Source organism: Synchiropus splendidus, chromosome 19 (assembly GCF_027744825.2).
Source record: "Synchiropus splendidus isolate RoL2022-P1 chromosome 19, RoL_Sspl_1.0, whole genome shotgun sequence".
Classification (NCBI taxonomy): domain Eukaryota; kingdom Metazoa; phylum Chordata; class Actinopteri; order Syngnathiformes; family Callionymidae; genus Synchiropus; species Synchiropus splendidus.
Window position 1 is genome coordinate 11,349,764 of NC_071352.1, and position 492,667 is coordinate 11,842,430.

Here is a 492,667-nt window from a genome sequence, read left to right on the forward strand (position 1 = left end):
TGATAATTAAAGTGTTTATACACAGAGGTGCAACGTACAGGTGTGTTGCCATGACAAAAGGTGTGTGTCGCAGTCATCACGCTTACATTTCCTCACATGTTTGCTTGACTGCTAATAGATTCGCAATAGACCCATATGACTGTGAGAGCGATGAGTTTTGGCGTTTCTAACCCGGTGTTTTAACCCTCACAATACGCACATACAGCCCGCAAAATATTCACACACCATTCCTCTGCTGACTTTGCCCTTTCTCTTTCAAAGTCGTTCCAGGACAATATCTTCATGTAAACATGCTGGGTTGCATGTTTGCTGTACATTTCCATTTCCCCAGATGGAGCGTCCTCATCCTGGCATTGACTAAAGGATAAACACCGGGGCTTCTGTTTGCCGTGGATCTTCTGAGGAAACGATGGACAGGAGATCAATAGACTCCCCACCTTCATCCCATTGGCTTTTGGTCGTCTTACCCCTCGACACACTCTGAAGTCACCCTTTCCCCTTCGTACCGCCGCTCTACCGCAGCAGCCTCTCGCTTCGGCGATCACCACCCCTCGCTGCCTCCCCCCTTCCCCTACCTCTGTTCTGTGCTGCTTTATAAGAAATATAATCCCATCGATCGGAAACCCGATGGGAAGCAACGCTGTGTAAACAGCCGAGTGTTCAATAAGAGCAGAGCAGGGATGGAGGCTGATGGAGGTATTTTAGGGGCAGCTGGTACAGCCTTGTTGTGCTGGGGCTGGAAGCATCTGAGTGTCCTGGCATCATTTATCAGTTTTATTGCTTTCTTGTCTTGTTGCAGACTGTGGTCGCGCCTCACCTGGACCCCCTGCTTCCACTGGAACACGCTCCCTTCCCGCCGCAGCTTCGATCACGCTGCCCATGCAATTAAAAGTGCACGGCTCCGGGTGAACTGATGAAAGGTGTGACATTTTGCTTTTGACTGATGATGAATCCAGAGTGACGGGCCGGACAGACGCATCCAGGCATAGATATGGATTTATTTTTCTCCCCTTGTCTTCCTCCACCTTTCTCCCCGCTGTTCCACTCCCTCTCTCTTTGGGGTCACAAGGCTGGGAGGGGAGTTTACCCCACACCCTGATTCATCCTAAATCATTACGTGACAATTTAAAAGGGCAACAACGCAATGGATGACTTTCTTCCCCGCCGTTTCCATGGTTATCCTCCCGCTCTTAACCCTTTCTCTGTTGCGCCGCTGATAAAGAGAGTCTATCTATCTGTACTTACTGGGCATCTGTGTCAAGCTCATTTGTCAGAGGGAGAATGAGACGCTGTCTTCAGCCAGATGGAGGGCTTTTTTTTTTTTTTTCAAACTGGTGATGTGTGAAAGAAACGAAACCTGATGCTTATTTTTCATCCTGGCTCTTAAATCTGTACCGAGTGTGAACAAGTGATGGCTGCTGTGTTCCTGGAACTGAAGTCACCTGCTTCATGTGTGAATAAAAGGCACGGCCAGGTGGCATCCACGTGTTCCCTCACGTTGAAAATGTCATTTGTTTGCGGTCCATTTCATCAAAACTAGTCCGTGTAAGGTGTAATTTAAAGAATCAAAATTGTTTCCTGATGTGCCATAAATTCCTTGTGTCAATGTCATTGTAAATATGTCTATTTTTCCCCCAAAAAAATCACTGACATGTACAGGTTCGAATGTGAATTAACACTTGAAAGACACTTGGAAGTGTTGTTTTGAAACTTTGCACTTCAGTTGCCTAAACTGTTTGAGAGTTACAGCTGGTTTTTGTTGTGTCCACTGAAACGTCCCTACTTTTGTAGTTGAGCGCAACGGTGCAGAAGCCTCATCCACTTCTCCTCTTAATGTGGATTATGAAAACTCGTGCAGAAAAGAGAACAATGATGTCATCACTCCTCGACACATGTACCTGCTGCTTATTTCGGTAGCCGGATGGGGGTTTGTCTAGTCAATCCTTACACAATAATAATCCTTCCATAACACAAAACAGCATTTTTTTCAGAATAAGAAAGACTTTATGCCCGTTTCCATCCAGTATAGCACTGGGCTACACTCACACAGGGCCGCACATTGTCCTGTCGGATCATTTTCCATGGCGTTTTCAAAAAAATACTCGCCGTTTCTGCTGTCCACACGTTGCTGTTTATGCGGTCACCTGCGTCCTGACACCACAACCAATGAGGAATTTCAGTTCCATAAGGTCATGTTTGGCTGTGGTTTGATTAAATAAACCTCCGATCGTAAACCTTTGTGACTGGCTTCTCTGCGTATAGTGACATGTGTTTCCGGGTTTTTTTTCTTCCCAGGTCTTATTCAAAGTGGACGTGGAGCCAATTTCGATGAGTGCAACATGTATTATCATATGCTATAAAGCCTCTTCGAGTTCGACGTTAAAGCGACTGATGTAAGTGGAACGTTTTGCATATCCGGTGTAAAATACATCAAACTTATCATATCTTCAACTCCTTTTTCAACGTCTCTCTGCACCTTGTGAAAACTAAAGAATAGATTCAAATCTTTCTTCTTATTACACTCCATTTCATTGCAAGCCATTTAGCCGACAATTCTATTCACAGCGACTCACAAAAGTGCATTCAAATACCGCAGAGGTTGAAACCAACAAGAAGCAAAGTCGTTCTTAACCTCGAACAATAGCGACTGAAGTATCTTTCTTTTCTTTTTGTGTGCGGTGTGAGGTTTCACTGGAGCTTTGTCTGTTGTCTCTGTGCAAAGCAAAGCGAAAGATGATAAGTCTAGTACTTTTCTTCCATTTTTTACATCTTCTCTCTGCATGACTTTCACTAGCACAATTCCTTTTATACAATTTTCATTTTTTTCTTCCCCAGTTTTCAAATATTTCTGGAATCATTTTGATTCTTTTACAGTTTTTTCACAGTTCTACTCATTGACATTCCCCTAAATTACACCTTTAACACATTTTATTCATTTAACACTGACTAAAAACGAACAAATTTGAACCAGTACCAGATCAAATTTAAGTTGAATCTGAATGCTTGAATGTCAGAGTAGAGAGAAGATGTAAAAAAAATAAAATAATATTGAACTAATATTGAAGTTTCCTGTCTGTTGTGTCCTTCATCTCATTTGTAGTCTCCTGCATCATGGATGTGTTAGTGATGACATCACTGTGTATTGTGGCACACCTGGAATTGGTGACGGAAAAGTGCTGCCTGTGACGTTTTACATTATTATTATCTGTAGTTACTTCATCTAAATTCATCTCTCAGTCCCAATCACAATGTGAAGACACAATAGAATGTTTTTTAACCTGTTTTTCTCATTATTAATTTTTATTTTTTCCTGGATGTACAGTTAAAAAGTATTAGTATATTTATCTTTTTTTTCTCGCTGTATCCCAACAAATTATAATCAACTATTCCTTTGGAATCGCAAAGTTACTGTTACAGAGAAAACATTATTTTTTGTGAGAAAAGCCAGGAATTTCTAGATGTTTCGCTAGAATTTGACAGCATTGCCTTTAGACTTGGGTCCAGTCTTTTGGGTATGGTTCCTCACTGTTACGTGACCATGTTTTCTTGTTTGTTTAAGGCGAAATTGCATCATGTTTTCACAAAGCGCATGAGAACACAGAAGAATTTTGACAGCACAAAACCTGCTGAAGACGGAGTAGATCAAGTTCCGTCTGAGTCTCAGGAAGGTGAGACAGCGAAGGAGAGTGAGCTCTGGTGAAGAAGCCACGTGTCTTTTAACGTTCACGTGACCTCATTTCGAAGGCGAACAAACCTCCCTGTTTGGCAGAACGTTTGACCATGACATATTACACAAAGTTCTGACAGCAAAAAGGAAGTGACCGAGACAACCTTTTTAAAGAATACCTTCCCATGACTGTATGCCCACATATTTACGACACATTGTGTTCATAGAGCGATTCGAGAGCAGTAGTCCAGAGCGTTGTCATGTGGACACAGGCTTTGACCCGTGTGAGTCAAGTTCAGCGTGTCAGTATCGATGCCACCTTTGGACAGTCCAGTTTGTTTTGCAGGTCATTAGCAGCTGTGTGCCTGTGACCTTACAGTTCTGATGTTGTCTGGATCAATACCGCGAGTCGGTCCATGCATGCATGATGCTGAAGATCAATGCTGCTGGATGACACTTTGTTCTCCCTGCACCCTTTTCTTTTCGTGTCCAATTAATCATATTAGCATTGTTGACTGGAAGAGGTTAACAGCTCGGGCTGTTTTTGCATCATGTTAATACGATCCACCCGACTAGACGGAAAAGCGAGGGATGGACGTCCTATACTTCCGATGATTCGTGCCTGTCCAGTGTCCTAGTCGCAGCACCATCATATTGGTTTCCATGAAAAGCTGTTTCTCCCGGGAGATTTCGCTGAAATAGATTGAAATTCTCCAGTTCTCTGTGGACCGCCATATTTGTTTAGTGGCGAAATCTTGCTCCGTGGATTAGCACTGTTATTGACGGGAACAAAACAAAGCAAAGTTGGTGGGAATAAAACCAAAAGAAAGTTGACGGATACTGGGACGCCCTGTTTCAAATTTCTAGCTGAAAGCCTGCTGTCAAGAACTTGCACTTGGGTGCATTTCCAAGTGTATCATTTCATTCATTCAGTTTTAACATTCAAACAAATCAGACATCTGATGTAAAACAGAATTATTCTTTTTCTCACGGACCATACATAGTAATTCGCAAGGAGCTACACAGATAGCTACATACTATTGATGGGTAGATGAGGTTTCATGACACAGCATTGAAGTGTTGGTGAGGTTTCATGAAACAGCGTCCTGATTTTCCACCAGATGGCGCTGTCTGCTGTACGATGTTTTGACTTGAACAACTATTTCAGTGAAACCTCACATCATTCCTAAACCAAGTGCGCCATCTAGTACGACACTGCAATACCGTATCATGATACCCAGCACTACGACATACTATTGAAAGAGAGCAAAACATATCACAGTGTGAAGAGATATGACTGTGTTGTTCTGCATTTGCAGTACGTTGAAAAAAGAAGTGGCCATCAAAGTTGTGGTGGACTACCACTATAGATAAAGACTCAAATTCAAATGTGTTGGAGAAATTCTTACATATATGGTGGCTTTTAAAACAAATGCAGAGGAGCAGTCCCAAGTGCTTCCACTTCAGTCCATGGGAAACAAAATATGAAGCTGTTTTGAAAACAAATAATGGACTTATCCTGCCCCCTATCACTTTCTTTGAATGTTAAGGACACACCCAGTGAAGAGCTGCTTACAGCAGGAATACAGCGGGAGGGGAAACCAGCTACTATTGAAATAAGTATTAAATGTCGATGTAAATAGTAAAATGTGATGCCCTATTGAGAATCCGAGGGAAGAAGAAGTGGTGTACTGCAATGTCAGATGGTGAGTGTGAAAAGGGGCCTTTTAAGTTTGTCTCTTTCTCCTAAGAAATAACACGACTTCATGAGGGATTTTTAAGAATAAGAATTTCAGCTGACAACAGCAAGAGTAAATAATGTTTTTTTTTTTCAACAAGTACAACTGAAAACTCAGGCGAGTGTGAGTACACACGCCATGGAGTCGCCTCAACAGTCGCAAACATGAGAGAGCAGTTGCAGTCGATACATTCCCTGGTGCTGAATAGCCATCAATTCACATGTGGCGGTGAAGGCAAACTAGTGGAGTCCCACTCTTAAAGGTTTCAGCCATCGGCATCTTTCTCCACTCCAGCAGTATCGGGCTCCTCTTTTTTTGGCCAGTAAATATTGAATACACCTGAACGGATAACCAAGAACGTAACGCATCCACAATTTCGGAGTCAGTTTGGAAGTCTGTCTGAATGTTACTCGGGGCGTTTACATTAATATAAAACTTGATAATCGCTGTGAAGCCAGTGTACTCAGGCACAGTGGCTCTGTGAAGGATCACGTTTGCCAAGAGCTGCAATATTTGGGTGCAGATTTGCTCCTAGAGGGATTGTCTGGCCTTGTTCTGACCACTGCAGGTCCTGGGATTCCTTCCAGCAGTGATCAATTCACCGTCGAGTATATAAATCTTCTCCCCGGGTGATGTTGAGTGTAATGAGCCTTCCAGTCAATTAAAATATGTTTTGTCAGACGGACATTTTGTCTCTGCGCCCATCGCTTCTCAAGTGCAATGACTCCGACATAGAAACTTGCTTGTTATTGGGACAGGAGAAAGAAAAAGAAAAAAGGTCTGTATTATAAATAGCATAGTTTTGTAAGCATTGTAAACAAGGACAATAGATCTCCTTGACAGTGTAATCACCTCCTCAGTCATGAAGAAGTGATGGCACTCGCCTGGCAGGCCCCAGAGTCAGTTTCACAGGGAAGCAGATGGCTGCGACCGAAAATTCATCGTCATGCAATATCAACACCAGGCAACCACGTTCACTCCATGGTGTGAGGCCTCATCAAATGTACGCAGAATTCTTCACCTTATATTGTCTTTCTATTTCCTATATTATGGTTTGTCAGGTGAATCTGCTACATAACATTGTTTTCCTAACTGAGTGCAGACAAGGAAGTGGTACGGAGGTGTTGAGGTGAGAGATGTCCTGATCCAGATCTTTGGAGAGATTTAGTCCCACCAATACCGATTAGTACATGCCCAATACTTTTTTTTACATATGCTTTAGCTTAAGTTCAAATAACAATATTTAAACAAGAATAACTGTCATACATTTGTATATATATGTATGTATATATATATATATATATATATATATATATATATATATATATATATATATATATATATTTGTATATATATATTTGTACAGTAGTGCCTTGGTTCTCGACCACAATCCGTTCCAGACGGCCGTTCGAGAAGCAATTTGTTCGAAATCTGAATCGATTTTTCCCATTACAATGAATGGAAAACTAATGCGTTCCAAGCCTTAAAATAGTCTTTTGTAGGAGTGAATGTAGAGTGTCTGCTGCAGGTGCGCTGTTCCTCTATGTGTGTGGCCGCTGCATGTGGGAGGGGTTGCCGAGTGAGTGAGGTCTCTCCAGAAGTGAAGAGGTGCCCGGTGCGTGTCCAGCTCTGAATGTGCGCTTCTGTGCAGTTTGGCTGTGACAAAGTCATAAACCAAGTCACGCTCTGTCCCAGACTCGCCTCATCCCTGTCCCAGCTCCAGCCCACAACAGGACATCAAACCCTGGAGTGAGAGCGAGCACCTCCCCTGTGACACTCTACCACGGTCCAGTGCGAAGACAGGAAAGGTTTTACACCTCAACATGAAGAAAAAACAGTCAGTAAATGTAGCGAACGGGACACGTCTGCATACAGAGGCTGCGTTATACACAATAACAAAGCGTGTCGTGGGCCAGCTGCGCACATTATGTTTTTTCCAGCTTTTTTCGGGGGCGTTCGAGTTCTGGATTTTCGTTTGAAATCAGAAGCAAAACAATCTCGAATTTTTTGTTCAAACTCCGGGACGGTCGAAAAGCGAGGTAGCACTGTATATATATACGATGCAATCGATAATGTTGGCCTGGGCCATATGGCGGAAAAATAGCCATGGAAAAACATCTAAAGCTAAACAGCTAAACCGAAGTGTGAAGACAAACAAAGTCCAGTTATGCTCAAACCCCCTGCTTCCATTCCATTTTCCATGTGCGGGATTAACCAGGCGAGCGCACAATGAGCAAGTGAAGTGTACTACCTTTTGAGATAAGTTGTATAGTCCCGAACCTCTGACTAAATACAATACTATCAGATCTGCCAAAAACAGCAGGATAGGCAGCTGATACCAATCCTGAGCATCAGCTTGGGACATTCCTACAGCATGGTTAACTTTGAGTTGAATCCACTGTTTATTTCCGATGTATCCATTCTTAGCTCTGCACATGATACGATATGGTATGATAGTTTCTCAATACGGTTTGTTCATCCATTCTCGTTGCCTCATAAATAACAGATTTGATCAATCCAAAGTTACTTCAGTTCATGCAGGATTTTACAAGTAAGTGGGTTGAGATGCCAGATCCTTGGGAACAGAGACATAAAACATGTGATATTCAGCCAAAATTGCGTATTTTGAGAAGCCCTTCCGATGTCAGGATGACACTTTTTAGGCCATGAAATGTGCCTTGTCATTGTCTGCACAGTACACGAGTGGTGTTGCGTCAACACTGGTGCACGCTGTTGAATCCCATTTTAACAAACGAAAACCCATCACCAACTAAAACAGTGACTGTCGGAGATACAGTTGAAAAGTTTTTTTGTTTGTTGCAGGCAAGCTCAGGGACACACTTCCCCCTCTGCCTATCAGTATGTGGAATCTTTTCATACTTACCCTGGTTCTGACTTCTTGTCCTTTTGCATATTTGCCACCCACAATGATTCAGATCATCAAACTGAATTAAATGATAGCTTGCAAGATGGCATAAGTACACACAAGCAAACACAAAATTCAGTTTTCAATGGTTTTCCTTATAAAGGGAAGGGAAAAGCAGTCTTCAGGATTGATAATGTGTTTTTGGTGAGCCTTCATTTTGTTTTTTTGCTCAGCAGTGGTTTTTGTATTGACCTCTTGGACACGCCACTGCTGCAGTTGAGAAGGTCCATTTCTTTTCTATGCTTCCACCGTTTAATGAATTTAGAACTTCCCCACTGTGGCACGAATAAAGGCCATATCATCTAACCCAGTATATGAACAGTGGCTCTCATGTTTCGATGCAGTCCGAGAAACAATTTATGAACAGTCAGTGATTTCACATGTGGATTACCACCTTGTTTTTGAAAGAATAAAAGTAACCCTGAGCCCCATCGCCTGAGGTGACACAGTATACGGGAGCATCTTTTTAGTCCCTTTGGTTTTCTCTGTTTGTCTTCACTTCACTCCCTTTGTGGAGTTTGAGTCATTTTACTGCAAGACTTTGATGCTGGGGGATTGACTCAATTGTTTTGTTCAATCCAGGTTTCCCTCAGCCTGGTGTGTACTTGCGACTTGTGACTCTGGCAACAGTCATCGATTGATCAGAATGCATCTCCTGCAACTCTGAGGATGTTTCAACACCAGTGCAGCCCTTAAACTGTGCCTGAAACAGCACACAAGGCTGCCTCCCTGGACTTGTAAAGCAGAGACCACTCTTGTGGATGCTATGATTTTTCTCTGGCAGTACTATCAGGATCTAGCCTCATAAGTGCACTAAACTTGTCAAGATTGAGACAAAACAACAACAAAAACAAAAGTATTCATCACCACTGAGTTACAATGGAAAATGTATTAGATTTAATGCAGGTCATTTATACTTTAAGACCATTATGACGCCCAAAACCACCAAGTCTGAGAGAACCTGAGACCAAGATCACAGACCGTTGACACCACGACAAGACTGAGATTGCAAAACCAAGACTGGCCTCAAGACACAATGCCAACAGTAGAGATTGGCCACTCCCACTGCATGAATGGTGCCTTCAAACAGTGCTGTGAACTGGGAAATTCCAAGTTACATCCCCTTGGCGACGTCCCACGATGTAAGATTTCCAGGCCAAGTGGGAGAATCCTCACCACCCCAAGTGGGCAATCCAAGATGGCTCCCCCGCAAACAGGAAGTAGTTTAGAATCAGAATGAAATCTACCTAAAGAAACAAACATTTTGTGTTTTCTCCTCTGGTAGATTTTCTAGTTGCTAACTTTATGAATATTTATGAAAAAGTTGCTTGTAGAGTAACTTTCATGGACTTTCTTGGCTTATAACTTTGATGACAGGAATGCTGTGAACTTGGTTGTGCCATCATTCCCATCTCTCACTTCCAACTTAAGGTAACTGAAACGCAGCAATAGCTTCATTGACGTTTATTTTCACATGCGAATCAATAATATTGCAGAAATAGAGCGGTCGAGTGATATACCCCACGTCCCAAATTTCTCACTCAGGAAGTGCATAAAACACGGCAACTCGAAAACACACTTACTTATAACAAACGGCGAGAGAAAAAGTGTACAAATACATGAGTGTAAATTATGTTTTTGAAAACAAAGTCAAAGGCCCGGCGCAGGTAAAGCAACAGGTAAAAAAAATCTGCCATTCGGTGTTTGGAGTGGAACCTGACCTTGTGAGCTCAGCGAGCGTGAACACATGCTCAGTCGGCTCCAGAAAAGTGAGAAGGTTACAGAATCAAAACCAGAGCAAGGAAGACGGGCAGATGAAATTAAACCTGCCGGTCTGTTAGCTTTTGCCGCAAAGTCGAGCAGTGTGACGTCCCTTAACGCCCCCCGGGGGTCCATAAGGAATAAAGAGTGAGTAAACCTCACATATCAAAGTTCCTTTTTCTCTCCTGTTATTGCTCTCGCGTCGCTCCCTGACAGCCAGGTGATTCATTTCCCTCCTGCCTGAACGATGGGAAATGAATAGAACGCCGGGATATTGTCAGCTGCTAAATGGAAAGGCACTTGCTCTGGAGACACAACACGGGCGCGGGTAAGAAGTTTAGTTTAAAATGCCACTGAGTCCCGCAGCACATAACACAGGCAGTCTCACGCGACCACAGAAGAGAAGGCAGGGCAGTAATTGGGCGTGTAACATTTCAGAGAGCTTCATCTCAGAGCTGTCAATCGCCGGGACTGTGGACACCTTACATCTGCAGCCATGTTTAAGAGTCTCATTTGACTCGGAAAGATTCTTGAGAGCGAACTGGCAGGCGATTAAATCCGCTGCTTTGTCTGAGAGACAAATAATGCTTCGACTCTCAGGGCACATGTGGGCTGCTCATCTCCTTAGATCTTCTCAACCAACACCTACTGAGATTTATGTTGCAGCGCTGAACTGTAAAGTCCTCCGCTGTGTGAACACAGTGTTTAACTTCAGAACCTTTACTTTTTAAACAAGTGGTAATTACCGCCGCCCAGGAGGTTATGCTTTCGACGGCGTTGGTCTTGTCTGTGTTGAAAATAGCTTGAAAAGTTACGGAAGGATTTGAATGGAATTTTCAGGGTTTATATGGAAAGGGACAAGGATCAAATGATTCACTTTTGGGTGGGATTTGGATCCAGGATTTTGTTAAACATTGGGAGATCGGAGCGTTTTCGGCATGAGTGCCATATTGGCATTTTGATACTAGCTGCTTGACGGAGGTTTGCACTGTCACAGTGCTTTTCTAGTTTAATGGTTGTCTCAACATCACTGGACCCCATTAGTGAAGCTGTATTTTCCTTTGAAAAAATCCAGTGAAGGCTAAGAGGCCATCTATGGGGAACGTCTCCACTGAAAAAACAGAGCAAACTGCACAAGTTAAATAATAACTTTTATCATTATAAAAGTGAATTTGTTACCAACAACATTGTTGACTTTGGAGAAACATTAGTTGAAGCTCAGCTGAAACTTCTCCGATAGTAGGCCTTGAAAAATATTTCCAAAATGGAGGCAAAATAAAAAGTGCCATGACTGTAAGGCCACTTTTTGGTTTACAATACAAACAGAAACATTAGATGAGCACTGTAGCCGGCCATTGTTTTTAAAAGGAAGCCATCTTTCGTGAGGTTTGAGATGATTCTTCGTGCACTTCCTGAAACCAGACCTAGTTGAGCGTCCTGTGATGAGTTCATTTTGTACCGGCGCTACTTACTTTCTACCTGATAGCTGAATAACTATGAAAATACTCAGGAAGATGCGGACCAGGTTCCCTCTCACCAGCCATATCATCTGTGACATCTCTGACGTGTGTCTGTGGGTTTCCCATGATCTATTATTGTTGCTGCTGGGTGGGCATGTTACTAAAATACGTGACTTTAATGTGTGACAAAAGTATGTTAACTACGCCTGAACCTCAAAGCTGCTGTACATGCAACTTCACCATGACATAGTGTTTGGAGCATTTTACTATACACCAAAATATATATAAGTACTCCAGTTTTTAACAACCCATCAACAATCCTCAACAAACCTGTTGAGAATTTAAGAGCCAAACATTTTCCAGTGTTTATTTTATAAGGCAAGTTGCCTGACATTTTACAGTGATCACTTTGTTCGGTCTCATATTGGTCAAGGTTAAAATAGCGGGCTTGTCCCAACAGTGCGTGGAGTAAACTACCTGCAGGACTGTTTTCAGCTCGCCCAAAATTGCGTGCAAAAACCATGGAACAGAGAAGCGCAAAAGGTAAAGGTCAGTCAGAGCAGGAAACAGGATTAACATATCAGATCCAAACAGAGCGTGTAGGTAGATGACACAAGCATCTTGTTGGAGTAATTCCGGGTGACTTAAATGTCTTCATGCATTTTCATTAGCCTGATCAGTCGGTGGGAAAACAGAGTCCAGACCACGGGAACACAGACTTGCACGCACTGGCCGCGCTGCTCTGCAGAATCTCAGCTGTTCAACATGTTTCTTGACCTTCTTGCTTTGTCTGCATCTTGACTTGGGTTTCAGTGGTGCTCAGCTTGCCATATGTGAGAGGCGTGTTTAAGACAAAGTGGCTCTTTTCCCCTCAGATTTTACTGTCTACTTAAAGTATGAGAAGTGAATTTATGAAAATGAGAAGAAAAATTCATTATTCAGCTTCTCCGGTCTGGACAACATATCTTTCTTTTTCCCAAGAACAGATGAAGACCGTCTTTCATCCCACTCACCATTAGATTTTTTAATGATGGGTGGACGCTGCACTGCTATTGTATTAGCTTGCTGTGTGGTCAGTCTTTTTTGGATTATCTCTGATAGAAATAATAATTCATATTGTTTGGATGGAGAAAATGTACCATTTCATCCTTCATATATTCATCTACAGATATAAGATGTTTTTTTTAACATGTATATAGTTCTGAAAACGTTAAAATGGCCAGTAACAGTTGCTAAAATTATGCTTACAGTGATATGAAAAGTGTAATGTCAGAGGTAAAATAATTTAATACCATCACAAGTGTCAAATCATCTTCTGTCCTGTTCCGACGAAGAAGACAGGTCATGGATATTGGGTGAGTTTGAGCCCATATCAGTTTGGATGGAGCATAAAAAATGAGACATTTGAGATTTTGATCTGTTGTGAAGAATCTCTCATGGAAGCATCTCATCACTTCAACCTTGAATGTCACATTACTACTTCTACTACTACAATCTACATTATTAAGTATGAATACATTTGTTGGACAAAAAAAATCATAAATAAAGATTTTTTTCACATTTTCACAACATTCAAATGAATCAAATGATGTTTATTTGGCAGGAAGTGAATTGGTGGTGGTTAAGATACATTGAAAGGTCAATAAAAACACATTATTATTAAAACAAAAAAAAAACAGATACAACTTTGTATCCTCATTTTAAATGGCTTCTGATGTCATATCAGTCTATACAAGATGGAAATGCAATAAATTTTATCCACTGGAAATCTTTGTGGTGTTGCCTTCAAGTGCACACTTAAATTGATCCTATTTCTGAAGGACATTGTGACTGAGCCACTTCACAGAGCTACTTGTCATATTTATCGTGCGGATTAAGGTGCAGGGCTGAACGTAGCCGAGGGTCGGCTAGTTTAAAAGAGAAGTAAAAAAGGCCAGTCGTATGAAAGTCAAAATGAGGCCTCTGCTGGTTCCCCTTTGTTCACTCATGAAACGTTTAGAGTCTTGAACTTGACTGAAAATGTGATCTATAAACAGGAAAACATTGGATTAAAAGAAAAAAAAACCTTTTTAACATTATATTTCTTTGTCATGATACTAAAAGAATGACAAACTCTCCGCAAGCACGTGTGTCAAAATCACAAACTGACTTTCAAGTCCATATTAAAAATGTGACGAACTGATATGAAAATGACAGGGAAACTAATAAGCATTCTAAATGTGGACAAGTAACACAATTGTGATCCACATATAACACTGAAGCCTGCTGAACCTTTCCACCTAAATTTGGGTGATGGAAGGGACCTGGCAGTGACGTAACAGGAGCGCCAGCCAACTTGTTATGGTTCCAGTTGGATTGCAAGCAGAGGAGTTGGACGGCAGGAAGAGTCTTATGTCCCTTATGAACTGCCCATTATAGCGAGACGGCTGATGACGACTGCAGACTCCCAGTCAAAGTGAGTCACAGCAAGGAGTATCAGCAGTTTTTAAACATTTTTGTGTTGAGAGAGTAAAGCATGGATGTTTGCACAAAGATGTAATAGTGTTCCCTCTATTCCAGTCTGGACGAGACCAGAGGAGAAAGTTATATATCGCTGCGAACAATGACCAATTTCAGCACCATGTGTTGGGAACCAACAGTTAGGAAGGAAAATAAAATGTTTTTTTCACACCACCATATTTTTATCTACATACTTGAAGTATTTCTCGGGTTAGCATAACTAATAATTTGGAACTAAAAGTCACAAAGAAGGAAGAAAAGGTTATCAACTGAAGAAGAGACACACATAGTTGACAAAGTAGCTCACTACAATTTTTTTTTTTTTCAAAATTCTATTGTTCCGAGGAGAGCGAACACCCTGGCACACAGCCCAGAAGTTTATAGTAATCTAGGGTGAGTTGTGTTTAGCTGATGCAAAGTTTATTTCATAATTTTATAGGACAGTGCTCTGTCACAGAAAGGTGTAGAAGAAAGTATTTGGAATATCCTTGATGAAACTTTTGAGTTTATAATGGCTTGATTCATACATGGAAGGTGTTATCCTAGCTATCGGCATAAAAGTTTATTAAAATAAATTGATTATTGTTGACGTAAAATTCTAATAAAATGTCCTAATAAAACTAGAATTTTTTTTCTGTCTGTTTTTAAACTAAAAACAAGAGTAAATGTGAAGTTAAAACACTGAAACAACAGTGAATGTGAAGATAAATGACGGATGATATCTTCCTTTTAAAACATATTATATATTGTATCTTTTTTATTTTTTATTTTTTTACACAGGAGGATTCACCTTTTTTTTTTTTTTTTTTTTTTTTTTTTTTTGAAGTGATAGCGTTAAGTGTCAAGTGTTAGTCTGGGCACCTGGCGGTGCGTACAGCCGAACAGATGAACCAGGTATTTCCTGTGCTGGCGGTCTTGTACCAGCTGCTCTGCATCTTCCACAGTAGCTCCATGATGTCGGAGGTCACCCGCTTGCCTCACGGTCGCAACCTTCGAGTCAAACAGGAGGATGGCTCTTGTCGGAGGATTTAAATAAATCGTTTTTTAAAATGGGCTTTTCAAACGCATGTTTTTAAACACAGGAAAAGTCCCGTGAAAGCACCCTGGCCACACACATTTTACCACACTAAATGCTGTGAATTTGCGCTGTTCAGTGACATTTGCGAAGGATGAAGAAAGAAACTGCATGTGCAGAGGTCTTACAGTATATTACAAAACAAAATGAGATTTCTAATGAGGAGGTATATGCATCATTAAATCAGATTTGTGTTGGTGTTTCCTCCTCTGTTTTGTATTCTCATCTAATCTGGTTCTCAAACTAGGTTAAATGTTGAGGAATTCCCTTTGCTCCTTCTCACAGAGACTTTAGGCTGGGACAGATGGATGTGTTTCATAAGTGGAGCTAAATATATATTGTGTGTGGTCAAAATCCTGCGGGAAATATGACTCTTCCCTTTGTGATTTACAGGGTCCCTCACATCTGGACTCTTGAAGCCGAGTGCTGAGACACCACCCGCCTCTCACCTTGATATCCCTCCACACGCAGCATTTCATTTCTATATAAATAACACATTTGCGTGAGTCCTGAATCGCATCCTCCACTGAGAGGGAGAGTTTGCATTGTTTAGCGACACTCTGGATTACATGGGAGTCTCGTCTGTGCTTGAGCCAAAGCTGCTGAGTCGGGCTAAAACTAAAAAGACTTTTCTGGCGGGTTCCTGAATTAAACATTACGCGAACGCCACCCTCAATCTGCGCCCCTTCAAACATTCCAAGAGTGTGTAATTAGACACAGAGAGCTCCTCTCGCTCACTTGCAGACTGAAGACACCACCAGGCTGGAGTCGGGATTACGCTTGTGAACGGGGCAGAGGAAGACTCTGGGATGCTCTGCTTTTGCTGCTGCACCTGTCACTCACTCCACTTAACACACGCTGCCAGAGAAAAAGGCAGAACTCCGTCTGCGTCAGGGAGCGCTGGCCCGCCACAAGCATGTTAAAAACCCACACAACAATTGCAGTTTACTACTTCAGTGCGGAGTCCTCTCCACATTAAGCGTCTCTTCACTCACCGCCCACGTGTTCCACCTGTTCTACTCCTGTTAATACAATTACCAGCCAGCAGCAGCAGCAAATTCGTTGCATTGAAGCATGAAAATTCCAAGGTCCGGACAGAAATGAGAAGTACTGCTCGGATTGTTTCAGTTTGAATCTCGGATTTATCCTTTATCTACATAGTAAGTTCACTGTTGCTGCTGTTGCTCAACACTTGGAGGGAAATACTGAATACAGATTCAGAGGCAGGTTAGTTGAGAAGCTGCAGAGATGGTGAACTTTTTTGAGTTTTCAAATGGGAATCTTGACATAGTTTAGCTGTACAATACTTACTCACCAGCCAAAGTGAAACGACTGGAGAGGAGTCATCAAGTGGTAGGAGCCTGCCCCAAAAAATAATAAAATAAAATCATAATAAATGAATGAATGACTTTTCTAAGGAAGTCCAGACTTGGTTAAGAAGGTAGTGCATAACTTGACTTGGCCACCCACTGACACGGTAATCCAGACAGTTGGACGTTCTCGAAAAAAGCTCCGCTCTGCTGCAAACTTGTTCAACTTAAGTGTCTGAACTAGACTTTGTAAAGACACTTGTTTGAAGGAGACTGGGTTAAATCTCAAGTCAAACCATCTGTGTGTATGTTTTTTGTGGGGGAAGGAACAAAAAAGACACTTCTTTTGAAGGAATTCTCCATTCATTTTTTTTATTATTTGTGGACATAAAAAAGTCTGACATTTTTTACTTCAGAAATCATGACAGAGAACGGAGCTACATAACTGAACCTTTCATGACACTATGGTGATAAAGCAATTGTCGACATCTATTCCACATCACATACATCATCATAGAGTATCAGGTTATGCATGGTTGCTTTTTAATAACCAAACACAATGACTGTTTCATTCCATTTGTAATAGCAAAAAAAGGCATTGCATTTGAATGTTGCAAATAAACTATTCCGTCTTAACATGACATGACACGCTGTGTTTTGGAAAGGAAAAGAAAAAAAAATGAATTGCAGACAGTTATCTATGTTCTATAAGAGTAAGTATTGATACTTTACTAGTACAGTACCTCTCAGTACAGAAAATAGTCTGTAATATTTGGGTTTCCATACGAATAAAATCTTAAATGTGGGTGTCAGTTAAATATACACACACTCACACAGACTCAGAGGATGTAGTGGGCTGTGGCGGGAAAAAAAAAAAAAAGTTATTCTGTTTAAACTGAGATGCATGAAACTGCAACCCTCCGAAGATTTGAGAGCCAGATCAACGCGTCTGGTGCCACAGAGTCAGAGAGTCAAGTAGCCTCCTGCTGACGGGCCATATGGGCCAGGAGCAGTTTCTCGGGTGTATAAACGTGTCAGCGAGCTCCATGCCAGTCTCTCTGCTGATTTCTCATTATCGAGGAATAAATAGAACAAGACAACAAAAGTGGCCCTGTTGTGTCATACGCAATCTGACTTGGGTGTGAGACAGATGGCGCTGACTAAATGGCAAGATTTGAATAGTTTGGGAAGTGGGCAGCTCACAGAGCACAACAAAATTGGGCTGGAAAAATAAATAAAGGACACTTGTGACCCAGTATCCGACAATTAATATTCCTGTTTATTACAGAATATTCAACGTGTTGCGTGCCGGTGGGATCGACCGTTTTTTTGTCAACTTGAAATACAATTACAGGCAGAGGTCAGAATTATATTTTTGGGATTGAGGTTTTAGATTTGAGGAAAGGGAAGTATTAATGACATATATCAGGTCAGAAAGATGAATGAGTTGTGTAGCAACATTTCAACAATGAGTATGAGCTTCTTTCGTGAGTCAAAGATTTCAGTAACAGGAACAGTGGTCAAGAAATTGTTAGGGAATCAGCTTGGATTCTGAGGGACAGACGACATTTAGCCTATGTGTAATAAAGGACAGCAACAACTGTGAAAAAAAATAAAAATAAAAAAATAAAAATAAAAAATAAAGCACAATAAATCACAATGGTGGCTAAAGTTTTTATATCACCTTATTTAAACTAAAGCTATTTTAATGTCTTGAAAATATTTGTATAAGAATTTCAATTTTACAAGAATTTCAAGTCCATTCAGAGTAGTGGAAACTCTGGCCATTGTGTAGTGAAAAACATCCCTGAACCAAAGCAAACAGATGCTTTTGTTTGCTTTGGTTCAGGGATTCCTCCATGTTTGTTGTTGTTGTTATCATCCTAACAGCCACGTGTCTTGTGCATCAGTGTGATCATCAGACCAGGAACTCATGCACTCATCCGCACACATCACGAGTCTCGGACTGCTGCACTCCTGTTCCCAAGTACAATTTTCCTGCAGCTCCCAGCTGCACAACTCAGTGTTTTGGTAGTTTGAGACGTTGTTTTTGAATGATGTTGTCCGGCCAGAGGGCGATCAGACCCTTTACTGCCCGGCATTTATCATGTTTGTGTGGAGTCGCGCTGTACAAGTAGTTTCCGGCATCTAGCGCCGAGTCGCCTGAGGCAAGAAGCTCACCACCCGCTGAGAGTATCCAGAGACAAAGTGCACCTCTCCAGCTGGGATCAAGTCCGCGGACAAAACCCGACTCGCTTGTGTTCACATCTTGGATTTCTGAGCCAAAAGAGCTTTGTCTCCAGACAGAACTAGTGTGTAAGCACTGGTTCCATGTTGTTAAATTAAATGCTTAACTATTTTAACGCTTCAGCGTCAGACATCCCACCGATAACATCGCTCTCTCATGCCGCGTCCACCAAACAAAGATGCCGACCACGATGGCAAAGCCGTGGCACGCTAAGGCACGAGAATCGTTGAGTTCCGATCAAATTCAGAACACCCTTTTCTTAGAAGCTAATATGATGGCACTGCGATGAGGGCAATGTATAGGCACTACTGACCTGAAATTCAGGTCATGGTTTTCAGTTCAGACACCCCTCTAGTTAAAGGCCAGGAACGGATGGAATTCCCTCAATCAATCGGTCATTCTACAACCTATTGAGTCTGACAGCCGCGCGAAATGCTCGCTCCTGGACCACACTTCTTTGTGCGACTGTGTGTTTCCTGCAGTGGCGTGGGTGGATGTGGACGAGTCACCACAGACACCAGTTCTCCGGCAAGGTTCCGGCTGCGAGACACTAGAGCAAAACAATAAATCAGTCAGTGAAAGGCGACCTGTAAATAAAGCACAGCAGATTCCGATTCCATTAAATGGCCGCGTGTTTCCGAGCCCTAAGCTTTATTGCGCCGTTGTTTTGGGAGCATGAGCCCAGGAGGCTTTTCAACATTATTAGCAGCTCGGAGTTCGTAATCCCACAGCAGATTCTTAGCTAGACTGGAGCCATATATATATAGACTGAGATCTGATCTGAGAATGTGGCTGATGGACAGGGAGGTTTAGGAGAAGACAACAAGGTTTCTCATCACAACATCAAGCTCATTCAATGACAGACAGCAGATGGCGGCCCGTCTCAAGGTCCCTGGTGCTCACTAAGTCATGAGGCCAGACGCCATGCCAGTGTCCTCTTCTGCCATTCCTTTAGAGCAGCACGAAGACTCCTTCTGTGGCTTCCCGAATGTCTCGGCCTGATTTTCCAAGACTTGCTAATGATTGCTTCCAAAAGTAGCATAGAACATTTTTCATCACTTATGTCCAACCAAAAACCATCGAGGCTTTAGGAGAAAATAAATCACAAAAGCACTATGACAGCGCAGACCTCTAGCAAGGAACTGATATCCAATGACCCCAGAATGACACATAGAAGTTTATAAAAATCTGCCAGTAACAGGAAGCAGACGTACCATAGAGTCATATCGATAAAACAAGGATACAGAACTCACTGGCATGACTCGATTTCGCTCTGTATGAGTTATAGAAAGGGTGTCTCAACCACTACACTACCAGTGGAGTTCACTCGGCTGCATTTCAGTCTCTTTCCTAACACCCTTGACAATGTGGAATAAACAGCAACACTTTGTGTCACCACATGATAGTGGAGTTATTTTATTTGGTAGTGTTTTAGCAGTAGCAGTGAGAACCTAGAGGAGTGAAGCACGATACCTTTAGACTTATTGCCCAAATATTGCCAGGCTTACCAGGACCCATCCCAGCAACATCGGGTGGTTATTATTGATCTATTACCTCCGTATGTTTTCTGGCTGTTGTGTGCCACACAAACTCATAGCCCAGTTTACCACACATTCTAAACATCGTGTACAGAGGCTGCAGCAGTAACCCAGACACGGCAACACTGGCCCAAATAGACATCACACACAGTGATAAATAAATCATCCGCTTAATCTACTTCCAAAATAAAGAACGGGGACTTGGTCGAGGCAGGGAAAACTTTCACTCCCCATCTTGACCCGCACCCACTTGCGTCTATGAGCGGATGATCACGCCTGAAAATAAAGAGTGTCAAGTTCAAGGGGTGCGTGGTGACTTGATCCAGCGCCGACTCATCAATATTAATGCAGAGGCTACAGATGCTGCGAGCAAATGACTCCCAATCCCTGTTCAGCGTGTCACTTGAAGACATTTAATAATAACAAAAAAAAAGTGTGCCAGCCTGTGAATAAATGTGCCGTGTGATGTAGTTGCTCCTCATATTCAGGAAATGACTCCCATTCACAGACGTGGAAGTCAATCAATGCATCACCCACAGAGACCCGAGAGGTTTGATTTAAATTAAAATTTGGCCAAGTATGCAGCAACACTCACAGGAGGTGATGGACCGAAATAACCTGCTCTCCCAACAGCAGCGCGCAGGTTTAAATAAGAGCATCATTTAAGAATGAATGAGCTGCGAACAGACAGTCAAATTACCTTCAAAACTAACAGGATTTATCAAGAAAAACACCTCTGGTTTGTTTTTATTTCATCTCTTATTACTCACTGTTTGGTAATGAAACAATAACAACGATTTTGCAACTAGTTTACCATCGATCATCTTTAATTCTGCCACTAAAAATATTCAATTAGAAAGAAAGTGCATTGGATCAGACAGCAGGAGGTATTCTAGTTGAAAAGTTGAAAGTTGAAAACACTTTCGGCTGTGTTCCATTTCTCACCCTAACACTGGTATTTGACCCTAACACTGGATTTTGCACGTACAACAGTAAGTGTAGTGTGTCCCAATGCTCCTAACACCGAGGGCACTCGCTGTTCACCAATTGAAATGATCCCTTCAAACCAAGGGAGCTTACTGGTATCACACTTTAGTGACCCTCATGGTCGACCGTGTCTGACAACATGAACAATACAACATGAATGGACAACAGTATGTTTTTATTTCTTCTTAACAAACAACAGTGGGCGAGAATCCAGGCTCATGTTAACATTGTCATACCTCTAACCGATCTACAAAGCGGCAAAGCCGGCTACAGCTCCGCCCATTTCTTCTCCGTTGGTTCACCAAACCAAGTGAGATGATCAGCGCCGAAGCAAGAGGTTGTAAAAACCGTTGGCGCTGGCATTTACAAAACGTATCCAACATGCAATATGCAGGAAACAAAGCACAGCACGGCAGCCAATGACACGTTGTCTTTACATGGTAAAACACTAGATGACTAATGAAGCAGGTAAAATGACTTAAATCTAAAAAAAACACATTGTAACCTGTTGTTTTGTTGAGTGCAGATATTGCAGAGGGGATGGAGGATCTTTTGTACATGTTCTTCTGCTCTGAAGCGTCTGCCAGATGGCAGCAGCATGTAGGAGTTGTAATGATAAAACCAAACGCCTGTACCACATATATCCATGTAGTTATCTCTTGATTCACTCAGGTACTAAACAGGAGGAAATCCCTGCCTGGTGCTGAACTTCTGAGCGAATACTGACTGAATACAGGATGGTTGAATAACTACACGTCTGGGAGGTTTGTTATGTTTACATAGTTTACAGCAGTAACAGAAATAAAGGGGACACCTACTGGCTAAGCTTGAACAAGACACAATAACGCTGAAAACTTTTTTTTCCCCCAAACTAACAGATATATCTACGAGCCACTTCTTTTTTATTTATTTATTTTTTTAAATGACGTTCACTCTAAATAAGTCTATAAAAACAATAATGACACAATCCATTCTAAACCCACAAAAAACAGCATCTATTATGAGAAAAACATTTTTTTTTGTTCCCCAAGTTGATCCAGTGAATTTGCTGGGCTATATAAGGTAAAAAGAGTTTTAACTGAATTAGATTCCGCTATCGATACTGATGTAACAATTTGGTTCCTCTGTGATTCTCTTATTGGTTCTCAATGAGAAAAAAGGACGCCAAACAGGTCAGTTAGTATCAATAGATTTGGGTATCAGATTATAGAAAAAGAGTCAAAGCTCTTGATCGGTTTACTGTGTTGCACAAGTGACAGTGAAAACTTCAGTCACTGTCATTTACAGCTCAAAAAGCTCTGTGGATTTAGCGTCAGTGAAAAAGGAATGAGTCCAGCGCAGTCTGATCTGGAACAGAAATGAACCCTGTGAAGCCTTTGCAAAGAGCTCCAGGTGTTTTAAACAGAGGTCTTTATTGGTCTGGGTGAACAATTTAAAACAGCGTACAAAACATTTAATATATATGGCTATCATGCTTCAAAGGTCATGTTTGAATTATAATATAAACGTGACATGTAAAATGATGCGTTTAGTGTTTCTAGTTCAGTTATTATATGGTTATTAATATCAGTCCACACATGCTTCTTAAGGACACCGACTTGGAAGAGTTCTCTACATCACTGTGACAACAAGCACGGTAACAGTGCAAGTCTGACGTGTGTGACATGATTCAAAACAAATACATGTCTTCTGACAACAACAACAGTTACAAGACCATGCTAACTTTCAAGCTAGCTGTTAGCTTAGGAGCGTCCAGGCCTAGAATACTTTTTTATTGTGACATCATGATGTCAAAGGGGTTTTGTCTAAAGCCACTTTGTTTTTGCAAACTTGTCAACACTTTATGATGCGTCTACGCTCCAGCTCCTCCTGCGGTGACGCAGCACCGTGAACGCGCAACGACAAGTCGCCGGACTTCTCAGTCGGGAACCGATAAGAGGAGCCAAAATTAACATTAATGATTCCAGAGAATCTGATGATTTTGAACATGTTCTAAATGTCACTTTCCAGTCCGTTCTTGATATTTATAATCTCTGCCTTGAACACACTAATCCTTGTATGTCATGACAGCGACTTTCTTAGGAGGTGGTCTAGTTTTCAACTCTTGAACTTGACCTCAACTTTTTGTATTAGCAGCTCTTTTAGCCATCGTAAAATGACTTCAGCCACTGGCCTTTGATGCGTCTTACTTCAAACCTTTATTGACACTCATGGATTGTCAAAGTTGGCTTCGAAGTTGGCGAAAAACTAAATGCACCAAAATGTGAGGAGAGAAAGAATAATTCTAAGTTCAGGCATAGAATGTTAAGGATTTGTCTGGAAACTCAAAACTACAATAAAATCATGCAAAATAGAAGCGATAAAATCAAAACAGTTATATAAAGTCAGTAAATAAATACATAAATCATGATACATTTTGCCATATTGCCCGTCCCTTTCTGGACACTTTTGAAACAAATACATTTTCTATTTTCTATTTGCTATTTGTTTCTAAAAACAGCCTGGCTAAATAACAACAGTGTCAGTAGCTACTGTTTTTCACAAATGAATAGAGATTTTCTACAGGACTTTAAGCGCAAGCGCGCTTTGGTCGAGGTTCCTTTGGTGGTAATACTGTTTTAATACTGTTCTAACAATAATAAGTGCTGAATTAATATGACCGACACGCAGAGTAGGGTTTGTAAAGTAGTTGTAAATATGTATCTAAATGCCGACATTGAGAACAGCTTCATCAGGAACAATAGCTAACTAGAGAAGTCAGCTCACTGCAGGGGTCGTGTTCAACATCAATCGGAGAAATAAAGCAACGTCATTTCATCCAGCACTGATTCCCACCGCTCATCCTCCGCTGTGGGTTTGTGTGTGTCATTAAAAGCCCCATTGCCAACACCACTCAGCATCTGTTCGCCCCTCACTTCTCTCTGGCGTCTCCTCCACTGATCCGCGCTCCTCGACTCTGACTCGTGCCCTCATCCCATCCCTCACCCGCTCTCAGAGGCGGCCCCCTCTGCTGGCCGCTGTGACATTTGCTATTTAAATGAGCTAAGGGCGACAAACCTTATTGAAACTCTGACCTTTTCCCCTCCGCGCGCGCTCTCTGGCGTCATCAATGCATTCACAGCCAATTCCAATGTCAGTGACTTTCAGGAAATTTAAATTCAAGATAGCCCTCGACTGCATATATTCATCAGCCTTGTGGTTCCAGCCGCCTATTTAGACGCAGCCCTAGAATCACCCAAGACTAACTCATCTCCTTATTAACCTGCTCGGAGAGCGAGCCCAACTGTGGGACTCAATAATGCAGGTATGTACAGCTTCAACTGTGAAAGGTTAATGAATGCCACATGACATGCCGTGGGACTATTATGTATTCAGTTTATTCAGTGGACGGCCTGCTGGAGATTTACTGTCCAGTTCCCCCTCATGAAGCCGCACGCACGTCCTCTTGAGACATATTAAAATCCCATTTAGTGTCTGTGTCAAGGACAAGTGTGGAGCTTCTCCTTTTTTTTTTTTAAACAGTGCGCTACAGATGCTCTCCGCTACGACAGGCAGCCCAATTACGTGAAGTGTTTCTGCTTAGTAGTTTATGATTTTCATGGGTTTCACAAGAAATACATGCATCAAAGGCACCGCTCCAAAGCAAAAACAAAATAATTTTACAGTACGCGGAGCTAATTAGATTTATATATTCATATTTAGATAAAGTGCCTCAAGAAATGAAAAAAGTGCTTTCATTATGTTATAGTAAACTCTGCCAACATTCACAAAGAACTGGACAAACCAGACATAACTCAAGTGTATCCAGGGATTGTAGCTTGTAGCTTCTTCTGCCGCTTATCCGGGGTCAGGTCGCGGAGGCAGCATTCGGAGCAAGGAAGCCCAAACTTCCAGATCCGCACAAACCTCCTCCAGTTCTTCCCGGGGGATCCTGAGGGGTTCCCAGGCCAGACCAGAGACATAATCTCTCCAGCGAGTCCTGGGTCTTCCCCGGGGTCTCCTCCCGGTAGAACACCTCCCCAGGGAGGCGTCCAGGGAGCATCCGGATCAGATGCCCGAGCCACCTCAACTGGTTCCTCTGGATGTGGAGGAGCAGCAGCTCCACCCCGAGCTCCTCCCGGATGACCGAACTCCTCACCCTATCTCTAAGGGTGCGCTCAGCCACCCTGCGGAGGAAACTCATCTCAGCCGCTTGTATCCGCCATCTCATCCTTTCGGTCATGACCCAAAGCTCATGACCATAGATGAGGGTGGGAACGTAGATCGATCGGTAAATCAAGAGCTTCGTCTTGTGACTCAGCTCCCTCTTCACCACGATGGTCCGATACAGCGACCGCATCACTGCTGCCGCTGCACCAACCCGTCTATCAATCTCACGCTCCCCTTTTCCCTCACTCAAGAACAAGACCCCGAGATACTTAAAGTCCACCACTTGGGGCAAGAACTTTCCACCGAACCGGAGAGAGCAAACCACCTTATTCCGGTCGAGAACCATGGCCTCACACTTGGAGGTGCTGATCCTCATCCCGGCCGTTTCACACTCGGCTGCAAACCGCCCCAGTGCATGCTGAAGGTCCCGGTCCGATGAGGCCAGCAGAACAACATCGTCCGCAAATAGCAGAGATGAAATTCTGTGGCTCCCGAACCGGATCCCCTCCGACCCCTGCCTGCGCTTAGAAATTCTGTCCATAAAAGTAATGAGCAGAACCAGTGACAAAGGGCAGCCCTGGCCCTGGTATCCAGGGCTCATTATTTATATTAAAAGATGCAGCTCACAGGATAAAGAATCCAAACTAGACTTCACCAAGGGTGTGGTGAGACTAGGGCCATTTCTTCCGTTACCTTACTCTCGTGTCATTCTGCGCCACCGTGTCAGACCAACGTAAGCCTTGCAGAATCCAGGCTTTCAGCTAAAGCGCAGCATATTGACTGGAATGCTGGAATATCACCACAACCCAGGCTTGGTTTCAACATTGAGGTCATATTCAGGGCTTCGAAATCAGTTTTACATCCAGGCTGAGGTTAGGGAACACGCCGAATGCTAGGTTAGAATGTACCTATAATCCGGCTGAAACAGGAAATGGTAAAACAACACACGATTGGTCAATAAAGCCTGACAGAAACCGCCCCCATGAGCGTTCTTGTATTAGAAACAAAAAACCCAGGTTGCAGCTGGACCCGTCTGGACGAATGTGCTTTCTCCAGTCGCCTCCTAATGTCTCTTTACTAGACCCGCCGCATCACCAAAACGGACCCTTCGTGTTCCTTGCTCCATTATCAACACGTCCTGAAGATTTTACTGAAGTCCGATCTCATGGCCGAAGTGATAAAACACACCAACTGGAGGGATTTTACATCCATTAGTTTGATATGCTGTTGGTTAAAATGTTCATTGTTAGAATTTTTATATTCATTTATTCATTTTATTCATGAATCATCATCAAGCTAAACCCAACTTTCGTCTTTTTACTGACTGAACTTGGTCACTGTAAGTCAGTAAACATCCAGCAAAAGATACCCACAGTCAAGTCACCGGCCATGTGAGAGGTAAGGGATCAATATAAGGCAAGGAAGTCATATAACAGCGACACAGCAGTATCTTTTCATGCCTTAAACTGTGTACCAATCACAGCTGACATAACTGAGTTAAACAGGAAGTACACGTTTTGTAAAAGTGGTATATGCCAAATGAAAGTCATTCACCTTCAGTGCCTCTTCTTCGGGCGAATTTTCTAGTTGCAAAAGAACCATGCATTTATCCTGCTTGTAGTCGTACATTAGCTTCCCTGAAAAACCCAAAGTATTGACTCATTTTGAGGAAAAGCTGACCTTCAGAATGAATGTGAAAACTTCAGTCCGACAATGGGCGGAAACTACGCTAGCACTATGCACGGAACTGTTCAATTTAGCATTAGCTTCTGCTGCAACGTGGAATTAAACAGAAATTAAAATCTTCTTTATATTTTCAGATTCAACAAGAGTGACATTCTTCCAGACATGACAGCTTCGACTTGTTCTTGTGATGGATGAAAAAAACATAAACTAAAAGACCCCTTTAAGTTGACGTCATCGATAAAATATGCATGCACGGAAGTGGCTTGTAGATCCGTCTGGTTTCCAACCGTGCCCAAAAGTTCGACTGAAACCTGCAAGGGATGTTGTGAAGGTCTGTCTTCCATCCATCACTGTAGGTTTTTGCAGGTATAATTTGAGATATATTGTTGGTAGCCCTCTGTGTTGTTGGTAACCCAATGATGTAGAGGTAGCCCTCTACATCATTGTGTACAAAGTCAATGGCTCTATATGAACAATGTTAAACAATGTTTAACACTCGACGCAAGGGATCATCGTAATCCTTGGTTGAAAACTACGGCGATAGGAGAGATGCATCAGCAAAGACCATTGAGAACAGCATGATCTGGTCACAGCAACTTGTCCGGTGGATTCCCTTGTTCATGGTGCAAATGCAGGGCAACACACTGATTCCATTCAGGTCAACACATCAGAGAGTATTTTCTAGTTACACGGTGTGTGACACACCCTACAGGTGTATTATAGTGAAGGTGTTTATCACCGGAGGATGGTTGAAGGAGTCAAAACTCGTAGCATGTCAAAGCAGGCGGCAGCCGACAATCACCTTGTCAGAGCTGTGATCTCCCATCCATGGCCTCCAGCAGCGGCAGCTGCGGGGAGCTGGTGACACATATGGCCAATTATATGTGGAAGTGGGGAGGATGATGTGAAGTGAGAGCTTGGTCACACGTGGCCAAAGGCTGCAGGGTGGGAGGCTGAAGAAGGGCATCAACACCTCCCCTCATCCCCCATGTAAAGACTAGCTACCTGTTTTTAAACTGATCAATACTCACCCTAAACGTCCCTTTATTGCTCCACAGCTGGAGTAGTTGGCGAAGAGGAGGAAAAATTTACTTCATAAATCATGTGGTAAAAAATGTCAGAGGGGTAATTGTGGTTTTCTAGGGGCCTCTGGAGCAGGGCCTGCCTCAGCGTCCCTGGCGACCTTCATTCCTTCTCATTACAAACTCATAGAGCCATCATCAAACCCCAAACTGCTCACACACGCACCCAAATGAACGAGCATTCAAAACACTTCAGGTGCTCTGCTTCCTTCGCAAAACGTGACTGGATCGCGGCCATGTTTTCCCTCATTGATCTGTTGGGTCTTTTACCTTCTTCCCTGAGTAAATAAAAGGCAGTGCTTAGCGCAATGATCGGCCAATTACGGAAGTGCGCTCTCCATTTCTCATCCCTCCGTCTTCAATGAATTTCAATGGGCCGATATTTTCCCATCACCAGTTACAGTTCATGCTTTTTTTTTTTTTTTTTTGGTTGTTGTTGTTGTCACATCTTTTGGTGATTAAATGGATCGATTCCTTTGCTCTGTGGGTGATTAATCCCATCGGGTTAGAGAGATTACAGGCGGGGGGGGGGGGGGGTGGGGGGGGCACAAAAAAAGGCTTCTTAATGGATTCACAAGGGGAGAGTTCCATTCATGGGGGCAAATGAGATTGGATTAGAAGAGCAGGACTTCAGAGAGCAGAGGAAAACTCAGGAGTCCAGTCCAAACAGGGACGAATAAGGGGGGAAAAAACAAAAGATGGAGTGGAAGGCGAATTGCAAGCGAGAGCGCGAGTGACCTTTCCTCTTATTTCTGTCTGAAACTTAAGGCGCTCGGGCCCAGTGGGGGTTCATACACTGTTTATCTTCTGTGATGCCCCTGCAGAGAAGTCTCACGTTTGATTGATCACAGTCATTAATAGTCAGTGGGATGGATGAGCAGCGTGCAGGATCGTGGTAGGAAACCGCGGTGGTCGCTATTTAGGTGGGCCACATGGTCCAGCTGTTTTGGCAGGAGAGAGCTCGACGCCGACGACGAAAGTGCTCGTATCTCCGCACCGCAGCTGGACACAGACACCAGAGGAAAACCTCGGATGGAACTCGCTCACCCTGCCGATCCGTGTCACACTCCAGAGGCTCGGCGTATCCTCTTATGATCCAAGGAGGAAGCCACCCCATGATGCACTCGAGAGGCGGGTGGTGGACAGAGTGAAGCAGAGAGTGAGTCGTCGAGTTTTAAAGTGACCCCTTCCGGGATCAGAGGACTCAATCACAGCAGGAGGCCGTCGTGTTACCCGAGAGAATGACTCCAGCTGAAGCAGACGTCTCCAGGTCACAGACCCAGCCAAGCAGCATTTGTGCGAGGGAATCAACCACTGACCTCAGGAGGCTTTTCTGTCTGAATCAAAGTGGAAAAAAAAAACTTCTGACTGGTTCCATAAAGTCTACATAAGGCAACTCAGTGATCGGTTTTGGAACATGGCAACAATGGTGGCCTCAGGAGGCCTACGAAGGTCGCTGCTCATATGGCAGAAGCATGTCATGAACAGGGTCGGGTCGCGGAGGCTGCATTCGGAGCAGGGAAGCCCAAACTTCCCGGTTCCCACAAACCTCCTCCAGCTCTTCCCAGGGGATCCCGAGGCGTTCCCAGGCCAGACCAGAGACATCATCTCTCCAGCGAGTCCTGGGTCTTCCCCGGGGTCTCCTCCCGGTAGGACATGCCCGGAACATCTCCCCAGGGAGGCGTCCAGGGGGCATCCGGATCAGATGCCCGAGCCACCTCAACTGGTTCCTCTGGATGTGGAGGAGCAGTGGCTCCACCCCAAGCTCCTCCCAGATGACCGAACTCCTCACCCTATCTCCCAACTGCAATCTAAGGACACATTTAAAAATGAGTGCATCTGTTCTATAGTCTAAAGCATCTAAACGTCTGTGTTCCTAGTTGAAGCAAGTCATATTAGATTTTAATATTAGGTTGTCCCTATTATTGATGAAATAACTGTAACAAACTGCTTTTGAATAGACAAGATGTCCTTCCTCAGTGGGGAAATGACGATAAAGACACAACCCTAAGACATGAAAGATACACAACAAACAATCCAAGACGTCCACAAAGCATAGCTATAAAACAACACAAGGCCAATAAATATTAAACAAATACCCATAATATATATATATATATATATATATATATATATATATAACAATACAATATACAAATATAACAATATATAACAATAGCAAATGCATTTTAAAAGGTACAGACCTCTTCTAGTTTTATAAAATAGTACAATTCTAATGGCAGCTTGGCTTCATGGTCTTGAAACCACGTTCTGCTCAAGTAAATTCAAGAAAAGGTTGTAGGTTACTGTCTGATGTACCTATTGCTGTGTAGTTCCCTCGGCAAGGTGATGCACCATCAAGTGTTGTCATGATGGAAAGGAACAGGGTCATGAGGCACAAAAAAGCTCAATAAAGAATGTGGGAAGCAAAGCCTTACCCCAGCAGATGAGGAACTGTGACACAAATTGCCAGTAAGGTTCCCGCTGCTCCTGAGAGAAAGGTGTCGGAACGCTCAGCGCGTAGCAGCTCCTCGCGTATGTATCCTTTTTGACCCTGGCGATGACCCTGTCCCCGCTTTGTCTTAAATACGGCAGGGTTTCTCCAGGAAATGTCACATTTGAATTGTGGAATTGTGGACACTGTGGTGGAGGCAGTAGTGGTGTTCACAGCATCATCATCATCGTGGTTGCTAGAGAGATGAGGAACACTTAACATGCAGTGAAGCTTTATTTGGGAAAATGGCAAAGCTAGGTTTTGCTCCACTGACACGGTGTGTATGTCCCGCCAGAGCGAGTGTGGTGAGTGTCAGAGAACACCAAGTCAATAGAGGTAAGTGCTGTCATGTAGTGGTGTTGTGCCACTTTGTTTGTCCAACTCCCACGAATGGAGCGTCACGGTCAAGACCTTCCAGACACACAGCCGGCAAACAAACTCTGAGCTATTGACGCTAAGCTGAGGAGGGTGCATGGCTTGTCCTGAGAATGCAACATTGGATGGCTTTTGGTTGGGATTGAAAAAAGTTGAAATCACTGTGCAATGCTGTGTAGCTTTATTTCCAGCATAATCTTCACACCCATTCTAACCGTATTATTCTTCACTTTGTCATTGACTTATTTACAATTTAATGCTCACATTTTCACATATGAAATATGCATTTTTCATCGTTGTGTTTCGAGCAGTGGTTGTCAACTGGTCTGACTTTGGCCCCCAGCATCACACTCGAAAAGATAAAGCCGTCTAAATCTATAAATCAAAGTGAAGAAATGGAGAATTGTTATTTCAAAATAAAGGAATAGAAACAAATGCAATTGAGTTTAGTTATTTTAATACTTGGGGGGGGAAATGGGGAGGTGAAATATCAAATTAATAACAATGAAAAAGAATATATATATATATATATATATATATATATATATATATTGATATATATATTGATATATATATAATGTATGTCTGTGATATGTTTTATTATAAATTGTATTATGTTTTGTGGTTTTGTTAGCACTCACTATCTGAATGTTTCAGTGTCATTTCTTAAACTTTTTGGCACAACGTGACTTCCATTCTTCTCATTCGCTCCTCAATTCACTTTTGCGTGTCTGTGTATACTTGAACAATTTTGTGATGCAGCCAGGAGATTTTTTTTTTTTTTCTCGGAATCCAGTCCAAGGTTAGTTTGGTGTCACACACGTCTGACGTCAGACGTTTGCAGTTACCGGAGTTAATTACGGAGCAACACCGGGGGATTTGTGCCGACGGTGAGAGCTGTGTGCGCTGAAGTTGTGATGCCTACCCTCTCAAAAAAGTGAGTGAAACAATCATATACTGTACCGTAGCAGTATATATATATATATATATATATATATATATATATATATATATATATATATATATATATATATATATATATATATATATATATATATATATGTATGTATGCGTGTGTGTGTGAGGCAGACCCAATGGATAGCCTGGATTTTTTGCAGTGCTGAATGTCTCCAGGTAGAGAGGCAAGAGTTTTCCCTCAGTGCAGAAGCCATTAGTCAGAATGGAAGTGATTTATGGGTTGTCTCCTTGCAGAATTTAAATTAACTGCCATGCTGTTTGGAGGGAGGAGGAACCCAACTGGCTTTTTGGGTTGCTACCTTTGCACTTCACCTCTCACAGAGTCCTTCCACTCCCCTTTATGTACCCCCCCCCACCACATCTGAGGAATGGAACTGGACTTCTGCTGCGAGTAATAAGTGGATTTCCAATGAAAAGGTTAGGATTTAGCGGCAAAGGAAGTGGAGACCTACCAGAAAAACAAGGTCAGGTAAGGTAGGTCGAGGGCTGTGTAGATGGTGTCTAATGTGCTCCTGCACACACAGCCATATCAATTGGAAGCATTAAAGGTGAGACAGATGCAACATCAAGACCACAGAAACATTTAACACCACACTGTTGCATTAACTGCCGTGTGTCACCAGCATCGGAGTGTGGGAAAAAGAAAAAACTCTTCCATCATCTAAACCTGAAAGCAAACAGAATATAGTCTAATGTTTTAAATCTGCTCACTTTTTATTTTTATTTTTTCAAACGAATTTCAGAAAAATAAAATGTAAAAATAAGGATCACACTAGCAAAATATACAGATTGAGTTTCACTAGAAATAATAAAATAAATCGTGTTCGCAGATTAATAATTAAATAATGAAAAAAAATGTTAATTTCTGTTTTATTATTTCATTTACAACTCTAACCTTAACCCTGAAATGTATATGGAAAACATGACAACTGCAGTAATACTACTAGTACGACTACTGCTACGTCGCACCAGTGTTCACCTGTTGGAGCAGTTTTTAAAATTAATATGGCGATACTTTCAGTCACACTTTGCCTATCGTCTTTAGACTTTATGCTGCCGCTGTTTTGTCATATTTATTTTATTCAGAATTTTATTCATGACATACAGTTTTTCCAATTTTCATAACAGTTTGCGTCAAGGGTATTTTTTTCTTGAGCAAGTTTGATGAACCTGACTTGCACCTGGCTCTGCTGCTGGTTGGACTTTCAGATGAGAAATATCTTTGCGCTGATCACATGGTTTCATGTCATTTCACAAGATTTTGGTCTGTTTCTATGGTTATTGAACACAGTCATTTTGAAATCAGAAGTGAGTACTCACAGTTCTATTCCTTGAAAGATCGCCGGACCCATTTGTTCTGGAAAACATGGGCCCCAAAGTCAAAATGGTTAAGAACCCCTACTATATAGCATCGAACGCAGTATGTGTGTGTGTGTTAATAATGTGATATTAAAAATGAATATATTAGTTGGGCCACCTTATGAATATTGATATGTATTTATTTATTACATACATTTACTTCTACTTTTCTGCTTCAAACTGCAGTAGTATTGGCTAAACACAAGAGACGATATCTCTCCGTTACAAAAGGTTTTAAGAGGCCTTCTCTAACTATATGTTCATTATGCGGTGTACTTATTTTGAAATGATAAATAATAAATGTTCACCCAAATGGGGAAATGTAGAATAGCTCATCACAGAACTCTCATTACTTCAGGATGCTCCCAGATCCATATTAATGATTTTCATATTAATGATGTTTGCTACTGTACCGCGCCGTCCCCACTGGCCGCATGATATATAGCGCAGCCTCGCCCGCGGGGCGACGCCGCTTTGCCGGGAAATTCCCCTGAATGTCGAGGAAGATTCATGGAAGGAGCTTTGTATAAAAAGGTGTGAAAGGGTCTCACTGGTGAGACGGATGAGCCGCGAGGTCAGAGGTCGAGGGAGGCAGAGAGGATGACACGACACTGTTGAGCAACGTCGGGAAAGCAATACATGACATTTGCGGAAACCGACTTGTTGCAGAAGAATTGACGCTTCGGCGCTTTTATTGCTTCGGCACCAAACTCCTCCACGTTCCTCCCGCAGGCTCAATTGACTCACAGTGAAATATGTTTCATTACGCATCCTTCTCCCATACAGCGCCGCGACCTTTAGTGAAGTTTGGTTGCGGCTCAGCTAAAAGACGAGTGCAATTATTACCTTATCACATTTTAATATTAATAACGCTCGCCGGCCATCGATTCATCACGGCGCTCTCCGTCGTACTTAAGGTCAAAATAAAGCATGCTAAAGAACGTGCTGCTCCTGAGACTCTGTCTGGGGTTTTGTCTCAGGCTTAATTCTTTCTGCACGATTTCCAGCCAAATGAGTCAATACCAGTGAGCGTGGGTGCTTCTGCATGCCGCACGGCTTCCTCCCTGTTGTGAACCTTCTTCATACAAGACTACATTATTTTTCATTCTTATTATCAACTTGTGAAGGTTATGCAACAGACCCATTCAACAGGACATTGCATCACCAGTCTATTTAAATCTAGTTAGAATTATATACGTGTGTGTAGGCACAGATTCCACTGGATCTTTGACACAAAAATAGTCAGTGAAACGGTGAAAGATGGACTCAGGAATTGACTTCATTTGAGTTGGCTAATACCATCGGCTGCCCATGGGTTCAAGTGTGAACCCAAGAGCAGGAAGCAGTGAGAGAGGCGGACAGAAAATGGTTACAAAAACGGCAGAGCCAACACAAATGGGACACGCACCAAGTTCAAAACAAAGAACCAAGGAAGCCTCCAACACAGCGATGAAAGTCCAGGGAGTTGTCCAGAAAGTCCGGTAAAGCACATAAAAGCACCAAGAACTATGAAGCAAAAATTACAATAGACAAAAACAGGGCAAACCAGCAAGTAAAAAGATCACGACGAAATAAAAATCCAAACAAGGAGAGTCAAAAGTATCCCACGATGTAGCAAAAACTCACAATAGGCCCCTGCATCAACCAGCTGCTCCTTAAAACAGGGTCCTCAGACTGACCCACAAAGGGGCTGCGGTGAAGTGTCAGCTGAAACAAGCAGCATCAGGCTGACAGTCAACTGAATACAGTGTTTAGACACCTGACTGGTGAAAAGGCGACTGGCTGACCTGCACCCACTGCAGCCCTTTTGGGACCGGTTTGAGACCCCTGCCTTAAAAGGTCGAAGGTCAATCGACAGGATGAGTTGCAGCTGCCGATCACGTCCGACACTGTCAAGGCAGACAAAACACAACCAAGAGCAGGAAGTAGCTGATACCAATGGGCACGATTCAGTAGCTTTAAAAGCCCGTGTCACCGTGAAATAATGACCCAGACACTTGACAAGTGCAGCAAAGTGTCCTAGATTCCTATTGTTTCCCGGAAGGGAATTAAGTTTATATTAATTCTGGACACAAACAGCAAGTTCATCTTTAATATTTATGTAGAAAATAAAGTGGCACCAGATCGAAACCTGAAGAAATGTTGGCCTTTCATATTTACATATTAAAAAAAAAAATAAAACAAAAAAGGAATTTCTGTTTTACAAAGGTCAAGAAATAACAAAAATATCAAAATAAAGTGCAACATGAGCAGAGGTTGAACCTGTGACTGCTCTCACTTTAATGATCAAATGACACGCTGATATTTAACTACAGTGACCTGACAGTGACTTGGATAGATTTGCTGTGTGTCATTGTCGTTGCATTTTACTTCACCTTTACAAATCCAATGAATCGCAAGCGATTCATTAGAACCCCTCCGTTCTTGCAAACCCTGGACGGCAAAGATGGCTCCGCTGTGTCCACTCCGCCATCTGTGCGCTGTTTTGTGTTGTTTAACGTCTGCATCATTGTCAAAGTGCATTACGGAGTGCAGTGCTTTGTTTTCTAATATCAATACAATCGATTGGCTGGATTTTAATGTGGTGTCAGATCAATATACGCGGATCAAAAGATCATACCTCAGTGTACTAAAAAAAAAAAAAAAAAAAAGTACACATCTATTTTCCAATAAATGTTGAGACTCATTTCATAACGCTATTTTAAATCAAGTTGAAAAATTGACTTCATATGAGATACAGACAAGAGAGTTTGACCACATAAATTTCCTCTTTAAAAGCAAAAACTGAAGCCTAACATTTGCAACTATAGAAAAATAAACAAGAGAACCCAGAAAAGCATGTTGAAGAGTTGTTTTTGGTTCTCGGAGTGCGTATTTGATGCCAAAGCCAACAACACATGTGACTCGTGTGGCGCTCCAAGTATTCCTGCGTGGCAGCGCCCGTGACCCTGTCACGCTGGGAACAGCGAGAGCTGGACTCCAGCTCACATATTGACAGCTTGGTGTTGTCAACGGTTGGATGGAGATAACCACCAGAGTAATTCCCTCCGGCATGGAGAGAAGACAAAGACAAGACTTCCGCCTGTCGACTGGTTCACAAACTAAAACCAAGTAGGATCTATATAAATAATATCAATTTCAGGTTGATGGAAAGCCTAACTGTTGCTCTCTCTCATATCATCAGAATGATATTCAAGTAGCTCTTGACATGAGTCAGAGCCCTTTTGAGCTTTATTCTAAATGGATTTTTGCTTAGCAAGCCAGCATATGCACACGCACACAAACCTCTTGACCTTCCAGACACGGATCATTGAGGCAGAGAAGCATGTATGGTTAAGCATATCCTCCATAATCGTCCTCTGTAACTTCATGTTTTTGCATAATCCCCAGCATCTTATTAAATCAAAGGTAGGATTTGCCGTTGTAGCGCAGAGAAACTCTCCCAAAACATCAGGGGAATGGTGGAAGGGATAAGAAGAGACAGAGAGCAAGCCTCTTCTGTTGGAGTGAAATAAGCTGCAGGTGAGCTGGAAGGGGAGCGATAGGAAGTGTTTTAGCAAGGATATGACTTTTGGGTTCAAGCTGCGAGTGCCACTGCAGTCCCGCTCAGGGAGGAAAGGTCATCTCATCACTTGGAAGCCTGGAGGGAGAGTCGCCGGGACAAGCTGAAGGCTTAACCAGCTCACTGCGGCAGGCTCCGGACCCATCTGGCCGCCAAACATTTATGAAGACACCTGGACTTTTGGTTGTCCATGTGACATGACATTTTCTCTCTCTGAGGATCAAAATCCATTTGAAAAGAAGTTTCTTTTTTTTTTTAACCAGTTGTGGCACAAACTTTGGAATTCACTCTACAAAAACAAAATACAATAAATACAAGTAGTACAGAAATGATAAAACCAAAATATACAGTGTTCCATTTTCTCTTGAAGCTAAGCTCCCTAAATACTGAGTGTGCAATGGCTTGAGGGGAACGTGAACTGAAAACTAGGAGTAATCGGACGCCCTAATTTTTCAATAACACACCCTAAATTTCAGATCTTTAGCACCTGTATGGTGCTCTGACTCATGGTTTCAATGGCAGGAGTCTTTTGCTTGATCGAAATTCATAGATCCTCATGTGTTCATGGAGATTTGAGATCGCGCAAATGTTGCAGTTATGCGTACAGTATATCTCTGTGTTGTTATTGGTGGGATGTCTGACATGGTATGCGCTCTAGAGGGCGCACACCTTTAGTGTACACCCTGTCTCAAAATCCAAAGCTTTCAGTCTAACTGGCAGGAGTTCTCCCGGAGGATGGGGTGAGTTGTGTTCGTATACTTGGATGCAAGATGCATGTATTCCCAGTGAGTGTTGGTCTCCGTCAGGGTTGTGCTTTGTCCCCAATCCTGTTCTTGGTCTACATGGACAGGATTTCAAGGCACTGCTCTAGTGAGGAGGGTTTGCGCTTAGGTGGCCTGAAGATCCAGTCTCTACTCTTTGCAGATGATTTGGTTCTGATGGCTTCATCATCGCGTGACCTACAGCTCACGCTGGATCGGTTGGATCAGAGTGTGAAGCGGCGAGGATGAGGATCAGCACCTCTAAGTCCGAGACCATGGTTCTCAACCGGAAACGGATAATTTTGCCCTCTCCAGGTTGGGACTGAGATCTTGCCTCAAGTGGAGAAGTTTAAGTATCGTGGGGTGTTGTTCTCATGTGAGGGGATTAGGGATTTGGAGACTGGTCGGCGAATTGGGGCAGCAGGAGCGGTACTGCAATCCCTTTGCCGCATTGTTGTCCATAAGAGAGAGCTGAACCAGAAGGCAAAGCGCTCTATATACCAATCAATCTTCGTCCAGACCCTCACCTACGGTCATGACAGAGAGAGCAAGGTCCCAGATACAAGCGTCTGGAAATGGGTTTTCTCCGAAGGGTGGCAGGCGTCTCCCTTAGTGATAGGGTGAGAAGTTCTGTCACTCGGGAGAGGCTCGGAGTAGAGCAGCTGCTTCTCCACATTGAGAGGAGTCAGCTGAGGTGGTTGGGGCATCTCATCTGGACGCCTCCCTTTGGAGGTGTTCCAGACACGTCCAGCTGGGAGGAGACCGAGGGGTCGACCCAGGACCAGGTGGAGAGATTATATCTCTACTCTGGCCTGGGAGCGTCTCGGGATCCCCCAGTCGGAGCTGGTGGATGTCGCTCGGGAGAAGGGCATTTGGCGTGACCTCCTGAAGCTGCTGCCCCCGCGACCCGGCAACGAATAAGCGGGCGACGATGGATGGATGGATGGATGGCAGGAGTTCTGAGGTCGACCCAGGATGCACTGGGTCTCAAGATACCTTTCAAGTGAGGTTTGCTGGGAGACGCAAGTCGAAATATGACATTGTGCTTTCATTCACTACCATGTGAGTTTGAAAAATATTGTTAGTTTTTTTCCCCCTTATTTAAAAAAATAAATATACACTGAAAAAAACATAAAAACAAACTGCTTTTTTTTATCAGAGCTACATGTTTTAGTTCTGTTCATGATAAACACCACTTGTCCTATATTTATCTATTTATTTAATTTGAGAATAAAACAAAACAAATCAACAAATAAAAATATTTTAAGCGCATAATGTCATAGCACATTTTCCTATTTTTTAAATTTATTTCCGATTTATTTTTTATTTTAGCTTTCTTCTGTCTGTCAGCTCGACGGCCCCTCACAACCGTATCTAACACCAGCTTTCAAGGCATTTAGCTGCCCACCCTGGCCTTGACTCATTGAACCTCAAAGAAGCAGAAAACAGATAAATACATTATCTACTGTCAGACACCAGACGCTTGAGTCACAGGATCAAACTTTATTTTATTCAATCTCAACGAGACCCGGCAACAAGCTACATTGCGGATTTAAAATATACGCCTTCGCAAAAAATAATGTGAACAAAATTATATGAAAAACTGATTCTGGATTATGAGGTTTCATGAAACCGCTGTATTCTTCGGCTTTGACCCTAACATTTTTAAGCCAAGAGCGCTACCTACTGAGCTCCAAAAATTAGGACACTGTTTCATAAAGTTTCATAAAAAGTCATCCCACATGGATGGTGTTCTATGCCCTAAAAAGTGTTGCTGTTTTGGTAATAACAGCTATGTAAAGTGGTTGGCACTTTTTTTTAAAGTGGAATTTTACCCATTTTTGTGTAAAGGTTTTTAGTTCAAGTCTCATATAGTAGCAGTATATTAGTAGCAGGATTACACACAGCAGTTTGAAAAAGAAAGAAAAATATCAAACTATATATTAATGATAATAAATAAGTGAAATGATCCAACCATGTGGCATTTTTTTATGATTTCCTGACAAATTTTTGCAAAAATCTATTCCTAATTTAACCAAAAGATGACTCAAGAACAAAAAAATAAAAGAATAAAATCATCTTATTTGATGCAAAGACTCTATTTATTGCAAGAGTATTTCACAAAAATAAATAATCCTCATGTTAAAATGAACTTATTTATTTCCAGCAGACCTTCTAGCAGACAGCAGGATGTGGATCGAGTTCAACAACTATTTCCCTGGAGCTTCGCTGCTCAGCTGAGTAAAAAAAAAAAAACGCACCGTGCAAACAAAGACGGAGGATCAAGCCTTGCTCATGGGTGACAAAACTCATCTCTCGATTCGTCTTCTGCGTCTGCTAACTTATGTGTCTCATAAATATTACATATTAGAGCAGATATCATGCGACCTGAATCGGATGATTGAGCTAAAAAGCGCACGATTCCACTACAATGGTGACACGCGTTGTCACTCCGAACGTGCCAGAGACGCTCTGGCCTCTCTGCGGTTCTGGATGGCGAGCTCACTTATTAGGGCCTGTGAGTACTCCGCGGTGACATGCTTAAGTAAACAGGACAGACGTCCGGCGATGATGGACCCGTGGCTGCTCTAGCGAGGAGGACCACACGGCCCCAGGGGATTCTCTGGGTCGTGTTGCGTGTGTGTGTGTGTGTGCATTTCTCAGAGTCATGCCCTTCACTGTTTCTGCATTCACCTAGACATTCTGCAACACATACAGTCCGCGTCAGCAAGAAATCGCTGAGGCAGTCAAGCTTTAAGCAAATACATATTAATTTCCGCAGCATTTATCCTCCCCAGACTCGGCCCTTTCCTCTGATCTGTCACGAACAACGGCATGGATTTCGCACATTTGCGCTCTTTCTCCCTTTAAAGGCTCTCACTCACCAGCGTCAATTTTGGCTTCCTCTGCCTATCCGTTTTTGTTGTTCCAACCCGCCCCACCGCCACTCCTCCAGAACCAGCGTGGTACGTGCCAAGCAGTCACAGCAGTGGCTTGATCCCGGCACTTATGAAAGAAGCGCTTTGATAAGCCTCGGCCGGCAGCAACACAAGGGAAGCAATCAGAGACACAAACTGGAGACGAGGCATCGACTGTGTTTTCTTGTGCGTCTGTGATGTTTTGTTTCTTTGACCTGTTAAACTTTCCTCTTCAGAAAATAAATAAATAAATAAAGCCATGAAAGACGCTTCTTACTCTCGTGTGTTTTCGCCGTCTCCCTCGTGCACTTACCAAACTCCTGCTTGTTCCCCTTCACCTTTCCTTTGTGTTCGGGGAGAACAACAAAGTGATTCGACGTTTTGGCTGAGGATGGAAGTGGTTGATGTCGGATGGAAGCTGTTCTCCTTTCATGTCGCCTCCTCACTCGAGCAATCCGCACTTCATAACCAGAGGCATTAATCACCTGTTAACACGCCTCACCCGAGATTACCTCACACTCGCTGTTTTTCTGGAAATTCTGTTTCCATCGTCTTCATCTTTTGCTTGTTTTCTTCCGTCAGTTCGCATCAGTGTGACAGTCTAAACACCTCAGCCCACCCTTCCGTCGGTAGCAGCAGAAACAAGCAAGAAAAGGCAAATATGTGAGATCCCTGTGGCACATTTCTGCCCGTAACCATAGAAACTACACCAATGTAAATATTGCAGATTCCTGGAGTTTTTATTTAGCCGGTCAGGCTGCATTACTTCTCACGCTGGCATAATATTGAGGTGTGTGTCACCATCAGATCACCACGTTCACATGACGCCTGGGGTCAGGTGCAGTTGTTTCCCCATGAAAACACCAGGCCACATACACTACGTTATTCCTAAATTCTGAACACTTCTGACAGTTTCATCGTACTATGTCGCATTCAAATCCATTTGCTATTGATATAAAAGTCTAACATTTCACTGGACTAGCCAACATAAGCGATAACCTATAAGAGTTTGCAAGATGACACAGCATTATTGTCAAGGAATCCATCTTTACCGTCACAAAACCTGGAAAAACTGGACCTGAATGCTTCTACAGTAGTGGTGAAGGGTAGATGAGGTTTCATGAAACAGTGTCCCGATTTTCAAAGGCCACCAGATGGCACTGTCTGCTGTAATATGTTTGGTCTTGAACAACTAATTCAATGAAACCTCACATCACTTCTAAACCAACAGTGAAATCTAGTGGCCTCTGAAAATTAGGACACTGTTTCATCAACCTGGCAATACTGTTTCATGATACACTACACCAGCGTGCAGTGACTGGAGACAGGGAAAGCCCTCGGAAAAGCAAGAGTAAGAGTTATTGGGCTTATTACAACGGATACAAATAAAATAAAAGACCAAGGAGAAAGAAGAGCATCACATTACCAGGTGGAAAAACATGAACAGAGGAGATGGACACAGATGGACCAGAGGACAGCAGAAGCCTCAGTAGAAACAAAAACACGCTGGCAGAAGTAAACAAAAGCAAAAAGAGGATGAGGTGGTGCTGGAAAAACACACACAAAGAACAGAAAATACACATAGTGGAGCACTTAACATGTACAGCTGGAATCAGAGAAAAAGGGGAGGAATAAAACATGCCATGTAGGTATAAAAACACACCGTAGAAATCAACACAGGAACCAAGCGCACTGATTCACAGCTGCTTCCAACTGGGTGTCAGTCAAACTAAACAAGGGAAGGAGAGACACAGGAACTGCAGTGACAAAATAACAGTACAAACAAACAGACATTTACATCAGACACATTTACTCAAACTCAGGAGTTCTACACGTCATACTACAGAAATACAGTGTGTATTGCTGTCATTGCTAGCATGGACGATGCGGACAAATTCTTCTACTTAGGAACCACGAATTAGATAAAGGGTGGCTCACTATTTTGTATTCAAGAGTCGGCGCATCAAGCCATTTATTTCCTGGCCAGAGCTTGGGTTGGTATTTAAGGGGGCTTTCACACTGGCCTGTCGGGCCTGAGTCCGACTCACCTCCAGCCATGCAGCCACTCACCTCCTGGCTGCAGACTATGTCCCATTTTTCTGTACTTGGGTGAAGGTGGAATGAACAAAGTAGGTGGTTTGCGATCCACAAAGAACTTTGCCGTCATGCCACAGTGAGAAATATCACAGTGTACATGGCTCAAATTGATAATTTCTGTTGCCCATGTTTTGACCGACACCCCGATTCTTCCTGATGGCATTTTTGGAGTCACAAAAAAGTGTGAGTTGTGGTTCATCGCAATTCAATTAGGTCCCGTAAGCTGTTTAAATGACTTGACATGCGCTCGGGACTTGAGTTTGACACCAGCTTTCTTGGCCATGTAGTGGGTCGGCTGGCTGTTAGCGTGTGTGTTGAATGATCATTAAGGTCTAAACACAGTTGCTGCCTTAGAGAACCACGAGAGCCAAAGGTGGTGTTGGAAATGGCTTTGGTCAAAACTGTACTGCTTCCTAGAAAATCTAAAGTAGTGGTCGGAATTTGGATCCTGGTAGCATGAAGATAATTACCGTCGTAATTACCGTTGACGTCCCGCTGTTGCGGTGCGTACAACACTTGAGACTTATCAAGCTGGCTCTGCTGTGACTCCCAACATGACTCCCCGATGGGTTTCTATTTCAAAGCAGGGAGGGTTGATCCTCCTGGCGGTTCTTTTCCAAAGTCAAATCGACTTCACTTCATCATGATTTCAGTGGTCGTAATCTACGTTGCCAAACAGCTCATCTCTTGTCAAGTTAACTGTTTCATAAGGGATTTCCAGACATTCGCTTCCCTGGCAGATTCCTGCAACTTAAACTGAGGACTCCTGAGACGTCTTCCGTGTCCGCAGTACCTCAAATAATAATAAACTGCTGGTGCTACTGTCATCATGAAGAGGATCACTTGAATAACTGGGAGGTTTTGTGGGGAAAGATTTGGAGGCGTCGGTCGTAATTCAGTACACAACTGTGACATAAAAAAAAACTTGTGTGATTTCCTTTTCTGCTCGTCCCTAATGAAATGATTCCGATTCCCCGTCTTCTCTCACACATCAAGCGAAACAGAGCGCCTCCGTTTCTGAGCGGCTCAGCTGTCACATCGGTCAACTGCTTCTCCGTGTTGAACCTCCGTCTCCTCACCTTGAGTTATATTACTTGTCTTCCCCTCATCTCTCTTTCATTGCAATCACTCACTGTTTGTCTTGTTCACAGGGAACATTGTGGCTCCCAGATACAGAGATTTGAGAGGGCGCAGCGATCTGACTGGCAGGTGCTCCGAATAAACAGCAACACCCACCAAAGCAATCCACCCAAAACCAATTTATGGCGTGTGCGCCTCTCTGATAAGTAAACGCCTGAGTTTAAAAATTTTAAATAATAATAATGTATGAATTGCCGGAGCACCTGGTGTGCCGTCTATTTGGGAACATCTGAGCAATAAATCCGGTGATGCCGTAAGTATGCAACTAAACTTAAATCACGATGTGGAGACGAATGGAGCAACGTAGCTGGTCATATTTCAGGATCACGGTGGCACCCTGCGCACTGATCCATCACGAGGTGCCACAAGAGCCCAGGCCACAGTCACCTCTCTCGTGGAATGGATGATCACCACACTAATGTCTGCAGTTTTGGCTCCAGATGACTGACTCACGTCAGCTTTGTTCACTGAAACACGTTCTTGATATTTTGTCAAAACAGCTCAACTTATTTTACTTGTTAGCGCCGTTCACCTGTATACTAAACAAACATATAAATAAACAACTGAATGAATAAATCAGTAAGTCTTAAAAAATGACTTGCTTTTACAGCACTAAGCCTGAGGTGCTTTCCTTACTTCTGATCTCTGTTGGGTCAAAATGTAAACATGTATAGTTCCTCCTTGACTACCATCACTGACTCAAGTCAGTCCAATAAGAGGGGCTGCAACATGCGAACCTCAAATTCAGGACCTTGGACAGCACTTGCAATACTGTTCCTTGTGCTTCAGTCATTCTTAAGCAATGTTGGTATTTTGCAGCATATGTTTAAACTGTGCTGCTGAACACAAAACCTGTAGTTTACACAACAAATATAAGCTGGTTAATTCGGTTTTGCCAATCATTTCCTTCACATTACGACAGCATTAAGTCTCTGGTACGGCAGTCCTATAATATTGACACACTGTTTGTGCCAACACACTGCATCCAGTCACCCAATCTCTTCCCCAGATTTGAATAGTCACCCCTCTTTTTGCATCAATTCTGTACACTTTTAAATTCAAAGCTGAATATGCAATGAGTCATGACTTTGTGGGTCATAAAATCAACATTTATGATGTAGTTATGGGTCAAAGTAAGCTTTAAATAGATGTAGCATCTCAAGATCAGTTGACAAAGTGGGCAGGATTTGACTCTAAAAACAAAATAAAAAAGACAGCAAGTCAGTTTCACAAACATTAAATCCCTTCACACTTTTCGTTCTTCAAAAAAGAAACTTGAAGATATCCACATTTGTCATCTGCAAACTTTGCCTGCTTACTTCACCATCCATCACTCTGAGAGATGGAAATGTCAAACATTGACATCATGCTGCATATGGATTTTCGTCTTTTTTTTTTTTTTTTTTGGGCCATGCAGGACTTAATTTGATAAAAACCCTGAAATCGATAGCTAAAAAAGGCAGCGATAAGAAATGGTGTCAGCTCATTCACGGGGTTATTGACACGAGGAAAAACAAGCCAGGAGGGAGAATAAAATCAGAGAAGAAGCACATCAATGTGGAGCGTCCCACTGGAGTATAGCTGTCGTTGCGCGCCGGCACTGCAGGACGGATGGTCCCAAAAAAGTTAGGAGGTGTCGATTCACTTTTAACATACAGTTGGAGTCAAATCCTGGCACAGACTTTTGTCATTAGCGCCTTTTTTCTTCAAGAAAGTGCGAGCCTATATTGGCAAATGTGCAGACTTGAGTGTGTCAGTGCACAAATATGCATGACTCTCTAGAACCCACCTCCAGGAAAAGACGGAGGAGAGAAAAAAAAAAAATAAGAAGAATGTCTTTCCACGGCTCCAGCTTTATTTTTAGAGGCTGGATGCTGATGAGCGAGACAAGACGAAAAGGCAGTGGGAAAACAGCATTAAAAGTGAGGCGCTGGCAGGGATGGGGGGGGGGGGGGGGGGGGGGGGGGGTGCATGCAACGTGGAGGGGGGGTTTGAGAGGGGGAGGGTCAAGGGGGTCTTCCAAGAGAAATGTTGAGTCCGTCCTCGGAGTGAGTCGCAGCGAGAGAGGCGAGGATGTGACCACACCAACCTCTCACTCGACAGGGGAGCGGGAGGCAGGGAGGGAGGGGAGGAGGGTTTCTACTTCTACTGCTGTATAAAAAGCCAAGCCTGAGAAACCAGCAACACAAACTCAACACATGCACAGCTCTTGCACTCACCCACTCCCTCCCTCTCTCTCTCTCTCTCTCTCTCTGTCTCTCACTCTCTCCTCTGGGCTCGGCATCTTTCTTCTCACAAGTCAGATTGTGTTTGTAAGTAGTGCCGGATGTCTCCTCCTCTCTGTTTGGACTCTTTGACTGGGTGTGAGTGACTGCTCGTCTACTCCAGAGCGGAGCCGCGCGGAGTATCAAGTGTATGTGGGTCTCACCCTCACGCACTCGCCGCTCCTCCTGCAACTCTTCTCAGGATCTCTGGATCCCTTTCCTCGGTGACAGGCTCCCCACACCAACCAGTCACCATTTCCGCCCCCGGGAGACCCACGCTGGCAGCGCAGCCCCTTCCCCGACTCAGCATCGGGAGGAAGACCCTGGTGGCGGCTGCCGTGGGGGTTATGCTGGTCCTGGTCTTAGTGGTCCTCATCCCAGTGCTCGTCAGCTCCGTGGGTACAGACGCCAGCCACTATGAGATGCTGGGCACCTGTCGTATGGTGTGTGACCCCTACCTGAACAAAGGGACCCCGGCCAGCAGCACCACCTCCACTGGTCTACTGGCTGAAGCAGAGGCGCTCAGCGACCACAGCAACGTTCTTCCTCCTTCCACTCTACTTCAAGGCCCGCAGGGGAAACCTGGGAGGCCCGGGAAACCAGGACCACCTGGACCACCTGGAGAGCCGGGGCCACCTGGACCAATGGGGCCTCCTGGTGACAGAGGGGATCAGGGAAGGACTGGGGTTTTGGGACTTGGTGGCAGCGGAGCTATCAGCACGGCCACCTACAGCACAGTGCCGCGGGTGGCCTTCTATGCGGGGCTTAAAAACCCCCACGAAGGCTACGAGATCCTCAAGTTTGACGACGTGGTCACAAACCTGGGAAACAACTACGACGGCATCTCGGGCAAGTTCATCTGCAGCATACCGGGCACTTATTTCTTCATCTACCACGTGCTGATGCGAGGAGGCGACGGCACCAGCATGTGGGCAGACCTTTGTAAAAACGGTCAGGTAGGCGCTCCAAACTTTTCCAAGAGTTTGACAACAACTTTAACGTCGGGTCGCAACCTTCCGCGGAAGTCGAATTGAAAAGTGGCATTGTCAAGTTGGGGGAGCGCATCTGGTGCCGCCGCGGAGCCCGGAGCTCTCAGCTGCGGCTCAGCGCGCGCCTCCAGAGAAGCGAGCTCTGCGCTCACTCGGAGCTGCCCAGAACCCGGACACAATTCGGGACCAACTGCCTCGCGCTTCTGTGGAAACAAAGCGCCATACCTTGACGATCATCGCGACGAGTTTTCACGTTCATTTCCTATAGACTCGCGCGTAAAAGCGCAGAAACGGCGGCAAATCCAGGGTCACTGCTATTGTTAGGTTTATTATCCGCCCGTTTTAATGATAAAATCACATTAAAAATGATGAGCACCTGCGCAGTAGGAGTGAAATAAGTGGGTGTAACTTGACAAATTCACATCGCACTTTATGGATCGGCTCCGCCGCGGTTCTTCCGTCCGTCTGCGCTGTCGTTGTAAACGCATTTGAACTTCGGTGAGATCTATTTCGGGCGTGTTTGATGCATCATTTTAATGCGGCTGTAATGTTATTGTGATCCCTGGAGGGTCCTCTCAGGTCGGTAATGTTGGCCGCGCAGTTTGCTGCTTCCGATCATCTGTCAGATCGCGTATCTGATAAAAAAAAGTGCCTCCAAAAAACGTGTTCCCCAGTTGACTGAGAAAAGAAAGCCGCCTCCCATTTTGTCTGACTTTCATCCAGGTTTAAATACGCAAAGGAATTACTGGAAAAAAAATCATTTATGGCGCATTCAGGGATCGATGTGAGTTATTTAAGGTGAACCCACACAAAAGGAAAGTTCTGGGATCGTCACAAAAACGCACTAAAATACATAACGTTCATATTTCCCCGCTTTCTTTTTATGTATTACAGTGCGCTAAATAGAGCGTCCTGACATCTGAAATCCAAGATCACTACCAGTGATGGGTCATACAGATGTTTTATTCAAAGTTTAATGGAAGTCTCTGCTTCTTTCCTTTCAGAAATACAGAGCCCTTCAATAACATGATATCAATAATACACTAGATTTAAGTCAATTTGACTGGATGGACTTGGGTTGAACGGAGGAAAAATAAAACCTCTGAAGTGAATTTTGAAAAAGAAATACATAATGATGGTAAAATGACCATAAAGCCCCATGTTTTGTGGTGTGCGCCTGTATGGTGCTCGACACATGATGATCAAATGACTTTACATTGTCCTGTTCAAAAAGTTGTTGACAACTATACAGTTTTTGTTGAGTTCAGGCTCAACAGGAACGTCACAACCCGGTCCACCGACACATATGTGAACCAAGGTTTTCGCTCAAATCACACACCTCATACATAAGAAACCTCAATACCCTCGTGTGTTTCAACACAATATTCACAAACTGAAACAAAAGCGCTGATGTGTCACACGTGGCCACCAGGGAAAACAGCTGCTTCATGTTCTGGTCTGACATGAGATTGATTCACCTCTTAGCCCTGGGTAGCTTTACTCTACCCCTCAATGAAAGTGTGGAGGTTATGGTCTGTTAAAAGGTTCCTCTATGGCTCAACATTTCATATTTAGATGAATAATTTCAGGTACACAGTGAGTCCATCATACCCCGGCGACACAGCAACAGCGTCAGTCTATTTAGTCAGCATGTTATCTTGAGTGTTAACAAGGGGCACACAAAAACTATCTGTTAAACTAAACTGTATTTCGACATTTTTCTATTTCTACAACTATATTTTCCTAACTACAACATTTTGTGTGCACTGTGCATTTGCACTTTGAAAAGGGAGTGTGTGGGGAAACACCAATGTCTTAGGCTTTAATAAATGGGTAATTGCAACATAAAAATGCAAAAAAAATATTGCATATTGAGCAATATTACATGCAAAATATTTTTTACATGCAGAGCTCTGATAAAACCAACTGTGTCTTCAGAATATATATACAACACACTATGGTAATTTAAAAAAATATATAATTAAATATAAATATAAATAAATATGAAAATGAAATAATTTCCAAAAAGAAAAACAGCATTATTGCATCATGATACAACCATTAAAATATTCATCATCATCATTAGAAATAATAATGCTACCTTTGCTTAGGTACATTTTGAGGTCAGACATTCTGACTCAAGGCAAACACATTCTTAAACAAGACATGGACAAAAACACGTTGTGCTATCTCTGGTGGTGAGTAACCCATCTGAGAAAGGTAGAGTCCAGAGGAGGCGGTGCAGAATTGCTAAGTCGAGCTGCCTCAGCTCACATCATCAGTTCAATATCACAGATGAATTTCCCCGAGTCGATGATCTAAATTAGCCAGGCAGATGAATATGCAGCGTTACTACGTAAGAGCAGGAGTGAAACACAGAGCATGACTCGGTGGAGAGACCCTGAGGGAGGCAGGCACAGGTCAATGCATTCGCCCTCATCTAGTTCAGCCAAAAAAAGACGACAGCGACTGCTGTCTGTGTATGATGTCTCACTCTCCAGTAATGTTTATGGGTGGGCGTAAAAGCATTGATATATAATAGGCTAAGATGAACATATGTTTCAATAAAACGCCTTCTGTTCCCGCTTCATTTGGCTCCCCAGAGGAGGGAGCGGGGGGGCGGGGCGGGGTACTTAAGTTAGACGCACCCGCCGCTCATCTCCAGAGACCCGCATCACCTTAATAAAGCGGTAAGTGTTTCTCTCGGCGTGACACTCTCTGTCCTCTACCAGCTTACACACAAGCGTGTGACCAGCCATGTAAAAGGCCCCTGAGCTTTGGTTCTGAATGGTTATAAATGTTGGAGCAACTTTACGCTCCATCATTGATGGAGTACCCCGAGTCCGGCTGACGCCCCCACAGCCACACCGGTGCTTTTCTCAGCTCATTAAGGCTGCATAAAGCTGCGGTGTGAGTTGGGACGAGGGAGGCCGGGGAGCTGCAGACAATACCCCTATTTTATCATCTGTGCCAAGTGTTTCCAGGCCCTGCAGTGCTGCTTCGCCTCAGCATGTGCTTCTACCGGGGCTCCTCCAACATTTGGGCCCGCTGGTTTTACACTTTCACTTTGACGGAATAATCCCAGGACAGTTCCCAGGTGACCCTCCCACAGGGGCTGGGGCTTCAGGCAGGTGCTCAACATCTCTCAACATGATAGACCAATTGACTACCAATGGATCATGGGACGGGCGACAGAAGAGAATGTTTGTTGTTGTTCCATCTGCTTGATGGATCATAAGAACCTAGACTTCCGACAAAATTCAATGTTTAATCTCAAACTCTTGTCTTTCAATATTGACTTTTTGAAGTGAAACATCTATATATATATATATATATATATATATATATATACACATATATATGTTTATATCTATATGTTTCACTTCAAAAAGTCAGTATTGAAAGACAAGATATATATATATATATATATATATATATATATATATATATATATATATATATATATATATATATATATATATATAAAACATTACAGCAGGTTTTGCAAGGGTTTTTTTCTGGGCCACTTACAAGCAGTGTGGCGTTTGACCATAATCCAAGCTGACGTTCTCTCAGTTCTTCACAGTGTTTTCTTGCATGTAGAGAGGAATTTCAAATGCAGATGCACTGTATAATTATTTAGGGATAATGCCGTGTGCGATTTGACTCTGACGTCCACCCAAAATAGAGCAGAGCAGCGTGGCCATTAGTCAGTGGCAACACAGCGCTGAGTATATGAATATTAAAAGAAGAACAAAGTCAATATTTTGTAAACATTTCTGTCCATATTTGACAGAGAGATTGTGGCTCCTTATTTACAGCCGAAGCGTTCAGGAGGCATTTGAATTAAAAGTGTGAGTGCTCTGAATTCTGTAGAACAGAATAGAGACATGCCAGAGAAGTAGGCTGCTGGCTGTCTGCACTCCAGTTTCTTCTGTCAGAGGGTGGAATGGACTCCATAGGTTCGAAGCCTAGAGAGGAAAATGGTGTCGGCCGGTAGCCAAGGCTCCTGGGGCCACGTGCCAAACCAATTTCTTGGTGCGAGCTTTATACTTCACTTGAACAGTGCAAAAAACAAAATGATGGTCAACAACATACTTTAATCGTCCAAGAAAACGCTGCTTTTTTCGGGAACGGTATTAAACAAGCGGCGACAAAACAGAGGTGTTGACTATCTTCTGTTGCAATGGCAAGACGCGTGTAGGTGTGAAAGCATGTCAATTGTATTTTATATATCGCTATGTGTGTGCTTATGATTATACCATCTAGATTTTAGCCATATAATTAATTTACGATACGATACACTACAATACTATACACTGTCATGCGATGCGATGCAGTTCAGTACAGTACAATACAGTGCAGCGCAGTACAGTACGGTATGGTATGATAGGCAGCGACACAATACAATGCAATACGATACAATACGCGGTGACACGGCACGATACAATTGCCTTTGTTTATCCCACAGTGGAAAAAGTCACAAAAAAGCAATGCAAAAAAAATATGTACATACATACAAAATAAAATAAAGTACTGAGAAAAATAAAAATAAATAAAAAAAAAGCATTAAAACTGCAATATGCGAAATATAAAATAGAATATATAAATAGACATATAAGTGTCAGGTTCTCAGTTCAGATGTGATTCATCTTTTTATTGGTGGTGATGTATTAAGTAATATATTTTGATGCATTGTTTTTCTAATTTTTAGTGATTTTTTTCTGGATGTTATTACACAGCTTATTTGTTAAAAAAGAGAATTTTTTTTAAAAACAATGGACTGAAATTGTAGTGGGTTTGAAATGCACATTAACTAAAATAAATATAAAAAAATAATACAAATAAAAACATTAAATAAATAAATTTTAAAAAATCTATTAAGTAATATATTTTTTGCTGCATTGTTTTTCTAATGAACGGGATTTTTTCTGGATGTTATTACATAGATTGTATATTAAAAAAGAGAATATTTCAAAAACAATGGACTAAATTTTACTTGGTTTGAAATGCACCTTAATTAAAAATAAATATTTAAAGATAATACAAATAAAAACATTAAATAAATAAATAAATAAATCTATTAAGTAATATATTTTTGCTGCATTGTTTTTCTAATGAACGGGATTTTTTCTGGATGTTATTACATAGATTGTTTATTAAAAAACACAATATTTTAAAAACAATGGACTGAAATTGTACTTGGTTTGAAATGCACATTAACTAAAATAAATATTTAAAAATAATACAAATAAAAACATTGAATAAGAGTTGTTCTTATGTTAATGCGCTAACATTCCGTTGTCCTCTTGCTGTCCTGAGCTTGAATGTATCTGCTCTGTTTGCCCTCATGCTCCTCTGCCTTCCGCACTGACTCTACCTTCCCAAATTACTCCCAAAAGCCGCTTTATTCAGGAATATTCTTCAACTTAAAAAAAAAAAAACCCAACAAAAAAACGCCGTCAGCTCTGACAACAACTGGAAGCCGAAAGAAAAAGGTCCCCGTTGTTTCTACTGTGTCTACAGGTCTGTTTAATTGTCTCTAAAAAGCTTGATCCGGATCCAGGATGTGACTCCACATCGCTCCTTTTTTTTTTTTTTTTTTATATCGTTATGAATCCACCAAAAGCTTCTCAGAGTTAATTAAAAGCAGTGACTTGAGCGTCAGTCTCTCCAGAGGACCATGGTGAATAATCACTGTCTCCGCCTTTAATAAGCTTCAACGTCCTCCGTGCACGTGGCTCTTCCCCAGCCATTACTGCACGCGCTCACACATGCTGACGTGCACATATACACGCATGCTTACCCTCGCACCCCACCTCGCCAAACCCGCTGCCTCAACCTGCCCCAACTGAGCGCTGTCCTTCATCTCTCCTCTGTCCCGGGTCGACAGCAGCTCACCTTTCTTGGTGAGCGGAAACTTTCCTTGTAGACGGCAAAACTCAGGAAGCCGAGGCCGATTTTAAACCGTCGATCCTCTTCTGCACCCGCTCACGTTACGCTGTGACGTTCCCCCTTAATCCACATGAAGTGGACCTCTGAGGAGCTTCCTGGTGTACCTGACTCGTCTTTCAGAAGTGAAGGATGGAGGGTCGGTCCTCCACTTAACATATGCACGCAGCCATCTGGACGACACTCCGCTGCTGTGTTTATTAAAGTCTCCAGTGAAAAAGTGTCAAAGAGGAAGTAGCACGGTTCAGTGAAGAGGACGTGAAGAAGTCACAGCCGCGGTGTCTTGCTCATTATGTCAGATCCGGGGTGAAATAAAGAAAGGAAACTAAGAAAGTATTTCATTCATGACATTGAATTAAAATAGAAATTTCAGCCACCAGTACTGGATCTGGAAATATAAGTCTACAACATTCGATTACTATATTCAGAATACAGTTAAAAATGTAGTGTTGGGGCTTCATGAGGCTTCATGAAACTGTTTCCAACTTTTCAGAGCTCAGTAGGTGGCGCTCTGGTTTAAAAATGACGTGAGGTTTCATTGAAATGGTTGTTCATGACATGTACTGAAGACGATGGCATCTATTTGTCTCTGAAAATATCTGACACTGTTTCATGAAACCTCATCGACCCATCAACACCATTGCAATGCAATGCGAAACCTACAGGGGAGAGTGCGGAAGTGTAATACGTCAGCAAATAAAAAGGGATTTCTGTTTCCTAGTTAAAGAATTATGGAGTAGAAGATAGTGATGGTTTGATGAGGCTTCATGAAACAGTCACTTTCACTTTCATAGTCCACTAGATGGCACTCTCTGACTACGTAGCTTGGGCATTGAATAACTATGTTTATGAAACTGGGACTCATTTTAAATGAATAGCGCCACCTACTCTTAGCAAATGAAGCTTCAGTAACACATCACTTTCGCTATACATCTTTTGCATGGCTGTATTTGTGTCTTATTTGTTTACTTTTGTGTGTGAATGGGGTTTTCCTTGTAGCCGTCTCTGCTTGACACTGACCATGAAAAAGGGGTCGAGGTTCCACTGGATTGTTGCCAACTGTCGCTGGATTCGAAGGAGACTAACAATAAATGGGGTTTGATGAGTGATACAAGCAGCTGCATTTTTATTTGACGGTTTATCTGACGGTGTGTTTATCGCTGGAAGAGGCGTCAAGAGGGCAGGAGTCCTGTCACACACATGCCTGTTCAGGAAAGGAGGCTTGGAAATACACGAGTCAGACATGACACGAGCTTGGTGGGTTGTTGACAACATGAACATTGAAAAGTCAACCAAGGATGACCTTGGGGAACCAAAGATGACCTTGAATCTGGCTGCAGAAGGTTTTGGAACAGGTAAATTTTTCAGTGGCCCAGGCTCAGGACAGGTCTTGGAGGGTTCAGATCTAATAGACTGGCAACCACAGACACATAACAGTTATAACAGCAAAAGCTAGAATGTCATGCAACATGGAATGCGGAAGGCTCATTTCCACTTCGCTCTGGAATGCGGAAGTCCACCTTAAAATCACTATTTGACGCTCTGGGATTGAGACTGTGTTGCGAGATCCAGTGTTGAAGCAGGACTCAGCTTTCCACATGTTGATCTAAAGGCATTTCAAATGAACCAAATGTTTCCCTTCTGGCTCCATTTCTTGATGTTCACAAAGGACGGTCGGGTTATGAGGATGAGTGGGGGTAATAAGCTCTCACCGTTTCCTTTCTTGTGATGCCAAAGTTGTTGCCACTGTGAGTCAAGCTCAGGATCACGAGGCATGACGTAAACCAAGCGACATATAACATCAACTCATCCACACTCCCATGGTGTCATATATTGACGTTGAGAAAGTTTTGCGTCCGATAGTGACGATAAAACAGCTTTCAGCGTCGTATGTTGACGCCTTGACAGCACAACACATGAGAAAAAGACGTTGGTTGGGGTAATGGTAATCCATGGGATGGCGCTCCATTTTTTCGACAGACATCCAGTATACTTCATTGAAGAGAGCGATGCGCCATGCAGCCCCGCATAAAGCACGATTTGCACCGACCTGCCTGAAATGCTATGGAAGGAAAATGTTCTTTTAGTCCAATGTGAAGGCTGCCTTTTTTGTCAGTGTAGTACGCAAAAGTCCAGTATATGACGCCATGGGAGTGAGGATGGGTTGATTGAGATCGAAAACCTTAAGGGCCGCCACCTTGTGGCTTAAACCTGTCCTGTCTCCGCACTGGACCGTGGTAGAGTGTCACAGGGGAGGTGCTGGAGCGCTCACTCCAGGGTTTGATGTCCTGTTGTGGGCTGGAGCTGGGACAGGGATGAGGCGAGTCTGGGACAGAGCGTGACTTGGTTTATGACTTTGTCACAGCCAAACTGCACAGAAGCGCACATTCAGAGCTGGACACGCACCGGGCACCTCTTCACTTCTGGAGAGACGTCACTCACTCGGCAACCCCTCCCACATGCAGCGGCCACACACATAGAGGAACAGCACACATGCAGCAGACACTCTACATTCACTCCTACAAAAGACTATTTTAAGGCTTGGAACGCACTATTTCTTTTCCCATTCATTGTAATGGGACCCAGAAAATGACCCAGTTTCATACATTCAGCCTCCCGTCTGTTAGCGCCCCCTTCCTGGACAACACCCCAGTCTGTAAAAAACCATGTGTCTGCTAGAGGCTAAACGCTATTCACAACTGCTTAGACTGCAGTGAATGCAGATGCTGCACAGTGTGGCTCTTTTGTTTATCAACTGCTCTGCAGACATTGTTTTCTAGCACCTTAATACTTCCTCAGACAGAGGAGTATTAGCTTTGCCCGCCAAGAAATGAGTAACTAATAAAGTTACCTTTGTGTTGATGATGCTTTACGCTTTAAATCAGATCAATATAAAAGAGTGACATCACTTGAGACACTTTTCTGCAACAGACATCAATATTCAAAAGCGGTTTGTTTTTTAAGCGATGAGGAAAATATGTTTTGAAAAGCAAAGGTGAAGGCAGCATTGACCCCGTCCGTCAGCATCAGCGTATGTTAATATTCTGCTAATGTTATTGCGTGCTGCTCGCAGCACTGAGAGCTCTCTGTGTGTGTGTCTCTGCCCTCCCAGCCGACACACACAGAGCCACTCTGTGTGTGTCGGCTTTAAAGAGCCTCCTCAGACCTCTCTGCCTCCAGTGTCAGTCACGGGCGCCTCTGCTCATCTGCATCCACATCTCCTCCTTATTTTCTGACAAACGCATTTCTGGTTCTGGAGGCCCGTCCTCTATAATCCGCCGGTGGAGGCGGACCTTTGGCCTTGGTCGGCGCTGTAATTGGACATTGGATTTGACACTCCGCCGACTGGAACATTAGAACCGGCCTAATTAGGTGCGAAGGCTATGAAATGAAGATTGGCCCGTGTTGTTAGGAAATACCACACAGACTGGAAATGTCAGGATGACATCGAGCTGTCATCTGCGAGCGCAGGACGGGAAGCGGGGGGGTAAAAAATCTATCTATCTATTGGTGAAGTTTCCAAACTGGCTGCCCACGGCTCATCTGTAGTAAGTCTCAAATCTGTCTCAACTGATATCTACCAGCTCTTGGCGGCGTTCACGCTCCGGCACTGGCAGCGACTGATATCTCACATGTACCATGAGACCAAAAACACACAGTTATTAATAGTTTATGGATGGTCTCCTGCGGACGGCTGAGTCAAGTATGCTATAGTGTTGACTCACACAGCTTCTTCATTATAATGAGAGCCATACGGGAGGGAGACAAGTGCCCCCGGTCCTCTTATGCAAACATCTCTCGCTGTCGCTCCCCACGCCCCTGACATTTCACCGTCCCCCGATTTCACTCCTCGGTGATACCCACAATTATCCACTTGCTCTACAGTGGGAAGCAGCAAGTCAATGGCTTCCAGTGACTCGCTGTCTGAGATGTGACTGTCAGTTTAACCATGAGAAACACACGCAAGACGTTCACGCAACACTTTGAAAGAAATCGCTCAGGTTCATAAAAGAGGAAAAGTTGCCGTGCGCCGCTGCAGGGTTAATAGGAAGCACTCTGTTGAGTCTTTTTTTTCTCTCTTCCGAGGACGCTGAGAGCACCGGTTGAGGCTTTTGCTGTTGGGGCAGGAGGCAGACGGCGGCGTATCTAAGTCATTAAGTGAGCGTGATGAGACAGCCCCGCAGAAGAAAGCCGTGGCTGGATTGCAGGTCAAAGTTGAAGCCTCTTTCCTCCGACTTCTTCTGTAAGTGAGGATCAGGAGTCGCTTTCGAAGTGTTTTATGTTTGGAACCAAGTTCTAAAGACTGGAGATTCTTTGCAAGAGCAAAATATGAAGTCTTTTGCCGCGTCTGAAATCACTCAAAGAATGTGGAAACGCTTTTGTGAGAAAAACATGCAAGATACAATGAGAGAATGTTGGATGAAAGTGACAGGGAGGGGAAACATTTGACTCCATTTGGCCTCAACATGCAACGTCGGAGGCTGACTCCTGCATCAACACTGGACTCAAAACAGTCCACTTAATGTTGGTCCTTGCCAATAGATGGTGGTTTGATGAAAAAAAGAAAGCTTCACGAAGAAAAAAGTGCTTCTTGTGCTTTAAAGGGAACTCAGTTGTGGGCGAACCACTGTTGAAAATGGAGACAGACAATGCCAGGTACAGTTACAGTTACACTAGTGATGGATAGTAGAGGTTCCATGAAACAGTATTGAAGAGAAGATGAGGTTTCATGATGCAGTATTAAATAGTAGATGAAGAGAAGATGAGGTTTCATGAAGCAGTATTAAATAGTAGATGAGGTTCCATGAAACAGTATTGAAGAGAAGATGAGGTTTCATGAAGCAGTATTAAATAGTAGATGAGGTTCCATGAAACAGTATTGAAGAGAAGATGACGTTTCATGAAGCAGTATTAAATAGTAGATGAGGTTTCATGAAACAGTATTGAAGAGAAGATGAGGTTTCATGAAGCAGTATTAAATAGTATATGAGGTTCCATGAAACAGTATTGAAGAGAAGATGAGGTTTCATGAAACAGTGTCACCAGATGGCACTGTCTGATGTATAAACTTTGGACTTGAACAACTAATCCGAATGAAAAAACAAGATGAGGGTATCAGCACATACGGAATAGAGATGGAAACAGGGGGTTTGTTATGCAGTATTTTCAGTTGTCATGGTTGTCGCAGATATTTATCACTTCCAGGCACTTAAGGTTGAGCCTTCGCACTCCATGTTTTCCTTCTTTATATACTTATTAACACCCTGATGTGTTGTGAATCTGGGTTGCGATAGGAATAAAAGTGGACAGAACTGAGTTTAGTGCCGTCCATAGCTACACATTATCTATGCTTTATATGTACTCAGCACTACTTTGAATAAAACTTTTGTCACTGAACATTAGTTCTGACCCTGCATCACCGAGTGTGGCATCCCTGCTTTATGGAATTTAGACCGGAATACTGCAATAGAACAGAACGGATATTATCTTAGCAACACGTTTTTCCACAAGGAACACATTTTGAAGTGTATTTTAAGCTATAATACTGAGCAAACATGAAGCAAAGTAAATAAATAAGTTATGTAATGAGCAGACACCATGATGGTCAGAAATGTAAAAACTGTTCTCAACAACTTGTGTCCTTGGGGATTTTTCTTTTCATTCAACACATGTTCTTTTCGAAAAAGTGAATGCAGATGTTGGTATTTATAGGCTACAAAGTAAGCCTGAGTTTGACACGATGGCCAAGACTGAACGCAAGTACAACACGATTCTTTGGGCGCTAACACTTACTTTAACTGAAACACAAGGAAGAGTGCTGAAGAAGCCCTTGGCCGAATGCAGATTTCTCACCTCCGAGAGCAGAGCAGGGGTGTTGAACTGGTGCAAATAACAGTTTTCTGCTTTGCTCCTCCGCTTCCACAGTCGAAGTGATCAGTATTTACGATGACTACAGATATAAACCTGCAGCATTTTACTGTAAGAAGAGCAGAGACAAGCTGAAATAATGCATGCTGTTTCCGAGCAGGTATGAAGAGGACAGCTGGTGAAATTAATTCAGGAGGCCCTTTTCGTCGCTGACAGATGGCAAATCTCTTGTTACCATTTCATTCCTCTTATCATGTTTTTACTTGGATAAATAAACCTGTAACACATGGGAGGCTGGATGAAATCTGACACTGGCGTTCTCTCATAGTTCCTGCCATTATCCGAGTTAAATTGCAGAGAGTGTCTGCGAGAGGGTGAATGTGTGTGTGTGTGTGTGTGCGGAGGAATGTTGGACCAGGATCAAGAGCGGTGGCAAGCGATCTAAGCTGCTATTAAGCATGCAGTTCACGGCTGGGATGTTCAAACACAATTAGATGGCAGTACACTTTGATTTAAGGAGGACCAATAGACTGTTGATCCCAAAATGGAGGCTCAGCATCAAGTCAACAAATCCCCGTCAGCCGCCGCCACAAGACGTGTCATTGTCACTCCGACCAACACTCTTGTGAGATTATTGTCCCGCCGAGGCGTCGCTTTCAGCATCTCCAGCACTTGGACAAAGTTTAAGCAGAACTTTTACGAATGACGGGGAGTCGGGAGTGTTCTGGAGGATGGCACGAATGAATCAAAATATCCTGGATCAATGACTTGAAATATCAACGCATCGCAATACAGTCAATATTTGAGTAGTTACTGAATGCCTTCAATATGATACAGTTTATGGTACAACTATAATATTCACAACATTCTTAGTGAGCTAGATGTCTTATATATAAAATATAACACACAATAGAGTTTGATTTGTGTCCATTGAGCGGTTGGTAAGCGGTCGTAAGTCAGATTGGACGTAAGTGGAATGCCATTCAAAATAGCCGACGCGAGGGTTATAGGTACTACTGTAGTGGTAGATCACTGTGTGAGAGTGAGATGCTGGGATACTGTGCTGCCGTAACTGTCGTATGCGTTGCCAGACATGGAATACAAATGTTTTTAAAAAGCATCTGCTGGCATCCGCTAGCCGTGGTCGCGTAAGTTGAGCAGGTTGTAAGTCGGATGTTACTTGTATGGCAAATAAGTATGTTCCCTGAGGTCACATGTGCACCCGCTCCGCACTCCGCACCCCCCCTCCCCCCAACAATGGCAACAATGGCCCCCGAAAGTGCCCGAGTCTCTCAGATGCTTGGGCCTTGCAGCTCTCTGGAGCGGTCCATCACAGGCCCTAAGAGACACTCACAACTAAGGAAGGGTTCGCCACACCTTCCGAATATATATTTTCTGTCAAGTACATTTCACACGTCAAAATCGAAGGCTTTAATATTGCATAAGTGGAATTTTTCAAAGGAAAGCCTTGTTTTCCGTTAATATTCATGATCTGTCGTCCACAGTGTGAGACAGAGAATGTTATTGTTTTCTATTAAGCAACCTGTCCGTTTCGGAGCATGTGAACAAAACCATAGACACAACATTGTTTCCCTGGTAATTTGAGTGCGTATAAATATGATTTGAGAAAGAGCCGGCGAGTCGAAACACCCAACACTAGCAGAGTTATGGAGTAACCAACATATGTTTTTGGACTGTGGGAGGAAATTAGAGCTGGGGGACTCTGGCAATGTCACGCAACTCACATGATAATAGATTCAGATTCTGGTCTGGTTGCAAAAGCAAAAAAAAAAAAAAAAAAAAAAGTGACTGTGACTGAAAACGTGTCGAAGCATTAGTGTCAGTGCGTGAGAGTGATGCAGTGAAGACCATATGGTTAAACACTGAGAGGCATCTCATGTCAAGACGCACCATAAATGATTTTTTTTTTTTTAAGAATTTCTACTCACACAAACACAGTCATTATGGATTAGCCTTGTGCTCGCAGCTCAAACAACGCACTCTTCGCTCTCATTATCTATTACGCTCGAGCTCAGTGCACAATATTACACAATAGGAGCCTCCTTGTTGACGACATGATGGATGCAAACACGCACGAGCAGCCACGAGGAAGTCAACGCCGCCTGACACCTCATTTAACATCGCCGGCGCCGGCGCTCGCGGCCTCACGTTTTGTGTGTCTTGTCAACGTGCCTTTACATTTTCGGAGCCAAGGTCATGTGTTGCCAGTCGGCCTTGGGTTTTACATTTGATCGTGAATTTAAGATGCCAATAAATAATCTCCGATCACTGCTGTCACTTTCTCTGTTGTGTACTCAAGGGATCAACACATTTAACATGAAAAATATGATACCTTAGTTTGAGTGAAGAAACGATTTCTAAAGTATTTATTTTACATGGTTTTTAAGTAGAAATAAAATGTAACAATTATGGGTGGGATTCAATAAAAAAAAAATCTAGTTAATTTGAGAGTTGGTGATGAATTAATCTCAATTCATCGCAGTTTAATGGTAGAAGAATATTTGCCACAAGAAGCCACATTTTTCAATTTGAATGAATTATATATTAGTATATTACTGAATCTAATGATGGAGCCATACATACATTTAAACAACAAACTATTGTTTATTTTGCATCAGTTTGACAATGGCACAATAAATCACGATGGTGGCTACATTCAAGTTTTTATATCACCTTATTTAAACTAAAGCTCTTTTAATGGCTTGAAAATATTTGTTTAAGAATTTCAATTCGATAAGAATTTCAAGTCCATTCAGAGTAGTGGAAACCCTGGAACATTGTGTAGTGAAAAACATCCCTGAACAAAAGCAAACAGATGCTTTTGTTTGCTTTTGTTCAGGATTCCTCCATGTTTGTTGTTGTTGTTATCATCCTAACTGCCACGTGTCTTGTGCATCAGTGTGATCTGTGGACCAGGAACTCATGCACTGACAAAGGTTCCCTGTTGTCTGGAGAGCAAACTGTTTAATTAAATTATTTGTATATATTTATATTATTTTTTTGTTGTAATTTATCAATCGCAAAATACGAAATAATACAAGGTGAAAATATATGTTACTATTTTCCCTCTAATGCTACTGCTTCAAACGGAAACAGGTCATGAATTCAGAATATTGATACTTAACATCGGATACTTAACAAGAATGAAAGAGAAAGAAAAGGCATTTCACTTTAAAACAGACACAAAAACTACCCCTGAAATTTCACTACTCTAACAGTAGCTTCCTCATCCATCTCCTGAGAAGCATCACCCCAGCTATCAAAATAAAACATTAGAAAAAAACGAACCCGGGTTGGAAAGTGATGGAAGTTTACTTCCACGACTCCGTTCATTACGTCTGCACTGACGCTAATGTGGTATTTGCATTGGCGGCGTCTGAAATTTATCTTCTTAAAGAGCAAATGAGGGGAGCAATTTAAGAAAGATTACACATCTGTGACATTGCCAGAGGTTGCCAGGTTCTGTGTGAACACCCGCACAGTCAATATTGTGATAAAGTTTCATTAAAAACCCGAATGACAAATCCTCCTGAGCTCATCATCACCCCCCCCCATCGTTCCCCCCTCTCTCTCCCCCCCCCCGCGTCAGCACCACCCACCTGCAGCGGTAACCTTTCTAATAAGACGGTGTTGACTTTGCAAGCTCGGGGCGCATCATATCATATTAATATGCAGTGGACGACGGCATCATGGAGTCAGTACAGGAGACTTTGTTTGCACGTCGATATGAGTTGTGCGCGATTTAATCAAGAGGACAAACAACGCTGAACGGAATAAGAAAACATTGTCGGGGCGACGCCGGCTTCCTCTCCTTGAAATATCACCCGCCACGTTAGCCTTTGGCCACAGACGTCGATTCAAGCGGTGAACTCAGAGAAAAGTGCCGCCAGAACACGTGCAGGTTAAATGCTGAGACTAATCTGTCGGTGCTTGGCGTATGACGCACTTGCTAATTCACCATTTCTAAAGTGGGAACTGTTGAAACAGGTCTTAAGAACAGAATGAGATACACAGCAAGGAAGCTGTTTTTACTGGAGCTTTCAAGACTTTTCCTCTAAAACAGCGGTTGAAACTCAACCAGCAAGAGGCCAACAGGTTAAATGCAGACCACCCAAAAATGTATTACCATAATTCCTGGACTACAAGCCACTACTTTTTTTCTAGCGGTCTGAACCCTGCAGCTTATACGTCGCAGGTATTATATGGATTTTTACAGGTGTCACAACACAGGTGTTTTATTGACCTTCAAAGCATTCAAAATGTGCTGTTTTTCGCCCGCACGTCTGCAGCCCCACCAACAGAGCCAGTCTCCTGGAGGACTGAGGACGAGAAGCAGCAGCTGAGACCGGCTGTGGTGTCAGGACAAGGCGAAAACAGCGCATTTGGAGCGTTTTAATGTACATAGAAGATACAAGGATTTGATGATTCAAGTTCAGAACATTGCCCAGTTTGTTTCATGAGTCAGTCTCGATGCTGGACCCCGTTTTCAAAACTAGTTTAGAAGTGATCCTATTGCATTTTTAAGACGCATTTTTACGCCGCAGACAGCACCACTGCACTTCTTTCTTAAATTCAGTGGGTGTGGCTAATATTCTGGTGCTCTCTGTAGTCTGGCATTTATGGGAATTTAATGGTCTTTCAGAAAAAAAATGGGGCCTTCTGATTGGTTGACCTGAGAATCTCTCAACCACCAGAATAGTTGTTAATGTAGCGTCCATTGTACCTTTGAGTGAGCAGCATTTCAGCACACATTGTTCTTAAATCTTGTGCGAAGAGGTGCCCGGTGCGTGTCCAGCTCTGAATGTGCGCTTCTGTGCAGTTTGGCTGTGACAAAGTCATAAACCAAGTCACGCTCTGTCCCAGACTCGCCTCATCCCTGTCCCAGCTCCAGCCCACAACAGGACATCAAACCCTGGAGTGAGCGCTCCAGCACCTCCCCTGTGACACTCTACCACGGTCCAGTGTGGAGACAGGAAAGGTTTTACACCTCAGTATGAAGAAAAAACAGTCAGTAAATGTAGCTAACGGGACACGTCTGCATACAGAGGCTGCGTTATACACAATAACAAAGCGCGTCGTGGGTCAGCTGATCGGTCCACGCACGTTATGTTTTTTCCATCTGAGGTGTTCGAGTTCTGGATTTTCGTTCAAAATCAGAAACCAATAAATCTCTAAATTTTTGTTTGAACTCCGATTTGTTTCGAAAAACCAGACTCAAGGAAGAACTGTGCACTGTGTCTGAACTGGAACTTGATCCTCGCAGCTCCTCGTTTTGTTAGCACTGTCCGCTCACTAGGACAACGCAGATCAATCCAACAGAGTGGCCGCACACATTTATCAGAATTACAAAACACCCAGGCATGTCTCACCCACCGTCCCTCACCATGTGACTTTCCTCACACTGTATGAGCTGTTTGGGTAGCTGTTTGTCCTCCAACCCAGCGTTGTGCTTTCCAGCTGAGATCAGTAAGGTTCAAAACAAAAAGTGAAACAGATGGAAGGGAATCAGACGGAAGACAGGGATGAAAGAAAAAACGTTCTGTGGAGGTTGCTGAAATGGGTCCTTGCCAACGGTTGTAAGCTTGTAAGCATCGGGACTATTTCAGGGAAGGGGAGTGGCTTTGGTGACTTCCATATACATCAACACTCTCGCAACGTTTGTTTCCTCAAAAGCCTCCTTCAGTCATAAAAGCTTCAGAAAACACTACAGAAAAGGCCTTGTTTCTTACCTAACCTGGTCTCTAAACCTCACTGATCTAGTCACGACTAAACTTGAACCATCTTGTGAGCACACGTCCATCTCAGACATTTCCCCGTCATAAAAGATGAAGACAGGCTTGTTTTGCTCCTCATATGGTCACACTATCTATAATAAATGAAGCACTCATGTTTGCTTATGAATTCGCTTTTCAATTACTCAGCAGAGTTTTTGTTCTAAATTGAACTGCTGGAGAAAAAGTGTCAACCTTGGTGCACTTCCCTCCATCACTCTCTCCGAGTTGAACGCGATGAAAAGGAGAGTTCATGTCTCTCTGAAAACAAAAGTCGAATAAAGTACGTAAATAATGAGCTGGAGGACGGGAGAGCTGCCGGAACACGACCCTCGTCCCTGGAAATATTCAGATTAGCAGCAGGTAATTGGAACTCAATCATCGCAGAGAGCATCCGGAGAAATACACGATATTTCATTTCTGCAAATGGAGACTGTTTAAAAGAACTGTGTAGGAGAGGTCCAGGCCATAATAATAGACTGTGATCACACTTGCGTCACCAAGTAACAGCTACGTGTGTGAAGATTTAGACATCAAATCTATAGAGCAGCGCATTGTTTAACAGAGATAAGAGATGAGGCTTCAGCCATGTTCCGTCCTGAGTCTGGATCTTCAGTCTTCCACTGAAGTTTCTACACTTGCTATGCAGGAAGACGTTGGGTAGGGATGAGCCATGGCATCTTCCACGCGTAGATGTCTGCTTTGTCTTTGACACTTAATGTGGCTGAAAGAAAATGAAAGTTTATCATTTAAATTACTAGTTTTTCTCTTCTGAGGTATCGATTTTCATCCCTTTCAGTGTGCATAATATTAAAAAAATATATATTTTATATTTTATATATTTTTTATTTTTTTTTATATAAAATTATTTGGGGCAAATTTATACCATTCTAACTGACTCTTAATATAAATAATTGCATTGTTTATTGTGGAGCAATAATGTACGTTAGATAATAATAATATTATTATGTAAAAATAATAATAATGGACTCTGAATTATGCAGAACAATTCTCAGCTCATGAGTTTTGCACGTACTAACACCACAAAATCGGCACGATTATTGTGCCATGATCACAATATGCCCACGGCAATGGCACAGAGGCAACGGCGACTACAAACACTCTATTTCATAAATCACAGCAGCTTTTGATTTGTGTGAAAATCCATATCCACATAGAGTATTGGGATTTATAAGGAAATATTAAAAACTGTCTGCTGGCAGAAGGTCATCCCTTTAAGTCATCTGAAAAAAAAGTTCTGTTTCTCATTTCTCCTTCCTCCAACAACATAAAATAAAAAAGATCACATGGGAGCCGTGTGGTGGAGTTTTTTTAGAGTCTTTCTGTGAGTTTCTCGTCCCAGAGTTCAACATGAGGTCTTCTGTGAGCGACCGCTGATTGAAGCCATAAATCTGCTTGACAGAACGACTGGAAGTTTGACTGAGCTCCGGCTGCTGCAGGATGTTTCATATCAGAGAGGAGGCTGTGTTGGTGTTTCTGGCCAATTTTCCGAGCTTTGAAACTTTTTTTTTTTGCAATGTTTTACTCTTATATCGCTGCAAGGGCCATTTTGGGGAGTTACATAAGTTTTCCAGAGCATCTAGGATGGTCCCGCAAACCTCCCTCATCTTACCTCCACGATGGATGCTGTGGTCCAGAGCTTGTTTAAAGTGCTGATCTCATTCACATCACTCTTATCACATCATCACCAAAGGTTGACAGCAGAACGTCAAAACTAAAAAAAAAAAACACGACACAAACTGATAAAAACCAACTCAAGAAAAATCCCACTGACTTTTGACAAGAACCGTTTCGAAAGGAACGTCACCAATTTGCAAGCAAATCCAAAGAACACCACAAGCAGTCAACATGTCGTGAACAACTGTGGAGCGCCACATGAGCAGCAACATTTGCACATCAGGAGTAGAGCCCAACCCTTTAAAACTTAGTGACCTGCTGCGGTGGATCTGGGTTTATCTTCACATATGAACATATTTAGTGGTGACTGCGATCGAACCAAAAGACGTTTCAGATGACAAACAGATGCTTTGTAGTGTAAGATAAAGAAGTTGGGAAAGGAGACTTTTGTGTAAAATGTTAAGCATGGATGTTTCAATGGACTGAAAGAATGGTTTCCTTCCAACCCATTCTCACTCCCATGGTAATATAATATAATATATAATATATTGATGATGTGAACGTGGATGTGTTGTCCGATAACAATAATAAAAGTCTTACCTGAGAGAAAAATAGTGTCCATTTCCACGTTGTTTAGAAGGATTGTGTATCTATCGTGGCGCTGTAACCCAACACACAAGCTTAAACACATCATTCCACTTCTGACAAAGTGAAAAATCCAGATGGAGTTCAATACTACTTACTGAATTGATGCTCCCATGGTTCCATGCGTTCTTCATGTTGGTATTGCTGTTCACTAAGATATCCACCAGGGGGAGCAGCACGGAGTCCAAAGTTTATGACATGGCGAATGAGCAAGAACGGGCCTTTAGCAGGTCTACAAAGGCTTCAAAGGCATCATGAAATCCTTAACTCTTATGTTGTTCAAGCATGAAGCAAAGCTCTATACCTGCCTACAACAAAAACTCAAGAGGCAGCTCTATCATGAGTCGCAAATGACCAAACTCCTCTCAGACCTTTAGATGCAAAGATCATTTTGGGCACTAAACAATGTGTCAAACTGAGTCAAACAATTTCACCACAATACAATATAGTTAAATGATACTGCACACCTGAGCAGAGGTAGCGTCCGGCGTCTCTATCTTCCCAATGAAAAGTAGTCGGTTGCATCTGTGTTCATCTCTGCAACTGCCTGCTCCACACCTCCGGAAAATAATGGAAATTTTATGCACCACGCTTGATGAGACAGTGGCTGGTGTCAGCTTAAACAGCTGCTTTGTGTTGGAGGTAAAAATGCAGTGTATAAATGCAATTACATTTATTTTAATGGAAGAAATGGCTGGGTTTAGCATTAAAGAGCGTTTTTATTGGACTTTATTAGGGACAAATTCCCTCTTTACAAATACTATATTTGCTTCTTGGACATCCCACAAATAATGTTTATGGATCAATGTAAGTGTTTACAGGGTAATCCTGTAAACTGCATTGTTGAAAATTCATGTTTTCATTTTGAAAACAAATCCACTGCATATTCACTTAAAATGAGCCTGACACTCATGAAAAGAACAGCGAGTGCTAACCAACTTTCTCGTCCTCACTGTCCAGGTCCGAGCCAGCGCCATCGCCCAAGACGCTGACCAGAACTATGACTATGCCTCCAACAGCGTCATCCTCCACCTGGACGCTGGGGACGAGGTCTACATTAAACTTGACGGAGGCAAAGCCCACGGAGGCAACAACAACAAGTACAGCACCTTCTCTGGCTTCATCCTCTACGCAGACTGAGAGCACACACTCAGTGACAGTGACAGGAAGAGAGACGGACGATGGCAGCGGGACAGAAGGAGTGTGTGTGTTTGTGTGTGTTAACAGCCGAGATGCTCTCTAGTTTTCCTAATTCTCTCCATCATCACGGACACCTCTGCTTCGTATCCATCAGCCAAGACATCCCGGTTCTGTAGCCGAGCCCGGATGCAAAGCTCTTGAGGACACGGGCTGAGCGGGGGGTTGTGGGTGGAGTGGGACGCCAGGTAGGTGGCGGGCTGTTTTTTCAGCGTTCCTCACCACGATGCCGGCGCGATAGAAGCTTCCCGCCTTCAGTGTCTCTCCTCCTCAGCCATGCTCCATCACGCAGACATATCGACAAGAAAAACCCCTGTGGATGATCTCACCTCTTCTCTCCACAACAGTGCCGTCAGTGCAGGACTCGACTGACTCGTGGTGTTGTGTGCAACTTTTCCTTAGATTGTGCTTTTATTTGTATACATGCATAATATTCTATACAAATTAAATAAAAAAAAGAGAGAATCTATTTGTCCCAAGTGAAAAAAAAAACCTGTCTTATTTGTGATGCCATTGGTCGTGGAACAGCTGGAACATAGTGTCCCGAAGTCACAGCAGTTTCTTTCATCGCCAGTTACAGCAGCGTATTGTTCATGTGACAAGCAGCAGTACGCTCACACCGTAGCGTTCTGAGGGAGTCCACTTTTCTCTTCACTCTCACTTGTGTCCTGCTGTTGTTTAGATTAAAAGTAGAGTCTCCTCGATGTTCTAGTTTCATGTAGAGGTGAGGTGAAGCAAGGTTAAAAAAAAAAAAACAAAAAAAAAACATTGTCGTCTGTGTCGTCTCGGTTCTCCAGGTCATCATCTGAAGTTTAAAGGTTCGAAGGCGGACAAGTGGACTCGAAGAGGTCGCACCTTTAATCCAGGAGGCTGATTCAGCTGTTGCAGACTAGTAAGGGCTGCGCAGAACTCACATATAAAGAAAACACTGACATAGCCAATGATGCCGTTGGACCCGCAGCTGCCCGACTAATACCATGTTCTTACCAAATATTTTTCATGGTGGTCGACTAGTATCCCTTCTTGTGTCCCAGATTTGGGAGTTGCAGTGACGTATGTGGTGATGCAATGATCTCGCACTGTTTCACTCCAAGTCATCAACAGAAAATACTCCTTAGTTTTTTTTATGGAAAACACAAACACAAAACACAACTTTTGTTTTGGGTTCCAACTGGCTCATGGTTGAAAGTTTCAGCATGTATTCACAGATTAATATTTGCTCAACGTTCTGTGTGCATCAAGCAACACATTCTCACTGTCACTGTGTCGAATGGCGACTATTTTATAAGCGGACGTTGGGTCCAATGTTGACGCTGTTGTCTACCTTCCGCTTTGCTTTTGACACAATGGAGTGAAATGTGTCCCGTACGACTTTCCAAAATCAGGGGTTGAACTTAGCGCCACCCGGTGGCCTATCTTCCACCTCGCAAAACTCTTTAGCTTACTATTCACCGGCACTTTTCCTTTTTGCCATGGTTGAGCTTTGTTGCCATTGGTTTTGCTCGCACTATTGGTACCTTTTTCCAGCCCCTTTGCACGGAAACCTTCTTGGAAACACGGCATAAAGGACAAAGGTGAAATCAAATGATGACATTAACAAGAACCAAACCTTGTCCATGTGACACCAGCTGAGTAACAACTTCTCATATTGATTCGGCAACAGCAAACAAGCCTGCGACAAAAAGTAACGGTGATGAGATACAGGAGCCCATGGATTTATTCCTGCTCGGCTGATGTAAGATTTGAATTACCCTGCAGAGGTTGTTGGTCTCCTTCTGCTGCATCATTAAAGGATTAGCTGCTGGGCAATGTGCTCTGGAAAAAAAAAGGCTGTATAGGACAAACAGCAGAAAAAAAAAGGGAGTTTGAGTTGAGCGCGACATTCACCTGAGCAGGAGTGTTGACAAAAGCGGATTCAGTCTCATGAGCCTCTCACAACAGACACCAGCGGCGATGAAACTGCTGCCGTCAGAGCCCCGCTGGTATCATTTTAAAGTATTTCCTTGACTCCAGACTGAGATTTGAGATGTCAGACAGATAAGTTTCAGTCAGATTATTGAAAAACAATCTCACCACTGGGAGGGAAGAGAGGTAGATATAAGAAAATACATGTTGCTAAATGGCTTTTCCGGACTCTAGCTACAACTATATGAAGTGCGGTGAAAAATCCTAACTCAAGGCCACTGCGCATGAAAACACGGGTCCTGCTGCTGCTTATTTTTTCATCTTTAAATTCACTAATATATATATATATATTTTTTAATTTATGGAAGTCAATGTTTCCCGGTAGAAGACTGTAACTTCAGGTCTTCAGTTTGGCTTTAGCTAACTCCCTATGTTCTAAGTGCGTTGCAGTTGTACAGGTGCACAGCTGAAAAAAGAACCTGCTGGACTAAAGCTGAAACATCTTCAAGTCCAACTCAAGTATTTCAACAGTGTTACCTCGTCCCTCGCTGCTCACCAAAACCTTAAGGCCCAGACTTTAGGGATAAAAACCCAGCGAGACCAGATACAAAGGTGATGTTGGCACAGACTGGTACGTGGCGATCAGACACTAAAGTGTCTGAGCTTCACTGTCATTCCTTCATTAGCCTCATTCTCACTGACACGCAGGCATTATGGTAATATTTACTCAACACGGCCTGACAGCTTGCTCGAGACGGATTGGGTGAGTGGCACGGTACTGTTCTGATGACTGCACGCGGGTGTGTGACAGTATGTGTGACGGTTTGTGTGTGAGAAAACAAAGCATTGTCAACATTACAGCATGTGGCGACATTGTTCTATTCCAAGTCCCTCTGTGCTCCAGCCAATTGCCGAAAAATATTTTATTCAGCAGCCGAAGAGATTGTAGTGTGAAGAGCCTCTATAGCTACGACATGAAGAAGCGTGTAAATGAAATCTATAACGTTTGTCGACCTTATCTTTTGAAATTGTTGAATACATTTAAATAATAAATGGGATTTTTTGGAAGAAACTGTCTTTGGAGAATTATTCCTGCCGGAAAATAACACATGCAACAAATAAGCTTAGTTGGAGTCTGAAGTCGGGTTGAAGGACTCGCACAGTCGGGTCACTTGTAGTAGTTGCTCTCAAGGATTTCAAGGATTTTAAAGCTAAAAAAGTTGCTTTTAATAAAGAACAGTTAAAGCTAAAGTATGGTTTTCTAAGACTTCACCTCAAACCACAACCATAGATTCTCTGATGCGAATACCCAGTGGACGGAAGTCAGTAAATACAATGAATATGAACCCAATGACAGTACTGCATCCATCTATATGTGTCAAGATCCTCATATTAAATTCAATACTGAACTGAAACCTGTACAATGCATGTTGACATTGTGGCCATTGTTCAGTATATATTTGTCCTTCCACCAAGACTTTGTCAATAATGAAAGCAGGGAATACACAAAGTTTTTGAAAATCTTTGGAGATTTTTAATCTGGAAAAGATCTCAAAATAGACATGAAGATTCAGTCCCATCACTGACCAAGAACTCTCATATGACAAAGAAGAAACATCGCCGCCAATTGGAAGTCATGCAGCATGGAAGTGGATGGAATGATGGTGAAGTCGGATGTTTTTTAATGGAAAATCCTCAAATAAAAGTGAAATGAAAACAAATGCTGGTCACGGAATGTAAGTCAAGGTCACAGATCGGACTACTAGGGGAAAATGGTGGCAGATGGGAGTGAGATTTACTGGGATTAAAAGTGAACATTTTTGTTGTCATCCAGTCAAAGAATATCAAAACCCTCAGTAGGCTCACTTCTGGATTGGCTGCAGTCCGTTCAGTGTCATACTCATGAACATTTTTGATTGTAAAATATGAACACATTTAACGTTTACACTTGTCCAACTCGACTGATTATTGGGACAAATAAACTCCACCACTGACCTCGGGATTATTTTAGAAGATAATCTCATACGAGATTAAAAAATAATCTTGACAAAAACAGCAAATTATTGTCATGTGTTGCTTCATCTTTTACTGTGTATTTCTTTGAATCACCAACCACACACCAATCTGACAACCTGACAAACCAACTGACCACACAGAAGATGATGCTAAATTACATTGCAATATCCAAAAATGTAACTTATAATGCGGATTCTGTCAGTCACCTATCTGCTCTCTACTTTCCTGTTTCTGCTCTCTACTCCGCCATCACAGATTCCTCAGAGCAAAGCCAGCGAGTAAATATTTCAACTATTACTGAGTCAGCTGGGGCCCAAAATACTTTTAAATTCAATAACTTTACTAAGCGCAGATGCATACACTGCTCGAAAGAGGGACAAAGCGGAGTCTTTGTGCCGCATCTCGACATTTATTTAATAAGTATCTAAACACAAAACCAGAGTGGAAGACACAGGCGCAGCTCCAGCTACAAAGAGTCTCACTCCCATGACGTAATATACTGACGTAGGGAAAGACTTCTGCGTCCTATACTGACGTAGACGGACACAAAAGGTTTTCAACTGAAGCATGTACTGCCTTCCGCAGCATATCCAGATGCCGTGGGCAACGCATCATGTAAAAGAAAGATGGAGGTAGGGATTAGGAAGGTCAAGGGGTGCCAGTCCTTTCGCTCTACCTGTACCAACTTGCTATTTTAACCATTCTGACAGTGCTCAGTGGGAAGTGAAATGCTTTTTACTCCATTGAAACATCAACATGCAACGCAGAATGCCGCCTTTGGTATAGGAGGCAAACCTTCACTTTCCCAATGTCAGTCTATAGCACCATGGGAGGGAGGAAGGGCTGTCCACAACAGCTGGGACACCAGTGAGCTACAACACCCAGCAACTACACATCTGGCTCTCGTGACTCTGAGTCGCATCCCCGATATATTTCAGGGATAACTTCATGATGAAGCACTCTACAAGATGTGAGTTCAACATGCACATAATCAGAAATCTCTGTGGGAAAAACATTCATATTTTAAGACTAAAAATGAAAATTACTCATAGTAAATCAATAAATATATCTTAAAAATGTTTTGGAAAAATGAAGTAAATAGAGGGTACAGCAACACAAAATTAGCTGAATATAATAATAATAGTAATAATAATAATAATAATAATAATAATAATAATAATAATAATAATAATAATAATAATAGCTTAATAAAAATAAAAGCTTTTTTCGAAGCGTGGTCTTAGTATTCATGAAATTCATTTAGATCATAACATTACAAACATGAATCGAAAACACATTTTTTGGCCATATTTTTGTTTCTCTACTGTCACAGAAATACACCAGGAATACACACTACAACACCCAGCAACTGCACATCTCATAGCTGAGTAAAAATGTTTGGGAAAATGAAGTAAATATAGGGTACAGCAACACAAAATGAGCTGAATATAACAACAACAACAACAATAATAATAATAATAATTTTCAAAGGAAAAGCTTTTTTCGAAGCGTGTTCTTAGTACTCATGAAATTCATTTAGATCATAACATTACACAGATGAATACAAAACATATTTTTTGGGCATATTTTTGTTTCTCTGCTGTCACAGAAATACACCAGGAACGGAATTCAATTTTTCTTTGTTTTCTCTCGCGATCAGCACATTTTAAATCCTACTCTGCAACTGCACGGGGACCCCAAAAGTAAACAGAAAAAAAACAAAAAAAACAATGTAGTGCTTCTGCAGCATTAAAAATGCTCAAGTCCCAGGTTGCTCTTTACTGCTCAAAATGTCAAACCTAGAAAGTACACATTCAGGCTGATGGGTATCGAGGGAACGATCTCGTCTTTGTTTATTTTCCCTCCGTCCCGTCTTTAAGAGCGCTTCTCTTGATCTGTAAAGGTGCGCTGAGAGACAGACACTCTCCAACTTTAGCAACATCCACGGGCGAAGCAGAATGTAGTTTTTGAATGCAGATGAGCCCTCGGGGAAATAGAGACTATTCCTCATTCAACCATCTCGGTCTCCTCGCAGATTCTCATCAGGAATGCCGCGATATACCCGGTGAGGAAGCGAGGGAGGAGGGCTGAAGACGACGAGAGGAAAGATTGAGGAAGATCGAAGAGAAGCGGGATAAAGTTTGACAAAGACAGATGGCGGGACAAGACAAAAGGGCGGAGCAGGCGGAGAGGTAATGGAGAAGGGAGAGATGGTAAAGAATATAAGGAGGAACGGCAGGAGCTGAAACCGATTTAGGATGAAGAGGAAGACGGGGTGGATTGTTTTCAGGCTAGAGTGATTCCCTGTCAGGCCAGTGTGAGGTGTCAAGAGAGATTAGCTGGCGTGAAGCCGGAGGAGCCGGCCTGAGATAGCTTGGATTGGACAAGTGTCAAGGATGGACATTCTTCAGACCTGGCAGGAATAGGATGTGACACCGGCTGCTGTGTTGGCCCACACTACTTTGCACTAGAGGAGAAATGGGTGGCACTGACCCGCCGCTCTATCATTTTATCGGTTTCCCTCTAGCATGTAACAACATGATCACACACTTAGATGTGCACCACACACGTCTGCTAATAGCTCAGCACATCTCTGTCCAAGACCGGTTTAACGGTGCTCCACAAGTGTGAAGCTAATTTAAGGTAGGAATCACATGGGAAATCCTTTGGTTTCAACATGACCTCTGTCCTGACATTGTGAGCCCTGCTTATCAACAGCTGGTGTTCCAGGGCGGTCAGAATAATCCACAGCGGAACACGCTCAAGAGCCAAATGCGAGTCTGAGTCAAACTATAAAACAGTAGTTTGTGCTTTTTTTGTCATTGTAAGAGAGCAACTGAAATATAACTGTTTTATTTTTCTTCAATTGTTGGTCTGTTTAGGAGTATTTCTTGTCCCTTAAAATATACCAGAGTCGAAAATAGATTTTGAAATGCATGAGCCACATTGAGGACCCTCAAATGGAATGTGTTTTAAATGAAAAAAATGCACAGAAAATGCTGTTTTATTTAATTTAAACCACATTCCATTTAAAGATTCTCATTGTGTCTCATATGTTTCAGAATCTACTTTCAATCCTGCTGTATTTTAAGGGACAAGAAACACTCCTAAAAAAGCCAACGGAAAAGACGAACAATTGAGAAAATAATGCACAAGACAAAAATGTCAGAGACAATGTCAGTTTTATAGTTTGAATCTAGGATGGCCACATAAATACTTTTTAGTCACTTCGGGGCTCAAAAGATGACTTAGCTATTTGATGCAATAGCAGTGGGAGTCTGTTGGCTGGACTCAAAAGAGATCTGGGAGAGCATGATGGACCCATGACATGGACTCTTTGGACTGACTCTGTCTGGGCCAGAACCAACAGGCACCACAGCAGCATTTTAATGTACAAGTATATTTGAAGTGGTCGCAAATAAATACTTTTGTCTATTTCTTACGATGGCCCTGAAGGGCGAAAGACAACACAAAAGAAAAGTACAGCCACAAACCAAAAAGCACAACTGCATAAACGGAATCACAAAAACAAAATTGCAATTGTTGTTGTGCAATTTGTCCAAGAAACAACAGGCTTTATAGTAGGTTCCCACCTTCCTACGGTTTGCATCAAAGTTATTGCGATTCCGTTTTCGTAATTGAGTTTCTGTTTTGGAGATTGCGATTTTGTTTTTGTAATTGTGATTCTGTTTTTGTAAATGTGCTTTTTGGTTTGTAGTCGTACTTTTCGGGGCCACCGTAATTTCTCTTCTTATAGTACATATTTACTATACATCTGCCAGCACAGAATTCCACATTTTCATACTCGAACAAATGTTTGCCACAAACAGTTTTAGTTTCTAGGTTGGCACTTTCTGCTCCAGCATTAACAAGTGCACCAGAGGCAAAAATGTCCTTGTCAGGAGCCGATCAGAACTATGGACTGCGTACGGTAAAATAGCTACCCAACATTTTATTTATAAAAAGCCAATTTTGGGCACATCTCGGGTTAGTTTCAACATTTATTTTCCTGACTCACCATTGCCTCAAAACTTTGGTATCCAGAATCGCAGCAGATATTTATCATGTCTGCTGTCTAGAACACAGCCTGTGACAGTTGAACTTGATATTGACAGGCACTGAGGGTCAGCATAGTTTTTGGTGCACTTTAAAGAAGTATTGAGTTTTGCTTAGATCATGCCAGAGGAAATTAACCTCTTCCGGGCCACGCAAAATGACTTGGTGGGCCAGATTTGGTCAGCCAGCCGCAGGTTTGGCACACATGGACCCCATCCACGTTGCTATCCCAAATATCAGCACGACATGAATAATGCCCTCAGCCAAGTGACAGACTTCCAACAGTTTAATCCAGGTTAGATCTGGATCCATTAGTAGGAAACACTCATGATGCGATGATAAAATGAGGTGTTGGTAAACAAGGTTTTTAAATGGGATAACATCATGTGTTCACAGAGTCAGCAGATGGAGCTTTGTTGAAGAAGTACAAGATCTTTTCACTATCAGCCAGCGCTTTTTTTCTCATATTCACTTTTCACCTTGCACTCTCCACCTCCACTTGGCCTTTCTTTAACCTGCTCTGACAAACACAAGCAGGAGGAAAGCGGACAGCTGTTTGCGCGTCGACTCCTCTTCTCTGTTATGAATGCACAGCTGCAGACACACAAACCTCCGCATGATAGCCCAGTCACGCTGTCAAGACAGCTCTGTTTGCCGCGACCAGCGCACATAATTCCTGGTGTCACTGCCAGTGTCGATGCCAAGACCGAATGCTTCCTTGGTTTTGCCCAGGATGGTCTGAAGATGCCAGGCCAGGTGGACTCGGCTTCACAGAACACTCTTTTCTAGCATTGCATTCAGAGAATCATCACTTACATATGGCACATTTAAGCCAGTCTTTTTGTGGATTCTTCAAATGTTTGCATTTTATTTTGGAGCAAATGTTTCGCTTTCATTCCAAATATTTGAAAGCCATATTCTTGGATTTGGATTCTTGGATTGACCTTAACTTCATTTCTATTAATGGCATCTTTTTCACCCCAAATTTAAGGGAATTTTCTGAGGTACCATCTGGCTTCATGTCCTAATAATGATCTTTCCCTCGGACTCCGGCAAATGGATCTGTCTCGGATGACCCCAACTGTCCAAACACGCTTGAAGCCCGGATCGTGGATCGGAACGGATCGCGGAGCAGATCCAGCCCACAGCCAGACCAGATACATTTTGCGATCAGGTTGTCCATAACTGAAAATGAAATTTGAAGGAAAATCCCATGGTCACCACTGAGACACTCAAACAGGACTTGTCAATGGCAGGTGCTCAGACGCACACTCCTAGACAAAGGCTTCCGGGTCAGAACTGCCAGTCTGACTCCAACCGCAAGACCTCCTGAGTGCTAAAACCCACATGCACTGAATGGTTTTGGGACACTCAATAGATCACGTCTGGAGAAGGACGATCCCCTTGGTTGGGGTCAATTATGCTCCGTTGTCGTGTTGCTTCTTCATGGACATGACATCACCAGCGTGAGCAAGTTACCATGAATTCCGTTTTCTATATTTTGGGTCATAATGAAATGAAGTCTGTGACAAAGCTGAACCTTGGGAAACATTGTCCCTTCCACCAGGACCATGACCCCAAGCATACCTCCATTTCCACCATCGCCCAGCTGCAGACCAAAGGCTGGAACATTCAAGAGACTGATTTAATATCCTTTCCCAGATCAAGCTCAACGTTGAGTTATAGCTGCTCGAGCCTGACATCATGTTTGGCATTTTTACCACCACTCAGATGAGATACGATGCAGCAAATGTTTCCCCCTCCATCGAGGAGGAAAAAAACCCTGCATGATGTTCCCGTCCCTGGAGAACTCACTGTAATAGGAGATAAAAAGCCCAAAAACTAACATTCAACGTGGCTTTTTTCCCCTTCAGCAGGCTGAGTGCATGACTGACCTTTTAAAGTGGCGTCTCCCTCATGGTTTGCACACACCCAACCGGAGAGCACACGACTAATCGAGCTAAAAAGCTGACACACTTTTAGGAAAAGATCAAAACGCTGCTTGGCTTTGAGGCAGCACTTGCTACATTAATGAAGCTCAGTTATGCAAGCCAGACAAACAAATATCTTTGTGGGCAAACAGCAGCTGGGTCCACTGGAGTCTGAAGACGAATGGGAAGAAAAATAAATAACTGTCTGGGACCAAAATCGGAGAGACCAGATCAGATAAGGACAGTAAAACAATGAACACAAGCAGGAAAACATATTGAATTCACGGGGTTGTGGAGCGCATTGAGAATGCAGCAACTGTTTTCTTCAGTGGAATGACCTCCTTGGTTCTGATCGTAGGAGGCAGCGTTCCGCAGCGCGTAACTCTAATTGCAGTAAATCTGTTGGTGTGTGCACGCCTGTGTGCGCACTGGTGTTTGCGTGAGCGGACATCAGATAAAGTTCTGGAGCCTAAAGAAGGAAGCAGCGGCGGGATGGAGGAGCTTTGAATTGCAGAGGGGAGATGTCAAAGAGAAGTTATTACCCTCCACATTACTCCCACTCCTGCTAAGTCGCTATAACAGGAAGGCTGCGGCATCAGGACGATATTTATCTGACTGTCTCACGTTCACTTTTCCATCCTCATCCTATGGAAGGATTAACAAGCCCTGCCCCTTTTTTTGACAATAAATCTGCCTCACACAGGAGGCGAAAACCTCCTTTTGTTGGATGAACAAAAGAGAGGCACTGAGGTTAAAGTAGTTCGATTTTTCATGAGATTTAGTTTTTATTTCGTTGTGACTTATTGTCTTTCAAATTAAATGACTTTTCATTAGTTTTCAGAGAGTCCTTGGTATTTTTTTCATGATATTTGTTTTGAGAAAATGCTTAGTTTTAATGTAGTTTATTAGTTGCTGCTTCCGACAAGCCAAAATAAATAGATTTAAAAATTTATATCTATAAAGATGAATAGATAAATAACCTCAACATGCCTTTGTTTAAAGTTAATAAAGTTAGTTAGTAAAGTTTTTGCGATTGTAGCTTTCCTTATTTCATTCATGTTTGTTAACTATAGTAATGTCGTGTTATTATTATTTTTTTTTTTTCTTCTATCATGCCGCCAAAAATAAGAGGTAGAGATGGTCCATGGAATGGACTGAAGCATCGGTTGGAATGAAGCAATGGAAGTATTCTGTAAGGGTAAATAACAGGGACCCTGCTGGGAGGAAGTTGAAAATAAAATGCCGGAGAAATCTCATTTACAGCCACAGGAAGAGAGCCCCTGTGCACGCAACCTCTTCAGGTAACGCCAACTATACACTTCCAAGTTTACAGTAATTCTTCTTCTTTCTTTTCCCAACTTCAGAACAGGCATCTTGGCAGAACTATGAGTGGAAACTCACAAACAGATTTAGCCTGGTTTGCTCTCTCCTGCTGCTCCTTGCAGTCAGGTGGATGTGCGGCAGGCGCGTCATGCCGCCTTTTGTCACCTGTGCTGTTCTTGCTCCAGGCAGGGAGACGAGGAGAGCCATGGGAGGTCTGGAGGAGGCCGGGACGGGGGAGAAACAGGCATCTGTGATTAACACATTCAGACATGTGTCAGTGTGCAGCATTCGCTGGGAGGCGCGCTGGGAGACGCTCACACACAACCTGCTCAACAAGTTCGCCTTGATATCGACGCAGATGAAAGGAAGCGCTGGAGACACAAAGAAGGAGAACAATTGTTCAACAAGTTTGAGAAGTGTGTTATGCGAGTATGTAGATATGAAGTCACCGGAAATCATCTCTTGGACAAGATCCTTAAAGACTTGGACTCACAAGATTTTAGGGGACGTGCATTTGTTTACTGTTTTAACAGTAACAATGCAGTTTGGATTGTGTTATAACATCTTAATGCATCATTCGCTCATGTGACATGAGGAACGGAAACAACGTGAAGAAGCCAGTAACTTGTTGGACAGCGCACGACCACCGGAGCTGGAACAGGTGACATGGAACAGGTGACATGACATCTGAACTGTGTTCAATATTATGTTAGAATTCTTTGCCAAAAAAAAAAAAAAAAAAAATCTATCAATAAAATAAAAAATAAATATCTAAAATCCTATGATACACTTTCTATACGAATATATACATCTATATTTTTTCCTATTTTTAAAGCTACTTTATTTACACTGAATTACTTAATAATTTTCTGAAAAATTCCAAGAAATAACTATTTTAATCTGAGGAATAATTCATATTTGTATGCCATTTTTTTTTATTTTCTTGTCATGTCGGTAAAGTAATAATGTGTTCCTTTTTTGTAGTTTCATTGTGTCCAAAAAAATGTATATTGTTCTAACTAACCAATTATTTTGAACTGAAAAAATACTATAAAAATAATAACTGACTTCAGTGCACATTTTAATATCCTGTTTATTTACTGTGAAATAAGAACAGCCCAGAAATATTTTCAAACAATTTTCAAAGAAGGACATAACTTCTTCATATATCTGAGCTTTAACAAACATATTGCTTAAAAGGAATCCGACGTTCACCATGTCGGCCCTTTTTTTTGGCCCTGCTGCCTAAACAGATCAGATTCCCTTCCACCAGACTATTTTTTTAACATACGTAATATCTGCTTGTTAGATAACAGTGAAGCTTGAACACTGCAGTTTTCGTGGGTCATAAAATTGGCATTTTTTTGGGGGGGGGGCCTTAAATCTGTGCTGTATTTCATTGTGCTCCACCTGCTCTTGAGGGCCACAGATAGTGACTCGCCAGGTCAGATTTGAATTTAACACCTGTCGTGGGAAAACAGAAGCTCCAAATGATGGAAAAGGTTCCAGACACAACCATAGTGTTCAGGACAAGCCATGAAAAGAACAGCTTGGGTGAGAGGCGGGGGACACCCTGAACAGGTCACCAGCCTGTTGTATGGTGCAAACGGACAAAACATCCACTTATGCCTAGTGAGTTTTGGAGGAAACAGGAGTGCCCACAGAAAACAGGGAACAAAGATACAGATAAAAATGAACGATTCCAACCCTTATTTTGAGGTGAACCTGTGTCCTTTCTCCCAGTCGGCCTGAGGAATTCCTCTCAGATTTCCTCCCACAGTCCAAAAAGCTTGAATGATGACACAAGTAAGGGTTTCTAAGTGGTCAGTGCCCTCTGACACGACCCTTTCCAGGGTGTCCCTTGTCTTCCACCCGCTGCAACACGGCTCGATTAAGAGCGATCACGTTCTAGAAGTCAGCATTTAGCACAAGTATGCGCTGCAGTCGTGCGAGCTGATGCAGCTAAGAGGAGCGGTGGCGACAAATAACACTCAAAGAAAAGACCTTAGAACACAACATAAGGGCCTCAGCCTTCAGTGCTGATCCAGACTTTAATCACTAAGAGGACACTTTTCCTCGGGGGAGCAACACAAGCAAATAAACTTACTCACATGCAATTGAGTGGATGGTTCCGCAGAGAAGTCACTCAGCCATCTGCTAAAATGGGCCAGGAGCCCAAAACCTCACTGTTCTAGTCAATATCCTAATAGTGGCCTTGAGAAATAAGCACTGAGCGAACACAGTCACTTCCTCGCTGAAGAGTTGAAGACAGTAGTCATAGTCAGTGTTAAATTTCAACTGATATACAGGAGCAATAGCTAAACTAATGTGGCAAGAGAGTCAGCACAAACACAAGGAGCCGGACCAAAGTCCAACTCCACCCTTCATGTCAGAGGGTTAGATAGCAGAGAGGGTGCGAGCTGATAAACGCAACCAACTGAAAATGTCAGAGTGCTACCCGTCGCCATGGCAGCCGCCAAAGTTTGGCAAATATGGGAAAGCAACTGCCAAAGGGCAGATTATTTGCTATAGCTAATTGAGTCTGTGGAGTGGTGTGACGGTCCACAAATAGAGCTATAAACAGAAGTTGCTGAGTCTACATGGCGGGATGACAAAAAGGTCAGGCAAAGCAAGTATCACAATAAACATCCTCACTAGACCTTCATTAAAATAAATATTTTGTTGTGTGCCACGAGTAGGAAAAAGAAAATAGGAGGCCAGAAGTGTTGTTTTGGTCATTACAAGTATGACTGTGGAGAAATAAATATAACTAGGGAGTGCAGCCCTCCGCCAAGCAGCTCAGAGTGCGATTGTCACCCAATATTAGAGACCTAAAGTTACTTTTTTAGTATATGACTTTCAACCGACTTCATCAAATGGACATCGAAGGGACAGCAGCTGGCAGTAGCCACCTGGAAAATCGGTCAAATTTGCGTTAAGTCTAAGACAGTGATTCTTATCCATAGGGCTGAGACCCATGGTTGGGCCCCGAGAAGGACCTATTGGACCGCTAAAGGTTTTTTTGTTTTACACCTCCGAGCCGTGAGACGCTCCGTTTGATACATGAGCCACATATGGTGGCAGTAGTGTGTCACCGAATTGACTTGACAGCTGCAAATCTGTGTTAACAACTATGGAGAAGTTTTTGAAAAGAAACAATGATAAAGGAAGTGATGCTGCCCCCAAAGGTAAAAACTGTTCAGGAAATCACCCGTTGAAGCAGTTTTGAAATGGCGATACTTTTATTTACACTTCACTTGTATCTTCTTTGGACTATATCATCTTTGGAATATATTATTTTTATTTTATGATATTTAGACATGGTTTTATAATATTTATTTTATTCAGAATTTTATTTTATTTTTTTCCAATTTTCCCACCAGTTTGCATCAGGGGTATTTTTTCCTTTTTTTCTTTAGTAAATTTGATGAACATGACTTGCACCTGGTTCTGCTGCTGAATGGACTTTTCGATGACAAATATCTATGCAATGAACACGTGGATGGGTATGTTGGATATTGACCGCCGCACTGGTTCTCAATGTTTATTCCAATCTTGCAGGAAGAAGAGTCTGCAATGACATCAAAACATAAACTCTCACGTCTCATTTGAGTCACATGAGTAGAACGAGTCTGACGCCAGTCAAATGAAAGGAGTCATGAGACTGTCACTACATGACACACCTCCTGCTTATTCATTTATTTATTTATTGCAGTATCTTTGTACGACTTGAGGAATTAAGACTTGAGATTTACCAAAGTTCAGAGCAAAACACAATCTTTCTTGAAAGACCTTTTTATGCACTTGATATAAACCCTGGTAAAGATGAATGCAATAAAAGCAGACGACTAAACAGGAAAAGCTCACAGTGCTCAACACACAGCTCACAACCTTCACTCTCCCTGACTCACCCTGAATATTCTGAAGAGTCATGTGACTCACTCCAAGTCATGTTCCTTGAACGAAGGACCTTTATTCAGAGGCAACTTGTACTGTACAGGTATTGACAATTTCATTTGTTGCAAACAAATAAACTCTCTCTTCAGTTTCTCATTAGCCTCACGCTTTTGTGTGTTGACCAAAAAAAGGTGAGGTACTCAGAAACTACTCAACATACTCAACACCAACCCTCAACTCATGGATTTTGTACACGTTTCAATGAGCAGGAGTTTGAATTCAAGTCTTGGATGAAGGGCTTTCACATAATAGATAAGGGTAACTTATTAAAAAGAAAAGCATCCAACAACCAATGAGGTTCAAGGGTGAAAGAGAGACATGAAGAGGATAGTAACATAGGTTGAAGACACATACAGGAACAGTTCAGATGCTTTGCACCCAGAAGCTTTGTAATTTCGAATCCAGAAACCTTAGTCGGACGGCAGAAACAAAAACCTTCAATGCTGAAATCCATTTCTGAACAAAGAGTGAATAAAAAAAGACAGAAAGAAAGCATATTTAAAAGCCCATTTTGCTGTTATTTGCCGCACGTCTTCGTTCAACAGACATTTTTAACCTCTCACGTCTGCTGTTTACACATAATCAGACGTGAGTCACCTCAGTCCAAATGGAATTAATAAATCGGATCAGCCGTATTTGTTTATCCTTTTCTGCCGTCGTCGTCAAACACTCCTCTGACTAATGCGGGTCAGCGCTAGCGTAAAAGACTGCATAAATCCGCTGGTTACTTACACCCTCACACGCTGCCAGGAGACTGCTGCGACGTAGATTTGTGTGTTTTCGTAAACACGCCGACAACACACAGGTGTGTGAGGAACAATCACCTGATCTACAAAAGGCCAACTGTTGACTTTGACAAAGGGCAAATCCCTCTCCGCCACCCTGCTGTCTCCCTGAGAAACAGGACTCACACACAGATATCTCTGTAATGGTCTGTGTTTGCACGCTCCAAAAATCTGGGACTTGAACCGACACAAACATTAACACACAGGTAATAGGAGCTTTAGCTGACCACATCATGGACCGCTGCAACCCTCCAAAGATGACTGACACATTACATGGTGTGCTATGGGGAAAAAAACCCAAGGTTTTTTTTTTTAACCAACACATCCACAAACCATAACATAAGAAGCACTGAAGTGAAAAGCCTTAACTGACACAATAGAAAATATGAACTCCCCAACTACAGACATGAATGTTTGCATTACGATTCACAAAACCCTTCAGGTTCAGCTGCCTCATTCGTCTTCAGGAAATTACACAGCTTTGGTAACCCACGCAATATCAACACTGCGGAAGGAAAAACACTTTTCGAGGCAGAAACCTCCTGAGAACGAGACTCAGGGCTGGAAGCTCACCGATTATTATATCGGTAGATCATTTGAATGAGCTCTGCAGACGCAATACACTCACTCTTGCCATCAAGACAACCAGCTTGTCCTCACTAGACATATGAGAACGCAACACATTCTCACTCCCAAGACGCCATATTGTGACTATTTTCATGTAGACTTTTGCCTCCAACATTGACGCCTAAGTCAGCCTTGGAAGGGAGGTTTCAGTACCTCTCAAGGAGGCAAAAGTCCACTTGAAACTATTGGGAGCAAGTAGGTGTTAGAGACAGAGACTTTGTTTTGAGAGACGAGGGCAAGGACGCCAGTAGTGAGGTGGTGGGGGCAGGTTTTACTGTAGATAAGGCTACTATAAAAGAAGCTGTGACACAAGCTTAATACATGTTTAAAGCAAAATATCACCAGTTTGTACTTCTATAAATATGATTCGAGCTCGTGGATCCCTCTTCAGTGAGACTTACTTTTTATCCACTTCAGGCCACCAAAGATCAAGCTGCTTGTTTGAGCTGATCAGGCTGAAATAAACATCATGGTGGTGGGTTTCCTTCACAGCTTTTTACCTTTTTCTTCCCCCTATCTCTTGCTGAGCTGTGAATCCCGTATGGTGAGTATCGGAATTTTCTATACTACTGAAAACAACCGGGGACAAAACGACCCTTGGCGAAAACTGTGGGCAAGTGCCCACCCTAAACTGACGCCTATGGACACGGGCTTCTTGAGTCTAGACCAAGCACAAGTAAATGGCCATATCGATACTTTAGTTGGTGTTGACGTTTTAGCAGGGAACTTTGGGCTCTTCAGCTATTTCTTAGTGACACTTCAATCTGCAAGATAGTGAGGCTATGAAAGACTTCAGAACACCCCGGTGCATTTAGTCCGTTCCACCTCTGAATGATTTGAAGAGTCAGTCACTGATGACTAAAGATGGAGAGTTGAGGAAGAACACATGGCATGCTCGGAAAAAAAGGCGATACTTTCATTCAAAATACCATAATTGTGGGTCTAAGACAGTCATAGCCAAAGTTTTTGTGGCCCTTGAGCAGATTTCAAGGGGGCCCCAGTCCATTATAAAAGAATAAAAAAAAGTTATTTTTGGCTATGCATTAAACATAAATACATGATCGCTACGTCCTGAATTTTATGATGTTATTTACAGAAAACTGCATTTGATTTCTGTGTTTAAAGTTGGCCTCCACATATCCACATACTCTTTGAAAAAAGTGGGAAACCAGAGGTCTAAGACATAATGAAGTCCACTGTAGTCAATCAAACCATAGCATCTCTTTTTCCACTTAATCTATTCATTTTCTTGTCAACCAGCTTCAGATGACCAAGGACCTAAACATAATGTTCATTGTCATTGTCTATATTGTCTGTTTCATTTCACCATAGAGCATCAAAGTTGGTGCTACTTGTTCAGGGATAATAGGTTTTGGAAGAACAATGAGGTCCGCATCAGTCTTGCATTGACCATTCCGAGTGCAGCTGTGTCAGTCCAGGAGACGGACCTGACCCAACCTGCAATCAATTGTCTGGAGCGTGTCTCCGCAACATACAGGGGTATTTGTTTCTCGGGCAAGTCCTTGAATCAAAATGGCCAGTACAAGTAAAGGATGGATATTCACCGTGAGATATGGCCGTTGTCAACCTGTGGCTGGCTGGCTCAGAAGTAGCACCAAAATCTCACCTTCAACTCTGATTTGTTTCAAATACATAAAAATAAATAAATAAAATTTGCATTAAAGAGTTGAAATAATGCTCAGTAATAATCATGAACGGATTTTATCATAATAATGCTTGAGAAATGTCGCTGTAAATCCATAAGAAATTCAGCATTGCAGTTGAAGAAATCCATAAACGCGACAAGATAAAAATACGTGGAGGCAGAGGAGTCTCCGGGGGATGGATATCCAGTGTACCTGAAGCTCTCACCGTATCCAGTTTTAACCACCATCTCTGTCCAGGCCACTGGATTGTACACGATAAAATCTCCTCTCTCTCTCTCTCGGGCCTGTTCCTCCCTGCAGAGGCATTGGAGAGCACTGAGACCAAAAGCGAGCCTCGGAGAGCAAATTATGTACATTCAAATGAACCGTTTCCTTGAGTCTCCTCGGCTCAGTGCTAAGAAAGAGCTCAGATGGAACGAAGCAGAAAGGAGGTGGAGTGTGTGCGCGGGGAAAACACACGGTGCGGCCCTGACTTGGAATGTAAAACTTGAGTGGACCCCAGGCCCTTGCTTTAGCCTTAATAGCTTTCCTGTCCACCTCCTCCTGCCACATAAGAGCGACCACTCCACTCCAGGGGAACATGCGCCCGGTTATATATTTATTTTTTCCACTCTCCTAAAATGTATCCCCCTCAAAAACATCCCAAAGGTGGCGTCGAATGTCTCCCTTCAAATGCCTTCCGTCACTTTTGTGGAAGAGCAGCCAGGTTCTTCGGACGAGAGGTCGCAGCTCGCTGACACACACTTGTGGCTTTGCTTCGGCTGAGACATCATGAGTTGTTGGTCAGACTGTTACATTATTTACCTCTTCCCCTTCATCTTTCACACGGGGTCCCCGGGTGCCATTCATCATCCTGGAGAACGTGTGCGGCAGTTAATGCCTGATGAATAAGTAAACCAGTAGCAGCTCTGTGCCGCACACTGTCTGTCCGTTTCCACAGGAACAAAAAAGCCTGTGAGTGGACTCGCCGCCCAAGTTCTGACCTTGTGGGGATTCACTTTGACGCCTGAGGGTGGCAGAATTCTATGAAAGGATTTAACTTTCAGTTGAAACCTGTGGCTCGCGAGCCAGATGTGGCTCTATTGAAGGATATGTGTAGCATGTGAGGTACCATGACACTCAACAACCTGGTCAGTAACAGTGAGTTGCCAGTCAACAATTCGCAGTGGTTGACCACTATAACATGGATTTCTATGGGCAAAGGAGCTTCATGCTGCCAAGATTGAGCCTTGTCAGACAGACAGACAGACAGACAGACAGATGATAGTTGTACGGATTAACCACTGCAATTGGTTGACTGGACTGCAAAGCATCAAGGGTAATTTTCGGGTCACTGTAACAGGGTTTACAATTCGTCACTAGAGAGGTGTGCACTAAATATAGCTTTACATATAGTCTGAGCCAGTGATTCTTAACCATGGTTGGGTCGAGAGCGCCCCCTAGAGGGCCACTAAAGGTTTTTTGTTTTACACCTTTGGGCCGTGAGAGCAACAAGACGCTCAGTTTTAATACATTAGCCACGTATGGTGGCAGTAGTGTGTCACTGTGAATTGACTTGACAGCTGCAAATTTGTGACAGTTAACAACAGAGTTCATGAAAAGAAAAAAGGATGAAGAAATCGATGCCGTCCAGCAAACAGTAAAAACTGTTCATAACTGTTCTATGGAGTTGAAATAAAGTACATTTTTTTATGCTATGATATATAGACATGGATTGATTGTATTTATTTTATTCAGAATTTTATTAAGTTTTTCCAATTTTCTCATAAGTTTGTATGAAATGTATATTTTAAAAAAAGTAAAAGTAAATTTGGTGACTATGATTTGCACCTGGTTCAAATGAACATTCATTCAACACTCCACTCAATATTTGTTTTAACTTTGTTGTTATTTAATGAAACTGAGAATTTATTGCTAAAAAACAATTCTAAAATTGGTGTTCATTTTCCTTGTAGTTGTATTCAGCACTAAAAAATACACAGTGTTAATGGCATGTTTCCAAACCCTAATTTCTCAATAGAAGGACCTCACAATATTCCGTGAGCTGAGCAGAATATATTTTCTGTTCTGCCCATAATAATGGGGAGCAGAGTTATTCGGTACAGCCAAGGGGTGGATGGTATCTGGCTTCAGGCCTCTTGCACCGTCGCCATGTTTTATTAAAGATGATGGCCTCCAACTGGTTTGGGATTAGAGCGAAGCCTGTGGCTCTCATGGAGACAAAAGACGACTGTGCTCGGAAAAAAAAAAAAGTTTTCGGCCACCCCATGCATTGAACTGCGTGCCAGTGGAATCTTCATATTTATTTATTTGTCTTTTTTTTGGCCGACTTTTTTGCTGACTTTGATATAATCAAAGTGGAGAACTGACATATTGACGCATGAAAAAGGTTTTCCAGAGACGTGGAATTGACTTGGGTGGTCAGCTTTCGCGTGGAAAAGCACCAGGGCTGAGGGCTTCAGTGCCTTCCCAGCTGCGCGGCGGCGACTTCACACCATCATCGAGCAGAACGAGTGCAAATTCAGCCAATTAAAAACCAAAATAAAACATTAGCGGCCGCGCCGTTTCCCTTTAATGCCGGCCGGCCTTCTCCTCCGGCTCATTCAGGAGATGTTTAAAAGTGTGTGAAAATCCCCGAGCGCTCGGGAGTGTGTTTGAAGTAATTGATATCGTGGAAGTATTCCCATGTGGACTGTAAAGCTCCCGACAACTTTTAGGCACTAATACCAACAAGGCTGTAAGCCGCAGGCATACCCGGGATGAAACATTCCCCGTGTCTGCCAGGAGACAAATCTATTCGCCGCTTTCAGTAAAATACTGTCTATGCGGCAATATCTTATTTGTAGGCAGAGACCAGAGTCTCACAGGGACCAATTGAGCTGGCTGTTCCCATCCCTTTGCTTTGTGTGCTAATTACAAGGGTCAGAAAGACTGATGGTGGTACAGAGAGGGCCAAAAGACCATACGGTAACAGTGTCAGACGCTCGCTGCTTTCCTTATCCAACACTTTTTTGGGGGGGATTCTGTCTTTAAAAGTCTTTACTCAGGATAACAAGAGCATCTCGACTGAGCAGGAAGGTATCAAATATTCATCTGCAGATATCAAGTGTTTGTCTGTAGAAAGGTCTGGAGTACACAGAAAGTATTGCAGTCAATGAGGAAGTACACACCAACATGTGTGAGTGGCAGCTACTTTGAGTGTCTCATGTATGACTTAGCTTAACTCCTATACCGAGCAAAATGTGTGCAATTCTCAAAGGTATTTATTTACACTTCTTCTGGCATCTAAACTCACTGCAACAAGAAGTGGAAATGGTTCCGTAAAGGACCAATACAGTGGACCTTAGACGCCCAGAAACTGTCGGAAGTGACATTCCAGCATCGAGTTGACAGAACAAATGCACAGCTTTTTATTGTCCCCCAGTCTAAGGATTTGCTGCCTACCTGGGAGTCACACGTGGTCGAGCCTCAGATTTAGGCTAAATAACGGCACATTGCGATCACAGAGATAAATGAAAAACAGGAACAGTTCCAAAAGGACTCTGTCTGTCCTGTAAATAATAATCTTACTGCACAAAACGTGAAACAGTAGCAGAGCAATATCGCAGGTTGCATTATAAATTTGAATTACGGACTATAGAGCGCACCGCAATATTAGCTGCACGCACTACATTTAAGAAGGAACATAGACTATGAGCCGTGGGTGCAGTGGTGCTGTCTGCACCGTAGAAAGGTCAGTGGTGCACCCATCTTAAAAATGCATTTAAGGATCACTTCTAAACTAGTTTTGAGAATGGGGTGCAGCATGGTGACTGACTCATGAAACACACCTGGCAATATTCTGAACTTGAATCATGAACTCCTCACATCTTTTATTTACGTTAAAGCGCTCAAAATGTGCTGTTTTCGCCATAGCCGATGTCTGCTCCTCCAGGAGATCGGCTCTGTTGCTGGAGCGACAGAAACACAGGCGAAAACAGCGCATTTCAAGCGCAGCACGATGCTCTTTAGCCTGTAAAAAAACAATATTAGTCAGGTTGTTGTATAAACAGCAGGGTTCAGGCCGCAAGAAACAAGTACCGGCTTATAGTCCGGAAATCCGGAAATTCTATCTGGAGTTGTTGCTGACAGAATCATCCTCTCTAGTAATCATAAACTAAATAAATAAATAATGGTGATGCAAACGTAGGGATCCTTACTTTTCACAGTGACTAGCCTTGAAAAGAAACATTTCAATCTATATGGAAATGTCTGCATGAGTGAATAAGTGGATTTATAAAGAAGAACAAACTTCCTCTGACAATGAGTGGAGTAATAAAAGTTGTCACTTTTGCGTTTGAAAGTGCCTCCACTTTTCTAATGCTCGAGAGCATGTGGGTAAGACTTGGAAGGTAGGACCCTCCTTTTAAACCTGCTGACATATTTATTTATTTTGGAACATATATAAACTACTTTTTCAAATAAGCATTAGCAGCATATTATATATATATATATATATATATATATATATATATATATATATATATATATATATATATATCCCCAATGTGAAGTATCACTCAACTTGTACAAAGCAAAGTCAAAGAAACACAAATGAGCGCAGTCCTTTTCACCATATCAGACCTCGTGGAGCCTAGGAAGGGTCAAACCTTTCACGTAACCTTGCGCGTCAATAGCGCGACGACTAAGACCCCTGCCTTCTGACATCCATAGTGGCCCCTGCCCTCGCTGTCCAAATGAATTCCCCTTATTCCGAGCCATCTCGACAAGCCAACGGTGTGTCAGCCAACGCCACTGCACCCTCTCTTCCACCAATTATACCATGAATATTGTGCGGCTCAGATACGTCGATTGGCTCCACCAGATTTACCCTCCACACACACACATACACTCCATTATGCATTTCCACTCATCCATGCCGCTGAAATGTGACTCAGGATTCATCATCCCAAAGTGCGCATATTAAACCATTAATGCAACGCACGCCCCTGCCTGCCCCACGAACAACCCAATTAGTCTTCAAATGAGACGTCGGCGGGTCCCTCGCATTGACTCCTTCCACAGAAATCTGGGCGCGAGGGCTGCTGCTGCTGCTGGGGAAGGCGTCTCCGCTGAGACAGAAACGGAGCTGTCCTATGTACTGAACTAGGCAGCGTACAAGCGGTCACGCACGAGAGACAGAGTGCCTTGATGTATATGGATTGTGATGGAATATCACTGGAAATGTACACACATGCAGAACCATCTAACTATATATAAAAAACCATACACATGCAACTGTAATGCATGGCAATGTGGGGGATTCCGTGAAAGCCACACTCTCACGGGATTAATAGCAGCTCAAACCAAGCTCAAACCTTTCAAAATAATGATCATTTAAAAACATTATATTTTTGTTTTGTATATTATATATAATATATATTGTACACGCAGCCGTGGTCGACCTCTAAAAGTGAATAAATAGTTTACCTTATTGTTTATGAGTGCAACTCAAAATAAAATTGAAGGGTAAAGACTTAACTTTTCATCTTTATTTTTGGGTTTTATTTCTTGAGCCTTAAAATAAATTGATATAAAAAGTGCCTCTAAATGATATTTCAGTTTTATCTATGGTTCTTTTAGGATTTATATTGTGACGGTGTGCTGTTCAGAGTGGAACCCAACAGCAAAATGCCAAGGGACAATAACACAGCTGGAACAGTTCGCTAATACAATAATTCACAATAGTCCAACAAACACAGTCACCAAAAATCAGCAGTCCAAATGTCTCAAAAAGTCTTCCACAAAACTGAGGACAAAATAGATTTTTTTTCCTCATCATATATCAGGATCTTTCATCCATGACCTCTCTCTTCTGGATTGACGGTCCCTAAACATGGTGTGCATAGCAGCCTCTTTCTTTCTGATCTATATAATCTGTACCTTCTATTTTACATCTCACCTCATTATCTATGTTCAGCATTTTCCAATTTACTATAATACTTTTGTATTTAGACTGTGTTTTTAAATAGTTTGAACAATGTAACTTTTATTTTCTTGCTTAATATTTAACATATTTACTTTTTACCATCATGAAGCTTTTCCAGGGTTATTTATTATTTATTTTTTACCATGTATTTTTTGCATATGTTAGCATATTATTATTATTATTATTATTATTATTATTGTTATTTATCCCTGATGGTGTCTGCTGTTCCATTTCTGGATACAAATAATACTAATAATAATATAATAACAGAAAAGTAGTTGTTGGCACGAGACAAAAAGCCAAACAAACTGCTTAAATAATAGTCAAAACAGATGGCATTGTGCTGGCCGGATGCAGTTGTTCAGATGCTGGTGCAGATGTGTTTAAATACTATTTTAAATTGACATTTGTTAAAGCCACAATTCATTAGGCGACATAATTAGTCCATATGTCGGAGCGAAGCCTTCACAATGCTGTCGATGAATCTTATTTCTCTGTGATTCTCAGCTGAGGCTCGCAGTGATGTCTGGTTAAACCTGTGCACACCTGCGTACCTGATCATGACCTGGCCTCTCACTGCTCCGGACGTGTCTTATTTCAGTTCAACCCCTGATCTTGAATGACCTGCGCCTCGGACCTCACCCAAACAAAAGCAAGGCACGGTCGGCCGTGGAATCTCAAATGAGCCCTGAAAAGTCTGACCGCCAGGTCAGAGGCGCTCAGTAGACGTACAGGTCATTTGACCAACTCCATATTTAGACTCAGGTGGGAGTCACAGGCTGTGATATGACTTCCTTTTTCCTTCCAGTCAAGATGATCCGCTGCAATATCAGTGGTGTAAAGTGGGGCTCAAACCAACTTCAATACACTGTTGGTCCAATAAAACAAGTCATTCCTACCCGAGTCAACTCACACAGCCCATCCATTGTTGAGGGAGCTTAAGACGCAACAATAACTGGCACTGAAGCAAGACCTCAAAATGAAATGCAAGACTGAGAGAAGATGAATTCACTGAAATGAAGTCGCCCCATAACTCATGCACCAGACTCACCGGCCTGAAGTGCTGCTTATAGCTGGGCCACTGAGTTTTTCAATAGTCATTAAACAAACAGGGAGACAATAGAACGTTGAGTCTGGAGGCCTAACGTGAGGCAGGGATGATGAGGTGGGAGCTGACAAGCATGATGAAGAAGAGCTGCTGGGAAGATGGAGATGGCCAATGTGCTGGGCAGATTAGGAGCCAGCGATGCCCCCGAAACAGCCAGTAGGAAGATCGATACAGTTGTAGGGCAACTGTGACCTGAGCAAGATCAATTGCTTGTATGGAAATATGTCTGTCAGGGGCAGGCAATGACAATTCCTCTTTACTTTAAGCATAAAGGTCTGGAGGACAGAGGAACAAGAGTTTTGAAAATAGTGTTTGTTATCATGTTATTCTTTCAATTCATATTATATAAATCCACTAAAATAATATTTTTTGATTTTATTTATTTCAAAATAATGCAACCAGTAATTACTTTTTTGAGAGGGTTAGTTCCCTAATAATAGCAAGCTACAGCGCCCTCTATTGGATCACATACACACATATAAAGGGCCATACAAAGGAAAAATGCTTTAACCTTTAAATGAATAAGTGAATAAATGTCCTCCCAAAAGTAAATGAGTATGATGCTTGGGTGATATCGCACCACGCCTCAGCTTTTGTTTAGCAGTAGTTTGGCCTTGAATGTGGGCTCACAGAACAGGGACCAACGTCACAGCAGTCTGGTTGTCGTGCTGGTCCCGAGGAGGGATCTGGACTGGCGACTAACCCAGCCACTTTTCAGGGATCAGGGACTGACTAATTCTGGTCTGTGGATGAATTTTTAAAAATCATTCAGTGAAGAAAAGTCACCAGACGGTCAAGTTCCAGAGTTATTGCGCATCTCACCCTTAACTGGCTGATCATTGCGGTGTTAGTGATGGTTGAGGCGGAGTGTGGGATGGATTCGGGGAGAGGAGAGGAAGGAGCAGGGAGCGAAGCGGCGCAATGATTCATCACTACAACACATACCTTTCCCTGGCAACGTGCCTGCGCGAGCCCCCTGCCAACAGCTTGGCAGAACGCCCAAGAGTGACAAGGTGACACCGACGCTCCAAACAAACCGCGAGCAGCACCAGGGCTCCTCAAACGCCCGCTGACAGAGGGGTGGATGGCTAAACCTGAGCCACAATCCGACATAAATCATTCGCCGGTTGACAAGCTGCTGCCAAATGGTGATTGCTTCTCGGTTATCTTCAAAACACCTCATTTCATTGTCTTACAAACATATGGGGAGATATGCGTCGGACTATTCCTGGATATGTATAAATAGGAGCAGAGCCGCCGGAAAAATAAATAAATATATCACTCCTGTTTTTCCAAACAAGCAGCACAAACAGAAAGATTTTCATGAAGAATTATTCCTTTAATGACAAAATGTGTAATTCCTGCGTGAGCTCTTCAAATATTTATCAATGGAGATTATAGAAAAATATTTGCGTTTATTGTTCAGCAAGCAAAAGTGCCGCTAAGAAGAACGCTGGCCTAGTTTTTTGGTGCACTGGGAACTGGCCACTCCTCACAAATGTGGATGAGCTGGTTAGGAGCCACAGCTTGTTTACAAAAAGGCTTGGCAGAAGATGTCAGTGACCACTGCCATAAATACAAATAAAGCATGAGGTAAAAGACATACTGCACAGCAAATATATTGTCTGGTCATTGCCACCGTTTAAATACTACAATTTGATCATGTCAGTGGTTGGAAGTACACCTTGCTCTGCTGTTGGTTGTTAAGTAGTACTTCAATTTCAGCAAGCAATTCTGCTAATGCTGTTATCGCTTCACTAATTCTACTGCTAATACCGCAAGTCCTGTTCCAAAACTACATTTATCACCACTGCTGCTACTACTATTTCAAATATTACAACAAATGCAACATCTACTACTCTTATTGCAGGTCCTGGTAGCAGTACTGTAACTGTTTTGTTTGTAGCAATGCAAATACTAATATCACAGATGTATTTGCTCCCAATTTCACAGCTAAAAATACACACAGTATTTTATTCAGAATGTATATTCAACTCCTCTCACTGACATCATTGTGTTTAGCTGTGAAATACACACCAGGCGTCTCAAGTTGTAAGCGGTACTAATATCCTCAATTACCATGACTCTCTAATGACGGGCTTTAATGTGTCATTGAACCGGGGGTAATGATGACAAGTGCATGAATTGTGTGACAGTCAACCTCGTGGCAACCTTTGCTTTTCCATCTGACCTTTTTTGTCTGGTACAATTTGAGCAGGAAAACAGCTAGATCACATTTTGACACAACTGAAAATCAACCCCTTCAATTTTAGATATGCAAAATCATTGCTGAGAGTTGCAAAAATTGATAAGTACATTGTATCATGAGCACAACCAAAATTATTTCAGTGTTTTTTTAAATGTTTTATTGTTTCTTACATTTGCATAGTGTTAGAATTCAACTGAAAAGCAGGTTCAGAAAAGTGCCACTGTCCATGGTTCTGAAATCGTACCTCGACTCCCCTGAACATCTTTGCCTTTTTATTCATTGAATCTTTATATTTATTACCCAATAAGTACATGGAGCACTCAGTGTCATGGTCAGGGGCACCACGGACAGGTCGCAAGACACACAAGACGACTATAATAGCGCCCCCTCTGATGTTGTTGGGTGCTAAATGAACCACTGTCACTGAAAACAATGTTCCTATGACGCTGGTCTGAAAGCATGTGCCTAAACAGAAATGCATGTAGCTAAAACAGCGACTGCTTAAGAACTGAAAAAGCTTACAGCTACTTGCTGGAACACAAACCAGCAACCCCGTGTTCAGTAGCGCAGCGCTCTAACCACTGAGCCTCAACTGTCTGGAACACCTGTGGGCACGCTTTTTCTTCAGCCCGTGATAATTCAACTTCTGAACAGGGCGCCCAAGTCTCACACGTTCAGTGTCTGACACACACATTTCAACCATTTCACACGCTCACACGCAAGACGGGGTGTTTCTCACACTTAAAAACACCATCCACCGAGTGACAGCGGTGCATGTCATATGTGTATATGCAGCGGAAGGTACAGCAAGTAGATGCTCTTTGAGAACATTTTCCATGATTTTTTTCTAATAAAGTTTCATGTATTTGGTCAAATTCATGAGAAATGTGCAGCGGCTGCGGGGACTACATGCTGGTCAGATGAGGCAACAGAGTAGCACTGAAACGAAACATATTCCGCAATACGCATTGATTTCAGTCAGCAAAGCTGGTACCACAAGCACCAACAATAACAGAATACAGTGGCCAAAGTAGGACAAAAAGCAAACATATATGAGATGGATTCCTGAGCTTTATTGATCCGTTCTTTTAAAGTTGCTCCGAGTTGCACACTGTTATAGAGGTCACCACAAGCACTATCCACCCGCTGGTGACCCTGCCAATCTCACACTGCCAACTGAGATGAAGAGTTGAGAGACCCGACTTCGCCAAGACCAACCGGGGAGAGGCGTCGTGTGAAGCATCATCACTCAACTCTTTCACATGGTCTGGTGTATAAAAAAAAAAGATATTTATTTTTGGCTTTAATTCCTGTGTTATCTAGAAGCACATCATTCTGTTTCTGTTTCAAAATAATATAAAATATGTTGGCACTATTTGGGGAGAGACAAGAGGCCACAAGGTTGACCTCCTCGCCTCGCATCTTTCACAAAAATGATTCTTATTAATATCAGCTTCAGATTTTATTTGGATTTTTGGGAAGCTTTTTTCAACGGCTGGGACTCGCACCAAGTACATAAATCACAGGCTCATGACCCCAAAAGCCTTCCACCAACTAAGGACGTCGTGCCTGTGCCAGTGTGCATGTGCTCCTGTGTTAAACACAGCTAAGTGCTTCAGTCCCACTCAGGGAACCAGAGCACCGAAGGGTCAAAGCCACGTGCGGCTATCAGATTCCTCACTTCAGCCTCACAAATGGACGCCAGCTGTAATGCAGAACAAATTGATTTCTACATATCGAAGAGAAACACCGTTATCTGTAGGGAGCTGGGATTTTTTTTTTTTTCCCTTCCGGCTGATGTTGATTAAAAAGTGGGAGAAAAGCGGGGATCAATTTGCATCTGACAAGCGGGAGGTAAGCAGAAAGGGATAATGAAGGATCTAATTGAACTCCTGTTCACGGAGAGGAAACAGATAAGGGTTATGGGAAACAAGCGGCTTAGTCGGACGTGGAGGAGATCATATTCATAATTAATACAGTGGATGTGAGGAGTTCTGCACTCAGGAGGAAGGGTCTGCGTCGTGGTGCTACAGGTGCGCCGCACAGACGCGGTTCATAATGTTGACGCCATTCAACATGGGCCAGCAGGTGTCAGCAGAGAGGAACAGAGAATTTGCAAACTCTTTTGTATTTTCCAAGAAAGTGACGACAGAGACACCGAATTAAAGCCTCACCACTAAAGTGTACTTCTTCTTTCATGCTTAACTTGGCAAGTGTGTAGCCTAAACTCACTCTCTTCACTGGTCCAAACTGTGCAGATGAGTTGGCTGTCCATCAGTGTGTGAATGTGTTAACTCTTCTTCTTCTTCCCCAGTAACATATTCCCTCCATAAACCTCAGTGGTTGTTTTCCTCGCCATGTCTCCGTCCAACATGTCCCCTGTCTCTCCTCGTCACAGGTCCATGAGTCTGGCCTCTGGAACTCTGTCCCCAAACCTTTCTACATGAGCTACTCATTTCTAATCCAGTCCTTCCTAGTGACTCCAACCGAAACCCTGAGCATCTTCATCTCTGCTTCTTGTCATTTTGTCAGTGCTACTGTCTCTAAACCACACGTCATGGCAGGTCTCTCTCCTATTTCTACAGAGCTTCTCTTTCACTTGAGCCGCCACTCTTCTGTCACAGCTGCCAGTCGCCTCCACCCTGGCTGCATTTTCCTCTTAGCCGCATTTATGGCAACAACACAGGATATTTGCGGCTTCTATCAATTGGGTAAGAGCTGCGAAATAAAAACACTAATGTTACTAACAGACTGGCCTTTTGTAGGCTGAAACTGAAACTGAAAGAAATGCCAGACCTCTGTGGCGACTCCATGCTTCTGAACTCATATTCACCTCCTATTGTGGCATGCATAATGCAGTCGGTATGAGGGGATATATATTACATGGTGTGACTGCATTTCCAACTACTAGTGGCATAAAGAGGCTAAAATTATGAGCCACTGCTTTGCTGCAGGGGAAAGTCTCACCAGTCATCACCCACCCCATGACTGGTCAATCGCTGTATCCTTCATAGACTTCATTGACACCAGCCAAATCAAAAACCATTTTGGCATCTTCTCCGGTATAATCCATATGTCAACCCTCAGCTAAAATATTTCAGATTTAAATTTACTACTGTTAGTGAGGAGTGGAATGTGTGTTTATAAAAAAAAAAAAAAAAGACAGACAGACAGATAGTGTGATATTAATCTGCACAGAGAGTGGGAGGTGTCATTACAGTTTGCTAACAGGGATGACTCACACATCCGGGCACCTCGAAGGCTGTTAGCTAGCACCAATACCTCGCTCCACCAGAGAACTGTCGATGACTTTGTTCGTCATTAGACATTCACACACGCCGCCGTCTCGGCGTGCGCTCCTTTCCTTCCCGCTGAGCTCTCCTCTGTCTCCAGCCTATACTCACACCTCTACACTCAAACCCACACTCGCTGACACAGTGTGTGACCACATGACATGTCATCTGCCGATATACCTCTGTTGTTGCGGGCAGCAGGTGCTGATTACTAAGGATGTCACCCATTGTGAACCGTGGTATCACACAAAGGTTGGTGAGGGAGATGAGGATCGCAGTGTGTGTGCACTCCAGCAGGGTGGCAGAGGAAAGTAGTGCATTTGGAATGGTTTTTGTGCTCAGAAAACTCCGACTTTGTTTCCCTATGGAACCACATTAGACCATAATGCACGACACAGTTGCCACCAACCTTTAGTTGTAAGCGTTCAATCGGAAGCTTGCCACCTCAGCACCGCAGGTTCCAATCATCTGGTACATCAGTATGACCCTCTTCCACCTCACAGTATTCAATTTAGGCAGCGCTGGTAGTGGCTTGTGCTGCAGCCTCACAGAAAGAAGGTCTGATTCCAGCTTGAGGCAATTCTTGGGGCAAACGTATCTCCTTCCTGTGCTCACATGAGTTTCCCCTGGGCACCCCGGGTTTCTCCCTCGCACCATGAAACAACATTAATTCATATATTGTCTAGGTGTGAGTGCGCACGTACATACTTGATAAAGCAAGCTGACAATGATATTCCACTCTCAGGCAGTGATTCCCAGCTGGTGGCTACAGGCTTTTCCTATGTGGTTAAACTGGGCGACATGGGAAATTATTTTCTTTAACCACTGTAATTCATTTGGGGATGACAGTAGGTCAGTAGCCAGAAGCACAGTGTGCCTCTTGTCCAGGTTAGCTGGGATTAGTGGAAAAAAATTAAATTTTTTGGCCGGCAAAGCCACAATATTTTCCCATTAAATTGCAGGAGAACGTCAAGTATTTACAAAGCCACACCTAGAAGACCACGTGGACTGGGAGTCTAATATTCGCAACATAAAAAAACAACATTTAATAGAATCCTGATAAAGAATGAGTATTTTTTTGACTTTTTTCATTCATGACAAATTAAGTTTTTCAACTACTTTTGGTCAGTCATTTGTGGCGGTATCAGATTCTATTAAAATATATGAAAAAAGATTACATTTCAGGGCACTTACCATTAAAAAGAGACAACAAAAACATATAAAAACCACAGTCATTTCACATTTATATCAAGTACACTCGGATCAAAAGTAGAATCCAAATAATCATCACTCAACAAATTTCCAACAGGACTGTGAGGAGAAATGACTGCAGAACAAAATGTGACAGACGGGGGTTATTGCCTCGCAGGAAGAGAAATAAACATGTTTCCAAAATAAAATAAAAAGTTCGGGGAAGAAACGACTTCATAATGGATAGGTTTATTAGATCCATGTTGCACTCAGGAATGTCAATATAACACCGTCTACCTTCTAAATCGAGAATAGATGAGGATGAAAACACACCTGAAGAACTTCTGAAACAACACCAAAGTCAGAAGTGGAGAAGCCTTCCTGCGTCAAGGTCCTGTTGGCTCCTTGAAACTCACTACATCGTGTGCCAAAGTCGAGGCATGAGAGCCAAAATGTGGCCAGACAAGTCATGTTATGTGGCCCACAGGACAGATGGCTCAGTGTTTAAGCTAAGCTGAAGGAACATCCAGAACCAATAAGGACGAAACCGGATCATGGACCATGTTTTTGTGCTCTGACACCTCAAAACAAAAAGGTGACAGTTGGTTGGGAGTTCAAGAACCCGTGGGGTTGCATTATCAAGTGGCTTTAACAGCTCCTGAGCTTTGACTCCCGGTGTAAGGTGAGTGCCTGAATTGGCAGCGATGAGAATTGGCTACAGCAAATCTGAGCCTGCTCAGTGGAGCCTCATGAAATGCTGTAGACAAGTTCTTATTGAATCATTGTAGGAACTGATGTTGAAATCTGGTCTCTATCCAGGGCATTTAAGGAAGAATAAATCTGACTCGCGTTCAAGCCGATATCGGAGGTCTGATTTACGAGCTACTCAGGTGTTTGAGAGAACAATGTTTTGGCGAGTCCCAGCAGCGCCAGAGCAGTGGACTGTGGCAGGAGCTCTGATAAAGAGATCCATGATAACGTCTGGTCTCACTTCAAGAAAAGTGGGCAGCTCTACGTGCTCCAGAGAGCAGCACCTGCAGGTTCGAGAGGCTTGTTCACGTCGTCTGAGAGCCGGAGAGCCCATCGAGCGCCATTAGAGAAGGGTACTCGAGCAAAAATGGAAAACATAGATTCAAATTTGTGTCTCTTCATCACGCTTTTCCTTCACCGAAAGTGCCAGCTTGTTCCTCGGTCAATGCTAAAGTCGACGATGGAACGCCTAATAGACACTGGCGTGAGAATATTGCTTTTTGTTTTGCATTTATTGTGTGAGGAGATAACGTCTGACACCATTCATCAAATTCAAGCCGTGTTGTGATACAGGCCTTGCCAACTGGAGCCTTGTCAGGAAAGCCTGTGCCAGGTGTCGGCAGCAGAGCTGACGCCGCTGTGTTTGACCGCGTCAAAGTGATGTCCAGATGAACAAGTGTACAATAGTATTAGAATAGAGGAATTAATTCCATTTGAATGAAGATTCACTCGTCTGTTGCTGCCGACACATTCTGTCAGCCAGTCAGCGATGAGTCAGAGCTTTTAGCTTTGCCAGTTTTCAGCCTACATTTTAAGTGTGGCGACAACATGTGAATCTGTCGCATGATGTTCCACCTATTAGACTTCAGAGTCGGAAGAAGACGCCTCGCTTCCATGCTGCCGAACAGAGAAACAGGCAGCACAAACAGAACATCAAAGCTCTAGTCAGGAGTCTGTCAGTCCATCTGTCTGTCAGCAATGTCCTGCCAATGACTTCATATCTCTCCACAGGATCATAAAGTCTGAAAAATGAATCAAACTATACTGATAAAATCAGCATAGGGCAATAATATTGGGTACAAAGAAATCATATTAAGGGTTTAGATGAGTGGCTTGCAGAGGTCAGCCCTCTCTGAGTGCTTCTTCATGTCATAAAGCTTCCAAGGCCACAGGCTTGCAGGTTTCACTGCACCTCCACAGAACCACCACTTGAGAAAGTGGGTCAGAGTCTCCTTTGCCTCTCAGCCCTGACCACCACTCCGGCTGAAAGTACTTCAACTTCACTCCCTCAAACCGATGAACAGCAAGCTTTGCCTTGCATTTCTTTCTTTTACACAGAACAGCCACATGCGTGAAGAACAGCAAAAATCAATCTCACACTTCGTAAGATTTATTTTTTTTAACCGTTTCAGGCACCATTCCACTCATTCACAGGGTCCAAAATGAGTCTCAATATAATTGAATTTTTTTCTAAGGATGACTGCTAAACCTCCAATAGCCACTTCACATTCCAAGACATGAGACAGATAATGGCCGTTCAGAACTGGTGTGTCTCACACGTTTCGCTAATGCAATGGGTGGTACAGGTGAAATATAGGGAGATTATCCAGATTTTGCACATGTCCAACATTGTTTTTAATGACAGGAAAATGTTTTTTCTTTGTCTGAGGTAGGAATATACTATTCAGAAAGAAAAACAAAATATGATGATGACAATTATTGTTATTATTATTATTAGTAGTAGTTTTTAAACATTTATTATATTTTATTATTAATTTATTTATTTCAAAGTGGATATAACCGGTTTCATACTTGCACAAAGCTGGTGGGAGTAACACGGTTAACCCCCCAAAAACATGGGAAACAAACATTAAAACATTTTTATGAGACTAAAGGAAAAATAAATCAAGAAAATGAAACAGGAAAAATGAATCGATAAATAAACAGTTGCTGAACAGCACATGTATGTTTACTAGACCCACTGGGGAATACAGCAAAAATGACTAAAAAATTACAAATTATTAAAACAATTGCAGATATAAAAGTCAGTTTAAATTACAATATCTATATACCGCAATCAATGGGAAAGTAGATTCAGTATTAAAAATATATTCCACTGTTTCACATCTGCATGTCTGCGCTTTTATTTAATATTTATTCATCAACACTCTTGAAATACCCTTTTTCACATTTTAAAAATATTTTCTTTCATCTTAAAAACAGACAATCAAGTCTCTGACAGTCACAGTGAAAAGAACGTGTTTAATGTTTTAAAAAGAAGCAGTCATAAAACCGGTTTTAAGTCCTTTGATCACATGCAACCTGAGGACGAAGCAAACTATGGAATTATTGCATAATTAAACATGAGGGGGCTAAATCTCTTTAAAAGCTGAACTTTTGCAGCTCAAATCCCCAGAGTCAAGTCCACACACTCCCGACTGCGCTGTGCTATACAAGAGTGTCGATATTGAGGTTTACGATTGTTATTCATGGGAGGAGAGTTGATGTGGTCGGGCTGCGGAGAGAGACAACACCAGACAGAAATAGAGAGGATTTTAATCACTGTGCTTGTTGGTTCAGTTGGCTATGAGCACTCGACAAACACCGCCAAATGGCAGTTTGTTTCGCTGGCGGTGGCTGTGAGCAGCAAGGCGGGTGAAGAAACACAGAGAGGGGGAGTCTGGGAAATAAGGCTTTCATTAAAGTGGCCGGGCAGGAGAACTCAGCTGTGGGTCGCCACTTCCATTAAATGAAGACGCCCCTCCAGCCGAGTCCGACTCGCGGCAACATCACTGGACAGAGCGCGGGACTTCACTGGTGCCACAGGCATATGTAAAAGTCAGACACTCTTAATCTCTACGGTCGATGCTCGGCAAATAAAAATCCTTGAATGACAAGTTTGATGTCGCGGAGGTGATAAATAGGCTTTGAAAGCCTCTCCACATCCAGCACTGATATCGGCTCCATTACACATGCTCTGCTCTCCATCTTCATTTGAAACACTCACTTGACGCTGATAATGATCCACTCTACAGTCAGCCAGCAGACTCCCCGCTCCACTCCCTTCAATACATCCGACCAACACGCGGCTGCTTGGCTTTGCACCCATTCTTAATTGGGAAATGTCAAGCTTGCCGTGTGACAGGAGTCTTGACATATAACACAGATTACTGTCTCACTAGGAGGATCCCCGTCGCCACTCCAGTGTGTGGTCTCACACCAACGTTTCCACAAAGGGCGCATGTGCAAAAAAAAATAGACAAAAAGTACTTACATTTACATGGAAAATAAACTGCGTGAGAACTAAGTACTGCGAGAAATAATCTGTTATTATCATAATCTGCTTTGTTAAAGGTCGTACGAAACATGGTTCCTTAAAGGTCCACCTTAAGAGGAGGAATGTTGCTTGACTGACGGTGACATTGAAAGTCAAATTTCCTGAAAATCCTACAACAAGGGCCTTATAATCCTGTCCAGATTTGTGTTTGGAAATAGCCCCTCTTGTTAGTGTCTTTTAATATGGATCATTTTACACTAGTGTCCGTCACGTGTTCCATTCATGGCAGTGGCATGACATCAATGACTTTTTTGCAGCGACCCCCTTTTGGAAAATTGTTTTCAGCCCCCCCCCCACGCAGTTGTTTGGATTCACACTGTCAGCAGCCAGTATTTTGAGACACAGAGCATGCTGTGGTCTCTCCTCATTTCCCATTGTTGTTCACCACATTTCTGCGTCTTTGCTTGTCCTCTGAAAATGAATTTCTGTACTGTTATGTTTCGTTTCTTTGTTTGCTTTTTTGTTTATTTCATGTGTTCCGGTGTGTTGATTCCTTTTTTGTCCTATTGTTTCTAGCTTAATGGCAGCGCAGCTGGATTTCATCGGATCAGTCTGCAAGAACTTCTACACCTGGGTTCCAGTCTGTGTTGCCAGATGGTCACTTCATGTTCGGACGGTAAATCGCTCCCTCTCGACCCTCCGATCTCTTGTAACTCCTATTTATATTCCTGTTTTCCACGTGCATTGTTTAGTTATTCTTCTCGCTTGTCTTATTTTAGATTTATCAATCGCGTGTGAGTGTTATTTATTCACCTCGCCTTTTTTCTCCGCGTCATAGTTTATCCTCTTGTGTGTGTGTGTAGAACAACCACAGAGCGCTTGGTGTTATTTGGCCTCGTGAGTTTAGTTTCCGAGTGCGTTTCGGTTGTCCCATTATTTCAGGTTTGAACTTAATTCACCTGCTTTTTCTGTTTTCAGTTTTTTCGAGTATCGATTCTGCAATAGGGTCAGACAGGCATAGGACACTGAGTGATAGTGACACCCCCTTGTGGTGGTGATGAAAGTGGGTGTAACTCCAACAACTGAACATAACACCACCATTCTCTTCAAGGCAACGTCAGAAAAACTGAGCCACCAGAACTAAACCTCAGTGAAAGTCACCTTGAATTGTCAACTATTTTAGCATTTATAAATGATTTCAAATAGCTTTCATTATTTTTAATTCAGAATGACATGGTCTCTTTTCTCACGTATGGTGCTACGAATGAAATATGCATCTGATTATACAGGTATATGCAGAGATAATAATTACACATTACCAGTGAATAAACTGTTTCATTTGCTTTCATTTTACTTGAAGTTGAAAGCAGCCACGACTACTAACAGGATGTGAGCAAACAAAGAGAAAACGAAACAGGGAGAAAAAATGTTGAACAAAGAAAGGGAAGATGTTTCTCTGTAAAGACAGACGGCAAAATGTGCGGGAGGAGTCATTCCGTTAACGTTTCAGTTTCACTTTACAGTTGGGAATGTTGAAAGTTTTGCTTTGAATGTGACCTTGTTGAGCGTAAACAGCATTTTGTTAAACGTGGTCAAGGAGTGAATAAATGGATATTTCGGGATATTGATGCGTTGCCTGTCGATAGAGTGGAAACGCTCCTGACGTGTCCTCAGGCCACAGCTGAACTGGCTTAACTATTCATTGTCTGAAGTTTTTATCGACTTGACACTTTGAAGGGAGCAGAGCTGATAGAGGATGGGCGAGGCTGGGGACCGGACAGTTGACAGACGTTGGTACATCCCTCTCTGGGGAGGCTGGCTACATTTGTCCACATCAACTTGGGCAACTTGTCGCTTTTCACTCTTGAAGTCTGGACTAATGACGGAACTTTTGATTGAAAGAGGGAGGGAAGAACTGCGGCCAACGGAGGAGAAATAGAGCTGGAAACATGGTTCTTTTTAGAAGGATACTGAGGGCGTATTGGGGTGAGGAAGCATTTTTATTTCATATTTTATTTTATTTTTGAAGACTTGACAGACAGTATGGCTAAATGTTGCTTATGTATTTAACACAACTCAATTCATACATTCATAGTCCAGTTAAACAGAAAGTGATTTTCCAAATTCAGTAAAGAACTGATCCACGCGGGACAGTATTTAAAATATCAAAATCGATTTCTGATTCCATAACCTGATGGATTACATCACCACTTTTTCAAATACTTTGCCATTATTTCCTGATGAGTGTTAGCGGAGGCCAGCGCTCTTAGCGAGGAACAAAACAGGCTCCAAGAGGGGAAGGGGAACAGAGAGAATTCAACAGAAGTCTCAATACAAAAAGCACCATGGCCTCCACATCCTGAATGAGCCGTCTGACATGCTCGCAACCTCATGATGCAATCCATCTTAAACAAGCTCTTCGCCGAAGTGGCTCTTTATTCCCAAATCAACAAATTAATTTTTATATTCGCAACCATATTTAATTCTCAAACACTAGACTTCCTTTCTAATCGCGAGGAAGACAAATGGCAAGGCCTGGGAGAGCAGTGAGGGATCGTCTCTAAGAGCCAATCTGAAAACAGCATTTGGTAACATTTCTTCAGGAGAGCTGCTCAACCTTTTCAGACTGCTCAGACAACATCCATGAACATCGAATTCCTTTTAGGGAGCTAAAAAGAGCTCTGCGCTGGGACCTCTGGTGGAGAAGAACCACGAGAGAAGTGGTGAAAAATATATTTCGGTGTGACTAAGGTGCTGACGTGTCTGTCATTCAGCACAATAAATCACAAACAGATTCCATATTTCCATCCAGAGCCACACATCCTTTTAATGGTTTAAAGGTATATTTGCCTCTCACCCAATGACCACTGGGAGAGGTTCAGCACTCCCTGCAACAGGACCCTGAACAGGACTAAGCAGCGGTTACCGGACGGTGACTGTACATGGACTGTGTGTTCTGAACCCTTTATCTAAAATAGTTTTTTTTTTTTTTTTCATTTAATTCGTCTTTCAGACCAGATCGCAAATTTTGGCCTGTTCTACCACCATAAGGTTTTGTCTGCCCACGACACCATCAGAAGTAAAAGCAGTACTTGTTGGAGTTTGTTTCTTTGAACTGCAGAATTATCCATCAACTTATTTCCAAACTTCTTCAATGACTTATCGCTGGTAAATTAGAATATTCAATTTAAATTTTTTTTTTCTAGCAGTCTACAGAATAACCAAGAATTTTGATCTGCAACACCAAAAGAATAATATATTATTTTCTGGTTATTTAAATTCTAGATTTAACTTTTTTATTTTTTTAAATGACGACATGTTAAACTCATGGCCTGGGGACCAAATGTGGCCAGCGAAGTCGCTCTAGGAGCCGCAAAACTAAATCAAAAATACACTGACCGTAGGAAAGCTATGTGTGAAAAGTAAGCTTGTAAATAGCGATTTTTAATGTTATCAGATTTTGGCCTGAGCTTGGCACCTCTAAACTTTGAATGTTATAATGTGGGCAATAGGATCTATGGTGTGACGAAAGTCTGGGCTTCAGTGCAAAGGCATCTTTGGTTCTAAACATTACATCACAACAAACTGCATCCAAGTTGACTTGTTCAAGTCCACTAGTTACCATGGACAAACGCAAACCTCGAACAGGTGGAGTGACCCAAGTAGTCCGATCCATATTTTTAAAAGACAAAAAAAACCAGGACAAACTACTTCAGCATTTTGACCTAATAAACTGCAGATTCTCAGCAGAACATGTTTCCTGGATTATATTCTAAAACAAGTTTTAGCTTCAGAAGGAATAAACACAGACGAGTGCCAAGTCCACGAATCACTTCAAAACACCTCTCAAACCCTTTTCCTGAGAGCGACTCCCATCCGAAGTGTGAAAGGCTAATGAGTTTAGTGAGAGTGTGAAACAGGCATCTTCCTCGAACAGAAAAGGCCAGGACCGCACCTCCATCTGCACCATCTGCCTGCAGATCCAAAGCAGCACCTGATGTTGTTATTCATAGAATAACACCAATTAAAGAGTCGCTCCACGGAACAGCCCGCAGGTTCCTCTCCTGCCTTATCTTCTGGCAGATTGTTACAATTATTACCAGCAGCAGGTTAGTAAGTTGCTTGAATTAATATGTGGAAAGAGTCTGAGGCGGATGAGGAGGGATTTACAAGAGCACACAATCCTCCTCAGCCAATAACCCCTCCACGCTCTGACAGCCAGCCAAGATGAAACATTTTTTTATACGCTGGTAAATATCAAATATGTGCAATGTGCGCACTGATTTGACTCTTAGAGCTGCACTCTTAGAGTTTTATGCAACTTTGGCAGCAGAATCAAGAAGCAGAAACGCTCACCACAAAGGCATGCGTTTCCTTGTAAACGTACGGGAATGATAACTAAAGGTGGAAGAGGCTGTGTCTGTATGTGACGTATATAAAAATACAGCTGCCCAGTAGCATCAGAGATCTTTAATTTAGAACTGTAGAAAGTTTAGAGAACAACGTGAAATGCAAGTATGTGATGAAATGAAATGTAAATAATGATATATGATAATAATGAATGTCATTTATTGGCCAGACTTGTTTTCTTGCATTTTAGTTTCTATTCTGAATCAGACTGAGAAGTTACTCTCCTAAAAGGCATCTGCTCTCTGCTGCAATTTTAAACAATTTTGACTAATAAAGCTCACAAAATTGAGCATTTACAGCAATGAAAATAGCAATGGGCAACACAATCACATTTTTTTAAAGGTAACGCTATTTCTTTTTATTATTTATTATGTACGGCGTTTTATAATCTTAAGTTTCATTTATATCACAACACACGGCAAAAATAAATAAATAAATAAATAACAAAAATTATATATATATATATATATATATATATATTTTTTTTTTTTGTGAAGGAAAAGGAAGGAAATTATATTTATTTATTCATAGATTACATTTATCAGGATAAGATCATGAAGAATATGTACAAAAATAAATGCATAACTACATGTATTATTATTAATAATAATAAATAATAATAACAATAGTGATCATCATAACATTATTATATTGTTGTTATGATTATCACTACTAAATTATTGTTGTTATTATATTATTATCGTTATTATTGTTATTGTATTAATAATAACAAACAATAATAATAAGTGGGACATACTTTGTGTTGAATAATTATATGATGTGTGACAGTAAAAAAAAAAAAAAACTCGCCATTATGAAGAGAAGCAGTTCATATAAGTATATTGTATTGTATTTCTAATCTAAACATGGTCAGTTACATGATCTACCTTTACGTTTTGGTCCCCTCTGTAGCTGAGCTGAGTCTTTTTTTAAGTGGGTTTCTGAATGTCTTGTGAGTGTTTTTTTCGCAAGTCATGCTCCTGATATCTTCTACCTAAATGAAATGACTAATTTTCTTCCACCTTGCACCTGCTAATTTATTTTTGCCTCTAAAGCGATCAGATTATTTCCTCCACCGGCGGGAAGACATCAAACAGCACGGACGAATTTCATCACTGTCTCCTGTGAGTGCCTGACAGCAGCCAATAAGCCCAGGAAAGTCGACTCTGCCGACTCCAAACCAACATTGTTGTGTATATATAGCTAACGTGTGGGTGGTCCAATGAATAACAATCGCAGACTGGACCCAGGAGGATCGCACAAGCAGCATCAACAGAGGGAAACATGCCACTGTAAAGGCCGCCGACTCCTCTACCCGGGCGCGTCCGAACACGTCTGCACATAGTGAGCTAAAATAAAAAAAACTAAAAGAAGAAAAAAGGCGATAACTAACTAAGAACTTTATGGAATAAGAGACGAGATCCTTGTGGAGAGTGGCATCGCTCTAACTATTAATTGGATTGGACTGACATTTGCAGAGCGGGGTGTCGTGTCTGTGTCAGAGCCGAAGCCACAGCTTGCTCTCGCACTCATGCATCACGCTCCACCGACTGAGGAGGCAGCGTCGCCCTCCTTCCAAAATAAAATCACAGACTCTCACACACGGGCAAACATGTCTCATATCACATGGGCACCTTGTGGAGACGTCATCGCCTTCTGAAAACGTTCCAAATCTATAAGAGGCATGAGCGTGTCGACGATGAGCCAGTCTACGACTCTATGAATCAATGGAAATTGATTGACTTATTCATATTTAAGTGCCGTTCACTCCTCTGTAATAACAGTTAATGTTGCGGAAATGGGAGGAAAGTGATGAACCGACACCACCTTTGTTATTCCGCTGCGCAAAAGCAGCTATTAGCTCTATACATCAAGGTTGAGAAAAAATACTAAATAGTTCTATATGAGGGGGAAAGGAAGGTATGAAGACCACATGTGCGTGTGTGGCTGAGCAGAGCTGGGCTTATGTTGTCACCGGCTCACATCCGTCTCACATTGACCATTTTAAGATCCGCTGTCAGGTGCAGACAGACCCGGCTGCTCCTTCGATCAATGGTCTGAAGCGTGGGCCTGCAAAAGAGTGTGAAATTTGGCTTTAAAGCGGGATCTGAGCAGCAAAACCGTGTGGGGGAGTAAAGCGGGTGGTCGAGCTTGTGATCATGTGACTATACGTTGAGCTTTTATGAGCAAGATATTGATTTATAAATTTGAACCATTTGGTTCTTAACCCTTTAACTGGCTTCTCAACCAAATGGTAGAGGACAGATTACTGTAATTTCTGGACTATAAGACCCTACATTTTTCTAGCAGTCTGAACCCTGGTGCTTATATAATGGCATGGCCAATATATGGGTTTTTACAGGCTAAAATGTTTATTATATTAATATATAATATATTGGATCCCATTGGACTGGACTCCGCAGAGACAGTTATGGAGCATCCTGGACAACATTAGCCACCCCCTCCTTCAGCACCTGGTCCAACACCCAAGCACACAAACCAATAGATGACAATAAAACTGTACAATTCATCCCTGTAAAGTTACAGTCACAGAGTGTTTTGGCACGCTCTGTTCTTTCACCTCATTCGATTTTTAACCTACTTTATTTTTGCACTAAACTGGTTTCTGCTTTATTTTTGCACATTGTATATAACCAGTTCTCACACTCTTCTACACTGTCTTTTAAAAGAGTATTTTGTATTTTATATTTTACATTTTTATATTATATGTTGTTGTTATTCACAGAGTAGGTTCCAAACATAATTTCCCTCCAGATTAATAAAGTTTTTCTGATTCTGATTTTCAAAACTAGTTTCGAAGTGACCACATGCATTTGTGCACCCGCCCCTTATAGACTGGTGAGGCCTTCTGAAATTTTATGGGTGCAGCAAATATTCCTGTGAGCCATATAGTCCGGAATTTAGGGTAATCGCAAGTGGAAAGAAAGTGTTTCATGATTATTAAGAAATTATGACTTTCAACGGGCTTCACAGTCGTCTTAAACATTTGTGACTGGAGGTACACTTAATGGAAATACATGATAACCGGACTTGAGATAAAAAGTGGCACGAAAACAGGTTGTTTTTGACCAGACTGAAAAAAAACAAAACCCACAACCGCTGACTTAATAAAATATGAGAATGTGGCCACTTCTATATTTCATCAATTTCCATAACAGGACATGCCGCGGCGTGGATCTGCAGCGCTGGGGTGTTTGCAGCTGCCTGACTGGCTTACACAAAGTCTACATGCCAGCTGTAACAAACATCACTTCATGCCAGGATCTAATAAAGCCCAGCTTACAGGCTCACTGTGTTTCCTCTAGCATGCAGTGTAGCGGGCTGTGTATAAAACCTCCTGTACCAGCGCGGACCGCCCCGCCTCCACAACACATCTCTCATCACCTCAACTTCTGGGAACAGAAAACCTCCCTGCGGGATCACGTACATCCACTACAGCTGATTGTCGAACAACAAAACAGTTCCGAATTAATGCATCTCCCCCAGCACCAGAGAAAATGTCATGTAGAATGAGTCCAACCCAGAGACGGCCCTCCGAACTCTCCCATGAATATATAGAGACTTGTTGTGTGGCCAGGACGCTGCCTTGTGGAGTCCCTGCAGTGAGGAAAGAATCTGACAGACTTTAGTTTAATATCAAAAAACATTATGACCATTTGACCAATTGCAATGCAGTAGGTGTAATAGGAGAGGATAGGCTTCCAAATCGGAATCCGTCAAAGAAGCACATTGGCCGTGAGTCTAGTTAAAGATTTAGACCCTGTCCCATGAAACTGGTCGTATCCACACAAGTTTCAACCGTCACAGAAGCCATAACCAAGAACTTATGGAATTCAAGCCGATTACTCCCTGTGGTGTCGATGAAGCGCGAAGCAGGTGACCACAGCGCTGATAAAAAAAAAAAAAACACACTTCTTGTTTCTTACTAGAGCTTTACAGCGCCTCCACATTCCTGGCATATGTACTACATCATTTTGAATCGTGTCCAGTGAATCCATGAAGGCAGAAACGGCTTTGTTTTTAACAGAGCACTTTTTTGGAATGGCAAATGTTCGGGCAGTAAAATGTGTGGCTCCGTGTGCACGTAGCCTTATTTAGCTTAAGCGCCCCATCATTATTTTTGAAAGCCTCTGAAAGGGGATCCTTTCATGTTTCGCTAATGTATATATATTTGAATTTTGACATTTGTGTCACAGTTACGCGTGTTATCTGAATCACTGAGAGAAGTTGAAGTATTTATTTACAAGAGGCAATTATCGTTAAATATTTGAGTGTATTTACAGTAGTAACAACCCACAGACAGATCTGGAAATCACTTTCCATTGACAAGCATACATGATGAACCCTTTGTTACTGACCTCCTGATATCACGGTTACAAGTATGACGTTATATATTAAATAAGTAAATGTATGAGTTTATATGTGGCACATCTAAATATAGCAGGAAGCTCAGAGGCTTGTTTTAGAAATGTGGATTGGAGAGGACGGTCAGGGAAAAGCCAGAGCAAGATTTAAGGCGAGAGTGGGGAAAGGAATAAACGTTTATCCTTTCGTAAACATGAAGTTTCACTCAGCTCGATGGCGCTCGAGTCAGTCGGCTGCACTGATGGAAATAAACCAATGTGACATCACCACTACATGTCTAGCTCCTCTCTCCTCCACTTCGCTCCCTCTTTCCTCCTGCTGGTCGCCCGCAGGGCACCTTGCTCGTGAGAATGTAGACATCACCATTGTTCTCACATATTTCTTCGTTTGCTTTCACCACTTGGTCCTGTCTCCCCACTGATTAACAATACACCACCTTTAATGAGACCCATCAGTCCGCCACTTTCCCGCCTTCCTCTGACACCCACTTCATTTACACAGGAACTGAGAATCACAGACACCAAGTCATTTGAAGTAAAAAAGATGGATGTGCCTTGGTGAGACACACGGTCAAGAGCGCCGAACAAGACAGTTAATGAGGAAGAGGATCTTTGGGCTTCTCAGCTTTTTTTAGGAAACAACATTGTTCACCAGAGAGGACATCGAAGGTTTGGTATGGCATTAGCGCACCGGTAAAATTGTTGTTTTCATGATGCAACAGTATATTTCAAAGTAAAGTGACTTCTGACATTGATCAAGACTGGAGCAACAGAAAATACACCCAAGAAGCAAGAATAAAATGTACCAGTCAACGGAGCCGATCTCCTGGAGGAGCGAAGATGGGAAGCAGCAGCTGAGACTGGCTGTGGTGTTGGAAAAAATGCGCACAAACAGCGCATTTTTAGCACCTTAATGTCAATAAAAGATGTGAGGAGTTCATGATTCAAGTTCAGAACATTGCCCAGTTTGTTCTGTGAGTCAGTCTCCATGCTGGACCCTGTTTTCAAAACTAGTTCAGAAGTGATCCTCATGCATTTTTAAGCCGGGTGCACCACTGACCTTCCTACGGGGCAGACATCACCACTGCACCTGCGGCTTATAGAGCAAGTTTTGAACTCCAGAAAGAAAATTCCTTAAAATTGATGCAGGTTGATGATATATAGGAAATTGTATGACATTTAAATGTGATCATGCTCTGTTTTGGGTTGTTTTGGACAACTGATGTCTTTGGAAGCTAACCACATATAGCTTGAAGCTAACAGTGGTCTTACATAATAAGGACATCGATATCATATTCTGTATGAACTACTTTTTCCAGATAAATTTAAAGATTGCTCGATGAATAGTCCTATAGAATATGTTCTGTAGAAAACTCTAAAGTTCGTCTCACAATTTTCTGTTTGAACTATTGCCCCATTGTGTTTGTTTATGGAGAGAGGAGTGATGGAGATGTTGAAGTCGAAATTGTAGGTGAGCTTTACTTGCTGAAAATCAACAAATTTTATTTTGATGGGCATGTTTGATCATTTATTTGGTGACAGGGCTGAAGAGTTACGCGGGTTATCCAAAAGGTAGGTGGAAACTATCACCTAACTCAGTGCAACAGTTTCCAACCAGTATTTTCACCTCAGCAATAACTACAACTGAAGTCAGCTGAGAGACTATAAGGTGAATGTCGATTTTGGTATGTCATTCACATTCCCTTATCAGATCAAGTTGCTAAAACAAAGGCCTCATTATTAGCACATGAGCCAGGTGGACCATGAAGACTAACAATGTCCCTCTCCTCTGGAGACAGGAAGACTGGAGGCTTCCAGGCACAGAGCTGCCTCCCAAAAAATGACATGCCACGATCACTCAGTGTCACTCTTTGTGCGACTATTTTTAACACAGGAAGGCAAAGAATGACAAACATCAAACAGGTCTCCACCCGCAGCCATCGGCAATTCAAGTGGGGTTTGTTAAAAAAAAAAAAAAGACAGGGAAAGGGGACACGGACGGTAAGCCATGGAAAAACAATTTTGGTGTTCAACCTTTGTATGGTGCCGTGAAAAAACCTTTCTGAGAAATAGTGAGGTCAGTCCATTGCCAGAGATTCAAGGTAAAGCAGCAGCCTATGAGCAAAGAAAAGGGTGAGATCAGGAAATGACCCAAAACTGGAAGGAGAGAAGTGTCTCAACAAAAAACTACACAGCTCTTCCTACCCTCTGGGTAATTCTTTCAGTAAGATGTGTTCAAATCCAGATTAAAATTTACTGATATGTATGTGGCTAAACTTGTCATCATGAGTAATATTTGCTTCTATGGTGAAGTGGAAAGCTTGACTGCAGGTCGGTGTGGAGAGGTTTTGGGGAATAGAGCGCCCAGTCCCAACACAAGACCCTTTGACATGCACCACGGCTGAAGGGCTGTCCCCAATGATCACATCCCTCCCGCTGAAAACAATGGCAGAGGCCAAGCAACTGAATAACAAAGGGCAACTTCCTAAAAATAATGATCAAGCTTGGAGAGATTCCCCTGGAAGTACAGTAGCCACAAGTGATCATCATCAAGAAGGAACTAGTAAAGCATGTGAGCAGAAAACAAAGGGAAGCAAAACATTGTGTTGCCCATTTGGACAGAAGATCTTTTGAGCTGCCAGATTCAGGGATTTGCTCCAGGGAGGAGGAGACAGTAGTGGCTTTGGTTTTCAAGATTTCTTTTCTACAAAACCTATGCGTGTAGCACAAACAAATATATTGCCATTTATTGTCATTGACGTCCACAAATAAACTGATAAAAGTTTAACATCAGGTGGAAAAAATATCAGTCTGAATTCACCATGATTCAGTCAGTCAAATGTCTCAAGTGGACTTCAGCATCCTCGGATGGCGCCGTCTGCCTTGCATGTTGAGGCCATAGGCTTTCAATTAAAGCATACGTTTGGCATTCCACAGCATTTCCTGACGTCGTGGTACTTTGCGAATTAAAACCGGATACCATCCCAAACCCAAACCCCGGCAGTACGACCTGTGTGAGACATAGTTGCTCTCAAAAGGAGTGACTTAGTCTCTCTGGTGAGTGTGAGGAGTGTCATAAAGAATGTGCCGGCGGTCGACCTCCAATATGAAACCCCATAATCCACGCTGTCAGAAGCACTCCAAGAACGCTTTGCGAGTCACGTTAGCTGGTTAGGACATACTGTTTACGCTGCTTTTCACAATAAAGCTCTCCTAATGTCTACACAGAGTGTTTTATTATCAAATATTCACCATCTGATTTCATGTCTGAACGATCCTGTCCACCCAAACTTGAAGCGGTGCCGGTGCAGGGAGCGTGAAAAACAGAAACATCACTGATTTGAAGCCCAGCCCACTCTTGACACCACAATGTAAATTGGGGGCAGCCGTGACATTAAACTGGATGCAAATTGGACGTAAAAGTCCACTTCACGATTGTCAATACGTGACACCTTCAGAGGGAGAATGTGTTATTCATTGTCATATTGAAGATGGGTGTGACGAAGGTCCCATCCACAAAAGGGGGTGTCGCACGTATACACACAAATTCTGTGCCCTGTTCAGTCAGACAAACCACAATGCCAGATGTTTAATCGGGGAAACATAGGACAGATGGTAGAGTGGTTGGCCTGTGACGTCAAGGTTGCCAGTTTGATCCTAGCTCCTGACGTGTTTCTGTCCCAGAGCAAGACACTTAACCCTGGTTTGCTCCCAGAGGTTCAGATGATTCCCAATTCGTAGTCAAGAGTGACATCATAAATGGGCCTCACCAATGCTACAGATGTAGTTTTCCTTTTTCATGTACGATGTACAATGTCGGACTGGCAAGTGCACCTCGAAGTTTTCAGCGGTTCCAGGCGGACATAGAATTTTCCAAAGACAAATCCTTGTGGACATAGAGGAAAAGAGAGGACACCAAAATACACTTATTTTAGACTCCCCCAATGAGCATAAATCACGTCAAAATTCAGCAATAACAATTACCTCGCACCACAACATGTTTTTTCACCGGTATCACGGCATGAAGATGATGAGTCGGCATGAGTTCATTATGCCTCCCGATGTTTAATGTGGGCAATTATTTTGACTGTGAGAATAGAGATGTTCAAATTAGCCCGGGGCCATAATTGTTTCTCAATATCATGTTTTAAAAATAATAAAATTCAGCGCTAACTGAGGGTGAACAGTGGAAGGGAGTATGCTCAAAAGCGCCCTGAGGTATTCTGTCAACATTGAAATACCTGCTCACCTTTGGACCAAACCTGAGGTCGAGTCCCTGAACGGATCACTTTTGAACACCTGATGTCTTGTGCTGGTGGACACTTGTCTATGATACACACATCTTTTCCTGAAACGCCATCGATCGCCTTATTGAAACAAGCCTCATTTGCAGTCTCCTTCTTGACAGTTTTTCCTCTCCTGTCTTTCTCTTTTCCAAACTGTGACAGGCGCTGCGGATTTGGGCTGTCGGCTGTTCTCCCCTAATCCTCCACCAGACTCGCCTCCTTTACAAATACACAAAGATTTAGGAGGGAAAAGGCTGATGCTCATCAGATGCCCACGGATATATTCCACTCAGGATACATGTTGTACCAAAAAGTATTGCGTGTAGGTGTGAGAGTGATATTCTTGACTTGTTGAAATGAGAGACATTTAACAGCATGCCTGCGAAGAATTACGCCAGTGGGGGGTTCCGCTCGAGGAATGTCAGATTTTTCCTATAAAATTTCTCCCTAAATCACTTTCCAACGTGTTGGCGCAGTAAATTAATTTTAAATGATAGCAGCCTTCCAACAGGAGCGTGTTTGTCAAACATACAAAGCACATAAAAATGTTGTTTATCATCGTATATTGAAGGTGTCATATCATAGCAGACTTCGTCAGTTGTAGATAAACAATCGGAAAGGCTTGTAAAACATGACACGCTGAATTCAACATATGCCAGATAAATATACGTAAAGTAAGCCTCGCTCCAGATGCACTTCCAGGCTTTGTTATTGAATATTTATTAATTATTAATATTAATAATTTATAATACTTATTTAGGAAGATGATTCAGTTATACACGAATATGCCTTCTATGGACTTAAGTCAGGAGTCTCAAACTGAACCATGAAAAGACCACAGTGGGTGCAAGGTTTTGTTCCAAAAGCTGCACTAAACAGACAATGAACTGATTCCTGTCTTCAGACACCTCATTGGTGGATTTTGTGGATCAGTATGAAAGCCCTGTTTCGAACAACGACAGTGGGAAAATACATTCTCACATTCAAGGCGATGATTTTCAAGTGGACTTTGGAGTCCAATACTGACACAGGAGTGTTTCAGTGGAGTAAAATATTGACATTCGAAAATGACGGAATAAGGTTCACTTAGACGTTAATTGGTATATATAGCACCTTACGTAGCTCTGCGAAGGCAAGTAGGGTGTGAAATGGCACTAGAAAATACTGCTATTTTACTATTTGCCGACAATGTGTTTCAGGAAATGCCTGGCTGTTGACTGACTGTAGTTGAAATATTTACTTGAATGTAGTTGAATAACTTACAAGTAACGACCAACCGGTCGTAAGTCGGATTGGACATAAGTGGAATGCCATTCAAAATAGCGCATGCGAGGGTTATAGGTGCTACTGTAGTGGTGGATTGCTGTGTGAGAGTGAGATGCTGGGATACTGTGCTGCCGTAACTGTCGCACGTGTTGCTGGGCTGCTACGTGCTGCGGTGCCGGACGTTGAATAAAAAAAATAAAATAAGCATCTGCTGGCTGTGGTCGTAAGTATGGGTGGACATAAGTCGAGCTGGTCGTATCTATCTGCCATTTTAGACACGGCCACGACATTCTTAAAGAGATATCTAAATGCCTACGCTGCATCTCATTGAGGTAACGGCACAGTTGACGTGGACAAACCTCCAAAACACCCCCTTAAAGTGAATATTTAAATATGAAGCAGATGCTAAAAGAAAATATTCTTGGTCCTCCAACATCCGAGGGTCTCGTACCGCCAACATGAATTGATGACACTGTGTTAATACTTGTTGACCATCCATGGATGTTACTATGGAAGTAGCAGGGCTTACACGCAAACAGCTGCTCTAGTGAGCTCCTTAGCTCAACTCAGCTGAGTCCAGCCACTGCCGTTACCACGCAGTTCAACTCACAAAAATCGGTATCATAATCTGCACCTGGTGAGAAAAGTGAAGGGGAAAGGACAACTGAAGGGAAATGTCCTAAGAACGTCGATCACAAGCATCGCACCCGGTAAACAACAAGCTCTACACCGACGCTTAGGCAACAATCCGCCCTCATAACTCAACCACCAATTACAGAACATTTTGGTCTGCGCTGGACAAAGACCTGTTTTTGTAGCCTGCTGGATGTGTTGACTCACTGCGTACAAGGACATAATTAAAACAGATGGCGGGAGGAATCTAAGGTGCAGTCACAGATCAAGAGAAGCACAGAGGTGTGAGCGTTACAGATGTAGTGAGACATAACTGTCGACTTGATTCCACCACTGCCAGCTGCAGCTCTTCTTGGCATCAAAGTCGCTGCCAGGCTGACAGACATTATAGAGAGTGTGACTTGAGAGTAAAGGGATACGAGAACAAAGTACTGTGAAGAAAGACAGAAAAAAGTAAAGTATCTGTTTAGGACAATGGCAATGACTTTACACTCAGAGAGGGTACACAACGTACGGAGAACGGAATCCAAACCTCAGGAGCCGTGCATATGCCTATTGTTGATGCGCATTCATTTACATGGATTGTCTATTTTTACTCCATCACGCACACTTGACCAAGAAGTAAGTAAGAAATGTGTTTTGTTTGGTTCGCAGGTCAATGATAACTCAAAGATGACAGATGGCTTTCTATAGATATGCTAATGTTAGAGCCAAATGTGTAAAAAGTCACTAAATTTGTCAGCAACAGCTTGCGTAACCCTCCGAATCTAAAAAGGTTTCAAAATATTATAGTTCAGTCAAACAAAATATATCTTTTGAGAGGACTGAGTAATCACTAAAAGTATATAGTTTATGTGCTGTACCGTGTTTCTTTGTTTTAAATGCTACGAACCTAGCTTTATTGTCGGTTTTACACAGAGACGGTTAGGGAGGCCAACTCTTGATGGTTTGGACACATCGACAGGAGCGAGTGACACTGCCGGATGATGTTACCAGGAAGACAGATATGTTGAGATGAAGGATCCTGACTCGCTGTGGCGACCCTTGATGCCGATTAAGTGCAATCTAGCAATACATGAAGTAGCTACAGCCAACGTTCTCATTGGCCAATAAATGCTTATACCTATGGTCGCCATTATAAATGCAAGACAGAGTATATTTTTGGTTTGTTCTCATCAAAACTACAATATGTATGACACTGTACACTGGAGGAAACCACTGGAGTTAATCTCAGATTATTGTTTGCATTATATGCATAAAAGTACTGTATGATAATAACAATTAAACAAACACAAAAGAAGCTTAGATACTATTAGAAGCAGGTGGGAAAACTGGATCCATCATTGTTGAATAGAGGAAAGGCAGCTACAAGACACTAAGGTGAGAATGTGGAAGACAGATGCCCAAAACTGGAGAGTCTGGCCTCTATTTTAACAAGACATACACATAGCAAAATATGATGTACAAACAATACCCAGCAATACTTCTGCTGGACAAGAAACGAAAACAGAATTATAACCCTGTAAAAGCCCAGTAGACGTATCGACTGCAACTTATTCTGATGAAATCCTGCAAACACTACTGAGGTTCCCGACTTGAAAGGAATCATATCCCGAAAAACTAAAACAGACACCTGGCAGTGGCTTTCAGGATTGACGCTGTGACAAGTGATTGACAGAATGAAGTCAGGCACGGGACGCAGTGTTTGGGATTGGGAAAATACAGGAAGGCTTTTCTCCCCAGAGCATTCATGAAGTTGGACATCAAAATACTTTTTGTATTAATTAAAAATGTATGGGTGGAATCTCACGAAGGGAAGGGGGAATCACGACACGGACATGAATTCATTTCAATTCTCCATCGGAATTATGTCTACTCCCAATACATGTAGTAACTAGTGTTTGCTCGGACAAAAGATGAGGCAAAGGTGAAGTGTGACTTAGAGTGCCTACTCTTCTCACGGCCAGTCGAGGAGGACTCCATCTTTTAAAGACTGTTAAGAGCCTTAGCACTCATCGCCTAGCGACCCCATGCTGAGAAAAATGGGGAGAACTGTGAGTCATATTGCCGAGCATGATGAATGTTTCAATTATTTTGCATACAGACCAACTGATGATGACATTGTAACTATGTAAATGTCAAAGGTAGAGGACAGACATTGTTGATTCACAGCTGAAATGGAGGGCGGAGAACATGACACAGTTGACCGGCCACTGTGGCCGACTGACATGAAAACTTTATAACTTCACTCACCAACAAAAACAACAGAGCACAAACATGAAAGACGTCGTGGTTATTAATGCAGCGCCACGGCCAGTGTCAAAACATACCTACTGGACAGTTTCCATGGCAATGGAAAACAATCCCAGTGTTTTTTTGTTTTGTTTTTTCATATATCTGTGCTCTCCAAGTATAATATTTTTAGTCCTCTCCAGGCACCAAACGTGTCAACCCAGAATCAAATCTTCCCTTTCTGGAGTTTTATTCCAACATAACAGCACTGAAACCTTGCAATATTAATGAAAAGTCGAGTGTGGAGCAGCATCCGGACCAAAACAATAAGACAACAAGGTGGAGCAGTGGGGCTACTCAGGGATAAATCACAACTAGATCCTACATAACCATAAGAGCAAGTTAAAAGGAGAGGCGACAGAAGAAAGCATGCAATAAATCTCCCTAAAAAAAAAAAAAAAACAAAAAAAAAAACAGTAACAACTCCTTTCCTTCTTGTCCAGCACCTGAATATAAAGCCGCACAAAGAAGGACTCTTGGTATCAATTGAACCTACTCTTTCATAAGTGGACAATGCACACATGCGTGTCTCAATGTGGACGTTATTTAGACAGAAAGAGGACTCGAGGAGGAAGAGTGGAGCAGATAGAAAGCAAGAGTTGACGATAAGAAGTGGCTCACATCAGCTATTCTTAAATGTCACAGAGGTGTCTCTTGAGGTGTGGAGTCGAAAGGCACAACGGGAACGAGGAAGTGCCACATTACATTCACAGGCAGTGCCATATTTCGATATTACTATTTCTCCAGCACATGCAAGGCAGAAAGGATTTCATGAGCGCAGCCATCACGCGCCCCGATTCTTGCAGATTATGTCCCAGTTAAAGAATGCTTGTATTTGAAAAGCCATGCAGAGGGAACATGAATGCTGTCAAGAGACGCATGAGGCGCCTCCATGCATTAGCTATTCCATCTACTACAATACACTCAAGACTGCACTGTTACTGTAAGAACTGGGAAATGCTGTAAGTATTTCATGAGTCTAAAATTTGCTCCACATATTAAGAACACTCAACTGAGTAAGTCGATAACTGCATGCTAATAATTTTAACATTGCGGACCTTTCGATTCCTCCAAAACTCTGGATTGGCTGGTTGATGTTTCTCTGTTCACCATTTCTTCTTGAGTGAGCTAATATCTCTTCCCCGCTCACAGGGCGAGGTTAATGTGAAGGATGTAATGAAAAGCTTTCGTGGAATGAAGTCTTTTACTTGGCCCAGTGGAACACCAACATCGCAGATGACCTCAGCTTTCAGAGGAGCGTAGGAGGCTGCTGCGAGCAATAGCCCAGTGTGGCTAACGCTTGACATGTCAGACAGCATGTCAAACTCCAGAATGTTCATCTCTCTTAACTTCTTCTAGACACCTGACATTTGAGCCATTGGCTTGTCCATCTGTGTCAAACTCAAGGCCCGGGGGCCAAATCCGGCCTGGTGAATTTTTATGCAGCCCACAAGAGCTTTAAATAGGTATCACAAGATTTAAATAGAATATCTGAAGAATTGAAATCTGGCCAAAACCAAGATCACATCTAATACATGTTTGTATCTCGACCAATAAAAATGATGTTGTTCAAGCTTTGCCATTCAAGGGTGCCCCGCAGGGCAAAATTGGATCATACTTAAGTCAAAAAAGATGAGCAATGAAGGGAATCCCAAGTAAAGTGGATGCATTTGTGGGTATCATGGAGAAAAACGTGAGCCTCCCCAGTACTATTAGGTGGAGCTGCAGGGTTGGCAGTCCAGTTTATATCTGGTTAAAACCAACTGAGACACACAGTGTGTCCAGTTTAGTGGTTATGCAATTTGTCCTTTGCTTTCTGCAGCTACAAATACATCACCAGAGAATTGATCACTAGAGCACACAACTTCTGGCTGTTAGCACAAAGAATACATTGCAAAAATAACAGTATTGAAGAGCATAGTTACACACAAGTGAAAACCACTGATGGAGCAGACCTCCTAAACAAGGGGCTTTGAGGAAATTAATAATTTTGTATAGTTGATGAAAACCAACGGTTACAATTTTTGTTACTTGCTTGTGACCTAATGTCAAATATTCAGAGCAAGAAAAACCCATTTTAGGTTAGTGGCAGGACTCATACTTGTTAGCACTTCAGGATCCAGAAGAATCTCCAAGGCATTATGAACATAAAAAATGGCCCCTCAGAGGGCTCCATCTGTCTTCTACAGTCTAAGTAGAAGTGTCTGCTTCCTACCCACATATATTATGAGCTGTCTCAAAAAGAGCATCAGAGAGAACGGCAGCCGATATCCAGAGGATTTTCAACTGGAAGCAGTCAATCAAAGCCGTAGTTTTTTCTCCACCACACAGTTGACAGACGCCGTGTTTCACTTTCCCTAAGGCAGCCATGCAGCAGCAAACACGTCTTTATACTTATTAGAATATGAATTCATGTAAGCGCTTAAGAAGAGGACCATTGTGTTTCTGAATTGTTTATGTATAAACAGCTATTAGAAGCCAGCTAAACAAAGGAGCGAGGCAATAAAGCAAAGACAAACTGAGCTACTGTACATGTCGCTGTCTTCTAAACTCATGGATTCATAACTGTCATGGCGAGGATCAACAACCAGCAAATGTGTAAGTATATGACTTGTAGGTGACATGTGCCACATTTTCAGCACCGTGAGTCACATAGACCCAACCACTCACTTCAGACTTCAGCCCGACTATCAGCTCTAACTAATACACTTGACATGATACACATCCAATGCACGTTCCTCTTCACTGTATTATACACAAAATGAAAACATACTTTTGGCCACTGTGAAATAAAGTATGTGGAGGAAAAGTGATGCCGAGTCTAATGATATTCTTGTTGTTGCTTGGCGTTCCGCGGCGCCTGACATTTCCACGAGATGTTGTCCACACTTTTCTTATGATTCTCACAACTTTTCACAGAAGAAAGCAGGCAATAAGGCAAAGTGTCTCCTTTATTAGAGCCTCTCACACTGGGTCTTAGTGGGAGATTTTGGCTTCACGCCTCCCTGCCACAGTTTCAGTAAATCGGCTTTCTCTGGCCATGACAGTCATTAGCCTTGGCCCTGGCAGTAATCCTCTGGTTTCTGTCTCTAATAGAGGCAAGGAGGGTTAGTAGCATTCACTCCAACACTTCCTCTGCTGCTGGGCCCCGTAGGGAGCTCACTGGTTGCCCGAAAGCAAAAGTCTGATGCACTTCCTGCTCCCAGCACCAATCACCGTAGGCCTTCCTTGAGTTTCCGAGTGAGTTCCAAACAAAACTACCTACGAAACACGGATGGACGTCGTGTTCATCAGCCCCACGTCTAACATCGCTTTAAAGAAATTAGGACTGAAACACCCATGAGAGGGGAAAACACTTTTAGAGCTGCACTTGATGAAATATGACAGGAATAAGGCTAGAAAGGAGATGATGGACGAATCGCACGTAAGGCGCCGCTTGATGAAAAATGACAAGATGCAAACATCCAGTAAATCATTTTTACAGGCTAAGCAGTGAAATGACAAGAGAAGAAAATCACTGATGCAGGAAAGCTCTGATGCTGTCTGCACAATAACATTCAACGTGCCGCATTCATTCTTTACCCCAGACATGTTGACGATACCGTCAAACACGTTCAACATCATTTGAACGTTTAGATTCTAAAGTTCATGACCAGCGGGCATCCTGGAAAATATACATCGCATAACTGTTTTTTTTTTTATTAAACAATCAAGTGGGTGGATTTTTTTGCTAGTAGTGCAGGAGACAGAACACTTTTTGCTGTTCAGATAACCAAAAAAGGGAGTCACAGTGTCTCCTTATTGGGTGATGCAGAACAGGAAGTATTTCGTTTAAATGCATGTTGGTTAAACAAATGTTGCGGCTTACGTCAGAAAGACTCAGTAGACATCTGCAATGTTGTTTTTAAATCAACGTCACAACAATGGCAACAGATGTTGACCTTATTCAAACGTCTTCTGTGAACCACAGAGTCACATGAAACTGTGAATGTGATATTTAAACATGAACGAATGTTGGAGACAAAATCCAGTGATGCAAAGAACAGTAACTGGTGAGTTTCATCATAATGTCAAATTATTATAAAATTGAAATAATCAAATGAACAACCAATTTTATTACATCAGTTGAATAGATTTAGTCATTTTTGGTGTCAGACAGTCCACTATACAATAATGATCCCAAATGCTGGTTTGCAGTGCAGGCACTTCTCCAACTTTTTAACACACAAAGGTTTTCATACGGGCTAACTGCTTAAGCGAAACAGTTTAGAGTGTTTGTCTAATGAAAGAGAGTGCATTCACGTGTAATCCTCTGATCAGCATACCAGCCGGGATTACAAACAGAAAGACTGGGTTTCCTGCCCACCTTTGAAAGGGCAAAAAGATAATCCGTAATTGTGCAGACATTCCATAACAATTCAGAGACAGTCATTACAGGACAGCCTGTTCTTTGAGGCTAATTGAAGGTGTACCCTGCAGGAAAAAAGGAAACACCAGGGAACAGGCCAAACCACTTCACCGGCAGAAAACTGAAGATTTAAACCTTAAACACTAACTTACTTTTCACGAGCTTCATTCACATGACATATACTGTACGTCACAAAGGCAATTCGTAGATTCATCTGTCATGAAATGGAGCCAAGTTTTTTGGGACAAGCCTGACCCGGGACCACCCCACCAGACTGGAAAATGGAAACAGCATCTTAAATGACCACTCATTACACAGTGTGGAGCAAGTGTCTGCAGAGGACCATCTCAGACCATTTCACACCACAGAGCAGCAAAGGATTGGCAGCAAAAGACCACACTTGCTCTGGAGCTAAGAAATGTCAGGCCAGTTTGGAAAAGGACGCTGACGTCAAAGTTTTCACCAGGTCTGCTGTCCAGGTGCGTCCGCTAAATCCCTTTTTTTTCCTTATTTAGATAGAGTGATGGGTAAACCGACTTATCAGGCAACATTGCCTCCACAACAAGTGGTGGCGCTGTGACTTCTTGAGAGTGAAAAATGCTAAAAGCACAGAACACCTGAGCAACAACGCACATAACAAAATAAGAAGCACAGTTCAATCAGAACTAGATAGGAGTGAAGGAATGTTTTCAGACCAGTGGAAGTGATGGTCAGCAGCTGTACACTTGCCTCTAACATGCCCTGGCTTGACAATATATATTGTGTTTTGTGCTGCAATCCATTTGGAAAAATGTCTTCTCTGCTGTGGCATGATGGTATTACTTTATTCTATAGGGATTATATATATATATATATATATATATATATATATATATAAAATTATTAACTACAGTTAATATATAACTGCAGTAATGTTCAGAAGGAAAAGCAACAATTTGGGTGTTAGTTAGCCAGAGATTCAAAGGTCCTGCCCTCCAAAGGATCAGGACGTAACATCATTGAAGTGAGGAGCTCCATTGCTGGAGGAGCAATGAGAAAGACTCTTGCTTCAGACTATAATATGAGCTATATTTGCATTATGTTATCTGTTCAGCGATGACGTGACGCTAAAGTTGGAGGTCTAGACTTTATGTGCAATATATTGTATGCTTTTTGTCTTCCTTGAATCGCTCCACAGTCAGCTGTCATGACCAAAGAATCTGGGTTTAACTCTATGGGGAACAAAAATCCACATGAGGGAAAGAGGCTTCAAAATTGACTATAACTATGATGAACGAATCGTAGCACCCTGAATCATAATGGAGTCATGGCTGTTAAAAAGGCAATAATACGGTCCGTCATGGATGTTTGCCGGCATGTAAAGGTATCTGCAGCTACATTGCTGTGTTTCACTGAGGAGCAGATGACACACATTCAACAGTGAAAGTAAATTAACAAGACAAAACAAGAATCTTTCAACCGAAAATGCGTACATGACAGACAACAGTGAAATCACACGGTGGAGCTGTCACTGTATCACTCACAGCTGTTATGAGGACGGAAGATTAGCATAAATCTGTTTGAAATAAAAACATCTCAGCTTTGATTTAATAAAGCTGCCTCTTTATTTTTTCATGAGGATTCTTGGCTGGCCGACTGAACACACCACTGCGACACAGATTGTGTACTCCCACCCTGGAAAGCATCTATCAATTCATTCATACGGTCGCTTCATTTGTCCTATTGTTTGTTCATTCATTTTGTCGAGTAATTAATCTGTTTATCTGTCAGACTTTCCGAGGCTTCACAAAAGAGATTATAATGAAGTCGGGAAGATACGACTGCGCTCTATCAACGCTTCCAGAGATGGTCAAACTCAACAACAACAATCGATCTGAAGGAAATTTGGAAAGTGTTTTCTTTTTATTGACAATGTGTCGTTTGAGGAGAAACATACGTGAGGAAAAAAAAAAAAAAACATCTGTCTGATCTTCTGAGAGTGTTATTTCTTTGTTTTTCTTTCGACTGCTTGTCTTTTAATGCTTTAAAACTGCTTTGCCACTATCTTTCCTGGTGGTTCAGAACTCCAGGTTTTATCTTGAAAGTGGTTGACAGCTGCACAAAATTGAATGCAGTGATTTGCAGCAACGTGGAAAACTGTTTTTATTTGGTTTTATAAGAGAATAAAAAAAAATGCATGACCAAATGTTGAATGTGGCTATGTTTTGGTTACGCAACAAAGTGGAGATAAACCCACAAAAAAATGTATTCTTGTCCTTTTTGTACAAGTTAGCTTAGCTGCCGTGAGCAGGGAAATAAGAAGGCTCTTGATCAGGGGTCACCAACGTTTTAGCAACCGTAAACCAAGGGCAACGGCAACGGCCCAAGGGCTACTCCCTTGGTCTCTGCGGGCTACCTGGTGTGCCCATGTGCACCATGTTGGCGACCGCTCTTAGTTTGGTTGAACACTGCAATTCTATTCTCACTGTCCTACACTTGTAAATATCCAAAAAGTTCAACGCTGTATGCAGACTTGGAATCACACTTGGCCCTAAAGCATCGCCATGATGACTGTTGGAGCCAACTGCAATAAATACTCGACACCACTTTCAACAAAAAAATTCTCAAATAAAAGAGGAAATGTGTGAGACATGGGTGAGTAAGCCAATATCAATTCTTTGATATCGACCGCTCCTGTCCGGTCACCAGCTGACCGGCAGTGTCGCCGATGAAGTGGAGGATTGTGTTGCCAGATTTCTACAAAGGTGCTTGCAACAATGGAGAGGATTGCCAGAATTTTGCATAGATTTCTGTTTGTTTTTTTGTTTTGTTTATTTTTTATGGCCCACTCCCACATCTGCGCTCAGAGAATAAACTGCGTATTTTTTAATCCATGCAATTTCATTGAGTAGCAATATTTTCAAATCAGGAACCTCTAGTACTGTATTACAGGAAAGAATCTAGATAATTTTAAGTTTATAGAAGAGCATGTTTAGATGACCGCAGTTCAGTAAAAGAGTGTTCTGACAATTCTGCTTTGACATATGCCCATTAGTTGAGCGAAGTTTTGCGTAAAATGTGTTCTCAGCTCTCTGTTTTCATCTGCCGAGCGCGGCACATCTGACATTATTGAACAAACTCCTGGCAAGAACGGAACATCCAGAGCTCCAGGCTCAACACCTGCGAGCGCGGAGACACCTGAGCGAGCCGGAGCTTTGGGGACGTGACCAGGACAAGGACAGTAAGCAGCCACTTCCAGCGACGCAAAAAAGAGCGAGCATATCATAGCGGCCGCACGAGCTCACCTCTCACCCCCAAGGGTTCTGACAACCCAACGCCGACCCACTGCTGACTGACCATGATCAATCACATCTCAGCTCAGACCCACAATAAATCAATCAATTAAATACCCACACAAAGCCACAGCCGTGCAATCGATCAATCCAGCCTCTGCGGAGGGTCCTTATTGAGAACTCTGATCTATAGTTGGCAGGTCCTCATGCTGCAGGAGTCAGTCACATGGCTCGATGTACACAAAAGGGCAAGGAGCAGGGAAGAGTGAGGGGAGACAAAATGCTCCACTCAAGGGTGAGGAGGAGGCTGCTGGCACTCCCAGGACACACCACCGAGGCCTGAATATTCATGCTCAGGAATCCAGTTCCATGGAGGAACTCAGTTATTCATTATGCTTCTGCAAAAAGAAACACATCATCGTCCCCCTGCGATGGAATATTAATAGTCCCCATTAATAAAACATCCCACTTCTCCTCTTAAGTCATGGCTATCGGACACATGGACTTCTCAGATATTTAGGGAATGACCATAAACCCAAGGCTGATAATTGTCTTGATACTGCCTAGCTCAATGGCAAACGGAGAGGTAGTGTTGTCAACTTCCCCAGTTTCCAATGTGAAAATAGAAAAATAGAGTGGGAGGGGGCGGCAGGAGCAGCTCTATAGTGTATACTCAGAGGGGATGAATGTTTAATTTAGAGCAGCCTGAAAGTATCCTGACATTTCGCCATTGTTAGGAGAGATGAATACATGGGACACTGTCTGCCAGAAAAATGGAAATGTGCATCAAGGCTGTTAAAAATTCAACTTCCCTCTTCGCACAGGCATTCAGATCCGGGCTCAGAATACAGTCAGCAAGCGATCGTCTTTGCAACTGTAACACCTCCTTGATTTTGCCAGAAGATGTTGTTCTGTTGTCACAATCTTCATGTAACTCCGTAAAGCACCCATGTTTATGCAATTCCAGTCCCTCCGCCTCAGCTCTCGCTCAAATATTACAGCAGCCTATGTTGTCTGACCAACCACAAAGCTCATTGGGAAAATCCCACCTGAAAATTCCTTGTAATTCTGCGACGTCCGCTGAGCTAATGCGGAGCGACAAGCCGGGCGGTCACTTCTGGTGATGTTGAAACTCAAGTGGAATGAGTAAACGTGTCAGATGAATTGGCCTCCTTCGACACTGCATGCACACTAAAGAAAGAGAGTGGTCAGCCTGTGGCGAGCCAACACTACACCACGGGTGTGGGGGAGAAACAGAAGAGAAGAAGAAGGAAAAGGAGCCGGAGAGAAGGTCAAGTACCTGCCACTTCTGTCAAACACTTCTGCTAACAGCTGAGCTGTGTCCAGCAGGGTGGCGCTCTGCTTTCGGGCACTTTTCATTTCACATGGGGTGATGGGTGATGAGGGCTCTTTTGTCTGCGTTTAGAGAATGTCACAATTCATGCCACAGTCCAGGGAAATTACAGGACACTTCAAAAGCTGGGAAGAGAAATACGCATCTGGAGGAAATCACTCAATAACAAGAGGCTGGGGCACAAGAGTTGAAAATTCAAAATGCACATAACATTGGAACATACTGCAGGCAGTTTACATTGAGGCGACTCTCACAGAACCGCCACAGCAGCCTCAGTACATTCTGTGTGGTGCTAAGTTCCATCATGAGCTTAAATGGTTTTCCTCTGAGCACTCCGTTTTCCTCCCACAGTCCAAAAACATGCAAAGGCTGACAAGTAAAATGTGCCGATCTGCACCATGAGCTCTAAATATTATTTAAAGGTTATATTTAAAATGGATCAAAACTATTCATTTAATTGTCAATGTAACTATATGAAGACTTTTTAGTCATGTTCACCCAGAATACAACCAATTTCACCCAAGTCAGGGAAGTACCAATAAAATTTAGCACCTCATATGTGAATCCAAAACACTCATGTAGGTGAAACACTCATTCTGTCCCAGAATTATCAATAATCTGATAAAGATAAATGTAATGTAAAAGCATAATGAGGGAGATGAGAATGGTTTCTTAGAACGACGCATGAGTGATTTCAAGAAACACATTTATGAAAATAAGTGAGCTCCAGCTTGTAAACAAGTGTTTGCTGTGTTGAACTCTGGATAAGAGTTTTATACCTAAGAGGTTTGGGATAGTAATTCAGTTCAAGCAGCCACTGTTGCTTTAAACTCCAAAGTGTGTGTCTGTACGAGTGGCTGAGACTTTCATTGTGTCTTTTCACAGGCATAACTATCACTCGGCTTGCAGGCCTCACCTCGAGGCAGGAGCAGCAGCTGGACCAACGGTGTGACCAGTTCAGCACAGAATTACCGCCCTGGATTGGAAAAGAAGTTCCAGGCGTCTGACTGGGGTTTGGAGTTGAACCCACCGACAGTCAGAGGAGCAAGCAGACAACATGGCTACAGAGGAATGAACTTGAGGCTGACCACTGGAGCAGCAGAGCAGTGGACTGTGACTGACTGCCAGACGAAAGTCGACGATGTGGTCACTGCGCGACGCTGAGCCAACTGGCCCACGCGAGAAGGATCTTTTGTTCTGGTCCCACGGGAAAGTAGCTGCCATCCCTGAGCACCTCGCTCAGGGCTACTGCAGTCAGGAATTAGAAATGGAGTTGTGCTTCTGCCACATGTCATCACACGAGTTTAGGAAGTTCTCAGAAGTAGATCCAGATAGTTTCACTTTCAACCCTTACTGTCATGCCTCTGCGTCCCTACGGCGGAGCGTCGGAGGGCAGAAGCCACAAGCACCTGGCAAAACCTTCAAATGAGCATGCAGATAAAAAAAATGTTGGGAGGAGAAGAAACCAGGCAGCAGAGAACCTCAAAAGAATAGTGAGGAAATCTCAGGCTTCTTGCCACTTAGCTCACAGGAGGAAAATGATATGCAGCAGAGGCTGATGAGACATTCATGACAAATATTAAAATGGCAAAGTAAATTAAATTAGTTTACCTTTAGGAATTTAACTAGTGAGTAAGAGTTGGAGAAGAGATTGGTCCCCGGTGCTGGTCAGTCAAGATAACTTATCAGTACTTTGTACAAAAAAACTACAACCAAAATACAAACATTAATAAGATTTTTTCTTTAAAAAAAAAAAAAACGTTGGCTTTGCAACAATACTAAAACACAAAACATAAGGGCTTTGCTATTCGCAGGTCACATGTGGAGATCACCTGGTTAACATTTTTCATCCATCAAGGTTGAGACGAATCAATCGCCTGCGTTTTGCTCCTGTAGCAGCGTTGACTTTTCTGCTGAACTCCAACAGCTACTTATCCCCGACAGATCAATACACAATAAGACATCGGGCAAGTTTGCTTATTTCATCGACCATTGTGTTGTTAGTAATAAGACCAAACCAGACAAATGGTCCTCACTAATGCCATCTCCCCCAGAGTGTTCCAAAGTGAGCACAACACATTTAAGTGTCATCAGAAAAGCAATGTTGTTTCTAAAATGTTGAAAAATTGCAGCGTTTTTTTTCCCCCCTTAATGACGATAATTGATTATCAATATGCAGAAGTGTGTGAACAATACACTGCCTGGCCGTGCCTCATCAGCATCGTACCCTGCTGTTTAAAATAGATTACTGAATGCACATGTCATGTGTGATGGATTGTTGAGAGCTAGATCCATATTCTCACAGAGCTTTCTGATGATGAGCAAGTGATGACGGCAAAGTCGAGCAGCACAGTAAAGGGGACAAGTAGAAGTTGTTAAAGTACAAAAATAAAACATAAGAACCAGTCCTACTTTATACATATAGATATATATAAACCATGGCACTCCAGTCATTCTGCGTGTAACAATGCGTTCATTGTTTACAGCCCGCCAAATAGCCGCGCAGTTTACTCACTGTAACATTCCTGCACCCCCATCCTGCGTATATGATCCGGGATGGAAAATATTTTCAAGGGAAACACTTATGCGTCGACGTGCAACACAGAATGCGGACAGTATAGGATGCAAAAGTCCACTTTCCCAACGTCAACATAAGAATCGGAGTGAGGATGAGTTGGGCAGGACAACTTCACAGAGGTCCTGAGACAAAGTGCATTCGGCTCAAAAGTCCGAACATAGCCGGGTTTTGGCCGCAGACTTGATCCCATCTGGAGAGCTCCACCTCGTCCCGGGAAGCTCTCCACCGATGTGAGGTTCAGGCATGTGTCAAACTGATAATGATGACTTCAGAGAGTCGTGATTTGTCGTGGGTGACAAAACCAACTATTTTGCACAGAGCGCCACCAGCTGAGAAGGAAAAAAAAGGAGCGGTGCGAAGCTGCAGAGCATGGGGCGAATCGGAGCTAGGGCCGGCAAGACAAAATCCGCAGTGTGAAAAGCCCCTTCATCCAACCTATTTATCAGATTGACTTTAGCCATATCAGCCCTCTGATGACCCTCCATCTCACAAGTCGATTCTTGATAGCCTATTTTAGTTCTGTGACACCCACAGCTTGGAGTCTTTTTTTATTCAGAAACTGAAGGGACTTCTTTTTAGTGTTGCTTTTATGTCAAGTCTCCTTATCTATTTATTCACTGACAATTAAATACAATGTCGGTAGTTTTAACAGTGCTTTTTTTTACACAAAATTTCTACTTATCTGGTGTTTCCCCACTAGCACCAGTGGCCATCTCACCTCGACAGCGTTCATTGGGATTCTTATTTGTGTCCCAGTTTAATATACAGACACTTTTAAGGGACAAGGCTGAACACTTAATGATGTGATGCTTCATGCACTGTAACTAAGATCCAAGACACTTTCCTCTTAACAATGTGGTCCATTTAACAGCGATTCCATTGTGACAGTGACACTGCTGCTCTGTCCTCAGGCTCCCCAGTCTCTCAGGACGGTGTTTGCAATTGTATTTCAAACACAGGACATAACAAAAGGCTGAGAGAGCGAAACTTTTAAAGAGGAAAATCCTCCCTCTGTTCGCCTCTATCCCTCATTCTATTTTTGCAAAATGCATCGCTTGTCACCACGAGCTCCTTTAATAAACGCTCCACACGGAAAAACTTGGATTTGAGTGGCAGAGTGTGACTGTAAAACCGTTGGGATTCAGGGTGTTATCCAGCAGAAGAGGCAGGCATAACCCGACTTTTAAGTTGCTTTGTCACCCTGCATCCATGTGAAGTGGCGAGAGGGAGGACAGCCAGCGGCCGGATTGAAGAATTAAGTGTATGTGCTGGATTAAAAGAGAACCAGGTTTGTGCAGTCCATTTGCAGTGAGAACTAAATGCGGAGGGGTCTTTACTCAGATGTTGCAACAACAAACTGAGGGTCCTATCCACTGTTGAGGTTCCATCGATTACATTTTCACAACACGCATTCATCGCAATTTGAATACTGAGTTTGTTGTTCTGAAACTCACGTCAATTTTACAGCAATGAGAGTTGTATTTTACAGTTTATATCTCGATTGAAGGGTTGAAAGTACAACACGATGACCGGTATGACATGAATCCACAGAGCTGAGAGAGATTATCATTTTTCTGCGGCAAAAAAAAAAAAAAAAAAAAAAAAACAACTTTCCAAACTTTCTCTGTTTTCCCTCTTCCTTTCGTCTTTTCAGCAGACAGCTGTCTGAGGCAAGATGCTGCTCCCACTGGAGACCTTGCTCCTTTTCGCACACACACTCGCTAGCTCCTAGTTACCATGGAAAAGCTCAGAAATGGGGCGGATAACAGTTCAATAAGAGAGCGGAGACTTGGGAAGGTCTGGTGGGAGGTTGTAGGAGTTTCTAGGGCCTCTGTCTGTCAAACCATCATGCTCGTTTGATGCAGGGAAAGAGTATCAAAAGTGAGTAAGCGTGAAATTTGAAGAATTCCGGGAATGTAAACGACATTTTTTTTGAGTGAGAAATCAGAAAAGGACATGTTGTTCTCATCATAACAGGAGGATGAATTTTTGTATAAGCATAGTCTAATGCCAAAACTACATGGTACAAATGCATCAGGAAATACACTACACCGAGGAAACCAAGCCACTTTAGTGATATATCACTGGTGTCCACTTCTCAAGTCAATTTCCTGCTAGTCAAAGGACAAACTATGTTGTTGCCTTATATCAAGTTCTCCACATTTGACTTCTTAGTGTTGGCAGCAGCCAACTTTGCAGTCCAAGGACCAGATCAGATTTTACCACATAAAATATACATGACACATTTCATGCACAAAGGTTGAGTGAAACAAGGGATGATGCCAACCATGCACCGTAGCAGTCATAGCAATAAATGCACATCTGTTTCAAATCATTACATCGCAAGGTGGTCCTGGAGTTCGGCCTAAATACAATAACCAAACATCATTATTTGCATCACACTTAGGGCAGTACGATATTGAAAAAAACTGACATTGCAATTTATTTTTTCTTTGAGAAATATATATTTGTGATATCAACACAAACTAAGAAGAACTTGAGAGGTAATATTTGGAAAGAATTAGATTGCTTCTCGCAAGTGGATCTTAGGCAAGAAACAAATAGGCAAATTTACTGAACTGGTGACAATAAAAAAAGTTTTTAATCATGAGAAGTAAATCTTTCCAACCTGCATCTGACCCCAAGCGGTCCATCTCTTCATATACCTGACCGGAATGCGCGACTTCAGTTATTGTGATGTTTCTTTCGCGATTTCTCTGTGAAACACACCAAAATCCACCAAATTCAAATCTACCTCAGGCTGCTTTAGAGCTGACAGCTCTTTGGCAGGTGGGGACAAACCTCTGCGTAGAAAAGCAATTTTCGTGATAAAATAAAGTGGAGAAGTCGGAAAAAAAGGAAAAAAAAAAGTCATTTTCACACATGCACCCAATGCGATGACGATGTTTAGCTCTAATCACAATGTAACTTATGGCATTACATGGAAATAAAACTTGTGTTCTGCACTATGAAAACAGTAATTCAAAGCTCTCAAAGCTCTTCCTAAATCATGCTTGAGTGGCTTGAATCCAATGCAAAAACAATGTTTAAAGTTCCATGTTACAAGACAAGTCTCCTCGTAATGACAAAACAACATTAATAAAACACAGCAAGAGGTGCAGCTCAAACCTTGAGGATATACGGTACGGACATTTTGATGGAGCCAGAGAGCTGAGTCTGATATACAGTATCATCAAAATCAGCATATCCTGTCTCCAATGGAAGAATTAACTGTCTGTTATTAAGGTATTAATAACCTCAGAGGTGCAGTGATGATGATTCATTAGATCACTCCGTCAAAGCCCATGAAAATGAGACTGGCTGTCACCAAAAGCTTCATGAATCACAACAACCACTCAAAATGCAATCCCGTAAAGAGCCGCATCTCAAGATGCCCAAAGGAAAAAGACGGCGATGGATTCCTATCTCAAGGAGGGTTGAGTTGAATTATTTTGAGGTGAAGTTGTGCGCGAGTGTTTTATCAACATTGGTAGTGCTGAGATTGAACAATTAAAACCAAAAGACTGACACAAAATAAACTCCCGGCAGTGACAAAAGTCGCCGCGAGCTAGGAGAGCGGAAGAGCTGAAATATGCAAACAAACAGAAATGTGTGAACAGGAGTATACATTGAAGTCTGCACCTCACTGACACATCGGTAGGGACTTGGTGGTGACAGCTTTACCTCACTCGACAGAAAGGCTTGAAGTAGCACTGTCAGCGGAGGTCCCACTGAGGTTCTTGAGTGAAACACCTGTCGAAAATCAAATTTCGTTTCATTTTCCTACCTCACTGAAAGTGCAAGGGAAAGATGTGGCACTATGCTGGATTTGACAAATGCAGTCTAACACATCTTCTCGTACGCATGGGAATTTTTGCTTCAGAATGCTAGGTAAATCAAGAAAAGTCCTCTCTCTAGTACTTTCACACATTCATGTACCGTCAAAAAAAAAACGTGACATCCTCACATCCTTGCTCCTATTGAGCTGTAATGTGGCAAACACATTCATTTCCTCGCCTGTCCACTTGTCGCCAAGAGTAATTCTGATCTGTGGACTCAACTGCCACTGCCTACCTGAGTTCTTTTTCCACTAAAGGACTACTTTAGACTCAGTCAGTCTTCCAAGTTGCATGTTGATACATGAGTGTTTCATCGGAATCAAACATTTCCACTCATTCCATGACCTTCAAAAATGTGTTTGGGGTTAAGATGAGAACGTGTGGGGGTGAACATAGCCTCTCACTGCTTCAGTACAGGTGTTGTTGCTTTATATATATTGTGGTCCCACCTACTACCATGAACTACTACCCATAATTTTCAACCAGTGAACCGGGAAAAGGCACTGATTCAGAACTTGAAAAGTTGGTTAGCGCTCAGGGACCATGACATCATAAGTGGGCGTGTCCCATTTATTTACAAAATGAGCAGAAAGTCAATGAAGTACAGAAAATTGAACAGGCACACCACCAGTTCCACAATGGGAACCAAACATTCTGGTGTAAAGGGCCTCACAGTGCATTCATGTGTCAAAGCAACCCATCCTCACTCCCATGGCGTAAAGGCAGCCTTCCACGTTGTACGTTGACGCATGAGGTTTTCAGTTGAAGCACATGTTCCGACTGTACTGTGGCATATCCTAACGCCGAGGGCCGAGCGTCACATAAAAGAGAGATGGAGGTTGGGGTTAAGTAAACCATGGGATGGTGCTCCTTTCTTTCTACATGTGAGAACAAGTCAATTGCTATGTAAAGGCCCTTGGAGGATACGGGATTCCATGGGATACCATGCCATGTGAGGGAGGATGGGCTGGTCAAGGTCATGGTCACATTAGGTAGTGCACCAAGTGACATCAACTAGTGGTAGAAGATCAGAATGTTTTGACTTCAGTGTCACCCTGGCACGCAAAAGGCCACTTGACAACCGTCGTCTGTGATGCCTTAGCAATGAGAGCGTGGAGACTTGGCAAGCCAGCAGAGAGGCAGGTTGGATGAGACCTCTTCTCTGCCAAAATTTGAATTCAGGTAAAAACTTAAAAGTTCTGAGTCATGTTCTGCTACTTTTCCGTCTAACTTCTGCCAATGATTAAACTGAAAAGAGGTCAAAGAGGATAGTGGGAGGATTAGCTTGGGTGATAAATGACACAAGAGGAATGATACGTTTATAGTCAGGAGAGATTGATTCGTCTTAGACGCTAATGATTCTTCAGCCCAGTCTCTACACTGTCCCCCTTTCTGAGGCAGATGACTGACACCATTCGGACATGTGGCTGCAGCCCGTCTCCACTCTTATTTGTCTTAAAGACAAGATTTTAAGTCATAAGTAACCAAAGCTTCAAGCACAAGCAAAGCAAAAGACATATTGGTAGAAAGCAGTGTGATGTGCAACATGACAGGCTGCGACAGAGAGCCTCCGAGTTTGTCGCAAACACTTAAACTTGAACACCACAAGTTCTCTTTTAGAAACCCCACACTGGCCATGTATCATCAAAATCACTTGAGCTGTAGTCAACCATGAAGAGGGCTTACTTCGACACAAACCTCTAGAAATGCTTTTGCGAAGACATTTCGGCAGAGAAATCCATAGAGTCCTCGAAAAAGCCAACGCTTGAAATACAAGCAAGAAAGACTTGATGAAAAAGAGTGTCACACCGAGCTGTTGAGGGAATTTCTAACAGGGTTACATGTCCGGCAGGCTTTGCGTTCCGTGTGATAGGATGATGGAGAACACAATGGTCTCTGTGGAGGCGCCATGCTCTGAGGGCAGCAGCAGCAACAAAGCCAAATCCCAGCCATGCAAGGGATCACGAGGACATTCCGCCAGCGGCGTTTGTCCGTCAATGTTGGGCTTATACAACAACTTGCCATTTGATCAAGAAAAAAATAAACTCACCAAAATATACAGAAATGAATTCACTTCATAAGTACTACTGGGGTGCCCCTGTTTCATTGACATCGCACCATTTGCTGCTGACACTTGGCCTTACTGGGTGTTAAATGTGTCTAAGATACAGTGTCACTCACAAAATCATAGGCCAAAGATCAAATCTGGCAACAGCACAGAGGTTTTCCAGCCTTTATTAAAGCTACAGCGGGTGGCATTTTTGTAGCTATCGAACCCTTGGCCGATGACCAGTATTCACTACATTCAGGTAGTTTGATATGCATGCCGAAAAGGCCATTAAAATATGTTTTGGGTTTTAAAATACATTGTTTTTTATTGCAGGAAATGCATTGTCTGAGGTCATATTCCACAAGCAGATCGCTGAAACACATTACAAAAATGATTTGTCTTTAACCAGTTACTAAGGCTGAATGCCACACCGACTCTCAGGTAGTATTATAGTCTTTGATTCTGAAGCATGAAACAACCAAATCCTTTTCACATTTAGCACAATATTAACAGGCTGAGGATGGCTTATACTGTACCAAAACAAATATTTTTAGACGTCATTTCAGGTCACAAAAATATGCTGTGCTTCCATAAGTGAGCCGGATACATTGTTGCAGTCCAAACAGATATATGGAATATTCACTTTTTTTCCGGTTCCACTCTACTTCCTTTACTGACACACCACTGTAAATATGAGCCACAGCACAGAAGCAGTTGGACTGAAATATGACTCACAGATTTAGGAAAAACATCTGGCTTCGCTGAACGTTATTTGTGTTAACAAGCAGGAGATAAATTTGAGAATGTCAGGCTCACATTTATGGGTGGTTTAGGAAAGGTTAAGACAGGTTAGATTTATTTGTAAAAGGTTTACAGGTGTGCCTCACAGCACAACTGTAAACAATGGAACTGACTGATGACACCAACACACTCTCCTCTGCAAAGTAACGATGGCAGGTGAACAAGACCAATTTTTGTGTTCATTAAAATTTCTACAATATTTCATGTACCTTGTGAAAATAACTGAAACATTTCTACAATGATCTCTCCCAAGAAAGACTGCAAAAACAGCTACGATCATTGAGCGACTCATAATAATATGAACATTGTCCTCAAAATCCTTGAAAGGCCTTTTGGCATGTATTTCTCCTACAACAACTGCAGTCCAACTAAAATGGATACCTAAAAACTAAATAAGGTCGATCCTCAAGGTCAGCACTGAGACAGCGCTCGCCAAACTTCTGATCATTAAAATGAGTGACGACGATGATGAGGAAACGTGGCCAGTATGTTTCTGGCGTTCTGCCACTCACTGGATGACCCTGCTGTATTAGCAGAATGCTTTCTGACATACCAGTCAATCTATGAGAGCTTCCACCACACGGCACAGTGGCTAGTGTACGGAAAAGCCAGGAGAGTTAAAGAGTAAATCATGACATGAAATATCTTCAAGAAATAAGGCTAAAAGAGAGTACCGTAAGGTCAGTAGTGCACCCGGATCACTTCTGAACTAGTTTTAAAATCGGGCTCCAGCATGGAGACTGACTCATGAAACAAACTCAGTAATATTCTGAAGTTGAATCATGATCTCCTCATATCTTTTATTGACATTAAAGTGCTTAAAATGTGCCGTTTTCACCCGGGTGTCCGAGGTTACGACACCACAGCTGGTCTCAGCTGCTGCTTCTCGTCTCCGGTCCTCCAGGAGCCGCAGGATTCAGACCGAAAGGAAAAAGTAGCGGCTTATAGTCTGGAAACAGGAAAGATGTTTTTAGAATAGGGGGCAGTGTTCTTGAGCTTGCAGCATTTGCGTCGCTTGTTGATTTCACCACTAGTCTCACAAGAACGGCCTGCGCAAAGGTGCGCTGGGGCCCTGTGCCTCACAACTGGGGAGTGGGAGACGGACAAGCGGATAAATCAAGATCCATCCCTGGGCTGGCAGATGCAGAGAGAGAACATGGCACGAGGTCGGCTTCCATTAGCCATGCCTAGTAAGCACGGGTGGTTCTGGCTGAGCCCAAATCAAGATTGGATATCACAGCCATGTCAGAGTCTTCGGTCAGGATCTCTCTGATGGGAAATTAGGCCCCACATGCAGAGGAGCTTTGCCTCATTGTTAATTATCCGGTGGTAAACAAAGATGGCATCATAGAGCCACAGTCGGGCAAATTCCTTCAAATTACATGGATGTTTTTCATAACGTTGGAATTTGCTGCCATAAAATTGAACCAATGTTCTTAAATGCAGTCAATTCATAGTTAAAAATCCGCAAATATTGTCATCAGACTGTCAAGTTGGGCAGCATCAAACCCATTACATTTAATTTTGCTCGTGTGTGAAAGTCAATATTTGTGGTTGCTTCATTGAAATGACTTTTTTATATACTAATATATACTAGTTATTCAAGTAATAATGTTGTCATTCGAAATTGAAACTCCATTTCTCCTAAATTACCTGTTGACCTGAAATGATATTCTTTCCTGTGTCTGATAACATTATAGGCCACTTCTTCACATCATCTGGAAAAGACAGATCTCTCTTTGAAATGAAGCATAAACTAACGTAGGTATTGTTCTCTGTATACAGGTGGACAAATGGCAAACACGCCTCTTGAATCTTAATAAAGAATGACACTATATTCTCAGAGATTTGCCACACCAGTTCCATGCTCAAGGTGGATCTCATGTATTAATTCAATATGTTCCACTTGACTTTGTGAGGGGGCAGATAGAGTCTGGACTCTGTCCTCGCCTCTTTGGCCAAGATGTGAGGGACACCCTGGAAAGGTCATCAGAGGCCGCATAAAGACAAACACAACTTGGGGAGATTGGACTGATGGGCTCCAAGAGTGAACCTGGCGATGCTGGATTTAAAGCTGCACCATCCTTGCAGTGTGGCTGCAGCAGCACATCACATTGTGAGCCTGAGTAAATCCATCATGATAAAAACTAGCAAACGTGCCACTATTTTGTGCTCACTTGTTTGATTTTCAGCTACAAAAGGATAATTACCACCTCGGGAAATACATATTTATAGTCCACTACTTTCACCGGTGAAACAGGATAACTGGAAATTACAATTACGTTATGACCACATTCACTTTTTAGATTCTAAAACCAAGCATGTTCCATTTATACCTGCAAACAGTGAAGTTAACAAGCCCTTTCAAAGCACAGGTACACATTCGGAGATCCATCTTAGACTCAGTTTGCACATGTGAGGGCCCAATTGATCAAACACCTCCTGAGAAACAGCAATGTTTTCACTCCACGACGGATAAATCTTCTCCCGTCTGCGTGACAGGAAGCATGAAGAAATGTTCTAACAGCTCTAAGAGACAGCTCTCCAACACTGCCTGCAGAAGCGGTGACGGTGCCAATGTCACACTGTCACCTGAGCCGGCCCATTATTACAGCCGCATTCTTAATAGCCCTATAGATTAAAGTCCAGAGGAACAAGACACCAACAGATTAAAAAAGAGAAAGATAGGGAAGGGGATGATGAATTGCCTCAGATTGCCATGCAATCATGCATAAATTACAATGATGTGCAAAGGTATAATAACCAGCGGTGGTTGAAAAGGAGCGCTGACTCTTGGGGGAGATGGTTTGTGAGGGGGCAGAGGGTGGGTCTATGTGAGGGAGAGAGATGGGTGACGGGTAAAGAACAGAGCGGGTCGCAGCTGTCTACTCCATCACGTCACATTCAAGGGTATCGCCCTGACATCGTCTCCACTCTGCGCCCCGAGCATCCGCACAAATCTCCCCATAGACAGAAGCAACAGTCGCACACATTTGCCCACCCTCCCACACGCACAGGGGCTCCCTATATTTCTCAAGTCTGGCTGCTCGCGGGAGCCTCGGCAACAACTGATTATTCAAGATCTAGGCTAACAAGATCCTGCCATGTGGATCTGAAAACAACACGTTCTGGTGGTGAATACATCATGAAGTAGAGAGAACAAGCCGTGCCCAGCCGAGTCGTTTCATTATCCTCACCACTATAGGCCTCCCATTTATACTGCAGGTCTCATAAAACAAAGATCTAAAACTGAACATGAATGCTGTCACAGACACAATTTAGCTCCTTTAAACACCTTCACATCTCGGACTTCTGAGCCGAAAGCGCTTTGTCTCGAGACACAACCTGCAGTGTGAAAGCGCCCTATATTACAGGCTTCATGCAGCCAAATGGCACTGCGAGTATGAAAAATGATGTTGTCTAAATGTTCAGTCTTTGTTGGGATACAAACATGAGGATGACGTCAACTGACTTTTCAAACAAACATCATGATGTGCTCTCAGTGTCTGGACAGGCAAAGGTTTCCAGTTCCTACAGAAGCCGCCTGAAAGGTAAACGCTCTCTCTAGCTCTAAAATAAATATAAAATCTAGACACCTTACACATATTTATTGTAGCAGGATTGTCCCATCATTGCAAAACTAGTCAGTTACGAAAGCTCTGTCAGACAATGGGGCCCTTTTTTTTCACTTGTCACTGAGCATGAGCACAAAACTAAAAACTAAGAATACAGGTCAGTGCCAGAAGAAGTGCCCTTTTAGATTTCAAACCAACCTGTTATTTGTGTGCTCAGTAGAAGTTAGGATCACCGTAGTCCATGTCGCTTTGGAACGACATCCCAGTTCTAGTATGACAACCTGAAAGCTGCTCCAAAAGTAGCCCCTCTTTCCCGGACCAAGAAGGTGCTTTCAAAATAATTTAACAAAGTGTGAGAATAGAGAAGTAGTGAGAACAAGGTTGAACCAACTAAAATTTCACCAGTCTTTTTCGTAATTTTATCAACAACATTGTTGTATAAGAGAGGTTGCGTAATCAGTGAAAAAGCATTCTTTGTCATTCAGGTCAGTCATCAGTCCTTGCTTCACCACTCCTGAAGAGAAGAGCCTTCAGGATAACCAGGACCCTACCAGTCTGAAGAGCACTGCTTTTTCATTTTAAAATGACACGTGAAAGCTTTGGGTTTCTTGCATCTCAAGATATAACTTTATCCTCTCATCTTCAGAGCCCATTAATCTGAGTAGTGTGTTCCTGTATGCCTCCCAAGGAATGTCCTCTATGGTATCTGTCAATTGTGAGGTATTTTACTGATGTATTTCTAATGCTCAGTAAGGAGGGTAATATAGCTTACAAGAGGTAGTGAAGCCCCTCACTATGAAATAGAATAGCAGCTACGTATTGGCCTGTTTGGTAGTCATAACCCTTAGCCAACAAGACGTAACCTCCACTTTGCTTCCAATCTCAAAAAGTCTTGGTGTTGCCATGGTCTCGGCCCAGGTGGTCTTGACTGCAAGGCCACCGAGAAACCATCTCTTTCAACTAAGATATGTTTAGTAACATTCAGTTAGTGACATCATTTGTTTGTTGGACAAGATTACTTGCAAATAAATGCACAAAAAAGTTTCATTTGAGATAGCGAAAAAGCACCCACATATTTAATGATACCCACTGGGCAACATCGAAGCTGAGACTCTAGGTTGAGTTCAAAGTATTGACAACCTCATCCAGCTTCCTGCTCCCAAATGAAAAAAAAGTGCATAAAGAAAACACTCGACCGCTTCAACACATATGGCCACCGCTGTCTAAAAGGGGCTCTGTTCTCCCAGCTACAAAAGCCACTTGAAAAACTTCTTTAAGAGGATGCACCAAGGTTAAACATGTGTGAAGTTGTTTCTCTTACTCCCATGGTAGCCTTCTTCTGCCACAACGTAGCAACTGTTAGCCATCTGCAAAATCTCAACAGAGCCAGTAATCCTGGCCAGTGTTCAGCCGATCCACAGTTGTGCTTCCACCACAGCCGGTCTCAAGGGGACCATTTCTGAATCTGCTACCACACTTCACTGCCAAGTCATTCGTTTCCCTTCACCACATCTCTCTTCATCAGCAGTAGATGCCTTTTCTAAAGGTTTCAAAATCCCAACTGCAACTTTAAAATCCCTCCTCAGTCTTTCTCTCTCTAATTGCTTATTGTGCAAGTAGCGCATTAATGCTAGCGCAGCAGCGAGCGAGGGGAACAAAACAAACTTGGGCCGGTTAACTCGATAGAATTCACATCGGCAAATTAGCCGGAATAAAAAACAAAATGGCTGCCAAACATCTCAACTAATCAAGCCCACACACACAAAGACGTATGGAGGAGAAGGGTTTCCCCTTTGTGTCTCATTAAGGGTCAGATAATAAGCAAAAAGTGGAGGTGAACAGGCGGCAAGCCGATAGGATGCACTGCTTAATATTTAGACGGCACTTTGTCACAATCACTTTCTATTCTCCCGAGGACCGAAGGAGGGCTGAGAATGAATAGGTTCACTTCTTCTACCATTAATCCTTAAAGGCACTATAGACAAACTTCCCCCTCATCTCTTCAGGTGCTTTTCTTCTTCTTTTCATATTCTCGATGACCCCGAGTTCAACACAAACTCACAGATCAGGGGTTATGTTTGAACAGATGAGCACTCTCTACAGCTCAACTTGAAGAAAATGAGATGGCAGAGTTGAAGTCTTGAAGTCTATCTCCTCGTCTCCAAACAGCAAGTGGCACGAAAAAAGGGGAGGGACACTCACACAGATAGCCTAAAGCAGATGGGGGCAATTCCAGCCCATCCTCACTCCCTTGGCGTAAGAGAATATTAACATTGGGAAAGTGGACTTTCGCATTCCACGCTGACGTCAAAGTCAGCCTTCAGCGTTGCATGTTGACGTATTAGGTTTTTAACTGGACACGTTCTGCATTCCGCGGCATATTCTGACGCCTCACGTAAAAGAAAAACAGAGTTCGGGTATGACACGCCTTTCATTCTACATGAAACCACAAATCAATTGCTGCAAGGAACAGTGCATGGAAAGAAACATTTATTAAACACCTATGCATCAACACGCATGCTGCAATTGGGGTCAATATAGGGTGCAAAAGTCCACTTTTCTGTATATTAAGTCATGGGAATAAGCTGGGGAGGGTGTTGGGGGCAAAACTTTATGCAACCAAAATATAACACAACTGAGGTTCTACTATATTTAAAAAGTGAAATTCATCACACAAGAAGGGATTAAGGGCCGTGATGTACTGTAGGAGAACCAATGACAAGTTTGAGTCATGACTGTAAAAAAATAATAGATTAAAAACATATTTGGTCACAGGTTCGGGACATAGGATAAAAGATTAAATTACATTGCTTGAGCTGAATAACTAACACAGTCTGTCACATGCAAGGTAAAAGGTGTTCAATTACAAAAAAGCAAGACCATTTACACTGCAATATTATTCAAGAAGTGTGTGACTGCAAAAAAATAGCACTCATTAATAATAAAACTGCATAACAGTAGGATATAAAACTCGATAGCACTGCAGACAAAATGTGGAGAAGAAAATATAACCAAAGACGTGAAGTGAATTGCGATCCCAGAAGAAAATAAAAATGAGGATGAAAAATGCAAGGAAAATAATGATTTCACAAATTGCAAAAATCTAAAATCTCAAAATTTGAAGCAGCTAAAATAAACTTTTTTTGTTCTTTTTTTATAATGTGCTTCTGTTACATGATTTGTTTTTAGTTATTTGACCACTTTTGTTACTAATAGTTATATATAATAGAAATAACAACACACCATAGAAATGAGCAATTTTAGATATTTATTCTTGATGATTTTTTGTGCAGATTTTTGTTTTTATTTCATCAAGTAGAGGAACAAGAAGTCAGATCTGATGCAACTGTGCAGGAAAGGTCAGCACTCTTATTCACACTGTTATTATTCCAACTAGCAATGGTGCCACAGTCAGGTAGAGATCAGCATATTAGCCTGGCTGCAAACTTAGCATTTTCTGTTTCCTTTCATGTGATCGTGCGATAGAGACAATGAGGGTAGAATATATGAGCCACACGCAGGAACCCAAGATGAAACCCAGCCCATGAGCTCATTAGGAGCTTAGTCGTCCTCAGGTAGCTAAGCTTACCTTTGTTGGGGCTTCAAGCGGATCAAAATGAAGGAAAAACTACTGTACTGTACTTCATAGAATTAACACCGCAAACTAAAAGGACAAGTGCCAACTCACGGATGCTTCAAGTGCAATAGTCTACCATCAAAGCTTGGCACCACCCAGCAGTAGCACTGCCATCGCCACTCTGCACAAGCACACCAAGGACCACAAAGTGTCCAGCACAAAGACACAGAGGATTTAGCCTCACACTGACAGGCAAACAGGCTCGAGTGACAAACCATGCAGAGCTCTCTCTGTGGCCCTTGGACACGCATGTAGAGGACAAACTGGATCTATGTCTGCTGCATGTAGCTGCTCACTCCAGCACCATTAACCTTGAAGAACTAATAGAACAGTGCCTTGGCGTCCCTTTTATTTCTCCCAATGCATACTTTAAGTGGATTCCCCTGAGGGGCTTACTTGCGCTGGACGAAGACAAAAAACAAAAACAAAAAAAGATTTTTTTTTTTTTTTCTCAGCTTGTGAAAGCTCCACTTCCATGTCTTCATAAAGGCAATTCACAACAATCAGAAGGTTATAATAATAAAGGTTACGATGGAAAAATTGCCACAGAATGTCAAACTTTTTGAATGAAGAAAAACGGTACTTAACTAATGAGTGAAATCATTATACAGCAGGCGCTTCACTAAACATGTTCAGTCTCCTTCCATCCTGAAACAATCCAACGTGACTCCACAACTTGAATAAGATGTCCAATTTATCCAGATGTCACTGGCATTCTAGGGGAGTGCGTCCCTGACTGTGTCCCTTCGACATTGATACACCTGCAGCACTCAGCGTGCCAGAGCGTCGCCTGATGTTCATTCTGCACGCCGGCCAATAGACTCAGCCCTCTGACTGGTGAAGAGGGGAAGGAGAAGGGGAATGGGGAGAAAAACAAAAGCTATTGATATAAATGATCTGCCGTGCCAGAGAGCCCCCTTGGCAGGGCGAGCGGAGGTCTGCTCGATAGCAATTGATCGTAGGAGGCCCAGGCATTCGTCTTAATTCGGACTAATTCAGGTTAGAGGGACAAGTAGTTGCTGTTTGGGAGAGTGCGAGCATCACAGGGACCTCCAAGATTACAAAAATCAGCCCACATGTTTACAAAGCGTGAACAAGTGGAGGATTAAGAAAATCAGTTTAGGAAACAACAAGCACAGCCACATTAGTGTCGCTGCCAAAATAATTCCCCCGACGTCAGTGCATTTCCTGACAGGCAGAATGGGAGTAAATCCGCCGCACACTTTTTATCTTGTTTGTGTGAAGACGACAGATTATCTTCTGCCAACACGAGTGTGGCCTTTGGTTGCCGAGAGGCAGCAGAGGAACAACGCTTCCCCCGCCCCGAAACAATCCCACTGATAGACATCAAGGCTTGCTAATTGGCGGGGTTGAAAAGTTTGACTAGATCGCTGGAACAATCGGAGACAAAGGATTGTTGATCCGGTGGAATGGTTACACTAAAAGCTTCCAGACAGTCCGCCACGTCATATTGTTAACAACAAGGTTCAAGTATGTGGTACGTTTTTCCCATATTTTAAATTGTTGACAAAAGATTGAACACACATTCTCCAACTAAATTTAATGCATAGGCATAATGTTTTACTATGACAACGAAAACAAATTTTAAAATATTTAAAATATGTATACAAAAATACAAATTTGTGGTTTGTTATGATGCATAACAATCATAACAAACCACAAATTTGTATTTGTGGTTTAGGAAGCCTGTCTTTCATTCACGCGCCGTGAACATGTTATTGTAATTTCCTACAATAACATGTAGGAAATTTTAAATTTTAAACAGCACCACTGAGCAAGTGAAGTCAAACTACAGAAGAGTGTGCAAACTTTCTTATCTTCAGGAGCATCATGACAGGATATGAGTCTACTCCTCCAAGAGGTTCTCTGCTCTCTGTCAAGTTCAGGTGACATCAGATATCAAGCCCATCAGCAGCACATGTTCATGCATCACAGAGTTTGGCCAAAGAAATGCAACAATCACAACACACAGGAGGTAAGGCGAGATGTGAACATGGTTGCGGCAATGCGACAGCTTGCCAGACTTGAGTTGGCAGCAGATGGGCAGAAGAGGATTCATGAAATGACTTTCTGAGCTCAGCAGGGGGCGCGCTTGGTTTCAAAAAGATGTGAGGTGCTGTTCAATGGTTGTTTAAATCCAAAGACTTTAGAGCAGAGAGTGCCATCTAATGGGCTATGAAAATGAGGACACTGTTTCATGAGGCCTCACAAGCCCATAAGTACAGTATTCATGAGGTGTTTGGGTAAGACTCAGCTATAATGTATTCTTTGTACCTTCATAGACATCATAATACATTTACAGTATGAGGCTTTACAGAGCGTGTTTTGAATGTTCATCATAATGTATGGTAAGGTTTATAAAGTAAAGTCAAGTATAAAGTCGTGGACTTTAGTTGTCATACACAACAATTATGAGCATTTATGATATCTTCTGTAAAACCTTATAAATGCCTTGTAGATGAGACCTAAATATGCAACTGGTAATTTGTATCTTGATGCTATAAAAAACTCAATATCTAGGTTTCAATGTCAGTGACTCTTAGTAGAAAAATTATATAGGTCAGCATAGTTTATTTTGTTTGCATGGCTGTAGAATTGTCAACATTTTCACTTTATAATGTGGGAACAAGCGATGATGGAGCTGAACTGGATTGTTCAACATATTTCTGACAACTGTGATTATTCCGTAAATAGTTATAAATGTGAACCAACCCTCCCTTATAATTGAAATATAACTATTTACTATTTCTTTTTCCAACATAACAAATAGTGCTGTCAATAGAAAACATTTTTTTTTATCTCAATCACACTAAAGCAGCCAAAAATATTTACAATTTTATGCTTTCAGCTTGGGCTACGGTGAGGTTATTCTGAAGTATGCTATTGACAGGATCAGGTTGTTGTAGTAAACAAATGCAGCGTACACTCCAACACCGCTCTCTCTTTGCCTCACACCCGCTCAGGGAACTCGTTGCTGTAGCTGCATGGATATCACAAATATTGTCCTACATTAGAGTCTCAAACTGATTCACTGCGGCTGCAGTAGGTTCAGTCTGGTGCTGCTTGTTTGGATGGAACAGGAGCCTGAGTCATCGGTGAATTTGAAAATTGCAACTAAGGGTTAAAATACTTCATTCTTGAAGTTCTGGATTTGTTTCAATATATGACTCTGAACTGTGTTGTACAATACTCCAGTGGTACAACAGCTTGCAGTAACCTAGAAACTAAGCTTCCCCACTTGGACCCAGTTGAAATGTTGGCGGCAGGACACTGATTTTCAGATAACCCGAGGCATACTCGCACCTTCACCGATGGTGAACAGAGCTCTATAAGTGTAGACACTTGTCACCCAAAAGGGAATTGCCCTCAGCTTTTTAGGTCTCCTTGTATTTTAAAAAGTTACTTCAGCATGAGTAAATACCACAGCTCATAGCGATCCCAGGTGAGGAGAGCATTGTGAAGAGCGTGGTGACAGGAAGAAGGTATCAGGGAGTCCAGCTGACTGGAGATCACAATCTGATGTGCATTTATATTGACATGCACAAACCACCCAGGGCTACAGAAACCAAATATCGCGGCGCGTGAATGAAAGACAGGCAGCAAATCTGGATCAGACAAGAGCTTATTTTTCAAAAGAGACAAAACAGCACAGACAGCTCTTTCGGACCTTTGCCCCTTCTCTTTCACTCTTATATGCCATCAGTGATGGTAAGATACATGTGACATATAAGCTTGTCTGCTCTTTACACCTCGCGCACCCCAAACCCTGACACTATTCATAACCACAGTCATTATTTCCCGGCCCCAGAAAAGAAGTCGGCAGTCTGGCAGCGCAAGCTAATGCGTGTCAATTCACATTGTAAACACCTTATTAACAGCAGCCTTTGTACTCACATCAAAATAATCACTGATGGACGTCGCGTCTCACTCAGCTTCTCGTCCACGCCCGTGCGATGTTCTGATGACTGCTGGCCCCTCGACACTGGTGCTGTCAGAACCCTGGGGGACACAATTAGAGGCAACAGTCTTGTTGGAACTGTAATGGGAAGTTGCAAAAACAAACTGCAACAGTTCACCTGTGAAACACTTGATGAGATCTGTGAGATTGTGCATCAAACAAAGCTTTGAATTGCAGAGAGCATTTCCAGATAACACCTAAAGTGATTGGGATGTGAGACGAAACAAAGGGTTGTCAAATGAACGACAGTAGCAAAACTGTTTGCTTGTGGCCCACTAGTAATTTGCAGCCTGCAGAGCAAATTTAAAAAATTAAGCCAATAAAAACTAGATCACCCACAGAGCATGTCGATATAATGCCCTAACAAGATTAGTGTTCAAGACAACCTTGTGCTGAAGTTAGCCTTCAATGATAAAACGCCCACTGATAGTGTTTAAACTATTTTCAATATATCAAACAATGCCATTTACTTTAAATAAAAGCCAACTTGTTCGATCAAAGTTTCAAGTGTTGGCTCACGTGTTGGAGTTTGACAACCCTGATATAGAGGGCCACTGCTGCTATTAAAATACAGTCTCTGTGTTGGATGAGTCGCCAAAAAATGTTTGATTTCAATTCATTTTAGTGAACAAAAACAAAATATTCTCAGTGGTTTTGTATGAATAATCATATCACTTAGGAGCAAAATAACCTTCCGTGGTTCTTAAGAATTTAAAGCCAGCAGCAACAACTCATATTAGTAATAATAAAAAAATAACAGACAGTCATCTGCATTGCCTGAAGGGGCAAAGGGGAGGTGGAGCCCATCCCTACAACTTGGGGTAAGAGGCAGTGGGAAACATGGATAGGTCAAAAGCCAACCACAGGGCTCACACAAAACCATTTATACTCACACATTTATTTTGAGTTATCAATTTACCACAGCATTTTTTGGAGTGTGGGAGGAATTCGGAGTGCCCAGAGGAAACCCATACAAGGATGAAGAGAGGAACCAGAAAGGAAAGAAGCAGAAGAGGTGAGAGTCAATCAAAAGCGTAACTAAATAATTAGTTATTTAATGTAATTAATAAAACATGATAAATCACATTTTAGGATCTCACATCAGAATGTTCACATTTCACTGGCATCTGTACATATAAGCTTAAGTGCTCCAGTGAGAAGCCAACTCTCAGCAGCACTATTTTATTATTATTTTCTTGTTTTTGTTTTTTATGGAGAGTAATTCAGTTAGTTCTGTCTATAATTAATTCAACAAAGATTCACACAAATATTTGCAGTAAATATACATATGTCTACGCACTGCTCAATAATTCATTGTTTGGATTTATTTTTGTCTCTAAAGGAGTCAATGATGGGGTCACAAAAATGGCTAAACACATGTTTGGTTAGTTTATTCATGTTAGATGATTACATGTGCGGATGCCTTATGGCCAAGATGCTTTTTAATTTAAATTTGAAAATAAGTGTGCTGAAATGTACTTTTTGAGATTCACAACTCTTACAAGAATTTACAATCCAAGTTTGCATTGTTATTATTATGTGAGCGTTTATCCACCGGCGATGACCTTTTTATAAGATGATAATTTACAATCCAGCCAGCGGGGCGATAACCCAGTGTAACCTTGTGCAGATGCCAAGCCCCATAAAACGGAGAGGGGGTTTGTCAGGCGGGACTCTTGATGCTGAGAGGAAATGGAGGAATACTGCGAGTGCTGAAAACTGGAGGGGAAGAAAGGCCAGGACCATTGGAGGTAGGTTCACATACCTGAAATTTGGTTACTGAAAATAGGTATTGCGCTAGCGTAATATAGTGTCTCTTGAAATATTCTTGGTAAGACATTTACCGCCTAACTGTGAGAATAAAACTGCAAAGCGAGACAGTGTGCAGAAAGCCTCTCATTTACCCACACATTTGTTTTATCTGTGTAATTTGATGCCTCCTTTAGAATTGCAAATGTTGAATATGCTCGCACACTTGGCGGGGATGAAGTGGAGGTAGTGCTGAACAGGGAATACTTTTAAGTTTGGTGGATGAATTCATACCAACAAGATTAATTTATTGAGTAAAACTATGGTGCGTTCCATTTGTATCTCTGGGCTCTGTTAATGATGTGACACTACCGACAATTATTATTTTATTTTGTTCATATTATGTTGTAAAACCCCAACCTCTAAATATACAGATAAAATAGATAAAAAGTTTGTACTTTCAGTCATTCAGAATAAGAAAGAATGGTTCATACGGCCATCAAATTCACAAAGACTTCGTCTAAATGTTTCCGCTGTAGCAAAACTTGTTTTCAAAACTTTTTTTTCAATCTCCAAAGGAAACTGCATGGTGTACAGTATAGGCCCGACTAGTCACCCAAGGTCAGTCAGAGCAAAATATATAACAGTGAGTTAGTATAATAAATCAATAACATATCCAAGCTCAACTCTTTTCCTTTCCTAGTCAATAAGTAGTGATGAGTCAATGAGGCTTCATGAAACAGCGTCTTCATTTTCTGAGCACAGCTGGCGACGCTCTCTGTTTAAGAACTGTGAGAGGCTTCATTGAAATGGTTGTTCAGTTGTAGCATCTTTGATAAATTGACATAACAAGAGTTTTGTGATTGTTTATCTTTTTAAAGAGGTCGGGATAAACAACGTGCACTCAGACACCGAGCAACATTATGACCACCAATAAGCATGTGACTAAACTTCTCTGTCTATGTTTAGAGTGAGTGATGGCTACCAAAGGTGCAGGGTTCACCCATGAGCAGATGCCATACCTGTGCACGTCTGCTGCGGTGACCAACGATCAACAGGGGCACGCTGCTGGACTGCTTAAGCACTTTCCACTTGGCATCTGGTATTTCATCATTGTACTTGATAATGGGTGCGTTTATTAAACCAATATTAGACTCCAAATTCACAGCAAATCTAGTTCTGAACACTCAAAGGATATTAAACAGTGAAAAGTCTGTTTCACTGACTGTTTCTGGGCTGTTTTACTTCATTTTTCAATAGCACAAGAGTTTGGCATTCTTGATGGTTCATAAGCAGTGTATGTTGCTCTGTGCGTAGTTGTGAGTGCATTTTTTTTTTATTTTGTTTTTCTTCTCTGCTGCCATCTAGCTATTAAATTAAACTTAAACAAAGTGACTCAGAGGCAACAGATGGGAAACGCCTCCTGAACACACACAACCCTTATAAAAAAAAAAAGTCTGTTCCAACTAAAAAAGGACTCTCGCAGTGAGTCCTTTTTAACATGTTCAGGGGACTATTTAAGCGGCATAATTATTATTTTGATACACAGCGACAGTTCCAATTCAGCGAAAGGAGAAATGAATCTCTCTGAAATGCAAGGCAAAGGCATTTCACATCAAATCATCATGCAATCATGAACAGATTTAGACAAGCACTGCGAGTTAATAAACCCCCACATTTCGGCCAGTGTTGTACAAGCAGTCAGTGTTTTTTACGGAGGTGACACTGGATAATAGGAGGTGGCAGTGCTAATGTTCCACTGTCAGTAAGTACAAAGCTGTGTCAGCTTTCTTTTATTCATTTATAGTAACCTTAAGTAGCAAAGTGCTGTAAATCTGCCATATCGCTTTCGCTTTAGTATCATCTCTCCGAGAAGCCCCCAAAAGCCGCCCTCTCTGGCCCATACCAAGCCAGGTCCTCAATTTAATTCGCCATCTGTGGCCAGCTTGAAATATTATCCAAGAAATGAGATCCGTGCTCCTGAATACAGAGTGTGAGGGACTGGAGGGAGAGAGAGGGATGAAGACATGGCCTGGTCCCGTGACTAAAAGGCATGTCCGTCTGTACAGGCGGAGTGGGAGGGAGCAGGACCCTCTCTTCAACTAACAAGGCTAAATATTTGCCCTCTTCTTCCTGGCTGTCTAGACTTATCCATTCCACTTCCCATCACTCTGCTCAAAAGGGGGCACGGGGATTGCACGGTCACTCAGGCTGAGCACCAAACCAGCGACAAAAAGTTTATGGTCACTGCCAGAGGTCACAAACGGCTCACAGACCTGACAACGGAAAAAATGGCCTTTGCATTTTTAAAACCTCGGGGCCTCCACACTGAAGGCATGCACGCGCAGAGAATAGGACAGTAGAGAAAATGCTAATGTTTCAAAAAGATCATGCCAAAGATTGGGAGGAAAAGAAACCCTCAGAACTCTCAGTGCGGTCTCTGTAGACGTCTCTGAGTTAGTGTTCCATATTCATTAGCCCTTTTCAACGCTGGCATGGAAGGATTTTAATTGCCAGCGATTTAGACTGAAAGGGTGAGACGAGCTAAAGCAATGAAACCTCCCGGGACGCAGACGTGGGGAGTCCGACTCCAGCAGCCTCCACCTGATAGAAACATTACCGCTAATAAGAGCAGCGATTACACATAACCAGATTATTCCCAAAGTCATCCGCTCGACTTCATTTCTCAGCTCTGGGAGGAGGAGCAGCCACTGGTGAAGGGGCTACAGCTGAAAACCAGAGCTTTGCTGCCATCTCCAGGGTTTGCCTCAGGCTGTCACTGACACCTCAAAACCACTGGCTAAATATTGTGTACGAGAAAAATGGAAAATGGCCATCAACTAAAAACTAACAACTTCGCCGTCCTGAGGTGGCTTTTTTGTGACACTAAAAGGAGGTTGTTTGTCTTGCTCAGAGAACCATTTCTCCACACATTATATGGTATATATCAGTGTTTTTCAACCTTTGTCTAGCCACGGCACCCTTGAAAAAATCCTGTGTCACACCACCAAAGGAACCTCGGCCAAAGCGCACTTGTGCTTAACGTCAGACAGACAATCCCTATTCATTTGTGAAAAACTGTAGCTACTGACACTCGGTTATTATCATGCCAGGCTATTTGCAGAACCAAATTGCAGAATAAGTATTTATTTTGAATGTGTCCAGATAGGGGCAAAATATATCATGATTTGTTTATTTATATACATACTTTAAATAACTGTTTCAATTTTATCACTTCTCTTTTGCATGACTCTATTGTAGTTTTCAGTTTGATTCTATTGTAGTTTTCAGTTTCCAGACAAATCCTTAGCATTCTTTGCCTGAACTTGCTTCATAAAAATAATTATTCTTTCTCTTGTCACATTTTGGAGCACATGTATTTTGTTGTGCATTTAGTTTTTCGCCAACTTTTAAACCAAAGCAAACTTTGACAGTCCATAAGTATCAATAAAGTTTTGCTCTGTTTGCTCTTTTAGCTCTAGACAGTCTTTGGCGTCGTGGGTCCGACAAGGATCCCTCCCTCCATCGTTCTGTTGTGAAAGTGTGTGGTCAAGTTAGAGGCACATCAGGTTTAAAAGCAGCTGGAAATTGCGCAATTGTCCGGCGTCATTGCTGTGAGCGTGTAGGAAGAGGAATAGCAGCGCTGCTTTGACTGACGAACAAATCAGTGCATCAACATACTGCAGCTCTACAGCATAGTGTATAGAAAGAATGACAGTGAATCCATGTGATCTCCTCACGTTATTTGCTTGTCAACACGTTGTAATTGTCGTGATTTAATGTCACCATATGGCCCACCTCTATCTCCAGACAAATAAGGTGAATTTGGATCATATTGCCACGGCACACCCGACACTCTCTCACGACACACGGCACCCCGGTTGAAAGACGCTGGTATAAATAAACTTTGGGCCAAAGTCAGAATGACAATTAGAGCTTTTCTTCTTTTTAACCAACCACAGGTATTTTCTTCACAATGCCTCTTGCAAGTTGAGCTCAAAATCACTTTGGTATAAAGGTTGAATGACTCTTAAGACAAAGAAAATGCCCTTTGATTATGGAGCTGTAGCAAATGAGGCACAGAAAGGTTTCAAATTATTTTTCTGACTTTAGTACCTAAACAAAGTCTGACACAGTGAAATGCAGATTTTCTCAGAAGCAAGAGCTGAGCCAAAAGACAAAGCTACCAATGTAGAATTACCTGTACATACCTACTTCCAAGTAGACATGAAGAGGAGCCAGCTCTGGGGTCCGATCTTGAACATGTTGTGGAGGCCACCGCAGTCGGGTTCCCACAGGGTGGAAGAGAGGGAAATACAGGGCTAGTCATTTTGCACCCACAACCTCAGACTATAACAGCATTTCACTAAGAAATAGCAAATCTGTCCTTATGTCAAGTGTTGCAATTTCACTGCAGACTAAAACGGTCAAGTGCATGCAAAAAATACTCTTCAATTTCCATCGTATAGGACAGTTACAGAGGGGTCCTTCTTAAGACTGGGGCCCATGAAAATATGGATCATGCCCACACAGCCAATGGTGGAACCCATTCTCTGCATGCATACATGACGTAAAATCACTGGTTAATGCATGTTCTTGAGTTGTTTTTAGGTGAGGGAGGATTGACTTGGCATCTCTGAGCAAAGATGTCCATGTTTTTTTCAAAAGATTTGACAGATAATGTGAGATTTCTTAAGAATAATCAAACAGCTATTTGAAAAACACATTTACACATCCACTGCTCAGTTATCACATCTGTCTTTGAACTATAGGGCAGAGTTTCCATGGTAACACTTGTCCATTGCCAAAAGCGTCTCTGCACAACCACAAAAAGTGACCATGAGCAAGACTCATTACTGAAATTTAACATCATGCGGACGGCTGATGTGTGTTGCTTACCGGGGGATAGAGATGACACGACGATGAACTGGAAGTCAAAGCTCTGTGTGATGATACAGACAGCGATCTTGTGAGGAAACCCGGGGTCCTGTCATTCACTTGGCCCTGAGCATTGTTGAGACAAAGTAGATCCGAGTTCAAATTGAAACATGGATTGTTTTCAAGATCATGAAAACTGCTTAAACAATGCCAAGTAAGGTAATACAAAGCGTGACATACAGAGAAATAATAGCTTACCATGTGTTCACACGTGGACTATGATTCGACATGTTTATAGGCAGAATACATCAGCAGAAGCAGGCATGACAAAAGAAAAGACAACTCTCCACACACGCCTCCACTTTCTCTAGCTGCTTGTTCTGGGCTCTGGTTCTATTCTGTCACATTAGCACTGGGATAGAGGATATGTTGACAGAGAGAGGACATTGCACATCGACACTGTAGGGCTTTTCAAAGGCTGGTGGCATGGGGACATGAAGACAAGTGTGTGTTTGCGTGTCGAGGAGGAGAGGCTCGCCTGTGGAGTGGAGCATGTGGATGCTCACCCACTTAGCAGCCTCGCGGCCCTCGTCATTTCGCATCAATCCACAGCCCCTCAATATAAATAGGACAGGCATCCTAAAGCTACAGCACTGAGAGATGGCGATGGCATTATGCACCGACCCTGAGCCCCCCTCCCATCCCCGCGCTTCAAACATCTCAGCCTTTGTAAATGAAGTTTCTTCCCCTTTCTCTACCTATCTATGAAGACAGTATTAATGCACGTGGTGTCCACTTATGAGCAACATTATTTGCTGTCACATAGATCATACCCCACAGATTTCTAGCATATAAATCCATCCCACTAGCTGTTTTTAATGAGTGAAAGAAATAGGAATAGGAAAGTTGGCCAACAAGTGTTCATCAACTTTCATCACATGAGAATTTGCAGGTTAAGAGACCAAAGTAAACCAAATATTTGGGGAGACCAATGAGTATGGTATAAATAATAATTTTAAAAAAACGTGGTGGTGCAGCACCAGAGTCACACGGTAGCCTCCCGGTGGCTTCACAGAAGCTTCACACTTCATTACCGCGAGACTACTGACGTGTGAAGCCATTATAAGCAGTGGGAATGGGAGCTTGTGCACGTGTGCGCGTGGTCTGGGTTATAACTAATAACATCCTCCTTGCATGAAGTGCTTTCTGCGAGCCGTATCAAGCCATTCACTTGGAAGCATTATTTAATATATTCAGACAGCTGGGAGGTGTTGTCTGTTGTCCCAGTGTCAAATGAAAAAGGACGAACAAACAGCTGGCAGGGTTTTGGTTTTTTTTTTTTCGCTTTGAGCTATATTTTAACAAACTGAGCCCCATCCTCAAACATGCAGCTATTTGCCATGACTCACAAATGAGTGCCAAACACATGGCATGTAACTAAATATCAGAAGGGCACCAAAACAGACCCTCTGAATCATCTGAAGAAGGAGTTCACGAGCTGAGTGGCATCTGCTGCCATCTGCCTGTCATGAGCAGGATAGTAGGACACTTTCTCGTATATTGTTTTAACTTTGACTGTAAGTGATTTTTTAAAAATACTTTACGACAGTTGTCTTTGTTTTTTGTTTGTTTGTTTGTTTTTGAGTGCGTTTAAAAAGGGAAATTCATGTGCATATTGTGCCGAAACATTTATTACAACAGAAAAAGAAAACCTGCCAATAGTTATGACTAAATGCTTTACACATATTTCATGTTTCCCCTTTTGTCTTACCTTTTTTTTTATTAATAACAAGGGGTATTTCACTTTTAATTGTAAATTAAAAGGAGCTTGCTTGCTGCAACTTTGTGCTAATATTTCCAATGAGCTCAATGGCCATTGCAAAACGACGCTATTTTAAAATCCACTATTTCGACCAGTAGTGCCAAAACTACAGAACGCCACTGTATTCGCTTTCCACCTTGTTGTCCATTTATACTTTATGTACATTTATAAACGGAACAAAATAATGCAAAATTAGATGAACATAACAGAATATGATTTTGTGTCAAAAGCTGAATAATAATTTATTTACTCACACGAACAGCCGAATGCTGCACCTGAGCGATGTCAGGTCGTGTAAACCATACACATGGTTTCAACCACGTAAACTAAGTTTTTCTGACAGGCAATGACACGGGCAGCTGAGCGCCATGTAAAGACCCCAAAGAGCCATCATGGCCGCGCCGGCTACGGACGCCGGGGAGTTTGAAAGCTGGCTAAATAATCGACTGGACACTCTAGAAGTGGACCGGGAGGTGTATGGAGCGTATATTCTTGGAGTGCTGCAGGAAGAAGAGAGCGACGATGAGAAGAAGGACGCGCTTCAGGGGATTCTGGCTGCGTTTGTGGTAAATATTTGAAGCGGCGTGAAGCACCTGACTGTTCATGTTACTGAGTGATGGTAATAGCAGCACAGCTGACTGTGTATTTATACCTGACGATATTACTGTTGGCTCGTACCGAGTAAAACTGTCAGCTCAACCGACTATGACAGAGTAAGTTTTCTTTGCTTTGAAGCCATGTTTATTGAATAACGTACCTAACATAAACGGCAAATTACTCAAATGCCGAAGAAAATATATATAGCAAATTATGTTTTAAGATGTTCAAAAAGAGAATCGTAGTTCTGCAGCTAAAGAGTTGATGATTCGTTGCTTTTTCCTTTATGTCGTATTACTTGGCATATTGACCTTTGTCCTTCTGATGTCAATTTCTAAGACGTCGTGTGCCTGGTTTTATTGATGGCATTTAGTATTTATTGCAGTTGTGTCATCTGCTGAAAAGTTAATACAGAAAACATCAATATTAATACAGTTTGAGTTGTGTTTTTAAATATTTCCAATGTGGCTGACTAAGAAAATTGAAATTGTGTGCCCCGACTATTTCAGCTTCAGGTTATGCTTCCACACGATACCTGTTGACATATCCACTTCTCCGTCTAGGACGAAGACACAGTAGAGGATGTTTGCACACAGATCATCCAGCGGTGGACAGAGTGGTGCAGTCGCTCAGCAGCTAAAAATGACATCAAAGATGGTATGGCCCTGCTACTTTAATGTAACAACACAATCCTTTTCCTAACCTCAGAACAATGTCTTGGTCATAACATCACGTAAACATAACACACTGATACTAAACATGAGTTTTAAGTTGATGGACCATTTTAATAAACCTAGAGAACTTTTAACTTTGCAGTTGTCTTGTCTCAAAGTTGGCATGTATGTAGGTGGCAACAAGTTGGGACAATATAAATGGAAAAAGCTAGTTATATAATTGATAATTCACTTGTTCTTTCCAGTGGAGGTGCAGGCCATTGCCAGCATGATTGAAAAACAGGCTCAAATCGTGGTGAAACAGAAAGAAGTTTCCGAGGAGTCCAAGAAAAGGAAAGAGGCCCTGCTGGCTCAGTACGCCAATGTCACAGATGAAGAGGAATATCCTTTATTGAAGTGTTTGAACAGAGTGACCCGATTTAAGAATGGACAAATGATAATGAACTATGAAGTAGTTATATGTGTCTCTTTCTTAACAAAAGCACTGAAGCAGAAGAAGATGAAGCAGCCAGTGGGAATAACATGCCTGGACCTGAAAGATGTATCCTTACTGATGTCAGATATATTCCCAAGTGGCTCACTTTTGTTCGCTAGTGTACCACAGATTTACATGAAAAAAAAATCCATAACTGCAAAATCAGCGCTTTTCAAGAACACCAATGTTGAAGAAGTTTTGCACCGCCAAAAACAAAAGCGGGAGCAAGCGAGAGAAGACTCTCAGAAAAAGAAAGAAATGGACAAAATGCAGCGAGAAAAGGACAAACTTGCCAAACAAGATCGAAAAGAGAAGGAAAAGAAGCGCACACAGAAAGGAGAGCGCCGAAGATAAAAGCAAGTGAATGGACTCTAAATATGAAAGATAACATGACAAAAGAATTTGTGAATGTTGGCTCAGTCTTCCGTACAAGTGTGTTGAGAAAAATTCACATCACATCCCAAGGTAATATGGCTGTTATCTTGCCTTCAGCCCACTATTGATACTGAATAGGGGTCGTGAGCAGATACCTCAAGTGCTCAGCATGTTTATAAAGGGATTCGACATGTTTTTAAATGAATAAACTATTTTCAGCAATTCAAACGCCTTTATTTTCAACTTTTCAGTTTACAGGACGTAACTTCAACAATCACCAATGACAGGCACTTTTAATTGAGTGACTCATATTTTCCCTTTTTTTTCATATTGATTTTGTAAATTTCAAATGATTCATATTAAGATTGAAGCTTGAACCATAAGTAAAACAGTAACTGGAACAGGTTGAACGTTTTCATTTATAATAAATTGAACAAATGTAAATAAATTTTTAATTTAAATATTTGTTTATTAAGTACAAACTGTACTTGTATGTACTTCAGGTGGTGATCTGCAGAAAAGTTTGTTCTTTCAATGTTGGAAATAATTTTTCCTAAAATTATTTTTTGGGTTCAGTGATTGATTAAATGATTCATATCTCATTCCAATAAATAGGTAAAAGAAGAATGTGATGGATTCTTCTTCATAAATAGCGACATAAAATTCAAATGTGGCAGAAAGGGGTAACATTTAGAACCAACACTAATTCAATTCAAATAAGACATGCAAGTAAATCTCCTTCTTGGCCATCGAGACACACCAAACACTTATTGGCTCGTGCGTGTCTCCATTGTCAAACATTGAAAAAGTACCCCTCAGACATGCTCTCCGTGTCTGCCTTCTCCCTGCTATCATGATCATCCAAAACTTCCGAGAGCTCTGCCAGGGTCATTTGTAGAGCGCACCACAAGGCGGTGCGAAGCTTCCTGGTTGTGCGCTCAAGGTCTTTCATGGAGATCATCAGCAACAGGGTGACTAAAACAGCAGCAGGTTAGACGTCTTTATTGAGCATGTGACAGCACTTTTGTCTCCTGTTTCACCTTTGTCATCTGTATAGGTGACCTGGTGCAGATTTGCTTGCTTGTTTCCAAGAGCATCCCTGATTCTGGCCTGTGTGATACAGATGGTTGTCTGGTGATGGTTCAGAGTGGCGTGGATCTTTCTGTACTGGGGATGACTGCACATGGAGTGCATTCTCTCCACTAGTCCGGCCACCTACAACACAACAGTAAAGGACCTTCTGTCAGGCTAAGCTCAGACAAGGCTTCATGAAACCACTAAGGCCACTAGATGGCACTGTCTGCTTTACAATACTCTGCTTTGGTCAACTATGTCAATGAAACCTCATATCATTTTGCTCCAACATTGCCAGCAAGTGAGCTAAAAAAATGAGGACACTGTTTCATGAAACCTCATCAACCCATCACTACGTCTCACCACTGTGAATATCCAGGGTCAGCATAAGCATATTGATTATAAAAAAAAAACAGAGGCTGACAACATGGTCACCTTGCTACCTAGCATTCTCAAGATCTATAAACCAACCAAGACATCAGAAGTTCTTACCTGTGCTTGTTCCCTCAGATGACTGGCCATGAGTTGACCGATTTCTGAGTCGTTCAGAGGATTTGGAGGATACTGAGTATCCGTCGCCCTTTTTAATGGCTTTCCAAATGTTTTGTCAAGGATGGCTTCGACCTGTCATAGAAAAATAAAAGTAAAATCACAAATATACTGCAAAAATAAATAAATAAAATGTGCATGCTTGCCACCCAGACATTTGTATCATGAAATGTCAATAAAAGGTTTACTGTAATTTTATTATCAAGACCACATACGATACCTTCTGTCTTTCCTCCTCCAAACTCCTGCGCTGCACTCCACATTCGTGCAGGTAATGGGAAAGTTGGTCAGCATATGTGCACTGGTCATCTTCAGATTGATCGTCTCTGCTGCTGATTTCTCCCGGGTAGTTATGAAGAATGCCATTGGTGAACTCCACTTGCACGCAATGTGGCCAAGTGCTTCTGTGATTCTGTGTGTAGCTTGAGCTGGAGATTTTGGACTGGGTGTGCAGCATGGGGTACCTCCAGGACTCGTATGTCATATGTGACATGTAGTGATATGCATTCGCTGACATCATCAGGTTGCTCCAAAGCAGGTCTGAATGATGGTCGATCTGGGGAGATTGTCGTTTCTCTGCTTTTTCCATTTGCTTAACAGTTGGGGGAGTCATCTGCGGCAATCCTCTGATGGAAGTAGACATCTCCACGCCAATGTTTTGTTTCTGCATCTGTGAGCAAATGTATCTCTCCATTTGACTTAAACCATTCTGACACACGCTCACATTTAGCTCTGCGTGTGAGTTTTTGTCTGTGTGGGATCTTGGGTTGCTCAGGGAAACATTGGCTGATTTAGGTTGCAAAACATATTCACTGAAATTGTCACCACAGAGCCACTGTCGACAGGTATTCGGCCCGCAGAGTTGCTGGGGAAACTGATCTTCAAAATCTTTTTCCATCACTGCCACATTGGGAAACTCTTCACAGTTTAGGAAACTGCTTGAGTTGTTCTGAATTTCATTTGATTCCAAGTCCTCCAGGATTTTCTCAGCCTGGATTTCTGGAGAAGGACCCCAGGCAAGAGTATCCCTGAGGAGTTTCAGTTAAATGGACAATGAGTCACAAACCACACAAGAAAAAAAAACAGGACAAAATCATTGATTACAATTTCTTTCAAAGTGAAAACTGAAATATAAAAGTTTCGATATTCCAATTGTAGAGATACTGAAATAGTCTTAACTTACCAATTCTCTTGGTGGCTGTCCCACAACCCCTTTTCCTCCAATTTATTTGGCACCGAACTTTGTTGGTTAGTAAGCCCTTCTCTATTTGGATTGCCAGGTATTTTTCTGGGGAAAAAAAGAGTAAGCAAGAACAATTGCGACAGATGCTGTGACACAAATTTCACAACTTAAGAAAAGTTGCCTTCATACTAAAGTTGGTTCATGTGTTGAAGAGTTTTATTTCCCTTACCTTATTTTAGTCAAACAATTGTTTCTATTTTTCCACAGCGGACAGTTTCACAGACATGACCGATCTTATAGCGTAACACTGATATATTGTTGGTGGCTTTTTGTCAAGAATAAATACCATAAAGCAGAGTGTGCAGTCACCTGAGGAGTTCTTGAACATGTTTTGTAAAATCTTGAGGTTCACCAGGAGTATCAGACCAAAGTTTGTAGGTTTTTTCCACCTCTTGATCGCATCTTGAGACACTTGGCACATGAACTGAAGGTAACTCCACAGTTCCAAAGTTTCTGCTGTGAATGTTCATATCACTCTGAAACAAATACCAAACAGTGACAATCATCAGAAACTAGGGCCTCAGACTTCAAAACAATTGGGGATAAATGTTTAAGTGTTGAATGCTTTACAGATTCCATGTGTGTGCAAGTATTTAGTCATGCACATGTCTGATGCATGCAGTCCGCGTGAATGAGATTCTGAAAATATCTAAATTTCACATCATCAATATACACAGAGACCTGTCCACCTCCAACCAGCCTCAGATTTACACCCACTCTGTGATTTTCATTGACACCCCATATTTTACCTTTAGAATTTGTGTGAGTGCAATGAGCTCAGTCGGACATCAGGTGGTAGCGTTACGAAAATCAGCAACGGATGAACGACAAAACATTAAAAATATTATATATAGTGACATATTTTGTCACTACAGTCACATGAGAGTTTGTTTATATATTTAAGCAGCTCGATTGAATGTTGGAGTTTATAAAGTTTTCCAGCTTTCATTAAAATTATCACATAACAAACACACAAACGCTCACCACATCATCAACGTTTTTTTCTTACTTACTGGTCTTCATGGTGACCGTACATTAATACAGTCTTACAGTTCAGTTCAGTTTATTCTATTAATCTAAATACTTTCTTCTTTGTTTAATGTTTAAAAAAAAAGTACTTTACTTTAGCACTCATTGTTTACAGTCAAGTCTGACTCAGCGATGATAAATATACACACAAACTTTCGTACTTTCTTCTTAAACAGAATATTGGGCTCTTGCTAAAAACTGCAAAAGTATTTTGTAAAAAAAAAACTGCAAAGAAGTTCTTCAAAATTCATCAAAAACATTTACAAGTAGATAAAATAGGTACTGGTTTTGGTAGAAAATAATTTATGTCGAGAAGATTAATGTATCACATAAATTTAAATAAAAATTAAATGGAATCAGAACTACGAATACGAATCAATCAATCTTGTAAACTCGCATAAACACGTTTTCCATGCGTTTTCCATACGTTCGAAAGCGTGCTGCATTGCAGTACGGGATGTTTGGGCACTTAAAGGCCAATTCATCGTTAAATCGCAAAGCAGAAAACAGTAATTACACTTATGGCGTTATTGGCGACGCGCATGCGTAAAATGAAAATTAGCTTTGGCAGGATTACCTTCGCCTAGCTCACCTGATTTTTCAAAGAGAAAAAGAGTGAATTATCGCTCTGGTTGCGATCACATGCCATTTTGTCCATCTTATTCTAACTTTACGTCATTAAATAGCTGGCGGGACAAAACAAAACATCGCGAATGACCGATGTTTTGAACGTTTTAAACGCGTTTTAGCAACACTAACAGTTTCAAAAGGAAAGAAAAATAATGATGCTGCTTATCGAATTCATTTGTCAGAGGTGACGTAATAATTGACATACAGTTGCTTAGTTAGAAGCACCTCATAATTCCAATACACAACATTTCTTACCTTGGAAGTTTAACAAATCAGAAGTTCTGGTTGAATTTCTTCGCGCACAGACCGATCACCTATGAACAGCGCGAGCCGACAATCGCTCACTTTCCCACGAAAGCCATTGGTCCGCGTCTTAATTAGTCCTGTTTTTCCACCAATGAACGTCCACGAAACTTCCACTGCCATGGCAACGTCTGTGCGCGTGTCCTCCCCGCGTGCACAACGCAACTCCGGCGGAGTGATTCGGAACAGGTGCATGTGATTAGGTTGGCAATAAAGTGGACTTCCTCCGCTAGATAAAATAATCCCGGAGAACTGACTTGGAGGAGCGCCGTTTAAAAAAAAAAAAAAAAACTCATAATAAAAGCGTGAATTACATTGGTAATAATGCCACTACCGCCATCACAATGACTCTCACAACGGAGCCTGGTGTCTTGAAGGCAACCCTACTGTGATGCTGACTGACTTTGTCATATTCTGACTTGGCAGTTACGCATGCGCTCACATTTACGATTGTATCTTGAGATTAAAATGATTTTAGGATACAAATAATCACGAGATTAAAAAAATAATATATAAATGGGCTATGGTTCATTTCTATGCTCAGTTCTTTTGTGGTCGATCTCTTTCACGGACACAAAACAACGTGTCTTTATAACAAGACCCTTTTTTTCCTGCAAATTTTGATCATATTTTTGTGAATAACAATGAAGGAAGGGTAAATATAGGGTAAAATAATAAAGTGTATTTTTTTGGCCAAATAATGCAGAGATAGAAATCCAATCACACATGACTCTGACGTTTTTATTTAACCTGGCATTATCAAGACGTAATGTGATTACTTATCACATTGAAACTGAAATATGTGACTTTTTTCATGGGATGCCTGGATGTTACACGTCATACTAATTTTACGTTTATTACATTTATTATTTCTTTTTATTTATTTATTTTTGCTGAGCCTGTGTAGGAATGATGAAAATGTTCCATTTCGGTGAAAGGGTGAAAATCCTCAAGTTAATTTAAAATTTTATTATTTGAATTATGAAGAATCCATACTGATCGTAAATATCAAATAATTAAATGATCTCGTCTCATTAAAAAAATGACTCTGTGACGACCAAACAGCATAATTAGTAACTTGTTGCAAACTTTTTATATGTATTACATATCTTCTGTTGCGTTCTTTTTTGCGGCTGTAAAGCTGGAATTTCCTTTCGAGGAATAAATTATCTTAAATTATATTGTCAAATTATTATTATTATTATTTATTATTTATTATTTATTTATTTATTTATATTTATATTTTTCACTCGATTTCTCTTTCCCAAGCCAAACAGTATTTGGACAACTCCATTGTAAGTACCGTAACAAGGTACACCTGATCATGACGGATGGTCAGTAGGGGGCGCTGTTGCACTCCACATACCTGCATAAAGTCAGGATAAATGGAGTGGGGGGGGAAATTGAACAATACTCATTCGAATTAATCACAGCAACGACCTTGTTTGGACACTAGAGGGAGAAGCCTACCTATAGTTTTCACGCAGTCTTGGACGACCGAAACCATCCATTTGTTGAACCACGTAATCCCAGTCATATACAGCTGTTGCGTCAAGCGACATGCTGGTGGTTTTGAAACATCCGCTTTAAAAGTTTGATTTCAAAATAAAACCACAGCTATCTTTGTTCGGATACATCTGCAGGGAGTTATTGTATATATCACGATTGAATCTACGTGAGGTTAGGGTTTTTTAATATCCAATATCATTATACTAATGGTCATCTGATCTAACTTTGGGATTCATTAATTGTAATTTTTTTTGTTTTATTTTGGTAGTCCCGGCCGGATGTGATGTGTTTTCTTTTCTATCTTGAGCAGAGTGAAGTAATCGGAGTTTTGGAAAAGTCAGCTTGCTGCTTTCAAAAAGCAGACCCAACACAAAGAAGACGGTGCTCCTCACTTTACCTTCAATATCTTTACTTTTCTTTTGACCGCAGATTTTGATGAGACCACAGAAACAGGACTACACACATTTTTTGAAGGGAAATACTGCTGCCTTGAAGCTCAAAAGATGTTTTTTGCCAGGAGCTGCTCATTTATTCTCCTGCTGCCGATTTTGATATCGGCTCAGTATCAAGGGGACAGCGGAATAGTGATTCCAGAACATGGATTTTGTCAACCCATTTCTATTCCTCTGTGCACAGACATTGCTTACAACCAAACTATCATGCCAAACTTGGTGGGCCACTACAACCAGGAGGACGCCGGACTTGAGGTGCATCAGTTCTACCCACTGGTGAAAGTGCAGTGTTCTTCAGAGTTGAAGTTCTTCCTGTGCTCCATGTATGCGCCAGTGTGCACGGTCCTGGAGAAGGCCATCCCTCCCTGCAGGTCTATCTGTGAGCGAGCTAAACAGGGATGTGAAGCCCTCATGAACAAGTTTGGTTTTCAGTGGCCCGACCGACTGCGCTGCGAGAATTTCCCCGTACTTGGAGATGGACAGATCTGCGTGGGACAAAATGAATCATCGCCTGCCACTGTTCCTCCCATCATTCCTGTTCCAGGAATCCAGGATCCGTCCGTGAATGAACCATTTCGGTGCCCATCTGTTCTTCGAGTCCCTCCGTATTTGAACTACAGATTTTTGGAGCAGATTGACTGTGCTGCTCCGTGTGAGCCAACCAGGAGTGGAGGACACATGTTTTTCACCGAAAAGGAGATTTATTTTTCCCGAATATGGATTCTGATCTGGTCTGTACTTTGCTGTGCCTCGACTTTATTCACAGTTACCACTTATTTAGTTGACATGCAGCGGTTCAGGTACCCTGAGCGGCCCATCATCTTTCTCTCTGGCTGCTACACCATGGTCTCCATTGCTTATATCTCAGGCTTCTTCTTGGGGGACAAGGTGGTGTGCAACGACAGCTTTCAAAACGACACCTACAAGACCATCGTCCAGGGCACTAAAAAGGAAGGCTGCACCATCCTCTTCATGATGCTATACTTCTTCAGCATGGCCAGCTCCATCTGGTGGGTCATCCTGTCACTGACTTGGTTCTTGGCTGCAGGTATGAAGTGGGGCCATGAGGCTATCGAGGCTAACTCTCAGTACTTCCACCTGGCGGCGTGGGCGGTACCTGCTGTGAAGACTATCAGTATTCTGGCTATGGGGCAAATCGAGGGTGACGTCCTAAGCGGGGTCTGTTTCGTAACAGCAAGCAACTTGGACCCTCTTCGGGGCTTCGTTCTGGCACCCCTCTTCATCTACCTCTTCATCGGTACTTCATTCTTGCTGGCTGGGTTTGTTTCTCTGTTTCGAATCCGCACCATCATGAAGCACGACGGCACCAAGACAGAGAAGCTGGAGCGGCTGATGGTGCGGATCGGTGTGTTCAGCGTGCTCTACACCGTCCCTGCCACCATCGTCATCGCCTGCTTCTTCTACGAGCAGGCTTTCCGGCCGCACTGGGAGCGCAGTTGGGTCAGCCAAAACTGCAAGAGTCTCGCCATACCCTGCCCTAGCCACTCTGGGCCCCGCATGACCCCAGACTTCACTGTCTATATGATCAAGTATCTGATGACCCTCATCGTGGGCATCACTTCTGGATTCTGGATCTGGTCTGGGAAGACTTTACACTCCTGGCACAAGTTCTACACAAGGCTGACTAACGGTAAACACGGAGAGACCACTGTGTAGTCGTGTTCGCACCTTTTTTTTCATGTGATAATCCAGAGCTGTGCTTCCAGCCTTTGACTCAGACTCACACCATCGGATGCCTCTGACAAAAGGTCAATCTGGATAAACAAGGACTGATCCCTACTGTCTGGACGAATTACAAGCATGACTCTGAATGGCCTGTGCCGAAATGCTCCTCCATGGCTCATAGCAAAACAATCGGCGCTCTCCCCTGCAAACCAAGAAAGGTCTTTTTGTTGTACATACCAACACTGTATATGAAACTGAACTGTACATAACGTTTTTAAAACAGGAAAATATATATTTGTATTTAAAGAATCTGCCTTTATATCTGCTTTATTGTTGCACTGTAAAAAAAAAAGCCACATACAATAAGATCTAGATATGACTCTCCAATAGTTTATGTTTTATTGTTTAAAATCAGAGAATGTTTTAATGTTTCTCTTTATTCAACTTCATCTGCCTTCTTCACTAATGTTTTTAAGCAATTAAATACTGGTATTTTCTTTAAGGTCTTGTTGGGTTTTGTCTGTTGGTGATGTCACTTCACTAGCTGGGCACGCTAAGGTGTGTGTCAAACTCAAGGCCTGGGGGCCCATTTTGGCTAGCTACTTCATGTTACGTGGCGCTCAAGAGCTTTTAATACGTGGCTCAAAATTCAATTCAGTCAGAATTTAAGGCTCACAGCGTGTTAATAATGAGAAAATAAACCCCTTGTGTGACAACCTTTGGCTTGAAACTGAAATAAATATGTGGCCAAAAAAAGAGTCAAAACAATTTCAGCATTTATTTTTGGTGGCCTGAATCATAACACTTAAACCCCCGGATGACACATGCATATGTGCGAATGGCACTTCCATGCTTTGTCTGAGGGACTGAGCGAGGTGCGAGTGTGTGACCGGGGCCTTGCCAAATGGCAGACTTCCGTCATGAGCTGAAAACGCTCCTGTGTTGTGTCAGGAAAAACCGCACTCATCTATTCTTCCATTTCGGTGTGAAAATGGTGCCTTGTAAGTGAAACACTTTTGAGGGACCCTGCTGTCTGAGCTAAAAAATCCCCCATCCAGCTGTAACTGAACCTTCTCTGCGCTGATGTCATGAGGTCGATGGGTGTGCTGGGAGAAAACTGATCCTCTCGCCTCAGAGCTTTGTGCAACCAGACGGAATGTTTTGGGGCGACGTTATGTATTTTACTGCGGAGATTTATAGAAGTACCATATATGCTTTCATTACCGACCTGATTCTTCTCATCATTCTTTGATATATTTTAGAACTTTTGCCGCAGCTCTCTTGCATCCTTGTCAGTGAAGTGCATGAGGGTTAAAATAACAGAGGAAGAATTGATTAAAGGTAGGAAGAGGTACTTGGAGGGGAGGAGGGTGATGATTTACTGAGCATAAATCAACCTGAGCTTCTTTCTCTCCCACCCTTCACCCCCCCCACTCCTCCGCCCTCCATCCCTCTCTCCGCTCAGATGAATGGAGGGAATGCGAGTGAGTCAGTGAAGCGGCGCTGGGCCTTTGCCTAGTGACAGACAGTCTCCAGTGTTGCTGCTCACTTCAAAGCGCTGCTGAAACCTGACTAGCTCCTTGTAAACAGTGCCGCCTGGCCCGAAGGCCTACTTCCTGCGCTTAACTCAACTTAATGGCTAGCTTGTTTGGCTTTGCACTGAAGCAGGGCAGCGAGCGAGAGAGTGAAGAGGAGCGGCGTGTGGGTGGGGTGCAGGATAGTTCTGGGGGTTAAAGACAGAAGGAGGGTTTTGGATAACACCATGGAAAACTTGTATTATTTCACTCCCTTTGTCCTTGGCCAGGAAAAGTTGACAAGGAATGAAAGGGAAAGAAAATTTATTTTCCAAAAAACGTTGGACCTCACAGCTTTGTACTCTGCGTATGCCAGATCACAGTTACAGAGTAGGTGGTCCGTCTTTCCACGTCCAGGATGGACCCCGGTTTAAAATCTAACACTTGTTTTAAAAGCTATTTGAGAAAGTGTCTGTTTTCGTCAATAAATGAACATAAAAAGAGAGGTGAAATTATACAGAGGTGGTTGACCCATCTCACTAACCCAGATCTGCTTGTTGAACTCCACAGCTTCCCTCACTAACCCACACCGCTGGCTTCCAGTAGGAGCGTTTCCAAGCTGGTCTTCACCAACATGCGGCCATCAAAACAAGCTTTTTTCTAGGTTATGAAAGTGCCAAGAGATTCCACTTATGAAGAATGATATGAGAAGGAGTTGTTGGGTTTGTAGTGATGTCACAAGATTAAAACATATTCTGCGGAAACAAGACAGCAGGAAGATATAAGGCAATAACAATAAATTAAAATCAACCTATGAAGCTGCATTGTAATTTAAATTTTAATTTACACTGGTGGAAAACACCTTTAAAATGTGACACAATCTCAAATGTTATCATGAAAAATCTTGGAAAAGAAAACGCTTTTTTTGTGTTTCAAAAGGTGTGGCTCCATTTAACAGATGCAAACAAATACAAATTAATATTTCGGCGTCCTGCCGCAGGAATACTATTTTCTACCACTGTAAATGTATGTATGTATGCAAATGCTCTGCAGTTGGTCACCAGTATGTGTTTCAGTCGGCCATCTCACCATCTCTTTCGGCGATAGAACCATTGTAGTGAACACTGCACTGTCAGTAAATCCACTGCACATACGTCAGCGTTTGGAGTATTTTCTAGTATCTACGAATTCATGAATCAGTTCTACACAGTTATCATCGAGCATTTCAGATACGTCTGTGCCACAGGAAGTCAAACTTTACTGTGAAATGAAAAGTCAACAAATGAAATTAAAGATGGGAGCAGCTTTTGTTCATACATATACGCCTTATGGAAACAAACACACAGTCACTTGGGGCTGTCAAACTCGATAAGCCGAAATTTGAAACCCAGTCTAAGTTGCCAGCAAACAAAATGCATATACATCAGTCTGCCATATCGTTCTAGGCAGCTGCACTTTGCACCCTTGTCACATTGTTACACAGACCTTGGTGGTGATCATGGCCTTGTTTGTTGGGCACTTGTCTTGATGGAAAAGATTTTGGTGGCGTTCAGTAACAGTTTAGTAATTTATGACCGATAATGTGATAATATTAAGCAGTTTATTTTATAGTAATATGTGTTCCTTCAAATATAAAGTCGAACCAAGATTTCTTCCTTTGCTTGAAGTAGACAATACTGCACAAATTTTGTTGTGTCATCACTCTTCATGATCCAAAAAAACATCAACAATGAAACACCATCTCCTGTTCTTAAAGTCCCCCATAATGTCTACTAAATGTTTGAAATATTCTTTTCATTTGTTATTGAGTTTGCCAAACTTTAGCATGACCTTTTGCTGTGAACGTCTTTAGTTGTTTCTCTCGTAATTCAGGTCCGCCTGTTCCAGTGGCAGATGTCGGCTGTGTTGATCTCAGATCTCAAATCTTCCATGCCGACGTTTCCTGCTCGCTCCAGGGCAAGAAGGGACAAGCTGAGGATCCAAGGGTGAGACAGGAAGAATGCCTCTGGAGTGTGATATCACAGCACTATTGAAAGAGGTGACAATGACTTTTCTAGTCAGTAACTCTGCTGCTTCATGTGAATGCTGGACAGCAAGCCTGGTCTAAGGAGATGTTGGGAAAAAAAGAAACGGAAAAATAGGTCCCAGACATGAAGAAAGGCTGTTTCTAATCACTTCTTGGCACAAAGTCAAGACGAACTCATGCTCCGATGGCTAACCAGGGATTAGTTGCAGTCATACATTATCGTCACCGTAGGAGAGCAGCTGAGACTCTCCAAAGCGCACACATACATACATACAACTATCTGTCTTGCTCTCCCTTGAAGCCTCGACAGGAAGTCCAATATGTTCCCTCTCCTCCTATCGATGTGTTCAAAGGCGGCTGCTGTGCTGGCGCTCAACAGGTTGGCAGGAGAGCGGAGGCTTAACTTGCTGCCTGGGATTTAGGGCCCCTCGCAACAAAATACTGATTTATGTGCAGATTTCCTGCTGTTATACGAAGTCAGCTCTTCCCAGATCTCATTTGCTGTAACTATATTTACTCTACAGAGAAAACATCTTTGTAGGAAGCTACTCCCTCCATTTCTCCTTAGAGCTTAAAAGGTTTGCCAACTTTACGTGACTATTTTCTGGAATAAAAACCACCAATTTGTGATTAATTCTACCATAAATGGTAAAAAAAATGCCTCATGAAAGCAAAGTGAGTCAGCCATCGCACACTCCTTTCACTCCATTTAGCGAATGTTTCGATCGTTTCATCATCGCGCCGATGATTCGCCGTCTGGCGTCAGGAACATCTGCTGACTGAGTGGGCCCACACATACCTTATCGCCTAAAGAGTCAGTTATAGTGTCATTTAGCATCACATTTAGCGCCGATGGAGTCGGCTTGACTGTCGGGACGCATCAGTTGGTGTCTCGCACACATTTGTCTGACATTTTACAGCCCCTTTTAAAAAGATGGTGAAGACAGACGGGTGAAAGGTGGGGCTTATAGTGCAATAAGTCACGGGACGCTGAGAAGATTCATCTCAGATGGAAGTCAATAATGACTTGTTTTTCATAAATGATTGTGGCTATCATTTAGTTGGCATTACGTCTGAAACAAAAAATGGTGCACGTTCATGTTGTCCAAAGTTTGGAATCACAGGAAATATTAGGGATGTCATCTTCCCCCACAGAATTTTTCTCAGTGATTTCTAACCATCTTTTTTTTTGCTATTATCTTATCTACTTTCTTATCTCTGCAATTCAATCCAGTCCCCACTAAAACTCTACACAGTGAATCAGCCTCAGCTGCTTCCTGTATATACATATATATGTACATACATATATATATATATATATATATATATATATATATATATATATATATATATATATATATATATATATATATATATATATATATATATATATATATATATATATATACACACCACTAGGTCCCAACACACTGTATCTACACTGTATCTGATGTCAGGCATGAGCTATTCTCCTCTTTCCAGGCTTAAAAAATACATTTTTGATGCTTAATGCCACTTAATAAAGTGATCTTTACTGTGACGCCAGTCAAGCTTAACTCTTGTACAACCCCTTTTTTCTGTCATTCAGAGTCTTCTAAACCAGTAATCAAGATCAAAGTATTTCATCCTTTCGTCTTCCTTCCATCACATTTGAAGTCATGTTTACAAGAAGCCACACTCATGAACAACAATGAAGACTGGAGAGAAGATTTCTGCCTTTTTTCGCTGGAAAAAACAGCATTTCAAACTCAAGCTTCTGATGAAATTGCTTAGTGCAGAAACCTTTTCATAACTCTTCCACCTATCCCATGTACTTTGGGCGAGAGGCAGGGGAGACTATCACAGGTGGCCGTGTTTTAACCATATGTTTTTGGACTGTGGGAGGAAACCAGAGTTGCTCCACACAGAAAGGACTGAGACGTTGGAACAACCAACCAAATTCAATCTTCAGCATCTCCTGTTCACAGGTGAGAGAAGCCTGGCCACAAAACACTCTGGTGAGAGTATGTCTGTTTTTTGGAGGGCAACCTTTGCCTCCTTCCTGAGACAGCTGCCCTGCAATTCTAACTTACAAAGTTCGACACGGACTAGTAGTCTGTTGAAGTTTATCTCCACTTGTGCTTTGCTCATGACTCCACTGGGGGCAATATCACATCGTGCCCAAGTCAGATACCACTCAAATCCTCACATGCTAAGTGCAGCGTGGGCTATGAAGGAGCTGTCAAACATGAAAATGAAAGCCAAGCCTAAGTAGAAAGTGATAGAGTTCTTCTGTCGCTCTCCAGCTGGCGTGCTCAGCGACGCTGACAGTCGTCAGGCAGATATTCCTGGAGCCGCCGTCTGCTGGGATAATAATGGCCTTGATCTGGGAGGAGTGTGTGTGAGGGTGGGTGCGTGTTGGCGAGGAAAGAGTGAATGTGCATCCAGAGACCGCAGCGTACACACAGTCGTACCATAAACCGTGGAGCCGATGTTGCGTGTGGCTAATGACAGCACAAGTATGTGCTGCTGTCTTCACGCTATTGTTCACTTTCTAATGACCGTTGTTTCAGTATCATGCGTCTGCAGCGGCATCTGTCTCGCTGTCCATGGCGACCAAACACTGTGTTTGACGGATAATGCGGTTAGTTATTAAAAGCCAGGCGACCATATCGGATGATCAGACTGAGTTAAGGCCCAGTTTGGTGTCCCTTTAGGTTCAAAATTGTACCGACCCTTTTCAACAAGTTATCATCACTTCAATACGTTCCTTACGTTGGCATTGCTGTTCAACAATATATCCACTGGGCGGGGCAGTCAGGAGTCAAAAGTTGATGACAACAAGACTGTAGAAGAAGCATTGATAGCGTAGCTCTCACACAAAATATGAAACAGAGGCAGCATTGTAGGAGGTGGGTCAGTGAGGCTGTTAAATATATGGAGACTGGAGGAGAGAATTTCCAACATTGTTATGTGTTCTTCATGTCCCATTAGATCTACATATCGGACCGCAACGGCAACACTGCCTCCACTGTTTCTGGGTTCCGCTGTTTGGTCCGTATCACTGTGCAGAAATACGGATGAAAAGAGCACGGACAGAAGGTTCCTTCTGGATCCATATGTAACGTCAGCGGCGGGCCGTGCGTTTTACACCTTGGCCTTCAGTCAAGTACACCTCCCATAAATATATATATATATGTGTGTGTGTGTGTGTAGCGGAAGCCCTGTTGTACACTTGTTTGCACAGTCTCAGTTTCGTATCAGAAAGACTCCAACCAGACGGCCACAGTTTGCCGACAGCGGCACAAGAAACATGTCAGAGTAGAATCACACTGCTGCACCAGTGCGCCCCATTATTCACATGTTAAACATGAACAAAATAAATATCTCAAGCCTGCGGAGGCCGCCTGATTGGAAGTGTGGAACTTTGCAGGGGCGGGGAACAGCGCGATTTGCCCATAAATATCCTCATATGTTTCAGCCACAGGCTTCCGAGAGCGAGAAACAAGTAGCGGTTAGTCCTGAAATGACGGTATGAGTATCCACGTATCACAGGACGTGTACAAGTGATGTTCAACGTGAGGCCAGCTAGATGGCCTCGCTGTCCCCAACTATGTGTCCGTTCACTCTGAGGGCACCTGCGCCTGCACTGTTGCTGCTGAAGGCCTGGGACATGACAACACAAGCTCGCTGAATTCAGATTGGATGAAAACTGGAAAAACAACACTGGGATACACTACGACGTGAATATGATTATTATATATACTATATATATATTTTGGGTACATACATTAAAAATTAAATTGACCTTTGTCATAAATATGCTCATGATTTCTGTTTTTTATAGGCCAGCAGAGAAGGCCTTGCTGGCCCTGACGGTCCGCCACTGTGTAACGTTCAGCATAAATGGACCTTAACTGCTATTAACAACAATGAATATGGCAAAGCAAAACCGTTTTCTGAGATCAGTACTGGTTTTATACTTAGGGCATGTATCTCAACCAGATTTTTTAAGAGAAAAAGTTTAGATTTGTCTTGGTGGGAATGATGCCAGGAACGTTTCCCAGCCCATGTATAAACCTATCTGTGGGTGCCGTCAGTGGAGTCAATGGAGCATGTTTAGGATTCATGTATCACAGTTTGGGTTGCACTTCAGGATATGGACTGTTATTTGTCTGTTCATTCTGGTTCTTTGGTGCTAATAAAACAAGGCCAACCATTCCACAGATAAGAATTTCATGAGAGTAGTCTCTGGGTTTACCCTGCTTTGGTTCTTTTTCCTTGTAAACTCTGTGTGGCTTCTCGACAAAAAGCTTTTTATTAGCTATTGTCCCTCTGGATTAACTTGGATTAGCATATGTTCTTGTAAATTCCATTGTTTCAGATCACTTGTGTCTGATTTATTTTTGTTCTAAACATACAATATCAGATTCTAAACCATATCTGTTTGAAAAGAAAACCAAGAATTTCATTTCATCAGAATGGGTCTCACCTTTCGTCCCCCGACAGGCTGCAGTCTGGTCTGTATCTAACCAGCTGTCAGTCACTTTTGCAAGTTCAACCACCCCTGCCCCACCAAGTCGCAGGTTCAGTACAAACCTGTCTTGTAGTGGACTTAAAACTAGACAAAATAAATAGGAAAGCACTGAGTCAGTACACACCTATGACTTGACTTAACAAAAACACAACACGGACCACGGTCACATGACCAAGAGAAGTGATGTGTTAAACGCTGCAAGTCAATGCTGAAAGCAAATGTGAGAAAGCGAGGCTATTTTAGATCGAGGTTTCTGGGGCGAGGGAAGGCTGGGCCTGTTCTCCTGGGCTGCTGCTCCCACTACCTTAGCTTGGAGGAAGAATGTCGAATGTCGGGTTGAATTTCAATGTCCCACTTCGTGCTCTGGAGTCACATGGGTCCAACATTTCCTAGGTGCGGCGGCAGTAACTTTGTAGGATCAAATGTCTCGCGCTGATTCACAAAATACATGAAGCTATTATTTGTTGAATAGTTTATGGGTACGGAGAGTCATGAAACTGAATTATTTGCGCTGGAAAAACAGTCCTTTGAGCGCCAGGTCTGTTGCGCCAAGGATGACCGAACGCAGGCTGGTAGTTAATCACGTAATTTCGGTTTATACTGGCTGGAGTGCGCATAGATTGCCTGCAAAAGTATTTCTGGAATAACTGATATCAAGAGACGGAAGGAGAACAGCTTATGAAAGCATATTTTTTCCGGACAGGAGCGCCGGCGGTGAGCTTTACAGAGCTGTAAAAGACTGTGCTAGGTGTGTTCGTGCTGCTCTGACGGCACCTGCGTCGCCAGGTAAACCAGGTAGTAATCCAGTCTGGCTCTATAAATACTCTCCTGACGGAGGCCCCGGGCTTTGATGATGACTTACTGAGCTGGCTCCTCTCTGGCGACTGCTGCCCCCCCCCCAGCTCCCCTCCCTTGTTTTAATGGAGGCCCACTTAACAGCTCTTACAGAGGAATTTACAGCCCCCATCCAACTCCAGTCCAGGAGAGAGAAGGGAGCCGCACACTGCCGCCTTGTCCCGACCGAGTCAGAGGTGGAAGCGAACAGCTCCAGGCGAGGTGGCACCGCAGCTCCCGTGTGTCCCTTTCCCTAAGTGTGTGTTGGACTGCAGTGCTCCTGCATACTTCTAAGTGAGTGGTTAAGAGCAGGGATCCAGCGCTGTAGGTTCTCGCTCTGTAATTTCACTCTGCAGCGTAATCGCTTCCATGTGGGCTCTCACCAACAACCCAGTGGTGGAGGGGCCGGTGGAGAGGTGGGAGTCCACACAGACACATGCGAGCTCACGCTTGATGTTCTCATGGAAAAAACACTCTAACAACTAATCTGTGGCCGTAGACTCAATACTGTGTTTAAGGCTTTTTGTTCTGTGAAACCTCCAGCAGGACCTTGGATCCTAAACCCTTGTGTTGCGCTAACCTTTTTGACCTTTGGTGTCAGGGTCAAAATAAGTCAAAACATGTTTGAGTTTGAGGAACAGAACACAGTAAGAGGGTTATTTATCTGGTCTAGTATGTTGTTGTTGAGTTACATTGAATTATTTTGATGTTATTGTTCTCGCTTTGTGGTTTGTCTGAATTCAGGAGAGAAGACATGAGAGGACTCGGATTCACCCAGCTCCAATTGTGCAGGGAGGTATGAGCCCCCTCTTAAAGGGGGCTACACCTCCGAACCAGAAGAGTCGGTGAGCAATCCGACGCCACCCCATGAGGGGGCTCGGTCTAAGCCTCATCTGAGGTCACATGATTGATAAGGAGAACCAGGTGTTAATAAGGTTTGACCGGAAACTGAGCCTCGCTATCACAAGGCTGTGTGTTATCTCATGCAGGAGCGTGCATCTTCGCACTCGCTCGCGCTTTTCACACGTGTCAGGTCACAATCTTGTGTGAATGATTCAATAAAGGTTTGCAAAACTATACTCATATTACTCATCAAATTGTATCAAACAAAATTGTAGTTAACTAAGAAATGGTGTGGTAAATATCCAATGAAAATAGTGAAAGGGCTTTTGTCCAACTTCACGTTGAATGATTCATGATTCAGCCCAAAACATTGGATAATGGGAACAAATGCACTGCACAAATAGAAAGATAGATTACCACAACAAAAATAAATATGAAGAGAATTGAGCCTAAAACAGCTCTTGAGAAGTCGTAACCCGGCTAAAAATGCATGCAAACACTGTAATTGTTTAGAGCCTTCTCTTTCCGAGTCCATCTGCTAGTGTGTGTTTCTGTGGCGGCTCCACACGGAGCGGCCTGAGGACGGTCACAGTCCATGTGTTAAACCAACAGGCCAGAAAATAACTGGTCATTTTTTACACAGCAGGGTCAGCGTTTATGGACTCATCTATCACCGGCCGCTGAGGGGAGCAAGTTCAGCATCATTTAGATGTGGAAGCCGTGGTCGGAGCTGAGCTGAGAATGGATTTTGAAAATGTACATCCGACTGTTTGGAGTTGGGACATTCTTTCTGGACATTTCATTCAAGTATCTGATTACACAAGCTATGGACAGGGCTGCCCCTGGCGAACACTGCAACCTGCTGGTGGAATGGGGTACTGCGCTGTTGTGCCGTGAACCAATATAGGATAAATATAATAAATAAATACAGTGAATGTATGTGGGTGTACGGAGCTCCAGGGTTTAGGTGTAGAAAAGCTCAGACAAAACTGAACACAGCCTATGTTTGTCTTTGTTTATTTGATTTATTTGTATTCATTGTGCTTACTTAAATGTTTATTAATATTTATCAAATATAAAAGTTCATTAAAATAACAAGGTCAAACCTTAAACTGGTCTAAAGGCACAAAACAAACAAACGGTTGTATTATTTATACCACAAAAAAAGAAATATTTTGCTATATTATTGTTGCTGCTGTCGTCACCCAAACTGTTTTAGCCTCCATAAGAGGAATTCTTTTTAATAAATGATATGACTAAACATGATCCTTGATGGTTACCCTTTAAATACGGCGCATCAACTGTATATGTATTTCAGCACTAGATGGCGCCCTGGCTCAAACGATCTGTCCATGAGGTGGATACTACAGTAGTTTTAAGTCTCCTAATCTTTGGTCATGGTTGAGGACTCAGTGAGCAGTCGGATTTATTATAAGTTAAATATATATTCATCTTCAGAATCCAGGAGAAATAAAGTCATTATTGTTTTTTTCATTACTGACTGTCTATCTTCCGAAACGTTCTATTAAAAAAAATCCACTTCAATCCATCTTAATACTAATAATAAAACAAATAACAGAAAGTAGTTGCACTGTTGTTTTCTCATGTCACTTGTGGTAATGGGAGAAAATAGGCATGAAAGGTGATAAAAGTAAGAAAGTATTGTACTATAGTTTTGGGCCAATGACGTGAAACAGTGTCCCGTTTCATGAAGCCTCATCAGCACATCACGACCAGCCGGAGCCGGCGCCGCTAAATCTTCAGTCATGTAAACAATGATGTGGAAGTGTTTTTACAGTTTCCAACTGTGACATCATTGAATAATCGTGACAAGCCTTCAGGTGTATGTTTAATGAAAACATTACGTCTGTGACTGTCAATCCGATTGACAAAGAGGCCCCTGTTCTGGTTCAGAAGAGGTTCGAGAGCGAAAGAACTAAATCAGCTGTAATAAAATAAGCAAATCCGCCTCTATCGCAGGTGACCGAGCAACTGTAAATCTATACGACAAACTCAAGCGCACTCCAGATAAGAGGTGTCGGGATAACCATACCGATTCAAATAGGGTTTACTGGAAGTCACAATTCAAACACTTGATAGCCGTGACAATGATCGTGACCCCTCTGAGGATCTTGTAAGCAGTGGAGAAATAGAGATTTAAATCTGTGGTACTGTTGTTTGCATTGGAATGAGAGCACATTTTATTTTTATTTGATGTCCAGTTATGATTTTAACATTATCACAGTATTGCACTTTATTAAATGCTACATTTTGAGCCAAATTTGTGAGTTAAAACTTGAAATCACTGAAACACTGTTCTGCCAATGTTCAAAGTCTGAGTTACGTCAAATGATATTTTGTAAGCTTTTACGGTCACTTGAGGTCCCGTGAATAAAACTGGGTACTTTCACAAGACCTTACAATGTAAGTAATGTAAGGCTCCATCTGAAATAAAACCACGTTTTTCAACTGTAGTTCTCCAGTGCACCCTGACACTTCGCAATTCCACAATTTTTATTTTCTTTTTATTGTTTATTTTTTGGGGTTCCAGATGCCTTGGGAGGAGATGGGAGTCAACCACTCTATAGTCTCTCTTTTTGCAAGTTACGAGGTGATTGAATATGATAATGTTTGGTTTTGTTAGTGTTCTCAGCAGTATTTTTCACATCCGTGGCTCGCAGAGGGCAAAAATCAAACTGAGGTGAAAAACGAATTACCTCCTTAATAGATATTGACTGCGTTTCTGGGAACTATTATTCGTGCTACAAGAAACAGGTGAGGACATTACGGTCACTGTTATAACCATTTATTGCAGTGTCAGCGGAGAGGAGAGGCGATAAACTACCCTCCCTCCACCCTGAATGCTTTCATGATAACATGACAAAATAAATAAATAAAAATTAAGTAACAAATAAATGTTTAAAATCATGCTTCACATCACTGTTTGTGTTGGCATGGCTTCTCATTGGTCTGCTGTGACATGTGACCCAAGTTTAGTTCATCACCTTACACTTGTTCTGGAGCTGCCAAATGTAATGAATAAAAAAAAAAATGAAGATGAAATGAGTGTCTTTTCTAGTTTTAATATTTGAGTTTTAGCAAAAGATGTCAATCCATTTAAAAGCCCCTGGCGTGAGCATTTTATGGGCAGCAATATCAGTAATCATTTCATAGGACTTTTATCTTCGCTATTATAAATAGATCATTGGAGTCAGCAACACGACTGACATACACATCATGACCTTTTGCTGAGTTGTTGAGTTGAGACACAATGACCATTAACTCTGATGGCCGCACCTAAACAGTTGGTTTTCATTATCAAATCTGCAGGTGAGTTACACGAGGAGCCAAGCAAAGCAATGACATATTCACGAAATGTCATGATGTCATGAGAGGAAGTGGATTTCAGACACGTGTCTGTGTGTCCGCACACGTCTGAGAATGCAAAGGTTTAATAAGTGTCAGATCAGAACAGAGCCGTTTAGGATGACACTTGAAAGACGAAGCATCTATCGACATGCTTGGATGTTGACCTTTCTTCCCCATGTGACTGAATCTCGACAAAACCTGCGCACATTCCACCGTCCGGTGAAACCGCAGCAAACATTTATAGAGGCATGGGATTAGTCAGCGTGTCTCCTTCTTAATCCAGCAGCTTTTGTGTGTGGCTAATGCCCCGCAGCCTGGTTCTGGAGAAGTCTTCTTAATGAGCAGAAAACAGGGAGATAAACAGCGAAAAGCTCTGCCAGATTCTCGGCGTGTGTCGTCTCCAACCCGGCGAGCTGCCATGTCTCTGTGTCAGATGTGAGCTGGACCTGATCGTTCCCAGGGGAGGCTCTGGGGATCTGGGCACCTGAGGCCGAGAGCCTGCTGGGAATCTGACCCCTCCATGAATCCTGAGATATATACACTGTTTACATGATGAAAAACCTACAGTTCTGGTGGACAATTTAGAGAAGGAATTGTTGACTGTTAAGTATATTTCTCTCAATAAATAAGAAATATTATTGAAGGAGTAGAGCTCAGAAATAATCCTGTGTATGTCTGTGCTTTTGAAGTTGAGATAGATAGATAGATATATATTTTATTAATACTTTATTAATCTCTGAAGAGAAATTCCCAACATATATGTCATGTATAGCTAGAGATTTATTCATGGAAACACACCTACTTGTGTGGACATTTTTGCAGGTCCCCACAAGTCCAAGCCTTAATTTGTGGATAAAAACTTCATTACTGAGTCACTATACTTGGGTTTGAATTTAGTCCTGGTTAAGGTTAGACATTTGCTTTGGATGGTGAGGTTTAGAGCGCCAGGCTGGGGAAAGGGTTGTGGCCATCCCAGGTCCCAGATACACAAGCGTACACAATACACCTCTGTGTGACGTCAGATGGAAGCTTGCTCTAGTAATCTTCTGGATTTATCTCTGCCTTTCAGAAGACCAAGTCAGTACCTGCCTGGAAAACCCAAGCACGAATGTCCACCTTCAGAGAGTGAGAGTGTTGAGAAATAATGATATTTATGTCTTGGCTGCCTCCCAGAGAGGGAGGTGATCACAGGAAGGCTCCTTTTTTTTCAAAGGTCACAGGTGGTTTTTCAGTGCTGATGGACAAAGACAGTGATCACACCCTGTTTCTTCTCTCCCGCCGTTGCATTAGGGCTACTGATAGAAGCGATGCTCAAGCCTCCATTGCTCCCCAGGAAAGGTTGACATCAGCAAGTATAAAAGGTGCAATGACCTCATGCGGAGAGCTGGTGGCAGAAGTGTTACGGATGACACAGATGAGTTGGACCCACATGTCAGACTGAGCAGGGTGAGAGTTAAACAGCAGTGTATTCCAAATAACGGTGACTAAAAGGAGCACCACAAAGAGGGAGGTCAGAATAACAGTCCAAACTTCAACGTGACGTGATGTAAACAGAAAAAAAAAGACAGACAAGCTGCAACCAAGAGGCAATCCATTCCAAAATAAAACCGTAAGTTGAAGACACGCAAAGACATGACATCACTAAAGCTGAGTCTGGTGAACATTGGCATGATTCGGCTGGGCATAAAAACCTAACATGACAAAAAGAGACTAAACAAAACCTATCAAAGCTTGCGGTGCATAAGAGCACAGCAGGACATTTGAATGACAAGTTATCCCAAACACGGGCAAACAAGAGAGCGCACCAAACTAATCACTAGAAATGAATCTGCCGCCTCATGTTGCAGCACGTTGTGGGACTCGCTGTCATTTTTGGCAGCTCACTAGCGCCACGTCACAGATGTAACAGTTTCATCTGAGAGTGCCAGACGTCTTCTCTGAACACCTCTACAGGCAGCTTTTTTGCACAGCCACCGACACATGGGAAAATGACTATGGGAATGGGGAAACAACTAAATCAGGTTTTGGGGTTGGGTTTTTCGTTGTTTTTCAGGCGGACAGGGCTTTAAACCCCTACGATGGAAGATCACAAGAATGGATCCATAGGAGACGTACGTTAATAAAAACCTTTTGGGGAAACAACATTTCTGCTTGAAAAGAAAATTAAAAAAAACAGACATTCCTGGAACACTTTTAATGGGTGGAAGGACAATTCGTTTTTGGTTTGTGACTAGCCTGTCATTGTTTCTGCTGGCACAATTCAAATTCAAGTGAAATAGGACGAGTGACTAGCTAAACTAGCTGACTATTTTGATTTGAAATTGGTATGAATAAATAAGCAATAGAGAAACAATTACTAGAGCTATAAATAATTGATACAGATTTTATATAAATTGAAATGCTGAAAGAAATAATAATAATAATAATAATGTTGTTGTTGTTGTTGTTGTTGTTGTTGCAAAACGTGTAAAAGATGTGTGAAGAGACTTTTAAAGTGGAAAGTATGGCAATATTGAATGGAAATAACATTAAATTAAATTCAATATTACCTTGTTAGACATCAAAGATAGTTCACCTAGATGCTTTTACAACGTCAGAAATCATTGAAGAAAGAAAAAGAAAGAAAGAAAGAAAGAAAGAAAGAAAGAAAGAGGTTCAGGGTTGGCGACGAACTTGTTTGTTTAAATAGGTTTAACTGAATCTGGTCACTTTCTTTCACTGGTCCAGAGTACAGAAGTCAGCACAAAACAACCACTATCTCCCCCTAAACCAATGCGTCCGTGTGAGCCGACGATATGGGAATCCTCTGCTCCGATCAAGCCCCTCACCGTGTCATTCACTGTGCTCAGCGATGTGGAATTAAAGTGCTTTTCAGTCACCTCAGTGATCTCTTGCTATGTGGGATGACAGCCATCTCTACATTGGCTGCATCTTCTCCTCCAAAAATGAAGAGCGCATCACAGTTTGTGGACGTGTGAACACCACCTGCCGAGGCGACTTCCTGTTGCCACCGCAGCTGTCGTCACCGTGGCTACTGTTCCCTGCAGCAGGTCCTGTACATGTGGGATTTACGGCCTGGTGTTAAAGGACCATTTGTGGGTTGATCACAAAGTTCAGTGTTGATAAGTGGGGAGCAAACAGGGATGATCACTGGTGTGCTAGGACTGTGTGACCTTTGCCTGGGCGAGAAGATAAGTCCTTTTTTTCTGTCACCGGCTTCCGTGTTTACATGTTGGAGGACCCATTGCATGGAGGGGGTGGTGGAGGAGGAGGGGTCTGGCATTAGCTGCAGAGATAACAGGACGCATATAAATGACCAAAGTGAAAACATTTGTGATGGAGGTGGAGTTAGAGCAGATGAAGGGAGGGAGACCATGTGTGAGAGGCAGCAGAGAGAGAGTGTCGGTGCAGGGGAAGTCAGATTACCGCGCTGGGAAATGACTGTGTAATCTATTTGTTTAAGAATAGTCAAGTGACTCTGAACAGACATGAACGATGACAGCGGCAAACAACGTTACGTGTCAACATTCAGGATGCACATCAAGTCTCCCAGCGCAGCATCTCCGGCGAGGATCAGACCAGCAGCAGCTGCGACCGGGAGCTCAGCCCAGAGGAGCCCTGAGACGGGTAAGTGCTGCACCGCGGGCTGATGCCGGCAACATCTGCACTTCATTGGACAAGTCTTGACATGGCTTCAATTTCTGCTGAAATCTCTTCCAGTCCGACTGCATACTTACAAAACTCTACTTTCACTCCGGTGCGACACAGATTTCAATGTTTCTTCCTTCAACTCAGAGAAGAAATTCGAGTCAAAGTGGACTTGGCTTGACCCTGCACCTCAGACTTGCAGAGCAGTGGCTCCATTCTTGGAGAGTCCAACTCAATTACTAGAAGCGCTAGCAGTATTTGTCTCAAAACAAGACTTGTTGTCATAGTTTTCTTGTTTGCTGTGGAGGAAACACTGGTACGAATAGTAGAATGAATGTGTAGAACCAGGGTGTCAAACTCAGACAAATGGCTAAAAAACATGGGCTAAACAAAAACAACCACAACAGGAAGTCTGAACAGAAAGTGAGATAAACATCACTGTTGGAGTCTCACACAAGCATCAAGCCAGTTTTTCTCCTGGAAGCACAACTTTTTGTTCTTTCAAAGATTAATTCTTGACAGCAATGTGCTCCAGAAACAGCCGATTCCTGCACACCTCACTCTCAGTGAGGCACTATACCTGCTTATATATGCTTCAAACTAGCATGTGTATCGAGAGGTTTCACGGCAGGATGTGGTCCAGCAGCCTTGCGTTTGACACAGCAAGTAAAAAGACCGTACCAGGTGTTGTTGACCTCTGTCAACCCCTGACAGAGCAACACATCCAAACAAGTAAAAACAAAGATATATCCTCATATCAATTTTGTTGTTAGGAAAAGTTAAATAATATTTTTTAACACTCATTCCAGTGATGCTGTTTATTTCTTATATTTATGGTTTTCATTTCTTTTTGCGTTTGAAGTCACTCTCAGCAGCATTAAGCCCTTCAAATAAATGATCCAAAAACATTATCAATAAATGTCACTCGGCTTATTTCTGACACCCGTCATTGAGAAGACCTAGGCAAGCTGGGACTAGGATCTTGCACTTCAGAAATGGGAGAGAAAGAGGCCATCGGAAGCATATCCGGTCTTCGATCAGCGCAAAGGATCCACAGGAATGATAACATGGACGTGAGAGAACCCAAGAGATGGTGAAGCTGGAGTAGGAGGGGGCCTGGAACGGGAGAATTCCCTGAATGTGTATCGGGGCGGGGAGATTTCAGAAAGCACGTGGGTGTGTTTGCCAGTAGAAAGAGAATTGTTTCATTCGAATTTAGTTTCATTTGCACACAGATGTGATCACAGAAAGGAAACAGAAGAAGTGTGACTGAACAAGAGCTTGACTTTTCACTGCCTCCAGTCTGTTTCTTGTGTTTTCAATTTGTGCTGTCGTGGTCAGCGTCAGGACAGATGACGTTTCTCTAGTTGTGATTAAAGTGTAACAAGGAAGGAAGTGGAAAGAAACATTTTTCTAATGTTTGTTCTACTACACCAGCGGGGGTGAAGCGTGACATTGTAGATGATCGAATTGTTTCAAGAGAAAGTTGAGTCAGAACTGGGGAGGTGGCGGAGAGAAGCCAACATTAAAGGCAGTCTCAGTAAACGTAGTGGATGAATGTGGTTTCTCCCAACACTTTTATCACAGACAATATCATTGAAAAGCATTCAAACTCCACAAGAAGTTAAATAGCTAAAATATTTCTATTAAAAACAGCTACTGTATGGATGCTCCCTTCCAGACAGTCAGATGACGGAGTGTAAAGTCTGACCTCCAGCAGCTGAGAAACTAAAATCTAGAATCAAATAAATCCCAGAAGCTATCGAAGGAAACTTGGGTTTTACTTTGAGTGTCTTTGCCCAAAATTTGTATTTAGTTATTGCAATAATAATTTTAAAAGATGCTGGTCAAACTGATAAGTGACTCAAATATGCATAATAAAATTAAAAAATATATATTTATTTTGAAGAAAACCCTGAAGTTTGCAGCTCTACATGCGTCCTCTTGAGTGGTTTCAGTTCTGTTCCACTGACACAGCTGACCCGCCTCGGCCAGCTAGAGAAGCGTAATGATGTGGTCAGAGTGTGAAAATCCTCCCCACCATGTGTTATGGTGAGAAGGTCTGAAGAACGTTCAACAGCTCGTCTCAAACATCAGACACGCCTGCTGAGTAAACCCGGCTAAAGGTTGACTGTAAAAACTGCTGTAAATCATCCACCGGTTTCATGGCTTCAACTTCTGGATTCTGATCATGCAGCTTGGCTGAGTTTACCTAAATAATTCAAATGAAAAGCAGTGGTGGCTCAGAAATCATGAGGTTTTTCAGCAGAAAATACGCACAAGTGAGGTGTGACATTCGAATAAATTGGCCAGTCAACGTTTGAGCTGGCTGCCGCTGCTAAGGCACTTGTAATTCTTAGTTTTCAAGTCAGTGTCACTGAAATCTGTTACAAAAAAGCTTAAGCTAAAACAAGTTATTCCAGGACGATAAGCGCTTGTCTGCCTGCATGTGGCCCGAGGAGGACTAGCGCAGGGTTGTGGCCCCAGATTCAGAATCAAAACAAAGCAGAATCGTCTGCAACAAGATTAAAATGTTTTATTTAAGCATGCCTAAAACCCCCTTGGAAATCAAAAGAAAACAGGAAAAGAAAATTAGATTTAATCACTGGGGGAAATGAGGAGACATGAGGGTCTGTCTTCATGGCTCTGAGGGGAAGCAGAGCTGCACAGAGCGAAGCTCATCTGATGTCCTCTTAACAGGTCTGCTGCCAATGAGCTTGTACACACATTTGTAAAGTCCAAGACTCGGCTTCTTGTTGGACGTCATTGCTATAAATGTAGACTTTAATTTTACTTTATTTTTAATGTATTATTTAATGAGACTGTGTTGAACATTATGATTTTTTTTTAAATAACACTCCTAAAACAAAGTAATGATAAAAGGAACTGCATCTTATATTTACATGTTTTTCACTTTCACTCCACAACAAAAAGATCTAAGACAAATTCAAAACAAATTCCCCACAGCTTGCTTAACAAGTTAGCAAATTCCTCTCAATCATTTCTGCATTAAACACACACGACACACCTCAATATTCATCTCCAGATTGACCCAAATGTGAACACTGGCAACACACCTTCAATAACAAATGCTTTGACCCACAAACTGCCCATATTCGCTGCTCATTTTCAGCTTTACACATAAAATCCAGTGACCCTCAAACTACACTTAGATACATTTACATAAAAAAAGCCAAACAAATCCCTTTGTTTCTGAAATTGGCAGAGCAAAGTGTTTGCTGTTCCTTCTGGAACCCTGAAGTGCCCGAGGCATTGCGACTTTTATGACTTACATCCTGCTCCGTTCCAGGGGTTTGTAAGACACAGGAACATCTGGACCCTCCCGTGTTCACAAAGCCCCTGGACGACTGCAGCGTGGATGAGGGCAGCGACATCGTGCTGAGCGGGGCTCTCTCTGGAAGTCAGCCCATCCATGTGAAGTGGCTGCACAATGGTGAGACCAGGTTCACGTCACCCATAGTCTCCTATTAGTGTGGTCCTGAGTCATGTTCCTCACCACTCTCTTTTGTCCTCCGGTCAGGTAAAGTGTCCTATTTTGGAAAAGCGTCCTTCGATGGCAGCAGAGTGAGTTACGTGGTGACGGAATGTTTACCGGAGGATGCGGGTGCCTATACGTGCTTGGCAGAGAACTCAGCTGGCAAGACGTCCTGCAGCGCCGCCGTGTTTGTCAGAGGTGAGCCAAAGTTATACAAAAAAAAGTGCCTCCTCTCCTGCTAAATCTCATCCCCCTGAATGATCAGGTGTATTTAGTTTCGTTGGCTTCTTGTTAGTATGTGCTCAGAAAATATTTTGACTTGACTTCACAAACATCATCTGCGTCTGACAGTTGACAGAGCGTCAGAACCTTTCGGCTGTGTTTGCCCGCCTAACTTTTTTCGAGTCTGCGGCACAAACATGCGGCTCAGCATCACAGCCTGTGCAAGAGAAGAACCAGTAACATGACCAGCTCTGAAGGCTTAACTGTCCCTTGAGCAACCTGCTCTGGCTCCAGTGCTTCTCTCCTTTAAACCCTTCAACAGCTTTTATCTGTGAGCCAATGTCATTCAGAAGATGGGTTTAGGCTGGACTGACACTGGGAACTGGGATGAAGAGCTCTGTCATCTGGCAGAGACTCAAAATAGAACCACTGCTCTTAACCACCGCCTTAACTCTCCATCCATCACTGTTTCTTTCATCCAGATTTTGAGACCATCTGTGCAGTGAAACAGACAGTGCTGAAGAACCCCCCTGCTCCTGCACCGAAGCTCATCATGGATATGAAAAAAGGAAGCTCCCTTCAGTCTCCCAAATATGAGCAACAGGAAACCGACGGCCCCATCTGTCGCTCACCGGCCGACAAACCCAGCCCCGTCTCTTCTCCGAAGGGTAATCGTTCAATTCAAGTGTTTTTTTTCGCTGGTTTCTCCGACATTCCCGGCGTGCCTGAGAAAGGATGTCGCCAAAAATGTATCGCCAAATTGAGGAAATGCATCATTTCCGGAGCACTTGTGAAAGGTCGGACGGGTCAGGAAATAACTCTGAACTTGAGATGTCTCACTCAGAAATGAGCCGTGGCCTGAGTCAGTGTAAATTCGAAGAGAGGCCACGCCCCCTCTCCTCCCTGAGAACATCACCTGCACTTCATATGGCCTTTTTTTTTTCTTCTTTAAAACAGAAGTCGTGCCGAAGAAACGAGCAGATCCCACCAAAGGTAAGGAACGTGTTCTTTTGCGCCTCATTTAATCTCCATAGCTGCTGAACGAATTGGGCCGGTTCCACTTAGAAAAGGAAGTTTGCATTTTAGTTGTTTTGAGTATCGACATATTACAGTGAAATTCAGTTCCGCCTTGTTTACCTTAGGGAGGGAAAGGTATTTCAGTCCTGCGGAGGGGAGTTTTAAAGTAACCTGGGAAAACTTGATCATGCAAAATCTAAATTTAAATGACCAAAAAATTATATGTTGACATAACTATCATAAAATACTTTTGTCAGGGAGCCATTTTTCACAGTAAAAGTTGTGACAGAACTTAGTTTCTTTTGTTTTAACCTTCAAATTTTGACTTGGAATTTCAGTCTTAAATTGATGTATTTGCTCACATTTGTGTTTCAGCAGAACCTCCAAACTACATGGAGCAACATATGACCAAAGTCAATTATCACCAATGTTGTTGTGCTCCAATTTAGTTTTACTCTATTGATAACTGTGGCGTTACTTCTGCGCTTCAAGGTGGTGGTCCACTCCATGAAGACAGTTCAAATCCTGCACAGTTTGGTTGCTTTTGTGTCTCAGAAAAACCACTCAATACACACTCGGTAATGGGGAGCATGTATCTCCCTCCGAGCAGTCGTACGTGTTGCAAGTTGAAGAGTGTTTGTTTAAGTTATTAGTTTGGATGGGACTGGGACGTGTTGACGTTGCCAAAGGACAGGCCAGCAGGGGAACTGGTGATTACACAAAGACAGGTTCGACTTGTGCTGAAGTGCCCGTCTACTGCTGTTGACACTTGAAACTCCGCGCCTGCCGCTCCGGGTGAACGCCGTGGGTCGCACGCTCGGGAGATGCGACAGTCACACTTGTCTTTCACTCGACAAAGTTGCTCATTTCTGCAGGATCTGAACTGGAATTCCTGAACCCCCCTCAGCACCTGGACGTGAGGGTGGGAGAAGCTGCTCGCCTGACGTGTTCCTTCACATGTAGCCCACCTGTGGTCTCCTGTTGGATCCGGAACAAAGACCAGGTGTGGAGGCGTGAGACCTCAAAGCTGTTGCCACAATGTGTCTGACGTAAGGTTTGATGCAGGTAGTTGATGGCCCAGAACTATGGGTGGAGAACACGGAGAGCAGCAGCACACTTGTGATAGCTGAGGCCAAACCACAACACACGGGTCGCTACACTGTAGTCGTGAAGGACCGCAGGAGCTCCGCCCAGCACTCCCTGACTCTGTCTGTTATTGGTAAAGCACAAGACTCTCTGGAATCATGTGGTTGTTTATCATATCCTCTGATGATTCCACCTGCAGAGAGGCCTCAGCCTCCTGCGTCCTGCCCCGTCATCTCCCTTGTCTCTGTCGACAGCCTGGTTCTGTCTTGGTGCGGACCCTGCTACGACGGTGGCAGCGCCGTCCTGGGTTATGTGGTCGAGGTGAAAAGGAAAGAAGCCTCAGACGATTGGACAGAACTCACCAGCAAGTGCAAGAGTACGTCCTACAAAGTGAGTTCTGGGCTGCAACCTCAAGAAGAGTACTGCTTCAGAGTAAAGGCATTCAACGCGGTTGGAACCAGCGAGCCTGGTCCGGAGTCAAGGGCGGTCAAGATGGAGCAGAAGGGTAAGATCCCACTTCCTAAAGACAGTGCCGGATGTGTCCCAGAGCTGTTTTTGTGCGTAGAAAAATCTGCAAAGGAGGAGGCGCCGCCCCAAGAATTCACCATTGTGAGCGTCGACCATGACCATAAGGTCGCGGAGCACTACCTCATAGGGGAGAAACTGGGAGTGTGAGTATCGGTTGACCCCAAGTATGAAGTCCAAATGAAGAGTTGAGGTGTTTGTTCTCAGCGGGAAGTTTGGCCAGGTGTTCAAACTGGTCCACAAGGAGACGGGTCGAGTCTGTGCTGGAAAGTTCTACAAAGGCCGTCGGCAGAAGGAGAGAGAGGCCGCCCGGAAGGAGATCGAGCTGATGAATCACCTCCATCACCCGAAGCTGGTGCAATGCTTGGCCGCGTACGACCACAAGCCAGAGATGGTGATGGTCATGGAGTTGTGAGTATCTATCGCGGAGACAGGAAAGAAGACAGGGTGGTTGTGAGGATGGTCTGTGTGCAGCATCGCAGGTGGGGAGCTGTTTGAGCGCATCGTGGACGACAACTTCGAGCACACCGAGTCAGCCAGCGTGCACTACATCCAGCAGATCTTGGAGGGGATGGACTACATGCACCAGAGGAGCATCGTCCACCTGGACCTCAAACCGGAGAACATCGTGTGCGTGGACAGCACCGGGACTGCTATAAAGATCATCGACTTCGGACTGGCCTGCAAAATTGGTACGAGAGTTTTGAAATAGTTCTTTGGATCCTGTTTCAACTTATCAATTTGCCACCAGAAAAGAACACTTCTCTGAAGGTGATGCAGGGCACTCCGGAGTTCGTGGCTCCGGAAGTGATCAACTTCGAGCCGGTGTCTTTCTCGACGGACATGTGGAGCATTGGGGTCATCTGCTACATCCTGTAAGTCCAGCTAACAGACCAAACAAAACTTTGTTTTGGGATAAAATTGAGTAAACGGTTCTTAAACCCTTGCGTCGATTCAGGAGACTTTGCTACCATCTAGTGGAGACAGTGGCTCATATGACTGACAGGAGCCACTGTGGCCTTGGAAATAAAAGCGCAAAAAACAGGAAAAAAAATGACGGACCCTCCACATTTAAATCAGCGCCCTTCTATTTGTGCATATTTATCCCATTTATTTCTGAATTATAGTACTTATATTTAAGGCTGTTTGCCGGCCAGGATAATTACACTGATATTACCATCATTTCCATGTTGGGGAAACTCGGTTTAATTCTGAATCACAGCAAAAGAGGTTTGAATTTAAAGGAATAATCTATTAATTTTTAGCAGATGAAAATGCTTCAGCTCCTAAAGATATACTGACACACGTTTCTGGAAGTGAATACAAATGTTTTTTTATTGCATTTGAAATGCACCCAGTAGAATCTGTTGTATAAAACCCAAATACGTGTTCTGACCACGAAAAACTGAAATATCTATTTCTGCTTTAACTAAAATTCTAAAGCTGTGCGACAGCTTTTTTCTTGGTATTATTCATGATGTTTTTGTGCATCAAGGTTTGTCTACTGCGTGGCTCTTATTAGCATATATTAGCAATGTTTGGCTCTTTTTTTTCATTCTTTTCCACGCTATTGCGAGACGGTCTTTCATCCAAGCGTGATATTTACCACAGTGTTTTCTACACTACTGCTGGTCACTCACTATTGCAAGGTGGTATCCCCAAGAAGAAAAAAAAAAGTATAAAACTTACAGACAAAAGTTTTACTGGAGGTCAAGAAAAAATAAAATGAAATGAAAAAATGTCTGTAAGTTTTATAATATCCAACTAGAAAACCAGAATGGCTTTCAAACCTACAGGAAACATGTCTTGTCATCGACAAAATATGAACTTTTCGGGGTTTTCATCTTGGGATTTTGCGTGGGCAGCAGTTGGAATTGAAGAATAGATGAAGCCTATTTCATGCTTCCATCTACTCCGCTAGAAGAGGACAGAAAACGTCAAGAGAAAAGTTCTCCTTTGTGATGAAAACACACAAAAAAATTGAAACAATTTCTTACTTAGTCCAATGATTCATTTCTATTTTGTCTAAATGGTAACTTGCCGACAACAGTCACTGCAGTGAGGCGTCTCTGTCTTCTGATTCCCAGTCTGAGCGGCGAGTCTCCATTCCAGGGCAGCACCGACACAGAGACCTTGGCTCTGGTCACCGCCGCCCAGTGGGAGTTTGATGAGGAGAGTTTTGAAGAGATCACGGAGGAGGCCAAAGATTTCATCAGTTCGCTGCTGGAAAAAGACCCCAGGTAACCGACAGCGAGTCGTCCATCTTTCCACGTCAGGATTCCAGCCAGCTCTCTGTGTTTGCCAGGCACAGGATGCTGTGTAAACAGGCAATGGAGCATCCTTGGATGGCAGCGTTTGACTCGGAGCACGTCAGCACCAAGAGCCTGTCCAAGGAGAAGATGAAGCGCTTCCTAGCCAAACAGAAGTGGAAGGTGTGGTGCTTGTGTTTTCGTTTCAGGTGTGTACCTGCCACAGACTTCTGATAATATTTGTCCTGCAGAAAGCAGGCAAGGCCATGCTGGCTCTGAAGAGAATGGCCATGCTGTCGAAAGGCGACAGTGCATCCTCACCAGTCACTCCAGGAGAAGGTGAGACGGGGTGACGCGTCGTGTTTTCACTTCGGTGGTTTCACGCCACTTCTTCACCTTAGGTAATCCTCTGTCGCCTGAGGCGGTGCACGCGCTCAAGTCACTGGAGGAGAAGATTCAGGGGCCGCCCAAGTTCACCAAGACCCTGGCGGAGCAGACTGTGGACCGGGGCGCGTGTGCGCGGCTCTCCTGCCACCTCACAGGTACTTTTTCAGGATGCACTTCCCCCTTGGGCCTCTTTCAACGGAATCAATTATGGGGACAAAAGATTGCAAGTTCACACTCGCTCCATTCCGGGGTGGTGACTTTCCTTCGATTCCAAGTTTCTTCTACCAGGACATTCTAATAAACCACAAGTTATGTGGAACTCAAGTCTTGCTTCACCCTGATTCTCACGCTGTCGCAAGATCAGTCAAACCCTAACAAGTTGCATCAGCCTTGGACTTACATCACTGGAATCATCTGTGAATAAAAACGCCTCACTTGGATTCTTGGAGAAATTTTACTGAAACTTACAGGAGCTCACACAATTCCTGGATCAGTGTCTTGTTATTTTGCTCTTCTGAGGACAGGATTCTGTGATAAGGGCTCAGTAAATGAGTTAGAAGAGACATATTTGCGGGAATAAACTTATACAATTGTAATTATAGTGTAACAAGATGATATCACATTGCAACGTCATCGGTGTGACGACAATTTCACAAAATATGGTGACAATAACCTATCATAAGGCAATATTATCATATTCTTTTCGGTGTAAAAGGTTTTTTGGGATGTGAAGAAGAATTCAAATGAAACATTTAGAGCAAAGGTTTTACGTTTGAAAGTGTAATTCTAACAATAATGACATAGTAATTACTATTATTCTGACAAGTTCTTTTTGTGCACAGAATCATTTCAACATTTTGCCAATGATTTTGGAGAACAGTGTCTGTGAAAGTAAAGCTCATAACTCTACTCCAGGGTACCCTGACCCCGAGGTGGTGTGGCTGCGTGGGGACGAGCCAGTGGAGGAGTCCCCGACCATTCAGGTCGAATATGAAGAAGACGGAAGCTGCACTTTGGTCCTGTCCAAGGTTGGGCCTGAGGACGCCAACGTTTACACCTGCAGAGCCACCAACCACCACGGCGAGAGCTGCTGCTCTGCCAAGCTCATCGTCCAAGGATAGACACGCCCTGCTTCTGAAGAGGGACGGCTCTGGACTGAATTTTCACACGTATGATGAGAAATCTATGACTTCAACGACCGCCTGTCCCTGTGTTTCATTGCTGACAGTGGATAAATAAACAGAAACACTTAACTCCTCTACATGTGTCTCTCGTCTCCTTAAGAAACATGTAGCTTGGTAAAAACACATCCAAAATATCTCCAACTCAAACATCTACCTTTTACATTTCCTGTCATTTCTTTCCTTCCTTGTTTTCAGTCATTTTAAAATGGTTTTATTAAGTATTTTGTTGTGCTTGAGTTTACATCCCTCGCAGTTAAAACGCCGCCGGTATTCAAGTGCATTCCATACATGTTGTCTGCGGCTACTAAGGTAACAGGGCAGGTTTTCTTTTCTTGTAAAGGGTGGATACAAATTCTCTCAGCTCATGACTGTGAGAATATGCTCCCCCTGTTGTATGGTATTGTATGCGTTCCTTGTATGAAGTTCCATCAAGAGTTTTAATCTGCTCTGACATAGTATCAACTATAATAATCACTGTGAATAACAAGTGTTTTTCAACTTACATTCACAAGTTAAATGTTCCTTTCTTAAGGGGATACAAAATAGCTTGGAACATATAGATTATATACATTCATTATATTAAATGCATTTTCCATTAAATGTTATTTTCCTGCATATTTTTACACTTTTTTTTATTTTTTATTATTTACTGTAATTTCCCTCTGTTTTGTCACTGTCATTGTCGCATTATAAACAACTTCACATAACTTAATACCAACCATCATCATATTATCTCTTAATAATGGTCATCTGGAGAATAAAAAACAGCACCATAATGCACTGCAGCCATTGAAGACGAAACGTGATGACGATCAACTACATGTTAGGATGTCAACTGTCAAAACCAGATCGATCGTTCCTCACTAAGCCAAAGTCCAGTTTTACACGGCGGCAGCACATGACCGACAGTCAAAAACTCTGTGACACGTTTTTAAAAAAAATTACTCCCGACGTTTTCAATCATGAAAATCCAACTTTTAATACCTTTAAGGGAAAAAGAATATGCTGGACAAGTCAAGACTTTAACCATTTTAACCATTCAGAAAAGCGGCATGTGCATCATCCAGCATCGGAATTTGAAAATACCTAATCATAAAAAACAACATACAAAGAGTAAACAAAGTAGAAATTTCAAGGCTATAAATAAATAAACATTCCACGTCGGAGTGAGGTAGGCAGCATGTGGAGCATCATCCAGAAGGGGTTTCCTCAAGTGGCATGTCTGCTCAGAGTCTCCCCCTGCTGGTGTTTGAACAGTGAAGCCGCCCGCCGCTCGAAGGCGGAGACCATCTGCTTGACTACCTCATCGAAGAACACACTGGCCAGCTGCGAGTGCAGCAGAGAGCGGAACTCAAAGGACACCTGCCAGAGAAGTACAAGGACCAGTCAGTCACATGTCCTGTCAGATGGCTGTGAACGGAGTACAGGATCAGGCCGTGCTCTCCAGGAAGCATCGAGCGGCGGGGACATGTTAAGTAACAGATCAGAGTACAGCTCGCTCTAATCCATAAAAATAAGGTCAAACTTTCACTCTGTTCAGTCAGTGAGCCACTTAAAAGCTTCTCCACCTAAAGTTAGTTTCTAACAGGATTGGAACTCCTCGCTCTGGTCATGATCTCCAGTACAATTAACTCAACCTTTACTTCAGAATACAGTCCAAACAAGACTTACGTGGAAATGGACTTTGCAGGAGTCTGGGGCGTTGTCGGGCCCTGGGGCAAACCTCCATATGGTTTCAAGGTGACTGAAGAGCGTTCCATTCGTACAGACGGCCTGTTTGAGAAAGAGCTGTTGGTGAGAATCCCACACAGAAGCATGTTGTCGAACAACAAGCCAGAGTCCTCCTCATTCAACTGAGCTTCTGACCTCCAGTGTAGACCTGGGTAAAGCACGGCCTGGGGGCCACAGGCAGCCCTTCGCCCATAATAACACGGCCCTCATGAGAGGAACCACAAGTGATGGTACATATTTACTTGTTAAACACATACAGTATATTCACTACTGACATGCATGTTTGGGTGGAGATGATCAGCCATTACCCATCCTTGTTTACAGTTTATCCCTTGAATGTCCCTTCATATCTTGCCCCCTGACAGCCGCCCACCCATGCTGAGCCACCAGCTAAAGCAGCAACACCCCCTCACACTTCTGTTGAGTCCTTTAAGACCAGTGTTGGGTGGCAACATTCCTCACCGGCCTGTTGTTTTCCAAGCACAGCTGGCTTGCTGTCTGTCCTTTAATGATATGCATCTACTTCACTGGTCATCCCAAAGTGGGGGGTGGGGTCTCCACAGCAACCAGATTCAATCCCAAATCTCCTTGGTCACAGAACAATGGAACGGAAACCTACCCTGACTAGGTGGTTTGGGATGACGGTGATGTCGGAGGTGTAGCGCTCCACAACAGGAGGGAATCCGATCTCCAGCTCGGCCTGGACGTTCCCGTTCTGCCTCCTCATCATGTGAGACTTCTTGCACCAGGGAACAAAGTGCTGGTACTGATCCACGTTGGCGACGATGGTGTAGAGCTGCTCCGGAGTGTACCTGCCAGACCACAGTTCCCTGTCAGCTATTTTCGATCGTCGAGTCCTGATCTGGAGCCAAATGTTCCCGGTCCATTCGCTCTTATGCAACTCCTTGTGTGACTCACCTGAGCGTGCGGCACTCGCTGTATTCCATTCTGCGGCTGCTGACGGCAGCAGCCAGGTTGATGAAACTACGACTGCATGAGGGGTTCGGTGGGACGGGACTGAGAGGCACGGTCATCCTCTTTGAGGCCACGGCAACACTGGAGCCCAAAGTTCTGTACACAAAAAAAAAAAAAAAAAACTTGTAAAACTTTCAAAAATACTTTTATTTAGTTTAACACGTTTAAACATTTGGTCCAAGATCACTCCGGGTACTTTCAATCATACTTTTATTTAGTATAACACATTTTACTTTTGGTCTTGAATCACTCTGGGTACTTTAAAAAATACTTTTATTTAGTTTAACACTGTTAACATTTGGTCCAGGATCATTCCGGGTACTTTCAAAAATACTTTTATTTTGTTTAACACATTTTACTTTTGGTCCAGGATCATTCCGGGTACTTTCAATAATACTTTTATTTAGATTAACACATTTTACTTTTGGTCCAGGATCATTCCAAGTACTTCCAATAATACTTTTACTTAGTTTAACACGTTTAGCATTTGGTCCAGGATCATTCCAAGTACTTCCAATAATACTTTTACTTAGTTTAACGCGTTTAGCATTTGGTCCAGGATCATTCCAAGTACTTCCAATAATACTTTTACTTAGTTTAACACGTTTAGCATTCGGTCCAGGATCATTCCGAGTACTTCCAATAATACTTTTACTTAGTTTAACACGTTTAACATTTGGTCCAGGATCATTCCGAGTACTTTCAAAAATACTTTTATATGGTCGAACACGTTGTCACCCGTTCATTTCGTTCTCGTTTACACTACTTTCTGAAGTGAAACAACAGCTAACCAACAGGCCAAGAGCGAAACAGAAACAGGTTTCAGTAGAGATGTAGCGCTACGTTCAACACAGAGACATGGTATTTCCCAGTCTTCCCAAAGCCTCATGAGCGTCTGACGGAAGTTTACCTGCTGTTTCCAGGCTTGGCTCTTCGAAAGTTGCCTCGAACTATCTTCGGTAAGCTGTCCTCTGAAGCCTCCAGGAGCGTCCTGAACAGCAGGGGGACGGTCTTCTTGGCCATGGCAGACGGGTTGAATTGAAAAACACTAGGGTAAAAGAGTATTTCGGTCGAGTTGTCGGAGGAAGGAGCGGCAGTTCAGCGGCTGAGACCCGGCTCGGTTTCTCGCAGATGCACCGTCGAGGCTAAATAGATAGTAGTGACGTCACGGGCGGAGCACTGGTTCTGACCAATCAGAGAGGGAGTTGAGAAATTGAACGTTTGATCGAAATAGTAAAAGGCGAATCGCTGATAAGAATCGAGTGTTATCGAATAGTCAGTTGTCTTCACTTGGCGATTAGGTGGGTGGTCCTTTCGCCTTGACTTTCTGAAGTAAAACTGTCATCAAGAGGAAGATTCAGTGTTGTGCAGGTCATGAATATTATTATTATTATAAGGGTGGCCCCTGGCTTTGGCCCCTGATAGCACAGTTACGCTCCCGACCCCCACAACAACAATACGTGAAGAAGTAGAAGAAGAGCAGAGAGGCCGAAACAAAAACCCAATTGTCATTTAAATGCCAGTTAAATGGAGGAAACCTGGCCACAACAGTGGTTTTATTCAACACAAACATGCATTAAATTTGCAATGACATGGAAAATAAATTGAGAGAAGTGAAGTTTGTTTTCATGCCAATTACAGTTCAGAAGTTGAGGTTCAAATCCAGCTCTAGTTGGATGTAGTGAGTACAAAACAACATCGAACCAATGTTTTTGCAGTAAAAAATAAACATGTTTACATGTCACATTTGAATTTCGCTCTTGTCTGACAAATAATAACGTTGCATTGTCTTAAATATGAGCAAACTGTGGATCATTATTCCTGTAAACAAGTTTGTTTTATGCTGTTTTATCCTTATATTTTATGACATATCAACCCTACCAGACCCAGGACTTTATCTGAAGATTGAAAAGGTGGAATGAAAACTATGCAACCTGGCATTCAAAATAAGAACCTGCCTGAGATTGTTCAAGTCATTTCAATGCTACTCTAACAACTTCAGTCAGATAAGTAGAGTTGCAGTCCAGCTGTGCTGTGTACCGATGTTCTAGTTTTACTTGCTTCATTTCAAGAGGATCACAGGGGGATGGATACAATTCCGACTCTTGTGTGTGTGAAGCAGCTCCCAGCAGACAACAAAGGGCTCAGAAGATCAGACACAAAACTCCTCATCACACAGACACACACCAGTTCAAACTGGCTGAGACTCACTGGAACTCACTCCTGCAGCCAGTCCTTCAAGCAACTTCACCAGAAATTTGACCCCAGGCTTTCTTCTTCTTCTTCTTCTTCAAATTAAAGACACATATTAGAGCCATTACAGCTGACTGCCCTTTTTGAGTGAAGCATCTTAAAAACCGTCGCAGATACACGAGGACATAAATGTTCAGCTTTTGGAGTGTTACAAAATGTGTGAGTAATGATGAATAATTCAATTTTTAGCAGACATGCATACGGCGTCATTTTTAGCTTTTGGCATCTACATTTAAAACTGTTTTGAAACTTGCTGTGACTTTGAATATTAAAACAGAGAATGACACAAGACAAACCTTTAAATAAAACAACTTTATTTTAAATTAATTGTGTCAATTTCTCCTGTTTTTTTTTGTGAATATACAAGAGAAGTGTCAGAAGCGAAGTCAGAAAATAAAATCTAGGATGTCCCACATTCCTGTTTAACTACAGGTAATTCAGCTGCGGTCACATGACTAAAGGAGCCAGAGCCACATCCTGCCTCCCACACTGTGAGAGTCATTAACATTTCTATCAATACAGTCAATGGTAATTTGCATGATGCCTCTTTCCTTTCAGCATCAACAGCCAAAATCAGATTTGCATTTAGAAGCAAACCTTCACTTTAATGTGGGTCTCCATTGTCACAAAACTGAGCGACTGATTTATGTTCAGGAGGTATCTGGTATCACACCTGTGGGCGCTGTGTGGCGGCATCGGACCTCAGACAACAGCTCAGTGGAGACATGAAGACATTCATGTGAGTGGATTATGAATCAAAGCAGGACTTAGTTGATGAGAATTTCTACCTTGTTTTGTCTGCTCGACATAATCTTTCATGTCAAAGGAGACAGGGTTTGATTATTTATACTAAAATATTGTTGGAAATAAACACATTTTCATCACAACATAGCAACATAAAGGAAGTTTGTGTGTTTCAGTCTTGAGAATTCTTCACAACCAGTTTTGTTTTTTTTTGTTCCCAGTTGTTGTTTACTTCAGCAGTTTACTACTGAGTCACTTCCACCTGATTTAATGCAGTTTCACCTTGGATATGAATTTACAGCCCCAGTTGTAAGATTTGTGGAGCAACAAAAGCGAGTCAGAGTTTATTCCAGGAATCAGAGCGTTGGCCTGTCGCATGACATAGTGGGGCAGAGGACACGGTGCTCCTGTCCCTGGCCTGAGAACACCAGCTCGCTCATGGTGCTGATGTACTGGTCTCCCTCCGGATGTGAGATCTTGAGTTTGGCAAGAGGCGGCACCACACCGCTGGTGAAGTACCTGAACGCAGGGCTGGGCGACTGGATGGCATCCAGAAAGACCTGGAGGGGAAACAACAGGAGTATGGATCAAGGAAAATGTCTACACTGACCTCCTAGATCAGGGGTGTTTGGCAACATTTCAGGTGGGACCATGTTATACAGGCAGTGTTGTTAGGAGCTGTGAAATAATTATAATATTGTGGAGACGGGGTGAGTGTCACCTTTATGAAATAATAATCTTTCCACAATAACAATAATGATTATTATAGAATTAAAACTATCATTTTTAAATATTTATTGTGATCAAAACACAAACTAGTAAAGTTATTTTTTTGGTCAAAAATATTTTAGTTAAATTTATTTAAATACATTTTAGTCAGAAATATAAAATGTATTCTAAATTGTATTTATTATTATGATGATTAATATTTTATATTAGTTGTCCTTTTATTTTATTAATAAAAAACAATTCATAATTGTCTTTAAATATCTCAAAATCAAAATTCACTTTTTCGTCTTGATAAAACAAAAACAAAAACATATATATATATATATATATATATATATATTAGGGATGGAATTCGATAAAAAAAAAAGTAATTGTTGGACAAGAAAAGAACAATTGAAAACAATTGGCACATTGAATTACTCTGTGAGAACTACACGGAAAAGCTGCATTTAATATTGAAACAGAAACTGCTATGAAGGGCCGGATGAATGCAGGCAGAGGTCCAGGGTTGACTTAGCCCAGGTCTCTCTGAGATGAAGCACGGCCATTTTAGCGGCAAAACAAACGTGCGTCATGGTCACGCGTCATCACTGGTTCATGCCCTGCACAGCGAGCAAAGTCCCTGTCAACAGGACGTCTCTGAAAGACCCGTGTCAGACAGACCTCACACACAGATAAAATGTCAGGAAGCTTCAGGCACATTTTTTGACAATATTTTAGAATCAAGACACATCATTTCCAGAAAAAAGACTTATTTGGCTCGTATACCTTCACAATGTCTTCAGTGTCCTGTGCTGCGTTTTGGAAGATGGAGTCGCTGTGGTGCAGGAACTTCTCATACAGGTTGAGGGTTTGACTGTCCACCTGCTGGACCAGCGTGTCCCCCAGCTCCGCCTTCTGCAGGTTGACCAGGAAGTCCGTGTTGACCGGGCCACACTCGATCAGACTCACGCTGCCGGGCAGGATGAAGTTTAGGAGGAGCGTTCCACGTGTGGAACTGAGGAGCCACTCACTGGATGTTGAAGTGTTTGAGGACGACTGCCAGGCTCTCACAAGCTCCCTCCACCGCAAACTTGCTGGCACAGTAAACCTCATTAAAAGGGAGTCCTGCAAGGAAACATGGGGAGAGGCTGACATCATTGTGAGCAGAGCCGTGTGTGCAGACTCACCATGAAGACCCCCTGTGCTGCCAGTGACCAGGATGCGACCCTGACCCCGGACCTTCATCTCAGGAAGGAACGCTTGGATGGTCTGGATGGTGCCGAAGAGATTGACCTCGAGAATCTGCTTCATCTGGTCCAGGGACTGGATCTCCAGAGGTCCCATCAACCCCACGCCAGCATTACACACTGAGCAGTTCACCAGCTGACTACACAATAGTTGGGAAACGCACTCACACACACAAACATACCCAAAATGTCCACTCGCCTCTCCACCACTTTGTCCTTGGCCTCCAGGATGGACCGTCGCTCGGTCACGTCCATCTGGAGAATGTCCAGAGTGTCTTTGTGAAGGTCTTTGACACACTCCAGGAGGCGCTCCTTCTTCGCCAGGTTCCTCATCGTGGCGTAAACTGAACATGGGCACATTTGTATCTCCGTCTTTGTGGGGACCACACATTGCTATAACCCTTTCCCCAGCCTCTCACCCTAAACCTAACCTTCCACAACAAATGGCTAACCTTAGCCAGGACCAAACTTAAACCTAAAAGCAACGCAAAATAAATAATTTGGTATTTAAAAATATGTAATTTTTTTAAATGGCATTTTTTCTTGTGAATAATATTACGAGTCCTTTCACATATTTACAAAAATCTCTCATAAAGTCACAGTCCAATTTTACTTTTTCTTGTTTAAGCACAAAATCAACATGTTTTTTTCGGATGTGACGCCACCTTGGTCGACTTCAATTTCAGTTTAACACTGAGTTATTTCAGTGAAGTTTCAGCGCGTCAATCTCCGAGTGAGTGCAGTAGAATATTGGTACCTTTGTACGACTTCTGAGGGTCAGAGGCCAGTCGGACTGCCAGGCTGAGGCCGATCCCTGAAGAGCAGCCCGTGATCAGAACCACTCTCTTGTCCATGAGATCCATGACTGTTTCAAACCTCCGGGGGACTGAGCAAGATGCTGGCCCTGGGAAACTCAGCCACAAGGACAGTTGAGGCCAAACATCTTCAGTTTATCAGCCACCTGTTGCCCCCCTTCTTTCTCATGCCCTTGTCCTCTTTGTTGAAACAAAAATAAGAGACCAGTAAAATGTTGATCATTCAAGCAGCTAAGGAGGGCAGCAAATCTTTGTTCTTCAGACGTGTTCTGGTCAATCGCTTCTTGTAAACTTTTTTTTTTTTTTTTTAGTTCATCTGACTCTTTCGAGTTTGTTTTACTTTTAGGTCATTTCAGACTGAAACAAGCCTAAAAGAATGCACCATGTCAAACTATTCAGTGAAGAATATCAGGAAACATTGTGTTGTCTGTATTTGCAGCTGCCAGCCACAAACAACCGACCCGAGAGGCAACTGAAGGTCACACTGACTCGCACGAGTCTGGCACGACAAGACACGAATGTTCAGCATGTAACACATGAAGTGCTGTTTTTTTATGTTAAGAATGCAAGTTTGATTTAAACATTTTTCACCATGCAAAACACAGTGGGGGCACAATATTTTAGGGACCAAGAGAGTGATCAAGACTTGTCACTAGGTGGAGACAAAACTTCTCCACTGAGCTTCACACACGTCTGGAAGTTGGAAAAACAATGAACAATGTAAAATAATAGACTTACTCATACAGTATTCAATTTGTTGGATTTATTTATTTATTTAACAGGAATGGTATTGGTCTATGGTGCTGGAAATGAATATGAAAAGCTTAAATCGGTATTATTGTTTGTTTAAAATACAATGAACAAAGAAGAAAATTGAGCGAAAGTCCATCTTGAATTGAAGATGTCGTGAGATATGTAATGAAACACCTTCAGCTGACCCTCACTCTTCACTCTGAAGATTCCGAGACGGGATGGAAGTCTGCTCGGCAAAATCCCAGACCATGGCTCTCACTAGTGATGGGTTCATGAGTTGAAGCGTCTTGGGGTCTTGCTCACGAGTGAGGGGAGCCTGAAGAAACAGATGAGGGCCATCAGGAAGAAAACAAGGCTGAGACAGAAGAGAAAGCTCTCAATGCATCGATCCGACTCTCACCTGTAGGAGAGACTGAAAGAACAAGTGCTGATGCAAGAAACTGAAACCGAGACACTCAAAGCTCCTCCACATCAGGAGGCAGAGGAGGCAGAGGAGGCATAGTAGACGGCAGATCCAGGACACATTGGAGGAGGTTAGTCGGAAGAGGGAAGTCTGGGCCTCTGTGATCCGGCTGCTGCCCCCATGACCCAACCTTGGAGGACGTTTACTGGACGTAGAGCTTCACCTCACAGATTCTTCTTCACAGTAGTTCATGAAACAGGCTCATGTGTTCCCATTATTGAGAAAAGACAACGAAAATGAGTCACATCTTTGATGTTTCCATGAAGTTATCACATGAAGTTATACCGGTTAATAGTTTCATCACCCTGTATAATGACTGCAATCATGTTGCTGTCGGCACAAGGCGTGTTTGTGTTTTGTCGACGGACACGTACTCATTACAAGTCCCCGTGTTTAAAGATAATAAATTCAACAGTGATAATGACAGTGTTATGGTCTTTCACGTCATTTCTTCTGTGTATAAGTACAGGTTCGACACTACGATCCGCGTGCTGACCTGGTACACGACCTTCTTCACAGTCAGAACAGTATAGAACAGCACTTTCAGCAGGCCGACTCCCCTGCTGTCCAAGTTTCCTCTCATTTTGCTGCATTTCTCCCTGCCACTCGCCTGGCTGCTGGCCCGGTCCGCGGGACGGATAACGTCAGGCCTCGACCTTGTGTCCACAAATGCAACTCTCCAAAGCATTGTTGAGACCTTTCAACTTCCTGACCTTACGTACTGGAGGTTTAATGATGTTCTCAACCATCCATCACTTTTAGTACCTGCCCATCAAGTTCAGGGTGTACAGCACGCGGGGTGAGACACAAGCTCAGTTTTGAGGAAGCCGAGCGGCGTGAGTCAAACACGCTTCAGGGGAAAGCGCTTCTCCAGCTATGTTTGGCGTGGGCAGGACAGGCTGAACCAGTACAGGTGTTTACTCAAAATTCAAATCAATTTCACATCATTTTTTTTCAGAAACCAATTCAAGGAACAATATTCGTCACGGTATTGAACATATATATATATAAGCAAAGATAATAAACAAAATATACAGTAGTTAATTTTAAAAAGAAGTAAAGAAAAAAATAAAAGCCAAACAAATGTGTAAAAAATGTGAAGTGTCTATATATATATATATATATATATATATACATATATAATTTTCTTTGACACTTTAACACCCATTACCATTGAATAAACTAAGGCTTGCTTATTGACTGTTAATAAACAGTAATTACAGTGTAACGTTGACCATTTCATTGGAATTATTGTCATTACTTTATAATGATTTATAACTGGCTAATATGCTGCTAATACAAATACGAATAAGTGGTTTATTTATGGCAATACATGCACCCTACTTGTCATCAGAACGACAGATGGCTTTTGGGTCTCCTACTATGAGTTCAAAGATCCTAAAGCTCGCTCTAAAATTTGGTTGGGATGGAAGTTAAAGGGTTAAGAGCATTAAAATGTCATGAATTGAAAGCTATAGGAACAGGCAGGGAACTGTTGCACTGGGGTCAAGATGGCAGTGGCTCTCACATGACCATTTTTAGCATCAAGGATGAGGCGTGTGGCAGTAATGTTAGACACAAAAGTCTTGATTTAAACAATATGTTTATGTGATGTCCATGTCATGAGTGTGTGGGTCATGTGACTGCCAAGTGACACACAATGAGTCAGACTCAAGGACCACACTGCTGCTCTCAGCTGCTTTTTTCTTCATCTCAAGGACCAGTATTAGTGACAAGCACATCAGGAGTGGGTGACATTCGACTTCAACTACATGAAGCGGACACTTTAACAGGGCTTTTAACTCTAAGCACAAGTGGTGTGTGTTGAGGTCAGCTGAGGTCGTGATCACACGCTCATCTTTGCCATACTCAGGATAGACTCGTGCCCCCCGGCAGGCCGCACGAGGATGTTCTTGTCCGCAAACACATGCGTGGAGCGTGTGGTGCAGACAACGCTGCGACTGTTATGAGAACTTGCGTGCAGGGTGTCATCACACGCGGGTGAACTCAACAGGATGTCCTGCGTCTCAGTGCAGAAGTTGAGGATGTGGCGAAGCCGAGAACGTCACACCAGACCTGCTCTTCGCGAGAAACGAAGCCCATTTCACGGCAGTTTTCTCAGGGATGTCGGAGAGTTTCAGCGCCTCCAGGCTGATGTGAACAAATGTGAAAAATGTGACAAAGTTGGATGGCTGACATTTTCCTGATGTGTGATAAGAGGAGGAAATACTTGGTGAGTTCACTCGCTCACTGGTGTGGTGAAGTGTGTCATCCAGAAAAAAGGATTCATAATATAAAGAACTATGAATTTGGCTTCTTCTGTCTATCACTTTGAAGTCTGAGGCCGAGGATTATGGCGAGAAGCTGTTTCTAATCCGGGCCAGGAACATGCCTTGCCTCATCAGCAAGTTCGACCTGAGCAAAGTGCAGCCCGAGGGCGACATTTTTTAGGTCAATTTTGAGTCTGGTGAAATGTCTACAAACAAATGAAAACTTATTTAAATGTCTTTACGGCATTTTTGCTCTTATTCTGAATGTTTTAGTCAAATATGTTTCTCCTAAAAATTCACTTTTCTCATCAGTCAGTCAGAAATGCACGATTTTTCAAATGTATTTGGATCATAACAATGTTTATTTGTCACCTCCCAGCCCTGGTTTAAGAGTTCGGAAGTAAACACGACATTGCATCACCTGGCAAGATCATTTTTGGTCATATTTTAGTGTATAAACATGAATGAGTGCACACATTTGGTCACACTAGGGACAGCAATGTGCTCCTTAAGTCAGGTAACTGGTCCATCTTAGCATGAAAGCAAGTACTGCACTCACCCACCTCACCCTTGGTACCAACCCACCACTTTTCTCGAGTTTGGTTGAGCAGGCTTCACATGTGGGTCACAACCTACATTGAGATTTCTGCAAGCATTTCCATGAGGTAGCAGAAAACAGAACCAGATGAAGATGAACCATCTGGATTCTTCAGTCAGATCGAGCAGTGACCCGTAAAATGACTGTCTGGAATTTGTTTATCTCCGACCAGCCAGAGGATGAGTTGTGACTAAATGAACAAGCCAAGATAGAGGCTTTGCTTCACCGACAATAAAACAAGAATTGATACCTCTTATCAGAGGGGCGGCGGAGGATCTTCTTCATGAACGATACAGTGCTTCCAGAATTTAGATGCAGCAGTGCTTTCACATCACACTAGCTTAACCTACAAACTAACTCCTCGCCAAGTAAATCTAGGTAAATCTGACACTTCACGAAGTCACTGAACATGCAAAAGGTCTGGGTTGAAGAACCAACTTCTCAACTGAATTGAGATCATTGGGCAGGTGAGAGCAAAGTGGAGCTGTTCAGCATCAAATCCGCCTGGTTTTTAGAGGATGGAAAACAGATTTGGCCCATAGAACACCAGGGCAACAAAGTCGGGGCTCAACACGAAGCATATTTAGGTTACAGCATTAGAGTCTGGTATCGGTCTTCAACGAAAGTACGAAATCTGTGGAGGTAGCTGGAGGGTTCAGCCAAGTAACATGAAGGACTTAGAGACTTTCTGTGCAGAGGATCGACAGATAGATAGACAGACAGACAGACAGACAGACAGACAGACAGACAGACAGATAGATAGATGGGTGGACGGACGGACGGACGGACAGACAGACAGACAGACAGACAGACAGATAGACAGACAGACAGACAGATAGACAGACAGACAGACAGACCGATCGATAGCTAGATAGACACACAGACAGACAGACAGACAGACTGATCGATCGATCGATCGATAGATCGATAGATAGACAGACCGATCGATAGATAGATAGACAGACAGACAGACAGATAGATGATAGATAGATAGATAGATAGATAGATAGACAGACAGACAGACAGACAGACAGACGTTTTCATCCTCAAATGGAGGCTTGCCCTTGTGGGGTCCGGCAAAAGGGCCCCACAGTGGTACAAAGGCCCCAAAACTGGACCTCACAAGGATAGCTATGCTTAAACATACACACACACACACAGTATTTCACGGTGCACTCACAGAAATGAAACATAATAATTTGACACGAATGTTAGGCGTCTAGCCGCTGTCTTGACCGCTGTGATTCACAAGTGTATATTTCAGAATGCTCCAAAGCAGCATGTGCTTGTCAAATAAAAACAAGAGTCCCAAACACCAAGAGCTTTTCCATCAGGCAGCACGTGATACAAAACCCTGATCTGATCAGGAAAATGATTCCACAATACAAAAATCAAAGTCGAATCGAAACAGCAGACTTCTGGAATCGGCTCATGAACCTCATCTAAAAAGTCAATGTTTAGATGGTTTATTCATTGTGAACTGTTCCGCTCACTCGCCGGTCAAAAAAAAAAAAGATGACTCATGAAGGAAAAGCAACATGTAAGATAATATATTCCATTAACAGTCTGATACCTCGTCCACCGTGTTCATCCGAGAGGTTTTGCTTTCACTATTTGACATCTCTGATCCGAACTTGACGGACTTTTATGTTTTAAGCTTCAGCGTTTGATGCGGTCGAGTTACTATGACCCTTACTTTCAACTCACATCAAATCTGGATCCTTTACAGCCCTCTCTTTCTCAACCTCCACTGCATGTTCTGCCGGGGGACATCAATGTTATTGCTGGTCTGGATCCAGAGTCGGATAGTCTGCGGTCATATGTTGCCGCTTACAGCTCTGGCAGACACTGACTTCGCACTAATAACTTCTATATCTGGTGTCACAGGTGGTGAAAAACTTATCCGGCTTTCAGGTGAGTGGGAGTATGAGAATCCCCTCAATGGAGATGATAAACCAGCAGAGCAATAAATTTGAACGCGAGTTTGTGAAACCCCCAGCTGATGAGAGAGAGCCCACTGACAGCTCCATGAAATGCTGTTCTTTACAAGCTTATTCGGGAGAGAGCTGGTAAAACCATCAGCAGTGAAACAAGAGAGGACATGTGGAAGGTCGGAAAATGCATGTGGACAGAAGGGAATCTGCAGGTTCATTGCTCAAAAACATACTAGATATTTCCATTAAATCCAAAAAGAACTGTCTTCCGATCTACAACTGGACAGAAGAAAGCAACGAAACCAAAACATATTGTCAATATACGAGTAAAAGGCAGTTATTACAGTATTTTCTGCCAATAAGTTGCAATGTTTTTTCAAAGTTTCACCGATTTCTCAGGTAGTACTTGTGTATACAGTACTAAAATATATAATTTTACATGTTCTTCAATGGTATTTCAAACTGACCGAAATGGAGTAAACATCACATGTTCATGCATCACAACAGGCGAACACAACACGTATAGAAATGGTCACAATTATTGGTTGTGTATAAAAGGAAAACAATCCAGAGAGAAATATAATAATAACAAAAGGATATGAACGGCACCGCTGCTCACGGACCTGACGTTCAGCCTGTACACGTGAAGTGATGGATCGGGTGAGCGTTATTTACTTCTCATGATCAAAACTATTTTTACTCTTATCAGAGCAATAAGCTATCAACTGACGTCTTTTCTATGTTCCGTTCCACGTCTCAGTGCAAGTCGGGAACGATGGATACAAAGGCAATACGAAGGTGGGACTTCCTTGGTGGTTTCACGGCTTCATGCGACAGATTTTGTAAAACACATTTCTCTAAAAATGCAAGTTACACATGATTTTTTTTTTCTTCATGACGTTTTTTGACCCCTACTCCAAATAAAAACAGATGAATATAAAGTCAAAGTCATACTGGCTGGTTTGAGGTGACTCAGAATGTGGGTTGCAGTTGTACGGTTCCTCAGACTGTGGAACATCATGTTTGGCATGACACAGCTCTGCGTCAGCCCTGACCCGTGGGGTCGCTGTCTGGCCTGCCAGTTTGTGATACCTCATGATCACAGCAGCGAGGCTGAATAGAGGAAAGCGTGTCATGGGAAATGCTCCCTCTGTCCGGACTTGAGACGCTCTTCCTCTGATATATTGGGGACATCCTGTTCCTGGTTTGTTTCTTGGCCTCAGATCAGTTTATATTGAGCAAGATCCTTGTGGTATTATAGTAATAATAGTCATATTTGTCTCATTTCTTGCACACTGCTACAAAATATTGCTTTAATACGAACGTTCTAATTGGCAGCTGTCTTTTGAATGGTTAAAACTTGAGCAGTAAACAGCGGAATTGTCGACGAAAAACTCAGTCATGCTTTGAAGGCTGACACAATCTGAACTGCCAAAATACTCCCAGAGGTTTGCTTTCTTTCCCTTCTAAGAGCAATGCCCTGCGCTGGCTTTCACTGACCAGAAACTCTAAGTGCTTCCGTCAATCCAAACACATCTACATCACTGGAATTCAGTCCAGCGCCAAAATGACTAAATCAAGAGCTATTACAGTCGGTGGCGGGAAAGGGTCAAGCGATTATCATCCCGAAGTCTGGAGCATTGGAACATTGTCATGCGGATGTTTTCAGTCCGTTTAACTGGCTGTTTTCATTGGACAGATCAGCCATTCGTAAGGACCAATACTGCTTTACTGATGTGTTAGCAATGTCAGCAATGTCACCAGGGAAAACAAGAGGAAGGTTCTGGAAGTTCTCCATGGTGACTTACGGCAGGAGCACAACATTTGGGCACTTTTATTGGGTTGCAAGGACCCAGGAAGACTGTCGACAACCAATTCTTGCTCTGAAGAAAAGACTAGCTATCCATCCATCACTAGGGTTTCCACCAGGATTATTTGAAAGTGTGGCGGAGCAAAAAAAAAGCAACAAAATAAATAGATAAACATTGAAGCAGAGGGGATAGTTTAATTTAATTTACTGAATTGGTGATGCTAGTAAAGAAAATCTGCAGCCGTTCTCACACGGTGCATTGCTTCAGGTGCCCGAACGGAATGTGCGACTTGACTACCGCGAGCAACAGACGTTAGTCATCTGATCCTACCAGAAAATAGGTACCTACAAATCCAAAATGAAAAGTGCCTATAATAAAATATTTTTTTTCAAAAGTGCCCATACACGTTGCAGGGAGCAAGTGGAAGAGGTTTGCCTTAGAAAGGAGAGGAATGAAGGTTAGCCGCAGTCTGACAGTGAGTACATGTGAGTGAACGAGAGGGAGCCAAGTGGACAGGTGAAGTTACAAGATGCAGAGATAAAGAAGGTGGGGGGATTTGAAGTACTTAGGCTCAACTGTCCAGGGCCATGGAGAGTGTGAGAAAGAGGTGAAAGGGTGGAATCATTGCAGAAAAGTGTGAGGTGTGATGTGTGACAAAAGGGTGTCGGCAAGGATGAAAGGGTAGGTGTCCAAAAGGGTGGTGAGGCCAGCAATGTTGTATGGTTTGGAAACAGTGGCACTGAGGAAAAGACAGGAGGCAGAGCTGGAGGGAGCAGAGATGAAGATGCTGAGCTTCTCTCTGGGAGTGAGCAGGATGGATAGGATCAGAGGGACAGCACATGTGCTCAGGTGTTTAGGAGACCAAGTCAGAGAGGCTAGGAGATGGTTTGGACATGTACAGAGGAGAGAGAGAGAGCCAGTACATTGGTAGATGAAGATGTTGAGGTTGGAACTGCCAGGCAGAAGGTGGAGAGGAAGGACAAAGAGGGGATTGATGGAGGTGGTGAAGGAGGACATGAGGTTTGTAGGTTTGAGAGAAGAGGAAGCAGAGGACAGGGTGAGATGGAGGAGGTGGATCTGCTGTGGCCAAGAAGAAGGAGGAGGAGGAGAAGGAGAAGAAGATGGAGGAGGAGGAGAAGGAGGAGGAGGAGGAGAAGAAGGAGGAGGAGGAGGAGAAGATGAAAAAGAAGAAGGGGGAGGAGGAGAAGGAGGAGGAGGAGGAGGAGAAGATGAAAAAGAAGAAGGAGGAGGAGAAGAAGAAGATGTTGAGGTTGGAACTGCCAGGCAGAAGGTGGAGAGGAAGGCCAAAGAGGAGATTGATGGAGGTGGTGAAGGAGGACATGAGGTTTGTAGGTTTGAGAGAAGAGGAAGCAGAGGACAGGGGGAGATGGAGGAGGATGATCCGCTGTGGCCACCACTGAAGGGAAAAGCCGAAAGAAAAAGAAGAAGACACGTGACTCTGAGATGAGCGGCTTCACAGTTTGTACCTCAATACGAAGCACGTTTGTCGACATGGGACTGAGCAGAAGACAAATGAATGATTACAATAAGCTAATAACACTTAAATAGCTTTAGTTCCTTTGCTTACTTTTCGGTAAACACAGAGATTGCGGTAAGCTCTGAATCATCAGGTCATATTAAGGGATGGGTGTTATGTCACACCATGATGAGACACTGAGGCATGCTGGTGTGCGGAATCTAAAAATTTCCCAGACATACCAGTCGCACACTGCAGTTCAGCTTCTCTCATTCTGTCTTCGCTGCGCCACATCACCACAGAAAATCCTCCACCGTCTTCTTGTTGACCGACTCTCTTTTCATGTGATCGCAGCGCACACGTCACCATCCCAGCGGATGACAGCGCAACCTTCACACACCTTCTCGACGCCATATTTTGACACTCATCATAACACTGGAGGCGTGTTTGATCCGGCATCCTGTGTTCTCATGAGCACCAAACCCTCTTCCTCTGCTCTTTAAATCCACACAAAGCACATGACTGAGAAACGCTGAGCCAAAGAAGCCTAACACAGGACATTGTTCCTGAGTCCTTTTGTGTGTAGTGTGGCAGGTGAAGGACACTCCACCTGTTTTTTTTTTAGCTTGTATAAGCCTTCATCAAAAATTTAGAACACTCACAAGACAGCACTATTAAATAGTGAGATGATGTGCAATACATGCCTAAAAACATACCAGTCAATCATCGTTGCTTGAATAAGGAACGATGATTTCTTTTCTCATTTGGCGACCGTCCTGTCACATTAAGATCATTGTTATTGCCGCGATAAAACCACCTCTCACACTTCCGAGTGAGAAGGAATGTGGCCCGCCGTCATGTCTGCCATACCTGCCTCCCTGTGTCACTGCTGTTGTTCTCCTGATCGTGACTCCGCGCCACCTCACACCTTCCAAAGGCCCAGTAGCCTGGCAACCATGTTTGTTTCTCCACCTGTTGATTTCTGGTGCGGTGAAACTGACTATTATAAAGTGCCACAAGTGAAACTGAATGACTAACATTCCTTATTATTATGTCACGATTAAAGCAAGCTGTTGAACTGAAATAAACACGCGATGCCGAGGCAGGCAACACCCAACTTTTCTATGGTGTTGTCTGTGGTTACCGTCCATTTCTGTAGGAACAATACATATATATCAACATTTGTATCTCTCCAGAAATGAAAGATGGAATGACAGATGTGTGAGTGGATGGATAAAGATCGATAGAAGAAATGAGCCGTTCACTTTGGTCACTAGATCACCTTTTGTAAAATAATGGCTACACATTTAATTGTGTGGATCAATAGTGTTTCAATGGTGTTTTATTTTGAAAAACGGCTGACCTTTTGACATGTCAATACATGCGTCTCGGTCATGTTATGCGTTAAGTAAGCCAGCAAACTCGTGAAAATACGTGAAAAACATGTCTTCTTTGCAAAGGGGAAAGAGTGCAATGAGAAGCCAGGAGAGTAGCCTCCGGCCTCCAAGATAAAGGAAGCTTCCTTTAACAGACAATACCAGGAGTCATGCTGAAATTACAGTTTTGTCAGGTGACTCTCACACACGATGAAGCCATCACAACTGCTTCAGCATATGAGGGAAAAAGGGAAGCCTTAAATATGAACGTTAATCTGCCATGTATCATACATGATCTGTGTGATCGGACAGTCAGATAAAACAATAGAATAGACAGATGAACGGTAGAAAAAGCTTTAGTTTGATGGATGGATGGATGGATGGATGGATGGAGTAGTTGACAGACAAAGATGAGGAAGATGAGGGTCATATGAGGTTGGAATGGATGGAGCACTTACACTGGTTGTGTAAGTAAACAGAGTGAATATCATGTACTGGATGGTGAGATGAAAAATGGATGGATGGATTGGATATTTTAGGGCAGAATTATAGTGAGAAGAACCATGGATTAAAGAACAGAAAAAAGTTGAGGTCAGAGAGGATGGGTGGCCGTATCAATGGCATGGGTTAAGAGGTGAATGGATGAATGCAAATGAATATATGACCAAGGCATCGAGGAATAAACTCATTGGGGTTGAAAGTACAGTATGACGGGGTTGTTGATAGAATGATAGTTACTATAATAAATGGTAAAAATCGGAGCAGTTCAGGTTGGACTGTTGACCAGTTTTGTGGTAATAAACAGTTAACAGTGCTTTGTTTAAAGTGCAGTCTGAGTTAGTATCGGAGGGTAGAATACAGTCATGCTGAATATCGCACTGTTAAGTACTAAACATGATGACTAACTGTGAAATATACTACAAATAGTTGTCTATAAGTGTGTATTTTAGTCGCTTGACTATTGCATTAACAATGATCGTGTGATAGAGGTTTCTACATTGTGTCATTTATTACATGAGAATGAGGAGACTGATCTGAGAGCAGTGACGGAGGAGAGACATCCATGCGACTTTCCCTCATCCTTTCCAGCAGCCCAGAAACAACTAAATGACAGGCAGAAATCCAATTATGCAGATAAAAGAAACGGAAATAAACCTCGAGGGTTTAGTTATTTATCATCCTGAATGTGAATAAACTGCATTGCATAAGTCCACTCTGACGGAAACATTCCCCAGGAGCCTTTGACTCCTATCACCTCTTCTCATCGCTCACAGAAAACAGCAGGACTAGGAGCCAATTCCCTCCATTTGCTTGAGAACATGCTTATCTCTGGTGTTCGCCCAGTCAGTTAGGTTCATGGTTTAATTCGTCATGAGCTTTATTGTCTTCTGAACCCCACTTTAATCGGTTATGGTTAAAAAAAATGAATAAAAAAGCAGCGAAGATGAGTCAGGCTGGAGTTAAAAAGTCAAGAAAGTCTCCCATGCATCCTTGGATCGACAGCAAATCAGTCTTGTGTGCGGTTATTAAATGAGAGAGCAAAGGTTGAGAGGGATCAGAGAGAGACGTGCTGAGCTGCGCCGTCTCCAGGGTCCTGGCTGTATCTGGGGCAGAGCGTTTGGGCTGACCATTTTATCTTTCCGAGCACCGTAATTATTACATAAGGGCTTTACGGCCTGTAATTTAGCTTTAAGAAAGCAGGCTTCAGTAGAAGCAGCAGATATCAGGAGGCAAGGATGATTATTAGCTACAGGTTATGTAAGACAGATTTTTTTTTTAGACAGTCCAACAGTTGAAATTGAATCCCGGCGCGACATGCCTGGTGGAGGGGAATACCAGATTTGTGGCAGCCGAATGTGGGCATCATAATAAGCCGATGAGCCAGTTTGGGAGATTCGACAGATCAGATGTGTTTGTTTTTCTCGCTCACTGTTGTGTTCTAACCTACCTGCACATTCCTTCCTTGCTCACGGCTAATTTCGGGACGGTGGCGGGATTAGTGCGTCTGAAAGAAAGGGTGTTGTTCGTACTATTATACAATGAAGTCAGACTATTCAGTGTCACCGTGAAGTGGTTTGTTTACGGTACAAGGTGCGGGTGGGGCTGCCCGGAGTTGCTCCTGCCTCCGCCATGAATGAGGAGTGCAAAAGTGATTTGGTGTCTGAGTTCGATGATGTGATGGACAGCGAATTCAGAGAGCGGAATTTGAAATTCAACTGGAGTACAATCAGTCCGAAACATACCATAATAATAAGAATTAAAAACACATGTATCTATCTATATACAGTGGTACCTCGGTTCTTGACCACAATCCGTTCCAGACGGCCGTTCGAGAAGCGAATTGTTCTAAATCTGAATTGATTTTTCCCATTAAAATGAATGGAAAAAGAAAGAATGCGTTCCAAGCCTTAAAATAGTCTTTTGTAGGAGTGAATGTGGAGTGTCTGCTGCAGGTGCGCTGTTCCTCTATGTGTGTGGCCGCTGCATGTGGGAGGGGTTGCCGAGTGAGTGAGGTCTCTCCAGAAGTGAAGAGGTGCCCGGTGCGTGTCCAGCTCTGAATGTGCGCTTCTGTGCAGTTTGGCTGTGACAAAGTCATAAACCAAGTCACGCTCTGCCCCAGACTCGCCTCATCCCTGTCCCAGCTCCAGCCCACAACAGGACATCAAACCCTGGAGTGAGCGCTCCAGCACCTCCCCTGTGACACTCTACCACGGTCCAGTGTGGAGACAGGAAAGGTTTTACACCTCAATATGAAGAAAAAACACTCAGTAAATGTAGCTAACGGGACACGTCTGCATACAGAGGCTGCGTTATACACAATAACAAAGCGCGTCGTGGGTCAGCTAATCGGTCCGCGCACCTTATGTTTTTTCCAGCTTTTTTCGGGGGCGTTTGAGTTCTGGATTTTCGTTCTAAATCAGAAGCTAAAAAATCTCGAAATTATCGTTCGAACTCCGATTTGTTATAAGTCCGGGACATTGGAAAACCGACGTACCACTGTACTCATTAATTGTATCCATATTACAGGTACTTACAGGTACATTTACTGTTAACTATTAAATAAACTATCCATCTGCATGGTGAGGGTCGGCGCAAGCCATTTTCAGATCTCTCCATGGACTGAATTCAAGTATGGCTTGACTTGCTTGTCATTTTTAAATCGAAAGAACTGGGATAGCAACTGACTGAGAGCTGGCTTAACACCCACCGTTGTCACATGATCGAGGGATAACTGGTGGCAGAATAGTTCACTTCAAACACAATCCCTCTGGTAGCGTTCTTTTTTGGATGAAACCGAACATAAAATGCAATTTAAATATAGGTCTGGTTTGGAAAGTGAAAGATTTGTTCTTTCCATGGCTTAAACGTTCAAACTTTGCACGCGCCACCAACATCCTTCTTCAACGTCCGTTTACCCACAGCAGTCTTTCCACGTAAATCAGCTATTAAGCTCATATTATCTTTTCATCATTTCTGCTTCTCTCGCTACATTAATCCTCTGATCCTTTTCTCCACCTCAGGTTACATGTGCTACATCAAACTCAAGGCCAAGGGTCCAAATCCAGTCCATCTTTTATGCGGCTTTATACACATACAGTTGGCTAAAAATGTGATTAAATACTCTTGTTTCCAATACAATTTCATGTATATACGCAGCACTTCATGAGCTCGACTCATGGTGTTATCAAACCCCGGTCTCCTCAGTTGTTTTGAAACAATTGAAGAAGCTTAGTTTTGGCTGAACCTCACAGAGGGATCACGTCTGATCCTCCCCGGGAATCTTTGATCAAGTCTGTGGTTAACACTCAGCCCTTGACGCATGCTCTCCCTCCTTGTTAACATAGCGCAGCAGACAAAGATAAAACTGTTGAAAGTATAAAAGATCTGTCGACTTTTTTGAAGCTGTCAGACAGTTGGCCTTTATTAGAAGATCTTAGAGTGATAAAACATCATCACACAATCAGCCACGACTTTGCCTCTGTAGATGTGGCATGAACTTATTTCATATGTCATTTATCCCTCAGTGTTATAGCTAACAATTGGTGTCAACACTGATCCCATCATTCAGTTTATCCCCAGAGTAGCGAGGCTTAAAGCTCGCTACAGTCGACAGAATTCATGAAGAAGTGATGAGTCACTGATGACGGGATTAGATGTGCAATAGTCGACGATTCCCTCGAATACTGCAGGAGGAATGCGAAAAAAAAAAAAAAAAAAAAAATATATATATATATATATATATATATATATATATATACACAAAGAAGAACGCTACCAGAGGGATATTTACAGTGGTCCCTCGGTTCTCGACCACAAAAAAATCTCGAAAATTTTGTTCGAATTCTGATTTGTTCGAAGTTCGGGAAGTCCATATATATATATATATATATATATATATATATATATATATATATAAACCCCTCAATATATCAAGGATTGCTGAGGGCTTCACCAAGGGATTGCTGTATACGCCTCAACATCAGATTGAATTTCAAGTGTTCAGCACATTAATATGTTCCGCTGAATATGATGTGCTCAGATGGAATTTTTCTAATTGATCTTAACCGCAAAATGGAAGTTCAGACTAGCATCATATATTTGCATATTTGACATGATTACCTGTGGTTATACAGTCCAATGACATAATTGACCTGGTTAAAAGGGGTTCAGCAGGAAATGACTACACTGTCAGTTACTTGCAGTAATAAATTGGGTTTAGAGGAAGTGTGATGAGATTTACAGCCTGAGATATGAATATGCATCAGTGCACAGGAGGATTTGTTGACATTCACACTGAGGTTTCTTTGGCAGTGACAAAACAGCTAGATGTTCAACTTCCCCTTAGTTTTGAGGAGTTCTATGTTCCACCAAGGCGACAGTGGATGAGTGACTTAGGTTGTTACAAGTTGACCCACTCGGCATTCATCCTCTTATTGTGGAATTATGCACCGGTGATATGAGCCCCAAAGGTAGGATCATGTCAGGTGGCCAAAGCCATCAAATTTGAGAAGTGATTCCACAGCCTTCTTGATCAAAACCTCATTTGGTGCAGCCGTTTTTTTTTGTTTTTTTTTGCTCGCACGAGGAAAAAGAAGCTCACAAGCTTTTAAATTTCCTGGGTGTTTTCCAAATCACCCATTCGTCTCGGTCTTGGTTTAACAGGGACGTGGCAGCGGATTCTTCTGGCCTGGCCTTGCGTCAGCGAGGGGATTCCACGAGATCCGGCATCTGGGTGCTGCATTCTTCGAGTCCCCGCACAATGGTCACGAGAGTCAAACAGCTGCGCTCGCAGACAGAGCCGCTTCCTGTCCGGCGAACGCAGTCAGGGGTGTGAGAAAAATGCTCACTTCGCTCTGAGTTATGGCGGAAGAGGCGAATGGCATCTCCGAATCGTCGGACGGCTCCTCCGGCAGACGCTACAGATGAAGAGGACGGACAAAGGATGGATTCTCTGGCTGACACAGAGGCCCCGTCTGTGATGAACACTTGAATGAATGTGGTGAGGAACACATGAAGAACTTGGAATACACTGTATTACAATTTAGAAAACACTCAAATTGAGGGGATTATGTTAACAGATGGTGCTAATCCTCACCTCTGTGTGTGAGGGTTTAGGAATTAGCTTAGGTTTAGTGTGGGCAGACAAGGTCGCGGTGACTACAGATGCCGCGCCGGAGGGCGGTTCGCCATCTATCTCCATCTGTATCACTGCCAGAATGTTTTATGTAGCCATTCAGCTTTAACAAGGGGCCGTAGAGAGCCGGACCCCCTCCAGCTCTTTACTTTTTATTTAACAGGGCAATTCATTACACATTTTCTGTCACCAGTTCAGGTCCATGTCATGCGAGCGCTCGCTGGTAAAACACAAGTTTCCACTTCTCTTAAACGACAGGCCAAACTAATTCCTTCCTGTGGAAAATGAAATAGCGGGAGTCAAAGTCGGTTGCAAAATTGTGGGTCAGTTGGTTGATTTGTGATCATATCAGCTGGAACATTGAGGGGGTCACAAAGAAGGCACAGGCCTTGAGGGGTGCATGAATAACTAGCTGTCAACATGGACTATAAGTCATCGCTGCAGGGTCTTTTGAGTGCCCAATGTGTAGGAAATTACACACACATTTAAGAGTGCGCATGTTGTTAGTCCAGGGGTCTCCTTGGGAGGTCTGGCAGGGGTGACAGGCTGAAGAAAGAAGAGCTGAATGGTGAAGTTATGGGAGCAAAAGTGCTGCGGCCGGATACTCATTTACGTGGATGGAGACAAAAGACGGCTGCTTTTTCTTCAACGAAAAAAGAGACGGTGAGAAACTACAATTGGCCTTCACTTAAATCTACACCCTCACCGCTAAAGAATAAGAGGATACTTTAACTCAGAATTTTCGACTATCTCAACTCGTAGAATTAAACAGGATTAACTACAATTTTTCTGAGGAACATATTTTGAATAAAGCCACACCTCCTACAGTGTGATGGTGCATTCTAGCTGTGGTTGGAACTAAGGAATTCCTAGTTACTTCCACTCTACAGCGTCACGCAAAGTAGATTTTCCCAGTTGGAAAGTGGGAGAATCCTCACCACCTCTAGTACGAGTAAACAGGAAGCACCTGTTGAGGTTCTGAGTCAAGAAATACTTTACACCAACAGAAACAAAAATAAACGGAGCACATATTTATCAGGAAGTTGCTTCAATTCAAGGCGTGCATGAGAATAACAGACGTCACTATCTTCGTCTGTGCAACATAATAATAACTGAACTCGACTGTGATTCCCAGCTATGACTCCCTACAGTGGTACCTTGCTTTTCGAACGTCCCAGAATTCGAACTAATCGGAGTTTGAACAAAAATTTCGAGATTTTTTGCATCTGATTTCGATCGAAAATCCAGAACTTGAACACCCCTGAAAAAAGCCGGAAAAACATAACGTGCGCGGACCGATCAGCTGACCCACGACGCGCTTTGTTATTGTGTAAAACGCAGCCGCTGTATGCAGACGTGTCCCGTTAGCTCCATTTACTGACTGTTTCTTCTTCATATTGAGGTGTAAAACCTTTCCTGTCTCCGCACTGGACCGTGGTAGAGTGTCACAGGGGAGGTGCTGGAGCGCTCACTCCAGGGTTTGATGTCCTGTTGTGGGCTGGAGCTGGGACAGGGATGAGGCGAGTCTGGGACAGAGCGTGACTTGGTTTATGACTTTGTCACAGCCAAACTGCACAGAAGCGCACATTCAGAGCTGGACACGCACCGGGCACCTCTTCACTTCTGGAGAGACGTCACTCACTCGGCAACCCCTCCCACATGCAGCGGCCACACACATAGAGGAACAGCGCACCTGCAGCAGACACTCTACATTCACTCCTACAAAAGACTATTTTAAGGCTTGGAACGCATTAGTTCTTTTTCCATTCATTGTAATGGGAAAAATCGATTCAGATTTCAAACAATTCGGTTCTCGAACGGGCGTCTGGAACGGATTGTGGTCGAGAACCGAGGGACCAGTATACTTCTGAGGTGCAGTGCAATATGGGACTTGTAGATTATGAATTGATAAATAACACTGAACAACAGTGTCACACTGACACAAGCGGAAAGTCACGATTCAGAATCAAAAGTGATGCATTAGATTGATGCCACATTCACTTCAGAAAAATCATTAATGTCCCAGTGGAGTTTGAATGTGATGTACGAACCAAGCACGAAACGCATCTGCATCAGAAAAGAAGAATCTGTGGTGACAGTTGCATCAACAAAGAAGGATTCCCACCACTGCCTGACCTATGACCCCCACCATCCTACACTTGTGCCCACTTGTAAGAAGCACAGTGATGGAGCAGGTTGCCTCCCCGCACAAAAGATCGTCCCCACAAACACACAGCAGGGTGCACTGACACCATCACACAAAAGGTCCAGTCAGGCAGGACCCTGACCTCCCCACGTGGTGGTATAACCCATATGAAAATGGATCCATCCTGAAAAACAACAATAAACTAGGAGTCCAGAAAACGTTGCTTTTTGAGAATGTAGGTGTTAATGCATCAGCGCGTCGCCACGGATACACAAACAAACACGGAGACACGCTTCAGCAGGTAATCATTAGCACCACGCTGAACTTTGACCCCTGCCAGCCTCACGTGACATATGGCCACATGTACCTGCTGTTGCGCTGCACTCATGCGATGCAGCAGTGTGCGCGTGTGATCTTAAGGTGCCTGAAGCACCACTGTTGGCTCTTCTCTCAACAGCAACTGTACTTTGATGCTACTTCACTTACATGGATTTTTGTTATAAAAAAATGAATAAGAAAATCATTGTACTCCAAAGCAGATTCACTACAACATTGCACTTCTTTCATTTGCAAAGTGATGTTGTATTTGTTCCCATACAACCAGGTAAGTCTCAAACAAGGAAAAAATGCTTTTTTGCTAATGGTATTCATTGAATCTACAAGCTCCAGAACCAGCATGATGGACCACTACCTCAACAAATAAAGTGATGAGACCAGAGACCTCAACAAAGCCTGTGTGTTCTGTCCATACTATGTCCAGAAAATGCTTTTCTTTACACTTTAAATATCCAAACTAACTTCATTGAATTCATTGAATCTCTTCTGGAACGTCATCGGTATCAGGTTTCTTAACTCTACAGGGCTTCATTCTCTTCTTGTCTTCAACTCCCCCGTTGGACAGACTTGAGGAAGTGAGAATGGACACACCTCCAGCAAAGTAGTGAAGTGACATCTGCTCATTTTCACTGCCATAATTCAAATCTTACATTGTCATCATCCATGCCTATGTTCCTCAGTGTGAGATGAGTCTCTCCTCAGAACCAAGGGGACCGTTGGACCAGACTGTATGGGACGGTACATCAACCTATATTCTTGACCGTAAATATTCCTCTCTTGTGGTGTTGTCATGTTTCTGAAACTGACACATTCCTCACACGTTGGTTTCCCTGAGCTGTGCCTTTTTTCCATGCTCTTCTGAAGCACCCACAATTAAAAACGCGTTGCTGACTTCACCTCATGAGGAGAGCTATTTTAGGATGGGGCTCCATTAACTGCATCTGCTTTTTTTTTTTTACAACTTTATCACAACCCAACTGAGACAACAGTCGTTTGTTTTCCAACCAACCCACTCAGATGAGCTGCTGACGGACGGCCACGGCTGCAGCGCTCCACTATCATCGGATCTGTTTTCCATCTGCTCCGGGATATTCAGATGGCGCCTATCAAAGATTCCCGGAGTAATCCCACCTGATACGATCGGAATAATGGGAGCGTAAACGCTGAGTCAGACTGGGTGAACCTCACCGCGGATCCTTTTTGGGACGAATGACACAGCAATGTGACTGTGAGGTGGTGGCACGCAGCCGCAGCCGATGGCAACAGCTGAGAAAACCCTCTCAGTTTTAGGTCTGTCGGTGACTACACCGGCTGCATCTGTGAATGACCACACTCGTGAAGCCTTCGTGCTGTGTCTGCCAGAGCTATTTTGGCTGATACCAACAACATTTATTAGGCTGGGCTCTGCTTCATCGGACAAGAGGCAAAACTGTGGCCAAATAATATTATTATAAGAAATCTAATTGTAAATGACTATGGCATGAACCTTGCAAAATAAGGAATAATAATGTTTAGAATAAATAATGACAGTACATTTCTGTAAAAAGTCAATTCCACTATCAAACACACCCATAGTATTCACAATAAAAAACATTTTTTTTGTTAGTTTAAAGTCAAAGACCGGATCATAGTTGTGGTTATTTGACATAATAAAATGTTACTAAATATCTAAACTGTTTCAGCACTGCAACAGTGATTGTCTGTAAAATGTATATTGATATTTAACTTACTGTGCACTTTAGATGCCAAAGTTATTGAGATGTATTTGAACTTGCAGCAATAAAGCAACACAAGTGACAACAATGCAGTACAATAAAGAAGAGTAAGAGCGACTCACAGATAATGGCAGTTTGTATCGAGAGTAAAGAGGTAGAGAGGAAGAGAAGTGAAAGTACTGTAAGTCAACATGAAGCAGAATACATACAGAGTGGAAATAAACAGAGTTGAGGAGGGGAATAAAGGGTGTCATCCACTTAATAGACACTGATCGTGGGAGGTGAAGAGGAGAGTGCAGGCAGGGTGGAGACGACTGTTTGGGGTGATCTGTGACTGAAGAGCAGCAGCAAGTGCACAGCAACAGTTGCTCTGAAAGGAAGTGGAGTTAGAAGAGTCGGAGTTGAAGATACTCAGGTTTTTATGAAGTGACTACGAAGTACAAGATAAGAAACAGGCTGAGCCGAAGCAGGTTGGTTTGCTGTGGCAACCCCTGAGAGGAGATCTGATACTGATGACTTCTGTACTTCTTAGTGATGAAGTCAAAGTTAATAGTCCTCGATGGGAAGTCCCTGAAGACGCATCATCGGTGCAGTCATTTTTATCTCCTCATTCATCACGCTGTTCTTTCATTCAACCGATCATTTCTGTACTTTTCCTCGGTACTTTGCTTCATCTATATTTTTCGCTCTGACTCTGCCGGAGATGTTCCGCACAAGATAACAACCACACACGCCAACAGTGTCTGGCAGACGTGTGCTGCCCCAGTTTTGAATGCTTGCGGTGAGGAAGGTCAGCTGCTGTCAGAGGACGAGGCAGGATGTGGCGAAGCGTCTCCTCAGCTGCCCGGGTGCACCTCTCATCCTCTCTCACACTTCTCTTCCTGAGCTCTTATTTGTTTTGCAGAAGCCCACACAGCGTGAGGAAACAAAACCAGTTGCTGAAGTTGAGCCAAAGAGTGGCCCATTCGGAGATCATTTGTGTTGTTAAAACTCAGGTTTCCTCCACAAGTGAGATTTAGGGACTCTTCTGTCCTCACTCGTCCTCATCTGTTGGATTCAGACCCACTTTCACTACTCATAAAAAGCTTCAGTTTCACTGCTGAGTGAGGCGCACAGAGGGCAGAACCACTCGTGTAAAAACTAGAGCAGCATGTTTGATAGACTTTATAGGGATCAGCATGTTTTGGTCGTGACAAGGCTCTCGTTGAAAGACGACAGTGAGTTACGTAAAGCAACTTTGACAGTCACTCATCTGTAGCGGGTTATGTCAGCGTGTCAGGTAAGAAGCTTAGCACTCGCACGCTGTCTTTCGCCCACAGCATGCCATGAGAAAATACATGATTTACAAATACATAAGCACCATATAGAGCCAATTTCAGACACCATTGGCACGAGATGTAAATGGAATCAATGACCATTAACTCCAGCAGGAGACCTTCAGCCCGATAAAATACAGAACATCCCTGGCCCTGCATCCTGATGTCCAGGAGATCTTGCCTCTCAACAGGTGGATAGTGATCCAAAAGTGGGTCGGGAACCCAGTTTCAGTGGGTCATTCCCTCCAAAACCAGGTCGTGAATAGAATACTCTCATGCAACTTGAAACCATTGTTTATTGCATCAGGAAGCCCCGGCAGATACGCCGTGCTTCCTCGGTTCGTCTCGGGTAGAGACCTAACAGGATCCTTTTTCTAGGTCCGTCTTGTGTTCCCACTGAGCGTAATACCCTTTGGTACACTTTCACTCAGTATTTGCCCACCAACGCAGGTAACATTTGTGTCATGTGTTATGACGGCAACACTGTGTTTGAGAAGCTAAAAATTGTCAGACTCCTCTCTCTTCCACATGTGACACTCCGTAGAAATACTCAATTTGCATGTCTATTCAGTTGAATCTGACTCACAAATTTAACTGAAATTTACCCTGACTTTTAACCATCTGAAAGTACTACTTTTTATGAAATTTTAAATCTCACAATTGAGCGTCTTCACTTCCCAAAAATGCCCTCATTCTGTTGGTTAAAAAAATCACACTGGTCCTCACAAAGACACACCGGATCTGAGGCAAACCAAATAATGATCCATGCCATGTGACGGTGGACCATGACCTCCGTCCAGACTGGGACGATGCATTCTAAAACCAACAATAACTTGCTCTAAATGTTGCAGGCGCCAACATCCTTGCGGCCTCTGCTCTGGCTGGCGACTGGCCTCAGTGTAGTTCAAGCTGTTCAAGGAAAAGTCTTTCTTTCTCTGAGCCAGAACAGTAGACAAAATCACAGTGTCAGTCAGTGAGGGACTGATCAGGAATCTGCATTTCAAAAAGCAAATGCTTCGCTAGATAGTTTCCTGGACAACAAAAAGGAACATGAAGTAGGACGTTATGGGTTCAAATCCCAGCGGATAAAACCAACTCCATTAACAGTTGCTGTCACTTGGACCACACACCCTCCACAACATGTTTACTATCTTTTACAAGGCACAGTAATCCTCAGCCCATTCTGATATTTTCTCCCCGCACTTTTTCACTGTTGCCAAAGGGATTAAGAAGTCTTTTAATACCGCTCAAGCGTCAGCGCTGTACGTCATCCCGCAGTCTGGAGGAGGATAACTTCAGCGCCACTGTTTGGGCCCCTCGTGATCCTGAACACCGGGCGACAGAGGAGATTTGTCCTTTTTGTCAACCGCAGCAGTGAGACGGAGTGAGGTGGTGGGTGGTGCTGCTGCCGCTGTGTGAGCTTCTGGGCTGTTTCATTTTACGAGGTGTGAGACCTTTGCGGCTCCTTTTCAGACTGCTTCACGCCGAGGTCATCACCAAAGGACGGGAGATCACACCAGTGTGTGACCCGGACTCTCCGCCACTGCACCTCTGAGGGATGATTTATAGAGAAGATGAAGGAATGACATCATGTAAATCACTCCAGATTTTACAACGCACCTCATCTCTGGAAGCAAATGACCGGCTACCATGTAAACACATGGCAGAATCAACTGAAGCGGGATGCAGGTTCTCTGAGTCTGCACCTACCCATTACATACAATCCCCCGGCTGCATAAACAATAGTTTATTACTCAGAAGCATAAACAGAGAGCTCACACAGCCAGCAATTATCCTTCTGCAGGAATACAATTTTAAAGATGACGTGTTGTCGACAAGGCTACAACCTATAGTTAATGTCCAAAACACGGAAGGACACACGCTAATTTCCTCTCTCTGACAAACATTTTCTGCCTGTTACACCGCACCCCCGCTATAGCACCTCTGCGTTATGCAGGGTGTACGCGGGTCACCAAGGTCCTCCAAACAGAATCGTAAAGTCGAGGACTGTTATCGCAGATCTGGACACTCCAAAAGGAAAAGCAGCAGAATTTTTTTTACAGCACCGTGTTACAGAGTCACCGGATGAACGGCACTTACATAATGGCCCTCCCCCTCCACCTCTTCTTTTTTAACACCTACCCATGGGCGACAGAAACAAGCAGGGAGAAAGGACATCTTTGAAACGGCGGACAAAAGAGCGTCTGTCTCTCTGGCACGTTAACCTCGGGTGTCAGGGGGAACTTAATGGTGTACAGTTACGCCATGATGGTGTCTTAAACTCCGCGCCTCGTGGCCTGGAGTACATTAAGATTATAGACACTATCGGCTGCCATCATCGAGAAATGTATGTAAAATGAAGTTTTAAGGCTTTAATATTGTAGTCACACCTTTGAGGATATTAACATCCAATGCGTTGTCGTGCTTTTAAACCCATTTTCAGGTAGTCTTGCATCCTCTAGCTGTGTTGTTGTGCTATCTTCCCAGCGAAAACATCACACATCTTTCACATACATGATAATAATTCTGATGAAAGAGAATGATGATGGGACTGGTGATTTGTTTTTGGAAGAATACATGACCCTTTTTGAAGCACCAGTGTTCAGATTTGGTTTGACTCTTCCAGGGGTACCAACCCATCTTTTATGAGGATCAAATGTCGCCCCCGGAGGGCAACATATAAAACCGGATCACATCCTTGTTTTAATGACCGTACATACATCATTCCGACGTGTTTTTGGAACAAGAAGTCCCGCTCCTACGGGTTGCTCAAAAGTCGCTGTTGAGGTCACCGCCGGACTTCTCATATTTATGCTCGCTGAACTTCGGGCTGGCAAGCTAATTCACTAGTGCGTGTTTTCATTAGTCCTCAGGGGCCGGACAGTTGTCGCTGACGTGGCTCCTACTGACCTGTGACCCCATGTTTAATAGGCAGGCTGGCAGCGAAAAAAGGGGGTCAAGAGCCTGCAGAGTGGGCCCCGCTAGGACATCCAGGTAACAATTTAAGCTTATGTAACCTTGTCTATAAACACTAATGGCTCGGCGGAGCTTGTGGAATGTCCACTCTCAATGGCGCCTTGTACGTTAGTTGTGGCAACAGAACTGGCGCTCGCATGGCACCATAAGACAGTCCTCCTCTGTGTGTTTGATAGCAGCTATGTGGGGCATGTGATCTACCGCTCACTCTGTTTTAGGCCAAAGAGCCTTTTTTTATATCACTCTGGAGGCCTCACAACTCTCCGAACAGCCATTCAAGAACGTAAATTATAGAGGACAGAAGACCAGCTCTCCCTTCTTAAGTGTAATCGTGCCACCGTTTCAACAAGTCGCCTCTTATTCAGCGGACAAAACCGATGTGGATTAAAAGAACGCAATCATGTCCCAACATGTCCGGACACATTTAGAAGCCGACAAGCAATTCACAATTTTACCTTTTTAAATTTAAAAAAAAATCAAGGAGACTTAACTTTAACGTTGTTGACAAATGGGTTCCTGTGGGTGTGAAGTAGGTGACAGTTCAATTTCAAAGGCACCATATTCATCAGAATTTTCTCAAAATAACGAAGAAAGTTAAGGACTGGTTTAGGTGAAACTTTCAGGAAATATGTGAACTTTGGGAGATTGTGTTGGGGTGGACTGAAGCTGCTTGGCAGAGTGTTTTCTATTCCTTTCACAGTCCAGAATAAGGTCATCCGGCAAGTTTACGTGAAGGCTAAACAAGTGCAAACCTTTTTTCAAATGCCAATTCTACATCACCAAACAAGATATAATTTGGTTCTTATTATACTGTCATGACTGGTACAACTGTCCCTGCGTATCATGAGATGTGGGAGAGTTGTTTTTCCGGCAACAGACGTTACAAAATGATGTCATCTGCCACATATAGCTGGAGGACAGCCCGGATGTGGCTCAAGGCTTGCACTGACTACACTTTCAAAAGTTCAAATATGTCGCTGAAATGAACCTAAAAATGTTGAATCCATCAGCAATATGACATTTGAAATTCAGAAAACTATATGAACTGCAAATCAGTCAGCAGAGACAGCACTATTTGCATGCATGATGTTGGTTCAGATCTCTTCAGATATGTGCCTGAATGTCAGACGTCTGTCTTCACTTGCCAAAAGGCAACCATGCTGGCTCACCCAGTTGTTAAACATGAGCGGTGGCAAGTTATTACATTGAATAACTACAGGCCCAAAGACTTGAGGTCTTTTTTTTAAAGGTCTTATTTATTTTTTTGTAATAATTGATGGTACAGAAGTGCCAAACCACCATTTCTATTGAGTATATTATATATTATAAATTCCATAATACAAGCCCCTCCTGCATTTTAAGTCTGTACAAAATGTCAGGAACTCACACAGAAGTGTATTGACTCTCTGCTAGGGAAGATTTATGTGTGTGTGTGTGTTTTATGCCCAGGGTCACTCCAGGTCGTGGTCATTCAAACAGCTTCAGTTTAAGGATCAGAAAGTCCCTTGAGTTAAGGTGACACATTTCCCATGGTCCAGGTCATTGTCACATCTGCCATAAATACCAAGAGGCTTTGGCCCCTCACAGCTCTGCCTCAATTCAATCACCTTTCTATATAAAACACATTACCGAGCATGAAGATGTTTTCAGATCCATATCACCAATCTGTTCCAGCACATGGTGCTCAACGCGACATGATGAGTTGTTTCCTGGGATGCCTTGAATTCCTCCTTAATGACAGGCAGCCTCGACTCTCCCACAGGACTGCTTAGAAAAACTAGAGCCTTAGACGCTCCTCAAGGCCTGAGGGGAAACTCCACATTCAAGATTGTGTGAGAAAAAGTCAAGTATCACCTGCAGAGCTGAGCCGTGCAGCCGCAGCACATACCAGTGATAACATCAAACACACCTTGAATGCTAAGTGCTGAGCCTGGTGAGTGACAACGTCATTGTATTTTAAGAATGATCTACATACATTTGAAAGCAAACAATATTAGTATGACTCCACAGTACGTCTTCCATTAGTTTCAGTAATGTGTAACTCAATCCTTATTACGGTGAACTAGATGAATTTGAGACATCATGGTATGAACAGTGGGAACATTTGTAGTATGGACTACTGAGCTACAGTTCATTCCATTTAATTCAATACAAATAAAATAAAAGTCTGAGGCCATGGTTCTCGACTAGAATAAGGTGGTTTGCTCTCTCCTTGCCCCAAGTGGTGGAGTTGAAGTATCTCGAGGGAAAGGGGAGCGTGAGATTGATAGACGGGTTGATGCAGCGGCAGCAGTGATGCGGTCGCTGTATCGGACCGTCGTGGTGAAGAGGGAGCTGAGTCACAAGACAAAGCTCTGGATTTACCGATCGATCTACGTTCCCACCCTCATCTATGGTCACGAGCTTTGGGTCATGACCGAAAGGATGAGATCGCGGATACAAGCGGCTGAGATGAGTTTCCTCCGCAGGGTGGCTGGGCGCACCCTTAGAGATAGGGTGAGGAGTTCGGTCATCCAGGAGGAGCTCGGGGTGGAGCCACATCCAGAGGAACCAGCTGAGGAGGCTCGGGCATCTGGGGAGGTGTTCCGGGCATGTCCTACCGGGAAGAGACCCCGGGGAAGACCCAGGACTCGCTGGAGAGATGATGTCTCCGGTCTGGCCTGGGAACGCCTCGGGATCCCCCGGGAAGAACTGGAGGAGGTTTGTGCAGTTCGGGAAGTTTGGGCTTCCTTGCTCCGAATGCTGCCTCCGCGACCCGACCCCGGATAAGCGGCAGAAGAAGGTGAAGGCAAAGGTAAAATAAAATAAAGTAAAACTGTATTGTACTAAATGCTGAAGAAAGTTAAATAGAATTATGTATTCATGTGATTTCATTGAACACATTTCCTTAACTCAAGTTTTCTTTAGGTCCCATGCAAATTATTAGTTATTCAGTGTCTCTATTTCGTTCTTGAGATATACATTAAATTTATCTCTTTAAGCAAAAAAATATATTCTAAATTGTGGTTCTAAAAAGATAGTCATGAAAAGTACGTATAACTAAGATGAATGATTTCTGTAGTTATACCATAGAAGTAACTGAAAAGAACCGCACTGAAATGTTCTAAATAGCAAACGTTTTCTTTTAAATACCAAACAAACATGTTCACCTGAACGCGGAAGCGTTTTCGTACTTAACGGACCACGCCCACTTTTGAGTGAACACTAACGCTTATTGGCTGGTTACGTGTGTCGTCGCTAGCGGGGCGTGGCGAGGAGGCAGCGTTTATTGTCAGGAGTGAGTGGAAGCACTTCAACCAATTGAGCGCTCGTGTGGTGCTGCGCGTCTTCCGCTCCCTGGATTATTCACCGGTGTTTTCACGCAGTCTGCTCCGCGTCAACCTTTACTAGAATGAGAGCCTTCACTTGATCTATTTTTTTTTTTAAATCGAGGTGACAGAATCGTTGTATTTGAACTCCGATGCCAAACTCAACGATGAGCAAAAGTGGGATGTTGAGTAAAATCCTGACCAGGATCCGATGCGAGCCCTTCACTGCCCACTACGAGCTGGTCGGTAAAGAGCTCGGCAGGTAAGTCCCCTCTCATCTCCAGTCGCTGTCTTCTTATTTTGTGCTGGAATTGGCTCCATGGGCTTCGGGTTAATCCGCTGATCGAGTTAAGAGTTACTCCCCCCGCACGTGTTAGTGGGAAGCGTGAGGATTTACGCTTCCAAATCTCACATTCCGACTGAAGGAAAAGCTGATGATGGAGCCTCGCACCGTGGAGAATGCGTAATTGTAATGAGCTTTTGTGCGCTTCTTGGCTGAACTTTGTGTTGTGTGGATTAGTGATGTGGTGTGGAAGTCACTGGGTTGTGTGTCGGTTGTTGGAACAGAGAATTTCATTCAAGAATCCTGCCATTGTTAAAAAAAAAAAAAGTACTTGTGGTTGGTATAGGATATGTAAATATAGTAAGTAATAATTTAGTCAGTGCATTTCTTCTACCAATGAAATATGTTGGACCATAATTTCGACTTAATATTATGTAGATCTCCTTCAAATATAAGCATGTATTTTGGTTTTCTGTGGCAGTTTAAAGTAGTTATTTTGACCGCAACTTAACAACTCAGGTGATTCGGAACCCTGTTTCTTTATTCTGGTGGATTTTTTAACAACAAAAAAAAGTGAATTGATGTGACCCTATGATGTAAATTCTGAATGAAAGGAATGACACGTTTCCCTGGTGAGACAGCTGCATCTGCAGCTTGCCAACGTAGCATTTGTCGCTTAACTCGGCTTGGCTTCAAACATCCGAACTGATTTTGCCTGGTAGTGAATTTTACTTCAGCCACGCTGGGATTTACTGGGACAGCAGCCAGAACCAGCAGGGGCGCAGGCTGAGAGCAACACAACGTTGCAGCCTCTAAACACCAGTCTCTACTCTTCCCATGTCTTTGTGACCCAAAACAACCCGGAACCCGGCCGCCCGCTTTATCGAAAACATCCCACGGGTATGTGTGCGGCTGTGTGCCCGGAGATCTGATTCATACTTGGTATGTGGCAGCTGAATATTTGCCCTCTTTTATTACTATGTGTGAAATAATCCAACCAGTGGGAGGATGGAGACGGGTGAGGGCGATGATGGAGTGACACTCGGCAAATAAAGTCTCTGCAGAAGGTGTCAAGTCGCCACCATGAGTTGTGCATCTGCCAAACATCCCTGTGTGCAGACGTCCGCGTTGGATGACCTCTGACCCATCGGCAGCCTCTAAAAAGACTCCTTTCTGTCTCCAGCCATGGTTCCCTTTCAGTTCACGTGTAGTTCCCAGCCCACGGCGCTGAACCCCGCTAATTAAGGATGAAAAGCCTCTGAGGAGTTTGTGCCTATTCATCCTTTACAATGCGCCGTCAAACTTTCTTTAACCCAAGACACGGAGTCGGGCTCGCTGCGTCGGGGCTTGTCGCCAAAACGGATTCAAGCTCCGGCCAGAAAAGTTGCCAGTGAACTGGGAGTAATGCTGTGTGGGAAACGGAGCGGCTCCCCGCCGGACTTGCCGCCTTCATTCAGAGTCAGTTGCAAGTCCCGCGTTGAAGTTTTCCTAAGCTGTCGGTATTTTAGCATCATAGAGCGTGACAGGGTCGCTCCCTGCTCGGAGGAATTGGCGTGCTGCGAAGGCTCCACTGTGGCTGTAGCACCGCGGTGACCCCTCAGTGCCTAGACGACCCAGCCGTGGGTCAGGTGGGTGGTCCAACTGGTCAGCTTTTGTACAACTGTCAGAGCAGAAGCAGGATCTAGTCTGGGTGGAGGCGTCAATACAATTGCATTTAACCCCGTCAGCTGTGCCGGAGGAAACAGACAAGGCTTCATTATCAGCCGGAGTGGCACTTCTACACACGTTTGGACGTCCTGGCCACACCCTGGGACTTTATTATCACCTCTGATGGATCCATCCGTGCCACTCCCAAATTTCTACTGACAGACTTATCTTGTCCCCATGTTTTCCCAGTGATACAAATGTCTTCAGCTGTCAACCATTGTAATAAGTGGCTTTATCAGGGCACTTCCTACTTAACTGTCTGCCCTATCAGACACTTGTCAGACCCTCCCAAATTCAAACTGGAAAATTGCTGCTTCAGCACAATTGAATCTGTGCATCACGCTCAGCAACTCTTGTGTTCTCCCTCCTGAACTACAGTGAGGGAAAGGCAGGAATTAAAGGATCAAAAATGTTGAGCTTGAATAAGCTGAAGCTACTCTTCACCTCATGAATACTACGCTGTCCACTATTCAGTCTTCAGTGGCTTCATTATCACTGAAAATATTCTGTTTCCCACAAACACTATAATCTAGGCTTCAGTGCGGCTCTAGTTTCTCTGGTCAGTCTCGTAATTTTAGCTCCTTTCTCGTGCTGTTTTTATATGAAACCGATTCAAACCATTTGCGTTGTCGCCGGCTTGGACGTGGAACAGAACTGTCCCTGACCAGATAGGTTTGGAACAGCCACAAAACGTGTCTCTCTGTTTATTTATTGAATTTTTTTTCTTTTCCCAGGGGAAAGTTTGCGGTGGTAAAGAAGTGCATCGAGAAGTCTACGGGGAAGCAGTACGCTGCCAAGTTTTTGAGAAAGCGTCGGAAGGGCGAGGACTGCCGCATGGACATCTTGAACGAGATCGCTGTGCTGGAGTCGGCCAAGGCGAACCCGTATGTGGTGGCTCTACATGAGGTCTACGAAACCAACACTGAAATCATACTGGTCCTAGAATGGTAAGGTCACTTTATAGTTAAAAAAAATCACAAATTTTAAGAAAATAAAAAGTGTCCTTCGGAGTGTTTGAATATAAACGTTCCTTGCCGGTCGCCTCGCCTGGAAAATTGGGAGGAATATTCAGTTTGAAAGGAGGTGGAAAGTCATTCATCATCACTTTCCAGAGGTGATAATTTCATGCAGAGCTTCGGGGGAATGTGAGGCGACCTCATCTACTTGGCCAAGAAATCCCCTCAATTAGGAGCACTTTTGCAAGTGATAGAGATCTGGCTGCATCCGGCGTTTTTGCATGACAAAAGCTGTTACAGTTTGGCCACAAAGACGTGTGGTGTGAGCTGCAAGTCGCGCTCAAATCTCTCACCTCTGACTAGGAGGCTTTTTTTTTAGTTACCAGAATTGAGCAGTTCCTTTTTTCACATGGTGAGAAAGTTTCTTTAAATGGTCAGAGTAGTGCCGTGAGACCGCGCTTGTTGCAAGTCTGCAGGGGAGCAGCTGAGCGGAGCAAGGTGCCGATGCAGCAAGGCGGCACGTGGATTCATTATACAGACAGGATAGTCGCTACTTATGCACTAGTTTTGCGGCTAAACTGTCCATTGCTCAGACAAGCTGGGTGGCATGGATGGAGTGCTGACCTCTGAAGTGTGAAAGGGGAAGTAGCACCCTAGTTGCCCGCAGAGAAAACATGGTAGGGGGCCACAAAGCCCTGGAAAACTGCCTTTCTTATGTAAGGTGCCACTTGACTGCTACCAACACTTGAGAAGTTTCTTCAAACAAGACAAAGTCAGATGTTAAGATTTTATTCCGTGTGCAACGCGAGTTGTTTTTCTTCCTGTGGGTTTCAGCAAGTGCAGCAAAAGTGCTTCAGAAGTACCGCACCGCTACGGCTCATGCACACTCCTATGTGACCTCAACCACATCCGTGGCAATGTCTGCGACACGACATGCGTTTCTGCCTGCAAGTTCTCAGGAATTGCGACCAAAAGAAGCGCATTTTGACACATCCTGTCTGTTGATAAACACCTCAGATGTTGCTTTGAAACTTTATTTTCATTGTTGGAAATGTGAATAGCAAGTGTCCTTTGATGTTTTCTATGTAAAGTAGTCAACAGAAGTCGAGCTAGCAGCTCTAGTTTAATTTACTATTACAGTAGTAAAAATATCCTCATCTGCATACATGCGACATTCATTTCCACTCTGTACGGACCATTTCCATGATGACATTTTTTTTTTTTTTTTTTGTGAATGACCTCACTGCTTTTAAGCATGTGTCTAGGAACCTTCGCCAACAGACGGATTTCGGTTAAAACAGTGACCGTGTGCTGATAAATGTGTCCAATTGTGGTTGGCCAAGAACAGCTTTGACAAAATATACACTTGTAAACAAGCTGAGCCTGTAATACTCTACAAGAATTTGGGCTACTACAAAGCCTATTGTGGTAAAACGTGATTTGGCTGCAGCTGTAATGAAGGTTCCACCTGCACTCTCTGCTGAGGTTGCATTGCAAACTTGCCATGTCTTTCGGCTTTTGAGAGCTGGAAACCTGAAGCCCTTCTGTGGCATCGCTCAAGCTAGTTTAAGTGAATGGTTGGGGGAGAAAGGGAGGACGTCTGCCTTCACACTGGGAAGGACGCGGGGAATGAGGAAAATATTTGGACTTCTGGGAAGTATCAGATCATTCTTAAGTGCTCGCTTGGCCAGAAGGTGTGCGGAACTTAAACAAGATGCTCTTTATGAGGATGTTAAATCCTCAGGGCTCTTGACTGACAACGCGATGGCGCGACTGAAGCTGCTCATTTCAACTCTAAGATAATTTCCGGAAATAAGATGTTAGTCATGAGAACTTCAAAGGACAGTGAGTTTTTCTTTTTTTTTTTTTTAACAGGGGTTTGGGTGGTTACCTGCTTTTGTGTTTTCATCATGCACACTGGAGCACATCCAAACACTTGACTGAAGAAGCTGCAGCACTGGTTACTCATTACCTTCACATGAACATACTGTATCACTCTCAGTTTCAGGAAATAATTTACAAGATAACTATAGTAACCAGGATCCCCTGGGGCTCAATCTCTTTCTTTTGACACCCAAAAATTGTCTGATTCTTGTCTCTTCATAGGAGTCTGGGGTGAGTCAACCTTAGGTATGGTTGGTGCAGCTGGGAGGAAACATGACCAGCCCTTATATTCACTAACAGTTTGTGTAGGAGCTCCATAACTGGATGCAACCCTTGGGGCCAAGTCTGCGCTGTGAGGAACTTCCATCATGCTTATCTAATCTATCTGAAGAAAGAGGAAGTGTCTGTGTGACCCCTGTCACTTTAGGTTTGAAGTATGGGGTTGAGTTAACTTGAGCTCATTTTGGAGTCCCAGAATGACCCGTCTTTTAAAAAATGCATTTATTGTGTAACTGGTCACGTGTGGGGTTCATGCTATAAAAATGCCTTGGTGCACAAATGGAACTCACCTGGCTACAATTGGTGGCGTATGCCTTTTATTTCCACCCAAAATAAAACAAACGTAAAACCTCACTTGAAATCCATAAACACACGTTTTCTTGTTTTAGTTTTCACGTAAACTCGACGACGTTTTCCCCTAGAAAAAGACAAGGTGGCGGCAAAACAAGATGATATCGCGCAACGGCGGAAATCCTCCAAAATCAAACCAAACACACGCTCTATTTCCACAGCTGAGGATCGTCAACGGCGTTCTGAGGGTCAGCGGCGTTGGGGTGAGCCGCTTATGTAACAGGGACATGCTTTGGGGTCGTCTGCTGAAACGCAGGCCAGCGTGTACGCCAGCGAAATCCCCCCCCGCTAACATGTGTTTTACATTTTTTGGGTGAACCGTCAGCTCCAGGCGTGATCCGTGTGATGAAGCGTCGAACATAAATCCCCAAGCTCTCCGCTTCACTTTGTTGCACAAGCAATAACAAGAACAGGCAGGAATCAACACTACTGGGTTTCAAAGCAAAATATCAGGCGTCGCCATCTGGTCTTGCTACCATCTCGCCCCCTCCGAAAAACACTTTGTTTACGCTCCAATTCAGGACAATGAAACTTGAAAGGTAGTTTTGTGTCAGTGTATTTTAATAGTTTGTGCACTTGTTTTTTTCCCAGCGCCGCCGGTGGAGAAATCTTCAACCAGTGCGTGGCCGACAACGACGAGGCGTTCACGGAGAAGGACGTGATCCGGCTGGCGAGGCAGATCCTGGACGGCGTGGCCTTCCTGCACCGGAACAACGTGGTGCATCTGGATCTGAAAGTAAGTCGACGTGGAGATCCTCTGCCGATATGGGACAGGACATTCCCTCCAGTGTCAGACTAAGAGGGATATTGTTTCTGTTATGCAACTGCTTCCAGAGCATCACAACCCAGTTCCCACTGGGAACCGGACTCGACTATTATGTTTTCTTAAATGGTCTCTGTGGTAACAAAGTCGGTGTTGCTGTGGGGTTTTCCTACGTTTTCATCAACCTCACACGCCATTAGTATTAGGTTTCCCTCTGAAGGTGAAATAGGAGCATTTTGAGAACGGAAAGGCCACGACTGAAGCGTGAAGAGCCGATGAAGTAATCTATTTACAGAGCAGGTCAAACAGTCGCTTAATGTGACACTTTGCTGAGGTATTTTCTCACTTATGTGGGTTATGAAATGTGGCTTTAAAAGCAACTTAAATGTTTCAGTCGAACATGTGTTTTACTTAAAAAAAATGGGCCACTTATGACTCAAAATTCTTCATCCTCTGGTGATTATTTGAATGAAACACAGCTCCAGATAAGACTTGAGCATTACACAGAGTGAAGACATCCAAGTCGCTGGCAGGCAAGTCGTCCCTGTTACCAGCCTCTGACGGGATTAGCGGATGATCTGAGCTCAGGAGAGAGGCTTTTACATCTCCTGCCAATGAGCCGCTTCATGATGTAATGTACCTTTTGTCTAATCTTTGTGTGTCCTGTCCAGCCACAGAACATCTTGCTGACCAGCGCCAGACCTCTGGGTGACATTCGTATCGTGGACTTTGGCTTGTCCCGACGCATGGACAACATCACAGAGGTCAGGGAGATCCTGGGTACCCCGGAATATGTCGGTGAGTCGCCGCTGCCTCCTGGATAACATCGCATCAAATCGTAGCTAACTCGGTGCGTTTGTATTGCAGCGCCAGAAATCCTCAACTACGAGCCCATCAGCACAGCGACAGACATGTGGTGAGTGACCGAACCTGAGTTTTAACAGATGTCACGCACAAGCCATTATCCTCGCGCTGTACTCCTCGACATTCTTCGGTTGACATCACCGCACAGGCTCAAAAGGGCTTTTTGTCTCGGCCTCTTAGTCACCAGCGCACTTTCACGGTGGATCATGAGTCTGATCCCATTCGGATGGTTACAAACCACTTCCTTCCTCCACCAGGAGCATCGGCGTGCTGATCTACGTCATGCTGACCGGCGAGTCTCCGTTCCAGGGCGACGACAAGCAGGAGACGTTTCTCAACATCTCCCAGGTCAATGTGGAGTACTCAGAAGACACATTCGAGGGCATCTCTTCCCTGGCTGTTGACTTCATCAAGTCGCTGTTGGTCAAAAATCCCAGGTGAGCAAACTTGATCTGCTTCGGTGGTTCTAGCTCTCCTGGAGTTGCGAATGTGAGTCACTGAAAAACTCACATCCTTTGAAAGCAGTTGTGAAATTGGTTCTGCTGATGTGACAGTAAGATTTGGAGCGAGCAAACAAATTACCTCCATTTATTTTTGGGCGGAATCGACTACCATTGTACTTCATGAGTCTATATGTGACTATAAAAAGCACATCACCATTATTGTTGCGTTTATTTTAGCCCTAACAATTGTTACTGGCTCACTCCATATAAAATCATTGGTATTTCCATGATGCCTTTTTTAATATTTACACTGCATTAGCGATTATATGGTCCTGTCTCAAGCGTTAATGCCTTTAAATATTATCCTTTTTGTTGTGACCCAGGGGTCTTATTTGTCTCACCTCGCAATGACCACAGTCTCACGGTTTTCAACAGCAACCTCAGTGTTAAACTGAAGCTACCGAGCCAAATATCAAAGAGAGCATATAAATTCTAGCAAATTGTGTGGGAAGGGAACTTGTCTGCTTCAGACTTTGACTCCTGCTAGAGTTGGAGTGAAGTCATCTGCAGTCTGTGATGTCACTGTCAACAGTGTCCATGTCATTTTCCGAATTTTCTAATGTGTGACGCTGTGGGTTCGAAAATGTCTCGGTTTTGTTTAGAAATATTTCGAATTTCCGAGGGAATTATTGTATTCCTCGGCACTTCTGTTATCATAGATACGACTGTGATTTTCCGAGCATCATAAGTCATAAATGTGACACGTGTCAAGTGTTTGGGACGTTCCAGGGAATTCTTAAGTTATGTAAACTTCAGAGGAATTTTCTCTCATCCTCTGTTGTTTTGTGTTGCGTGGATACAGGAAGCGAGCCACAGCAGAGGAGTGTCTCAACCACCCCTGGCTGAACCCGCACTCGCACCCGCAGCTGCGCCACACCAGGTCGGACTCGCTCCTGGAAGAGCCGGAGATGAGCCAGTCAGAGTCGGACCCAGAGAGCCCGGCTCCTTCCCCAGAAGTGGACTTGATCGGGTCGTATCTCACGTGCCCATGCCAGGGCGAGCTGAAGACGGGCCGCGACACCTTCACCTTCAGCGAGACGCCCTTCCCCACCCTGCCCGAGATTCAGCAGGAGCTGATCTGCTGAGTCAGGCTCTACGGTGGACAGAATCTGTCAACAGCCAGCAGGCTGGACTTGATCTGAGTCAGGACCACGTTGTGTATGATGCTGTACGCTTCTACTGCTGTCATGCAGGTCGAGCTTTTGGTCTTGTGTGCCTGAATCTGTGCTGGTTTTAGCTGGCGTGGAATAGGAAGGAGAAGTGAAGACGTCTTTTAGGTGGCCGCTGGTGTCTGCTTTCACCCCACTGGCCTTTAGAACCAGCTACCTGGAGTGAGTGGAGAGGTGCCACTCTGGTGGGAATCGCCTTAACTCGCAGTGAAGTGTACCCTTTATGGGCTTCGGTTCGAAAAGACAAGATGGGAACTGATTTTTGACTGTTTTTTTTTTTTTTAAATATGTTTATTTATATACGTCTTTAGCCCCTTAGGTAAAAAGCCACAGTGAGTTGAAGACAAGGTAGCATTCTAAAGTACAATCTCGAGCACTTTTATTTTATTCTATTTTGATGGTAAGAAACCAAAGTCCTGACCAGCACAACAAATGTCTTCCACCAAGTGCCACTTTGTCAACCTCACATACATTTCTCACTTTAAATGTTGACGTTCTTTTGTGGGCTATTGCACAACTTGCACGGTTTCTTTCTTTTTTTTTTTTTTGTGGGTACTTCACTGCAAATATGCATGTAAGTTTCATCCTCAAATTGTTGTGGCAGGGCACAAACGTTTCATGAGTTTGCATTCAGAAGCTCTTGGTTAGAGAAATTGGATGTTCTCAAAAGCAGTAAAATGTATATTAAGACGTAGTATTAAGATTATTATGTAAGATATTTTGTTTTCTACTTCAAATTGTTAGCATTGTTGTACCTTTTTTATGATAACCTGTACTCGTGTTTGTGTCGTTTTGTTTATTCTGCTCATGAATTTCTGGCAGGTTTGCACTTGTCCTTGTGGACGAACTATTAAAATTTAATAAATGTTGTTGGCATATGTTGCAAAATGTCATGAAGTAAAAGAAAATGCATCTGGTATCAAACTCTGCATCTGTCTGGTTTGTTTTAGACTCATAGCTGAGCGCAGGCACAACTCATTATATCATTCTGTATTCTGTATTTATACAATTCTAGTATTCAAATTCCTCTTGTGCTAATGAGGAGTCATAAATGAGCCTATAGCCTATGAATATTTAGTTAAATCTAAATTAATTTTCACAATGTTTGTATCGGCATTTAATGAGAAGCTGGAAAATAATTCATGGCATTAGTTTAAAGAAATATATTTGACTATAAGGCACATGAAGTTGCAAGGTTGCCAAAAATAAGCTTTCGCATCAAATAAAGTCACAAAAGCAGATACACCACTATACATGACAACATAAAGGGACTAAAAGATCAATAAAGAAAAGCACTCAGAGAGCACAAACCTCCACCAAGCTGCTTCATTTCACTCGCAACACAGTCTCCCACTGACATTTCTTTTAAATCCTGCATCCAGACGTTGATCTGGATCAATCCCAAAATAGTCATTTGTTCATCCAAATTTCATCCAAATCCCTCCATAACTTGTCATGTTATTATGACATAAACATAACCTTCTCGGCACAGGTGACAACTGTAACCCTCAACTAAAAGCAGCTCTGTATAAATGTGCCTTTAAAAGCTGAGATGCAGGTTGTGTTTTGGAGTCAAGGTGCTAACCGTTGGCCCTATGAGGACCCGAGAGTCCCAGCTAGCCTACAATGACCCACGGACGTTGACCAACAGAAACCCGACATAATATAATCTATTAGATATTTCCTTAAAAGTGTCAAATCTTGTTGCTTTTTAAGACCATTGTCACCATTGGCAGCAGCACTGTTCAGAGAGCCCTCACTTGGTCTTACTTAGGTTCCGTTATGAATTTATTTGGTTGCAAAATTTGCCTGAAAAAATGCACATCATACGCATCCCAACTGCCCTCTGCTTAAACAGAGGTTAGTTGACTGATACGAGTTTGGGGGAAGAAGAAGAAAATATGACGCTGAAGAAAACAATATGCTATGTTTAGCACAGCAAGAAAAACATGGTGACTATTATGAGTTTTCATTTTCTGCCTTGAAATGGAGGATTGTCTTGTATTTGACCACATTAAAAGTCATATTTGGTCCCTATTTAAGGGACTGCAGGAAATACAGGAACTTAAAATGAACTGAAAAAGTAAAAAAAACTCTGAATTCTCATGGGACAGAAACATTACTAAAATCTGAAGCCAAAATATTCGGGAACCACCCTCTGTTGATGCTCCTGTTACCTGTGTGAGAAAGAGCTCAGAACGAAACTCTCATGGAGCATCTGCTTTTCCTTTCACCCGGTCTATTTCGAGACCCAGAGAATTGTAAAGAAAACTAAAGCCCTCTCTTGGGCCAGTCTTCCATAAATACCCAGAAGCCTCTTGGTTCAGGAAATGCCAGCATGTTGTGAAGAGGAACTCTCACTAATGCTTTCCACTGTAGGAAACATTCTTCTCCAGCGCTGTCTTCGATCTCGCCGGCAAACCTGCTTGTTTACTCGTGTCGCCGTTCACAATATCCCCAGCTGCTGTTGTCGAGCATTCTGGCTTTAATGTGCTTTCCTCTCACATGGTCAGCGCTGATCCAGTCCAGCTCCGTTCCGGCCGGAGAAGGAGACTTGCTCCAGTGGCTCCTGGCCAGACTGACCGTTTCCCTTGGAAAAAAAAAAAACAGAGCGCTGAGGAATGCCAGAAATGTTCACGACTGCCCTCCTTCCTTTCTTCAGACCTTGTCACCCCTGCTCTCTTTATGGCTTTGTTTTCTTGGTGGGAGGTTTGGTGTTGGTTCCCCAGCGCACCACTGATCCACATACGCAGACAGCCATTGAAGTGGCCGATAAGGTGACTCAGGGATGACATAGCAAAACTGAGACCCCCACGCTCCAACCAATCCGACATCCAGAGAGCATGCTTTCAATGACCTCCACCAATGTGTCTCGTAATGGTTTTTGGAAGCGTTTAAAGTCAACAAACTGCTTTCAAAAACGATGCGGGGGAGCTTGTTCTATCGTCCTCCTATAAAGTGCACATGAAAGAACCGCCTCTGAAAACAATAATCACTTATGTAACCGAAGAATGCTGGACACCGCTCGGCTTTGCGGTTCACATCTGGCTCGAAGGAGTTGCTGTAAGTCAAGTGGAAACATCTCGATACTTTGTTTGCACCTGACGTTTTATACGTTCTATATCATCGCATCATTCCTCACCGAGGAAGAAGCAACGTGACACAAGGCGAGGCAATGTGACTCACAGATGAGGATGTTTGCCAGTGATTCCCATATCAATCTCTTGTTTTCCCTTCACTTCGATGTGACTTGAGTTTTTTTGGTTCGTAAATGATGTGTGCGTTAGCATTTCACCTCACCTCACGCGTCATTGATGATTCCTCAGACTGAAGCTCCAGTCTGGGTCTAGTCGAGCTTATCCAGTGGAGGAGTCCAGACTTGAGTCCTGGAAACCTCCACACTCTGACTCACGTTTGGGCCCTCACACGTGCTGAATTATTTCAGTCAGCCTTGAAAAATCGGCTCCGACAGCTGTGGACAGATCACAAGTTGGCACTTGGATTACATCAAACGGGTGCATCCTGATTCGCCGAGGCAGGTGGAAAAACCGTCTGGATACATGTTATTCCAGTGAACTCACTTGACTGCAGGTGTGGCACCACACACAAGACACGCTCACAGAAAAATGAGGCTGATGCATGGAAATGAAATTCTGCAAACAATGAACCCAATGTATTTCCCACATGGCAGATGACATGACAAAAATGTTTTAACGTCTACCAGCTTAAAGTTTATATTTTTGGCTTGTAGGTCTGGGATATGTTAAGCTAAGGGTAAAAAACATATCAGGAAAAGTAAAATTAAATACATTTTGCCAATAACTGAGGCTCTCAGAGAAGACTGGAGAAAGCTGCAGATGAGGTGTGAAGATGGAGGCACCAGAAAAGCATTCACTCTGGGACCAAAAAATATAAATTCTAGCGAGTGTAAATAAAGGGCCTGTCTGACTCAGAACTTGTGCGAATACTTGATACTTGAAATCTTTGTGTTGTTATGCTCCTGTGTTAGCAGAACACTACAGCTTCCTATGCGCATTTTCCAATACAGTGGAGACTCGATTTTCGAACGTCCCGGACTTCAAACAAATCGGAGTTTGAACAAAAATTTTGAGATTTTTTTGCTTCCGATTTTGAAAATCCAGAACTGGAACGCTCCCGAAAAAAGCCACAAAAAACATAACGTGCGGGGGACCAAACTGCACAGATGCGCACATTCAGAGCTGGACACGCACCGGGCACCTCTTCACTTCTGGAGAGACGTCACCCACTCGGCAACCCCTCCCACATGCAGCGGCCACACACATAGAGGAACAGCCACCTGCAGCAGACACTCTACATTCACTCCTACAAAAGACTATTTTAAGGCTTGGAACGCATTCTTTCTTTTTCCATTCATTGTAATGGGAAAAGTCGATTCAGATTTCGAACAAATCGCTTCTCGAACGGCCGTCTGGAACGGATTGTGGTCGAGAACCCAGGTACCAATGTACTTTGTTTGTTGTTAGAGCATTACAAGGCCATCTACAAGTTGGGAATGTGTACCGCATCATTTTCAGCAAATTCATGTGGACACCAACAAAAAATATTAGCCAGAAAAAGCTGTGCAATTGTATAGATGCAGTATTCTCCACGTCCTTCTTCCCATCAACTTCAGATATATTGTAGAAAAGTTAGACTTAAGGCCCATTTATGCTCCCTTTATGTACGAAAATGTACTTTTGAAACAAAGCTACCATCACTGATCACATACTTCCATGCGCTCTTTACGTTGGTATTGCTGTTCACCAAGACATCCACCAGGGGGAGCAGCCCACAGTCAAAAGTTGACGACGACAATTTTCATCGGTACTGCTCCGTTTGGTCCGTATCCTTAAGCTTTGTGGAAATACTTCAGAAATGAATGCAGAGCGTGGACAGAAGGTTCTGCCTGTATCTGCATTCGTATGCAACATTGAGTATAAATGGGCCTTAAAGGTTTCAAGCTGAAGTAACTTCAACTAGCTTCAAATGAAGATGACAGTCGTGGACCAATTGCTAGCAAAGACTACAGCTGAGCGTCAGCTATCTCATCGTCCTACTTTGCTTATTATTATGAATATAGTTTTTCTTATATTTTGATAGATCATCATTGCTCCATCTTCCAAACACTGCCTTGGGCCTGTTGCTAATTCCTAGCTTCATATTTGTGGGCGATTCCAGTGACTGTCTTCGTAACTCTTAAGGAATGCCTCTCTGGCTGGAATTCGCCAGTCGCCAACAGGCGAGGCTGGATCACCTGAAGTCATCACGTGTACCAATTCTCACCGCTGTGCTCGACGAAGACACAGCTCAGCAGTGTTTTCACCTCACTGTTTGGCACTTCACGAAGGAAAGGGTTCATGATACTTGAGCAGGAGTTTAACTGCCTTTGTCTGCGAGTCCATATGCATGTGGTTAGATGTCCCACTGAGGACATGCGCTTCACGGCCTCAGTTTGCGTGTTGAATGGATGAGTTCTGTTTAACTTTTAACCAGCTGATCCTCCACCGTCCTAATTCTATCACCTGTAGAACACATTCCTGTGTCCTCTCCTTCCACCTGCTTGACCTTTTTCCTACGGTTGTCTTCTCTAACTGTCGTATATTTGCTCCCCCCTGTCCGCCCCAATCTCCAGATCTCCGGAGTTCCTCAGAAGTAGTTCCCCCTCGCACCTTATATAATGGGGAAATTCCTTTACGCTTATGTTCCAGATTACTTCTGTGTTATGGAGGTTGCACTGTGGGGGATCAGACATACAATATGTAAAGCCAGAGCCAGGACGAGACATTCTGCTGCTTCTGGAGCAGGGTTTTGCTAAGCCTCGATGAAACGCCACACATGATGGGACCGTTTTAATGCGACGTATATAACAGCTGATCACATTTTTCTGCTTTCATCGTGATGGAATGTACTCAGGGATTGAACCTTTCTCCTGAAATCAGCTCACCATCGCTGCATTCCAGGGTTGATCCCAAGCTTTAGGTGCAAACCTACACCCTTCTCCAAGTTCAAGCCCCCAGCTCTGTGGCGCGAGTCGCATTAGCAGCAAGAGTTTGGCGGGCAAATTTCTGCGTCTGGTTTTTGAAGGTAACACATATGAATTGAGTACAGGTGACATCCAACGTACGACCTGCTTGAATTACGTCCACCCGTACTTACGACCACGGCTGGAAGATGCTTTTTTAACTTTTTAATTCGATGTCTGGCACCGCAGCACGTAGCAGCCCGGCATCGCCTACGACAGTTACGGCAGCACAGTATCCCAGCATCCACCACTACAGTAGCACCTATAACCCTTGCGTGCGCTATTTTGAATGGCATTCCACTTACGTCCAAGCTGACTTCCGACCGGTTGGTCGGAACCGATCCCGGTCGTAAGTCGGATGTTACTAGTATCTTCTTTCTTTCTTGCAAGCCATGTCACTCTCGGACACAAAAGTCCAAGTCAATACTTCACACCTGAAGGTCCTTGCAAACCAGACATACGAAAACATTCACCGTGGGAGACCCAGCCCTCGTTCTTACAGTGTGTTCGAGGAGAATAGCTGCTGTTTGGCTATAATGTTGGTGTTGTGTAACCCAGTGAAAACCGATGAAAATGGCCACCGATATACAGAGGACCAGGTCGGCATTTAGGGGTGGATAAGTACACAAGCGTCCACCCACTCCTTTTATACAGAAAATCACAGGCTGTATCTTTCGCTGTGACTCACGTGGCGCGAATGTTATGCATTTGCAATGACAGACGCATAAGTATTTGCATCCAAATTTTTCACAAGTTCCTGCTGTTTATTCGTGTGGCCGTGAAAAGTGTTTCAGTGGAATTTTCATGAACTGTTGCGCATGGGATGATTTGGAAGGTACCTAATGTACACGTAGGTGGCAGAAAAATCACATCAATAGATGCTTGGTGGAGGTCTGCACTCTCTAAGTGCTGTTTGAATTGAAACCCCAGCTAGCTGAGTGATTACTGTAGGATGACTGTAGAATCAAGTCTTCAGAAGAGCAACGTTTTGGATCGGATCATAAGGAAACAAACATCTCTTACTCTGGATGTGGTTTATGACTGAAGTGAATACTGCGATCACACTGAACTCGAGAGGCAACACTGATGCAGATATTCTTGTTTCCCAACTCCACTGTTATGAGTTTGACATTACAGGAATATGTTTTCACTAGATATTAATATGGATGTCTCGCTGGTAACTGAGCAAGAAAAACAAAAGACTCCAGGAAAAGGCGACACAGTTGTGACCGCTGCTGGTGTGTTTCTCATGGCGCTGCAAGGCAGGCAAATACCTTTGGTTAAGCAGAGCTATTTATTTAGTCCCTGGAAACGGCCGAGGAACAACAAAAGCATTCTCAACAAAGGAGTAGCACGACCTGATGCCGAGGCCGTTTCCCTCAGACTGCGGCCGCCGCATCCTCCCGCAGCACGGGAGGCGGACAACTGGCACAAATCATGGAGAAGAAAGCCGCACAATGGGCAGCCGGAGAAGAACTTTTCAACTCTGAAGGCTAAAATGAGGAACACAACCAAAACAAGGGACACCGCTAAGTTCGTCCAGCTTGAGGTTCAATCTCAGTGTTGCATGGAAAGAAAGAAAAACACTGGATTTCAATAGCAACTTCAGCTCAAACGTGAACTTTTATGAGGCTGTTTAGGTGCATTTCAGTGACTGTGGATTGTCAGCATGCTTGCTTGTTTACTACAGCGGTGAGTCTGGGAATGAACCCGAGTGCTTCAACGAATGGAAAAGTACATTCAACCTCCAGACGAAATCCACTCAGAAAAGTCACTGAATGTTTTCTGCTTTCTAGTTTCCCAAAACCATCGAACTGCATTAGAGAGAAGAGAAAAACTGGCAGTGTTTTCCCTTATTTTTGGAGCGATGTCATGGTCCTGCGCAACATGGAGGATGAAGTGTACTTTGGAAATGTAAATGAAATGTTTGGATCAAGATTCCAAATTCAAGTTGCTTTTTTTTTACCTGTTTTGACACCGAGTTACGTAAAATTTTGGCTTGGGGATTTCTGTGTGTGTGCCGCTGCCTGAACTAAACAACAAACCGAGATAAAGAAATGAAAACAAGTGCTTCGCCAAAAGCACCGAGGCGAAGTCAGGAAGGGAGTCGATTTTTAATAAAGTCTTGTCACAACAATTTGTGGGCGTTAAACCAAAACTTGGGAGTCATTATGAGCACAGGGGCCAAAGTGACACAACTCATCCAAATAATTTGCATATCTAACAACCAACGTCCTGAAAGCTGCCTCCAGATGAGTTAAACAAGTGTTGCGACTGGCTGAGTCAAAGCAGCTGCACTTTACTTTTGTGGTCACTGATGACAAATTTATTATTATTAAGTTTAATGGACTAATAGTCATGTTGAAAACTCAGTACTACTTTGAATTTGGAGCTTCTGTTCTTCTCTGTTCATCCATTTCAAGAACATGTATGAATGTCATCCAAACCTTGTTACAAAAGCTCAATATTACGGTTGAAAATAAGATAAAAGTGAAATTATCTGGTTATTTTTGGGTCACTTATGCCACAATCATTATGTAAAAGATGAAATAAAACCATATATTTGACTGCCATATTTTAGGCAGTTCAATGTTATTATTATTATTATTATGTTATTACATCAGTACTGTGAAAAGTGCATATACTTCAGTACAATCTTGTGTAACTAACTATCTACCATAGTGTCAAAAAGATAAACCACTGATGGAGGTTGTGAGTTCCTGCTCTGCACAAAACATAGCGTTCAGTTTCCATGGCAAACTTGCTCCTAATGGCTCGTGCTTTTCTGTGCATCGAGGGAATCGCTTAGGGATTCCTGGAAAGCATCATATGGACCGTGAATGGAGGACATTCCATTCATCATCCTTTGCAAATGTCCCGTACAAAACATTCTTGAAGTTTGTTTTACTGCCTTGATTTATGTCCTCCTAGAACAGAGGTGGGCAAAGTGCGGCCCAGGGGCCACATGCAGCCCTGTGTTTCCGCTGAACTCATGAGGTGAAAACTACGGAAGAAAATAAAACATATTGAGAAAGACAGTACAGTTATGTAATATTAAAGGGAATAAATGAGCGTATTGGCAGGGGTTAGCACTGCTCTGCCAGCGTGACAAGCTCCACAGAGAGCTAATATTAATGTCTGAGTGAATTAAGTTACAGAACGTTCTGGTAGTAAGTGGCACATTGACGCCTCGGGAAACATTCTCAAGTCTTCCTCACAGCTTGGAACAATCAAAGTCATGTGTCATGTTATTTGACTCGTCTTATTTTTGATGTCCTTGCTCTGCTTGTTATATAAGGTCCCCCCCCCCACTGAGCTGCGTGTAAATGTCTTTACTGCCGTCTTATTGTTCCCAAAATAATCATGGGATACAATGGCGGCGGGGTCAGAAGGGTCAGGGAGAGTTGCTTGGAGAACAATGTTATCAGGTGGCTGCTATTACAATCGCAGTGATGAGGTAAAGATAGCACCTAAAAAAACGTGAAAAAAATCTGTTCACCTTTACAGCAGTGAAGTTTACATTTTGTTCCTTGGAGCACTCAGCTTTCATGCTGCTGTTTGAAGCTCACATTCTTCCACGTGACTTCCAATAAATCCATCAGCAAACCAGAAAAATATCTTATGAAACTGACAAATGTTTTCACTCGTTCTGGTGAGTCATGACCTTCCGACATGTTCTTGAAGTCGCTGGACAAATAGAAGCCAATTCACATCCAAAAATAACGGCAAGAACAAAATGTGAGGTTGCACAATTCTGAAAAACTGTTTTTAGAAACTGACGTGGTGTTTGGGGGTTTTAACAACCAATTTCCAGAAAGTATTCAAACTTCTTTCCCTTTAGTTTGTCATATTTAGAGCATATTGAAGTTCTCCTGTATTTATATATATATATATATTTATAGAGCCCAAAATATGCTATTATATCAAGAATTGGCATTCTACTTTGCCTTACTGCATTTTATCTCACCTAAAGTAACACACCAGTTTTTAAAAGTGTATAAAATATCTGTCCATTTCATTGGTGAAGCAGGAAGAAAACAAGAAAAGCAGATCAAGATGTGGCTCCCACACGTGTATCTGTGTTCTTCTTGCTAATAAAACTTCCCAAACGTCGGGATTTGGGAAGCCAGCAGGAAAACACCTCAGCCTGCGGAACAGCTGCGAAAGCATCTTCAGGAGAAACACAACATTCCGGGCCGAGCCTCTTCTGCCAAACCAAAGTGCGCTCAAGATAAAGCAGCAGAATAATAATCTTAGTCTGACGGAGAGTAAACACCACAGGATTCTTACACAATCTGGAAATGGCTTGCGAGAATATCAGATTTAACACTGCTAGTTTGCGGAGTCTGTGTGTTGAAGACCCCCCAGTGAGAACATGAGTGGCAGCTTCACCGCCGGGGCCCCTGAAGAAAAGACTCCTACCTGGAAATACTCTTCTGTGAAACTGGTTTTAGAGGACAAACAATTTTTTTTTTTTACAGGGTGAAAAGGTCACAGACGAAAATGTGGCGTGCTCGACCTTCACTCTAGAAATATTTAGATACACGGGTGACGGACAATAACGGCGGAGGAGATCATCGAACAAACTGGTAATGGAGTCAGGTTCTACTCTTGTCTCCACTACGACCCAGTATCCCACATCAGGTCAGGTGGCCCTGACTCGGTCACCCACGATGAGAGGAAAACCAACAGATGCATAGTCTGTTCCACAGCACCACCTAGTGGACTAAGAGCTACAACAGACCGTGAGGCATGGAAATGCATATCTGAAAATAAATGGGGCGAAGCTAAAAGTAGCTTTAATATCTGGAACACGTAAAATAATGCCTGTCACTATTTATTGTTTCTGCCACAGAAGGCAGTTGCAGGACCTTTTATCCAGTGAAAGACAGTATTAGCATAGCAGCTATTTGGCACTATAAGACTGACGCTGCTGTATCTAGTCAAAACAAACAGATGAGAAGTTTAGAAGACGTGGATGTATTCGTGAAAACAAGGAATCTGCTTGCACCAGTTACATACCGTAACCCTCCAACATCACAACAGCAACAAACTTTGTCAGAGCAGGTTTATTTTTCCACGACGAGTTACCATGTGCATAATTGTTCTGCGTTTTCAGTCAAGACAACATTTATAAATGTTACATAAAGGATTATTACAGCAGGAACGGCGAGAGTGGATCGACGGAAGCGGATCAATAAATACTCCATCATGAATGAAGTCCGCCAATGATCTGTGCACGGCTTTAGTTTTCAAAACAGTGATCGGTGCTGCCGAGAGGATTTTCAAAAACCTACAAGAACAAGTCACATAAATAATATAACACTTACAACACGACACACACACACAATAAGTAGAGTCAATCACTTCCTCTGAGCTGATCCAGACGTTTCTTCACCGTCCGGAGCCATAACTCTTTGATTTAAAAGAAACAAGAGACGATAAATACATCAAATGACTGGTGGTGGTGTTGAGTGTTTTCATTTCAGAGATCACAAACATTAACAGCGATTCATCTTCAGATGCAGGAGTCACTTCGAGGACAACTTCAGAATTGTTAAAACGACACTGTCACACGTCTACAGTTCAACACGACACAGAGCAGCGGAGGACCTCAGTCCTCAAACTTCCCATCCAGGATGCTTTCAAAGGTGAAGGGGAGGAACTTGAAGCCCTGTCCCGTGTAAAACTTGTTTTGGAACTCCACCCTGCAGAGAACAGAACAAACCCAAACAACCATCAGGCGACTTCATCGGCAGCCGCTGAACTTTAGCCTCATTCACGCAGACACACAAGCCCTTTTTTCCTTCGGTAAAATGGTCAGGGTCTATTTTTAAAGAGCAGCCACGGTTTGACCTTTAGACTGAGAGACTATGAACCCATGACACTGCAGAGGAGCAGTGAACGTCTCACCCTTATCAAATGACTTGAGATAGCATGTGATTCGCAGGCTTTACTGGGGCTTAAATGCACAAACCAATTCCTTTAAGTGTACTTCACAAACACGGATCTCATGTGACTAAAATCATAAACAAACAAATAAAAGAGGTGCTCAATACTGGGAAGTTGGGCAGGGATAAAAACAAAAATAAACTAGGTTTACGCTCATGAAATAAGCGCATCTATTTTATGGTAATCTGGAATCACGAGAGAATCTTCATTGCAAACCCTTAAAAAGTAGCGCAGCATGACATGGGTCGAGCATTGACAACAGCAGGTGGCAGCAGAGTGACTCTTCCAGCGTGTGAACCCAAACAGGTCAGTTTGACTCCACTGTTGCATCATGTCTGAGATGATGAACTTTGTTCAATGAATGGCGGATTCAATAAAACACATTTAAACAACTGTTGGGAAACAAGTAGTTCTCTTTATCAAACACTCAAGCACAAACAATTCAACCTTTTTGTGATGGAAAATGGATTAAAAAAAGAAAAAAACAGACAGATGATAAGATTTAGGTTGGGACTGTGTAACTCACCAGTGCAGACGGAGAGCGTGCAGGAATGCCGACAGGCCCTCCATGATGAGGAGGATTGACACTGTGAGAACCGCAAAGAAGAAAAAGACGATGGAGAGAACCACAAAGCCCCCGATGCCTTTGGCTGAAAGTCCAATGTGCATGACCATGGACCACAGAACCTCAGACAGCTCTGTGAGGAACACAAATACAGTGGGTTGCTGTTTCCATTGTGAACTGTGGAGTCACGTCCATCATCGTGGCCCCTTACCTGCGTGGGCCAGACTGAGGGCCCACAGCCGCAGGTACGAGGCTGTGTTGGAGATGCAGCCCAGACAGTACTCAATGGTGTGGATCGCCTGGTGCACCGCCAAATCGGCAAAGTCGATCTGCAGGACACACACTTGGTAGATGAGTACAAGTAAGTGATGTCGTTTTCAGAGCACCCCGACCCCAATATGCGAAGTCTTCATCATTGTGAGTGTGGGTGTGTGTGTGTGTGTGTGTGTGTACATCAATCACACAATTAACAAGAAGCCAGTCGCAGACCTGCACACCCCTTTGATTAGAACAAAGACAAAGTGTTGTTGAGCCGCTGAATTCAGCGGCCCAACTGTCGCCTCATGCACATCGACACCGACTGGGACCTAGAGGAGGCTTGGAACACTGACTCACTATCCACACCAGCAATACACCTGACACAAACACAGGCGGAGAAGTAGGAGGCTACAACAGGGAAGTGCAGGACATGCACGCCGGCTCCCGTCCTACCTCTTCCTCTTCTCGGGCCTTGGAAGCAGGTGACAAAAGGCAAGTCTTGGTTAATGACAAGGCAGGAAGAAGAACAAAGATTAATGGATAGAAAGGGGAAGACAGGGATGAATCACATGACAAAAAAAAGAAAGGAAAGGACACACACACAACAGCATTCAACAGCAAGAGAGGGATGAATATATGAATATATTTGACTTCACTTTTCTAGCTCCAAATTTACGGAAGCTAGTTGAGGATTAAATTTGGGTCCACGCTGCTTTGTTTTAGTTGGAGATTTTGTTACAAAAGAAAAAGTTGGAAAGAAGGAGTGGCGGACGTGATAATCATGAAACAAGGTGGATCTGAATTTGGGATGGAATCTGGTTCTTCTCATCCATAATTCATGCGTCTGGTGACAGAGGAGATGTGGAAACACAGCGCTCTCAGTTGACAGCAAAGTGATGATTAATAGATGAGACTGGATCTTGTGTCTGGTGATGGCCCTGAATCAGGTGGAAGCCAGGGTTGCTGACAACAAGTGTGTTTTTTTTTTTTACCTCTGCCTCGTCCTCCGAGTGTTGAGAGAGTTGATCATGCTGAATGATTTCAGCCTCGTCCTCCGTGGGCCCGTTCCCCACCCGGATTCCTCCGAAGTTCTGCGTGCCCTTTTAAGTGAAAGCAGAAGCTGAGCGTGATGCTCACGTGACAGAAATGAGGAGTGAACTCACCAGGTTTTTCCGCCACATGTATTCTCTTCGCATCATCATAGTTTTCACTACCAACATACACGGAACACAGGCCAAGGCAAGGATCACCAGGAAGGACTGCAAGCCCATCTAAACCAGAGTGGGAGATAAAGTTGAGCAGAGTTGGTGACTAAACTACTGTATAAAGTCATGAATCTGACCTGTCCAGCGTATAAAGGCTTGTTGCTGGGGTCGCTGTAGTTAAAGAGGAACATGTTGATGAAAGAGATGAGGAGACTCGGAGCATCCTTGGAGGTCCGTGCGTTGTACGCAACCCATTTGTAGAAGATGAGGAGCACCAAGTAGCCAAACAAACTGACCAGGAAGATGATCTCAGGGATAAAGCCAAAGTAGATATTCAGAGGCTTTTTGAAATACCTGAAGAAAACAACACAGTGAATGTTCCAAGTTCCAAATCTGATTCAACAGGATTGAAAGGGTAGACAGGATTCTAACAGGTGATTGAAGAGACTGAGAGTGACTCCAAAAGCCATGTGGATGACTCCCAGAATGACAGACATCTTCATCTTGAAAGAGTTGAGGAAGTTCAGCTTGTTCGTAGCGATGTTCCAGATCTGATAAGAAAAAAGGTTATTAACGATCATAAATGCTCAGTTGAAAAAAAGCCACGTATTTTCTGCACCATTACTGCAATTCATGCCACGTAAGTGGGTGTGATGGACTGATGAGGCTTCATGAAACAGTGTGCTCATTTTTTAAGATCAGTAGGTGGCGCTCTCGCTTTACAAATCAGGTTTCATGACAATAATGCTCAAATCCAAACGCTTTAGAGTAGCGAACATGGAGCCTCATCATCTCACTGCTAGCTTGTAGATGCATTGAAGTGAAAACATCTGTCTTCATCTTTTGTGGACATGATTTTCTTGTCAGATAAAATCGCTCACCTTTTACCACAATATAAATATTTTAGTGATGGTACTATGTAGCTTGATGAAACAAGGTTCTCTTTCTAAATAGTGTTGTTGTTGCTGAGCTTAGAAAGTCTGGTCACTGCTTCATGAAACCATATAAGCCATTGCTTCAAACAAAAGGACACTCCAACATGAATATCAGAAGAACAACAATTACCGGATCAATACCAATTGGATATGGTCCATTGAAGACTCCATCTACTGCTGGATCCAACTGCAAAACTCGATTGTCCAGCAGGGTTTGCTCACTAGAAAACAACAGCACTCATTCACCTTCTTAAAAAGAAATTACAGCATGAAATTTGGACATTTAAGAGCTGAAACTTACGACCAATTGCCACCAACCCGCGGGTTAAACATGGGCCTGACACTCCAGCCCGAACCGTAAATATTAATCGACTTGGAGAAGCAGTCGTTGTAAATGGTTCCCGTGTAAATGGAGAAGATTCCCATCAGCAGGATTATATAGCGACCAGCAAACACCATGCCGAACATCTGCAGACAAGGGGGAGGAAAGGAACATTTAGCAGCACTGATCAGCCAATGTTGGTCTCCAATGGAGGATGCATGGTTTATGGGATGTATACCTCATTATCACTCTTCTGAGCCATCAGCCTATTCTCCCTCAACACAAGGTAAAGAGCAGCACAGGTCATGAGAGTCCCGTGACCCAGGTCACCAAACATGACCGCAAACAAGAAGGGGAAGGTGATGATGGTGTATGGTGCTGAAGATGTAAAAAGATGACGGCAATATGAGGGAACAAAACTAGACAGATATGATATGTGGTCATCATACAACTATAGGGCACAAAATAAGACCTTTAAAAGAATGACCGGAAGGAGCTCCGACTCACCTGGATTCATCTCACGGTAGCTGCCAATGCCATAAGCATCAACAATATTCTGGAATCCTGATGTGAATTTGTTTGTTTTGTTGTAGGTCGGAGGAGTTTGCTTGGTCTGCATACGATTGAGGATGGACGGAACAGTGGAGCCACTTTTTTCCTACACAAAAAAACATCAATAAAGGCAATGAAATTCAACATGTAGACAGGAGGCAACATATGCCCACAAGAGGAAATGTACAGAGATGAAATTGTGTCAGAAAAATGTCCCTGTAGCTCAGTGGTATGGATTCATTTTGGGATTAAGATGTCATTATTTAAACCAACGATCATCACAATCTCATCATGAACTCTTCTTTTCGTATTATGACTGGATCAAGTCCAAGACACAGGGAGAGGTCACAGAAAGTATGTCAGCTCCTCTAATGCAGTAATGGCGTCAGTAAATCGGTCGAGTCTATATATAGTTGAAACATTGTTATTTGAACAAACCAGCACAGCAAGACGATCACTCGTCATTATCATTTCATTAGCATATGTGTACTTGAGGATTGTCTCTTGTCGCTGGCAACTCCACAAGTACACATTCCCAACATGACCAGAGAGCTGGGGAAGTCGACGGGGGCAGCCATCGTGTCAGTGAAATATGACGTCAACATTCACTATGTTGAAGATATATTTCAAGAGGTTTTCCTTGCTGTGGTTTAAACACAAGTCCAACTGAAGTTATGAAACAGTTCAAAATGTCTTTTTCATCTTAGTACTGTATATAGACTTAACCGGTGACTTGAAAGCTGAGATGGAGAAACATCATTATGCAGGTTTTTTTACAATGTGGTAAAACAGGCTGACTATCAACGGCACATAGAGCTCACCGACTGTGCTGGTTCTGCTACATTCCTTATGTATCACGGTTAGCAGAGCCTTGGTGAATTAAATAAAGCTCCCTTCCCTGACTGTTTAAATTGTAAAGAAAGGTGAATGACTCACCGTTCCTCTGCGCAGGGCGAACTGAATGGAGTCCATGTCAGAGATGGGACACCACACCTCAGCAATCAGGCACTTCTGCGTCACGTCGATGTTGCAGAGGTTCAGAGTGTGGTAGATGGCCTTCATCTTCCTCACTTTGATGAACCACACTCGCACCGTCTTGGCCGCGGCCTGCAGGACCCTCTGCCTGTGGTCCTCGGTTTGGTTCAGCACCTGCAGGGGTCAAAAGAGTGAAAGTCCATGATGATCAAATTCAGAATTCTGAGGTCCTGTGGAGGTTAAAACCAGATGAATATCATATTTGCTATTCAAACCAGGCCCATTAATCAAATACAAACTGTTCAGTCACACCTTAATCTGTTTTATAAATGCCACTGACTTGACGTTATTGAAACAAGAGGATCTCCTTTAGAGAGATCAAAAGATCCCTTAGCAGCTCAAGCGGCACTAACTGACATAAGTTGAGAAGTTTTTAATTGCGGAGACTATGCATGCAGAGCAGACATTTCCTGAACAGCAAATGAGAAAATTATGGCAATGAGTACAAAAAGAAGAAGTCTGCTTGCCATCTGCAGGTCATCAATGCGAGCGTTCACGCCTGCCAGCATTTCCTTCCTCTCCTGAGGAGTTTCCGGACATGGATACAATGTTGCTCTGAACCTGAATCAGACAAACAAGCAGTGAATATTTGGCCTGGATTAGAGATGTATGGTTGAAACACTATTTACCCCTCACAGATCTTTTTCACTCTGTTCTTCAGCTGGTCACCCTGGAAGAAGATGATGAAGACAGACTTGTGGACTTGGTCACCCTGTGGGAGAACATTTTCAAACTTCAGACTTTCACTCACTTACCAATGACTGCAAGCAAAAGCAAATGACTTGTACGTGTAAAAGCCTCACAGATCAATGGCACCTATAGACGACCAAACTGCATTGACTGGCTTTCTGAATATCTGCTTGTCTCAGCTACAACTTTAGTACACACCGTTGTAGGGTCCTCCAGGGGATCTTCGATGTCCGCCTGCCTCAAAAACACATTTCCTCTGCAAACTCTCCACAACATTCGTTCAAATGTGGGAATACGTTCCCGACCGATGACTCCAGCCACAAACCTAGGAGAAGTCAGACACAACAGTCACAATTCAGAAGGATTTTGATCAAAAGGAGTTACTTCAGACAATACACGGAAACTAGGTAAAACAATCAGGGTCATAAATATCTTTCTTGGGCACAACCCGACACAAATGCATCCAGAGATTGGATCAAACATGTAACCTATACGCCTGAACGAAACCCAAAGACTGTAATTCTGAAAAAGAAAAAAGGTATGCAGTAAAGTATAATGTGGAGCTCGCAGAGGCTTGTTTAAAGTAAAGCCATTTCATTTTTGTACGACCCCTGGAGAGCTTTTGTGCTGCAGATAACAGAGTGATTTATTTGACTCAGTAGTTTTAATCCTGCATTGTTATAAAGACAAGCACAAGACCACATTTCTACTATTATTACACATATAATGTATTATTTTAACATTATAGAGTGAAACTAAACTGCCTCACCTTAAAAATAGACACAACTCATTTTCCACTCAAGCAGTTTGCAAAATGTCCAGGAGAACGCAGCCATGAAGCACAAGATTTTCTACATGCGCATTAAATGACACCTCATATGATGCATCATACAGATACAAAGGTGTATGGCATCCAAGGATGTTTTCAAAGTAACAAGTGAAAGTAAAATGTGTACAACAAATTATGAATAAGAACTAAACAAGCTTACCCAAGTCTTAGAGGAGCTCCTCGATTGACCTCATTGGGGTCCAGGAGAGTGGAGGACTCCTCCAATAAACTTGGATCTTCCATCTGAAGGAAAACAACTTGAATAAACAAACACTGTAAACACCCCCTTCTCTGTATCATCAACCAATTTATTGTTGACTCTTTTCTGTGGAAGTCTATTTACTTAGACCCCAGTGTTCAATATTCTCTACAGATTTGTTTGTTTACCATCAGAAATAAACCCACAGACTATTTTTTAAGTATATTACCGAGTCACAATTTTGAAAGATTCAGACTGTGCAAAATCACCCTGACCTCATCAAAAAACTGTTGTGTGCGTCGCAGAATGTGTTTCAGCTCGGTCAGTTCCAGGAAGTTCTTTTTCAAGGCTTCTTGGTTCGTGTTGATTTCTTTCAGCTCATTCTCTAGCTTCTCAAACGTGGCCTGCGGGAAGGGGTGGAGCACGACGTGAGCAGATGGAGAAAAGAGATAAGGTTCACACCTAATTTGCTGGAGCGCGTCGAAATGTCACCTCCAAATCGATCATGTCCCGTGGAAATGGGACTTCAGGGTTTTCGCCGGTGTCCATAATTGGAATGTCTGCCTTTTTGATTTCCTTCTCTACAAATCCTGAGAGACAGAAGTTGTGAGTCACAACAAAAGTCAAACACTTTGATGAATTCAGCTCACTTACTGAGTTTGCGATCCATCTCCTCACATCGTCGTACTTCATTGACAAACTTTCTTTGGAAAACATTGACATCCGGGTTTAGCTGCAGGAAATTTGTATGATATAAATGGACTTCTAATTGACATAAAGCACATGAAGGACATGTAATAAAGTCAAGTGAATACCCGCAAAACATTTAGAATTTAACTACCTCTCTTACACAAGGGTTCACTTGATGAATACCAGAAAAAAGGAAGGAAGAGAAAGTAACGGCTGAGGGGTACACACAAAGAAATTCAGAGAAAGACACTGTCAGGAAGAGGAGTTATATAACATTGCAAGTTGTCAGTGGTTACAGGGAAAACGAGAAGAATGACAGTGATGAATCAACTTCACTAGAGATTACAACACACCTAACTGGTAAAGTGACATCTACCTCTCCTCGTTCATGTGACAGCCAAATTTTCAAATGTAATAAACCCAGTATGTCACTCTTATTTACAAAGAAACGTGGATTCATAAACGGGCCCAGGTGAGCAAAGACAAGTTTTTATTCAACATATTATGTAAGTTTGTTTGAGGGCTTTTCATTAATCTTCCTGAGCCAACTTCATGATCCACTGGTTAATTGAAATCTCCTCTGTTGTGTTGTTTTACAGAAATACATCTAATATTGTATAACAAAAACACACTTACTGTAGAAAAGCGTAAACCTACCAGTTTTTCTATCCACTACACTACTAACATAGCTATGGAGGCTGTTATGCACCACCTCCAATGTTTCTAGCACAACACTCTTTTCAAGCAGCCTTGAACTGGCTGAGTGAGTGTCTGTGTGTTGCGAGGGTCAGCTGGGAGCACATGATTACCAGCAAGCAGGAGGCATGCACATTCTCAGCATGGATGCACACGTTTCCATCCCAAAGTATGCAGTAAGACTGACCTGGAGGGGGAATTGTCGATGGCAAATGAACAAAGAAAAGACTCACATCACGAAACTGCACCATTCCGATCTCCCCCAGTTCGCTGACACAACAGTACGCAGCCTCTGACTGGAGGAAGAGCTGGGCCAGAGTCATCTCTTCGCTTCGAAATAGATCCCCCATGTTTGTTTGAGGACGTGAGTGACCAGCACCCCTGAAAGAATAGAAACCTCTAAATGACTACTCCACTATTGACAACCTCAATATTGATCTGCGACTTATTTACCCTGTTGGGGGGACAAAAAGAACATCTGTATTTCAGCTCAATGAACAAACAAAATTACACAAAGTGAGTTTGAATTCCATATAATAAATTAGAATAATATACATACGTTGGTGTAATAAAATTTTTGTTACTGTGACGGCTTAATACAGTCTAGCAGATGGTTCAAGACGAAGGATCTTAGAATATCCATCCTCACTTGTCTTATTGCACAAAGATACTTTCAATTGCAATTTTCAATTGGGACAACTCGCATTTCAGATTCAGCGGGAGCCAAATTTCCCACCTCAGTGCCACTAGCATAGTAGACCATTATCATGTACCTGAAAATATGTGCTTGTGGTTAGCATGTGAACAGAGGCAACCTTTTGGCCACACAAGTCTCATGATCAATAGTTACGGTAGCTTAAAGTATCTTCAATACACACACACACATTCGAGCTATTATTTTGCCAGAGACAATACACAGGTTTACAATCTTACACCAGTACACTTTAACTACCGTAGTTAAGGCTGCGTAAAACACGATTTCTCAGACCTCCTACAGCGCCAGACTTCACAGACTTACCCAGGGATTATAAAGCATCATGTGACTTGTGGCTCCAACAACGCTCAATAATCCAAGAACATACAATTCCAATGGAGTCTATATTTACGGACGTACACAACAAAACTAGCTTTTGGAACTCGAACAAATAAATGTTGCGCACATTCACTTTTAATCGCATGCACTAGCAAACACTGCTTAACATTTCTTTAGCCTCCAGTCAGTCGACTTCGTCAACACGGCACATGAATAAATAAATAAAAAAAAAAAGAATCTGACAGAAGAAAATATGCGATTGAATATCAACTAATTAAAGAGGTAAACACAGAGCAAAACACATTCACTATGAAAAAAAAGAAACAGGACAACGAAAATATCCGGGTATTAGTTGGTCTACGTTCCTTAAAATAACTTTTACTCGGCTAACATTAAGTTGGTAAAATCGAAAGTAACTGAATTATTACGAGTCTGTTTATAGCTAGTGATTTCCTGAAGCTAATTCGATAGCTTAGCGCACCTGTTGATGCTTAGGAAGACGCATTAGACAGTCCGTCGAAACACTCCAAACACATTGCCAGTGCATGTAAACTGTTAAAAGACATTGGTACTTACTATTCTTGACACTTTCTGGGAATGTTTTTTGCGTCTACGCAAGCTTTTTTCCTGTCTTTAGCTGCCCGTTTCAAAGCGGTGAGTGAAGCTGCTGTTCTTCACCAGCTACTCCTGGGCGGAAGTGTGGTCGTCCGTCACGTGACCAGGGACGACGTGTTTATCCAATGGGATTTTAATCCGCTTGTTTCCTGCGAGACGCATGAAGAAGTTCGTGGGTTCGAGACCCACCGCTCACCAGAGCTATTTGGAAATCTTACCGCGGCACATCATAACACGCAAGGTGGATTATTTCCTCATGGATATCATTTGAGTTACCAACACATTTACACGTTTCTGAACGCATCACAATCAAATGTCTAAACCGAGAGTAACTGCGGCTGATTTATTAAAAATGAAGTTTACAAATCACGTATAATTCTTTTTTTTCTTTTTACGTCAGTTAAATCACATTCAAACCTACTCTCATCTCGATACAATCTCTTCGGCGTGTCCCAGGTCTGCCATAAGATCGTCTCTTATTTGACCATTTGAACATTATGGCAGCTTCCAAGAGGTTTCCCTGAACCATAAACATTTAAAGCACTGCGTTCATCGCTTTTAAACGACTCACATGACATGGGAGAGCACGGTGTTTGCTGCCCTCCAATGGCTGCACCTTGTAAAAACAACTTGCTGTCATAAACACAATAGTAAAACTTTACAAAGCTCTGAGCCATAACGGCAGTTTCATACCATTCTACAAATGTGTTTTGCAGCTTCATGATTTTATTCTAATGTGTCTGAATAATAATTGTTTTGGATTGTTGAGAATAAAAATAGAAGAAAATACATACTGAATAAGAATTCCAATGGTGCCTGTTGTCTTGATTATAGACCTGCACAAACATGCGCCACATAATCATTTATTTATTTTGGGAGTCTCTCGAATTCATATTTACTGCCAACAGCAAAAGGAATTCAACAGCTCTGTCTTTATTAAATAAAAAAAAACATGTCTTGACTTGTTGTGAAGCACTGCAAAAAGAGGGAATCATATTTCATCATACACAGACAAGGATGACTGGGATATTTATCTGTCTGTCACTTTTGCGAAAAGTCTTTACTAAATGTCTCATATCTCAGAGCTTCTCCCATCCTTTGCCACCTATTTACCTGACATTCAGAGTGAAGCAATGGAGCCAGAATCTGTCCACATCCTTCAATCGAACTTGAACTTGTTTTCAATGGAGAAGCCTACAGCAATGCAAAACTGTTTATAACACTGACTTTTAGATATGGCTGTGTACTAGAAAGTTCATTCACTTCATATTTCTTCAGACAAAACAAGCATTTCAGTAAAAGAACAAACTAACAGTTTACTGTATACTGTATGTACACTTATTAAAATGGACACCCTGGTGACGTATTGACCTACGGGCAAGAATTCTGGGCCTCTTGACTTCAGCTGCTGCCCCTACGACCAGATAAGTTGATGAAAATGTTGTAAGTGTAAACAGTGTGTCTTGAGCTATTAACGTTTCAGTTCGCTTTTTACTATCATAAATAAATGCTGTGACTTTAGAATCATGTCTGTTCATTTTCTGAGAGGTGGCATTCTGCTCCCAAGCTTCAGTGACACCAAACAGGGTGGAGCCTTTGCAGCCGGGGGAGTCAGGGGCGGGGTCCGGGTAGGTAGGAAAAAAGCTGGACAGGCTGTTTCACAGTGAGCAGAAGCATTTGACTCAGGGTACGCATGCCTTAGCAGTGAGAGGCCCGACTCCCCTTGGCTGGCTGGCATCCCAGAGCACAGGCACAGACAGCAGAGACAGTAAAGTAGACAGCGAAGGACTAAAGAGAAGTAGCAGACAGGCTTCTGCTGGGAGAAAGTTGGAGAGTCTTTTACGTGGCATTGCTCCAGTGGGTTGTTTTTCAGTGGGTGTATTTTTATCAGCAGCAAGTGTTTGACACTGTTTAAAGTGGACAGTCATGGCGGACACTGCTGTCAAGAAGGAGCCTGTTGACCTCTCGGAGGTGGCCTGTGATGAGAAAGTTGCCCTGGTGGCTGCAGCCACTGATCCAGCTGTGGATGATGACCCTTCTCAGGAGAACGACCTGGTCATCGCCACCGGCTCAGGAGGGAAGACTGAGGCTCAGCTCAACGGCGCCATGGTTCTGACCCTGCTGGACAAGATCATCGGCGTGGTCGACCAGATCCAGCACACCCAGAGCAGCCTGGAGGCTCGGCAGGAGGCCATGGAGAAGTCAGTGTCATCCATCCAAGGGGAGCTGGCAAAGCTGTGCAAAAATCACCTGGGCACTACCAACACGGTCAACAAGATGTTGGACAAGGTTCGTAAAGTCAGCGTCAACGTGAAGACGGTGAGAGGAAACCTGGAGAAGCAGGCGGGTCAGATCAAGAAGCTGGAGAGCAACGAGAATGAGCTGCTGAAGAGGCGCGACTTCAAAGTCCTCATCTATCAGGTAGAGTTGTGGAGGCACCAGAGATTTGGGGCTTGGAAACACCTGAAGAATCACTTGTAACTTTGACTTTAGCCAGCTTTAGTCCAAAACTTAGAAAGTCACACACAAGAAGGGGATTCTTCAAATGTACTTTATGAGTCAATCATGAGCTTAATTTTATGTCTCAGCTCCTTTACTTTGAGTTTTCCAGTTCAACATCCATAAAAAGAGCCGATATTTTATTTTAAATAACCTATTTCCAGTTTGACCTTCATTGTTCTTCCAAAGTTGTCCTTATAATTATTGATATTTTATTTCCATCATATTTTCATATTTATTTCCTCTTTTCATTATAGCCCCAAGTGAGCATGTGTTCCATAACATTTTATCATGTGGCTCTTAGGAACAGTTCATCACATATTTCCCATTAATCACAATTCCTTTTCACCTTAATTAATTTGTTAAATCATAGTTATGGTGTTGACAATGTGTTATAAAATGATCATTAACATTTACAATTTTTTTTATAAAATATATTTTTTATTATTTATGGGGTTTTTATTATTTATTCTCAGAGTTTTTGCTTATAATTTTAGTCTCTTTCTCACTCTTTTTTATTTATTTTTTATCCTGAAACCAAACTACTTTTTTTGGCTGTGCATTAAAAAAATATAATTACAAGAACCATGCCTTTTTAATTTGCCTGCTTTCCCAGTACTGTACACAAAGAATGAAATGAGAACGATAAAAAAAAAAGCTTTTAAGCGTCTCTATGGATTCTCTATTAAACAAGGGAAAGTTGAACAGAAGCGTGAACTCCACGAAAAAGCCTCTGACATCATCTGTAGTAGGAGCTACACCCCCACTGTGGCATGAATTGACCCTTGTAGTATAAATGAAATGAGGTAGCAGCCTCTAGTTTTCCATGACCAAAATCACTTTTTCCTCAAACTTACACAACACTGCTTTTTTCCCCCCTCACAGAAATAGGTTCTCTGTTTGGACATTAGCAAAGGAAAAAATCCTTAAAATATAAAAACAGTAGGATGTGATCTCAACGGCTCCATTGGATTCCCCAGCTGCTTTTGGAGGTGTATTAATAGGTCCGGGTAAATAAAAATATAAAGCTCATAAAACTCTTCATGGGGAAGCTACATGAGACAGAACCAACGCCCTTACTCGCTCAGATTGTTGGCAAGCTGCTTCCATGAGAGTATTTGTGACCAGAGGCATGCGATTAAAGGTGGGCAGGGCTGTGGATGTAAATCCAAAAAAAAAAAGTTTTTATTTTGAAAGTGATCAATGGACAGCAACTTCTTCCCAGGGTATTTTTGTAAATGGCTTTCAGTTACTGATGTTTGAGGGACAAAAACTACTGTTTAAAAAAGCATCACTCATATGAGGCGAAATGAAGACCTACACTGTTAAGTCATGAGTTTCCCACTCATGACTTTGCTCTGATGTAGAGGCTAAAAAAGGGGTGCAGATTCAAGGCATGAGAACATACTGAAATAAAGTATCTCATTTTTTGCTTGACAACCTTCTGCAAAGATGAATAATCTTTGCATGAGTGCTGCTCAGACCAGGACTTCATTTACACACCCCTCATGGGATCCCCTCCCAGGGAGCAGGTTACACTATTGGCATGTAGAAGACACCCAAACATAGGGCTCAATAAATAACCCACAGAAAGTGACAGACTTTTTTGCGGCAATTCGCTGAAAAAATTATGATTATATGATTTGGATTTCTGCACCTACTGTCATTGAGCATGTGAACCTACGACACATGAGCTTTTCACTCAAGACTCCGCATCTCTATTTAGCATCAGGGTTTAAAAAGCAGCTATAGGAGAAAGGCTCCTGTGTTGCATGGTGCTATTTTTGCAGCATTCGCATGATCTATTTATGACCAAAGCGTGTCTGCACAACGGCCTGCTAATTAAACATGCTGTTGAGTTATTGCCAGCGTTGCAGATCAACACCAGCTCTGAGTTAGCTTTTACTGCTGTCTGCTGTGGGTGTCAATGTGCTATAGTTGGATAAATATAGAATAATAATTGGGGGTGAGGCAAGTGGTGGGAGTCAGACACGTCGAGGTGAGGGGGTCGGATTACGGGGTCCACACGTGCAGCAGCAGGGCCAACATGGTGCACTTGACATTGACTTTGTTGAACTTGAAGGGATATAAAGTGAGTTTTGTTGACTGGAAACTAACTTATGCACTGTGAAAGCTGGTTGGAGACATATCTAAATCTTACGCAACACTGTCTGTACCCTGAAAATAGCTTTGGTCACGTGGGAGAGGGACAGTTGATAATAAAGCAACATGCCTGCCATTTTTTTATCCACAGTTTCTAAAATATTTAAGTATCTTCTGACAAATATGATTAAATATGTTCTATTTATTAGATTAAAACAAATAAAATGTAAATAAAATCAGAGGCTATATATCATTAAATAATATTTTTAGGCATATAAATGTCATGGTGTGACTATACTGGCTATACTGTAGCAAAATTCATGCTCTTGTGAAAAAAAAGTTTATGAGCTTGCCCAAAAAGTCTCTCACAGAATACTAGTGATGAACAAAGCTTCTACAATGAACTTGATTTCTTTGGTTCTGTTTGCTTGTGAACAAGCAAATACATTCCAAAATTAAAGTCCCCGGGGTCCCAAGCAAAGGTGGCACATAGCCTCACAGTTCACCACAACTGAAAGTCTTCGCCCAATTCAGCCCATCAGGGAGGAACAACAGTTTCACAGTGGCATTGTGCAAAGGTCACAAATCCAGGTGAAGGAGCTCGTGTGAAAATGAAGACAGTTTTTGATATCCTAGTTAACAACCCCAAATTCCCAGCATTATTTGCAGGTAGATAGCGTTTCTGGCTTTATCTGGCTTGAAATTCTTGCAGCAACTGATCACCAGCGCCCTGTCAGCGCCTCCGACATGTCTGGTGATCAAGTAGTGAGCAGCTCTCCACTGCGTGTGTGGCTGTTTACCAGGAGAAGTAAACAATAACTCCAGTCGTTTCAGCTCCATAAATGGTTTTGGTTGCCAATTTAAGCCACATTGGAGTGTTTCATGTGTGTTTTGTGTGTTTCACTGCTGACTTTACACAATAAAATCATCTAACCAGAGAATTCTTGGATGAGAGTTGAAGAAGTTCACATCCATATGGTGGGCACAGGTGGGAGGAATGATTGATGTTGTTCTATCTCAGTATTTCAAGTTGTTCCAGCAGCCTGGCTTCGCATTTTACCCCTGTCATGCTCCATCAAATGAGATTAAATTGCTGCTGTTTGACGCACAACACTGCATTGAAAACAGATGCTTTAAACTCATAAACTACTGCTACAAAGGCAGCTACTGCTCCTATTACTGGTGCCGCTACTACTTCTTACACAACAGTACTACAGATGCTGGTAAAGTTTACTCCAGAAAAAGTTCTAGCCAGAGACATAAGTTTCACTTATACTGTGAGTTTTTTCAAGCAAATTCACAACCTTTTTGGAACGTTCTTCTGTTGCAAAAACGTACGCATTCATACGTCATTACTGTTTACAGACTGAACAGGTCTATTAATAACAGGAAATAACAGATATAAACTACTACTACTACCCCACTTGCACTAGTCCCCCACACCCTCTGTTACTAATACAAGCATAAATGCTCCTTACTACTGTTGCAAATTTTAAAGATTAGCAACATTTTTCCTTTTTTTGTGGCAGTAATACGTGTATTACTACTTGCTTTTCATCCACTCTTGCCACTGCACATTGTGAGATTTAAGAAACTTGTGCGTCCCTTCAAGTTTGTTGCTTGAAAAAATAGTTTTCAAACATATTTTTTACACACAATAGTCAATAATTCAATCATTCCTCAGAGCAATAGAATTTGATGAGTTTGAAATGAAATTATTATTATTATTATACCAGTTTTATGTTACACCAGAAAATAGAAAATATTTGCCGATTTATTTATATTTATTTATTTTTATTTACTTATTTTTATTTAATTACTGAGATGGATGAGAACTTTGATTAAACAGAAAATATTTTTGACTCCCTTAAAATGTATCACACTATCTAATATTATCTTGAAATATTTTACTTTTTTATGTTTCAGTGTCAAATACAAATGCTATTTTTGTTTATTGTTAGCAAGAAAAGTCAACAAATAACAGAGTACGTGTTCAAAACGGAACAAAACGTGAATAAACTATTGCATCATCAGATTAATATTTCAAAGTCCTGCCACTGGCCCACAGTAAAATGCATGGGTGTGTATGAAAACCTTAGTTACTATTAATGATTGGTGTTAAGTCAGATGTATTGATTCATTTATTTACCTTTATAAACTTCAGTCTTGCTTTTTAACACAACAGTTATACCTTTTACTGCGTGCTCAACCAATCGGTAGAGCAAATGTTCCTACCTTTGACCTCATAGAAAGTTGGTCAGAACTCCGCCCACTAGCTAGCGCCGTCTTTTTCCGTGAAGATTCTAAATGAAGTACTCTGATTTCAGGACTCTATGAGGTTATGAAATGAGCATAAGAGAATTTCCACTCAGACCGGTGCTTACCCGAGTCTCTCAGAAGTATTTGATAGTCATCTAAGAGCCGTATTTTTAGCCAACATGAGTTGGGACTCTGTGTGCACTGGAGTGACCCTGTATTTTATTAATTAAGAGGATGAATCTGGACTCAGATACATGATAGCGTCCACGAGTGTGAGACTATTTGGCGGTGTCCAGAATTGGTGTGTGTTTAGCAGTAAGGACACAGATATCCACGCTGTCTCTGCCCAGGATCAGCAAGACCTCCTGAGAGCTAGTTTGGTGCCAAAATTCACAAGCTCAGATCAGCGACCCGTTTACAGTAGCAACCTTTCACATACTGTTGTATGTAATGATTCCTTGTTTCCTGGCGCTTACTCAGCCTTATTACAGGCTCAGCAAAAGCCCTTTCCGACAGTTCCATTTGAACCAAGTTAGAGTTGTGATTCATCCTGCTGGCATCTTCATTGCTGCTGTGAGCTTGCCAACGCCACCCATTCCTTCTTCACTTCCACTATCATCTTAGCTCATACTACACCCACTGGAGTCGAATTCAGAAGCAAAGGCACGTGTCATTCAATATTTGCATCGGAACATGAACGGATTTTGACTCTCCCATCAGACTTCTCCTTTATAGATCAGGGGAAAGATTTCAGCGAGGCTCCACATGTCTCTGTGGGATGTCACTGAGCATGCTGTGAAAGTTCTGTGTTTGATGTGCGGAACCTTTGCGGAAACTTACCTGGTAAACAAAGAAAATTCTTGTGACCTTTCACGTGGTTGCACTGAAAAATTCTCTGGTAGATTTGCTGGTCTGTTTAAGGTCACCCAAGTGCGCGAGACTACTGCTGGTGTGATGCTCTCTTTCTTCACCCGACAACAAAATACTTACCTAAAAGTATCCAGATGTTTTTTTGTCAAAAGTGAGTCTTGTGGTTTTTTTGGAGTTCAGCAGCAGCAGACAGGCCGGACCAGGTGGAAGGCTGATCGGGTCACTGCTTGATTTAAACGGATGTAGTTGCCATCCATCGCTCTGGCCGGGCGACAAAAATGTGTCCCCATACCACAGAAGTTGAAGCTGCAAACACTCTACATTAAGTTAAGACTTAAAATGAGGCGTAAAAATGAAATAAACCAATGCGAGTTTCCTATGACAATGGTGTAAAAGACAGTGTTAAACTTTGCTTCATAAGCATTCGCTTATATTAGCTCGACATGAAGAGATATTTTCGGACCAGCCATACATACACGCAGGTGTAATCTAAGGAGTTGCGTGTCAGCATGACGAATCTGGTCTGTGCAAACATCCAGTCTGAAGAACAAGTCAGGGCACCCTGCTCGAGTATATATGCCTCTGTGTTGGCCTGCGGATCTTATCAGCAGTGGCATGTGAGTTATAGTGTGTCAGTAGGTGCCACGAAACTCTCCGGGGTGAGCCCAGGATCGGATTATGGTTCAGCGTGTATCATATTAACAAAAAAAGAGTTCAATCTAACAATAAAAAAATCTCTTCTTATCATGAAAAATGCTTCACACTCTGTTTTATTCAACGTTGTTTTGCTCCAGGGGCAGAAGTGTTCGCCACCTTCTTCTTGCTTGTGTGTCTCTTAGAAACTACAGTGTATTGCTACTCTCACTTTCATGGGGTCAGTGAAGTCTTTTTCTTGAGCATAAAGAGTGTGTTCATCCAGGCTGAGGTCATTGTTCCAAATGCTGGAAAATCAAGTTGTACAAATTGGATGGACTTGTTTGGTTATATAATCACTGTCAAGTGTGACTCTCACACAGACATGACAGTGGAAAAGGGCTCTTTTTCTTACCTCCCTGCAGGGATTTAGTCTGGGATTCCAATGAGTCATTTTGTCGTGGATGTGGGAAAAACTGAGCTGTTCAGTAGGGCTTCCCCCGTTCACACTGAAATCACAGGGTAGGAAGAGCTGTGGAACTCCATGAATGTGGGAGCTCTCTCTGAAAGGCTCTTTCAAACCACACCAAGGCTTTGGTTAGTAATTCCACTGGTGCCGGAGCTGTAGCCATGGTGACATCTAAGGCAAAATAAAGATGAAATTCAGTTGTATCTATTGTTGAAGATGGGTTTCCGTACGGTAAATGCTATTACCAGCAACCTTATAATAGACTCTTCAGGGATCAAAGCTTCCTCATCGGGGCGAACAAGGGCTACAGATGTAAACCTCTCACCCTCTTTCATGTCTCTGAGGGCCTGGATGAGTCCTGATATCTCTCTGTGAAGCTGAATGCACAGCTGAAAGCATTGGACAGGAAGTGACAGCTGCTCCTGTGACTCATAGCCTTTCATCACTCCCCCTGAAAAGACCAGCGCATGTGTGTGCGTGTGGTTATCTACAAATGTGTTGGATGCTAAATGTCATGGCAGTGAGTGCTCTGCATCGTTGGGCTTTTGACTTTTATTTTGAAAGCAAGATACCAATGAGGGAAATAAAGAATTTTGACAGTTAGATGGTGTTTAACCCAAAGTTCTCAGCATCTATTGAAATATTTTGTATCTATCTATTTAGTATGTCTTTTTAAAGTACTAAATATGAAACCCTTTTTAGCAGAGATAGTTTGGAAAATATATTAACAAACTAAACATCACCTCTGTGTATCGAGCTTGTTGTGATGGAGATGCAAAAAGAAATAAATGCATCCCAGCCGTGACTGTGATCTATCGGTGCTTTTACCATCATCATTTGTTGTTGTGTTGACTGGCAAACATTTTGTTTGTAGTCTTTAGTCACAGGATCTTTCCATCACGGTCCGATTCTCGCCTCTATGGCGTGAGTAAATACACGTAACACACCTTCTCATTGAGGAGGAAGTGCACACAAACCGGCCCTCTCGCCCCTCAGCTAATGCAAACATTTCGTAAACTTTTCCGACAGCGCTCGAGGAGAGAGGAAGAGGTAACACGAGGACGTCCATGCTTCCTCTTCCTGCAAACATCTATGCACACAATCAAAGCAGACAAACAAAAAAAAATGCCAAGTTGACCTCAAACGGCGTACATCAGAACATCACCAAGCTGACCTATGCACAGGACTCAGATATAGAAGACCACTGCTGCGCTCACAGCCTACAGCTCAGAATTAAATACAGATGAGTCCATAATTTATTACCTCTCTGTATATTTATAGGCATTTTAAAGATGGTTATATATGTACCGTTTTAGCTCGGGGCCAAATGTGTTGGACCAACACCAAAAACTAAACCCACAAGATGTATTTGAAATCAGAGGTTTGCAGAATAGAACTCAATGAGTAGAAAAATTTGAAATACAAAAGGATTTGAAGTAGGTTTTTACTTTCACATGGCCATGTGAACCAGGGTCTTCACCTCATATAAATGGAAGTCTTCCTCAACACTGTAACACAGTCTGTAACTTCATGCCTGCACATGATCTATATCTATAGAGCATATGAGCCTATATTGCATGACAACCTAAATCATAAATGTACCCCAGCAATTGCTTCATACTGTGACAAACTTTGGGTCTTCATTGTTGCTGAATGAGTGTGTGTCCTTGAATCCATCACCTCATCCCTGACATTCTTATTTAAATCAAAGACTACAGCTGTTGCTGGATCCTTAAGTGAGTGAGTTTCTCACATTTGTAATTTATTAAGTGAATATCAGAGGGTTGTGTTTAGAGAGTAGTTTGCCCTGACAGATACTAGAAAGATGATGTATGGCTTGACCAACTGGTAAAATGTACTGGTAAACCATTATGAATGGCTCATAAATGAATTGCAAAATGAAAGCAACAAATAAGTGATTTACTCAAGATTAAACAGAATAAATTGTTTTTCAGCACCACACCAAAAAGCAAGTAGACAACATCAAAAAAAGTGAAATAGAATATTTCTGCTTTTACTATTGTAATAATTGAAGAGAAAACAAATGTTCTTTGTCCACCATCCTCCATTGCTGTAAGTTGTGAGTCCTGGCAATAAAAGGCTCCAGTGTTTGGAATCTTTTTTTAGTTTACATCAAGATGCTTGGACACCCCAAAAAAAACCTGCTGGCACAATACAGGACTTTGAAGTGTTTTAAACGTCGCACAGAGATTACAGGCATTAGCCCGCTCTTGTGACAGTCATTAGTCTGTCAGTGGCAAGATTTAGTCGTGACGTGGCACTCAAGAAAACCACGGTGCCACTGGATAGATGGATAGATGGATAGATAGATAGATAGATAGATAGATAGATAGATAGATAGATAGATAGATAGATAGTTAGATAGATAGATAGATAGTTAGATAGATAGATAGATAGATAGATAGATAGATAGATAGATAGATAGATAGATAGATAGATACATAGATACATAGATACACCTCTTTTGAAGCGCTGCAGGCTCAATCTGGGCAGAATCGAGCCAAAATAGTTTGCGTTACCACCAAATGTGCCACGCGGGCTCTGTGAGGTCACGTGTAGATCACTATTAAAATCGTGCTAGGACTGCATGTACAAGCAGAGTCGGTAAGATCATCTGTTTGTTGAGTATGGCCCATAAATCCTTCACATTTTAGGACTTGCTAAATACTCCACATGCTTCTGCTTTCTGTTTATCTTGCTTAGCTATGGGAACGACTTCCTCTCACACATGCATTTATTTCTGTAGAATCCTAACAATAACCGAGAGCCTAGTGCTGTCAACGTGTCACCTGTTTATCCTGCTGAACTTCAGCCCGCATAGGCTGACACGAGGAGTCTGTCGCCATGGTGATGGTCCATGTGTTTATCCGTTGCTGGGTGGGAGAGAGGGGTGTCGTGTTGTGTTGATGTCCAACCGGGACTCGATGCAGGGTTGGCCTCTGTCCAGAGAATGAAAGATGGAATCCAGAGAGAGGGAACGGCCGGCCAAAAATAAACCTATACCGAGCTGGATAGGTCACATACACAACACCAGATAAGGAGCCGATGGCCGGTTTTTTGATGCCGTCATATGTTTGATACAGGCATTGCCTGGAGATTTGGCTTGAGTGGGGGGGGCTTCAGTAAATGTGCATAGTAGTAAAGGCTCATGTCATTCTGCCACTATTGAATAAAGAAATAATCACTAATATGTCAAAAGTTAAACACGAGATGAACCCAATTTACTCATCCAATTTAATAAGAATATATTGAGATGATGATGCCCACCATCACAAATCCGTGCAGAGAAAAGTGATGTAATTCGTCAACATTTTCTCGACAGAAATATAATAACAAAAACATGTCTCCATATGATATGATATGATATGATATGATATGATATGATATGATATGATGTGATGTGATGTGATGTGATGTGATATGATATTATATTATATTATATCATGGAAGTATGTGTTCTGTTCAGGTGCAGAGAGGTCATTAAGCCCTCTGGGATGTCAACACCCGGTTTTTAGATGGTGTCGGATGGCAGTTGTGCCTAAGAGCATGAATGCATATGTGCTGCAGTGTGGGGTGATGGGCATGTGTTGGCAATGCAGATCGAAACAATGATTTAGACAGCAAAATTGTTCTTCACAGCCCTTATAACCTCACGTGTGTCTTTAAATGGCTCTTCAAAAAACTACTATTCTCACAAAAGGCCTGATACATACACACTCTCACCACTAGATAGAGTTGTTGCCGCCTTTTGTCAAATAGACGGAATTGTTCTACTGTATACTGTTTAAACAAATAAAAAAAAGAATGATAAATAATAAATTATATATATATATATATATATATATATATATATATATATATATATATATATATATATATATATATATATATATATATATATATATCGCGACAAGATTGCGATTAAAAATGAAGCTTGCTGGATTTCTGACTCACTTTTTTCTATGACTGACAAAAAGGTTTATAAGTACCTGCAAACATTTTAATAGTTCTGGTAAGTTTTCTTACCACAATATTGTCTCAAAAACTAAACTAAAATAATTCTAAGTTGCTTTATCATGTCATAATCCATTTGTTTTTATTCATTTGTATGGGATTGTCGATTGTTTTGCACATCTAAGTCAATATAATTGTGCACAGTTGAGTGTGCATTATGAAACATTTCAACAAGGCATCTGTCGTCTCAAAAGTGTAGGTCACCTCACCTCCAGGTTTTCACTGCTATAAATGAATGAATCTAATTGCCTCTGTTGATCCATTTGTTTGACAGTCAAATAACCCAAAATATTGGACACATATTTCAATAAAATATTATGGAAACATTATGAAGAGACAAGGAACAGATGATTAAAATATAATGGTGTTTTGGATTACCACCTGGAGCCACCAAATGAAAATAAATCACTTTACCTTTTTCTTTTTTTTTAGCCTTATTTTCCATCATGTGACTGAAAATTTAGATGAGTTGTGACATTGTTATTATAAGACTTGTGCTTCTTCTGTTGCAGGACAAAGTGAAACAGCCAAAGCCAGCCAAGGCAGCAGAGACCGCAGTGGAGAGTGCAGCTGTAGAAGGTCTTGGGCAAATCGTGGAGGAGGAGGAAGGTCAGGCTCATCCAGCTAAAGTCAACTCAGATGAGGAGGTGGAGATCGAGGAGATCATTGAGGAGTCCCGCACGAAGCGCCTCCAGCGCACCACCAAGAAGCAAGTAGACAACATCAAGAAGGCGTTTTCCAAAGAGCAAATGGAGAAGACCAAAGTCAAGACCCGGGAGAACTTGGAGAAAACCAAGCAGAAGACCAGAGAGAATCTAGAAAAGACAAAGCAGAAGACCCGTGATAATCTGGAGAAGACAAAACACAGCCTGGAGAAGAAGATCGGAAAGCTTGGTACACGTATGACTCCCAACCAAGAGCGGCGGGCCAAGATGAAGAGCTCGAAGGATAAGATGAAGAAGTCCCTCACTCCCGACCACACGGTCTACGCCCGCTCCAAAACCTCGGTGTACCGCGTGCCTCCCTTCACCTTTCACGTTAAAAAGATCCGAGACGGCGAGGAGGAGATTGTGGAGAGTGCCGAGATGGTGGAAGTAACCGATAATGAGGTCCTCTCAGATGGAGAGGAGAATGGTGTAGGAGCTCATGTTGAGGAAGAGGAGCTGGTGAACGTGAGCAGCCCACAAAATGAGACTCTCTTGGTAGTGACGGAGGACGCCACACTGATGACAGTGGAAGGCGACCAACTAGAGAAGGCCCAATAAGGAGTCTTGACGAAAGGAAGGATGAAGAGCAAAGTGGAGTCTTTATAAACACATCATAAGGACTAAACCCTAATTTTAGTGACTTTTCTAGAAGTGATCTTAAACATCTTTTTACAGCCCCAGTTCAAGGTCACCTTTTTACTTATCACTATGAGAACAGAACAGCTTTCACACTGCAGGTCAATACAGTAAGCTTGATGCTTTTTGGGTTTAATACGCGGCAACACAAACATCCACTGGTATAAATATTCTTTATTATGAAGACGTATTTTATAAGAGAATTAACGCCATGTATGATATGCACATATTAAGATGGGATTATGAGGAAGTTTTACTATAGATGTTATTGTACACGATGGTTCGAGTGAGGTCATGTGCATCAGTGTGGTGAAATAATGAACGAAAAATAGTATAGTGAAGCTATGGCTTGACTTAGTGTTGATTTTTTCCCCGCATCCTTAGCTTTCTACCACGATATGTAAATGCATCAGCTATAGATCTTTACTATGAATCTGCCATTTAAAAAAAAATGTAATGGCTTTATGTGATTGCATTTTGCAGTATTTTTAAATACATATTCTTATAAATATAAAACATTAACTTGGACAAAGTTAGCTCTAAATAATTTATGCATTTTGCAAGAATATGTGGTCATTTCCATCGTAACTCGAAATGGAAATAGATGATGGAGGAGAGCATTTTAAAAATTATATTTTTATTTTTTTGTGCGTTTGTGGTTGCAATGATGTTACCTTTGGTGTGTATGGGTGTTTTCTTTTGTTTTCTTTTTTTTTTTTTTTTAAGAAAAAAAGGTGCTCTTTAGATGGCTAGTTTTATACTATATTAAATTGTCCAGATATAGGGAAATTAACATATAATCAAGTTGAAATATTATAACTGTGTCTTCCTCTCACTTCTATAACAAGTCCCGATATTAATGAGAAAATTACTGAGCTACCGTCATCATGTTGTCTGACAAACACTTAAAGATATTGATACATGTTTGATTGTCCAGTTCTCATTGCGCTTTTCACTGCAATATTTTTTTAAACAGAAACAAATATTCTCATGTTTTTCCAATGGTTGCGCTGCTTGTGACTGACTGAATTCAACATGTTCACGCATGACTTCAAAATAAATAGTGATTGTGGATGGGTGTAGAAATCCGAAACTGCTGTCTTGTCTTCATATTAGTGCACATCGTAGTGCCAGAAGTGTGTAAGAGTGAGTTCTTTTTTCATTAGTTAAGCTGCACATGTATGTTTCCAGTGTTCCACAGGTGAGAAAACACCTTAAGGTATCACAAGGGTCAGAAGTCACCACAACAATTCAATGTCAGTAGTGTTTTGAATGAGGGGAAGATGTGAAGATCTCAATGCAATGGTGACTGGGTGCAGCGTGTGAGTGTGTGTGTGTGTGTGTGCACTCTTGTGTGTCTGACCTTGGTGCGACACAAGCTTGTGTGGGAGTCGACACTGCAGGATGGAACACCATTAATATAATCAATTTGTCTGAGAAAGCAATTCTGGAGAGTGCTTCCTCTGAGAGCTAAGCTTGGTCCACAAACAGAGAGGTTTTTCATTCATATTTGTGGAGATTGCAAATAGCATTGTTAATCATTGCTCTTAATAAACACTTAATTACACATTTATAAACTTTACACAGGTGTTGCATGTGGTGTTCTTGAACTGTCTGTAAATACCTGTCAATAAGGGCACTCAGTTTCATTATTCAAAGGATATTTATGAGCAATTAAAAATGTAAAAATGCATGCAAGGGATTCATGTTCAGAGAACATGTGGCTGTGTTTCCTTTTATTTAGTAGTAATATGTTAAGGACTAAATATATTACTAGTCTCTGACTGCATTCAGTATCTGGAATTGTCACTTGAAATCATGTTCAGTTATTATTATATATGTTATTATATTATTATTATTATTATATTATATGTTAGTAATACGCACCCCCAGCTCAGATAATGAATATAGATCTATACAGCATTGTTGTCGCGCTGATTACGTCATGCTGCCAGTAATTCAGATGACTTCCAGTTCGGCTATTCTGGTTAAGGTACTTCCTCCCGCCGGCACTAATGGACTGCTGAGCGGATCCTGTGGGGGTGTTTCCATTGGAACAGCGCACTGCTGACGGCCATAAACACGACATTGAGTCCCGCCTCTATCTTCAGCCAACGCGTTATATGATTGGTCACCAACGCAAACTCGTCTTGCCATTGGCTTGTGGAACTGTCAATGAAAACGCAAGCGCCGTCTCAGCGAAAGGAAACGCCGCATAGAGGCGGGTTGACGTCAGTGCGCGAGGCGGGGTTGACTTCTGCCGTACTGACCAGACGAGAAATAAAACTAGTTTCCTTTGTCAGTGGTTTATTGCCGGGACTATTTGCAGCAAGTCGCTGACACTTTTTTGGCAGCGTTCAACCTGAACCAAGTGACTACAGAGCTGCGAAAAACCTTCTCAACGATTGACTTCTAGCGAGGTAAGATGCGTTCACTTTTTCCATTTTTGTCTTCTGTTTATTTCCTACCATACACCTCAAAAGTACTCTCTTTGAACTGCACGAAGGTAGCCATTCAGTGTTTTAAAATAGATGCGGAAGTTGTTATATAAGTTGTTATTAGGGGTTCATTGACCTCACCAAAAGCAGCGTTCTCTTCTAATGGAGTTTGACAAACTATTGATATGACATTTCCTTTGTAATTATGGGTGAACACTGCGTTTTCTTTTTATTATTGCGCACATCCTGCTCGCTGCTCTTTGGCCCTTCGTTCATACCAAAGCGTTACCGTTAAGTCGAATGCTATATCGACTGCACTGTGAGAAGATATACAGTGGCAAAAGGTGGAGTAGCTGTACCAGTGATGCAGTGGAGCGCACAACATAAACACAACATGGCCGCAGGGAGACGCGTTCACTCATCACTCCGCCACGTTTTTCCCCATCTTCGTCACGCCTACTTACTGCGGATAGATCTCCTTTAACGCAAAAGCTTAGACTTAGACTTTCTTTATATATATATATATATATATATATATATATATATATATATATATATATATATATATATATATATATATATAGATGGTGGCTGAACGTTGGACAATAGCTGCAGTACTGTTTATTTGTTTAGAATATATATATATATATATATATATATATATATATATATATATATATATATATATATATATATATATATATATATATATATATATCCTGACAGCACCAGGAACGAAACTGTTCCTGAATCTGGTGGTTCTGCATCGGATGCTACAGAACCGTCTGCCGGATGTCAGGAGGGAGAACTCCTCTATGAGGCTCCCGGTAAAAGCTGAAGTTCAGTTTTAAGATAAGATTCATCGGCTGCTTTCGTGTTTTCAGCATGTAGCGAGTGTAACACAGTAATGACAATCCAGTCCAATCCAAGTCTACAGAGATCAATACAGGTGAAACGTGAGAAACATGAAAAAGCCTCACGCCATTAGGATATTGTTTCTTCGGAGTATGAGTCAGGTTAGACAGATTTGACTCCATAGCAGTGTCTCACTACAATTGAATTTCAAATAAGAATTTGAAAACTGTCTACATTGAACTGAAAGAAAAGCCAGCAGCAGAACAAGTGCTCAATTGACAGGTGTTTGCATATGTTCATATTCATCACAAGTTTGTGTTGAGCTGTTATTGTATGGCTGATTTAATTTTTTCACGTTCATTCCTTTTTTCTCCTGTTTTGTTTTACACATTTAAACATGAATGTGTGTGAGAATTAAAAAGTGGAAACTAGCTACCTAAATGTTCTTTCCAAGCCTGCTGCTTGGAATCAAATGAACACACCTTTTGTCCGTGATAAATCCTTCATTGTTTCTAAAACAGAGAGCTTGTTTGTACTACAGTGATAAACCAAGACTATAAGGAGGCTATGTAGAAAGAAAGAGTCCAAAGTTGAGGAATATTTGTGTCAAGGATTGAACTTAGATAATGAAAAGTCTATCTTCATTCTTATCTATCGATTTTGTGGGTCTAGTTGAGAAAGAGGAATGTTGTAATAAACATGACTGCCATATATATATATATATATATATATATATATATATATATATAAAAATATATATAAAAAACCGTATGCTGGCACTGGTAAGTGGTCACCAGCAGCAAAGAGACTCAACAATGCGGAGACAAATTAGCGATTATTAATTTACGAAATAACGCAGGACAGAAGGAAGCACCAAAGGCGTCACCAAACCAAACTGGAACAGCAGAGCAGATAAGCAGGTGTTGTTGATTGCAAGATCAGTCCCAGGTGTGTCACCAAGCTCAGACGGACATAGTACAGAGAAAACAGGAAATGTACTGACAAAATAAAAGTAGATCATGACCCCCTATTTTTCATGTGTTTTGCTTCTACTAAAATTTGCCCTTTTGTTAGTTGGTTAATGTGAATGGTAATGTGAAAATGTTAAGTGTATTTTAGTTTCACTTTCACATTTGTTGAAAGAAAGAACTCTTTGTTTTTTGTTTGTTGAACGCTTTGTTCTGACATGGTTTGATAAGGTGGTCTGTTTTGCTGTTGGCATAATGTTTTTACAGTGTTATTAAATGACTGTAGCAATGATTTAGCAGGTTAAAATTTCCGTGTGTTGATATAACATCAATCATACACAGTAGTTATCTATTCATTAATCCCACTTTATTTAATGTGAAACCAGCAAAGGTAAAAAGATTTTCGTTGGGATTCAGGAACAATGTTCTGTGGACTTCCCAGCAGAAGAAGGAAGAAAAAGCCTATTTAGTAGAAGCATATGGTCAACTTTCTAAGATATTAAATGTCTTTCTGGTTGTGATGAGGTTGTTACATGTTAAAGATGACTTCATTTTTACCTGGAGGATTTACAGTCAACTGATCTAGACCAAGGCCAAACATCAACCATGCCCCCAGGGACGTGACAGCTGCTCATGTCTGCTGGTATTTATTACCGGTATTGCTTCACCTAGCAGGAAGTGACTGTGACTTTATGATCAGTTAAGTGGAAATCTGGGTTGTTTTTGAGGAATGTTAACTATACTGTTACGGTAAAATAAATGATTCATTTGTTGTTGATGTCTAAGTTGTTTCATGCTCTTGTTTAAGTACAGCAAAAGCTACATTGTAATGTAATGTAGGATTATTAAAAATGCTCTGTTTAAATTCAAATAGGCATGAAATAAATAATATGTTTTCTCTTACTCTGATGCCGGTTTATTCCAGGAAGTGTAAGTCAGAATGGCGCAGTGGAACCAGTTGCAGCAGCTGGAGACCAAGTATTTGGAGCAGCTCTATCACCTGTACAGCGACAGCTTCCCCATGGAGCTGCGGCAGTTCCTTGCTCCCTGGATCGAAAGTCAGGACTGGTGAGGCCAAAGTTCCATTCCATGCCTGATTGAACTTCTCTAACTGAATGGAATGCTAACTTAAAATGATCACTGTATTTTCTATGCTCTCGCAAAGGCCAACAATTTTAGTGACATTTGCATTAAAAAAAGGAGAAAAAATGTGTCTGTGTGACTGGGTGTCTGAGCTGGTGACCTGTTCAGGATGTCCCCGGCCACTCACCCCAAGAAGCTTGTTCCTCATGAAGACCCCATAAACACCTGATCTGGTCACTACAAAGCAAACAGCCAGTGGAGGTTTTTGTAATGTGGCTTGTGAAATGCATCTTTTTTGTTTTCAGTCATTGCTCTTCACAGTTTGAGCAAATTTGTAACACAAACATCGAACACCTGCTGAATTGAGTTTTCTCTGAAGACGTCATAATCAGAACCGATACTGACAAAGTTTGTTTCCGTGAAAGCGTTAATGCATATATTAAGCAGGTACTAACCGAGAGGGCTTTATGGAAACATGTCGCCTCACTCTTCCTCTTTCTTCTTATCTTAAAGCATTCGTGTACTTTCTGTAAAATTGACACGGTCTGCCGTGACCACAATGTGTACATGTTCGAGCGAGAATTATGAGGATTGTATTGCGTAAGTGTGGCGTTTTTGGAGAGAAACCTTGCGACTTACGCTGCAGTTATGAGGCTAATTTAAAATTCCATTGGGAAATTCATGTGCTGTGTAACTCCCAAAACTTGATGAGGTTTCTTGTTGACGTGTTTTCAGCTGTACTTATACGTAAAATATTCTATGTCTTCCCTTAGGGCCTACGCTGCCAATAAGGAGTCGCACGCCACCCTGGTCTTCCACAATCTTTTGGGAGAGATCGACCAGCAGTACAGCAGATTCCTACAGGAGAACAACGTTCTCTACCAACATAACCTGCGCCGCATCAAACAGCATCTCCAGAGCAAGTATCTGGAGAAGCCCATGGAGATCGCGAGGATCGTGGCCCGCTGCCTGTGGGAGGAGCAAAGGCTGCTGCAGAATGCCACCTCAGCTGCGCAGGTCCTCAACACAAGAAGATTTCTGTGAGGTGTGGTGTTCTGAATTATTGATCTCATATGTTCCTTCCAACAGGACGGCCAGGCTGCTCATCCGTCCGGAACAGTGGTGACAGAAAAGCAGCAGATTCTGGAGCACAACCTTCAAGATATAAGAAAACGAGTGCAGGTTTGTCTTTCTCATAACTTACTTGAACTGACTTTCATTCAGGTGTTTTAAAAAGAGCCTTTTTCTCAGGATATGGAGCAGAAAATGAAAATGCTTGAGAACTTACAGGACGACTTTGACTTCAATTACAAAACACTGAAAAGCCAAGGAGGTAGGTGTTACTCGCAAAAGTTTTATTCCAACACAAAGCTGAGTAATTAAATGAACCTGCCCAACTTCCCAGAGCTTTCTCAGGACCTCAATGGTAACAGCCAGGCCTCAGCCGCCAGACAGAAGATGGCACAGCTGGAGCAGATGCTGAGTGCTCTGGACCAGCTCAGGAGGGTGGGTACACGATGACGCTTCATGAGACAATTACATATGAACAAGAAAGTACTATTTAATGTCATTGGAAGTATTTCGGTTTTTATTTTCTGGTTCTTCTTTTGGTCAAGAAGAGGTTTATTGTTTTTGTTTGAGGTAAACCTGAGTCAATTTGAGGGATTCTGTCGCCACATCAGTCGTCATTTGAAAGCGAAACTAGATGTTTGGGTTTAATGGAAAGAAATTTGAAGACGCCACACAACTATGATGCAGTGTTTTGAATATATAGACCTGTAAATCGATCTGCTTGGAATTTGGTTGCATGTTTGCGTGCAAAAACCAACATCCTGTGCAGCCGAACAATGACGTCACCGGGTGATTTCTATCTTTAAGCCTCTGCACACATGACTGATAGCATGAAAGTTCATCAGTTGTTACTCATGGTGTTACCTATTTGTACATTCGTGTTTCAAATGTGTGAAACTCCGAATCTCTTTCCACCCCATACTTGGGCTTCAACTCAAATTCATACTATTTTTTCATGATTACAATAGCAACTTTTGCTTTCTTTTCCAGCAAATAGTCAATGAAATGGGAGGCTTGCTCACCGCCATGGATTATGTCCAGAAGAACCTGACTGACGAGGAGCTTGCTGACTGGAAAAGGAGGCAGCAGATTGCGTGTATTGGTGGCCCACCCAACATCTGTCTGGACCGTCTGGAGACTTGGTGAGCAGTTGGCCGCTGTACAATCTTGATGTATTAATCTAGTACGTTTTACAGTTGCGCATCACAAAGTTGGAATTAGGAGCTTTTTAGGGTTTTCTCAATGATGTCATCTGAAAAAGAAGCAATTGATTCCTGAAATGTAGAAAATATTTTAATAGAAACTGTCCAAGCCTGAGTTGACCATGCTAAACATAAATCTGAGCTCTGAGAGGGTTAAACATTAAATACATAAGATTTTTAACAATTACGACCTTTCATAGTACCACATTTTGGTCTTCAGTGTTATATATAAAATGACATTTTTGCCATCAAACTGTGCCTCTTTTGTATGATATTGGCAATTGAGAGATATGTTTTTAATGTACGGTAGTTGTCGCTAGATGAGGTTTCATGATACAGCATTGATTTTCAGGGGCTACTAGATGGCACTGTCTGCTGCAAAATGTTTAGACTTGAACAAATGAAACCTCACATCATTTCTCAATCAAGAGTGAACTGTTTCATTAACCCAGCAATACAGTTTCATTATACTTCATCTACCCTGCACTAATGTAGGGTTGAATTTACTGAAGGTTTTCACATCCTGAAATCTGTTTCCTCACTCTAAAAATGATTTTTCAAGAAAGAACATGGTGTAAACAGCTATTATCACTCAACGTCATCCAAAAATATGAATTTTGGCAACGGAAGTGGCCCTAGCTCCTTTGACATACTGTGTGAGTGAACATCCGTTTGAAAAATCAAATTGCTCTGGTTGTTGCATGGTGTGGTGCCAATATCCTCTCTCTACTTTTTCATCCGTCAGTGTGAGTTTTTGCAGATTAAACCCTCTCGCATAGATTAATAAAAAGCTTTACTCTGCTGTAATCCCATTGCAAAAACACACGTGCACACCCTTTCATCCATCATCACAGTTAAACTGAATAGGTCTATTGGAATACACCACCGACACTAAGAACATTATGTACCTCGTGTTCTCCTGCATTTCATGGGCGTTCTTCCTCTGTTTTATGCTTGTCTGGTGTCATTTTAACAGGTTCACGTCTCTGGCCGAGTCGCAGCTTCAGATTCGCCAGCAGATCAAGAAGCTGGAGGAGCTTCAACAGAAAGTTTCCTACAAGGGAGACCCCATCATTCAGCACCGTCCAGCTTTGGAGGAGAAAATTGTCAACCTCTTTAGAAGCCTGATGAAGAGGTACGCTTTTATTCGTCTGCCGAAGAGATAATAAAGAGACACAGTTGCAGACTGTCAATCCAATAGTTTTTTTTTTCTTGTCAGTTGTTGGCATAACTCCTCGATTGTCTTTTCGACTGTGTAGTGCTTTTGTGGTTGAGAGGCAGCCATGTATGCCCATGCATCCAGACAGACCTCTTGTCATCAAAACTGGAGTTCAGTTCACCAATAAAGTCAGGTGAGTCAAAAAAAATCACTGTCGGGGCCTCCTTTTGGCTTGTAGTTTTTAAAATTATACTTATATACATTTTGGCAAGGATGCGTACAAATCAATATAGTTTATTTTCATGCATACATATTTGTAAATATCATGGTCAATTGCAAATATAGGATTCTAAGGTCTAATTATTGTGTGCTGTTTCATTGTCTACAACATAAACAATAAATCAATGTCATTTCTGTGGTTTCAGACTGCTGGTGAAATTTCCTGAACTCAATTACCAGCTGAAAATTAAAGTTTGCATCGACAAGTGAGTCTACGATAATCACCATGCCATGTTGTTGGAGAGGAGACTAAATCAATTTTCCCTTCTGTTCCAGAGAATCTGTGGACGTCGCTGCCATTCGAGGGTATGTGAACATTTAGTCTTGTGTCCTGTACTGTATGTGCCTTCACTGAACCTTTTGTTTTATAATATAGAGCAAGAAAGTTCAACATCCTGGGTACCAACACGAAGGTCATGAATATGGAGGAATCCAACAATGGCAGTCTCTCTGCAGAATTTAAACATTTGGTGGGTTGACTGAAACTTTTTGCTGTTTCCTGACTTCATCGAAAGCACGCTCACTTTGTGTTGCTTCCAGACACTGAGAGAGCAGCGATGTGGCAACGGTGGTCGCACCAATAGCGATGTGAGTAAGGCTGACAACCTCATGCAGTTCAAGTGGTTGCCTTTTGTATTAAGCCTGGGAAAACACTTCTGCAGGCGTCTCTCATCGTCACTGAGGAGCTGCACCTGATCACTTTTGAGACGGAAGTCTATCACCAAGGCCTGAAGATCGACCTGGAGGTTCGTATTGAGGCATTAAACTGTTGGTAGATAAGCATTAAATAGTGCCGCACAATCCTGCCACTTTCTCTTTTAGCCAGCTGAGCTTGTCACAGGTCAAGGATGTGGAGGGGGACCCAAGTGCAAGTGGTGAAAGTTACAGGGAGGCAGGAGCGAGATCGAAATAATGTTTTAATAATTAAACAGAATCACAACAGAAAGCGTCACCGAACCGGGAGAATCAAACAAACTTAAATCACAAGGAACAAAGAGACAAAAGCAAACCGAACAGAGATAGTCACAAAAGAAACCAGGAAACACACGGAAACAGGAAGAAACCAAAACACCAACTCAGGCACCAGAGTCTAAGACAAAGTAATCAAAAACAAACTAGCTTGCACACAGAACGAGAGACCGAACGACAGAGAGCCAATTTACCGCAGGGAACAAGAGTCCAAATCACAGGAACTAGGAGAAATCACAGGGAACAAATGGAGACGATCTGGCAAACGGTGCTGGAGTCCAGGTGCTCTAATACATGGGTGATCAGTGGTTGTTTGGCTCCAGCCGTGTGCTACACAGTCAGGAAGGAACAGAGGGAGAAAACAAAAACAGGACTCACGTGACAAAATAAGTCATGTCAGAGCTATTTGAAAAGGCCATCAAGGATTCAATAAATCAACTGAGAATTTGAGCATCCTCTGAGATTATGCATGACATCATCATCTCAATTACTGACAGTGCACTGGACCTTGGATCTTAAGTCTATAATTATTATTATTATTATTATTATTATTATTATCTAACTGTTGCCTTTTAGGTCAGTTTCAACCCTCATTTGTCTTGGCTTATTATTGAATTAAATTGATATATTTCTTGATTTCATTTGTCATTTAGAAGTGAACGCAAAAAATGTATGGATTGTTTGCATTTTATACTGACATAGTCTCTCTCACACAGACTCATTCCTTGCCTGTGGTGGTCATCTCAAACATCTGCCAAATGCCCAACGCCTGGGCGTCCATACTGTGGTACAACATGCTGACCAACCACCCAAAGGTAAGACACCACCCCCTGCTGGTGCGAGGACCCAATAACGTCAATTTGTCCTTGTCTTGGCCGCAGAATGTGAACTTCTTCACCAAGCCACCGGTGGGAACCTGGGATCAGGTGGCAGAAGTGCTGAGCTGGCAGTTTTCCTCCACCACAAAGCGAGGTCTCACCATTGAGCAGCTCACCACCCTCGCAGAGAAACTCTTGGGTAAGATCAGGCGACCGAAATGCCCTCATTGTGAGCTGTATGAACGTGAGGTGTTTTTTTTTTCCACCAAGGACCGTCCGTCAACTACTCTGGCTGCCAGATCACTTGGGCCAAGTTCTGCAAGGTACGTCTCCTCCTCAACTTGTGTTATATTTAGATGCTGTTTCTTAGTGTGTGTTTTCCCTCTGCAGGAAAACATGGCTGGCAAAGGGTTCTCCTTCTGGGTGTGGCTGGACAACATTATTGACCTGGTGAAGAAGTACATCCTGGCCCTGTGGAATGAAGGGTGAGTGGGTCAGCAGTGGTCATGAATATATATATATATATTTTTTTTCACTCGTATGGACTGAAATGTTGGAAACATCTTTAAGTGCAAAACTGAAAATATGAATCAATGTTCGTGCTTTAAGAAGTGGCCTCGTGTGGTGTCTCTGCAGGTACATCATGGGCTTCATCAGTAAGGAGAGAGAAAGAGCGATTCTCAATCCAAAGCCACCCGGCACCTTCCTCCTGCGCTTCAGCGAGAGTAGCAAAGAGGGCGGCATCACCTTCACATGGGTGGAGAAAGACATTAGTGGTGAGAGTTTTTTCCTGCATGGTTTCGAGCCGTGTTCGTTCTCTGCGACTGACTCTACTCCTGCACTCCAATAGGAAAGACCCAGATCCAGTCGGTGGAGCCGTACACCAAGCAGCAGCTCAACAGCATGTCATTCGCTGACATCATCATGGGCTACAAGATCATGGATGCCACCAACATCCTGGTTTCACCACTTGTCTACCTGTATCCCGATATTCCCAAAGATGAAGCTTTTGGAAAGTACTGCAGGCCAGAGGAGATTACCGAGCCAGACCCCTCAGACCCAAACAGTGAGCCGTCTCTAGACATGGACTGTTTGCAGTCAAGACATGACACTAAAATCTTCAATTCCTTTTGCCACAGTTATTCAGCCGTACTTGAAGAAGAAGTTCATCTGCGTGACCCCGTGAGTTTCTTTAATATTTTTAATCTCTCTGTTTCCCAGACAATGTTAGTCGACAGCTATTTTTTTTCTCTTGAGAAATAATTCCTGTTCTGCAGAGGAAACGTTACCAAATATTCAAAGAAAGCAGAACAAAGCTGCTTTCATTTTATGTGATGGGCCACTGTTAGGGGAGGAACCGAGACTGTTTCCATGCTGAAAGGCTTCCAAGATTGGGCGAAACGCAAATATGAATCTCACAAGCTGATGCATGCTCACCGTCATTATTCTTGCTCTGCTTTGTTTTTTTTATTCCTAAAAAAAGGAGGGATGAAAATCACCTTTGGTTTTTGGCTAGTTGAATTTGAGGAGGGCGGACTATTACCTGGAGAATGACCTGAAACTTCTCAGAGTTTTTCTCTATTGACTTTCTGTTGTGCTGTTTGCTCAATGAAAGCCAGTATTGAAGGTGAAAACAGCAAACGGGTCGGGCCAATGTGGTGGCAAGCTGCTGTGTGAGGCTTGCTCAGTGAGATCCTGACCTGTCTCCGTAGGTGCCCCTCCGTGTTCATGGACTTGCCGGACAGTGAGCTGCTAGCGAACGGATTTTCGTGGTAGGCGCTCTGGGCAGAGGGAGGGGCGGCGGCATGTAGGGCTGTGTGTGCATCTTGTCACTCTGAGTGTGTGTCGTTGGTGCCACAGTTATTGCAGTTTCAAACACTTTGAGTGACTCAGATGTAAACAACATCTAATTCGACCCTTGTGAGTGCCTCATCGACATCCATCCACAGCTGCACATTGAAGCCCTCTGTGTCTGTTTGCTTCAAACCCCTATGTAGACTGTGTGAATGGTCACGGCATCACTGTTGTAGCTGTTGTGTCTGTCTCGTAGTAGTGTCTAGTGTAGAAAGTAGTTTTTCTCATTCATCTGGGCGACCTTCACACCTGGCAATGTTTTCTGTGATAGATATTGAATCCGCACCATCGTTGTCACCCTGTCTCCTCACTTTTCTCGAATTTGTTTTTTTTTTCTACTAATAATAACACATTAGAATTGCTTCTATATTTGCTATGATAATTCATGTGTGCTCTGCCTGGGTTTTGGTATGGGTTTGACCAAGTGCTGCCTTCCTTCTGAGAAAGATGCAGGCGCTCCTCTCTCAGCAGAGGGCAGTATGGTCCTCCTCAAAGAAACAGACCTGGTCTCCACTTGCCTGTTCAACTTCCCTGGGCACGACAATTCAAGTTCTCTGTTTCTGCTTGGGGCGCATTGTGTAACTGAGCAACCCAGATGGTCGACTTCACTGACTCAGTGGAATCAGGTGGAGCTCAGGTCATTCGTAGGGGAAGGCCACACTACCTGAATCGTAGTCAACTCAGATGCGTCAGACCCATCGAGAAGCCCTGTTAGAGGCACTCTTTCATTGAAATAGGGTTACTGCATGTAACCTTGGGTTTATTATCACAGTAGATTTAATGTGATCGCTCTTGCCCCCTCTTGGCCAGTTCATTCTTATGTAGTTACCGTAAATTCCGTACTATTGAGCACACATTGGATATTAGCTCCACCCACTAAATTTAAGAAGGAAAATAGATCTTGTTCATAAATAAGCCGCACCGGTCTTTAAGCCGTGGGTGCAGTGGTGATGTCTGCACCGTAGATATGTCAGTGGTGCACCAGGCTTATAAATGCATCAGAGGATCGCTTCTAAACTAGTTTTGAAAACAGGGTCCAGCATGGAGACTGAACAAGTGTGAAACAAACTCAGCAATTTCTGAACTGAATTTATGAACTTCTCACATCTTTTATTGCCATTAAAGTGCTCGAAATGGGCTGTTTTCGCCTTTGTGTCCGAAATTCCAACGCCACATCCAGGAGATCGGTTCTGTTGGCGAAGCTGTGGACATGCTGGCGAAAACAGCGCATTTGAAGTCAATAAAACGCCTGTGATTTCATCGGTTTGATGTGACGTGGCTCAATATTTTGGCAGCATGATGCCCTTTAGCTTGTAAAAATCCATGCATTAGTTTCATTGTCGTGTAAGCTGCAGGATTCTGAAAAGAAACTAGTGGCTTATAGTCTGGAACTTACGGTAAACTTACGCTAACAACACTTCATTTTGGAGGCACCTGGACCATTTCACTGGTGGTGAGGTGAGGAAGCAGAAAACAGGTTATTGCCAATTGTAAAGGGGTTCTACGCCGACATCCTCACCAGTCAGCATGCCATCCGTCGCTAACACCTCATCTTGTACAAGATGATAACAATCATTTCACTACTTGATGCAGAGTTGTCGTGCTGGTGACAACATCAGGCCTCTGGAAGCAGAAACTGGAAGTGAGTTTGTGGAACCTGATGTGGCTGATTGGTATGTTCTCTATGTTCTAGCTCCAACTCTGGGAACACCAGTGACCTCTTCCCCATGTCTCCTCGCACTCTCGATTCACTAATGCACAACGACGCCGAGGCTCATTCCGGACATATGGGTGAGTCAGGCGCTCACGCGCACCGCCTAATGCATATTTACTCGAAAGAGAGAGCTGAGCTTCCTGTTTGAGTCAAGCATCAGCTGGCACATGCTAATAATGAGGTCGGGTCAGAGTCACGAGCGTTTGAAGCGTGTAGCCGTGACGCCGTCCCTTCTCAAGTAGGTACACAGACTCATTTGGACGGGTCCAGACAATGCTAATTCCTGCTTATGTAAGTCTGAGCTCTCCACGGACTCACAAGGACCTCCTTGCTTGTTGACCCATTTACATGAAAATGATATCATAATACAATACGAGTACTGAGAGGATGCGAGACGGACAGAGAACAATGTGACACATCAAGTTGGAAGACGCATTCATTTTAGTTGGACAGCGAGTTGGGCAGTTTTGTGTCACATTTAAACACAACTTAAAAGTCAAAACTATGCTGCAACTGTCAGCGAAAGTGAGACCATCAGGCTGCTCAGTCCCACCTGCTAAAACCACTGAATATAGCTATTGTAAAGTGGTAGGAAACCTCAATAATAAACACTGTGGAGTGAAATTTGTAGTTAGAAATATATTTAAATATAATTCAGAGTTTGCATGTTGTTTTGTGGTCCTCTCCATTTTCTAGTGGTAAATCTTGGTCATTTTATGTAATGCGTTCATAAGCGATCATAATGCATTTATGAGGCTCTATAGATGAATTTGACGATGAAAAAATTGAAAGTATAATTTACACAATGACTTATATATCACATGGAATCATGGAATATCAGTTTCTGCAGCCATAAACTCTAAGTAAACTCAGCAATCGTATGTAAGTCTTACACTTGCCGTCCTTGCACCTTTTGTTCCGCAGAGTCTCTGACTGTGGAGATGGACGTGATGTCACCAATCTGAAGAATCTGCTGCCGTGTGACGCACCATGTATATAGTGTACGTACTTTGGACTCACTGTCATACAGTTGGTGAAGATTGTTTTCCTGTAGTCCACTGTATTCCTGCCTCTTTTCTTTAGATATATTTTTACAAAACAGTTAGATTTTTCTGTGATACTAACAGGAAACTGATACTTCTTTTTCCTTTTTCCAAAACGTCATATAGTGATTAAACGATAAGCTATTCCATTTGTGTTTATGCAGAGGTCGATAGAACCTAACAAGCAGATGAATTAACAACTCTTCACCCTTCTCTACCTGTTTGTACGTACAAAGTGGTAGTTTTCAAGGCTGTTTTCTAAGATAATGTATTTTGTCATCATGTCAATTGCACTTGTTAAAAAAAATGCAGTTCAACCACTTATCAGTGTTGTAACAGGTAGTTTAAAGGTTTTATTTCCACTGTGTCATGTTTGATTTCCAATAGTGGACTTGCTTTTAACAACACTTTGTATCTTTGCCTTGAAATCATGACATCAAGTTAGACTTAGACTTAGACTTTCTTTATTGTCATTGCACAAAACATATTACTATATTTGTTATTTGGAACAATAAATATAATTGCAACATGACTGAGAGACTTGTTTTTGTGATTCACAAGTGTTGTTGAACTATTCTTTCCTTGAGTCACTGCACATGTTGTCATTCATGGGCCACTCATTGACCCAGCTACCACCACCGAGACACACTTGCCTTTGGGCTCAACTCTAGTCGCAGCACATGGTTCCAGAAAGCCACTCATACTATTTATGACGGGGAGCATGTGCGCTCAGCTTCTTGCGTCGCCCGTGGCGATGCCTGTTTGGTCTTGACCAACGTGTTCAGCTCAGTTTCAGGGAGTTGGCAAAGCTCAATGTTCGAGGCCGTCTTTATTTAGAGCAGGAATTCTTCCTGGCCTTGAGGAGCCCAGTTGCACTTGTTGGTGACCAGTGTGAGAGTGATAATGCAAGGCTCCACACACCTGTTTCACAATCACGCCTAGGACCTTGTTAAGTGTTGGTGGGAGTTGCGAGTGTTGTGTCGTGAAGCAGGTCTTGAACTTCAGAAAAAAATAGCTCAGATTTGGCTTGCACACGTCGGTCCGTTGCCGCTTGGCTGCCGGAAAAGAAAAACTTAATTCCACTCTGTAAAAAGGTCAGTGAAAGAAGTCAGTCGGCACAGTGGTGGATGAACTTATATAGTGTGATGCGTCATGGATCCCTTGACCATGAACCCATGAACCCATGAACCATGAACGTGCAGGAGAGGGCAATGTATTGCTCAGGCCTATTCTGAATTACACGAACTGCGATGAACTCCATTCTCTCTCAGCACATTGTTCATGGGATGTTTCATCTTGATCACACTCGAGATATCGTGGAGAACCATAATAGGTCCCCTTTAAACCCCTTGTAAACAGAGGTGCAAGCGTCTACTAGTCTACTGACCAATAGAAGCGTTCTAAAGCCAAAGCGACAACTTTCTAAAGTGAAAACAGTGAGTCGATGTCTTCTATGGTTTTGCTGCAGATTTTGGTCGTGTTTCCAATGGGACTCAACAGAGAGTGGTGATGTAACACCTAAGGGTGTGTCGATAAACAATTCTCTAACTCACTGTGTTGCCAAAAAAAAAAAATGTGGCATGAAAAGGTGGGAAACTTTTCCCAAGTTTGTACCTATGAATCTGTCCTCTCCGCCCCATTGACTGCTATTATCTGTCTATATGGGAAGCTCATTATCGGAATGGTCCTGCCAGTTGAGTGCTTGAATCGTCTCCATGGTGACGGCATCACATCCAGGGTCACCTGCCAAACACTTGCTTACATACGTGCACTCATCATCCTCTCTCCCCTGAGGCCAATTGGAGTTGGAGCTAGAAGCACATAGAACAGGACAACAATATTGCATGAAGGACAAAAATGGCTGAATGAAAATGGGCAAAATTAGGAAAACTGAAAAGAGTAGTTGTTTTCACCGGTCAAAGGGTTCGAAGTGAAATATCAGAGATGGATCGACAGGCAGGCATAGTCTGACCGCTCCACTGGTGGGACTCAACCATCAGTTCAGTCAAGTTAAACTTCCTCATTTCAGTTTGAGTCACCCGTAACAGAAGTGTCCGTCTGCCATCTTTGGATGGAAAGAAACAGCTACTAAAAGAGAAACTGAAGGAAACATGTTGTGCATCTTCAAGTCAGAGCCTCTCGGGGTACTCGCGCGCCTCCCTCATGCTCACTGTTTTCGGTTTGTGTTGCTGCTGGGAAATCCACACAGACCGGTCAGAGGAGCTGAAACTGTGCGGATGAGCTGCTTTAGCAGCTGATGACTCAGCTGTCTGCTCAAGCAACTGTCACCCTCCAGATGAGAGCTGAGGCCTGAGACCCATCTAGAGAGCTGATGAACAACCCACGAGCCCGTGTGTGAGTGTGTGGGGACATAAATCTGCTCACAGGTCGGCAGTGGTCTGAAGTGGAGCAGATCCATACTACATAAATCACACGCTCTACATTGAAGCCTTAAATTGTGTTTTGTAGATGGATTAAATTAAATCTGACTAAGAAAGCCACATAGGAAACAACAATGAGCTAAAGATTAAGATCTGAAACTTAAAAAAAACAAAAAAAAAAAAAAACATCATTTGCAGAATATTACAAAATTATGATCAATATTTTTATTATTATAAGAGTCATATAGTTGTTATTATTTTATTATTATTAGTTATTACTCATTTATTTATCACTGTAATAAATCTTTCATCATAGTGACAAATGTGGATTCACCAACGTTTTGAAGGTTTCTTATTTACAGTATTACTTTCTTCTTCATGGCTCTCATGAGCTTGTGAAAGGAGCGCCTTAAGGCTACTGCCATCTGCCGACCGTTTAAGCGTATTACATGCGCAATATTCAATGTACGAAATGAATTAGATAAGGTAAGATGCCCTTTTTCAACAGAAGCTTAACCTCGACTAGCTATTTCTACTTTGTGAAATTGGCATGTGAATAAACCCCAGTTTCTCTTACAGACAGCAGAAAATAAAGAACAAAAAATGCTTCAACCATCTTCAACGAACAGAGTAGGTGTTGTTGCAAGCCATTCATTTCTTAGACCATAAGTCGATCAAGGCAGATGTTTTTTTTTATTCTTAACACAATTTGGAATGTTTAGTTTGAATAACACACACACACGAAAAAAACAACAACATTGTCTTCTACTGGCATTCAATATCATTTTAGAAGACAAAATACAATAAAATAAAGGTTTATAATGAATTCATCGCGATGAATCGCATTGCAATATTTGACACCAGAATCGTCAAATTTAAGTTGAATCTGTGCACATAAGCTCAAACATCAGGGTGAATGTGCTCCCGTGAGGAGGGGAACTCTGTGCTACCTAATGTGGTGCTCTTGACATTGGTGAATGAAAGCTGTATATGTAATTTGTTTTCCATCGATCTATGACTTTTATATGCAATTCATTTCTTTCTTAATTAGAGTTCTTATCTAAAATAGATCCAGAAGTCAGAAGTGACAGACACGCTCTTAAAATGCGAAACGCATTTTATTCAGACTGGTTTTAAATATATTGCGGATCTCTCCTGGATTTGACCACATTTTCCATTTAGGCAGAACACGACTGACGGCGGCATCAGCTCGTGGCTGCAGGCTATTATTTATCAGCAGTTCCCGTGTGTGCGTAATAATCCTCACTGGTTTGACATATAAAAATTAGACAGAGATATAAAAGCCATTAAAAGAAGAAAAGTGTCAACTGAAATGAAAGTGTTGTGCGATTAAATTAACCTAAAAATGTCTTATAACGGAGCCATGTCCATGTGTATATCGGATGAGGTTCTTTACCAGGCGGGGTCGCTAGAGAGTTGTTTGACTCTGGAAGACAGAGTTAGTCACCTATCAACACGCCACAAGAAACTAACAAACTGCCACTGACAATCAGACAATACTGTTGCTTTTGCCATCTTTAGTTACCCTTTCTCTTTTCCTTTTCCACATTAAATGGCTCGAGATTTCTAACTCTCTATTTAGGACCCATACCTGTTATTATTTTTAGTCCTCCCTTACCTGCTGTGTTGAACCTAAGGGACAATAGCTGTCCATCAAACTTTCACTTGTTCTGCCCCCTGTGTGAAGCTACTCAGACCTTATTTCAACCCTGACATTCCTCAGTGTTTCCCAGTATTTATCCTTGAAGGCCGTTTTTGCATGGAACACATCCTAAGAATTCTGAGATCTTTTCTCTGAACCACTTTGTTTTATAGTCTTTGTTAACATTCTCCCTTGCTTACACTCAAAAATAAAAATAAAAATAAAACCTGAATTTTAAAGTGTGAGCGACATTTACCTGTACTTCTTACATATATAACGGACCGGATGTAAGGATTCCCAACATTAGATGAACAATACGGATCTGTCAATTGGAGCTGATGCTGCATGCATGCATGGTTCTCCGTGTTCGCAAAAGATTGCGTTTAAGATCCCTCACAGTCTTCACTCGGAAACCCACTTTGGCACCCACTTTCACATCACTAAAACCATATTGGCGCAAAGTACCAAAGTCATATCCCTTTGCCAGTTGGCGCTATCGGGATGCTGTTATTTTGGCAGCCATCACATCCGGTCCGCCAAAATGCGAAAACTGACCATTATTTCTTTTCTTCTTCTTCTTTTTTTTCCAGCTAATACAATACTAATAATAACATTAATAATAGTATAATTTTAAACTCAGTGTCTTATTGGTATTATATGAATGTAAAAATAAGAAAGAAAGACAAATGACAACTCGAAACTCGAATGATTTGTATGTTTTTTATTGACAAACATCCAATAAACACAAAATGTACTGTATATATGTAGCTCTGCAGTCTCATCTGACTAACTAAATACTTTAAATGGTGTGGATAAAATCACCACTATACAAAACATGCCACTAATTCGTCTGAGGTATGGTTAAGCATGAGCAGTTTTCCATAGATCAACCAAAAGATCCGACTTTGTCAAGCAAATCAACCGTCAAACGACAAGTAACGTTCCTCTCCCTGACTGACAGGAGAGGAGCCGGAAGTGGGCGGGGCGAGCTGGAGCGGGCGCAGAGAGGCGGCGGAGGCGAGCGACAGCGAACAGTTGCAAACTAGACTGCCAGGGGTCTACGCGGTTGTCGTCGCTGCAATACCTTTGTTTCTTACATGAAATAGGACAGTCGCCACGGGAACACGGTAAGGGAGCGTTTTATTTGCTTCTAAGTGCCCGGAAAACCGACTTGTCGCTCCGTAATCTCTCGCACGACACTCGTTGCGAAATGATATTCTTCCTCTGCTTTGTAAACAAACAGCACTCGCACGTACACACGCAACTCTCGAAGGTTCACGTCCAAGCCGAAAAGCGCAGGCTCACATTTGCGGTAGTTTTATGACTCCACGGGCACGGTGTCCTGAGCACCCGTCAACATGGTTGTGTTTCTACAGCGACAACTTGTTGGCTGTGTGTGTGTGTGTGTTTTTTTTTTCCTCCTTCCCCCGTTTGCTCGCTGTCATGCGACTCGGTTGTGAAGTTAGTTTCGTACCTTCACCTCCCAGTGCTGCTCCTGAAATTGAAACAAGGTCATGTCGAGAACCCTGGGCTGCACACGGACGCTGTTTTTACGGTCTCCGCTTGCAATAAAAAGGGCGTTAAGACGCCCAGAGGAGTCGTGTAATGAAGAGGCTGCACAAGTTTGACAGCTCACTGACTCACTCGCGTTCACGTTGTCGCACATTTGCCGTTGGAACCCTCGATGAATGTTATCATGCTGCCCGCTTATATTAATATGTTTCCCTTTAATGCTTAATCTGTCTAGTTTTGGAAGCATGTGTATTGCCACATCCAGTTTTCTCCACATAAACACTCAAGTTATTAAGGAAGATGGGTCCATTGATATGGAACACAAACCCACCCAGTTGCCATGGCTCCCCGTGCTTCAGTAACAGGCACAGGTTGCTTTTTAGTCTCTTTTTATTTAGTGCTTAAACATTAAATGTGAGCATTTCAACATCAGCTAAAAATATGTGCAGATGTCTGCATTGGAATAGGATTGTTAGTTTACATTGTTTGTGAATTCAGGGGATATCACTACCTATTAATGCCATTATATTACATATATATTACATATATGTTAGATATTTTCATTGTGCCAGGGGTGGGTTACACTGCAGCCTGGTGAATATTGTTTTATTGTTGTTCATTTAGTGGTCCGTAATTCAGGGACAAATATGAAATGTAAAAAAACAACAACAGTATAAATATCAGGAATCAGGATCAGCTTTATTTGCAAAGTATGTTTAACATACAGGGAATTTGTTTCTGGCCGATGGTGACTCTATAGAGATTTTCAATCGGAAATAGAAGAGAAGAATATATATTTACAGAGAAAAATAGAAGAAGAATATATATTTACAAAGAAGCAGAGTAAATTCAACACTCTTCACTCAATGTCATTTTGGTTCTTTCACTTCTACACGTCATTCGTTCTGGTTGCATGGTTTATCGTGGCAAAACAAATGTATTGATAAAGGTCAGGATCGAATTGCCTGTCAAAGCTTTCGTCTGAATCAAGACCTTGTTTGCATAAAATGTCATTGCTGCTTTTAACTCCAAGTTTTCTGTGTGACGGAGTGTACTTTTAGCTCTGTAAACCTTTACTGTCTTGAATTCTGAATTTGTTGGGAGCCCATTGTTGCAATATAGATAGGCTTGAGTCAAGATTTTTAATCTAACCTTTTGAGAATTAAATAACATTTTTTGAGAATTAATTTTTATGATGCTCATGACAAGTGGGAGCTTTTTTCCGAGAACTACTGTATGTACCTATGTACCTTAGGATGGCCACAACCATGTGAAGATACATGGTTGCATGTGTGTGTGTCTGTGAGGCAATTGGCAATTTCACTCTCAAGCTTTTTCCTGTTTGTATTAAGTATGAGAAGTTTGTCTTTTAGAAAATTTGGCTTTAAAGAAGCCAATTGTACTATTCACAGTTAAATTTGAATCAGATTTTTCCATTAAAATTATTAATTCACAGTCATTTCTCATCTCTTCATGATCTCCTCCCATCTGCTTTGCAAGACAGATGAGAAAAAGAGATATTGAACTGTGTTTTTACACATTTATTAAGCTAAAGATGTATCTATGCTTAGGTGGAATTGTTGACGGAGACGGTTGGTTGGATCTCCTTATCCGCCATCTTTGTTTTGGTGTGTCCAGTGCGTGCATCCAGAACTGGTGAGGTCAGGACGTCGCACATAAAAATAGCCAGTGACTATTTTAATTTTGGAGCATTTTAAATTGATTCTAAATTGTATTGTGTGAAACTTTTTTTTTTGTTTTTGGCACACGCCTGCTATCCACGATGGTTGTCACGGTATTTAAATTGTGAACTTGGATGTCGATACGCAGGAGGATAACTGATTTTCTTTAATCCTGCTGTGATAAAATAAATACATAAATAGAAAAAATTATAAATAAAGGCCAAATATAAAAAAAAGCTGTCAAAACATTTTATTGACATGAACAGATAAATAACGAAATTCATCAGAAAAAGACATGAAAAATAATATAACCTAATTTTCGCTGTCAAATAAATGCAAAATAAAGAACCAAAATATCCGTTCATTTTTAAAGCCAGTCAGTCAGTGTCGCTGTCACCCAGCTGCGTCGCCTGTAGAGTACGTGTGGCAAGCGAACCTATAGATTTCTGTGCATGTGGGTCGCAACAACAATCTTTCAGTTTGAGAACAACAAACGCATGCTATGTGTCATGTGGGACATCAATGCATTGGGCTGTTAAAACTCTCTAAAACTGAGTCATCGCTGGTGCATTCCATCTATGTCCATGAGCTATATGATTGAATTAAACAGGAGTGATGAGTAAGAACAATCACTGAACAAATTGTGACAGACCTCAATTAAAAATTGATTATTATTATTATTATGTTTTATTTATATAGAGCCCTCATCATGTTGCAGCATGTTCATGACTTTCTTGTTGCGCCACTAATGGGACATCAATCATTTTAGCTTCGCTGCCTCACAGAATCCTGTTAGTCGTTGGCTGTGAGAATCAATGTTCGATGTGGAGGAAGGCTGCTGGAGAATCACATGATGCTTGAGTATTGTTTGGAATCAGAAAAGCCAATGAACGACTGTGAGATTTTGACTCAGATCTACGTGAGCCATACTGACGAATCGTTTTTGCCCAATGTGCCGAATAAAAAAGGCACTGTTGTGTGTCGCAAGAGTGATGCTGAATGGCGTTACAACAACACCAATGCACTTCTTTTCCACATCTGATATCTCTTCACTCCAAAGTTACATTGAAAGGCTGCTGCGAACGAGCCTGTTTGTCTTTGTCACCGGTTTGTGTCTTCTTTTACGATCAATAAAACATGTTAAGTGTGGCTGTAAGTTCAGGAGAGGTAAAGGTTAATGTCTCTGCATTTAATTTAGTGTGCGGGGCGCTGTCATCCTGTGCAGCTGTAAAGTCTTTCCCACGTTTCTCCTTTATGATTTGCAGCGGAGCGACGTGAAGATTGTCGTCCTTGCATATTTGTGCGACAAGGATGGAGGCAAAATTTTCCCAGCAATTGCTAAAGCAGCCAAGTAGTCTTTCACGTGTGAGTCAAGGGTGGCAGACTCGCCCTTGAATTCTTACTCCCTGCGAGTTGAGGGAGAAGTTTGCTGCTCATTCTACAGTACTTATGAAATCCAAACCTCTGTGAGTGCAATATAGTGAAAGGGGGGGCGGGGGGGAAACAAGAAGGAATTAAGTGTGAAAGAGAAATGTCGAAAGGGAAGTGATCAGGAAGCATGTGGTGACATGCTAACCTCCCTCCCCCCAGTGTCAGTTGGGCTAATGATAATCCACCAGTCATGTGACCCTGAGCTTTTAGTCTGGTCTCGGGCTGGAGCGCTCTGATCCATCTGTCGAACGGTGTTACCGATTGTTGCTGTCCAGAGCATGCACTCTTTCCCAGGACCAGCCACCAGAGTCAGAACCCCCCTGTTTCTCCACAATTCCTCTCTTCTGCTTTCACATGATCCGTCTGACTTCTGTTGACTTCCCATTTCCTTCTGCGGTAGCATAATAGTAGCACAATCGATTAGACTTTTACCTATTCTCTTCGGAGCATGAGAGAAATTGTGAAAAGGTGAATGTTTCTTTGAATGATGCTGTTTTCTGCAGCAAACGCTACATGCAGCACATTCCAATTGGCGCAGAGCTTCGTTTTAAGATGCACACATTTGCTTTGATGTGTGCCGCTAAAAACGACTGTGATGAATGAATGATGTTTTTTAATAAAAGCACGACTTCTGACTCACTTTTTATTAGGAGCTTGCCAGTGAATAGCCTTAACTGTGCACTGGTTTAGTTAGTAGGCATTGCAATGGAATGGGTTTCAGTTCACAGTGCACGTACCAAAATTTCTGGACTACAAGCAGCAACTTTTTTCACACACTCTGAACCCTGCAGCTTAAACACAGATGCAGCTGTGGATTTTTTACCAGCAGGCGCGCAATTTGCTGCCAAGATATTGAGCCTGGTCACGTCTGGCCAATGAAATTGCAAGTGTTTTGTTTGCATTAAAGCGCTCAATGTGTGTGTATTCTCTTCCTGTGTGACATACCATCATTAACGGTGCTGTTCAACCAATCAAATGCGACTGTCGTGACTCATCAGATGTGGATAAGATTTCTCTGGAAAACAAATAAGGCGTCCCCCGATGGCAGAACCGCGGCTCCACTAAGACATGAGAATCAAGAATTCAAGGAAATTATCGGTGAGAAACAACCTTTTCACGGAAACTAGTATAATGGCACTATGGTTATGGCACTATACTGACACTATTTATCAGATATTCAGGGTGTCCTGCTGAAAAATCAGGCATCTCGAACTTAAAGTTGGCTTTGGTGAGGCATATATGCAGGTGTCACATATAATGGTGCCACACAAACTGCTTGCCTTTGTTGTTTTGGCTCCAGAAGAAGATGGATTTTAGTTGTATTGTTGACAAAAGCTCTGTATATATTCAACATTATATCAAGATATTTGCATGAAAAGCAATAATAACTTGCACAAATGAATTTTTGATGGTCTGGTTGGGCATGATATCAAGAGCTTTATGCAAAGTTTGTCTTGATGCGTCTTATTTCAGAGCAACGGCAACAAGTTATTCACTCATGGCATAAGTGGGAGGATGTTGGGAGCTGTTCTCGTGCTTGTATTTGCTGTTCCGCTGCCTGTCATGTGGCACTTAAAGAGGTTGAAGAAGTACTGCAAAATGTTGTCTGAGAAGAAGTGACAAGTGGTTTCTGCTTGAGTAATAATGAAAGCATTTGCATAGTGGCTAAGTTCAGGAGTTGAGGAGTTTCTTTTGTTATAATCTGTACAAGGATGAACTGCAGTGTCATGCTTGAGTAAGAACATGCAGCACAGCCAATGTCCCAAAGCTCCAATAAAGCCTTCTTGTCAGTGGCTGGCAACTTATCTTTTTTGCGATTTTAGCTCACAGTAATTTGGGGGAGTCTGGGAGAAGCCATTTTCCCCTTTTTACCATGAAGTGCTCTCTGTGTTTGCTGAGGAAGCTCAGATGTGTGATGGAAGTATTTGTTATCGTGGTGGAGAGTTGAGCAGCCTGTGTTGTTGTTGAAGCCTAAGGCTGGGAGTGCAGCCTGACCTCATGAAGGAGTTATGTGTATGAAGAATGTTGTGACATGAACACTTGAGTGTGAATGAGTAGAAGATCCAAGGTGATTTGCACAAATAATGTAAAAGGTTTATGGGTCACCTGGTCTCAAGCAAAAATTGGTGATGAACTTGTTGTCTTCTCTTTGGTCGAAAGAGATTTTTAAAATGAGCTCCTCTGGGGAGCCACGAGGGGAAAAAAGAGGTGCACCAAAACATTTTTGGGTGTATTTCCAAGCAAAACGTGTTAAAAGCGAAAAGCGATTGGCTGTTTCAGATACACAAACATTACATCCATGTTAGTTAGGATTTGATTTGACAATTACATGAGATGTTTCCGTTTACTCTGTATTTGGAGTATTGTTAGTCACTAGAATAGAATGATGATGATGAATATCATCACCTTTTTCCGCCAGACATTGTCTTTAAAATCCCTGTATTGATCTGAAGAGCATAAAAGTAGAATCATGAAGGTGATATTAACTGCTTCACTTCAGTTCATGGTGACAGAACTAGATAGTGAGCTTTACCTTCAAATTTAGCATAAAATACCTCTCATTTTAAATGTTTTTAATGTGAATAAAATAGTACATTTATTAAGGAATCCACCAAGCTACGTGCTAATATTCAACGGAAGGCTCCTGCGATGGCATATCCTTGTCATGATACTAGCAACATTACGTTTTCAGTCGCAGTGACTTAACTTATTGTCTTTGAGAAGAGAAACTGTTGCATTCAGGAGAAATCTGCTTGTACACTGAGGTGACCACAATGCACCAGAGGATTAAGTGTAAATGTAGAAACCTATTTGGATCTGAAATTTTATGTAACTGAAATTAAAAAGAGCATTAGTAGGTGAATCTTATGTGTGTATTGTAAAGCCAGTTTGATTTTGTAGTGTGTTGAGTTCTACTCTTCACACCCACACTGTGGGTCCTCTTGGCCTCAACATAACCTAACACACTGACCTACTTCTGAGGGGCCATGCAGATGAGGTGGCCAGCAGGCTGCATTAAGTCCAATGCTCTTTGGTAACAGGTTTAATTTAAATTAGGTGTCCGCAGCGGTATCCACAAATGTCAATGAGGCGTGTGACCCTGTATTGAGGAAAAAAATCATCAAAATATTTTAAGAAACATCTGTCAGTCCAATTTCATGTAGTTAATGGAAAGTCAGAATCACATGAGATCTGGTGAAGTTGTTAGTTTCTGTGTGTGTGTGTGTCTGTGTGTCATTTATTCAAGCAGATGGAAGTAGACAAACACGCCGTTTGTCTGGTTTGTGGGGAACAAGAGTGTAAGTCAGTTTTTATCTTCCAGATCTGCATGTGATCCAGCTATGGCAGGCATCTCAGTAAAGTCACATTCATTTTGATAAATGGCGAATTCTCCGATTCGTTGAGGATCTGAATTTGTTCTATCTCCCGGCCGTGTTTTAACTTGCGGGTTACAGATAAATCGGTGGGCCAATTGATCAGTGGCGATATAGGAATCGTGACGTCATCGTGATTAAAAAAAGTGTATTTTTGCTGCAGAGCTTCACACTCACTATTGGGGGCCTGCTATTCTCCAAAAACAAATATTAAAATTAGCTGTTCATGAATGATGGAATTTGGTTATTTGTTGTAAATGAATGAATATTATGACAATGTAATAACCCTGGACTCACAAGCTTGTCACTCTGCTGTGTAGAAGAGCTGCACCACAGCTTTTCATCTGGATATTGGTGTCTGTTTTAGGTTGATGTTCTTCAAATATGTGAAGACAAAATAATTTTCTTTTGTGAAAGCGTACAAACTTTTTATTGTTGCAATATTTGAAAGGCCAAGTCAATCATATTAAGGTTTTTCCATCAACAATGTCTTTTCAGGTAGTTACATTTTGTGCATTTTAAGGTGAGTAGAAAACGCAATCGTGTTGCTTGAGTGACTTAAAATGAATCCACAAGCAGCTCACCAATCTTAAAAAGCTGAACGTAGTATTTTACAACCATCACAATTCTGGTGAGCAAAATGGTCAGAAAAATCTGATTTCCCACATAGAATTAAAGTACCAGCTGTGACCACCTCAGGTTGTTGCTGAAACTCTCCTACAACTTGCTGGTGATTTTCTCTTGAATACTGTTGTACAAACTGGGCAAGACAACTTGTCCACGGTGTATATGGGTACAATATATTTCACAATGTGCAAAGCGGCCCCTGCATTGATCACTCTCCATCGTGGCCCTTTCTTCTCATACACAGTGCCCTTGTTGAATGATTCTGCTGCCGCAACCTGTTTTTTAGAGGGAGTTTTTTGACTGATGCTGTCTTGTTCCTTGTATAAAAAGCGACTGGGTTCCACAGTTTGCTTTGTTTTCAAGAAATTATTGTTTCTGGTTACCTTTTCTCTTTTGCGCAACCACATAGACGTCAGCAAGATTGGCAGCTTCCTCTCCTAGGAGAAAACAAAAACAAAAACAAAAAAGTAAAAGTACTGCTGCAATGATGATGCGAGTGATGCGAGTGTTGCGTAACTAAAGGAAAAGTGGTTTACGTCACTACCCAGGTGACCTCAAAACGGATTGCAGCCCTGGGTGTAGCGTGGCCTGGGAGGCAGGTACAGCCCTTGACTCTATTTATGCAACCCTTGCGATTTCAGTAAATGTAGAACACTGATGATGTGGAAGTATTTCTGATAACTGCGTTTTTGTGATTACTTTCTTGTTAGAGTCTAAAAATAACCTATTACTCGGGACGCTCTGACCAGGATTTTTGCTGCCGATTGCCACCGATCACTGATGCCGATCACATGGATCAACTTCCACAATGTGGAAAAAAATGAACCATGAGGTCATCAACACTGTGTTGCTAAGCGTTAGCTGTGCTAAGAGCCTGCTGCTGAGGAACCAGAGGTCTCACTTTCATGAGCCCAGAAAACTCACAGTGCTCCATGAAGTGCTGGTGCTTCAAATGGCAAATCTTGTTTCGTGGCGTTGAAGCCTTTTAACGCGCTTCCCAGCACAGCATTCTCCTGTGCGTGTGCTGCAGGGTGAAAACTTAAAATGACAGAATGAAAGCGCCTCCACAGCAGACGTGCTGCTGCTGAGTGAGCAGTGAGTCGGGAGGAGCGGACGCATGACAACCAGCGGGGCTTCATCAGAGTGCTGTCGTTTTTTGTGATCGGTAATGACAGGTAGTGATCGGCATTCCCCAATCACACTGCTATCGGCCGATCATGATCAGTGGGCGATCGACATTAAATAATTATTAATTATTCATAGCTTGTGAATTTTGTAGGTCCATTAAGATAAATTGAAAGAAATTTGAAAATGTATTTTGAAGTGCATTTATGTCATATATGGATGTTTTGTCTTTTTCTGCGTTTTTTTCCGCTGGTGAAATTGTGTCTTTTAAGCATGAGTACAGTGGGCTGGCTAGTCTGTCTGGTGACCTTGGCTTGTTTTTTTTTTTGTGGTGCAAATTGAAACAAAAATATAGTGTGTAAAAGAACACACAAAAAGATTATATCCCATCATATGAATTGACTTGAGGTGCAGAGAAGATACATGACAAATTAGTGTTCCAAATGGTCAGCACTTACACTTAGATGCGTTTACTCTTTGTTTTGCTGACAGGAATTGCAATTTTATTCAGTCACAACTTTCCTGCAAATTCCTCTAGTCACTTTAGTCTCCTTTTGCCCATTCCTCTTCGCAGCATATGCATTATCATATTCACTCCCATCTTGTTGAGATGAAGTCATGTGTGACGCCAAACACACATTACTCACATTTGCCCGCAAATATTGCTGCAGAGGCAAATGGCTGAGCTGCCGAACAACTCAGGTCACACTCAAAAACATTCCCCCCTCTCAGACTCCGCATGCAAACGTCCATCACTCTCCACATCGTAATAAAAAAGAGGTACTTATGTTATCATTTTTTAATGTAGAAGGCACTTTTTTTTCTTTGTGTTCTTTGCACTTGGAACACTCGTAACAAAGCGTCTTTTGTGAAAATTATTCCCGCCTGGAGCTTTTTTAGGCGACAAAATTGACACTATTTTTTTTTTTTTTTACTGAACTATTTTGCTAAGGTCCTTATGTCCTGTCACCTTTTTCCAGAACCCTAAATGATCGCAACTTTCACCGCAATTTTCTTTTTTTAATCTGAGTTCAACAATCTATAAAAAAAGTCTGTGAACTTTTGGAGGTACTGTCTAATGCGCGAGAGGCTTAGGATGAGTCAAACTGTTTGCTTGTTCACTTGGCCAAGGTGTCACACTGACTATGACCTTCACTAAAATGCGTAGACATCTGCATTTCTGAGGAGCTTCTGCACTAACCCTTGACCCTGGTGGATAGTAAGTAAGAAGATAATTTCTACCTTGACACCACATACCACAAAAATGTGAATAGATCTTGCCTCTGTCCCTCAGAGCTTTATCAAGAGGACTGTTTTGGTCTTTCTTTTCTTAGTATTTATCATGGGTTGTACTCCAAAGGCCTGAGTGCAAATCCAATCTGCAGTGTTCTACACTCTCCTCAACTACTCTTTGCCTCACGCAAATTATGCAGCAGGTTGTGCTGTGTCAATATGGCATGCACTTTCACTGTGGCTAATGGTGCGTGCCATTGTTGTATCTCAGGGAACACATTGGTTATACCTTTTCTTGAGTGTGATCTTGCAGGAATTTGAAATAATAAAAGTGTGGAGACTGTTTTTTCTTTAACTTACTAAAAAAAATACAAGTTCAGTGGATGGCAGGTGCAGGTTTTACAGCTTCTGGGAATTGGTGGACGGTTAAATCGCCCATTTTTCAGCTGTCAGAGCAGAGATGAAGTGGAAAATGCTGTGCTATTGTTTTGTAAGAGATCACGAGAATCGTATTGAAAGGTTACGGCGACATGGCTGGTAACAAAAAACTTGAGTGAAGGTAACTTGCAGCTACCCTGGAACATTTTCACACTTTTCCTGTTCTGTGTCATGACCCATAAATGCAGGTTTCGTTAATTGAAAACATTGTGTTTCACTTCTCCTTTCGTCACTCCGCACACCCTCACGCTGTCGTCAATCTCGCATTATAATGACAGGAAGCAATGAACCTATACTGTATTGTCTTTGTGGAAATACAACGTTGTTGGGACACTGATCTTCTGATTGGTGGAAACATCCGATCACAAGTCTGTAAACAGTTGTATTTCCGTCGGAGATTTCAGTGGTAAGTCATCCTCTTCCATCTAAACCTATCTTACATCAGTCTTCATGAGAACCTCAGTGTCTTCATCTCTGCCCCAGCTAGCGCCACTTCATAAATGCATAAATATCATCTCACGCGGGGCAAATAAGGGAGGGTAAGCAGTATATAGATCTGTCACCGCTGAAAACTCTGAGCTCATGCCAGGCTTGTCCAGATTATTTCTTTGCCACTGCCATAATGACTCTGTTGCTGCCATGGACACAAAACCATAAGGTTGATTCCACTGTTTTGCTGGTTTAATGTGCCAGGGATCAAGGTCTGGTTTCTAAATCCTTATGCCTCTCACCAAGCTAAAATCATCAGACCTCCAAAATATCAAAATACAAGGTTGGAATCAGTCAGGTCTTGTCAGCACAGACGCTGGATTTGCCATTTGACATTCTATGTGGAAAAGAAAGATAAGGACGGACCTTGGTTTCAGGACTAGGATGACCAAGCTGTACTTTGTGCTTTAAGCAGAAATCTGTGTGAATTTCCTTGAAATATTGCAGGATTGGCTTGTTTTTTTTTCAAGCATGCAAATGTTGCACCTACGTAAAGACCTGTGTTCAGAAGGCTAAGTTCTTCGCATCATTCTCATATTCCATCCTAATCCTGCTCTCTCACATGCATCTCTGGTTTAATCACATCCAGATTATTTTCTCACAAAAAAACACATCTGTGAATCGAGACATGGTAAAACCAGACTCCTGTATTTCAGCGTTGCAGTCGAATGAGACCTTTCTGATTGTATGGAGAAATGTGAGCTAGCATTGTAGGAAAAACATTTTTCTACATGGACCATAAACAACAGCTTTCTACATGGACTATATGGTAAGATATTTTTTGGCTCTGTTTATTGGGGCCTTGGGGAGTTTAAAGCACCCTGAAATGAAACTTTTTATCCCTCTCGTTTTTAGTCGCATACATTTTAGCTGCAGTAACGGGTGCATCTTGATCACAACCATCGGATACTTTCTGAGACTAATAAATATTGTGTTGCCAACTTAAATATTTTAGGATTTGACATTTCCAGCTCCTATTAAATTCTCAGTACAGTTACGCCTGGGCAAAATGACAAACAATATCGGCATTGGGATATGAAGTTGAGCCAATATATTTTTGTGTTAAATTCCCACCATTTCATTTTTTTTCTTTTTCTTTTTTTTTTTTTTTTATTTAAATTAAACCCGCATTTCCTTTTTGCTCCTCGTCTGCTTGCCTGCTCACCCCCCGCGACTCCTTGTCCTGCACTCACAACAAATAAAAAACATGGTGGAATGCCGAATGACAAGGTTCGAGGAGGAAAAAAATACGGTTATCTGACAATATTTTGGATACAGGCTGTTCTTAGGCGTCATTATAGCTGGACACAGTCTTGTTTTCCTTGAAAATGTGATTTCTTTTTTACTTTTATATGTTTATGCATTTTATGTGTTCACTAATTGAGCTGTTGCACAATTGTGAACTGTGTGGTTATGAAGAGCTGACTAATAACAACTAGGCATAAAAAGTTATTTCTGTCATGTGGAGTTAGTTTATTTAAACTGTTTATCTTTCTTCCAGGGAAGGTGTCTTCAAGGGTTTTCATTAAATTGTGGTATATTTACTGTGGTAAACTATCGGACGATGATGTGTTTTATATTGAGGGACGGGATGGAGCGACAACATTGTATATCTTTCTTGGTCCTCCTTCGTGATCTACCTTAAAAGGCGGAGTCCACCTTAATAGACGGCTAAGGAGTCACTTCACGTTGACGACAGCAGCTGAAAACATAGTGGGCCCTATCCTGCTAAAGCGCTGGGGAGAACCCCGATAAAGTCCATTTTTTTCTGATGCCCATCTTTATTTTACAGGGGAAACTGGTCATCATATGGATGCTATTGAAAGGTTCCTGGTTTATGATCATTTCAAAGTGATGATTCATGACAGAACACTTAAATTGCTTTAGGCAAGGATAGCTGCAAGGCTATAGGCGGAGTTGACCTTTACTGAAATCCCTGGCTGTGTGTGCAGGGGGAGGACACATGGTAAGCCGAGTCGTGTCACGGAAGGTCGGAGGTGGGGGGGGAGTGGAGCAAGAGTTGGATACTGTGTGAGAAACTACAGCTCACTGACCTTTGACTCGTGACAAGCCGGGAAGATCAGAGGGCAGCGCTCACTGGTGCACCCTGCAGTGGTGTTTACAGGAGTGTCGATGGAGGGAGGGACAGGACGCAGGCGAAGCACAAACACAGAGTTCAGCTCAATAAAGGCGATGTGTAAACACTTCTCCAACTTGAATGTGAGTCTACATAGTCCTGCCGCGTAACCTTTCAAGTTTAATTTCTGCCCTGAATACCAATATTTACCATTTTCCATGCCTAAAAACACAGGTTGAGGAAATGGAGACTGAGGTCTCTCTGGTACAATGAGATTTTGATCCCTTGTTGGCTGCGTTTTCTGTAATATTCATCAATTTGTAGTCACGCATCATCGGCACAGCACCGAGATAAAAATGTGACATTTTTATTGCGGGACTTTTTATTGCGGATTTTCATTCACAATGCGGTATGAACAGCATGTGTTATGTTGTTCAATGAAGTTTATGCAGTTCAGTTATTTGACACATTTATTTGGTTTCATATCTGTGAAAATGCTGGGAAATGATTTTCATCTCATGAAGACGGAGGTGGAACGCGTGAAGTGTGAAATGCGAAGGTAGAGAAAAACACCAGTTGGGAGAACTGAACCTGGCTGAACCCTTTCATTGGATGGCTTCAATGGGTGTTGACTGTTATACTTCATCTTATGCATTTGCTGATTTCTCTGACCTTGTACAATGACTCTGTGTTACTCTAGCTTTTCCTGGGATACCTTATTGGAATTCATCATCATTATTTATTTTGTTATTTTATTTATTGTATTTTATTGTATTTAGCTTTTTTTTTTGTTACCTTTAAACGCTAACAAATCCTAAATAATACCAGTATTTGTACAATACTGAAGTACAATATTGAATTGGCGCATGCATGAGTGTTCTTTACTTACTGACAGGCCAGCATTTTTGTATGGTTTGGAAACAGTGGCACTGAGGAAAAGACAGGAGGCAGAGCTGGAGGTAGCAGAGATGAAGATGCTGAGCTCAGCACATGTGCTCAGGTGTTTAGGAGACCAAGTCAGAGAGGCTAGATGGAGATGGTTTGGACATGTACAGAGGAGAGAGAGAGAGCCAGTACATTGGTAGATGAAGATGTTGAGATGTTGGAACTGCCAGGCAGAAGGTGGAGAGGAAGGCCAAAGAGGAGATTGATGGAGGTGGTGAAGGAGGACATGAGGTTTGTAGGTTTGAGGGAAGAGGAAGCAGAGGACAGGGGGAGATGGAGGAGGATGATCTGCTGTGGCCAAGAAGAAGGAGGAGGAGAAGAAGGAGAAGAAGAAGATGTTGAGGTTGGAACTGCTAGGCAGAAGGTGGAGAGGAAGGCCAAAGAGGAGATTGATGGAGGTGGTGAAGGAGGACATGAGGTTTGTAGGTTTGAGAGAAGAGGAAGCAGAGGACAGGGTGAGATGGAGGAAGATGATCCGCTGTGGCCAAGAAGAAGGAGGAGGAGAAGAAGGAGAAGAAGAAGATGTTGAGGTTGGAACTGCCAGGCAGAAGGTGGAGAGGAAGGCCAAAGAGGAGATTGATGGAGGTGGTGAAGGAGGACATGAGGTTTGTCTTTAAACGGCACATTTACAGTCATAAGGACTGAATCATGTTGTTAAAGTCCTCTACTCCTACTGTGCTAGTGACACTTGTGGCTCCTCGATATCAAGTCAACCAAGACATACTTAGAAAAAGGAGATACTAATCCTAATGGCGCCTTTTCTTTATTTGCACACAAAAAATAAATAACCATAATTTTGTGGTGACGGGAGCGAGACGCTTGACCTTCGTTGCTGGGTCAAACATGGCCGCCATCTTTGACGTAGCTGGAGGTACAAACTCTTTAAACATGCACGGCTGACCGCACAGAAGCAGAGGAAGTCGCAAACAACATCATCGAAGAGTTCAGCAATTTGTCTGTTGTTTTTGAGGAAGAAGAGCAGGTTCATGTAAACAAAAGACTTTTTCATAAAAACCACATTGTTCAGGAAGCAATGACTCATGCTTGTCTGAGGATAAGGGGTCTAACGCTGCAGAGACACTCGTCGACTCTGTAACAGTGAATGGTGATACAAAAATAAAGATGAAGAGGAACTGGGTGTAATTCTCTCGGGTCAGCAGTAAAAGAGATGTCAGGGGACTTGATCTTTACCAGGTGAGGTTTGGCATGCTTATGTTTGAAACCCATGAGTATTGCAGTGGGTTTCAGAACCCATTTGAGGTGAACTTTCAGCAGGTAATGATCGCTGAAGAGTACCAGTGAACCTGGTGGTTGCCACTTGTCCCTTGTTCTTTTGAGTTGCTTCACCCATTTCTTGTGACGTTCTCCATCTATTGGGGAAAACAGGCTTTCATGCTAACTGCCGCCATTAGTACATCCAGCTGCCGCGCAACAGTTTGGCATCTGTTCCCTGACTCTGAAGCTGAAGAGTTTACCGGCACCCAATGGATGGGTCGACTGGAGCTCACTCTTGTGGCGTCATCGATGCACGTTTCCGGTTCTCAATAAGTTGATCACTGGACTGTATTTGAATTCAGTTTTACACTTATTTAGGGGTCTAATTCAACAAAACCATATTTGTAGATGATGCATATATAGGCACTATTTCCACAGCCTTGTCTGTTATTTCATAATTTACATGCATATTTAATACATTTACACTTCAGTTGTTTGCGGGACTCTTGTCTCACATTCTCAGAACTGAAGTTGGATTCGTGTAACTATGGATATGTTGATATGATATCTTAATTATTGTGGCCAACACACTGACTACATGCAGTCTATGACACTAGTTTCTTCACCGTTCCACTGTGTAGTCTCTGAATCTGTAGCTCAACATCCTCACTGTGTTTCTGGTCCTGTGCAATAGCACTCTCACGATCAGTAATGTGTCTGAACCGCATTGACTCAGTGTCTGCACGCATTTTGACCAGTCACCGGGCACTACTGAAAAAAAATAAGATGAATAGACGCTGTCGTGGTTCACTTCAGCTGGATCCTTCATGAACGTATGAACTTTCAAAAGGAGATGTTGGACAAATTGAGGATGTTTACAAGATAAATAACCCATATTTACACCCGTGTCATCTCCCTCTAATGCACTGTACACCCAAACACATTAGTTTCCGCCATATTATCCTTCTCCCTATTTGTTTGAGGTCACAAAAATAGAGCATGCGTGACCACATTGAGGTTAACATCAACCCTGCAGACCAGGCTTGATTGAAGTAGAAAAAAATCACTGGAAAACTGTCTAATTAGATGCAGCTTCCAACCAAATTCCTCAGGTTAGTGCTGTTCGGATATCTCGTGCAATTGCATGTGTATGTTAAGACGTGGTCAGTCTCGCCTATTTTTGTCCGGCTGATGGAATGCATCGATTCGACTCATCATTTTCCTCATGGATTTCGAGCTCATGCCGTGTGGTCCCAACAGAGCACACAGCAGGGCGACTCAGTCTTCGCCTGCTACGGGTATGCAGCAAGCTCCTTTTACCCTGCAGCTGCGAGGCAATAGCTGTGTATTGCTCATTCCTTTGTGCTCAGCATTCATCCAATGAGATATTCATTCGAGCAGAAGGTAGAGAAGCCTCCTAAAGTGTGGGCTTAAGCAGTACCAAGCTGTTTACTCGGCAGAAGGGATGGGCGATAACTTATCGTACACGATATACCTCCAAAAACAATTGCCACAATGACAATTCTGTATATCACGATAAATATTTGCATACAGCTCCGTGGCGTTTGACAGCAGACACGGGTGTGTGACAGAGTTTGGTGGACTTTGGTTCACCATCATAGTTTTAAACTCATTTTTAATATAGCAAATTTATGATGATGACACTGGTCGACTGTGAGTCTCTGGATCTGTGTGCACTGATCGCGGACACACTCTCACAGGCATCGCTAAGGCTACAACCCGACATCAGTTAGGGACCATCAACAAATTCTAAAACGGCTAAAGAAATCTTCAGTAAGGCAATGGAAAACAACCATTTTAGTGGAGAGAATTGTGAAAAGTTTTTTCTTCACACAAGACAAAGGACTGACAGTTTTTATAATTATTTTGAGAGTAGAATATGACTAAATGATCATTTATTCACATTATTTCTAATATTTCTTCAATTGCATCAATTGTGTCCAGACGGGTCCATACACGAGCGGGTTCTACAAGAGATGTGAAACATGGAATTTCTCATAACATAAACAAATAAAATGATGTTGGAAATGATTTGTCATGACATTTTTTTTTGTCTATATCGCCCATACCTACTAGGCAGAGATGTTTCAGGGAATATAATCCATTCCTGGTTGGCACCGAAAACCTCATGTTGACAAATGCGAATGTTGATGTCCACCATATCCTCAGTAGGGTCTCATGGTACACATACAACAAATTGCCAATGTGTGCATGACGATGCATGTCGTGAGCAATCCGACAGGTTTTCTTCTGAAGCGTGCCGTGACATAGCTGTTGACATTTGAAGCCTGAAAACTGGCTGTACCACATGGCGCAGTTCAGGACCTAGACTGCGCAGTTTATTTCCAAATTTAAGTGACAATGAAACTTAACTGACGTCCCCCAATTGTAACTGTTATTACGCGCTAGACATTAACTTGGTTTAGAACCAACTCCACATGTTTTCACATGAACAGAAGAGTGACGTCACTGCCACAAAAGTGGAGCACAGAAGTTTATAACTGTGAGTGAGGAGGCAGCAGGTTCTCTGTTTTGCTGGAATCTGTCTCTAAAATCAGAAAAATCATTCTGTGTTCAGATTTTGGTTAAATCCAAATGTTTAGATTAAAGGCAGAATGATTGTTTCTTTTATGGTTGTTTTTGCTTTCATTTTTTAATTTAGTTATAATGTTTAAAAAGACACCTGTTGATTCTGCCTAATGGAGAGAAAACAACAACAACAACAACAACAATGATAATAATAATAATAATAATAATAATAGTTGTAGTAGTGGTGGCACAGTGGAGCAATGTTTAACACTGCTACCTCTCAGCAAGAAGGCTCAGCGTTTGAACCCAGCTCTGGACCTATCTGGGTGGAGTTTACATGTTCTCCCTGTGCCTGCATGAGTTTTCTTCGGGTACTCTGGTTTCCTCACACAGCCCAAAGACATGCTCAGTAGGTTAATCGGACACTCTAAATTTTCCCCTAGGTGTGTGTGTGAATGGTGTGAGTGCCTTGCGATGGACTGGTGACCTTTCCAGACGTATTCCTGCCTCTCGCCCAGACAGATTCTAAATTGTGTATCTTGCTGAATGGACGTTAGTTAATATTTTTAGGTGAAAAAAAAAAAACAATTATTGCCATCAAAATCAGTTTTCATTGACCTTTAATTGATTAAAGTGAAAGTATGAAGTATAAAAGCATGAATGTTTTGCTCCTCAAACTGAGACAAAGAAGAATAAACAAAGAAGTTTATTGTTTGCCAGAGGATGCTGGAATCTGGTTCTGAAAGTCACTGTACTGCTACAAAAAGCTCAGAATATGTGTGTTAATCTGAATCAATATATGTCTGGCTGAAGAAATCCTGCCTGAAACGTTGCTCCTGCAAGTGCTGACTTTTCAACTGTAGTGTGTGTTGCAATGTGATTCAAGATTTCTGCATGCTGGGTAGAGATTTCTGAAGCCTCTGAAGTTTATGGCGGCCAACAGGTTGCTACATCTGACTGCGACATTCTCGTGAAAGCAGCTGAATTCACAAAGAGTTGTGAGCTGACTGGTGTTGAAATTCCTTTCTGAAGGCTTGTTTGTTGTTTTGACAAATGCATGTTTATCTTGACAAACAACAAGATAGTTGACCTTTGGAAATCCCCAGTCACGCATAGAAAAATACTTACTTGACTTACTGTCTGGTCTGGTTCTTGTAATACTAAAATACCATTTGACAATGAAGCCAATGTGTAATTTCCTCCAAAATGTTCTGTTCAGACTGCAGCTTCTGTCTAGGCCCAGAGGATAGGTTGTTGCAGACTCTCATCATTTGTCCTCATTTTAACACCCTCATCCTTTTCTGCGGAATTTCCTCCCCCCTATAAATAATGTTTACTCACTTGTCTCATGGTATTTGACACACTGTTTGGGACAACAAAGCTGTGTGAACTAGCAGGGAGGTCTCTGGAGCATGTTTACCATCTTTAAAATGATGAAGTGTTTTTATTGTTACAACCACTGCAGATGAGTATTGCTATCAACAACCCATTATAAAGTATTTTCACGCCAGTTAAATTTTCAAACAAAACAAATTATAGTAGTAAAAATGCATATCTGAAAAATTAGCTTATTAAAATTAGCACATATTTTCTTGTTGGAAGTAGCTTAATGCTTGATGGATGCTTTCATGAACATCAAATGAGATAAACCTGTAGGATCTCATTGTCCTGTATTTCAGTGTTTTGCTCCAAGTTGGCATTAAGATTTGAAAACATCCTCTGTGTGTGACAGCACTCTGATGTCTTGAACTTTTCCATTTTATTTTATTACTTTGAATTTTTATTGCAATATTTTTTTGGTTTGTTTTTGTTTGTAGCAATTCTGTTTTGGTATGACTTCATAAAAATATTTTTTAGGAAGCAATAATTAATAGGGAAATAGTGGTACAGTTTTGTTAGAAGCAAGGCAAAACATTAATATAAATATTTTAATTTCAGGTGGGGCTTGATCGAAATGCTTCTAATTAATAAGAGGTTTTATCATGAAACACTTTTTGTGCTTTAGTCCGGATGTTTTATGGACTAAAATTTCCCGTCAGCCTCGGTCTCATTGACTTTGACTTTTTTTTGCCTGTGTTCTGCTGATCATGGGTAGAAATGCTACAATCTATGATTTGATGTGGACTATTTCTTTAGAAAGTAGCTAGAAACATATTCATTTGTTTGACTGTAAACACTTCATTATTTAAGATAAAAAAAAGAAGAAACCCGGCATAGATTGAAACTGACTTGTGATATTGAAATGAAATGTTTCACTATGAAATAGTCATTCAATATTATGAGCCCTCAAGAGATGACAACATACCTTGAGTCCTGTTCTGTGTTTTTCTCAAACCTCACGGTAGCATGTCCCTGTCAAACTCTTTTGACCCTGCTTCTTTGACATTAGTGTTTTTCTTTTACAGTGTTCAGTTTTAGTTCAGTTACTGGTGATGTGGGCCAGTTCAAGAGCCACAGCTTTATTCACAACAATGACTTGACTGCAGCCCGGAAAACACTGATGCTAGTCTTGATAGTTATTATTATATTATTAACTGTATAATATATATTATTGTTAGGTGATATAACCGTGTTGTGGCTGTGTACTGTGGGGAGCAGGAATGTATCTGAGCCACCATGAAAGCACCTGGAGAACCGTGAAGTTTTGCACTCACCACTCACACATTCAGGTGTTCATTTTTGCTTTGCCATCTTTGCCTCTGGAAATGCAGTGATGGAAATAGAGCTGATTCATCACTGGTGTGATGTAGGTCACGGGTTCCTGTTAAAGCTCACGGTTCTGACCTAAGCAGATGTCTGTTTTCACAAGCAGATTGTCCAGCAGTGTGTGATTACTCCAGACTGCTGGACAGGGGCAACTGTCTCTCAACTCTGCCCTGCGTTTTCTGCCGGCAGGGATTGGTTTCTGAAGTGGCTCCGGTCCAACGGGCTGGCATTCCAGCCGCTGCAGTCCTGAGCTTCAGGCCATATCCACATTTAACACGCCCTCTGGGCCTCATATTACATAATGGCATCTGATTGGTTCCCAGCAGTCAACGCTGGCATGCATGAATACCCATGCATATTTTACATATTCAGTGGCCCACACTGATCAAATTGTTGGAAACATTGTGAAAGCGACTCTTGTTCACCAAGTTGGGCAAATATTGTCTTTATTATCTCTGCAGATTTCAAGCTTGGAAATCATTTTTTTTGCCCAAAATTCAATCCCGATGCTTGCTAGAAATATAGATGATTCATAAAGGTGCTTCCTTTACCATCATGGTTATTATGAGATTCACCATTTACTTCAGTATGTGACCTTTATTTTGTCATATTTCCTCCGCTTTATTTAATGGTTTATATTTTGCTGTAATATCTTCTTTAATATTTGTTGACATTATATTTTATATAGGTTGCAGCTTGTTTTGCGCTGCTTTGTATTCTGTTTTTCCGATTTTCCTGTATAAAACTAAGTAAAACAAAGTAATATATTAAACCCATGTTTGTCCCCTGTGTGTTACCAAATCTTTATATATCATGAAACTTGAAAAATTCATGTTTTATTAGCAGAAAAACACAATTTCCAATAGTGCTGTTGCAGATTGTTTCCATCCTTTTTTTTTGGTTCTTTTAAAGAATCGCTGTAAACAAGTCAGCCTTGGAAAGGTGGAATCTATTCTTCTGTTCCTCACCAACTCGATTTTTTGTTGCATGTTTGGTGGGTGAAAATGCAAAGGAAAGTAAAGATTTATTTTGTGGTTGAAGGTATTAAAAAAGCACGTATGGTTTTGCTGTGCATGTGTGCGCGGGAGCCTCCGTCACCTTAAATACCCTGCCTGCTCTTGGCAGCCAGTCCAGATGGTTGGAAAGTGTGAGCCGAGGGAACAAAGCAGATCATTGGCTGGTCAGGCACTGGCTATTAGGGCTTTAGGGGAGGGAAGTTCGCTGAGGCGCAGGCCCCTGATCTGAGCAAAGCGAGGTCAGGCTGCTAGTGAGCAGAGTGCACTGACAGAAGGCTGCCCTCGCTTCATGGGTTGCTGCTGCTTCATCCCACTGCACCTTAAATATTACATTAAACGCTGATAGAAAAACGACTCTCCCTAGACTGCTGTTTTATTTAAAGACACCAGCAAACATTCAAGAGCTTACAGTGATTTAACCACATTTTTGCAGCAGTTTAATATTCATGATCTTCCCCCCCTGCCACCATATTAAAGTCGCTGCCACTAAAGTGAAGCAGCATCTCCCTACAGACTGGTCGTGAAAGATGTAGATTAAATGTAGCCGTAATCGCACTATTTCATCTCACATCTCACATTCAGCATGTGGGCGAATCTGCAGCCTGAGCTTGTGACTGCCTTGTTTTCCTGGCTGGATTAGAGAGTGCTGCAGGATGCTGTCACCTGCACTACATTATGACTCTGAGATTGATTCGTCCTCAACCTGACCACTGCAGCGAGCGCCGCCTGCTCATATACCTGGAGTCAGCGTGACACCGAAAATAACAGATTGCTCCTGTTTGGTGTTTCATCAGTACTGCGCCATGCTGGAGCCATGACAGCGCTGAATATGTCAATAGCTGTTATTTTCATCACCACAATGTCTGTTCTTAGTGACAAAGATAGGATAGTTATTTTTCAATAACATGCTTTTTTTTTTTTTTTTTCTAAACAAAATTACTTATTTTGGCAATGTTTTATTCAACATGTCAGTCATTTGAAAGTCAGTCAAAGTGTGTGCTTTGGTCATGTTTTTCTGCCAGTCTTGCAGTATTATTATATGTCTCTGATTACACAATATTCAAATATGTATAACCTTCTTCATTGGAGAAAAAAAAAAAATTGCAAGCTGATATCGATACCCAGGAAGATATTCAATACTTTATCACACAGGGATAAAACATAACACACTTAAAAAGGTAACAAAACTTAGTTTTTTGATAGCATGGTTTACAGTGACATAATTACAGATTAAATAATGAAATCATAAGAAGATGAAGGAAAGAAAAACTAAATAAAACCCAGCACAGTCACATTTCCCCTTGTCAATAAATGGAGAATAAATTACACAAATATCTGTTTATTTTCAAAGCTTCAGGAGACCATATTTGGGAATTATAAGTTGCACATGATGTTCTCATTCTCACCAATTATTGATGTACTTTTTTTTTCGACACTGTAAAGCAGAGATGAAAATAATGTGTGATTATGTTCAATTTAACATGGCTTAAGGGCTGCAAAACAAATCCAGTGTCGTCCAAATGAAAATTCATATTTTCCGTTTATTTCCCAGCTGTTTTTAAAAACATTGCTGCGTCAACGCCGAGATGTTTCAGGAGGAGTTATATAGAGTGTGACAACTAAAGGACATCTAATCTAACATAGTCTAGTCTAGTCTCTGTCCAACATTTTTGTTGTTTTTGATGACTTTCAGAGTGGCATTGTTTCATAAAAGTGAGCATTTTTGTGTAGACATAGATGTGACTTCAAATGCCAGTTATGCCTATACAAATGTCCTATCCGACGATGAACCTTTGAATATGACCGGCACATCTCCATAGATCGACCCTTGTATGGAGGTTAGGGTCTGTAGCCCATTTCTCTTCGGAAAAGTGTGTGTTTCCACAAGGCATGCTGCGCTGTTCCAAATGAAGAGCAAGCATGTGAGGCATGGGTCGGACTGTTTTCATCACACTCCGTCCCTCCTCTCACTTAGTTGGAGAAGGTGACATCACTGAATGCAGAAATCTTGAAGCATTGAACATTTTCAGTCGGCCTTATCGATTTACATAACAGTACTCAGTAGTTCTTTTCTCAGATTTTATTTAGTAACTTAATTATATGACATGTTTACAAGTCAGTACAGTGATCAAAGGTTTTTCGTTTTACAGTTCAGTAGTTCTCTAAATATGGATTTAGGGCTGCTACTAACTAATTCTCATATTCAACTTGTCTCAAACTACTTCAAAGGTTAGTTGACGGTGTTAATAGAATACAAATATTCTAACTAAATCTGTATCTAAACACTTCAGATATCGTTAAAGATGGTTTTGATTTACGTTATATTTGAATTTTAATTGTGGTGCGGGAGGTTTGTGTCCTACGTGACTTGGTGTTTTGGGTTGCGATCACCTTCGGCTTGCGGATTGTTGGCGACTAGTCGACTAATGAATCCATCGGTGACTAATTTAATAGTCGATTATTGTCCACAATGTCGACTAGTTGTTGCAGCCCTAGGTATATAGCAGACAAAAAAAACAATATTGTGAAAACAAATCACAATATTTTCCCCAAAATCATTTTCAGTGTCACCAAAAGAAAACTGCCACTTCGCTGCATCATCGTTGAACATGACAGGTAACGTGATGCTCTCTAGCAGGAGGCTACGGCTGGCTCAACAGTGTTGAGCTAAATAGGTTTCCCTCTTGCCCACACTGCAAGAGGCTATTGATGCTTGTCCCTTTTATTGTGGACGTCTGATACAAGGCTGGCGGTGACGTCCAGGGGGCATGTGCAGTGTTTCTGTTTACACAATTACAATGGTCCTATACGTCTGAAGTGTCATTGTATGTAACGGAGGTGGTGGGCGTTGTGCTGTGATTGTTCGTGCACCGCAATGACAACATCCAATACTACTGTAACATCTGGGGGTCTGCAATTATTTATCTTTTCATTTCCCAATGGACGGAGTGCTGTCAAGCGATTGCGAATCATTGTCTCATGGCGGTTTCTGTACCTGGTGTGCATCTAACCAAATCTAAGGCTTGGAAAATTGTGAAAGGAATAGATCTCTCGTTCTTGTGTCTTGAGAGGAGATGTCTTCAGTTGTCTCAGCTAATATTGGCCTTGTAGAGACAGAGGGCAGCAATGTCTACTGTCAGTGAGAGAATCAGCATTGCGCTGCATCCATGCTTTCTCAAAAATATGGATCAGATCAGGTCGTCTTAAACTCAGGTTCAACTCTCTGGTGTGCTCCCAATAGTTCCCATGGTTTGCTTACCTTGTTTAGCAGATTTTTTTTCCCCTCAGTCATTGTTTTCGTCCACACTCGACATCGCCCCCGTCCTTGTGCTGTACCCCCCACTTTGGAGAACCACTGCAAGTCAATTTCAAAATCAGAATCAGAATCAGAATCAAATTTATTGCCATGGTCTGTGGGGAGCCCACTAACTAGGAAAGTGTTTTGGAATAACGTGCAGTCAAAAAGTAAATAAATAATAAAATAAAGTAAAATAAATAAATTAAATAAAATAACAACAAGGCTGTTCACGAATTCAACAGTCTGACGGCCGAAGGGAAGAGTGTGTGCCTTGACCAACAGACTTTTTTGTCTGGATTCATTCCATTGTTTAGTCTAAGGACGACTGCTGCTGCCTTTTCAACCTTCAACTGTCGACTGTATATCCATGAAATAGAAATTTCACAAGGAATCTCTTCTCTGTTCAGCCTGCACCATAATCTTCATGAATCTATTCTAACGCTTTAGACTTTGAAATATAAATAGCGAAAATTGTTAATATGAGTGTCAGAAAAAGGAAAACATGTCATGATAGAGAATAAATCGAATGCTGACTGTTTGTGGTTATTGTGGAAATTCCCCATCCACTGCATCATCTCTGGGAGTCTATCTAACTATGCTATCTCATTTCTATATTTATATACACCACAGCCTTTCGTTGGAAGTGTCTGCGATGTTTGTGTAATCTCACCTTTTCTCTGTGTCTGTTGTGCAAGGAGCTTATTACATTTCTTTACAGCTCTTTTCTTTCTTGTGATAATAAATCTTCTTGTCTGGATGCTTGGGTTAGATCCCCAGTGCAACTCTTCCCTCATTGTGTCCGTGATTTTGTAGGGTTCTTTCTTTTTAGTAATATTGGCCCATAAAATACTCCCTGAAACAAACTTTGATACAGTATATGGATAACATTCCCTCTATAAAATCAAATGAAGAGGAAAATAGTTTAAGTTGGAGGTCTTCATTGCATTGCTTGAGGAGTCATATGACTTGCATTGAAACCGGAGGGACTGTTTGTTCTGTTGTGTTCCTTCCCATTACAGCCTTATCTGTCCATGATCTACTGAAGGGGTGCACACACACAAGGATTTTCTGAATTCTATTTTTCTCTGTCAGAGACCCCACACACACACAATGTCTGTGGTGTGCGCCGAATGTCTGACCGCCCACCATACGCATCACAGATCGAGAAGCTCATCCTTCAAGACAGAGAGCTCACGTAATTTCACATAAAAAAGGCGAAGTAGAAGCATCAAGAGCAGAAAACACAAAATGTGTCCAGACTGCTCCATAGTTAAAGTCAACTGTTAAGAGACATGAGATACAACAGAAAGACGGCTCAATTTAACCCCTAAATAAAACTGGCAGAGCAGTCTGTCAGACACCAGCAGCTTCTACCAGAGATGTGAAGCATTAAATATTTCATTTCTACACTTAAAGATTATATTTAAACAAACAAATAATGATGTTGGGGACAAACTCCACTAATAAGTTTCATCGTAAACCAGTTTTCAAGAGAGACTGTAGTGTATACAACACATGGAATAGAATGAGCATGCACTTATCGTGATAATAATCTTTATCATTTATCGTGGTAACTTTTTTTTGTCCATATCGCCCATTCTCACTGATCATCAGTTCAATAAATGTCAAAACTGCCCCTTTGCTTCCTTGTTTCTCTCTGGGGTTGCTTCTTGAATGGCTACATTCCATTCTCCATCACAGTTCAGGTCAGGAGCGATTGTCTCTCTGGATTGAACGTGTTTACTGTTGTCGACCCTGACCGTTTTCAAAGATGACAAATTCACCTAAGGATTCTCTCATTGGATAATCCCAGAAGAGTTCCGATAGTTGTGCATTTACCATCCTTGGTGATGTCTGTTTGATCATCACTGCTCCTCCATCAACATCATCTTTTTACGTCTTATGATTAAATGCCCTGAAAAGTTTCTCCATAGCGTCTATCTCTCACTGTTAAATCCCGTCAGCTCGGCTGTTTCATTGTATTCACATGAGTGGTTATTTTCTTGAGCCATGGCCATATCTGCTGGACCAGTCAAGATCAGCCCAGATAGATTCATCCGCATCACATGCTGGTCACGACACATTTTCCCAGAGTGTAGAAGAAAGATGCCAGGCACCAGAATGAACGCTGTCATTCTCATGTGCCACTTGTTGACAAGGTCATCCACTCTTTTTATGGTGACAATGTGGTGGTGTTGAGAACATCCTGCCGATGAAGGGCAGCCGGCCCATCTTTAAGTTGAAATGAAACTTCCACCTTGTGAATGTGGGAGCGTCGCACAGGAGCACGATTAAGGCTAATGAGTGATCTTTGTCATGTTGACAGCGTGGTGGGTTGTGGGCTGGATCTTAGCAACCGATGCCCGGGGATAGGTCTGATGGCACAAAGACTCTTTTGTTTCCTTCCTTGTCTTCTTTTAAACCGGAGGCTTGTTGGCTTGTCATGTGCTGTGCTGTTTGTCTCCCTGGTTGTCTTCATTCAGCTCACTCACTCCGAATGGAGTAAAAGTTGATGAGTTGGCACTATGCACTTTGGTCATCTTCTAATGTTTGCGCAAGGTTATCAATGTCGGTGATGCAATTGGGATATTTTACGTGCCGGGGCAAGTCTGTTGACCCATGTTCCTTTGTTGCACTTTCCCCCTCATAATCCAGTCATTCTGTTCACCGACACTGTGTCAAATGAGTACACACTGACAGCATTAGTTTCAGTCCATTCCAAGATGCTGGTGAAAATTGCATCTGCTCAGTTGAAACAGCTTTTAAAGGAACGGTGTCATGTGAATGACTTGCGTCATGTAGGAAGAGTGACGTCAAGGATTGGTGGTTTTAAAATGATGCCCAGGAAATGAGCACCCCTCACACACACACCGCATCGACCGCGCTTTTCGCTGGAATAGTGACGGCGAAACCGAAGCAGGTGGCTTTAGCATAAGTGACGCAAAATCTTAGCAAGGTCACGCAGTGCCGAGTACAATACCAGACACTTGGGTTTTAAGTTAGTTATCGTGTTTGTGATTGTAAAAACATCATCACAGATTTCTAAACCAGTAAAAAAATCCACATTACAAAACAAGCAAACCAAAAAAAAAACAAAAACATCTCACGCATGAAAGCTGCTGGTGATGCTCTGATTTGGTTAAAGATTTATTAAACTAAAAACAAATTGTAATAACTGGATTCAGGTTTCATTAAAATCTAAATAAAGCTATACAAATAAAAACACCAATAGTTTCAAACAAATATTTCTCTGTGAAAAGAATCTAAGTGGTAGTCGCTCTTTATTTTCAGTTTATTTTGTTTCCTGAAGCCAGATGCATGCAAGCAAGAAGGTTGTGAAACTGCGCAGCCCTGAACAGGTTCCCTGACAATGTACGTATGGCAGGTACATGATTGGCATTCATAACCGTCATGAATTCCCTCAAATCGTCGAGGAAGGTTGAAAACACTTTAGTGGCGTGCTTTCGGTTGAGAATGGAAGACTGTGAGGTGCTGTTCAAAGGAGGCACTTACTGATAATCCGTCACTGAAGATAAAATGCTGGTGGTTTTCCACTCTAGTCATAATGGTTGCCTGCTGTTCACCTAGATGACGCTTCCATTGTTAAAAGCACTATGACACATTTAGAAGACTGTTATTAGCAACCATTTCAGCTCATGTTGAAGATTTTTTTTCTCCTTGGTTTTCATTTTTTCACCGTCTGTGTTCATATTTTTTTCTTTTTCAGTGAATTAATTTCTAAATTGCTCCTCTCTCGACTCTCGCTGTGTCAGAGCACGGTTAAGAAAAGATGCAGATGAAAGTCACCTCAAATGTGGTCAGATATTTAATGTAGTGCCATCATTCAAAATATGAGAACGAAAATGAAAGAATGTATTTTGTGATATCTGATGGGATCTGACATGCCAGTTTGAGGTGGAAGGGATGTTGGGTGAGTTCAGTTTTATTGTTGATATTTTAAGTTTCATTTGAGGAATTTATTTCTTAGGGTTATGGTTATTCTTAAATGACAGAAATGCATAAATAAATGAATTAGTAGATTAGTAAATGAATGAATAAATGTGGTAATGCAAACATAAATAAACAAATATTTAAAACAGTAAACATGTTTAAAGATAGAAGCATAAGTGAGGAAATACAGTAACGTATGAGTTAATATAAAACATTATTATATATATTTACATTTTTTTTATTTCTGCATTCATTTATTGATTTGTCCATATGTTGTTTTTGGTTCCTCATAAAACATACTCTAGCACAACAATAAGAATGTCTAAATATATGTCTAATTTTGATCTTTTGCCTGTCGCAGTACCAGTCAATCTCATCCCAAGTCTGCCATTGTATAAGGACGCTTTTGCTTGCCGAGTTCATATGTGTGGTTTTATCTCTGTTGGTAAACGCCAGAAAGCGCAATGGTTGCTTCAGGTTGTGGTTTTCCAAAGGAGGCACTAAACGTTTGGATGTCTTCCTCAGAGGAAAGAGTGGGTGATGACTTGTTGTATTGTTTGTCGTGTAGAAGCCTGGTGTTCATTTGTCACATGCGGCATGTCAGGCGTGTTTTGATCCAAAACCATAAACTGGGTCATTCATAACATGCATTTTTGTACTGTTGTTATGTGTTCGGTGTTGCATCAGCTCATCTACTCTTCCTTGCGTAAAATATTGATTCTTTTTTGTAGTATTGTGTTTAATAACTGCCTGTCCACGTCAAACTCACGAGTTAATGTCTTTGTTTCTTGGTCCATGTCTATTCTAAAGAATGTGTCTGTGTGAAAGATGTGTGAGTTGTCTGGATTCCATTTGTTGGATTCAGTTGCTCTCATTTCATCCACAGCCACAATTCTCAACTCGAAACAATCAAAAGAAGGTGGAGATGGATTCTTCAAAAGACGTACAATGAATCTGTCGAGATGATAAACACTGCGGATGAAAAAAACTGGCTTCAGTTTGGACACTGAACTTCATTTACTCTCTATAAACTGTACAAAGTTAATCGTTGGGCCGTTATTAAAGTGAAGCCCCAAGGGTAGCAGTAGCGTTGCCGGTCTGGCTCGGCGTGTTTCATATTGACAGGCATGACAGGCATGTTCTGAGCTGAGACCAGCTGCCACTTTCGGAACACCAGTATGTGTAGTGAAATCAGAAATAGATGAAGCATGGGATCCCTCTCTATTTTAGATGTTCATAATATTCAGCACTCCATTTGTTCTGCAATAGGCCCCGCCACTAGGACGCACGTTGAAGGTCAATAAATGGCCTCTGACTAAATCAGACTGAACTGTGTTATTGTAGGTGCATTAAGTCCATTGTCTGCCACTTATCCATGGAAATAGGAATGGTAGCAGGGAGAGAGTGAGCAGTGTTTTGTCTGTGATATTTCATACATATTCTGTTCCTGTTACTATCTGCGTCTCTGCAGATTTTGCTTGTTTCAAGGAGTCCAGCAGTAATCTCAAAATGCGCTCATGAATTCAGAGCAAGCATATTTTAGCCAGGTTTTAACAGCAATACCGCTTGCCTACCCAGTTAGTATGACAGCTGGGATTGTACAAAATCCAGCATTCTAATAGGGAGCCTGAGTCTCAGCATGCTGGTTCCCACTCAACTGACTATCGTAAACCGATATAAAACCGTAAATTTCGATGCCGGTCGAAAAGCAGTGCTCTCACAGCGGTAGTATATTTCAAATTCACAGACGTCATATGTGAGATCTATGGCATATTTCTAGCCAGGTCAGAAAATAACTTATACAAGTAACATCCGACTTACGACCGGTTGGTCGGAACCGATCCCGGTCGTAAACCAGATTGGACGTAAGTTGAATGCCATTCAGCTTCAGCTTCCACTGTAGTGGTAGATCGCTGTGTTAGAGTGAGATGCTGGGATACTGCGTTGCCACTGCCACTGCCAACTGTCGTACGCGTTGCCGGGCTGCTACGTGCTGCAGTGCCAGACATTGAATAATAAAAAAAAAAAAGCATCTGCTGGCCGTGGTTGTAAGTACGAGTGGACGTAAATTGAGCAGGTCGTAAGTTGGTTGTTGCTTATATCACTTCATTGACTCCTGTTCATATTTGAGCCTGGAAAACTCTCTGTACTCCCTCAAGTGCTGGCGCTTTAAACGGCGTATTTTTAACATGCTTCCCTGTACAGCATTTTCCTGTGCATGTGCTGCAGGATGTGAACTTTGACAGCTTGAAAGAACACATGATCGGCAATGACAGCTAGTCATTGACTGATATCGGCCGATTGTGATCGGTGAGCGATCGATCGGAGGAGCCCTAGTTTTAGGAGAAGCACACTTCACCATTGTCGGGGTCAAGTGGCATGTGTTTCCCTGCCTCTATCTGACTAAATTGCAGTGAGCTCAGCGGCGGAGCTTCGAGGGGCCACATTATTTAAGTTACCAATAGTGATGCTACTGTACAAAGTAACTGCCCAATGACTTTCTTTTTTTGCCATTGCTAACATTGCCATTGTACATGCCGGCCGCCTGTCACATCGCGGACTTTGTTTTGGGTAACCTGAATCTGATTCGCCCCTTGCTGTGCATCCCCTGCACCTCTGCAACTCAGGCGATGTCCTTTTTTTCTGTTCGACTGAAGGCGCTGTGTGCAAAATCGCTGGTTTGTGACCCATGAAGAAGCACACCTGAATGAAGTCGTCATTGCTGTTGTCCTGCAGCACCAAATCCATCGTGAAGCGCAGAACAGCCAAGAAGTTGCTGGGGTTTTAATGTCAATAAAACGCGGCCTGATGTGACACCTATAACTACAATGGAGGCACGGTGTTCATAACATCACCAAGATTGTTTTATCGCCAGTATCGATGCCAGACCCTGTTTCAGAACTGCGGGTTTCCACTACATGTAAACAGCGCCATGCTTTCAGAAAAATTATTTCTTTCTTAAGAACATCGTAATGACTCGAGTCTGTTCCAAGTCACACATTCTGGCAGGACATAAGGGGAGATGGACCACGTGAGGGGAGAGATTTACATATCATCATTAAAAAGCATTTTTATCATTACCAATTCAGCAAATGTCAAAACTTTCCGCTCTGATTCATTGTTTCTATACTGCGTTCCATTCCATGTTTTTCTTTCTTTTTGTTTTTTTTAACACGGAAATCACTGACCTTTCTATGCTGCACCTGCAGCTTACAGAGCAGTGAAAAAAATGATCACATTTGCATTGTCTAATATGGATTCAGTCATGTAACTGTGCCCATGTGATGTGAAGAAATGTAAAGTCATATTCCTCCTTTGCTTTATTATCAGGCAGAAATAGCCCATCTTTAATGATATTTAATTTCTTTTTAGTATTTTTCAATAGCTTGGCGATGCTTTGTGTTTTTTAGCCTCTTTTTTCTGAACCTGCTGAGAGAGGGATGAATACTTAATATGTTTATAGATAAGTATATGTCTTTTATTTTCATGGTTGGTAGATCATTTTTTATTTTACTTTTTTTTTTTTTTTTTTCTGGTTATGTTGTGTACAATTGTGAGCTTTTAAAGTATGGCCAAAAAAGAAGAGAGTGATATTAATTTTAATAGTTGCAGTGCCAAAAGCCTGGAATATCTCACACAATGAAGCCAAGACATTTGTATTATAGCCAGGGCTGTTCAGCAAATAGGAAAGCCTGTTCTCGCTTGTCTATCTTTTGCTGACACGTCAGCCCCTCAAACTGTTGACAGCGAGTTGTTCAGTGGGAAAATTGAATATGTCATTGTGGAAAACACCATTGCAGATGATTCATTACATCTCAAGTACTCCTGTCTCTGATAGGACGATACCATCACAAGCCCAAATGCTGACTTTGAAGTAGTACTTCCATGTGTTTTTCTGTAAGCTTTGGTTGTGCAACAACCGGGTTTTCTCCAAAGCAGAATGTTAAGTGTTGCACACTTCAAAAATTGTTGGTCGGATCGCTTCCTAAGAAGCAGCCGTGTTTGATTCATTTCCTCTTTCTCTCTCTCTCTCTCATTCTCTCTCTTCTCCATCGCTCTCTCTTTCTGTTTCAGGTTTGTGGCGCTCCTCTTTAAAGGTTTCCTGCTATTCCATGGTAACACAGAGCTGAACACAAGAGGTAAGAGCATCTTTCCATCCTGAAAGAAACGCCTGATTAATGCGTTTGTCACTCGCGTGGATGACTTGCTCAGTTGCTTGCAGCAGATCAATGAAAATGAGGAAAAAGTGTGTCTACATCTCAGTTCACAGTGTTGTTGTTTGTCAAAGGTTGACCACTACGGTTTATGGAAGCGTCTTGTGTGTGGGAAGTTTCTCCCGTGTTTTTTCGTGATGTCAGTTTAATGAGATGCATTTCATTTGTGTCTCAATCATCCTTGCAGTGAAAGGGAAGCGTGCGCCACCACCGACTGCCACTTTGGATACAGTCATTTTCTTGCATATGAAATTAGCATGCTATTTTATTAAAATAATGTAAAATGAACAGTGTGCCGTGAAGACATTGGGATGTTTCAAAATACAAAATAAATAATCAACAGGGCACGCAGGAGCAAATTGTTGGGGCCTACCTTTGTGTCCACTTGAGTAGTTTTGTGGTCAATTGCTCTGCCTTTTGTCAAATGTTTGAAATGTAAACGGGAAAAGAAAAGTAACTTTTCAAAGTTTGATGTTAAGTACAGACCAAGATACATCACCTCAGCTCACCGGGACAGCAATTTAGGAAAAAAAAAAGAGAAAAAAAACCTTTCATATAGACCAAAATCCCATTTTATTTATTTATTTTTTTTCCCTAAAAAAATATTTTTGATCATTTTGGGTGAAGCTACAACCTGCACTTAGTACGTTGACCCAACGCACCGCTGAAGTGTTCACATAAGTTGGCAAGTCCGTGCCAACTGCCGCAGAAACGGTGGCATGTGGCATGCCTGGTGCTGCGGGACACAGCCACAAATCTGACTGGTACCGACAGAAGCAGATGAGCATGATGAGCGGAAGATCATGGACACGTCAAGGAACGTATTTCCGGTGTGTTCCAAGATGAATATGGAATCTCAGTCAACAATATGAAGGAAGGAAGTTGAGATTTCAGACCAAAATGAAAATAAGCAAGTTTCTGAAAGCATGAGGTGCCTTTGGTCTGTTGCTGAGGCAGATTTTCTAGCTTGAACCTCACTGACGCTCACTTTTTAGCACGACGGGGTGTCGGCAGGAAATGAAAAACAACCTTACAGATGTTCTTTGCTGCATAGGAGACCCTCCCAAGTCTATTTAAAAGACTATGAAACCTCGTCTACATGCATGACATGCTGACACAGAAACAATGTCCACTGACAGATGTTCATTACCTGTGTAGCTTGATCATCTAGAAGTAAATGTTGCGTTACAAAGGCCTTTTATGGAAGAAAAAAAACTAGATGGATTTGTTGGTTTCTTTTCAGACTCAGGAAATATGTCACTGAGGTCAAAGCAGAGACCACTTTTTGAACCTTTGTCTTCTGAAAGTGAAACCAAGGAGGCAGCAGATTTAGATGGGTGGTGCCCTCCCTTTTTTTATTGTGTATAGTAGTGGTTAATATAAGTTGTTGGGCTGTGGGTGAGCTACCAACATGCCCATCTCTTTATTTTATATACTCTGTTTCATTTGATATATTCTCATTGTAAACCAAATGTTTACAATACATGAAAAGTGTGGTTGCAACTTTACTGACTGATGGGAAGTATGTGTGATTTATGTGAACACGGTTTTTGGTCAGACGCAAGTCTCTTACAAAAAAGATGCTGACACATTTAGGCAGAGCCACATGCACCGACACAAACACACACGTTAACCACAAACTTCCCGCACTCATTTTCTGTCCTTAACTGACAGTGACTGTTCTACATTGAGTTGACTGGAAACAAGTATTAAGTTAAGTATGCTGAAAACCCCCTAACATGTTCTGCTCTCACACGTAAGTAATCATTATGGCTTGGATCACCTTGCTGCGCCAAACCAAAATCGTTTGCATATGTTGTTTCACCCAACATCCTGGCTCTGGTTGATGTTTTCCCCCTGTGAAGATGGACAAGAATCCTCATATTATAAATACATGCCCTCGCAAAGCTGCTTCAGCTCATATCAGAAAGATATTGTAACGTCTTATAAAGAGGATGCTCATTTTCTTTCATTTTGTGGGATAAGACATTGCTTGATATGAAGAATTTGAAGTTATATTCCTGGTCTCATCTGAAGCAGGGTCTGCTTTTTATTTCTCACCACTCTGCTAAAACAGGGAATAAAATGAATAAAAATGTTTCCATCTGCCTCAGCCCCCTCTACATTAACCTACAGTTCCAACCTACCGATAGCACACATCTTTTCTTCATGTCTTCTTTCACCTCATCTATGGACCTCATTGGATGTCTTCATCTTCTCCCTTTAAATATTATTTCACATTAACCGAGCCATTCGTCTCCACTCGTGCAAGTGATCCAACCTCCCCAACTTTGTCTCCAAACTCATCCACCATCTGTCCTTCTGAGACGATTTGCTATTCTTCATAATCACTGTTGGTTTGATCAATAAGTAAATAGTAATTATTGTTATTTGTAATTCTCTGTATAATGATAATGATTATTATTAATAGAATAAGTAGTTGGATATGATTCGCAATATCCTCACTCCCTCACTGTCCGTCAAGGAGGACTCAGCCTTTTAAGAAAGACCTTTCGGCTGCTCTGATGTTCTCCAAATTGCAAATTCCGACTAGTACGTCTTCCTACACTGACCGGCCTACACTTCCTACACCCCCTGTACTGTGGAAGAAATCCTGGGGAGAACCCTGTCCAGATGATATTTAAGACTTCTGTTTACCACTCAGCTGGCTCTCGACGGGCTGCGGTGCGCTTTGTTATAATAACTTTGTATCACTATCATTAACCTTTATGATATTTCAGCCAACTTTGCGTATGGGGCAAGTTAGTTCCACGTCCAAGTTGCGATCGATCGATGTGTCTTTGTAACTGGCTTTTGCCATATATGCGGGCTGGTTCTAAGGTTCGAGTACGCTGGTGCAAGATTTTGCTAGCATTACTATTTAGGTTGTAAAACCGCAAGCATAAAAGTGGCTTGTAGCCTGTACCAACAGTGGTGCTGGTGGCTTTGCTACTCTTATAAGCCATTATTTATATTTTTATATTTCTCCCAGCCAAAGCTGTTTGCTTGTTACGACAGAGGGTCAAGATGGAATTTCTCTGATATTTGGTAAATGTTTAAAATGTTTTTAAATATGTATTTATAAATATAAAAATATATATGGTTTAGCCTCTTTGTCCACAACCCAGCTATAACTCTCCTCCCCCTATAGTTTACCTCCTGATGCACAGGTAATGAGGCTGTCTCTGCCGCCCTTCAGCGTGGCATCCATTTAACCCAGTTCATCTGCAGATGAGCCTTTACAATGGGTTCTGCAAACAGGTTCTCCTACTCTTACATTTTAAGTCCATGACTCTCTCTTGTCCTCAGGGTGTTGAACATGGCCGTGTGGATCCAGGCGCAGCAGCTGCAGGGAGATGCTCTCCATCAGATGCAGTCCCTGTATGGGCAGCACTTCCCCATCGAGGTGCGACATTATCTTTCCCAGTGGATCGAAGGACAGCTGTGGTGAGCATCTCTGTGGGAAATCTCCATGTGTCACGCGAGGGGCTGACATTTTCCATTGTGCTCTTTTGCTCTCTTACCAATGAGTTGTTCATTTAAAGGGATAACATCGACCTGGAGAATCCACAGGAGGAGTTTAAGGCCAAACGGCTACTGGACAGTCTGATTCAGGAGCTGCAGAACAAGGCTGAGCACCAGGTGGGAGAGGATGGCTTCCTGCTCAAAATCAAACTGGGACACTATGCCAGCCAGCTAAAGGTGAGGTAAACTCTCTATGACATTTTTTCACCTGTTGAAGTCGACACAACAAATTGCCACCTCTCTTTATAACCTTGCATTCAATTGAATCAATTCGCCAATTCCAAGCAAATTCCAACCAGGAACACTATTTGTTTTTGGTACTCTGGGAAAAAAACGAGCAAAGTTCAAACAATCTTTATTACAAAATGTGTCCCTAATGAACCAACAAGCAGACACGCCAAATTGTTGGTTGCTAGCCAGCCCAGCTTTTTATAATCAATGCTTCTGTTTGTCTCCGTCCTGAAAGCAGCAGTGGCCCCGTTTGATCCTTCTGCCTCACTGTGTTCAGTTTTCTAATGTTCCGAGTCTCGCGGTCATCTGTAGGAAGAAGTATATTAATGTAACATCAGCTGAATATATTCCTGTGTGGTATTGCCTTTCTTTTATGGGTTTTACTTTGAGTTTATGTCATCAAAGAGCACCTTTGAATTGGATGAGAGAAAAATGGCAAGAAGCGCAGGCTACTTATTCATATTGTTACATGAAGCGGTTTTGTTATTAAATTGACTCACATTCCGAACTAGTCCAGAATCCTGGAAAAAAAAACGTTTGATCCAATTGTAGTTTATGTTCAACCTGTCTCACAGTGTCAATAGCTGGTGAAATTCATCGGTGGTTGGGAAAAACTGACGGTTTGTACACAACATATATGATTCGCAGATATGTTTCCACTTTCTTGTGGCATTATAATCGACGTTGTATTTTATTCTTGGTGTTTTGACATGAAGTCATATCGAATCTCAAATGAGTGGCCAGTCAATAATTGTTGCACCTTTGAGGTGGTACCCGGATGCAACTCCGGTTCTCTGAGTACGGTTTTTGCAATTGATTTAATATAACCGAGACCCTCCGTGATTTTATATATTTGAACATAAAGGGTGTTTGAAAATCGCAATATGGGTTTCTGTGTGTACTTTTCTATACCTGCTTTTGTGATTACTCTGTTGAGTGACAGCATGACAAAATAATGGATGACTGCTGCGGTTGGGTTACAAGGTCAAGCTCACCACTCTTGTCACCTGGTAGGGTGAGGTAGAAAGAAATATTTGAACGAACAAGATGTTTGAATGGACAAGAAATTCAGCGTCATTCACTCCGAGCGCAACGTCACTCATTCTGAAAACTTAATGGATGTTTTCTGTGAAAGTGAAACTTCATTTTTTTTAACCTGCTCTGCCGTGGGTGCATGCCGATGAGTCATGTCTGCGTATGAAACTGCCCTGCTCCGCAGATATATCATTAAACCAGTCTAATGAGTTTTAATGGACCGACGTTGACTGGAGATCTTACTGAGCTTCCCTAATTGGCGAGTCCAGCGCGGCGAGCGCTCGCCTCGTCAGTAGCTAACTGGCTTTAACACGGCACATGTGCTCCTTGTCTTTCAGAGCACGTATGACCGATGTCCTCTGGAGTTGGTCAGATGCATCAAACACATCCTCTACACCGAGCAGCGACTCGTCAGAGAGGCCTCCAACGTAAGTGCATGAATATATGAATGTATTTGTGTGGCAAACACAACAACAAAAGCCTCTTCTCCGTGCATATTTCATCCTGAAATGCTCTGTTTTTCTTCAAAAATCGCAGGTCCTATGTCAGTGAAAAAACATTTTGAGCTCCTTTTAATTTCCCTCTGGTATTTGTTGATCTTTGGCAACAGTAGTTTAAGACGTGAGCATCATGGTGGTGTGTTGTTTGCAACACGCGGCGAACCCTTCAGCTGGCGGGGCATAAAACAACCGTGCTGAATTGATTTCCAGTCACACCATGTTATTCCTATTAGCAGAATGCATATTTGGGCTGATTGAATTCTGCCTGATGTGAACTTTCATAACTTACCTCACGGACTGAGGAGCTTCAGATTGTTAGAGCTCTTTCTCTTTTGATGAACGACATCCTTTGACTTCCCAATAGGATTCTGGTTCCCATAACAACCGCCATGTTGTTATGGAACCTGTGATGGCTATATTTCTGTCTGATAGAACACCAGCCTTCCTATTTACTGCCACGCGCTGGTCACTCCTGTTTCTCATTTCGTTTTCACAGTCGAGCTCGCCGGTGGGGGGGATTATGGACAGCATGTCGCAGAAATATCAGCAGATCAACCAAGCCTTCGAGGAGCTGCGTCTGTTAACGCAGGACACAGAAAACGACCTGCGCAAGCTTCAGCAGAACCAGGAGTATTTCATCATCCAGTACCAGGAGAGCCTTCGGATCCAGGGTGAGATCAGAGGAGTGGATTACACTCTGAATCACATTCTAGTCCATGTCTTTACTGGTGTCAGACTTAAACATATTTATTTCTATTAAATAAACTTTCTTTCTCAGGGACCATTTCTTCAATCACCAATTCCGGGTTCAAAACATTCATGATGAAAATTACATGAGATTGTGCTGATGGAATGAAAATTGAAGTTTAAAGACACAGAAGATAGAAGCGCTGAAAATGTCCTGTGCACTTTCTGTTGCAAAGAGTCAAGCGCTTCACATGTTTACGTTTACATTAGCGTCCACCAGGGGGCACTGACAATAGCTACAGGTTTCTAAGTTTTATCGAGCAATTGAACGTTCAAATGAAGGATTTGATAGCGCTTTCTACCACCTGTCAAACATGTATGTGATGAGCCAAAAAATCAAAATCAATTTTCCTTTTCGCGCCTATGGAATGACTCCGGGCTACTTCCTGGACTGACCATGACACGGTACACGTCGCCCCATCGACCAGGAAGTAGAACAGACAAATGATCTGCATGACAAATGTTGTCTTTTGCCATGGGAGAAAGTGCCATTGAATCTGTCATTGGGATTTACTCATTAAAAGGTTTCACTGAACTCAGGTTGCAACAGCTGGACACATTTGGAACCAACACCGTGGCAATTGAAGTATTTCTAACTCTCAGAGCAGTTGAGTGTAACCAAGAGCAAGTCACTAAAATCAATCTACAGATATCGAGATAGAACAGGGACATGTTATCTAAGTCAGCAAACATGTGGAGGCAGAGTTGGATGTGGATCCAGTCAAAAGATAAAAGCGGGCCAAATCAATGTGGAAAGAGTTCCCTCTTATTTAGGAAATCCTTCTCACGCAAAAAACATGTTGGTTTCCAGTTCAATAGGTTTATTTGTCAACTGTCACACCAGTCAGAAAGTTTAATATTTCCCTGTAATCTCTGTCAACATTCCATTTCACTCTTCCCCTCTGCATTTCCATCATCTTTTAACTTGTCCTCACATCCCCGTTTTTCCCTGGTCTGTGCCTCCTCAGCTCAGCTCACCAGTCTGGCCACGCTGCCACCTGCTGACCGACAACTACGGGAGCCTGCTCTCCTCAACAAGAGAGCAACAGTGGAGGCATGGCTGACCAGAGAGGCCAACACACTACAGAAATACAGACTCGTGAGTCAGGATCTGAACCCCTGGGGTATTTCTGAGCCAGTGGATGCGACCACATCTGTTCTCTCCCATCCAGGATCTGGCTGAGAAGCATCAGAAAACACTGCAGCTGCTCAGGAAGCAGCAGACCATCATTCTGGACGACGAACTGATCCAGTGGAAGAGAAGACAACAGCTGGCAGGCAATGGGGGCCCACCTGAGGGAGGTCTGGACATCCTGCAGTCCTGGTGAGATCCAGTCCACCTCCCACAGAGATCACAGCTCCTCACTCATACAGGTCACAGCTTTCAAGAGCTCAGTCGACAATGCTAGGCTTTCAGATTGAGAAGCGCCCTGCTGCAACAGAGGATTCAAAGAAAGATGTCGGAAGCATGAGATAAAAACATCCTTTTATCCTGAAGTGGCAATGCTGTGCTGATGGAGCGAAGGATGTCACGCTGACTCCCCCTCCCACTAATAGGAAAACAACATTTATTTCAAAATTTTTATCCTATATCTCACTAATATGGCTATTGTCTGAAGCAAGTTTTTGATATCTGATGTTTATTAATGTAATTTTCAGCAAATATATATCATTGTCCGAACATGAACATCCTAATGCCTTAGATCTCCTCTGCAATTCTGATTTTTTTTTACTTCAGAATCACGTCATTGACCTCATTTATTTTGGCTGTGTTTTTTTTATTTCAAAGTCTGTCTCATTTCTCATGAATTGATCTTTTTTGTTTCACATTTTTCTATTGCAACAAAACAGACTTCCATAAATGTGAACAGAGATGCAAATAAAATTGACAGAAAAAGTTACTGCGCACTGAAATAAAAAGGCAAAGTAAATTGAATGAAAATGTTTGCAATTGTATGTTTGCGTTTGAACTCTTGTTAAATCAGAGTTTTAGAATCTTATAATGTAAATAATAGACAGTCGCAAGTAAAACCTGGATCTTATTTTGCTGTCGCAGCAACGGCCGCAAATGAAATCTGAATCTGAACGTTCGAATCATCTTTTGTAGGTGTGAAAAGCTGGCGGAGACCATCTGGCAGAACAGGCAGCAGATTCGGAGGGCCGAGCACCTCCGACAGCAGCTGCCCATCCCTGGTCCCATAGAAGAACTTCTCAGCGAACTCAATAGTACCATCACAGACATCATTTCAGCACTGGTTACCAGGTAGGTGTGTGGGACTTTCTGACCTTCTGGCATGACTGAACCCTTATTTCAAAAATATTGAATAAAACCTTTGTGAATGCAGAATCAATTTATGAATACAAAGATGCTCTACAGTGCAAATTATGGGGAAATAAACTATAAGTCACCTTATAAATATTCTGAACATGTGCCTTTGAGCTACAGTGATGTAGCTGCAAAATAAAAGATCCATTTTCTCTATGCCTCCTCATACGTCTGATTTGTTTGAACCTAAACTAGAGTCCTGTGAGATCCAATATGCCACTAATAACCGGCAGCTTGTAGTTTTTTAATCTCATATACTCGACAATGTCATGTGGCACGGCTTTAAACGTCCAATTACTCTTGGTATGATGGTATGAGAACTTATTTGCAGCATCCCCTCAGGGGTCGACATACAGTGCTGGTTTGGTGCAAATGCAAAGCTGTGTGTTTGATGAATCCATATTCATCGAAACAAAATATTGGTCGTCATTTTTATTTCTTGATCATTTTGAATCACCTGATTTAATTTGTACTCAGGTCATCTGTTGAGGAGATTCAAGGTATATAACATATTGGGCTGAAAATAAAACCGTCAGCGAGATGTGTTGGTGAGAAGGAGAAAACTGTTGGTTTCAGTCAATAAAACAAACAGGTTCTCTTTGCTTCGCCTTGTGAAATGTCCTCTTTTGGGTCGGCCATGACAAAGGGATCCTTCCACAAGTGCAGTGGAGAATCTTGATGGTAGATAGTGTATTCAGACTTCACTACAAAGTTGGAAGTGATCAACAAAGTAGCTGCGTTTTTTTTTTGTGTTCTTTTTTTGGTGTGTGTTCATGCGAAGGTTGACTGTGTGTTATGCCGTTATTTCAGTTTGTCTTGGTGTTGCAATATCTGTGTGTCACTGTATCCTGAGTGCGGCAGGCAAGCTGCAATACTAGGCTGATGTTTTTATGAAGACTGGGACCAGATCACTTCAAAATCTTTAGTTTAAAGGAACACAGATCCATCTAAACTTCCTTTATGTCGTATGTTTGTCATTGCACCAGTATGTTGCTCATGTCAAAGTATTGTATTGAGGAGTGTTAAATTTGAGTTAATAAAAAAAAACAAATCTTAACACTGGTCACTCCCGTCAAATCCCATATCCAGACCCCGGGCACTGGAGAGCAACCTTGAATCAGGAAATCAGTTGAGATCCATTTAAAAGTATAATCTCATTTGCAAGGGTCATACTCGTTGCACAAGGGCCTTTAATCGCCAGATCTGGTGCCACTGCACAGCGACTTGGTCCGCAATTAATAAATAAAATCATAGAAAGTCAGAGATGCTGTACAAGCAGCCAAAAAATGGAAGATAAGACCAGATAAGATCTCAAGTGGCCTCAAAAGACTCTTGCAACACGCACTCCTTTCCCTGAATGAACCTCCATCCGTTGTACACACAAGAGCCAAACAAGCCGTCGCACATGCTCCACCTACAGGCCTGGTTTCCTCAACAACATCCTCTTCTTGGTCCCTAAAGGTGGTGAGAGGTCGCGAGCACAAACGCGGGTGTTGTTTAGAGTTCAGCGTGTCCCCCTCCTCTCCGTGAAAGCACGAGTTACCGTTTAGATGGTCTCAGTAGCAGAAATGATTGCTGAATGAGGGTGCTGTGAGGTCTTGATCAGTAGTCTTCCATAGTGATGTATTTACTTATTTATATGTATATTTTTCTTAATCCTGGCTGAAACGTTGGCAAGTCTCTTATGGTTAAGAGGCCATATTGTGCTTTTTAGCATCTATAATGAAGTCTCACCTGTAAACACTACAGCTTTGCATCAAAATAAAAAAAAATTTATATGTTATGCCAAGTGTAATTAAAAAAAATAGCATTTAGTGCGCAAAAAAAGACTATGAGAATGGGCCTTGGACTAATGGTGGAAATGGAAGGCCAGTTAAAATACATACAAAATAATAAAATAATACAAATAGTACATTTAAAAGCAACTATCACTTCAGGTTCCATTTTCCCCTTAAGCCGATACGAATGATTGTTATACGTGAATTATAGGTATGGTCATCCTTCCCTATGAAATGCACATTTTTAATCGGAGAAAGAAAGTTGCCTGATCGTGTATTAGGTGAAAGGGATCTGAGAATTGTGCGTTTGCAGGAGTCAAAACCACACAAATCTCTAGAGGGTGTTCAAAAGAGAGAAGCACTGTGAACGACTGACTCGCCCCAAGCTTAAGTCAAACAGGAAAACACTGCAGTATGACAGCAAATATGACTCAATCACATGGCTACGACTCATTATGTATCATCCATAATTTCATACTAATTTGACTTGCATTGGTGAGGATCTTTGGTGTCCTTGAATCCCCCCAAAAAAGGAGCAGCAAGAGCACACACCCACGAAGGAAACAGACATGAACGGTGTTTTATCCTTCGCTTCTGCAGCACCTTCATCATCGAGAAACAGCCTCCGCAGGTGTTGAAAACCCAAACCAAGTTTGCCGCCACTGTGCGCCTCCTTGTTGGAGGGAAGTTAAATGTGCACATGAACCCGCCCCAGGTCAAGGCCACCATCATCAGCGAGCAGCAAGCCAAGGCCTTGTTAAAGAACGAGAACACAAGGAAGTAAGTCATGAACACTTTTTGTTTGGTGTCTTGTTTTTGACTGCAACACAGCGAACTAGTTTTCCAACCTAGTCAAGGTGTCGAGCCTTATTTGAGCCTCATCTGTGTTCCAGACAGAACCAGGGGTAGATATTACTGGTGGAGGTAGTTATCAAACCTTCAATGAAGCTGCCGAAAAGGGGCCGTAAATGCTTTCTTTTTTTTAACCATAGTTTTTCTCGCTAATCCCCCCTGCGCTGAGGGCAGACAGAGGTCTGTCCCATACTTTCTGTGCTCGTACCTCAGCTCAGAGACATGGTAGGAACTTGAACAATGCCTCACTGGAATTCTGGGTCTGGATGTAGGTTCCACTTTTAGCCTGTTCCACAGCCATGTTCCACATTCCTCCTGACCAAGAGAAACCTTCCAAGCCTGCAGGTCAGCCAGGGAACCAGAGCCGGGCTGCCATCAGAACAATTTAGTGGATCATCGCTCCTAATGTGCTGCACAGACACATCTGCTTTAATTTTCTAACCTGGCACAACATCATTTGGATAAATGGTCTCTGAAAATTCCATCTCCATGAACAGCTGTGTGTTTTAAACTGCCTCCATATACGGTGTTTGTTTGACTGATATTCCTGTCATTCTCTGCGGCGACAGCAGCGGCGATATACTCAACAACAACTGTGTGATGGAGTACCACCAGACCACGGGAACATTGAGTGCTCATTTTAGGAACATGGTGAGTGCCAAAGCTGCTCATGTGGGCAAAGAATTTTCATATTTCTTTGGTTCTTATCAACCCCACTGATGCTGGGAAAGAGTAGTAGGTACCTCTTTATTTCATAGAAAATTGTTATATTATATATATATATATATATATATATATATATATATATATACAAATATTACAAATATTCAAATAATACAAATATTAATATGCACAACATTGAAGTGCAAAGCAGTAATGTAGAAACAAGCAAAAGCATTGATTTTTTTTTTTTTTTTTTTTTTAGAATGATATTCCATATTAAAATAATTCAGAAGTTTTGAAGATAACTAGTGTGAATATTACTCAAATAAAATTCTTTAGAACATCTAAAATAAATGACACCACACAGTAAATCTAATATCAGTGGTGCGCGGTTGAAAATATTGTGGTCACACTTTTGATTGGGGAATAGTTATTACTCTAAATAAACTACTTATTCACTTGTATTCACGGAATATTAGCCAGTAATAAATCATTCGTGGCAAGTATTGATTAACGTCTTCTTAAGACCGACTAGATTTTACCCTGGAATAGTCACCGAAAGTTCACTCTTATTACCAAGTATTAACTGTTGATAAGCAAGTAAATTGTTTATTCATAGTTAATATGTGATATCCGATCTAAAGTGTTACCAAGATAGAAACATGTTGAGGAAACAGATGAAAAACTAAACGAAAGAAAATCTTGAAAGTCATGAACATAAAGACCACATAGCTGGATTTAAAAAAACAAAACAAATGCAACTCATGAAGTTCACTTCATCATGAACGCTCCTCTCCAGTCTTTAAAAGGGATCAAGCGGTCAGACAGAAGAGGAGCCGAGTCCGTCACGGAGGAGAAGTTCACCATTCTCTTTGAGTCTCAGTTCAGCGTTGGCGGTAATGAGCTGGTGTTCCAAGTGAAGGTGAGTGACCCGCACTGACCATTTGCCGTCTCGCTGTCGTTGTAACTCAGCAATCATGCTGTTATCTGGCCCGGACAGACTCTGTCGCTTCCGGTGGTGGTGATCGTCCATGGTAGCCAAGACAATAATGCAACAGCCACCGTGTTGTGGGACAATGCTTTCGCAGAGCCGGTGAGTTATCATTAAGTAGAAACTGGTTGTGAAACTGCTCCCCTAAAGTCTGCATGTACAAAACTGTTAGTGTCATTTAAAGCAGTGATTCTTAACCATAGGGCTGGGGCCCATGGTTGGGCCGCAAGGGCCTCTTTGAGTATTTTTGTTTGACACCTTTGGGCCATGAGGGCTGCGAGACGCTCAGTTCTAATACATTAGCCACGTATGGTGGCAGTAGTGTGTCACTGAATTGACTTGACAGCTGCAAATAGGTGATAGTTACCAACTATGGAGAAGTTCGAAAGTGATGCTGCTCCCTACCAACAGTAAAAACTCTTTATGAAAGCACCGGTTGAAGCAGTTTTGAAAAACAATTTTTACAATTTACACTTTACTTATATCTTCTTTGGACTTTAAACAAAATATATTATTTTTATTTAATGATATTTAGACATGGTTTTATTGTATTTATTTAATTCAGAATTTTATTCAGTTTTTCCAATTTTGTCAACAGTTTGCTTTTGTTCTTTTTTTTCTTTAGTAAATTTGATGGACACGACTTGCTACTGGTTCTGCTGCTGGTTGGACTTTTCCATGACAAATAAATGTCTTTGCGATGATCACATGGTTTCATGTCATTTCACGTGGTTTTGGTTTGTTTACATCTAAGGAGATTAAATATGGTTATTGATCACAAATAAAATCAAGAGTAATGAGTCAGTTCTCTTACTTGAATGGGCCCCGGGCCCATTTGTTCTGGGAAAGGTGGCCAAATGTTTTTGGGGTTCATTTAACTATCCTTGTCCTGTGCTGTCACTAACTGAATGCTTCCCTGCTGTTCGCAGGGTCGGGTTCCTTTCATGGTTCCAGACAAGGTTCTCTGGCCTCAGCTGTGCGAGGCCATCAACATGAAGTACAAAGCTGAAGTTCAAAGCAACCGCGGCCTGTCGGAAGAGAACCTGGTCTTCCTTGCTCAGAAGGCCTTCAGCAGCTCCGGCAGCAACTCAGACGACTATCGCAACATGACCATGACATGGTCGCAGTTCAACAGGGTCAGTTCTTTTTTTTTTTTTTTCCTTTGCCTCAATGATGTCAGGAGCAGTAAAGCAGTTAAGCTTGGGTCTTAATTCTGAGCACGCTCAGATTATTCAGGAAGACGAGGCTTAGATGAAACTTGATCCCTTTGCAGCACGACTGCTAACTGGTTTTAACGTAGTTTGCGTCTAAGAGGAATCTTATATCAGGGTTTTCTTTGGTCGCAAATTAAGACATAACTGACATGTAAAAAAAATAATTCACTTCTTTGAAGATGAGCGAGACTCTTTGCCAAGTCATTTGTGGGGTTTCTTGTGTCCAAAAAAAGGAAGGAAGCAAATAACGTATGGGTAGCAGTGCTCTTATTATTGGTCTGTCTGATGTGTGTGATTCGGAGCGTATAACGTGATGTCAGATGATTCAAACCGAGAAAATCACAGGCGTTTTATTTACCTTCAAGCAGAACTTCGGGCACATGGGCAAAAACATTTTTAGATGTGAGGAGTTATGATTCTAGTAGTTCAGAACATTGCCGAGTTTGTTTCACGAGTCAGTCCCCATACAGAACCCCGTTTTTAGAATTGATCCTCATGCATTTTTAAGTCGGGTGCACCACTGACCTTCACTACTGCAGACAGCACCACTGCACCCGCAACTTATAGACCGAACAAGATGTATTTTTATTATATTCCGTCTCAAATGGAGTGGGTGTGGCGAATATTCTGGTGCACTCTATAGCCCGGAATTTAATGAAATCATTTGGTAACTGGATTTAAAGTATTAAACATTCAGTCCTCCTGGAACAGAACCCCTTGGCTTCTATTTGCTGCACCTCCGCCTCCGTGTTCAGCCGGTAGACTGGTCTTGCTCTTAATGGGCCTGTTTGTCCACATGGTCGACGCTGGAGGCCCCATTTTGTGGCTCAAAGCAGCTGGGGGGAGCAGGAACACATCCACTGGCTTCATTCGATTAAAGGAACATTGGCGATCGGTCACCTCCTAGACGTGTGTAGGCTGAACATTGGCTTTGACCTTCCCTTCAGTCTGAATGGTCCTGGCAGCTCTTGGATGGACCGTTGTCAAGTGTTTGAAGTGGTGAACAAAAGAACGTCTGAACCTTTTTTCTCCTCTCTCTGACAGGAGAGCCTGCCAGGACGGAACTTCACGTTTTGGCAGTGGTTTGATGGTGTGATGGAACTCACTAAAAAGCACCTCAAACCACACTGGAGTGACGGGTGAGTGAACGTCCGCGGTCTTTTCGCCGACAACCTATTTGCCCGCTGACAGCTCGCCTGCTGTTTCTGTGCAAATGAATTTTATCTCCAGGAATGTATTGTCAGGTCTGACAGCTGTCACAGATTAGGGAGAAAATGCTTGATCCCTCACGCTTCCTTGGATCAGAACTGAGGAGAATGATGAGAGGAGATTTGCCCTTCTCATCTCTGCTATATTTCAGGGCCATTTTGGGATTTGTGAACAAGCAGCAGGCCCAAGACATGCTGATGTCCAAACCCAACGGTACCTTCCTCCTGCGCTTCAGTGACTCTGAGATCGGAGGGATTACCATCGCCTGGGTGGCTGAAAATCCCAACAAAGCAGGTTTGACATTCTCAGACTATCATGGACAAAAGTGAAAAATGTCACTGCATATCAGAGGTTATTGCCGGGCAACTTCTTATCTGCTCCGGAGGATGATACACTCAACCCACCGTTACTGGTCTCAAATGATGCAGACTTGTAAACATGTTGTTGGCAAGCACACACCAAAAGAGCTGGCATTTATAAAGGCTAAAAAAAAGCAATCACGAACAATAAAAACAGAATTAATATCCACACAGCTATAACCATCTTTTATGCAGGTGAAACTAACTATGAAAATCTGTTTTGGATTTGGATGAGAAGCCAGAGCTGGTTCTTAAAGTGCGTCTGCAGCACTCGTCTGGACACTTTGCAGTGCATCATCCACCTCTATAATTCTGTCAGAACCAACAGTGATCTTAGATTTGTGAGAAAGTCAGTTGTTTCAGAGACGGGGGGCTTCCGATTGTCAACTTACTGTAACGTCTTCCTCACCCTATCCATCAAATGATCGGAACCCGACTGGAATGTGAAGTGAATTTTCACCTGAAGAGGATGTATTAAGCAATGAGAATGCTCTTGTAGTTGGTGTCGAGATGGATCTCAGTGTTTAGTGTTCAGCTGGACTTGAATTTGAGCAATATCAGTCACTTTTTAAAGAAAAGAAAAGCGGAAAAATAGCGGTTGCTTGAGTCGCAGCCACAGGTGGCACCATTTCTAAACACAAGAGGGGCCTATTTGGTGGAATAAAATAAGAGAACAGTGTTGATGCCAAGTTGCATGAATGAATGACTGAGTGGAAGACATCAGTTCCTGCTGTGATCAACAACAACTGCTTGCTGTTGGACGTCACTGATGCTGCTTCAGGCCAGTTAGCCATCTCATGTGACACAAACCCTTTTTCTTACACCAGTTCATTAAATGTCCCACATCGACCTCATGTAATAACCCGTGACAGTTTCCATCTTTGATGTCATGTAAGAAGCACCGGTGGCTTATTTGATGTGAAAATGCGTGTGAAATCCAGCCAGAGTCATGGACTCAAAACTGACGCTGGTGGAAAACACCCGCTCCGCTCCAGTGTCATTTCCAAACAGGCTGTGGGACTCGGGACAAGATCTCGGGACTGACTCCACAAATCATTCCTTCACTCGACTTCAGTTTTGTTGGCAGCTTCATTCATGAGATTAAAAGCAGACACAAGTACTAAATCCACAGAATCGTTGATCAAAACATTAACCTCAATTTCTAAATCAAAGCAGACCAACAACCAATGATGTGTCATCACATTTATGGGGAAAGAAATATGACAGTCACCTGTCGTCCTTTGATGTCTATGAACTATTTAATCACGATTATTTTGTCCTTTTATCCTGAAGTGAACTTATATCGCCACAGCCTCATTTAGTCTCCTTCATTGTGGATGTTATGGTGAAGTCATCACATTGTATGAAGTGGTGCACTTAAAATTGGTGACTGAAAAATGCTCCCAGTGGAAGAAAGTGGAGTCGAGTGCATTGCCTTTATTCTTCCCACAGTGGGGAAACTGTGGTTGTGATGGCAGTATAGCAATTTATACACGATTAATCTGTTCATAACGTGTTAAATGATTAAAATAAATAAATCTCATGAAGTCCCAACCCTAATTTCTAGACATCTAAGAATGATTGACTTGATTCAGGGCAAGTCTCGAGACCAGACGTGGGCAAAGTGCAGCCTGTGCCAGAAATAGAAATGTACTTTTTTTCATTTCTATTTTTCATCTTTCATTGCAGTTATAACTTATGTAAAAATGTTGCTAAAATCTTCCTACGTTTATGATTTATTTCTAGACTCTTTATAATATATATAATATATATATATATTATATCTAATATTTTAGCAAAAAAATGAAAGTTGAATTTAAATGTTACACTTTTTTTCTTCTTTCTGTCTTTCTGTCGTTTGGCTTGACGCCACTCACAATGTGGCTCTTTAGGATGCTGCGCCACTAGCCTCATTAATATTCTAGTTCCTGTGTTTTGCTGTAAATAATAGCAGCTTGGGTCACAGTCTGCTGGATGGTTATGCAAGGCTTATGCACTTTATCACTCCGTTTAGTTATGTTTTGGAGGTTCACTGAGAGCCCACTGTTCCTGAGGTGCCCTTTCTCTGCTGCTCCTCCAGGCGACCGAATGGTCTGGAACCTCATGCCGTACACAGCCAAAGACTTCACCATCCGCTCTCTGGCTGACCGTATCAGCGATCTCAACCACTTGCTGTTCCTGTACCCAGACCGACCCAAGGACGACGTTTTCTCCAAATACTACACGCCTCCACTCTGTAAGCAGCTTTGCACATGTGACCCGGGACATGGAGCCCACTGACGTGCCTCTCTCTCTGTGTTTCCAAAGCCAAAGCGGTGGATGGCTACGTGAAGCCACAAATCAAGCAGGTGGTGCCTGAGTGAGTCACTCTTCTTTCCTCCCGCCGTCTCTTCCCCCGTGTGGCAGCGTTCAGTTAATCTGCACCGCAGACTGAATTCTGATCAGCCATTAGCCAACTCTTATAGTTTGAGGGGGCCAATTATGGAGGACAGGGGCCCCTGAGTGAGCGTGTGCACTGGTCATTACACTTGGCGTGCTTGGTTAGCCAGCCCTGCTCCCCGCCGCCCTGCACGCTGGCTGGCTGTCATGATGCGCACCACGCCGAGGAGGGCGCTAAATATACATGTGCTTTGCTCCGCAGGTTTGCTACGGCGAATCCAGACCCAGCCAGTGGCAATCAAACCTATATGGATCACGGCGCCTCTCCTGCTCCTGTAAATCACCCGCACCCATACGGCATGTACCCACCCATGTGAGTAAGGAGGCCGTCGTGTTGCTCGAACCTCATGGCAGATGTAGCACAACGTGGGCACGCCTTGATGTGCCACGTGGATTAGCAATGTGGCTTTCACTGCCACCTTTTCAGCTCCTCTCTACATGTATTTTTCATTTCATTTTTCATACCATTTTTAGCGTATGAAATATTGTTTTTCGAAATTATTTTAGTTCAGTGAGCCGCATTGAAGATTAGCTTGAGCTTGCACTTTCAAAGACTTCATGGTTTCAGATCAGAGGGGGGCAAAGTGTGGCCAGGGGGCCAGATGCGGCCTTTTGCCTGTATCTAAGTAGCCGTCACAGAACAAAAGCACAGAACAAATTGTACTATTTGTACAATTGTACAAATTGTACTATTTTTTCATCATTCATTACTGTGTGAATTAAAAAGTCTTCCGACATGTATGATTGATATTGAGAATATTTGGATGAATTGAATACTAAATAATAATATATTTAGATTTATAATAACATATATATATCTATCTGTCTGTCTGTCTGTCTGTTTGTCTGTCTGTCCGTCTGTCCGTCCACCCATCTATCCATCTATCCATCTATCCATCTATCTATCTATCTATCTATCTATCTATCTGTCTGTCTGTCTGTCTGTCTGTCTGTTTGTCTGTCTGTCCGTCTGTCCGTCCACCCATCTATCCATCTATATATATATGTATATATATATGTATAGATGTGTATATATATATATATATATATATATATATATATATATATATATATATATATATATATATATATATATATATATATATATATACATATATATATATATATACATATATATATAATTGAACCACAATGGAAAAAAAAAACATTTGCAAAACTATACGACCCAATATGATGACATATTTATTTATTTTATTTATTATTTATTTCCTTTCTCATTGACTGCAACAGAAGAAGCATTTTTATAGATCAAATTAAATGAGTAAATGACCCAGAGGAATTATGACCTTTGGCTCCTGTCCCAGCCAAGTTGGACTCCATTTATACGGCAGATGAATATGATCAACATGTTTCTTTAACAGCTTTCAGCTGTTGTTGTTCACTTTGATACGCCCTTCGCTTTCAAGTGGCCGTCAGCAGTGTGTTTACAATCAGATTACAAAAACATGTTTTAATGGCAGGTGTGAAAGAGCTGGTGATGTTGGACCGTAAGAGGTGTTATCCGAGAGCTTCAGTGTGATTCGTGGTGTCAACAAGTTCATGTGCTGCTGTCTTCCTCTTCTCCTTTCACCCGTGCCCCCATTCATGGCCTCCCTCACTCTTCTGCGTGAGCCGATGCATTACAGTTGCCATATTAATGACAATAGTCGTCGTTCATCCCCACTGTGTGTCGCAGATCGAAGGAGTATTTTTACACGTCTTTTTCAAGATTGAACCAGCAGCGGTTTCTCATGACTTATGTGGGAGGAAATATTATATAATATTATAAAAAAAATAAATTAAATAAATATAAAAACAACCTGAAATTTGCACTACTATGCGGCCATTCAGGAAAAAAACAATAACATATATTAAAAAACGTACGTAATTTAATATAGCAATATGAGGTATAAAAACATATTCACTGTTTGATAGTGACAGCAAGCCTATTATTTGTTCTGAGCCAACAAACAAATGAATAGGAATAAGTGAATTTAGGACAGTAAATTCACGAGAGGTTGATTCAAGTGTGGAATGGAACGTCTCTTGTTGTGTAATTATTTGTGTTATATTTATTCAAAGCAGTAAAAGTGGATGTGTCTGTCCATATGTCTTGAGTCAGAACATTTTTCTTCTTCAGCACCTGATTTCATCCAGTCATCTGAGCCTTCTCTGTGCTCGCTGCGGTGAGAAAACATTGAAGAGCAAATGAAGCCGCAGCTCAGGGAAGGGAGGCTCATTCAAAGCAGTCAGGATTTAGGAACTGAACTCGCTCTCTGTTGATGGTGTGCGTCCAGAGGTGGCTTACTCTGCGTCCTCTTCACGCAGGAGCGACAACATCCTGGATGCCGACGGTGACTTCGACCTGGACGACACCATGGATGTGGCGAGACACGTGGAGGAGCTCCTGCGACGGCCCGTGGAGAGCCAGTGGGGAGGGCAGCAGTCATGATCGCTGGAGCCGGCAGAACCACCCCCTGCCTCCCGCCCCGCCCCGCCACCCGCTGACATTTCTCATGGTTTAATTCCATTCGTTCGTCTCTCGAATAGCTATAATGTGAACTGTTGATGTTTTTATTTCTGTTCCTCTCAGCATGAGTGCCCGTCTCTCTGTGACCCGTCTCTCTCTCTCTCTGTCTTTCGGCTCTTTTGTCCGTGTCCACAAGTGTTTGTCCAATAGACCTAGGTGGCGGCCATGTTACAGTGTTGTCTAGCGACACCACCAGATTTCACCCGCCGATTCCTACAGAAAAAGACGCGACTGTTCCAGCTCATTCTTGGATTTGGGGCGTCTTTGAAACCTCATTGTTTGGTAACTCATCGCTTTGCATGTTTCCTTCAGTCCATACACTAACCTGCCGACTGATGTCGACACACACACATCAGCACTTCTGCCACCAGCTGTAGCGGGGGGGGTGATCGCACTCCCCCCCCCTCACCCCATCCTCACAGGGCTATCTCACATCACTCTTAAAAATGCAACACACTTGTATCCCTTTCATTTGTTGCCATCTGACTTGCATGCTACAGTAATAAAATAGCATTCATGAGGCAATTCTTGAGACGCTGCATCCGTCTCTTATCGAATTAACTACACACTTGGGGTGAGCAGATTTTATACTTCTGTCTCCGCCCTCTCCAATACTGCACGCAGTTCTGCAGCCTCTCAGTCACAAGGTGGCTGGCTTCAGTCCACCCAGGGTTGAGCTCAGGTCGTCTTTGTGTATTGAGTTCTTCCTGTGTATGTTTCCTCCTATAGTCCTGAACACATCATTGTGTTAGGAAAGCTCTTGCATGTCTGTGTGGGAACACAACAGCAAACATTTCGAAGGCCTCGCTCGCCAAAATGTGTCTCTTCAAAGGAAATTTGTGTAAATTATGCAGATTTTTGCCCTTAAAGTTTAAATTTTATTAATTTACATTATACTGTAAAGCTAACCTTTTAATCTTATATTTAGGAGGGAACGTAACACGTTTTTTTTAAAGCGTTTTAAGTGTCAACAAAAGGTGTTTCCCAGTTTTTAAGTAGTGGATAAGTAAACGGAACAATTCATGTTCAGGTTTCAGAATTGTGTCATTTGATCAGCCATAAAGGGTGAAGTGCTTTATTTTCTGACCACGATATGACGTTTCATGCGGCATAAAAAAAACATTTCCAAGTTAAGTTTGCAGTGTTGGAGTTGCGTTTCATCTCATACAAGTCAAATGGCTGCAATTGTTGGGGACAGTTTACCCGTCGGTCTCTCTCAGGTCCCACCACTCCACTCATCAAGGCTACCTCGCACTCTCCGATGACAGTAGCGCCCCCTTGAGCTCTGCTGCTAAGACAAACACACACTAGTTGGTACGATCTCTCGCTTCTTTCTTTTTGCCTGTGGATGCTTGAAGACTTGACACCGGGCCTTGCACACCTCTGGACCTTTGGAACCCCACGATCCCGTCTTGCTGACTAACAGATTTTCGCTGGCTTGTCCGTGCTGGGACTTTTGCGTTTCCTCTGCTGGATAGAAACACGTCAGGCCTCAGGAATGAACCGCTCTGCTTCGCCGAAGATGAAGCTGATTTATGTATAGAATCTTTCTTTCTCGCTTTATTTTGTGATAGATTCACTGTCAGAAACCCTTTTGCACCAATGGAAAAATCAGAAGGACTCTTGTCTCAACATAATATTTAAAGTGTTTCCTCGCAGTTTTCTAACGTTTTCTAACAATGAAACTCAGCCACACAAGCGCTCTTGTGGTCCCCTCACCCTCCGGGCTGCTGTTCCACTGTAGCTTCTGTTTCAGCTGACATGTTGCTGTTGTTCCATGTATCTACTGTGTTTGTGCTTTTGGGATTCACACTTGGAGTTTTTTTTTTTTTTTTTTTAATGTTTTCCGAGTGGAAATGGCTGTCGAGTTCAAACGATGAAAAAAATAAAAGTTTTATAAATAAGTTCAGTTGTTTAGCAGATGTTTCATGAGCCTTTAATGAAAGACTGCTACAATTGATCAGGACTATTGACTCATATATATATATATTTTTTTTTTACATATATTTGTATAACATGTAGGGAACTTTGCGCAAAATGCATATCAAAAATGTTTGGTTTTTTAGCATGTAACGTAACAATTACACTGTCCATATTTTTTTATATTTTATTATTTTTCCTAATTAGATCCAAGTTACATTTAAACTTAATTTATTTTTATTCATTTATTTAAATTTATTCTCATTCTGTCCTTCGCCTTGACGGATACTCACATTTCTCCCAGTAATATTATGTGGCCTGTTAGGACATTTTAATCGCCCTGTCCCAGACACATAACCTCTTTGTCTGCTACTGCCATCTGGTGGAACTAAGACACAAAACTCTTCCAAAACCAGTTCATACTTTTGGGCCAGACTGGTCCAGTCAAGTCTATTGTGTATATGTTTGCTTTATCTTTTCACCCTCTTCTGGCAAACATTGTTCACCACATCCATCTCTTCCATCAAATCTTTCTTTCTCTCTTTATTTTGTGATAGATTCACTGTCAGAAACCCTTTTCCACCAATGGAATAATCAACTTCACTTGTCTCAACATAATATTTAAAGTGTTTCCTCAAGTGTTTTCAACGTTTTCTAACAATGAAGCTACACAAGCCCCTTTTCTCTGCACCTGCGCCTGGGAAATGCAGCTTCAACTAGCTGTTTGTAATCTGGCCGGAGAGAAAATAGTCCATTTAAAAAAAACATAACAGTACGCTTTCGCAAGCAACACAATTATTAGCAATTACAAAGTTCTCTTTGTGTATCTGTCTAATGCCCTACTCCGTCACAGTAGTGGCTGGACCATGAACCACGCTGCCCCTCAGGAAACAGACTCCAGGATGCTGACTGGATGCATTTCTGGTGTCATGTTTGGCCTTTTTCCCTCAAATAGTTATCATAAAACATTATCTTGAAAAGCTAAATAAACGCAGCATTTTACTGAGTGAATGTACAGTGGGCTTCCGCCCTCCTTGACCAGCCACTATTGTAGGCAAAAATGGATAAATAGAGGAGAACGGAGGTCCTTTGCAGACCCTACGACCATGTGCAGGCCACCGATTGTTATTGAACAAAAGGCCTGCTGGACGTACACAGCGGCTGTTGCCTGGATACTACATTGAAGTGCAATAATGCTCCGCAAGCTCATCAGAAACACAATAGCAATAAGAAATACTTATGATTCCAAATACATATCGAGCAACCATAGCATTCAGAAGCAAAGACTGGCTGAATTCTGGCTGAATTATATTGCCACACATTAACAATTTTAGATGTATTTGTAATTTGTAAATGACAAAACAAAAAAAAAACTTGAAGAATTGAGAGAAATTACAAGGGAAAAATATATTTTCGTTGGTTATTGTTGAGCTTCCATGTTTCTGTTTCTGTTAGATCTGAATATTATTTTATTTTATTTGAATATTATCTATCTATCTATCTATCTATCTATCTATCTATCTATATATATATTCATGTTTTTTATATGTTACGTCAATATTTCATGCGTTTTCTTTTCTATAAATGCGGCTATAATAAATATTCATTGTACTAAACAATCGTGATCGGTAGTTTTTGGAATTTAAAATTCAAACTTTCTCACCATGTGTTGTAATTACAAAATGCCACCAGTAGATGGGAGCAGAGACGAATAGATCAGGTTGACAGGTCGCTTTTTAGAACGTGTCAGTTGTAAATACGTTTTTAAAACCTACTGAGATATGATAGATATAGATTATAGGTGCTGAATTTATAATGTCAATTGGATTAAAGAACGAATAAGAATGGAATAGTTGATGACGAATACAGTAATAGAATATATAATATTCAAGTTCACGTACGAAGAAACAATGTCACACAATTATTTAAAACCCTATTGTTGGAGCTTCTTTTGTTGAGAGTGAGTGGAGCTATCGATCCATTTTAGGCAAAAGCAAAATGCATTTAAGAAGGACATGTTTGAAAATTTGCCTGGAGAAAGGAGACTCTCTGAGCTCTTTTAGGCCTCAGAACCGTGTGCTGTGTTCCTCTTCAGGTCACCCATGAGCTTCCACAGCATCGCCAAGTCCTCTTCCGGGCCTCTGGGAGGAGCAGAACCGGGCGGTAATGGGTCCAGGAATGTTTGCTGGAAGGGCATGCGTGACGCTCTGGGAAGTGTGCGTGTGACAGGTGCTTATAACTGGGTCCTGCGGGGACGGCAGGGTGAGACGGCGAGTTGATCACTGGTGGCTGGCGAACTGGAAACTCACCAGGAGGCAGAGGACAGTTACCTTCGTCCAGTGCTGCTCTCAACTGCTCCCCCTGTACCTTCCTGAATACCACCTCCAGCTCCTTCACTGCATGACAGTTAGACCATTCGTACAAAACGTATTTGGGGGATGCAAAGTCGTTTTTGAATATGAATTCCTCAGGTTAATTCCCAGCCTCTGAGAGAACAGGAAGCGCAGCAGCACATCACAGGAAGACAGAGAGCTGCAGGGATTTCCTCTTTTCACAACATGGAAATTGTTTTAATGACGCACCTTCATTACCATATAGACTGTCAATAACATGATTCACATGTCAACAAGCGGGGCCCCGCCATTTGTCATGTCGAACTTGATCAATATTCCGCGGCAGCGATACAATCTAGTCTAGTGTGTGGGAGCAGGCAGAGGTCAGATCCGGAAGAGGAGACAGTGGAAGTCCTCTGGGCCTTGTGTCTGACGCCCGGCAGCGGGAAACAGACCCAGTTCCTTGCTCCTCCCACTGTTTCATTTAGGCCTGGAGACCACCAGGAGATGGATGATCTTTGGGGACGTCACTCGCCTCCCTCTTGGTCCGGTCCGACAGCTGGGCGGGGCAGGAGGCTTTTAAAAGCAGGACTTAAGCTGAATTATTTCTGAGGATGCATAATGCATGAGTCCAACTAGCGACAGGGTGGAGCGGATCAGAGTCCCGCACGGTCCCTGTCAATCTTTCAAGCCCAGCTGCGGCTTCAGTGGTCCTCTCCCGCATCATCCTCAAAAGCATCCGTGGGTCTGACCCATATGGGTCGGAGCCCCGTCATCACCTAGTAATTCATATTCAGCTGGGATGCTGAGCTCACACGCACGTTATTAAGAGAATGAAGAGCGGGAAGGTGGAGCCTCCCATGAAGAAGCCATTTGCAGAAATACTGAAGTGTCATGCTGGTAACAATGGTCACGGAAAGGCGCTGGATTTCCCTAAAAAATAGCTGTTGAAATTTCAATAAAATGTGGCGGTGACTAACTCTGCCCTGCAGACGTATCATCGCATATCACTCGCTTCAGTGTGGTCCACGACTGGCTGTTAATGAATGTGTGTCTGAGGGAGCAGGTCTCAGGTGACTTGGTCCGACCCCTTCATGCAGATCACATATTTCTGCTGAGTCATTTATAAACCCAGATGCTGTGACGCCCAGCAACAACTGTCAAGTCACAACCTTTGCACTACTTTTCAATTTCCTGTTCGAAATTTGATGTCTCTTGTGTGTGAATTTGACCTCAGTAAATTTACTTTTCTACGCTGTATAATTCCAGCAAGTAAAACGATCATTTGCCTTGTGAGTCAGTTGCATCTGAGAACGTGAAACTGCCCGTAACAAGTCACATTGACTCACAACAGGAGGGCGTTTTAAACACATGAAAACCTGTAGTACAGAAGAAACAGAATCTTAAATGTCTACATTTTGATCCTTATATAATAGGGGAAATGTGATGTGACATTATACCCTTAAAATGTTACTCTAGATATTATTTCTTTCTATTTAAAGATCCTCAATGTCAAAAAAAAATTAAATAATGGAGGATTTGAACACACAGAACATGTAAATCTAATCTAAATAAATGAAAGAAGACCATCTTTCATTTATTTACATGGACAAAAATACTGTAAAAAAAAGAGTTACTTGGTAAAAGAGGAAATAAATAAATGTAGGCCTTAGATTTGGAATTCATATCCCAACAGACATGTCATGTGGGCCACATAAATGCAGGAAAAGGGCAACATGTGGCACCTGGGCCGTGCGTTGAACAACATTGATCTAGCCTCTGGTGACTTTGCCAGGTCAGATGTCGTGTGTCTGGGCCCTGAACGTGGTCTGCCATGATTTTTTTTATTTTGTTTCCTTTCTATTTTTCCTTTTTTAATGTTACCAATAATACATGATACACATATGCTTCGCTCATTGAACTATTATTTTCTTTGTTTATTTTGCACTGTATTCATTTGATTTCTATTCCCACCCCTCGAAATCTGTTGAAATATTTCTCCAGTCAGCTTCACCTGACCCTCTTTCCTTAGCTGTCCTTAGTCAGGTTATTATCACAGCACAACATGTTAATAACGCATTTACGTCAAATGTGTTATCCGTGTGGTAAACAACAATAGGAAGGTGGTGACACTGGTGCTTTCTTTGCTCCCCAGTTTTGTTTTTTTTTGGGGGGGGGGGGGGGGGGGGGATCTCATTACAATTGTTGGCACGTGCGTTGACATGGACGCGCACGCGGATGTACTGCGGCTGCGCACTGCCAGCCTTGAATTTGTCCCGCGGCTGCGGGGGGGGGGAGAGAGACGGGGAGGGAGGGAAGAGGGAGGGAGGTGAGCTCCGGTCCGACTCTCAGGACTGTTCGGGACTCCGCGCGCTGGAGGACCTCCTGATCACGGGCGCTTGCTGAGAAGAAGAAGAAGAAAAGAAGAAGTGTGTGAGGGCAGAAGGCGGTCTTCCCCAGCGAACCGGAGTGGGCGGCGTGAGGACGCGGGGTTCCTGCCCGCTCCTTGTTGATCACAGTCCGGCTTCTGAGATGGAGCGGCGGCGGTGATCTGGAAGTCCACGCTGCTTTGAAACCACAGAGGAGATGTGGGCTTCGGTGTGACGCGGGATCATGGCTGGGCTACACGCTTCTGACGCCGTGTCGGGGCACTTTCTGGACGCCCTCGGACCTGGACCGGGGGCCACCGTCGGGATGACCGCGGATGCGGCGGCGCGGACCCCCTCCAGCACCCGCGCCTACTTGGAGGTGTCGGCCGCCGCTCAGTGCTACGGAGCCGAGGGGGTCTATACGAACGGACGGTACCGGGAGCACGGGAGTGGCAGCCGCGATCACTCCGCCGACAGAAGCCAAGGTGGCGGGAACACACCTTGCGGCATCATGAAGGTTGGTGGCGATTAACGAGAAGCGTTCTCAAGGTGACACGGATGCGTGGCACATTTACAGCCCACGCGCTTCCAGGAGCGCTCGCTTTCAACGGCACCCTCCAAATAAATGAGATTTAAGCTCCTTTTCTAAAGCTCATTAGAAGTTTGCCAGCCAGATCATGCGCAACTTGGTGCCCCCTCAAACGTGTCAACCAAAGAGAAGGCGAGGCGCACAGAGAAATGGACTTTAGTTACAGTAGAACTAGTCACTGAACTGTATATGCACTATAACAACTCCAAAACCATTTCACGGTTTGACAAATGTCATACAACTTCACTGGAAATAAACCTTCATTCATATATATATATATATATATATATATATATATATATATATATATATATATATATATATATATATATATATATAAAAACTTCCCCGAGTTTCCCAGCGGCGCTCGATTTAAAATGTGAAAGTCAACTCTAAAAGTAGCTATCTTCAATGATCTTCACCTAGAAACTATCTTTATCTCCACTCATGGCTCTTTGAAGAGTGATTTCTGAGCAAATCGAGCGATGCCTCAGTGTAATGTATTGACGTGCTGCTTCATGCTGGGGTGTTGAAAATAATAATAATAATAAATTGGAATGTCAGGTATTGATTTTTCAGATATCCAAGATGCAATATCTTGATTTCCGATGCTGATAAATGCAGGTCATTTCAGGCCAGATCGTATCTGCTGTCATGAATTATTGCTGTCGTGCTCGTATTAAACATGTCTGTAAAAAGTAAGGACACTGCTTCAACTTCAGTTCCACTATAAAGTCTCTGCAAGATATTGGTTTTCGCTATCGGGGGTAAAGTAACCACCCCTTATTTATATAGCAGCTCTCAGACAGGCAGTGGTCACTCACAACTCACGTGTTTTCGCCTTTATTTGGCTGATAAACATGTCTTGCTTCAATGAATAATGCTGCGCTCTACAGTAACTGTTTTCACTGCTGTGATCTCGCTGCATGAGCACAGCGAAGAGGAAAGACGCTGATTTTCCCCAAGTTACTGAAGATCACCAGACTATTCATTCACGTCGGGATCTGAACTTCACTGACTAAAACCTTCTCGATCGTAAGGAATCTCTCTCACTGTGTTCAACGTGTTGTGAGAGCAGCGTGGATCGATCAAGATGCTCCGTATTGCGCAGCTTGTTTCCGCTATTTCCTTGCTCCGTCATCAGTTCAGTTCTGAGGTGAGGACGACTCGTAATGCTAAGAACTGACAGAGAAATAAGGAGGTTGTCGCGCGGCTGATGACAACTTCCTTGAGACCGGCTTCATCGTGGGTCACAAACCAGCGAGTTTGCGCAGAGCGCCGCCAGCTGAGGAGAAAAAAAAGGACATCGCCTGAGGCGCAGAGGTGCGAGGCTCCACAGCAGGAGGCGAGTTGGACTCAGACCCACCCGAGACAGAACCCGTAGTGTGAAAGCGATTTACATGAATCCAGCACTAACATCCACAGGAAGGCAACAGAGATGACACGCAACAGTCAGTAAACAATAATAAAGATAAATTAAACCTCCCATCAATGGATTCAGTGTGACAACATCCCATAAAGGCTAGTCTGGAAAAATGTGTTCTTAAAAGGTACTTAAAAGAAGGGACAGTCTGATCTCCTGGGGAGACTTGGCTTGGTCCTCTGTAGATTTCAGTCTGGACGTCGGAACAACCAAAAGGGATCTGCTGGAGGATCATCCCTTTTTGAGTAGGTGGGACTCACTGTCGAGTCATAGCAATGCTGAGCAATGTTCTTGGTGGACACCCTGGAGAGATGGACGCCAATGTCGCAATAGTCTCTTGAGATTCAACCCCCCTCTTCTGTCTTAAAACAGTCAGTGATTGGACGTGTTTGGCAGTTGACTGTGAATCTCACGCGCTGTGCCGGTCCACGTTGGACCTGGCTCGGTGTGAGGGAGGCTGGTGGGCAGATTGATGCAAATGAGCTCTCCCAGCAGTGTGTTACCTTATTAACTTGGCCCTCGACAAGAGATGAGTTAGTGTTTGCCCCTTCCGTAGACATCCAACTTTGTCCTCTTGTCACTCTCTCAGTGGGGGTGACGCTGTCATGGTGGAGAGGCTGCGAAGTGGCTGGAGGGCGCGTGCGTGCGTGTGTTTCTGTGTGGATGATGCAGACTTGTTATGTAACGCTGGACAGCTGCAAGGCTGGCTCTGGCCTTGCCACTGGCTGTAAAGCTCACCACCAGCGTGGACAGCAGAGAACAGTCCAGAGACATCACCTGTGTGGTCTCCTGACGTATTTGAGACGCTGGCATGAGGTCGTCTCACGCTTCTCTGCCCCTCCGAGTGTCATTCTCCAATCAAATAGATTGGAGCTCAGTGAGCTCTCATCCGATTGAAGGCTGCCAGAGATGAGTCCAGAATATGACTGCGGGGAAAAAAACGTTGTGGCTGCATTATACAGCCACAAACAAATCCAAATATGTTCATTGTTTGCAAGAAAAATGAACCAAACTAAGTTCCTGACAGTTTCAAATTGGCAGCTCGCAACACAGTCTGGAACAAAGTCAAGAAAAAAACAGATAAATAAACCTGCCATGAGCATGCAGTAGGGGATCCTGAAAACTTTTATCCAGCACTGTCACCAAGTTGCGGAAACAGTTGACTTCATAAAAGCAGTGTGCAGTCAAATCAATGTAACATGACTCAGGAATTTTGGCGCATATGGTCACATGATTTATTGGCCGCTCAGTCGCATGTTTTCTTGCGAAAGTTGAACGGAGCTGTGTGCGTGAGCTGCAGTGCTGAGTCGCCTTGAATATGAATGAAGGTGTGAACGTCGTCCAAAATCCAGATGAAACGGAAATTTTCAGTTCCACACAACCTCTTTGGCGGAGGGAATAACTAGTGGAGAGCGTCTTTTAACTGTGACCAGCTCCGTCCTAAACCTCTCATTCAACGGATGAAGTTAAAACCTATCTTCAGCGAACCGCTGTCTGAAGTTTACAGCGCCTATTTTCTACCAGAGACATATTATTGATTCTTTAAAGGCGTCTTGGCTTGTGAGGTAGATAGGATCTAGAGAAATATAGATCGATATCTTATATTTATATGGACTTTTTTTTGCATCCATCCATCTTCACTGGCTGAATTCTGTGCATGACACAATACTTTTTGTGAATAAAGCTCCTGTATTTTAGGCGTAGTATTTTGAAGTCCTCTTCTGTATGTGTTTAGAATTCTTTAATATGACATCCAGTGACTTTCAACTGGAATTGGACCTGATCATTGAAGTATTGCACGTTGTACAGGACTAAAAAGAGTCACCAATGCTAAATACATTGTGACATTATTTTCTGATAGTTATTGAGGTCTGCGTTTCCTTGTTGTCCTTGAATTGTATGCAGTATTTTCCATGTGTGTAGCCATTAATGCTGCAATGTTTTCAAGAAAAATCTAACGTTCTAAATCTAAATATGAAATCAATTTACTCTGTTGTCTAGTTTTGTCTGATGGTTGTTAAAAAAACCAAAACAAGATTGCTGAATCAGCTTTGCGCAACTCACTGTTTCATTCTAACGCCACTTTGTGTTACTGTCTCAGAGTGTGGCAGGTATTGTTGTCACCCAGCGGCTCGTGTCTGTGCAGCTTCAAAAACACGACCGTGTCAGGAACTACCGGCGCGGTGGGCTTGAACGTGACGGTGCTTGCTCATGCTTTTTGTGGCGACAGGACACTTCAAGGTTCACAGCTTCTCCATGTCTATAACTTGAGTTTTCCTTTGTTGATATTTTCTGTTCTGAAAACAGATGTACGTTCTCTTTTTCCTTGTTTAAATGTCAGTTGAACTGACCGCAGTCCTGACATTATTATACTGTAGATGAAGTGAGGTTTGAAACCACTGGATCTCATGACACTTTCTGAAAAGAAAACGTCTCAAGTGGTGTTATTATACATCATGAATACAACCCTCTGACTCTGCACCGTCCACCATGTTCAATAACACTGAGTGGACGACAACTATTTTAGTCTCTCAATCTTCTCCCTCGATGTTTTGCTCTCCTGCAGAACTGCTCACATTACTTCTTCATACGGCTGTGATGCGCTGCCATCTTGAGCTTTTACATCACGACTTGCCAGACAGTTTGTCAGTGGTTGCATCATAAACAAGCAGCTTCTCGCGAATGAAAAATAATAGTCAGCGAAAGAACCATCGCAACGCCGGAGTGTGATGCAATGGTTTTCATGTGAGTGTGTGCTGGCGTTGCATAACTGCCATGCATTATTGTAAACATTTACTGTCTAGTCGGTGGTCTGCTGTGAACAAACCTCCTTTTTTTTAAGAATCTATAAACAATGCTTCTTCAGTTTTCCATTGTGGGAGTGTGCTGATGCGGGGACACCTAAATGAGTAACACCGATTACGCAGAGAGCAGTCGTCGCAGCTGATAACGCCGGTGTGAAACAGAATTGGGAGGCCTTTTCATGCCTCAACGCTCATTTCACACAACAACTTCCTTCCAGATATTTAATTCAAAGTCATGGAATGTTGACTGTAAGCTCTAAAGTTAAAGCACAAATGGGTCTAAAGGGCCTGTTTTGTGTTCAGCGTCTATTTTCAATTACTCATCACATGAGCCGAAACTGTTTTAAAAGGTCACTCCAATAAAAAGTAGCAAGTGCTTAGCCTTTAGTTTGGGTTTGTCTTTGGTAAAGGTCATCGCATCAACTCCACCTCAGCATTTCTAACAGGGTCTTAAAGGCAACACGGAGGGCAGGGTAGTACAAACACTGCTGCAACACAAGGAGTTCAGATTTAAGGCCCGTTGTTGCCGGACACGGCCTTCAGTCCGTGCTCTGCGTTCTTGTTATACCTGCACAAAGGTTACGGGCAGTACCACTGGAAACTGTGGGGGGGCGGTGTTGCTGTTACCACCCAATACTTAGCACTAATGAAACACAAAGAAGACATAACAATAGTGGAAATTCTCCGTCCTCCTGTCATGATATACAGTATTTAACATCCTCAGCAACCACCGCCTCCTACAACGCTGCCTCCGTTTTGGCTTTTGTACAGGAGGTCCGGTCCGGTCGATCACTTATTGTTATCCAAACACAATCTCCACGTTGACAATTCTGCATCTCACGATAAATTCAATAAACACTGCATTGGACTTACACTCATGAACAAGACAGGACATTGATGGCGCGCTGCACTCTCCAGCTCTTCCCCCATTAGGATTCACTGATCGCGGACACACTCTCACAGGCAGCGCTAATGCTACAACCTGGCATCAGTTAGGGACCATCAACAAATTCTAAAACGGTCGAAGTGTTTGTCTTCAACAAGGCAATGAAAAACAACCATTTTAGGAGAGAGAATTGTGAGAAGGTTTTTCATCACACGAGACAAAGGACTGACAGTTTGGATCGTGATTTGGAGAATAGAATATGACTGCATGATAATTTCTTCACATGATTTCTGATATTTCTTCAATAACATCTAGGAAACGTGTCCAGACTGCTCCATAGTTCAAGTCAACCATTCAGAGACATGAGATACAGCAGACAGATGCCTCAATTTAACCCCTGAATAAATATACTTAGACATAAATAATGATGTTGGTGACAAACTCCACTAATAAGTTTCATCATAAAACAGTTTCAAGAGAGACTGTAGTGTGTCCAACACATTAAAATGTATTTATCGTAATAGTTATTGTTATTGCCGAAATGACAACATTTATCACGGTAACTTTTTGGTCCATATCGCCCCTCCCTAGTGATCAGTGACGGTGACAACAGTTGAGGATTTTCCTACGTAAAGGGAGCGTATATGGGCCTATGACTGAGTCAGTCACTGCTGCCCCCCCCCTCAACAGCTCAATACACCACTAGACTGGCAGACTGATAAACATCTCCTGCCTGCATTCTGTAGATGCCTGGCTTGTCAGGGTTCAGGTCGGGGTAGGGTTACCTTATAACCCCCCCACCCCTCCACCCTCTATTGTTCTTCAAAAGTGCTGAACTGAAGCCTCAATTAGTCTCCGGCACAGTCTAGGTCTGGACTCGGTGAGAACAATTGAGTTGATTGGGCCCCAACCAGAGTGTTTGGACACGTGACCTTACCTCGATGAGCTTCGGGGGATAATTGCGCCGACGTGATGTCATCGCACGAGGCGGGCTGTACATGTTTTAGTGCACTTCAGAATACTGGTGGCCTGGTGATGCTGCTCTCTGGTTGCTCTGTTTTTGTGGATGAGTTTTGTCGATCGTGCAATTTCGTCAGGAGTCTGGGGAACACAACGCAAATGTTCTTCAAGACAAATGACAAATGATTTTATTGTTGAAGTCTATATTATCAGTTCATTGTCTGCAACTCATGTTTAATCCCAGTGCCGTGTAAAGGTGCGATTCTCCTTCTCAGACGGAAGCACATGGCGTGACGTGATTCTTATCAGCGCTGCTTTGTTTACTCAGTCGTCTGCCGCTTGATCTGCACTGTTTTATTCCTGCCGTGCTTCTCCTTGTGCTGCTGGCGAGGGAGGTCTGCTGGAGATATCTGCGTCCTGGAGATCAGAGGGGAGAGGGGGAACGATTAGTGCAGGGAAGAGCCTGATTGATGACCGAGGACAGAGTGTGTGGTCACTTTCAGATGCAACCACAGTGGAATCAGAGGTGACACTGGCAAATGCTAATGTGCGTAGGAACATCTTTCAACTACAGCGAGCGGAAATGTGTCACAGATTCAGTGGTGCTTCCTGTGAGGGAATAAAATGAAATGCCAGGGAAGTCACTCTGCCCAGAGGATTCCAGAGAGGAAGTGATGCAACAGAGGTCGTCTGTTTCCAACATGAATTTGGTTTTACTCTGGGATAATGTTAGCCAGGGCTGCAGTCTCACAGCAAGAGAGTCGCTGGTTCAAATCCAGCAAGGGGCAAATACACCTCGGTTCTCGACCACAATCCGTTCCAGACGCCCGTTCGAGAAGCGAATTGTTCGAAATCTGAATGGATTTTTCCCATTACAATGAATGGAAAAAGAACTAATGCGTTCCAAGCCTTAAAATAGACTTTTGTAGGAGTGAATGTAGAGTGTCTGCTGCAGGTGCGCTGTTCCTCTATGTGTGTGGCCGCTGCATGTGGGAGGGGTTGCCGAGTGAGTGAGGTCTCTCCAGAAGTGAAGAGGTGCCCGGTGCGTGTCCAGCTCTGAATGTGCGCTTCTGTGCAGTTTGGCTGTGACAAAGTCATAAACCAAGTCACGCTCTGTCCCAGACTCGCCTCATCCCTGTCCCAGCTCCAGCCCACAACAGGACATCAAACCCTGGAGTGAGCGCTCCAGCACCTCCCCTGTGACACTCTACCACGGTCCAGTGTGGAGACAGGAAAGGTTTTACACCTCAATATGAAGAAAAAACAGTCAGTCAATGTAGCTAACGGGACACGTCTGCATACAGAGGCTGCGTTATACACAATAACAAAGCACGCCGTGAGTCAGCTGATCGGTCCGCGCATGTTGTTCGAACTCCGATTTCTTTGAATTCCGGGACGTTGGAAAACCACTGTACCACTGTATGGGCCAGCCTTGTTCGCCTGGGTTTCATCTGAGCTGACAGTCCAAAAAGATTTTGACCTTGTGAATACATGGTCAATGATTTCTTTCACTTGTCGCTGAATATTCTTATTCAAATGGCATCATTTTATGTGGTGTCCTTGGTTCAAAATTAGCCAGTTAATATCAAAACACATTAAGGTTCAAACCAGGGGTCTCAAACTCAATTAACATCTGTCACATGCTGGACTCGGGCTCTTTTAAGGGGTCCACAGCACTCCAGACAGAAGCCTGGGATTTACCAAAGTATCATGTGCCCTTGTTTTATTATACACGAATCATACTCTCACGTTTTTCAGTCCAGCGTTTTCACACCTGTAGCAACTTGTGTGACTCTGCCACTCACACATGTGACTTGGAGAACTGTTGATCAACTTGTCCTGCTGGTTAACAGCTGGAACCAATTCAGCTGACTGCTGCTGTATTTCCAAGACGGACCCTCAGAGGACCGTTACGCTTTTGATTCAATTTAGATAGAAAACTTTCACCGGGCTCCAATTTATGGACAGATAGCAATGTGTTGATGTGCAGTGTGGAATTTAAAGGTGCAGTAGGCAAGATTTTATGACCATGAAAAAGAGACTTCTGCACGTCTCTTTGTGGATGAGAACCTTAGAGAGTTAACCCATTTTTTTCCAATGCCACCGACTTCTCCTATTGATGCACTGAATGGAACTACAAGTAACATCCGACTTACGACCTGCTCGACTTACGTCCACCCATACTTATGACCATGGCGAGAAGATGCCTATGTTTTTTTTTAATTCAATGTCTGTCTGCATCATGTACGACAGTTACAGCAGCACAGTATCCCAGCATCTCACTCTCACACAGTGATCTACCACTACAGTAGCACCTATAACCCTCGTGTCGGCCATTTTGAATCCGACTTACGACTGGTTGGTCGGAACCAATCCCGTAAGTCGGATGTTGCTTGTATTCTTGTTTGAAAGCCAGCTACGCCAACATGATGCTACAATTTTTCAAAAGTTCAGCGCCACCTTTGAACAAACTAGTTGGCCAAACAGGCTCCAGATCTTAACTTAATAAGTTCAAGTGTTCAAACAAGCTTTATGCTGCAATGTTTTGCAAACAAACTTCGTAACAATTCGCAGATGGTGCCATTTTCTGTTTGCGCTGCTTGCCGCAGATGAAGGCAAGGGATGGAAGATTTATGGCAAGAATATTTCGGGGTAATATGTTCATATGTCCACAGTCACAGCGCTCGGTGACTTACCTTGCATCATGAACGCTATGCTTGTCGCATTAGGTGTTTATAAATGTGAACAATTCAAACGGACTTGACTGAGACTGCTTGATGAGAGGCGGCGTGCACTCTGACAGGAGTCATCACTTTTCATTTAATAAGGCAGGTCTCGCCCAGATCTTTCAGGGGCCATCTGCCCGGGTTGATACTGAATCTGCCGGGCCGCCGTGTGGGGATATTTCTGTCATGTGTTGCCGGGAGCTTGTGTCTCTCAACAGGCTCAGGCATGTCACTCACACATTCCAGGGATAGAAAAAAAAAGAAAAAAAAAAACTGCAGATACAGGTGGAATCCTCCTGTTTATGTTTCCGCAGCTTTACTGCAGCATGGTTTTATTGAAAACATCTCTGCTCATCAATATCTTTCGCCCGGAGGTTTGCTGCGATCGCTGGGTCAGCCTTCATATATGCAGGATTTGTGGGCTGTGGGTTTGAGGAATAAAGGATATTGTGTGAATCCAGCTTTCGGTTTGGTCTTGGCTTGTTGTTTATCTAGTCGCATTACTGTTGACAGCCTCATGAATAACTTCTGGGATTGGAGTTTTTCTTGTTGATATGCTGGGATGGGTTTGTTATGGCTGAATACAAAGGCATGTTTGTTTGGGTCTTAGAGTGAGGCTTGTGGACGCTGTATATAATGGCATGAGCAGGATAAGTTGGACTAGTACAGGACTGTTCAAGGTGGTTGTCGTCATGAAGGTCAGTTTACACTCAATGCCCAGTGTGCAACAAGAAACACAACAGACTATCTATGAGGTGGACAATGTGTATCCTCTACTATAGTCTTGTCAACATGATTGGACAGTATGTGATTTTACAATATTGAGTATTAATACATTTAAAAAAAAGTGAAAGTAGCAATGTAAAGGTTAAAATGTTTTTATGTTAAATGTTTTTTTTTTATTTATTTTAATGTCCCGTGAGTTCAGTACAGATGTCTGGTGCTTATAAACCAGCAGAGCGATTCCTTCACATCCACCTCAGCCATGTCATGGTGAGAACCACCTCTCCTGGCTTCACCTATTCTACTGGAGCCCTCTGGCAGGGATGGGCGATATGGACAAAAAAAGTTATCACGATAAATAAGTTTTCATTCTATTCCTATGTGTTGGACACACTACAGTCTCTCTTGAAACTGTTTTATGATGAAACTTATTAGTGGAGTTTGTCTCATCAACATCTTTATTTGTTTATGTTTAAATATAACAGTTAACCAAGTGTAGAGATGAGAATTTCAATGTTTCACGTCTCTGGTAGAAGCCGCTGGTGTCTGACAGACTGCTCTGCCAGCTTTATTTAGGGGTTAAATTGAGCTGTTTGTCTGCTGTATCTCATGTCTCTGAACGGTTGACTTGAACTATGGAGCAGTCTGGACACGTTTTCTAGATGTTATTGAAGAAATATTAGAAATCATCTGAATAATTTTAGTCATATTCTATTCTCCAAATCACTATACAAGTCATTTGTCTTGTGTGATGAAAAACCTTTTTATAATTCTCTCCTAAAATGGTTGTTTTTCATTGCCTTATTGAAGATTTCACTAACACTGCGACCGTTTTAGAATTTGTTGATGGTCCCTAACTGATGCCAGGTTGTAGCATTAGCGCTGCCTGTGAGAGTGTGTCCGTGATCACTGAACCCTAATGGGGACGTGGAAAAGGCCGCCGCCGCCGCCGCCGCCGCCAATACCAGAGCGGAGCTCCGACCAATATCCAACTATTTTCACCACAGTGTTTAGCTGACAGCAACCGGAGACCTGCATGTGTAGATATGAACCAAGGCAGATGACTACGTCATAAAACCTATGAAGACCACTCCATCTAATAAAATAAACACAGATCCCGAGACTCAGAGTCGACCAGTGTTATTATCAAAGCTTCCCTGGATTAAAAATAAGTTTAAAACTACGATCGTGAACCAAAGTCCACCACACTCTCCACAACTGTCACACGCCGGTGTCGGCCGTCACGGTCTTGTCATGTCCATGTATGCAGCGAGTGAGCCGCGTGTTGAGCGAATTTATCGTGAGATGCAGCATTGTCATCGTGGAGATTGTGTTTTGGCGGTATATCATGTACGATAAGTTTTCACCCATCCCTCCCCTCTGGTCTAATAGTTTTCGTCCTCCCCAAAACGTCTTTGCGTTCTCCTGTTTACTGCACGTTTCTGTTGCTTCTGCTGCCTCCTCCGGAGCCTCTCCATGGGTTGCAAGTGGAGAAAAATGAGGCAGCAGGGAGCCTCTGTGCAGAAGGTCCTTTGTGAATAGGTAAATTCTCACGGTGCACTCCATCACCCTCCATATTCTCCTAGTCTTTTGGCAAAACGATTCTGACAGCACATGTAAGATGAATGTCCTTGCCTCTAGACGGCCTGTAATTGCAGTTTGTTCCAGCAGTGACTCTCCCCATTGAAAAAAAAAAAAAAAGAAATCTTCAAGTCATTAGTTAGAAACCCCCAGGAGATTCCTCAAATAGTGATCTTTTCATTTTTTTTTCCCCCCCTCTCCAGACATGCACGTCTCCAGACATTGCTGCTGAGCCAATGCGTTTTGATTTATCGCATTAATATCACACAGCATGCAAATATTGGCGTAAATAAACATGATGCCGATGAGATCTCCTGTTTAATGTGGTCAGATCCCCGCTGCGATCGCATTCACGATCGCAGCATCTTCATCCGAAATCCTCTGCGTCAGAAGGAAGAGATGTGCAGCGTGAGTGGGATGCAGCATGAAGAGATTAGAAGTGGAATTACATGTGCTTGCAGGAGACACGTTTCACTGCGTGGTTCGAATAAATGTGTCCACAAAACACCTGCCGAACCTGGCGCCTGACACTGTTACAGCATTTTATGGTTAAGATGGAAATAATACTCACTTCTTTTTTTCCGAAACCAAGCGTCACTGTGTGTTATCAGAACAACGCGGTGAGCCTTTTAGAGTATATCCCCATATGTGCCGAATATATTAGGCACGTGTCGGTCACATTTTTTGTTGTTTTCTTTTTCATTTTTCAGACGTTTTCTTTTACAGTTATTGTGTATTGTTAATTGTGCGAATGGTACTGCTTTATTTATGTATATCTACAATGTTCCTTATGACCCTAATGTCCCCACTGCGGGACGACTGAAGAGTGATCTTATCTTTTCTCTTTTAAACTCAGCGTTTATATCAACAAAAGCTGGACCAGTGACCAGTGGCAGTGTCTGTGCACCTCAGAATCTTGACCTTTTCAAGGTGAATTTTCGTGGGAAGAAGAGCGGGGGCAGGATTCAAGGTCATTTAATGTGATTCATACTCATGAATAACAGAGAAGAAAATAATAAAGAAGACACTTCTTAGCACAGTATCAACTGATGCTGATTCTTCTACGACTGGCTCATGAATCTCCATTGACAATCAGATTGCTATGAATATTTCCATTACCAACAAGGAAGAACAAGTGGATCCATGCTTAGCAAGCAAGTCCGTCCATCAAGCATCGACACGATCAAGTCTTGAGAGTCAGAACTCAGGCTCAGTCTCCCTTGAGGCGGGAATTTTACACTTTTCTACTTCAAATAGAACATGAAGTGGATGTGAGACATGATGTTAAGAGTGGTAACCGAGAAAGGAGCATAGACCAGGACCATTGGTGAAGACTGACGGACTGAAAATCTCTTGTCTTTACCTTGACTCCTTTTCTGTTCTTGTGGCCTTGAAATGATGCCTAGTGTGTGTGTGTCTATGAATCATAAAATCATGAATAATAAGATATTTCTGCCACAGTTTTGTGGGTTAGAAATCGGGGTAACCACTGCCTCGCACACAAGACTTAATGGTTTGGGGGATGATGCCCTTTTTATGCAACTGACCCGTCCACAGTGCGGCACAGACTGACCCACTTGTCAACAGCCCTCACACACCAACCAAAATAAACACTTGTTAGCATCAGGAGTTTCTAAATGGGACGCCAGAAGGGTCCTGGATGGCCTTCACTCTTCCGGCAAGTGTTTTGTGTTTCTGGTTTTGAGTGTGAAAAGGCGGCAGCGCCTGGTCTTGACCTGTATTTCAGCACGTATGTTTCAGGTCAAGACTAGGCTCTGCTCGCCTCTGAAGCATGTCAGTAATGTGCGGCTGCACTTGTTAGTGGGCGTGCTGGTGCGGGAGCGCGGTGGGTGAAGCGGCCCATCTAATCCATGCTTACCATCGGAGCTAAGTATAGGGACAAGCCGCAATAAAGAACATTAACTCCCATTATATATAGCTTGTGGGGCTGTGATCAATTCTATATTTAGCATGGGTTTACAGCAGATCTCTTCAGAACCGCAGGACACATTTCAGGATGAATCTGCGGCTAAACAAAAACTACTTTTAACACTCAAGTTCAGCATCAATAAAATGAAAATGAAGAAATGAGTAATCGCTCTTACGATGAACCTTTGGCTGATACAGTTGTGTAATAGTAGGTTTGATGCGCCCGTCACCACATTTTTAATGTCTGGGAATGTCTTGTGTGTTCGCGACTGATGGGTGATGCGGTGCAGGAATGACTGGACAATCTGGCAAAGTGGTGAATTTGCTGCTGTTCTCGAAGGAGCTGCCACCAGGACGGTGAACTCTCTTCCTTCAGTGGCCGGTTTGTTTTGCAGGTTTCTAACACAGGAGCTAGGCACGGTGGTTGGCCTTGGATTCAGTGCATCTTTTTGCAAAGATTAAACGTTGCTAAGGATAGAAGAGACTGAGGAGTCACTATTGAAGTCTTCAGTCTGAGGTGAGCTTCATACCTATTAAAGAATCCAAGAATATTTGTTGGAAACTACTGCTTTTTTCCACCTTACATGGTGATCGTACAAGGTGTGTGTGTATATATATATATATATATATATATATATATATATATATATATATATATATATATATATATATATATATTCACACACAGTTTACATTAGGAAAGTATTCAGTTCAATATAAACAAGATATAATATGGTAAGGAATCTTTTACTGCCGTTGGTCATTGAAGGTGAGGCTATTCAAAGCTAGTGGTTTTGGGGTAATGGGTGACTCCTCCATCCGTTCTATGAAAATGTGGCACGGCTGTTGACTTAGCAGTAGTAGTCCGGATGTTGGGGCCAAATTTGAGAAAGTTTAAAAAACCCAAATGCAACTAACCCGTCGTATGTTAAAAGAAAATGAGTACTAGAAATGAAAATAGAGTTGTCGGTGTGTGAGTGGCGCTGTGTCTTCACTGCTCTTCAGATGGGAAAGAAAATGTCAGTTATGTATTTTTTAAAGTCACCACATATTAAAAGCAAACAATTGAACAAACATCAACAATGTTGGAGACACTGTGGGGAATCGGGTGCCAACCACACACATATTTTTAGGCATGCGATCTATTGGAACAGTTGTGGACTGGTGTGATACATATTTGTGAGAGGGTTCTCAGCGACAAGGTTTTATCCCTCCGTCTGTTGCCTAGTACTATTTCAAATAAGAGTAATGTACAGTATATTTGTTTAAAATTCTGACTGCAGTTAGTAAAGACCGAACCTGAAGGCGGAGGGACGTGAAAAACACTGGGAGGAGTGGACTGTAAAAGGGATATGGAATGTGCTTGTAACACCCCTTTTGTTTAGTGTTTTTTCTCGCTCTGTAGTTTTTCCTCTCATACGGTAAAAAGTAAAGTGTCAAACAAACAGGGAGAAGAGCATGGATCGTTGGGTGTCGGGTGGCCAATTCAAAAATGCATCCACCATTAGTCAAACAGAAGGTCTTCAAGGGCTTCAGCGTGAGGCCATCGGCACCTTCAGCTGGCAGGAATCCTGAGCTGAGAGGACTGCGCTGGGCCGCCCAGTCACGAAGCAAGCGGCTGCAGAGGGAGCTTGGGCCATGAAATACTGGGGAAGTGAAGACGCAAAGCCATGCATTTTGCATGTACATGGTCCAATGAAGCTGCCGGATTCCTCCCATCCCAGCCTCCTGTCCACAACAAACCTGATGCTTGTGTTGCCCAGCCCGTGAAATTAGTTTTTTTTTTTTATGGTATGAAAATTGTGGTTTTCTCTCTGCCTGCAACAAGCATTTCTGTATTGTTATAAGGTAGAATCTACCGTAAAATAGTGGTAGCTAAAGTGTTTTTTTTCTTAATATTTGAGCATGTTACTGTGGAAGATGGTTTTGTCTTTAGTTTCAACAAGTATTCTGGTCACAGTTTTGATTTCATATGGCTGAAAGTACACGAGAGGAAGGAGGTTGATTGCGGATTACCATTACCACAGTCACAGTGGAGGGAGCGGAGGGTGAACCAGCGGAGGGTGAACCTGGCCCTTGCCATATAATTACAGAATGATTGATGTGTGTGTCCGTAACGCAGCGTGAAATGAGTCACAGACGCGTTCTGTGTTTGAACAGAGGTTGGTTTTTGCTGGGAAGTGAGAGGAACCTCAGCCATAGGGTTTGGTTTTACGTTGCGTGTGATGGACAAAGCGATGGAGGAGACTGACTTTAGTGCCTTCATTGCATTAGACAGTGTTTTGTGGAACTGATGCACTGAACTCAATCTTTAGTCCATTTAATGAAGTACGCATTTCCCCTTCTGCGCATGTAGCGATGGACGGTTTTCTGTCATTTTACACAACAACCTGAATGGCTGGCATCATGACCATAGCCTTTTGTAATGAGTGTTTACACTGTCCTCCCCGGCACGTCATGCTGTGCTGAATAAAACTCCCTCTGGCTTTCCATATGAGTCCGAGTGTGAGAAACAGGTGTTCGATCCGCGCCTGCCTTGCTTACATAGCTGCGGGGTGATTGGAGTGCGCGCGCTGGTGCATGTGTTCTGAGGCCGTGGGCTCGGCCCCTGTGGTGCTTATACTTTTATACCTGCCACTTACACTTACGACTCAGTGGATGGCAAGCCTTTGAGCACGCAAAGGCAGACAGGTGGCAGCAAGTTTGGAGAGGGCGTTGTTACGGTCAATCCAGACCAGCTTCTCCCCCTGTCTGACTATTTTATTTTATTTAGCCTTTGTTGTTTGTGGGTTATTTTTTCTTTTAATTTTAATTTTTCCTAGTTGGTGGGATCCTCACTGACCATGGCAATACATTTGATTTGGCAGGAGGGCTTCTCGTGTCACGGTACGACTAAGTGGTGATAGGCACAGGAAGGCAGGAACGCGTTACAAATAAAATTTTAATATATCAACAAAAACGCAACAGAGAGCGTCACCGAACCGGGAGAAACAAAACTCAAATCACAGGAAACTAGAGGAGATGAAAAGCACCATGAACCAAGAGTAAATAAAAGAAACCAGGGAAGCACACGGAAACAGGGAGAAACTAAACACTAAACTCAGAGCACCAGGGTTTTACACAGAAAAATCCAAAAAGCTAGCTAACAAAACAGGAGACCGAAAACAAGGAGAACCAGGAGTTTAACGAGCTAGCTAGCACACAGAACAAGAAGCCGAACACAGGGAGAGACACGAGAACCGTCACCGAACCGGGAGCTAGCATAAGAGACCGAAACAATGACAACCGGGAGTTAAATGAGCTGGCTAGCATAAGAGACCGAAACAATGACAACCGGGAGTTAAATGAGCTGGCTAGCATAAGAGACCGAAACAATGACAACCGGGAGTTAAATGAGCTGGCTAGCATAAGAGACCGAAACAATGACAACCGGGAGTTAAATGAGCTGGCTAGCATAAGAGACCGAAACAATGACAACCGGGAGTTAAATGAGCTGGCTAGCATAAGAGACCGAAACAATGACAACCGGGAGTTAAATGAGCTGGCTAGCATAAGAGACCGAAACAATGACAACCGGGAGTTAAATGAGCTGGCTAGCATAAGAGACCGAAACAATGACAACCGGGAGTTAAATGAGCTAGCTAGCATAAGAGACCGAAACAATGACAACCGGGAGTTAAATGAGCTAGCTAGCATAAGAGACCGAAACAATGACAACCGGGAGTTAAATGAGCTAGCTAGCATAAGAGACCGAAACAATGACAACCGGGAGTTAAATGAGCTAGCTAGCATAAGAGACCGAAACAATGACAACCGGGAGTTAAATGAGCCGGCTAGCACACAGAACAAGAAGCCGAACACAGGGAGAGACACGAGAACCAGGAGTTACCACGGGGAACGAGAGGAGCCCAAAATCACCGGAACCAGAGGAAACATCACAGGGAACATGGAAACACACAGGGACTAGGAGAACTGGCAGGAAACAAAGACAACGATCTGGCACACGTTGCTGGAGCCCAGGTGTTTTTGAAGACAGTTCGTCAGGGGTTAATCGGCTCCAGCCGTGTGCCAAAGGAACAGAGGGGGAAAAAAGCAAAACCAGGACTCGGAGCCTGGAAGTGGAGCCATGACATCTAGTGTCGGACAGGGAAGCCAAACGCAGCCTCAGAAAAGCTAGTGTGCAGAGGTGAAGGTGGAGGTTGGGGGCGTGCGGGACATTTGCAAGATAGAGAGTGATGCAGTGGAGTATAAGGGGAAGATAAATAGCACGGGGAGGAGGGAAGAGTCAGTTTGGCGTGGCATGGGAGGGCTGATACGAGAGCTGAAGCTCGGAGATCAGGAGATAACCACACTGAAATCCTATTAGACAACAGTTTATCAAACAGGAGGAGTGGAAGTCAGGTGAAGGCCAAAGGACTGTCCGAGGAAAGACGATCATTCACAAGCTCCTGAAAGGGCAGCAGGCAGGGCCTTAGTAGCGCGGCAGCATGCATGATACCGACGCGGCGCTTCTATAGATCAAGCTTCTGACCGAATGCTCACAGTCATGCATTGATTTTCCGAGTGGTGAGCGGTGCGTAGCTCTCAGTGTTGCCTCGGCATGTTATAGCTGCCATGCATGTTGGGATATAAGTCGCTTTGTCATGTCAGGTCAATAACTACACCCGAGATTAATGGGGCTCCTGCCCACGGTGGAAGCTGGTTATCGACGCCACGACATGTCAAGGTCGCGCGTCAAGTACAAAGCGAGGTAAACGCTACGAGGCTGAATTAACGCAGCATTGTTATCGTAAGCGTCTCACGTATTAGTGTGTATGTTGGCGACCAAACAAGTCCAAAGCAGCTGATGTTTATTCATGTTGGCTGTACTCATATGTGCCGCAACCAAGTGACTCACTGACCAAAGTCAGCAGGCGTTGCCTTCACTGTCTGTCCATCCTGGCTTGCTGGAATAAGCATATGTGGTGTGCGATACATTGAGATACTGAATGATCCAACAGGCGAGAAATTTTATCACCAAGAGCGTAAACAACAGAAAATAAAGCCCAGTGTTGAATACATCCTGATCAAGAAAGGCACTCAGAGAGAGCCAAACCCCACCAAACTTCCCATTCGGACCCTCCATTATTGACCCATATTTATTTCATCCACACAGTTTGATATTTTATTAAGCACTGGGTGGCTCTCCAGATACTCGTGTAACACACCATTGGTGGCAAAATGTGATCACTGGATCCTTGTTTGGTGAGACTTTTACTGAAATCCAAATATCAGCTGTTATATTGCTCTCAGACAGTCGCACAGGAGATAACACACAATAAGTTGCTTGTTTTTTTGTGGTAAATATTCATTGAATTATTGCACCATTTGCAGTTCTCTAAAGGTTTTACGTATAATCTGTAATAATATGGAATTTAAAGTGTTCATCGTGGTTTATTTTATTGAATATTCAGTTCAGTAAAGAATTCACTAAAGAAACAGAAGAAAATGATATTATTATATTATTCCTGTATAACTATCTATTTTCAATCTCAGTATATCATTTGAATCCAGCGTACAAAGCTTTTCCAATCAGGAGGCATTCAGATCCATCTGAACTATGACAGAAGTAAATCAGAATGAATGAGACATTCAAAGCTTCCATTGCTCATGTAGAATGAGTGCTGCTGTACTGCAGTCCTTTGTGAGAATAAATAGTCGTGTTGTTAAATGTGAACGTACTTTGTGGTTTATGATCACCACAAGAGAGCAGTGCTCCTGAAGTGTGGATGTTTCATGAGAATATCAATTTTACAGCGGATTGAAACACAAATATAAGCATGTGTACCTAATGGATATGAAGCATCCTTGACGCTGCCTGAAATAGTTGGGAATGTAATATTAATGCTTTAACTCCACGTTTCGCTCGTGTTTTGTGCGTGACACAAAAATGCCTGTACGTTGACTCCAGTCTGTTTTCGATCGTGTCCCGTCCTCATCTGGCGCAAGAGCGTGACAGAAAACGAAAGAGGATGTGCCACTGGGTATTTTGTTCGCCTTGACGTGAAAAAACAGAAGCTGAGAGTGAAAAGTCAGACAGAAAAAGTGGTGAGTCAAAAGGCTGTGTTGTGTCAGCCGGGCAGCATGTGAGGACTGTTTCCTGTGTGTGTGTGTCTGCCATTGTTTTGGAGGATGAGGGATGTGAGGCGACAAAGTGACAGTTGGACTCGGCCCGTGGGCATTGAGTGTGTTCCAAAAGCAAAAATATAGTGAATTATGTTCACATAGTTGAGCTGGGTAATGTGATATCAGCCAGCTTGTGTTGCTTCAAAGTCCATCTGCATTGTGCATCTATCAACACACAATTTACTTTACATTGAAATGACACAAGTTTCACACTCTACAAGCCGAGGTGAAACGCTGAGCTCCAACTACGAACTGTGGACCAGTTCAGCAACAAAAGAAGATAAATATAATCTTGTTTTATAAACAGGGTCAAGCTGTATTTCACCGTGGCGTGCAGATCTCTCACAGTTCCGCTTCAGGTGTAATTACTGTAAATAAGGTCGGACAGCGCGCTGAGCTGTATCAAGTAATGAGGCCCAAGTCACACTTGGACAGGGCTTCTGCTCCCGACTTGGTCTGGGAGTATTTAGGACTTACTCTGGTTATATGCGTTACTTAAGAAGCAGAGCGAACAACCGTGTTGACAGACATCAGTCTTACTCATTGCTGAATTATGAAATACTGTATTTGATATTGTCCCTCTGCCAAACTTAGTATTAGTATATATATATATATATATATATATATATATATATATATATATATATATATATATATATATATTTGCATCAGTATTTTGCATCAGTTTGACAATAGCACAATAAATCACGATGGTGGCTGTATTCAAGTTTTTATATCACCAGATTTAAACTTAAGCTCTTTTAATGTCTTGAAAATATTTGTGTAAGAATTATCATTCACAGTAGTGGAAACCCTGGAACATTGTGTAGAGGAAAACATCCATGAACAAAAGCAAACAGATGCTTTTGTTTGCTTTAGTTCAGGGATTCCTTCATGTTTGTTGTTGTTGTTCTCATCCTAGCTGCCACGTGTCTTGTACAAAGGTTCTGTGTTATATATATATATATATATATATATATATATATATATATATATATATATATATATATATATATATATATATATATATATATGTAATTCTACAATCTTAACTTTTTGCTGTGTTCGCCAACCTGTACATGTCATGTGCCGACAGGTTGACTCATTTTTAAGGTAGTCTAGTCTATTGAATTGAGCACAACGTGAGGAAATATCTTGACCGCAAGAGGCACGTTTCCCCTGAAAAATCCATGTAATAGCTGCAGTGCTGTTTAAACCAGAGGGTTCAGAGCCTTGGAAAAAAGTAACATGGTGGATACCTTTGCTAGTACCTTTTCAGCTCATGATATTGATGACATTTCTCAGTCAAATGGATAAATGAAATTGATCCTGTCTTGACACGAACGCTGAACCTCTAGCGAAAGGTTGTGACATCTGCTCATTCGCCCCACGCCCTCTCATCATTTCTTGTGTTTATAATTTGGTTGAAATAGCATGCAATTATTGACCCCCAGTATTGTGCAAGGCAAGAAGGGATTGAAGGAACAAAGAATTTCATCCCACATCGCTGTACCACCACGTGGAGAATCCGGCACCGCATTCCGTGCCCTGTGTCTCAATGTTCGTAAATAGATAAATCCTCAATATCATTTCCTGACAGCATTATGCTGACTCATCATTGACGCAAAGAGTGCGAGGCCAGCAGCTCTCTAATAGGAGCGTGTCACCGTTGAATTCCCCACATACAAATCTCCTCCTCTGCTTCCGTCCGACGTCTTTTACGATGATGGAACAGCATGTGATGCGAGTCCTGACAGATTGATGGGCACGACAAGTGAAATTTTCGACTCTAGTTGATGGTCCTTGCTTCGCTCCATTCAAGCCTCCTTTGTGCTCTCAGTACCTCTGCTCTGTCAGAAATAGCCTCTCTGCTGGAAGGCATACAAGCGAACACCCACGACTCTTCTTTCAGCTTCTCTGGCTCTATCAACCTGTGTATCGAGTCTCCTCTGCATTTTCACTGTTTGTAACGGTATGATTCACTTGGCTGTGCGGCGGTGGCGGCGGCGGCGGTGGCGGTCCTATTCAGTGAGATTGTTGTCCTTCAGACCACCTCTGCACAGCTCAGGGACTCAATGTACTCAGTGAGTGCGGCACTCTTGCGTTCCTCTCTCTGCTGCAGAGCTCACCTAAGCTTAATGTACTCACTCAGGCTTATTGACCCCTTATATATAGTACAACATGTTTTATTTACCAGCGTGAAACAAGTGACTTACAAGCCTTTGTACAAAACCCAACCACGTTATTTTAATGGTATAATCCGACAACTATGCGGTTAAACTCAACCTGCCATTCCAAGGATAAATGGCCAGAGAAACTTACATAGTGATCACATTTTTTCCCTTTAATCCTCTTCATCTTTCGTCTCTGTCCTGCAGCCCTTGTGAAACACGGCCGAGGCCTTGGTGAACTCAGTTAGAAACTAACCATGACACATCATGATGTTGACAAACAGCCTGTAGCATCCCTTTTGAATACATAGCATCCGTCCTGGAACCTTCTTTTCCCTGTTGCTCATGTCCATTGGAATTACTTCCTCCGTGTGCAATAAAAAAAATGCTAAATATAAATGATTAATTTATGTAGGTTAACATTTTATAATGTAGTTCAATTTTAACTTGCGAGTTAACTCACAGTTAAGCGCAAATTCTCACGTTAACTAGTGCGTTTAAACACGATTAAAATAAAGCATTTTTGAGGTCATTTTTTGGTTATTTTTCATGCTAATTATTTCTGTTTTTCTTGCTATTTTTCCCTATGCGTTTTTCAGACAAAATTTGCCCTGAATTATCAAGACACTTTCAGTTAAGACTAAAATAACTTACGGGGAAAAAAACACAAAAAACAGGAAAAATAGCATGTAAAAAGTAATTATTCCCCTCCAAAACAAACCATAATTTTTTTTTTCACATTTTTTCCCCATTGAACACAATAAGCTGCTGTAGCGTTCAACATAGTTAAACATGTATTTCAAAACAAAAATACAGAATGAAAACCTTTCAATTTTCTTTTTTTTTCCTTTTGGAAATACTGAAAGTCAAATTCAGTTTCTCTCTTAAACTTCTGTGACTTCAAACAAATGTCACAAAGTTTATCAATGTACTGAAAGGATCCTCACTCCAGTGCAGCTCACACTGTCACTGAATACACTGGGAACAATGACTGACACCACTGACTCAATCGAGTTGTGTATCACTGCCAACATGTCAAAGATCAGAATTTATGGTTTCAAGATATGAAATATTGCCATCACATCAGGGATAAAAAATATTGCTACATTTATATGTTTTCACACCTCTAGTGTTCTGTTTTCATCATATGTTGAATATATTATGATATAATAGTATTTTATTATATTATATTAGTTTTAACTCACATATTTATGCAGGAACATGTTGAATCTAATATGATATAATAGTATTTTATTATATTATATTAGTTTTAACTCACATATTTATGCAGTAACATGTTGAATCTAATATGATATAATAGTATTTTATTACATTATATTAGTTTTAACTCACATATTTATGCAGTAACATGTTGAATCTAATATGATATAATAGTATTTTATTACATTATATTAGTTTTAACTCACATATTTATGCAGTAACATGTTGAATCTAATATGATATAATAGTATTTTATTACATTATATTAGTTTTAACTCACATATTTATGTAGTAACAGACACTTCATGAGTCATCCATTATTGTTTGGAAGCAGGTGTAAAGCTTAATGGAGGCAGCGCTCCGGGTCTCTGGAGAGTGACTGAGAGTTTTGCATGTTTAAAAGACATATTTGGAAGAGCTGACCTCATACGTTTGTGAAAGTGACTTCAGTGCCTCTTCTCTTCTGCACTTGCAGGAATTGCAGCCATTTTCAGTGTGAAGCATTTTGCAACAGCAACTGTGATGAGTCAGTAGTTCTCGGACAGTCGGGAGCAAAAAGCTTGATATCGTTCCTGTTATTATTTATATGAGGATGATTGTGAAGCCTGCATCCGCTCCTCTTTTCTGTGGTGGCGAGTCCACTCTTGAGATGCTTTTCTCAGGTTGGAAACTTGACAGCAATGCATTGATGCTGTGCTGCCAAGCTGTAATGGCAGTGTAAGTGCTTTACAGTATTGCTTCTCCTTCACACATTCATACTCACATTTACACAGCAGTGGTGGAGAACTGAAGGCACTTGCCTGTCCATCAGGAGCACTCAGAGGTTGTGCTCAAGGACTTTTGGGCGTATAGATGGCTGGAGACTTTTGTAAATGGGACGGACAACCCGCCTGACCTATTGAAAAGCACTCTTCCTCACTGGATGGCTGCCATTTTAAATGATCTTAAAGTATATTTCAAATCATTCCAGCTAGAAAGGGATCAGTGTTTTGTTTTTATACATCCAAACTAGTGCATCAAATATATGCTGTTTGAAGTACAGTGGTACCTCGGTTCTCGACCACAATCCGTTCCAGACGGCCGTTCGAGAAGCGAATTGTTGGAAATCTGAATCGACTTTTCCCATTGCAATGAATGGAAAAAGAAAGAATGCGTTCCAAGCCTTAACATAGTCTTTTGTAGGAGTGAATGTGGAGTGTCTGCTGCAGGTGGCTGTTCCTCTATGTGTGTGGCCGCTGCATGTGGGTGGGGTTGCCGAGTGAGTGACGTCTCTCCAGAAGTGAAGAGGTGCCCGGTGCGTGTCCAGCTCTGAATGTGCGCTTCTGTGCAGTTTGGCTGTGACAAAGTCATAAACCAAGTCACGCTCTGTCCCAGACTGGCCTCATCCCTGTCCCAGCTCCAGCCCACAACAGGACATCAAACCCTGGAGTGAGCGCTCCAGCACCTCCCCTGTGACACTCTACCACGGTCCAGTGTGGAGACAGGAAAGGTTTTACACCTCAACATGAAGAAAAAACAGTCAGTCAATGGAGCTAACGGGACACGTCTGCATACAGAGGCTGCGTTATACACAATAACAAAGCGCGTCATGGGTCAGCGGATCGGTCCGCGCACGTTACGTTTTTTCCGGCTTTTTTCTGGGGCGTTCGAGTTCTGGATTTTCGTCGAAATCAGAAGCAAAAAAATCTCAAACTTTTTGTTCGAACTCCGATTTGTTTGAATTCCGGGACGTTCGAAAACCGAGGTACCACTGTACTAGTCGCCAACTATAGGATGATCTTTGATTTGTGTTTCCCAAAATGGCAGAGGAAGAATCCCAAGCGCGGTCTTCCCAAAACCATAAACAAAACAAAACCTCCACGATGAGACAAGAGTAGGCTGTTATAGCTATGGAGGAAATAGTCACACGCCATCTGGGGCCTCTGTAGAAGACAGTTGAAAATGAACTGAAATTAAATTAGAACCAAAGAAATAGCGGCTTGGGACATTGTCCGATGCCTAAGTTGGTGGTGGTTTCTGCTGCATGTTTTAAATATCTGTCCTAATGGAGTGAATATTGCTCCAAGCCACTCCTGAAATTTCTTCTGAAATAACTGAACGTTTCCAGTACGTATCAAGCCGTTTGATATTCAGTGCTTGGGTGCAGGCCAAGCTCGGTCTCACGTATTTGCGCTGACCCTTGTAACTCCTGAATGTATCTCAGCTGACATGTGTGCGACTGGCAGGGATTCCCCAAATCCTTCATCCCTGCTGTTCAATTGACCCTTCTGTCTGGAGCATGACCAGAACACCAGTCGCGGAGTCGCACTCACAACACATTTGAAACTCAACGGATTTTGTTAATGTTGCTTTCAAATGACATTTGGAAGCGATTCGCAAACTCATCACATGCATATAAAGCGGCTCCATTCATCATTCTGCGGGCCGTCTTATCTGCTGGATCCGTCCTAAAAGCTGCTGTTACGCGCAACACATGCCAGAATCACATCTTGCTCCCCTGACATTATCGTTTAATTAAGGTGTTGACAAAATGTAAATGTGTTATTGTCGGCGCCGGCAACCATTTCTCCTCCTCTTATCTGTGTCAGGCATATTTGTGAATAAAATAAATCACAGATGCCGGCGTCCTGTGACAAAAGGTCAACGCCATTGAATTCCAATTACAGCAGAAGCATCCAGCCGATAACAATCGAGGTTATTGGCTAAATTGCAGACTTGAGCTTAATGAAAATGTTGCAAGATATGGACGGATGTGATGCACTGAAGATGATTTCTCACTCTGGTGGCACCCTGTGTTCATTTGGTGGGAAGTGAGGGAATCGTTTTTGCTGTTTTTTTTAACCATGTTATGTCCTCATGTTTGATCAGATGTACAGCTGAGGACTTGCGATGTGTTTCTGCTGGCTGCCTGTCCTTCAGGTGTCAACAAAAAAAGCCCAAGGGTGTGGTTGTTATTCTGGCAAATGAATTACATTGTCGCCTCAAAAGGAGTAACAGATAGACGGCTCTTCTTGCTGACCCGTCGCCCGCCAAGTCAAGAAAATGTGTTAGGCATGCAAGATAGTTAAGCTCCTCTCTGTGCTGCTTACTTGGGATGGGACCGACCCCATCCAGTATTGGGCTCCGATACCAACGTTTTTGACCTATCAGGAATTACCGGTCACCTGCTCTGTCAGCTCACTGCAAACTGTGGAATGGATTTTCTGTACATTGGCGAGAGGTATGAGACATGCCTCAGTGTAGGAAATCCATCCCACTGTTTGTTGCTTTTTAGCAGAACCCGCCAAAACTCGCTTTACAAACATCTGATGCGTGGAATTACTTCAGTCCCAGGATGTGCGGTATCGACTGAATAAATGAGTCAGTTCCAGTTGCCTTTTCTTAATACACAGTCCACCGTAACAGTGAAAAGATGTAGCAAACTGAGCTCTGGTATCGGGTCGGAGGAATATCGGCAGATATCCAAATTCTACTGACATTTTGGGTCGATAAGTATGAATGAAGTAGACCAGGATTTTCGTGACATGGATGACACATAACACATCACAGACGTGGACATGACTTTGGTCGTTTTCAGTGTGAGGGAAACATCATAATCTGTCTGTCTGAAGTCATGCGAGACATATGAAGAGATGGACCGCGTGAGGACAGCTGCAGAATGGAGAGAGATTCACTTCTATTATTATTATTATTATTGCATTTGCAGCAAAAGTGATGTGATTGTTTAAAGCCTTTTGAGAGACACAAACATTTGTGTGCTGTGCAACCAAACAGGTTTGCATGTGATTTAATGCGTTAGAAAGGTAGCCCCTTCACTTCAGTCGGGGTGCTTGGTCACATGTTTCCCTGCTTGGATGTAAGGAAGGAAAGGTAGACGACTACTGTGCTGCGTTTTTTAAATATTATGTTTTGCTTTTGCACAATTTAACTTGTGTCTTTTGTCTTTTTAAACCACTTTTCTGCTATCTATATTGTCAGCTTGTTCTTTCAGGGCAGAAACCTTCTTCCCCTGTGACTGTTTGACACAATGGTAAACTGAGGAAAGCTCCCGTTGCTCAGGTTATTCCATCAGTGCCACGCTTCCTGCCGCTCAAAACAAGAAGCCAAGGGGTTCCACTAATAACAATGGTCCTAAACTTGGAAATGCAGCCCAGTTGCTTCTCATCCAGAGCTTCACTGCATTATCCATTAAGAAAGAAGCAGGATGAGAGCGGACTCTATTGTGGCTCTGCATGAGAAGAAAGGACCTGTTATGCCAAGTAAAGAAATGGTTGATATAGACGATAGACACCACATGCAAATGAAGAGAGGAGATTTTGCATGGAATTGAAGCGTTTCATTCCTCCCATGTGGAAACTCCAGAGTGCTCAATGCATTGTGTTATGTATTATGTAACAACAATGGCCCCATATCATGCTTATTTCAGGGTCTTTAAAATTGATATTAGTTCCCAGTGGAGCACTATAATACGTTTCTTTGAATAAAATGAAACATAAATCTTCAGTTATGCGCAGTAGAAGCCAGCACTTCAGTTTACTGCTGAAATGTTTGTGTGACGTCACCGGCGTCAGATCTGCTAAACTGAAACTGCTCGGCAAGGGCTTTCAAAAATCCATATCTAACTCAAAAATGCATGGACAGTTTTATTTCATCTTTTACCGTACTTGCATGCTGAGGCACCGAAGACCCCAGATAACAAGTGTAATACGAGGTTTATATGGGAATATGGGCTTGTTGTGAGGAGTGTTTGGGGAAGAGGAGCGGGGCTTCGATGGAAGAGCAGATGGCTGAGGAGAAGGGTGCACTGGTGTGGGATCATGTGACCATCCGGTGGACCAGCTTCACGCTGCTGGGTTGCTATGCAGGAGAACATTTTTCATTTCCTTGACAGACTGTCACCTTTAAGCCCCCGCGCTTTGTTAGGACTATTGATTATCCGCTGGTGATATTCTACAGGGAGTGATTTCTTTCAGGGTCCTCCGGTGTTATGCAACTGTTCAGCGGCACTAAGGCTCCACGTTCCTGAACACTGCATTGACATGGTAAAAAGACTGGTGCCCTATATTTATTCATGGCAGGGTTGCAGAGCGTTGGAGAGAGACGCCTTCTGGTGTCACGTTTTTCTTCTCATCTCTGTGTAGCAGGACTGTATGGTCCATATGCCTTCTCCAGCATGTTACCGCTATTCACCGTGTTGTTGGAGAAGATTTGCAAATACATAATATTAGAAAAAATTCAATAGTCGACCAACCTCTTTGTCATTGAGTGTTGACCTCCATCACAATTTGGGCTTCGAACCCAAATCGACCTGGATGTTTGGATTTGGCGCGGGTTGTTTAGGAACCATGCAAAAGGAAGAACAATCATAACAATGCATCAAACAACAAAAGCTTTATCCCAGGCAGCGACATGCCATGAAGAGCTTCGTCACTGCTTCAGGAAATAATATCCACCATTTAATTGCGCTTTGTTTGTCACTGTGGTGATGCATCCACTCCTACTGCAAGCTCCATACAACAGCTCTCACCCATGACTTGCTCTCGTACCACCCACACACTCCAGGCTCCGATGTCAAGCAGCCACTTCTGTTTGATTTCATTTTTGAAGGATATCACCTTCCACATTTTTACAATCGTCATAATGAATCAACGCATAAAGCAGCGTCATGAAGGTGTCCACAAAGAGGCGGCTGTGTAGTTCTTCATTATTGTTTCGGCTTTTCTCTTTGGACTCGAAGGAGAGGAAGATGAAGTGTCTCAATGGAACAAGGCGAGTCAAATACACTGTTGGCTCCTAAAATAACTATTTCTAAAAACAGGTTCGTAGTCCTTTAGACCTCCGATGGAGTTGACCTCATTGAGGCGTTTCAGTCGGAGGACTGATGGAGCTTTAACAATTCTCACTGATGTAAACTCGCCAGCGGCAGTCGTGAGGTAAACAAGGATTAAAAACAAAAGCGAGACATATAATAGGTTTTTATTTGAAGGCGAAAATCCTGGTGTCTTCTGTTCACTTGACACAAAACAAGATGCATTTGTAAAGTCAGGTATTTGTCATCACTTTAGCTTCCTGCAATGTTCCTGAATTTGGTTAATGGAGCCAAATATGTTTGAAATTGCAGCTGCTTGGTGCCACTGAAACCTCTTTCGAAGCTCATACATCCCAAATCTTATTGTAATCCGCTCAGCTTGCTCTCAGAGCTGTTATCAATGGTCCAACAGCACTGAATTGCAGATTTGTTTCGACTGTCTGAGGTTTGGAACTTTCCATCTGTCAAAAGATGTACTGTAAAAGTTTTATTGCTGACATGCTGTGAGGTATTTTATTCACAGTATAACAATATAAAAATGTGTTTTAAAGGCCTCATCTCATTGGAGAGACTGCAATGATGCCATAGCAAGTTGATGGAAAACAGCCAGTCAAGAAGTGATCCGACAGAAGGATGCTTGTTTCAATGTGTTTTTTGTGTTCATTCCTTTGAACACTTGAGATTTCATCTTTAAAAGGAGATCATTTTTCTGAAGGCATGTCGGCCTCATTTGGAGACCAGGAAGATATTGAGTTTTTGGTTGATACTAAATGCAAACACTGTTTCTATGGAAGTAAACACGCAGTTCATCCCTGGAATTTTGGATATTGCATCTGATAGCTTGTTTTTATAGTAGCTCAGTTCATGTCTCTCTGTTGTGTGAGGTATGAATCATACACTCTGTCTCTACTTTCTCCAAAAAAAAAAAAAGTTTTATACTGCAAATGATGGTTGACTCCTCTAAAACAATCGCCTTGTCCAAGGTTCCACTTTTGTCCTTGCCAAAGCTACTATAGATCATCTCACATGTTTTTTTCCCCTCTGCCCAAAAGGCTTCCCGTATTCCTTCTGCTCACACACTGTCTGCATAACTTCTGCCAGGACGGTGGTAGTAATCCTTTTGGTGGGTTGTGTTGAATTAAGTGCTGAGTCCTCGATCCAGGTTCCATTGTAATGGTCGATTTTGATTGAGGTGAACGTGGGCACATCCTTGTGTTGAACTAAGAAAATAAGAAAACGCATGGAGGCAAAATGATTCTTTTCTGCAACAGTTTTCCTGGTGAAAAGTTTATAATCCTCCTGTCAAAACACATTCAATAGCTGCTGCGTAATCGGAGTCTCAAGGAGAATGGGTGCAGTGACCTTCATAAAGGTCCAACACTTGGCTCATTCCACTGATGGTCTCCAAGAGAATCACTCCTCCGGTTCATCACAGCGAAGGAGAGTAAAGTTACGACCTAAAAATAGCTAACATCGTTCCTCCTCCACTTCTTTCGTGTCTTTATAACCGATATCAGTGCTCACTTCTGTTCTGTCCTCTGCTGATCCATCAATCCAGGCGGCTGGGATCAGGACGTGCCTTTATTTTCCTCGGCACAGCTGCCACCGAGGCCTCCTGGGCAAACATGAATGTCACCTTCAGCCAACACTCCCTTCCAAAGTGGGTGCATTGAACCAGCACGCTGTCATGTCCTCTCCCCTCCCCTCGCTGTGTATTCACACTCAGATCCTCATGTCCTATATTTGATTCCACTTCTGGGAGCTCACCTCAGTGCCCTTGTAACCCAGTTTCCACTTCCTACTAACTACTGCTCATCTCCGTTAACCAATAATGCACTTGCTCGATGCATTAATGAGTATTTAAATCTATCAGTAAGCTTTCTGATAATGTCCTTGTCACACTGCCGCAGTGTTTCATGAGCGTTTTCATGAGGTTTAGGCTTTCGTTTTCAGATTGTCACAGATGTTACCGACGTCTTGACATGCTGCTCTTATGATCGTGGATCTCTGTCATCGATGCGGAGGTAATCCAAGTCAATTCAGGAATAACGTTTGATGGATCTGAATGACTTGACTGTCGTCTGCCTTTTTTATAGCACATTGAGTGATGGGGCTCGATTTATATGGCCTGTCTGTGCCATGCTGTTTGTTGCTGACTGTAGGGGTATAGTCATTCCCAGGCATGTGGTTTTCCTACCATGTTCGGTGCATGTGTCCACCCCAAAGAATCTGTCCTGAGTGTTGGAGGTAGGAGTGCGAGACTGTCCTGTAACTGAGGAATCCCCTCCAGCACTTCAGAGGGGCCAACAGAGCGTGTCTTGGCTCTTCCCAGATGGGCATACCGGAGTACCTCTCCGAAGAGACATGCAGGAGGCCTCCCAAAAAGAAGCTTGTTGGTCTGGACAAAGTCACTTAGCCACAGAGTAGGAAGACAGGTTGACGGTTTAATCGAGACATTTGACTTTTGGCACGTTCAATAACCATAGATGTAAACCAACCAAAACCTTGTGAAATAACAAGAAACCATGAGATGGTGCACAGATATTTGTCAGGGAAAAGTCTAACCAGCAGCAGAACCATGCGCAAGTCATGTTCTGCTGAGAAAATTTGAAAAAACTGAACGTCATGAATACGATTCTGAGTAAAATAAATATAATAATGCAATGTATAAATATGATAAAATATTTTCTTTTTATAAATAAACTCTAAAGAAGTCAAGCAAAGTGTACATGAAAGAAACAGTCACAGTCACATATTTGCAGCTGCCAAGTCAATACAGTGACACACTACTGTCACCATATGTGGCTAATGTATTAGAACTGAGCGTCTGGCGGCCCACTCATGGACCCCGGCCCTATGGTTAAGAATCACTGGACTACACAAGCCTGTCAACACGTACACGTCATACGGCAATACGTTCAGTACTGTAGTTGGTGACTAGCCAACTGTGAGAACAGATAGTTGCAGGCCTACTAAGTTTCTGGTGTTGTGTGGGGTATGATGCTACGTTATATTACAAGACACACTGGTTGCGTGTTTTCATTACGTTCGGTGAAGCTAAAACAGTGGGGCACGTCGACTTGCCAGCCTCTTGTCGAGACAGAGGAAATGGAGCTCAGGCTCACGGGTATTATTTTTAGACGTGAGTGGGCTTCATGGACACAGGCGTGGAATGTGTCAAAGAGAAAATGCATCATTGATCAAAGCCTGCTCGGAGACTTAGTGTTATGTTTGCCAAACTGAGCAAAACAAGGGCTTTGAAAGGAAAACAATGGCTTGTATCAAGGGCTGAATGCGTGCTGCGCTATAGTAGCCTGGCCGCGCGTCTACCCACATGCTGCCTCTTCACCTACACAGGTGACTGGACGCCGCTGAATGCACTGGCTAAATTTGCTTCCTGTCTGTTCTCGACTTCAGCACCGAAATACCTCCTCAGCTTAGAGATGCATCCTGGTGGGTGATGAAAGAGGGACTGGAGTAATGTGTGGGTTCTGCTCACGGTTTTTATGTATTTTATATATAGTGTTGGTAAGCCTTTTTGTGGATAATAGATTTATTTCTCATTCATGGCTTAGATTGACGTCACGGATTGGACCACGTTCATATAAACCGGTCACAGGCTGGTTGAGGACTGAAGGGTGGAAGTGGTCAGCAGCTATGCTAGCCTCAAAAATTCAATGTTGGAATGGTGTTGGACAATGAATATCTATCTCACTTCATGTTAGCTGAGCGGTAATCATTTCCTTATTCACTCATATGTATCGCCGCACTGTAATGTTAAATGTTAGGGCAGCACGGTCGCTGGTGTTTCGATCGACACATTTCAGTGACCTTTGTCATACGAAACGCTCAAGTTGAAGTCGCGGCATGTTAACCAATCGGAGCCCAGTTAACTGGACCTAAAGGCGGCAGCATGTTTTGCTTTTACTACGCCTTCCAGTGCAGATAAAGAGGTACAGTTCTGTCTCACCGATCTGTCTTGTTCACTTTCCACTGCCTTAAGCCCCGCCCCCCCGGCAGGTTGACCTTCTTTTTTCATGCGACTATGCGAAGTATTGCAGCAAATGTTGCTAAGAAAAACACCTTTGAGTGTCTTCCAGGGGCCACATACAAGGATACGCAGTTTTTTTTTTTCATCTGTCAGAGACCTCACACATGAAGACAGAAAGTCTGCCGTTCACTGTTATATCTGTCTTATCGGCGTACACCACACACATAAAGATTCCGCCTCAGCACCCATCAAGAAGTTCATCCTCCAAGCTGGAAATCTCACGAGATCACGCGTGAGAAAGAGGTACAGACGTCACAGCAAACAATCGGATGATTTTTGTCTTTTATTTTTTTGCTGAAGTATCACGAAGGAAATGCTTTGAGCTGCTCTGACTCTCTATAACACAGTCTTTGACACTCTTCATCTGTGGACTGGTCTGACCACGGTGTACTGTATGAAATATCCTCAAAAACATATTGAATTTAATATTGAGTAAGGGGAGTAAAAGAGTTCTTCCAGCTGTGCTGGAGGCTTCTCTGGGTATATTTGACCGACGACGCTGCAGGATGTCGCTCCTCACTGAGCCCCGTGTCCCTGCCCAGGGAGTGTATAACAGAGAAAGGAAGGTGAGCTGGGGAGGAGGGGGAAGCAGAAGCGTCCTACTGCAGTGCTGTAGCTGGCGGGGGGCAGTTCACTCTTGCTCCGCTGCAATGCAGACACGTCAAGGTTATGATTGCCAGGCCACATTGACAGACTGATGAATCACGGATGTAGCAGGTTGTTACATGCCCAGCCACAAAGGTTTGGGAAAGTTATGGCCTTGTCCTTTAATGGGTTTATTTATAGGCGCATGTTGAAGTGCTCCCACTGAAGCGGATGTTTCTCCCGCCTGCTTCTCTGTGCTGCTACTATTCCTATTATTTGGCACTAATCTTCTGGCAAGCTGTCGTCTCCTACATATCTTAGCTGGAAGATGAATATCGAGATGTGTGTGGCACAAGACTGGCAGGTTGATATTTGTTGTTAATAAGCATCTGCTGATCGGCGGCTTTCTGTGTCTGCTTGTGATAAACACGTCAGTCGCAGCCAAAAACGCAGGATATCGCTGGCTCACTGCAATACAGTGAAACTATACAGTGAACCTGGCGGAAAATGAAGCCCTGTCAAGGTCTTCCTTATCTCTTTCTTTGGACTTGTTTTTGGAAACTTTTCCGTGGACTTTCTTTGTTATAAACTGCTGACTCCTCAAGGCCGTCGAGGGAGCCTTCGCTCAAGTTTTAAGTGCGTTTACATCAGTGTTTTGTGGTTGTCGGCTGGATTGTGTTTGCAACAATATGTCGTGAATATGTACATGGTTTTCAAGGACACGGTTTCAAGCGTGCCTTCTTGGGGAGGCTATTAAGAGGGTTGTCTTACAGGTTTTTTTCATCCCCCATTGACTGATTTTCAAACAGTTCTGCCAACAGATCACTGAAATGGGAGTGGACGGTGATAAATCTGAGTCAGGCGCAGTTTTGGTCCATTATTTATGATGCAAACAGGGCTGAAATAATGAATTGCATCACTTGAATTATGAGGTTCATAATAATTATTTTCCCATTTTTGTTACTTAAAATAACTAGTTGTAGTGTTTGAGGAAAAACAGATGTCATTTCTATCACACACTGCCTCGACAGATTGATAGATTTTTTTTTTTTATGAAGTGTTTCTTAGTTACAAGTGGTTTAAAACCCTCTTCAGGCCATTTTTTTTCATATCATATAGTAATCCAGCATGTAGAGCGGTACAACAGGAGCATCGTCTGCATTCTGGCTGAGATGCACATGTCAGCTGCAACAAGACACAGACCAGGTGGTGCTGCCGTCTGGGATGGAAGGGGACTTGCTGCAGCAACATTCAATGAGGACTGGTATCTGGTATCACTCACAAGACCTTTGAAGTCACTCAGCGCCACCAAGGTGTTGAGAGTCATCCTGACTTTTTGTAACAAGTAAGTGTAAATAAGCAGCTTTAAAGTGTCGCCACCACCAACATCAACTCATACATTAATACACAGAATGAAGTACCCTGGGTTTCCATTCCCTGTTTACAAAAACAAGGTTCTCACAATCTTGTGGTGTCACCAAACAGAGCACTGAAGTGGTGGAAGTAGTGGCAATATCAGCGAATAGTGAGGGATTTGTCAACGGTTTTTGAGGAAGAAGAGCAGGTTCATGTCAACAAAGGATTTTTTTTATTTGAACCATTGGTCGATGCATGAGCGCTGATGTAAATGTAATGTTAAACTCTCTTGAGAAAGGTCGGCAGGACATAACATATCATGTGTTTGGGTAAAATCTGGGACTTACTATGCCTCTTACTGGCAAGAATTGAAACCTCCTCACCAATGTTTTGATAGTTTCTCAGCAGGTATCATTGCTATGTTGGGAAACCGTAGGCATTTGCGGTCGATTTCAAAACCCGTTCGAGTCAAACTTTCAGGGCAAAATCCGCAGTTGGTTGCCAGTCGTCCCTCATTCTTTAAATCTGCTTCAACTATTTCTTATGACGGCCTTCATCTTTTGGTTAGAAGAACAGGCTTCCAGCTGCCATTTCTCCTCTGATACTGAAGCTGAACAGCTCTTTACCTGGATAGTAATGGTGCGCTGACAGGATCTACCTCCAGGTCCAGTGGTTCTCACACTTCTCTAAATTTGATCCACTTAGAAGTAGGTTTACACTTACTTAGTGTTGTCAATCCATAAAACCATCTTTGTAGGCGATGCATGAACATTTCACACTGCATATCTATGAAGTGTTCCAGAGAGAAGTCTTGCCTTTCTGCTGTGAAACCCAATAATCTACATTATTGGTTTGCACAAATTCCCAAAAAAGATTCCCCTGACTTTGTGCCGTGCCAGAGGCTCGCGAACGATTCATTGGAAGCAGGTTTAAAACAGCTGCCTCTGTCAAACGTTATCGAGAAAGCAATAGATCATTTCCCAGAGGGTGGAAACATCTAGAACACCGCTGCTCTGCCCTTAATCATATCCCAGTATCAGTCTCATCTCTCCATTGGTCCAAGAGATGCTTTATAGAGACACACAGGGAGAGAGACAGAGGGCATGTGTGGCACCGGAATTAGATTCAGAAACCTTATCAGACAAAGGAAGACGGAGCGAGAGGAAAAAGTAAGGAAACCATCGCGAGCGACTCTGATGACCATTGAAAACTGATGTTGGCCAGTAAACCATCAGCATCCATTTGGGAAATGGAGACAACAGAGTGGTAATGAATGCAATAAGGGGGTGTTTGGAGTGGAGACAAGGCTGTTGAAGACTCCCTGGAGGTCAACAGTGCTTTGATTAAACAAAGTTAACTCTCATTGGAGTCGATGAGCGCCTGCAGCCGTGAGCAAAGAGTTGCTCACCGAGAAGCGTCTTCCTTCCCTTCATCTGTACATGGTCTGGAGGATGTAAACCTTTATGTCGTGAAAGTATGAGACATTCAGTGGGTGTTCAAAAAGTTGATATTTCACCTGTTTCGTATGAACAGAAACGTTGTGTTATTTCAAACACTATAAGACAGTGAGTCCGTGTGTCCATACTAATGGAAGCATCAGATGCTTCTCACTTTCTGGAGTTTCGTGGCTCTGAACATGATGAGATTGTGAAAACAGTATGTTTGATAACCTGCTCTTCAGTGCTGTATTTGACTTTCAATGTTACAAAATGATGCATGTGCGCCCGTATTCACTCTCATCTCTGATGGTTCCCATCAAACATTACCGGATCTTGGCCACCAGATTACGCTGGTGTATGGCAGCTTCTGGTGGACAAGCTACGGTCAAGAATCGGGCGTCCATTTTTTCATGTTTTGCAGACGCCCAGATGACCCCCCTAGCGAAAAGCCTGGTCAACATACATTAGCGCTTGAAATGAGTCTTGGATTTCATATTGAGCCTGTCTTTGAAGTCACTTAAAATGATTTTGCAAAAGTCAGATTTGGCGACGGTATTGGTCTGGTTTTGAGTATGAAGTGTAAATAAATGCACCACAAATACAGCCATCCGTACTCGATGTATTTTTTTTATTCCCTGACTCTGTTTTCCAGTCAACATTTCAGCCAAAATATCTGACTTTTCCTTCGAAGCAAAGTATTGTCACCTTCCACCTGGCGCTTTAATATACAAATACCACCAGTGTGATCAAAATATCAGGGAAACCAAGCGAAATAAATGAGATTAGAGCCGAGACAAACCCACAGGCAGGGATTAATTTGTTATTGTTTGAAACAGCTTTGACCTGACCGACAGACATCAGTGCTGGACAGGCAGCTCAGGCTGAAAAAATCTTGAACTTGATGAGACTTGACCCAGTCGTGGATAGTCCCAGTGTCCCCCATGCTCGGCAACAAACACGCGCAGCGGCTCGCCTGAGATTATGTCACCAGTTCTCCAGGAAATAATTGGCCCCGGTGGTGAGTTGGGCAATGGAAAGCAGGATAACAGCAACTGGGGAGTCAGAGCAGAGTGTGATCGGGAAGCTCCGTACTTGTCAGTGCATCTCAATGTGCTCACGCAGCTTCACAGTCTGTGTCCGTGCAGTACTGCGGAACAAGATCATGCCCTTCTGCTTCTGTTAGACAGCTAGAGAGATTAGATATCCTTTATTTGTACCAAAAATCTGCAGCAACAGTGACGACATTAAAGATGCTCACAGAGCAACAGGATACATAAAACACAAAGCTGCAACACGTGGAAAATGTAACCAAATGAATGACACCGATGAGATAGATAGAGTTGCCTACCTGAAAAAGCAAACACATTAGTTCACTGAGACAAATGCGAGCCTGTCGACACGTATTTAATTTTCGGCCTCCCACATTCCTTCCCAGAACGTAAACCAATTCACACGTTGTGTTGGTCTCCTGCCATCCGATAGTGGAATGTGTTTGTGCTGAGAGTGAATTTAGGCAGCTGCCCACACAGAAGATTACCGTGACAAATGGTGACAGACCCCTCTTCTCTCCCCCGTGCACATAATCTGCATGCACCATAAATGCTTCTCGGCATTGCACGTAACAATGCTCCGCTGCTCTTCTTGTCGCTCTGCAAGAATTCATCCCTCCGTTTGATTTAATTTCCTTTATTGACATTGAGGTTGCGCAGACTAAAAGCATCTTAATGGAACAATGTTAAACTCATTAAACTTCCTCTCTGTTCTCCGCACTCAATTTTGTTTTCTTCCTGTCTATCTGTCTCTCTCCCAGAGGACGTCTATTTTGATGCATTTTTAGGAAGTGGAGTGTGTTTCAGGCTGAATGATGAGTGCATTCTGCTGGCTGCAGCGGGATTCAGATGTCAGCTTGTGTAATCGTCTTAGACGTGGGGAGGAAGAGGAGGACGGGGTGCTGCTGGGCCCGGAGCTAGTTGAGGGCTTGTGGAGGGGACGGAGTGATGGCGACCTTTAGCCCCATCTCATCCTTACAGACTTCAGTTGAGTAAAACTTTTAAAGCAAAGAACATCCTGGCTTTTTCGTCTTCTGCACTCTACTTTGTTGTTGAGTCTGACCATCTTCAGTGTTTGCTTTATACTGCAAACAAGAAATAATGTATGTTGAAGCGGCGACCGTGTGTGGAGTTGCTTTGGAAGTAAAACAGCTCCACACACTGTTTGAGGCACTTCTCCTTCTACAAGAGGAGAAGTGAAACAGCCAGTAGAACACAGGAAGCTGCGCTGCTTGGTTGAAAGTTTGTTGAAGGTAAACTCTTGAAGCAGCTTGGTACGCAGACAACATCGAAACAATCCGTGGATCGGAGAACAGTTTCGGGATCTATTCGACAGTTTTCTTTTTGTCTGCCAACCTCAAGATACACAACTCTGAGTCTTGAACATGGCTCCTTGTGCATTAGATTAGGATGGATTAGCCATGTTGAGATGTCTGTCGTGGTGTGTGCAGACATTGATCCCCTAATCCTCCACACCACAGCACACATGCTGTGACTCACATCACCGAGCACACGTCATCATGAGGGTCTGTGTTCTGTCTATATTCTCCATTACCCTGTGCCCACGTCGCAAGTTGCTCAATGGTTGCGAGGAACTGAACAGAGTCTCACTATCGCCCGACAGAACCCACCCGTCAAGTGTTGTGCTAAAGGGTGCAGAAGTGCGGTGAATGTCACATAGCCAGCATGTGGATCTAATGCGTATAATGACAGATGGGAAGATGCTCCGAGGCACCTGTGATTTAAGTACTCAACTTCCAGTCCCTTGCTGTTTTTCTTGTGTCTTGTATTTCTAGCATCCAGTAAATGCACTCTGAAGTACAATAGCATACGCGACTGTTGCTATTGTCATTGGATTTCAATGCAAAGTGGACTCATTGTTGCAACCTGAAAGTGAGCTTTGACTTAAATCTTTATCTCTTAAATCGCAAAACCTACATCTGCTGTAGCGTTTCTGAGGCTGAAAGTTTGTACATGCACTTCGACAGTTCGACAGTTCGAATTTGAGGTATGTTTAAGGCGCTATAACCAGTGTCAGAAAACTATAGGATGTTTGTGTGTTGTATGTATGTTGTTGAGGGTAATGTCAACAATGTGTAACTGCATTTTTAATTCAAAGATGAACTGCTGGACAGCAGCACAAAGTAGGAATTTGCATCTTATCAGTCGCCTTCATTGTCACATTTTCCCCTGAAGTATGGTGGCCTTTGACCCCAGGTGTCTTACAACACCAGTTTAGCAAGAGGAGCTACAGAGATGAAGTGGACGCTTACAGATAACATTCCCATGACACACACTTCCGACTGTTTTACAATGATGATGCAAATCCATGTTTCCGTCTCAGTAGAAAACGGTAGTGCAAAAGGCCCATCTGTTCAATGGACCGTAGCCTCCTGCCTCTTCCCTCTGGCAGGAGGCTACGGTCCATCCAGACCAGAACCTCCCGTCACAGCAACAGCTTCTTCCCCTCGGCTGTCAGACTGTTGAATTCGTGAACAGCCTTGTTGTTATTTTATTTTATTGTATTTTTTGTCAGCACTTTATTCCAAAACACTTTCCTAGTTGGTGGGCTCCCCACTGACCATGGCGATAAATTTGATTCTGATTCTGATGTCTTCCTAACATTGACTTCTCTGAGCAGCCCCACTGAAGGGTGATGCATTTTGACCGTAATTGTTGCAGCATGTAAATAAGACACGGGATTACCCTCGCGACCTCCTAACCTCCTGTCAGGATATCACCTCCCTGGAGGAAGGCTGGAAACAATCAGAACACGGCTCACATCTGCCTCAAACTATCTGTTCATTTTCTGTCTCGCTGAGCCTTCGCCGAATATCCTTAACACTCCAGTCGGTGTCCATCTGATCAATAGAGGAAATGGCTGTGGGCAGCAGCTTGCTCTTTTGGGTCTTGATTACTTTCTGTCAAAATGGACAGGCTGGCGTGAGTGAGGCATTTGTGTTGAGTGACATCAATACAAACGTGGTTAGTGCGGGACTCCCCCATCTTGCTTGAGGCCCAGTGGTGGGTGAATGAGAGGAATACCGGCCTGTAAAGTGAGAACAGAATAACAGACCTCGGTGTTTAAATACTCGACCAACAAGCAAAGATCGGTGACTTGAAATACGGAGACAAACTCCTCAGAAATATATGACAAATTTTGTGTGGGTGTCCAAGCATGTTGAGTGGTACATTCAATCGCAGGGAGGCCCTTATATGTTTGCCACTTTTGCTTTTCCTCCACATCAGCCCGTTCTTTCATCTTCACCCAGAGAGTTGGCTGTGAGGTGTTTGGTATATCCATCACACATTCTGTCTCTCAGAGAAACCGCTAACCTATACTGCAGGAATGGGGTCATTTTATTGCTGCTGTTTGTCCTTGTACTCCACACATTTCAGAGCAATACCTTATGGAGAATTAGTCAGTTATTCGCTTTGGTTACAATGAAACGTGCTGTTCTCTTTGGGATGCATTATTCAACAAGCATATTTTCCGAGCCCCAAAACCAGGCCATCTGCATTCAACTAATCTAGATAATCGCGGTCCTGTGTGGCAAGAGAACTGTATTCACTGCTGAAAGCTGCTACCCCCAAGACGGCATCTGACGGTTTTGGAGTCTTATTCCAGTAGATATGAATATTGTTGACGACTGCAGTAATCTGAGTGGATTTATAACAACTGGTCTGGTTAATAGCACTCCATGTTATTTTCATTGATTTTGACATAAAATGCAACTGTCATTGTTCCTTCAAGTGGGTAAGAAAGTACTGTTTTATCCGAAAAAGTGGCTCAAACTATATACTTTTTTATTGTGGTCCGAACCCACGCGTCTAATATATGGATTTTTACAGGAGCGGCATGATGCCAAAACATTGAAAATATTGTCACATCAAACCGATGAAATCGCAGACGTTTTATTAACCTTAAAGCACTACTTACTGCGCTGTTTTCGCCCGCGTGTCTGCAGCTCCGCCAACAGAGCCGATCTCCTGGAGGACCGGAGACGTGAAGCAGCAGCTGAGACTGGCTGTAGTGTCAGAACTCTAGACATCTGGGTGAAAACACAGCATTTTGAAAGCTTTAATGTCAATAAAAGATGTGAGAAGTTCATGGTTCAAGTTTAGAACATTGCCCAGTTTGTTTCATGAGTCATTCTCGATGCTGGACCCCATTTTCAAAACTAGTTTAGAAGTGATCCTCATGCATTTTTAAGCCGAGTGCACCACTGATCTTTCTACGGTGCAGACAGCACCACTGCACCCGCAGCTTGTAGACCAGAGCGGCTTATGGATGAACAAGGTCTATTTTCCTTCTTAAATTTAGTTGGTGCGACTAATATTCCAGTGCGTGCTGTAGTCTGGAATTAAAACACATCAAAGCTGACATCTGCAACGCTGTTGATATTCTTATCTATAAACATTATGATGTTTAAGCCAGACCAGTGGCTATATACAGTATGTAGCACAGCACTTAAACTGATCTGATAATGAACAACAAAACAACACAAAAGAAAAGAAAACAATGCAGATAGAATATATTTCCATGAGACATGGGTAGAGGAGGATCTTTTTTGTTTACAGTGTTAAAGGAGTGTCGATAACTACACATTTTTTTTAACCAAGAATCGGTCTGTGTTCAAGATTTTCCCCCTGCGTGATTGAGTTTGACACCCCTTCTCTCTAAATACTGTTATTTTTGACACGCGATTTGACATGATGTCATGATCCCACACTGACATTTCCTTCTCCCTTCTATTACAGGATGGGTCAAAGCAGAGGCAGGTGAGGAAGAAGACTGTTTCCTTTAGCTCAATGCCAAGTGACCGCAAGATCAACAGCACAGCGGCTTGCATGGCCTTCATGATGGAGGGTTGTGAAATGAAGAAGGTGCGCTCCAACTCGCGCATGTACAACCGCTATTTCCTTTTGGATCCGGATATGCACTGGCTGCGTTGGGAACCATCCAAAAAGGACTCCGAAAAGGCAAAACTGGAGATAAAGAGCATTAAAGAAGTGAGACTAGGAAAGAAAACCCCAGTGCTGCGCAGCAATGGACTGTCGGATCAGTTCCCTGAGGAGTGCGCCTTCTCCATCATCTACGGCGACAACTATGAGTCACTGGATTTAGTAGCCAGCACGGCTGATGTGGTCAGCACCTGGGTGATGGGCCTTCGCTACCTTGTTTCCTACGGCAGACACCCTGTGGACATGGTGGAGCCCAGCCAGCCAAGTCTTCGTACGTCCTGGATTGGATCAGTGTTCGGACTCGCCGATATGGAAAAAGAAGGGCACATAGACCTTTTCAGAGCCACTCAGATAATCAAGGGACTTAACCCTGGAATGAAGGAGTCGAGGATAGCACTGAAATTTAAGGAACTGCAGAAAGCCAAGGACCAATATGTACAGGCTATTAACATGGATACGTTTGTGGAAGCTTACTGTGAACTTTGCACAAGACCGGAGATCTTCTTCCTACTGGTGCAGTTCTCCAGTAACAAGGAGTACCTGGACAGCAAGGACCTGATGCTCTTTGTTGAAGTAGAACAGGGGGTGGAGGGTGTAACGGAGGACATGTGCAGGGAGATCGTACAGAAATTTGAGCCTTCTGCTGAAGGCAGGGAGAGAGCGTTTCTCTCCATTGACGGATTTACTCACTACCTCCTTTCCCCCGAATGCTACATCTTTGACCCTCAGCACAAACGGGTTTGTCAGGACATGACCCAGCCGCTTTCTCACTACTACATTAACTCATCACATAATGCCTCCCTCTTGGAAGACCACTTCTGGGGTTCCTCAGACATCAGCAGTTACATCCGAGCTCTCCGGATGGGTTGCAGAAGCATTGAGGTCATTGTATGGGATGGACCCGATAATGAACCCGTTGTCTACGTCGGAAGTTCTGTAGCGTCACAGCTGGCGTTCTCCAAAGTTCTGGACATTATAAACCAATATGCTTTTGATAGTTCTGAGTATCCCTTGATTCTTTGTTTGGTGGCCCACTGCTGTGTCCCACAGCAAAGGGTGATGGCCCAACACATGAAAAAGATTCTCGGGGACAAGCTTTATGTTGAATCCCCCAACAAAGAAGAAATCTACCTGCCGTCTCCCGAAAGGCTCAAAGGCAAAATCCTCATCAAGGGCAAGAGGCTTCCACCAAACTGTCCTGATGCGGAGGGCGATGTGACAGAAGAGGAGGAGGGACTGGAAATGTCTCGACGAGTGGGTGCAGACGAGAAAGATCACCTGAATGGCCTGGGGTACAAAAGACTGAGACTGTGCAAGGAGCTGTCTGACCTAGTATCTCTATGTAAGTCAGTCCAGTTTAAAGACTTTGACATTTCCAAAAGAGACCAAAAATACTGGGAAATTTGTTCGTTCAATGAAGTGGACGCGAATAGGTTTGCCAATGAATTTCCGGAGGAGTTTGTCTGCTACAACAAACGGTTTCTGTCCAGAGTTTATCCTACACCCATGAGGATTGATGCCAGTAACATGAACCCTCAAGACTTCTGGAAGTGTGGTTGCCAGATTGTTGCCATGAATTACCAGACGCCAGGCCTGATGATGGACCTCAACCTTGGCTGGTTCAGACAAAATGGCAACTGTGGGTATGTTTTGCGGCCTGCGATCATGAGAGAAGAGGTGTCCTACTTCAGTGCCAACGCTCGGGACTCCCTGCCCGGTGTGTCGGCTCAGCTCCTCCACATTAAGGTCATCAGCGGGCAGAACCTGCCGAAACCCCGTGGCTCCGCTGCCAAGGGCGATGTGGTGGAACCCTACATATACGTGGAGATCCATGGAATTCCAGCCGACTGCGCCGAGCAGAGAACAAAAACTGTATCCCAGAATGGGGACAACCCCATTTTTGATGAAAGTTTCGAGTTTCAAATCAATTTACCAGAACTGGCTGTACTTCGTTTTGTGGTGTTGGACGATGACTACATTGGCGATGAGTTCATTGGCCAGTACACGATCCCTTTTGAGTGCCTACAGCCAGGATATCGGCATGTCCCGTTGCAGTCTCTGACCGGAGAGTTCCTCCCGAACACCACTTTGTTCGTCCATGTGGCCATCACAAACAGGCGCGGCGGAGGCAAAGCCCACAAGAGAGGTCTGTCAGTCAGGAAAAGTCGAAAAGCCAGAGAGTACACAAATACCAAGACCACCGGGATCAAAGTTGTGGATGAGCTCTTCAGAGCTTCGACCCAGCCCCTCCGGGAAGCCACCGACCTCAGAGAGAATGTCCAGGTAAGAAACTCAATGCCATGCTAGTCCCACTCTGTGGGGCCCTGCGTATTTTAAATGATCTCCAACTGGGGACCAAATACAAGGATGAGTAGGAGGACAATGGCTGTTTTGTCTCGCACATCCCAGCTACTAATGCGTTGACATTGACAACAAGTGCCTGTGTTACCGACCGGACTAATCTCTGTTGCTTTGTTTAAAGAGGCTTGTCCCTTATTATCCTCTATTAATGTTGTACCACGGAGCTGCCATTAAAATGACTTCAGTCTCCATTTAAAATGTTTATGAATAGTGTAATCCTTAAAGAGAGATGTTGAACGCGCAGGGGAAAGGTCTGTGTCGCGAAGCAGGTGTAGGCTACAGTTCGTTTTAAGAGGCCTGGGGAGAATGAATGCAGTAGAATCGTGTGAATGTCTGGAGCATTTTTTTTTACAGGCCAGGAAATAGTTTGGATCGGAAATGATGAGTCTGTGTGTGGATGTAGCCAAAGAGAGGTAACTCATGTTATTTAAATGAGAAGCGAACAAAGGATTCTAAAATCCGGATCGCCAGGTGGCCAGGCCCAGATATAGGTTAGACTGAGACTTGGACTTAGACTTTCTTTATTGTCATTGCACAAAAACATATCACTATATTATGGCAACGAAATTTCGGGCTGAGGCTTCCGGTTTCCAAAAACAAAACTATATGTCCAAAAATAAATAAATATGAGATAAATATGAATCAGGAAGATGTACTGCACTGTATTGCAGCTAACGTTCAGCGAAACGAAACTGTTCCTGAATCTGGTGGTTCCGCATCAGATGCTACGGAACCGTCTGCCGGATGGCAGGAGGGAGAACAGTGCATAGTGGGGATGAGTGGAGTCCGCGATGATCCTTTGTGCCTTGGATAAGCAGCAAAAAAGGCAAACAAATCAATTTCCTACATCTCTTATTTGTTCCCTTGTACTTCTTCACAATAAATGTGATAAATCAGAAGAAACATATGTGCAACTCGTGTGTACTTAAACCTTACGATGCACCATGACTTGAACTGGCTTGGGATCATAAAACTACCTGAACAGTAAAATCAGTTCCGTGGAACAGCGGAGGTTCAGTGGCACGCCGCCATGCATTTTATGGTTGTGGACAAAGGAGGACGTACATTATATTCTTCCTTCTTGTGTGGAAATAAGCAATGAACCATAAAAGTACAAAAGTATTGAGGTAACAGGTAGAGGAAAAAAACTACTGAGAATTCTGCTTTGGCATAAAAGCCATTTGTGAGGTGCTGGATTTACAATGTGTTGGAACCATGGCGACTACAACACTTGAAGAATGCACGGTCATATAATGTGTCAGCAAATACGAGTCACGGACTGATGTGAAAAGTGAAATATAAATAAGGAAGCGGCGCGATGGCTCTCGCCGAAACTTCTCGCCGAGACTCCTGGGTAGGAACCTTATGCAGGGTGAATTGTTGTTCCAGAGTCTGACTATAAACTGTTGGCGTCACCTGTACCGTGCTGTTGATAAAGTGTCGAGCTGGTGGTTGTTTCGAAACGACCGGCGTGAGATTTTGAAAGAAGTGAAGCGAAATAGAGAGTTAAATAATTCACCACTTCCTCAGGACTGCCATTTTACACCGTGTCTGTCAGAACCACAAATAAAGCGTTTTCACTGATGTTTAAAAATATGTAGATTTAAACAAAAACCCAGGTGAAGTGTTGTTTTCTTCACAGGAATAATTACCACTTTTGGTTTGAAATGCTAATTTTCCCTTTTGAATTATGAGGATTTGAAAGAGCTTCACAATGAAAGGTTCTGTCTTTTTCAAATGCAAAACCACATTGGATTTTTGAGATTTCAACAACTGTTTGGAAGTCTCACAGAATGGCGCTGAATAAATATATATATATATATATATATATATATATATATATATATATATATATATATATTCCATTTGTTGGACACACTGCAGTCTCTCTTGAAACTGTGTTATGATTAAATTTAGTATTATTATTTACTTATTTATTTGTCTCCAACATCATCATTTGTTTTTGTTCAAATATAATAGTTAACTAAGTGTAGGGAAGATAAATTCAATGTTTCACATCTCAGGCAGAAGCCGCCGGTGTCTGACTGCTCTGCCAGCTTTATTTTGGGGTTAAGTTGAGCCGTCTGTCTGCTGTATCTCATGTCTCTTAACAGTTGAATTTAACTATGGAGCAGTCTGGACACATTTCCTAGATGCTATTGAAGAAACATTAGAAATCATGTGAAGAAATGATCATTTAATACTTTGAACAGTATAGAAGAAAAGCAAATTAAATTCTCCAGATCGGAACTGGTCCACTTTGAACAAAGACAATTTCTCTGTTGCCCATTATTACATATTATCACAGAGGGGGATCTGTGATCGAGCCGTGAACAGATGCACTGCCATGCCTCGTGTTTGAAGTCAGGCAGCAGATCAAAAACGTCTGAATCAAGTCCTTTCTGGAGAGCTGCTGTTACTGATGAACCTAGTGAGGAGCTGGACTGGCGCCCGCCTGGTGGGATGGGTTTTTTTTTTTAATTTTCAGTGGAGAAGCGTGTGCCCTGTGGTCCCAGTAACATACCCAACAAGTCCAAGTGATTTCCCAGAGTGACGGGGAGAGGGGAACGCTGGAACACGGAGGAAGGGGCAAACACAAACAAAAGCACTCTTGTAACGGGACACTCTCATTTGGGGAATGCTGGAGTTCAGAGGGGGAAGGGACTAATTAAAAACACAAGCCCCTTTCTGGGTCTGTACTTGTAGCTAGGAAACAGTTCGGCTTTTATTGCACAACAATTGAAAAACACTCACACATGTGGGCCGCACACATGAATGCTAAAAAGGCCAGCTATGACCACCATGACAAAGATGCCATGTCAGTGCCGCGCATGCAGAGGAGGTGACGCTGAGCAGTGGCGATGACAAAGACCCTTTGCTGGGACAGGGCTCACTGGTCCAACAGGTGTGACCTGAGGCTCAGCATACAGAGGCAAAGCTGTCAGAAGGAGCAGCGGTGTGGTTTCCCGCCCAACCGAATGTGTTCACTATCTAGTCATGCGAACCTTGGCCTTAAAATCCCAAAGCACACCTTCTTCTAAAGCTAGCTTGTTATACTCATAATAGGAAGAAGGACACAATTGGCTTGCTTTTATTGTGGAAAACCATCATGACACAAATATGAACATTTAACTCATGATGGATCTTTATGATGCAATTTTGCCTCCACCAGGAGTTTCTGTTTTTGACAGCGTCTGTGTTCAAAATAACTTTCCAAGTTGGACAGATTTGGATGGTTTTATTTTTTTAGCAAATAGAACAAGGAACAAATGATTCAATGTTGGTGGTGATTCGGATCATGTTTAGCCATCAGTTCAGGAGTTCACTAAATAAGATGTTCAGACTTTCAAGGTCTCCCTGTTCCTTGCTGGTCTCGAGGTTCTCACCACCATGGACAATATTTGATGCCTGGTCACGGTGGTGACAGTGCCATCTAAAGGATTCTTATTGGTTTGCGCTCTCTGAGTGCGTTTCTTGTTTCACCTGTGAGTCCTTCCTCCAATCTTCCACTTTGTTTATCACATAATTTAAAGATCAGTCTGACCGATATATTGATCATTTATTTATATAATTTATGTATGTATGTATGTATGTATTATCATTATGGGTATTTATTTATTCATCTTGTGTTTGATAACCTGTGACTTTTTTATGTGTGCTGATGCTTGGTGGACATATTTGATGCTTGTTAAGTATCATTATTGTCTTTCGAACAAAGATTTTTTTGCTTCGGATTTCGAACAGAAATCCAGAACTCGAACGCCCCCGAAAAAAGCCGGAAAAACATGACGTGCGCGGACCGATCAGCTGACCCACGCCGTGCTTTGTTATTGTGTATAACGCAGCCTCTGTATGCAGACGTGTCCCGTTAGCTACATTTACTGACTGTTTATTCTTCATATTGAGGTGTAAAACCTTTCCTGTCTCCACACTGGACCGTGGTAGAGTGTCACAGGGGAGGTGCTGGAGCGCTCACTCCAGGGTTTGATGTCCTGTTGTGGGCTGGAGCTGGGACAGGGATGAGGCACATGCAGCGGCCACACACATAGAGGAACAGCCACCTGCAGCAGACACTCTACATTCACTCCTACAAAAGACTATTTTAAGGCTCGGAACGCATCAGTTCCTTTTCCATTCATTGCAATGGGAAAAATCGATTCAGATTTCGAACAAATCACTCTGGAACGGATTGTGGTCGAGAACCACTGCCACTGTATCTGGTCTGGTTGCCAACGTCCATATGACACAAGTAAAAAAGGCAATGTTAAGGATACGATTTGTGCTTTTCTGCAGCTCTGCTTGAGTCACACCATTTAAAGATGCTGGTCCACTTACTAAAAGACCACCTCAAGCACGTGAATTTCATACTGTCCGTCCATTTTTCAAGTCAGTTACTTACCTCTGCCCTGCTTTCTGGATGGCTTTTTTATGTTCTCTCGCTGACAGGAAGGGGCCCTTTCACTCGGCTAAAAAGTCACGATAAGAAAGTTGGATGCCAAATTCCCTCTCAGTTCTGGCTGGGATTGGTGCCAGGCCTCAGTGACCTTTCCCACGCCAAGGGTTTTAAAGTGTGAATGGACAGATCAAGTTTGAGGTTACACAGGAGCTTCAGCAATCTTGGTGCCACTTTGGAGGGTATGGAATTGAATGGAGCCTGTAGTATTGTACAAGACTGGGCTTCCAATCGGAATTCAACAGCCGAGTTCTCTAAAACAATGAGAGTCAGGGCTTAATATTGATACACATTGTTAAGTTGTTTAGGAAAAAAATAACAACTGGAAAATGAAGGCAGCTAAATATCATGTGACATGCAGACTTTTATTGCTTTTGCTTAAATAGTCAACTCTGACTGTCAACCTTCAGCCACACACTAATATGTAGTGCAATCTCACATGAAGGCATAGATTTTTAAGGCTTATTTAAAAAGCGCAGGCTGATATTTCACCATTTTGCATGTGATATTTGAGCCATTAGCTGGAAGTTGTTGCCTCAGTCATGGTGTTTGAATTTCGATTCTAAACTATATTTCATCATATACTGATCATTACTATGCATTCAATAAATACTGTGAATTTTCTCATCACCCAGATTCTTGATCTGGATTTGTATGCATCTGAAGCTGTTGAAGGCAGCTAAATCTGGGTCTAATTTTTAAAAAATAAATACAGATTCCTGGTGACGGATCAGCTGACATGAAGTAACTCAGCTGCTTCTGAAGGAAAACAATTTGTATTTAATACAAAGCCGGACCAGAAGGTTATCATTTCAGGCACCACAGTAGAACATTGAGCTGTCTCCTCTGAAACCTCTGCAGTGGCAGAGGACAAAAAGAATTCCTTTGCAATGTCATACTTAAGGATTAGAGATGTGTCAAGACAGAGTTATCCAGATGATGACCACACATGAGGAGCTGATAAGAAGAGGAAGGAGATGACTAGCTGTTCAGAACTGAGCTCGCTCTGTGCTAGGAAGCAGAACAGCTTGCTGCTTCTGACACAAACACTTTGTTATCTTATCTCGGGTCCCAGACCAGCTAATGTGTCGGCAATATTTGTACCATTTGGAATATAAATTCCTCCACAAGAAAAATGCCTTCGCAGATATACACAATGTGCTTGTTGAAAATTAAGGGAGAACACGGCCAAAGATTTGAGGTCAAACCTTGTCATCTTAAATCACTGGAGTCTGCCATTAGAGTTCAACAAGTTTAAGATGTGTCCAGACTTTACAACTTACCTGTGGTTGGCTTTCAGGGAAGAAGCTTCGGGAAGGGATTTGAAAAGTCTGTGTATGAACGAGAAAGGTCTAGAAACAACGCTTTTGTGGGGATCAAAAGTGCAAATGCATCATATAGTCTTGGCCAAGTTTTTGGGGATCTGTCTGTTTATTAGAGGAATTATGGGACACATATGGGTTCCCAACTTGGGTCCCCAAGACTTCCATTTCTTTCCTTGGTTGCCTCTTTGTTGCTCACTTCATTCCAGTGTTTGCTCCAAAGGGATAGATGCCAGTGACCGGATCCTTGACCGGATATTTTCCAAGGCAGTTTCCATCCCACAGGTGTCACTGGCTCTTTGATTTGGTGTTGTGAGGCTTCAGCCACCTGGAGAAATAGCTTTTGTGCTTCAGACACCTGTTTCAATGGAATTCAATAATCGAGATAAAAAATGTCAAAGATGTTTGGTGTCTCTAAACTATTAGAAAATGGGAGAGAATGATATGTATGAAGGCGTGACAAGGCTGCGTACTAAATACCAGTGTGTGATTTCCCTTCCAGAATGCCATGGTTTCCTTCAAGGAGCTCTGTGGCTTGACGCCAGCCGCCAACATGAAGCAGTGCATCTTGACGGTGTCCAGCTGGCTGATGAACAGCGAGCGGTCACTGAGGGTGACCGTGGATCTGAGTGAGACGTACCCTACCATGGAGGCTCAGGGTCCTGTGCCCGAGTTGCTGCGGAAAGTCCTCAACGCCTACGACATGGTAATCCACACGCACTGTTGGTTCATCCCATTTTATCTGGAGAAACAGACGGGAAGGTCAGGCCAAATTTGAATACTCTTTAGATATTGCTTGCTCCTGTTTCCTCCCCTATTAATCTACAGCACGACTAGTTCGTGTATCAAGTCGTGCTGACCCGTGCGTTTTCCCTACCTGTAGCAGAACATTTTTCACCTGCTGGCATTTGCATGGCCCAAAAATGGGTGTAATAAGTTCCTTTTGTTGCGTAGCCTGCTGAAGTGGGTCATGAGCGAGGTGCAGGGTGATCATGTCTCCCACCCACATCAGCAACACAAAGAGAATATTTTAAGGTTGATGCGCACCAGGTGTTCCCGGTGCATCTGCGGGGGCTTCTATGTTATGTCATAATTATGACAGATGAAAAATGAAGCAGCGAATGCACATATTCTGGGTTTGAAGTTGAGTTTTCTGGAGTCTGAATTGAGGCTCTTCCTCGTCAGTTCCTGACATTGAGGGTGAGGCACTTGTGGCTGCGCCTGGTCAGTTGACAGCCTCTGTTCACTTCATAGAGAGAACCGTTGACATGCTCCATACTCCAGAACAAAGGACGTGTGTGTGCGTTCATGTGAATTGCAGCCAACACCATGTCATGTGCTGTGCAACATCGTTGACCTCGGCCCCCGCAGTGGGCTGAACAACAATTGTCGGCCCCCGGGAACTTTCACTGCAAGTCAAATGACCAGGGAATGTTTTATTTCTCTCAGTGTTGCAGTCAGAAATTGAATTCTCTCATCAATTTAAAGTCCTGTTGCCCTTGAACAACCAGTTCACCTGGCGCCAAGCTGCCCGCTTCCTCATCACTGTGGCACAACACTTAAATAAAACAAATGTGATGGGAACAGAAAGCAGCGGACAGATGACGGCAACAGAACAACCCTCCTCCTTTAAACTACACAAGAAGGGCCAGTGCTGTGCAAACACCTGCTGTGAACAAATTTGAGTGACAACAATGTGCTTAAACACGACTCCCACATGATACATACAGGGACTGGACTGAACCGTGTGCATCTCCTGCAGTAAAAACAATGGTTCTTCTTACTGTATGTTGTCTCCGTTCACGGCAAACATTTAGATCTTTGGAGAACTGAGTGCTTTCATTCATGTCATACACTTCATATGCACTCTGACTATTACAGACTGAAATAAAAACTATTAGCCTGCTGTTACAGTCACTTTTTTCCTCACTACAACTCTCACTTACTCATATAACACTCGGATTTAGCCTGTGTGGGTTTGTGCTTAAACTTATCAGACATGTCCTTGTCTTTTTATCAAGCAAGAAATTCAAACTGTGCTTGGTGACGTTCTTTCTGTATTAGCTTTTGGTGCCAGTGGAAGAGTTAACCGTTTTTAAATCTTGTTCCAAAGCACTTTTTTTACCAGCTAAAATATTTCAGTCCTGATGTTGGCGGCACCCTGGAGATGAATTTATTCTAGCTTCTTTTTGCCATCGGCAGTAAAAGGTTTTTAATGCTCAATACAGATTTAATGTCCTGGTAACTTTCTTCCAGAGAAAACAAATAGAATGTCACTTCTGATTCCATCCTCTTTTATCACTTATGTTTTGCTTTTATCCCTCTTGTTGGTGTTGTTTCTTCCTTATGTTGCAGATTTTGCAACAGCAAACATGAACAGGTTCTTGCGCTATCAGCCGGCCGTTCAACCGAGTAACGTCTCTCTTACAGACCAGCTTCCCCGTCTGTGTTCATCCTCAAAGCTGCTGAGTTTCACTGACTTTGCTCTGTCTCAGCTCCCATCCCACGTACTGCCTCTAACATGTTCCCCTCAATAACGACACGTCCTGTTTGTCTTCCAGATGATCCAAACCAGCAGAACCCTGATCGAGTCGGCGGACGTGGTCTACTCCAAGCTGACACAAGCGCAGCGGTCAGGTACGTAATCTGATCTCCTGAATCATTCATGCCTTCATATCATGGTCTGCTCACACTGTCTTTGCTGTCTAATGTCAACCGTGATTTTGCGTATTGACTCTCGAGGCAAATCAATAAATAATTCTTGGAAAAACGTCTCACATTTAATGGAATCCCACTGTCTATCATCCACTTTTGCAGCAACACGACTGAGCGACAGCAGGCGTTGTGAACCTTTTTTGATGTTGGGGCCCACCCTTTCCACAACAACTGGGCCCAGGGCAAATTCTAGTAATAGAACTCCTGGCTTCATTTGTGTTCAATAACCATATTTCATCTACGTACCTTGTGAAATGGCATGAAACCATGTGATCGTCTCAAAGATATTTATTTGTCATTGCAAAGTCCAACCAGCAGCAGAACCAGGTGCACGTCATGTTCATCGAATGTACTGAAGAAAAAAGAAAAAAAACTTGATCCACAATGTTGAGAAAATTTGAAAAACTGTAGATGTCATAAATGAAATTAATATAATAAAGAAATGACTAAATATAATATATAAAATAAAAATAATATGTTTTTTTTCTCAATAAACTGGAAAGAAGATTTTAATAATTATAGAGTAAATGGATTTTTCTGATGAATTTTAAAAACTGCTTCAACAGGTGCTTTCATGTTTTTACTGTTGGAAGGCGGCATCACTTTCTTTGGCATTTTTTCTTTTCAAGAATTAATCTGTGTCAATTTTTTTTATTGAAATTGAAAGGACCATTAATATCAGATTGTACGTACGTGAATAAATTTGTCGTTTGTTAAGTCATGCTAAGTCTATGAGTTACATATTCATTATGAGAACAACAGAGCAGAGAACAAACATTGACTCGATCTAAGGGAAATTTAATTTGTCTTGTTAAATGTTGATACATTGTGATCCAAAAATACAGCTGTGGACTCTCACAGCTGTAGAAACAAAAGAGTGTCGAGGCATAGGGATATTAAAGACTCGTGCCGTGAGTGAGACCGGCTCTTTAACATGGATGAGAGCTTTGCTCACATCTGTCTACGGGGTGAACATCGCGGGACAGAACTGGTCTTTTTGACCTGTGGAAGTCCACTGTCTGCCTCTGTGTTTCTGGCATCTGTCTGAAGGCTGTACTCCTGGTAACAGCCCCGTGATCATCCCCATCTGTGTGGAGGCCAACAACTGCAAAGTCATCAGAGGACTTCTGAAGGTAGCAGCCTGTGTTTGTGTTGTGCAGGACGACTGCAGTGTAGCGGGGGCGGGGAGGTTTGGTCAGCCACCTAGTGTGGATTTATCAGGTACAACAAAATAGAATATGCTATATTACGAGAAGTGCAGAGGGCCATTGTTTTATTGTCATGAAACGTTACTCATGAAATCAGTTAGACCTTCTTCATACATACACCTCACTGGTCTATAAGCCGTGGGTGCAGTGGTGCTGTCTACGCCGTAGAAAGGTCAGTGGTGCTCCCGGCTTAACAATTCATGAGGATCACTTCTAAACTAGTTTTGGAAACAAGGTCCAGCATGGAGACTGACTCATGAAACAAACCTGGCAATATTCTGAAGTCAAATCGTGAACTCCTCACGTCTTTTATTGACATTAAAGCGCTCAAAATGCGCTGTTTTCGCCCGCATGTCCGAAGTTCCAACACCACAGCCGGTCTCAGCTGCTGCTTCTCATCTCCAGACCTCCAGGAGATTGGCTGTGATTTTATCGGTTTTAGCCACGTCGTTGTATAAGATGCAGGGTTCAGACCGCAAGAAAAAAGTAGGGGCTTATAGTCTGGAAATTATTAGTTTTAAAATAAGCTGACACTACATGCTTCATTTAACCGACTTGTTTATTCAGATCTTGCTTTCAAAAAAAGTGCGTCCCACTCAGAGCATCATAGGATGGTTAAGGATAACTCCACCACTGTGCTGATGTTCTTTCAGTAAGTTCACTTTCAGTAAGTTCAATTCCAGCAATGCAAAATAAAGAGCAGCAAACTCACCCAAAATGGGGATGGTAGCAAGTCAAGAAGATGAAATTCAATGACACATTCAAACAACCAGCCAGAGAACTCTGACAGATAGGAGTGAACTGAGGAACTGAGTCGTGGGCAAGGTGGCCATTTTTGTAGTCCCTGTCGCTCGCCCTATGTAAAACACGTCGGCCAATTTGTAAACTCTGACTCGGAAAGTACAAAATGCATGAAATTGCGTTTTGATGTGAAGCTACTCTTTCAGTATTTAATATTACAGTATTATTAAAGGGAAAAAAGCCCATTGAATCTGTTAATAGGTTTAGTCCACAGCTTTTTTAATATCCGCTTGAGTAATAATGGGGTTTTTTTTCGTTTTGTTTTTTCATCAGTTAATCATCCACTTGAACTGCATTGGCAGGCTTTTTAAGTTGTGCTTATAACAAGTTAAATGACGATAATATGGAAATATCTGACTGCGCCAAAAGAACATTTATTCCAGAGATTGGCTTCATCAACCAAAAGCACTGTACAAAACATCAGCATTTTAATGACCTTTTAAGGTGTATAAAAAAGGATGTGCAAATGTTCTCATGGTCAAAAGGGGAGCATATCTACTCCATAGCACATCTACTAGTGACAGAACTTGTACATGTCACTTAGAAAGTCCATATCCCCCTGAAAAAATTGAGGCCATTCAAACCACACTGATGTGAATCGCAAAGTATGTGCTCCACTTGCGTCAACTGAACTATTTTTTTTTTTCATTTGCTTTGTTATCATTCTAATATTTATAATAGTGTTGCACCATAAATTGTGAGTTTGTTCATTATACTTGAGGGTTGGGAGCTAGTGGATTAGCCCGCTCACTCAAGTAGAAAAAAGGCGTTTTTATGTGGTATCAAAGTGGGACATTGAGTGGGGAGGCTTAAAGGCTTTCTGTGTTGTTAATGGAATAAAAACAGCGTCTCCTCCTGCATCTCCACATCAATAACAGCGCTGTTGTCAATAGAGCGAGGCATCATCAGTGAGTCAGAGCAGGTGACAACAATCAAGCCGCAACACCGACAAAAGAGCCGATCCACAAAGCGGACGGACAAACACTCTTAGGAGGCAGCAGTGAGACAAATGGCTGAGCACAGGGGGCCGGAATGAAATAATCCTTATTTTGCTGAGAGCCTAATATCAAATCATTTTAAGGTGATGACAAAACGGAGCACAGTACGATCATTCAGATGGTGAAATGATGCGTTGTGTCTGTTCTGCGTCGAACCGTAATAGTTCCCTCACAGCCGCCGAGACAAGAGCTTGCAGATGGAATACTGACAAGCTCATTGTGTATGTTGAATCTGCACTTGGATGCATTAAGAACGCTCCAGTCTGGCTTCTATCGAATGGTAGAGGCTGGTATGAGCATGTGCAGACATTTGCAGGTCATGTGTTTATGCATGATGAATCCTAAATGAGACTCGTACCGTGGGCCCAGCCAATATCTGGACTCTGATGAACTAATTTAAGCTCAGATTTACTCCCTGGTGTCACACAGAGACAGGCATATGCTTCATCCCCCCCCTTCCCCCTCTCACCCCGCCACCACAACAACAAGCCAAGTCGTGCTGTGCAATTACCCAGGGATGTAGGTTATCGCCCGGGCTTCAATAACAGAGCCCTCCCCTGGGTCCAGGTTCCCCGAGCCCCGAGCTGGAAGCATCTTCAAAGAGGACAGCGTTAAGAGGCTCAAACCACGCGGCACCACACTGGCACCAGAGGTGCTGCAGGCTTGGCATGCTGCGATGTTTCACTTCACAAATGTCAGTCGCTCCATTTTAGAAAAAAAAAGTTATCCTGAGTGCAGTTTAATTCACTAAAAGTTTTATCATGGTGGTGTTGATGGGAAATATCTGGTGAATTTTGTCGAGCGGATGATGAAAGTAATGGTTCGACCCAGTATGGAACTTTTTTTCTGTTGTCTATTTACATTGTTGCTGTAACTGGCAGGATCACTACTTATTCTTGAGCGGCTCTGCCGAGTTCCCTTTGTATTTGCCGCAGAAGCTCCCGTTTTCTGGGCGCATTGAATGAAATATGACGTACAAAAAGGTTTTCAGCTGTTTTCAGACGTATTGTAAAGTAGCTCTGAGTAGGAGATTCCATCTCGGGTCAGACGCTTCTCTCAGGGTTGCAGTAAGCTGACTATAAAATGCTCCAGAAGGAAACATTACATTCAAGTTAGCGTTTCACCGGACAGTGCACGTGCTAAAATACTGTGCTCGTATCTACAGGGTATTTTGATGTGTCTTTTACGTAGCTCGTACCGTAATAATATTACGATGAACTTAAAAATGTGCCGCTCTACTGGTGACTTTTTTGCAAAGTCTCGGGACATGATGGAAAATAAGCTTGTAATAGTGCAAACAACGTGATGGCTGTTAGAAATATGGACCCATGAGGCTCATTAGCTGCAGCCACAAGGCACATTCATGTTTCCCTCTTGTATCTGAACCTTCATCGCACTCCTTCCCGCTCACACACTCTGTGTAGTACAGTCTCCAAGTGCACTCATATGCATAATCTCATTGGTGTTTTCAAACATCTGCTTTGGGCCTCAACTGAGTCAAAGAGCTAATTTAATTAAATTCCGTTTAGCGACTGGTGGCTTTTAAAACGGACTCCCTTTCTTTTAAAGAATAAATCCAGCTGCTCCGCCAAACACAATGCTCTGCTTTGGCCTTTGTGATCCTGGCTGGAGAACAAATCTATTGGCAACCTTTGCAGGCGCGCTATTATTTCCTAACCTAATCTTATTTAAATAACTTCAGTTGTGTTGTATATTGTGTGCGGTTGAACTCATGTTGTGCTCATCCGCTCGGCCAACTCTTTGTCCTCTCAATCTCGTTGCTTGTTTATCTGCTCTTTGTCTTTTTGTCGGCCCATTTTCCTATGTATTGTGATAGAGTGCACCTCCAGATTTGCAGGGTTGGCCTGAAATGGCATGTAGCAACATAACTACATTACAGCTATTGGGAGGAAACTTGGTTAATCCAGTCATGTCAGTCAATAAAAGGGGACGTGACCTGCCGTATTGATTTTAAATCAGGAACAAACAGGGTCTTCAGACGATTTGGAACCAAGTCTAGACAGAGATCGCAAGAAGTCCCTTCTGAAGTGGATGCAGTGACTTAAGTGATGGCTGCTGAATAATGGGCAGAGATGAGATCAATCTAACTTGATGGAATTAAGTGTTTCCTTGGGATCACGTGAGACACATCGTAAAATATTTCCTGCAGTTCGCAAGTAAACAAAGAGAAATATTTATGTTTATTTTGGTACTTGTCTTGTGAGAGACGGTGGGGTTAGGGACATGTTTCCCCTCAATACTAAAACATTTTCACAGGTATCATCTCACATTTGTTAAAACTATGATCACAGTCCAAGTACGTTACTTGGTAATGTTCGGGTGTGACAAAGTCAGGAGTATCAAAGAAGTAACTGAGGGTTGCGCAGCATGTTTATAAGGACATTGGTGGTGTGGCTGTAAGAGTGGCGGAGGGCTTCAAGGCTAGAGTGGGACTACGTCAGGGATCAGCTCCTTTGTGGTTTGTTCTGACTGAGGGGAGGAGTCCCCCTGGACCATGATGTTTGCTGATGACATAGTGATATTTAGTAAGCGTTGGAGGAGAAGCTGGAGAGAACAAGAATGAGCAAACACCGACTAAGGACTAGATTAGAAACGGGTCCCTCCAGGAAAACACGATGTTGCGATAGCAACTACTGGCGCAAATTCAAATCACTTCACTTCCCTCTGTGCGGCGTGAGTCATCATAATCACTCCCACCTTGTTGAGATGAAGTCATGTGTAACGATTTGCCCACAAATATTGCGTCCAAGGCTCGTGATTCGGACATGAGCGATTCTGAATCGATTCATAATTCCGATGATTTAAATGTGTAATGCACGGAACAAAAAAGCAGAGCTCACTAGGGCAGTACACTGTCACCCGAACACTACATGGGTCGGACATAAACAAAGATGGCCGACAGCAAGATCCACCTCTCTCCATGCTATTTCTGACACTCTACATCCCGACCCTGTGGAACATATCTTTAGCTCTCAGACTCCGCCCATCCTGACATCCGTCAGTCTCCTTGAGAGGAGCTCCGTAACAAAACAACCGGTGAACACAGTAAACTACGCACTCAACATCATGATAAATAAAGATGTGCTCATTTTATCATCATTTTTATTGAACATGTTTGTGTTCCAGTCATATTTTTGTCAAGCTAATTTCCAAAAGCCCTCATTTCCTGTCATGTTTTTCCCGTCAGGCCCATAAATGATCGCAACTTACACTGAATTTATTTGAAAAATCTGTTGCAAAGTCAGGCTGAAAAAAAAAGGTTTCGAGAAAGATGGATTTTTTTTGAGAAACAACCAGATGATGTTGTATTTTTGAGCGTAGACTCAAGCGTGGACTCAAGCATAGACTGGTTATATATATTTCCTTGTAACATATGGTTTGTTTTTGTTGGAGAACGTACATTTTTGTTCAGCATTATCATGATATACATGTAGTTAACAGGTTTTGGTGGCGTATCAGGCTCTTCTCAAGTAGTCACCGCCTTCACACATTTACAATAAGCTCCAGCTGAATGTCTTTAGAGACAATTGCAACCCGTACAAGTCAGTTCCCCTCTCTATGCTTTATCTTGCCATCTTCTTTGAATTAGATGAATGTGCTCCTCTGAAAAAGACATTGACAACAATAGCGCTGCATCGCTCCCAACAAGAAACTGCATATTGTGAGACAGTTGCTGAATGTTTCATCCGGAGCTTAGTGATTGTTTACATGACAGTTCAGTGACTGAATGTGCATTCGACGAATGAAACTGAATCTTTTGTTTGCAATTTTCATTTTAATGTAATGGCTGTGTGAGGAGCAGAGAGTGGCTGGTCTGAGTCACATATACCTTCATAACCCTAAGAGAGTATTTCCTCTTGGGCCCAAGTATCACGGGCCATGAAACTTACAGAACTGTGAAGTGACTTCACGAATGTGGGGATAGCACTGGATGCTCGCCACACTTTTCAAGTTGTAAATGTTATATATTTGGCTTCTCGCTGTTCTGTTCTCTGGAGGTGTGTATTGTTCGACCTTCTAAGTTGTTGACCAAGACAAATATTTTCAGGCTTTCCTCTGACGTCTGCACGGATGACGTTTGTTTCCGACAAAATGTTTTATGCTGAGCTCAGTGGAGGCGTCACTGCAATGATGGAGACGCCAAGGACACTTTCGATTTATTCCCTTTCAAAGTATGAGCTCTGAGGGCACCGTGATGATACAGGTTTTCTATTAGAAGAAGAACTCATGCAGTGACCCTCACTTCAATGCATTCTGGCAGCGAAGTTCTTTTTAACCAAAGAATGGAGAAATTCAAACCTAAAGGAACCACTCTGGATTTAACTGTATGTCGGAGGCTTGCTGAACTGAACTGAACTTTCTGAAGTATGAAGTCCACCATGACACGCGCAGGTTGAATTGCAGCTTTGGGAAAATTGGTTTTGAAAATTGTCTTTCACTGTTGCACTTTATCACAAGCGATACAAAGGAGTTACATTATTTTAGATCCAGGCTGGGACGTTTTTTTCCCCCCAATATTTTGTTAAAATCGGTCTATGTATGTAAAACATCCTTTGCCTTTATAACTATGTTAGAACTGGGCTCCTCAGCCATTTGCAGTGACAAACCCTCGCTCACCTTCACCAGCTCCATCCTGAGCAGGAACACCAGTGAAATATCTGAGAAAACTCTGCATAGCTGGAGCCGCTTCCAGCAGCCCTTCTCCCCTGTTCCTAAACTGGGATTATACCCTGTCATTATTGCAGCTAATCAGTTTAATTTGGGCAGTGAAGCTAACGTGTTGATGAGGATTGAGAGGTGGTGGATGATCCCCCGGGGTGCGGTTTAAGGCCCACCATCACACGCGCCCGTAACAGAAGGCCAGATGATAAACACTTTGGCACCTCCAGATGCGCCCATCTGTGTGTGTTGCAGTGCAAATGCAGACAAGTTTCTGCCTGAATATCCATAATCTCCTTGTCAAATCCTCACCCCAGTGCTTCAAGCTTTTATATTGCTGTTTACTCTCATATTTTTTTGTTTTTTTTTAATATATTTTTAGCGTGTGGGGGGGCATTTATATCCGTAAGCTGATTTAGGTGTTGAACTTTGACAGGTTCGAGTCAGGACTGCTGTCAATACAAAACCAACAAGCAGCTTTAGATTGTAAAAAAGAACACAGCTGCTGGATCCTCAATAGATGAAGGTTTTTTGATATTAAATTCAACCACATTCTTTGGATGTTTCGTCTCTACACGGGGTTCTGAAAGGAACTATACTGGTGAAGTTCTATTGTTATCACTTTGTAATGCTGTGGTGGAAAGGTTGTGATTCCGTGGAGGTTGTTTTGGTCCGCTCAAGTTCGGCCAATCCCTTCAGACCGTAATTCACCATGGAGTGTTGTTTTGAACCAGAAAAAAAACGTCTCATGAACGTTAGAATTGCCATCATCTGGTGCAAAACTCAGAAGACTCTTTTGTTGCTTTCTTGAGTTCCACACCGTTTTTCTTTAGTCACCACTCTTTCCAGTTGTGCGGTGAGAAAATCTAAAGCTTGTCATACTAGTACTTGAGGCTTAGGTAACTTGATCCATTATAAAACCCAGAAAAAAACGTCTCATGAACGTTAGAATTGCCATCATCTGGTGCAAAACTCAGAAGATTGAAGATCTCTTTTGTTGCTGTCTTGAGTTCGCGCACCGTTTTTCCTCCTCGTGCCGAGCCTCTTCTGCTCATCTGCATGGGCAGCGATCGATGTGCTACTGCAGTAAATGTTGCAGATGACAACTGGAAACTTTCCTTCTGTGCTTTGGAGTTCTCCGACTCTCTTTTTCCTTGAGAAGCGAAGCGTACCACGCCGTCTGCGAGTGTGCCGTGGGGCTCACGCTTTGCTTATCAACTCACATTTCACAGCTTAAGTGACAGTTAGGAACAGTGGCTGTTGTGGGGATTCGCATTGCCTAATAATTGGGAAATTAAACGCTCCAAGAGGCGCCGTTGCGGCAAGCTGCCTGCAGCTAATTTTATCTTTTGTTCAGCTCCATGCCTGTTCCTTCCTGCGGCCCAATGGGCCTGCTTTACGTTCCGTACTGTCAGGCTCGTAAAATACGCCAGATCTACAATATCCAATCAGGTGTAACGTTGTTTGTTTACACACACACGCCACTCGGAGAACAGAGATTAATGCTGAGATTCACGAGTGCTACATTTACACTACACGTGTACTGTTTATTAATCGCAATAAAGCGTTTCTATTCCTACTAAAATGAGCCTGAGTCACACAGTTAAGTCATCTGAGGGGTCAGGGTCAAAAGCTAGCTTGCTGGTCTAATGCCGTCCTGCTGTTGTGAAAGTCCTGGCCGTAATGTGTACATTGAAATTGGACATCAAACAAGTACGGCACAGATACAGTCCAGCTACAGCAGTGAAGCTCATTCGCAACTGACATGAACAAACCACATTTAGCAAGTAAAACATAGCATTGGAAACACGTTTCACTAAGTCTGCTGAACTATTTCATGTCTCCTCTGCTCTCTTGGTTTCAGTGCCAGCTGTGTTTTCGGCATGTGACTCAACTTATGGTGGTAGATCTTGAACGCTACACTGATCTAATTTCAGCGCATGATTCACAGGAGGAGGTGGATACGTGCACCTGCATAGATCGTGGAGGATTGGACTGTTGTTGCACACGCACAAGTCTTTATTCATCATTTATACACTTGTATTTTTATTTTTAAACACCCCATCTTTATTCATGAAACACAACGTGTTTGGAAGCTCAACACTAACATCTTCAATTGCACTATAAAACCAAATATTTTTGGTTTTCATGTCAAGAGGTACAAAAGGCAGAAGAAGAATTTGAAAGTGACATTTGTAAGTAAGATGTGTTTCTGATGCTTGACTTTAAATTGATGGTGGCATCGACTTGAGTTCCAGTGGCAGTGGATGCTCTTGCGCCACTCTGGTGACCAGTGGAGGTGCGAGTGTAGTCATTTTATACTCTCAGTTCCAAAATCATGAGCACATCATTCATGTAATGTTTCAATTGTTCACTAAATTTCTTTCTTGTGTGGTCATCAAATCTTTTTTTTTCTTCCCCTGTTGAGGAAATTGCAGAGGGCAGAGTTTCTCATGCTTGTTGGATTGACTCCACTGAGGATTTACTCTATTACACTGTCAAGTATTTGGACAGTGGTAAGTGGTGTGGCAAAGCCACAGAACTATGTGAACTGACTGAGGTTCTGAGCACATTCAGTGCTCTACAGTGCCCTCTTGTGGACACAAATGCCACAACAGACGTAAAACTCAAGCGTCAACACAGATCTTTAGTCACCACTCTTTCCAGTTGTGCAGTGAGAAAACTGAAATCTTGTCATACCAGTACTTGAGGCTTATATGTTTTCACAGGTTACTTGATCCATTATAAAAAGGTTTCCACCTCCCCTAAACGTTTATTTGTTTACAAGAAAGTTTCAGTAGATGAGTTCTCAACATTGTCGATATCAAAGTCAGCAAATAACAGAGAGTCTAGATAAGAAAGTTGGCGACTGCACCTCATGAAGGTCATAACTGGAGTCCATCATTGCAGTCTAACCCAGACATCGCTTTTTTTATTATTACTATTTATTTCTTGTGTCACCATTTCATGGTGCATTTCTGATCATAATCTGTGACAAGAACGTGTCTGCAACAGCACGTCTATTACAATGTACAACCCAGCAGTGGACTGATGCTCTTCCCCAGAGAGTGATGTAAAGAAAACACGATTGAACCGCGAAAACTCAATAATCTTCATATTTCTGTGTATTCACTCACACCTGTTTGTGAGGATTCAAGTCAAGTGAGGACTTTTTATAGTGTCTTCTGTTATGCAAGTGTGATTCAGAGTGTATTATGAGAGAAAATGTGTCTGTTAAAAGAAGACCTTCAGCGGAAGTCTGTTTTTCAGTCGACATTACACGGTAAACAGCTGTAGTAACGTGGCCAGTGAAAGGCCGTGTGGCTATAGGTCAGCGGTGTCAGTGAGAGATTTAGTCAGGCCAGATTCTAACCAGTGCATTTCGCTGGACATGAAAGGTTGCTGCCAATATCTTCAATTCCACTGGCTTCAGATCAACTTCATGTGGTGTTTTAGCCCTCTCTAATGTAGCTGAGGTTTCATATCCATTCATCGCTGGATGTGTTCTGACCTCCTTTTATGCTCAAGTCGACCTACAACTTATACTCACTAATATCTTAGTTGTGACTTAGTGATAAGATGCATCATGAGATGGTTGGATTTGTGTCAGCTATACTTGTGTTCCTGTCCAGGTCTGGATTTCCACGAGGACCTGCATCGAATCGGCGCAAAGGAAGGTCTGAAAGGTCGCAAGCTCCAGAAGGCCATGGAGAGCTACGCCTGGAACATCACCGTACTGAAGGTGAGGTTCTCCCCCCCTCGCTGACATCAACAAAAAGTCTCCAAAAGTGGCCTCTCCTCCTGGCACTGTTATGTAAAGATGTGCAATCTCCTCCGCGTCCAGCTGGATAAACAATCCCAGGCTCCTCTGCTGCTGCTCAGAATGTTTATTTAAGAAAAGCTCTGTGGGCTAATTTTGCTTTGCCTCATCTCTAATCCTTAAATCTCTTTATAATCCACGTGCTGTTTGATATATTTGCGCGTGTCACTATCTCAAAACAGAGGTGAGACAGGTGAGTCAGCGTCGTGTGACGGACAACCCGGGCGCTAAAACCAAGTCTCATACGATGTGCACATGTGACGCCGACTCGGCGGGCGTCTTCCACCAAGCAGGGACAGAGACGCCAGAACCATTTTCTCACGTCTCATCACCCTGGAATCATTTATTATGAAGTGCAGAAGCCTCCACACTTGTGTTTTATTTAGGAGGAGGATGGGTGATTATATCTTTTATCTTCTTGAGTCATCCTTATCAGATGAGACACGTTTATAAATGATGGATTCTGGTTGGAGCAAGACAGTGTCTCCTGACAATTAGCTCGGCGTGTCAGTGAAAAATAGTCATTTTAACTTTGTCTGAACTCCGACTGGCCTCACATGGATCTCATTAAAACATGAATGTATTACATTACCTGTCAGAAGAGTTCAATCTGTCTCCTGTAGCAAATGGAAATCACAACTTGCATTGGACTTGCAAGTGACATACAAGTCAACTAGCTTCAATATTGGTGCACAAACCTTTGCTGCTGTTTTTCATTTCTGACATGGTTGGTCGATGTAGCAAGTCAATCCCACTCATGAGTGTACCACTTTTGAGGACATGTCAGGGTCAATCTGTCCTGTCTTTTTGTGGGGATGAGAAACCAAGTATTCCACTTCCATGTCACCATCTCAAGCATAAAACCTGTTACAGCAACATTGATGGTTACTGACCGTCTTTACTCGTGCAGTCTTGTTTATGTTTCCCCATATGAACATGAAGATTGGTCCACAACGCAACGCAACCTCATGTATACTGAGAAAGAAAAGATCAAGTTTCTACCAATATTAAGGAGAGGATGCAGACAGTACATGAGCTTGGAAGATGCTCGGTTGCTTAGGTTCATTCATTCAGTATTTCATTGAAGCTTCAGATTTATTGGAAGCAGGCTCGCTTCAAAGTGATAAGACACACTTGTATGGCTTCACTGCTGCACAACTTCTTTGCGGTACTTTTTATATTTTTGCTCTGAAATGAACAACCAAGAATGTGTACAGGAAATGCATTTATTTCCTTTTTTATTCAATTATTTTCAATCTGCTGCAGTAGCAGTTTTGCAAACCGTCAGATGTGTGAAATGATTTCCACTGAGATTTTTACATGTGATGAAATATGATCGTAGAGAACTGAGGGTTTTGGGATTGTGACAGCAGGATTTCATAGTCAGTATTTTGGTGATGCTCGCTGACAAGGCTAATGGGAGGCAGGTGGGACTTTCAGCGCTGTGCTTTATCGCGAACTGGCGGTGAAATACTGAGCCCAAAACTTTGTTTATATTTTCATTTAAATGCAAAGCATTGGTGTTTGGTGATTTATTCAGTTTTGGGTTGCCTTAAAATCTGAATACATTTTGGTGTAAACTGCTAAAATTATTGTCAAAGCTGTGACACCTGTTGAGTTTGGTTCTTACTCAGGACACTTAAAACCCTAAAATCCAGACCTTCTTAAGCTTACTGTCATCCTGGTCTTATCTCTCATGTCTGGGTCAAAGCCTAGAACTGGTCTTGGCCTATGACAGCATTCCAAACTCCAAAATCTTGCCTCTATTATCTGCAGTTTTTAAGTGGTTGCAGCCTCTAAACGTCTTGGTAAGTTTGTCTGTAACCCTATGGATGTGTTCCAGGTCTGCTATAGGTCTGAATGGCGTCCCAGTAACAACAATCTTTGGTCCTAGCTTAGTTTTGACAACAAACAATGCAGTCCTGATGTTGGTTTTAGACCCCTAAATTTGCAGTTCTGTTTCACGCTATGCCAGTTTGACCTTGGTCTCAGGCTGTAGTCTTTCACTTAAAAAATGTTTGTAGTGTTGACCCTGTCTTGGAATTGATCCCCGACAGTCTCGATCTGATCTTAGTGCGATAGTGGGTGGAATGGATGAAAATCTTTGCTCAAAAAGTTGATTTATTTTGGGTTTTCATTTCCGATTCTACAAAAGCTTCCACTGCCGTCAAGTCACTCATAATAATGTAAGACCCTGTGACCCCTAGAGCTCCAGGATCAGCTGGTCACCATCGACCATGTTTATCTTGTTCGGGGACAATATCCGCGTGTGCAGCCGACAGATTGATCTCATTCTGCTTCGGTGCACATGCAGCTTACCAGGTGGCACTAATTCCGGCCTCAGCCAAACTCCCTCTGCTCCCATAATTCCTCAAAACATCTCTCATCCCCGCACACCGCTTTTATCTTCCCCCGTGCTACTGCTTTTTTTTTTTTTCCCAAGCTGGGATAAGTCGAGATCTTGGCAAACTCCTTCCCTCCTCCGTTCCTCTGTGATTATCGCTGTCTCATATTTAACATTTGGTGACAGGCTGGTTGCTTGTTTGCCAACTTCAGCCGCCTTGGCCAGAAATTTCACCTGTCAGCCGGCAGATGGTTCCGCCAGAACTGGCGGAACTCGCTGATGGATGGCGGCGAGCTGTAGAATAGTGTCGTATTCTTTTTGAAACTTCACGCCGTCGCTGACAGAAGAAGCTAAGAAAAGAGCTGTCACTGTGATGAGGACTGCTTCACCAGTGATACCAGGAGAAGAGTGAAGGCGTGTCAGGAGCACTGAGAATTCCATCATTCAGTTCGAGGATCACGATGTGCAGATGCTGTAGCCTGGCTTTTATTTTGGGTAGAAACAAAAATCTGCGGCTAATACTTTAAGCCAGAGATGAGAGTCTATCTCACTACCTGCTTCTGGGCCTGGACATGTGAACTGACTCCTCTGTCAGTCTCACCACACCTCGGTGTAGGGCTCTCCTGGAAGCCCATGGAAGCATAAATGAAGGTAGTTGAATGAAATTTCATGACCATTCACAGGCATATGAAAGGTTCATATGTGAAGAAATGGGGATCCTTGTATTCTATTCTAATAATCTCATGCATTATCGCTTCAGTGGTCAGGTTCAATTATGGTCTTATTCCTAAGGCCCCTTTGCTCAGGTAGAATATCCCATTATGGCTATGTTGGGATAAAATAAAATCCAGAGCAGAATCTCTCACCCAGTTTTCTACCCCAAAAACCTCACCCATCTGCCATTGCCGATGAGACAAGGGCTACTTTCTCTCTCTGTCCAGCAGGGGGCGCTAAGCTCAGAACAGTTGTTGGAGAGCAACTGGTTGAATCCTTTCCTGTGTTGTCAGTCTTCCCTTGATCAAAACAAATCCATCCAAACACTCCTTTACTCCTTTAGCCATCTTGCTGCTTACCTCCCGCTACAAAGTTGCAATTTGAGATCAGTTTTCTTCCATGATTTATTATGGTTTTTATAGGTTTTATGTATCAGCGATGTGCGATTGGTTTAAAAATGATGTGCGGTTTCATTCAAATAGTTGTTAAAATCCATCAACCTAAGAGCAGAGAGCGCCATCTAGTGGGCTCTGAAAATGAGGACATTGTTTCATGACCCTTATAAGCCCATCACTACTGTACCTTGCTTGTGCGCCTCAGATTTCTGTGGTGCGAATAAAGTCAAATAAAAGGCAAAAATATTGCAGTTTCAGTTCCTCTCTCAAGCGAACTCAAAGTCAGTATAATTTGATATATTTTTTCCTGTCAGTGTGTGCAGGAGACAGTGGGAACTGATCAGGAAATGAGGCCCTAAGAGCGTGTTGTGGTTACTCCCGGTGCTGTCCCTCACTTGTGTTGATGCAAACTTCTCCAGTGCCTGAAAATAGACTTCAAACTCCCCTTGTGGTGGCAGACTCTGGTTGACGTATTTGTAAATTACCTGGCGCTTTAAACGCCAGAACGTGAGTTTGGACTGAAATGTGCCCAAGACGAATTACTGACGGCTCAATAGTGCCGACTAGATGGGTCCCGTCTTGACAAACAATCAGATTAGATCAATTCAATGAGGATATTGTGCTGGGATTTGGTTGTTAGGCTTAGCCCCCCGTGGATATCTCCAGCAGCTGCAGGGGTGAATGCACCCGGATACACGGAGATTGGTCTCCAGCAGGCAGCAAGAGCTTTCCACTGTCTTATTTTATGACTGGTGAGTCATGACTTATATAATTTCTGCTTTCAAAAGTATGACTTATTCATGCCTCCACTGCCGGAGATGTAAAAGCCGGTCTGTAGCAGCAACAGCTCCACGGTCAGGAGTGTGCGCAGCATCCGACCGTCGCCCCCTAACCTCTGTATGACTGTGTCCCGTCTGTGACGGTACCGTGGAGTAGCCCGGCGAGCTGTCCCAGCGGGTCAGACAGAGTCCAACCGTGGAAGACAAATATGCAGATGAACCTCTCTGGATTCTCTTGCGAGCAGATGTCAGAGGCACAGAGGGGTGAGGAGGGTTCACTAAAGCATGTGTTCGAATTTGTTCTCAGGAGAGAAAAAAACACTCAGTGAAGACTCATTTACACTTGAGGGAGACACCCAGCCGCCACTTTGTCCCTGACAAACATACCAGGATTGCTGAGCGTCAGGGACTCTTCCACCACATAGGTTTATCAGTGGGGTGCAATGGATGTCAGAGCTATAATATGATGGACTGAGGATGATTTAGTGGCATTGCACTGCCCCTCGCAGGATGTAACGTGCTAATACAAATGTGTTTGATACAGTAACATGGTTCTTACGGAAGGATTTGACTGCCAAAATTCAGTGGAACTGAATATGTATTTATTTATATTCTTTTGGGTACTGTACTTACGGCTCTCCTCCTTTTTCTTCACTCCCTCTGTGTGTCTGCAGGGTCAGGCAGATCTTCTGAAGCACGCCAAGAGCGAGGCGCTGGACACCGTGCGTCAGATCCACTGCGCCGCTCAGTCCTGTGGGATCAGCAAGAATGGGGCAGTGTCCCCTCAGCTCCAGCATCCGCCCACACACTCACCACTGCCACCGCCCCCACCGCAGATCCAGATCTCACCACTGCCTCCGACCATGTCCTACCCGCCGCCGCTTCCCTCCAACCCCCCGCCCCAGTTCACCCCCTCATCACTCCTTCACGGTCAAACTGTCCCCAAACCGCCAGCCTATCAGCAGCCCCCGCCGCTCCCTCAGCATCACCTCCAGAGCCAGCAGCCGAGGGCGCAGGCTGCACCGCAGGACTCTCGCAAGGAGACGCTGAGCAGTGACCCCACTGGATCCTGCTGACCGGCAGCCTGCACCCACAGAGAATCAAGCCCACAGAGACAGGTCAAGAGCTCAGAAGAGAGAGAGGAGGCGGCCAGCGAGAGGGAGATGGAGGATGTGATGGAGAGAGTGAGGGATATGAAGATGGGGAGGAGGTCTCGTCGGGGTAGAAGCGAGACACAGGTCTAAGACGTCAGTCTTCGCCACGAAACACGACCGAGAAGAAGATGTCATCGCAAGACGCTGCGTGTCTCTGGGCCACGCTAGAAGCACACCGTGTCCTCTAGCTCTGTGGGTGCAGGCTTTCCATCACGTCAACATTACCTGATTCCATGATCCCTGCCTTTCAGTTACCTCTGCATGGATTTCTTCAGTTCTCTTACACTTCCTCACCCCAACACTGCCCCCCACCCGTCATACTGCATTATGTCATTTCGCTGCATTATGAACTGCTGCACCACTTTCTTCTTCTGTCTGTGGTTGGCTTGCTGACCGGACTGTAGTGAAGATAAGAGTATATTTAAGCTTTAATCTCAGTCTTTGTAGTTGTGGATGGTCACAAGTTTCATTGGTTACACACTGACATGACCCTGTATTTGTTCATGCATTGGCATAAATGGCCTCCGAAAAAGGTGTCTTCATGCAGCGATTTTCTCCATGTTGGGCAAAACTTTTTTTTTTCTTTTTTTTCCTGACCTTCATGATTGACCTTTCTATGTGTGTTTCGTAGAACCACGTCCTTCAGATGATTGCAGTGCTTTACTTGGTACGGTCTCCATCACAATTTTTATTATTCACTTGAGCTCCATGTTGGTCTTTCTTGTGGTGAGTGCCTTCCATCCACATTTTTGGATTCCTGAGGCTCTTCCAAATCCCTGATGGCCTGCACTCCAGCCACCATATTGAAAGTGTTTTTTTCTGTTAGTAAGAAGTTGAAAACTCTGCTTTCAGATCACTTTTATATTTGCCTAGATTGTCAACTACACGGCCCATAACGCACTGCAACAGGTGACTCTTTAAGCCAGGATTTATTGTGACGCTTTTGGCCCACATGGACAAAACATCATTTGATCATTTTTGCTGTTGATATGTGCACCATCCTTCATGTGTCACATTATAACATAATGCAGTGTTTCTACATAATGTGGTGTCATTCCCCTGTTTTTCCTCCATGTTTGATAATATACACCCAAGCTCACTTCAACTGACATGAACAACACCAAAAAAGACAGAAAGAACAGGAAAAACCCTGCTTATTCACACACATCCCTCAGGTTTCTGTACATTTACGACAGGATCTTATTGTGTGTTTGAGTGTGGGGGGCGGGGGGGTGAGTGTATGAGTCTGCTTCTTCCACTGAGGGGAGCCGTCGTCCGCTCACCAGCCAAACAACTGGAACCTTTGAGAGGGACCGTGTCATGTAGATGTAACTTGTACGTAAAGAATCTATGAAGAGAGAATATTTAGGGAAAATATAAAGATTGTTTCAAAGACTCTAGCGGACATTGATGATTGCTATTGTAATATAAATGTTGTTAGTCATCATGTTTTTTCTAACGGTGTTGAAGAGGGCTGCTAGTGCATGTGGGAGTGGGACGAAGGATTAGTGTCACAACACAACAATAATCTGGAGTGTGTGTCACTGGACGTCTGTGTGGATTCGATTAAATATGACTATTGTTTATCTACATGAGAGTCCTGTCTCTGCTTCTGACCCCTCACTTTTATACTTGCCGATAGTTAGGTCAGCAGACTGAGACTCATTTCTACCTTTCTTGGATTGGATAAAAGAGCCTGAAAATCAGACTTTTTATTTTTAATTTTGTAATTGTTTATTGTTTTTGTAATTGTTTATATATTATGTTGTTTATGTTCTAAGCTTTTTCATGTATATATATATATATATATATAGAGAGAGAGAGAGAGAGAGAGATCTATATAGATCTATATATACAGAGAGAGAAAGTGTCCTACCAAGAATCCAAGAAAAAAAAAAATCTAAAAAGAGATGACTCATTCAGTTTGAGTTAATGCTCAGTTTATGCTTTTTGTCTGCCAAAGGTTTACCATTTGTTGAATAGGTTTGCATGGCTCTCCAAAACTAAATGTGTATGACGCTAAAATGTGGACGAGATGCAGATCATCCAGGGTGAAGCAGCATCTCATGGTCTTGTTCCCGAGTGAGGGAAGGATGAAGGTGGAAATTAAAGCCTCGACAACAGAGGGGTTTTCCGCTCAGTCTAACCAGAACCTTGTGCAGGGTTCAGCCTTTCAGGGGACACGCATAGTAAAACCCGCTGAGGTGTCTCCTGGAGGAGAGGTGTTCGGCCATGTACCATTTCGATGGAGGTCAAGGTGTTTTCTCTTGCTGAATATGAGCTTGTGTCTTGACAAATTTGACTCAAAAACAGGTGAGTGGTGCCCGAAATTCAAGTGAAAACAAAGGCAAGGCTTGAAAAAAGCCGATGGAGTCCCCACTTCCCGCTTTGAAAGTTTGAGCTCAAAATAAGAATTTGAAAAAAGTGAGCAAGAGTCAGTAAATGTTTGTACTTCGCTGCCCCCTCCGGCTCATTAGCATGACATTTGAACGAGCTTTTCATTAGGGCCCAGAAAGGCCAGCATGGCTACATTAGTCGTCTATTTTTAGAGCTGCACGCAGCCATTAGCTAATGGTCCCTCACAACTCTTCACACGGAATGTCTTAATCATCCAAATCAAGGTTTGGCATCTGCACACAAAGACATACCTGCTTCATCGACGGTCCACTGCAGAACCCTGGAGATGCTGCAGCAAACACCAACACACTAATGACTGGCAGCGGACGCACCGTCAAGTGAGCAAAAGGCCACCACAAGAACAATCGCAGGCTCTGTCACTGAGTGACGTGAAGTTTCCACGCAGGACGTATAAAAGACCGTCTTGGTGGAGCGGCGATCCAACAATACGCCCAGACGCTGACCAGAAGATGACCAGCTGGCTCTCCTGCGATCTTGTGAGGGATGCTGGGACAAGACCACCCGCACGGGTAAGTCCAGGACTTACACTTTTTCTTTTGTTTTATATATATATATATATATATATATATATATATATATATATATATATATATATAAAACAAAACAAAAAAAGTACAATTTTATATGCAACTCTGTATATATATATATATATATATATATATTACTTATCACATTTTCTACATAGCTATCTATATATGTGTATATACATAAATATATATAGTTCTAGGATATTAAAAAATTGTAGTGCATGACTAATCAATTGAATACAGTGAGAAGAGAAGAATTGAAATCCAATTTTTTATTGGTGAGCTGTGCTTCATAAATGAAAACCAAAGGTAATGGTCAAGCACATCCGCGAACCAGTTAGGTCAGGTACATTATTCAAAAATGTAAAACAAATACTGCAATACAGTTAAATAAATAAAATAAAGCTGTCTTTAAAAATGTGAAACAAACAGCAATACAGTTAAATAAATAAAATAAAGCTGTCTTCAAAAATGTGAAACAAACAGCAATACAGTTAAATAAATAAAATAAGGCTGTTTTCAGAAATGTGAAACAAACAATAATACAGTTAAATAAATAAAATAAGGCTGTTTTCAAAAATGTGAAACAAACAGCAATACAGTTAAATAAATAAAATAAAGCTGTTTTCAAAAATGTGAAACAAACAGCAATACAGTTAAATAAATAAAATAAAGCTGTCTTCAAAAATGTAAAACAAATACTGCAATACAGTTGAATAAATGAAATAAAGCTGTCTTCAAAAATGTAACACAGATACAGCGATTCAGTTAAATAAATACAATTCTGAAATAAAATAAGGCTGTGTCAAATAGGAACTTAACCGCAACATAGCAATTCAAAAATGTATAATAGAAGTATAACACGCCTCTACGGGTCCCCACTATATATATATATATATATATATATATATATATATATATATATATATATATATGTATGTATATATATATAGTGGCTTTTTTTTCCCAGCTGAGCAACCTATTACATATCACATTATTCACATCGCTATCTGTATCTATGTGTATATTTTTTTTTCTCATATATATGAGTAAAAAAATATGTATGTAAATGAGCTACTTATTATTTATCACATTATTCACATCGCTACAATTTATTAATAATTACAAAATAAGATGAATTTATTGCCACAAAAAAAGATTAAGTGGCATAAAAAATCAATTAAGATTTTTATCCATTGTTGCTGCCACTTGTTGAAAATAAATGCTTTTCTAAATATCTAAATTTTCATTTAGATATTGGGGAAAATCATGCGGAACACCAGTGACTAAAGGTCAAAGGTCACGTGACGAGTCAGCTGACTTGCTGATGATAAAGTATTAAGGAGTAGGAAATCCAAATGCCCAATAGTGTGGTGCCAACTAAAGCCTTGTCCTTTCTCAGCAGAAAGTTCTGGCACTGGTTCTGATGCTGCTGCTGTCCCAGCTGGCTTGCGATGCCCACAGTGTGTCCGACTGCTGCAGACATCCGACCCGCTCCTGTCGCCTCTACGTGCTGCTGTGCCGCCCGAGCGGCCAGGCCTCGGCTGTCAACGACGCGTCGGCCGGAATCCTCACCCTGGGCAAGAGGACGGAGGACGAGCAGCGACTGCAGAGTCGGCTGCACATGCTGTTGCACGGCTCTCGGAACCAGGCGGCCGGGATCCTGACAATGGGGAGGAGGGACGAGGAGCAGGCCAGGGGCCAGTACATGAACTGGGTCGTCCAGTCGGGGCCCACCGTCACGACACAACTGCCTGCACAAGACTGACATCTGCTGGACTCTTTTGGTCTCCAACTGGAGCGTGTAAATATGAGATTTAATAGCTGATAATTAAAATGAAAACCACTGAAGCTCTCTTTATTTCTTTAACAATTATTTCTTTCAAAACCAAGTGTTTAACCACAAGATGACGCTAAAAGCCCTAAAAGCGAGAGCGGAAACTGTCTTCTATGTTGTTTCTGGAGGCTCATTCCTGCCCAGAAAAACAAAAATAAACAAACAACCTAAAAGTGAGAGCGGAAACTGTCTTCAATGTGTGATGCAGTTGTTTATGGACCTCATTCCTGCCCACCGAAACAAAAATAAACAAACAAGTTACGTTTAGCAGCCGTTTAACTGTGAAAAAACCAAACTCAAAAACAAAAAGCACAATACCAGAGTTAATTCCAGAGTTGAATGCATCACTTTTTGTTGGCTTGTTTTTGTTTTCCGTTGCCAAGAATGGCCTTCCATAACTATTAAACCAAGATTATAAATATTGAGATTTTTAAAAAGGTTCTATTCAGTGTAGCAAAAAGGTGGAGGCGCTGGGTTTGAGGGTCCCCAACTTAATATCTACACTCTAATTTCAGTGCAAATGTTTGGACTCGAATGACTAACAAGTGAAGTGTGTGTCATGTAACCGTCCACAATGTACTCCGATCCTCTTCAGCGATACCCACCAGCCACTTCAGTAGCACGTGGGTGGTATAAAATACCATCATGATGGTCACCTTTGACCCCGCGGATACACCCTGCCAAAGCATGGATGTAAATAATTATATGCGTGTGAGATAGCGAGATGTTTCAGCGGGTTTGTGCAGAGAGAAGGTGTGAATGAGCAGTGGGGGGATGCAAGAGAGGCAGAGACAGAGAGGGAGGAGGGAGGGCAGCAGGAGAGGCGAGGCTTCACCATAGTAGTGGAGAGAAGTGAAGAGATGATACCAAGAAACCATCCATCACTTGGTGAAAACGTAGGTAAAACTTGCTTTCGCTCCGACTAGGAGAGTCAAGAACTGGGTGGGGTTTAAGATGCCTGTCATGAAGGGGCTGCTCGCTCCCCAAAACACCTTCCTGGACACCATCGTCGACCACTTTGATGGCACTCGTAAGTCTCCATTTCATTTCAAATTTTCTCTCCTTTTTCCCTTCAGGAATAATTTGAGTTCACTATAGTAATCTCTATTTTTTATGTCAATCTTATTTTACTTTTAAAAGTTTGGACCTGAAAATTTTGAGAAAATACAATGTGGCAACATCACGCAGGATTGTTGCTATAGCTTTGACAATAGCAAGCAGGTAAATTCCATTTTAAATGAAATAAAATCTTTTTTTTTTTTTTTCGACAAAAAATGTCATGAGTCAATGAAGGGTGAAAAATGAGCAAATATAAATGATAAAATAAAACATTTCTAAATGCAAAGAAGATTTGAATAGACAAAACATAGAGAGAAAAACACAAGAATCTTCATAATACTCTACATTTCTTGACTCAATTGGCTGGTGGATGTTGGTGATTTATTGTGTCTGTGTATGAAGCCATATATTCACATGACACGTGCAGTTGATGTCCATGTGAGAGCGATTAACCTTGCAGGCTGTTGAGGCTCTCACCATGAGAACCATGCGCTCATGTGGGTGGAAAACAGAGATCTTCATAAAGCAGTGAAGACTCCTTGGTCTGTGACGAAGTCTCTTCTTTCACACACTTCGGATGAAAGGATAAGGGACAAAACTGACTCCTTTGGTGTGACTTCTCCTTTCAAAAAAATCCCTGTACTTCCAAAACCACAACTCTTGCGAATAGAGCGACTTCAAACCTAAAAGTACCACAACATTGTGGCACCTGACTTCTGAATCGAATTGAATTGGTGTGCATTTATATTTAAAATTAATGCATTTCACCATGATCCTGTTCAAAATAACAGCAAATTTACTGTGTTTTTAACAACCAATCAATAATCCCAAAAGATCCTAATAAATCATATGAATTTCTCTCGATACCGGTTTATTTGACGACAGAACAGCTTGAATTCTCGTGCCCTCCCTCCGCCGCTGGGGCGACATTGGACCCATCCCCTTGTAACTCTTCTTTTGTAACACACAAACAAAAACGGCTTCAACTGTAAAAGGCCTCTGTTTATTAAAGAAAACTCCTTCTCACACGGAGGACAACCTCCCCAAAGTTTGGTTACCTCAAAACAGAAAAACAGAAGCGTCAATGAATGAGAAATGAATCCAAAGTTAGTAAAAGATCTATTTATCGATCAAAAAAAAAACTTGGAGCTATAATCAAGGATCAAAAAGAGGTGAAGAGGAGAGTGCAGGCATGGTGGACTGGGTGGAGAAGATGGGGCCTGTGACAGAACAGTGGCAGCTATAGGAAAGGATGTTTAGAGACAGCGGCTATGACATGCTCAGCTTCACACAACGAAACATAGAATGGAGCCAGGAAAATGGCGAAAGCACAGAGTGGACCCAGGTTCACTCCGATCCCAGAAGCACCTGCTGTGAGGCTGCAGCATGAACCATTATGACACCCTGCTGCCGCTGCAGTAACCGGGCTGGAGCCGAGACAAGATAACTGGATTGAGAGGCGGAGGCTGAAGGAGAGGTTCAAGTCAAGAAACATCAATGAGGCGGAACAAAGAATCGGCGTCTTGGATCATTGGTGGGTCGGAAACACACACGTCTTGTTTGGGGCGCCTCTTCAGGTATAAAATGTTTTGCGACATCCAAAATGATGGTTGAGATCGAGGATGTCCTGGAATGTGAAGCTGAAAATGAAGTCGTCCGTGGTGCTGAAAGTGAAGTCTGAGGTTGAACTCAGGGTCACAGTGTCTTGGCAACCTCAGATTCAAACTCCAGCGCTGTGCTTTATTTTTATCCTGCCAAATCACCATGGCAACAGAGTTCCTAATTCTGAGCAGCTAACACATCCACACGTCATTAATTGCATGTTTCTCTAACTAGTTGCTGCTGACACCTCGATCAATTCTGAATCATCGCGCCGTCGATGTGCGCTGCCCTGGCTCAAGGGCAGAGGCGCGAGCGGCGCAACAGGTGCTCAGTGCGCGGCTTTATTCCTGTGACACAATGAGCCGGAGGGGAATTTCATCTCAGTCAATAGAATCAACGAAAGTCGAAACCGTCCTATTTGCTTGGATATTGAAGGGGTTATTATGGGCTGTGTGAAACAAGAACCTGACCAGTGGCCGCACAGACCTGCAGCAGGTGATCGAGTGAAGCCACAATAATTGCTGTCAACCGGTTTATGATCACGTTTAATCCTCTGAGAGGGTGTTTGTCGCTCTGTTTTCAACACAATTCAAAAGCCGATGAAAATCAATTGCATCGACTTTAAAGCACGAAGAGAGATGAGTGAATTCACCAAGTTCTATTGAGACAATAGATCAGACCTGCGCAAAGGATTCTTGCTCTCCAGACAACAGAGAACCTTTGTCAGTGCAGGAGTTCCTGGTCCACAGATCACACTGATGCACAAGACACGTGGCAGCTAGGATGAGAACAACAACAACAAACATGGAGGAATCCCTGAACAAAAGCAAACAAAAGCATCTGTTTGCTTTGGTTCAGGGAGGTTTTTCACTACACAATGTTCCAGGGTTTCCACTACTCTGAATGGACTTGAAATTCTTATAAAATTTAAATTCTTAAACAAATATTTTCAAGACATTAAAAGAGCTTTAGTTTAAATAAGGTGATATAAAAAGTTGAATACAGCCACCATTGTGATTTATTGTGCTATTGTCAAACTGATGCAAAATAAACAATATTTTGTTGTTTAAATGTATGTATGGCTCCATCATTTCATTCAGCCATATACCAAATTCATTCAAATTGGAAAAATGTAGGCCACAGATCTGAAGGAAGTGGACTGTTCAAGGACGTCACTTAGAGATTTATAGTGAATGTATTCCCACTATTAGGAGATTCAACATCTACTATTTTTTTCTAGTTGGCGACACTGCTCAGGTGACAATTTAGGATATAGTCCATGTAAAAACAAAAATATTTAAATCGCTGTTAGGGGTAGCACACGATTAAAAAATCAATTTAATGAAATATTTGTTCATGATTGATAAATCGCGATGAACATGTTAATATTTAACACAGAAATGATGGCTACATCAGCTTCCCGTATTGAGGTCAGGCTGACCAGTTGTTGACCTGTCATGGCGTTTTGCTCTCCTGTCTCTCACAGACAGCAACTTCCTGCTGGGAAATGCCCACGGTCGCCATGGTTACCCCATCGTCTACTGCTCGGATGGTTTTTGCGAACTGACCGGCTTCGCTCGGAATGAGGTGATGCAGAAGTCGTGCACGTGTCACTTCCTGCACGGCGCCGACACAAGTGAGAACCTGATCCAGCAGGTGGGCAAAGCTCTGGAGGGTCAGCAGGAGTGCCAGGTGGAGATCTGCTTCTACAGGAAGAACGGTAACAAGCTCTGCTTCGGTTTATTCTTTTTTACACATATCTAAAGAATGGATGAATGTGTAATATGATTCTCTGCGTGACCGTCATGAGTATTTCTTTCTGCAGGACATCCGTTCATGTGTCTCCTGGACGTCCTGTCCATCAAAAATGAGAAAGGAGAAGTGGTGCTCTTCTTGCTGTCTTTCAAAGACGTGACAGACACCCGCGGGAGGACCCAACACGTGGAGGGTGAGGGCGGAGTGTGGTGGAGGTTTCGTCTTGCGAAATCCATTCTTTCTCTTTAACCACGCAGAGCCGACACTCCGGAGCAGGAAAAACAAGCGCTCCCACTTGTCTCAAGCCCGAGACAGAGGACGGACTGTCCTCCATCACCTGAGCAGCCTCTTCACCAAGAGGAGCCAGAGGAAGCTACCCAAAGTGAGCGATCGAAAATGACATTTGAAATGTAATAACAGTGTCAGTCAGTCAGGTCATTAGGATCACAATGAAATGCTACGCTTGAGACCAGACCCAAGACCACATGGTCTGAATCGAATGTGTGAAAAACCACCATCTGCATTCTACCTACGCACCTATTCATGCTCCTTATCGGAGACAAAAGAAAAAGAGAGCTCTGACTGTCAGTGTCAAACTCACTGTTAATACAACATGAATGATGTCAACAATTCCCTCTTACAGTTGAGACCACCTATCCTGAGATCGAGACCAACGAAGGGGGCGAGACCGAAACCAGAACAAACCACAAGTGTATTCCAGTGATAACATCTATCAGCTCATATCAGCTCTTGATATATTTTGAAAAAATGCAGAATGTTGACTGTTTATTTTACACTCAGAAACAAACGTGTGCGTCTACATGACTAGACTTATGCTGTTACCATTATTACACTCCACCTCACTGATCTGAGCCTCAACTTGGTCTCAGGCCCTCAAAGTCCTGAACTTGGTCCCTGTTTGCTCTGGTCTCAGCCTCGGTGTAGGAGGTCTTGGCCACAAGACTAACTGCATCATTGAGTGAAACAAGACAACACAGCCATGAGAGGTCTGTAAATAAAGCAGAAATAAGATGACAACAAAAAACACCAGAAAATAGACAGGAAATAAAAAACACAACAGTACTCAAACTTGAGGGTAATTTTGAATGAATATAAACACGGCTCATTTCACAATAAATTATAAAAGGCAGAGTTACACTACTATTACTTATAATAACATAATAATCATAATTATTACCATTATTAGTTTGATCTGCACAACAAATACTGCTGTTGCTCAAAAAATACAAATATACAAAAAAAAAAATCTTCAACTACTTCTCAATAACTACAGTAACGCTTGTTCATCTGTAACTACACAGTAATTACTTCTACAATTAGCACCTCAAATACTCAACTTACTAGATATCATAAATTTCATTATCTATTCATTATCTAAGCTGTTATTCAAGATATTAGAAAGAAATCTAGCAACACTGGTAATACATTCTCTGCTGCCATAACTCCTCCTGTTTCGAATATTTCCATGACAGCTACACTTATGGATAGTAACTGCATAATTCAGTTGTTGAATATCCATAATAATATAATCTTTGAGATACTTTAAAGTTTCCTCCAAAGAGTGAAACTGTGATCTGCTGTCTAGTTCTTTTCTAAAGCTCCTTTTTTTCTATCACCATCAGAGTGTTTTCCAGAAACCGTCCCTCCCTGAGTACAAGGTGGCAGCGGTGAAGAAGTCCCGCTTCATCCTGCTCCACTACAGTGTCTCTAAAGCCCTATGGGACTGGCTCATCCTGCTGGCCACCTTCTACGTCGCCGTCACCGTCCCTTACAACGTCTGCTTTGTCAGCCATGAGCCGGCTGACGCCCGCCACTCTCAAGTCAGTCGCAGCACCATCGGCAGCGACATCTCGGTGGAGATGCTCTTCATACTGGGTACGATTTCACAGGTGTGTCTGGTTGTCTGGAGGTTTCTGCCTCAGGAGGTGGAAATCCTTTCCCACAGCATTGATATTATGGGAACTAGAGCTGCACAAAGCCTTAGTGACAGGTAGCTGAAGCATCGTAAGACAGTTTCCTAATGTTCAAAGGGGACTAAATGGTGCTTGAGAATGATATGAGGTTTCATTGAATGAATTGTTCATGCTCAAACATTTTACAGCAGGCAGTGCCATCTGGTGGCCCCAGAAAATCAGGACAGTGTTTCATGAAACCTCATAAGCCCATCACTAGAAAGCTTGCAACAAGATTGGCACCACACCCACATTAAGTTTCTTTTTTATTTGACTTGAACCGACCATGTATTCTGAGGCAATATTTTCCCATTCTTTAAAAATGTTCAGAACACAGCACGGCACTACTTTCAACCCAAGCACTACCTTCAACCCACTTTAAAAAGATGTATTTGTTTATTCCCTCAGAATTTCATGTGTTCTTCATACACCAACAAATGGGTCTAAACCTGTTAACCATTGGTTTGTTCGCTCTCCATTATCTGTTATTGCTGTTTCCGGATGCTGTTTGAGTCACTGTCTCTCCTGTTGTATGTTACCAAATGAGTTAAAATAAATGATAATTGGCGTCACACGGTGACGTGTTGCGATGTAGCGGTGGTTGTTTCCCTGGTGATGGAGAACATATGATTAAACCTCCTACCTTTTTCACGCCCCCTCCAACTGTCTCGGTTGCCCCAGGTGACGCATCATAATTGGATTTCTCTCACTTTGTGCCACTATTTATAAGGTTTGCCACTATGTTCACGGAGGTTGACATTTAAGTTTTCGTCAAATCTCATTAGTATGTGAAGTTTTTTTCCCCTTTTTTCCATGATACTTCCTCTGATTCTGCTTCTCCAATTCCAGATATTGTTCTAAATTTCCGCACCACCTTTGTGAGCCGGTCCGGTCAAGTGGTGTACGACGCGCGATCCATCTGCCTCCACTACTGCTCCACCTGGTTCTTTGTGGATTTGATCGCAGCGTTGCCATTTGACCTTTTGTACGCTTTCAACATCACAGTGGTAAGAGCTCACCGTCTGTGAACATGTGTCATAATTAGGGAGTGGGCGTTGCACTCCTCACTTCAAGTAGCTATAGAAATGTGTTCATGCACATCTGTCTGCACAACAGCTGAAGCATGCTTTCATTCTTACCCTTGTCAGTACAAATACAGTGTATTTCAAAATAGCACGTGTTCCAATAGCCACACACTGCAGTGTAATACATAGATAAGTAAAAAAAAACAAAAAAAAAACGCTTTTGGACATCTAATATGTTCACCAAGTCACTCATTGTCACCCAAACTACGATTTTGAAATAATTTTTCCGACATATATTTTAGCTATATAATTCGTGTTAAGTATATTGGACAGCAGGTGGCTGTAGCATTAAGGAACGTGTCAACACAGCGCTTGCAGCGAAGGCTGGATAAGAAGAACGCTTAAACATTTTATCACTACACATACAAAACTGTTTATACTTCGGTGATTTCCATCGTGTATTTTAAAAGTTTAGATTCAAGGCTTCAAGACTATTTATATACACTGAAACTAACATAGTATAATATTGGCTGACATATGATGTTAAAAGTAACAAGGATTTTACTTATTTCAATCTGGCTACTCGTCTTGCGAATCGAGACGTTATTATTTAATATAAACCGACAGAGGTTACGTTATGAGGAGCTATGTAACACACCAGTTGTCTTTTGTGTCCAGACGTCGCTGGTTCACCTGCTGAAAACCGTCCGCCTGCTGCGACTCCTGCGTCTGCTGCAGAAGCTGGACCGCTACTCTCAGTACAGCGCTGTGGTTCTGACCCTCCTCATGTCTGTGTTTGCACTACTTGCTCACTGGATGGCCTGCGTCTGGTACGTCATCGGACGCAAGGAAATAGAAAGCAGTGACCCCGTGATCTGGGACATAGGTGAGAACGTCTGCCAGCACTGCAGTCAAAATATTCTTCTCTTTTGTGTTTGAAATGTGCTTCGCTTGTTGTTCTGCTCCAGGGTGGTTACAGGAGCTGGGGAAGCGTCTGGAGACTCCATACATCAACAGCACCATGGGTGGCCCGCCCATGCCGAGTGCCTATATAGCCTCACTATACTTCACACTCAGCAGCCTCACCAGTGTCGGGTTTGGCAACGTGTGTGCCAACACAGACGCCGAGAAGATCTTCTCCATCTGCATCATGCTCATGGGCGGTGAGTTGTCTTAAAGGCCGATGCTCATTGTGTCACAAGAAGATGGGATGACAATCTGCTCTTGCTCCAGCGCTGATGCACGCTGTGGTCTTTGGGAATGTCACGGCCATCATCCAGCGCATGTATTCCCGCCGCTCCCAGTACCACACGAGAATGAAAGACCTCAAGGACTTCATCCGTGTGCATCGACTCCCTCAGCAGCTGAAGCAGAGGATGTTGGAGTACTTCCAGGCCACGTGGTCCGTCAACAACGGCATCAACACCAACGAGGTAGAACCTCAACCTGATCTGAGCAAAACATTGTCACACAAGAGTCAACCACCCAAACAAAGACAGAATGGCTGTCTCGAGTGAGAGAATGAGGACAGAAGTTTTGTGAGCAGCCTTTGCTCTTCAACAACCAAATTTCGCCATGAGGGAAGAATAATCTAGTCTAATCTAATCTAATCTAATCTAATCTAATCTAATCTAATCTAGTCTAGTCTAGTCTAGTCTAGTCTAGTCTGATCTAGTCCAGTCTAGTCTACTCTAGTCTAGTCTAGTCTAGTCTAGTCTAGTCTAGTCTAATCTAATCTAGTCCAGTCTAGTCCAGTCTAGTCTAGTCTAGTCTAGTCTAGTCTAGTCTAGTCTAGTCTAGTCCAGTCCAGTCTAGTCTAGTCTAGTCTAGTCTAGTCTACTCTAGTCTAGTCTAGTCTAGTCTAGTCTAATCTAGTCCAGTCCAGTCTAGTCTACTCTAGTCTAGTCTAGTCTAGTCTAGTCTAGTCTAGTCTAATCTAATCTAGTCCAGTCTAGTCTAGTCTAGTCTAGTCTAGTCTAGTCTACTCTAGTCTAGTCTAGTCTAGTCTAGTCTAGTCTAGTCTAGTCTAATCTAATCTAGTCCAGTCTAGTCTAGTCTAGTCTAGTCTAGTCTACTCTAGTCTAGTCTAGTCTAATCTAGTCCAGTCCAGTCTAGTCTACTCTAGTCTAGTCTAGTCTAATCTAATCTAGTCTAGTCTAGTCTAGTCTAGTCTAGTCTAGTCTAGTCTAGTCTACTCTAGTCTAGTCTAGTCTAGTCTAGTCTAGTCTACTCTACTCTAGTCTAGTCCAATCTAGTCTAGTCTAGTCTAGTCTAGTCTAATCTAATCTAGTCCAGTCTAGTCTAGTCTAGTCTAATCTAATCTAGTCCAGTCTAGTCTAGTCTAGTCTAGTCTAGTCTACTCTAGTCTACTCTAGTCTAGTCTAGTCTAGTCTAGTCTAGTCTAATCTAATCTAGTCCAGTCTAGTCTAGTCTAGTCTAGTCTAGTCTACTCTAGTCTAGTCTAGTCTAGTCTAGTCTAGTCTAATCTAGTCCAGTCCAGTCTAGTCTACTCTAGTCTAGTCTAGTCTAGTCTAGTCTAATCTAATCTAGTCCAGTCTAGTCTAGTCTAGTCTAGTCTAGTCTACTCTAGTCTAGTCTAGTCTAGTCTAGTCTACTCTAGTCTAGTCTAGTCTAATCTAGTCTAGTCTAGTCTAGTCTAGTCTAATCTAATCTAGTCCAGTCTAGTCTAGTCTAGTCTAATCTAATCTAGTCCAGTCTAGTCTAGTCTAGTCTAGTCTAGTCTAATCTAGTCTAGTCTAGTCTAGTCTAGTCTAGTCTAGTCTAGTCTAATCTAATCTAGTCCAGTCTAGTCTAGTCTAGTCTAGTCTAGTCTAGTCTAATCTAGTCTAGTCTAATCTAATCTAGTCCAGTCTAGTCTAGTCTAGTCTAGTCTAGTCTAGTCTAATCTAATCTAGTCCAGTCTAGTCTAGTCTAGTCTACTCTAGTCTAGTCTAGTCTAGTCTAGTCTAGTCTAATCTAGTCCAGTCCAGTCTAGTCTAGTCTAGTCTAGTCTAGTCTAGTCTAGTCTAATCTAATCTAGTCCAGTCTAGTCTAGTCTAGTCTAATCTAGTCTAGTCTAGTCTAGTCTAGTCTAATCTAATCTAGTCCAGTCTAGTCTAGTCTAGTCTAATCTAATCTAGTCCAGTCTAGTCTAGTCTAGTCTAATCTAATCTAGTCCAGTCTAGTCCAGTCTAGTCTAGTCTAGTCTAGTCTAGTCTAGTCTAATGTAATGTAATCTAAAGGAGTGGTCCCAGGAAGGTCCCATAAGGGTTACTGGGTTTGACAATATTAAAAACTGTTTCTGGCTAAAAACAATGCAACCATGAAACAAAGGGCTTTCACTGGCAGTTTTCTAACACGAAAAAAAAAAGGGTCAAAACAATACATCATGATAGAATGCAATCATTTTCAGCCTTCAAAATACCTTCACTGCTCCATTTCCAGAGATTTTTTCTATACTTCGTTCTTAAATTGACACAAAGATTGACACGCACATTGACACGCAGAACTGTCCTTCAGTGACATACGTCATGAAGGACCATAATTTCCGGACTATATGCCGCATTTTCTCGCGGTCGGAACCCTGTGACTCATACTATACAACGATGTGGCTAATATATGGATTTTCACAGGCTAAAGAGCATCGTGCTGCCAAAATAATCAGCCTCATCACATCAAACCGATGAAATCACAGGTGTTTTAATGACTTTAAAGCGCTCAAAATGCAGTGTTTTCAGACAGGCCGAGAAGCAACAGCTGTCACCGGCCGTGGTGTTTTTGAGCACTTTAACGCATATATAAGATGTGAGCAGATTCCAGGATCCTGATCGGATGTTTTTTGTTTCTGGCACGTGACCATTTCGTGCCTAGTATTGTTTGGGCGGCTGTACTGAAAGGACACTTACTCGTATGCTGTGGTGCACTCAAAGAAAGAAACATTCGCCTCCTTAAAATAAGTTATGATAAATAATTATTTGTATGTTGAACGTTCATTTAAAAAAATAAAATAAAATGCACGATGTGACTTGGTGCAATAGGGTGTGGGATGGTGCAACTGTGAAGTTTTACACTCACAGAAACCGTAGGTGGATTCAGGTTATTGGTCACCATCCTAAGTAACGTTTAACACATTCATAATAATGTGAAATTAAAGGTTTTGTGAACCGTGCCAATGATTTCTGTGAAAACTCTTTTTGATATCTCAGAAGATAGAAGTTCTGCGTCTGAAAAGTCCATAATTTCGCACTAAAATTCGAGCTAAAGCAAATAGTCTTGACACGTGAGTCAACGTTCACCCACTTTAAGACACTGTATATTGTTGATAAGCGAAAGGTTGCTCAGCTAAGTTTACCGAAGTGTTCCAGGAAAAGTTGTCGCTCATTAAAAAAAAAAAAAAGTGGCGTGAGAACACTCATCAACAGCTCCACCATCACCTCGTACTGATAACAAATTCAGTGTCGCAGGTGCTAGTCACTGATGACACATTTTCACACCAAAGACAGCAGCAGGAGAATGAGCTGCTGTGAACGGAGCTTCTTCCAGCTGCATGAGACGCGACAATGCTTCTATGGTAGTGTTGGCTAGCTGGCCGTAGCCATTAGAAGAGGTTCCATTGGCATATCGCTGTCTTGTTCTCTCTCTCAGCTGCTCCATGACTTCCCAGACGAGTTGCGGGCCGACATCGCCATGCACCTGAATAAAGACATCCTGCAGCTGCCCGTGTTCGAGCCAGCCAGCCGCGGCTGTCTGCGCTCACTCTCCCTGCATATTAAGACCTCCTTCTGCGCGCCGGGGGAATATCTGATCCGACACGGAGACGCCTTGCAAGCCTACTACTTTGTCTGCTCCGGGTCACTGGAGGTCCTGAAGGACGGCATGGTCCTGGCCATCCTGGGTCCGTCCCTTCTAATCTCCGGTCAGAGATCTATCTCTTCTGTCTTATGTTTTTATTCCCTCCAGGTAAAGGTGATCTTATAGGGGCAGATCTTCCAGAACATGACTGGGTCATTAAAAGCAACGCAGACGTGAAGGCCCTGACCTACTGTGACCTCCAGTACATCAGCGTGAAGGCCCTGAGGGAGGTCCTCGGACTCTACTCGGAATACAGCAGCCGCTTCACCTCAGACATCCATCACAACCTGACGTTTAACTTGAGAGATGGTCGAGATCTTGATGTAAGACCTCACCTCTTTCTTACCTTTTGCATGTGTTTATTTTGAATTTGCTCCACCTACAGGGAGGGATGAGGCATCCGTGGTCCTCCAGAGTGACTCAGGTATGTGGTCACTAGAACCTTGTTACTCCAGCATAGCACAACAGGCAACCATTTACTTCAGTGGACGACTGTTCGGTTGACAAATGACACTACACACAATATGAATATTTAAGTTCAGAAGTGAATGACAAGGATGTGTTCTCCCTCAAGTTATCTCGAAATATTGACCATTATTTTAAGACTTTTTTAGGAGGATAGTGTGAGACTTTCACACACACACTTCCAGAGTGAAACAATCAGGTAAAAACAAACCTGCTTGGATAAAATGTGCCTCTTTCTAGGGTCACATGACCGTAGACCACAAAGTTCCCTTCATAGTGGAGGAGGACGAAGCAGAGTACGCAGATGACAGCACTCAGCGAGGCGCCCCTCTGCTGCAAGCTTCTCTGAGCAGCAGCCCGGTTCACCAGCCGTGCCTGAGCAGCCTCTTATGTGAGGACGTGCGCCACGTCAACGCCCTCCGTCTCTGCCGCTCACCTGTCCAAGGAGGCGGAGCCAACGAGGATCTCTCACCATCCAACCCCGACTTTACTCAGCGACTGCCCAAACTGCTGATGCCGTCGATGCCTTGTGTCAGCCCCCTGAGCCTGAGCCCCAGGTGACCACCTCTCCCACCCCCCACAAAAAAGGCTGGTTAACTCACCGAGTCTTTATAGGGTCGTTGACGGGATCGAAGACAACGGGCGCTCATTTCACTTTAACGTCGAGCAGAGTGAGACAAAGCTGAACACCGCCGGTGAGTCTGAGGGGACAAAACACACCTGCCGTGTGATTTACGCTGAACAACATTCAGCCTCATTTGATTTTTCAGAGCAACTGCAGGTGAGTGCCAACCTGCTGCTGGAGACGGAAGAAGTGAGACAGAATGTCAACAAGCTTGGCAAGGAGGTCAGTTATTTTGCTTCTCATGATAAATATTCGTTGAAAGAATTTCACCTGTAAAGTGGATCAAATCATGGCACACACAACTGTGTATGATGAGCCTCAAATGATATGAGAAAGACCTGGTTTTATGAGTTTGTCGGAGAGATAGAAGCTGTGAGAATACTGACATGTGATGACTTCTTAACCCCACTCAGGTCAGCACCCTGAACCAGGAGGTATCCAGTCTGGCCAAGGAGCTTCACAGCGTCCTGCATCTGCTTCAGTCTCACATCCACTGCCAGCCTCCTGTCACTTATTCCTGTGGTCTCACGACAGATGCCGCTTCCTCTGGTGACTGGCACGTCTCTGTAAACGCAGCCTCTGGATTACATTCGTGTCAAGAGGCGGTGAATCACCCGATCAGAAGTGTGTGTGGCTACAGTGGGTCCTGTCAGAGAAATTCCACTCTGCCTCTGTCATCCTGTCTTCACTTGTGCTGCACTGAAAGAGAAGGGTGCCCTCAGAATTTACCCAGCCATTGTGGGCCCCTCCAGTCCTCCAGAACGACTCCAAACTCTCCTTGCTTGAGTCACTGCCACACTCAGCGTGGGCCATCACTTCTGGGCTTCAGCTCTGCCTTAAATCCATTTATGTGTCAATCCCCAGCAGTGGTGTACAGCAACTCCATTGCCACAACAGGCAGCTCCACTCCGGTTTGTTCCCTTGTAACTACAGTCCAGTCGCACCCATTAAAGGCTGAGTCTGACCTCGATCTTGTTCAAAACAGCTCGCTGACCCCCATCCACTCAACTGTAACACCCACTGGACAGTCTCAACTCCGCACCTCATTCAGCTCTTTTGGGGGACAGAATCTTCATGGCTGATGGGTCCATCCACTAGATAGATAGATAGATAGATAGATAGATACTTTATTAATCTCTGAAGAGAAATTCCCATTTCCAGCAGCATGACAGGTGGAAACATAAGAGCAAGTAAAAAAAAAAAAAAAAAAAAAAATGCTACAGATAGGAAATTAAAATAAATAACAACAGTTCAGCATGTGAATGTGTGTGTGTGTCACGAACTAAAGTGCACGTGTGTCTTTGGTGTGAGTGTGTAGTGAGTCTAGAGTGTATAGTGTCCATTTTATCGTCCTTCCCGAGAGATGTTGAAGAGCCGAATGGCGTGAGGGAGGAACGATCTCCTCAGTCTGTCTGTGGAGCAGGACAATGACAGCAGTCTGTCGCTGAAACTACTCCTCTGTCTGGAGATGGTGTTGTGCAGAGGATGACTGGGATTGTCAATGATGGACAGAAACCTGTTCAATGCCCGTCTCTCTGCCACTGATGTGAGGCTGTCCAGCTCTGTGCCAACAACAGAGCCTGCCTTCCTCACCAGTTTGTCCAGGCGTGCAGCATCCTTCTTCTTCAAGCTGCTCCCCCAGCACACTACTGCATACATGAGGGCGCTCGCTACCACAGACTGGTAGAAGATCTGTAGCAGCTTCTTGCAGATGTTGAAGGACGCCAGCCTTCTGAGGAAGTACATGCGGCTCTGTCCCTTTCTGCACAGAGCATCAGTGTTGGCAGTCCAGTCCAGTTTGTCATCCAACTGCACTCCCAGGTATTTGTAAGTGTGGACCACCTCCACACAATCTCCTTTGATGGTGACTGGTTCTGGATGCGGCCTGGGTCTCCTAAAGTCCACCACCATCTCTCTGGTCTTGGTGGTGTTTAGGAGCAGGTGGTTGGAGTCGCACCATGTGACAAAGTCCTGGATCAGTTTCCTGTACTCACTAAACATGGGTCTCAATCTCTGGGACTCATCTGTTTGACACAAACAAAACAATTGTGTTTGCATGAATTTAACAGAAGAATTCATTAGTTATGGATGGGAAAATTGAATGCATACAATTGCCACCATCCAGTGGCCATCTGTCGTTATTGCAGGACAATTATAAGGCAAGATGGTGACAAATATGTAGATGCATCGATGATCTCGAGTGAAAGATGTATTCCTCTCCACTTTTGTCACTGGACCTCGAGAGGTTGAAATCTTTTACATTTTTTCACCTCTGTCTGAATCTATACTGAATATTTGTAAAATTGCATAGGTTAGTTTATTAAATTTAATTCCATGTTCATAATGTACGTCTCAAAAGCTCTCAGAGTAAAATGTGTTTCTCAATCAATGTTACACATCTTTCGGGAATACATAAATATTTATATTAAAAGCATGTGATACTCAAGTGTACTGAAGAGGATTAGGGCCCGTGAAGAAAAAAAATTGACTTTTCTGACTTTAAAGTGAGTAGTCTCACTTTTTTTTCAGAAATCTCACTTTAATTCCTACTTTTTTCTCAGAATTCTCTTTTTTCCCCCTCAGAATTCTGACATTAAAGTCAGAATTCTCACTTTAAAGTCAGAATTCTGAGATTAAGACAACAGTCAGAATTCTGCCAATTATTATTTTTTTCTTCACTGGCCCTATACTCTTCTGTACAAATGTGTTTCAATAATCTAAGATTCTGTTTTTCCCTGAATTACAGAAAAAATACTATGGGGAAAAAAAAAAAAAAAAAACAAGCAATATATGCAATACGCAACAGAACGAGACAACCACGAACTAGCATTTAATTAAATAAAAATGTATTGATTTGTTGGCAAATACATTTCTATTTGAATAAGTTGATGGGAAAGCTATGATGGCAAAAGCCTGTTTTCATGACATTTTTGTAGCTTGATCTGATTTGTCATGAAACCACCAAAAAGACGAATTATGATGACTACAACGTTAGTGTTCATTATTTTTTTCAAAAATAAAAATAAAACGAGAACACCAATTTGAAAATAATAAAATAAAAAAAACTAGTTATGTCGGAGACTTTTTTTTAATATCATTTCCATTTTACACGCGTTTCTGTGTATTTCTGCTTTCATTCCGGAAATGTTTATTTTTCTACAACCACAAATGAAACTGAAAGCAAACAAACGCATAATCTATGTGCACGCCAGTAAATGTGAATTCTATAATTAATATGTAAAAAAATAAATACCTTTTAATGAATATAACGATGCCAACGCGTGAGATTCATACTCGGGTTATGATTGGTCATGCGATATGTGACGCAAAAGTGGGCGGTTCCCGGAAAACAGCTAACCGGAAAGGAAGGCCGGAGCCCAAGAAGAATAAGGAGACAGCCGATGAGAGCAGCGAGAGAAGAAAAACAACAGTGAGTCCTATTCAGAACCGTATTTTAGATAAGAGAACATGCAGCAACACTCTGGCGTTGCTTCTAAATAGCGATGTCAAGAGCATCTGTGTCACTTATTTATTCTTTTTCTCACCGGACGGTCAAGTGGCTTTGAACGTCCATCAGGGAGGGCTGCATCGAGCCGTTTCGACTTTCTTCACGGCGTCAAAACACATTCGAATATGAAGATTAGAAGCGTGTCATCTTGATATACTAGCAGCAAAGTTGACCACCGGCCAAACAACTGTAGTTTCTCACGTTTTCAACCGCTGACCTGCTGGGGCCGCGAAGTTGTTAATCTAATGACGTTGTCGACACTTCGCTACAGCTGCTAACGTTGCTAACGCCAGGAGTTTTGCCTCAAGACAAACCGTGTTCTGGTAAATCACACCACACACGCACGTATCAAGACAACAGTTACGCCACGAAATATGTTTCTATCATCTTGGTGTAGCAGCTTTTAAATTTATTGTCATGTTAATCAACCTGCTTGCTATCACTTTTACGTTCCCTTTTCCATGTGACATCTAGAAGTGCACCAGTTGCTCGTACGAAACACAGCGATTGCATTTATTTCCCGAACAAAGCAGCAGCTCAAGACTTTGAACTGCGTTAAATATTAATAATGATGCAGTTTCCTTGAAAGCTGCGTTGGCCTTTAAACAGTAGACTCTTCTACCAAAATAGGAACTATATTCACTCAGCAATATACACAATTGTACTGCTGATATTGTGCGTATTTGATGGAACGTAACTATGACTATGGCTGTAATTGACACAGTTCATTGTGTAAATGCTCAAGTTATCTTCTTCAACTTCATTTTCACTTCAAGCATGTAGATTTTGTACTTTCACTTTTGATAAAGGCGTGAAACAACATGCACGAACTGGCAGGGTAGTGTCTATTAATGTTGCCTGAAACTGTTACTCTCATTTGTCTGATTATTAGTACTGCATTCAAAAGTACTTGAAGTAGTTGAATGTGAAGCCAATACACTTTAAAGTGTAGCCGTATTTTGTCAGAACTGCTGTCATGTAACATCATGGTTCAGTTTTATTGACCAGTATTGAGCAAAATATGAGCAGAATGTGGTGCTTGGATCACCATTTTTGAAAGAGTTATACAGGAAAAAAAATTATGAACAAGTGTTTTTTTCTCTCACTATGTTAGTTATAGTGTCCCCAAGGAAATGTGTTTTTTTCTATAATCTCTGTAGACTGTTTCTGCCCTTGTCAAGTTTATGATATCTGGACATTGAACTCTCAGAGTGATGACGAGACCTTTAAACATTCAGTTGTGATCATAAAGGAACTAAATGCTCACTCACCAGGTGAACAGCCATTGTCTACTTCTTGAGGTCTGCCATTTCTGCTCATTGCCTATTTATTATGGTTTGTAGTTGCGCTGTGAAAAACCTTAAGTTCAAATTCCTATTGGGGAAATGAGTTAAGGGACATTCAATAACTGTAGGTGCTCTTTAAGTTGTACCTGAACTGCTGATATATTGGGATTTTTCCACAGCAGGATGAACAGAAAAGGGGAATTTACTTACTAAATCACAGATAGAGTCATGGATGGCCTCAGACTGCAAATCCCTGGTGGATTCATCTTGCTTTGTTACAACTGATCAGGTGTTGTAGTGCAAAAGTGTCTCACTTCAGAATGAAGTTGTCATAGATGCTCACTGATTCTGACCATACCTTTATGACCACATGGTGTCCTGCTTTCTTTGGCCACTGTCAATAGGAAAATCGAATAGTTTCTGTGGAATCAGGATCTCGGTCCAAACTTTGTTTTATGCAACGATGCGTTTTGGTTTTGGTCACCAAGCTTGTTCCTTAGAAGTCACTCGAAAAGGAAGTGCGTGATATTTCCTACTGGCTCTGCTGATGAGTTTCCTGTCTGCGTTTCCTAAGTTATGTCATCAGATTCCCATGTAAACTGACTGCAATGTCTGGGGCAGACAAGATGCTCACACTGTTCGTACAGCAGAGACAAATTGATCTCTCTCTTAAATTGCCGAAGCACATTTTTAAAACAACGTGCGTCACTTGTGAAAAAGAGAACTCGGGATAACCCCAGAAGCTCATACAAGAGGCTACGATGAATATTTCACAAGCTCTCGCTCTTGTCTGCGCCTCCTTCTCCCCTCTCTGTCCCACTCCCTCTCTCCCTGACCCACTTCCCTGGTGAAGGTCTGTGAAGCCCATTAGGAATGCCCATCAAAGCTTTCGTCTTGGGCAGATGTATGCAGCCCTTTCTTTCTTAGAACAGGCTGCGGATTGCAGCACAGTCAGCTGCAGCTTCCTTTCACTGACTTTTCTTTTCAGACGTGCCAACATGCTTGTACCTGTCACAGTTCATGTGCGAGAACTGAACTTGACGCATTTGACATCATGCACACGTCGTGCTATCAAGAAAAGCGGAGCTGCTGTGGCTGCGATCTTCATCAAAGTGTTAAAAACGAGCCAGAACCTTGTTGTTTTGTGTGTCTCAGCTTGGATAAACACACAGTATGTACAAGTTGTGGTCATAGTTATTGACCTAATTCACATTGAGTTTGGTGGTGCTCTTAGATGTACGTTCAGGTTCATTTCATGCTCTCAGTCATCCATTTAATTTAAATTTCATACAGCATTTTCATCATATGTAGTGATGGCTGTATGCAGCTATAATCCCTTTCACTACAGAACCTCTCTTATCATAACTGTTTTTTGGACCACATAGTTGAAGTGAAAAACAAACTATTAAACCCTCCACAGCTGCACCATAGTCAAGTGTTTTAAAAATTAAGAATTATACAAAACTCCCAACAGCTGAAGCTGCAAGAATAAATCCAGTAACGTGCAACTCATTCTGTACTTTGGTTTAGATCAGTTTAATCTCTTTACTTTGTGACATGATTCAATCAAACTTAGCAGTGCCATCTAAGAGTTCATTTTATCAATTGTTAACGTTATGGTTGCGTAACTGCTGAAGGATATTAAAATGATATCAACACCAACAACATGGTGCATGGTTGGCTTGGGGGAAAAAAAACCTCTCTAAATGATTCCCAATGCAGTGGGATGGAGTTTTCCTGTGATGTAATGGATTGTAAAACTCCGGAAGCCGAAGTTTTGTGCAACAGTGATTCCTCTTCATTCACACATGCACAACCTTCGCAAATGAAGAACACAGTTGGTGTCTTTCTACTGCACAGTCCTTTGAGCTGAAACGCAGGTTGTAGAATAAAAACAGGCTGTAACAGTGTATTTGTTTCCAATCCCTCTAGTTATGTGCCAGTGGAGGGTAAGTTCATCTCAGTCTTGGGAGATGGCATCAGATATGATCTGAGGGAGGAGGTCAGTGTATCTGTAAATTGATGTTTATTTTTGCAGTTAAAAGGCCATTTCCCTCCCCAATTTTGTCTATGTCAAAAAAGTACTTATCTAATTGCTGTTTGTATCATCCATACTTCCAAACGTGTTGTCAACAAGGTGTTTAACAAGTGCTTGATTTTAGAAATTCTTCTGGGCCTAAGGATGCAGGTTATTACAGTGCAGGCTGTATTTTCTGAAGGGTTTGTGGATCTGTAGTGTACGGTGATGATCACCTTACCTCATCTCGTTGCTTCTGCCAGACAATTTTTTTTCTGTGGATTTAGTACTTTAGAAATGGCGTCATTAGGAAGGGTTTGGAGGCTTGTTATCTGCACAGCAAAACATAGAAATAGACCCTTGGATTGTTACTTATAAATGCTTGCTGTAACTGTGTTTCCTGCTGTGGTCTGTCAAGATTGTGCCAGTGGAACTGAACTACCTTTTATTTGAAATCTGGTTAATGCCAAAGGGAAGTATGGCACTTGTGAATATTTTCTGGATTCTGCCATGATCTCCTGTCACATGCGGGGGATTAATGTGGCTCAGTTTGCAGAGAGAAAGGAAAGTAATCCTTGCAGACCATAAGCTTGAAGTTTTCAGCTTCATGTTTTGCTCATTCTTGTAATAGTAACTTTTTGACCTCAAGTAGCTTAATATCTCTAAGAATTATTTTATTTAATAACAGAAATCAATAGATGCCACTCAAGTCAAGTATCAAGTGAATCTGTTGGGATTATCTAATTTTGTCCACTTGTCAAAGCGGTCAACTTTAAGATATTTGCATGTGTCAAGTGGTTTTTACTCTGTGCTCAACAGTCATTGCTCTTCTGCAATCTTTGTTTCCTGCTCTGAGCTGAGTTGGTTCCTGTCCTTAAGACAAGCAGAAGCTGACCAACCCCTGTGCACGTCGGCCATCTGTAATGTGATTTGCCAACCAGCCTTGTGCCTTTTTGCTGAGGAAATGCGTTGTTACATCCACTCCAGGAATAGATTATTTTTTTCTCCAGTTTTTACTTGATAACTCAAAACTTGAAAAAAAAGTCCTTAATTTTAAGATAGCAATTTCCCCAGAAATCAATCTAATTTAGGATTCTTGACTAAATCCGACTTTCCAGTTTGCTTTTGTTGCTGTTACTCCCCAAAATTTGTTGTACTGTTGATCTTAGAAAAAGTGCTTGTTGGCGTGGAAGTGAAACGACACAAATGCATTAAATGTAACTGTTGGTTCTAAAAGAAGCTACCTCATGATTGCTGCAGGGCCACATCATTTTGGGATTTCAATAAACAATATGTGCGACCAAATAGCATTTACACACCGTCTCTTTACTCAGCTATCCAATGACTGTATTGAAGTCTGATCACAGCCTGCCAAAAAACACACCTGCCGAGGTGCGACTCAAACAAGACCAACAGAAATCACCTGGGGTTGTTGTCTCAATACTAGAATTGCAAACTTGCCATCAAATATATTAGATACTCTAAACCATTTTTAATACTGTGGCGATGAAAAAAAATGTTGACATAAAAAAAAATAGAACCACAAATATTCAATTAAATAACAAAATGATCAGAAAATGAAAAAAAAATAAACAGTTCTCAAAGCGTCACGAGACTTGGAATTTACTTATTGTTTTTTTTACATATTTTTTACACATATAGTTCAGTGATGTGATATATAATTTTTTTTTTTTACACATTTTCTGTGCTTTTCATGGCTGTAATTTCGTAGGTTTGGTTCCAGGTTGACTTCTCTCTGCTTCAGTCTACTTCTTTCACAGAAGAAAACACATTAGTGTATGTTGCCACCAATGTTGACATCACCATTCACTGCTGGTGTCAATGTTGTAACCAACAGCTCTTGTTCTACAGTCTTTTTGCTCACCATATAAGTTAACGTTGATTTCAAGAACATTTCAAACTACATGAACCGCACCATTTACCTGGAGGTGCATACACAAGAGTGGAGGTGTGTATTGTGCGGGTCTTCTCCACTCTGGCGCCTCCAATCTTTAAGTTAGTTCCTTTGTTGGTCAAGTTTAATTTCTAGCCTCCATGTCACAAGTGTTGCAATTAAAATGGTTTTGTTATTCCTCATGTACCAAAATGCGTTTAAGGCAACTCTGACGTCTTGAGTTTGATGATTCATTTGAACGCCAGAGTCTTTCAAGTGTCATGAAGTGCCATGTGTGAGTGAGCATTATGTTGTCTTTAATTACTTTACGTCAATGCATGACTGTGGTTTTTGAGGTGAAGATTGAAGGATTGCTGCAGAATTTTGTGATATTTAATTCGAACCGGAAGAGAGTTTAACTTGCGGTGTCTGTTGTGTTTTCAGTTCCCCTTGGTGAGGTCTCCTCTTCCGGCTCGTCTACCTACCTCACCTGAACGGCTTCCCCTCTCCCCGCCTTCCTGGTGTTTGGAATCACTTCCACGTTCTCCTTCAATATCACACCTATTCCAAGTCAGCATGGCAGGGAGAGGCGGCCCGGCTCGGACCAATGGCACAGCTGCAAGCAACAAGATCTGCCAGTTTAAGTTGGTGCTGCTGGGAGAGTCTGCAGTGGGCAAGTCCAGCTTGGTTCTGCGCTTTGTCAAAGGCCAGTTCCACGAGTACCAAGAGAGCACCATTGGAGGTCAGTGCACATTTCTGTCGTCCTTTTTAGGCTTCATTTTCCATCCATTTTGTAGGAGCCCTTCATGATTCTTCAATGTCAGTGAGGTTGTTTTTTCAAGTTACTGCCAAAATTACCGGTGAAACCACACCCACGCAACCACTTCACTAGACTTCCGCTGGACTTCCAGTCTGATGTGGGATTGATGTGGTGAGCAATAAGGTGTCATTTTAAGAGCCATGTAAATGAGCAAGATGTGGCTCCTCTGATGGTGACTAGTAAGTGTTAAATGACTGCTTAAAAATGCTTGGACCCCACAGTCTGCAGTGGGTTGGCCAAGATGTATTTGTCCCGTATTGGTCACATGCACACACCTGTGATTTGTTTTGAAATTTTATGGAGGGCAGTTTTTAATCTTATCGAACAAATCACACGTGCTTCACCTGCAGAATTATTTCTGTTGCAATAACATCTTTTCTCTGATGAATCTGAGTGAGACAGACAGGTCTGGACGAGACTGGCGTCAGAGCTGATGAACCTGTTTCCCTGCCTTGAGATGGGATTTGCCTGCAACTTTTTTTTTGTTGTTGTTATTTTCGCTGATCTAGAGTACAGATGAAAAGGCTTGGAACATTTATGACCGCCGTTTTTACTGGAATGGTGTTAGCAATAGGGATGTTCTGTAGAAACAGATGAGAAATAACTGGAGTTCACATCAACCTTCCCACTTTTTTTTGTGGCTCATGAAACATTGACGTGATTATTGTTGGCATCGTTCATCACTGTCTGCGAATATCTGACTGATGTGAGTAAAGATTATTCACGTTTAACGAAACAATGCAATAATTAGTCCGACACTTTCTAAGTCATGTTATACAAACAAAATGTAGAATTCAGTTCAATCCTCAGTGAAGTCTGATCCTGTTGAATGGCATAGAGTGGTTCACTTGCTGTTAATATTTTATATATGCACTGTGATCAGCACAGACTGATCTGACAAACGGTTCACTCATAATATCCTCAAATATGAACACTTTTCGAGTGAGGCGCCAAATCAGCAGATGTTTCTTTTGAGCATCGTCAGCACAAACAGTGATTTTCAGGCGGAACTGAGTTTCCATCACCACTGTAGCAACAACTCTACATAGTACTATGTGCCCCATTCCTTCATGATTTTTGCGGAGTTTCCCTCTGACTCGCAGAAGTTACTGATGAGCTCCATGGCGTCAGGATGTGTGAACAGGATGCTCTTGGCCTCCACTTACCGTTGACTCAAATCCAGTCAGCATTTTCATTCCTGGAGAACCTTGAGTCAGCTGCCGCCTGGTCAAAGATTACAAAGCTTTTAAGAATGTGAGAACACTGTGCCCGTGGTCATGTGACTGGTGGGCTGAGTAAGCATGTCCACTAGATTTGTGACTTTTCTTGATCGTTGATGCATCTGCTCAGGTATTAAAGCAAAGCTTGTCATATGTATGTGTTTTTCGCATGAGACAAGTTGACCTCTGGGAAGTGGATGTGACAAGTGATAGTGATCTTGCTGCCTAGAAGTTTTGAGAAGAGACAGGGTGTGATTCTTTCGTAATTTTTGCTCTTTGTTTTTCCGGTTAGATACAGTGATCTTGTGTTTTAAAATATATCTGCCTCGCAACAGGTAAAAGGTAGACAAATAATAGACTCTGACATTTTGACTGTGGAAGAGGTAAATCTGAGGGTGATGGGTTGAGGAGACTGAATGAAACAGTGTTGTACTTTTCATAGCTCAGTAGGCGGTGCTCTTGGTGCTACAAAATGTGGGGTTTTAGTGAAATAATTGGTCAAATCCTAACATACTACAAACAGTGCCATCTAGTGGTTTGTGAAAATAAGGACACTGTTTCATGAATTGTCATAATACCAAGAGTTTTTAGCTAGGATTTTGGAACAATGTGTCCAACGCCCTGCTCCCAGCCCATAACCCTACTCTCCTCCTGGCAACAACTTGCTTTGTAAAAAAGAAGCTGTAAACATATATATTTATACAAAAATGACTTTGTAAATACGAATAAACATCTGAGTCAAATCAGAAACAATCACAGAGATGAACTCAGTAGCTGCTGCCACAATAACACTGTCAGATGCAGGGGTCTCCTGGTCAGTTGTTTTTCTTGACTGACCCTGATCAATTTAACAAACTGCATATTTTTATGATGATTCTTTCTATTACTACGAGCTATTGTGTCTACAGTTTTGTTTATCTTCTTCATATATTAATATATTTTTCATTTATTTATATATTTTTCATATATTTATGCAAGATAAACATACCGTTGCGTCAGCTGTGAATCTGTGATGGTTTAATTTTCAGCGAAATAACCGGGTGGAAACACCCTTTTCATGGAAACCAGTGTGATGACTCTATGATTCTGGCATTGTACAGGCACTAACGCTAATAATTGGACATATAGGGCGTCCTGCTGAGAAAAACTGGGCGTCCATTGCAGTTCACACAGGACCACAGGACCCCCAAGCAAATAGCCTGCAATACCGTCACTTAGGGTCTTTTCTTATAAGTCCCACACACTGGAGTTGAGAAGCCACAAGGGACTGCATTCTCCCTTCAGAAGATGATTGCTGTTGTAAAGTGATCTGAATAATTCAGGCAACATAAATAAGGTGATGATGCAACACTTCAGTCGGGCTGAAAGAAACTGTGAAACTGTACGGCTACACATTACAATGAATCTGTCTTTTATGTTTATCATGCCAAAGGTTTTACATTTGCCTTTTCCCTCCCAACTATTATCTTGTGTTAAAACCCTGCAGTGTACGGAAGCAAAGCTCTTTGCAATTAAATCAATCCCTGTTTTCTCCAGCTGCCTTCCTCACACAGACGGTATGTTTGGATGACACAACAGTAAAGTTTGAGATCTGGGACACCGCAGGACAGGAGCGGTATCACAGCTTGGCTCCCATGTACTACCGAGGAGCCCAGGCCGCCATTGTGGTCTATGACATCACAAACACAGTGAGTGTGGCCGGTCCGCTTCTCCTCTTTTATTTCCTGACCCTTGTCCTCTGGTTAGAGTTGATCATTTGTTGATTCATGATGACTTTGCTCCTTTGGCTGCCTCGGCCTCATGTCATGTGTAAAACTGCCAAGTGAAAATGTGTTGTTTTTCTTGTTAGGATACTTTCACACGTGCAAAGAACTGGGTGAAGGAGCTCCAGCGACAAGCCAGTCCAAACATCGTCATCGCCCTCGCAGGCAACAAAGCCGATCTGGCAAACAAGAGAGCAGTAGATTTTCAGGTAACAGTTCCCTCACTTGGATGAAGAAAAAGAATTCCTCCACGCATGAGTGCATGTTAAGGCATTGTCCATATTGACGGTACAAACATGCTGTGTTTGCTGCAGGAAGCACAAGCTTATGCAGACGACAACAGTTTGCTCTTCATGGAGACTTCAGCCAAGACTGCTATGAATGTCAATGAGATTTTTATGGCGATAGGTGAGTGTTTCCTAACACGTTTTGCTGTCCCTGAAGAAATGAATGATTTACTTCTGCAAAACTAAGCAACTGACTGAGTGACTCAACAAGAATGGGTGAAAATAATCTTGGTGAGAAGGCTGCGTGAGGAGATACGGTCAAAACAAGTAGAGAGAAGTACTTCACTCATTGGTTGATAACCTTTATTTGCAAAAAAAAAAAAATAGCAACAAATATTAATCTAGAAACCGGGATAATTGAAATGAATAACACAGCTGAGATAACATAAAAATTCATTATTTCTGTTCAACTAAGTAAGAATTCAATTATACTTGCAACATTTACTAGTCATTAGTTTTTTCTGGTTGACAGCTATAAAGATTACAGCCTCCACCTTAGCCCTTTTCTGATGTCGCTATAAATTATCATCCATCATTTTATTATGAAATTACAGTAGACTGTCTTTGTCATTAATGCTTTGTAAAACATTAATGTTTTGTTGTAACATGAATGATAAACATACCGTAAATTCCAGAACCACACCCACTAAATTTAAGAAGCGCTCAGTAGGTGGCGCTCTTGGTGTTAAAAAAATGTGAGATTTTTATTGAAATAGTTTACATTATACAACAAACAGTGCCATCTAGTGGTATATGAAAATAAAGTCACTGTTTCGTGAATTGTCAAAATGCATACCATGAGGATTTAGCTGGGATTTTGAAGCAAGGCGTCCAAAGTTCTGCCCCCAGCCCATAACCCCTCCACCAATCATTCCCCTACTGGCACGGAATGACAATGACTGACTTAACAACTTTGTAAAACATGAATGTTTTGTTGTAACGTGGATGATAAACATGCCGTAAGTTTTGGCGTCTTAGCCACACCCACTAAATTTAAGAAGAAAAATAGATCTTGTTCATGCATAAGCCGCACAGCTCCATAAGCCGTGGGTGCAGTGGTGCTGTCTGCGTAGTAGGAAGGTCAGTGGTGCACTCGGCTTAAAGGTTCATGAGGATCTCTTCTAAACTAGTTTTGAAAGTGGTGGTTATGTTTTTTAAAATTATGGCTTATAATCTGCTTGACAGCATATATTAAAAATTGAACCGCCCGTTTCATGCAGTGTATCACTCTGAACGACAGATGTCAGCGGTTAGACGTAGAGGAATGCAAAATTGCGTGTTTCTCATAAGCACACATCCTCAGAGGTTAAAGACAAAGTTATGATGACTAACTTGTGTACACAGTTCTGTGGCTCATTGTGTTGCTCTGCTTTGCTTTTGCAGCCAAGAAGCTTCCGAAAAATGAGCCTCAGGGTGGCGCCGGCAGTGGTGGACGAGCCAGAGGCGGCGTGGACCTGCAGGAAGCCCCACCACAGGGACGGAGCGGGCAGTGCTGTGGGGGTGGGAACTAGCAAGCTGATCCAACCAATCGACCGCTTCGATCAACCAGACCAGATATTAGCCAGCTGTCAATTGATGTCCGACTGGTCAGACACTCTCCCCATCTTTCAAAACAGAAGTCAGTCAGGTCAAGACCAAAATGTCCAATTAACTGTTTGACAAATCGACCACTGGCCAGTAAACTGCCCGAATCCCCCCCCCCTCCCTCCCGATGGTTCCAACTGACAGACCAGAAATTAGCCCAACCTCTATTGATGATGGGACACCTGTTGCCACTTTGGGGGAGCAAATGTCTTGGGAAGGGAGGAAAAGAAAAAGTCATTACCGGCGGCGCTTAGTCAAGGCGCCACGCTCGCTTTCATTTCTGTATTTATGTAGAAAAAAAAAAAAGATGCAACAAGATGGAGGCGTCCTGCAGCCCCGACCCGCCTCGCACACAGACACGAATCGCCATCATCGTCCCTGGGGGGGTTGCAGGTGCATGCGGTGCTCCTTTCCTCTTCTGTCTTGTTCCCGGAAAAGTCGGACCATGAGGCTTGAGGGGAAAACGGGCACAGGCAAATATTTCCTTCTTGATAGAAGTGTATAGATGAATTATTGTTATCACTATTCTTGCTTTTCTTTGACACGGGAGCTTCAGTATGATTTTAATAGACTACCTGAGGATTTGCAATCATCCATCTATGTTAGCAGGCTATATACAGTAACATGTACCTTATTAACATTGTCATTTTAGCATAAATGTGATATTTCGCAATCGTAACATGGAATAAATTCATTTGACCAAAATCATCTCACAAATATATTGTATGTAACTGTTCCAGTTTATAATCACTTATATTAATATAACAGTTCCTTCCCAATCTTGACTTTTTTTTTTCATTGTGATGGATTCTCTGATGTCTTAATTTTCTGAAGATTTATGGTATTAAATGCACTGGCTGTGTCTCATCTGTGGGTTGATATTCTCATGTTTCTTCTGTTTGTTTGCTTTTCTGATTCTTTGTTTTTACTCATCATATCAGGGAGGGGGATTGCTTTCCACAGTGCCGGCGTCTTGGTTTTTTTGTTTTTGTTTTTTTTTTTGCATTAACAACTAGCACAATCAGCCACTGCTGTGAGGTGTGGGGCGACGGGGAAAGAGCAAGGATGGAAAGAAACGTGTAATTTTACCAATAAACAGGGGAAGTGATGGTTTTTGTATGGCTTTTTACTGCTCCTCATTGCAGACTTGTCAAATATATAACATGATCTTAAGGAAATCTGAAGGAGTTTCGAAGGAGACCGTTCAAATCTTGCTTCTCGCAAGGTGTTGAGAGCCTGGAGCAACTCAAGTTCTCCTGGTGGTCAGTAGTCAATTCCCTTGAACGCAGCAATATAGAAACAAATTCTTAGGATTGTTAAAGCAGTTGCACATATTTCAACAGAAATAGTTGACTTACTGCTCATACTATTGGATTAAGTGTTGTTAAATAACTGAAATTTATATGCAGTATTTTTAGTAATTTTAAAGTGTTTAGTAGACTTGGGATATATTTTTTTGCGGAGCTACTACTATAAACGCGTAAATATGAGCATAGCTTCCGGCACGTGTCAAAGTGACCATTTGGTTTTGTTTCCGTTTAAATGTATGATTTATTGAGGTGTTCAAACATGTACTGTGTAGAGAAAAAAGCTAATATTTATTGTGGGGGGAAAATATATATATATATATATATATATATATATATATATATATATATATATATATATATATATATATATATATATGTAATTTCATTTTTAATATACTGATCTAATTAATATGACGGCCGTGGAACAACTTAAGTTGGAAGGCGGCTTCGCGGGAGGAATCAATTGCGACTCATTCTCAGTCTCTTGACTAACTTTAATGCTCTGACTAGGAAATTCAATCGTGATGTTTTTGGGGTCGAGTGTGGCGGACTGCCCTTGAACGCACCATCTGAGCGGCTCGTCAGCTGAGGGAGAGTCCAGCAGCAGCGGCAGCAGCATGTCGGACGCGGCGGCACAGGCCCTACAACCCCGGCTTCTACCAGCCCAGGCGGCTGGTTCTGGGACTCCTGCGACCGGCTCGGGCAACAGCGACCCGGCCCGACCTGGACTGAGCCAACAGCAGCGTGCAAGCCAGAAGAAAGCCCAAGTGCGAGCCTTTCCACGGGCGAAGAAGCTCGAAAAACTTGGCGTTTTCTCGGCATGCAAGGTAGCTTAGCTTAGCCAGCAAAGTTGACAGCAAAACACTTCTCTGCTTCTTTTACATTACTGTAGGCTGAGCAGCTAAACTGGCGCTTTCGCTTGGACTTCATAACGGCTTAGTTAGTTGGTAAAACGGTAAACATATAAGATGAAAACGCAGTTAAAAGGGAACATGGAGTGGTGGTTGTTGTTGTGTGGCTGCTAACCGGGGCGTTACATCCATTCGCTCTGTGTTGTGAACCATTTCAGGCCAGCGACACATGCAAATGCAATGGTTGGAAAAACCCGAACCCCCTCACAGCTCCACTTATGGACCTCCAACAACAGACGGCCAGTCTGAGCGAACCATGCCGCAGCTGTGGCCACGCTCTCGGTATGTTGTGACCACGTATCCCGCCCACAGCCTGTCCATCCGCAAATGACTAACAACACTGCCCACGTTCCTATTTAACATCTGCACTGTTTGGGTTCTGTCATAACTCACATCGCACACAGCGGATCATGTGTCTCACTTGGAGAACGTTTCTGAGGAGGAGATCAACAGGCTCTTGGGGATGGTGGTTGATGTGGAGAATCTGTTCATGTCGGTCCACAAAGAGGAGGACACCGACACCAAGCAGGTCTACTTCTACCTCTTCAAGGTACGCTTGCAGTTTGTTGCTATTAGGGATGGGTCAGTGCCACTTTCCCCCCAAACAGACAAATCAAAAATACCAAGTGATGCTCATTGTTTGGTGACCATAACAAAATCAAGACATCACTGCATGGATCTGATACCAAATCCAGCCTTGATCATAACAGCTGAAGAAAAACCCCCCAGCCCTGGAGAGCTCTATCCGAGTAGTTAGAAGACTAGATATGGGATTTTGCTAGCTGATGCGCCATTAATGGTGTTTCACGTAGAAGAATTTTATTTCTTGTTATGTATTTTCAGACAATGAGTTGCAGTTTCCATGTTTCACTGGTCCTTCACCTTGTGCCTCATTGCTGAGACAATATGGATGTTCCCTCAGCGACCAAACTCTGTTTTCTGTAGCAAGTTCATCACCTTAAAATGTGTTTTGTAGCTGCTGAGGAAATGCATCCTGCAAATGAGCCAGCCGGTGGTGGAGGGGTCCCTTGGAAGTCCGCCCTTTGAGAAGCCTAATATTGAGCAGGTGAACTATTTTTCCATATTTGCATCCATGTCTTGTGGGTTGTTTTTGTCAAGAGCACAATTGAAGTGATGGTATGGCAGTGGCCACCGTTTTTGTAACTTTCTCTATTTTCCTCATGAAGGGAGTTTTGAACTTCGTCCAGTACAAGTTCAGCCACCTGGCACCTAAAGAGAGACAGACTATGTTTGAGCTGTCGAAAATGTTCCTCTTGTGCCTCAATTACTGGAAGCTAGAAACGCCGACACAGTATCGCAAAAGAACGCAGAAGGATGACGGCACGGCGTACAAGGTGGACTACACCAGGTGCGCGGATGGTGAAATCAAATCCTCCCAAGATATTGTTTCCCCCGTCATCTATGCACACTTTTCCTCTCACAGGTGGCTATGTTATTGCCACGTGCCCCAGAGCAACGACAGTCTCCCACGCTATGAAACCACTCAGGTGTTCGGACGCAGCCTGCTCAAGTCCATTTTCACTGTAACCCGTCGGCAGCTGCTGGAGAAGTTCCGAGTGGAAAAGGAGAAACTGCTGCCAGAGAAACGCACACTCATCCTCACACACTTTCCCAAGTAAGAACCAATCGATTTTTGAGAGAAAATAAACCGCGTGGCTGAAAATTCAATTTTCCTTTCGCACTTAACTTCACAGTTACGTGGTCTCCCACCTGAGTCACATTCAAGTCACTCTTTGAAGGAGTTTGCTAAACAAAAAACGCTTATATGCATGAATATAGTGTTGTCTGGGTACCACATTTGGGTGCCTTTATCTATATGTGAATATTGGCATGTACAAATGTTCCACACTTGTGTTCTAACAGTCCCATGTTTCTTTTGTTGTATGTACCTTCTTAATATAAATGTCTATACAGCTATAATATAACAAATTATTTTTGAGTGTATTAAATCATTGACATTTAATCATACAAAATTTTTTTTGGGAAAAAAAAAATGTAATTGTATATATAAAAGAATGTAGTGTGAACTATGTCATTTATTTATTTCTAGTTTCCCTGCTCTTCTTTGTAGTTATTATCTATCCCCTTTAACGTTAGTGCCAGTACAGTGTGGCCTAGCTGTTACATTAATGTTCCGTCATATTGTTTTTTTCTCCAATATTACTGTGATATTTTTAATGCATTTCCATTTGGTGGTGTTAAACATGGAGCACGTTGCCGGCAGGTTTTTGTCCATGCTCGAGGAGGAGATCTATGGGGAGAACTCGCCCATCTGGGAGGCCGACTTTACAATGCCTGCGTCTGATGGCTCGCAGCTGGGACATCCAGCAGGTGAGATTTCAATATACAACTACCCCATTTTGCAAATAGTATTGTCGGCGACGTCTGCTAAATTACTACCTTCCAGACATTAGTGTTTGCAGTATGTCAGGAGTTATTGATGCCAAAAAGGTTGAATAGGAACTGGGGTAAAATGATGCCTGGTGCATACTTGTTAATAAGAATTATAATAGTAACAGGGTAATTACATTTCCAATTACAATGATAGTTTCTTATCTTCATGTCCTGGATGTTTCTTCATAATAAAAAAGGACATCCTATCTAATCTAATAAATGTCCCTTATGAGGCAGATATTAGTGGGCCTTCATCCAGAACAAATCCCTTTATCCCTTTGTGCTTTGTTCTTTGTACCTTTACTATGGTGATCCTCCACCTGCCTTGTATAGTGAACTGTGTACACATACTGTATATTGACTGAGTCAGTCAGATCTAAAGCGGCCATATTCAAATTCAATCCTAATACTGTTGCCATATTTAAACCCTCGACCTCCAATGGCTTGCGTGAAGGTCAGCCTTTACAAATGTATGTTTGAAACAAAACTTTATTATTCACAGTACGAAAAGCATGCGTGTGTGGTCTGATGTGCCTTGTTGATTTGTATGGACGAGTATTCTGACGTCTTGTTTCTGTTGCAGTGATCAGTCCAGCAACTGTGTCAGGCTCCTCGTCCCTGTCGAAGGGCCTGAGCAGTGCCACGTCTCTGGGAAGCATCATTGACACTGGAGGAGCAGAACCCATCACAGGTCTGACCGAGTCGCTCAACTCACTATTTTGATTTATAGTAGTTATTTTACTTGTTGCAATATTTTTTTTCCATGTTTTCAAGTGATAGAGGTGTTTAGGAAAATAGTATATTGTTAGTGTCCTTGAAAAGACTCGACATTGGTTTATCTGGTAAAATGTTTCTTTTAAATTCACAGTTCTACAGTACACCACATATAAGACTTCGCCGGCACAAGTCATGCACAACTTGTCTTCTTTCATTTGGCGTTTTTTATGAATTGGGCCAATGTGTTTTTGACTTTAAATAGCAATGATTTTTTTTAACTTGGCTTTGTCTCCTATATGCCACATCTTTTTACCACAGTGAAATTTATTTCTATTGCCAATGCCTCAGATGGTTAAAATGTTTCTTTTATTGCAATCCTCTTTATTTTGGTTGTGTTGCTGGTAGATGGTTTTGAATGTAATATTTAAGGTGTTTTAGCTTTATTAAAGCTCCAGTTTCTTCCTAACACGACAGTTCTCTGCTCAGGTGAGAAGCGTAAACTTCCTGAGGCGCTGACCTTGGAAGACGCCAAGCGAATCCGTGTGATGGGTGACATACCAATGGAGCTGGTGAATGAAGTGATGATGACCATCACTGACCCGGCAGCGATGCTTGGACCTGAGGTGAGCGTCTGAAAAGCTTTCTGGTTTACTTCTGTCGTGTTACAATTTGCATTCTCCCTGCAGACAAATCTGCTGACACCGAACGCTGCCCGTGACGAGACCGCTCGGCTGGAGGAGCGACGCGGCATCATCGAGTTCCACGTCATCGGAAACTCTTTGTCCCAGAAATCCAACAAGAAGATCCTGATGTGGCTGGTTGGCCTGCAGAACGTCTTTTCCCACCAGTTACCTCGCATGCCCAAAGAATACATCACTCGTCTGGTGTTTGACCCGTAAGTCCTCAATTGTGCCTTTGCTTCCGCTGCTTGTATATTAATTTATTTTCACTGTCTGACAGGAAGCACAAAACGCTCGCCCTTATTAAAGATGGCCGCGTCATTGGAGGTGTCTGTTTCCGGATGTTTCCTACTCAGGGCTTCACTGAAATCGTTTTCTGTGCTGTAACTTCTAATGAGCAAGTTAAGGTACTGATTTCTCTCTTAAGTTGTTGAGGAATGTATAAAACTTCAGAACTACTCTGTTTAATCTTCAATCTGATGTTTTTGTCACATTATTAAATCGGTCATGTCATTACAATGGACTGCACTTGCTGAGTGGAGTGGACAGTCCGGCATGTGAGGTTTAAATAGGTCAGAATCTGAGCCTTCCTTTGACTCTCAGGGCTATGGCACCCATCTGATGAATCATCTGAAGGAGTATCACATCAAACATGGCATCCTTTATTTCCTCACGTACGCCGATGAGTACGCCATCGGCTACTTTAAGAAGCAGGTACCGTCAGTGTGGCCCCTCTTCCTGTTTTGAGTCCATCTGCTCATGGCTTTCATGTCTCGTCCCTCCTTCAGGGCTTTTCCAAAGATATCAAAGTGTCCAAGAGCCGTTACCTCGGTTACATCAAAGACTACGAAGGAGCAACGCTGATGGAGTGTGAGCTGAACCCGCGCATCCCCTACACCGAGCTCTCACATATTATTAAGAGGCAGAAAGAGGTATGTGTGTGTGCTGGGGAGCCGCTTTTATGCTGCCCGTTGCTGACTCACAATTGTTGCTCAGATCATCAAGAAGCTAATCGAGAGGAAGCAGAGCCAGATCAGGAAAGTCTATCCGGGACTGACCTGCTTCAAAGAAGGAGTCCGGCAGATCCCGGTGGAGAGCATTCCTGGAATAAGTGAGTGTTCGTCAGCCAACAGAACTTTATTTGAACACTTTGACTCACTTTTTTTTTTCCTGTCCAGGAGAGACGGGCTGGAAACCCAGTAGCAAAGAGAAAGGGTGAGATCTGAACTTCCAAAATCACTGTTTGTATGGCTATAGAAAACATCAAGGACAAAAACAAATCCTCATTTTATATTGGCATGAGCAGCAAATGTTTCTCATAATGAACTTATGAGAAACATAACTCCTTACATGCAAATCCTGAATCTGTAAATTTACTTTTAAATTGTCATTTGGATGCTGTTTGTGAACGTCTTTGAACTTCCACAAAGGGGCAAAACAATCAATGTTTGTGGTGTTATGTTAAGTTTTAATCTATAAGTGGAAGTTAAACGGCTAGACAGTCATTGTCCTCCCTTTTGATACTTGCAAGTATCACGCTGCATAAGGGGATATAAAGCCTTGTTCAGCATAAACTTGCATCACATGTGCCTCTCATTTGTATTTTGGACTGACTTTTGGGTCAACCTTGTTCTTAAGTTTGTTCTGTTTGGAGTTACGTAGTGTTTCATCATCAGTTCGAAAGTGAAAAATTCCAAAACTGGGCCTCCAAAACGAATCTGTGATTAGTTTCCTTGAAGGCAGAAAACAGCACATATTGCTGAAAAATGTATGAAAAAAATAAATCTCTTTCTTGATTACCAAGACAGAACTTTTATCGTTCCATCCAACATCGGTCTTGATGTGGTTCAACTGCTTTTCTGCAGGAAAGAAGTGAAGGACCCTGATGTGTTGTACAACATGCTGAAGAACCTTCTGGCCCAGATCAAGGTGAGTCTGGACGCACTTGTCATATAGATGCAGTTTGAAACTGTAATGGTCTCTTTGTCCTGTATTGAGAGCTTTGTGATAAAGAGAGCCAGGTTGTTTTTTTTGTCAACAAAAACCCACCTTATAGACACAAATTATCAGGTTTCAGTGGTGTCATTTATGGAATCAGGCATTCTTTTAAACAATTAGAAAAGTAAATCATTTTAGAGACAGACAAATGTCACCAGAAATCACAACCAATTATTAAAGATAAACACAAATTACACATAATGTAGAACATCTGCTCATGTCAACAATGTACAATATTTGTACTGTGAATCTTTTGAAATGCACAGACTTTACAGTTGTGTAAAGAAAAGTAAAGGGCTGATCACGATCTTCAATGAATATTAAAATTAAAAAAAATATCCAACTAATCTTCAAGACAAGGCGATTTATTTATTTATTTATTTATTTTTTTTTGCAACCTCCTAGTTGTTTACATTGGTTCAGAGATACCCTTTTAAATGGAACTGGAATGGAACATACTGGCCGCTTTTAGCGGGAGTCTGAGACGGAGAGCACTGCATTTATGAAAGTGCCGGAAAAACTCTTGGGGCTCCGTCAAGTGCTGGTGCTTTAAATGGCGTATTTAATTTAATATTGTGATCAAAACTGAGTAAATGAATCATGATGCAAATTAGTTCGTTTTTGAAAAATCTGCTCTTGATTTTGTTTCTCACAGACCCACCCTGACGCCTGGCCCTTCATGGAGCCAGTGAAGAAATCAGAAGCTCCAGATTATTATGAGATAATCCGCTTTCCCATCGGTGAGGCCGCTGTCCAGCCACAGCTAACACGCTACATATCAATCTTCTATCTGTAGCTCAGTAAAGTTAGCATCATGCTGGCTCTCCTCCACAGACTTGAAGACGATGACGGAGCGGCTGAAGAACAGATACTATGTGACCAAAAAGCTCTTCATCGCTGACTTGCAGCGAATCATCACCAACTGTCGTGAGTACAACCCTCCTGACAGCGAGTACTGCAAGTGTGCCAACACGCTGGAGAAGTTCTTCTACTTCAAACTCAAAGATGGTGGCCTGATAGAGAAGTAACAGAGCGCCTCTATTCACACCCACACTCACAACAAAACACTTGGACTCATGTTGTTTCAAACCGCCATGTAACGTTGCCTTTGAATTGATCATCTATTTTTCCAGATTCCACGTGTATATACAGTAAGTGAACCAAAGTTACAGGTCCGGTTAGCATTCAACTTTGCTGCTTCTCAGCATTTCCACGTGTTAGTTAGATCACCTTTCATTCCACGTTGTGTTCACCACACATTGAGTTAGGAATGGACCTCGGGACCTAAAGCCATGTTGCCTTCAGTTACTGACCGACACTTGAACACGCCGGCTGTTTCCACGCGCAAACATTCACAGACGTGCGACGTTTCCACCACTTTTGTACAAAACATGATTATAGATGTTTATTTATACTGTTAGCATCATGCTAATGCTTCTTTGTCACTGGCAGGGTTCACTCCGAAATAGTGAGGTCACATAGCTTCTATGTTGCAGATGTTGATTTATTTATTTTACTGTAGATAACCTTCAGTACCATCAGAAGTCGACTAATCCAGTAGCACACATGGTGACCTGCGTGTCGCCCCGTGGCAGACGGTTTACAACTCACTTGATAAACTCAATATAAAGTTGCTGCAGGTGTTTACAGTGTTCACCACTGTAATTCATCAACGCTTCCTCAGATGTGTTACTGTGGGAAGTAACTTAAGTTGTGTTTAATTGTGTATGTTTTGTGTGCGTGTGTTTATTTTGTACTTGAATCTGGTGATTCATTATTCAGGGTCATTGGTCATGTGTCGCCCTCTATATAACAATGCTGCATTCTTAAATGGATCAAACATCCACCCATTTACAGGACGACTACTGTTTCTCGGTGTGGTACAAGTACTGTATTTCTGCTCACAACAATAAAGTTTTGTTTTGTTATTTTGTTTTTTTGTTTTTGAACATCTCGCTCCATGTGCTCTTTTATCAACGGTCCATGAAAGCAGACTTCTCCAGAGGCGTTAATTCAGACAAAGCTAAGGTATAGCTGGCAGGGTTGCCAATACTCAGGCACGCTGTTGGCTGTGTGACCTGACGGTACGATAGTGCATGAATTTTTCAAAATTAATATATCCTACTGTGAGCAAGTGATGGCAGACTAAATAAGGCAGTCAGCAATCTGAAAAAGTCCCAATGAAACATGGAGAATTTCTCTCAATACCAATGTTAACAGCCTGGATCCATCATTTTATGTTAAATAGAAGAGCAAAACAAATCAGGGGCTGGGTGGGAGGTTGGGGAGGGTTCTCATGTTGGCAAAGAGATTTAGTTTGATGTTCTGATTTTCATTTGTAGCTAATATGTATTTAAAAACAGAATCATCAATACAGAGTAATTCCACAAATTAAATTTAAGCCAATACACTCACCATACACCATTGACGCCCGTGGACTTGGCCTCCGGCTTTTAAAAACCTCAATTCCACTTGTCTCACATTGAAGTTGCTTCAAGAAAGATTCCTTTTTTATGTGTTGATGGAGAAAAATGCATGCTAGTTTAATACATTTTTTTTAGTGGGATCATATTTTTGTGTTTACATGAATCAAAAGTGAATTTTCAATCTGTAAGTTTCACTTTCCTGATCAACAAGAAGGGCCAACTAGGGAGTGGAGTGATTCACCACAATGTTGTCCCTTCTCATGCTGTGAGATGACGTCATGTGATGAGTCTTTGGAAAGTTCTGAACTTGCCCTATTAGTTTGTGCAACATATGCATTATAAATGTTGATTTCAATGTGCATTTTCGCCGCACAAAAACTTTTTTTGCTGAATAAGTTCCTGATATGCCAATGTCAAGCGAGTCACTAAGAAGAGGCTGTGCTGCTGGGAAGGACAAAGAAGACGCAGGTAAATCCACAGTTTATCACCATGGTCCATGTCAGTCGAGTTATTTCAGTCATTCAAGTTGGATGTTGGGGTTTTTATAGGTTTCTGCTTGTTTAGAGTACAGTTAAATTATTATTAAGATGACCATAAATCCAAATCCTATCAAGGTATGTTGCCATGTTTGTCTGTTTCAGCTATTCTGTTGACTAAAGAACAGTTCTTATACAGAACTTCAAAAAGAACTGTAGACTGTGATCTGTTAGAGTTTATTTTGAAAGAAATACGTTTCCTGTTTCTTCCACAGTCAACTGCTGAAGCACATAAACCAGGAAGCTGAAACATGAGAAATGAAGTGGTTAAAAAGCAGGCCTTGGGTTCGTCATGACATTGTTTTTCATTCTTGACAAACAGACTATTACTGCTGTCATCTGCTTTTCACATAAAAAAACAGTCATTATGATAATCCCTCTAGGTTTCTTTCCTTCCTTCTCTTCCCTAGTTTCATTGCTATAAGCTGTCACTGCAGAATGTACTTGATGCCGTGACTCCAGAGCCCCCTTCACTTTGCCCATTGTCAGATCAGGTTTCTACTTTCGGTTTCCATTCCCACCTCAGCTGATCACAGCCGAGTCAGCTCTGAGTCAGGCCAGATCCGCTGAAGCTCACAAACGGCTGACAGCCTCTGCAGACGGGTGAGTGTTTAAAAAGCTCGGTCATGTGACCCTAGTCAGCTGCTCATGTTCTCTTTTATCTGCTCAGCTTGAACAGAATGGCAGAGATTAAACTGCGGCCGTATCAGGAGGAAGTGGTGCAGCGAGCACTGAAGGGGGAGAACACCATTATTTGGCTGCCAACTGGAGCAGGGAAGACCCGTGCTGCGGTGTATGTGGCCAAGAAACACCTGGAGAGCAACCCGCACGCCAAAGTGGTTGTTATGGTCAACATGGTAACGACAAATACATACATTATTTTTTCAATGTATCTGTACTGTTGATGTGTGCCCTTCAGAAACCAACATCTTATATATGGCGTGGTCGACGTCAAACTAAAATCCAGATTCATTTCGAATAACTGGTTCAATATTTTCAGGTAAGAGAGGCTTAAAATGCTTTCTTCTGTAAACAGATTTCAAAGAGTGTTCAATTTGCATGGTCCATTGCAGGACTGGATTTCCAGCTAGATTCTGATCCAGATTAGGAATGTGGTTTTGCAACAAACCTGTCAGGCATAAGTCATGTGTATTTTAAGCACTAATAAAAAGAAACGGACTCGGGCAGACGTAGTTTTGGACATTTAGAGTACCTAAATAAAATACAAGATGTAGGGCAACAATTTTTTTTTTACCCCAGTCCAGGTCATGGCCAAAGGGTTCTTTTATTCTAATTGGTTACCTTCACCATGGAGGTGATGTCTTCGATGGTGCGGTCTGTGTTCAAAATAATTTCAGAAGTTGAATTTGATCTTGGAAGTGATCCGGATCACCATCTGGACCCAGGAACTTGTGCTTCATGACTGAGTTGAGGGAGCATTCGAGTGAAGATCTGATGGTCCGTGGTTCGAATCTAGGTTTTGGCAGTCATGCAGACTGAAACTGCCGGAGGTTTGCGCTTTCTGATAACTTTGGAAGTGATTTTGGGTCACTTTCTGATAGTAATTTCATCAACCTAATGGTGACTCGTGTGCCTCTCTGGTGATGATAGAGGTTTAGCAGCTTTTCAATACAGTCTTGTTGCCAATGTTAATGAATGGACCAATGCTAAAACGTAGACTTCCTCAGATTCACCTGGCCAATCAACATTACGAAAGCGAGTTTTCTCCGTACCTGGGCGACAGCTACAAGATCAAAGCGGTCAGCAGCGACAGCCCAGAGAAGGACTTCTTCGGCTCGGTGATCCGGTTGTCAGACGTGGTCATCTGCACGGCACAAATCCTTTACAATGCTATGACCAGCCGGGAGGACTTGAAGCACCTGGACCTTTCAGGTACGTTGAGTTTTCAATGGTGAGTTTATCCTAATATTTAGAGAGAGAATGGAGTCACCACTTGTGCTGCTTAAAAGTGAAGCTAGTTCATGAACCATTGTCGCCAAGTGTTGCAAATTTGACTTGACTGAGGTCAATTCTCGACTTGTTCTAGCTATCACTCTTCTGATCATCGACGAGTGTCACCACACCATCAAGGAGGGAGTCTACAACAAGATCATGAGAACCTACGTGGAGAGGACGCTGAGAGATGAACGGCCTCTGCCGCAGATCCTGGGGTTGACGGCATCCCCGGGTGCAGGTCGTGCCAAGGACCTGGAGAAAGCTGTGGAGCATGTGCTGCAGGTGATGGGGTGTCAGCTTAACGTCTCCGGCTTAAAAAAATAAAACGGTTTCCCAGCAGGGTTAGGTGAATGCCACTCAGCATGTGGGGGCCAAGAATGTTTTTTTAACAGACTTGCTCCGTCTAACATGCAGGTTTGCGCCAACCTGGATGCAGAAATCGTCTCCACGCGGACGGCTGTACATGACCTTGAGACGACGGTGCCAAGACCCAAGAAGGTGTTGGAAATCGTAGAGAAAAGACCTGTGGTGAGCTGCTTCTCCTTTTCAGTTATGAATGAATCATCTAGGGCTGCGGCTAATGGCTGAAGAAGTCGGCTGGACTACCTTAGCGATTAGTGGACTGTGGATGGTATTTAAAAAAAAGAAAAAGATATTTGTAAGTTGTCATAAAACACTAGTATGAAATGTTATTCTGAAACTAATAATGATTGCTCAAAATAGGGTTTTCAAGACAACAGTTGCGTCTCGCTTTCATCTTTTTGCCAATGTGAAATGTTGCTATACGTTTTGGGTCATGATGGACCCGAAGTCTATGGTACATTGTGCTGACTCACACATACGCAGAAAAGAGGGTGGTGACATCACTTGGCGTCACGTGACGCTGTTGGCAACTGAGGTAGACTTGTTTATCGTAGTTGTTGCAGCCTTCGTGTCATGGGAAGTGATTTTGGAAAACACACCTTATCCTGTGTTTTTTTTCCCCGCCAATCTTGTCCCGACTAGTTGGAAGGTGTGACTCCTGATGGGATCATTCCTGACTCAGATTCAGATGTGACTGACAACCAGTGACTCCCCAGGAGGATAGACAGAAGCAGCCATGATTAAACTAGTGGTTCATGAATGTGATGTGAGGAAGGTTTGGTTTGTTCTTGTAAAGGTGGGAGCCGCCGGTGCGAAGAAAATTCTTCAACTTGTTCATATGAGATGTTGTGTTTTTAGGATCCATTCGGCAGCCACCTGAAATGGATGATGGGGCAGATCCACGAGTTCATGCCGATGCCGTCTGGCTTCTGTCTGAGAGAGTGTGGAACTCAAGAGTACGAGGCCGATGTTGTTGAGCTGGAGAAGATAGGTTTGTGCCTCTCATACGCTTGTTGCATCCATGTGCATGATGTACTGTAATTTCCAGACTATAAGATGGTACCTTTTTCCCGCTGTCTGAACCCTGCGGCTTATACAACAGCACAGCTAATATATGGATTTTTACAGGCTAAAGAGTGTCATGCTGCCAAAATATTTATCCTTGTCACATCTAACCGATGAATCACAGGTGTTTTATTTACCTTAAAGCGCCAAAAAATGCACTGTTTTCAGCTGCATGTCTGCAGCTCCACCAACAGAGCCGATCTCCTGGAGGACCGGAGACGGGACGCAGCAGTTGAGACGGGCTGTGGTGTCGGAACTTAGGACATGCGCTCATTTTGAGCGCTTTACTGTGAATAAAACGCAAGGAGTTCATGATTCAAGTTCAGAACATTCATGAGTCAGTCTTGATGCTGGACCCGTTTTCAAAACTAGTTTAGAAGTGATCCTCATGTGTCTTTGCATCTGCGGCTTATGTATGAACAAGATCTATTTTCCTTCTTACATTAAGTGGGTGGGGCTAATATTCCAGTGCACTCTATAGTCCTGACATTATGGTATCTATTCTATGTTCATTAGGGGCGACGCGGTTGAACAAGCGGCTGCAACAGTGTGCGCTGCATCTGAGGCAGTATAATGACGCCTTGCTCATTAACGACACCCTGAGAATGATCGACGCGTTCCGCTCCTTGCTGAGCTTCTACAACACCAAGTTGACCTACCATGAGACGGACGAATTCCTGGTGCGACTTTTTAGAGGTGAGATTGTCCTGAGGACTATTAGTTTTTTCTGTTCAAATGGACATTTGAGTGTCTCTGACACACACAGAGAATCAGGCGAAGCTGAAGAAGATGGCAGATGATACAGAGTATGAGAACCCGAAAATGGCTCGACTTGAGAGCACTCTGCTGAAGCACTTTGTGGATGCGCCGGAGTCCCGGGCCCTCCTCTTCAGCAAGACCCGTAAGAGCACTGGGTACTTGAATGACTGGATCCAGAGCAACAGCGCGTTGCAGGACGCGGGCATCAAGTCGGCCATCCTGACTGGGGTCGGGAACATGACCCAGGTGGGATGTTGAACTGTTCTCTTGCTCTGTAACAACAGCAGTACTCAGCTGAGCTATTGAGTCATGCAACTTGAGTTTTGAAGTCCAGGTGCAAGTCTGCGGTGAAGAGTCTCCATTGTAAAGGTTGCCTGTTGGTTCCACTGTTTAGTGTGCCGGTCCTCATCCTGTGATGGCCTGAAAGGGGAGGAGTCTTGAAGCTGGTCCTCAGAAGCCAATAAAGTGCAGTGATGGGCCAATGAGGCTTTGTGAAACGGTGTTTTAATTTTCTGAGCTCACTAGATGGCACGCTCTGCTCCAAAATCTTTAGATTTGAAGTATTTTAATCAAACCTTACATCATTTTAAACCACCAGCGCCACCTGCTGGCCTCTGAAAATTAGGACACTGTTTCATGAAGCCTCATCAGCCCATGACTAACAGAGTGGCCGGAGGAGTGTTGTAGTGTGGGAGTGAGATACACTATATTTCCAAAAGTATTTGCTCACCTGCCTTGACTCATATATGAACTTCAGTGCCATCCCATTCCTGACCCATGGGGCTCACTATGATGTTGGTCCAGCTTTTGCAGCTATTACAGCTTCAACTCTTCTGGGAAGGTTGTCTACGAGATTGAGGAGTGTGTTTGTGAGAATTTTGGACCCTTCAGGTTCAGGTCAGGACTCTGTGGTTGCTCCACACTGTTCCCACAAGGTTGGGAGCTTGGAATTGTCCAAAATGTTTTAGTGTCTTGAAGCATTCTAAAGTTCCTTTCACTGGAACTAAGGAGCCAAGCCCAACTCCTGAAAAACAACCCCACACTATAATTCCTCCTCCACCAAATTCGTGGCACAATTCAGTCCTAAATGTACCACTGTCCTGGCAACCTCCAAACCCAGACTGGTCCATCAGATTGCCAGATGGAAAAGCATGATTCACCACTCCAGAGAAGGTGTCTCCACTGCTCTACAGTCCAGTGGCGGATGGCATGATGGATGGCTTGGATGCAGCTGCTCAGCCATGGAAACCCATTCCCTGAAGCTCTCTGTGTACTGTACTTGGGCTCATTTGAAGGCCACATGAAGTTGGGAGCTCTGTAGCAACTGACTGTGCAGAAAGTGGGTGACCTCTTTGCACTATGCGTCTCAGCCTCTCTGTCGGTTTACATAGCCGACCACTTGGTTGGGTGAGTTGCTGTTGTTCTGCTCATTTGGATGAGTGAGCAAATACTTCTGGTAATATAGTGTATTCTTGAGAAAAAGTGTTCGAGAAGTTTGACAGTGGTGCCTGACCTGGGTGTGAACTGGGTGATCCTCTTCCAGTGCGAACAGCTGGAGACCATTGCCAACTTCCGCTGTGGCAAACTCAACCTCCTGGTCTCCACTAGTGTGGCAGAAGAAGGCCTTAACATCCAGGAATGTAACCTTGTGGTGCGCTACGGGCTCCTCACCAATGAGATCGCTCAGAAGCAGGCCAGCGGTCGCGCCCGAGCTGCCAACGGCGAATACTCCGTGGTAGCAGACAAAAACGGGAAGGAGCTGAAGCGGGAGTTTATCAATGAGCAGTTGGATGAGCTGACTCGGCAAGCCATCGCAGCGATCCAAGAGATGAGTCGGGCAGAGCTTCGCTCCAAGGTGAGTCCCGCCCAAGTTATTGAGCCTTTGCTGAGGGGTACAGTGTAAACAGTAGTGAAGGAATCAGGAATCAACCATTTCAACAGAACTTCGTGCCATTTTTTAACTAGGAGCGCCACCTACTGATCTCAGAAAATTGAGACACTGTTTTGTGAAGCCTCCTTAGCCCTTCACTGTGAACAAAACAGAATTCCTCTGAATAAGAAATGAAAAGTATTAAGACCTAAATCCAAATCTCTGTCATATTTTCTTTCCTGTTGTGTCCAGATCAGGAAGATTCAGAGGGAATCACTTTCTGCCCGCAAAGCTGCTGAGTCCACAAAGAAATGCAATGTTGCCGATGATGTTGTTCTGTTGTGCCGGGAGTGCCACGAGCCAGTGGCCCGAGGCAGTGACATCAGAGTTGTGGATAATGTCCACTACGTCAACATCAATCCAAGGTTTAGGTGAGTTTGCAGGCCTCTGCATCTCCCAGTTTGAGGTGTCTAATATTGTTGTGCGTTGTAGGAAGTTCTACAAGCTTGGTGCGCTGGTGGTTCTGGACAAGAGCTTTGCAGATATGGAGCCGGGGCACATGATCGCCTGCCAAAATTGTGGAAAGGTACATGCAGGAACTGCCCCGTTTATTTGTCCTGAGCTTCTCATTTCATGTTCAATTTCAGGATTGGGGCTCTGAGATTAAGTACAAAGGCATCGCTGTGCTGCCCAACATATCCATCAAGCACTTCACCGTGGAGATGCCCTCCGGTCGCGTGGTCGTGAAGAAGTGGAAGAAGGTCCCATTTATGGTGGAGGAGTTCAACCTCTCGGAGTATTGTGAAGAAAACGGCTGCGATCCCCTCGACTGAAGCTGCTGGATAAGAATGTTGGGGACTTCAGTCCGCTCTCTCTCTCTCCCCCACTCATATGAAATGGCCACTTTGTTTACACACTGGATCTCAGTGGGTGTTGTGCTTCATCACCAGCTTCCGGTTTTAAAACTCTGGTTTGAATTAAAATATTTATTTTGTTTTATGTCCATGAAACAGTGCTGGGTCAGACGCTGAGATTTAAGATGTGTTGGATCGAGGCTGAGGAGCAAGTTGTGAATGTATTGACTTAATTGTGTTTTTGTTTTATAAAAAGTGGGAAATTGCGCGTATGCTAATTTTAAGAGAGTTTTAATGCCGATTAACGCTATCATGAATGTATACATGTGATCCAATAAGGGCAGTGTTGTTTAGTGGGGGCTGTTTTCTATGTGATCTAAAGTATTACCATGGAGAAACTGTCTTAATAAATCGTGAAATGATATTTCAATGTTGTCATTAAAGCAGGAGTGAAATCAGGAAGTTGAAGAATTAAAAATTGAAACGCTGCATGATTAGGGAAAAATGTATAAATCTTCAGTTAAAGAGACAAATGGAAACGATTCATTGAAGGATAGGGGAAGAAATTGACTGAAAAATGGATGCTTTTAAGTAAGAAGTTAGTCTTGCAGCAGTGTATTTGCTGTGTAATCCATTCCAGCGCATTTATAAGCGTTAAGCCATTTGTGATGGTTATAAACTCGTCATGGTCACTAGATGGCAGTATTGAACAGGAAATACAAAGCTCTTACTAGCTCTGTTCTAAAAGTGGAAAATTGTGAGGTTTTAATATCAACAGATGAGTTCAAAGTGGCCAGGTATTTATTAACTTGCACTCGTTTCTTCTGCACCTGGAAAGGAGCCTTTTCTTTCATTAACACATTTTGCATCTTGTTTTCACAGGACTAGCGTCTGTAAGTCTGAAAACGTAACGTTCAAACCGTCACATTTAAGCCAACAAAAGAGGAGAAGCGGCCAATGTAAGTTACTAACAGTTCAATATATTTTTTTGGAAATGAACATGGCGACTAACACGATGAACGTCACTTCCTCTTCACCGTTCCTAAACCTCCCACATGAGCTGCAACAGTTAAAGGCGTTTTGTGATTGAAACCTCTGGGTTTATATGTCCACCTGGCTGCCAAGAACATTTGATCTTCCTGGCGAATCAATTTGAAGCTTGTTTTGACAGCAGTGTGGCCCTCTGCTCCGCCGGCTCACCCCGGGGTTACATGTCTGAGCCCGGATCACTTAGCAGCGTCTAAATAGTCTGCAGAGAGCAAAGCATCTATTAGAATTGCAAATGATCTTTTTAAACGCCGGGCTTCAAAAGACACTTATTATTGCATAATGACTGTGGTGTCTCGCAGACGCTCGATCACTCCCACTGGACCCACTTGGCTGAGCCCAGTTCAGCTGATTTATGGGCTGCTTTTTGGTCGGTGTTTGAGGTGAAGCTTTGAGGGAGCCGATTTAGCAACGTGATAGTCAGCTGGAGCCCATGTTCTTGAGGTGTGTGTTTTCTGAGAAAGTGTTCCTTTGATCCATTTGGATTGGAGTGTGAGGTGAATAGGGATGTGTTCAGGAACCTTGGCAAGTCGTGAAGACTCAGCACGAGTGGAGCTACTCACCTGTCTCTCATCAGTGGTGTCATCTTGCTCGCCGTGATTGTGAGGTTGCGAGTTCGATCCCCTGATTGCTCTCTGATTGCTTCACACGAGCAGCTGCGCGGCTCGATCATCAGTGGGGCGGTGGCGGAGTTGTTAGCTGCGACAGTCGCTCCCAAATTATTCCTGTTGCCCTGAAGTGAAAAGCTCGACGGCTCACAGCCATTTATATCCGAACAATCTCGTGGAGCTTGGCGGCTCTAGCTCTTACTGCATCTCCTATAGTGGGATGCACTATGCACTCTAAAATTCTTGAATTTGAAAAACTGTTTCTATGAATCCTCACGTCATTTTTAAACCAATAGCGCCACCTACAGAGCTATGAAAATGAGCACACTGTTCAATGAAACCTGACCTGCCCTTCACTGCCACTGAGTTAGTCACTCTGATGCTGAGATTTCTCTCACATCCTCAGGCTTTTCTGGTGGAATATTGTGGTCATAACCATGGGATGCAATGTCTCGAGTGGTCCCGGGTATGTCCCTTGCCCTCCACCTACCAGTCCAGATACCAGAGGGGAAAATTACGGACACTTCTGACTCACATCTCTTCTCACCAAAGCAGCCCTTACAACTGAAGGTGCTGCACCAACGTCACACACCATCCTTCCCTCACTTGTGACCCCCAGACACTACGAACAAATGGATTAAGATCTTGCCTCCAACTTGGTCAAGACATTGTACTCTTTTAAGGTTTCAGAATTAGAAGAGCTGATCCTAAATGTGCACATGAAAATGCCATTTATTCGTTATCACTCGAAGCTGGAATCTTTTCACAATATTTTAATGTACCTTTTTGCGTTTTATATGCCATTGAACTGGTCTTATCTTTAAATATGCACTCAAATAAATAATAACCAAATGGAACAAGTCCTGCAGGCGGTGAACTCGTCCGTCAGAAGTCAGAAGTGTCGCAACACAAACAAACTTCCTGTTTGCAAAGCCGTCACATACTCAAGTCGCCTGGATGGGAGACAACAGACGCGAATATCTGAGCTGGTCAGCGGGACAGTCCTGCCCTCTGGGAGCGTCCCACTTGTCAGCCAGCTGCCCACACCGTCCAGAAGCTCCTGTAGCTACTGGCAGCCGCTTCCACGGCGAGGTCACCTTGAGAGCAAAGATACCTATGACATTTAGATCTTGTGAATGCCTGAGCCTTGGCTGTTATTCCAAGTGGACGGTCGGAATCCCGCGAAGCCTGTGAGGTCATCTTTGGACACTGACTTCTTTACTATTTGGCCTCCTAGAGGTCTACAATGAAGAATTAAAAATAGCAGAGCCACCACTCTGCTGGTTAATTACACATCACTGTCCTCTTCATTACGCTGATTTGTTAAATTCAAAGCACCACGGACGCAATTACGCCACAAGAAGTGTCTTTGTAGTTGCTGGGCAGCTTTGATTGGAGACCACAGGCGCTGCTGTCAGCCCCCGAGTGTCATGCTTTACTATGGAGGAGATAAAAGCGACGCTTGTCTCCGTCTGCGTCTGCTGTGCCTCTCTCTCAGTGCTTTCAATGTCGCATGGTTGAACTTTACAACCTGTGTGAGTCACGCTCCTGCGCCACCATCCGTTCATAGCTATCACGCTCACATCACGCGGCTAATAATGAGTCTGATAGACGACAGTGTTTTATATTTTAGCTGGTTACAATCTCAACGCTGGTTAGGGACATTTGGGACAAAGAAATTGGAGATAAAATAGGAGAGGAGCTGAGGTTCGTGGATGCAGTGTAGGACGACATGTTGGAGACAATGAGGTGGTAACGTAATGGTCATTCAGATTTATGCTCCCTTTACGTACAAAACTTGTACCTGCCCGTTTCAAACAAAGCTACCTCACTGATCTTCTATGCGCTCTTTATGTTGGTATTGCTGTTCCCCAGTATATCCAACAGGGGGAGCAGCCCACAGTCGAAGGTTTAATGACAAAAACAAACTCCAAAACAAACATGGTGACTGTGGAAGAGGTATTGATAATGTAGAGGCAGCGCTGTAGGAGGCGGTGGTCGGTGAGGCCGTTGGAAAATGGAAAATTTACACCATTATGTGTTCTTTGTGTAGGTGGGGGATTTTAAGTACTTGGGCTCAACTGTCCAGGGCAGTGGACAGTGTGAGAAAGAGGTGAAGAAGCGGGTGCAGGCAGGGTGGAATCATTGGAGGAAAGTGTCAGGTGTGATGTGTGACAAAAGGGTGTCGGCAAGGATGAGGGTAGGTGTCCAAAAGGACAGTAATGTTGTATGGTTTGGAAACAGTGGCACTGAGGAAAAGACAGGAGGCAGAGCTGGAGGTAGCAGAGATGAAGAGGCTGAGCTTCTCTCTGGGAGTGAGCAGGATGATGATAGGATCAGAGGGACAGCACATGTGCTCAGGTGTTTAGGAGACAAAGTCAGAGAGGCTAGATGGAGATGGTTTGGACATGTACAGAGGAGAGAGAGCCAGTACATTGGTAGATGAAGATGTTGAGGTTGGAACTGCCAGGCAGAAGGTGGAGAGGAAGGACAAAGAGGAGTTTGATGGAGGTGGTGAAGGAGGACATGAGGTTTGAGAGAAGAGGAAGCAGAGGACAGGGTGAGATGGAGGAAGATGATCCGCTGTGGCCAAGAAGAAGGAGGAGGAGAAGAAGGAGAAGAAGAAAGAGGAGGAGGAGGAGAAGGAGGAGGAGGAGAAGGAGGAGGAGGAGAAGAAGAAGATGTTGAGGTTGGACCCGCCAGGCAGAAGGTGGAGAGGAAGGCCAAAGAGGAGATTGATGGAGGTGGTGAAGGAGGACATGAGGCTTGTAGGTTTGAGAGAAGAGGAAGCAGAGGACAGGGTGAGATGTCTAATTCGAGCTACTTATCGGGCAGCAACAGCAACGCTGCCCCCATGATTTCCAGTTGTACTGCTCCGTTTGGTCCATATCCTTAAACCTTGTGGAAACGTGCAGAAATACAGATGAAATGAACGCAGAGCAAATGCCCGTTCAGTCTCAGGACATCCCAACTCTCCCTCCCTCCTTGTGGACAAGACCTCAAACTGCACCCTCCCGCACCCTCCCTCCCCCAAAATGGACACATTTGTGAAGAGTTTGTCCCTTCAAATCATTGTGCGTCAGCAACTGCTTCTCATTAGCATTTTCTTAAACGTGACTGACTGAGAGATCCTCGAGAGGCATCCGTTAATGACATTCCCATTAGCTGCCGCTCTGCTCGGCTGCATCCCATCATCACTGAGCGCGCTGATTCACGGACAAACTTAAAATATGGACGCTCTTGTGAGCGAGAGAGGCGGCACTGAAGGGTTGGAGAGGAGTCTGTCATTTCCCGGGCCAAACCGTGGGGCTTCCATGTGTCAAGTTAACTGCACAAACTGGCGACGCTTGAAGCCCACCAGAAGAGAGGCTAATATATATATATATAATTCCTAAATAACACAACTTTTCACGTGGTTCCCTTCACTTTTCCGCCAGTGAGTTTGGTCTCTCAGTAGTTTTAAGACTTATACAGCATCATTATTTACCAAAGGGCCATAAAAACTCAATATTTTCTGTTCAATGCGGCCTTCTTTTCCAGTATCTCCTTGTGTTCCATCAGTTCTTGTATTGCATTAGCTTGCCGCTGACATTCGCTTGGTCATTTTAAGGAGCGTTGGCTTCCTGATGCATGGAAACTGTGGCTGAGCCTGGTACCAAATGTTCTGGTACAGGGAAACGGATGAACGCTGCAGTGATGTTATGAAGCGCGGAGATAAAAAACTATTACAATCCCGAAAAAAGCCCAGTCAATCTCTCCATTTCAGCTGGAGCCAGGCATGAGAGAAATAGAATAAAAAGATTTGTACAGATTTATGAGGCTCTGCCACGACAGGATATTGATCCTCGGGGAGAAGGGAAAAAAAACACTACGCTTCTTTTACATTTGCTGAGGCTCCTTCTGAGAACTCGACTGTAGGAAATGGATGTGGATTTGATAGAAAGGTATTGAGTCAAGAGAATTAATGTGCAGTACTTGAATCCACACCATACATAGAAAATGTGTGCCCATTCATACTCCCAAAATTGTGCCCTGTCACTGACCACCTGCTTCCATGGGCTCTTTGTGTTGCTATTGCTGTTCACTAATACATCCACCAGAGGGAGCAGCTCACTGTCAACAATTTATGACAAAGATAAACTTAAAAACAAACATGGCCACTGTGCAAAGAGGAAAACAGAGGCAGCGTTGGTAGTCAGCGGTGGTCGGTGAGGCCATTAAATATTCCGCAACTGGAGGACAGTTATGTCTTCTTTGTGTCTCATTAGAGCTACATATTGCGTAGCGCACAGCAACACTGCCCCCCCACGGTTCCCGATGGTACTTCTCTGCTTGGCCCATATCCATAAGCTTTGCAGAAATGTGTAGAAATACAAATGAAATGAAGGCAGGATCAGGTTCCATACATAACGTTGAGCATAAATAGGCCTTTAGACTTGTTTTTAAAAATGATCGTACTTCTTTAGACACTCCAAAAACACTCCACACAGACAGAGCTCGTATACACCCGTATTGTGAGTTATTTTGTGTTCTGTATTAGTGACCTACTTTCCGTTTATAGGTATAAATCAATCCCTTTTTTTGCATTTGAAATGTTGATAGCAATGAGCTCAATGTGACAGTAGGTGGCAGGAGCATTCTAGAATACACACTATATGCAAGAAAAAAGTTATTTTGTTCATAGACTGTCACAGAAAGGGACTTGAGTTAAACCATTAAAGAAGGCAATTTCCTAGTAATGTCGGGGTGAGGCGCCACCAGTCGCGCGCCGCAGACCACCATGGCATCTTCATGACGACGACAAAAACAGCCAAATACCAAATGGAACCATCGATCATCTTTAGAAATCTGCAGGTCGCAGCGCGACAGTTTTGCCTAATAGAGGCAGTACATTACCTGGTGCGGCGTTCTGACAGATCCAATTACAAACAGCCCCGCACCTCTGCCTCCGCCCTGCCCTCCAGACATCACACCCTTGATTCGCAGCGCTCCACGCCTGACCTCAATAGGAACCTGTGAAGAACGTTAAAGGTCAAACATTTCGATTAAATATCAGCCGTTCTTTTTCAGAGATCTGAAAAGAAAACGTCTCCAAAATAATCCAGCTCCTTCACACGGTCCCAAAACAGTCCCACAGGAAGCCTGGAACGTCTGTGAATCACCACGCAGCCGGAAGCGCGCCTGACGCACGGCAGCTCCGAGAGCGTCTCTCAACCTCTGGTACCTAAATCCAGCCTGCTGAGAGGTAACTCCAAAGTGCACCCTCCAGCTTTATCTGGCAGTGTGGGGCTCCGAGTCTGATGGATCTCAGTCTTATGTGTTGTGACGCGCTGCTCGTCACCAGGGGCATGTCTGGGGGGTAGCCAGGGGTGCCACGTCTCATCTTAAAAATCTAACAGACCACCCCGGGTGACACCCCAAGTGTATGCCGAGCAAAATATCTCACCAGTGTGACTCACTGGCATTAGAAAAGGAATGTCTGAGGGGAACAGACTTTCTTCTTCTGTTCTTAAAGTCATAAAACCTTGATATTTACTGGATGTTTGACCGTTTTTGTCAGGACGTGTTCAGTGCTCAATGGCGATGCAAATCTTCAATGTCATCCTTATTTGACCCGTGGAACCTTAGAACTGAAGCGGTCTTTCCTGCCTCTCTCTACATGTATTTATACATGTTTTCCATCTGCATCCACGCCGGCGTTTTCCCCATAGATGTCTATTCTAGTCGTGCGTCTGGTTACACAAACCATTCTTTATTTTTATGACCTACTCTTCTATCTCCTCAGTGTCTCTTCATGTTTCAGCGAAACCAAATTATTTTCTCTCTCTTCTCTATTATACCTCAACTTCAACTTCAGGTTACTGAGGAGTGATGTGAAAGATGAAGAGCAAGAATTGTATTTAGTTTGTAATGTTATTATCTACAACTGGTTAATCCATATTAAGCTCCCGGCCTAGTTATGATGTATATTATAGAAACGTGCTTTGCTTGAAAACACTTATTTGTGAATGATCTTGCGCTTCCTGAGTCAGGAATTGTGCTCTTAAAAATCACTTTTTATTGGCTCTATACCATAAACTAACAGACCAATCATGTCAGCTAGACGGCAATGTTAAATGAACAATAATAACTCAATACGTTTCAGACCCTTCCTCAGCATTTTATTGATCTACATTCCGAACATTTCATGTCATTTTGCGAACGCATAAAACACATAGAAGCATAACCACCTTGTCATTGGCCAAATATGGAAGTGATGTTTGACACAATAAGCACCTTTTTAATCCTTTCAAAAGGCAAAAAAAGACAACAGTACAAGACTTGAAGGTCAAATAAATCAAATCACATTTACACAAAATATGCTGAGTAGTACAACTTCTGTCGGCGAGTGGACTATTCTCATCTTTTCCGTCTGATGCGATCCATTATCTCATCGCATGGCCCTTTGATGCTGGCCGCCATTGTCTTGCCAGGCAGCAGGAAATGAAACATCTCTGCTGATGAAGAAGAAAGCGCGACACGTCGTGGCTTCTCTGAGCAGCGGAAATGAACGCGCCTCGCACGACCTCAGGGAGCTGACTCGGCTGGCGCGCGGGGAGGAGAAGTTTTTAGAAAACACAAGAGATCAAATAAGTGATTTCTATTATTCACAGGAAAAAGAAATGCCCCTGGGCAGAAATCTCCGTTTAGTATTCCGTCGGCATCAGTCGCGGCCCACGCCGCCTCTGCTCGTCTTCTGATTCAGGAAACAGAACTTGACTAAACAAGTGTGAGCCGCTTCAAGAGCGTAGTAAGACTAAATGAATGGAAGGTTTGGTGAACTGGAGGGAAAGGTTTTCCTCAGGGTTTGTCTTCTTGTTATGCTCCTGAATAATGATTGTTTTTCAACGTGCTTTTGCACTTGGATTTTCGCTTTAATTTCTATGTTTAGAGAATTACAGCTACTGGTTAAACGGTCAAGCGGCGGCGTCACGCTCTCATTGTTGAAGTATGAAAACTCAGAGGCATGATGTCATGTGGACATTTAAGTTACGCCGCCCTTGATGGTCCCATTCACCTTCCACTTATTAACAACATCATTTGCTTTGAAACAATCCTTTCCGTTGAAAAGTCATTTGTAATAATGATAATACAAGTTTAACAGCATGTGAACGAACATCTGTTGTTCATCTGTCCACACTAATGTTAGTCCTCTTTGTAGTGCTAAGAGGCGGAATCTCGAAGTGGTCCAAAAGTCGACCTTTAAGTTAGTCAATTTGACAAAACCTGGCCCCTAAACTTGAACCAGCATCATGTGAAGGTGGCGTGATGAATTCCAACCAATTCCAATGTGGTTGGCTGCAAGTGGAGGAAGGGTGATGTTGATGGATTACTCAACGTAAAACGCATTTATTTTGACAACTGCTCTGTCTTTGTATCCAGACCAGTCTCGAGACCACTTTTTTAGTTGTCTTGGAATCCTTTTTTACTGGGTCTCAAACTGGACAGATTTCTATTCAAGACCATTTGAGACCGACAGAAACGCGTCACAACTGGTAAGTGTATTTGGTGAAAGAAGGATTCTGGTTTTTTGCTCAGTTTTATTGTGGTTTTTCTTTGATATTTTTTTCTGGGGTCTCAAACTGATCAACGGAGAGCCACAGTGGGTGTAGGGTTTTCTTGCTGCTTATCGGGAGGATACCCAAACGCCAATAGCGTGTTGGAAGACTGGTTCTGCTTTTTTCAGCTGACACCTGATTTGTTAACCTATGTGAGCTTGTTTCACTGGAACCAAAACCTGCACCAACTGCGGCTCATTTGTGGGACTTTGGGACACCGTATATAGACTATCTTGAACGCCCCCCAAAAAAACTGGAAAAACCATAACGTGCGCGGACCGATCAGCTGACCCACGACGTGCTTTGTTATTGTGTATAACGCAGCCTCTGTATGCAGACGTGTCCCGTTAGCTACATTTACTGACTGTTTTTTCTTCATATTGAGGTGTAAAACCTTTCCTGTCTCCGCACTGGACCGTGGTAGAGTGTCACAGGGGAGGTGCTGGAGCGCTCACTCCAGGGTTTGATGTCCTGTTGTGGGCTGGAGCTGGGACAGGGATGAGGCGAGTCTGGGACAGAGCGTGACTTGGTTTATGACTTTGTCACAGCCAAACTGCACAGAAGCGCACATTCAGAGCTGGACACGCACCGGGCACCTCTTCACTTCTGGAGAGACGTCACTCACTCGCCAACCCCTCCCACATGCAGCGGCCACACACATAGAGGAACAGCGCACCTGCAGCAGACACTCTACATTCACTCCTACAAAAGACTATTTTAAGGCTTGGAACGCATTAACAAACAAATCGCTTCTGGAACGGCCGTCTGGAACGGATTGTGGTCCAGAACCGAGGTACCACTGCATGTTAAATCATGAAGGGTCTTCATGTATTGTCAATAGTGCGCCAAACCGAGAGCCCTTCACCCCCCTCAGTGCCCTTGAAATAGTTTCCAAAGTGTTGGTGACTCCTTGTATTTCCACTGAGCCAAACATACACAATGGTGTGTCAGATGGCGGTGACCACAGTGCAGAAGTCAATTTCAACTGGAGTAACACACAGGTCATAAAGATGTGCTGTCATTGTTCCCACAGGCTCTTTCACTATCAGGTGGCGAAGAGAAGGCCAAGGGAGGGGGGTGCGCCGACGTGCGTGGTAGCGGGTCACGCTCAGGAAAAGTGGGTTTGCTCTGGCGGGAAATGGCTATTTACGTAGCTGAAAATGGAGTGGGCCTTTCTGACATTTTCACAGGCCTGCAGGCAAGGGTAACCTTCTGTGGGAAACGGAACAATTAGAAAAGACGGAGAAATGGAACGCGGTGGGTGAGCAAGGAAATATCAGGCGGAGTGGCTGCAGGAGTTTACTAAAATGGTTCTAAATGACAAGCCAACTTGTCAGGACGCTTTCAGAATCTGAGGAGTAACTGTCTTATCATTGCAGGTCCAATAATGTTTACATAATGTTTGTTTACATGGTGTAGCGCTGGACCTCCTTGGTTGAAATCAGGGGTGGGACCATATTTTCCAGAAATAAATGTGAGGAGAAAAAAAGTTAGTAAATTTTGTATGATACTATGGCATTATTTGCCTTAAAAATATGCGTTTTTTTATTACATTTTATTTAATTTTCCTTTATTATTATCAGTATAAATCCGAAATAATGCAAAGTCTTGTAAGGTGGTGAATATTCTGGCATAAGAACATCAAGGAACTTAATGGTATTTTCTTCAGTATCTGGAATTAATTCAGTGTGAGGGGCAAAACAATATTTTTGAAATGAGCATCACTTGTTAATCACTGAAAATACATAAATAAATAACTATTATTTAGTGTTCAAATCATAAATTTACTTTTGCTCTATGCTCTTGAGGGCCACATGAACACTGGTAAAGGGCCACAAGTGGCCCCTGGGCCTCACTTTTCCCACCTCTGGTTTAAAGCTTAAAATTGTTTGCTCTCAAGAAGCGATGTACTTGAGCTGGACAGCAGTTGCAAGTGGTCGCGCTGCGACAGCTTCAGGTACATGAACTTTGTTTGGGTCACACCACGTGGGCCTCCTGTCAACACTTGTGCCGTTTTATCATTTGACAGGTGCGAGCCAATAGATCCTCCTCGCATCGGGAAAGTGTTTTCATAGGCTTGTGCAGGACATGCCCCCTTCCATTCCCCTTCTCACTTTCTGTCATTTTGCAGCTGACTGGTTCATGCAGTTGCTCCCTCCACTGTTTGTGAGGAGTTGGATTATATCTGACAAAAGGTTCAACACCGCTGTGTCATTTATTGTGTTCAGAAAAGTAAATGCCAAATCGCTGACACAAATGTGGCCAGTGACACTGAGAGAACATAAAGCAGTTCTTGCAGAGATTTATATTCTTTCGTTCTGACTTTCCATCAGCCTTGAAGTACCTTCTGAAGCGTGACGACGGAAGAATAATGAATGTTTGACAGTCGCTCCTGCCTTATTCTAAAAAAAGATTTGACAAGATGTGATGCTCATCAGATCATGAGGAAGTCAAACCTCCTCCTCCTCCTCCTAGTCGTCGCCTGCCGTCGGTGCACCAGCGCAAACGACCGGTTATCTCCATAAATTACCAGCTGACAGTTTTATCTCCGCTATCAGTCAGTCCGGCTCGGTTCTGTGTTGGTGTCAGTCGAGAGAAACCGACGGTGAAACGCAAAGAATCCAATAAATGTCGACATTTGTAACGCGCAGCATTCGTACACGCCTGGTTTTTATTGAACCAAAAATGATTTTATAACCATCATCTTAAAAATAAAATATTCAGGGTTGAATACTTAGTGCTATGTTTCGCTCAGAAGACGTTTCTCCAGCAGAAAATAATAAGCAATGTTCCAATTATAAAACAGTTTGTGATGCTGAACTGTTTGAGTTATATTTAATAATCTTCGCTCCTGGTCCACTGCCTCTCCATCATGATGTGTATCAGCACAGTTAAAACTCACTTATTCAAGCCACGCCACCATTCCAAACCTGTCTGGTGTAATTCAGTGAGACTGTCGGTTCATGATCCATGTTTTATGACTCCTCCATACGTGCAGTTGCCACCGCGCATCTGCTGCCACTTCACTTTTATCGTCTGAATAAAGAGGCTGCAGTTGAGCGTTTACCTCTTTATTATTTAGTTATGAATGGAAGGAAAGTTTGGTATATGGCTGAATGAAATGATGGAGCCATACATACATTTAAACAACAAAGTATTGTTTATTTTGCATCAGTTTGACAAGAGCACAATAAATCACGATGGTGGCTATATTCATGTTTTTATATCACCTTATTTAAACTGAAGCTCTTTTCGTGTCTTGAAAATATTTGTATAAGAATTTCATGTCCATTCAGAGTAGTGGAAACTCTGGCCATTGTGTAGTGAAAAACCTCCCTGAACCAAAGCAAACAGATGCTTTTGTTTGCTTTGGTTCAGGGATTCCTCCATGTTTGTTGTTGTTGTTATCATCCTAGCTGCCACGTGTCTTGTCCATCAGTGGGATCAGTGGACCAGGAACTAGTGGTGGGACTTTAACTTAACTTCTTAAAGTCCCACCACTAGTTTTTAACAAACTTTCAAGCTTTAAAAGATGGATTTGAATCAATTTTCATTCATTCTTTGCGCACTATGTTGAAGTCACTGTCGGTTGAAGTCAATTCCAGCTAGGTGGAGGACACCCTGGACAGCTCTCCAGGCCCTCATGAACATCAACATGCTTCCGTTTCCTCTCACTCTTCATTGCTCTTATTAGTATGTCCTTCCTTCCTGCGCCTCCCTCTGGAGTTGAAGCGAGCGCCGATAGTGAGGATTTGAATCTTTGTCTCTCTCTGTGGAAATAAAATATCATTAATATAAACAATATCTGAAGCAGGTTAATAGCTCAGCGATAAATCACAGGTGAAGGCTGTGAGTGGGCTGTTAGCATATGGCTCATTTACATATGGGAAACAACTCCCAGGAGGGTTTTCATTCTCGCTCCACCTTTGAAAGCCCCTATGTTCTCCTTTCTTGCTGATTTATTTGTTGTGTGTGGAGAACAATAGTCGGAAATCATAATAATGTGGTGAGAAAATGTCCTCGAAACACACCTCCAGCCACGATCTTATCCTGAAATGGGCTCCCACACTGACTTCACAGTGCTGTGTAGCGATGGCCCTTATACTATCGGATGTGCACACAAACACAGTAAACTGGGTTGATTTATTTTTTAAATAGGATTATTCATTTTATTCATCCAGAGGTCAACGGAGGTGAAGAGGAGAGTGAGCTGCTGCAGCTCTCACTTCACTTTGTGCTTAAGGAGCCACAGGTTTCTTTTTGTTGTAGTCCTCAAACTACAGTCCACAACTTTGGCTTGTAGCGGGAAATATTTTTTTCTCTCACACAGATAAAAT

The 492,667-nt window shown here is 42.6% G+C and overlaps 18 protein-coding genes across 23 annotated transcripts; 14 read left to right on the forward strand and 4 right to left on the reverse strand.

The window, feature by feature from the left end:
• Window positions 1–45,980: 45,980 nt before the first annotated feature.
• Window positions 45,981–71,112, forward strand: LOC128750981 (C1q-related factor). Its single transcript, XM_053851669.1, has 2 exons — window positions 45,981–47,031; window positions 67,920–71,112. The coding sequence occupies exons 1-2, from the start codon at window positions 46,423–46,425 to the stop codon at window positions 68,097–68,099; spliced, it is 789 nt and encodes a 262-aa protein (XP_053707644.1). The 5' UTR covers window positions 45,981–46,422; the 3' UTR covers window positions 68,100–71,112.
• An 88,674-nt stretch (window positions 71,113–159,786) lies between these two features.
• ccdc43 (coiled-coil domain containing 43) lies at window positions 159,787–162,454 on the forward strand. Its single transcript, XM_053852682.1, has 5 exons — window positions 159,787–159,999; window positions 160,594–160,687; window positions 160,950–161,085; window positions 161,190–161,245; window positions 161,346–162,454. The coding sequence occupies exons 1-5, from the start codon at window positions 159,826–159,828 to the stop codon at window positions 161,531–161,533; spliced, it is 648 nt and encodes a 215-aa protein (XP_053708657.1). The 5' UTR covers window positions 159,787–159,825; the 3' UTR covers window positions 161,534–162,454.
• Window positions 162,098–166,461, reverse strand: moto (minamoto). Its single transcript, XM_053852681.1, has 7 exons — window positions 166,335–166,461; window positions 164,730–164,896; window positions 164,361–164,465; window positions 163,398–164,205; window positions 163,121–163,252; window positions 162,595–162,769; window positions 162,098–162,529 (listed from the first exon to the last, which is right to left on the reverse strand). Exons 2-7 carry the CDS (start codon window positions 164,888–164,890, stop codon window positions 162,348–162,350), a joined length of 1,563 nt encoding a protein of 520 aa, XP_053708656.1. The 5' UTR covers window positions 164,891–164,896; window positions 166,335–166,461; the 3' UTR covers window positions 162,098–162,347.
• A 1,789-nt stretch (window positions 166,462–168,250) lies between these two features.
• fzd2 (frizzled class receptor 2) lies at window positions 168,251–170,684 on the forward strand. The gene has a single exon (XM_053851529.1). It carries the CDS (start codon window positions 168,395–168,397, stop codon window positions 170,018–170,020), a length of 1,626 nt encoding a protein of 541 aa, XP_053707504.1. The 5' UTR covers window positions 168,251–168,394; the 3' UTR covers window positions 170,021–170,684.
• Window positions 170,685–186,478: 15,794 nt separating this feature from the next.
• Window positions 186,479–197,105, forward strand: mylk5 (myosin, light chain kinase 5). Its single transcript, XM_053852696.1, has 17 exons — window positions 186,479–186,758; window positions 190,090–190,233; window positions 190,321–190,473; window positions 190,980–191,165; window positions 191,455–191,490; window positions 192,390–192,517; window positions 192,580–192,733; window positions 192,800–193,105; window positions 193,166–193,271; window positions 193,333–193,536; window positions 193,600–193,817; window positions 193,877–194,000; window positions 195,213–195,365; window positions 195,431–195,557; window positions 195,626–195,713; window positions 195,776–195,916; window positions 196,677–197,105. Exons 1-17 carry the CDS (start codon window positions 186,620–186,622, stop codon window positions 196,880–196,882), a joined length of 2,613 nt encoding a protein of 870 aa, XP_053708671.1. The 5' UTR covers window positions 186,479–186,619; the 3' UTR covers window positions 196,883–197,105.
• An 800-nt stretch (window positions 197,106–197,905) lies between these two features.
• Window positions 197,906–200,766, reverse strand: si:ch73-141c7.1 (coenzyme Q-binding protein COQ10 homolog, mitochondrial). The gene is made up of 5 exons (XM_053852697.1): window positions 200,562–200,766; window positions 199,595–199,747; window positions 199,296–199,488; window positions 198,617–198,718; window positions 197,906–198,307 (listed from the first exon to the last, which is right to left on the reverse strand). The coding sequence occupies exons 1-5, from the start codon at window positions 200,672–200,674 to the stop codon at window positions 198,155–198,157; spliced, it is 714 nt and encodes a 237-aa protein (XP_053708672.1). The 5' UTR covers window positions 200,675–200,766; the 3' UTR covers window positions 197,906–198,154.
• A 1,531-nt stretch (window positions 200,767–202,297) lies between these two features.
• Window positions 202,298–205,471, reverse strand: hsd17b1 (hydroxysteroid (17-beta) dehydrogenase 1). The gene is made up of 6 exons (XM_053852037.1): window positions 205,364–205,471; window positions 204,789–204,950; window positions 204,547–204,726; window positions 204,391–204,484; window positions 204,146–204,329; window positions 202,298–203,208 (listed from the first exon to the last, which is right to left on the reverse strand). Exons 1-6 carry the CDS (start codon window positions 205,467–205,469, stop codon window positions 203,005–203,007), a joined length of 930 nt encoding a protein of 309 aa, XP_053708012.1. The 5' UTR covers window positions 205,470–205,471; the 3' UTR covers window positions 202,298–203,004.
• A 28,048-nt stretch (window positions 205,472–233,519) lies between these two features.
• stk17al (serine/threonine kinase 17a like) lies at window positions 233,520–243,218 on the forward strand. The gene is made up of 7 exons (XM_053852805.1): window positions 233,520–233,797; window positions 236,260–236,472; window positions 239,587–239,731; window positions 240,430–240,556; window positions 240,626–240,674; window positions 240,880–241,059; window positions 241,928–243,218. The coding sequence occupies exons 1-7, from the start codon at window positions 233,688–233,690 to the stop codon at window positions 242,208–242,210; spliced, it is 1,107 nt and encodes a 368-aa protein (XP_053708780.1). The 5' UTR covers window positions 233,520–233,687; the 3' UTR covers window positions 242,211–243,218.
• Window positions 243,219–253,383: 10,165 nt separating this feature from the next.
• atp6v0a1a (ATPase H+ transporting V0 subunit a1a) lies at window positions 253,384–264,001 on the reverse strand. Of its 2 annotated transcripts, XM_053852073.1 has the most exons (22): window positions 263,875–264,001; window positions 262,499–262,646; window positions 261,534–261,612; window positions 261,372–261,469; window positions 261,155–261,283; window positions 260,841–260,923; window positions 260,050–260,176; window positions 259,791–259,873; window positions 259,629–259,722; window positions 259,063–259,275; window positions 258,082–258,232; window positions 257,813–257,952; window positions 257,554–257,720; window positions 257,383–257,473; window positions 256,750–256,868; window positions 256,455–256,671; window positions 256,276–256,383; window positions 256,105–256,212; window positions 255,566–255,583; window positions 255,066–255,183; window positions 254,816–254,987; window positions 253,384–254,045 (listed from the first exon to the last, which is right to left on the reverse strand). In XM_053852073.1, the coding sequence occupies exons 2-22, from the start codon at window positions 262,613–262,615 to the stop codon at window positions 253,952–253,954; spliced, it is 2,526 nt and encodes an 841-aa protein (XP_053708048.1). In that variant the 5' UTR covers window positions 262,616–262,646; window positions 263,875–264,001; the 3' UTR covers window positions 253,384–253,951. The 2 variants fall into 2 exon arrangements, with proteins under 2 accessions (XP_053708048.1, XP_053708049.1); XM_053852074.1 differs by lacking the exon at window positions 255,566–255,583.
• Window positions 264,002–265,625: 1,624 nt separating this feature from the next.
• cavin1a (caveolae associated protein 1a) lies at window positions 265,626–279,152 on the forward strand. Its single transcript, XM_053852127.1, has 2 exons — window positions 265,626–266,334; window positions 277,294–279,152. The coding sequence occupies exons 1-2, from the start codon at window positions 265,840–265,842 to the stop codon at window positions 278,044–278,046; spliced, it is 1,248 nt and encodes a 415-aa protein (XP_053708102.1). The 5' UTR covers window positions 265,626–265,839; the 3' UTR covers window positions 278,047–279,152.
• A 1,203-nt stretch (window positions 279,153–280,355) lies between these two features.
• On the forward strand, window positions 280,356–294,109 carry stat3 (signal transducer and activator of transcription 3 (acute-phase response factor)). 2 transcript variants are annotated; one of them, XM_053852521.1, is made up of 24 exons: window positions 280,356–280,544; window positions 283,311–283,453; window positions 284,242–284,485; window positions 284,558–284,650; window positions 284,720–284,801; window positions 284,874–284,974; window positions 285,530–285,681; window positions 286,718–286,876; window positions 287,001–287,093; window positions 287,326–287,385; window positions 287,456–287,485; window positions 287,556–287,649; window positions 287,720–287,767; window positions 287,842–287,925; window positions 288,865–288,963; window positions 289,030–289,165; window positions 289,237–289,289; window positions 289,357–289,451; window positions 289,603–289,742; window positions 289,817–290,032; window positions 290,106–290,148; window positions 290,679–290,738; window positions 292,514–292,611; window positions 293,459–294,109. In XM_053852521.1, the coding sequence occupies exons 2-24, from the start codon at window positions 283,326–283,328 to the stop codon at window positions 293,497–293,499; spliced, it is 2,349 nt and encodes a 782-aa protein (XP_053708496.1). In that variant the 5' UTR covers window positions 280,356–280,544; window positions 283,311–283,325; the 3' UTR covers window positions 293,500–294,109. The 2 variants fall into 2 exon arrangements, with proteins under 2 accessions (XP_053708496.1, XP_053708497.1); XM_053852522.1 differs by lacking the exon at window positions 290,679–290,738.
• Window positions 294,110–298,600: 4,491 nt separating this feature from the next.
• Window positions 298,601–353,776, forward strand: stat5a (signal transducer and activator of transcription 5a). Of its 3 annotated transcripts, none has more exons than XM_053852518.1 (20): window positions 298,601–298,748; window positions 331,365–331,429; window positions 334,814–334,951; window positions 335,050–335,206; window positions 336,634–336,723; window positions 337,292–337,466; window positions 338,511–338,641; window positions 338,715–338,866; window positions 339,650–339,805; window positions 342,247–342,426; window positions 343,068–343,149; window positions 343,961–344,083; window positions 344,162–344,254; window positions 345,082–345,288; window positions 346,411–346,505; window positions 346,727–346,869; window positions 349,015–349,170; window positions 349,242–349,293; window positions 349,576–349,686; window positions 351,702–353,776. In XM_053852518.1, the coding sequence occupies exons 3-20, from the start codon at window positions 334,824–334,826 to the stop codon at window positions 351,823–351,825; spliced, it is 2,355 nt and encodes a 784-aa protein (XP_053708493.1). In that variant the 5' UTR covers window positions 298,601–298,748; window positions 331,365–331,429; window positions 334,814–334,823; the 3' UTR covers window positions 351,826–353,776. The 3 variants fall into 3 exon arrangements, with proteins under 3 accessions (XP_053708493.1, XP_053708494.1, XP_053708495.1); XM_053852519.1 differs by having other exon boundaries at window positions 343,071–343,149; XM_053852520.1 differs by lacking the exons at window positions 298,601–298,748; window positions 331,365–331,429; window positions 334,814–334,951; window positions 335,050–335,206 and adding an exon at window positions 335,774–335,880.
• Window positions 353,777–358,497: 4,721 nt separating this feature from the next.
• Window positions 358,498–430,291, forward strand: plcl5 (phospholipase C like 5). Its single transcript, XM_053850674.1, has 6 exons — window positions 358,498–359,042; window positions 400,754–403,240; window positions 409,596–409,799; window positions 411,655–411,730; window positions 423,128–423,237; window positions 428,222–430,291. The coding sequence occupies exons 1-6, from the start codon at window positions 358,770–358,772 to the stop codon at window positions 428,621–428,623; spliced, it is 3,552 nt and encodes a 1,183-aa protein (XP_053706649.1). The 5' UTR covers window positions 358,498–358,769; the 3' UTR covers window positions 428,624–430,291.
• Window positions 430,292–431,564: 1,273 nt separating this feature from the next.
• Window positions 431,565–433,454, forward strand: hcrt (hypocretin (orexin) neuropeptide precursor). The gene is made up of 2 exons (XM_053852298.1): window positions 431,565–431,628; window positions 433,052–433,454. Exons 1-2 carry the CDS (start codon window positions 431,569–431,571, stop codon window positions 433,412–433,414), a joined length of 423 nt encoding a protein of 140 aa, XP_053708273.1. The 5' UTR covers window positions 431,565–431,568; the 3' UTR covers window positions 433,415–433,454.
• A 922-nt stretch (window positions 433,455–434,376) lies between these two features.
• kcnh4a (potassium voltage-gated channel, subfamily H (eag-related), member 4a) lies at window positions 434,377–446,261 on the forward strand. The gene is made up of 12 exons (XM_053850788.1): window positions 434,377–434,513; window positions 437,631–437,864; window positions 437,970–438,092; window positions 438,157–438,281; window positions 439,543–439,795; window positions 440,722–440,879; window positions 441,576–441,783; window positions 441,866–442,060; window positions 442,131–442,330; window positions 445,542–445,791; window positions 445,857–446,071; window positions 446,134–446,261. Exons 1-12 carry the CDS (start codon window positions 434,438–434,440, stop codon window positions 446,185–446,187), a joined length of 2,091 nt encoding a protein of 696 aa, XP_053706763.1. The 5' UTR covers window positions 434,377–434,437; the 3' UTR covers window positions 446,188–446,261.
• A 3,886-nt stretch (window positions 446,262–450,147) lies between these two features.
• On the forward strand, window positions 450,148–462,229 carry rab5c (RAB5C, member RAS oncogene family). Its single transcript, XM_053850791.1, has 6 exons — window positions 450,148–450,268; window positions 455,988–456,285; window positions 459,120–459,271; window positions 459,433–459,555; window positions 459,661–459,754; window positions 461,017–462,229. Exons 2-6 carry the CDS (start codon window positions 456,120–456,122, stop codon window positions 461,142–461,144), a joined length of 663 nt encoding a protein of 220 aa, XP_053706766.1. The 5' UTR covers window positions 450,148–450,268; window positions 455,988–456,119; the 3' UTR covers window positions 461,145–462,229.
• Window positions 462,230–463,125: 896 nt separating this feature from the next.
• On the forward strand, window positions 463,126–471,484 carry kat2a (K(lysine) acetyltransferase 2A). The gene is made up of 18 exons (XM_053850787.1): window positions 463,126–463,354; window positions 463,597–463,720; window positions 463,843–463,988; window positions 464,415–464,504; window positions 464,626–464,807; window positions 464,883–465,074; window positions 465,684–465,790; window positions 466,437–466,544; window positions 467,057–467,193; window positions 467,257–467,465; window positions 467,531–467,657; window positions 467,854–467,964; window positions 468,039–468,182; window positions 468,247–468,361; window positions 468,429–468,465; window positions 469,116–469,179; window positions 469,904–469,988; window positions 470,083–471,484. Exons 1-18 carry the CDS (start codon window positions 463,145–463,147, stop codon window positions 470,274–470,276), a joined length of 2,382 nt encoding a protein of 793 aa, XP_053706762.1. The 5' UTR covers window positions 463,126–463,144; the 3' UTR covers window positions 470,277–471,484.
• Window positions 471,485–471,654: 170 nt separating this feature from the next.
• dhx58 (DEXH (Asp-Glu-X-His) box polypeptide 58) lies at window positions 471,655–480,104 on the forward strand. 2 transcript variants are annotated; one of them, XM_053850789.1, is made up of 12 exons: window positions 471,655–472,813; window positions 472,881–473,067; window positions 473,899–474,103; window positions 474,258–474,448; window positions 474,581–474,694; window positions 475,388–475,520; window positions 476,111–476,290; window positions 476,361–476,599; window positions 477,897–478,208; window positions 478,476–478,654; window positions 478,716–478,809; window positions 478,871–480,104. In XM_053850789.1, exons 2-12 carry the CDS (start codon window positions 472,891–472,893, stop codon window positions 479,054–479,056), a joined length of 2,010 nt encoding a protein of 669 aa, XP_053706764.1. In that variant the 5' UTR covers window positions 471,655–472,813; window positions 472,881–472,890; the 3' UTR covers window positions 479,057–480,104. The 2 variants fall into 2 exon arrangements, with proteins under 2 accessions (XP_053706764.1, XP_053706765.1); XM_053850790.1 differs by lacking the exon at window positions 471,655–472,813 and having other exon boundaries at window positions 473,061–473,210.
• The last annotated feature ends 12,563 nt before the right edge of the window (window positions 480,105–492,667 follow it).

Excerpts from the sequence above, each read along its gene's own strand:
- fzd2 (XM_053851529.1), top strand. The coding sequence starts at position 168,395 with ATGTTTTTTGCCAGGAGCTGCTCATTTATTCTCCTGCTGCCGATTTTG.
- plcl5 (XM_053850674.1), top strand. The coding sequence starts at position 358,770 with ATGGCTGGGCTACACGCTTCTGACGCCGTGTCGGGGCACTTTCTGGAC. Across the intron at positions 409,800-411,654 it reads TCCTCAACGCCTACGACATG|ATGATCCAAACCAGCAGAAC; the intron begins GTAATCCACACG and ends TTTGTCTTCCAG. Across the intron at positions 411,731-423,127 it reads GACACAAGCGCAGCGGTCAG|GTCTGGATTTCCACGAGGAC; the intron begins GTACGTAATCTG and ends GTTCCTGTCCAG.
- stk17al (XM_053852805.1), top strand. The coding sequence starts at position 233,688 with ATGCCAAACTCAACGATGAGCAAAAGTGGGATGTTGAGTAAAATCCTG. Across the intron at positions 240,675-240,879 it reads AGCACAGCGACAGACATGTG|GAGCATCGGCGTGCTGATCT; the intron begins GTGAGTGACCGA and ends TTCCTCCACCAG. Across the intron at positions 241,060-241,927 it reads CTGTTGGTCAAAAATCCCAG|GAAGCGAGCCACAGCAGAGG; the intron begins GTGAGCAAACTT and ends GCGTGGATACAG.
- stat3 (XM_053852521.1), top strand. The coding sequence starts at position 283,326 with ATGGCGCAGTGGAACCAGTTGCAGCAGCTGGAGACCAAGTATTTGGAG. Across the intron at positions 284,486-284,557 it reads ATGCCACCTCAGCTGCGCAG|GACGGCCAGGCTGCTCATCC; the intron begins GTCCTCAACACA and ends TCCTTCCAACAG. Across the intron at positions 289,290-289,356 it reads CTTGGGCCAAGTTCTGCAAG|GAAAACATGGCTGGCAAAGG; the intron begins GTACGTCTCCTC and ends TTCCCTCTGCAG.
- moto (XM_053852681.1), bottom strand. The coding sequence starts at position 164,890 with ATGAACATTCACAGCAGAAACTTTGGAACTGTGGAGTTACCTTCAGTT. Across the intron at positions 164,206-164,360 it reads GACAGCCACCAAGAGAATTG|GGATACTCTTGCCTGGGGTC; the intron begins GTAAGTTAAGAC and ends GAAACTCCTCAG. Across the intron at positions 162,530-162,594 it reads CACCTATACAGATGACAAAG|TCACCCTGTTGCTGATGATC; the intron begins GTGAAACAGGAG and ends CTGCTGTTTTAG.
- rab5c (XM_053850791.1), top strand. The coding sequence starts at position 456,120 with ATGGCAGGGAGAGGCGGCCCGGCTCGGACCAATGGCACAGCTGCAAGC. Across the intron at positions 459,272-459,432 it reads TCTATGACATCACAAACACA|GATACTTTCACACGTGCAAA; the intron begins GTGAGTGTGGCC and ends TTTTCTTGTTAG. Across the intron at positions 459,556-459,660 it reads AGAGAGCAGTAGATTTTCAG|GAAGCACAAGCTTATGCAGA; the intron begins GTAACAGTTCCC and ends TGTTTGCTGCAG.
- hcrt (XM_053852298.1), top strand. The coding sequence starts at position 431,569 with ATGACCAGCTGGCTCTCCTGCGATCTTGTGAGGGATGCTGGGACAAGA. Across the intron at positions 431,629-433,051 it reads GGACAAGACCACCCGCACGG|AAAGTTCTGGCACTGGTTCT; the intron begins GTAAGTCCAGGA and ends CTTTCTCAGCAG.
- dhx58 (XM_053850789.1), top strand. The coding sequence starts at position 472,891 with ATGGCAGAGATTAAACTGCGGCCGTATCAGGAGGAAGTGGTGCAGCGA. Across the intron at positions 474,449-474,580 it reads CTGTGGAGCATGTGCTGCAG|GTTTGCGCCAACCTGGATGC; the intron begins GTGATGGGGTGT and ends TCTAACATGCAG. Across the intron at positions 478,810-478,870 it reads CCTGCCAAAATTGTGGAAAG|GATTGGGGCTCTGAGATTAA; the intron begins GTACATGCAGGA and ends GTTCAATTTCAG.
- LOC128750981 (XM_053851669.1), top strand. The coding sequence starts at position 46,423 with ATGCTGGTCCTGGTCTTAGTGGTCCTCATCCCAGTGCTCGTCAGCTCC. Across the intron at positions 47,032-67,919 it reads ACCTTTGTAAAAACGGTCAG|GTCCGAGCCAGCGCCATCGC; the intron begins GTAGGCGCTCCA and ends CTCACTGTCCAG.
- mylk5 (XM_053852696.1), top strand. The coding sequence starts at position 186,620 with ATGAACGATGACAGCGGCAAACAACGTTACGTGTCAACATTCAGGATG. Across the intron at positions 193,537-193,599 it reads ATGGTGATGGTCATGGAGTT|CATCGCAGGTGGGGAGCTGT; the intron begins GTGAGTATCTAT and ends GTCTGTGTGCAG. Across the intron at positions 194,001-195,212 it reads GGGGTCATCTGCTACATCCT|TCTGAGCGGCGAGTCTCCAT; the intron begins GTAAGTCCAGCT and ends TCTGATTCCCAG.
- hsd17b1 (XM_053852037.1), bottom strand. The coding sequence starts at position 205,469 with ATGGATCTCATGGACAAGAGAGTGGTTCTGATCACGGGCTGCTCTTCA. Across the intron at positions 204,727-204,788 it reads GAGGCGAGTGGACATTTTGG|TGTGTAATGCTGGCGTGGGG; the intron begins GTATGTTTGTGT and ends TGAACTGCTCAG. Across the intron at positions 204,330-204,390 it reads CTCAAACACTTCAACATCCA|CGTGAGTCTGATCGAGTGTG; the intron begins GTGAGTGGCTCC and ends CCTGCCCGGCAG.
- ccdc43 (XM_053852682.1), top strand. The coding sequence starts at position 159,826 with ATGGCCGCGCCGGCTACGGACGCCGGGGAGTTTGAAAGCTGGCTAAAT. Across the intron at positions 160,000-160,593 it reads GGATTCTGGCTGCGTTTGTG|GACGAAGACACAGTAGAGGA; the intron begins GTAAATATTTGA and ends TTCTCCGTCTAG. Across the intron at positions 160,688-160,949 it reads TAAAAATGACATCAAAGATG|TGGAGGTGCAGGCCATTGCC; the intron begins GTATGGCCCTGC and ends TGTTCTTTCCAG.
- si:ch73-141c7.1 (XM_053852697.1), bottom strand. The coding sequence starts at position 200,674 with ATGGCCAAGAAGACCGTCCCCCTGCTGTTCAGGACGCTCCTGGAGGCT. Across the intron at positions 199,748-200,561 it reads GCCAAGCCTGGAAACAGCAG|AACTTTGGGCTCCAGTGTTG; the intron begins GTAAACTTCCGT and ends TTTTGTGTACAG. Across the intron at positions 198,719-199,295 it reads TCCCAAACCACCTAGTCAGG|GCCGTCTGTACGAATGGAAC; the intron begins GTAGGTTTCCGT and ends TTTCTCAAACAG.
- atp6v0a1a (XM_053852073.1), bottom strand. The coding sequence starts at position 262,615 with ATGGGGGATCTATTTCGAAGCGAAGAGATGACTCTGGCCCAGCTCTTC. Across the intron at positions 261,470-261,533 it reads GGAGATGGATCGCAAACTCA|GATTTGTAGAGAAGGAAATC; the intron begins GTAAGTGAGCTG and ends TCTGTCTCTCAG. Across the intron at positions 257,474-257,553 it reads CGGGTTGGTGGCAATTGGTC|TGAGCAAACCCTGCTGGACA; the intron begins GTAAGTTTCAGC and ends GTTGTTTTCTAG.
- kcnh4a (XM_053850788.1), top strand. The coding sequence starts at position 434,438 with ATGCCTGTCATGAAGGGGCTGCTCGCTCCCCAAAACACCTTCCTGGAC. Across the intron at positions 434,514-437,630 it reads CGACCACTTTGATGGCACTC|ACAGCAACTTCCTGCTGGGA; the intron begins GTAAGTCTCCAT and ends TGTCTCTCACAG. Across the intron at positions 442,061-442,130 it reads CTGCATCATGCTCATGGGCG|CGCTGATGCACGCTGTGGTC; the intron begins GTGAGTTGTCTT and ends CTCTTGCTCCAG.
- cavin1a (XM_053852127.1), top strand. The coding sequence starts at position 265,840 with ATGGCGGACACTGCTGTCAAGAAGGAGCCTGTTGACCTCTCGGAGGTG. Across the intron at positions 266,335-277,293 it reads TCAAAGTCCTCATCTATCAG|GACAAAGTGAAACAGCCAAA; the intron begins GTAGAGTTGTGG and ends CTTCTGTTGCAG.
- stat5a (XM_053852518.1), top strand. The coding sequence starts at position 334,824 with ATGGCCGTGTGGATCCAGGCGCAGCAGCTGCAGGGAGATGCTCTCCAT. Across the intron at positions 337,467-338,510 it reads GGAGAGCCTTCGGATCCAGG|CTCAGCTCACCAGTCTGGCC; the intron begins GTGAGATCAGAG and ends GTGCCTCCTCAG. Across the intron at positions 346,506-346,726 it reads AAACCACACTGGAGTGACGG|GGCCATTTTGGGATTTGTGA; the intron begins GTGAGTGAACGT and ends GCTATATTTCAG.
- kat2a (XM_053850787.1), top strand. The coding sequence starts at position 463,145 with ATGTCGGACGCGGCGGCACAGGCCCTACAACCCCGGCTTCTACCAGCC. Across the intron at positions 465,791-466,436 it reads GCAGCTGGGACATCCAGCAG|TGATCAGTCCAGCAACTGTG; the intron begins GTGAGATTTCAA and ends TTTCTGTTGCAG. Across the intron at positions 467,466-467,530 it reads ACTCGTCTGGTGTTTGACCC|GAAGCACAAAACGCTCGCCC; the intron begins GTAAGTCCTCAA and ends ACTGTCTGACAG.